The following is a 576,716-nucleotide window of genomic DNA, read 5'->3' on the forward strand; positions in this document are numbered from 1 at the left end:
TGTTTCTGGCTTAAGAGGTAGGCAGGTGGGGTGAAAACGGAACCCCGCCGAGTGGCACACTTCCCGGTTTCCCGCAGTTTTCTGTTCCGCGTCCTTGCTGTAAGGAAAGAACCTAGATGCTGAAGCCCGTGAAATTTTGGTTCCAGACCCTAAAATGCTGTGGCAGAGAGCTAGGGAGTGAGTCATCAAAAGCCCAGGGAAGAGCCTAAGTGGGTTTTAGCTTAGTGCCTATAACGTGAGGGCACGTCGGTAGGCACTTCAGGGTTAGTTATGTAAATTATATTGATACATGGCAAATGAAAGCGATGGGTTGGTACCCTTGGAGACCTCCAGGCTTGATTTAACTGATCTGAAAGGCTGTGTGGACAGAGTAAATGAGGGCTCAAGGGACTGGGAGTTGTTCCTGAATCCAACTGGTAATTAAAGAACGGAAGTTTGGATAGCGTATAGAATGGCGGCCGGAAAGTTTTCATCATCTTCCACGGAACTAGAAGCTCTGGAGACCAAGGACTTACGGATTCGAAAACCAAAAATGAAGAGACCTCTTTGTCACGGAGTCCAGATGTCTAAGAAGACATATGTAATACGCTGATGCTTCCTACCTGAGAGTGAGTTGGAAAACAGTCAGCCTAATCTTCTCTGCCCCTTGGTCTTTTAGTAACTTCCCATTCTACTTCTCAAGGTTCTTTCAAGAGCCACTTGACAATGCAAGTAAAATATAAAGAGCTATTCATGTGATTACCTTCCTTTTAGAGAAGCTGTGTGGATATTTTGCTCCCTTAGGGGCCTTAAGTTAAATACCTTCTAAAAAAAAAAATTAGCTGCTTTTGGAAATCCTGATGCCCTCTGAGTCCAGAATTTCTTTCAGGGCATTGATTAATTAATTTGGATCTACACAAGTATCCAGTTTGTGGGGCTGTTAACTCAGAGGGTGCTCACTCTGGGGTCTTGAGGCAAGTTTAGGTTCTGCTAACCATTGTAGGAATTAACACATTTTTAGGTCTTCAGCTTGTCTGATAGCACCTCAATCAGTCAACAATCAGGAAACGTTGATTGGGCATCCACTGCTATTGGATTTATACCTAATTACAACCTTATCTTACTGAAACAGATCCTGTCCTTAAGAAACTAGTGGTATTATCTGGGAGATGGAGATACAGACATAGAAAATATTAATTGCTAAATTAATGTGTATTAAGTGCTAAATTAATACACATGATTTAGCCTATCTGCTAGGGGAGTCCATAGGAGGGAGGGGATGTGGGGCCTGTCTGCTGTCTGTCAGAGAAAGCTTCATGGGGCAAGGGGGGCTTAACTTTTGACTTGGGCCTTAACAGGGGGTGCAGGGGGTGCTGGTGGATCTGGATTGGGGAGAGCCTGGGGAGGACATTCCTGATGTAAATCAGGGTTACTGAAGAAACTCACCCTTGAGGACTCCTGCTAATGAGCAGTGGAGATTCTTTTTGAAAGACTGGTTTAATAGTTTGATATCTAATCTTAAATGTTAGATTAAGGAGTTTGTACTTGATCTTGATAGTAAACTGGGCCTTTTGGGAACAAATAGCACCGTGGTTATAGGACCTTACGTTAATTATACTTACCTCTACCCTGTTTTCCAGAAGCGGCAGAGATTGTCTGCCCTCCTTCCTTACTACTTGCTAGGAGCTTCTTTCCCACCAGGCTTGTTTGTAGAGTAGGGTAAAGTATTGTGGATGCCTCTTCCACACTGCCCCTTGAAAAGGTCACAATGATCCCCTATAAAGCCCTGATGCCAATCACTGTGGGCATATGTAGGAGTAACAGAAGTAAGTACTAGGGTTGTCAGCAGTTATTAGAATCTGATGTGTTTCTAGGAATAATTTCCTGGCTTACTCAATGCCTTCCCTTTGTCCTTAACTATGGACGCCCCTCTCTGCCATTATTCTTATTCTGAGGGGCAATTACAATGACCCTCCCACACAATGGGTTCTTCGTAATGTCCCTATTAGGTTAATGGACCCTGTTCCCAATAAATCGGGATTTACTGGGGACAGGGGAAGGGAGGGGTGGGTAGCAGAGGCAGAGAACAATAATTTGCAGACTTTAAACTGGTATTGGAGGCAGAGGGAATGGAAGAAGGTAAAGTAGGGAATCAGATCTCAAGGAGGGAGAGTTCTCAGAACACAGTGATGTCTTCAGTATGTAAGGAAAAGAAAAGAAAGATGATTTCGTGGCCTAGAAGAATTGACAGAAACAGCCATTGAAGCTGGCAAGGCTGATGCTTGTTTTCAGATGTGTTGAGTTGGAGAGGTAACCAGGCGTTGGACCTTCCTCCTGGGCACCGTGGAAGGAAGGGAGAGACAGGTCAGGTTGAAAGGCTTCAGGAGCTTCTTACTGAGGGAAGTTTCATGTGCTGTTTCCTAAGCCTAGAATGATTGTTTTCTTCTAAGAGCTTCACATTACCTCTACATGTCAGGAATAAAGGAAGAACTTCCAAATAGTTTGATGAAGAAATAGTTTGATACTTTGATGAAGCAAATCTATAAACCCCCCAATGCTGGCAGTTTACATAAATCAATAGAAGCAGAAAATACCCAAAGGCTCGCAAATATGTTGCCCATTAAAAAAAAAAATCACTAATTGGAAGCTTGTGCCACCGACAGCACTTCACATTTCATCTGCTGTGACTCTTATCTTCTTTAATCTTCTCCCTCTACCCTTTTTTCTCAGATTTGTGTTGAGAGTGTAGTGATTGCCCTGGAATATCTGAAAATCTGTTGAATAATAATCCTTGCTTCAATGATCTAGCCCTCCCTTTAATTTTTGGCATTGCTGTTGCCTTGGTGAATCTGTTATCTTCCCAAACCCACCCCAGAATGTGCGGGGGGAGGCTTGTTTTGATCTGGGTGGGAGTAAATGGTCCACCTGTGTCTAAGTTTGCCTTTCCTGCTTCTGAGGCAGAAATGTGCAGTTACAAGTCTCTCTTCTTTTAAAACTCTAATTTACTTTACCTGCTTGCTAATTTCAATATTAAATGTCCATTTCTGTCAAATGACTAATAGATTCTCTAAGTTATAGGAAGGCCAGTGAGTATTTTTATTCATATTTGGGCTTTCAGTGACTTGTTATTCCAGAATCATAATTTCCAGACTTATTGGAGAAGGAAAACCAGGCCACGTCAGGGGACATGAGCTCCAACCTTGACTTTCCCAAGAAGCAGATAATGGGCAAATGACTTAAACTCTTAATCTGGGTGTCAGTTTCCTGATCTGTAAAATGAAAAAAGAAATTTGCCTCCTTGTCTTCATAATGTTTCTCTGAATTCCACTCTCCTGTAGCCTCAGAAGGTTCTCCACTCAATTTCTTGGGTTGTCACATGATATCAAAGTTAGAGCTCTGTTTAGAAAAGTGATTATTTTTCTCTAGGTACTGCCTGTTTGACAGATGCAAACAATCACAGATACACATATATCTTCCTTCCACTGGGAAATTTAAAAGAATTTAGAATAGCAGTATTAGATATGTTGCTGAAACATCATGTAAGATTAGAGATTTATGGGCTTCCCTGGTGGTGCAGTGGTTGAGAGTTCGCCTGCTAATGCAGGAGACACGGGTTTGTGCCCTGGTCCGGGAAGATCCCACATGTTGCGGAGCGGCTGGGCCTGTGAGCCATGGCCGCTGAGCCTGCGCATCCGGAGCCTGTGCTCCGCAACGGGAGAGACCGCAACAGTGAGAGGCCCGCGTACTGCAAAAAAAAAAAAAAAAAAAAAAAAGATTAGGGATTTATAATTAAAATAGTTACAGAAAGCTGACAAGTGATTTAAGGGGTTATAAAGTATTGACATTAAGAATAAAGTTGATATGAAGAAAGGAAAAAATAAAGCCCATCTGAAATGTTTTTCATCTGAGAGTGTTTGGTGACTTCAGAAGATGCCTGTGTGGTCAAAACCCAGAATATACTCTTGTATCATTGCAGCCTAGGAGAAAGAATGGGAATCCCAGCTTCCCGCCCCCATCAGCCTCCCCAAGAATCTTTAATAGAATGTTCAGTCCTATGTACTAGGCTGGTATTTGTTTAAAGGACCTAAGTGAAACCCAGATGTTATTTACATTTTGAGCCTGGTTCTAGAGACCAGAGATCCTGTTCCTTTCTCTATCCTATTCTTCCCTTATTAGAGGTCTCTCAGGTCTTCATAAGCTTAGTCTTGCATCCTGATAAATGACTGCTCGTATTCTCTCCAAACTGGCCTACCTTAGCTCTGTGCATCTCTTCGGAATTCATCCCTCTTGTCAGCTACAGAGTTCTTTCTTCAGCTTCTGTACGCGAACATTGGTTGTATCCTTCCATTGCTGTGTAAATTGTGCTGTCTTGAATTCTGGGGCAAGTTGTTCTCCTAAGACTTAGGAAACCAGATACAGCAAACTTTAGTCTTGGAATCAAAAGCATATATGAAACATATTACTTCCCTTCATCAAAGGTACTTTCCTAAATTTGTAGGACTCACTCCCCTTGATTTAGGCTTCTCCATCCCTAACTGAGTGGGATGACTTCTGTGATCAATGTCAGGTACTTAGGGCTGTTCTCCAGTTTCCCTCTGTCCCCCAGCATCTAAGATAGAACTTGTCTTCCTTTTCTCTTCACAGCTGCTGTCACCCATTCCGTCTTTCATGACTTACAAAATAAGATGGGTGAGAACAGTCACTTCAGATCCCACCATTTTTCCTTTGGATCCCTGAGAAATGGAGGCTTTTGTTTATTTTAAAGTTTACCCAAATGGATATGTTAAAAAACATTTTGTAGAGTTCAGAGATGTTGCCTGATCTGTATTTTCTGCCTTTTCCTTTACATGCTCTCATAAGTCTTTTCTTTCCTTTTTGCTGACTGATGGTGAATCAAACCTCATTCGTTTCCTCCACAAAAGAATCTTTTCATCTCTCTTTTTTAAAAATTTTTTTTCTGAATTTAATTTATTTTATTTTTGGCTGCACCACGTGGCTTGCAGGATCTTAGTTCCCTGACCAGGGATCGAACCTGTGTTCCCTGGAGAGGAAGCGTGGAGTCCTAACCCCTGGACTGCCAGGGAATTTCTTCCATCTCACTTTCAATAGAGAGATGACCTGTTAGGATGGACAACTATTAGATCATATAACAGGCCCCAGAACCAAAAGATTCTTAGACCAGACATATTGTTTTCTTATTTGAGAATTTATTTCAGAAGTGCTTACAGGGACTTCCCTGGTGGCACAGTGGTTAAGAATCCACCTGCCAATGCAGGGGACACGGGTTCGAGCCCTGGTCCAGGAAGATCCCACATGCCGCGGAGCAACTAAGCCTGTGTGCCACAACTACTGAGCCTGTGCTCTAGAGCCTGCGAGCCACAACTACTGAAACCCATGCGCCTAGAGCCTATGCTCCGCAACAAGAGAAGCCACTGCAATGAGACGCCCGCGCACTGCAACAAAGAATAACCCCTGCTCATCACAATTAGAGAAAGCCTGTGCGCAGCAATGAAGACCCAATGCAGCCGAAAATAAATAAATTAAAAAAAAAGTGCTTACAATGATTAACTCACATTTAGTTCTAAGTATAATAAATCACCCTTACTGGAAAAAATGAATAGTTGGAAAGTTTTACATTGAAAAATAGAATGTTGGGCAAAACTGCCATGTATTTGAAAAGATGTCTTCATTTCAAGGATTGGAGTGAAGGGGACTTGAATTGCCTTGTAGGAATTAGGGTTATGAGTAGAGTAGGTATAGCCTACAGAAAAGTTTTGTTGCTAAAATACCACCCTGAGTTTAATTAGAAGAAAGTAGTTCTGGCTTCTTGGGGAAAATCATTGCTCAAAAAAGTGTCAGGCTTTTAGGAAAAAGTACACCATCATCAGGCCCTGGCCGGCTTTATCTTAAAGGTAGCAGTCTGGCCATATAGGCAGTGACAGCTGACCACACCTCTGTTGAGTGATGATGGACCAACCCTTCTCCTGGTTCTCATAGAAGGTGTTTTGTTTCCACCTCAACTGGGTGTGCTGCAGTTCAACTTTGACACTAGCCACCTGGGAGTGAGTCAGAATCCACAGGTTTAAGGGCATGGTCCCCAACAAGATCATCCTTAGTTCAGACACCAGCCACAAGTTCCAGGGGTTCCCAGCTAGCCACACTTCCGATCCACTGGCTACAATTTCAGGGGTTCCCACAATCCCGTCCAGGTTTGGCAACTTACTGTAGTGACTCACAGAACTCAGGAAAGTGCTATGTGGATGATTATAACCTTATTATAAAGGATGCGCATAGGGCAAGGTGTGGGAGTGTCCTCAGTGTGGACCCTCTCCGTGGAGTCAGCGTGTGTTATTTCCCCGGCAAGTCTGTGTTCATCAGCCAGGAATCTCCACTGAGCTTCAGTGTCCAGAGTTTTTCCTGGTGTTTCATTATGTAAAAGCGACTGTTAATCATTGGGCACATGAGTGAACTCAGTCTCCGACCCCCCCTCCCCTTTCTTGATGTCAGGAGGTCTGACTGACGTTAGGACTCAAAGCCCCAACCTTTCTGCTGACCAGTCCCCATCCTGAGGCTATATAGGGACCCACCAGGTGTCATCTCATTAGTATAACAAAGACACTTGATCACTTAAGAAATTCCCAGTGTTTTTGAAGCTCTGTGCCAGGAACCCTGGTCAAAGACCAGACAGATTTCTTTTTATTATACCATGGAGGTGATCTGCATCTCTGAGCATAAGCTCGAGATTTCATTAGCATTAATAGCCTCTCTACCTTATAACATTATCTATGCTTTCAGGACAGCAGTCCTTTCCTCTTGTCAAGTTGCTAAGTCTTTAGTGTTCTTGATCAGATTGGATTGCTTCTGTCCCTTCAAAGAGCTGGGCACTTCCCAATCTAGAGAAAAGAGCTAAAATCAAGTTTCAAACTTGTTTATTTAAAAACATCAACTTCCGGGATAGTCCTGACCAATGTCTGTGTAGCTGAGCACTAATATAATTCTTGTCTGTGTATCAAAGTCTGAATGAGGTCCTTTTGTTTGTCTTTTAGGAAACAAAGGAGTGATGTGAGGGTACCATGAGTTACCTGGAGCCTAGTTTACCAGATGCTTAGTCTAGGCATATATATGGTGTTAAAAAAAAAAAATGAAGACAGTTGTGGTGATACAAACAAACTTCATTTAATACTTCATGAAGCAGGTGGTCTCTGTTCTCAAGAGTCGAGAGAATTGCGAAGCAGGGGAGAAAGTGGCAAATTTTTGTAGAAAATGAACAAGGTAGAGAAAAATAAAAAATGAACAAAAGACAAGGAAAACATTCGAGTTATTTGGTGATCGGGGATTAGTCTCATGGATGGTGTAACTTCTGGGCAGATGGAATCCTTACAAGAACATGAAACTTTAAATATTAGGTTTTGGCTTGCTGATGTGATCGTGAATCAATATTAATTGGTTTGCTGAGGAAAGATCATTGTTAGGTTAAATAAAGATTTCAACAATAGTTAATTATCATATATATTACATGGGCATGCTTCATGTGTAGACGATTTCTTTTCCCCAGGGAATGACAAAAATTTCTAACTAACCCTAGGCAGCTAGAGGCACAGTGGTGATAGCCTTCCACTCAGCAACGTTTGTTCTCTTTTCATTTATTTAGGTCTTTAATTTCTTTCAACCATGTTTTGTAGTTTTCAGTGTACAAGTCTTGCACCACCTTGATTAAATTTATTCCTAAGTGTTTTATTATTTTTGATGCTATTGTAAATGAAAAATAGTTTCTTAATTTCATTGCTTCTTTTTAAAAAATTATTTATCTCATTTATTTATTTTTGGCTGCGTTGGGTCTTCATTGCTGTGTGCGGGCTTTCTCTTGTGGCGAGCAGGGGCTACTCTTCGTTGCAGTGCCTGCGCTTCTCATTGTGGTGGCTTCTCTTGTTGCAGAGCACAGGCTCTAGGTGTGTGGGCTTCAGTACTTGCGGCACATAGGTTCAGTAGTGTGGCTCTCAGGCTCTAGAACGCGGGTTTAATAGTTGTGGCGGAAAGGCTTAGTTGCTCCGCAGCATGTGGGATCTTCCCGGACCAGAGCTCAAACCCATGTCCCCTGCATTAGCAGGTGGATTCTTAACCACTGCGCCACCAGGGAAGCCCTTAATTTCATTTCTTGATTAGTTATTGCTACTGTGTAGAAATACCACTGCTTTTTGTATATTGATCTTGTATCTTGCAAATTTGCTAAATTATTTTATCAGTTCTAGTGGTTTTGTGGTGGATTCTTTTATATTTCCCATACGTAAGATAATGTCTTCAAAAGTGCTGCAAAAAGTGATAGTTTTACTTTTCTCTTTCCAATTTGGATGCCTTTTATTTCTTTTTATTGTTTAATTGCTCTGGCTAGAACGGCGATGTCCATTGGTTGAGTGAGTGCCATGCCCTAGGCACTGTGCCAAACCCTGTTATGTGACACAGTGACATTTGCTATTTGCCCCTCTGGTTTCCATTCTCTATATTCTGGCAATAATCTTCAAGTACTTTAGCAGAGAGAGCGACCCCTCTCCAATTCTCAGTCCCTAAGGTCTAACACACACACACACACACACACACACACACACACACACACACACACCCCTCTGCTTCTTAACACAGGGAAGCACACTCCACCTGTCCCCTGCCCCCTCCCAGAGGAGATGACTGTGCCAGGTTTGTATAACAGGGTGTGAAAATTGGTCTCTAATTGTGGCAAGTGAGGGAGAAAGGTGAGTTCAGGAAGCCCAAGCCCAGTCAGGACAGGCTGCGGCTGAGTGCCTGTGTGTCTCATTGATCATATGTGTGTATGTGCGTGCTCTCCTAGTGTGTGCATGCCATATTTGACAGTTTGGATTTATGTGTTGGGAGGTGTTAGGTGGGAGGAATAAGGTCTCATAACCCACCTATGTACTTCCTCATAAATTACTTAAGTATGTGTAATTCCTGGATGCGGCGCCCTTGTACAGTGTACAACCTAAGCAACTGTATGTGGTAGCCTTGCCCTGTTTCCTTCTGGTCTTTGATTCTGCTGTCCCACTGCTGGGAACGTTCTCTTGCCCACTTTTTGTTTGGTTAAGTTCTTAGCTTTCATGTATCAGTGTCCCCAAGTTGGGATTGGGGGTTCAACCCTCATGCATTCATATACAGACTGGCTGCTACTCCATATAGGACAAAACACCCCAGAAATAGAAGTTAAACAAATTGTAAAGTCATACTGTTTCCAATTCAAATTTTTTCTGTTGTTGAGATCATTATTTTTAAAAATTAATTAATTAATTTTTGTCTGCGTTGTGTCTTTGTTGCTGCGTGTGGGCTTTTCTCTAGTTGTGGCAAGCGGGGGCTACTCTTCGTTGCCGTGCGCTTACTTCTCATTGCGGTGGCTTCTCTTGTTGTGGAGCATGGGCTCTAGGTGCACAGGCTTCAGTAGTTGTGGCACACGGGCTCAGTAGTTGTGGCTCGTGGGCTCTAGAGCACAGCCTCAGTAGTTGTGGCACATGGGCTTAGTTGCTCTGTGGCATGTGGGATCTTCCCAGACCAGGGCTTGAACCCGTGTCCCCGCATTGGCAGGCGGATTCTTAACCACTGCGCCACCAGGGAAGTCCCTCCAATTCAAATTTAAGGTAAGGATTTAACTTAAGGATTTTGCCTTAATTTCTTTGATTTTGTATTTGTCACTTTTTTATGTTAATGATCTTGGATTCTAATGCCATTTATCTAGTTAATTATTTGTTTTATATTACAGCATACACAAAACAGTTTCAAACTAACACCAATATTACTACTACTACTAGGACTATTAAATGTAGTATAAAATTTCTCTATATTTCTTTTTACCCTTCTTGGGCTATATTCCTAGTGGGCTGTTCAAAGTAATGAATTTAAAGTTAGTTGAATAGTTTTTCTCTTGTGATCATGTCAACTTGAAATAGAATTGAGAAAATTTGTTTCAGTTTGCATTTTTAGGGGCCACTTTATTTTCCCATTAGGTTTAATTTTTTAAAGTTTTGTAAAACATTTACCTAGCTCCAAAGTAAAAATTATAAAACAATTTGTATTCAGAGAGTTTACCTTCCATCCTCATTCCCTCTCTCCTCTTATAGGTAATAATTTTCATTGGCTTTTTTTAAAATTAATTTTTATTGGAGTATAGTTGCTTTACATTGTTGGGTTAGTTTCTGCTGTTCAGCATGGACAGCTACATGTAAAAGAATGAAATTATAACACTCCCTAACACCATACACAAAAATAAATGGACTAAAGACCTATATGTAAGGCCGAATACTATAAAACTCTCAGAGGAAAGCATAGGCAAAACACTCTTTGACATAAATTGCAGCAAGATCTTTTTCAATTCCTCGTAATTCCTAGAGTAATGAAGATAAAAACAAAAATAAACACATGGGACCTAATTAAACTTAAAAGCTTTTGCACAGCAAAGGAAACCATAAACAGAACGAAAAGATAACCCTCAGAATGGGAGAAAATATTTGCAAATGAAGCAACTGGCAAAGGATTAATCTCCAAAATATACAAACAGCTCATACAGTTCATTAGCTTTTGGTTTATCCTTGTTTCTTTTTGAAAACATAAGTAAATGTGCACACACACACACTCCTCCTGTTACACAAGAGGTAGCAGATTTTACACACCATTCTTCCCTTGCTTTTTAAACAGTTCGTCATGGAGATCCCTGCATGCAACATACAGAGATAATCCTTAGTGTGTCGTTGGTCCATGTTCACACTGGGCAATCCCAGCATGTGCCACTTGTGCCTGGTGGGGCTGGAGTGTGCCCGTTGGAGTCCATTTGTCAAAGACTCCATCCTGGGGAGAAAAGGAGGCAGGCACATCGGGGGTGATCCTGTAATGAAGCTGTGGCTGTTTGGAGGGGTGGGTATTCCTGAGGACAGCGTGGTGGCTGTTTCTGGAATCTTCCCCTTCCCTATCCCTGGACACCTGTCTAGCTCCTGGGATAAGAGAGGCAGTCAGCAAAGGCTGCTGAGTTTTCTCATTGCAAACTCTGCTGGAGGGCCCTGTTCACAAAGTGACATGATAATAAAGGGAGCTGTGTCTCCAGGCTCCCTTCCCCACATTCACCTTCTGGTCGCAGCCCAGGGCTCCACATGGAGTCAGACTGTGTCCAGTGGGAGAGGCAGCGGAGCTGCTCATGATCACACGGGAGAAACCTCTCAGGGCGCCTAGCAGCGGTGGCAAGATGGGAAGGATGGGGCTTATCCAAGGGCTAAGTGACCACTGAGTGCGCCACTGAGCAGTAAAAGACAAACAAACCACCCTAAATTAATCTAATGTGCAGCCAGTGTAGAAACCCCTTCTTTTCTAAGTTCATCTCTTATAATAACTTGTCCAACACAGCCCATAGCAGCCAACATGCAGTGCTAACATTGTTTTTGGCATCTTCTTCTGAAGTGGTAAGTTCATTAGGCTGTGTCATCTGTTGGTGACAGTGCTGTCAAATGTTTGCCACTTCATAACGTGAACCTCCTTCCATCCAGCTTTGTTTAATATCGTCTTCACTGCCCTCTCCCTTCACTGTCTCTAAGCCAGTTGCACATACTTTGGTGTTTTATTTCAGCATCAAAATTCTTCCAGGATCTTCTAGGATAGGTTAGGTTATGGTTGGGTAGCAAACAAAGCTCCAACAAAATCTTAGTGACTTATAACTACAAAGGATTTTTTTCTCAGTAAAGTTACATAGACTTGGAAGCTTACTTAGTAGCTTATCTTTTTAGCTTTTAGGTCTCTGAATCGAAAGGTACCACATCCTGACTTGATGCAGAGACTACTGTGCACCCCCAGGGGCCTTGGACTTGACATTGTGATAGCCTGGGACTTTGGTTGTCTCCTTTGGGGAGTGGAGAGTGCATATTGCCTATGGGACAGACAGTGAGCCAGATGTTTGGCAAGATTTCGTAGCCACAAGTGCTGCTCGCAGATTATTTGGGGTGTTGGCCTTCTGGGCACGTCCTGGATGGTACTTCCCTTCCCGCATAGGGTCAGGAGCGAACTGCTTTGGACGATGGATTGTGTGTGGAAGTTACACAGGTCCTTTCCAGCTGGAAGCTTGAAGAGCCTGTGTGGCCACACAGTGGCTGTTCTCTCAGCTGGGACCTGGAGAAAGAGGACATGGGGCAGAGTCCCCAGGTGGCGTGGTGAGAATTAAAGTCTTATATTTTTAAGCGCTAAGGTTTGGGTTATTTGTGACCACAGTGTGTGTCGTTTTGAGGTTGTTTCTTACTACTATGCTATCCTGACTGATATGGAAGGAAGTGCCCCTCTTCTGCTTGGCACCAAGTGGTGCTTGGAGTTGCAGCATCTATCTGATGACTGAGAGATAAAGATAATACACTGAGAAAGGATGCTGGAGAAGAAAGATGGAAAGGGAACCTGGGTCCCTGGGGTAGAGCCACTGAATTAGCCCTTGGGCTTTCCTACCCCCAGCCTCCCTGTTATATGAGAAGCCAAAGTCCTTATTCATGGCCTCTGGTAGGTATTGTTACTTGCAGCTGCACAGGTGGTATGGTGGACAGAACAATGGCCCACCAAAGACGTTCATAGCCTAATCCCCAGAACCTGTTATGTTATCTCACCTGGGGAAGGGGATGTTGCTGCTGTGATTAAATTACAGATATGGAAACAAGGAGATTATCCTGAATTATCTGGGTGGGCCCAATGTAATCACCAGAGTCCTTCTAAGAGGGAGACAAGAAGGTCAAAGTCAGGAGACCAGCAAGGAAGCAGAGGTTATTGGGATGCACTTAGAAGATGGACGAAGGGGCTGGGACCCTACAAATGCAGGCAACTTCTATAAGCTGCAAAAGATGAGGAAAGGGGTTTTTCTCCTGGAGCCTCCAGGAGGGGTCCAGCTCTGCCAACACCTTGATTTTTTAGTCCTGTAAGATCCATTTTAGACTTCTGACCTCCAGAACTTTAACAATAAATGTTTGTTACACAAGCCATAGGAAACTGATACAAGTGATGTCCATTAACCCAGTGACAGCAGACAGCGACCCAACTGCCAGCTACACTACACCCCCAAGAGTCATCTCCCCAGCAGGGTGGTCTTTGGAAGCTAACATTTCCTTTATACTTAAAAGGAGAATCAATAAAGTATATGAGACTTAGAGAGAGGAAAGGAATGAACATTGGTCACTTGTTAAAACAACGGAAGGAGGGTGCTGGGAGATGAGTTAGTGTTCGTTCATTGCCTTGTTCTGTTTGCATCTCCCAGCTACTCTGCAGGCCCGGGCCACCCCCAGATTACAGTAATATTAAAGTTCATTGGAATGCCCATTTTGGGGGTGGCAAGGATTTGAGCTGAGCTGCAGCTGAGTTGGGACTGTAACAAGGAAGAGCTAAATTAGACTGCGTGTTGGATCTGTTTCTTTTACTTTAACCTTTGCTTTCCGCTGCTTTCGTTCACTGAAAGGATACTGTCTATACACAGTGGCCTGCCTCGGGGAACCCTGCCCCTCTGCCTGAATGTTAAACCAAAGTGCCTTTGTTCAGGGAAACATCTGGACCCTGTCCACCTGTGGCTGGTTACAAGAAAGCAGAAATTAACGCATCCCCTCCCTGAGGCTGGCCATTCCAGGTGATATTTGCAAAACTTATGCCTTTTTACTTCCTTGTCTCCTCCCCCTCTCTGTGCTATAAAAGAAACTGGCATCCAAACCCCCATAAGATGGTTGTTTTGAGGCTTTGCCATCTTTTTGGCCTGCTCACTTTCATAATAAAGTCATATTCCTTGCCTCAGCACCTCATCTTCCATTCATTGGTCTGACCCCAGAGAGCAGAGCGAGCTTGGACTCCGTAAACCAGAGCATGGCCTGGGGCATCTTGGATCTCGGTGGCAGAGAGGCTGGCACGGGAGGTCCTCTGAGTGAGGACAGCTCTGAGCAACCAGGACCCCCGTGCCCACAGCGTACCCTGTGTCTACCTCACCAACTTCCCCTCTAGGGTTCTAATACTTCTTGTGGGCCAGCGACTGGAGGGACAACTGAGCTGTGGGCACGGGCGGCAGAAACTAAAGCCCCAGGGCCAGGCAGTAGAGTTTGTACCGGGGAGACCATTGTAAGAGCCCAGACTCCCTGGACTGTTCTTTCTTCACTTGGTGCCCAGGGAGCCGGTCGGGGCAGGGCCAGCGCGGGGGAGGGAGAGGACGAGCAGTTGAAGAGGGAGGAGACTGGCTGGCGGTGGCCTGCGGATAAGAGGGCGTGCGCTTCTCGGCCCCAAGTGCCAGCAGCTGGAGGAGGCGTGCAGGGAAGTGGCCCCGCGGACGCGCCAGAGGACGGGCGGCGTGATGGAACCGGCGCCGGACCTGGGGCTGGAGGACTCGTCCTTGCACCGCTATCTGGACTGCGAGTTCTGGAGCCTCAAGAACGAGCTCCGCTGGCTTCTGGGCGGCTGCCCGCTCTTCCGGCACAGGTACCGGCCTCGTCGCCACCCCACCCCGTGCGTCCTGCTGCCGGCCGCATCCCCTCGGTCCCCGCGCGTCCCTGCGGGCAGCGCCCTCCTAATGCGCCCCGGGCGAGGGCGAGCTGGGGGTGTGGGTGCTGTGCCCGAGAAGCAGGTCCCTCCCGACTTGGCAGATGATGGACTGCCCTCCCCAGTCCTGTGGGCGCAGCAGAGCCGGCGACTTCATCTGCCCCCGGAGGTGTCCTCCGCCCGCCGAGCTCCCTCCTACACCGGGAGTCGGGGTGCACGGGTGGGCCCCCGCAGCGGCGGGCGGGGTGCTAGGCCGAGAGTGGTGGCTGGAAGGATCGGCCTTGCTTCTAAACCTGTTTCTTGACTCCCCGCCTCCGCGTGTCCCACCCCTGCAGGGAATAAGGGGCAGAAAACCCAGGATGAGGCGGGAGTGGAGCGCACCCAGGGCCACTGTGCAACCCTGTCCGCACCAGGAGCGCGGAAACGGGGGCAGAACAGCGTCATCTCGGGTCGTGCCTGCCGGGAAGTGAGGGCATTTTCCCGGCACAGGGGTGGACTGGCTCTGCCCAGGGTGTATCTGGTCGTCGCGTGGGGCAGGCTCCCAGGGACCCCGCGGAGTCCAGGTGTGCAGAGGGGCAGCCTAAGAGCAGCTGGGGTGCTTGGGTTGTAAGGTGGGCTCAGGTCCACGAGGTCATTTGTTGCCAGGACAGCCCTGAGAAGGGGCAGAGGGCTTGGTGCAGCCTAAGTTTGCAGAGGGAGAAAATAACCCAGGGACCGGCCAGTCAGGACCAGAACTCAACCCTTGTGTCTCAATGGGGACTGTTTCTCCTGTGCTATGTTGGGCGGCTGACCCCATCTCAGGCCCACTGATAAACCCACTTTTAGAATCAGGCTTTGGAGTTCTAGTTTAAGAAAGCTCCAGTTAAGAACACCAGTATGTTCCGAAGGAAGATTAACTACTTAGCCCACGTTTAGTTTATGTCTCAAGGTTGAGCTGGGCTGAGAGGGAAGGAGATGCTTGGAGTAAAAGCAGCCTGTCCTTGGCCAGGAAGCTGCGGTTTCTGCCCTGGTGGTACCCAGTGGGGAGAGGGGAGCTTAGGGAAGGTGAAAGCTGACAGGTGTGAGATGGTGGGTGTGCCCTTGAGTGTCTCCCCACCTTCTTTTTCCTTCTCTCTCACACCTAGTTCTTTATGTCATGATTCTCAAAGCATGGTCCAGGGACTCTGCGCGGTACCCAAGACTGTCCCAGGAGCTTCACAACTTAGAAATTATTTTAGTAATAATATGAAGCAGTTATTGGCCTTTTCATTCTCATTTTCTCACAAGTGTAGTGGTAGTTCCCAGAGACTACATGATGTATAATTTTCCAACATGTCTGCAGAAGCAGATATGAGAATCCAGCAGTTTTAAGGCAGCTATGAAAGAGATTTGTAAAAATGCAGAACAATGCCAGTTTTCTAATTAAATTTTAATACTGTTATTTTCAAACGATTTAATAAATACTTGAACAATTTTTCTGTTATAATTTCTAAGATGATAAATACCAATAGATATTTGGGGCCCCCAATAATTTTTTTAAAGACAATTTTAAAGAGCAGTTTTAGGTTTACAACAAAATTGAGAGGGAGGTACAGAGATATCCCATATACCTGCTGTCCCCACACAGACATAGCCCCCCCTCCATTATTAACATCACTCACCAGAACGGTACTTGTTTTTTTTTGTGTTTTTTTGTTTGTGTGTGTGTGTGTGTATTTTTTTAACCAGAAATGAATCTATTGATTTATCATAATCACTGAGTCCACAGTTTACATTACAGTTCACTCTTGGTGTTGTACTTTCTGTGGGTTTGGACAAAAGTATAATGACATGTACCCATCGTTTGGTATCATACAGAGTATTTTCACGGCCTTAAAAATTCTCTGTGCTCTATTTTTCTCTCCCTACCACCCACCGCTGGCAACCACTGATCTTTTCACTGTTTCCATAGTTTTGCCTTTTCTACAGTCATACAGTTGGAATCATATAGTATGTAGCCTTTTCAGATTGCCTTACTTCACTTAGTGATATGTATTTAAGCTTCATCCATATCTTTTCATGGCCTGATAGCTCATTTCTTGTTCTTGCTGAATAGTATTCCATTGTCTGGATGAACCACAGTTTATTTATCCATTCATCTACTGAAGGCCATCTCGGTTGATTCCAAGTTTTGGCGATTATGAATAAAACTGCTATAAACATCTATGTGCAGGTTTTTGTGTGGAGGCCTCAATAATTTTTCAGAGGGCAAGGAGGTCCTACTGCTTTAAGTCGTATTTAGTTCTGTCACATCCCTTTTCCTATCTTCCTCCATCTTTTCAGTTTCGTTCATGGGCTGTCATCTCTTTGTCTTTTCAGTTTAGGTAACTGCAGTTTAAATGATGGGAAAGAATGCTAATATCCAAACTACTGATTTGGGCCTTGTCTTTGCTGTGAATTAAACGGTCTACTTAGGGACAGAGGGAAAGGCAGGCCGGGGCTGGAAAGCCAGCCGGCAGCTTATTGCCTGTGTGATTGTCATCAAGTGTGATTTTACCTTCCTGAGCTTACATTTGCTGATTCAAAAGAATGGGGATAATATCTGTGCTGCTGGATCGTTGGGACACTTATAAACTGTTGAGTAGCTGTTTAGTATTGCTGGCTGTGGTGTGACACCAAAAAGGAAAAAAAAAAAAGGAGAAAAAGAAAAAGGTACAAATTACCCTAACAAACACTCTTCTATTCTCTCCAGTTCTTGCTTATTGACTTCATAATTTCACAGTTGAAATAAGAGCCTAAATTTCATATTGTTTTTCCCCAGTGATTAAAGATTGTGCTATCTGCTTGAAAGTTCACATTGTATCAGATTTGATCTTACGGGGGCTTAGAAGACAGTGATCCTGATTTCTCGATGTTTTTTTTTTAACATTCTGCTGCAGTAAAACGCTCCATGGGAGGCCAGAAATAAAGCTTCTCTAGCTACAGATTCACTGAGGCAAGGTGAGGCCTCCTGTGGCTGGTCTCCCCTCCCCAGGCCTTTGAAGTTCAAGTAGGTATGGGAGGGGGTGGGGTTCATTAGTGTGAGTGCTGTGTGTATAGTGGGAAGTTTGTACAGGGTCCGGCACTCCCAGGACATAAGAGCCCAGGAGACAGTTTGCTTCCAAAATAACAAAAACCTGGTTGTGCAGTTTTCTGTGCACATAATAGCTGCCCTCAGTGCAGGGATTCATCCACTAGTCTGCCTCCCCAGGTGTGGTGTGGGCACAGCCAAGTTCCCCCATCTCTCCCCAAGACCAGCTTGCCAGGCCGAGTCCTTCCTGTTCCTACTTTGGTAGAGGGTCCCCCAGGCTCCGCGAATGCCCCGGCTGCTGAGGGTCACACCTGCCCTGTGGTGCATAGGACAGCATGTCCTTGACTGGGACCCCAGAGGATTCTGGGCCACTTGAGGCTCCTCCCTGGGGTTTGCAGGGAATATTTAAAAGCAACATCTGAAATGAGATAAGATTTTAAAATGTTTTTGAGTTTGTTTCTTGGCAAACTGGAGCTCTCTCTTGAGGGCCTGGTGGGCGAGTGGGTGTGCACAATGCAAGGCTTATAGGCCCCACTAGACATTTCTGGGCCCCCAAGACCCCCTCACCACGCTTCCTCAGGGCTCCCCTCCCTGACCTGGCTGTGCTGGGCCTGCCTGTTTCCCCCTCCCCCTTGTTTCTCTTCACTGCCTTTTCTTTCCTTCCCTGGAGCAATGCACATTTCTCTTCCTTAACTTTTGCAAAGGTTAAATTTTTCCCCTCAGTCTTCTATATACATGCAAGTATTTCATGAAAAACTTGTCATTGCAAAGAGTCAAATAATATGGAAAACGTGAAAGTTTCTTAAACTGTCCCCTCCCCCAACCATTTTTTCTTTTTTGATTGTGGTGAAAGACACAGAAAATAAAATTTACCATTTTAACCATTTTTAAGTGTGCAGTGGCATTAAGCCCATTACAGTGTTGTGCGACCATCACCCACGAACTTCAGCATCCTCACAGTTGGACACTCTGCTCATTAAACACTAACTCCCCCTTCCTTCCTCCCCACAGCCCCTGGCAAGCACCATTCTACTTTCTGTCTCTATGAATTTGACTACTGTAGTTACTTCACATAAGTGGAATCATCCAATATTTGTCCTTTGGAGTCTGGCTTTTGCACTTAGCAGAGTGTCCTGAAGGTTCGTCCATATTGTGACACATGACAGAATCTCCTTCCTTTTTAAGGCTGGATAACACTCCACTGCATGGATAGACCACATTTTGTTTACTCGTTCACTTGTTGATGGACTTTTGGTCCTCCGACCACTTTGAATGCTTTAGTGTGTTGTAGGGTTTTTTCCTACTTTTTCTATTTTCCTATGAGTTCACATATACATGCGAACATTTTCTTATATAAACAAGATCATGCTATGTGTTTTGTCCTGTAGCTTGCTCTTTTACAATTTAATTTTTATGTTCATGATATAATGTATGAACCTACTTAATACAAAAAATACTAGTGGTTTGGAGTGAGAAGCATCCACCCCTGTTCCAGCCCCTTCATCCCTCATCCCCTTTCCTCACTGGCAAACACTTCCAAGTCTTTCATTGGATTCTTATGTTATTTACCTCTATTTCCTTAAAAGCATGTGTAAGCAGCTACTTCTTGATTATATAATGACTTACTCATATAAAAAATGAAGATTCCCACTAATGCCCACTTTCTTTCCTTATTCCCCCAAATCCGTGCATCCCCATTTTTACTTGAATCACTATCCAGTGTTCACATCGCTGTGACTACATAAGTACGATTCTCAGCCATGCCCCTTAGTGTACCGTATTTCATTTCCTTTCTTTCACAACTTCTGGTGTTCTCTTGGGCTAACAATTGCCCCTTTTATTCATTTGCTTAGTTTTGTATAAACTCATCACTCACTGGCCTCCACACTTTTGGATACAACGGTTGCACTCCTCTCAATTTGGTCAAACCTGTCAATTAACTGGCAGTTCTGTTCCTCCTGGCCTGCCACGGACACATCCATCCAGGAGGCCTCCTTCTGGGGCTTTAGTCTGGACTGGCTTTACCATCGTCTTCACCATTATCTTGGGAATTTCCTTTGCATTTCCTCTATAGTCAAGTCACTGTTTCCCCAGGCCTTCTCTTTTTTGGTTACCCTTTGTGGAGGATTAGAGATGGCCACGAGTTCTTTAACACTGCTCCTGTTGAGAGGTGTGGTTTGTGAACCCTCCCTTTGAATCTGGGTGGCTTATGACTGCTTTGACCCACAGGATATGGCTGAAGTGACAGTGTCCAGGCTCAGACCTAAAGTGACTGGTACCTTCCACTTCCTGTCTCTTGAGGCCCCAAGCTTCCATGTGAAAAGTTCTACCAGCCTAAGGCTGCCACGCTGTGAGGAAGCCCGAGCTGGTCCATGTAGAGATGCCCCATAGAGAGATGCTGACCATTCCCGACTGCTCCAGCCTCCAGCCATCTAAGTCATCTAAGCTGGGGCCCCAGACACTGAGAAGCAGAGACACGCCATCTCTACTTGATCCTGTGTGTCCAAATTCCTGTTAGAAAGAGTAGTGAGATATAATGATAATGAATTGTTGTTCTAAGCCACTGAGTTTTGGGGTACATTGTTACCATAGCCATAGATAACCAGGACAGTCTCTCATCTAATAGCTTCTTGAGAAAGGATACCAGAGAGTTAACTTTTTGAGATTTTTGAGATCTTCATGTCTGAAAATATTTACTATCAAAATCGGCTGAATATTTGTACAGGTGTAGAATTCTAGGCTGGAAGTAAAATTTCCCCCAGAATTTTAAAGACATTATGCCATTGCTTTCAAGTATCCAACATTGTTATTAATGAATCTGATCGCTTCTGCACCCTGGCATTTTAATATATAAATATATGACTTGTTTTTCTTCCTCCCTCCCAGAAGTTTCTAGGACTTTCTTTTTAGCACTGGTTTTATGGAATTTCACCATGTTGTGGCTTGATGTGGGACTCTTTTTCTTTCATTTCTTTCATTATGGAGGGCATACGATGGGCTCTTTGGAAACTCATGTTCTTCAACTATTTGCACTGCTCTCTTATCTGGACTCCTTTTGTTCACATGTTGGACCTCCTGGGCTTGTCTTCTAGTTTCCTAATCTTTTTCATCTCTTTACCTTTTCATTCTAATTCCTGGGAGATTTTCTCAACTTTATCTTCCAACTGTTGTTGAGTGATTTTAAATATCTACTATTGTATTTTTAATTTTCAAAAGTTCTTTGAGTTCTTTATTCCTTTTTTATAGCATCTGTTCTTGTTTTCTGGTTGCAAAGTCTCTTATTTCTTGGGAATAGTTGATGGTAATTTTTGAGATGTTTCCTTCTATGCTTTGTCTCTATTTCCTTTGAGTTCCTTTTTCTTTTCCTGTTTGTACTTTTGACCTCTGGCTTTCATGTCGGAGACTTTTGTTAAATGTCTAGTCAGTCTTGGGTGTTTGTTCAAAATAGGAGTGAAGTGAGTAATATGAGCAAAATGCTGATTGCAATCAGGCAGGGTCCTTGGCCACAGGCTTTCTTGATCAGAGAGAACCAACCTTTCAGTGGCAGACCAGTATTAGTGTTTTGTTTCGGTCAGGGTTAATTTCTCCAGAGATGAATCTTTTAGTCCCTGAGGGATGGGTGCGTGGAGAATGAATGACAGGTCATAAGCCCAGGTGCCTGAAAGGATGGTGAGCAGGGATCTCCATGTATGACTTTAGGCTCATTAGAAAATGATGCTCCTCTTATGCGTGAAATCTAAAAAAGCTGTGAACTCATAAAAACAGAGTGGAATCGTGGTTACCAGGGGCTGCGTGGTAGGAAGAATAAGACAGATGTTGTTTAAAGGTACAAACTTGCAACCAGTAGATAAAAAAGGCCTGGAGAGCCAAGGCATAGTATAATGAGTATAGAAAATAATATTGTATTATAAACATCAAACTTGCTAAAGACAAGGCCTTTTTTTTTTTTTTTTTTTGTGGTACGCGGGCCTCTCACTGTTGTGGCCTCTCCCGTTGCAGAGCACAGGCTCCAGATGCGCAGGCTCAGCGGCCATGGCTCACGGGCCCAGCCGCTCCGCGGCATGTGGGATCTTCCCGGACTGGGGCACGAACCCCTGTCCCCTGCATCGGCAGGCGGACTCTCAACCACTGTGCCCCCAGGGAAGCCCCTAATCTATACAATTTTTGAATCACTATGTTGTATACCTGAAGCTAATACAATATTGTAAACCAGCTATACGTCAATTTAAAAAAATGATTGGGAAATAAATAAATAATAAAAAATTAGGGCAAAGGGAAAAAAACCATAAGGAAGATACAAACCTAATATAGTAGTACTACTTAAGGCAAAATGTTTGGGTAATTACAGGTCAATGAAAACAGCAATAATAACACCTAACATTTATCGGCTGGCCAAAATGTTTGTTCGGGTTTTTCTGTAACATCTTACGGAAAAACCCAAGCGAACCTGTTGGCCAACTCAATAGTAATTTCTTTTCTTCCTTGTTTGCCACAGTGTTAATGAAGTAAGCGTTTGTCTTCACATGATGCCTCTTGCCAGAACTTCCTAGGTTTTTATTTGGGCACGTGACCCTCTGCCGTAGGTTGTATAAGTCAGAGAAAGTAGACCAGTCACCTCATCGACCCCCCACCTTGACAAAGGGATTGACCCGTAACCCTGAGGAAGCCAGTGCTACTCCAGTTGGTACAGGAATAGTCCCGTGATCCAGTTTTGGCCAATGAAATAGGAAGGGAGGTTTCTGAGGGCTCCTGGGAAAGATGCTTCCTTGCTTATCTGAGAGATCTGCCGGATGGGCATGCCCTCTCATTTTGGGTGCGGTGGAGCCTGGATGTGAGGCCAGCTAGGCATGCAGGCATTTTGTCACCAAGAGGGAAGCCAGCCCTAGGAGGAAGTGACTCACAGAGGCAGGGCATGACTGAGCCAGGGAGTCAGACGTGCCCTGAAACCTGCCCCTTGTCCTGTCTCTGCAGTTCCGTGAAGTAGCAAGTTCCCTTTACTGTTCAGGCCACTGTGAGTTGGGTTTCAACCAAACTTTTGGTTTTCAACCAGAAGCACCCCAATTAGTTTGCTTGTTTTTCACTTTTGTTTGACTTGCGGAGACAGAAACACAGCTCACCTTGGCTTCAGGCACAGAGGCTGGAGTTCAGGTTGCTAGGGTGACACAGCCAGGAGTCCTCAGCTCTGCTCTCCTCACGTCCAGACAGACCCTGGCCACCTCGTGGCCTTTGGAGCTTTGGGTGCATGTCTCACAGCTCAGCAGCCAGGCTGGAAGAGAGAGCCTCTTCTTGGCTTCCAGCCTGGCCCAGGTCACCCTCATTGGCCCAGCGGGCCATTGCCATTGCCTTTCCTTGAAGTGGCCCCTGGGGCGGGTCACCAACCAGAACCACGTGGGTGGGGGAGGGAGTGGGAGGCTGCTAAAGACAAAAGGAGGTGATGTGGCCCAGAAAAGGGGAAATGCGTGCCAGACTGACAGAGCACTGGGCACCCATCATTGGCTTCTTCCTGAGTCTCTGGGTCACTGCAGTGAGTGAAGGATGTCTCAGAAGAGCACCTGGGAAGCCAGGTCAGGCATTTCTGCCTTGAATGGGGGCACTTAAACACTGCCTGTTAAGTTCCCTCCTCCTTCCTCTGGCCGTGACTTTGATCTGAAGCTGGGCAATAGCTTGGCTTTTGGGGCAGAGACTTGCTGATTGATTCCAAAAGGAAATGTTATGCATGCAAGGGACCAATGTCTGTGTAGAGAGACTAGGGGTCATAGGTGCTCATTCCTCTCGGCCTCGGGAGGGACTGCAGTTTCGGAGGAAATCAGGCCTACTTTCTAACGGAAGCCATTCTGACTGTGTCATGAGATCTCAGAGCCGGCGCTGTTTTTGGGGTGCCGTCCCGCAGTCCTCTGCCCCCTTCTCTCCCTGCCAGGGAGCTGAGGTTCTCCTGTGACCTCCTGTTAGTGTGGATATGTTTTTATTTACTGCGCTGCACCGAGCTTCGATAGCATCTCTTTTCTTTCTAAGTTCCCTTCTGTCCATCATCTACCTTACAATCACATCCAGGCTACAACATTTATACCCTGTTCTCCCTCCGTGAATAAGGCTTTGCAGGTGGGTTGATTCCAGAAGCTGAGATTGGTTCTTACGTGGTTATGACCGTGACAAAAAGTGACTGCAGGGCCCCTGATTACTTGCCCTTCTCCTCACAGGGACGGCTCTATGGACCATGTGCAAACCTCTGTTTCTTTTGACACTATTTATGGACTTATTGTGGGAACTCAGACATTACGGGAGACCCCTCAGACCCCCAGGGTCTCTCCCCATGCCCTCCTGGCAGCCGTGGGAGAGTGTTGACCTCCTCTTTGCCCTTCAGGGACCCCAGGCCTTGAAGTCCAGGTCATCATGGGCCCCTGAGGGAATCTCCATGGCCATCTTCCCATTTACCTATAAATGGACAGGTAGCTGTCAAGGTCTAGGAGGGAACCCTGGCTCCTGTGCATGTTAGACTCACCGAGGGTGCCTCCTACACACCCAGTGAAAGGATTTGTTGTTGAAGATGATGGATTTGCCCTCTAGATCTTCTCCTGCAGAATTTGTGTACCATAATGTTCCACCAAAGACATCCTTTGGGTTACCAAAGGTGTCACTACAATTGGAAACAAGGAGCCCCAATAAGCCAGCAGACTCCACCATCCTGTGGTCGGAGCATGGTCTGAGGAGCCAGTTAAGGCCTGGTTGTACCTGTAGTCTACAGGGCTGGGCATCCTCCAAGACCCTGAGCTGTCAGCCGCAAACCCAGTACTGCTTTCTTAGCTAAGCCCTCAGGTGCCGCTCCCATCTCAGCACCTCCCACATGCACCCTAAAAAGTAACCCCCCTCGTTTGAAGCTTCAAGTCTCATTTCTAAACCAGTCACTGTCCTGGAGGTTGAGATGCCCGTGGTGACCTGGACCAATCGGGAGCTGCCCCCTCGGGCTGAGCTGATGCAGCATCCCCAGGACCCTGGGCAGGGGAGGAAGAGCCCCAGCAGTAGCTGCCACACGTGCCTTTACCTAGTGAGGGACATGCCTGAGTTTGGTGACAGTTCGTGGTTTTGTCTCGGGAGACTGTATCGGCTCCTATCGCCCGCTCACTTGGCCCCATTTCCCCCTTTGCTTCCTTCCTGCTCACCCTTCCACCCCTTTCCTCCTGCCTTCCCCGCCCCACTGCCTCCCTCCCTCCCTCCTGGGACTTCCTCTCTCTGCCCACAGACACCCCACTCCTCAGCGGATCCTGCAGAGCGACTAGGTTCTCACTGCTCTGCCTTCTCTCGGGTCCTCCTGACGGAGCCAGACAGAGGTAATTGCTAGACCAAAGGCTCTGCATTCCAGAAAACAACCAGGCCACCCCTGGGAGGCGGCACCCATCCAGCCACTTGAGGCCTAATGATGACATGTGCACTTTGTACGGGACCCCTCTTCCTCCTGCTCTGTCTTCCACGCTGGACTCCAAGCCCTTTGAAGGTAGGAGCAAGCCCGGCTTGTTTTGAATTCCCAGTGTTTAGCTGGTGTAGGCGCTTAATGAAAGCTCAAGGAAGGAAGGGGAGAAAAAGGATGGAGAGGGAAACTCCCTTCCCATGGTCACTCGGTCACTCAGTGGAGGCCCAGGATGCAGGGGTGGGGTCTGGAACTACCTCCTTCAGGGATTCCTGTGAGGTTTTTGTCTCTGGGGAGGGATCTTTCCTTCCCCTCTTTCCTTTTCTCTCCGTCTTCAGAGCCTTTCTTCCTGAGAACTTTGTAGACTTTGCCCATCAGCCAAGATACCTCTCGCCAGTTGAGGGAACGTCACAGCTAGAATTAAACCTCAGCGCTTAGAAACGACCCCCTTTGCATATTCTCAGGCGCCCGCTGGCTCAGGGCCTGCAGCCTTTGACAGTTACCGCAAGATGACTCAACAGTTTCTCTTTCATTCACCGTCTACTCATCCAGGTTGTGCGTGGTGTTCTCAGGGTGGTGTCAAGGTTTGGGGCATCGGAGGTCGAGTTGTGATCGCAGTGTTTGCTAGAAGGCAGATGGACCCTGTGCTCACTGCCTCTGGGGAGCCATGAATGCTTGTAGCGGGGTGCACCTCACTTTTTAATGGAGTTGGAGCATTTTTGATTCTTGCTGATTTCAAAGAGAAGAGGGAGTTTATCTTGGGCTGAGCTGGACGTGTCTCCAGAAGGAAGTTACCAAAGAGACCAGGACCGAGGTGCGGGTTATTGAAGCAGAGCCCTACTGGGAAACCAGGGTTGGTTTTCAAGTTCTTGTTGGTATTTTATTCCAGAACATCTGTGCTGCCAGGAGTCACATGGTGGTCAAAAGCTTAGGTGCCAAGGATGTTCCTTGTCATGAGGGCATTCGCATTGGTATCTGAAGATGTTCTTTCCCCTAGACCAAAACTCATTTTGACTTAGAGTTAGAGAAAAACACACACCACTGCTTTTTTTTTTTAAAGTCTATATTGAATTTGTTACCGTATTGCTTCTGTCTTATGTTTTAGTTTTTTGCCACAAGGCATGTGGGATCTTAGCTCCCCGACCAGGGATCGAACCCGCACCCCTAGCATGGGAAGGCAAAGTCTTAACCACTGGATCACCAGGGAAGTCCTACACACAGCTGCTTTTTTTTTTTTAATTAATTAATTTATTTTTTAGGGTATTTATTGGAGTATAATTGCTTTACAATGGTGTGTTAGTTTCTGCTTTGTTGTCTCTTTTTAAAATGGATTTTTTATTTTGGAATAATTTTCAATTTATAGAAAAGTTGCAGAGATAACGGAGTTTTCTCATCTCCCTCTCACCAAGTTTCCCCTGTTGTTAACATCTTACAGAACCACGGTACATTTGTGAAAACGAAGGCAGCGGCATCGGTACGTTGCTATGAATTAAACTCTAGACTTTACTTAGGTTTCCTCAGTTTTCCCCGAGATGGCTTCTTTCTCTTCCAGGACCCCATCCAGGACACCACGTGTTTCATTGTCACAGCTCCTTGGCCTCCTCTGGGCTGTGACAATTCCTTAGCCTTTCCCTGTTTTTCATGACCTTGGCACTTTTGAAAAGCATCGGTCAGGTATTTTGTTGAATGACCCTCAATTCAGGTCTGTCTGATGTTTTTCTCACGTTTAGGCTGAGGTTATGGGTTCTGGGGAAGTGTATGAGGGGAGATGCCCTTCTCGTCACATATCACATCACATCACGTTATATCATATTATATCATATCATACCATCCCATTTATCCTATCACATCACATCACACCATATCATATCATATCATATCATATATCATACCATATATCCTATCTTATCCTATCCTGTCCTGTCACGTCATATCACATCATATCATTCCATGGCGTACATCCTGTCAACATGGCCCAGATTTTTTTCTTTTGCTGTAAAGTACAATGAAATACAAAACTATTAAGTGTACACTCTCAGAATTTTGGCAGAGGCATTCACCTATGTAACCCAAACCCCTATCAAAATAGAGAACATTACTATCACCCCAGAAAGGTCCCTCATGCCCTTCCCAGGCCCTGCCCTTGCCCTCCCAGAGGTAACCACTATTCTGTTTTTGTTCCTACTGTGTTTTAGTTTTGTCTGTTTTAGAATTTAATACAAATGGAATTACACAGTATGTTCACACAGCATATTTTTGGTGGTATATTAATTCAACTTAATCCCACGCAGCCATGAAAATGCATGAAACACAGCTACAATAGACACTAAGATGAATCTTATTAGCCACGTTGAGTGAGAGAAGCCAGACTGAAAAGAATACATAGTGTCTAATACCATTTCTTTAATATTTAAAAGCAGTCAAAAATAATTTATGGAGTTACAAGTCAGGACGGCAGCTAGTATGGGCAGGAGGGAGGGAGTGATTGAGAGGGAGACCAAGGGGAGAGTCTGGTCATGTAATGTGATTTCCCTGCACTTGGGTAGAGATTATACAGGTGTGTGTAACCTTCGTGATAATTCATTAGGCTATACTTTTATGATTCTTGCTTTGTCCTTGGTGTGTTACATATTATTAAAGTGTTTTAAAATAAGATACTAGTTCATGCCCATCAGTTGTTTGTGTGTATGACAGTGCCATGTGTACTCCTTATCTATTGATGTGTAGCAGATTACCTCAAAACTTAACAACCGGTTTCTGTGGGTCATGAGTTTCACAGCATCTTAGCTGGGCGGCTCTAGGTCTTTCATGAGGTTGTATATAAGATGTTGGTTGGGGCTTAAGTCATATAAAGGCTTGACTGGGTCTGGCAGATCCACCCCCAAGGAGCTGTACTCACATGGCTGTTGGCAGGAAGCCTCAGTGTTTCTCCCATGTGGACCTCTCCACGAAGCTGCTTGAGTGTCCTCACGTCATGGCAGCTGGCTTCCTCCAGAGCAAGTGATCCCAGAGAGCCCAGTATAATGTTTTCTAAATTAATACATACCATTTATGTGTATCAATAGTACATTCCTTTTTATTGCTAAGTAGTATTCCATTTTACGACTAGACCATAGTTTATTTTTCTGCTCTGTTAGTGATGGATGCCTTGGCTGTTTCCAGTTTGGAGCTATCATTAATAAAGCTGGTATGAACATTCTTCGTCAAGAATTTTTATGAACAGTTTGCTTTTCTTAGGTAAATACTAGGAGTGTCATTGTTAGGTCATAGAGTAGGTATATGTTTAGTGTTATGAGAAATTGACAGAACCTTTCCCCAAGGTGACTGTATTGTTTTACATTATCACAACAAAACATGAGAGTTTTAGTTGCTCCACATCCTTGTTAATATTTAGGTTTCTCATTAAAAACTTTTTTTTAGCCATTCAGGTGGGTGTGTAATGGTATCTCATTGTGATTTTAATTTGATTTTCCATGGTGACTTAATGACGTTGAGCGTTTTCTCTCATGCTTATCGGTCATTTTTATATTGGTCGTTCTTTTGTGAAGTGTCTGTTCAAATCTTTTGGAGGACATCTGTGTGTGTGTGTGTGTGTGTGTGTGTGTGTAGTTCACACGTATAGTTTTGTGTAACCAACCACCACGACAATCAGAATACAGAACTATTCCATCACCACAGAGAAACCTCCTGTGTTTCCCCTTTAGAGTCAGATTCTCCCCCTAACCCTAACTCCTGGCAGCCACTGATCTGTACCTCATTACTGTAATTTAGTCATGTTGAGAATGTTATAAAATTGGAATCCTATCGTATGTAACTTTTTGAGATTGGCTTTTTTCCACTCAACACAGTGCCTTGGAGATCCATCCCAGTTGTCATGTGTATCAGTGGTTCATTCCTTTTTATTGCTGAGTAGTACCCTATTGTATGGATGTACCACAGTTTAATCTATGCCCCACTCAAGGAACATTTGGGTTGTTTCTAGTTTTTGGTGATTGCAAATAAAGTTGCTATAAACATTCATGTATAAGTGTTTGTGTAAACAAAGGGTTTCATTTCTTTTGGGTAAATACCCAGGAGTGGAATTGCTGAGTTATAAACATAAGTGTGTATTTAGCTTCATAAGACATTGTCAAACTCTTCCAGAGTGCCTGTACCATTTTTAAAATATTTCCCACCAGCAGTGAATGAGGGATCCAGTTGTTCTGCACCTTCTTAACACTTGGTATTGTCAGCATTTTTGATTTTCGCCTCTCTAGTAGGTATTTATGATCCGATTTTGAAACTTAGTATCTTGTGGTTTGGTCCTAATTCCACGTGAGAAACTTCCCAGTAAGGCTTCGTCTTACTCACGCTGGATGCCCACACCCTTCAACTCTCCGAGGGAAGGTGAGATTCGTATATTTTGCTTTAGTTCTTGCTGGTAGCGTATCCTAGTTCAGAGGTTTTCAACCTTGTTCTTAGTAAAGGAACCATTTTTTCTCAAGCTAAATCCTACACAGACCACCGATAAGTCAGATGATGGTGGAGCTGCTGAGGGTAGAGCAGGGCCCTCTCTGTACCCCATACAGACACACCCCGGCAGATGTGTCTCTTAATCTCTACACTAACGCCATCCACCCAGGACCTGCCAAGTCTCTTAATTCTATAGGGCCTCTCTCTGCCATTTGAGGCACAGAGATAATAATATTTGCCAAATCTTTATATCTTACAGACCCAAGAAACCAGAAAAGAGAAATTGTATCTGTTATTATAAAATACCCCAAACCATCGTTGTTTATGATTTATACCGTATCGTTATACACATAGTATTTAAGGTGTCCCATTAAGATTGCTAAACGTGGAGGTTGATATTTAAAGACAGAAAATGCACAAACAAATATGCATGTTGCATAGGAGTTGGGAGAGCTTGAGATGTTCCTGAAACCCTGACTTTTCCATCACAGAGATGGTTACCTTTTTGCTTGAAAAGTGTTAGGGATTTAAATATTCATATTATGATAAGCAGATGTTCAAGCTTTCAGGGAGACAGTTTCTAAAACTTCTTCATCCAGCTTTAATTTCTTTGTTAAATAGGAATGAATTCCTTGGGGGTGGCAGTTGGAATGAAGATCAAGCGCCATCTAGTGGTTATGTTTAAGTGTACAATTTAACATGTTTTAAAACATCTGTTTTTGGAATAGGTATTAGTTTAACACGGTTCAAAAGTCAGAAAGCATATAAAGGTACAGTGCTGTCCCCTCTCTGCCCAATTCCCCCCACCTCCACCCCACTCACACAAAAGTTAAACACTGTTATTAGTTTCTGGTTTTAAAAAAACAACATCTACCAAGCAAACATGCAGTCTTCTCCACCCCATTTTTTAAAAACATATAGAGCAGCAGTAAAAGGAATATATTCACTTGTTTGCACCTTGATTTTTTTCATTTAAAACATATCTTGGAAATTTCTCCATATTGCCATAGAAAGAAAATTTTCTTTTTGTGTAATATCCCATTGTATGGCTGTACCATATCTTACTCAATCACTTTTCTACTGATGGTGTTTTAGATGTTTGCAATGTTGCGCTGTTACAACACTAGAGTGAGTAGCTTATGTCCATGGAACATTATGCTTACCCCTAATAGTGCATTTTGGGAGTCGGGGTGGGGAATGTGAAAGACCTATAATTAAAATGTCTAACTTGTCCCTATTGAGAAATTTCTTTAATGTAAGGAGGTTGGGTATTAATAGTTGAGAGCTGTTTAGTAGTAACCCAATTTTCTTGAGGTATGTTTATTTTACTGGTTATAATAATTTCTCAGTTCCTCTGGCCAGTGTATATATTATCTGTGCATTAATAGTCCTCACCTGATCTTGTCCTGTGTCCTATTTTTCTTTGTAGACTGACATAAACCGTTACTAAAATTTGACTCCAGTGAGATGCTTGGTATCTGTATGAGTAAGAAGCTTAGTTTAATGTGAAAGTAATGTGAAATTAATGTGAATTTGGGCCGCGCCGCGCAGCATGCGGGATCTTAGTTCCCCGACCAGGGATGAACCGGTGCCTTCTGCAGTGGAAACTCAGAGCCTTAACCACTGGACCGCCAGGGAATTCGCTCTGAATTTGGGATTTTAAAACAGATGAATAACAACCATTTAATCAAAACGTTAGTGGAATGGAAGTGTAAAGAGAGAGCTATCAATAGTTACTTACGTTTTAGAATCTTGTCTGTAAAACACACCAAATGGCATTTCCATAGGCTTTGCCGTCTGGTCTTTTTAGTTTGATGTTTCTCTTGATCCACATTTTTCTTTTTTGATTACAAAATTTGTAATTGATGAATACTACAGTTTATATTAAAAAAGAGGATCCATACCTCATATTATTCTATAGCTTATATCTCCTCACATGTGTGAGGATGTCCAAAGGATAAGTTTCTAGAAGTGGAATTGCTGGGTCAAAAGGTAGGTTCCTTTGTAATTTTGATAGATATTGTTTAATTGTTGCACGTGCAGACTGTACCAATTTGTACCCTCCGTCCCTCAGGCTAGTGTGTGAGAGCATCAGCTCCTCAAAACGTTGCCAACGTAGTGTGTTATCAGACTGTGTGGATTTTGTTCATGTAATAGGTGAAAATCAGTATTTCAGTGTAGTTTTAATTTGTGCTTCTCTTACTTCGTATGAGAGCAGAGATTTAAAAATATATTTGTATCACTTGTATTTCTTATTCTGTGGCCCATGTGTTCAAATCATTTGCCCCCTTTTGGTCTTTTTTTTTTTTTTTTCAACTGAGGTATAGTTGATTTACAATTTTATGTTAGTTTCAGGTGTCTAGCATAGTGATTCAGTATTTATATAGATCGTACTTCATTAAAAATTATTACAGAGTAATGGCTGTAATTTCCTGTGCTGTACAATATGTCCTCGTTGCATATCTCTTTTATGCACAGTAGTTTGTATCTCGTAATCCCATGCCCTTATCTTGCTCCTCCCCCACCCTCTCTCCACTGGTAACAACTAGTTTGTTTTCTATGTTTGTGAGTCTCCTTCTGTTTTGCTAGATACCTTAGTTTGTTTTATTTTTTAGATTCCGCAAATAAGTGGTAGCATACAGTATTTGTCTTTCTCTGTCTGATTTATTTCCCTAAGCATAATATTCTCAACCATGTTGCTGCAAATGGCAGAATTTCATCCTTTTTTATAGCTAATATTTCATTGTGTATATATACATACATATATATATATAATATATATACATACCACATCTTCTTTATCCATTCATCTGTTGATGGACACTTGGGTTGCTTCCATATCTTGGCTATTGTAAATAGTGCTGCTATGAACATTAGGATGCATGTATCTTTTCAATTAGTGTTTTTTCCAGATATATACCCAGGAGTGAAATTCCTGGATCATATAGTAGTTCTATTTTTAGTTTTTTTGAGGAACCTCCATAATGTTTTCCATAGTGGCTGCACCAATTTACATTCCCACCAACAGTGTACAAGGGTTCCCTTTTCTCCACATCCTTGCCAACATTTGTTATTTGTGGTCTTTTTGATAATAGCCATTCTGACATGTGTGAGGTGATATCTCATTGTTGTTTTGATTTGCATTTCTCTAATAATCAGCAATGTTGAGCATCTTTTCATGTGCCTGTTGGCCATCTGTATTTCTTCTTTGGAAAAATGTTTATTAAGGTCTTTCTTCTGCCCACTTTTAAATTGGGTCGTTTGTTTTTTTGATATTGAGTTGTATGAGTTGTTTATATATTTTGGATATTAACCCCTTGTTGGTCATATATTTGCAAATATTTTCTTCCATTCACTACATTGTCTTTTCGTTTTGTTGATGGTTTCCTTTGTTGTGCTTGCTGGTATGTTTTTAATGAATTATAGGAGCTCTGTAATTAGGGAGCTTCATCCCTTTGCAATGACATCAGTAACAAGTATTTTGTCCCTGTTTGTCATTTGTCTTTTGACTATTCTTAAGGTGTTTTTGTCATGCAGAAGTTTTTGTTATTATATAGTCACATTTATCAAATTTTTCTTTATGGCTTTTAAATATTATATCATATTAGAAAATATCTTTTGCATTGAGATCATGAAAGAATTCTTTATGTTTTATCTTAATACCTTGTGGTTTTGTTTTCCTCCATGTAAATCCTGATCAATTTGGAATTTATTCTAGTATATGGTGTGAGATAGGGATTCAACTTAACTTTTTCTTCCAGTTGGTTACCCAATTAGAACATCTCAATGTTTTGGATTTGATATCCCAGCTTTCTCTGAAATATATTAACTTTCCATATGTATTTAATTCCGTTTCTCGACATTCTATTTTATTCCATTGGTCTATCTGACTATTTTTGCGCCGGTTGAATTACTGAGGCCTTATCACACAGATCATAGCTCCTCATTTTTAGAGTTTTTCTGGTTGTTTTTGCTTGTTTCCTTTCATATGTGAACTTCAAAATCCCTTAATGGTGTTTTTATTTAGATCATATTGACTGCATAAATTAACTTAGGGAGAATTGATTTCTTTGTGGCCTTTCTTCCTATTAAAACAAATGGTCCATGTTTCTATTTGTTCAGGTTTTTGCTTGTGTACTTTAGGAGTGTTTTAAAGTTTTCTTCAGGTAAGTTATGTACATATAAAAAGTTTATTCTTAAGTATATTTTTCTTTTGTTTTATTACTTTTGCAACTGGGATCTTTTCTTTCATGTACTTTCTGATTGTTTATGTATCTATATGAAAGCCATTAACTTCTATTAATTGTGTATCCTGCCAACTCTTATTGTTTGTAGTAATTTTAGTTGTCTTGCGGGCTTCCAGGTATATAGGACTATTGTATCAGTTACCTATAATGCAAAACTTAGCAGTTCAAAACAATAATTGATCAATATTATGGACCATGAGTTTGTGGGTGGCTGGGGGGGTTCTTCTAGTCTTGTCTGGGCTCATTCATGAATCTGTAGTCAGCTGTAGGTTGAATAGGCAGCTCTTCTGATCTTGACTGGCTTCTTCCACATGTTTAGGGGTTGCCTGGAGGTAGGCTGGTCTGTGATGGCTTTGGCTGATACAGCTGAGCTCTTCGTACTTATCTCTTACTTTATACACCCCACCCCACCCCATAGGCTAGTCCAGGCATGTTCTTAGATTATCTCAAGCATATTCTCAGGGGGGATTTCAGAGGAGTAAGAGAGCAAGGAAATGCACAAATACTTTTTCGAGCCTTTGCGTCTCTCAAAGATACCAATATCTTAATGGCCAAAGCAAGTCACATGGCCAAGCTCAGACTCAAGGGTTGGGGAAGCAGACTCTGCCTCTTTATGAGAACTTCAGTGTCAAAGGACTGGGATCAAGGAGAGGTCAAGCAGAGGGGCCATCAATACAATCAACCTAACACATGCATCATCGGTAAATAGTGAGAGTTTTACCCATTTCTTTCCAATTTCGATTTCTCTAAATTTTGTTCTCTTGTCTAATTGCATTGGCTGACTCCCCCAGTACAATGTTTAACAAAAACCTCTATGGTGGTTGTTTTCAAAGAGCCAGCTTTCGGATTTACTAGTTATTCTTTTCTGTTTTCTAACTGATTACTTTTCTGCTTTTCTTTTAATAATTTATTTTTTCTCCTTTCCTTTCGTTTAATTTGTTATTTTCTTCTCCTGATTTCTGTAGTCAGCTGCTGTAGCAGTTGCTGTTGATACCCCACCCTGATCCCTTTACCCGGCCTCTACACTCATCTCCTAGCTGCTATCAACGTTGACTGGTATCAACTCACAGCAAAGCTCCTTGGAATTGTCCTTGCCCAATGGGAGCGACCTTCCCAGGAAATGCCTGAGGTTATGCTTTCTCCCTGGGAATGCCCACAGCTACTGACTGACAGAGTGGGACAACTCTGTGGTGCCACTTATACTCCAGAGCTCCCCACCCTGAGGCTAGATTTTAGCTGAGCCCACGTCTCTGCAAGCCCCCTGGCAGCCCATGCAATCTGAAAGCCTCCTGTCCCAACTGATGCTGGGAATCCTGCTGCACATCCACACTGCCAGTTCTGATGGTCTGCTTCCCTGCCCACACTCCCAAAGGCAGCCTATTGTTTGCCCAGCAACTTCAGACCCTTTTGCATCCTTCGGCTAAGGAGAACAGGCTTCTCTGGAGTACTTTTTGTCTGTGTCTGCTGGAGATTCTGGGTTGGAAGATTCTGTAGCATCTTGTCCAGCATATGTACATGGGAGGCAATAAAGAAACCCAGAGAATTTGCTGGCATGGCATTCCTCAAATTCTGAGTTCCCCCAGGTGGTCTGCCTTCTTTTTTGTACTTTTCAGAGTCATCCTATGCTTGTTTATTGTGCAGTGTCTAGGGTTTTTTAGTTGTAAGAGGGAGGATCTGGGAGGAATGGGGCTATTGCACCTTGGCAGGACTGGAAGTCCTCCATTATATAGTATTTCCACCAATACACATAAACAACCCAAAGAACATAAATAATAGTAAAATATAATAACATAATTAGGAAGGGATGAGCTTGAGTATTACTTTTATTTTTAAAATAGAATTTATTTCAGTGCATCTTTCTATATATTAATTTTTGATAATGGGTGTGTTTAAAAACTAGTTCACAAAAATTCTTTGACATTTAACAATTGTATCTCATGAGCTAATTTAAACTGGCTCTAACACACCACTGGTTTTATTTATTTATTTAATTTAATTTTATTTATTTTAAAGATTTAATTTATTTATTTTTGGCTGTGTTGGGTCTTTGTTGCTGCGTGCAGGCTTTCTCTAGTTGCGGTGAGTGGGGGCTACTCTTAGTTGCAGTGCATGGGCTTCTCACTGTGGTGGCTTCTCTTGTTGCGGAGCATGGGCTCTAGGCGTGTGGGCTTCAGTAGTTGTGGCACGCAGGCTCAGTAGTTGTGGCTCACAGGCTCTAGAGTGTAGGCTTAGTAATTGTGGCACACGGGCTTAGTTGCTCTGCGGCATGTGGGATCTTCCCGGACCAGGGATTGAACCTGTGTTCCCTGCATTGGCGGGTGGATTCTTATCCAATGTGCCACCAGGGAAGTCCCACACCACTGGTTTTATATAATATGTAGATAATATTTGGTCACAATTTTTATTTGCTACAGGATGACTTTTTTCCCCCTGATGAGCGTTTTTAGTTTTTTAATGGATTTGCTGCTCTTTGTAGGGTCATTGTTTCAATTCTATGCTAATTTCTGTTTATTACTTATAACTGAATGATGTGAGTGAAGCTGAATGACTTCTAGCCTGGATTTTCTAAGGGGTTTCAGGGTTGGGGAGCTGGGAAAAGCTTGGATAGTGATCCAGGGTGGGTCCTTTTCATCACATGGAAACTTTTTCCTTCCCCGCTGCCACTTAGATAGACCACTTCTCTCAAATGTGACCTGTGCATGTGATTCTTCATGTCACCCTGGCCCTAAACCTATAGCTCAGAGACCAGTGGGCCTCCTGCTATCTGCTAGCTCACTGCCATTCCTATCCCGCTTTCCAGATAAGAGCTATAGGTTTTACGTCTCGGCGTACACATCTTCCATTTAGGAAGTGAATTTTTACTAGCGTTTCCTGAGATTGGTCACCATTTGGCCCTTGTGCTGTGAGATCCCTTTCTGTGGTTCTTTTCAGTTCCTCCTGCCAAAGCCTGCTTGACTCAGATGCTTTGGGCAGGCCTTACTTGTATGTTCAGATGTGGAGATTTTTCCAGTCTCCCATTTTATTGAAATTGGCATTTTAATTTTCTGTTCTCCTTAGGGAAAATACTGACTTCATGCAGTAATGTTTCTACTGAAATCCCCACCAGTGGTTCTGACTCAGAAAAACAAAAAAGTAAGAATGGGCCTGTCCTGTCTCAAGATTTTTTTGTTAGGGAGTTTCTGTGACCATTTGGCTTTTTTTTTTTTTTTGGTGGGGGGGTTATCTTTTACTTTCCCGAATGCACAGTGGGTCCTCTTGGATTTTTCAGTTACCTGCAGACTGGATGGAAGAGAGAAAGTCAAGATGGTTCTTGTTTGGTCTGGGGCAATTGACCAGCAGGTATTTAGGGAAAATGTTTAAATGTGAGATGCTCTGCTGGCCCTCAGGGGCTACACAGGAGTTTAAGATGTGGACTCTGAATGCATGCAGTTTGTATTCTGGGTGGAAATAAACTTGACATGAGGACAGTATGTGTAGTAAGCATGTCTGCGGGGGCATCCATGGGGACACTGCCTCCACAACCTGGTCGTGAAACTTGAGGACCCAAATACGTTTAAGTTCAACCACCATTGAATGGGGCCTCACGTGGGCCAGGCCTTGTAGGGGTGCTGGGGCTGTAAAAATGGGTCTGACGCAGTGCCTGCCCTTGAGAAGGAGGAGATGGGGTAACTAAGAGCGTGAATGGCAGTTACTACTATCGAACACTTACCATCTATATGCACGCCCTAGTCCAAGCATTTGAAATGACACTCCTCTGAGTTATGCGTGACTCTCATTCCCACCTTACAGATGGGAGGATGGAGCCACGGCAGCCCACTTGATGTTGGTCACGCAGTTAGTGACAGTCAGCATCCAAACCTGAGTGCGGTTCCCCCAAACTCTGGCTGTGCTTTGTGTTTAAACACTTCAGGCGGCAGCATGGATCCTCCCCTCCTATGTCAGTCGAGGTTCGTTGAGAAACAGACACCGAGATGGGACTAGATGTGCAAGCGACTTACTGGGGGAACATCTAGAAGGGTCACAGGGAGGGAGCTGCAGGAGGTGGGGGAACCTTTGGGATGTGTGCAAGCAGGGCTGACACCATGAAATGAGGGAGAAGAAAGGGCCTGGCACCGGCACGAGACAGTCTGAGTGGGCTGCTGGGGTCCCTGGGAAAAAGTCTCCTGGTGGGCAGGAATGGCCGGAGTCTAGAACCTTGCCATGCTCATCACCAGCCGGGAGCAGCCTGAGGGCAGAGCAGCCTGGGGCCAGCGCCAAGATTAATAACAAGGAATGGCAGCTGCAGGTTGCTGGGAAATGCTGCTCCCACTGTGGGTTCTCTTGAAGGAAATTCTAGGTGACACTCCTGGGGCCACCACACAGGTCTCTCCCATCTGCCCCATCTTACCATCCCAGACACTTGGGTAGAGGAGGACATGTTAGAGTCTTGTTTTAAGGTCATTGTCAGGGAACCCTTCTTTCTTTCCTTCCATTTTGACCGCCCCCCACAGTCTGTGTCACACACGTGGTGGCCTCCTTTGACACATAGCATGGAACAAGAGCTATAGAGAGACCCAACAAAGATGTCTGTTCTGTCAGATCCCTGGGTCCAAAGGCTCCACTCATGGTCACCATCAGTCCAACGTCTTAACATCCATTTTGTATCCATTTGTCACAGGTATGATTTGAGTCTGGATGAAATGAGAGCTTTGACATTTCAGAGAGTGATGTTTACCATGGGTCTGCCTCTGATAAAATGTACAATTCAGGATCAGGTAAGTTTCATTGTTATTTTGGTGTCGTGTGTGTGTGAGTGAAGGAGAGAGAGAGAGACAGAGAAAGAAAAATATTTTGTTTTGTTTTATTTGCTTTTGTGACTTGTGGAAGGAAGCACATTAATTTTGCCCTGGGGGAAACAGACAATGTGGTCGGTATGGGGGAGTGGCTCCTTCACCCTCCTTTTCTGTCCCCTCCCTGTGTTAACCTAATTGATTCACTTTTCCCGAGCCCACAGGCCAGGTAGTAGGGGAATGAGCAGAGGTAATGAAATATTTGTTCACAAAACAAATATAATTTGGGGTGTAAAACTCAAATATCTGAGAAACGTAGTGAACTAATTTTATGGACTTTTTAAGCATTTTAGACTTGTCCAAAATGGATGAGTCTTGTTTGCCTAAAAATTGCCACTCTCAATGCAGTTAAATTATTTTAGTCAATTTAGCCTCATTAAAAGAAAGAAGGAAAGAAAGAATATGGGATGAGAGGATTCCTTTGTGATGCTAGCATTAGAAACTCTATATTTTAGGCAAATTTAAGTCAATTCATGCAGCTTCGTAGCTTCCTTAAACCTAACACTTTACACAGGAAAAAAATACCCCATGGTGAGATCCCTGGGGGAGGGCCCTGAACTGGGGACGAGCTTCAGCAGATGCTGAGGAGCTGAACGTATTCTGCTGTGAGCCTGGCCCCCGTCCTGCCCAGCGTGGTCTGCGGAGGGAGAGGCTGAGGAGTGAGGGGGTGGAGGTCTTTCCCATTCAGGAGACCACAGGGGCTCGTTTCTCTGTGGAGTGTGGATCAGAGCTGGTGGGGGCCTGAGTCCGTGTTTGAGACCAGATCACCACCCACCCACCCGCTTCGGTTGGCTGTCTGTCCTGAGGAGGCAGGGACAGAACTCAGCATCTTCTCCTGAGGAAGAAATTACAGGCAGAGCTTTGGCACCTCACCTCCTGGTGAGGTCCAGCAACCCCTCCAAGGTGACAAGGGCACAGCGTCACCTCGGAGAGCATGTGCAAGGAAATACCCCCAGAACAGGGTGAAGCATGCTGGCAAAGTCTGGAAAATCTTTTCATACCAAGTAGAACATGCTGGCAAAGTGGATGTTCAAGCTAGTAAATTGCCTCTCAATGAAACATACATTTAGAGGTGAATGCAACCATCCAAACAACTAACCAGCCAACCAACCAACCAACCAACCAACCAAACAGCCAAACAGCCAACCAACCAACCAACCAACTAACCAACCAGCCAGCCAACCAACCAACCAACCAAACAACCAACCAACCAACCAACCAACCAAACAGCCAAACAGCCAACCAACCAACCAACCAACCAACCAACCAAACAGCCAAACAGCCAACCAACCAACCAACCAACCAACCAACCAGCTAGCCAACCAAACAACCAACCAACAAACCAACCAACCAAACAGCCAAACAGCCAACCAACCAACCAACCAATCAACCAACCAAACAGCCAAACAGCCAACCAACCAACCAACCAGCCAGCCAACCAACCAACCAACCAAACAGCCAAACAGCCAACCAACCAACCAACCAACCAAACAAACAAACAAACAAACAGCCAAACAGCCAACCAACCAACCAACCAACCAACCAACCAACCAAACAGCCAAACAGCCAACCAACCAAACAGCCAAATAGCCAAACAGCCAACCAACCAAACAGGAGGGAGCCAGTGGGACTCAGGCTATTCCTGGCCAACTGTAGTGAGGAGTGGGGACAATGGATAAAGGATAATGACGTTCCCCACTCCATCCTTGACTGCTTACCCCCCAACCCTGTCCCCAGCCATCTTCTCTCTCATCCAACCAACCAACCAACCAAACAAACAAACAAATGAACAACCAAACAAACAACAGAACATAAAAACCCCAATCCCTCTTTGCTTTCAGCCACTTTCTCCATCAGAATCTGGCCTCCAAATGTGTCTGGTGTGGGGCTGGCAGGAAGGTGAGATTCCGACATGGGGGCCAGTCTCCTGCCCCCTTAATCAGCCCAACATGTCTAAGGCTTAAGTTAGTGTCAAAAATCAAGACCCGGATGTGAGGGTTGATCCTGTAATGAGGTTTATCAGTTGCAGCCTGAGCCCCCCACGTCTGAAGGATTAGCCTGCATACTCTTGCTACTGATGAAGTGTGTTAAGCCCTGGATCCAATTATCTCCCTGTTTTCACGGCTCCTTCCGTGGTCGTCAGCAGCCTGGACAGCTCTGTCCTGCATGATGAGGTGTGATTCCTCTGGGAGGCACAGGATTGGCCCTGGACGATCCCTCCAGCTCATTTCTGTTAGTTATTTCAGCCTGTCTGGCGCTTCTCTCTGTGTGAATTTGCAAAAGCCAATGAACCTGAAGGAAATTAAACCAGTCAGTCATCGGTCACTGGGGCTGCAGGCTTATCTCATGGGGCGGGTGTCATAAGACAGCAGAACATCTGCATGTGAAGGCTCTCAAATTCCCCCCTGTGAACAGCTGGAGGAGCTGTCCACATCCAGTAATTCTAGAAGTGTTGCATGATTCATCCCACCTCTTCATGAAAATATTGAGTCATGGACTGCCAGTTCAGAGAGCATTCCAGGTCCTTCCATCTTTCCCTGGCCCTCGTGTGTTGCTCTTAACTTTTGGGGATGATTGGATAAGCTCCCAGGCAGAGTGCAGCGTGTAACATGTGACGATCATGTCCTTGAGGACAAACGAGGAGCGAGCCTCATTCATCCCAGGGCTCGGTGGACAGCCCACAGGCTGAGAAAAAGCCATTAAAATGTTTCCACTCTGTCTTCTCCCTTCTGTCAACTGCAGTAGATTTGAGGTGTTTCAGTAATTTAAAAAGGAAAACAGTATCTCAGCCTGACTACAGAGTGCGCGTGCGCACACACACACACACACACACACACACACACACTGTGAAAAATCTCATTGCACCTTTTCAACTCCTCCTGCACCTGTTTCCAGTGACATCACATTTGTGCCCCTCGGCCAACTGTCTCTCTCTCTGAGGATTCAGGACTGGGTCCTGCATTGGGGGAGGTCTCTGACTTCTGGAATTTCCAGATGAGGAGATGGAGGACCCAGTTGGGACATCTGCTTTGTGGCAGTGCTCGGACTGGACCCCAGCCCCTCCCTTGGGTGCCTGGTCCTGTCTGTGTGGCACCCTCCTCAGAGACACCCTGGAAGCCAACAGAGGCTGGCAGCCTGCACAAAAAATCACCATAACCAGCGACAGCTCACACTTACTAAATATATATTTCGTGTCAGTCACAGCTCTAAGAACTTTAAATGGATGATCTCATTTAATATTCCTGACATCCCTAGTGGTATTCCTATTTTACAGATGAGCAAACTGAAGCTGAGTAATTGGTCAGAGGTCATACAACTAGTAAGCTGTATATATAACTAGTGGAGCATTGATTCAAAGCCAGGTGGATTGCTCCCTGAGCCCACTCAAATCTGGTGGGTCTCACCCCAGGGTGCACATTAGAACCGCCTGTGGAGCTTTCCAAACTCTTGCCATCCAGGCTTTTGGTCAGGCTCATCGGATCAGCATTTAAACCTTGCAGGTGATGCAGTGTGCATCCTGGCTTGAGTACTGACGCACTGTCCTTCTTTCCTGGTACCCTGTACTGTTTCTCCTGAATTGTTTCTAATTCTTCTGAATTGTTCCCGTTCAGCATTTCGTCCCTCCCAATCATGGTGCAGGGCTGACTTAGGGATGCTCCATCCCAACATTTCCTTTTCTCAGGAGGGAGCCAGTGGGACTCAGGCTATTCCTGGCCAACTGTAGTGAGGACTGGGGACAATGGATAATGGATAATGACGTTCCCCACTCCATCCGTGACTGCTTACCCCCCAACCCTGTCCCCAGTGATCTTCTCTCTCATCCTGAGCTCCTCTCGTCCTCACCCCCATGATCCACGTGGGCCGTGGGCACGGTAGTATCATTACCGAAGCCAGTGGTTCTCGAAGTAGGATCTGAGGACCCGTGGGTGTACCCAAGATCCTTTCTGTTACTATCTGAAAAGTAGATGTCCAACTACCTGCGTGCACGACACCAGGTTTTCATCATCAACTTCGACCAAAACAACATATGGCTACAGACTGAGTGCAGAAGCAGACATGAGAGGCCAGCTGGCTTTTATTAAGCCAGATGCTAAAACACTTTGTAAAAAGGCAAAACAATGCGATTCCTCTCATTGATTTAGTTTTTGGCTTGAAAATTGTGGCTATTTTTCATAAGAATTATGTCATTTACATTAACATGTAATAGGTTTATTATTGTTATTTTTAAATGAATAAACATTTAAAAAATTCTCAGCTTTAATTACTAGTACAGTAACTTGATAGATACAACCTGCATAAACTAAAGCTCTTTGGAATCCAAGATAATTTTTTTTTGCCATTTAAAAAAAATTAATTAATTTAGTTTTTGGCTGCGTTGGGTTTTCATTGCTGCGTGTGGGCTTTCTCTAGTTGCGGCGAGCTGGGGCTACTCTTCTTTGCGGTGCACGGGCTTCTCATTGTGGTGGCTTCTCTTGTTGCAGAGCACGGGCTCTAGGTGTGTGGGCTTCAGTAGTTGTGCCTCATGGGCTCTAGAGCACAGGCTCAGAAGTTGTGGCGCATGGGCTTAGTTGCTCTGCAGCACGTGGAATCTTCCCGGACCAGGGCTCGAACCCGTGTCTCCTGCATTTGCAGGCAGATTCTTAACCACTGTGCCACCAAGTAAGTCCGGAATCCGAGATAATTAAAAAAATTTTTTTAAATAAATAAATTAATTAATTTTTGGCCACATTGGGTCTTTGTTGCTGTGCGCTGGCTTTCTCTAGTTGTGGCAAGCAGGGGCAACTCCTCGTTGCGGTGTGTGGGCTTCTCACTGCGGTGGCTTCTCCTGTTGTGGAGCACGGGCTCTAGGCACGCAGACTTCTGTAGTTGTGGCTCACGGGCTCTAGAGCACAGGCTCAGTAGTTGTGGCGCTTGGGCTTAGTTGCTCCATGGCATGTGGGATCTTCCTGGACCAGGGATCGAACCCATGTCCCCTGCATTGGCAGGTGGATTCTTAACTACTGTGCCACCAGGGAAGTACCCGAGATAATTTTTAAGAGTATAAAGGGGTCTAAAGCTTGAGAACTGCTGGTCTAAATCATCCACTGTTTTCTCAAACCACCCATCTCAGATCAGCTTGGAGGGGGATTGGCAGCTTTATATTTATATTATATTTATTATTATCGCTCCTCGGCCTTTTGGCTCAGATCAAGTGTATATTATATTTATTATACTGCAATTATTAAATTTCCATCAGAATTTAAGATAGTGTCAGTTTGGGATGGTTTGGGTTTTTGTATTTAGAGAAATACCGGGGTGGGGGGTGGTGATCAGATCTGGAATGGAAAAAGATTTGAAAGTCAGCTCCCCTTAGAAGGCAACAGGGCATGGGGAACGTTGTTGCTTTCCTCATGAACCCCTGAGAAAAGGAGCAGCCTTTCCCAGGAAGCAGTTACACTGAAGCCATTGGCATGTTGCAGAAAAGGAGCTGAGCAGGGGTTTCACCAAGAGACTGAAGTCCCATCCCAGGACTGGTTCCTGACCTATTTTGAGCTCTTGGCTCCAACACCCTGGCCTTGGCTCTGCCCTTGGTCCTCTGGCTTCTGTTTGTATTGGGACCCAGGCTTTTCCTAGTGGGCTGGACAGGCTGCCCCTGGCTCTGCCTTGTGTGCTGCTGCCTTTGGCAGGAGGCCCTGTCCCAGCTCTGGTTCCACGACTTGGACCCTGGCCACTTGGCCAGCGCTCTGGTCGGGTCAGCCCTGGCCCCGTGGGATGCCGTGGAGGATCTGAGCAGAGATGACAGGATAGAGGGAGGGCCTGTTTATAGAAGTTCCTCTGTGTAGATTGGCACCTGAACTGAGTTGTCATCCATGACAGCCACAGGGATTACTTGAAAGGGCGTGCCAGGGAGTGAGCTGGGACCTGCCTGGGGACTCCGGTGCAGCTGGAAGCCTGGTGCTATTTATTTACTGCACTGGAAACCATTCTGCATAATGGAAACTTCTCAGTTTAAGGCATAATTATTCTTCTTGCATTGAAATATTATGTTAAAAATAACAATAATGATTACTTGTTATCATTTGCTAGGTCCCTACTATGTGCCAGGCTAGGTGATTCATTCATTTTACAATTTTTTATTGAACACCTACTATGAGGTAGTTCAAGAGGCAGTGAACAAAGCAGGTAAAGTAATACCTGCTTTATGGAGCTTACATTTTAGAGACGAGGCAGGCTACAAACTAATAAAGTACATTTATGTCAGATGGTTGTCTATGCTGGGGATAAAAATCAAGCATAGTAAATTGGGAAAGAAGAAGTAAACCTATCTGTGTTCACAGACGACATGATCTTATATGTAGAAAACCCTAAAGATTCCACCAAAAAAACTGTTAGAACTGATACACAAATTCAGTAAAGTTGCAAGGTACATAATCCATCACTCTTTTCAATTAAAATCAATGTAAAATAATGCATTTTTCGTCAACAGCAAAGTAAGCTCATGCATCAGGCTGGTGATGTCAATACGATGCATTCATCATTACGTGTTGTCAGTATTGATAAATTATGTGATTGCACTAATAATCAGAAACATTTTCGAGGCAGCTAGGAATTTGGGATGAAGCATGCTGCCAGACAAGAGGCATTAAGTTTAAGGCAAGAATTTGGAAAATCCAAAACTGTCAAAATACTGCAGTAATGTTGTGACAGATGAAAAATGTCTTTGGACAGAGCCGTGGGAATGTCACCTTTCATCCTTCCTCTCTTGGGCTTTCCTGGAGTAGTCAAGGCCCCTGGGGAGGGCAGAAGTACAATGGCCACAGACAGCCTTTGTCACAGAATCCTCCCAGCACTCTGCTCAGGGATCCCACTCTGTGGTCCCAGGAGAGAATCAGCAGAGGATAAGGAACAGCAGCGAGTAAGAAGAGTCAGACGTGGGGGCCACAGTGAGAAGTTTGGATTTTTTGCCAAGGTAAATGGAGTCATTGGAGGGTTTTCTCAAGGGTGGGTGGGGAAGAAGAAGAAGGCAAGCACAATGTAATGCTTATTTTAAAAGTGTTATAGTTCCTTGATCAAAATTTATAAGTTGATTCAAAAACCATACATGGAAATGCAAAAGGCCTAGAATCATTAAAGCAATTCTAAAAAAGGGTGAATTTGGAGGACTCTCCCTATTTGATTTCAAGACATTAAAAAGCTACTCAAAAGAGTATGTGGTATTGGCATTAGGGTGGACACATAGATTAATGGGACAGAATGAAGAGTCCTGAAATAAATCCACACCCATATGTTCACTTGATTTTTGGACAGTGTTGCCAAGGCAATTCAATGGGAAAATGAAAGTCTTTTCAATAAATGGCGTTGGAACTACTGATAAAACTATAGAAAAAAATTTAACCTTGATCCTGACCTCACACTACACACACAAAAAAGGTGTATTATACACCTGAACACAAATTCCACAATTACAACGTTTGTACAAGAACAAAGGAGAAGGCAGAGGTTTCTTAGAGAGGACCTCAAAATATTGAAAGTGTAAAAGAAAAAGAACTGAAAAGGTAATCTTTATCAAAATTAAAAACCATTGTTCATCAAAAGACATCATGAAAAGAATAAAAAGACAATCTACAGGACTTCCCTGGTGGTTCAGTGGTTAAGAATCCACCTGCCAATGCAGGGGACACGGGTTCGAGCCCTGGTCCGGGAAGATCCCACATGCTGCAGGATAACTAAGCCCACGCGCGACAACTACTGAACCTGCGCTCTAGAGCCCATGAGCCACAACTACTGAGCCCGTATGCCACAACTACTGAACCCACGTGCCACAACTACTGAAGCCCGCACACCTTGAGCCCCTGCCCCACAACAAGAGAAGCCACCGGAATGAGAAGCCCACGCACCGCAACGAAGAGTAGCCCCTGCTTGCCGCAACTAGAGAAAGCCTACGCGCAGCAACGAAGACCCAGTGCAGCCCCCCCAAAAAAAGGCAATCTACAAACTAGGAAAGAATATCTGCAATGCATATATCTGAAAAAAAAGTTATGTCCAGATACAAAGTATTTGTACTCGGAACATATAAAGAATTCCTAGAGCTCAATGGTAAAAAGACACACAAACCCAGTTAAAAAATGGGCAAAATCCTTGAAAGAGTCAGACGTAGGGGCCACAGTGAGAAGTTTGGATTTTTTGGGCTTTATAAAAGAGTCCAGGGCTTCCCTGGTGACGCAGTGGTTGAGAGTCCGCCTGCCGATGCAGGGGACACGGGTTCGTGCCCCGGTCCGGGAAGATCCCACATGCCGCGGAGCGGCTGGGCCCGTGAGCCATGGCCACTTAGCCTGCACGTCCGGAGCCTGTGCTCCGCAACGGGAGAGGCCACAACAGTGAGAGGCCCGCGTACTGCAAAAAAAAAAGAGACCCCAATTCTGGCCACTTCTAACATCTCGCACCATCATCTTGCACCTGGACTATTGTAACAACCTCCCAGCTGGCCTCCTGTTCCACTCTGCCCCAAACATCAGGCATGGTGATCTAATATTTATTATTAAGGTAAAATTTATATACAGTGAAATGCACAAAGCATAAATGCATGAGTTCTGGTCCATTATCTACCTATGTAACCATCACACCAATTAAGATCATGGAACGTTCCCGTGCCCCCCAGAAAGTGCCCTCTTGCTCCTTTTCAGAGTCCCTGCCCCCCACAGGCAACCCCTCTTCTCTTTGCGTCAATATTCACTAGCTTTGCTTGTTCGTGAACTTACATAAATGGAATCGTATGGTATGTACTCTTTCACGTCTGTCTTCTTCCAGGCAGATAAGGCATTCGTGTGGTTTTCTGTATCCGTAGCTCATTCTTTTGTATGGCTGAGTGGTTTGCCATCTGTGAGTACTCCACAATTGGTCCATTCTCTGACTGCGGGACATCTGGGTTGTTTCCACCTTGGGGTTATTATGAATCAAGTTGATAAAGCATTCATGCACAAGTCTTTTGGTGGATATGTGTTTCCATTTCTCTTTTGTAAACCCCCAGGAATGCAACTGCTGGTTGAAGGGTAGGTTTATGTTTAATATTGTAAGGAAGTGTCAAACACTTTTGCAAAATGACTGCACCATTTTCCATTCTGACCAACGATATATGAGAATTCTGGTTGCTCCACATCCTCAACAATATTGTCAGACTTTCCCATCTTTAGCTATTCTCGAGGGATTGTAATATCACCTCATTATGGTTTAAATGTGCATTTCTCCGATGACTTAAGATGCTGAGCACATTTTTATATGCTTATTGGCCATTTGGACTCTTTTTTTTTTTTTTTTTGCGGTACGCGGGCCTCTCACTGTTGTAGCCTCTCTCGTTGCGGAGCACAGGCTCCGGACTCGCAGGCTCAGTGGCTACAATTATACATCCTGGAGCCTCCTGTAGCTCCAGGATGGCTACATTTGGGATTGGTTCTTTAGCAAGTGTGACTGCAATTTATCCTCGCAGGCTACAATTATAAATTGTTCGTGACAGTTCTTTTCCTTCCCGAGTCTCTGCACAGGACCACGATCTTTGCTATTAGATCCAATGGGCAATGCTGTAGGAGTTTGCCATTAATGCTGTGATGTTGATTTAAGCATTCATTTGGGCTGGTCCATCTCAAGACATCGAGCAAAAGTTCCAGAACTAAGATGAGGCTTGATTTGATGGATTTCCTTACTAGCATGTATTTTTAAATATCTTTTCCACACGTAAATTCTCTCTTCAGTTCTTCTTTCATTTCCGATCCACTAACTGTTCTTAAAAAATGTCTAATATTGACAAGGTTCCCCTCACATTCAATTGGCAGCATACTGAACCGCCCATGCTGATAATGATCAATCAGTAATTAATGCATTTTTCAGCACACATTTTTGCAGTATCTCTACTGTATCAATAGCTGACTTCATTTAGATTTAATACATTCAAGCCAAACTCAATTCCCATATCAGACTGTTAGTTTATAGTAATTTTTAATGATAATGATTCCATAAATGTATGGAGAATATACTCAAACTTGTATTTTATCCTAAATTATACCCCATGCTATTTACATTTTTGCTTAATAAATTCAGTCTCAAACAGAAGGAAGGTAGTTTTCCCTAAAATAAACCCCATTTCTTTGTAGAGCACTTGATGTATCAGACCTTCATGATGTAATATTCTGTTACAAATCAAATTTTACAAAATGTATATTTTTGGTTTTATAAGCCCAGAGAGTCTCTAAAAGACAAATCTTCTTCCTCAGCTAAAATCAACTTGATTCACCACTGCTTGGGTATCTATACTCTGAGCTGTCTTCCCTCTTGATATTAAAGGCGCTTGCTGTCCCCTTCATAACCCATCAGTGGGCCCCATTAGGAGCCCTACCAAGAGGACCGGGCAAAAACAGGTTCCTGATCTTAGTTTTCTAACAAACAGCCCCCAAACTGGCATATTTGCTTCTTCTTCAATTTCCCTATTTTAGTTACATCGTCTCAGTCTTACTGAATACATGTCTTTTTTTTACAATGAGCCTTAAATTATTTTAGAAAGAGAAGGAATCAGAGTAAAATATACAAATAGAATAAATAAATTTTCAAGGCTTCAAGGATTCAGTCATCTGGGGCCTGCTCTAACCAAGATTGTTGCTTACTGGGCTATCCAGTCCTGACCCTCCCTCCAAAAGAGATCCCAGGGCTTCCTACAATTTATAATTGTAGCCTGCAATTTATTTCAACCTGGTGAGTAAAAATGACCACAGTTGGATACCATCAAAGACAAAGTCATTCTCCTGCCTCCACAGTGTAAATGGAGAGAATGAAATATGAAGAAAACCAAGACTGGTTGGAGATTCTGAGGGATTTACTTAGTCCTGATGGTTAAGGTTTGGCTCCAGCAGAGCAAGTGGTTTAAGGGGAGGAGGGGGTTGTTGGAATGAGGCGGGCTGGGGTGACTGTCAGCAAGGTTACCTGGGCACTGGGACGTGTTGGTGTCAGGTGCTCTCTTGCGACAAGGCTGGTGGTACAAAAGAGGGGTGGGCTGGCAATAAAGATTGGACCACCCAGGGTCCCGGGGCTCCCTCCAGCTTAACAATGAAGGGCATTGAGGGCTGGGGACAAGAGGTCCACGTGAAGAATACGAAGATCTGGTTTCTGGCCCTTTTTCTACCACTTACTAGGTGACCCTGGTTGGACAAGTCTTTTGACCTCCCTGAGCCTAGACTTTTCCATCTGTGACACGGGGTCAGCACTTCCTGCCCTGCTCAGCTCCTCCTGGAGGACTGTTGTGGGGATCTGCAGGACAGAGGACCCAGGGGCCCTCCAAAAAAGCCCGCGAATATGCACTACAGTTGTTTTTTATTATTTGCTGGGAACGAACCCTCCCGTGTGAGCGGATACTGGAGCCAGGCAGTGGTACGTGCTCCAGCCTTGGAGGAGTATTTTAGGAAATAATCAATACAAGATGCACTGGGTTTGAGCCACGATAAGAGTCATAAATGTTGACAGTCTGCTGCTTGATAAAATTAATAATGCTTGAGAGAAACATTGTAAAAAACTATGGGAGGGAAAGCAGAGTGTGTCTGGGGAGAGAGTCTAAGCCAGTATGGAAACTGTCCTCCAAGGAAGGTCGGCCCCTCCTCCTGCTGGTGGGGAGGTTTACACACACATATGCACACGTACACACAGGCATACACGCACCACACACATATGCACTTGTGCACATGGGCAACAAGCACCAGCTTTGTTGGCTGCATCTCAGAAGAGACTGGTGAGTGAGAAAGGCTAGCATTAATTCCAACAACAGATAATTGGAATTACCTTTGGAAGAAATGCCACCTGCCTCTGAAATTCTGAAATGAAACAGCGACAGTGTTCTTGCCCTGTCCCACTTCTCGCTGGTGGAGAAGAGCGTGCTTGTGTAGCTTTGGGATTCGAGGCTGCTGTGCACAGCAAGGGAGAAGAGGGTAACAAAGGGGGACCGGACCTCATGGTTTTTAATCAAAGCCCTGAGATGCTCTGTGGTTAGAAAGTAAAGGGAAGAATACTGCTTTTCCTGTGTCCAGAATGTTCCCAAATCTTCCAAATCCTCTGTCTGGGAAGATTGTCCAAGACGTCAAGATTGTCACCTGGACTTGTGCCAGCTGCTTGCTGTTGGTGGGAGCGTCGGTGCAGAGATGCTGCAGGTCTGAGTTGCTGTGTAGAACCGTGGTAGTGGTGAGGGGGCCCAGGGACAAACTTGGTTAAGTCCACGTGAGGCCAAAGGGGAGTCTGCCGGGGGCTGGCCTCCAGGCACATGCAGTCGACTTCCTATCGTGTGAGAGTCTTTACTTCGTCTGTGGTCAGAGACCAGACGACCCCATTAAAAAAGGATGCTCACTACCATATATAAAAGAGATAAACAACAAGGTCCTACTGTACAGCACAGGGAACTTATTCAATATCTTGTAATAAACTATAATGGAAAAGAATCTGAAAAGAAAAAAATATATATATGTAAAACTGAATAACTTTGCTGTACACCTGAAACTAACACAATATTGTAAATCAACCAGACTTCAATAAAAGTTTTTTAAAAAGGGATGAAAACACTGGCTACTGTTCAGTAGAGTGGTGGAATTATTCTTAATTTAAAAATTGCTTTTGCTGTGTTGAATTTTTTATTCTAAAAGTAACATCTGTTTATTATTTAAAAAAATGTTAATTTAAACGGTCAGAAAAAACTGTAAGGAAATCTTGACATTGGGTCTGTCATGTTTTCAGGCAGAGAAAACAAAGAATTTTGTCCGTCGGAGCCTGGTCATAGGAGAAGTCCTCTCATAGCAGACATGGCCCCAGGAGTAAAGGTGAGAGACACTGGGCAGCCTGCCCTTCATGAACTGATGGGGTTTTTTTGTTTTGTTTTGGTTTTTTGCGGTACGCGGGCCTCTCACTATTGTGGCCTCTCCCGTTGCGGAGCACAGGCTCCGGACGCACAGGCTCAGCGGCCACGGCTCACGGGCCCAGCCGCTCCGCGGCATGTGGGATCTTCCTGGACCGGGGCACGAACCCGCGTCCCCTGCATCGGCAGGCGGACTCTCAACCACTGCGCCACCAGGGAAGCCCAGTCGTGCCCATTTTCAACTGCATACAGCCCCTACCCTATCCCTGTCCTTCGGCAACCACTAGTCTATTCTCCATCTGCATGGTTTTGCCATTTCTAGAATGGTATATAAATGGAAGTTCATTAATTTTTGACTACAGAAAGATATTCCTTTGGGTGAATGTGCCACAGCACTTGGAATTCTTAGACTTCTCCATTTTTGCTGATCAAATGGGTATAAAATGGCATCGCACTGTGGGCTTGCTTTGCATGTACCAGCTCACCAGGGATGGTAAACAGAATAGCTTGAAAGGTGTGACTGCCGTGGCCCCTTCCTGTGCCCTGAGCCTCCCAGCAGGCATGCGGCCCTGCATGTGCCCTCTTCTCCCTCCCTGGACACCACTGCATCACCAAATCAGTCCCCACCTGTAAATATCCAGTCCTGATGTCCCCAAAGGGGAGAAATTATAATTAGAAAATGATGAATGAATGATCAGACAAGAAAGCAGGTCAATCATTGATGAGTCCAAGATGGAAACTTTCTGTTCTGCAATGTAGACATTTAAAAATGGGTAGGAATTAAAAATGAAGAAATCTGTGAGCACCAGCTGGGGTGAGGGCGCCCACCATTAGGTCCTTTGGGGAAAACTGGCTTCCCTATGAATTCATCCAGACAGGGTCTCTTCTCTCTGGGATGGGTTGGCTGTGGCTTCCAGAGAGAAGAAAGTCAGCTGAGATGCAGCAAATAGATCCTCCTCTCAGAAATCCTAGAGGGTCCTGGTTCAGACTCATGATCCTCCGTTGGTCTTTTACCATATGCCCACACCTGCCTTCTCTTTAGCAAGTCTCCGGTGGGCCATGACCATGGGGAAGTCTTCATAGGGTGTTGCAGCTCTCTGGGTGGGGAGCCCTCTCCTCTGCACCTCCAGGGTCTTGCACTGAGCCTGGTGCACAGAGTTGCATAGGGAATGTTTGAGCAAATGAGGGAGGGGCAGCTTGTAGTTTCAAGCAGGACTTAAGAAACATTTCAACCCATTGCAATATGTGGACCTTATTTAGATCCTGGTTCAAACAACAGACTGTAAAGAAAAACTAGACGTCAGTTGGGGAAATTTGAAATTGGATATTTGGCAGTATTAAAGAATTATTATTATATTTGAGGTGGAATAATGGTTGTAGGGTCATGCTTTTAAAAAGAGTCTTTAGGGCTTCCCTGGTGGTGCAGTGGTTAAGAATCCACCTGCCAATGCAAGGGACACGGGTTCAAGCCCTGGTCCAGGAAGATCCCACATGCCGCAGAGCAACTAAGCCCGTGAGTCACAACTACTGAGCCTGGGTGCCACAACTACTGAAGCCTGCGTGCCTAGAGCCCGTGCTTTGCAACAAGAGAAGCCACTGCAATGAGAAGCCCGCGCACCGCAACGAAGAGTAGCCCCCGCTCTCTGCAACCAGAGGAAGCCCGCGCACAGCAACAAAGACCCAATGCAGCAAAAAATAAATAAATAAAACAATTTTTTTTAAAAAAGAGTCTTTATTTTTTACAGATGCATAGGAAATACTACTTATGGATGAAATGACAGGATGTCTGGGATAAACTTCGAGATCATCTGGGGTATAGAATGGGAGAGTGAATTGGGGGAAAGATTAATAAAATGGATCATGAGCTGGGCATCACTGAGTTTATGATACTCTTCTATTTTGTTTGAAATTTTCCACAATAAGAAGCTTTTTAAGAAAGTTTTACTCCTGAGTATCCTAGAAGGAAATTTGAATAGATTTAAAGGACTGGATCTTTAAAAATGCTTCTCTGATCACATCAATCTCAGCTGAAAACCCCTTCCTGTTAGCTTTAGAGAAACCCTCCAACCCTTGACATGTCTCACAGGTTCTCGTGGGGTATGGCCCTACACTCATGTCTCCAGACACCTTCTGTGCCACGTAGTCCTACCCGGGAGATCTGCTGTCTTGGCCTTCTTTCAGTCCCTTGTTTCCATATTTGGACCTCTCATGCTATCATCCTAGAACCATCTTTTCCCCTCCTTCACCTGCCTGACACCTGCTCATTCTTCAAGTCCCAGTTCAAGTGTCCTTCCTTCAGGTAAACCTCCCTCAAGACTGCAGTTTAAATCCCACGTACATGTTGTCATCTGTCTTTGTGCCTTGCAGTATTCTGTCATGGCATTTACCCATTTTTTTTTTATGATCATGTTTTTTTTTGGAGGGGTTTAAGATTAATTTTTATTGGAGTATAGTTGCTTTACAATGTTGTGTTAGCTTCTATTGCACAGCAAAATGCAAGGATTCTGCAGTATATGCAAATCAAGCAATGTGATACACATGATACACAATTAACAAATTGAAGAATAAAAACCATATGATCATTTCAATAGAGGCAGAAAAAGCTTTCAGCAAAATTCAACACCCATTTATGATAAAAACTCTCCAGAAAGTGGGCATAGAGGGAACCTACCTCAACATAATAAAGGCCATACATATATGACAAACCCACAGCAAACATTATTCTCAATGGTGAAAAACTGAAAGCATTTGCTCTAAGATCAGGAACAAGACAAGGGTGTCCACTCTCGCTGCTATTATTTAACATAGTTTTGGAAGTCGTAGGCACGGCAGTCAGAGAAGAAAAAGAAATAAAAGGAATCCGAATTGGAAAAGAAGAAGTAAAACTGTCACTGTCTGCAGATGACATGATACTATACGTAGAGAATCCTAAAGATGCCACCATAAAGCTATTAGAGCTAATTAATGAATTTAGTAAAGTTGCAGGGTACAAAATTAATAAACAGAAATCTCTTGCACTCCTATACACTACCAATGAAAGATCAGAAACAGAAATTAAGGAAATCCCATTTACCATTGCAAAAAAAAGAATAAAATATCTAGGAATAAACCTACCTAAGGAGGCAAAAGACCTGTATGCAGAAAACTATAAGACACTGATGAAAGAAATCAGAGACGACACAAACAGATGGAGAGATGTACCATGTTCTTGTATTGGAAGAATCAATATTGTGAAAACAACTATACTACCCAAAGCAATCTACATATTCAGTGCAATCCCTATCAAATTACCAATGGCATTTTTCACAGAACTAGAACAAAAAATTTTACAATTTGTATGGAAACACAAAATGACCCCAAATAGCCAAAGCAATCTTGAGAAAGAAAAATGGAGCTGGAGGAATCAGCCTCCCTGACTTCAGACTATACTACAAAGCTACAGTGTTCAAGACAGTATGGTACTGGCACAAAAACAGAAATATAGATCAATGGAACAGGATAGAAAGCCCAGAGATAAACCCACGCACCTGTAGTCACCTAATCTGTGACAAAAGGAGCCCAGAATATACAATGGAGCAAAGACAGCCTCTTCAATAAGTGGTGCTGGGAAAACTGGACAAGTACATGTAAAAGAATGAAATTAGAACACTCCCTAACACCATACACAAAAATAAACTCAGAATGGATTAAAGACCTAAATGTAAGGCCAGACACTATAAAATTCTTAGAGGAAAACATAGGCAGCACACTCTCTGATGTAAATCGCAGCAAGATCTTTTTTTAAAAAATTAATTTATTTTTGGCTGCGTTGGGTCCTCATTGCTGTGCGTGGGCTTTCTTTAGTTGCAGCAAGTGGGGGCTACTCTTTGTTGTGGTGTGCGGGCTTCTCATTGCAGTGGCTTTTCTTGTTGTGGAGCACGGGCTCTAGGCACGTGGACTTCAGTAGTTGTGGAATGCAGGCTCAGTAGTTGTGGTGCGCCAGCTCTAGAGTGCATGCTCAGTAGTTGTGGTGCACGGGCTTAGTTGCTCCGTGGCATGTGGGATCTTCCCTGACCAGGGCTTGAACCTGTGTCCCTTGCATTGGCAGGCGGATTCTTAACCACTGCACCACCAGGGAAGCCTGCAAGATCTTTTTTGACCCACCTCCTAATGAAAATAAAAACAAAAATAAACAAATGGGACCTAATGAAACTTAAAAGCTTTTGCACAGGAAAGGAAATCATAAACAAGATGAAAAGACAACCCTCAGAATGGGAGAAAATATTTACAAACGAAGGAACTGACAATAGATTAATCTCTAAAATATACAAGCAGCTTATGCAGCTCAATATCAAAAAAAAAAAACCCAATCAAAAAATGGTCAGAAGACCTAAATAGACATTTCTGCAAAGAAGACTTACAGATGGCCAACAAACGCATGAAAAGATGCTCAACATCACTAATTATTAGAGAAATGCAAATCAAAACTACAATGAGGTATCACCTCACATGGGTCAGAATGGCCATCATCAAAAATCTACAAACAATAAATGCTGGAGAGGGTGTGGAGAAAAGGGAACCTTCTTACACTGTGGGTGGGAATGTAAATTGATACAGCTGCTATGGAAAATAGTGTGGAGGTTCCTTAAAAAACTATAAGTAGAGATACCATATGATACAACAATCCCACTACTGGGCATATACCCAGAGAAAACTGTAATTCAAAAAGACACATGCACCCCAATATTCATAGCAGCACTATTTACAATAGCTAGGACATGGAAGCAGCCTAATGTCCATCAACAGAGGAATGGATGAAGAAGATATGGTACATATATACAGTGTACCCATTTTGGATTGATGTATTTATTCACAGGTCTGTTGTTTGTCTCTTAGCACCACTAGAGGGCAAACTCCTTGAAGACTGTCTCTGTCTACAGTCTTGGTATGTAGGAGGTGTCAGTACATGAATATTAAATGAATGCATAAAATCAAAACTGTATGGCAGTTACTGAAAAGGTTAAATTTAGAATTACCATATGATCCAGGAGTCCCACTCCTAGGTATATACCCCAAAGAATTAAAACAGAGACTCAAATAGATACCTGTATACCAACGTTCGTGGCAGCATTATTCACAGTAGCTGATAGGCGGAAAGAAACAAGTGTCCGTCGACAAATGAATGGATAAACAAAATATTGTATATACAAGTGTCTGTCAACAAATGGGTGGATAAACAAAATATTGGAGGTACCATGGAATATTATTCAGCCATAAAAAGGCATGAAGTTCTGGTACATGTTACAACATGAGTCTTGAAAACATGATGCTAAGTGAAATAAACCAGACCCATAAGGACAAATACTGTATGATTCCACCTATGTGAAATTTTGAGAACAGGCAAATATATAGAGATAGAAAGTAAGTTACAGGTTCCCAGAGGCTGGGGGAAGAGGAGAATTGGGGCAGCTGTTGGTTAATGGGCACAGTTTGTTGGGAGGTGATGAAAAAGTTTTATAAGTAGTGGTGATGTTTGCACAACACTGTTAATGTCGTTCATACCGCTGAACTGTACGTGTAACAATGGCTAAAACGGCAAACTTTATGTTATAGGTATTGTGTCACAATAAAAGAATCTTGGAACATTTAACAAAAATGATGATTCACCCCTTTTGCTTTCCCACACATCATTCATTGCAGGGGAATTTTTTTCTTGTGCTTGGACACCCTAGACAGTTAGCGGAACGTGTAGGTTGTGCCTCTGGTCCAGCTCAGGAGGCCGTGGCTGCCTTTCCTGTTGGTGCTGGAGGGAGACTTCCAGGGAGGGGACGCAGTGCCTCAGGAGCAGGTTGGTGAGCCCTGGGTTGGTCACGACTTCCCCGGATCTCGGTGCCAGCCCAAGGCCCCTGCTGGCCTTCCTGGTCACCTGAGCTAGCCATCAACCTGAGCATCAATTCGTCAGCGTCATCTTCACCCCGCAGGCCGGAGTGCCTTCTCTCACCCGCCGGGTCCATGTCATCCAGAGGCTCCAGGCATCCCTAAGTGCTTTGGACAAACACAGTTGAACTCATGCAGCCAAGTGCTGGCTGAGCCAGGGGCTGCTTGGAGAGTGACTCACAGTGAGGGGGTGGGAAAAGGACAGAGGTGCCAGGGAGACTTTCTCTCCTGAGAGCTTTGAATCCCCACTCTAGCTTGGGAGCCGGCCCAAGGTCTCCCGCCAAGCAGGCTGATGCAATCTGGACAGACTCTACAGCCCAAAGAAACATGACCTGCTTCCTTTTCTTCTTCCCCATGACGGCTAGCTTTTTGCCTTATATGAATCGTCTCATTCTGTCTTAGTTTGCTTGGGCTGCCATGACAAAGTGCTAGAGATCTGCTGGTTTAAACAACAGAAATGAGTTTTCTCACAGTTCTGGAGGCTGGGAAGTCCAAGATCTAGCTGTCAGCTGGTTCAGTTCCTGGTGAGGGCCCTCTTTCTGGCTTGTAGTCTGACCACCACCCACCGGCTCACCGTGGCGGCCACTTGCTGGGCACCTTTGGTCTGCCTGCCGGGCTGGGCTCCATGCCCCTTACAGGAGGCACCTGCTCAAAGTGTACATTGGGCCAAGGAGTCGTCTGCTTAGAGCCCTCCAGGGGCTCCCCCATTTGGTCAGATTCCCTGCTCTTCGGAGCATGTGGCTTTGGCAACACACTGGTTAGCACGTGGGGGAAGAGGCCCACGTTTGGACAGACTGTGGGAGTCAGGGTCCCGCAGGCACTCCCTCGGTTAACTCCTGTAGTTTTCCACAAACCTGTGGGTTTCACTCACCCAGCCCGGTGCTTCTACTAATAGCATTTAGTGAATGGAGTCTTTCAAAAGGTGGCTGAAACACTCATTGTTTTCCCCTTTCCAAAGAGAAGGAAAAAAATGTAAAACCTAGGAAAACTATACTGTAAAGAACGTTTTAGCCACCAGCCAAAGAGATTTAAGGCTGGAAAATTCAACCTGTTTTAGTTTTAGAAAAATATTTTTCTTTAACTTGATTTCCAAGAGGGTTTAGGGCAAAAAAAATTTACCATCTGGATGGATTCCATTTTCCTGGGTTGGAATTAGTTATGCAATTTGCAGGGTCGACAGTGATTCTGAAGAGCAGGGCTCTGAGAAATCAGGGCGTTAAGCATCTTCCGAGGATACTTGACGATTCTCCAAATGAAAAGCGCCTCCTATGTGAGATGTGATTAGTGAAATTCGTCCGTCGTGATGTCAAAGCGGTCAAGTGGTTCAGTCTGAGTTGATGGGGCGGCCTTTCCGGAAGTTAGCGTCAGGCTGATCACACACGTGTAATGAGGGACTGGTCCTCACCAGAGGCTGATGACAGTTGTCAGACAGGAGCATGTGAAGATGCCACTTCTGCCACTTCCCTGCAAGGTCTTCCTTGGGGGTCACTGTGTCCACTGGGGCTCATGCCATTGCAGTGATCCCAGAAAAAAGGCGCACCTATTGGCTGCTATACTCGCAGAGTTCAGGGTGTAGCTGGCTTCAGGGGTGGGTGTGTGGGACCTGGTCTCTCTCATCTCTCGGTTTCACCTCACCTTCATCCCCACATGTTGGCTTCCTTCACCAGCTCTCGTGATGGCAAGAGGAGCCCTGACCTCCATTCTTCCAGGTTCCGTTGCTTCCAAAAAGAGTTTCTCTTCACCAGTAGCTGACTCGTGTGTCCCAGTGGCAGCTCTGATTGGACCCATCCAGATCACGGGTCCATCCCGAAGCATCCCCGTTGGCCATGATGTTATGCAGATCGGCCAGTCCTGGGTCCTGGGTCCCAGGCTTATCCTAAAGCTGGGCTGGAGGTTGACATTAGCCACGAACCACTTGGACTGATTCTGGGGGAAGAGGGCTCCCCAGAGGGAAACTGGGGCTGTGTTTCTAGGAGTGGGGACATGCTGACCGGCAGGCACAGCAAATGTCTGTACACCTGAGCTCTTCCGTCTTTGCAGTCAGTCCCCTGCTTCCTTCAAACGGTCCTGCTCGAGCCACCCTTCCTTCTCTTCTGAATCCTCGCAGCAACCGTATGAAGGGCTGTTAGGTGTCAGGCAGCTTGGGTGTGAACCTCAGCCCTGCACGCTTTCTCAGCTGCAGCCGTGGGCAGGTCACTTTCCTCTCCTGAACCTCAGTGTCCCCATCTGTCACATGAGAGGGACGGTGTTTTCTTCCCAGGGGGGTCACGAGGGTCAGTGAGTATGTGGAGCCCAGAGTCTGGAAGGCGGGAGGGCTCAGGAAGTGGAGGCTCGTCGTTCAGTGCATTTGTCCGATGGGAAAACTATGTCATTGTGTCATTGTCCAAGGCCCCACCGCCAGCTAGTAGCTGAGCTGGGATTTGAGCCTGGCCTGTGTCATCCCGAGCCAAGTGCCTGCTCGTTCTGCAGCCTGGCCTCTCCCGTTGACCTTCCTGTTTGGGGAGGGTTTCTCCTGGTACAGCCCACCTCTGCAGGCACCTGGGGTCGGTGCACAAACGCTGTTGCACATCTTCAATGTACCAGGCACTAAGCTAGACCCTGAGCAGACAAGGCAGAACGAACATTCAGAGAAGTCATTTGATGGGGTGAACCGGGCAGCCCCGAGGATGGAGGATGGATGCTTTGTGCTGTAGGGGTGACCTCTCCAAGAGAGGAAACCGTGAGCTGTGTCTGCCCAGAGGAACTGGGGCTGGACAGGCAGCAAGGGGAAGGATGTGGATGCCTTGCCACTTTAGTGGGGCATATGGAAAGCTGGATGAGCTGATCGGTGTTCCTTGAATGGAGTTTGCCCAGTGGGTTTGGTCATCATTAAATTGTTGACTCTTGCTAACAATGGCCTGTAATCTCCTTGTTTCCAGTGTGGAATAATTTCTTGGCTATTTGGTGGTGCCATCAGGAATCTCGGAAGCCCAGCACGTGTAACTAAATGGCTCCAGCCACTCCAGGTATGGCACGTACCTCCATAGATATCATCTATGGAGAGCCTTAAAAATTCACAGTAGTTAGGGGTGTGTGTGTGTGTGTGTGTGAGTGTGTGTGTGTATGTGTGTTTGCAGAAAAAGAAAATAAAACAGAGAATTAGTGTCAGCCAGAACTTTGTTTGAAATGAGAATTTAAGACTGCTTTTAAAAATTGCACTGAGTCTGTCATATTGTTATCACATTAGCTGTCACCAGACTGAATTTTTATAATTATCTCCAACTCACCACTCCCTTTCTCGCCAACATTCTTAATGATCTGAGAGGTAGGCAATTAGAGCAGCTGTCTGACTAGCTGATTCCCTTCTAACACCCGGTAAACTCCAGGAGCAGAAATACACGGGGATGTTTGCAGTGACCGAGAGGGGCCACAGGAGCAACGTGAGAGGGATCCGGACAGAAGCCACCTTTGACCTCTCTGCACAGGTGAGCATTCTGCCCGGGGTTCTGGCGGTTCTGGGCAGCGGACCTGTACACAGCGGACCCTCCTTTCTCCCGAGTCCACCTTCCCCCCTGCTGTGTGTGCTCTCAGGCGAGAGGGTGCTCAGATTCAGAAGAAACGCCTAAGTGCTTTAGCGGACATAGGCTCAGCCTTCCTGAGTCTAATACCAGCCAACACTTAAACACACCTACTGTGGGACGGGCACTGCTCCAAGCCCATTATGTACACTCATTAGCTTAATGCTTTGGAAAAACTCGGTGAGAACAGGACCTAATCCATTCTGTGGTCCTTCCTAACAGTAGCAGGTAAATGGGTGGAAGAGCGGTCTCTGTTGGCGTGTTCCATTGCACCGTGTGTGATGTGTGTGGCAGGAGGGCACTGTGTGTGCTGGGGCCTCCTTCTGGGAGCCAGGTCCTTGGTGCTGGCATGATGCAATGACTGTACCTGTGAGCTGCACACAAATCCACATGGCAACCGAAATAAAATTTCACAGCACTGGGACTTCCCTGGTGGCGCAATGGTTAAGAATCTGCCTGCCAATGCAGGGGACAAGGGATCGAGCCCTGGTCAGGGAAGATCCCACATGCCATGGAGTAACTAAGCCCGTGCACCACGACTACTGAGCCTGCGCTCTAGAGTCCACGAGCCACAACTACTGAGCCCACGTGCCACAACTACTGAAGCCCGCGTGCCTAGAGCCTGTGCTCCGCAACAAGAGCAGCCACTGCAGTGAGAAGCCCGCGCACCACAACGTAGTGTAGTCCCCGCTCACCGCAACTAGAGAAAGCCCGCGTGTAGCAACAAAGACCTGATGCAGCCAAAAATAATAAATAAATTAATTAATTAAAAAAAAACAACACTAAAATTTCACAAAACAACCTGACTTTATTATATGGGATGAACTCCAAAATGTAGGTAAGACCCTCTAACTTGACGTCTCTCCACGAATGGGTCACAGCAAAAACCCTGCTCTGTAAATCCCACCCCCGTCCCCATCTCTTTAGCTCCTACTCTCAACACCCTGGTAGGTGTTGCCTCATACATGTGCGTGTGGTGACTCAGTCTTCATTTTTTTTTTTTTTTTTTTCCCTACGTGGGCCTCTCACTGTTGTGGCCTCTCCCATTGCGGAGCACAGGCTCCGGACGCGCAGGCTCAGCGGCCATGGCTCACGGGCCCAGCCGCTCTGCAGCATGTGGGATCTTCCCGGACCGGGGCACGAACCCGTGTCCCCTGTGTCGGCAGGTGGACTCTCAACCACTGCGCCACCAGGGAAGCCCTCAGTCTTCATTTTGGCTGAGGTTGTCCTTTGCTTTTTTTTGTTGTTGTTTTTTTTTTCTATTTTCTTCCCTCATTTTAAAAAAGTTTTTTTTGTTGTAGTATAGTTGCTTTACAATGTTGCATTAGTTTCTACTGTACAGCAAAGTGGATCAGCTATACGTATACGTATACCCCCTCTTTTTTGGATTTCCTTCCCGTTTAGGTCACCACAGAGCATTGAGCCGAGTTCCCTGTGCTATACAGTAGGTTCTCATTAGTTATCTATTTTATACATAGTATCAATAGTGTATATATTTCAATCCCAATCTCCCAATTCATCCCACCTCCCCCCTTTCCCCTTGGTATCTGTACACTTGTTCTCTATGTCTCTGTCTTGATTTCTGCTTTGTAAATAAGATCGCCTGTACCAGTTTTTTCAGATTCCACATATTTGGAATCTGGAGTTTTGTTCCCAGGATTTTTCTGACCCAAGAATGCTAGTTGGAGGTGGTCAGCACTTAGAGTGACAGATGCAGGTGAGGGTTTTGTTGGAGGATGTCCTGTCTTTCTTCTGTCCTGATGCTAGTTCTCTACAGCAGCCAGTGATGTCCAAGGTCATAGTAAGAAGCAGAATAAGGACTGCCACTTTTTGAATGCTCCCTCTGTGCCAGGTCTGTGTCAGACTCTCTCTGTATAGTATAGTATACCACACTCCGTCACAACAACAATCCCGTGAACGTGGTAATAGGCCACTTCTGTGCGTTGAGCACATGTGTTAAGTGCCAGGCTAAGCACTCTGCATGCAACATTGTGTTAAATGTTCTATAATGTTATAGGAAGATATCCTTATCCCCATTTTACAGGTGGAGAAACTGAGGCTCACAGAGGTTAGGAAACCGACTTATGGCTATGCAGTTAACGAGAGAATCTCAGGTTCAAGGGGGATTGTCCTTAACAACTTAGCTTTCCTGATGGGACACTGACCAAACATCTTTGGGGTTTTGGCTGCCCCATTTTTTCTCCCGCAACCATGGTATTGAGGTCACCTTGCTGTCATCAAAGGGAAAAAAATCCCACTCACAATTCTTATTTATTTGTTTCTTCTTACAATTATTATTATTATTTTTTGCACAGAAATCATTTCCCTGTGTTAGTCCCATTTTCCCCAAACAGCATAAATGATTTAGCTACCTGCTGTGCTATGGCAGCTGCCACCCTCGGCAGGGGAGTTGCAAAGTTGAAATCATAATGATGAGAAGACGCTGGTGAACGTGCTGCTTCCTGAGGGAGGGAAGAAACCCATCGTAAGCTCAGGCCACTGAGGGTTGGCTTGGCAGGGAATGGCTTTCTCCTTCATTGGTTTCTGTGTTTTCCCCTTCATTTCCCTTTTTAAATGTTAGAGCATATCAAATGAGCCCTCTCTCCCTCCAGGGCAGTTTCAGTCTCTTACATTTTTTGGTTGGGCATTCCTGTGGGTTGGTTGTTTTATTTTTATTTTTGGATGATGGATTGAGTAGCGGCATGGAGAGTTTCAAGGTAAGAGAGAGTTTTATTTTTACAGTTTAGGCAAAATCGCAAAAATAAATGAGGCTAAGAGCTCTCTGGCCAAGGCCGTCTCTTTTAGTGCTTGCAGGACTGACCGTTTTGTTGGCCTTCAACAGTTAATTATAATAGGAACCGACACACATGGCGTGCATTATTTAGATCCAGCTTTTAAAAATAATTTTATTGGAGTATAGTTGATTTACAATGTTGTGCTAGTTTCAGGTGTACAGCAAAGTGAATCAGTTATACATACACGTATGTCCACTCTTTTTTAATTTTAGATTCTTTTCCTATATAGGCCATTACAGAGTATTGCACAGGAGTTCCCTGTGCAATACAGCAGGTTCTTATTGGTTATCTATTTTATATATAGTAGTGTGTGTGGGACTGACATAGATCCAGCTTTAATGCCAGAGTTTTGGCTAAGGCAGACTTTCCAAATCAAGTATTTTTGCCAGAAGTGACAAATTTCCCTTCCCAGAGTAGATCAGATGCTGATGGGAACAGATGGCCTTCTGTCCTCTCCCTGCCCCACCAGAGCTTTTCTGCCAGGCCAACCTTTCTCTGCTACTTCCCTTCCCACCCTAAGGTGTTAGCATCCCCTTACCACGTGAGTTTTGTTGTTTGTTACTGCACCCACCAGGGTCACAATAACTCCTTTCTTTAAGAAGTCCTGGCTGGCCTGATAAGGGCAGCAGCCTCCAGAGACTTAAAAAGAGCTTGTCAATTTATGTTTCTGAAAAGCCCTCGCCTGTGTTAAAAGTTCCTCTGTGCACATATGTGTCAGGGAATGTTTCCTTGGGCTCCAAGACTGTATTTCTTGGCCAGAGGGAAAGTGCAGTCTGTATACTTAAAAGTCTGGAATCTGAGATGATCTTTACATGATCAATAGCTTGTCGGTTTGGTTCGGCCACATCTTCCATATTGTCAGCTTTGATTAAATTTGCTGTTCTGCCTTTTCACCATTCCACCCTCCCTCCCCGGCTCCCCACCCACCCGGGACTCTCCCCCCCGACCTGTCCCAGGTACCTGGTATCCAGAGCTGGCAGTTACGGTCCGTCTCTCCTTAACACGAGGTTGAAGGGTATCCCAGGTGGTAAGCAGAAGGAGGGAAGACCCAGAAGTGAATGGGGGCATTTCCATGGTGATCCTGTTCTAGCTCCTGGAGAGAAAGAAAAAGAAGGCAGAGTTTTGAGCAGAGTGAAAACAAAAAAATACATTTTTTCCCTCTGCTTATTCCTGACCAGTACTAACTTCGGACTGTTTTGAGCTGGAATCCTTGGTCATATCATGGAGACGAGCTAGATGGCATGTTCTAAGATTCTTTCCCTAATAAGATAGAGAATTGTTGACAAATGCTTTTTGGTTTAAGGGCTTATCCATATGAGCTTTTTTTTTTTTTGCGGTACCCGGGCCTCTCACTGTTGTGGCCTCTCCCACTGCGGAGCACAGGCTCCAGACGCGCAGGCTCAGCGGCCATGGCTCACGGGCCCAGCCGCTCTGCGGCATGTGGGATCTTCCCGAACCGGGGCACGAACCCGTGTCCCCTGTACCGGCAGGCGGACTCTCAACCACTGCGCCACCAGGGAAGCCCCATATGAGCTTTTGAGGGAACCTTTCATTATTATATTCATTGATGAGGAAAATGGAGAGGCAGGTTCTGAAACAATCATCCCAAGGCTTAAATGAGGTATTTCTTTTTATAAAAATCAAAATTGTCTGGGCTGAGATTCTAATCAATGGTAGGAATGGGTCACGGTTGCCTAGTAGTCTTGTTTGCGTCCCGGTGTACACATTTAACCTTTGGTTAGTTAGTGGCTATTTAAACAACAGACCCATACCTTAAAGGCAAGAATGTTCAAGACCCAGGACACAGTGGAGGTCATGAGGAACCAAGCGATTGGTCCAGAAGGGGCAATGCCCAGTAGACAAAATGAAATACATAGACATGGACTCATCTAACTAGGGGCCCCAGATCACTGGATGTTCCATCCTTTCTTGTCAATCTCGAAGGTGGAGTGTTTGGGGGCAAGGGGCGTGTGCAGAGCTGAATACATATCAGCAGGGCTTTTAGGGGTTTGGTGCTGATTATTTAGAAGTCAGAAACTCAGTGTGGAGTAGTTTAGAGAGAAAGAAGCACAATGAAGAAGGCCTTTATACATTAAAGCCATAGGCTCAGACAAATAGTACACATGCCCGTGCAACATTACGAAGAAGAGAGACCCGGAAGAAGTGAATGAACAACTTTCATCCATCGAAAAGTGGCAACGTATTTTCCTGATTGGAATATTCACTGACAAAGCACTTTAATTTCTAGTCTTTTTCAGAGTTAAGGTGGAGGTGAACAGTGCACACTGCAGTGAGAGCATGGTGGTGTTGAGCTCACGAGGTTGAATTAGGCGACTTTGGGTCGTCTGCTCCTTTTCTGTGAAATCACCCGAGTGGGTGCAGCTCCACAGTATGGATCTGCTTCACAGTGTTCATTGCACTGAACCCAGGAGTTGAAATGAGCCATAAGAAAGAAAACTCTGTTGCTTTGGTTTCTGTTTAGGAGTTTGTAATCGACACACCGTGTGAAAATGCTGAGAAGATGTACATTGGAAACGGCATGTACGGGAATTATGTAGCAGTCTTTGCCCAGCTCATCATAAACGGAAGATCTCAAGGTTTGTTACCGACACAGAAACCTAGGATATTTCCCTTTACTAGTACTATTCTCCCGTGAGTACTTTACACAGAAAACCCACCTCAGAGGGCTGTTTCTACCTTGTAAAAAAATTCAGCACTAACATTATCTCCTAAATATACATGATGAGACGATTTATCATTACATTCAACATTAGACACTATAATGGGCAGTGCACAGTCATAGAACAAAATGAATTTCAAGATCAACATAATTGTACAGTGTCCCAGGAAATGAGCAAAGCTTTGATCATATCTTTAGAGACCTTAGTGTCTCTTCACCTTCCTTAGGGCCCCACTGTTTCATCGTTCCTGTCCGTGATGAAAATGGAAGCATGTACCCAGGAGTGACAGCTATTGATATGATGTATAAAGAAGGTGAGTCCCCGGGTGACCCCTCTCCCACCCTTCTTTGCACTTCCTGCCTGTTCCCTACCCCACCCAGTGAGAATCTAGCCTAACTCACGAAAGCAGTGAAGGCAGAGAAGACTCTGGTTTTGAAGCCTGAGTAGTCTTCTGTGTATGGCAGTTACAGAAGGTTGCAGACTGCCGTTTATGAACACGCATTGGTCCCATTTCTCCCAGCCTCTCGTGTTTACTAGTCGTGAGGCAGCCCTGTCCCCAGCTGTTTCGTCTCCTCTCTCCTTCTTGGACTTGTGGGCCCTCAGAGGGCAGGTTGAGGTTCTCTCTTTCGTGGCCCAGAGCCACCAGCCTCAGTGGGTCCTAAGGATTGCCTCCGTGGACTAGCTTGCTAGGGTTGTTGTGCTCACACTGAGTGGCTTAAACAACAGAAATGCGTCGACTCACAATTGTGGAGGCTACGAGTCCGAGGTCAAGGTGTCAGGGGAATTGGCTCTGAGGGCTGGGATGGGGAGGGTATTCTCCAGACCTCTCTCCTTGGCTTGTAGGTGGCCATCTTCATGTTCACACGGCATTCTCCCTGTGTGCCCGTCTGTGTCCAATTTCCTCTTTTTTATAAGGACACCGGTCATTTGAACGGGGGCCCACAAATGCCCTCATTTTAACTTGATCGCCTCTGTACAGACCCTTTCTCCAAATAAGGTTACATTCACGGGTACTAAGGGTGAAGACTGCAACATATGAATCTTGGGGGAGACACAATGCAACCCAGAATGCTTGGTGAGAGCAGGCCATGCCTGTGGGCTCCACTGGTTATCCCCAGTCAAGTGAAGCCAAAAACGCAGGTGGGGGGAGAAGGGAAAAAAGAGAGAAGAAAGAGCAGAAGAGAAGGGGGAGGAGACGATCCTTTGGAGGATGGGGCTAAGCTCACCCTGGCCCCGTAGGGATATTGAGCACCGCATGCCTGCAGGAATGGGCTGCAAGTGCTTTAGGTGACCGAGGCCCTGATCCCTTGAAAACACCTGGCGTGTCAAGTGCTGTTGAGAGTAGAGGGGTCACCCAGCCCTCGTGAAGTGTTGCCAGACATTCATGACAGTGGCAAACCCAGAAAGTCTGAGCTGGTTTCCTTGTAAGTTCGTAAGTACCACTGTGACCTTGTCGAGGGGTGATGTTCTAAATAAGACCTGCGCTAAAAAAAGATCTTTTCTCCCAGAGCAAGTCTCCCTAAGTGTGAGATGTACAAAAAATAGACCCCAGATTCCGACAGGTGTCCTGAGGAAATGGGTCTGGCAGATTTTAAGAAACTTCTTGGGAGGTGGTCACCCTACCCACCCACTGCTGTCTCCCAATGTCTTCTAGGCATTTGCTGTCACAAATTCACCCCGTGTTCTGCGGAGGAAGCACCGAGAAGGGGGAGGAATTTGAGTTCTGCGTCACTGGGGGGCGTAAGGGGCTTTCCTTCTCCTCTGTGTTCAGTCTGATGTTCTTTCAGTTGCCTAGAATTCTCCCTTTTCTAGTCACAGCAACTGCTCAGGTGGGAAGCTGTGTCCCCGCCAGACCCCACCCCCCAGCTGGCCTCAGAGCAGGTGGGCTGCACAGAGGGTCTAGCATTTTCTCCTCTATTCTTGGTAGGGAGGAGGGGGCTGGAGAAGCAGGCACCACTATTCATGGAAGCAAGCAAACAGCATCCCCACCCCAAATAAGAAAGCAGCAACAATTCTGGAAGTGAGATAAAGGGTTTTGCGTTTTAGCAGCGACAGACCTGGAAGTGGCCCGGACAGTATTTCTGATGCACATAAACTTGCCCCCTACAGCTCCGTTTCCCATCTGCTCTCTCTAGGTCTGCATGGTGTTGATACCGGGATTCTGAGATTTGACAAGGTTCGGATACCAAGGGAGAACCTGCTGGATAAGTGAGTAGTTGTCTCCTTAACTCGGACTTGCTGTGCATGTGAGCCCTTTGCCCTCCTTCCCGGGCCTGGTTCCTGGGTCTCATGGGCTGTACATCCAGAGTGTCTTCTCATAACCTCTCCTACAATTTTACTGACAATTAATTGAGAAATGTAGATAAGCAAATCAAAAAAAATTAAAATTATCCCAAATGCTGTCACCCAGACACAATGTTTGTTATACTTTCACGTATAACACTCTAGACTTTTCTCTATGAGGTTATATCTAATGAGAGAGAGAGATGTTTGATTTTCACTGAATGAGGTCCACTTAGAAATTCTATTTTTTATAACTTGTAATTTCTGTTTAACATTATATGTCCAATGTTTCTGTGCAACAGTAAATACACATAGGCATTATCATTTTTATTTTTATTTATTTTATTTTTGGCTGTGTTAGGTCTTCGTTGCTGTGCACAGGCTTTCTCTGGTTAGGGCGAGCGGGGGCTACTCTTCATTGCGGTGTGCGGGCTTCTCATCGTGGTGGCTTTTCTTGTTGTGGAGCATGGGCTCTAGGCACGCAGGCTTCAGTAGTTGTGGCACACGGGCTCAGTAGTTGTGGCTTGCAGGCTCTAGAGTGCGGGCTCAGTAGTTGTGGCGCACAGGCTGTGTTGCTCCGCGGCATGCGGGATCTTCCCGGACCAGGGATAGAACCCATGACCCCTTCATTGGCAGGTGGATTCTTAAACACTGCGCCACCAGGAAGCCCCTATCGTTTTTAATATTGCCATAATAGACTGTTAAATGATCTATAAGTTATGTATGAATCCCTTATTGTTGGTATTTAGATTATTTCCTTAAAAAATTTTTTTTTGGTTATCATAAAATAATTAGTGTTATTGCCTCCTTTGTGGATGACAGGAGATAAGGTACCATCCTTCTGCTTCAGAGGCTGTTCTAACCAGTACTGATTGGATAATATCAGAGGTGCTTAGTGTCATTTCCCAGCATCGCTCGGTGAGGTCAGATGGGTGAAAGAACGAGACGAAGTTTGCTTCTACAAGTGCATTCCAGGGATGGAGCCCCGGGGGTTCACTATGCTCTTTGCAGAGGCTAAGAAACACCAATTAACTTTACTTTTCTCAGCAGCATTTCATGTATCCAATAAAAATCCTGAACTACAGTGATATTTAAATTTGTGAAGAAGCAAGCCATCAGGCTTGCTGCTTGCTTTCCTATAATTTTCCTTTAACACTTTACTCCTTTTTACTTTTTATTTTTAATTAATTTTTATTGGAATATAGTTGATTTACAACGTTGTGTTAGTTTCTGCTGTACAGCAAAGCGAATCAGTTATACATATACATATATCCACTCTTTTAGATTCTGTTCCTATATAGGTCATTACAGAGTATTGAGTAGAGTTCTCTGTGCTGTACAGTAGGTTCTTATTAGTTATCTACTTTATATATAGTAGTGTGTATATGTCACTCCCAGTCTCCCAGTTTATCCCTCTCCTCCCTTTCACCCCTGATAACCATAAGTTTGTTTTCTACAACTGTGACTCTATTTCTGTTTTGTAGATAGGTTCATTTGTACCATTTTTTTAAGATTCCACATATAAGTGATATCATATGATATTTGTCTTTGTCTGACTTCACTTAGTATGATCATCTCTAGGTCCATCCATGTTGCTGCAAATGTCATTATTTCGTTCTTTTTTTATGGCCGAGTAATATTCCATTGCATATATGTCCCACATCTTCTTTATCCATTCCTCTGTTGATGGGCATTTAGGTTGCTTCCATGTCCTGGCTATTGTAAATAGTGCTGCAATGAACACTGGGGTAACTTTACTCCTTTTTACTGCCTGCAAGTTCTTGCCAGTAAATAAACGTCACAGATGCCAAAAGTTTAAGGAAGATATGGTGGAAACAAACTTAAAATGGACCAAATTCTGGTTGACATTTTTCCCTCTGGGAATTGGTAAGAAATGAAATGGAAACAACAAAAGCATCTTTGTAGTTGTCCTGGTGGGTGATGAAGGCCCCAGGCCTCCTCAGGAATGACCAGTGCCCATGCCAGGAAATCATAGGACCAGCAGCCTTCCCCAGAGGTGCCTGTACCTTTCCTGGTGGCTAATCAGCCTCACTCCACTCCCGGAGATGGGGAAGAGGGAAGGAGAGCCACACATCTGGAGCTCTCCATTCTTCACCCATACTAACAGGATCTTAGTGGACTGGACAGTCCTCGGCGAGAACCTGGACCCACTGGCTTAGCATTCATCCAATGCACTAGGGATTAGAAAGTCAGATTCAACCAGAAAGAAAAATAATAGGGAGCTACATGGTCTGTAGAAAATATGAGAATATATAGAATATTCTTTGGTAAGCAAGATTTGATTTAAAAGCCATTCCATAGGTATTTAAGCTGCCCCCCAAATACTACAGAACAGCAGAGGCAACACACTTTGAGGGTGTTGGTTTATCATTTGATCAGAAAGGGGTCTGTAAGCAGATGTACAGATTCAATGAAATTCCTGTCAAAATCCCAGCTGCCTTTTTTTTTTTTTTTGAAAAAACTGAGAAACTGGTTCTAAAATTCATACGGAAATGCAAGAGACTCAGACTACCCAAAACAATCTTGATAAAGGAGAACAAAGTAGGAGGACTCACATCCCTGATTTGAAAAATTACTACAAATCTACAGTTATCAAGATAGTGTGGAATTGGCATAAGGCTAGATGTATGGACAATGGAATAGATAGAGGATCTAGAGATAAATCCTTGCACTTATGGTCAATTGATACTCAACAAGGGTGACAAGATAATTTAATGGGGAAAAATGGTCTTCTCAACAAATGGTGCTGGCACAACTGGATATCATAAGCATGAAGTTGGACCTTTACCTCATATGATATACAAAAATTAACACAAGATGGATCACAGATCTAAATGTAAGAGCTAAAATTATAAAACTCATAAAAGAAAACATAGGTGCTGGGACTTCCCTGGTGGTCCAGCGGTTAAGACTCCACACTCCCAATGCAGGGGGCCCAGGTTCGATCCCTGGTCAGGGAACTAGATCTCTCATGCCTCAACTAAGAGTCCACACACCGCAACTAAGACCCAGGCAGCCAAATAAATAAATATTAAAAAAAATAAGACATAGGTATAAATCTTTGTGACCTTGTTTAGGCAATGATTTCTTAGGTGTGACACCAAAAGCACAAGGAACCAAAGAAAAACTAGATAAACTGGACGTCATCAAAATTAAAAAACTTGTGCAGCAAAGGACACTATGAAGAAAGTGAAAAGACAATCCACAGAGTGGGGGAAAATATTTGCACATCTTATATATCATAAGAACCTAGTATCCAGACTGTAAAAGGAACTATATTACAGCTCAACAGTAAGAAGACAAATGACCCAATTAAAAATGGGCAAAAATATGAATAGACACTTATCCAAAGAAGGTATTGAAATGGCTAATAAGCACATCAACATCACTGTCGTTAAGGAAATGCCAATGAAAACCACAGTGAAGTACCACTTTGCGCTCCCTTCATGGCTGTAGTAAAAGAAACAGATGATAACGAGTGTTGGTGAGGGTGAGGAGAAACTGGAGCCCTCATCCATTGCTGGGGGGGGATGTAAACTGGTGTGGTCAACTTGGAGAAGAATTTGGCCGTTCTTCAAAAGTTTAACGTCTTCATAGGACCTAGCAATTCTACTCCTCAGTCTTTACAAAGACGTTGTCTACAAGAGAATTGAAAATATATATCCACACAAAAACTTGTGTACAAATGTTCATAACAGTTATTCATAAGAGCCAAAAAAAAGTGGAAACAGCACAAATATCCATCAACTGATGAATGGATAAACAACATAAGGTATATCCATACAATGGAACATCATTTGGCCATAAAAAGAAATGAAGTACCGATACATGTCACAACATGCGTGAACCTTGAAAACAGTGTGTCAAGTGAAAGAAGCCAGACACAAAGGCCACACATTGTATGCTACTACTTATGTGAAATGTCCAGAATAGACAAATCCATAGAGTTAGAAAGTAGATTAATGGTTGCCGGGCTCTGGAGGGTATGGGGTATGGGACAGGACTGCTAATGGTATGGGGTTTCTTTTTGCGGTGATGAAATGCTTTGAAATTGGATAGTGGTCATGGTTGTACAACTTCGTGAATATACTAAAAACCGTCGAACTGTACACTTTAAAAAGGTGAAGTTTATGGTAAATGATTTGTATCTCAACAACAAAAAAGTAGATTAGGGGCTTCCCTGGTGGCGCAGTGGTTGAGAGTCCGCCTGCCGATGCAGGGGACGCGGGTTCGTGCCCCGGTCCGGGAAGATCCCACGTGCCGCAGAGCGGCTGGGCCCGTGAGCCATGGCCGCTGAGACTGCGCGTCCGGAGCCTGTGCTCCACAACAGGAGAGGCCGCAACAGTGAGAGGCCCGCGTAACACACACACACACACACACACACACACACACACAAAACAAAAAAACAAAACAAAAAAACAAACAAAAAACATGGATTGATGTGCCGTCTTTACAGCCAGGCTCTGGTGTTGGTTTGATGATGGCAGTCCTCATGCCTCTCTTTGTCAGAGTCCACTGCTGAGTTGCAGGGTAGTAGTGGCGGGAAATCTGCTTTTACTTTCCATGAGTTGAGCCTTTCTCAGCATCTCCTGGGGAGGCACTTGTCCTGCTCCCCACACTGCTGCCTTGTGAGGGAGGATCCAGGATGGGGAACCCTGTGTGTGCTCGTGGGAGCCACCTGACCTCATTTCTAGGCACCATGTTCTTCTCTTACATGAACCCCATCTCTCTTTTCCACCTGCCTCTCCCCCACTGCAGGTTTGGTTCTGTGGCTCCAGATGGGCAGTACCACTCCCCCATTAAGGACAAGAGTGCAAGATTCAATGCGATGTTGGCGGTGCTGACCCCGTTGAGACTGGCTGTGACTTTCCAAGCTACAGGCTCTATGAAGGTAACTGACTCTGATGTTAATTTCCCTTGCTGTTTATTCTCTGCCTGTCCCAGGGGTGGGTAACAATGTCAGGAGGTGAGCTGCCCGAGCCACGGTTGGTGTGAGGTGGCCTGGGTTGCTGGTTAGATGCTAGCGAGTGCCAGTTGGTGCTGCACAGAGGACCTTTCTGCAGCCTTCTTACCGTGGGGTCCCATCCCCCTGCGCCCCAGCTGTGTGCTGCTGATTGCGCTGGGTGGAACATAGGTGTTGCGGCAACAGGGCCACTAAAGATGGTCCCGGGAGAACTGGTTGTTCAGAACAAACACATCTTCTGGAAAAGCAGCTAAGAGCTGACTCATGGATAAGGGCCTGCGTGCCTTGGCTGAATTCACTGGGGGGCACTGATGCTTGCACGGCTGTTTGGCGTGTGACAGTCACCATCACAGGCAGGAGTTCATGAGGCCAGACCTCCAGAAGCCAACTCTGCCTCCCATTTCCTCCCGCCCCCTCCTCTGTCTTGGTTTGGAAGAAGCAGCCAGGAAAGAAGAGCTCTGGAAGGCTGCCTGCTCCTCGAGGCACTGCACTGTCTGTTCTCTGGTCCCTCCCTGTCTCTGTATCTCTTAGGCTCCACTGAGCTAGGGGAAGCTGGAAGGAGAATTACATACCCGTGAATATCCATCTGTGGCTTGAACCCAGATTCTCCATCAAGAAGGAATAAGTTTCATTCACCTGACTCCAGGCCTGACATCAGTGTGCAGCCACCTGAAAGGCAGGAAAATCCTTCCTTTCTCCCTTCTGCCGGGTCTGCACTGCTCACAGGAAGCCTGCCTGACCGAGCTGTCTCATGTGGTGCCCTTCCCGTCAGCGGGTGCAGCTGTGACCCTCAGTCCTGAGCCAGTGACCATCTGCCTGCCCGTGGGCGCTGCTTTATGTGCTTGTTTTCGGTGGCTCTTCAAAGTGAGTGGGGTGCGTATTCAGTTCTGAAGACCCAGGTCCACAGTGGCTCAGCGGGTCTCAGCTGAACTGGCTGAGTCAGTGAGGCCCCAGGAGAGCCTCAGGATGCAGGCCCAGGGGTGAGGCCAAGGTGCTGGCGCAGCGGCAAAGTACGGAGGAAAATACTTTTTCCAAGTCTGTGATAGACACTGTTTCAGCCATTTTCCAGACTCCAGAAGGAGGCAAGAGGAGAGAAAGCAGACGAGCCCAGAATTGCACCGTAGAGAAGATGGGACAGAAATCTGATCAGGGTTCTGTGAAGCGGGGACAGCCGTATCTGCACAATAGCCCCTCTGATCACAGCAGCCTCAGGGCCCCTCTGAGGAGAGTGCTGGTGAATATTAAAACCACATGCTGGTTCGTGGCTCTAAAGGTGCCGTAGAAACCCTGTGCTGTTACGTTTTGGAGTGGGTGATGTCATGTGAAGGATGTCCACACTGCCAGGGACCGGTCCGCCCATTCAGGCCAGTGGTGGAGTCCTGGGGGGCAGGCATAGGGTGGTGTAGATGGGGCACGGGGGGGCCTTCTGGGAGAGACTTGATTTCTAAGTATCAGTAGATCTGGAGCAGTGGGGATGGGGAGAGAGGACACAGAGTGGCTGATTTTTAAAAGGCACCCCTTCTCCATTTTCCTGAGCATTATCAAGGGGCCAGCCCCTGCCAACTCCGGAATGTCTGGGGAAGAGGGCACATTTGGATCAATTCCTTTTTGGGCATCTGACACACACATTTCGTTCCTGGCAATGTACAGGCCTTATCACGATCGTGGGCTCTGAAATCAGAGAACCCTGGGCTCAAACCTCAGCCTGGATGTGACCAGCCATGGGGGCGTGGGCAGATCAGTAGCCTTCTTTAAGCCTCAGTTTCTTCATTTGTAAAATGGGCCTTCTGATAATGGTGAGGCCTGGGTTAGGATGTGAGTGCGTTGCTGGCACAGAGCAAGGGCCCCGTCGCTCAGAGCTGTTGCTGATATGATGGCAGCTCCTGCTGCTGTTACTGGGGAGATAGGCGTTGGCTGTGGGAAAGGAGTAAATGGGCTTTTCCATGAAACAAATGCCTGGAGTCCTGGCCTCCAGGCAGCCAGGCGATCTGAGACGTTTTGCAGAGGTGCTTGGTGTCCCTTGGATTCCTGAGTATCTGAAGCGAAACACGATGGTCGCGAGTCGGCACCTGCCCTGTTTGGGAGGTGGGTTTGCCCGGTGACGGGGAGACCCCTCGCAGAGCTGGACGGGCCTCAGACCCATGTGATCCAGATATGGCCGATGTGTCATCCCTCACGGACCCTGGCCGCTGTGATCTCATCGAGAGCATCTCTGGCGAGGATGATCTCACCAGCTCTCTTGGCAGCTCCCTCCCCTCCTACAGCTTAAACACAGGACAGATGCTTTCTCAGCTGAAACCTGAGAAGGTCCTGCTTTTTCTGTGCTCGCTGATGAGTGGAAAACGGATCCCTTTCTCCAAAGGGCATTCCTCCTGTGTTAGAAAACTGTCACCATGGCTCCCCACGGTGACGTTTGCTCAAAGCCAGCACGCCTGGTCATTTTAAACTCTGCCCAGATGTGTTTTTTTCCCCCCATGGTTATCTCTCATTTTCATAGCGTTTCTCAATATCTTCAGATTTTCTCTTAAAGTCTTGCTGTAATACCATGCTTTCGCTTGTGCCCCAAAATGCCATGTCTGATTAAATGATTAGCAGAGACAAAAGGAAAAGGAAACTAAGACATTTGGCAGGAGCTGGGGGCAGGAGGATGCGCATTGAGAGAACTCTGCAGCCGAAGTTGGGGTGGGGGGGTGCTGAGAAGCCTTTTCTGAAGGAGGAAGGAAGCTGGGGAGATTCACGGTGGGTTTGGAGGCAGAAGTAGAGGAAATGTGAAATGTACACGAGGTCTAGCCCAGAGTTTGGGGTCGATTTTGCATGGAAATAATATTCTAGCATAAGGCAAGCTGGTGCCCACTTTCAAAAGAGTCTCCCTAATCCTTTAAGTAGGTGTTACTCCGTAGCCGGGTCCCACCCTCAGGGTTTCGGATGCAGCAGCTCTGGGGCGCGGCCAGAGAATCTGCATTTCTACCCGGTGATGCTGAGGTTACCGGTCCAGGACCGCCCTTGGAGAACCACTGCACAGAACAGACGGATGCAGTTCTAAATTCCTGGCCCCATCCCAGCCATCCTGTCACCCTCTGTGGCCTCACAGTGCCTCCAGGATCAAGACACATTCTCTTCCAGTTTCCAGTGCCTTCCACGACCGACCTCTCACCCCACCTACCTCGTGCTGCGGTGCAGCCTGGCGAACCCGTCCCCACCTTTCGCCTGGTTAGTTCCCCGGATGTTTCAGAGCTCCGGTAAATGTACCTCCTTCAGAAAGGTCACAGCCCGCAAGCGGTCCCTCTGTCATGTTCCAAGGCTCTGCACTCCCCTTGCAGCGTTTATTGTGGTTATAACCGACTCATGGTGTGATAGGTCTCCCCTGCAAGCCTAAAAGCTCCATGCTGCCAGGGGCCCTGCCGGCCTCGTTCGCTGCCGTGTATTCAGCCTCCCACACAATGCTGGGCACCGAGTAGGTGCACAGCAAATAGGACCTGAAAGAATGGATGAAGAATGAGTCAGAATTCACATAGAAAGCACCTGGGTTAGTTCTTAGCGGAGATAAGTTCTCAGTATGTGTTCATTCTGTGCCTCCCCATCGCAACCCCTCAGCCTGTTGCCAGGGTGACCGGGACGGATGTTGCGGCATCTTCCTTCTAACTCTCTGTGGCTCTTCCGCCCAGAACAAGGTGTCTTCTTTCGTCCTTCCTGTTTGTCCTGTCCCACGCACTGCCCTTTGTGTCTGCTTCGTATGTACGTGCCGGCTTACGGTGCCAGGAGGGGGCACTGTGTTGGCGCCCGTTTTGCAGTTAGGGATGAGGCCCTGGTGGTCAGGGAGTCACCCGGGGTGGGTGGGCACCTCGCACAGGGTGTCAGCGACACGCAGGGGCCATACTGCAGGGTCTGCGTGTTGAGTACAAGTCAGGAGTCCTGGACTGTCTCTCCAGTTCTGTATCCAGGGATCGCTGAGACCACGCCCACCCTGCCGGCTGCTGGAAAGAACGGTTTCTGTGGAGGAAGGTACGGCTTCTCTCGTTTCTTTGAGTGAAATGATCAGCTGGCCCTTGTTTGCCTCGCCTGCTTTTGGCAACTCTGCCGTGTGCTTGGTGAGGTCACAGTTAAAGCGGGGCCCAGATCCCCCCCGGGGTTGGGTGGTCGGCCAGGAGAGCCTGGGGGACCGCAGGCTAAGTCTTTGGGCCTCCCCGGCCAAGGGGACACCCTGCAGAGCACAGATGCTGGAGGCGTCAAGTGACTTTGTTCTGTCAGGATGAGGCCACCACTCCTAACTGCGGGCAGGGAGGAGACCCCACGGTCATGGCGCCCCCGGATGGGCTCAGGGTCTGCTGCCACTGGGGAGTAGTGGGCCTGGGGCTTCACTTCAATTTCTCTGAGCTTTTAGTTTTCTCACTGCGTGAAATGAGGCAAAAAAAAAAAAAATCCATCTGATGGAAACATTGTGAAAATTCCATGAGTTAATTCATCTCTTCACCATCACCACCACCACCAAGACTGTTACAAGAAAATAATACTTATTGAGCCTTTATTATAAGCCATGCCTGTCATAAGTGCTTTACAGGTGTTAACTCATTTCTGCTCGCACAACTCTGAGAGGGTTCCATTGGTACCCTCACTTCACATATGGGGAAACTGAGGCAGAGGAGGTAAAGGAATTTGCCTGAGGTGGGCACTGACTATGCTTCCTTTGACTTTGGTGGTCCTTGTTACGGTAGTAAATGGTCCCGTGTTTGGAAGGATGGTCCCAGCATGTTGAGTAGATAAGATTGACATGTAGATACTATTAAAAGATACTGTAGAATTAAGGGGGAACAGGGGCAGCCCGACACAGTGCCTGAATACCTAGGAGCTGGAGATGCTTGGTCACAGGTGTGAGCTACTGAGTTGGCTGAGTTACAGCTTTGGGTCATGGCAGGCCACCAGCAGGCCGCTGAGTCCTTGGGTCAGGAAGAACCTCACCACAGGCATTAGCCAGGACTGCAGCTGCTGGGAGCCGTGCTTGTCCTTATCGCCTTGTCCCAGTGCCCAGCGCTGAGCCGAGGGAAGGGAAGATGCCCCGTGTAAAGTTGCTGAGTTGAGAGGAGTGGGGTTGGCACGCCTGGAAGCAGTTGGAATGTTGTGCCTGTTCTAGACTCCAGAGTGAGGCCACTAAGAACATGGACTCTAGAATCAGCCGCTCTGGATTTGCATCCTGCCTCTGCATGGCCTTGGCAGGTTATTGAACCATCTCTACACCTCTAAAAATCATAACAGCACCCCTTTGTAGAGCTGTTGTAAAGGCTGAGGGAATTAATACCTGTAAGGGGCTTATACAGTAAGTCCCCTACATATGAACGACTTCCGTTCCGAGACTGCGTTCATGAGTCCAATTTGTTCATAAGTTCAACAAAGTGAGCCTACGTACCCAACTAACGCTGTAATAGGTTTTTAATACTTTTAACACAAATAATACATAATAAACAAACAAACACAAAAAATAAAACATTTTAAATTTTATAGCATAGTTCCTTGAAAAGTACAGTAATCCAGTACAACAGCTGGCATACAGGGCTGGCATCGAGTGAACAGGCAAGAAGAGTTACTGACTGGAGGAAGGAGAGGAGGTGGGAGATGGTAGAGCTGAAGGCTCGTCAGCAATAGGAGACAGAGGACAACTGCATTTTCATTCACGCCTGACGTTGATGGCACAGGTTTTACCCTCTTGAAAAAACGATCCAGTGATGTCTGGGTAGTAGCTCTTTTTTTCTTGTCATGGATGAATGACACTGACACCGTAGCACTGGATTGCATTCTGAACGGCTGCTGCAACCTTTGTGTACCATTTTAGGTTTGGGTCCTGTGCCTCAAAAACTAACAGTGCCTCCTCAAATAAAGAAAATCCTAGGACTTCCCTGGTGGTCCATTGGTTAAGAATCTGCCTGCCAATGCAGGGGACATGGGTTCGAGCCCTGGTCCGGGAAAATCCTACAGGCCGCGGAGCAACTAAGCCTGTGTGCCACGGCTGCTGAGCCTGCGCTCTAGAGCCCACGAGCCACAACTGCTGAGCTCGTGAGCCACAGCTACTGAGGCCTGCTCTCCTAGAGTCTGTGCTCTGCAACGAGAGAAGCCACCACAATGAGAAGCCCGCGCACCGCAACAAAGAGTAGCCCCCGCTCGCCGCAACTAGACAGAGCCCGCGCACAGCAACGAAGACGCATCGCAGCCAAAAATAAATTATTAGAAAATTTTTTTAAAAAAGAAAGAAAATCCCCTTGCCCTTTCCTGCATAGTGAATCTCTTCGGTTCTTCAGTTACTTCTTCTTCCTCCACTTTTGTTTCCATCATTATTGCTCGGTGCTTCTTAGCAGTACCAGCTACATCACCGCTGCTTTTACACTTGCTTCCGGACCTCCTGGGCTTGAAATAAAGATACTGTGCTACTGCACTCTGCACAGTACTGTGTAGTAAAGTACACGAAGGCACAACCACTTGTAGAGGATGCACGCATGTGACAGTGCACGCCAGACACATGAACTAGCTTACGTGATTGGACGTGTGAACGCACGTTCGCATCTTTGAAAGTTCGCAACTTGAAGGTTCGTATGTAGGGGACTTACTGGCTAGGGCTTTAAATACTAAATCATCGGTACACGTAGGCTGTTATTATTGTTAAAAGGGACCTGGAAGCTTATACAATCAAGTTCAGGTATACTGATGATTAAAAATGACATCTGAGGTTGTGAGGATCACAAATAGGGTTTATAACACATGCTTACCCCGAGGTGGTAGTGGCTGCTCAGAGCTGAGGGTGCAGAATTAGGAGGCTGAGTCTGGATGGGGCTGAAAAGTGGCTATGGTCGTGGTGAGAGCCACGTGGTGGGATGGGGAGCGGTGGGCTCCGTGCCGTCTGACTGACCTCCTGGGGTTCAGTGAAGGACACGTGGTCTTGAGAGATGACTGAAGAGCCCAAATAACCATCTTTGAGTCCTCAAAGGTTGCAGTGTTGAAGATGGTGGGCAGCTTTTCCTATCTCCTCGGGCTGAGGGGAGAGCAAAGGGAAGAAATTGGTTTCAGGTGGGACTCTTGGGCCTTGTGATAGACACACGGCCTTTCCTGATGGTGAGCATTGTTGGATGTGAATCAAGGGTCTGTGGAAGGTGCTAGAGCCCACATTTTCAAGAGAGTCTTGCCCCTCTGTTGATGGGGGTTTGGGGATATCATGTCCTCAAATGACCTTTCCAAGACCTTCTGATGGTGAGGGTTCATGGAGAACTAGAACAACAAAGAGGAGGAGGTTGGGGGCATCTGAGTATCCTTCTGAGTCAGAGGTGGCTCTTTAACCACAAGGGGCGAGGTGGTGCAGTCACTTGGGCCTGTGAGCATTGGGTGAACACAAGGCAGAGCAGGCCGTGTGTTCCTGCTGGTCTCTGGTCTTGCCTTGGGGCTTCCTCTTCACCCAGGTTCTGATGCATTCCCAGAGATACCCCTGACGTCTGTGTTCTCTTCCTGGTGTCTGGTTCCTGTAGTGCCATGCTTGTGTGCCTTAGTCACAGGCTGGGGCTGGGGCTAGACAGCTTGTGTCAGAGTGTGACATTCTATCTTCCCTGATGACCTTGAACCAGATGCTGTGACATTCCTCCCTGAGTTGAAGCTCAGTCAGTCCTCTTAAATTAATAACTTCAATTTCTGTGGCTACCACTATAAAACTACCAGATTTTTGTCTGTTTAATTCCTGCTAGGAGGTCACCTATTTTTATTTTCTTCTGGGATCATTTTATCTTCATCTCTTTTTCTTGTCACTTAGATTGATCTAATTTTTATCATTATTAGCAGAAAATTTACTTGGCAGGTATCATATCTTTTTATTCAGTCTCAGTGCAGGGCCTAGTAGAGCACTAAATGTCATGGAAGTCTATCCTTCCTCCCTCCCTCCCTCCCTCCCTTCCTTCGTTCCCCCCTCCCTCCCTTCCTTCCTTCTATCCTCCCATGCATGCACTCATCCATCTACCTGTCCACCAACATGCTCGTACACCCACCTGTTCATTCATCGACCCATCCATCCATCCACCCATCCATCCGTCCATCCATCCATCTACCCACCCATTCTACTACAAAGACTCTGAACACAGTGATGATCAGTTCCTCTATGATTTCGTAGTTAATGGGAGGTGTGGAATATTCTAGACAAAAGGCAGTCACTTACCTAATGGACACCATATTTTAGAAAAACTCCGCAGGCAGGAGTGTGTAAGGAGAGGCCAGAGGCAAACACCGTCCTCTAGATCCAGGCCCTCTTCTAGCAGTAGGCTTGAATAAGGAGCGTCTCTGTAGGGCCTTGTACACATGAGGGCTTCAGTGTGGGGACTGAATTGAATAGGTTTGGAAAGAAGTGGGCATACTCTAATACTGAGCACAGTGAGACCTCTGCCCCCTCAAACAATGTGGCATAATGGAGGGTGGAGAGAGGGGAGCAAATGTGTTCCCTAGAGTAATGTCTTGAAGGTGTACGGTACTCACCAGTGTGTGTTTTATTGAAATTGGTGAGCCGAGGTTGCCACATATTTATTCTCTTGGCACTTTTGTGACATGGCCGGTCATCTCTTCATGCAGAGAGTGGTACTGGAGAGATGAAAACAGTGACTCATCCGTGTCAGTTGTATGTTTGTCTTTTTAGATGCATTGTGTGTGCTGTGAGGAAGTGGAGTCACACTGCTTATCTTCTTCTACTCAGGTTGGAGTTATTCCTTCTTTAGCATCCTCACACGCACTCACATACACACAGTGTGGGGAGCAGAGTAGCAGAACTTGCTCGAACGCTGGGGAAGTCCCATGGGATCAGGGCTTTGGCCTGAATGATCCTCAGAGGGATTGTCTGTAAAATACAGTCTCCAGAGTTTTCTGATGTAGAAGCTTCCTGAGGCTGACCACCAGAGGGTGACAAATACCAGTAATGATCTGCAGATTATTTTTTCCTTTACATTTATTTACTTTGTATGTAAGAATTGGCTGGGATTTTTTTGGTTCTCATTAGTTTAGCTTCTTACCAGCTATGAGTGTTGATTTTTACAATGTGGTCAACAAAAGGAGAACAGGGATGCGTCAGCCTAATAATTGTCTGGCTCAAGACCAAAACTGTCGGTAGGACGTGGAGCTATCTTCCGTCTAATTTATTTTTTTGAAGTATAGTTGATTGACAATGTTGTGTTAGTTTCAGGTGTACAGCAAAGCGATTCAGTTATATATATATGTGTGCATATACATATATATACACATATATGTGTATATATATATATTTTGGAAGGCAACTTATAAGCAGTTCAGGGCTACTTGGAAATCTTCTCTTGAGATTAACTTCCTACACCATTCCTTCTATCACTTATGCATATTTTGATTCTCCAAAAACTTCAAGTTTTATTTATTATTTTAAAATATTAACTATATATTCTTTTCCATAATGGTTTATTACAAGATATTGAATATGGTTCAATATAGTTGAATATAGTTCCCTGGGCTATACCGTAGGGTCTTGTTGTTTATCCATCCTATATATAATAGTTTGCCTCTGCTAATCCCAAACTCCCAATCCACCCCACCTCCCCCGTCCTCTTGGCAACCACAAGTCTGTTCTCTATGTCTGTAAGTCTGTTTTTGTTTTGTAAATAAGTTCATTTGTGTCATATTTTAGATTCCATGTGTAAGTGATATCATGTGGTATTTGTCTTTCTCTTTCTGACTTACTTCACTTAGTATGATAATCTCTAGGTCCATCCATGTTGCTGCAAATGGCATTATTTCATTCTTTTTTATGGCTGAGTAGTATTGCATTGTTTATATGTACCACATCTTCTTTTTCCATTCATCTGCACATGGACATTTAGGTTGTTTCCGTGTCTTGGCTATTGTGTATAGTGCTGCTGTGAACATTTGGGTGCATGTATCTTTTTGAATTATAATTTTATCCGGGTATACACCCAATAGTGGGATTGCTGGATCATAAGGCAGTTCTATTTCTAGTTTTTTGAGGAACCTCCATAGTGCTGGATCATAAGGCAATTCTATTTCTAGTTTTTTGAGGAACCTCCATAGTGCCGCACCAATTTACATTCTCACCAACAGTGTAGGAGGGTTTCCTTTTGTCCATACCCTCTCCAGCATTTGTTATTTGTAGACTTTTTTTTTTTTTTTTTGCGGTACGCCGGCCTCTCACTGTTGTGGCCTCTCCCGTTGTGGAGCACAGGTTCCGGACGCGCAGGCTCAGCGGCCACGGCTCACGGGCCCAGCCGCTCCGCGGCATGTGGGATCTTCCCGGACCAGGGCACGAACCCATGTCTCCTGCATCGGCAGGTGGACTCTCAACCACTGCGCCACCAGGGAAGCCCCTATTTGTAGACTTTTTAATGATGGCCATTCTGACTGGTGTGAAGTGATATCACATTGTATTATAGTTTTGATTTGCATTTCTCTAATAATTAGTGATGTTGAGCATCTATTGGCCATCTGTATGTCTTCTTTGGAGAAATGCCTATTTAGGTCTTCTGCCCATATTTGATTGGGTTATTTACTTTTCTGTTATGGAGTTGTACGAGCCGTTTGTATGTTTTGGATATTAAGCCATTGTCAGTTGCATCATTTGCAAATATTTTCTCCCATTCTGTAGGTTGTCTTTTCATTTCGTTTATTGTTTACTTTGCTGTGCAAAAGGATGTGGAGTTATCTTGATGACTTTTCAGGATATAATTTGACTCACAAATGTCTTAAAAATAAGTTTGCAGTATCTTGGGTGGTTGTGAAAATGGTTAAATATTTTTTGTGGTGTTTCCATGGCAGTTGTTTACATTTTTAACAATTGAAATGTAGACATTTATTTTTTTTTAAAGATACATCTGCCTTTTTCCTCCAAAGCCAAAGATCTAAAGATCCTGTACAACCATAGATAAGTAGCACATGACATGAATATTTGAAATGGGTATTTGAAAGAATTCCTGCTTTGAATTTGCTTCAATTTCTGTAAGCTCGTGTGGAATGCTTTCCTTGCACGAGACACAGCGGGCGGTGAGCAGAGCTGACCTGGTGCAGGTCTGTGCTCTGCAGTGGCTCAGGTGTATCCAGGTAACTGAGCTACTACAGTACCTTCAGGGGCTCCATCGTGTGAGGAAGCCTCCAGGGATCTTGCTGGCAGGTGGTTGTGGAGGTTTGAGAATAACTCTTCATAAAGACAGGGTCGCAGGATTTTTATGGTGGATGGGACCACAGAGATCAGAGTCCAATGCACATCTTCTATGGAAACATTTCTAAATGAAGCCTCTGGGTCTCTCTGGCACAGAGACCTAGGAGTTGGCATCCGGCCCTTCCCCATGGAGCACAGTACCCAGGTCATGTTTGCAGGTGGACAGCCCGAGCACACACAGTGCTGTACGGCATTCTGTGCTGCAGGAGAGAAAAGTCTGGGGCCTCCCTCCTGATTTGATGTGGTCCAGGAATGTTAGATGTTTGCGGCTGTGACAATGTTTCAAGGAACAGAGGTCCCCTTAACTAAGTCATCAGAGGCTGATTAAACCCTGTGGGAAACCCCAGCCTCCTCAAACCCTGGGTTGTGGCCATGTTAGCTGTGAGGGAATGAGTGATGCTGTTGCCGGTGTGAACTGCTTCCAAGTTGTTCTGGGCCTGGGTCCTGCTTGGGAGGGGCTTGCCTTCCTCGGCTCCAGCAGCCTGCTCACCGAGGACAGGTAGAAAGTGTGCCCAGGCAGCAGCTGCGAGGAGCTTCACCTCTCCATGGAAGCCCTGTTGTCTGTCTGTGCCACCTGGAAGGTCAGACATGGATGATGGATGCATGGATGGCTTGCTGTCCTTAGGAGATTTTCCACCTGAAACTTGATACTCCCTGTAGCACAGGTGCTGGTACAGGTCACCGTCCCTTTTCCTCACTCCACGTTTCATTACTCCGTTCCGTTGTCCCAGCTGATGAATCCATCCAGTGCTCCCCTGTATGTGTTTGGAGCCTTTTATACGTAATCGCTCTTTTAATCGTCCCAGCAGCCCTATGAGATGGTACTGTCATGATTCCCATTTTCCCAGTGGGAAAACTGAGATATAGAAAGAGGTAACAGTGTGTCTAGAGTTTTCTGGACCTCCTGCTGCAACATTCTGGCACTGGAGTCTGGCCCTGACTCACACTGGGATGACTTAGTAATCCTCAAGCAAGAGGTTCTTTGAGTTCAGCATAGACCCAACTCCTTGGCATTCCTGGACCTCTTTGGCTCGCAGTTTTATTTGCTTTGGTAAACCAAACCAAACCAAACCAAGCCAAACCAAACATTTAAAATAATTTGTTGTCTACATTTAAAAACGTGGAGATTCCATCCAAACTGGGATTTGGCAGGTGCCGAATGGTTAGCCGATGGGCCAGAGTCCAGGCTTCCTTCCCCACTGGGACCTGGGACCTGATTTTTTAAAATGGCACTGCTGTCTTTGCCTGATAGCCGTGTGTCACCGTGTGAGCATCTGTGTACTGGGAGTAGGAGAGGGGAGGGGAGACAGGCTGGCCCTTTACATTGAATGTCCTTTTATGGGAAAAAGGTCTGCTTACAATGAACATTCATTGAGTGTGTTCAACTTTGAGCTCAGTCCAGTGGAATGATTTTTGAATACCTCTGCCTACCACGGTGAAATTTAATAAGCCAAAAAAAGTTCACACTTCCTTAGATAAATTTTAAAAAGTGAACTGGACCATTTAAATTTGCCTCCACAAACCCCTCATAAGTGCTAAGAAAAGAAGCAAAGAGATGGTTAGTGGAATATTTGTGAGTTGTAACTCTCTTATTTATCGACTCTAGGCATTTCTACATTTTTGCTATGGGAGATGAGTTTAGTTCACTTACACCACACCCCACCCCGTCCCTCCTTTTAGTTTTTTTTACCCTCACAATTTTTGATTTTTACAATATTGTTTTTAATTCTCCCAAGGATTACCAAGGTGCCTATGAATCTTCTTAAGCTTCCGTTTCTTATCTGAACAACCCCATTTCTTGACTCCTTTATAGCTGCTCCCTGCCTCTGTTAATTGGACCATTGACTTTTATATTGTCAAGGCTGATACTTTAACTATAATCTAGCTTCTGGATTTTAAGTTACATTATTATGGCCAGGGCTATGAAGTACTCTTCACTGTAGAACTGTGTAGTATATGAGGACAGTGTTTTCTCTCTATAGGTCCAATGTCATGACACCTTTACAATTTGAAGAACACTATTCTTAGCATCAAGGTCAAATCACTTTTCTTACACTCTATAATTACTCAAAATCATGTCACATTTTTGTTTGCTTACTATTTAGATCATTGGATTTTTTGTGAGGTTTTTGGTTTCTGCTGGAGTTTCCAGTTGCCTTTCTTTTTTCTTGTTGGGAGCGGAAACATATGTCTTCATCCTTATTCCTCATATCATATCATCATATCAGTAATACTTTCCAGCTTTGTGCTCATTTTCTCTGTTGCATGGAATCTGACCACTTTTCTCCTGGAAGGTCTTATGGAGCTGATTTCTTATTTTAATCTGTTGTTTCTAAGCCTGATGTACAGCAGTCATTTTCTAAATATTATTCTTTTTACTGGATTTCTAGGAGTAGGTCAACTTTTTCCTATATCCTACTGTCCTTTTGCTTGGTTTTCTTTGGGTCTTTTTGAGTATATCCTCAAGTAATTTCCTCTGGAAGGTGTATGCATGGTCATATTTTGATTCTTTGTGTGTATGAAATGGTCCATATTTTGCCCTCCCATTTGATTGATAGTTTAGCTGAGACTTGCCAGTTGAAAATCTTTTTCGCTCAAATTTTCAAGGTGTTGCTCCATTGGCTTCTAGCATAAAGTTTGCTAGTGGAAAGTCATATATTTCCCTGGATGAGGCCGGCACTTTGTCTCTGGAAGTTGGTTGTCGTGGAAATTTCTCAAGAAAGTGTTTACATCTGTTTTTGTTTTGTTTTGTTTTTTTCATTTTTCCGGCATGGCACTTGATAGGCTCCTTCAATGTGAAAACTAATATCTCTTTTCATTCTGGGGAATTTTCTTCTACTAGTTCTTTGATAATTCAAACTATAATTATTTGGAGGTTACAACTGTTATCTTGATTGCCTCTTATTTTTCCCTCAAATTTTTCAACAGAATTTTTTCTATGTTCTGGACATTTTCCTGATTACACCTCTTTATTTATACAATTATTGTTAATTTTCAAGAGCTCTTTCTCTTATCTATTCCTTTTCTATAGAGATACATTTTTTAGATGCAAATGCTTCTGTAATCCTCTGTAGATATCAATTAGAGGTTGTTTTTCAGAATTCTGCTCCCTGAATTATCTTTTTTTTTACAGCTTTATTGGAGTATAATTGCTTTACAATGGTGTGTTAGTTTCTGCTTTATAACAAAGTGAATCAGTTATACATATACATATGTTCCCATATCTCTTCCCTTTTGCATCTCCCTCCCTCCCACCCTCCCTATCCCATCCCTCTAAGTGATCACAAAGCACCGAGCTGATCTCCCTGTGCTATGTGGCTTCTTTCCACTAGCTATCTGTTTTACATTTGGTAGTGTATATATGTCCATGCCACTCTCTCACTTTGTCACAGCTTACCCTTCCCCGTCCCCATATCCTCAAGTCCGTTCTCTAGTAGGTCTGTGTCTTTATTCCTGTCTTACCCCTAGGTTCTTTATGACATTTTTTTTCTTAAATTCCATATATATGTGTTAGCATACGGTATTTGTCTTTCTCTTTCTGACTTACTTCACTCTGTATGACAGACTCGAGGTCCATCCACCTCATTACAAATAGCTCAATTTCGTTTCTTTTTATGGCTGAGTAATATTCCATTGTATATATGTGCCACATCTTTATCCATTCATCCGATGATGGACACTTAGGTTGTTTCCATCTCCTGGCTATTGTAAATAGAGCTGCAATAAACATTTTGGTACATGACTCTTTTTGATGTATGGTTTTCTCAGGGTATTTGCCCAGTAGTGGGATTGCTGGGTCATATGCTAGTTCTATTTTTAGTGTTTTAAGGAACCTCCATACTGTTCTACATAGTGGCTGTACCAATTCACATTCCCACCAGCAGTGCAAGAGTGTTCCCTTTTCTCCACACCCTCTCCAGCATTTATTGTTTCTAGACTTTTTGATGATGACCATTCTGACTGGTGTGAGATGATATCTCATTGTAGTTTTGATTTGCATTTCTCTAATGATTAATGATGTTGAGCATTCTTTCATGTGTTTGTTGGCAGTCTGTATATCTTCTTTGGAGAAATGTCTGTTTAGGTCTTCTGCCCATTTTTGGATTGGGTTTTTTGTTTTTTTGTTATTGAGCTGCATGAGCTGCTTGTAAATTTTGGAGAGTAATCCTTTGTCAGTTGCTTCATTTGCAAATATTTTCTCCCATTCTGAGGGTTGTCTTTTCGTCTTGTTTATGGTTTCCTTTGCTGTGCAAAAGCTCTGAAGTTTCATTAGGTCCCATTTGTTTATTTTTGTTTTTATTTCCATTTCTCTAGGAGGTGGGTCAAAAAGGATCTTGCTGTGATTTGTGTCATAGAGTGTTCTGCTTATGTTTTCCTCTAGAGTTTGATAGTTTCTGGCCTTACATTTAGGTCTTTAATCCATTTTGAGCTTATTTTTGTGTATGGTGTTAGGGAGTAATCTAATCTCATACTTTTACATGTACCTGTCCCGTTTTCCCAGCACCACTTATTGAAGAGGCTGTCCTTTCTCCACTGTACACTCCTGCCTCCTTTATCAAAGATAAGGTGACCATATGTGCGTGGGTTTATCTCTGGGCTTTCTATCCTGTTCCATTGATCTATCTTTCTGTTTTTGTGCCAGTACCATACTGTCTTGATTACTGTAGCTTTGTAGTATAGTCTGAAGTCAGGGAGCCTGATTCCTCCAGCTCCATTTTTCGTTCTCAAGATTGCTTTGGCTGTTTGGGGTCTTTTGTGTTTCCATACAAATTGTGAAATTTTTTGTTCTAGTTCTGTGAAAAATGCCAGTGGTAGTTTGATAGGGATTGCATTTAATCTGTAGATTGCTTTGGGTAGTAGAGTCATTTTCACAATGTTGATTCTTCCAATCCAAGAACATGGTATATCTCTCCATCTATTTGTATCATCTTTAATTTCTTTCATCAGTGTCTTATAATTTTCTGCATAGAGGTCTTTTGTGTCCTGAGGTAGGTTTATTCCTAGATATTGTATTCTTTTTGTTGCAGTGGTAAATGGGAGTGTTTTCTTGATTTCTCTTTCAGATTTTTCATCATTAGTGTATAGGAATGCCAGAGATTTCTGTGCATTAATTTTGTATCCTGCTACTTTACCAAATTCATTGATTAGCTCTAGTAGTTTTGTGATAGCATCTTTAGGATTCTCTATGTATAGTATCATGTCATCTGCAAACAGTGACAGCTTTACTTCTTCTTTTCTGATTTGGATTCCTTTTATTTCCTTTTCTTCTCTGATTGCTGTAGCTACAACTTCCAAAACTATGTTGAATAAGAGTGGTGAGAGTGGGCAACCTTGTCTTGTTCCTGATCTTAGTGGAAATGCTCTCAGTTTTTTACCATTGAGGATGATGTTGGCTGTGGGTTTGTCATATATGGCCTTTATTATGTTGAGGAAAGTTCCCTCTATGCCTACTTTCTGGAGGGTTTTTATCATAAATGGGTGTTGAACTTTGTCAAAAGCTTTCTCTGCATCTATTGAGATGACCATATGGTTTTTCTCCTTCAATTTGTTAATATGGTGTATCACATTGATAGATTTGCATATATTGAAGAATCCTTGCATTCCTGGGATAAACCCCACTTGACCATGGTGTATGATCCTTTTAATGTTCTGCTGGATTCTGTTTGCTGGTATTTTGTTGAGGATTTTTGCATCTATGTTCATCAGTGATATTGGCCTGTAGTTTTCTTTCTTTGTGACATCTTTGTCTGGTTTTGGTATCAGGGTGACGGTGGCCTCGTAAAATGAGTTTGAGAGTGTTCCTCCCTCTGCTATATTCTGGAAGAATTTGAGAAGGATAGGTGTTAGCTCTTCTCTAAATGTTTGAAAGAATTCGCCTGTGAAGCCATCTGGTCTTGGGCTTTTGTTTGTTGGTAGATTTTTAATCACAGTTTCAATTGCAGTGCCTGTGATTGGTCTGCTCATATTTTCTATTTCTTCTTGATTCAGTCTTGGCAGGTTGTGCATTTTTTAAGAATTTGTCCATTTCTTCCAGGTTGTCCATTTTATTGGCATAGAGTTGCTTGTAGTAATCTCTCATGATCTTTTGTATTTCTGCAATGTCAGTTGTTACTTCTCCTTTTTCATTTCTAATTCTACTGATTTGAGTCTTCTCCCTTTTTTCTTGATGAGTCTGGCTAATGGTTTATCAATTTTGTTTATCTTCTCAAAGAACCAGCTTTTAGTTTTACTAATCTTTGCTATTGTTTCCTTCATTTCTTTTTCATTTATTTCTGATCTGATCTTTATGATTTCTTTTCTTCTGCTAACTTCAGGGGTTTTTTTGTTCTTCTTTCTCTAATTGCTTTAAGTGCAAGGTTAGGTTGTTTATTCGAGATGTTTCCTGTTTATTAAGGTAGGATTGTATTGCTATAAACTTCCCTCTTAGAACTGCTTTTGCTGCATCCCATAGGTTTTGGGTCGTCGTGTCTCCATTGTCATTTGTTTCTAGGTATTTTTTGATTTCCTCTTTGATTTCTTCAGTGATCACTTCGTTATTAAGTAGTGTATTGTTTAGCCTCCATGTGTTTGTATTTTTTACAGATCTTTTCCTGTAATTGATATCTAGCCTCATAGCTTGTGGTCAGAAAAGATACTTGATACAATTTCAATTTTCTTAAATTTACCAAGGCTTGATTTGTGACCCAAGATATGATCTATCCTGGAGAATGTTCCATGAGCACTTGAGAAAAATGTGTATTCTGCTGTTTTTGGATGGAATGTCCTATAAATATCAATTAAGTCCATCTTGTTTAATGTATCATTTAAAGCTTGTGTTTCCTTATTTATTTTCATTTTGGATGATCTGTCCATGGGTGAAAGTGGGGTGTTAAAGTCCCCTACTATGAATGTGTTACTTTCGATTTCCCCTTTTATGGCTGTTAGTATTTGTCTTATATATTGAGGTGCTGCTATGTTGGGTGCATAAATATTTACAATTGTTATATCTTCTTCTTGGATTGATTCCTTGATCATTATGTAGTGTCCTTCTTTGTCTCTTCTGATAGTCATTTTAAAGTCTGTTTTGTCTGATATGAGAATTGCTGCTCTCGCTTTCTTTTGGTTTCCATTTGCATGGAACATCTTTTTCCATCCCCTCACTTTCAGTCTGTATGCGTCTCTAGGTCTGAAGTGGGTCTCTTGTAGACAGCATATATATGGGTCTTGTTTTTGTATCCATTCAGCCAGTCTGTGTCTTTTGGTGGGAGCATTTAATCCATTTACATTTAAGGTAATTATCGATATGTATGTTCCTATTCCCATTTTCTTAATTGTTTTGGGTTTGTTATTGTAGGTCTTTTCCTTCTCTTGTGTCTCTTGCCTAGAGAAGATCCTTTAGCATTTGTTGTAAAGCTGGTTTGGTGGTGCTGAACTCGCTCAGCTTTTGCTTGTCTGTAAAGGTTTTAATTTCTCCATCTAATCTGAATGAGATCCTTGCTGGGTAGAGTAATCTTGGTTGTAGGTTTTTCCCCTTCATCACTTTAAATATGTCCTGCCACTCCCTTCTGGCTTGCAGAATTTCTGCTGAAAGATCAGCTCTTAACCTTATGGGGATTCCCTTGTGTGTTATGCGTTGTTTTTCCCTTGCTGCTTTTAGTATGTTTTCTTTGTATTTAATTTTTGACAGTTTGATTAATATGTGTCTTGGCATGTTTCTCCTTGGATTTATCCTGTATGGGACTCTCTGTGCTTCCTGGTCTTGATTAACTATTTCCTTTCCTATATTAGGGAAGTTTTCAACTATAATCTCTTCAACTATTTTCTCAGTCCCTTTCCTTTTCTCTTCTTCTTCTGGGACCCCTATAATTCGAATGTTGGTGCGTTTAATGTTGTCCCAGAGGTCTCTGAGACTGTCCTCAGTTCTTTTCATTCTTTTTTCTTTATTCTGCTCTGCAGTAGTTATTTCCACTATTTTATCTTCCAGGTCACTTATCCGTTCTTCTGCCTCCGTTATTCTGCTATTGATCCCTTCTAGAGTATTTTTAATTTCATTTATTGTGTTGTTCATCTTTGCTTGTTTCATCTTTAGTTCTTCTAGGTCCTTGTTAAATGTTTCTTGCATTTTCTGTGTTCTATCTACAAGATTTTGGATCATCTTTACTATCAATATTCTGAATTCTTTTTCAGGTAGACTGCCTATTTCCTCTTCATTTGTTAGGTCTGGTGGGTTTTTATCTTGCTCCTTCATCTGCTGTGTGTTTTTCTGTCTTCTCATTTTGCTTATCTTACTGTGTTTGGGGTCTCCTTTTTGCAGGCTGCAAGTTCGTAGTTCCCGTTGTTTTTGGTGTCTGTCCCCAGTGGCTAAAGTTGGTTCAGTGGGTTGTGTAGGCTTCCTGGTGGAGGGGACTTGTGCCTTTGTTCTGGTGAATGAGGCTGGGTCTTGTTTTTCTGGTGGGCAGGTCCATGTCTGGTGGTGTGTTTTGGGGTGTCTGTGGACTTATTATGATTTTGGGCAGCCTCTCTGCTAATGGGTGGGGTTGTGTTCCTGTCTTGCTAGTTTTTTGGCATAGGGTGTCCAGCACTGTAGCTTGGTGGTCGTTTAGTGAAGCTGGGTGTTGGTGTTGAGATGGAGATCTCTGGGAGATTTTTGCCATTTGATATTACGTGGAGCTGGGAGGTCTCTTGTGGACCAGTGTCCTGCAGTTGGCTCTCCCACCTCAGAGGCACAGCAATGACTCCTGGGTGTAGCACCAAGAGCCTTTCATCCACACAGCTCAGAATAAAAGGGAGAAAAAGGAAGGAAGGAAGGAAGGAAAGAAAGAAAAGAAAAGAAAGAAAGAAAATAAAAGAGAATAAAATAAAGTAAGGTAAAATAAAATAATTAAAATAAAAAAATAATTATTAAGAAAAAAAATTTTTTAAAAAGTAAAAAAAAAGAAAAACCCAAAAATGCACGGGTAGAACCCTAGGACAGATGGTGGAAGCAAAGCTATACAGACAAAATCTCACACAGAAGCATACACATACACACTCACAGAAAGAGTAAAAGCGAAAAAAAAAATATATCGTTGCCCCCAAAGTCCACCTCCTCAATTTGGGATGATTCGTTGTCTATTCAGATATTCCACAGATGCAGGGTACAGCAGGTTGATTGTGGAGATTTAATCCGTTGCTTCTGAGGCTGCTGGGGGAGATTTCCCTTTCTCTTCTTTGTTTGCACAGCTCCCAGGGGCTCAGCTTTGCATTTGGCCCCGTCTCTGCATGTAGGTCGCCTGAGGGCGTCTGTTCTTCGCTCAGAAACGACGGGGTTAAAGGAGCCGCTGATTTGGGGGCTCTGGCTCACTCAGGCCGGGGGCAGGGAGGGGCACGGAGTGCGGGTTGAGCCTGCGGCGGCAGAGGCCGGCGTGACGTTGCAGCAGCCTGAGGCGCGCCATGCGTTCTCCCGGGGAAGTTGTCCCTGGATCCCGGGACCCTGGCAGTGGCGGGCTGCACAGGCTCCCCGGAAGGGAGGTGTGGATAGTGACCTGTGCTCGCACACAGGCTTCTTGGTGGCGGCAGCAGCAGCCTTAGCGTCTCATGCCCGTCTCTGGGGTCCGCGCTAATAGCCGCGGCTCGCGCCCGTCTCTGGAGCTCCTTTAAGCAGCGCTCTTAATCCCCTCTCCTCGTGCACTAGGAAACGAAGAGGGAAGAAAACGTCTCTTGCCTCTTCGGCAGCTCCAGACTTTTTCCGGACTCCCTCCCGGCCAGCTGTGGCGCACTAACCCCCTTCAGGCTGTGTTCACGTCGCCAACCCCAGTCCTCTCCCTGCGCTCTGACCGAAGCCTGAGCCTGAGCTCCCAGCCCCGCCCGCCCCGGCGGGTGATCAGACGATCCTCTCGGGCTGCTGAGTGCCGGTCGGCACCGATCCTCTGTGCGGGAATCTCTCCGCTTTGCCCTCCGCACCCTTGTGGGTGCGCTCTCCTCCGCGGCGCTGAAGCTTCCCCCTCCGCCACCCGCAGTCTCTGCCCTCGAAGGGGCTTCTAGCGTGTGGAAACCTTTCCTCCTTCACGGCTCCGTCCCACTGGTGGAGGTCCCGGCCGTATTCTTTTGTCTCTGTTTATTCTATTTTCTTTTGCCCTACTCAGGTACGTGGGGAGTTTCTTGCCTTTTGGGAGGCCCGAGGTCTTCTGCCAGTGTTCAGTAGCAGTTCTCTAGGAGCTGTTCCACGTGTAGATGTATTTCTGGTGTATCTGTGGGGAGGAAGGTGATCCCCGCGTCTTACTCTTCCGCCATCTTCCCCTACATCCCGGCCCTACCTTTTTTTTTTAATTCAAGGGTTAGTTGGGGTCAGTTAGCAGGATAGAGAGGGTTTGGGGGGCAGAGGGACTGGAAACCAGCAATTACGATCAATGTGAGGTTACTACTATAAGGGAGTTATGACAGGACCAGACTAAGGACCACCAGGGTTAATTTAAGCTGTTCAGAGATGAGTCCCCACAAAGATGCTTTACTGACTTTTGAAGGACAAGTAGAAATTGGTTGTCAAACAAAGCAAGGGAAGGACATTGCAGGTGGAGGGGAGACCGTGTGTGAAGGCAGAGAAGAGTGCACCAGCGTAGCCCGTTATGGATGAGCAGAGGGTGTAACGTGGCCAGAGCTTCCATGGGCTGCTTGGCCTTCATTTGGAGAGGCAGCTGGAGCAGAATAAGGTTCCTGAGGAATGGGCATTTCCTGCCTGCCAGACTGGCCCTGGGCAGGGTGACTGAGGGCTTCTTTAGAGCCACCTTTTTTGCTGCTCAGAAGACTCAGGGGCAAGTAGGTCTTGCCTGGGGGTCCCTGAACTTTCAGGCTGGTCATTGGGGATGTCAGCTTCCAGTGAGCAGGACCTGTATCTTTTTGGTCACTATTGTCCACTTTGGACTTAGAACTGGGCCTGGCACTTAGTTAAGAACTTGGGGAATGGATGGATGGATGAATATCGTGCTGAAGGGAAGCCTTCTTTGGTGGAAAATAAATCGGTCCAGATGACAGCTCTGTGGAGATCAGATGTGATATTTTAAATGCATCAAGGATACTGGGACCCTGATCTGAATCTTTAAAAAAAATAAAAGCAAACATTCTCCATTTCTTATGCGTGTATCCAGACCTTTGTTTTATAACTTCGGAACCTGCCCCCACCAGGGTGTTTGTAGTCCAGGCATGCGTGTATACGGGCAGAGACTCCTTTGTTTCTGTTTCCTGAAAAGCTCACTTGCTCCCTGGCTCACCCTTGCAGATTGCTCATGGGTGAGCCTCATGGGTCTGACGACATTGCTGATGTGACTGGAGTGCTCTTCTGGGTGGATGACACACAGGTCCGGGGATGGTTTCCAAAGGCAGCCACGTAATGGGATTAAAGCTTCAGAGAGTAGCCCCCAAGCTGCAGAGGAGATGGGTTTAGGGGAATTCTTCCTGGGTGAGAGAAATTGATATCATACTCCAGCAATAGACCTGATTGCAGTTCCTCAAACAAGCCACACCTTGTCACCTCCCAGGATCACAAACCATTCCTCTGCCCTTGACCCTCCCAGGATCTCTCTTTCCCTTTCACTTCTTCTGTTCTGTCTCCAGGAAATCTTCCACCCTTGTGTCTGACCTTCCGGGCACAGAGCTCTCACGGCACCTGGTTTATCCCAGCCCAGGTGTTAACTGATGGCCCTCCTCCATCTGCCCTGTTAGACTATTAGCTACTCAGGACAGGGGCTTCACGTAGCACAAGGTGCTGCCCCGTTACGAGGCCCTCAGCAAACATCTGTAAACTGATTCAGCCCTGAGGCCTCCCCCGTCCATCACAGGCATCTTCATCCCGTCGAGGTCCAGGAGCAGGGAGGGCCGCTGCCACATGCTGAGCGCCCACAGCAGGCCAGGCACGTGACGCTCCCTGGGCATTTTCTTACCCCTTTGTCACGGCAGCTTTGCCATGATTCCTGTTTTACAGATGAGAAGACAGAGGCTGGGAGGTGAGGTAGCTTGGCAATGGCAAACAGCTTGGGTGGGGCAGTGCCGTGTTGTACCCACCCTGCCCGACAGGGGCCCCACTGAACTCTGGCCAAAGACCCTGTGTTTTGAGGCTACGCTGGAGAAGGAGTTCTGGACATGGGACCTCCAAGGGCAGCATCTTAGGTTTCTGGCAACTTCCATGCCTCTTGCTTGGGTAACCTCTGACCTTTGAGCTGAGATGGCCCACGTGGCATTCTGAGCACTGGATCCTGTCTGTCCCCAGGGTTGTGGAGGCAGCGCTAGATGCGAACTTGATTTTTGTTCCCAGGGATATCATAGGTCAGGTAGTCAGAGCAATGGGCCTTGGCCCCAGAGTGACCCTGTGGGGTCCTATTTTCTTTATTAACTTTCATCTGGTGAGAATGTTGTAGTGAGTCAACTTTTAAAAATATTTGCATATCTCATTTCTTTGTCTAATTAGCGTCGTAAGAGCGATGCCCCAGTTTTCATGCCTGAATAAATAACTGTCACGGTGTGAGGCGCTGAGGGGCTGGTTCCCCTTTCTTGTGTTTGGCGTCTCACCAGGCTTAGTTTCAGTCCATGCTCCAGATGTTACTTTTAAAGGAACTCATCTTGTCAGTCAAATAAGACCTTCCACTGCCACTCGGATTTAGACGACACTTTTGTCAGTGTTTCAGCATGATTCTGAGCTTCAAATCACTAGAGATACTTAATATAAAAAGTGCACTCTCTGTCTATACTCCATTTTTTTTTTTAAAGGAATTCCTTTATTTATTTACTTTATTTATTTTTTGCTGTGTTGGGTCTTCGTTTCTGTGCAGGGGCTTTCTCTAGCTGCGGCAAGCGGGGACCACTCTCCATCGCGGTGCGTGGGCCTCTCACTATCATGGCCTCTCTTGTTGCGGAGCACAGGCTCCAGACACACAGGCTCAGTAGTTGTGGCTCACGGGCCTAGTTGCTCCACGGCATGTGGGATCTTCCCAGACCAGGGCTCAAACCCGTGTCCCCTGCATTGGCAGGCATATTCTCAACCACTGTGCCACCAGGGAAGCCCTACTCCATTTTTAAGTTAAGTAGAATTTTAAAAAAGGAGGGGCGGAGTTAGTTTAAGTATGGCCTTTCTTCTGACATAACCCCACCTTTACATACGACCTTACAAATCCTCTCCTTTACTCACTACAGATGGACTAAAGGCATGAGAAGATTGTGAGTTTTGGAGGACAGAGCATAGATATAAGTCCTTGCCCTTCAGTGGTTTTCAGTCCTGTTGGAAAAGCAGAGTGTAGACCTGAAAGGATCCTGCGCCAGTGTGGGTGCCCTGGGAACATGCCGTCGCGTGACCAGTGAAGGCTGACGCGGCTGCCGTGTCGAAGTTAGAACCCATCCTGACCTGGCCTGCTGGGTGCAGGAAGAGGGCATGCTGTGTTAAGAGAAGTGGATAGTTCCACTCCATTCCTGGACCGTGTTGATTTCTGGGCTTCATTTTTAAATAGAGACCCAGACAAATGGAGCCAGTCTGGAGATGATGCCCAGGACAGTGAGGGATGTGACGTGATGCCATGCTTGGAACTGCTGGAGCATCTGGGTGCTGAGCTGGGAAAAGAGCCTATCCTGGGGCAGAGAGGCATGTTTGCAACCTTCCAGGAGACTGGGGCTATTGCAGGCAGCTGGGAAGATGGTTTGGAACAGATGATGGAGCGCCTTGCTTGCCTTGCTAAAGATTCTGCAATTTATTCTGTTGGCAATGGGACGCTACTGATCATTTCTAAGGAAAGAAGCAATGAGATCTAGCTTGGGGTTCACGGGACATCTTAGTTTGGAATGGAAAACACAGAGGAGGAACAGGTTTAGGGAGGGAGAAGTGAGTTTGCAGAAGTGTCAGGCAGGCATGTGGAGGCTCTGGGAGTTGTTGGCTGAAGCTGGGGGAGTAGGTTCCCCTTGTGCAGGAAGAGGGAGAGCTATGAGGGTCTCTGGGCAAAGCCTATATTTAAAGGACAAGCCAACGGGCATGATGGGGAATGCAAGAGATGGGTCAGAGAGGTGGGAGGAAAACCAGGTCATAGCTTCGTGGAAGCCAAGAGGAGAGAATTTCCAGAAAGCATGTATGGTCAGCAGTCGCCACCATTTGTTGAGTGACGCTGATTTGTTGAGTGCCAGACTTAGCACTTTTCATGCTAAGTGCTCTCTGTACGTCATTTCTTTTAATTCTTACAGGAGTTCCACAAGGGAGGCACCAAGATATTTTCCTTTAACATCTTTATTGGAGTATAATTGCTTTACATTGTTGTGTTAGTTTCTGCTGTATAACAAAGTGAATTAGCTATACGTATACATATATCCCCCTATCCCCTTGCGTCTCCCTTCCACCCTCCCTATCACACCCCTCTAGGTGGTCACAAAGCACAGAGCTGATCTCCCTGTGCTATGCGGCTGCTTCCCACTAGCTATCTATTTTACGTTTGGTCGTGTATATACGTCAGTGAAGGGAGGCACCAAGATTGATACTCCGTAGATGAAGGATTTGGGACCAGTGTCAGGCTTCTTGGGAGACAGAATGTGAGGCAGTTTGGATTTGAGTTCCATGTCTGCCCTTATTAGCTGTGTGAACTTGTACAAATTAGTTGGATTCTCTTCTCTAAATGAAATATAATGGACCCGTCTCCTGAGGTTGTTGATGGGATGCCGTGAGCTATTGCCTTATTGTAAGTGAAGCCCTTCACTGGGTGCCCAGCATGCAGAAGCCCCTACATACACTTTAGCGTGGTCGTGGTTATTTCCCAGCGTCACCCAGCTGGTAAGTGGCAGAGCTGAGATTTGAACCCAGGTCTGTGTGGGACTATAGCCGTGCCTTCAACCGAGGGAGGTGATATGGGACCAGAGTTTGAATGCTTGTGGGGTGGAGGAATGCTATCATAGGGGGCAGGAGCGACCTGAGCACGTCTGAGCTCATCCCAGAGGGGAAAGAGGAAGTAGAAAGGGGGAGGTTAATGCTGCCAGACAGAGGGAGGTTGATTGGTGGGAAGGTCACAGGGAGACTTGTGACATGACATTAAAACACAGGTAGAGGGATGACCCTGAAACCAAAGCAGATGGTTTTTCCTCAGAGACAGGAGGGACAGTCTGAAGAGAGGGGGAGACAGAGGAATTTTCAAGCAGGGACAGAAGACGTTGAGAGCATTCTAACAGATGCTTTCTATTCTCTTAGGAATGCAGAGGTAGGTCAAGGTCTAAGGAAAGGGAGCAGGAATGGGGGTGGAAACTTTGGAGGAGGAGCCTCGGTCTCCAAAGCCATCAAAGGCGTGGGGAGGAGAGAGGCGAGGAAGAAGGGGGCTTGTGGAGACCGTGGAAGACCCAGTCCTGAGTAGTGTGCTGTGGTCCATCCTGTATTTATGGCAGGGCCTAGCACTGTGATGATTTAGTTTGTACCTGGGGCGGTGGTAGGGAAACGAAATGCTTGGGTCAGCCCAGAATTGGAAATTCACCAGTTGGATTGCAGAAGGACAAAGGAGAACAGTAAGATGACAGCTGCTGGGAAGGTGTGATTTAGGACAGCCCAGGAGATGTGGGTGGGACGAGGGAGCCCTGTAGTCAGAGGGAAGATTTCCTTCCTTCCACTGTGGTTGAATACTCACAGTAGGATTAGGAACTTCTAATGAATAACATATATGACCCTTTTCAGATCTCATTTCCCAACAAATATCAGGCATCTGTATGGAACACTTTATGGCAGGAATGGCTGTCATACCTCATCAGCTGGATTTTACCCAAACTGTGACCCCAAGTGTAATCCGTTAAAGCTGGGCTCTCAAAACCCCTGGTTTCACGGTCCTGTGCCCCAGCCCTAGGATCAGGCATTTCCACAAGGAGCCCTGGTTCCTTTCATTGAGGAATGGTTTTAGAAACCAAGATTTGGGTGCTAGGTGTTTTTGTTGCTATCGGAGTGTTGTTACTACTTCTAGGTCTTCTCAGTTGATGGAGGAAGGAAATACATGTTTGTATACTAACCTGTGTATACACAGAGATCTATAAATATGTATCCCCTTGTATCTATATGGAGCTAAACTTCATACTGATGTCTCAACTGTAATTCCTTACCATATGGATCATTCTAGACTTCTCCCCTTGCTTGTCTATAACCTCCTGCTCCAACAGTGAGAGACCTAGCTCCAAGTATCTGCCATCCATTTGCTTAGTTGTTCAATTCCAGTATATGTGCATAGTGGCTCCAGAATTAACTCATAGCCCCGTGGGAAACAACTTTGTCATCTACAGTGCAGTACCATGTTCAGTTCATTTTGCTTTTATTTTTACAGCCTACACTCAGCTCCAAAGTTACTTAGTTCAGTCCTTTTATCCCTTACCTCTGGCAGTGAGTTGGTTTCATACATTTGTGGTATTCGTTAGATTCTTTTGTCAAATCTGCATTCCATTCTGGGATCCCCTCAACTTTTAAATGACTTTTTTTTTTTTAATTGCATACATTAAGTTTCACTCCTCATGCTGTAAAGTCCTATGGGTTTTGACAAATGTATAGTTTCATGTATCTGATATTACAGTATCATACAGAATAGTTTCACGACCCCCAAATTATACCCTGTGCTTCACCTATTCAGTTCTCTTCCCTCCCTAAACCTCTGGCAACCACTAATCTGTTTGCCAGCTCTGTGTTTTGCCCTTTCCAGAATGTCATATAAATAGAATCATATAGTATGTAGCTTTTTCAGACTGGCATCTTTCACTTAGCAATATGCATTTGGCATTCATCCATGTTTTTGCATGGCTTGATGACTCATTCCTTTTTATTGCTGAATAGTATTCTACTATATAAATGTACCATAGTTTATTTATCTAGTCACTCATTGAAGGACATTTTGTTTGCTTCCGTTTCTTGATGATTATGGATAAAGCTGCTATGAATATTTGCATGCAGGTTTTTGTGTGGACATAAGTTTTCAGATCGTTTGGGCAAATACCTAGGAGTATTTTGGATTATATGGTAAGACTATATTTGGCTTTGTAAGAAACTGCCAGACTCTTCCAAAGGGGCTCTACCAATCTGCATTCTCACCAGCAATGAATGAGAGAGTTCTCATTACTCTGGATCCTTTCCAGCTATTGTCAGTATTTTGGATTTTAGCTATTCTAATAGGTGTATAGTGGTATCAAGTTGTTTCAATTTGCATTTCCCTGATGACATATGCCATTGGGCATCTTTGCATATCCTTATTTGACCTCTGTATATATTTCTGGTGAAGTGTCTCTTCAGAATTTTTGTCCATTTTTTAAATTAAGTTGTTTTCTTTTCTTAATTTTTTTTTTTTTTTTTTGGCTGCGTTGGGTCTTTGCTGCTGCACACGGGCTTTTCTCTGGTTGCGGCAAGCGGGGGCTACTCTCCACTGTGGTGCGTGGGCTTCTCACTGTGGTGGCTTCTCTTGTTGCATAGCACAGGCTCTAGGCGAGCAGGCTTCAGTAGTTGTGGCACACGGTCTCAGTACTTGTAGCTTGCGGGCTCTAGAGCGCAGGCTCAGTAGTTGTGGAGCACGGGCTTAGTTGCTCCACGGCATGTGGGATCTTCCTGGACCAGGGCTCGAACCTATGCCCCCTGCATTGGCAGGCAGATTCTTTTTTTTTTTTTTTTTTGCTCAGTTTTTTTTTAAATTTAAAAAAATTTTTTTAACATCTTTATTGGGGTATAATTGCTTTACAATGGTGTGTTAGTTTCTGCTTTATAACAAAGTGAATCAGTTATACATATACATATGTTCCCATATGTCTTCCCTCTTGCGTCTCCCTCCCTCCCACTCTCCCTATCCCACCCCTCCAGGCTGTCACAAAGCACCGAGCTAATATCCCTGTGCCATGCGGCTGCTTCCCACTAGCTATCTACCTTACTACGTTTGTTAGTGTGTATATGTCCATGACGGCAGGCAGATTCTTAACCACTGCGCCATCAGGGAAGCCCTTCTTATTCTTAAGTTTTAAGAGTTCTTTGGATATTTTGGGTATCAGTCCTTTATCAGATATGTGTTTTGCAAAGATTTTCTCCCAATTTGTGGCTTTTCATTCTCTTAACAAAGTGTCTCTGACATAGACACTTTCTAATTTTAACAAATTTCAATTTATTTATCTTTTCTTTCATGGATTGTGCTTTTGGTGGCTTATCTAAAACTCATCACAGACCCAAAGTAGCATAGATGTTCTCCTATGTTTTCTTCTAGTAGTTTTATGGTTTTGCATTTTACATTTAGGTTTGGAACCCATTTTAAGTGAATTCTGTTTAAGGTGTAGGGTCTGTGTGTAGGTCCACCCCCCTCCCCTTTTTTTTGCATATGGATGTCCAACTGTTAAAGCACCATTTGCCAAAAAGACTAACTTTTCTCAGTTGAATTGCCTTTGCAGCTTTGTTAAAACTCAGTTGACTATATTTTTGTGGGGCTATTTCTGGGTCCTCTATTTGAAACTGGATAGTGTGAGTCCTTCGAGTTTGTTCTTCTTCAGTGCTGTTCTGGCTATTCTAGGTCCTTTGCCTTTTCATATAAATTTCAGAAGCAGTTTATCAATATCTATAAAGTAACTTGGTGGGAACGTGATTGGGATTGTGTTGGGATCCCAAGAACTGACATATTAATAATATTGAGTCTTCTAAATACATGAACACGAGTCTTCAAATACATATCCCTCCATTTATTTATATCTTCTTTTATGTTCATTTTTTACCTCTCTCGTTTGGATAATTTATATTGATCTATCTTTAAGCTCACTGACTTTTTCCTTTGGCATCTCCATTCTGCTCTTAAGCCTGTTCAGTGAACTTTTATTTTCAGATATTGTATATTTCCAAAACTAAAAATTTCATTTATTTCTTATTTTTATCTTCTCTTTCTCTGCTGAGATTGCTTATCTTTTCATTGACTGGAGAATACTTGCCGTGACCTCATGGAGTTTGGTAGTAATATCTGCTTGAAAGCCCTTATCTGTTACTTCAACGTCTGGATCATTCTAGGGTAGGTATTTACTGATCGTCATTTCTCTTGTGACTAGGGCACATTTTCCTGGTTCTTCATAAATTGAGCAATTTTGGATTATATCCTGGATGTTGTGAATATTATGTTTTGAGGACTTTGAGTTATGCTGTACTCTTCTGAAGAATGTTGATGGTTTATTTTAGCAGGCAATTAACCTGGTTAGACTCAAGGCCTGACCTTGAGCTTTCTCTGTGGGTTCAAGTCTACGTTCAGTTCTTCAAGCCTTTCATGCACTGCTTTGTCCCATGCATGCTGGTTTAGCAGTCAGCCTGAGATTCATCCAGAGTTCATGTACAAAGTCAGGAGAACCCCTTCTTCTACTCTTGCCTCTTTGGGCTCCTTCACACACTCCAGGGACCATAGTTGCCTTTGCTCCTTTTCCCAGTGCCTCTAGCCAGCAAGACAACAGGATTTTTCTCTCAGAGTTTTGCCTCCCTGCTGTTCTGCTCCTCCACTGTGGCCTGTTTTCAGGGCAAATCCCAGGAAAACAACAACCACAAAAAGCCAGGAAATTCACTCTGTGCCAGGGGCTACTTCAAAAATTTTTTTAACTTAAAAAAAAAAAAGTAGTTATTTATTTATTTAGGCTGTGCCGGGTCTTAGTTGCAGCCTGCGGACTTCTTAGTTGCGGCATGCGGACTTCTTAGTTGCGGCATGCGGACTTTTTAGTTGCGACTTGCAGACTTCTTCAGCTGCGGCATGCATGTGGGATCTAGTTCCCCGACCAGGGGTCGAACTCGGGCTCCCTGCACTGGGAGCGTGGAGTCTTACCCACTGGACCACCAGGGAAGTCCCTACTTCAAATTTTTTTGACCCTCCTCTATAAGCTGTTTGCTTGTTTTTACTCCCCAGAATTCTCAGTAGTTGTTTTTGCACTTTGCTCAGAGTTTATAGCTGTTATCTATGGGAGGGTCAGTCTGGAGAGGGTTCACAAGGCCACATTAGAAGTGAATTTCTGCCTGCTGTTTTTCACCCAGCCCTACTTCTCAGAGATCTTTCCAAGTCAGTATATAGAAAAGCTCCTTCATCTTTTAAATCATGCGTGGTAGTCCACTATAGCCAGACCCCTCCTAGTGGACGTTTATGCTGTCTCCAAAGTTTTGCTTTTAGAGACAGTGCTGCATCAAATGGCCTTATGCCCTCTATACGTGACTCTGAGGGTCTTGATGGAGAAATGTCCTGGGCCTCCAGCCACAGTGGAGGTTTTTCTTAGAACCATGAAAAATATTCAATTCCTTCATTTTGGTGTGACATTTCCTTCCTTCTGTCGTTGACTAAAGGCCTGGGCCGTGGTTCTGGGCATAACCGGTGGCAGGAAGGTGTGAAGGACTGGAGAGTGAGGAGTGCCGGATATTCCAGAAGACTTAGAGTTTGCTCCAGAGCGCCGGGCTGAGAGGGGTTAGGGAAGTCTGATACCCAAGGACAGAGACAACCCTGCAACTCCCACAGTCCCCACAAAACTGGATGTTTTATTTAATTTCCCATTTCCAAATTGGTTGCTTATCAACAAAGAATGAAATGCATCCTTGGACAAAAATATAGTACATTAAAGGAAAGCTTTCTCTCTTAGAATCTCTCTCCTCCAATTCCTCTTAAGCAAAGGCCAAGATGAACCTTGCAGAAACATCACTGAGTATGTCTACCTTGGCCACACACCTTCAGCATCTCCCTGTTGTCTGCCGGCTCACGCTCCCAATGTTTAGCATTGTACTGAAGACACTTAATACGGCATGATGCTTGGGGCTGCAACAGCCGTTTTGTGATCATGAGGCAACAAGCACAAGGATGAGAAGCCAGTTGCTAAAAAATGGACCTCTATAGGACCTGGTCCCTAAGGACATTGTTGAGCAGCGAAACCAACATCAGCATTCACCCACCTTCAAATGACTTATTATAAAAAAATAAAATAAACTCTTATTTGTTTAAACTAAAAAAAAGACCCTCAATACTCCAGTCCCGATATCCCCAGGCGTTCAGCGATTTTCTAGCTGTGTGACTTTAGGCAAGGTAGCATACTCTCTGAATCTCCATCTCCCCATCCCCAAATGGGAATAGTCATGCTTCGTTCTCAGCGATTTTATGAGGCTTAGATGAAGCGACGTTTCTGCTGTGCTTGGCACCGTATTTGACCTGCAGAAAGTGCTTGGTGGATGCCACCCAGAGGTGTATTATTGTCCAAACTTCCTGTCTGACTCAGAGTCCTTTCTGCTAAGCCATTACTGATGCTGAGGTCCCCACGTGATAGTCACCCTTGTTCTCATATCTGTGTGAATCCCTGAGGCCCAGCTCCAGCTCCTCTGTGAAGGTTTCACAGCAAGGTCACCCTCCCGGGAACTCCTGGAGTCTGGCACTTAACACAGTGGATAATGAAGCTATTTTCTTGGTTTATGTTGCACTCTCCGAGCTCAGGGATCATGCCCTGTGCCTCTTTATGACCTCCTCAGTGTCTTGCACACAATAGGCTTTTCATAAACATTGATGATGGAGCTGGAGCCCTGTACCTCACTTGCATAAAATGGGCAGTTTCCACACAGAGAGAAATAAGCACAACTTCGTCATTGGTGGCCATTGCACCGTAGCACAAGAACATGGAGGCGTCTGCGACGGTTTTCTGCTGGCTGCTGAGTCAGGGAGGCAAATACAAATTTCATGTAACTTAATGCCCACAGACAACTGCATAACCATGTTAAAGGAGAACAACGAAGGAAATACAAAACCCATGATTTCAACAAATGTTCACTGAACTCCTGGATTCCCCGTGGACCAGGCATGGGATGGAAGGTGAAAGCCCGCCCTCCGAGAGCTTGCAGGATGCTGGAAAGACGTCTGTACACAGACCGCAGCCTCGCACATGCTGGGCGAAGGAGCCGGAAGAGGGGCTGATGAAAGTCGGGCTCGGGCAGAGAAGCCTCCCAGGGGTCATGATGTTTGAGGGGGTTTGTAGGATGAATAGGATTTGGAAGGTGACTGAGGAGAGAAGAGCACTGCAGGGAATGGGATGGGGTGGGATGGGAAAGGGAGTAGCATGCACTGCGTTTGGGAATCTGGGGCTGATTTGATGAGCCAGGTCGGAGTGAAAGGGGTGGGTGGTTGAAAAAGGGGCCACAAGGCAGGTGAGGTAGCTCTGTAGTCTCGGCTTCATCACACGGCCACTGGGGTCCCACAAGGGCGTTCCACAGGGCTCGGCAGTGTGATCAGCTCTGAGTTTCCAGCTGGAGAAAGGCAGCCCCGTAGGAAGCTCTTGCTGTGCTTCCTGGGAGGGGAGGCCACGCTCTCGAGGAGGTGGCAGTGGGGTTCACGGGGAGGGGCGGGGCCAGAGCAGCTCAGCAGGAGAGCATTGGCTGACCCCAGAGGGTGGCCGGGCCGGTGAGCTGCGGATGAGAGGGAGTCACCTGTGCTACCTTTTTCTGTGGTCGTAACGTCAGTGTGGAAATGCTTCTCGCTTACGTTCTGCCTTTTTCATATTACATCCTAAGCTTGAGTATTTTCCCATATGTCTGATACTGGTTAGATTTTCTGATTCAGTGACTGTGCCTTTTATGCCAGTACTACAGCTTTTTACCTGCTGAACTTCCCAAGCTCCAACCCCACCTCACTTTGGAGTGTCAGCTCATTGTAGTCTAATTGGCATCCGCTTCGGGAGGTGGGTTTGTGTCTCTGGGTCTTTGTTGGTGGTGGTTAGTACTGGTCGCACGCCTCACTGGTCGCCCTGGGCTGTGCTTGTCTCCCCTCAGCTGTGTTGCTTGACTTGACTACTCTTTGGGAAGTTGATTTTTCTCTTCCGAGGAAGGGAACGCACCTTGGAGAATTGTCCTGGAAATATGGAGAAAACTCAGCATGTTTCTTCTGTCACCTGATGAGGCAGTGATGGCTCACAGCAGTGCTTGTAAACTAGAGATGGTGTTTTGCTTCGTTTCTTCTCCGTATGCCAGTGACCACACAATCACACTTCGGTAGGGCTCTCTTTGTCTGGTTGTGTCTTTCTCCCCCTCTGCTGGGTGTGTGTGCAGCATTTCAGTCACTGCCTCTATCAAATCCATCAATTTAGACAAATCCCCTCCCTTCCCAGCAAAGTCCGAAGTTAGCACCTTTAATACTGACCTAAAAATTCAGGTCATGAAATGGAAACTTTGTGAGAATCTACTGGGGTAGGGGTGAAAGACTTTATTACCAAGAGATGTGTCCTCATTCTTTTACTCCCTTTCTTGAATCTTTATTTCAAAATGTTGTCCTTTTTATTCCGTGTGAATTTGAGTGGCGGTGGAACATAGTTTAATAATATCTCCTTGCCAAAGCATCCATGTTTCAGGCTGACAAAAGACAGCACCTTAAGAGAAAAATTGCATTCAGCTATGCAAAAAGTACATGGTTCATAGCATTTTGCAAGGTAATTGTTTTCCATACTTTCCCTTATTAGATCATTTAAAAATTACCAATTAATACCTGCTTATGTTAAAGCATTCACATTACTCACTGGAGAAGAGTATAAAATGATAGGGAGTGAAGATCCTTTCCCACCCAAACCCCTCCCATCCAACAATTTGGTATTTAGTCTTCCAGACTTCCTTTCTAATAATTATATATATAACCATTCAATGTCAGATATCCCCTCAACACATTATATGCACATTTAGATTGTACCTGCAATTTTCTTTTTTTTTTTTGCTTAAAAGTATGTTGTGTCACTTTTCACATCAGATCTACTACACTCTTTTGTAACACCTGTGAATGTGTTTTATGGAAAGCTTCATCTTAGCCTGTGTTCTCTACACCTGGACAGAGGGCTTGGTTTCTCATTCGTTTTCTGTATTTTTTAGAAAACTAGACAGAGGAGAAGAGGGGATAGTTTAAAGGAGGATAAGTGATTTTTTTTTTTTTTTTTGTGGTACGTGGGCCTCTCACTGTTGTGGCCTCTCCTGTTGCGGAGCACAGGCTCTGGACGCACAGGCCCAGCGGCCATGGCTCACGGGCCCAGCCGCTCCGCGGCATGTGGGGTCTTCCCGGACCGGGGCACGAACCCGTGTTCCCTGCATCGGCAGGCGGACTCTCAACCACTGCGCCACTAGGGAAGCCCCAGGATAAGTGTTTTTAATAAGCATTTGACAGAATTCAACACCCATTCATGATAAAAAAAAAGTCAGAAAAATAGGCAAAGAAGGGAACTTCCTCAATTTGATAAATAACATCTACGACCCTCCCCCATAGCTAACATTATACATTATGGTGAATGACTGCATGCTTTCCTCCTAAAACTGGGAACAAGGCTAGGGCGCCTGCTTTCACTACCCTTACTCAACATAGTGCTGGACTTCCAGCTGGTGCAGTAAAGCAAGAAAAGAAAAGGCATTTGGATGAGAAAAGAAGAAACAAAACCGATCCTATCTGGAGATGATGCTTGTCTATACAGAAAGCCCAAGGAACCTACGAAAAATCTCCTAGAACCTGCTAAGTGAATTTAGCAGGTTGCAGCACACAAGATAAACATACACAAATAAATTGTATTTCTATATATTAACAACGAACATGTGGACACCAAAATAATTTACACTTGCTCAAATTCGCGGAAGTAAATCTAACAAACATGTATAGGAACTGCAGGCTGAAAATTATACAATGGTAATGAAAGAAATAAAAGAAGATCTAAATGAATGGAGACACCTACCACATTTATGGATTGGGTGACTCCATATGGAAGTGATGCCAATTTTCTTCAAAATTGATATATAGGTTTAATGCAATTTCTATCAAAATTCCAGCAAGATTTTTTTGTGTGTGAATATACACAAGATTATTCTACAGTTTATATGGGAAGGCAAGGGAAGCAGAATAGCTAAAAAAAATTTAATTAATTAATTTATTTAGTTTTGGCTGCGGTGGGTCTTCGTTGCTGCGTACAGGCTTTCTCTAGTTGTGGCGAGCAGGGGCTACTCTTCGTTGCAGTGCGCGGGCTTCTCATTGCAGTGGCTTCTCTTGTTGCGGAGCACGGGCTCTAGGTGCGTGGGCTTCAGTAGTTGCAGCACATGGTCTCAGTAGTTGTGGCTCGCGGGCTCTAGAGCGCAGGCTCAGTAGTTGTGGCACACGGGCTTAGTTGCTCCGCGGCATGTGGGATCTTCCCGTACCAGGGCTCGAACCCTTGTCCCCTGCACTGGCAGGCGGATTCTTAACAACTGCGCCAGCAGGGAAGTCCCTAAAAATTTTTTTTTGGAAAAGAATAACGTGGATGGAGTCAGTCTACTCAATTTCAATACTTATATAGTAATCGAGTCTAGTGGTTTTGGCAGAGAGACAGACAAATAGATCGATGGAACAGTATAGAAAGCCCAGAAATAAACCCCAATAAATATGCCCAACTGATTCTTTACAAAAGTGCAAAAGAAATTCAATGGAAGAAAAGATAGCCTTTTCAACAAATGGGGCTGGAGCAATTGGGCATCTATAAACAAACAAACAACGCCCCCCCGACCCCACCCGCAAAATGTTAGCACACGGAACTCTACCCAATATTCTGTGATAACCCATATGAGAAAAGAATCTAAAAAAGAATGAATATATGTATTTGTATAACTGAATCACTTTTCTGTACACACAAACTAACACAACGTTGTAAATCAGCTATATTCCAATAAAATTAAAATCTTAAAAAATGTCTCACACCTTATATAAAAGTTAACTCAAAATAGCTCATGCTTTAAATGTAAAACATAAATTTATTAAACTTTCAGAAAAAATAGGAGAAAATCTTTGGGGTCTACGGGTATGCAAATTTTTTTTAAAAATAGTTTTATTTTCAAAGTTTTTTTATACATCTTTATTGGAGTATAATTGCTTCACAGTGCTGTGTTAGTTTCTGTTGTACAACGAAGTGAATCAGCCATATGCATACATATACCCCCATATCCCCTCCCTCTTGAGCCTCCCTCCCACCCTCCCTATCCCACCCCTCTAGGTGGTCACAAAGCACCGAGCTGATCTCCCTGTGCTATGCGGCTGCTTCCCGCTAGCTATCTATTGGACATTTGGTAGTCGACGCTACTCTCACTTTGCCCCCAGCTTCCCCCTCCCCCGCCCCCCCACCCCGCCCTGTGTCCTCAAGTTCATTCTCTATGTCTGCGTCTTTATTGCTGCCCTGCTTATCAGTACCATTTAAAAAAAATTCCACATACATGCATTAATATACAGTACTTGTGTTTCTCTTTCTGACTTACTTCAACCTGTATGACAGACTCTAGGTCCATCCACCTCACTAGAGTAGACACCAAGGCATATCCCTTAAAGAAAGAATTGATCAGTTGGACTTCATCAAAACAAATAACTTTTGCTCTGTAAAGACCTTGTTACACAGATGAAAAGACAGGCTACAGACTGGGAGAAAATATTTGTAAACCACATATCTGACAAAGGACTAGTATATAGAATATAGAAAGAGTTCTCAAAACTCAACAGCGAAAAAACAACCAATCCAAATAGAAAATGGGCAAACATTTCACTGAGGAGAATCTACCGTTGGCAAATAAGCACGTGAAAAGATGTTCAACATCATTAAACACTTAGGAAAATGTAAATTAAAACCACAATGGCTATCAGAATAATACCTATCAGAATGGCACAAATTTAAAAAAAAAGTGATAACACCAAAAGCTAGCGAGGATGCAGAGAAACAGTGTCATTCATACATTTCTGGTGGGATTGTAAAACAGTACAGTCACTTCGGCAGTTTCTTATAAAATTGCACATGGAGCTACCGTATGACCCAGCAGTGGCACGCCTGGGCGTTTATCCCAGAGAAATGAAAACTTATGTTCATGCAGGTACCTGCACATGAATGTTCGTAGCAGCTTTACGTATAATAGTCCTAAGCTGCAAGTAGCCCAGATGTCCTTTAACAGAGTACGTGGCTGTGGTATTCCAGTATGCCATGGAATACTGCTAAGCAATGAAGAGGAATGAACTATTGGCACATGCAGCCAACTGGATCAGTCTCCAGAGAATGATGCTGAATGAAAAGCTCTAATCCCCAAAGGTTACATACTGTAGGCTTCCATTTATATTACATTCTCGAAAAGGCAAAAATCACAGGACTGGAGAACAGACTGATGGTTGCCAGGGGCTAAACAGGGATAAGTGTGGGAGGAAAGTGTGGCATTTATAAAAGGGCATCGCAAGGTGACAGAAACGTTCTGTAGCTGGACTGTATTGATGTCAATACCCTCACTGATATTGCATGATAATTTTGCAAAATGTCACTGGGGATGACATCTTAGAGGAAACTGGGCAAAGGATACATGGGGCTTCTCTCCATTATTCCTCTATATAATTTCAGATACCTGCATGTGAATCTATTAATACAATTATCTCATAATTAAGAGTTTACTTAAAAAGATATTGTCTCTTTTTCAACAGTGGATATACTGCACTCTTTTTTAAAATTATTTTTTAAATTCTTTTTACTGTGCTCTTTTTAACAGCTGCTGTCATGTTTTCTGGAGGGCCTCATTTTAGCCCATGTCCCATATACCTGGGAGGAAGGATTTTTGTTTGTCTGTTTACGTTTTTGTGAATTTCCTTCTGGTAGGAATTTGATTAGAGGAGAAAGTAGGTAAGAGCTAGAAGGAAGAAAACTGTTATTCTTTCTTTGAAACAGGTTCTTTAAAAGTATTCTTGTGTCTTACGTTAAAAAGGCATTTCCTTTCCTGGGCGTTTTACTCTTGACTCCGATGAGGATCTGGGGGTCAGAGTGGGTCAACGAGCGGTTTTGGGGTCGCTAAGCTGCAGTGACAGGCTATGAACGGCCTTTCATCTTCTTGTATTTAACAGGCCAAAATCCACCACAGAAATGCCCTAAAATAATACTCTTGTTATTGACTGCATGTGAGGGTCTCACCCGTTTGTTCCCTTCAGTCCGCATACATTTCCTTTTCTTCTCTTCAGCCTCTTCCTTCTCCCCCGGCCGACTCTGACTTACAATCAGGCTTTCACTTAAGTAGTATTTGCCACTGAAAGTTCCAGAGTTTTCTGGGTTAGTTGTTCTGTGATGTAGGCTGCACACAGAATCCATGTCCATCATCACGCCAGTGCAAATTAGGTTTTCTGTGAAAAGAGTGTGTGGTTTCTTCATATTATCGAATACCCAACCATTCATATCAAGAGAAGCCAAGAAACCAAAATCTACCGTTATTTTGTTGGAAACCTAAAACTTAAAAAAATACGGTCAGCTCCTCTGACACTCAGAAGCTGTAAGTGAATTCAGTGAATACAAGCTGAATTCTCCCTGGAGTGAATTCAGTGGTTCATGAAGCTCTCTGGCAGCCCTGTTTATCCAGCTCTGGGTACCGGCCACACAAAGATGAGTAACCGGGACCTGATGTACGCCCATGAGTTCACTCTGCTGTGACACAGGTGGACAGACCACGGCCACTGAATGGCAATGACAAGGATGATAGCTGGCCTCCAGGAGTCCTCACCACTGCTGGGCCCTGAGGGTGTCCAGCCCCTGGTCTCCTGGGGAGGGGCTGCAGTTACTGTTGTTTCTCTGCAGAGGATGGTACCGGGGTTGAGAGCAGGGCAGGGGGTGGTCCCTTGACCCATGGCTCATGGGGCTTGGTCCCTGGAAGATGCCTGGCAAAAGGGGGCCCAGGTGCTGTTGCTGGGGGTGGGGGGAACGGGCAGCAACTCAAGACTCACAGATGTTTTTAATTTGTGCGAATTGGGGGACAAAGCAAGTCCTTGTGAAAACTCATCTCCAAGCTTTCCAAGCAGAGCTGTTTAACTTTTACTCCAAAAAGATGGTGCCTGGCTCAGGTTCCCAGGAACGGCGGGGAGGGACAGCAGCATCACCGGTCTTACCTTTTCAGTTACTCGGGGCTTAGAGACTTGAAAACAACTTGTTTTCTTAGGTTGGTTAAACAACCACCGCCTAGGTTTCAGTGTTTGTTCAATGTTAATTTCCATTGATTTAGCAAGTTTTACATCAGGTTCTGAAAGTTTCAGATTTGAATTACTAGGTTTCTGACAAATCTGGAAAGAGTTTACGTTATGCACATGCCCTTCTTTTCCTAAACTTAAGTGTGACTTTTTCTTCAGCTTTTTCAGTTTTTTCTAAAAAAATTAATTTTAAGGGCCAAGGAAGGATAACATCACGAAATAAACTCAATAATGAGAAATATGTTGTTGTTGTTTCTTCCTCCTGCCTTTCTTGCCGTCTCCTCCCTCTTTTTTTTTTTTTTTTTTTTTTTTTGCGATACGCGGGGCCTCTCACTGCTGTGGCCTCTCCCGTTGCGGAGCACAGGATCCGGACGCGCAGGCTTAGTGGCCATGGCTCATGGGCCCAGCCACTCTGCGGCATGTGGGATCTTCCCGGACTGGGGCACGAACCCGCGTCCCCTGCATCGGCAGGCGGACTCTCAACCACTGCGCCACCAGGGAAGCCCTCCTCCCTCTTTTGATGGGAATAAGAGAGAGAAGCGTAGTGCGGGGAGGGCAGGTCTGCAGCCTGTTGAGACTTGCCCTTGGCCTCCAGGAAGCCGGCCCTGTACTTGTTTGTGGACAGCACACAGTGGATCTCAGCCGGGTGGGGACACCTCTCCCTGCTGAGTGGGTAATCACCTGTGAGCCTCATCTCCCCAGACATCACGCCAGGCCTACTAGCTGGCTGAGCTCACAGCGATGATAATCCCTGAAGTTGAGTGTGGGACATTGACATGACATTAAGAGGACATAAAATGAAAATAGTTTTATTATGAACTGTAACATCATCATCGTCGTTGTCGTCACAGTTACTAAGAATTCACCTGTGCCAAGCCTTTTGCTAAGTTCTTTCCATACATCATCTCTTTCAGTGCTTCCTAAACTTGACCCCCGGAGGACTGGCTACCTGCCCCGCACTCCACTCCCCCACCAGAGTTTCCGATTCAGTAGGTCTGGGTCAGGGCCTCATCCCAGAAGTCTAAGTTAATCTGCCTAAAACAACCCTATGAAATAGGTCACGTGAGGAAACAGGCAAGAAAAAGTGGGAGACTGGACCACAAAGCTCATTGCAACTGACCATAAGCATTGGCTGGTCCAGCATAGTTAATTTTTCAGAGGAAGTAGCGAGTGCCTAAGACAGCCCTAGACGGACGTCCACTGCTGAGGACTAGTGGGTTGTGGCGTGTGTGTCAGGGTTTCAGAGTCACGCACGGAGGGGCAGGAAGTCTGGGGTGTTACCTGCAGGAAGACCAGCTCTGGAAGGTGCTGCTTGTGGGAGCACGGGGGCCCTGGCTATTAGGAGGAGAGAACAGTGTTGGACGGAGAGCCAGAGAAGGGGTTAACAGGATGTGTTCAGTGGATCACTTTCCCCCTGCCTCCCATCCTTGGACCAGCACACCGTGGCTCTGTTTGTGTGGGATTCTGTCCACGCCATGGCCCTTCTTCTTCCCTTCACGCTCCTTTCCCATATTTTCCCAGAAAAGGGGAGGAAATCATTTAAAAAATACAGGAGGAAAATAAACAACAACCTTTCTCTGTGAGTTTATTTTGTGATGTTATAAATCTTTGGACCCTTGAAATTAAAAAAAAAAAAAACAACTATAAAAAAATCACCACCAAAGTATAGGAAAGGGAGGGAAGAGTCACGCCTAACAGGAAGGCTTTCCCCAAATTTGTCACAAACTCATTAATTCAAGATTGGAAGCTTGGAGAACCTGAGCAGAGCCTTGGCAGCACGGAAAGGTGTAAAGCGAGGTTGCAGACCCGCGGCCCCTGGGCCAGATTCCACTGACGTGTTTTGTTTGGCTCCCGTAGTTCTTGAAAAATAGTCAAATCAGTTTCAAACATGGGAGTTTTCATAATAAAACCCCTGACGTCCAGCATTTTTTTTTGAGGAACGGGGAGCACTGGTGCCAGGGCTGTGGCTGGTTGGTGGCTGACCACGTGAAGGGGCATGGCTTCTGGTCACAGCCCCGGCCAGCAAAGCACTCCTGGTCTAGAAAGTTCTGGACTCACACTTGGAGCACCAGTCACCAGCTGGATGACTTGGAGGCTGGCACTTACTGGACTTTTCCTCCTCACCTGCCGCTGGCAGCCTTGTGTGTGTGACAGCACATTGTAAACACGAAGCGCAGCAGATTCCCAGCCACACAGGGACCCTTGGGCCAGCGGGCCTCAGGGAAGAGGCGCTTGGTGACAGTCGGTGCACCTGTAAGGACGTTCCCTACTGCCTTCTAAGACAGTGCCAGCCACTTCTTTCAAGTTTTTTCAAAAGATGGATTTTAAAAATGTGTTTTCTAAAATTATGATTATTTTACAAGGTCTGCACAGTCCACGTGGTGCTTTATAGGGTGTATCCGGCTACAGCTGGCCCACTTCTGGGTGTTTTATGGCAAATTATTCTCAGATTACCCTTTAATGCAGGAAGGCCTGCCAGTTGTCTGAGCTCCCTGGGTCATATAGAAACCCCCTAGACTTGATACGAAACAGCTGCCTCGGTCAGCTGTTCCAAAAAAAGGAGCATTTTCAGGCCGAAGCAGCAGGAAAAAGGTTTTTTGTAATTGGTGGAGATTTTGAAAAAAAAAAAAAAAAAAAGTTAAATTACTCTTTCCTGGCCATTAAAAGGTGATTGAATTTTGTTATTAATAAATTGTGGGAATCTCGAAAGAAGGGAGGTTGTTAAGTGCCCTCTGGCAATACTTACAGTATGTCCCGGGGGGGTGTTCTCCATGGAGGGTGGCTGCACAAAACTCCGCTGACCTCCGTGTCCCTGGGCCTCAGCCCGGGCTGGGCCGGGGTCAGGGGGCCAACCCCCGGGCCTCCCTCCCCTCTCTCCCCAGGGCCCCTGCTGAGACCAGCAACAAAAGGGTCAATTGTCTGAGGCCCCCCTTTGTCTCAGAGGCTCTATGGGCCTCTTCAAATGCCAAAGTGTCTCAGTGCACATGGGTGAATGCATATACACATGGCTGTAGGAATGTGTATCTGTATGTATATGTGCACATGTGCTGGTGCATGTGAGTATTGTATAAGCATGTGCGTGCACGTGTGCACCCAGGAACACATGCTTATTTATATGTGCACGTGCATGCACGAATAGGAATGCACACGTACCTGTGCATGCATACATGGGTGTGGATGCGCCTCTGTAAGTGTGTGCATGCACACACGAGTGTGCACGTGTGTGCCTATGTGCACACACATACGAATGAGTTGGGTGTGAATGTGTGCACATGTGCCTGTGTGTGCACACACAGGCAGTGGTGAGACTTGCTCGAAGAATTTCTGAGATGCTGATGCCTCTTCGCAGGGTGAGCGCTCACAGAGGCCTGGCTGGCTGATGCACGTCCCTAGGGCCGAGGGAGAAAAGCATCTCTGGCCCATCTCTCAGCAGTTGGCCCAGTTACCTTGATGTGGCATTTGCTATGGGGCAGAAACCTCAGAGAAGTCTCTGCCTCCCCTGCCTTCTCTAGGGTCAGATAATAGGTAGGATGCAGGAGGAGGAACCATAAGGAGGCTCCCCACACAGCTCACTGGCCTCGTTTGCCTGTTCCAATGTGGGGTTTCATGGCGAGGCCCGCAATAGCTTTCTACGCTGTTCCATTACCTTCTCCGGGCTGCCTGATCAGATCCAGTGCATCCTATGTGGTATTGAAGCCAGGTTTCCAGAAGGACTGTACAATGACCTGTTCCCATCTGTCCCATCAGTGGGCTCCCACGTAGCTCTAGGGTCTTTGTACAGGTGCCAATCATCCTGTTCCCTAGCGCATCTCTGGAGACCTGCGGGATTCTGTGGCTGGTCTGTACCATCCCAAGTTTCACACTCTCTTCCTTAACAAAGGTGTCCTTTTAAAAATGACTGTAAAACATATTTGATTCAGAAGCCAATAAAAGACTAATAAAAATGCTTAATTCAAATTTGCTTCTGTGAAGGATTTATCTCCCAGCCCCTTTTAACCAGCACAGCTGCCATGTAACAACTTTTTCTGCTTTTTTTTCTTATTCTTGTCCTTCCCCAGACCCATTTCCTCTCCCTACTCCAGCAAGGGCTTATCTTTCAACTGTGGAAAGGCACCAGTTAAACAGTACTCCAAAGCTTATCAGAATATTCAGGCAGTAAAATTATCTTATAATTAGCCTAACTGTAAACCAGAACTTTTTAACCCCAGGAAATGTGAAGTTACCCAGCCTGTGAAATGGGCAAGTTGCTCATTCTGACCTTTTTAGGCTGCAGTTTCTACTTTTGTTTCATTCCCCCAATAATTTCCTCCTTTTTCTTTAAATTCTTGATGGTCCCTGAGGCATCTTCCTCTTCTGTTTGCTGAAGGCTCAGAGAAAATGTACTCCTGGCTGAGCTGAAATAGATAATTGAATGCATTCAGGCGAGGGGGATACGAAATCAACCTGTTATCTACTTCATGCCTTCACTTTTAGGTATGCTTTCGGTAAAATGAAGCCTCATCTCACCATCGCTGATTCCATACTTCAGGTGCATGCGGTGGTGACACCCAGCCGAATGATTCTGGAGCTATTCCCACACTAGCTGGGGGATTCTGCAGTATCCTGAGCTGGTTAGAAGAATTGGGCTTTCTTATCACAAAGATTTCTCCTAACTCTTCCTCCCCTTGTCTCTTGCTTACCCCATCGACCCTCCCACTACCCCAGGGACCCTCCTGTTATCTTGCAGCACCCAGGAGGGTGCCACAAAAGTCACCTCCCCACCCCCACTTCTATGGGAGCTGACATCAAGGGAATGGGCAGTGACGTGTTTGGGGGTGTTAAGGTGCTACTCAGGTGGACTTTTGGCCCAGAAATGATATTATAGATGATGCTTCGGTTTTTAACTGCAGTTGAGATTCTTAAACTAGTCATGCCACAATTCAGCCACAAGTGGGTTAGTGAGACTTACATAGGCATGATTAGGGCTGATCACTGTGTTTTACATGATGAAATACTTGCAAAGTTGCAAAAATTAAACTTAAAAACAATTAAAAATTAAATTTTGGAGTGTGACATTTTCATAGAGGGGTGTTGCCTATAAATAGTGGTAGTGATTATTTATAGAGTTTTTTTCCTATCCATCAGGCAGTATGCACACATGTGGGCATACACACAGATACAAACACATAGATAGAAGAATTGTTTCATCCTTATGTTAATCTGGTGAGAACATAATTACTTTGCCCATTTTACAGTTGTGAACACTGAGGCTCTGAGAGGTTAAATCACTTGCTGACACCCATATGGTTAGCAGTTGGACGTGGCTGTCACGTAATCCACCACTGGCCTTGCGTTAACCAGCCGAGGCCCAGGCCATATGGTCCGACCTCTAGTTGTTCTTGAGAGGTTTCCCTGACACCCCTACAGGGTAAGGAGGAAATTGCAGTGTCACCTCGGGCTCTGCTTGTGGCCGTGCCCGGCAGTCGTGTACACTTTCTCTTGATGTCACGTGTGTATCACAGGTGCGATTTCCTTGCAGTCCTCGGAGCTGCCTTGCTGGCCTTGAGCTGACAGGATCAGGGTGAAGTCTGTGCTGATCCCCTCAGGGAGGCTCTGGCCCAAGTGGTCAGTCCCCCTGGGGTGGAGGTAGTGAGAGGGTCGCTCCCAGGACCTGGGCGTGGCCATGCTCTCCTAATGCAAACCTCAGAATCAGATCTGCTCTGCAGTCCCATCTTTTCACGGCTTTGTCTCAGAGCTGAAAGAGCCCTGTTTTGCTCATGGAAAGAGTAGAATGGTGGTTGCCAGGGGCTGCAGGGTGGGGGTAAGTGGGGAGATGTTGGTCAAAGGGTAAAAACTTCCAGGGCTAAGAAGAATAAGTTCTGAGGGTCTAATGTACAGCATGGTGACCGTAGTTAACAATGCTGTGTTGCATAGTTGAAAGTGGCTAAGAGAGCAGATCTTAAGTGTTCTCACCAAAAAAATAAATAAAAGGTAACTCTGTGAGGCGATGAATGTGTTAATTAATGTGCTAATGTGTGTTAACCATTTTGCAATGTATGTGTATATGTCATCACTTTAAATAGATACCCTTTTATTTGTCAATTACACCTCAATAAAAAATAAAAATGAAAGCATTTTTAAAAAGGCAAAAAAGAGCCTTTTGGAAGTCTTTCCTGATGAGAGACACCTTCTGTCTAATCCATGATGGAATATTGTACCCTGTTTAAGACCCTTTCAAAATACCATTATCCTTTTAAGAGTTAAGTTGAAACTAAAGATCGATCATTAAAACATGTTATTTTTAAAAAAAGTGTTATTTAGGAAGCATTAGCAGGAAGGTGTTTTAAGAAATGTTTAAAAAAAATTGGCACGTTAAATCAGTTTTCTTGTGAATTCAGCGTATGCTTGATATTATTTAATATGTATTCCTCTCTCTTTTTAATTGCAGCTTGGGTTGACGATAGCCATTCGCTATAGCCACAGGTAAAGTTACATTTTTTTCTTTTAAGGAGTATCCTTACTGATTATAGATTTTGGTTTGCTCAAGTCTACAAGTTTTTGAGCTTAATTTTGGTGGCTGCTCTATCTGTGATGTCAGTGTGATAGCAATTAGATGAAATTGTTCTAGTTGCTTGATTGGTGAGAGTTAATCACTCTTTGGAGGAATAAGATTTTTACGTAAAAGTTGTGGTAGATAGCCCATTTCTTTTTTTTTAAATTTATCTATTTAATTTATTTATTTTTGGCTGCGTTGGGTCTTCATTGCTGCGCGTGGGCTTTCTCTAGTTGTGGCGAGCGGGGGCTACTCTTCATTGTGGTGCATGGGCTCCTCATCGCGGTGGCTTCTCTTTTTGTGGAGCACGGGCTCTAGGTGCGTGGGCTTCAGTAGTTGTGGCACACAGGCTCAGTAGTTGTGGCACACGGGCTTAGTTGCCCTGCGGCATGTGGGATCTTCCCAGACCAGGGCTCGAACCCGTGTCCCCTGCATTGGCAGGTGGATTCTTAACCACTGTGCCAACAGGGGAGCCCTGCCCATTTCTTTTAAAGTCAAAAATGTAATGCTCTAGGGCAGGGACCCGACGTGATTTCTGGGAGTGGACTCTGTCCAAGGGTGAGAAGTGGAAACAGGGATGTCATGCATGAGAAATGAGGCCAGAAAGCCACACGAAGGATTGGCTTAGTGACTTTATTCAGAAAGCCAGCAGACTGTGAAGATGGACTAGTGTCCCAAAGATCCATTCAGGCTTCTTTTATACTAAAAGGGGAGGGGGTGTGGCTGGTTGTTGCAGCCTTCTTGATGCTGGAATCCTTTGTTCTTGCAGCTGTCCTGTTGGTCAGGGCACAATGTTCCTATAAACCTCCAACAAGACAAATGTTATTCTCTGTTCTGCAACTTTTTATCTCTATGAATGGGAAAGTGTTATACCTTTAAAGGTCAGAGCCTTGAGAATGGGCTACCCTGTATATTCCAGGCTATAGGCAACATTCTTTTAGTGATTAACTTGTAACAAGAGCAATAGAGTACAAAAAGGTTAAAGTAAAAGAAACAGACTCAGTATGGGGTCAGATTTGTTCTTCCCTATCACATCCCCATGGAGGTGGTGGGTGCACCACGAAGAAAGCACTTTGCTTGGATTGTAAACAACATTCCCCTTTGTTCCTCTTTCCCCAGAGCACCCGCCTCACTGAGGAAATGTGGCTGGTAGATAGAGGTTTACGAGGCTGAGTAGCAAGGTAGGCACCCTGAGCCATGGCCCTACGGGAACTAAGGACAGGAGCTCTGTTGTGATCAAGGGAAAGAAGGATGTTCGGGTGGTAAACGAACGTCGATTTTAGAGAGGGCAGAGCTTTGGAGCTGCTCATCCTGTGGCCACATTTATGGATTCTGCCCCAGTTCCTATCTGCCTACTGTCACTGGACGACCATTTATCATGCTCGTGCAGTGTGTGGGTCAGGGGTCTGGAAAGGGCCGTGAAGATGGCTTGTCTCTGCTTCACAGGGTCTGGAGCCTGTGCTGGGGGACTCAAGGGCTGGGGGGCGAGTCATCTGAAGGCTCACTTGCTCTTGTGTCCGGTGGGTGAGGCTGGCTTGTGGCTGGGGGGGCAGTCTCTGTTCCTCTCCACATGGGCTGTTTTGAGCTTCCTCACAGCATGGTGGTTGGCTTTCTCTGAGTGAGTGTCCTGGAAAGAGAGAACCACGTGGAAGCTGTCTCTGTTCTGTGGCCCAGCCTCACAGAGCATCACTTCCACCTTGTTCTATTGGTTGGCACAGTCGCAAGCCCCCACTTGTGTTCAGAGGGAGGGAGTAGAGACACCCCCCTCGGCCGAGGGAGTGTCGGTCACGTTGTAACAAGAACATGAGAGGTGGCAGAGCTCTGTTCGGCCATATTTGGAAATGCGCTCTGCCATGGAGCCCAGCTGAGTGTCGGAGTATTTATTTAGAGCACTTGTGGAAAGAAATTTAAGACTGTCCTTGCTGCAAGGCACTCACTAGTTGGGGGTACACAAGGGGTATGTCTGAAGAAGACAGGACAGATGCAGCTCTCATAGGAGGGGGTCAACCAATCAAAGGAGGCTTCTTAGAGGCAGCGGCCCTTAAACCATCCTCATTCCACCGAAGTGCGAGAGTGGGACGCAGGTCCAGTTGGCTCAGGGAGATGCCTGGGCAGGCTGAGAATACAGGTCCCTGAGAACACATAGCCCTTCAATGACTATTTGACATGTATTTGGAGGAGAGGCAGCGTATGGGGAGGCTCTGGAGGGGTGGGGTGGATCCTGGCTGCCTCAGCCTTCCTTCTGTAGCCCTAGGAGTTCAGTCGCAACCCTAAACTTAGAACCCACTCCTCAAAACAAAGGCCCTGCCCAGGCTGGATGGCAGGCAAGCAGAAAGGCTAGCAGCTGTCTGTCTACGGGAGCATCTGCCTTCTGGGTCCATGCTCCATCCAAGGAGCCTAACCCCGCACTCCTCCTGGCCAGGCCACTGCTGTGCTCTCACGGGGACGTCCTGGCAAAGGGAGCTGCCCCTGGGCTGTGTTTCCAGGGAAGTTTGCCTCCAGGCTGTCCTGTCTCCTGTCTTAGCTCTGGGCCATCAGGTTCAGAGCAGGGAGTCATGGATATTTGCATAAATGCAGCAAAAAGCGAAGACAAATCTAAATAAGTTACAAAGGGAAGTAGTGAGATGGGGGAGGAGGAAAGCGAAGGTATCTACTGAGCTTCCTTTGCCAGTGTCCAATGCCTTCACCATATGCCTCAGGGGCTGGGGCCCCCGGAGTGAGCGGTGGCCCAGCGAAGCCCATATTCACAAGAGACTGCTCACAGCATCCATGTGCCCCTGCCAGGAGCCTGAAGTCTTTAGGAGCGGAAAGAATGATTAGAAAGTGATTGCTGTAACTCAGGGATGACCCGGAGACTTTGTTTTTCTTTTTTGGCTTGGCTGGGCCTCGAACAAAGTGTAAATGTCCAATTTCCACATCCGATGGATGCAAGCCAAGGTGGGGAGAGGTTGTGAGGAGCGTTTGACCTGTCCAGGTACCAACATCTTAAAATAATGGAGGCCTTACCAGAGGTTGTGTTTTTTTTGCTTTTTTTTTTTTTAAGATTTTTTTTTTTTTTTTTTGATGTGGACCATTTGTTAAAATCTTTATTGACTTTGTTGCAATATTGCTTCTGTTTTATGTTTTTGGTTTTTTGGCCCCAAGGCATGTGGGACCTTAGCTCCCCAACCAGGGATCGAACCTACACCCCCTGCATTGGAAGGTGAAGTCTTAACCACTGGACCGCCAGGGAAGTCCCCAGAGGTTGTGTTTTGCAAAAATTATTTCTGAAACAGAGGGGATTCTGAGTTAAAAATTCCAGGAAGTGCAACAGCAGCCATCAAGTGTGGTGAGGAGGAATCCTCCAGTCTGCAGGAATGGGTGACACTTGATACGGTGTCACTGAGGAGACACTTGCAGGTCAGGGCCACACCACCTGCCCCTTGCCCCATGGCCTTTGTCCTGTCTCCGGGGTCAGCGGGCACAGGAGGAATCGGCCTTTCCTCTCAGACACCTACAGGTCACCGTGTTGCCTGCTGGTGCCTCTTCTGTCCCTCCTGCTGCCTGGCCCTGTCACACACCTCTGTCCTCACATAGGAGGAGGAAGATGAAGGGGGTGGGTTTCTGGTTGTGTCCCCTCTTTAAAAATCCTACTAGCTTATTTAGATTAATTGAAACTTCCATCCTTTTGTCGATTGCTTTTTTTTTTGGTAAATTATACCTGACAGAAATTTACCATATTATTTATTTATTTATTTGTTGGCATATACTTAATTTACAATGTTGTGTTAGTTTCAAGTGTACAGCAAATTGACTCAGTTATATCGATACGTATACATATATATTTATTTTCAGGCTCTTTTCCGTTATAGGTTATTACAAGATATTGAGTATAGTTCCCTGTGCTCCACAGTAGGACCTTCTTTTCCTGTTTTATATATTGTAGTGTGTATATGTTAATCCCAAACTCCTAATTCATGTCCCGCCTCCCTCCTTTTGGTAACCATAAGTTTGTTTTCCATGTTTGTGAGTCTATTTCTGTTTTGTAAATGAGTTCATTTGTGTCATTTTTTTTAGATTAAAAGTGATCTAAAAAATAAAGTTTACCATTTTAACCCTTAAAAAGGATTAGGCAGTGTACAGCTCCGTGGCATTAAGCACATTCACATTGTTGTGGAGACATCATCACCATCCATCTCCAGAACTTTTTCATCCTCCCAGACTGAAAGTCTGCACCCGCTGAACACTGACACCACTGTCCCAAGCCCCCGGCAACCACCATTCTACTTTCTGTCTCTGAATTTGACGACTCGAGGAACCTCATAGAAGTGGAATCATATGGTATTTGTCCTTCTGTGGCTGGCTTATTTCACTTAGCAGAATGTCCTCAGGGTGCATTCATGTAGCATGTGTCAGAATTCCTTTCCTTTTTAAAGGCTGTATACTGTTCCATTCCACACATAACTTTTTCTTTATCCATTCACCTGTCGATGGACATTTGGGTTGTTTCTGTCTTTTGGTTATTGTTAATAATGCTGCTGTGAACATGGGCGTACAAATATCTCTTTGAAACTTTGCCTTCAATTCTTTTGGGTAGAATTGGTGGATCACATGGTAATTTTATTTGTAGACTTTTGAGGAGCTGCTGTACTATTTTCCTGTTGATTACTTTTTAAATGGGGTTGTATCTGTGTCTATATAGTTCTTGGTCACTTCAAAAGCTCACGGCTGGGCTTCCTTGGTGGTGCAGTGGTTGAGAGTCCGCCTGCCGATGCAGGGGACACGGGTTCGTGCCCCGGTCCGGGAAGATCCCACACGCTGTGGAGCGGCTGGGCCCATGAGCCATGGCCGCTGAGCCTGCGCTGCGCAACGGGAGAGGCCACAACAGTGAGACGCTCGCGTACAGCAAAAAAAAAAAAAAAAAAAAAAAAAGCTCACGGTTGCTATTGAGAAATGGTTTCCAATTCCCTTGTCACATTTGCCCAGAGCCCAGATGCCGGGATTGAGGTTTTCCTGGGTCTTTCTTGTGTGGATAGGGATGTTTTTGGAAACACAGTTCGGGACTTTTGGTTCTAATCACCAGGTCTGTTTCCAGAATTATAACAGCAGGGCTGGGGCCAAGCGAGGTGGTGGAGAAACCCCAGCAGACTCCTTCAGTAGGTGGGGGTGAGATGAAGGGGAGCGAAGAGGCAAATGTGGTTCCAAGAGGCCAGTATTGGGAGGATGGACTCACCTATGAAGAGGGACAGACTCGGTGGCCTTAAGGGACACGAGTGTGGGAGGAGGGGAAGGAGCCTATAAAATCTGATAACGCTGCTAGCAGGCAGCACCTCTCAGGCTGCTGCAGACATGTGGGGCAGAGCTCTTGTGTGGCAAGAAAGGAGTTTACGGCTCGAAGGATGCCCGGTTTTGTTTTTGTGCATCTGCGTTGGTGCCTCAGCTATCAAATTTCCCTTGTTACAATGAACTACAGTGAACAGTGCTCAGAGTTAGGACCAGTCCCCGCCCCGACCCCTACCCCCCATCTCCTCACTAACACGTGCACACCCCAGCCATCCCCACTCCTGCCCCAGGCATGATGGTTCAGCCTCTAAATCCTGCTACACCTGTTACTCCAGACCTATGCGTGTGATACAGGAGTGCGTGCATGCCTCTGTGTGTATGTGTGTGTGCATGTGCGTGTGTGTGTGTGTGTGTGTGTGGCATGGTGTCGGATAGGGGGCTGAGGGGCCAGGAAGTGGAGAATGACATAGTCATATTCCCAACGTATAGATGTACCAAGCAAGGAAGAGCATCTACCGTGACCGACCACGTGTTTGGCAGCAAGTCCTGCACGCGTTTCATTTATTGTCGTGGCATTTTAATTTATTTTCGTAAAGTCAAGTCACTTTTCAGAGTGGAAAATTGTCCCTTGATGTTCATTCCCCACTGTTTGGCTTGAGGTTTTCGGGTGGAATCCACACGGTGGTGACGGCTGGGTAACCCCCAGAAGTGCCCTTTGCAGGTAACAGCTCTAGAGGCCCCACTACCCGCCCAGCGGGGAAATTGTTCCCCACTGTGTGGGTGTTTTGTTTTTTCTTTTTCTACAAGATTGAAAGAGAGTTTAGATGTTCTTCCTGCCTGTCACAGGGCAGCAGCCCGAGGAAGCCTGCTCCCTCCTGGTGGGGACCCCTGGGCCAGGATGAACCGGGCTCAGGAGGGATCGGCTCAGCTCCGGCTCTCATTCTCCGATACGGTGGAGAGCTCGCATGCAACAACAGTGGGGAATTTTTGCATGTGGCACTTATGACCATATTTCGAAGAAAGGCTCATGAAAGCAAGGTGTGAGAGCAGCAAAGTGGCCCCCGACAGAATTACTTTGCTCTGTTTTTTTGTTTTTGTCGGTTGTCCTTTCCTAATAAATGAGGAAGGACGGATGGACCTAGAGACGATTGTACTAAGTGAAGTCAGTCAGACAGAGAAAGGCAAATACCATATGATATTTCACTTGTGTGTGGAATCTAAAATATGACACAGATGAACTTATTTACAAAGCAGAAACAGACTCACAGACATAGAGAACAGACTTGTGGTTACCAAAGGGAAAAGGGGGTGTGGGAGGAATAAATTAGGAGTTTGGGCTTAGCAGATACAAACTACTATATATAAAACAGATAAACACACGGTCCTACTGTACAGCACAGGGAGCTATATTCAATATCCTGTGATAAACCATAATGGAAAAGAACATGAAGACGAATATATATATACACACACAGGCACACACACACACACACACACACACACGAATCACTTTGCTGTGCACCAGAAACTAACATGACGTTGTAAATCAACTACGCTTCAGTTTAAAAAAGTAAATGAGGAAGGAAGGGAAGTTTCCATTTGGCTTGTTAGAGTTAAATGGAAAGCCGCAGAGTTTTGACTTTTAGATGAAGGCTAAAGGTAAATCATTCTCACAACTGATTTCTTTCTGTCAGTTTCTTGGATAGAATCAGGACCCTATTCAGGCCTGTGCTCTAACCCTAATATTGGAGCTACATGTACCAACCCCCTGAAAGGTTTTGAGGTCCTCTGAGGGTTGGCAAGGGGAAGGGAGAATGGGGGAGCTTGCATGCGATTAGTCCGGGGAAGTGGGCGAGCTGATAGCTTGATCAGCCCTGAGCTGGACTAAGGTGGGTGTGGCCTTACACCGAAAAGGCAGACCCCCTGATTTTAGGTCATTCTGAGACTGCCTTCAGGTATTGGTTTCTGAAGGAGCCCAAGAGGGCCCAGCAGGAAGTGAAGGGGTCGTGTACTTTTGTGTTCTGGTTTAGATTAGAAGCAGAGTTTGAAGTTCCTAGATGAAGCAGAATATTTATTGAATGGACAGGCTGCATCAATGAGCAAATGAAATTGTCATCTTAAGATACAAAGGGAGGAAAAGACAAGAAACAGGGCCATCAGGCCTATTGGACGTTGATTTCAAACACCTAGCGACTCCCATTTGGAGCTGGTTTGATCTTGTGGAGACAGCTGGTGGAGACTGTTGCTCTCCAAAGTCTGTAAAAATAAACAAAGATGCCATTCTGGCCTTTTTTCCCCTTCCAGGGAGTAGTTGTTTCTGTCACTGGGGTTCTCTGGCCGACTGTTCCATCTGTCTGTTTTTCAGACTTCACAATGAGGCTCCAACCAGATTTATACGCAGGGTTGCCAAGAAATTTATTCAACCCCAATGGTATAATCTTCAAAGCAAAGCCATCTTTTGGAAGGTTGTGTTTTTTAGATAACCTTAATGCAAAAGTTTGCCCTCCAAAGAGCAGAATATGAATGTTCACAGGGTGCCTGAGTTAGATCCTCTTAGTGAGGACCTTGGGGGCCGAGGTTGTACAGCAGAGCTCGGCATGGGGCTGTGGATATGCCTGGTGAGTGGTAGATGCTTTTCAGGGTCCAGGGGACTAAAGGGTACATGGATGTGCCTCTCCATCCCCTCCGCCACCCCTGTTTAAAAATTGAAGTATGGTTGATTTACAGTGTTGTGTTAGTTTCTTGTGTACAGCAAAGTGACTGTACACCAGAATATATATATATTCTTGTTCAGGTTCTTTTCCATTATAGGTTATTCCGAGACATTGAATATAGTTCCCTGTGGTATACAGTAGCTCCTTGTTGTTTATCTATTTTATATATAGTATTTTGTATCTGCTAATCCCAAACTCCTACCCCCTTTGCCCTTTGGTAACCATAAATTTGTTTTGTATGTCTGTGAGTCCGGTTCTGTTTTGTAAATAAGTTCATTTGTATCAGTTTTTTGGATTCCACACATAAGTGATACCATATGATATTTGTCCTTCTCTGTCTGATTTACTTCATTTGGTATGATAATGTTTAGATCCATCCATGTTGGTGCAAATGGCATTATTTCTTTTTTATGATTAAGTAATATTCCATTGAGTATACACACCACATCTTCTTTATCCATCCATCAGTGGACACATAGGTTGCTTCCATGTCTGGCCTATTGTAAATAGTGCTGCTATGAACATTGGGGTGCATGTATCTTTTCAAATTAGAGATTTTGTCTTTTCTGGGTATATGCCCAGGAGTGGGATTGTTGGATCATATGGTAAGTTTTAGTTTTTTGAGGAACCTCCATACCGTTTTCCATAGTGGCTGCACCAATTTACATTCCCACCAACAGTGCAGGAGGGTTCCCTTTTCTCTATACCCTCTCCAGCATTTATTATTTGTAGACTTTTCGTTGATGGCCATTCTGACTGGTGTGAGGTGATGGTACCTCATCGTAGTTTTGATTTGCATTTCTCTGCTAATCAGTGGTGCTGAAGATCGTTTCGTGTGCCTGTTGGCCATCTGTATGTATTCTTGGAGAAATGTCTATTTAGGTCTTCTGCCCATTTTTTGATTCTTCATCCCCTTTTGATCTCTTGTCTGGTATCAGGTTGGTGGCTTTGTTTTCTAGGGACCTTCTCGTCCAGGATCCTGGCCATTTCCCCAGTCAAGCCTGCTCATCACATACCTGTTGCCACCTCCACAAGATGGCCTCTAGGGAAATCTTTTGCCTGCCACCAAGGGGATCTTTCTCAAACACAGATCTGATCATGCCCCTCCCACTCAGGAGTTTCCGTGGGCTTCCATATGTAGAGAACAGCATTCTGACCCTTAGCATGGGCTTCCAGACCTCATGCCCAACCTCTGTCTCCTCCCATTTTGCAGCCCTGAGCTTCCTGCCTCCTTTACCCCTTGCTCTGGCATTTTCCTTTGAAGACTTAACTTTCCTCCTCTCTTCTGCATTAGTGTACTCCTACTCACCCTCCAGTGGCCCCTTAGATGTCACCTCCTTTTCGACAATTTATCCAGGAACCATATTCCTTTCTGTTGTAGGTCTCAGGGCTGATTTCCAGGTCTTTTCCTTTCTGTCTCAGGTAGCAGGTTGGAGAGGCAGACTGCCTTCTTATTCCCCCCAACACGTGCCCCTCCACATAAGAACATGCGAACTCCACAGCTCAGCCCTTCGAGCCAAGGCCGTTTGGCAAAGCCATTCTGCATGGGTAGGTCTGGGAGGAACTGGTTGGTCTTCCTTTTATAATATCTCTGAAAGGTAACCACTCTTTTACTTTCAAAAAGATAAGGCACCCAACTCAAATTGATCTAGAGATTCAATACAAATCAAATGAAAATGTAGAAACATAAATGTTTTGTATAATGATAAGCTAATTCAAAAAATGACAAGATCATTCAAAAATTTATATATAAAGGCCAAAGAGCTAGAATAGCCAAAGCAGCTTTGAAAAGGAGCAGAGTTGGAAGACTTACACCTCCTGGCTTCAGAACGTACACTCTAAAACAACAGTAATCAAGATAGCGTGGTATTGGTGAAAGATAGATATACAGGTCAGTGGAACAGAATAGCGTCTACGAGTAGACCCACACGTAAATGATCGATTGATTTTCAACAAAAGTGCCAAGGAAACCCATCAGAGAAAGGGTAATCAAACCCCAAAGCCTCAACCCATCCCTTACAATATGTGTAACAATGAACAAAAATGGGTCATGGGCCTAAAGTAAGAGCAAAAAAATCCCGAAAACTTTATAGAATAAAACATCGCAGGGGGCTTCCCTGGTGGCGCAGTGGTTGAGAGTCCGCCTGCCGATGCAGGGGACACGGGTTCGTGCCCCGGTCCGGGAGGATCCCGCATGCCGCGGAGCGGCTGGGCCCGTGAGCCATGGCCACTGAGCCTGTGCGTCCGGAGCCTGTGCTCCACAACGGGAGAGAGGACAAAACAGTGAGAGTCCCACGTACCGCAAAAAAAAAAAAAAAAAAAAAAAAAAAAAAAAAAAAAAACATCGCAGAAAATCTTTGTGACCTTGGGCCAGGCAAAGATTGCTTCAGACACAAAAAGCATAAACTATAAAAGTTGGTAAAATGGATTTTATCAAAGTTAAAAACATCTGCTCTTTGAAAAACCACTGCTAAGAAACTAAAAGACAAAAAACAAACCAGAAGAAAATTATTTCAAAACACTTATCTGATAAAGGACTTGTATCCAGAATACGTGTGGAACTCTCACAACCCTTTGACAGGAAAGCAATTGAATAAATGAGCAAAAATTCTTGAACTGATACTTGACCAAAGAAGAGCTACAGATGGCCCATCAGCCCATGAAGAGATGTGCAACATCATTAGTCGTTAAGGAAATGCAAATTAAGACCACAATGAGATACCATTACACACAGATCAGAGTGGCTTAAAAAAAAACCCCAATGAAACACAGCAATAAAACACAAAACTCACAAACACTGTTGATAGGAAGGTGCTAGGACGTGGAGTAACCGGAACTCTCACCCCTTTTGCTGGTGGGAAGGCAAAATGGTGCGGCCACTTTGGAAAACACTTCAGTAGTTTCTTGTAATTTTATTTTGATTGATTGATTGATTGATTGATGGCTGTGTTGGGTCTTAGTTGCTGCGCGTGGGCTTTCTCTGGTTGCAGCAGCGAGCGGGGTCTACTCTTCCTTGCAGTGAGCAGGCTTCTCATTGCGGTGGCTTCTCTTGTTGCGGAGCACAGGCTCTAGGTGCGCGGGCTTCAGTAATTGTGGCTTACAGGCTCTAGAGCGCAGGCTCAGTAGTTGTGGCGCACAGGCTTAGTTGCTCCCCAGCATGTGGGATCTTCCCGGACCAGGGCTTGAACCCATGTCCCCTGCACTGGCAGGCAGATTCTTAACCACTGTGCCACCAGGGAAGTCCGTTTCTTGTAATTTTAACCATTACCTTACTGTACCCCACCCAGTGACTCCACTCCCAGATTGTACTTACCCAAGAGAAATGAAAACATTCACCCGCACCAAGACTTGTATGCAAATGTCCACAGCAGCTCTATTCACGGTAGCCCCAAAAGGAAAATGATCTTTACTGTCCTTCACCTGGGAAGTTGGATAAGCAGACTTCCACATCCCACATTTCACTGGCACATCTGCACGATGAAATATACTCAGCATTAAAAAGGCATCGTGCTGAGTGAACGAAGCCAGCCTCAGAAGCACATGCCGTATGATTCCATTTGTATGACATCCTGGAAAAGGGAGAGCCATAGGGAAGATAACAGGTCCGTGGTTGCCAGGGTTGGGGGTGGGTTGAGAAAGCGGCATGAGGGATTTTGGGGGGGCATGGTAGACTTATTCTAAATTTTGGTAGAACTGTAACACCTAGGAGGGGTGCATTTCACTGTAATTGAGTTATTCCTCGGTAAACATGACGTAAAGAGAGCTAAGGTCAGGGAGAGCCCGGGCCCCTCTGCACTGAGACCACCGAGTCTGAGGCCACGTGGACAGTCCTGTGTCCAGGTGCTTTGGGATACGGTCTCAGGGCTTCTGCATACGGAATTAGGAGGTGTTTTGTGTGTCCAGTTCCCTAGTTTCGCTCACTCAGTCATCTTCAGTGAAGACAGTTGACACCTGTAACCTCGCACAGTTTAACTGGCTGATATCTTGAAGCCGGTTCACAGGTGTGGTCAGGACTGTTGTCACCCGTGGACTTCTTGGACCGAAAGGTGCTGGGTAGAGTGAGGCCGTTTCAGTGGATTGGTTCAGCAGGAGGCAATTGGATTTGACCTTATTCTTCACCCACAAGGCTGCTGCCAGGGCGGGGAGTGCTGGAGGGGCTGCCAGCACCTGTTCTCCAGTCTGGGGTCCCCTGAGCCTGTAGGAAGCCGGGCTGGGCTGGGCTGGCCCCCCTCCGTGGGGAGAGTGGAGGCCCTGGTGCAGGTGCCCGAGGTCACGTTCCTAGAGGCACTGTTCATCTCATCCATCTGGAAAACTCATCGGTCGGCTGGCCTCTCTCTGGAGACCCGGGGAGGGGGGTGCAGCTGTTTCTAGCTCTCACCAGTGAGAAAGTAGTGAGAAAGCAGCTCTGTGTTCCGCCCTGGCCACCCAGGCGAGGGTGGCAGGTGTCACCCCAACTCCCACTCGGTTGATTGCGCCGGGCAGGGGGCAGGGCACCGGGCACCCAGTGAATGGGGTGCCCTCTGCACAGAGAAACGAGCCTGCGCAAAGAGGATCGGCGGGATCCTCATCGTACTTAGACGAACAGCCTCTCTGCCATCTCGGGACCACTGTGCAGGCCAGAGCTTATCACAGTCCCGCTGGATGAGGGGAGGTGCAGGGTCCTCGGTGTATTCCCTGGACAGGTGCCGTATCACCCTGGTCCAGCAGATCACGTGACAGTGAGCGTGCATCACCCATTTTATGAGAGGAGAGTTTGCCAAGGCCCTGCTAGTGTGTCCCTTAAGTGAGAGAGGACCCAGGGGTTCAGGCTGATGCGTTGGGGGGCCTGGACCACTGAAGGTTTCTCTATGACTCGACCTGCAAGCTGGGCTGTAGGTTCTACGCACCCTCGTCCTGAAGGGTGTTTCTCAAGTTTTAATGTACAGTTTTAATGTAATGGCAAGAGGTAATCCTGAGACAGTGATGCTAGCCACAGAAAGTTCTAGGTTTATCTCCTTTTAGTCAGCAAGGTGCCTTGTTTATAGGTAGCTGCTGCTTATGAATGACGTTTTGGCTTCCTCTGCGGCTCAAAGTGCCGAGACATCAGGAACCTTCTGCAGACTCTAAATTACACAGAGGAACGGGCCTGTGGGGGACCTGGAGTTCCTCCTGAAGGGGGCAGCACGCGTGCCATCCTCTGCGGGCCCATTGCAAGAGGAATTGTGCCGAGGCAGCTCTTTTTTGTTTTCCTGAGGTGTCTTATCGCTTAGATTATACTTCCTGCTTAGGTTGGTAGAGCGTCAAGTGCCATGCAGAGAAGTGAATCTGTAAGTCTACCCTCTGCGGTCTTTTATAAGGTAGATGTGACTGCTGTTCACAGCCGCTCGTCTGTTCCACGAGACAGTCTCCATCTCCTTGGAGCCCACGGTGGGTGGAGGTGGAGAGCGGGTGCTCAGAGGCACAGAAGGAGCTTCGTGTCCCCATGTGTAGCTGTCCCCCGATGTCCGCAGCATCCCTGCTCCAGAGAGCAAGTTGGGTTGCCATCGGTGCTGGCCTCGTGCTTTGAGGCACATCTTTTGGTTATTTATTTACATCCCAAGACCAGTGGTTTTAAACTGGGGTGATTTTGCCTCCCAGGGACAAATGGTGATATTTTTGGTTGTCCCAATAAAGGAGCGGGGTACTTCTGGCATCTGTGGCAAGGCATGCAGCCGACCATCCCACAATGCATGGGACAGCCTCTCACCACAAAGAACTGTCCGGCCCCAAATGTGAATAGTTCCAAGATGGAGAAATCCTGCCCTAGACCGAGAGCTTCTCAAGGTCGGTGCAGTATTTATTCTTTCCATCTTCAGGGCTGGCAGGCATCACGTGCTTAGTAGTGGAGACTGAATCAAATCTGTTATTAAGAGGCTCACATGCTATGTTGGCTTTTGTGTTGACAAAATACTGTCTAATATTCCCTGAAAGTCTTTTTGCTCTGTTTTATCTCTTTGCTTTTTTGTTTACATGTAGAAATTAAATCAGCTTTCCAATGAATCGTACTCATGGGTGGGAGGGAACGTTAGCCTCATCGTAAATGGTAGATCACCTCGAATCCGTTTATGGTTGTCTGTGCAACGCTGTAGAAGCACACATCAACAGTTAGACTCACTGTCGCCCTCGGAGCCAGCCCTCTGCCCTTCCTAGTGTGGTTCTCATTGGAGATACACGGGAGGGTCCTGCCCTGCTAATAATCCACGGGGTGTGACAGGTAGCTGGAAGGTAATTGATTATTTTACCTCAACTGTCCTATTTCGAATATCCCTCTCTCCAACCTTCCCTCCTTTTTAAAATCTGAAAAGGAAAAAGAAATAAAATCCAGAACATTAAAAAAATCCAGTTGGATGTAGATTCATTTGTTTGTTCATTCAACCAGTAAATAAATACTGAGTATCTAGCATGACCAAATAAGGTAAAAGCACACCGTATCAGCCTCTGGTGAGTCTGGTGCAAATACAGTACCATTCGGGTGAAAAAGGAAGTGTTTGAGGTACTGAGTGTGTGTGTGTGTGTGTGTGTGTGTGTGTGTGGTGGGTGGGTGGATGTGGGCAGTAGGCCATGCCAGGCTCCATAAGGTGGGCTGGAGGCAACTTCTGGGAGAGAAAGAAGAGATCAGCAGGCAGAGGCGGGTGGAGGATATGATTAGTGTTGCTGTAGGGATGGTCCAGGCAGAGGCTTACTGCATCTTCACGAAGGAGGCAGCATGTGACGGTTCTACACCATGTGGTCCTGGGAGTCCCAACTCAAGCCCCAGACTCCAACAGAAGATGTGTTTCCCAAAGTCTCTGGGGGCTCCTGGGCATGATGCACGTGGCTCACAGCCTTGATCCAGCCCCAGCCCCCAGGGAGGGGTATTTGTTTGCTGGCCACTGGCAGGCGCTACCGTCCAGTGGGAGAGCAATTACATGATGTTCGGGCTGGAAGGGCAGGCCATGCTGATGGAAGATTTCCTCTTAGAATAAATCTACTTAAGTGAAAACTGAGTCAATTTGTGGAAGTATGTTAAGGAGACTTCAGGTGGTGTGTTGATATGACGGAAGCTGTTGAGGGCTGTGCATGAGTCAGGGGTCTGAAAAGCCCGCTCAACCCCAGGAGAGCGGTTGCTCTTTGTGAAGTGATGCAGGAGGGACCAGGATTTTCTGAGTTTTCATTTCATCCCTTGAGAAAGGGAGGGAGCAGTGGCCCCTGTCTGTCTGGTGCAGGGTTAAGAGTTCAAAGACCACTGCTGTGCTCAGCCGGGCCCCCTCCCTGCACACCCCGCCGCCCATCTCTCACACTGATGCAGGACTTGGGGCCAGGAGTGGGGGGCTGGGGGGAGCTACCAACCTGTGCTCCAAGAAACTCTCTCCCAGTTGAGATAGTTGACTGACCACAAGGGGCCTGTTTGGTCTGAACTGAAACCTTTTAGGATCTTCTTTTTAATCACACGTCCTCTGTGATTATAGTAGGTGGGGAAACAAAAAGAAATGTTAGGTGTTAGGGACAAGTCTGCTTATAAAAAGGGAAATTCTGTTGTTTCTTCTTTTATACTCGTTACTTTTCTTTGTATACCTGAAAGCAAGGGTAAAAGAAAAAAGCAGTGATTCTCCCAGTTGCCAACAGTTAACCTTGACCTTAAAAACAGTTGTTGTTTTTTTTAACATCTTTATTGGAGTATAATTGCTTTACAATGGTGTGTTAGTTTCTGCTGTATAACAAAGTGAATCAGCTATACATATACATATATCCCCATATCTCTTCCCTCTTGCGTCTCCCTCCCTCCCACCCTCCCTATCCCACCCCTCTAGGTGGTCACAAAGCACCGAGCTGATCTCCCTGTGTTATGAGGCTGCTTCCCACTAGCGATCTATTTGACATTTGGTAGTGTATATATGTCCATGCCACTCTCTCACTTCGTCCCATCTTACACTTCCCTCTCCCCGTGTCCTCAAGTCCATTCTCTAGGTCTGCGTCTTTATTCCTGTCCTGCCCCTAGGTTCTTCAGAACCATTTTTTTCTTTTTTTTTTAGATTCCATATATATGTGTTAGCATACGGTATTTTTCTCTTTCTGACTTACTTCACTCCGTATGACAGACTCTAGGTCTATCCACCTCATTACAAAGAGCTCAATTTCGTTTCTTTTTATGGCTGAGTAATATTCCATTGTATGTATGTGCCACATCTTCTTTATCCATTCATCTGTTGATGGACACTCAGGTTGCTTTCATGTCCTGGCTATTGTAAATAGTGCTGCGATGAACACTGTGGTACGTGACTCTTTATGAATTATGGCTAAAAACAGTCTTGATGTGGGTGAAATGGCAGCGTGCTGTGCTTTAGATGCTGCAGGCTTCCCCATTTAAGTCTCTTAGCCCCTAAGATGAGTATTACTGATTCAGTTTCATAGTGAAGGATGTTAATGCTCAGAGAGGTTGGGGAATTTGTCCAAGGCCACACAGCCACTTAATAAAGACCAGGCTCTTTTCAGTATATTAGGAGCCCCATTAACCTGGGCATAGCTGTAAATACAAATACCATTTGAGAAGATGCTCCAAACAAGTCAAAGAACAACTTTATAGGAGAAGGTACATGATCCCTCTGTATCCGCAGAGGATTAGTTCCAGGACCCCCTTGGGATACTAAAATCCAAGGATGCTCAAGTCCTCTATGTAAAAACAGTGTTTGCATGTAACCTATGCACATCTCCTGTATTCAATGTAAATGCTATGTAAATATCTCCCAGTGTGCACCAAATTCAAGTTTTGCTTTTTGGAACTTTCTGGAATTATTTTTTCAAATATTTTTGATCTGTGGTTGGTTGAATCCCCAATGTGGAGCCTGCGGATTTGGAGGACTGAATGTGCTGTGAAATAAGAAGACCCTGTGTGCTAAGGAGATATACAATGTAAATCTCAACTCTTGCTTAGAATAACAACTGTACTGACTTTGCTAAGACTCAAATGATGTTGCTAAGACTATCTGATAATTCTCTCTGTGCATCAGACTCATCTTCATCCATTCTTGCCTTGTTTCACTGAACAGTTATTTTGTATCAAGCAGGATGCCTTTAGCTGTGAGTAACAGGAAGCCCTGGCTGAACTGTTTTAAGTGGTAAGTGGGTTGTTTTCTCACTTAATGATTCCTGACGTCAGGCAGTTTCAGGGTGTTTATTTCAGTAGCTCGGTGACATCCTCAAGGACCAGTGTTGCTTTGATCTTCCCTCTCTGCAACCCTCAGCATATTGGTTTTGTCTTTGGCCGACTCCCTCATGGTCACAGAATGGCTGCTGATGTTCTTGCGGTCACATGCACATACAACAGAATTTTGCAGAAGAATGTCTATATGTCACTTTGTAGCAGCATGGAAACATTTTACCCCCAGAGATCCTTCAAGAAACTTCCCCTCATCTCTCATTGGCCAGATAAACCATCTGTCCATTCCTAAGGCCATCACTGAAAAGGGTAATTGGTTTAGTGAAGCATAGTGGCTCCATGGAGGAGGGTGGATTACATGAACATTATTGGGATTTATTACTAAGGAGGGAGAGAAGAGGAGTTGGACCAACAACTGGGAATGTTACTACATACTTAAAACATATTTTTATTATGGCAGATTTCAAACACAAGGGATATAGCAATAGGGGATTCTCAATTACTCATCTGGTTTCTACAGTTATCAACATTTTGACAATTTTAGTTCATCTCTATCCTGCCCTTCCTCTCCTGCTGGAGTATTTTAAGAGGAATCCCAGGTATATCATTTTTTATGTGCTCTGTCTATATATTGAATGCATTCTGTATGCCTGGTCACTCAGCCAAAGAGAAAAGCTGTTTCAGGGACAAAGAGATTAGTGAAGACTGACCCGGGATTAACTACATTTTGCTAAAGAGAAAAGACTAAATTCCCTGAAACAAAGGAACATGCAGTATCCAGGGATCAGTGTTTTCTCCCAAGCTTTTGTTCTGGCTGCATCTGGAGTCCTTGGGATGTTAGGGAACAGGTGTCCTGGGAGGATGGGGGGTGGTTGGGGGGAGGGGTCCTCCCTGCCCCCCTAGTCAGACATGGAAGGTGAGTGGAAGTTCAGCATCTCATTTGTCATTTCCACTCTCCGGCGGATGAGGTGAATGCTTTCTAAGAGTGGGTTTTGGTCTGATGACACCTGTTTCTTCATGTTAATAGATTTCTGGGGTGAGATAGAGTCGGGTGATGTCACCTGCAGGTGCGGGAGCCCTTGGTAGCGGTCTGCTGTTTGGCGTTTGTTTCCCTAGGCATTGCGAGCCACATCTGTCCTCAGCTGTGAGGGCGTATTCACCAGCAGGCTAAAGAAAGAGATGTTTTTAACCAGAACAGAAAGTCAGATGTAACAAGTTGACTCTGGGCTGGGCTGTAGACACATGTACTTTACTTATGACTTTAGCTTATCTCATTTAGTTATGGAACAAAAGACACGTGTTTTTTTTTTTTTTCTTTCAAATATCACCGTGGCAGTAAGAGTCTATTTCCATGTACCCTTTTCTGCATTTCTTGAGCCCACCTGTTCTATTACAGTTTTAAAAGACCCCTCTTCCTCCGTGTGTGTGAAACAGGAAGGCTGCCTTCTGATTTTCCTTTGGTTTGCAAACCTTGGCTCTTTTGACGAGAGCTCACATGCTTTATGCAGGGCGGTACTTTTGTATATAACATAAAAAGCAATTCGCCATTTCTCTAAATCTGCTTCTCATTTCTGCAGGACAATTAAAGGTCAAGCTGCAAAGCTGAATCAGTTATAGCTCCGCGCTCAGGGTATACTCAACCTGAGCTGATTTTATCTACCTGGGTTTAGTAAAATGTTAGTGTTTGCACAGCGAGGTTAAAAGACAGAAATCTTTTGCATAACTATATTTGAAAAATCTAAAAAAAAAGAAAGAAAAAAGAAAGAAAGAGAGAATGGACTAATGACATGAGATGATGCCATTTGGCTTAGTATTTTGGTAGCCCGGATGGCTCTTGGAGCAGTTACAGTCTTCTTTGCGGAGCTTTCTAGAATGTGCATGTTGTGGTTGGATGCCCTTTGCTTGGCATGCTGTGCATTTTGGTGCTATGTGAGAATCCATCTGACCCCAATACATTTTATTTGACACGCACAGCTGGGTTGCTGGAGCATGGTGCAGGCCATTAAAAAGAAGGCAAAAGAAAACACAGACAATCTATTCATCAGGACGCTGTGAAAGGGAGACTCACTGGGGTGGCCTCTGGCAGGAGTGCACCTGGGGGAAGGAGGGGGGGGGGAACCACTGGGCGCCCCGGAGCTGGAAATGCAGCTGCCACTGACCTCTGACGCGTCCCGTGGCCAAGGGCTTGGCCAAAGGTGAAACCTGATTGCCGTTCCAACTTGTGGAGTCTCAGTTTAGGGTGCTCTGCAAACAGGAGGGATGGATGGCTGGACCGATTTCTTATTTGCTGGGGAGTGTATGCTCGCCAGGTGCTTCGCACCCAAGGGGAACACAGGCCAAGGTGTTTGCATCTGAGGGATGCACCTGACCCTTGGGACCACGCTAGGTCTCCCCAGGCACCCTCCATCTCACCAAAGACGGAAGAGAGGAGGCAGCTTCTGGAATCCTTGGGAAACCTTTCTTCAGCCGCAAGGATGTTCCAATAACCTCAACTCAGTTCACGCAACCTGCATAGCCCCCAACCCACTTTCCTCTTCTTGCTTCCTAGGTGTGATTTTGCATCTCTGGTTTTACACCTGTTCTTTTATCCACTACAGCAAGCTTTCCACTTGTGTGTGTATGTGTGAGATTGTCACCTGGAGAGCCATTTTGTAATCTTGTGTAAAGACCTTGGGTAGGTCCCTCATCACCTCCGCTGTGGTAGGAGGCTGGGGTGTCTTCCATCACCTTGGTCATTCAGGCCCTTTCAGAGTGGCCACTCTGAGCCTGAGTAAGATGTAACAAGTTGGCCTGGGCTGGGCTTAGACATGGCCTGCTGTCCCCAGCTGGTTCATGGTGTGTACTTAACTCAAGATCATGGATCTTGGTGCAGAAGGTAGAATGCTGGGCATACCTAAGAGCCTTCCTCTCTGGCTAGAGCTCCACACAGCTCTGCATTGTAGAGACCAGGAGCTTTGGAGAGACAAACAGACAGACAGACAGACTTGGGTTCAAGTCTGGCTCCTCCACTCCATAGCTGGGTGATTCCTGCACAGCAAGCACTTCTCAGAGAGCCTGGCATAGAGTGCCTAGGAAGTGGCAGCCGGGCTTATCTGCATCTTGGGGACAACATGTAGAGCTGGTTGATTAAAATGTCCCACTTTAGCCACAGGTTCCCCTATGCTCCCAGGTGGGAGTGATTCTGGAAATGAGAATAGCTCTATTGAACCAAAGTCGACCGTAAATTCTAAAAGGGCTTCTAGAGGTAACAAGGTGTTTTGTTTTGTTTTGGAAATGGGTTTGTTTCAATATCAAGTTCTGCAAAATGTTCATGCCTCCAAAAAACCAGGTTCCAGGCTCATAAGGCATTTTCAGAAACCGTCTGCTTTCTTTTTGGTTGCTTACAAAGCTCAGTGAAATTCTACAGCGTCTTAAGACAACAAACAAAAACAAAACCAGGAAACCTTCGTCTAGGGCTAAGGTCCTTGGCAAATACAGGTTGGCAAGACTGACTTAAAAACAACCACCACCAAAACCCAAACCCCTGGAAATGCGTGTGACTTCTTCCCGTTGGGACAGCAATTTAAGGCGTCCATTTGCTTAGCTGACCTCTGGGAAAGACCAGGATGAAACGCCTCCCTGGTTACTTTCGACGCTTTATTGATTCCCTGTCCCTCCTTCCCCCTTCCTTGCATACATTCTGCTACTTGACCTGGAACGGGGGAGACTCAAAATCTAACCCTGGTTACGTTATTAAATTGTAAACGTTGAAATTCGCACTGGGTAGTTGATAGGAATTTCAAAACAGGGGGAACTTCTGCTCTGGCAAAGATGGAACAAAAGCTCTCTGTCTTTTGGAGGTCACTAATCCCGTGTTTGCACCTTATTGTCACTACGTAATGCCTGAAACACTTGGAATTATTTCCAATTAGTGGGTTTAAGTGGATCTTGCTCTCTGAGCCGTTGACCCCTCGGTGTTTGTTTAGCAGGATTTTCTCACCGGTCTTCACCTTGCTGCACATTGTTTGGCTGTCAGGGCGTCTCAACTGCTCCGGGTGACCCCTGCAGAAATGGCCGTGTCGTGAGACTCGGGAGCTGTTGTGAATTTTGTGATGACAGATGGCAGAGGCATAAAAGGCACCTCCCCGGGCTTTGTGAAAGGGGATTTGGGTTCTCAGAATCATTTTCTTCTCTCTCTGTTCTGGAGGCACGTCCGGGATTGCTGGCAGAGCTGCGATGTGGCCCATTGAGAATGGCGAGGCCTTGGAGGCCGGAGAGCCCTTGTGTGTCACATACACCTGCTCGGGGACACACGCGTCACTCCTGGGCTTTCCAGGCTGGCCTCAGCAGACCTGAAGGGCTTGGCCACTTGCTCTGTTGGAAGAGCAGGCTCTGCCCCGGAACCCTGGGGTTTCATTCGGACAGGACTTTCGCCTGATTTCTGGAGATGGGAGGGCCAGAATGATAGACAAGGAGGGCAAAAAGGGAGCCTCTTTGGTTCTGCTTCTGAAACGGGCATTTGAAACAGCTGCTTCCCCAGCTCTGGCTGAGACTTTGAGGCTGGGACTAAGGTTTTCCCCAGATGCAGGGGGACGCCCAGAAAGAAGGAAGGACAAAGTTTTAAAATGAGTGCAAACTACAGAACCCTATGTGTGGCTCTCATGACTCACCCCTTGGCATTGACTCCAGCACCTGATGGAAACGAGGTGCTTGCTCAGGGCCGAGTGGAACCCCCCAGGCTCCCAGGAAACAGTTGGCCCCTGTGGAGATGCTGTGGCCGGCTGCTGGCCAGCCTGGGAGGGCAAGGAGACCTCTGTTGCCAATACTGACGCATCAGGAGAAATTCTGGGTGTTCAGCTTCTTTGGAACACTGGGTAGCCCAGCAGCACCCTGGCCCCTATCCCACATGGCAGCCACCAGCTGGAGCCTTGTAGCAGCGGCCATCCTCAGGGGACTCATGCTCACTAGCTGTTTTCTTTCTTTTTCTTCTTCCATCCAGCTAACTGTACTCATTACCGTGACGAACCCCAGTTGGCATTTGAGGTTGCAAATCTTTCATATGTTCTAATCCCTCCAGAGAATCTGAAATGTAAACATGTAACAAGAACCTTGAAAATCAATCCTCATAAAATAATCCAGGATGCAGAAATCAGTTCATGCCACAAAAAGGTTTCTCTCCATTATTCAGGATTTACAAAACTGGAAACAACGTAATAAGGGGAGCAGGTTAACTGAATTATGTTGCATTCCTATACTGGAATATTATATGGGCATGAAAGTAATGCTTAGGCAGAGTTTTTAATAACACGGAAGAATGCTCACAATATAATATTGGGTTAAAATAAAAAGCTACAAATCTACAGTAATCAAGACAGTATGGTACTGGCACAAAAACAGAAATATAGATCAATGGAACAGGATAGAAAGCCCAGAGATAAACCCATGCACATATGGTCACCTTATTTTTGATAAAGGAGGCAAGAACATACAATGGAGAAAAGACAGCCTCTTCAATAAGCCTCTTCAAAAGACAGCCTTTCCCAAATAACTGGGAAAACTGGACAGCTACATGTAAAAGAATGAAATTAGAACACTCGTAACACCATACACAAAAAGAAACTCAAAATGGATTAAAGACGTCAATGTAAGGCCAGACACGATCAAACTCTTAGAGGAAAATATAGGCAGAACACTCTATGACATAAATCACAGCAAGATCCTTTTTGACCCACCTCCTAGAGAAATGGAAATAAAAACAAAAATAAACAAATGGGACTGAATGAAACTTAAAAGCTTTTGCACAGCAAAGGAAACCATAAACAAGACGAAAAGACAACCCTCAGAATGGGAGAAAATATTTGCAAATGAAGCAACTGACAAAGGATTAATCTCCAAAATTTACAAGCAGCTCATGCAGCTCAATATCAAAAAAACAAACAACCCAGTTCAAAAATGGGCAGAAGACCTTAATAGATATTTCTCCAAAGAAGATATACAGACTGCCAACAAACACATGAAAGAATGCTCAACATCATTAATCATTAGAGAAATGCAAATCAAAACTACAATGAGGTATCACCTCACACCAGTCAGAATGGCCATCATCAAAAAATCTAGAAACGATAAATGCTGGAGAGCATGTAGAGAAAAGGGAACCCTCTTGCACTGTTGGTAGGAATGTAAATTGATACAGCCACTATGGAGAACAGTATGGAGGTTCCTTAAAACACTAAAAATAGAACTACCATATGACCCAGCAATCCCACTACTGGGCATATACCCTGAGAAAACCATAATGCAAAAAGAGTCATGTAACCAAAATGTTCATTGCAGCTCTACTTACAATAGCCAGTACATGGAAGCAACCTAAGTGTCCATCGATACATGAATGGATAAAGAAGATGTGGCACATATATGCAATGGAATATTATGCAGCCATAAAAGAAACGAAACTGAGTTATTTGTAGTGAGGTGCGTGGACCTAGAGTCTGTCATACAGAGTGAAGTAAGTCAGAAAGAGAAAAACAAATGCCGTATGCTAACACATATATATGGAATCTAAAAAAAAAAATTGGTTCTGAAGAACCTAGGGCAGGACAAGAATAAAGACGCAGACGTAGAGAATGGACTTGAGGACACGGGGAGGGGGAAGGATAAGCTGGGACAAAGTGAGAGAGTGGCATGTACATATATACACTACCAAACGTAAAAGAGATAGCTAGTGGGAAGCAGCCACATAGCACAGGGAGATCAGCTTGGTGCTTTGTGTCCACCTAGAGGGGTGGCATAGGGAGGGTAGGAGGGAGACACAAGAGGTAGGAGGTATGCGGATATATGAATATGTATAGCTGATTCACTTTGTTATACAGCAGAAACTGACACACCACTGTAAAGCAATTACATTCCAGTAGAGATGTTAAAAAAAAATAAAATAAATGAAAAGCTTGACGGTGAGTTGTATGTGCAGTGCACTCTAGTTACCTTCCCAGAGGTTAAAGCTGTGTCAATATGCATCAAATAAGACTGGAGAGAAATTCGTCAAAATATGAGCAGTGCTTGCTTTTTGGCAATGAAATTATCAATGATTATTTCCTCTTGATTTTTTTCTGGGCTTTCCACGTATTCTACACTGAATGTGCATTGGTTTTATATTCAGAACAAAACAATAAAAAACAGAAGAAACAGAGGCCTAGAAGATGAAGGGATTTTCTCTGAGCCTCCCAGCTCATTGGTGACAGGGCAGAACCAAAGCCCAAGGTTCCCGATTCTGAGACGGATGAGGACACTCGTCCCCCTCGTGAGGATCAAGAAGCCTGCGGCCGTGCGTCCGGCATGGATGGCCCCAGGGTTCTCACCCAGAAACCCTGCACCTTATGTGGGTGTGCTTGTCTGTATGTGGGGGGCAGATATACGTTTAGGTCTTTTGTTTTGTCTTCGATTTCACTGTAATGAGCAACCTTTAAGAACCAGACAGTTGTGCCCCTTGAGTAGAAATAAAAGCCAGTCTAGGTGTCATTCCATGCGATGCTAGCTTCACAACTTGTGTGACTTGTGGACGTATCTCTTTGGGGGCGCACCTAGCCTAGATCTTCTCCTGTTTCTGCTATTCCTCCCTCTTCTTCTACTTCTTCTCCACTAGGGAGGACAAGTCAGAAGAACTCAGATCCCTTCACTGGGCTGGGGAAGTGACGCTGCTCGTAGAGAAAGCCCCAGTACATCCCTTGACTCTGCACCAAAATGGCAGCCCTTTCACCAAGCACTTTGAGATCCAAAAAACCACGTCCCCCTCCTGACTCCTGTCGCTAACTGCTTAGGTGACCTTGGTCAAATCTGTCCTTTCTCAGAGCATCTCCCACAATGAGAATGGGAAGAATATTTTCTGTTGAATGACTTTCTCTAGGGCGTGCGGGAGAGGTCTGATGGGTGACAGGAAAGGTTTTCCCAGTTCCCACGGAGGAAGAGGAGGTATCCCCAGAACCGAACCTTACAAGGGGGTCTTCATCTCTCAAGGGCAGACTCACGTTTAACCAAGCTCACAGGGACCCAAAGCTGTTCATTATTCCCTAGCAAGAAATTCAGCTGTCCAGTGGTCCAAAAGACCAAAGGCAGATCCACTGGAACATTCCATCCCTGTTGACATGTCCTTGGGAGGTTAATTTCAGGCTTTCTGAGTTATGGGATATTCAGAAGTGCCCTTCAGCTGAGGGAATAGGAGGCTCTTTTCCCTATGTGGGAATAACCTTTTCAAGGGGGACAAATGCTTGGTCCCCGTAGCTGGGACCGTCTCCCAAGGAGAGAGCCCTGCCAATGTTTGCCTCTGGGATTTAACCATTGCTGTGTTTCCCAGGCTGAGTATCTCTCCCTTCCAGTGCGGCTCTGTGGAGTTCATCACACTTTCCCTGACTGTGATATAGCTTGGTTCTTGGTCCTGGGCCTGGAGGACAAGCTGGCTCACTGATCGGAGCTCTGGGCTTGGGTGGACTTTGCCAGTTTCATCCTGAGCAGCCCTGTGCCCAGGTTCCCGGGGCTGGTGTCTCACTGTAGCCTCGTGGCCAGCAAGTGCTCTGATCAGGTACCTGGTTGTCCAGCAAGTGGGTGGATGTGCAGACGGGGACCCTGGGCAGTTGGGGCGTGCAAGGCCAGTTGTCTTCCCGCTCTGCTGACTCACGGTTTTTGTTTCTTAAAGATTTCTGTATGGTGGATGATTTCTGTTTTTCCCTGCCTCTGAAAAGACTCCTAAATTCAGGGCCCTCAGGAGAATTTCTGGTTGCTGGAAAAATTAATACAAACTGGAAATATAGGAATCAGCATCCCCAAACTTGGAGCTTGGAAATATAGGAATCCCCATCCCCAAAGTTTGCCTGTTGAAAAAACATAATTATTTGTATGTTTCCAGTTGTAAATGCTGAAGGAAGGAACGGGGCAGCTTTGCCTGGGTCCCTGTCCCCCAGCTGGCGTGGGGTCAGAGCAGGATGGCACCGAGTGCAGGGTGGGGATCAGTCTGCCTCTCAGGTCCGCCTCTCAGACCCTTTCATTTTTACTTTACCTTAACTTTGCGTTTCTAGATCGTTGAACTCTGGCCTGATTTCACATTCTGAAACTAAGCCTGTTTCTCAATTCTGTGAAGAAAAGGATGTTTCAGAGGAGTGATGACTCACCTTTTATTTTGAGCCCAGTGAGAAGAATCCAATCTAAGAGGCACTGAAGGGATGAGCATTTGCTGTATTTCTGGATGATTATACCCATTTTAAAATGTATTTTTAAAGTGATACATGACGCACATTCTTAGAAAATTTAGAGTCCACCTTGTGCCCTCCCACCCCATTCCAGGCCCCTTCCTCGAGGTCACCACTGTTAACAATTTGACGTGTATCTTTCCAGATGATTTGTATGCATTTACGTCTGTGTATGTGTAGAGAGAGAGAGAAACATATAGTGTGATTTATGTGTGTTTTTGCATATGTGATAGTACAATCTATACATTGTTCTACAACTTGTTTTTTCCACAGAACAATATGTTCCGGAGTTCATTCCAAATCATTAAATAAAGATCTCCCTTATTTTAAACTGCAGACACTTGCCCTGTGATAGATTTATTTAACTTGTCCCCCTCCCTCTTTATTTATTTATTTTTTTGGAAATAGAAAAGAGTTTTATTTGAGCCAAACTGAGGAGACACAGATGCAAGAAGCACTTGAGTAGTGTTCAGTGGAACTACAATATGGGGGAGGCTTACATAGACAAAAACTGAAAAGTTGCATAAATTGTTAAGAATTAGGATTGGAACTGGCAAGAAGTAAGGGTGCTTGTTAAGCAAGGATTGATTGGATAACCTGCCCCTTCTTGCTAGATAGAAAATGATTGTATTTTTCAGTGTATCTAAGTGAAACTCTGTTTCAGTGATAAAATAAAATCAGCCTTTTATCTTTTTTCCTCCCCAGAGTGGTAGGTACTATTTAAAAAAAGAAGAAGAAACTAAAGAAACAACGGTCCACCAGGAGAGAAGGGGCAGCCAGGCTGTCTGTTGACAGGGCCCAGGGCTGCGTGTGAGGCCTGATTTGTGGTCAGCGGGCCGTGGGGCCTCGTGGCAGGGGTGTCATGCGGTGGTCATGGGGTGAGCCACGCATGGAGGGGGCCGCAAGGAGGGCTGGTCCGGGAGGTCCCTCGGCCGGGAGGCAGAGCTGGGGCTTGCCTGGGGTGGCTCGAGCAGAGGTGACAGTCTTTGAGTTGAGGTGGCCAGAGGTCTGTTTGCCTGTCTCTTTAATCACTCAGCATAAACTATGCCCCAAGCACATGCAGGGCGACTGGGGACCTGTGGTGCCTGAGATCGGGATTCCATCCTCTCATCTGGTCAGGGAGAAAGATGTGCACAGATGTGCTCCAGGAAGGGTTGCCTGAGGTGTCAGACATGGGTTGGTCTTGAACGGTGAGCACCGTAGAGGGAGATTCTAATTTAAACTTATTTTGGAAGCTTGATTTCTTATGGTTGCTCTCTCTGGCTTTGTCATTTTCCCTGATTCCTCCAGGGACTGTCATTGGTGGCACTGGAGCTTTTTCTCTGGGGCTAGGGGCTCCAAGTCCTGCTTCAAGATTGGTTGATCCCCCTTCTACCCGCTGGGAAAAGAAGCCAACCATCAACAGGAAAAATAAAGGGTTGATTTCCTCTGACAGGAATGTTCTTCTTTATCGACCCAGTGACTTCTTGAAGGAATCTCGCTTCTGTAGGTTTTCACATCACGACTGGCTAACCTGGTCTTTGTTTTCCATCCTCTTCTCCAGCACACGTCTTAGTCATTTGTCTCACCATTGCTTCTGCTAGAATTTCTTACCAACACTGCATACAGGTAGAGCCGGTATGTTTCCCAAGGTGGTCCCTCTGGAATGACCATCTAAGGACATGGAAGTGGCAGAGTGATGGTGGCAGCCAACATTCACTGAGTGCTCACCCTGGCCAGATGATGCTCTAAGCACTTTCCCCATATCATTTATTTTTATCATTGCAGCAACTCTGGGGGTAGATACCACTTGCCCCACTTTGCAGTGGGGGTGACTGAGGCAACAGAGAGGATAGGCAACTTGGCTGAGGTCACACAGCTAAGAATGGTGAGCATTTCCTCCACTCAGTGCCTCCCACCCCTACCTTGGAGCCCACCAACATTGTGAATGCTTGGCATCTTGACTCTCATGGTGGGAAATGGCTCTCTGGGAAATGGCTATGGGTGCTGGGTGCTGAAAACTCTGGAAATGCTGGTTGTTGCTGGTAGTGTTCAGGCCTGGGCTGGAACCACAGAGGCTTCCAGATTATGTGATGAAAGCTTCCAGGAAACCACATTTCTGCCTTCTGTCACCCCAGAGGCCTTGCTGAGTCAATAGCGTTGTCTTTTGTTCAAGTGGGGGTCACTTGAGTGGACCACCGTTTTTCAGCTCCCCACAATGGACTGGTGAAGGGGTAAGGGGTTGGCTTTTTTTTTTTTTTTTTTTTGCAGTACGCGGCCCTCTCACTGTTATGGCCTCTCCCGTTGCGGAGCACAGGCTCCGGACGCGCAGGCTCAGCGGCCATGGCTCACGGGCCCAGCCGCTCCGCGGCACGTGGGATCTTCCCAGACCGGGGCACGAACCCATGTCCCCTGCATCGGCAGACGGACTCTTCAACCACTGCGTTACCAGGGAAGCCCAGGGGTCGGCTTTGTGGCTCGGATGTTTCCAGATTCCCCTTCCAGAAGGGCCGGCCTCCCAGGGGCCCACCTCACCTGGGTCCATGGCTCACATCCCTTCCAGGTGGGCTGGGGTGTGTCTGCATGAATCTGGGTTACACTGGGGCCTATGTCGAGCAAGGCTCTGCTGTTGGCCCTGGGTAGGGGGAGCCTCCCCATCAGCCAGAAGCTTCAGTTTAAGTGGAAATCCTCCATCAAGAATAAAATTAAATGACTTTCTGGGGCTTCCCTGGTGGCGCAGTGGTTGAGAGTCCGCCTGCCGATGCAGGGGACACGGGCTCGTGCCCCGGTCTGGGAAGATCCCACGTGCCGCGGAGCGGCGGGGCCCGTGAGCCATGGCCACTGGGCCTGCGCGTCCGGAGCCTGTGCTCCGCAACGGGAGAGGCCACAACAGTGAGAGGCCCGTGTACTGCAAAAAATAAATAAATTAATTAAACGACTTTCTAAATAATCAGCATCTATGGAAATCAAAGTATGCTTTGGTCTATTGCTGTATCCCTTAAAAATGCCTGGGTGCATTTTTGCCTAGTCTAGAGGGTCAGTTGAAGATGGTCTGACTTAAAATACAGAGCGCGTGATGAACCCAGAGTGATGGGGTCACTGGGGGGCAGGTGCTGTATCCCTGTGCCTGCAGCAGTTATGCATCCTCTGAGCCTGGGTTAGGGGTGCCCTTCCAGTCACACCTCACCTCAAGTGATGCCTCTTCAGGGGTGTATTTATCTTGAGAGACTCCAAGGGGAGGAGGGGAGTGGGGAGGAAAACCTCTCAGCGGTCCTCCACACGTTCACATTGGCCCTTGGCCTCCTTTTGCCCGAGAGGAGGAAGGCCCTAGTGGAAATGCAGAGAACAGAAGTTAACGCTTGACTTTCTGAAAGCCAAGAAGGTAGGAGCGATGTAACACAAGTTCGAGAGCAATTTTGATTGTGGACCATTATTATTACTATTTTTTGTCTTTCTGTTCACTTTAGAAACTAACCTGCAGTGCGCAAACCCTCACCCCTCACCCCACCTCTGTACCTGCGTGATATGCAACTTTACTGAAACAAGCAAAGAAGCAGGATGCTTCCCGCATGCCAGGCGGGGGGCACGTGCTTACCCATGTAATGGGCGTGCACTGGTCCCATAACATGGGTGGGAAGTCTCGCTTACTTGGCGTAAATGAAATAGCTTATTCTGTGCATATGGCTGATCGGTAGTGGGCTCCCTTCCTCTCACTGGCCTGGGGTGGCACTACATTCTGGGGCTGAAGTGGTGCTTAGGGAACAGGGCAGGGCCTGGCCCTTAATCTGCAGTGGCCACTGTCATCACCCTCTGAGGGGCCCTGGTTCTCACCATCGCCCAGCGCTGGTCATCTGACCTGGGCGGACCCTCCCCAGGCCACATTCATCGGTCACAGAGAGGCTGAGTGACCCGTGAGTAATACAAGCCCAGGCTGTCTGTCTCCAGAGCCCACACCCCAAGCCACTGTGTGCTACCCACCCTCAGCTGCCACTGGTCCCTCTGTCCTCCTGGCTGTGGGGCAGATGTGGCCCCTTGCTGTGTTAGCCCAGACTCTGCCAGCCCCGACCTGGCACCCCTCAGTCATCGGATGGGCCCAACTTTCTGATCTAAAGCCTGGCTGTGCCCCTTCAGGCAGGGGGCTTGTAGCAGGTGCACTGGTCTCATGGGCGCCTGCAGACAACTTGGTTCATTTCCTTCACAGCCAGTTTAAACCCACGGGGCCAGGCTCTTCTTGTGCCTGGGGGAAATCAGGGAAGTTCCCATGATTTTCTTCTGAGAAGAGGAAGACTGCAGAGCTGATTCTCCCCCATGGAATGTTCTCCTGAAGCATTCCTGCCATTTTCAAGAGTTCAGTAGCCACGTGGAGCTAGTGCCTACCTGTTGGACGACACGGAACATTTCTGTCTTTGCGGGAGGTTCTTTAGACAGTGCTACTGTAGTCAGCTATGCTCGGGCAGGCCCCGTGTAGCCCAGTCTCCCTGCTTGTTAAGGAAGCCTGAAATCTGATTTTTCTTTTAATGGAATCTTCCAATTCTTAACTACTGGAAACAAATCCAAATCTTAAACAATCGAGGTGTGGCAAGAACACAGATGTGGAGGACAGGGCATTAATCTGTGTTTTAACAAACCTTCCAGGTGGTTCTGATGCAGGTTAAAGTTTGAAAAACAGCCTGAACCATTTACTTTGCCTCCAGTTATGCCAGGAATGGTCAGGAATAGAACCCACGTCTTCCGATTTGCAGCCAACATCATCCTCATGGGCATGATCAAATCTTTAGGGATGTTCCACATCTGGGCACCTGGTGGCCAACCTTCCTTGCTGCTGGGCTCGAGGTGGCAGAGCAGGTACCTGCCGGTGGTCACCTGCCATTTATGGAAGACTCTGGAACTTTCCTAGATTTAGCGCTTTCTGCCTCCTCTGTAATCCCTGTTCAAAACCAGCTCCCTGTCTCAGAGCGTAGGGTTTCTCCTGGCCCCTAGGAAATACCGGGGAGGAGGACTCGTGTAGGGGACACCAGGTCTGCTTGTCACGTGACAGGTGAGGTTTTGGTTCAGATGAGGTCATGGTAGTGGGGGAAGGGCAAGAGAGAGGTCAGGCCAGCTCAGGAGGGACCTCAGACCCACCTCTAAATCATCCCAGAGCTGGAAAATCTGTTCAATGCCTTGTGGGATTCATTTCAGAGTGCCAGAATAATAATGACCTCATTGCATTTCCTCCCAGAATGTGAAATTAATGTCACTTACATGTTGGAGAACATTGTATCAAGCTGTACTTCTGGTTAGAACTTCTTCAATGGACAGGATTTGATAGGAAACTTCATATTCCTAGAGTGAGATAGCACATGTTGGAAAGAACCCTTCTAGATGTTTGCCCAGCTAGAGCAGCCCATTTGGAACCAGCTTTGTTTGGTGGTCCGGGGAAGGTCTCAGAGGTGTTGTAAAAGGTTCTTGTTATAAACGGACTATGAGGGGCTTCCCTGGTGATGCAGTGCTTGAGAGTCTGCCTGCCGATGCAGGGGACACGGGTTCGTGCCCTGGTCCAGGAAGGTCCCACATGCCACGGAGCGGCTGGGCCTGTGAGCCATGGCCGCTGATCCTGCACGTCCGGAGCCTGTGCTCCACAATGGGAGAGGCCACAACAGTGAGAGGCCTGTGTACCGCAAAAAAAAAGAATCCGCCTGCCAATGCAGGGGGCATGGGTTCGAGCCCTGGTCCGGGAAGATCCCACGTGCCGCAGAACACCTAAGCCCGTGCGCCACAACTAGTGAACCCACAAGCCACAATTACTGAAGCCTGCGCACCTGGAACCCGTGCTCCGCAACAAGAGAAGCCACCGCAATGAGAAGCCTGCGCATCGCAACGAAGAGCAGCCCCCGCTCGCCGCAGCTAGAGAAAGCCCGCGTGCAGCAACGAAGACCCAACGCAGACAAATAAAATTAACGAAAAGTCATTACAAAATAAATAAAATAAAGGTATTATGACACCCAATAGACCTCGCTGGCAGTCTGGCTTCTGGAGAGAAGTAGGCAACAGCACAGCAAAATAAGCCCCTGGCCCAGCCCGGCGGAGGGGCAGACACCATGAAGCCTGCACGGTGGGGCACTGACAACTGAGAAAGTCATGACCGCCGTTCATCTCAGGGGACTGCAGGTTCAATTTCTCAAAACCTTGTTGTAGTCTCACCACTTGGGAGTATGACTCAAGAGGAATCTCCCAGTTAACTGTGTGGAGGAGGAAAACAGATTTTAGGTCATTTGTACTAAGATGAAGTCAAGTTCAAGGTCAAGATCATGGTTATTAAGATGGTCAAGAAAGGAAGCAGCCCCGTCTCCATGGGAGCCAGAAGCAGCAGTTCCACTTAACCTGGGTTCACAGACCAGGGCCCCACAGTCCACTGAGCCGTCTCCCCTGACCCCGGCTTCGGGCACTGTTTTTGGAGACCAACGTTCAAAGTGACCTGGGAGCGAGGGGACACTTCCCTTGGGTGCCTGCCTCCTGCCTGTTCTGGGGACACCTGTGCCCTCCTCTTTTCTCAAGTTCTGAAGTCTCCCCCCACCGCCCACCCCCGCAGGTGCTCGCTCTGCCTTTCCCCACCTTTCCTGCGTGTGGGCTGGTGTTCAGTTATTTGCTGCTGTGTAACGAATCACCCCAAAACTCAGGGCCTGAATCGGTAGCAATCATTACTGCTCGTGAAACGTGGGTGAGGAGCCTGGAAATGTTGTCGTCAGGGCTTACTCATGCAGCTGCATTCGTCTGGGAGTTTGACTGAGGCTTAGACTGGCCTTGAGTTATCCACACTGGACCTCCTGGCAGCTGGGCCCCGTCCAAGAGTCAGGAAGTGGAAGCTGCCAGGCCTCTGAAGGAATAGGCCTGGAATGGGTACAGTGCCCCTGACTCTGCATTCTTGGGGTCAGAGCAAGCCTGAGCCCTGCTCAGATTCAAGAGCAGGGGCAGTAGAGTGCTGTGGGATGGCACCTGGGCTGCCCCAGGTTAGACTGGGCCGGGGAGAGGTACCCAGCTCCTGGGTGCGTTGATGGAGGAAGGGAGGGTGGCGCCTGCAGATTCCCAGGCCTGGAGGAGAGTGCTGTGTTGCTGCCACCCGCCCTGGGCTCCAGGAGGTTGCAGGGAGGGGCCTGGCTCCGTCTGCTTTAAGGCTCAATCAGAGACCTGCAGTGCAGTTCCTTAGAACGGTTGTGACTGCTGTGATGTTTCCTTTAGCCTGGATTTTGGAACCCCCGGGCTTGTGGATGTCATGGGAAGGGGACCGGAAGGAGGGGACTGATGGCTGGTCAAGCCCCAAGCCTCCTGTAGAGTGTGACCTTAGCCCTTGCTCGAAATTCCATGGAAATGTCACCAAAGAGTGGAGGGAGTGGAGGGGTGACACCAGGTTGCCCAAACCCTGATCAAAATATATTTTACTTTTCTAGTGAAAATCCATCTAGCATTCTCTTTTGCTCTTTCTGTCTGCATTTGTTTTAACATAAAACAAAGGTTCTAAATTGCTTGCCATTAAGTCCTGTTGGTACTCTAAGCAGATGTGCTGTTTCTCAGGTACACACCCAGTCACCGTCTCCCCCCACCCCGGCTGCCTCAAGTCCCTGTGGAGAGTGACAAAGCTTGGGGACCTCTTGTCGTGAAACTGTTCTGTCCCCATCAGGTCCCCTGGAGGTGGACTTCTCCCAGGGTCCTGTTGGTGGCCAGTGGGAGGGCCCTCAGATGGTGATGGGGGGTGGGAACCCCAGTTTGAGGCCAAGGAGTCCAGCGGCAGCAGAATTAGGAGGTCTGGCTGCAGCTCGGGGCCTGGGCCTGGGTTCAAACTCAGCTCTGGGGGAACAGCATTGCAGGTGCGGGTCCCCAGGATGCCAGGAGCCCCGCATTGCCGGACATTTATTGAGTCTGTTCTTATAAGCTTCTCTCAGTCTTATTTACTTATGCCTCTCCCCTCTGACAGAGGTCCTAGAATTGTCCTCATGTCTCCTTAGGGTACCTGGAGGGTGAGTAGGGGGCCAGGGTTTGACCCAGGTGCCCCCTCGACCACTGGTCCCACTGCCTCTCTCCAGAGCTGGCGAGCGGGGCTGGAGGAAGCTCTGAGCTCCTCTGCTCTGCCCTGGAGTGGCCCTGGCTCCTGCAGTGGGAGGGGGTGAAGGGGCGTCCACCTGGGTGGGACCAGAGGGGCTTTGGCCTCGAAGCCCGAATCCACTGAAATGCATTGTCTGCATCTGTCCAGCAGGTCAGATTTACATACAGGAGACAGACCCACTGGGAAAACAACTCAGCCTCCCAAGTTCTGAAATGTCCCTGAAGAAGGTCATGCAGCCCCTTTCTCTCACCAGCATTTGAGGCTGAGGACGGGGCATGGGGTGACCCAGTGGTGCTGGCATCCACCCCGGGGGCACCAGTGGTCCCCAGGGCCCCATCTGTGCTCTGACCACACTGGGTGGGCATCCTGAGGCCTGGAGCACTGAGCATCTGGGTGAGTGAGGCTCTGAGGCTGGGAGAAAAACCAAACTCCCCCAGAGCAAAAGGGGCAGGGGATGCCCACATGAGCAGGTGGGCAGGGCTCGCCTTGGGAAAGAGGGCAGCAGGGGGAGACCCCCCGAGGCCACCTGTGGGCTCTGAAGGCTAGCAGGAGGCGGTGGAAGCCACAGAAAGCTTCGGGGTGGTGGGGGGAGGGGCTGCCCCTCGGCAGGGGAGTGGGCACGACATTTGTGGGCTCCACGCTGGTAGGCATCGGCAAGGCGAGAAGTCGTCTGGTTCTGTGGTTGGTTTCATGCTTGTTGCAAAATGCACCTCCCCCGCCCCCCCTCCCCAACCCTGGTCTCTCCCCAGGCGGGGCTGGGCTGTCGCTGGAGGGTGCAACAGGCAGCAGGAGGGGAATGATCACATCTCTGGGAGGCAGAGTGAGCAACAAAGGGGAGTGAGAGACCCCAAGAGCCCGTCCCCTGCACTCCAGGACCGTGACCTTAAGCAAGTCCATTACCATCCTCCTTAGGAAGTGAAGGGAGGCCCAGACAAACATTTCTGAAAGCGACTCTGTGGATCTCCCAGGTCAGCATGGGGGAGGGGTGTTAAAGTAATAATGAAAATGCTAATAAGTTATAGTTGCCACCTCCCCGTGGTGTTGTGAGCAGGTCACGGCTGACGGTGAAAGCTGCGGTGCTGAGTTCCTGGTGTTACGGAATTACTGATTTTATTCTTTGCACGAGTGTCTCCAGCCCCACCCTGGACCCCCTGCATCAGCCTCCCTGGGGGTGGGACCCAGGAATCTGCCTTTTATGAAACAGGTGCTTTGGGTCCCAGAGCTGTGAGCTGGGAGACGGCTGAGGTCTCTCCTGCGTTCTCTGCCGGTCTCGTCCCCTTGTCCTGCATTAGCTCTTTCCCGGGAAGAAAATTGCCTTCATTATTTCATACATGGTGTAATCACGGCTCTAAGCCCAGGTATGGCCCCCAGCCTGCGGTTTGGCCTGTGTGCCTGACAGTGGCCTCCAAGCTGGGGTCGTGTCTGCACCCTGGTGACAAGAGAAGTAGGAACAGCTCTGCTTCCCACAAGGACACTTAGACTGACTTGGGAGGTGAGCTCAATTTCCTGGGGACAGAATGCTCTCCATGCATAAATGAACCAGTTGAACATGTCTCCTTTTAGAATATTTTCCTTGACTCTTTTCACGGCAAGGCCCCCAGAGAGCATGATTTCAGGTTTCTGTGAGTCACAACACACTTGTACTTTCTTTATTAATACAGTTTTGGGGAAAGAAGAACGTAACTTTGAAAACCGGGTCACCACAAGCCACGAGACTATGACAACCTTGCTCTTTACACCTTTGACGTGTGAGATGCAGGGGAGGGGCGGGGCCCCAGGAGTCACCGACCCAGCAGGTGTGTGTGTGGTCCGGGTGTGTAGGTGATGGTGTGGTTTCTGGCTGCGTTTCCTACTTCTCTTCTCTGGGACCCTCTTTCCTCCCACCTCACTCCTATCCCTCCAAAGGGAAGCCTGTTTTTTATTTTTAGCAGCCCAGGTGGTATTGCATCCTGCAGTGGGCCCAGCTCTGCCAGCCCTGGTGGCCACACAGGGGCCAGGCAGAGTTGCCCCTGATCCTGGTGCTGTGTGATATAGGGCAGGTTGTCTGACCTCTCTGAGCCTCGGATTCCTCATTGGTAAAATGCAGAGAGTAAACTCCACCTGTATGGTACCTAAATGAGGCCTGTGAAAGATGTTCTTGTCCTCTACGACAGATGAGATGAGGGCACAGAGTGGGTGAGTTGCTGGCTTGAGGACATGCAGGGAAGAAACAGCAGAACCTGCATAAACCCACTCAGCTGTGTTTTGTAGAATATCAGAAGTGCCTCTGCTTTCAAGGAGGCTGTACTCATCCTTGTGTCCGTTCCTCTTTCCTCAGTTGGACCTCGGGGCACTTTTACAGATGTCTCTCACAAAGTCCGAAGGGTGGGACACATCCTCTGTGATGGAAAGGGGCCACCTCCGAGGGGAGCTGAGGTGCTGGGCCTTCGGGTTGGGGCAGAAAGAGCTGGGGTGCTTCCTGCCAAGGCAGGGGAACCCTCTGGGAGGGAGGGAGCAAGTGGGGCAGCAGTGGTCAGGTGCGGCCAGGAGCCGGACTCTGTCAGTTTCAGGGGGAGGGTCTACCGTGTACAGCTGCTCCCTCCAATCTGCCAAGGACCCCTGTGCTGTAGTTCATGGGCTGCCGGGGAGCTTTCCAGCAGACCGAGGGGGCTCTGCACCCAGGAGTTCAGGCTGAGCCCCATGGGCCCCCAGTGCTGGTGGTGGCATCTGGTCTCACCGTGCAGCATGCTGATGAGTTGAAGACGGTGGCACAAACAAGTCGGAATGAATGACAAGCCTCTAAAAGCATTTTTTGGGTCCATTCATTTGCCAAGCCCTGTTCTTGGTGCTGGGGATACAGCAGTGAGCAAGACAGACGAAAATCCCTGCCTCGTGGAGCTGATACTCTTGGAGGAAACAGAAAAAAGATAAATAAGAAAAATGTGAATTAAAATACGAATTGTATATAGTGATAATTACACTGAGACGGGAAGGCCGGAGTCATTCGGAAACTCTCAGCTTAGTGCCCCCCTTGATGCTCCCATGGCAGGCACCTGCACTCCCTCTGAAAGCAGGGACCCCCCAGGCTGTGCCTGCAGTGACACCCCCCCACTGTCTCCTACAGTACAGAACCCCCGGAGGCGCTCAATAGGTGACAGTTAAGTAAACGAAAGAAAAACCGATCGATCGGGTGGGTTTGGTTGTTTGTGGCAGAGGGATACTCCTGCCCTGGGCGTGGCTGTCTTGCTGTGCCCGCCTCTCCACGACCACATAGCTGTCCAGTACACAGAGGGTAAAACTGGCTGCTTAGGAACTTCTCAAGGTTAGCCCTCAGCTGGCTTCTGCTTACCCTCCACGCTCCAGGGAGCTGGGCATCTCTGCATCTCGCTGCCAGCTGCACCGGCCTCCTTAGCGGCTCTGGGATCACTAGCATTAGCCCACGCTTTTGCGGGGATTCACGTGCTGGCTTTTTAGATGTTTCTAGAGAGATCTATGACTTCTGTCCATTTTTCTGTTGGTCTAATAAGAAATCACACTTCTACAGGATCCGTGCAAATGGGTTTTTGTTCGGTTGCTGTTTGTTCAAATGCTGTAGATCTAGCTGAAAACAGACAGAACTTAACCCTTTGATCATAACCACTAAGTCGACGCAGCTCACAAACACATGGGATTTCCTTTTCCTACACGTAACTCCCCACAGCACTTGGGTCATGACAGACAGTAAAGGTTACCATGTTATCTCTCCTTGACAAAGGTCAGACCCTCTGCTGTCACTGATGCTGCACATTCCTTTGCTAAAACATTAGAGGCCAGAAAGGCCCACTGGGATTAGACTGGCCACTGGGACAGTGAAGACGGGACGGGAGGGATGCCTGTTGGTGTCTTACCCACTGGTGGCAATGACTTTGCTCCTGTCTTGTGTGATGCCTGTCTGGGGAGATTGCTGCTTCCCTCTGCTGCAGTAATCCTTCCTGAGCATGTCTTCCCTGCCCTTGATCTGGAGTTTGCTCCAAGCACTCCCAGGCACTCCAAGGTTGGCTGTGGGAAAATCAGGAGGCTAGCCAGACAGGAGCACTTTTTGGATTAATTCTCAAAATTTCAAACCAAAGCTTATTCTGAATGTCACCCATCTCTTATGTCAAAATTTAAAATAATCCTCATGCTTTCTGAAACTCACGAGTCTTTCGTGAGCTTCTGCTTTAAACAAAACAATAAAGGACCTAGGTTTTTACAAAGAATTTCAACTTGGATTCTCAAAAATGTTTACCAATAACCTTCTTCGTGCTTATCCTTCATGGCTAAGGGAGAGGAGAGCAGCAGAAATGACCGACATGCCTGTTTCACAGGTTGGGAAAATAAATATATGACAGAGGAAGTGTTTTCTTTCCAGGCACTTTCGAGTTCAAGGGTTGGTAGACTTTTCTGCAAAGGGCCAGATGGTTAATATTTTAGACTTTGAAGGCCATGTGGTCTCTGTCACAACTACTCAGCTCTGCTGTTGTAGATCAAGAGTAGTTGCAGATAATCCACCAATAAATGAGCACGGCTGGCTTCAATACAATACTGTTTATATAAACAGGCAGCCAGCCAGCAAGTCCCACCCTAGCGGGTGGCCAAATAAGAGCTAATACTCAGACCTTGTGAACCCTTCTTTATAGGTTGTGTGTTCTCTTTTGAAAACAAATTCTGTTTGGGTGCAGAGTAGACAAGAAACGGGGAGGGGGAAGGGTAAGCTGGGACGACGAAGTGAGAGAGTAGCATTGACATATATACGCTACCAAGTGTAAAATAGCTAGTGGGAAGCAGCCGCATGGCACAGGGAGATCAGCTCGGTGCTTTGTGACCACCTAGAGGGGTGGGATAGGGAGGGAGGGCGGGAGACGCAAGAGGGAGGGGATATGGGGATATATGTATACATATAGCTGATTCACTTTGTTATACAGCAGAAACTAACACACCATTGTAAAACAATTATACTCCAATAAAAATGTTTAAAAAAAAAAGAAGAGAAACTTCAAGTAGCCCTTCCCGGAAATAGTGAGCATCTAGCGATGCTGGATGAAATGTAAAAAGCATCTCTCTCTTTTTTTAAAAAAAAAAAGCTTCACTAAACTGACAGATAAAGTGAGATGAAGTGGTAAGGAACCTTCTCTCCAGGGAAATAGTGTAAATGGAAACTGACAGTGTCCTGGGGACGTCTGCTAATCCCAGTTTTCCCAGGCTCTGTGCTTGGGGGATGGGCTACAAAACCCAGGGCTGACACAAGATCAGGAGTTGGGTTGAGAATTGTGAATAAACCTGGGACCCAGTAGGGTGACATTGTCAATGAAAAGTAAAACCAGGATAAAAGGTGGGAATGATAAGGATATTTCCTGTCTTGACCTTGAATATGATGGAGGGGCCAGAAAACCCAAATGGAGTCCAGGGATAGAGTTCCCATAACTGTAATCCTGATTTGGTTTAAGGTCATCTTAAATTGAGAATACCCCCCAGGCCCTGGAAACCAATCTGAAATCTTCTCTGGAGAAAACACATTAAACTTAGATTTCCAGAGCTAATGTTCAAAGGAACATGGACCCACAATCTAAACTCATGTAGCACATGAGGAAATAAGCCATAATGAACTGGCTGGCCAAAGTGATAAACAATAGTGTCAGACCTGCAAAGACTGCAGACGTTACCAGGTGTGGAAAATGAAATATCTAAATAAACAAAAGAGGGTATGAAAACAATGACTGAGGAATAAGAGGTTAGCAGAAATGACCAAGAACACTAAAAATTAGCAAATAGAAACTCAAAAGATCAGTTAAATTGATTAGATACAACGAAAGAGAAAATTAGTAAATGAGAAGTTCTACCTGAAGATATTATACCTAATACATCACATGGAGACAAAGACATGGAAAATACATAAGCGGGATTAGGAAACATGTAGGAACAAGTGAGAAATTTACACTAACGTTTGAGTGGTACACCAGAAATAGTCAATACAGAGAAGTGAGGGGAGGAAAAAATAAAAGAAATATTGCTTAAAAGTGTTCCAGAATTGATGAAAGACACAGATTCTGAGTCAGAAGCACAACCTGAAGAGAGTGAATAAAAATAAATCCATATCTAATTCTGTTGTATTGAGCTGAAGAGCAGGCTGCCGGGGAGGTGATAGATTCCCCACTAGAAAAGAACAGATGGACTGAAAGAGCCTTCATAATAGCAATGACTTAAGCCAGGAGACTATCCCAGGCCCTTACTCCTTACTTTTTTGTTTCCATGGATACTGTCTTTCTCCCTCCTGTGGAATGTAAGCTTCTTAAGGGCAGAAACTTCGGCTGTTCACTGCTGTATCCTCAGCTCTAGGAAGTACCTGGCACATAGAAGATTCTCCATAAAAACTGTTGATTGAATAAATGATGAAATGGTAACTCTACATCTTTTCTCCAATGAGGCAAAAGATGGAAAGACTTACATAAAAGCTTTGTATCTTAATTCTGACCAGTGTCAGAAAGTTTCTCTGCTCATGGATCCCTGCATTTTTGTTTCTTTGAGAAGAATGCCTCCTACCCCCGCAGGAGCCCCTTCCCTCTTTAGCTGGAGCTTGGTGTTGTCCTATCAGTTAGAGGAGTGAGGTCACACATCAACTCTGGCCTGCCTTATCCTTAACAGCATCCTGCTGTGGTCTTGAATAGGTCAAGAGGCCCATGAACCTTTTGCTATTAAAACTTTCAACTTCAGTCATATTCATTTAGTGTCCAAACTGTCAGACATACCCCAGCCTGTGGAAGCCTTCTGCTCTGGTGTCCTCCCTCTGCTCACAAGAAAGGCTGGGGGAATTACCCACTGCTGGTCCTTCCGAGGAAATGATGTGGATCATTCACAACTTGGAGCCACTTCTAAACAGGTTGAAAATCTCTGCCCTCACCTGCTGGAAATGCAAGGGCCTGTTCAAGGCAGCCCTTTGGAGCCCTACTGGCTATACATAAAGGATTGAGATGAACGTGATCTTGGTCATCATTCAACCAGGCATTTGTAAAAGGTGTGTCCCAGAATGCTATACTCTGCAAAAAATGGATTCGATGCCCAAGTAACTTAGGAAAACTCAGTAAGCAGGTTTCTTTACTGCAGTACTTCTCAAAACCATTAATTTGCTGTCCCATGTCTAGTAGGACTCTCTTGGGGAGGTGAATATAGTATGCAGTGTTTCCCAAACTTGTTCGACATCGGCCTTGTATTTGCTAAGGGTACTCAGGGTTGGTGCTCCTTTGTGACGCTTTGGGCATGGAGTTGGATTTAGAGACTTGTTATAAAAACGGTGATTTAGAATAACTGCTCTTAAGGTTTCTTTGCATAAATCATTCGACTGTAGGGCTAGTTGTTTCTTAAGGACCCCCCAGCTTGCGATGGCAAAGCCGTCTCATCGGCAAATAGCCAATAATCATCTTCCAGTTCTCTAAACTGGTGGCCGCATCTGGCCCGCTGCCTGTTTTCAGAGAGAAAGTTTTGCGGGATCACAGCTAAGCCCATTCGTTCAGCTGCTTTCTTACTGCGGCAGAGCTGACTAGTTGCAACAGAAACCATATGGCCAGCAAAGTGAAAAATACTGAGCAACTGGTCCTTACAAAAAATGGCTGCTGAACCCTATTCTAGCTGCGACAGGTGGATCTCTCTAGGGTCAAAACCTAGATGGTCTAATGCCAGGTGTAGCCATCACACCAGAAGAGATTGCAGGGGCTTTCAGAGAAAAGCCGAAACTCTCTATTAGCAAGTGTGGACGGGCCCATGCTGGACCTGGTGAGGCGAAGCACTTGTGAGGAGGGGACCAGCAAATAGTGGTTCTCTGGGCCGGGAGTGAAATGAACACTTTCCTTTTCCCTGTGGTTGTCCTAAGTGCTATTTTGTGTTTAGGGATAAATAATATTTTCTGTTTGAATTTAATAGCCATTATTATTGTTATTTCAGTAGCCTCGTCATTCTCAACGTTTATCAAAATTGTTCATGCCAGGGCTTCCCTGGTGGCACAGTGGTTGAGAGTCCGCCTGCCGATGCAGGGGACATGGGTTCGTGCCCCGGTCCGGGAAGATCCCACATGCTGAGGAGCGGCTTGCCCGTGAGCCATGGCCACTGAGCCTGCGCGTCCGGAGCCTGTGCTCCACAATGGGAGAGGCCACAACAGTGAGAGGCCCGCGTACCGCAGGGAAAAAAAAAAAATTGTTCATGCCCACTCCCTTTGTACCAGAAACTTCTCTTCCGGAAATGTACTTAAAGATAGACTGTACCTTATGTAGAAGAGCAGAAATGAATATTTAAGGATAGTATTGCTTATCATAGAAACATACTGTAAATACTTCAGCATCTAACAGGGGAGATTGGTTAAATAAAAAGTAGTTAATCCATAAAATGGAATACTATGTGATTGTTATGAAGAAGGAGGTGGGATGGTAATATGATATACAAAGAACTCAGAGATATGTTATCAGGTAAAAAAAGCAAGGTACAGATTGGTAGGTACTGCATGATCTGATCTGTGTAAAGAAAAGGATGGATGGATATATACAAGTGTGTGTGCACACACAGCATCTGAAAGGGTATGTAAGAGCTTGTCACCAGCAGTTATTTATAGGGTGTGGGTAGGGGTGGAGAAGGAGAAGGTCCTTCTTTTTAATACCAATTTTTAAACCACATGCATGTATTACTTTATTTTTAAATTTTTTATTATTAATTTTTATTGGAGTATAGTTGCTTTACAATGTTGTGTTAGTTTCTGCTGTACAGCAAAGTGAATCAGTTATACGTATACATATATCCTCTCTTTTTAAGATTTTCTTCCCCTTTAGGTCACCGCAGATCACTGAGTAGAACCTACTGTACTATAGAGTAGGTTCTCATTAGTTATCTATTTTATACATACATAGTAGTGTATATATGTCAATCCCAATCTCCCAATTCGTCCCTCCCACCCTTCCCCCCTTGGTAACCGTAAGTTTGTTCTCTACATCTGTGACTGTTTCTGCTTTGCAAATAAGTTCATCTGTACCATTTTTCTAGATTCCCCATATAAGCGATATTATACGATACTTGTTTTTCTCTTTCTGACTTAACTTCCCTCTGTATGACAATCTCTAGGTCCACCCAGGTCTCTGCAAATACTAGAATTTTTTGCAATTTTTGGCTGCACTGAGCAAGCATTTTCCCTGATGGCCCTGACCAGTGTATCACAGTGATCTTCCCGCCAAGCCTGAATTTTCTCCTAAGATCCTTGTGCACGTTATGTTTCAGCCTCTGACTGGCATTAGCGTTGCAGAAGAACTGAATACGTTGCCATCTCAGATTTCCGCCCCCTATTCTGGGCCTGGAGTCATCCTCTGAACTGCTGTTTGGCCTTCCGCTGGTTGACTGAGCCCCTACTGGTCAGGTCTGTTTCCTGAAAACTGGTTTGGGGCTAATGTTTCTTGTACTTGCTGTTGAAATCTGCCAGCCTCCATGCTGGCTTTTCCTAGGATGCATTCATCCGGGTTCATCACTGCATTCCCCCCAGCAAAGTTTTTTCAGTGTTTACTGACCCACGGTCCTGAGAATATCGTTGTTTTTCGAGAGGTGTGCAGAAGGCAGTTTAGGAAATGCTGGCACAGTGTGGATGGGTCCCGCTGTTGATGTTTCTGCAGGCAGATGGCCTGCCTCCACATCTTAAAGATGACCTGGGATGGCTGAACTTTGATCTGAAAGTGAAATTGTTGAATATGTTAGCATGTGCCCTATTTTCAGATCTTGTTGTGAGGCGTGGAAATTTGGCTTCTTTTAAAAAATACATCAAAATGCTTTTGTACGGGACCAGACGGCTGATATAAAACGCAAGGCACTGAATCTCAGTTTCTCTGCATCCTTTGATCACGTTCCCACCTTTCAATGAGAACAGAGAGCAAAAAACCCAGCCCTGGGCCCCAGGCTTGCACCCACCGTGACACACAGCTGCAGGGTTAGCCAATTACTGGAGGTTGTTTCTAGTATTCCAGCTTTGGGAGCTTCATTTACTGTTACTTTAAAAGTCTGTGTTGCCTTTCTACTTTGGGCAAAAAGTCCAACATTCTTACTTTGGATAACATCCAAATTTTGCTCTTTCTTTTTCATAATGGCATGCTTTATCGCTTGCTGGCTGACAGTGGAGGGTATCTATTTACCTCTCCTTATAGGTATACAAAATTCCCAATATTCGTTTAAAGAGAAAGACAGTTATTTGATAATTTGAATAAATGAATATTTTAAATGATTCCAGAAAGACTTTACCTGCTGATAAATATTTAGTGTACCTATAATGAATAGACTGTATCTGTTTTCTCTCTTTTTCAGCCAGAGATTTTGGAGTCAACAAAGTCTCCAATATTTGCTTCCCCTCAAAGATGATAGCCTTAGGGTTGACCCAAACCCAATCCCCATCACCCTGGTCAGTGGCCACTGGCCCATGTGACCACAGAATCACCCCAGCAGAGGGCTTGAGTGGGATGAGGTAAGGATCAAGTTCCAACATGGCCTCAAGCAAATGATTTCCCTTTGCTGGGATTTGGTTTCTCCTTCTAGAAATCTGGGTTTGCTGATACCTCTCTCAAAGATTATTTTGTGGATTAACTTCTGTAACCCATGTGGATGCACCAAGCACTTGGAGCAGTTGCTCTGGAAATTCTCATTTCCTTTCTTTATCCCAAATACGCTTACACGTAACAACCCAATAATAACCAGAATCTTCTTCACCTTCTCTCTTCCTTGCCCCCAAGAGAAAGTCAGTGGACCAAAGACTCATGGGGCCAAGATTCTCCCTCTTGACAGTCATGCTGGAAGTTGTTCTTGCGGACTCTTAATTTGTGCCAGCTTTGAATCTTCCACTTTCCCGTTATCTTGGCTGACGATTATCTAAAGACACAGGTACATCTGCAGGACAGGGAGGATGAAGAATGATCTCACTGGGACTTGTCATTTCAGCGGTTCACTTAGGAGGAGGAACTTATAGATTCAAATTATAATAGAACTTGAAGGAAGTTCTCAGCGTCTGGGGGAAAACTGTGTCAGAAGGTGCTACTTAAACCTTATGAATAATGTACTAGTAAAAGGAAACTCATAGTTATGAGTCCAAACCCGTCTGTCTAGAGAGAAGTGCAGTGAAAACCAAAGGTGCCAGCCCAGGAGCTTTTGCCTGACATGCTGGCTTAATACTACAGCTAAATTTAGAATACCGTCCGCATGGAGTGGGTTTTGTCTTACATTTCAAAGTCTTCTATCTTATCTTCAAAATGAATGTCTGGGGACATTTTACTTACTATTCTGCACTCATCTCTGTAGAAGCTTCACACACGTGATGCATTCACCACTTGCCTGCACAGACTGCCTCTTGGATGTCCACACAGCTCTCATGAAATGCAGACAGTGCTTTGTGAGTAGCAGCATATTTCTGATTGTGTAGGATTGAAAATTCAAGAGCCCATGAAGCAGTAAGATTAACTGCCCCAACTGTTTTTTAAAACAGCTTTTTTGATATTGATTTTTCAATATGGTACTGTATTGAATTGTGGTAGAATTCAAATACCATAAATCTGCCCATTCAAAGTATACAATTCAATGCTTTTTTGTATATTCACAGACTTGTGCATCCATCACCACAGTCTAATTTTACAAAATTTTTGTCAATCCCTAAAAGAAACCCTATACTCATTAGCAGTCACTTCCAATTACCCCTACCCCCAACCCTAGGCAAGGACTCATCTACTATCTGTCTTTATAAATTTGCCTTTTCTGGCCATTTCATATCAATAAAATCACACAATATGTTGTCATTGTCACTGACATCATTTAGCATAATGTTTTCCAGATTCATGCATGCTGTAGTATGTATCAGAATTCATTCCTTTTTATAGTCCAAATACTATTCCTTTGTGTGGATATACCACATTTTATTTATCCATTCATCAACTGATGGACGTTGGGTTGCTTTCACCTTTTGGTTATTGTGAGTAATGCTCCTATTAACAGTCATACACACACAAGTTTTTGTGAGGATGTATGTTTTAATGCCTTTACCTAGGAGTGGAAATGCTGGGTCCTATGGTAACTGTACATTTAATATTTTGAGGAACTGCCAAAAAGTTTTCCAAAGTGGCTGTAGCATCATACATTCCCACCAGCAGTGTATAAGTGTTTCAGTTTCTCCACATCCTCGCCAACACTTGTTATTGTCTTTTTTATTATAGCCATCTAGTGAGTATGAAGTGCTATCTGCTTGGGGTTTTGATTTGTATTTCTCTGAGGACTAATGATATTGAGCATCTTTTTATGTGATTACTGGCCATTTGTATATCTTCTTCTTTTTTTTAAAGATTTAATTTTATTTTTTATTTTTGGTTGCATTGGGTCTTTGTTGCTGTTCTCGGGATTTCTCTAGTTGTGGCGAGCAGGAGCTACTCTTCGTTGTGGTGCATGGGCTTCTCTTTGTGGTGGCTTCTCTTGTTGTGGAGCATGGGCTCTAGGTACGCGGACTTCAGTAGTTGTGGCATGCGGGCTCAGTAGTTGTGGCTCGCAGGCTCTAGAGGGCAGGCTCAGTGGTTGTGGTGCACGGGCTTAGTTGCTCCACGGCATGTGGGATCTTCCCAGACCAGGGCTTGAACCCGTTTCCCCTGCATTGGCAGGCGGATTCTTAACCATTGCGCCACTAGGGAAGTCCCCATTTGTATATCTTCTTTGAAGAAATGTCTATTCAATTCTTTACCCATTTAAAATATTGAGTTATTCATCTTTTTTTTTTTAAGTTATTCATCTTTTACTAATGGGTTGCAAGAGTTCTTTATATAGTCTGGCTACAATTCCCTTATCAGATATATGTTCTGAAAATATTTTCTCCCATTTTTTGAGTTGTTTTTTCACTTTATTGATAATGCTCTTTGAAGCACAAAAGTTTTTAATTTTGATGAAGTCCAGATACTCTTGTTTCTCCTTTGTTGCTTTTGCTTTTGGTATCGTATCTAAGAAATCACTGACTAAACCAAGGTCATGAAGATTTACTCCTATGCTTTCTTCTAAGAGTGTTATAGTTTTAGCTCCTAGATTTAGGTTTATGATTCATTTTCAGTTACTTTTTGTGTATAGTGTAAGAAAGGACTACAATTTCATTCTTTTGCATGTGGAGATCCCATTGTCCCAGTACTGTTTGTCGAAAAAAAAACCCTATTCTTTCACCATTGATTTGTCTTGGCACCTTATTGAAAAACCGATGGACCACAAATGTAAGAATTTATTTCTGGACTTTCAATTTTTTCCATTGATCTATATGTCCATTCTATGTCAGTACCACACCTAATTACTGTAGCTATGTGGTAAGTATTCAAATTGGGAAGTGTGAGTCCTATAACATTACTATTCTTTTTTGAGATTGTTTTGGCTATTCTGGGTCCCTTCTATTTCCATGTGAATTTTAGGAAAATGTGTCAATTTCTGAAAAAAAGCTTGAATTTTGATGGGCATTTAATTGAATGTGTATATCAATTTGGGGAATATTGCCATCTTAATGATATTAAACCTTCCAATTAATAAACATGGTATGTCTTCCCATTTGTTTATATCTTCAATTTCTTTTAACAGTATTTTACAGTTTTTAACATACAAGTCTTAAGCTTATTTTGATAAATTTTTTCCTAAGTATTTTATTGATTTTGGTGCTATTATAAATGAAATTGTTCTCTTAATTTTATTTTTGGATTATTTATTGCTAGTGTATAGAAATATAATTAATTTTTGTATATTGATCTTGTATTCAGCAACAATTTTTGAATATTGATCTTGTATCCTTGTATCATGCTAAACTTGTTTATTAGTACTAACGGATTTTTAGTTGATTCCTTAGGATTTTCTACATACAAAATCATGGCATCTTCAAATAGATATAGCTTTACTTCTTCCTTTCCAATCTAGATATTGATACCTAAAGGACAATTATAAAATGTTCCTCTTTATATCTGGCAACATTTTTAAAATCTATTTTCTGATATTAGTTTATCCACTCCAGCTCTTATGGTTGCTGTTTGCAGGATATATCTTTTTACCTCATTTTACTTTGAACTTATTTGTATTTTTGAATCTAAAGTGTATCTCTTATAGAGAGAATATTATTTTCTTCTAAATAAATTTATTTATTTATTTGGCTGCCTTGCGTTTTCGTTGCTGCACGTGGGCTTCCCTAGTTGCAGTGAGCGGGGGCCACTCTTCGTTGTGGTGCACGGGCTTCTCATCATGGTGGCTTCTCTTATTGCGGAGCACGGGCTCTAGGTGCATGGGCTTCAGCAGTTGTGGCATGCGGGCTTCAGTAGTTGTGGCTCGCGGGCTCTAGAGTGCAGGCTCAGTAGTGTGGCACATGGGCTTAGTTGCTCCGCAGCACGTGGGTTCTTCCCGGACCGAGGCTCGAACGCGTGTCCCCTGCATTGGCAGGTGGATTCTTAACCACTGCATCACCAGGGAAGTCCTGAAAGAATATTGTTGAATCTTGTTTTTTAAATCTGGTATGGCAATCTCTGCCTTTTTATTGGATATTTAATCCATTCAGATTTAATAAAATTTAATAAACATTAAGCTTGTTGCTAAAAGAATTATAGAGCTACCAGCAACTCTTAGCTGCTCACCATTAAGGTCTCCACTGTTTGTAAAAACACTCACAGGCACGATCTTCTGCATGCTTTGTTCCAAAAACAGCTGGTTTCCTACAGAAAGCTGCAGCGATCTCTGTTCTTATGGTCTGCCTCTTCCTGAGAAGAGCCTGTGTAATATTCAGAGCTGGGGGTGAGACAATGACTTGCTTCCCCTGATGTGACACCCTTGAAAGCAGGACTCTGGACAGGGATGGTAGCTCCCGGTTCTCCTAGCTTATCCTTCCTGGCATGAGACCTCCATCCTAGAAGCAAGCTGAGTCATGGATGCTCAGGATTCAGGATTCTTGACTTGTTGTGTCTGGAGTAGAGCTTCTGCCCTATGAATGGGGACTGGATGGGGAAGGGAGCTGCAGTCCTCTAGGCTGTATCTGCTTTGAATAAAGCTTCTGTAACATGGAGCTGGGAGTGAAGGGGTGGAGGGAATGAGAGATGCCAGTGGCCTGCATGAAGCCATAGCCCTAGACTGGGAGGTGGTGGGAGGGGGAGCCCCATCCTCTTGACTGCACTTGCCCAGAGTATAGCTCCCATCACACTGAGCTATTGGGAGAGGTGGGGGGAGGGAGATGAGGTTCAAATGATATTTAAGTTTAGATTTTTTTGAATAGATGTTTCTCCATTTGCTTAATGTCCTCAGGATAATTTCCTGAGACTTTAAGAGTTGTTTTAGAGATAATTTTCAGTGATTAAATGAAAAGCGTTTGGGTATCAGTACCATTGTATGCAGGTCAGCAAAAGTAGTGGGGTCCAGCTGGGGATGAAAATTGGATTTCCCTTTTGAGCAAAGCTCAGAAGTGTGCTGTTATCTCAGGTTCAGTCCTGATAGAGGTGGTACGGGGACCCTGGTCTCCTGATCACTGGCAGGTTCTCTGGTCCAGTCTCCACTAGCCTCCCCAAGCCTCTTTGAAATGCATTCACCCAGGCTGTCAGCTTGTGTTGCGTTCTTTGGTATCCCACGATTTGGATAATTTTCCTTCTCCTAAGATCGTACACAAAAACTCAAATGACCTTGTGGAAGTTTATTTCCAGGCAGTATCCCTACAAAGCAGGTGAATTATTTTTGTCACAGGTGTAATAAATGGTTAATTTTGGAAATGTTTTCTGTAAAGCAAACAACTGCCAGGTTAGTTTCTTTCTAATTTTCAATTATGTGCAAGGGATACATCAGTACAAAGAAGTGAGACGGGCTTGTCACGACCCAGATGAAGGATACATCAGTACAAAGAAGTGAGACGGGCTTGTCACGACCCAGATGAAGGCTACATCAGTACAAAGAAGTGAGACGGGCTTGTCGCGACCCAGATGAAGGGTACATCAGTACAAAGAAATGAGACGGGCTTGTCACGACCCAGATGATGGCATTGCTCTTTGGGAACGCCCAGGAGAGGATTAGAGCTAGGTAACAGACTGGGCAGATAATTCTGGGCAAAGTGTGGCAGTGAAATCGGCGTAGTGAAGGACGAATGTCCTAAAATGAAGCCCTGGGAGACTGGCAGATGTGATAGGTCCCACGCAGGTCCATTTGTGACTGAGAAGAGCAAACCGATGGTGAGCTCTCTGGACAACTCCAGCTGAGAGAACTTTGCATTGCTGTGTTCTAGGCCTTGATGACAGATGTGGGCATCCAACACCTGACATCCAGATGCTGGACGTAAATGAGGCCCATCAACTGGGTAGATAGAAACCCTTAGATGGAGGATGAAGTGGCTAGTTTTTTCTGGGAGGGGTAGTTATGACAATATAGACCCACTCAAAGAGATTTTTTTCCCTTAAATAAATATTCCTTGAAGGCACATATGCCAACAGAATAGCGAAGTTTGCTTTTACTTATTATTTCAGTTTTAGAATCAAAGATGAAAAAGGATGCCTGGAAAAAGCTGTGTTTAGGGAGGCTCAGGACTTGCATTAATTTCCTGGCAGATTAGAGAATAAAGTGGGAGAGAGGTTAAACCAAGGACTTGTCTGCCAAGTCAATTGGAAGAAGGAAGATCAAGGGAATTGTCTGAAACCAGGGAATGGCTATTTTAAGCAGATAGGAACAAGAGTCTGTTCACCTTCATCGGTCCTTCTCCGGTCAGCCTAGTGGCACTTGCTGTAGTTAACTATGTTGGTATATTTATTTCATATCCCACTGGGGTAGACCTACATCTCTCACCTCTCCTTATCTCTAAAGTTAAACCACAGAATTACATAGATGAAGGAAAAAAGTGACATGTCCTTTTGTATAGTTTTAAAAACATTCCTCATAGGGAAAAAAGTCCCAAAGCAAAAGCGTTAAACTGATTATCCAAAAAAATTTTAAATGTACATATCTCAAATGACACAGTAGAGAAATATCTAAGCAAGTATGACTAACAATGGTTCATTTTCCATAATACATAAAAAGCCTCTATAAATAAATAAGAAAAATAGTAACATCACAGTATATAAATAAATGAGCATATGATATGAGACAATTTTAAGAAGACTTATCCATGGCTTATAAACGTGTAAACAAACTAACTTATTACTAATCAAAGAAAGATGAGTTAAAGTGAGATAACTTTTTACTTTATTAAATTAGCAAAGACTTTTGAAAGGATAATACTCAGATCTGGTAGAAGTGCATTAGGAAGAGCAAACGTATATACTAGGAGAAGGAATAAAATTGATATACTCTTTCTGGAAAGTGAGTTGGTGATGTGTATCAAGGGCTTTAAAAAAAGGTTTACATGTTTTTCATCCAGTATTATTTTCTCTAGAAATTTACCCTAAGGAAATACTCATTAAAATTGTGACTTCTAGAATATTTAATGACATCGAAATTGCATACAATGAAATTAGGTAAACAGAAAAGCAGGATATAGAACTCTCCTCCATATGTTACTAATCGAATATATCCATGTATGTTGGAGATATTCATTATCCCTTGATTGTCACAAGCATACTTGTTCATTTTATTTTTTCTGACATTGAAGTGTCTGTAACTGGCACACATGTACCATGTAACCGTCCTTATTCGTGATAGATTATCATTAAATTGGTGGTACATATTTAAGAACTTTTTTAAAGCGTGGAACTATGACATAGAGTAATTATATATTAACGTTTATGCATGATTTTCTCTCTTTCTCCTTATCTCTATGTTTGTGGAAGCTAAATAAATCTAATATTATCAATCAGTTATCACACTTCTGCCAGATGAACTTACTTAAAATTCAAATCTAAATATGTCATGTACTTCTGGGAAGCTGGAGTAGACGTACTTCTCCCTATTCCTTCCACTTAGAACAACTATAAAGTCTAAACATTACATATAAAGCAGACGTAAAATGACTCTGAAAGGTGGAGACAAGAAAGCAGACCAGCTAGGACCACCAGACCCAAGGGATGGCACGGTGGGGAGTTCCCTTGTTTTCTTTTTGACTCATATATTCTAGACTGGGTACTGGTGAAGCTGACAACTCAGAAACACCAGTAAGAAGGCAAAAAAAGAAGTCTGCTTTGTTTAGCCAAAGGACTAGGAAAAGACACTCAGCAAGACAGAAAACTTTTAGGCAGTACTGCTCTACTTTAGTCAAACACCACAGAAAGAGCTGTGTTCCCTCTTACCCATGCCAACAAAGGCCAGGTGGGAAGCCTGGACTTCTGCTCTGCCCACGCTATAACAAGCTGCACCAACTCTGCCACCACAGTGGTGTCAGAGAAGGCCAACCAGGGAGCTGGGACTTTCATCCATGCCAGAGGGAAATTCACACCACCCCCTGGGGTGTCAGTAGAGACCAGGTGGGGAGCCTGGACATCCACCTGTACCCAGTACCTCCTCCCACCTCCTGCTGTAGTGGTGTCAGAGGAGGCCGAGTGGAAAATCAGAACTTTCACTGCCATTCGACAATAATGATGCTCCATCCGTCACCATGTCAGTGGAGGCTACATGGGGAGCCAGATTTCTCACCCCTACCCAGCAATAGGAGGAACTCATGCCCATCACTGGGGTGTCAACACAGACCAAGTAGGGAACTTGGACTTCTCCCTCCACCTGTCAGTAATGACTCCTTTCATGTCAGAGAAATACAGAGGATTTAAATAAGATCCAGAGTCTCACAACATAACATGAAAATGTACCTGTTTCAGTAAAACATCACTTGTCATACCAAGAATCCGGAAGATTTCAAACTGAATGAGAAAACGTAGTCAATAGATACCAACACTGAAAGGACAGAAATGTTAGAATAATTTGAAAAATAGTTTAAAGCAACCCTCATAAAAAATGCTTCAAAGAGCAATTACAGACACACTTGAAACATGAAAAAATCGAAAGTCTTGGCAAAGAATAGAAAGTCTAGGCAAAGAAATGGAAGATATAAAGGAAAGCCAAATGGACTTTTAGAACGGAAAAATACAATAACCTAAATAAAAAACTCAGTGGATGGTGTCAGCGTCAGAATGGAGGGGAAAGAAGAAAGAATCAGTGAACTAGAAGATTAAAAAAGAGAGAGAATATCAATAAAACAAAGAGCTGGTTCTTTGAAAAGATCAATAAAATTGACAGACCTCTAGCAACATTGTCAAAGAAAAAGCAAATTACTAATATCAGGAATGAAGCAAGGGATATTACTACAGACCCTGAAAACATCAAAAGGGTAATAAAATAATACTAGGAACAACTCTGTAAACAGAAATCTGAAAACTTAGATGAAGTGGGCCAATGCTTTCAAAAACAAATACTATAATTCAGCCCATATGTACGACAATTTGAATAACTCTATAACTATTAAGGAAATTGAATTAATTTAAAACCCCTTAAAAAAATCTTCAGGCCAAATGGTGTCATTGGAGAATTCTGCCAAACATTTAAAGAATTAACAATAATTATATACAGCTCTTCTACAAAATAGAAGAGGATGGAACACTTCCCAAATTCATTTTATGAAGCTAGGAGCATCCTGATTGCAAAGCCAAATAAAGACAATATAATAAAAGGAAATTACAGAACAATATTCCTCATAAAAGTAGACACAAAAATCCTTAGCAAAATATTAGGAAATAGAATTTAGCAATGTAAAAAGAATTATGCACCATGACCAAGTGGGGTTTATTCCAGGATGCAATGCTGGTTTAATATTCAAAAATCGATGTAGGGCTTCCCTGGTGTTGCAGTGGTTAAGAATCCTCTTGCCAATGCAGGGGGCACAGGTTCGAGCCCTGTTCCGGGGAGATCCCACATGCTGCAGAGCAACTAAGCCCGTAAGCCACAACTACTGAGCCCACGTGCCACAACTACTGAAGCCCGCCCGCGTGCCTAGACCCCGTGCTCCACAACAAAGAAGCCACCGCAGTGAGAAGCCTGCACACCTCATTGAAGAGTAGCCCCCGCTCGCCGCAACTAGGGAAAGCCTGCGTGCAGCAACGAAGACCCAACACAGCCAAAAAAAAAAAAAAAGCCAATATAATCCACCATATTAATAGGCTAAAGAAGAAGAATTACATAATCATAATCAATTGGTAGAGAAAAAGCATTTTAAAGATTCAACATACATTCTTGGTAAAAACTCCCATTTAAATAGGAATAATGAGAAATGTGCTCAACCTGTTAAGGAGCATCTACAAAATACATACAGGAATGCCTTGTTTTATTGTGCTTTGCTTCATTGCACTTTGCAGATGTCGTAGTTTTTTTACAAATGGAATGTTTGTGTCAACCCTGTGTTGAGCAAGTCTACGGGCACCATTTCCCCAACAGTATTTGCTCACTTCGTGTCTCTGTGTCACATTTTGGCAGTTCTCACAATATCTCAAGCTTTTTCGTTATTATTGTATGTGTGATAGGGATCTGTGATTGGTGGCCTTCGATGTCACTCCTACGACTCACTGAAGGTGCTGGTGATGGTTGGCATTTTTTAGCAATAAAGTTTGTTTAAGTTAAGGTATATACATTTTTAAAGACATAATACTATTGCACATAATAGACTACAGCGTAGTGTAAATTTAACTTTTATGTACACCGGGAAACCAAAAAATTCACGTGATTTGCTTTATTTCAGTGGTCTAGATCTGAACCCACAAAATCCCAAGGTGTGCCTGTACAGTCAACATTATACTTAATGGAGAAAGACAATGCTTTCCCCCTAAGATTGAGAAGGCAAGGATATCTGCTCTTACCACTGTTATTCAACATAGTGATCAAAGTTGTAGCTAGTACAGTAAAGAAAGGGAAAAGCATATAGATTGGTAAGAAAGTAATAAAAGTGTTTCTATATTCAGATGACTTGAATGTTTATATAGAAAATCCCCAAATATTTACAAAAGTCCTAGAACTAAGAACTGAGTTTCAGCATGGTCACCAGATACAAAATAAACACGCAGAAAGCAATTGCATTTTTATATACAATGAACACAAGGATACCAGAATTTAAAATATAAAATAATAACATTTACAACTGCTCATAAAAATTGAAATACTTAGGTGCAAATTTAACACTTATATGCTGAAAACTGCAAAACACTGATGAAAGAAACCAAAGATCTAAATAAATGGAAAGACCTACCATGTTTATGGATTGAAAGACTCTGACGTTGTAGGCACCCTTACTTCTAAGGCTATGGATTGAGAGGGAAAGTGGATGCAGCAGCCAGCCCTTGAGCTACTCAGGCATGTCCCATTGCCAAGAGCAGTCTAAAGCCAGCCTAAAGCATTAAGAAGTGGATGCCAGCCCTAAAGAGAACTTCATTACTTGGCTTTCATTTCCAGATGCTCAACCTCAGTGAAGGAGAACCCTGGAGAGTGTTGGGGCCTCAGTGTAGGTCTCCTTTCTCTCACTGTGGTCAGGCTTGTGTCTCCAGGATGATAGTAGGCTCTGGCTGGCTCTTTGGGCAGGCAGGATGCACATGGACCCTACACCAACCATAGTACGGAGGGGAAAGAGGAGAGAAGGGCTGGCTTCCAAAGGGGTCAGCCCTCTTGCTTCCACACGCTAATGACCAAAGTGCTGGGGCTTCTGCAATACTTCTGCAGTGGTGCTGTTGATAGAAGATCTCTCTCTCCATATAGATGATTTTTAAAAGTATGAAAATAATTCAACAGTGAAATCATTAGGCCACCCCAGGGAGTTTCAGCTGCAATTTATAGCTCCATGTCTCCCGCCGTTGTAATTTTGTTTTGCATTCATTAGGATGTGAGTTTTTTAAAAGAAAAATCTCAAGGAATCACAGTTCTGACGACTAACATTAACCACCGTGTCACTCACAGATATTACTAAGACTATAATTCTGAAAAGTAAATTAATCTCCCTTGTGTGGGAGCCATCTGAATAACATTCAGGTTCCTCTCTAGGGTAGGCTGATGGGCTCTGGAAAGAATCTTCTGCTTCTATGGCACCATGATACGAAGGAAGGCTCTGCCTGCACCACCTTTCCTGGCTTTATTTTGTCCACCTTGTCCCTCCCTGGAATTTGGGAAGAAGAAAACTGGCTGGTGTTCTTGGGTACATAGAAAGGCAGGTGCTTTTCGAAAGCTTCATGTGCTTTCCAACACACACACACACACACACACACACACACACACACTTTTTTTCTAACATATTAGTTGACAGCTTGTTTTCTTTTCTGTCAGCAATTTCATTATCTTTAATGTTGAGTGGAGGAGACTTTCCTCTTCACCCTGAAAGTCTTTTCACAACAGCTTTAGTGATGCAGAATAGCTTAGTGCTTTGTTTGGGTGAAAGAAAGTGTTTCTTTTGGGAAATTTTTAAATGGCTTTCCTGGATCAAGGATGAATAGAATAGAGGGTGATCCTAGGAACTTGGGGTAACGGTAATGACTGTGGTGATGACACCTGCCATGCCTTGAACACCTACTGTGTGTCAGGCGTGGGCAATGTCTCCCTTCGTTCCCTCTGTCATCGTCAGCCCCGATTTAGGACTGAGGCACCCGAGGCTCAGTGAGTTTGTGTAACTTGCCCAGGAGAAAACGACAGGGGTCAGAGTCTGTATGCAAGCCAGGTTTGTCTGATCCAAAGCCTGGGATTTAACCACTTTGTCCTGCCTCCCCTCCTGTGATGCCTGGGATGGAGTGATGTTGACTTGGCCCCAGGATGGCCTCCTGGGGGCAGCAGGAAGCTCCAGAAGAGGATAAGAACAAACTCAGCGGAGAGGTAGCCAGGTTCTCTGTGTTTTATTGTGAAGGCGTTTGAGCCACAGTGTGTCAGGTCGGACCCCTCTTGCTGGTGTAACTGAACCCTCAGAGAAGAAGCTGGAGTTGGTCGACCTTCAGATCCAAGGTGACCCAGGGCTGGCTCTCTACTGGTCCTTCACATGAGGTCAGCGTCACTGTGGTTACAGCCCAGGGTTATGATGTTGGCCAGAAGTGGCCCACACAATAGAAATATGGAGACAGGGTCATAGGGAGACTCTGCCTCCTGTTGTCTCTTTATCTGAAGGACTTCTGGGGTCTCTACTGTGGTCATCCATCCACTGATGGGAGGAAGTGGCCTGATCCCAACCTCTTATGGTTCTGTAGCCTGCTCCCCTTGGCACTGCTCTCCCAGTGCTAGTGGGTGGGGTAGACAGTCTTTGCAGCCTAGGGTAGCAGAATGTCAGTCCCCACCAGGCTGTGACTGGTCACGATTTTAGACCCATGAGTTTCCTGTTGGGGAAGGACTTTTTTTTTTTTTTTTTTTTGCGGTACGTGGGCCTCTCACTGCTGTGGCCTCTCCCGTTGAGGAGCACAGGCTCCGGATGCACAGGCCCAGCGGCCATGGCTCACGGGCCCAGCTGCTCCGCAGCATGTGGGATCTTCCCGGACCGGGGCACGAACCCGTGTCCCCTGCATTGGCAGGCGGACTCTCACGAACTGTGCCACCAGGGAAGCCCGGGGAAGGACTTTTATGTTCCTGGGTTTTGATTTGGTGTGACCTTTGAGAATGGAAAAAAAGTAACAGCAAAGGCTGTTTGTCTCTGCACTCTATGGCCAAGAAAACACGGGCTCTAGTGTCTGTGTTTGTGTGTTTGGGGTGGTGGTCCCTGCTCTTTCTATATACCTTTGGACACTGATACCAAAGCACCCTCATTTTTTCTGTATCTGAAATATTCTCATGTTTAAAAATTGCCATTTTCACTCACCCCATCACAACCATTGAGGTTCATCTGTTCTTTTCTGTGGTTGGATTGAAAGACTGCTAAGGGGTGGGAGAAAAAACGGGGTCTGGAAGGTGCAAAAGGTAATTGTTGGGATCTCTGCAGGATTGGAAGGGCACTTTGAGAACTCTTCCTTGGGACCATGTTGCATATTTAATCACAACCAAGGCTACTATTAAAGCAGCACTTATCTATAGACTACATACATACACTTCTCCCATCTCTCCTACAGATGGACTGAAAATTGCCCATTTGGGGAATGACACCTAAAACATGGTGGAGGTCACATGTGGAACCTGATGTTTAAGGCAGGATTGCTTTGTCAGAGCCCCAGGGCAAACTAGTAAATGTTCAACTTAAAAAAAAAAAAAGTAGCTAAATTTGTGTGCAGCCCAGCCCCTTCTGTGATCCCAAACTTGACCCCAGCTTGGGTTCGTTGGGACTGGGTTTGGTGAGGCTTGGGGCTGGGAGTCATGTGTCTATTCTATGCATTACTGGATAATAAGTAGCCAGGTTTTTACATCCTGGCCGGCCAGCTGAACCCAATCTGTTGGGTCCAACCGGTGCCATTAAAATATACTGCTTTGGGAACTCTTCTCAATACCCTGTAATGACCTATATGGGAAAAGAATCTAAAAAAGAGTAGATATATGTATATGTGTAACTGATACACTTCGCCATACAGCAGAAACTAACGCAACATTGTAAGTCAACTATAATAAAAATTTTAAAAAATATCCTGCTTTGTAACATATTTTCCCTCTGGGTTTCTTTGTCCAGGAACATCCCAAAGAAGGGGAGAATTAGGGACAGATGGGCTGTGGGCTCTCTGAGAGGCTGGGGGGGTCTCCATTGGGGCCAGTGAGAATGGGGCACAGTGGTCCACCTCTGGGGCACTCACGGGCTCCCTGAATCCCCTCTGTGGCTGAGTTATTAACGAGGGCAGGTGGCCACAGGGAGTGTGGCCAGGGCTGAGGAATCTGCTCAGCTTTTGTCCACAGAGGTCAGCCCTTTGACAGAGAAGGAGGAGAGTTCTGTCCTCTGGCAGCAGGGATGCCTGTAACCAGATTGCACCCCCAGAAATCTCAGGATCAAGGATGGAGGCCCAGCCACAGAACTCTCTTCCTTCCACTTTGACTGACTGTCATTCAGAGCAGGCTGATGCAGTGATGCTGCAGAGCAAGAAACACGCAAAGCAATTATCTTTTTAGTAGGTCACTGGCCTCCTTCGGGAGAAGAGACCAGAGGGAGAGCTGGGGAGGCAGGCAGCCCGGCCCTCCCCAGAGGCTGCGTGTGCAGTAGCTGCGTGGGTGATTAATAGCTGTGTCACTTTCCACGAATGTTGCTTTAAGCGGCCGTGTTCAAAACTGAGTGGGAACAAAATAAAACAACCCCAAAATAAATGTTTCCTCCAGTCCTTATGAGTTGCTGGAATCCAGAAATAGCTTCTCAAATCTATCATTTTAAATGGCATCGTTCACAGCTCTCTCACATGGATACTGTGATGCACACACATCACTTTCTCTTTTTAAAGACCATGAAAAATTTGAGCTCAGTGACTTTGGGGTTGTTTTCCGGCCCTGAAATAAAAATTATGTTTACAGAGAAAAATATAGCCTTTACATGGGTTTTTAAAGAAAAATAGTAACCCAGGGGAGGAAAAGGACAGGAAGAATATTGTGTCCATATAGATCATAAACTGGAACAGTAAAAACGTCTGGCAGGCAGTAATTGCTGGCCAGCTGCAGGGATTGTGGTCCTGTGAGTTGTGTTCAGGGCAGTGTGCCAAGACGCCGGCAACCAGAGGACTGGCCTGGACCATCCCAGCCCTCCGTGAAGTCGACTGGGGCCTGAGTGTGTAAATAAGAGGGTGACCTCCTCCGGCCAAGTTCTCTCAGAGCACAGAGTCTTGAGGCCGCCTCTCTCTGATGCCTCTGTTGGAACCAGGCTACTGGCTTGGGGATTGATGGCAGTCTTAGGGATGACTCTGGCAGCATCTCTGGTCAGGAGAAGGTTCATTAGCCTTGAGTGTCATATTGATATTTTCCCCTGGAGAAGCCAGAGAGCACATTTCAAGGGTGAGAAGCCCATGAGAACCTCCTGGCTCAGTGCTTGGGAAACTATCAGTGTCTCGGGCCAGAGAAAGGGAGGGAAAGAGTGTGGGTGCTGCCTGCCTTCTGCCCACTCATTTGTTCCTTTCTCGAAAAAAACCCAACCCCAAGCCAGCAGTGGGTGGGCTGTTGGGCATAAGGACAGGGTGGGTTCCTCATCTTAGTTGCTTAGTTGCTCCATCGCTGTCGTAAATGCCCACTGGCTCCCACTCGGTACTCCAGTGTCTGCCAGTTGGGCTTTTATCAGAACATCTATGAACAAGCGAACATTCCAAAGAGACGTGGAGGGATGGGTGCTGGAGGAGTTGGGTGTGTTGCTGCTGGGAGATGGCAGGACACTACATCTGTCACCTTGCTTTCAGTCTCTCCCGCCCACTCACACCTGGCCAGGCTGGGGCGCCTGAAGACAGAGCAGGCCTACCCTCCGTGAGCTGTGAGTCTTGGCCCCAGGTGCTGTTTTAAGATCCTAGGTTGGAGCTTCCCTGGTGGCACAGTGCTTAAGAATCCACCTGCCAATGCAGGGGACACGGGTTCGAGCCCTTGTCCGGGAAGATCCCACATGCCGCGGAGCAACGAAGCCCATGCGCCACAGCTACTGAGCCTGAGCTCCAGAGCCCGCGAGCCACAACTCCTGAAGCCCGCGTGCCTAGAGCCCGTGCTGTGCAACAAGAGAAGCCACCACAGTGAGAAGCCTGCGCACTGCAACAAAGAGTAGCCCCCGCTCGCCACAACTAGAGAAAGCCCGCACGCAGCAACGAAAACCCAATGCAGCCAAAAATAAATAAATTAAAAAACCCAAAAAAACCATAGGTTGTATTAATTGTTTAGGTATGGTGACAGGAGACGACACATCAGGAGCCCACTGCCACTGAAAACATAGCTTGTTACTTGCAGTTCCCAAGAGATGGAGGGATGCCATGCCATGCAGGGCCACCTGGGGAGGCACCAGGGACAGTCAGAAGTCAGAGGGAGTGAGGACAGGAGCTTTTACTGGGGGAAGGCATGGGTGAGGCAGGATAAGCAGGCTAAGCAGGTTCAGGGTTTTTTTGGTTTAGGCTAGTTTGAATGATTTCAGCAGGTTTGGGGGCCCTGGGGGCTGTCCTAGTGGTCTGGCCAGGGGGAGATTAGGGCAGGGGAACAGTGGCCCAGAGTGAAAGAGCCCCTGAAGGAGGTGGTAGGGATGCGGGCTCTGGATTGGCTAGTTGGCAATGAAAGATGTAATCCTTTGCTCCCTCAAGGAATTGGCGAGTCCTGGGAGGGGCAGTCCCTCCAGGGTCAGCAAGGGCCCAGATGGCAACGCATCAAAACATGTGGTTAATACAGGTGCACACAGCGCCAGCATGAAAGGGAAAAGTGCTCCCATGTGGGAGGAGTAACAGATGAAATGCTCGGGGCAGTCTGGGGAGAAGCAGCTGCCTGCTTTGATGGCTTCAGTTTGGTGTTTGAAGGGGTGAGTCCAGAGAGGGGAGGACGTCTCAGTGGGAGGAGAGGGCTGAGCCACCAAAAATAGGACGTGTGGTAGTTAGGGGTGAGGTTGGCTGCAGGCAGAGAGTCTGCCTGGACAGAGGCCCAGTATGGGAAGGCGTCTGCGGGGCTTAGCAGGAAACAGTTGGGACCCTCAAGTAAGGCCAAAGCAGGTCTTGAATGCCAAGCTGAGGCATTTGGATTTTATTCTGTATGAGCTGCCAGGGCTGTTTTGCCCTTAGGAATTCTCCTAATGAATTCATAGACTCCTACAGAATGACTCCGCTTGGCTGTGTATCATAATCACAGAACTTAATTAACAAATTAGGATGCTGATGTAAATTTATTCTGGATGAAAAATAGAAATCCACTGTGGCAGGGCTTGAAAATGCAGTGCCTCCCAGGCTTGCAGGTAACGTCGGCGAGTGGAGAGGGCTCTGGGGATCGTGGGGGGCGGCCATGCCCCCAGTGGAGGGGTTGACGGCCTCAGACCTCCAGGGAATCCCATCATGGGAATGGGGTCCAGTGTTGCCAGATTTTCTTTGTTTTCAAGAAAGCCTGGAAATGCAGATCCTTGTTGTGAAATCACTTGGTCGCTTGGCAATGCATTAGCTAAACTCCGTCCTCCCTATCAGCACAGGGGAAGGCACTGAGAGGCCAGCTGTGTGGACCCTTGGTGGCCTCTTTCTGCTCTCCTGTCACCCCAATTGAATTGTGAGGCTCAGAGAGGAAATGGGGTGATTTCAAGGTGTTCCTCCATTGGGGAACTGAGGCACGGCAGGTCAGGGGTCAGATCTGGCATCCAAAGACCTTCTGTGAGGTCGGAGTGAACCAGTCTGTGGTGCTTCATTGGTATTTCCTCGTTGCCAAAACTCATGAATTCTCTCATTGATTCAGTGAATATCGAGCGCCTGGTGAGTGCCGGCCGAGACCAACACTACACACACAAAATCAGAAAACGTGATGGGATACTGTCTCAAAGTATATTCTCGTTGTAATTATTTTTCAGCAAAACAAAACCTAAAAGGCGCTGTGATCGGTCCCTTATTTTGCTGTTGCCATGAGGGTGATGCTTCCTGCAATGATGCTCTGGCACCAAAGGAGGAAATACTGGTGACCGACAGGGTGGGATGAGGGGGTGATGGGAAGGAGGGATGCGCGAGGCTCTCCCTGCCCACGCCACCTGGGCTGCTTCCATCCGTGTCCTGGGCTGTGAGCTTCAGGCTCTGAGCTCCGTGCCCAGGCCTGAGCCTTCTTGACCTTGGGGGACGCCTGGCGCCTCGGGTGATGCTGGCACCGAGCAGGCCCGCAGATGTCCCCCAGGGGAGTGAATCGCATGTGGCAATAGCTGGTTTCGGTGGAGAAGAGTTTAGCCACAACGACCATAGGAAAAGTTCCAGTAGAAACACAGCATTTCAAAATGCAAGTTAAGAGAGTGGGTACAAACGGAGTTTGTAGAATGACCCGACATTATGGTGACACCATTATTGGGTCTGTGACTGTTTTATTGGTTTCACGATGATCTGGGAAAAGCTGAGAGGTTTTCCTACGGACTGTCAGGCTCCTTTGGCACTGTGCCCTGTTGTGGTTGGGATGGACGGAGGACATGGGCAAAGGCAGGGTGGGGTCATGTTCCTCAGACAACTATCTGTGGGGTGGTTAGATGGCGTCTGGGGAAGCTATGCTCATGGAAAACGAGCCTGCGCTCACAGTGTGCCTGTGTGTGCTGGTTGTTAGGTCTGTCCTCACTGCCCCCCACCCACACGAGATGGCCAGGTTGTGAATTCTAGATGCTTTATGAACTAAAAAGATCTTGGTACCCTCCTTTTAATTACAAATAGGAAGAACATTAAAGCATGCAATTATGACCCAGAAAGTATCAAACAAAATTTTTAAAAATTTGCTGTTTCCTCTCTCTCGTTGAGTGATTGATGGGTATCCTCATTTCATTGGCGTCTGAAGCACAGGTTTGCCCTGCCTGTTGGATAACCTAGCACGATGGGCACCTGTGTGCGTACGTCTGCCTATGTGTGCACGTGTGTGTGTGAAATGTTTCAGAAATTGACGTTAAGATCGGAGCTGTTCACGGAAGGGAGGCTGCCAAGCCCAGGATTGTAGAGCATCAGCCTGCATGGGGCAGGGGGGTGACCTAGACAGGCGGGGCTTGTGCTTTCTGCAGCCGCGGGATTCTGTAAGATTAACCCACGGGTGATGCCTGGGGACAATCCCACCCCACTTTCCAAGCTGCTCTGAGGAGGACCTCTGTTCACCCCTACGCAGCTGCATCAGAGCGAAAGGCAGTGCTGTCCACAGGGCACGGGGTTTAAGGAAGGATGCTGAGAGCGCCTTTTGCACGAGGAACTGCAGGGCAGGATTTAGGTGGGCTGCAAATAATGACCCACCTGCAAATCTGACAGAAGCACCGGGGTTGGCGTGGCCTCCTTGTTCAGACTGTCCTTTTGAAATATGTTCTAGGGTATCACTCCTGTCCTATTAATTATGTCAGGAACTTAGTAAAGCTGAATAATTAATGATCTCAGTGCACTAGGAGCTATAACATGCCACGTAAATGTTAAGGAGTAAAAATTACTCTGCGTATTAAATAGATACCCTGCTTTAAAAATATTCCATGGTGGGAAGGTTAATTTCCAGAGCAGCTGAAAAGCTTTTTGTTGGACTCTCTTCAGAAACTTTTGCCACCTTAAGTACATTTTAGGAGGCCGAGGCGTTCTGTATCTGAAGTATTTGAAAGACAAATGGCTGTTTGGGATGATGTTGCCTATTGGATTTTGGTAAAGTTGTGTCTGCTTGATTCTCTCTAGCCAGAGGCAGTTTGGGCCCAAAGCCAAGGAAGAGGTCAAGATTATTGAGCACCAAACACAGACCCTGCGGCTGATGCCTCACCTGGCCACGGCCTTGGCCCTGACCTTCGCCAACAGGTGAGATGCCTCTGGGGGTTTGCCCTCTTGAGGTGAGTTTGCGGCTCTGGCATTAATAGGAGGCAGAAGAGAGAGGCAGGCAGGGGCTTCACTTCTTTTCTTTTGTAAAAACTTTTTTATTTTTTTAAAATTTACTTTTAACTGTGAACACGAAAGAGTCTGTGGTTAAAATCCAGTGCTCAGGTCAAACTTGCCATCTGAATCTTGGTAGTCCATATATCCTGATGATGGGGTCCACGAAGAATTTGGGAAGACCTGAACTGACGCTTCTCTAGAGTTTCTAAAAGAAACAGACTCAAACAGTTGAAATTTCTCTACCTCTGAAAACGGTTCTAATTTATACTAATATTTTCAAAAATAGGTCAAGGTGTGCACATATGGTGGCGGGCTATTGAATAAAAGAGCAGTAGGGGCTTCCCTGGTGGCGCAGTGGTTGAGAGTCCGCCTGCCAATGCAGGGGACACAGGTTCATGCCCTGGTCCGGGAAGATCCCACATGCCGTGGAGCGGCTAGGCCCGTGAGCCATGGCCGCTGAGCCTGCGCGTCCGGAGCCTGTGCTCCGCAACGGGAGAGGCCACAACAGTGAGAGGCCCGCGTACCGCGAAAAAAAAAAAAAAGAGCAGTAATAATACTGTAAATTCACACAGAACTTCACATTTTACAGCTGGCTCTTCTTATCTTTGTCTCATAAGCCTAGACATTGCCTGGGCAGTTGTGGGTCATTACCACATGGTAAAGATCAGAAATTAGGAGATTTGCCTAAGATCACAGGGTCCAGGAGTGGGTGGACTGGGAATGTAACTCCAGACTTTGGACCCTTATCTGTGTTCTTTCCTCCCCGTGCAATCCTGCTTCTTGTGGGAACTACGAGAATTAATTTCTGAATAATTTAGAACTGGCGTGTGTGTGAAACTGACCGCGCCAATGGGTAAGCTGGTGCCAGGGTTTATGAAAAGAAGGTGATTGGAGAGATTCTGCCTCTGGTGTGCTGCTGGCTTGTGGGGCTGCTCGGTGCTGCTGGCCTGGCTGGGAGGAGCTTGGGTGGGCGCCCCTCTGCCCTTATGCGCTCAACACTGGGATACTGGGGTGTGTGAACGGTGAATCCTGCAGGCTGAGCTTCGGTAGCAGCACTAAGATTGATCCAAGCCACCTAGAGGAAAATGTAAATCACTCACATCTCACATCTTCCTTAAAATATTCTTGAATGTCTTTTGAGGTTGAATTTGCATATTGTAAAATGCACAGATTTTATTGCTCAGTGAGTTTTGATAAACATATACACTGGTGTGATGAACACTTAAACCGAATCTAAAACATTTCCATCACTCCACAAGGTTCCCTCGTGCCCCTCTGCAAGTTGCCCCACTCACCACCACAGCAGAGACAACCACCTTTCTGATTTCTATCCCGATAGCTTTTTCTGCCTGTTGTTGACCTTCATATAAATGGAATCATACAGTATGTCTTTGTGGGTGTGTCCAGCTTATTTCGTTCAATGGAATGTCTTGATGTTCCTCAATGCTGTTGAGAGTTTAATTTTTATTGCTGAGTAGCAACATTCAGTGAATAAACCACATTTTTTTTTTTTTATCCATTTCTGTCACTGATGAACATTCAGGTTGTTTCCACGCTTTTAGCTTCTGTGAATAAGCCACAGTGAATATTCTAACACAAGTTTTTCATTTTTCTTAGGGTAAATGCTTAGAGAGGACTTGCTGGGTGTTGGGTATGTGTATGTCTAACTTCATAAGAAACTACCTTTTTTTCAGGGAGGTAGGACCATTCTACACTCTCTTGGGCAATATATGGGAGTTCCAATTGCTCTGCATCCTTGCCAGCCATTGTTATGATCAGGTTTTGTCTTGCTTTGTTTTAATTTTAGTTTATTTTGGTCTTTCTAATAGTTCAATTTTATTACCCTAATAACTAATGACATTGAGTGAGTATCTTTTCATGTACTTATTTGCCATCTGTATATTTTCCTCACCCATTTTTTAAAAGTTATTTTTATTTATTTATTTATTGGCTGCGTTGTGTCTTTGTTGCTGTGCGCGGGCTTTCTCTAGTTTCGGCGAGCAGGGGCTACTCTTCGTTGCGGTGCATAGGCTTCTCATTGTGGTGGCTTCTCTTGTTGTGGAGCACAGGCCCTAGGTGCACGGGCTTCAGTATTTGTGGTGTGCAGGCTCAGTAGTTGTGGCTCGCGGGCTCTAGAGCACAGGCTCAGTAGTTGTGGCGCACAGGCTTAGTTGCTCTGCAGCATGTGGGATCTTCCCGGACCAGGGCTCAAACCCGTGTCCCCTGCACTGGCAGGCGGATTCTTAACCACCGTGCCACCAGGGAAGTCCCACATCCATTTTTAAATTGGGGTATTTATTTTCTTATTGTTGAGTGTCAGAGTTCTTTTTATATTCTGGATAGATTCTTTGGCATCATATATGTGATTTGCAACTATTTTCTCCCAGTCTGTCACTTTGGCTTTTATTCTCTTAAAAGTGTCTTGATCAGAGCAATAGTTTTTAATTTTGATTTGATAGCTTTAAATTTTGATTTGTCTTGAAATTGGATAATGTGAGTTCTTTTTCAGAATTGTTTTGACTCTTCTCATTCCTTTTTGCCTGTCCTTATACGTGTTAGAATCATCTTGTAAATATCTACAGGAAAGATGGCTGGCATTTTGCTTGGGATTGTGTTGAACCTATAGATCAAATTGGGGAGAACTGACTTCTTAATGTTGAGACTTCCAATTCATGAACACCATGTATCTTTCCATTTTTAGAGGTCTTCTTAGATTTCTAGCTCCAGTGTTTTGTAATTTTCAGCACACAGCTTCTGCACATATTTTGTTATATTTATACCTAAGCATTTTACTTTTCTTTGGTGAAATTGTTTATTTCTAGTATATGGGAATAGGATTTACTTTAGTATGTTGATCTACAATCTTGTTTGTAGATTTTAATACATATAGGATTCTTCAGATTACCTGTTTCTTCTTGAATGGATTTTTATTTACTTCATCTAATTTGTCAAACTTATGGCAATAGTGTTGGTTGTGGTATTCCTTTATCATCCTTTTAATGTCTGTGGAATCAGTAGTGATTTCGTCTCTTTCATTCCTGATATTTTGTTCTCTCTCTCCCTCATCAGTTTGTATAGGTTTATCAATTACATTGCCTTTTCAAAAAAACAGATTTGATACAATTGATTTTCTCTACCGTTTTTCTGCTTTTAATTTTCTTGATATCTCCTCCAATGTTTGTTATTTCTTTCCTTCTACTTGCTTTGCTTTAATTTCTTCTCACTCTCTCTTAAGGTGAGAGGTTAGGTTACTGCTCTGAGACCTTTCTTCTTGCCTAATCATTTAGTACTAAAATTTCTCTCTAAACATTACTCTAGCTGCATCCCTCTGCTTTTGATACGTTGTATTTTCATTCAGTACAAAATAGTTCACAGTTTTCCTTGAGACTTCTGCTTTGACTGCTTTGGTTATTTGGAAGTACTGTCATGGTCCAAGAACATATTATGAAGGATTCTGTTCTTTCAAATTTAAGGCCCAGAACACACACACACACACACACACACACACACACACATCTAACACATTCCACGTTGCGAAGAATATATTTTCTGTTATAGTTGGGACGATAGTTCTATAAATGCCAATTAGGTTAAGTTGGTTGGTTGTGCTCTGCAGACTATATACATTCTTTCTGATTTTCTGCCTACTTGTTCCATCAATGGCTGAGAGAAAGGGGTTGGCATTTGCAACTATAATTATAAATTTGTCCATTTCTTCTTTGAGTTTTATTAGTTTTTGTCTCAAGGATTTTGACGTTTTTTAGATGCATATACATGTAAGGATTATTATATTTTCTTGGACAATGATCCCTTTATCATTATGTAATTTTTCTCTTAATCCCTGAAAATATTCCTTGTCCTGAAGTCTATTTTGTCATATTAATATAGCTACTCCAGGTTCCTTTTCTTTAGTGTTTTCATGGTACGTCTTTTTCATACGTTCATTTTTAACCTGTCTATATTTTTAAAGTGGGTTTCTTTGTAAAACAGAGGATAGTTAGGTCTTGATTTTTTTATCCAACTTGAAAATCTCTGACTTTTAGTGGGTGTGTTTAGACCAATTGTATTTAAAGTGATTGTTGATATGTTTGGATTAAAATCCACATTGATAGCTGATTTTTATTTTTTCCATCTGTTTTTTTTGTTTCTTTTTCCTTTTTTTCTGCCTGCTCTTAGATTAAATGAATATTGTTTATTATTCCATGTTATCTCTTTGATTGACGTTATTTATACTACTTTTGGAAATATTTTCCTTGTTGACCCAGCGTTTACAGTATACATCTTTACTGAATTAGAGTCTGTGTTGAACTATTATACTGCTTCCCCTGTCGTGTATGGACCTAAAACAGTATATTCCAAATTCCTCCCTTCCATCCCTTTTTCTGCTATTGTTGTCACATAATTTACTTTTAAATATGCTGCAAACACACAATATATTGCTACTGTTTTTCTTTTACATAGTTATGTTTTAGAGCAATTAAAAATCAGTAAAATTGAATTTTATTTTACCTTTATTCAATTGCTAACACTGTTAATTTACTTGTATAGATCCAAATTTATAATTGATACCATATTTGTTCTGCCCGAAGAACTTCTAACATTTTTCTTGTAGAATAGGTCTGCTAGCAGCGAATTCTCCCAATTTTTTTTTTTTTGAGAAAGTCTTTATTTCTCCTTTCTTTAAAAAAGACATTACCAATATGTACAGAGTTCTGGGTTGATAGTTTATTTTTCTTTGAGCTTCTTAATGATCTCACTCTATAGGCTTCTTGATTCCTTGATTCTCATGAGAAAACAGCCATCATTTTTCTGGCTGTTTCCCTATATTCCCCATATATGCCCACTTTAACTGCTTTTGAGATTTTCTCTTTTTCTTTAATGTTCAGAGTTTGATTATGTTGGCCTAGGTGTGGTTTTGTGGTTTTGTGTGTCTGTGCTGTTTGGAGTTTGTGGAGCCTCTGGGATCTGTGGGTTGAAGTTTTTCATCAAATTTGGAAATACTTTGGCCATTATCTCTTTAAATATTTTTTCTGCCCCATTCTTTCTTTCCTATACAGATGTCAACCTGCTTCATACTGTCCTACATGTCACTGAAGTTATGTTCTTTGTTTTCTTTCTGCTTCAATTTGGATAATGTCCATGGATCTGTCTTCAAGTTCTCTGTTTCTTTCGTACACAATGTCCAATCTACTAAAAAGGGCTGGTTCCTCCCTGGAATTCAGCTCATCAAGGCTCCCTGCAGCATTTGTTCTTTGGGAAAATACAATTTTTATTTTATCCACTTTCCTTCTTACTGTTATTAAGGGAACAAAAGTCTCTGGTGTCCTTTTATATCTTAACCCTGTGACACTTCTTTTAACCTCAACGATTCCATCTGAAGTTGTCACTAACTCTCTACAAAGTGTCCCTCACCCCATTATACCCCTTTTGCCTTCACCCTTCCAGCCTTGCTTCAACTAAGCCAGATATTTCTTGACACAGAGGCTGGTTTCCAGTGGTTCTCTGATGTGCTTTTTAAAAACTACAGACTCTGTGCACCCACTCCCATGATTCGGATTCACCTGGTCTAGCGAGCATCCCAAGGAATCCAGAGTGTGTGTACTTAAGCTCTTTGGTGATTCTTATGAGCAGCCAGAGCTGAGAACCACAGGAACTTTTTAGGGAGTTTCCTAGCGTGACCTGGAAATAAATTTTGCTAACAGTTAAGAAGCAGCAGTATTAAATTATCATGAACATGTATACTGGATCAAGATAATCTGACAGTGAAACCTAAGAATGTTTTGCACGCATGCCAAAGGCAAAGAAAATTCTTCTTTGAATCTTTTGCCCTGTAGAACTTGTGACTATTATGAAGAGGCAAGGCTATCTATACATTCACTTCTTAACCCACTATTTACAAATCCATGACACGAGAAGTTACTAGACCACATAACAAAGAGCACTATGTGTTCCTCATTTATAGTTTATATAGGTATAAAATACATATTTGTATATATGTATATATAAGTTTATAGATATATACACTTATATACACCCATATTTGTATGTAACAAAAGCGTTATATGAATCAACATGTTTTTTTCCTTCAGCTCCATTGTTATTTTTTAGACTGATGTAAGCGTCATATACCTGGATTTTGTAAGAACTGTGTTGTCACTATTAATAAAAATTAAAGTTTCTCTTGATTTTAGGGAGATACTCGTCAAAGGCAGAGAAGTAGAGAAGTAGAGATCACCGTTCCAGGTTTAGGTTTCAAGGGAGAAAGGAGAGGTAATAAATGGAAATTGACTAGTAAAAAATAAAAAATCACAGAGCCCTTACCATGTGCCATGCATGGGTGAGACAGTGTTGAACAGGACACATCAGACATGTGCCCTCACCAAGCTGTCAGTCTAATTGCCCCCGGGACCTTCCTGATTTCCTTGACCTTCACCTCCCTGGGCCTTCTGTGGTCTCTGGCCGAGTTCAGTGTCCCCCTCGTGGCTCTGTTTTCTTCCCCTGTGCCTCCTCGGTGGCAGCAGGGGATTGACCCACTGAAAATCTGGTTAAAGGAATCCCCAGGACGAAGTGCCTCAGCTATGGGGGGAGGAGAGGTTGTCTGTGTTTTGAAACAGTGCCGGGAGAAGTTGGTGTTTCTGTGACAAAATCCAGCTCTCCTATTTCTCATTTACCATGCCGGTTGCCTCTCCTCCAACTGGTGAAGAAATAGTTTAATGAAGTTGGTTGTTACATGACAAATGCTAAGTACCTCTCCCCCCTACACACCCCACTTTTAAAAAACTAAGGTTATCAAACCTTGGTTATAGGTCCCATCTCTCAACTCCCGTGGACCTAATTCTGCCAATCAACTGGCTTCAGTTTCAGGGTCTGGGTAACTTGAGTTTTGATGGGTTAGATGTTTGTTCAACGCATTCGGTCCCCCTCAAGTGCAGAGAAACACTCGTGAGCATCCGGACATTCAGGTGTATGTGGCTGGAGTGGGAAAAACAGGCCACTAGCCACGTCAGTGGCCCTGTCTCTCTTCCCATCTAACGTGACAAAAGCACAGATAGAGCTTCACGTCACAGTAACAAACAGGTCACGGAAGTGAAATGGGACAGCTTCTTCCAGGGCACATCACATATATTCGTGTCTTCAGCAACCTTACGGCACCTTGCTAGTAGGGCTGCCAGGTAAAATACAGCCTCCCAGCTAACTCTGAGTTTCAGGTAGCCAACGCACACCTTTGTAGTCTAAGTATGTTCCCATGACTGCAACAGGGAGTGTGCCCTTAAGCTAAAGATTATGCATGGTTTATCTGAAATTCAAATTTTACTGGGCGTGCTCTGTTTCTGTTTGTAGAGTCTGGCACTCCTGCTGGAGTTGGACGTGGTCCCTGCCACATGGAGCTTGTGCTGCCTTGTCTAGGCTTTGACAATAGTGGGTCAGCAAGTGGACCTGGTTCCTGACCCCCTCCCGTGCCCATCGCCTCCACAAGCCTGGAGACTGGGGGAAGGGGGAAGGACCTGCTTGGCCCCTAGTGAGCCCCCTTCCCCCTACCCAACCCCCTACCCCGCCCCACTCATGTTCTCCTAGCCTTGACAAGGAGGGGACAGAACCGGCTGGCCTTTGGTGCCTGTTTGCTCTGGAAGAGGTGGGACCCATCTCCCCACTGCCTGCCGAGCTGCCAGGCAGAGCCAGCTCAGTGGGGAGGGGACTGTCTCAGCGGGAGCATCTGTGCCAGGTGACGGACGGCCACCTGAGGAGCCTGCCAGGGCTCTCCCCCTGCTCTCTCTCTCTCTTCAGAACTGCAGAGCTTTGCCCTCGTCCCCTCATCACACCACCTGTGTCAGGTCCCTCTCTGGGCCCTGAGGACTTGGCAGCCAACAGCAAGGTCACAGCCCTGCCTGGGTGGCCACGTGGCCAGGGAGGATTCCTGTTTTCCCTTTGGCTGTGGGTGCCCATCCTTGGGTCACTTATTAACCTCCGTGGGGCTGCTTCCCACCGCTGAGGCCCCAGTGTCCTGCGTGCATCCTGGCCCAGTGCCTTGCCCGTGGCCCGTGGCATCTGGGTCTTACTGGACCTGCAAGCCGATGCCCTCTGTTCTCACTCAGACTGTGACCGTAATTAATGACTGCGGTGGGAATACATGTTCGATCACCGTTAGCTGCTGTCGTGCCGTCACCCCCGAGACGCCTCAGACTTCCCACCCCCATCCTGTCAGTCACCGCATTCTGGTGATTTTTCCTCCCTACACTAAAAGCACTCAAAGCTCACCTTTCCTGGCATCTCGCCTGGACCCTCCCCAGCTCCTCTCTTGCCTCCCTGCCCCGCACGTCCAGCCTGGCCCTCGTCAAATCTGTTCTCCGCAAGCACGAGGCCCGAGATGAGATCTGAATTCTCACCTGCCTGCTGGGACCCTCCTGCGGCTTCTATATTGGATGAAACTCACTCCCTCATGTGGCCTTGGGGCACCTTCCCCTGCCTGGCCCCTGCTGCCCCCAGCCACTCTTCGTGTCTTCTGTCCTCCACCCTGTGCTCAGCCTCACCCCTGCTTCAGCCTTTCTTATAGGCAGCCTCCGCACCGCGCCCTGTCACTCACGCCTCACATCCTTGCCTCCCGTCACCTGGTAGCTCACTGTCATCCTTTGAGACACAGTTCAGCTTGTCATCTCCTCCAAGTCACCTTCTTCCCTGAGCTCCTCCTGGCATCAGGAGCCCTCTGTAAGCTTCTTGGAGCAGCATCCCGGGCTCCTTTTTTTTTCTTTGCGGTACGCGGGCCTCTCACTGTTGTGGCCTCTCCCGTTCCGGAGCACAGGCTCCGGACGCGCAGGCTCAGCGGCCATGGCTCACGGGCCCAGCCGCTCCGCGGCACGTGGGATCTTCCCGGACCGGGGCACGAACCCGTGTCCCCCGCATCGGCAGGCGGACTCTCAACCACTGCGCCACCAGGGAAGCCCCCGGGCTCCTTTTTTCATTTCACCATTACTCTTGCTTTGTGGTTATGAATTCTTTCAGCATAGAAATCGTGGATTCTTAATTTGGCATCTCCACGTCCTAAGAGTGCTGGCTCTCTGCATGAGATACTTCAACTCAACTGAATGAAATCACCTTGTGTGATTACATCACTCTTGGTGGAGCCCAGGGCTGGCTGGCCAGGGCGGTTGGTCACTGAAATCTCCGCTTGGAATCATCTAGTGGGATTTGCTACCAAAATGAACTTCCTAGCTTAGAAAGTGACCAACAATTTAAAAATAAATCAATATCTGTGGTGTGCCAGCCAAAAGGAGTATTTTGGGTTTGCCTCTCCTGTTATTTATTCCAGCCCAAATGGGCAGTTCAGTAGTCCAAGCTGGGTTCCAGGCCAGGAGGGGCCACAGCACCGTCATGCTGCTGTCTTTATATTGGATCCAGTCCTACTGTTTTTGCCCAACACCTGCAAGGATAAAATTAAGACAATAGCTAATACATATTCAATTGCATACCACATACCAGGCACTGTCCTAAGGTTTTTACATGGAGTAACTCATTTAATTCCTCATGACAACTCAACAAATTTCTCTCTTTTTTTTTTAATAACATCTTCATTGCTTTACAATGCTGTGATGTCTCCATAGCACCTACGTAAAGCGGTGCCTGTCACAAAGTAAGATCTCACTGATATTTGTTGAATAAATGAATGGGTGGAATAATACTTCATAGTTTCAGAAATTCACCAAAGTCCTGTCCTTATCAAAAAATGGGGTTCAGGATAGTTAAGCCCCTTAGAGTTCCTTCACCAAATGAAGACTGTCTATAACTATATATCAAATACTACCTATAGTATTTGATAGGATTTATAGTACTGTTTATGATACTACCAAACTGTGATTTTAATACAGTCCTGAACTCTTATTGCCAAAATGTCTTGTTTGCTCTTTTTATGTAATACAGATTTTTGTAAATTGAATCCTGCCCTGTTGCTGACTTAACTGTTTTAGAGATACTCCATCTGCATTTCTAATGAGCCTTGCCTCGATGGTGGGTTCTGATTCTTCAAATGGACATAACCTATAAGGAAATATTCCACGTTTCTAGAAGCATTCACTTAAGTAAACGGGTTTGGAAATGAAGAATGTTTCTGCCATAGTATCCCTATTTTCCAATTTATCTCTGGGCCCCTCTGAGTTTCTTGTATCAGACTTTCTTAAGACATGTGCCTCTTGGACTCTTACACACCCTGAACACAGAAGGGTTTCTCAGAGCTCCTTGGCAAGCAGACGTGAGAGCATGATAGTGGATAAGCGCCACTAGGGGAACCGCTCTGTCTGGCAGATGGCGGCTCTTCCTCAGCAGGGCCCATGTCCTGTCAGTGTTAAGTAAAATCACAGGCCAGCATTGCAAAGAAATCTTACCAGATCTCTGCTAAGAGAGTCTCATGATTCTTTTTTTTCTTAGCTGATTTATTTCTTCTTTACCACCCATTTTTACCCTGGGGAACATCTAGGGGAGTGTGTGTGTGTGTGTGTGTGTGTGTGTGTGTGTGTGTGTGTGTGTGTGTGTCTATGGTTAGGGAGGTCGGAGGGGAATCATATATACATTTTTTTAAATGACCAGGCCTGGGATTCTCTGAGCATCCTCGTATTGCAGCCACAGCCCAGGGCATGGGTGACTATATTCTAGCATAGATTTAGAATGTTATTAACTTCCTCAGGGCACTGATATGCACATTACTTATAATGAAAAGAGAGTGGTATTTAGGGCTGGAGAACCCTAGGTTTGAATCCTAGCTCTGTCCTAACATAAGTGAGACCTTGACTTAGGTATGCAACCTCAGTTGAGCCTCAGTTTTCCCATCTGCAAAGTGGGGGTATGATTTCCTATTTCATACAGTCGTTGTGAGGATCAAGTCAGATGATAAATGCAGAAGCTCTTTGTTTATAGTAGTTGCTTCATACGATTAGGTTTCTTTTCATCCAAGTGCGATTAAACACATGGTGGTTTCCACGTTTTGTCAATTTGCCCAGCTCAACGGCTTCAGTTCTGAGGTTGCATGGTCTTTCCTGTTTGCTGTAACATGAGGCCCAATGCAACATCTTTTGCATGCGCAGGATTTATTGAGGAAACAAGGATGTTTAGACATTATAAGATTATTCTGTAGATGGAAGATGGTAAATACCTTGAGCCAGAATTGATCTTTGCCATTCAGAAAAGGAAAGACAAGCCACAGAACGGGAGGAAATATTTGTAATATGTATATCTGACAATGGGGTATTATCCAGAGTATGTAAAGAACACTAAAAATAAAATTCAACTAAAAATAAGATGGGTAAGCCACTAGAACATGGGCAAAAGATTTGAATAGGTACTTAACAAAAGAAGATTGTATGGTCAGACAGTAGACACATGAAAAGATGTTCTTTGATCATTAGTTATCCAGGAAATGCACATTCAAACCATGAGGATTTCCATGACATATCCACTAGAGTGACTAAAATTAAAAGGACTGCAAAGATGGCTTGTTGGCGGGCACGTGGAACAACTAGGACTCCCATACACTGCTGGTGGGAGTGTAAAATTGTACAACCACTTTGGAAAATTGTTTGCCAGTTTCTTAAAAAGTTAAAAATACCTCTTCCATATGACCCAGTTACTTCACTCCTACATATTTACTCAAGACGAATGAAGACATATGTCTCCTCTAAGATTTTTACATGAATTTTCATAGCAGCTTTATTTGTAATAGCTTCAAACTGGAAACAACAAAAATGTTCAACAACAAGTGAATGCACAAATGAAATGTAATCTATGCATTGCATAGAATGGAATTCTAGTCAGCAATAAAAAGAAACAGCTACCAATACGTTGCTCAGTATGGATGGATGAATCTCAAGACAATATGCTCATTGAAAGAAGCAAGACATAACATACACTGTATAATCGCATTTGCATAAAATGCAAACTAATCCATTCTGACAAAGATTGATCAGTGGTTGTCTGAAGATGGGGGTGGAGGAAGGGATGGTTTGCAAAAAGGGATGAGGAATTTTCTGAAAATCGTTAGAAATATTCTGTAGCTTGATTGTGGTGGTGTTCTCAAGGGTGCATAGAGTTGCCAAAACTCTCTACATGGTGCACTTTGAATAATGAAGTCTGTTGGGAATAAATCAATCCTCAGTAATGTTGATAAGGAAAAAAGATAAATTGTTAGTTTAAAGCAAAAATAGCAATAAAATTTATAACATGTAGAATATATTTTTGTCTCAACAGTGACATCATGGATGGCAGAATGAAAAGGAATTATATATTGTTGTAAGGTTCTTATATTATCCTTGACGTGGTATAACAGTATTTGAGGGGAAAATGTGGTCAGTTAAAGATGCATGTTTTAGGCCACAGAAAAATTGCTGGAAAAAAAATTAGTAACACAGTTTAAAATCCAGCAATGCAATACTAAAGATTATTCAATTAAACAAGAGAAGACAGGAGCACAGGGAAAAGAACATATGGGATAAATAGGGGAAAAATTGCAAGATAATAGTTTAAAACTCAATCGCATTAATAATTACACTGAGTGTAAATGATTTAAACACTCCTATTTTCAAATTGTTAGATATGATAAATTAAGACTGAACTAGATGCTGTCTACAAGAAACCCACTTAAAATTAAAGACAAAGCGGTTGAAAGTATGGGAATAAACAATTTATACCTGCAAACATTAACCATAAAAGAGTTGGAGTGGCTATACTAATATTAGATAGACTTCAGAAGAAGGAATATTACCAGAGATATAGAGGATCACTTCATAATGATAAAGCAGTCTACTCATCAAGAAGACATAACAATCTAAATGTGTATGGATTCCACGAAATAGCATCAAAATACATGAAGCAAAAATGGAAAGTACTGAAAGGAAAAATTAACAGATCCTAACTTATAGTTACAGACATCAGTCCTTTTCTCTGAGAAATTGATATAATAAACAGACAGAAGACCAGTAATGATGTAAATCATATGAACAACATTACTAACAAACTTGACGTAATGACATTTATTGAAAACTCTACCCAGCAAGAGCAGAATACACATTCTTTTTTTTTTTTAACATCTTTATTGGAGTGTAATTGCTTTACAATGTCATGTTAGTTTCTGCTGTTTAACAAAGTGAATCAGCTATATGTATACATATACCCCCATATCCCTTCCCTCTTGTGTCTCCCTCCCTCCCTCCCTATCCTACCTCTCTAGGAGGTCACAAAGCACCGAGCTGATCTCCCTGTGCTGTGCGGCTGCTTCCCACTAGCTATCTATGTTCCATTTGGTAGTGTACAGATGTCAATGCCACTCTCTCACTTTGTCTCAGCTTACCCTTCCCCCTCCCCGTGTCCTCAAATCCATTCTCTACGTCTGCGTCTTTATTCTTGTCCTGCCCCTAGGTACTTAAGAAACTTTTTTTTTTAGATTCCATATATATGTGTTAGTATATGGTATTTGTTTTTCCCTTTCTGACTTACTTCACTCTGTATGACAGACTCTAGGTCCATCCACCTCATTACAAATAGCTCAATTTCGTTTCTTTTTATGGCTGAGTAATATTCCATTGCATATATGTGCCACATCTTCTTTATCCATTCATCTGTCGATGGAAACTTAGGTTGCTTCCATGTCCTGGCTATTGTAACTAGAGCTGCAATGAACATTGTGGTACATGACTCTTTTTGAATTATGGTTTTCTCAGGGTATTTACCCAAGAGTGGGATTGCTGGGTCGTATGGTAGTTCTATTTTTAGTTTTTAAGGAACCTCCATACTGTTCTCCATAGTGGCTGTATCAATTTACATTCCCACCAACAGTGCAAGAGTGTTCCCTTTTCTCCACACCCTCTCCAGCATTGATTGTTTCTAGATTTTTTGATGATGGCCATTCTGATTGGTGTCAGAATATCTCATTGTAGTTTTGATTTGCATTTCTCTAAAGATTAATGATGCTGAGTATTCTTTCATGTGTTTGTTGGCGATCTGTATATCTTCTATGGAGAAATGTCTGTTTAGGTCTTCTGCCCATTTTTGGATTGGGTTGTTTGTTTTTTTTGATATTGAGCTGCATGAGCTGCTTGTAAATTTCGGAGATTAATCCTTTGTCAGTTGCTTCATTTGCAAATATTTTCTCCCATTCTGAGTGTTGTCTTTTCATCTTGTTTATGGTTTCCCTTGCTGTGCAAAAGCTTTTAAGTTTCATTAGGTCCCATTTGTTTATTTTTGTTTTTATTTCCATTTCTCTAGGATGTGGGTCAAAAAGGATCTTGCTGTGATTTATGTCATAGAGTGTTCTGCCTATGTTTTCTTCTAAGAGTTTGATAGTGTCTGGCCTTACATTGAGGTCTTTAATCCATTTTGAGTTTATTTTTGTGTATGGTGTTAGGGAGTGTTCTAATTTCACTCTTTTACATGTAGCTGTCCAGTTTTCCCAGCACCACTTATTGAAGAGGCTGTCTTTCTCTATTGTATATTCTTGCCTCCTTTATCAAAGATAAGGTGACGATATGTGCATGAGTTTATGTCTGGGCTTTCTATCCTGTTCCATTAATCTATATTTCTGTTTTCATGCTAGTACCATATTGTCTTGATTACTGTAGCTTTGTAGTATAGTCTGAAGTCAGAGAGCCTGATTCCTCCAGCTCCGTTTTTCGTTCTCAAGATTGCTTTGGCTATTCGGGGTCTTTTGTGTTTCCATACAGATTGGGAATTTTTTTGTTCTAGTTCTCTGAAAAATGCCATTGGTAGTTTGATAGGGATTGCATTGAATCTGTAGATCACTTTGGGTAGTATAGTCATTTTCACAGTGTTGATTCTTCCAATCCAAGAACACGATATATCTCTCCATCTGTTTGTATCATCGTTAATTTCTTTCATCAGTGTCTTATAATTTTCTGCATAGAGGACTTTTGTCTCTTTAGGTGGGTTTATTCCTAGATATTTTATTCTTTTTGTTGCAATGGTAAATGGGAGTGTTTTCTTAATTTCACTTTCATATTTTTCATCATTAGTGTATAGGAATGCAAGAGATTTTTCTCCATTTTATATCCTGCTACTTTACCAAATTCATTGATTATCTCTAGTAGTTTTCTGGTAGCATCTTTAGGATTCTTTATGTATAGTATCATGTCATCTGCAAACAGTGACAGCGCTACTTCTTTTTTTCTGATTTGGATTCCTTTTATTTCTTTTTCTTCTCTGATTGCTGTGGCTAAACCTTCCAAAACTGTGTTGAATAATAGTGGTGAGATTGGGCAACCTTGTCTTGTTCCTGATCTTAGTGGAAATGGTTTCAGTTTTTCACCATTGAGGACGATGTTGCCTGCGGGTTCGTCATATATGGCCTTTATTATGTTGAGGTAAGTTCCCTCTATGCCTACTTTCTGGAGGGTTTTTATCATAAATCGGTGTTGAATTTTGTCACAAGCTTTCTCTGCATCTACTGAGATGATCATATGGTTTTTCTCCTTCAAGTTGCTAATATGGTGTATCACATTGATTGATTTGCGTATATTGAAGAATCCTTGCATTCCTGGGATAAACCCCACTTGATCATGGTGTATGATCCTTTTAATGTGCTGTTGGATTCTGTTGGCTAGTATTTTGTTGAGGAGCGTTTGCATCTATGTTCACCACTGATATTGGCCTGTAGTTTTCTTTCTTTGTGACCTCTTTGTCTGGTTTTGGTATCAGGGACATGGTGGCCTCGTAGAATGAGTTTCGGAGTGTTCCTTCCTCTGCTATATTTTGGAAGAGTTTGAGAAGGATAGGTGTTAGCTCTTCTCTAAATGATAGAATTCGCCTGTGAAGCCATCTGGCCCTGGGCTTTTGTTTGTTGGAAGATTTTTAATAACAGTTTCAATTTCAGTGCCTGTGATTGGTCTGTTCATATTTTCTATTTCTTCCTGGTTCAGTCTCAGAAGGTTGTGCATTTCTAAGAATTTGTCCATTTCTTCCAGGGTGTCCATTTTATTGGTATAGAGTTGCTTGCAGTAATCTCTCACGATCCTTTGTATTTCTGCAATGTCAGTCATTACTTCTTCTTCATTTCTAATTCTATTGATTTGAGTCATCTCCCTTTTTTTCTTGACTAGTCTGGCTAATGGTTTATCAATTTTGTTTATCTTCTCAAAGGACCAGCTTTTAGTTTATTGATCTTTGCTATCGTTTCCTTCATTTCTTTTTCATTTATTTGTGATCTGATCTTTATGATTTCTTTCCTTCTGCTAACTTTGGTGTTTTTGTTCTCCTTTCTGTAATTGCTTTAGGTGTAAGGTCAGGTTGTTTATTTGAGATGTTGCTTGTTTCTTAAGGTAGGATTGTATTGCTATAAACTTCCCTCTTAGAACTGCTTTTGCTGCATTCCATAGGTGTTGGGGCATCGTGTTTTCATTGTCATTTGTTTCTAGGTATGTTTTGATTTCCTCTTTGATTTCTTCAGTGATCTCTTCATTATTAAGTAGTGTATTGTTTAGCCTCCATGTGTTTGTATTTTTTACAGAGTTTTTCCTGTAATTGATATCTAGTCTCATAGCATTGTGGTCAGAAAGGATACTTGATAAGATTTCAATTTTCTTAAATTTACCAAGGCTTGATTTGTGACCCAAGATATGATCTATCCTGGAGAATGTTCCATGAGCACTTGAGAAGAAAGTGTATTCCGTTGCTTTTTGATGGAATATCCTTTAAATATCAATTAAGTCCATCTTTTTTAATGTATCATTTAAAGCTTGTGTTTCCTTATTTATTTTCACTTTGGATGTCCTGTCCATTGGTGAAAGTCAGGTGTTAAAGTCCCCTACTATGAATGTGTTGCTGTTGATTTCCCTTTTTATGGCTGTTACTATTTGCCTTATGTATTGAGTTGCTCCTATGTTGGGTGCATAAATATTTACAATTGTTATATCTTCTTGGATTGACCCCTTGTTCATTATGTAGTGTCCTTCTTTGTCTCTTGTAATAGTCTTTATTTTAAAATCTATTTTGTCTGATATGAGAATTGCTACTCCAGCTTTCTTTTGATTTCCATTTGCTTGGAATATCTTTTTCCATCCCCTTACTTTCAGTCTGTATGTGTCCCTAGGTCTGAAGTGGGTCTCTTGTAGACAGCGTATATATGGGTCTTGTTATTGTATCCATTCAGCCAGTCTATGTCTTTTGGTTGGAGCATTTAATCCAATTACACTTAAGGTAGTTATTGATATGTATGTTCCTATTACCATTTTCTTAATTGTTTTGTGTTTGTTATTGCAGGTCTTTTCCTTCTCTTGTGTTTCATGCCTAGAGAAGTTCCTTTAGCATTTGTTGTAAAGCTGGTTTGGTGGTGCTGAATTCTCTTGGCTTTTGCTTGTCTGTAAGGTTTTAATTTCTCTGTCAAATCTGAATGAGATCCTTTTTGGGTAGAATAATCTTGGTTGTAGGTTTTTCCCCTTTACCAGTTTAAATATGTCCTGCCACTCTGTCCTGGCTTGCAGGGCTTCTGCTGAAAGATCAGCTGTTAACCTTATGGGGATTCCCTTGTGTGTTATTTGTTGTTGTTCCCTTGCTGCTTTTAATGTTTTTTCTTTGTATTTAATTTTTGATAGTTTGATTAATATGTGTCTTGGCGTGTTTCTCCTTGGATTTATCCTGTATGGGACTTTCTGTGCTTCCTGGTCTTGATTAAATATATCCTTTCCCAGATTAGGGAGGTTTTCAACTATAATCTCTTCAAATGTTTTCTCAGTCCCTTTCTTTTTCTCTTCTTCTTCTGGGACCCTTGTAATTCGAATCTTGGTGCGTTTAATGTTGTCCCAGAGGTCTCTGAGACTGTCCTGAGTTCTTTTCATTCTTTTTTCTTTATTCTGCTCTGCAGTAGTTATTTCCACTATTTTATCTTCCACGTCACTTATCCGTTCTTCTGCCTCAGTTATTCTGCTATTAATCCCTTCTAGAGAATGTTTAATTTCGTTTATTGTGTTGTTCATCACTGTTAGTTTGCTATTTAGTTCTTCTAGGTCCTGGTTAAACATTTGTTTTATTTTCTCCATTCTATTTCCAAGATTTTGGATCATCTTTACTATCATTATTCTGACTTTTTCAGGTAGACTGCCTATTTTTTCTTCATTTGTTAGGTCTGGTGGGTTTTTACCTTGCTCCTTCATCTGCTATGTGTTTCTCTGTCTTCTCATTTTGCTTATCTTACTGTGTTTGGGGTCTCCTTTTTGCAGGCTGCACGTTCATAGTTCCTATTGTTTTTGGTGTCTGCCCCCAGTGGCTAGGGTTGGTTCAGTGGGTTGTGTAGGCTTCCTGGTGGAGGGGCCTAGTGCCTGTGTTCTGGTGGATGAGGCTGGATCCTGTCTTTCTGGTGGGCAGGTCCATGTCTGGTGGTGTGTTTTGGGGTGTCTGTGGACTTATTATGATTTTACGCAGCCTGTCTGCTAATGAGTGGGGTTGTGTTCCTGTCTTGCTAGTTGTTTGGCATAGGGTGTCCAGCACTGTAGCTTTCTGGTCATTGAGTGGAGCTGGGGCTTGGCATTGAGATGGAGATCTCTGGGAGATTTTCGCCGTTTGATATTACGTGGAGCTGGGAGGTCTCTTGTGGATCAATGTTCTGAACTTGGCTCTCCCACCTCAGAGGCACAGCCCTGATGCCTGGCTGAAGCACCAAGAGCCTGTCATCCACATGGCTCAGAATAAAAGGCAGAAATAAAGAAAGAAAGAACGAGAGAGAGAGAGAGGGAGGGAGGGAGGGAGGGAGAGGGAGAGAGACAGAGACAGAGACAGAGAGACAGAGAGACAGAGAAAGAAAGGAAGAAAAAATAAAATAAAAGTTGTTAAAATAAAAAATAATTATTTAAAAAATTTAAAAAGTAAAGAAAAAGAAAGAAAGGAGGAAAGAAGAGAGCAACCAAACCAAAAAACAAATCCACCAATGATAAGAAGTGCTAAAAACTATAGTATAAAAAAGAAGTAAGAAAAACGGACTGATAGAACTGTTGGACAAATGGTAAAAGCAAAACTATACAGAGAAAATCTCACACAGGAGCATACACATACACACTCACAAAAAGAGAAAAAGGGAAAAAAATATATATATCGTTGCCCCCAAAGTCCACCTCCTCAATTTGGGATGATTCGTTGTCTGTTCAGGTACTCCACAGATGCAGGTACATCAGGTTGATTGCGGAGATTTAATCCGCTGCTTCTGAGGCTGCTGGGGGAGATTTCCCTTTCTCTTCTTTGTTCTCACAGCTCCCAGGGGCTCAGCTTTGGATTTGGCCCCGCCTCTGCGTGTAGGTCGCTTGAGGGCGTCTGTTCTTCGCTCAGACAGGACGGGGTTAAAGGAGCTGCTGATTCGGGGGCTCTGGATCACTCAGGCCGGGGAGAGGGAGGGGCACGGAGTGCGGGGCGGGCCTGCGGCGGCAGAGGCCAGCGGGACGTTGCACCAGCTTGAGTCGCGCTGTGCGTTCTCCGGGGGAAGTTGCCCCTGGATCCCGGGACCCTGGCAATTGGTGGGCTGCACAGGCTCCCCGGAAGGGGGGTGTGGAGAGTGACCTGTGGTGGCACACAGGCTTCTCAGTGGCGGCAGCAGCAGCCTTAGCGTCTCATGCCCGTCTCTGGGGTCCGCGCTTTTAGCCGCGGCTCACGCCCGTCTCTGGAGCTCCTTTAAGCGGTGCTCTTAATTCGCTCTCCTCGTGCACCAGGAAACAAAGAGGGAAGAAAAAGTCTCTTGCCTCTTCGGCAGCTCCAGACTTTTTCCCAGGCTCCCTCCTGGGTAGCCGTGGTGCACTAACCCCTTCAGGCTGTGTTCACGCCGCCAACCCCAGTCCTCTCCCGGCGCTCCATCCGAAACCGAAACCTGAAACCCGAGCCTCAGCTCCCAGCCCCGCCCGCCCCGGCGAGTGAGCAAACAAGCCTCTCGGGCTGGTGAGTGCTGGTCGGCACCGATCCTCTGTGCGGGAATCTCTCCGCTTTGCCCTCCGCACCCCTGTTGCTGTGCTCTCCTCTGTGGCACCGAAGCTCCCCCCTCCGCCTCCCGCAGTCTCCGCCCGCGAAGGGGCTTCCTAGTGTGTGGAAACCTTTCCTCCTTCACAGCTCCCTCCCACTGGTGCAGGTCCCATCCCTATTCTTTGTCTCTGTTTTTTCTTTTTTCTTTTGCCCTACCCAAGTACGTGGGGAGTTTCTTGCCTTTTGGGAGGTCTGAGGTCTACTGCCAGCGTTCTGTAGGTGTTCTGTACGAGTTGTTCCACGTGTAGATGTATTTCTGTTGTATTTGTGAGGAGGAAGGTGATCTCCGCGTCTTACTCCTCTGCCATCTTGAAGCTCCCCAGAATACACATTCTTTTGAAGTGCACATAGAACATTTATCAAGACAGACCGTGTGGATTTATAATGATTGAAATCATACAAAATATGTTCTCTGATTAGAATGAAATTAAATTAAGAATAAATAACAGAAAAATATCTGGAATAATCTTTACATATTAGGAAACTAAAGAACACACATAATTCATAGGTCAAAGAAGAAATCACAGGGAAATTAGAAAATATTTAGAATAAAATGAAAATGAAATACAACATATCAAAGTTTGTGGTAAGCAACTAATGCAGTGCTCAGAGAAAAACGTATACCTTTAAATGCTTACATTAGAAAAGAAGAAAAGGCTAAAGCCAGTGGTGTAAATTTCTAGTTTAAGAAGCTAGAAAAAGAGGAACAAGTTAAGCACAAAGAAAGTAGCGTGAATAATAAAAATGAGAGCAGAAATCAATGAAATAAGAAATGGTCAAAGAATGGAAAAAAAATAATTAAGCCCAAAACTGTTTTTTTCTTTCAATAAATAAAATTGAAAGATCTTTAGCTAGAATGATCCAGAAAAAGACACAAATTATCAGTATCTAGAATAAAAGAGAAGGCATCACTATAGATCCTACAGACAATGAAAGGATAAATAAAATCAAATATCATTGTTATTATTGTTATTGATGTAATGTCAATGTAATGCCAATATATTTGACAACATATGAAATTGACAAATTTCTTGAAAGATACATAGTACCAAAAGTGGCACAGAAAGACACAGAAAACCTGAATAGCTTTGTCTGGCATTACTGGTGAAATCAACCAAATATGTAAGAAAAGAAAACATACTGATTTTACACAAACTCTTTCAGAAAAGAAAAGGGAAAATGAATTTTAGGAGCACCCCGAAACCAAAACCCAGACAAAGACATTATGAGAGCAATATCCCTTTATGAGCACATGTGCTGGGGGCACTACTGCATCCATCACAGGTCTCTGATTGTCTCGCAGGTATGCCGGCATCCTTCTGGACGAGGACATTTTCCGAGGTTAGGAGCTTGTCAGCAGTCGCCCGCTGCAGGTGCTGCTGGCGGGTCTGAAGGCCTACAGTACCTGGGAGAACATCGGCTGCCTGCAGGACTGCCGAGAGTGCACTGGAGGCTTGGTGAGCCCCCGCGGGCCCCCAGTCCTGCCGGGTCTGCGTAGTTACACGTGTGGGGGCTGACCGTGTGGCCAGTGGGATTTGGAACCAGGTGGAATTCCCCCCTGCCCTTGTGACCCTGGATGCATTACTTAATTTTGTCACCTGTGCATGTCCACCTTCTTGGATGCTGCGAGGACTGATGCAGACCATGCTTGTAAAATGCTTGGCCCGTGGAGGCCCGCGGTAAATGTCATGAAACTTGGTGGTGGTGGTTGTTGAGAGTATAGGAAAGGGCCAGTGGGGGTCAGATGATCAAAGCTCTGCTCCAGTGTTTAAATCCCTTGGGGAGAAGGCAGGAGTGACCCCAGGGGTTTCTACCCTGGGAAGGAGGCAAATGGGGATATGCCAACCATTTAGAGAGTGTATAGAGTGTCCCCAGCCCAAGCCTCAGACCATATTGAGCAGTGAGGGGTGTGAGGTATGAGAAACCCCAGTATGAATCTTTGCAGAGTCGAGGGCAGTCTGAGGACAGCTGGGATCTGTGCTCTATTCCTCTACAATCCTGAGAGTGGAGGTGCCTGCGGGATGCAGGATGCCAGAGTCTCTGCATCCCTGTGGGAGCCCAGCGCTGGTCAGAAAGGGGACCCAAGTGGGGTCTCTGAGGACAGGATGTGGGGGATGTGTGGTTGTGGACCTGTGACTCGGTGGCATTGCACGGCTGCAGACATCAGCTCTGATGGCATCTGAGGTTCAGCCCCAGATGACAGCGCTGTGTGGGTGACCCCCAGGGACCACACTGCCTCATCGTCCTGTGGGCCAGAAGCAGGCCCTGCAGGAAGAGCAGGGAGGAGGGAGCCCCTCTTGGGCCTTGGGCCTGAATTCCATCTTGAACTTGACTGAGTATTTGCCTAACAACAGCAACTCTGAACCTGAAGGGGAGGCTGAAGAATTTTAGCCTCAGTGAGAAGGGGTCAAGGGCAAGTCCAGGGTGGTTGTAGAGAATAAAAGGGGAGGATGCGTTTCTGGAGAGCCCGGCCTCAGAGCAGCAGACTCGGGGTCCATGGAGGGGCGAGGAGGGGCTGGGCCTTCACCACCGGCAGAGCCCAAGGTTTCTCCCACATGAACGGTGAGGATGGGACTGGGAGCCTCCTGAGTCCTTTCATCTGAGAGTCACCGTGCTCACTTCTCTCACGGTGGCTGAGTAAGGGTGTGCACGTGGCGAAGGGGACCTTGGTTGGTCAGACGTGCGTACTGTGTCTGTGATGGTGGGGGACATGTTTGCTTTTCCAGTGGGAATGATGTCGGGTCTGCCTGGAAAAGAAGGAGAATAGGGAATGAAGTGACAGCTGGCGCTGGGGCACAGCTGGACCGGGAGTATAGGTCCTCTGAGGCAGCTGGGGTGATGGCTTATAATGACCTTAAGTGACCTGACACGTGTGAGGCCCCTGCGAAGGGGCTGGTTTCCATCCATCCAGTGGCCCTGCCTGCTCATGCCCTCCTTCGTTGCCAAGCACCGACCGGCAGTGCAGAAATGACCCCTTCACCCACCATATTATGGAAAAGAACCTGACCGTGGAGGGCTGCTCTTCCAGGCTGGATGCCAGGCCTGTAATCCCACCGGGCACTGCTGCCTCATGAGGCTTTGCTTCCCAGGAGCTCCTCAGCAATGGATGCAGAGGGCCCTGATTTCCATTTCTGTTCCTTCCCTTCTCCTCTCCACCCCCATATCCACCCAACACCTAGCCCAAGGCTATTTGTAGAGACATAAATATTTGTTGAAAGAAAAGCATGAGCATCTTCTAATTGTTCTAAGTTATATTTACAAACACCACATCTTGTGCAGGCAGGAGGTCTCCAGGAGTGAAGTGTGAATGTCTGGGAGCTCCCGAGATGGTACTGAAAACCACCTCTTTCATGGCCCGTAGGTCTAAGTAGGTCTTGCTTCAAAAAAATGTATTTCAACACACATTTGCTGGGTTTGAAGCCAGCAGCCCTGGGTATGACCACAGGAAAGTTTTTCCCTTCTCTATGCCTCATTTTCCCCATATATAAAATGAGGATAAACTCTCCTTTGTAGTGGTTGTGAGGGTTAAGTTATGCAAAATGATGATCATAAAATGCTTCATAGATGAACCCAGGAAGCAGCAGCTGACATCTTTATGGTGTGCTTACCCTGGGGATTTGGAGAAAAAAAAAATACCACATGGTCTGTTCTGCTTGCCATCGTAAAGATGGATACAGAACCCAGACTGGTATGGCAGGTCCTATGCAGCAGCTGGGGCTGGGAGGGCTCAGTGACATCTGGAGGGGGGCGGGGGGCAGTCCTTGAGCAGTGTCATTTTAGCAATTTAGAGGATGAACGAGAGGCTTCGAGATGGGGGTCTGAGGACCTGCTGGATAAAGGGATACCTGCACACAGGTGAAGGTGTGGGAGTGTGTGGCGCATCTAGGGACACTGGGACAGGCATGGGCTGGGTTCAGGTGAAGGTGCAAGGGAGGAATGGCAACTTTATTCAGAAAGCCAGCAGACCAAGAAGATGGTGGACTTGTGTCCCAAAGAACCATCTTACCTGAGTTAGAATTCAGGCTTCTTTTATACTAAAATGGGAGGGGGTGTGGTTAGTTGTTGCAAACTTCTTGGGGTCAGAATCCTTTGTTCTTGCAGCTGTCCTTGTAGGTCAGGTCACGAAGTTCCTGTAAACCTTCCACAAGACAAATGTTATTCTCTGTTCTGCAACTTCTTATCTCTTATTTGAGTGGGAAAGTGTTATACCTTTAAAGGTCAGAGCCTTGCGAATGGGCTATCCTGTATATTTTCAGGCTGTAAGCAACGTTCTTAACTTGTAGCAAAAGCAATAGAATACAAAGGTTAAAGTGAAAGAACAGATCCAATATGGAGTCAGATTTGTTCTTCCCTATTGCAAAAGGGCAGGGACCAAGTCTTTGATCACCACAGCCCTACTTCTGACTATAGTGGGGAGTATCAGTAAGCAGCTGTTGACTGACTAAACAGACTGAATGATAGACTGATAGACAGACTGATGTCCATCAGACAGATGGACTGATGGACAGATGGACTGACTAAATAAATGACTGCCCTGTGCCTCCATTTTTCTTTCTTACCCTTAGAAGTTAAGATTAATCCACAAAGCTTGGCCCCTTTGGTCTTTCCTTGCTTCATTATTACTTTTTACCTTGAATATTTTATTTAAACATCTGACTCTATTGTTAAGTATTTGGAGACAAAGAACACGGGCATTGCCTTGAGGCTATTCATGTGCAGAAGCTGGCTCTAAAGCCTGTACGAGAGTAGTTTAGGAAACAGGGACTTGAGAAGAGGGCTGGGATGGAAAATCATTGTACAGTTTATCAAGATATGACTAATCTGGCACCTAATTTTTGCCTCTACTTTAAACACACACCCTGTTTAAATCCCGTTTCTCTGGACTGCTAACTTTCATGTTTGTTACTATTGCCTGAAGTGAGCAATGTCTGTGGAAGGCAGCTTCTTTGCCAAGGAAAGCATATTTGAAATCACATTTCTTGTATTATTTTCACCAATTACAGAAGTGGTGATATCCATCGCAGAAATTCTTGAAACTACAAAGACACAAAGAAGAAAGTAAATAAATCCCACAATTATACTTTCCCAGGGATGATTGCTATCATTTGCACCATATTCGTTCTATGCATTGTGTACATATGTGTTTAAAATTTTATAACCTCTCCTTTTCATCTATGAGCTGATATGGATACCCCTTCCGATCAGTTCTTTGCAGTGAAGTTTTGACGGCTGGTACCATTTATCATGTAGATGCACCATACTTTATTCAACTAATTCTTTAGTGTATGTCAAATTTTTCTTTATTACAAATGACACTATAGACAACATTTTAGTAGCAAACTTTTTTCCCACATACCTGTGATTATTTCCTTGAGATCAATTATTTAAATGATATTTGTATTGTCACCAAAGGTTATACTAGTTCCCACTTCTGCCAGGAGTTGAACACAGAATCTTAATAGTTGCAGGACTACTGGCTTTCAAATTCTTTTGACCGTGACCTATAGAAAAGGGTACACTTTCAGTACCACCCCATATTTACAAACACATATACACAAAATTGAAAAGATAAATTTTATGAAACAGTACTCATCTCACTATTGTGATCCAGTGCTCTAGTATTTTCTTTTAAATTTATGTCATTTTAAGAAAAGCTAGTCATGATGCATTAAGCTAATTTCATGACCTGCTAGTGGGTCATAGCCTGTAATTTTCACAACGCAGCCTGGACTCACAGATCAAAAAAGGACCTTGCTATATAGAGTTGAGAGCTGCACCTCAGCAGAGTGTGTCCACAGTGATAAAAAGAAGCTGGGCTTTCAGGGGGAAATATTTTCTAGCTCAGTCTGTGGGGTGGCTTCTGCTAAGACCCAAATCTGATAATTCCGTTTTCACCAGAACACTACTAATTTGGCCCTTTAGGATTTAAGATTATGTATCTGGAAGTGGGAAAGAGATAAAGGCCTTTAAATATCTCCTAAGCACAGACACTAATAGAAAATGATCAGTTCTTGCTGGCTGCTGTCTCATCTTGGATCTGAGGGGAAGACTCATTGAACAGCAGCCTCCAGCGTTTGGACCAGGCGAGAGTTCACAATCCCAGCATTGCTGCTCTTAATCTGTTCCATGGAAACTTTTGGATTCTGAGAGTTTTTCTCTTCATAAATCAGTGTTTCCACAGCACTTGGTGGTCGATTTGAATAGCATCATCACTGTGTGTCAGGAAGTCATGAGAAAGTCTTAGGTTGGCTGTTTCTACAAGAGCCTTGGCAATCACTGCCTTCCCTGAATGTTGCAGAAGTAGCCCTTAGCAGTGAAGTGGATATATACACAGAGTACAAACAGAAGTGAACTTTGGAATTGAACTATATTTCCGTCTTTTAACTCCTTTGTTTCCCAGCCTAAATATTTTCTAACTCTCTCTACCTTTTCAGCGAAGTCTGTCACGTTTTGTGCATAAAGCCTGGGATCAATGAGATTTCATGCAAAACAAGAAAATTTTTTCCAAAATCAGATTCTCAGAGGAACGCTGGTTGGAACTTTCATAATTCATGTTCATGCAGTCACTCCGTTGCCTTAATGACTGTTGGTTAAGAGTCATTGTTAAGTGTTTCTAAGTTCTTTCTACGTGTGGAGCAGTGTACTAGGTACATATTCCCTGTCTTGAGGACCAGGACATGTGAGGGGTGCACACTGTACACCGCATGCAACTGGGAGGCCCCAAGGTTTCAGTCAAATGAGCATTAGTGGACTTTTGTTTCTGACAAAGTTGGAGTAACAGACAAGCAGATATACCCTCCTGACTGAAACAGCTTAAAAAATGGACAATATGTATGAACTAAACAGTTGGCGAGATGCTGGACGTCAGGCAGTGAGGGACAGTGATCTCTGAGAGAGAGGAAATCAACCAGATGAGCCCTACAGTTGCCCCTGTTTACTGCCGTGCAGGTGTTTCCATGCCACGCCTCACGAGGGGAAACCAAGGCAGAGCCCATGGAGCTGAGAGTCCAGGGAGACCCACACATCTAGAATTCACAGGATAAAGAACCAGACAGAGAACTCAGAGACCTACAGCCAGTCCCCTGCGATCATTCCGTTGACACTGGCTATTGCATAAGTGTGAGGAAACCACTCGAGGCTGCAGAAAGGATCACCCGAAAGGATTAGAGGGAACAGGGACTTCCCTGATGGCACAATGGTTAAGAATCCACCTGCCAATGCAGGGGACATGGGTTCAAGCCCTGGTCTGGGAAGATCCCACATGCTGCGGAGCAGCTAAGCCTGTGCACCACAACTACTGCGCACCGAAACTACTGAGCCCGTGAACCGCATCTACTGAAGCCTGGGTGCTCTAGAGCCCATGCTCCGCAAGAGAAGCCACAGCAATGAGAAGCCTGCACACTGCAAGGAAGAGTAGCCCCCTGCTCACTGCAACTAGAGAAAGCCCACACAGCAACAAAGACCCAATGCAGCCAAAAATAAATAAATAAATAAATGAAATTTATTAAAAAAAAAAAAAAGATTAGAGGGAACAGTATCCGGTGCTCACACGGGGCTGGGAATAGTACATTTTCCCACCAGCCAGTCTGGAATACCTTAAGACTCACAAATGAGAAAAAAAGAAATGTTATGTATAAAAGACCAAAGGTAAGGATGACAGATTTCTCATTGGAAAAAATGCAAGCAAGAAAACGTTGGAGCAACATTTTTAAAGTACTAAAAAGAAAAATAATCTAAAGCTCTATACTCAGCAAAACTATGTTTCCAAAAAAAAGAAGGCATAATAAAGACATTTTCAGACCTGCAAAAGTTGAGGGGACTTATCACCAACAGGCTTTTACTATAAGAAATATTAAAGGAAATTCTTCATGCAGAAGGAAAATAATATTGGATAGAAGTATGGGTTTGCACAAAGGAATGAAAAGCGCCAAAAATATCAATAGTAACTAAATGTGTCAATATATAAAATTTTTTTAGTATTTAAATCTCTTTAAACAAAAATCATAACAACATAGTGTGAGGTGTATAACTTATGTAAAAGTAAAAATGTATGATAGTAAGAACAGCAAGGCCAGAAGGGGAGAAAAAGAAGTGTGCTATTGTAAGGTTCTTGTACTGTAAATGAAGTGCTGCAGTATCACCTACCTGGAAGTAGACTGTGATAAGTTGCAGATTTATACTATAAATCCTAAAGCTTCTACTAAAATAATAAAACCAAAACTTGTAGCCAGGTAGCCCACCAAAGAGTTAAAATGGAATTATAACGGTACTAAGTTTATCCAAAAGAAGGCAGAAAAAGAGGAAATATGGGAGAATAAAGAGATTGTTCAAATAGAAAACAAACCTCCAGATGGCAGATGTAAACCTAACCATATTAATAAACACTTTAAATGCAAATACCCCAATTAAAAGGCAGAGATGATCAGGATGGAGGTTGGCTGGCAGGTCCAGACCCTTCTTTTCCTCCCAGACCCTCTGAGGTGATTCCCTGCCCTTTCCCTCTGTTGTGGAGCTGAGGGAAGTGCGGCGAGATGTGGCTCAATGATCCCAAACCTCCTTAGTGAGTCAGGGAGGGGCTGGAACGGGAGCTGGCGGGGGCAGCGCGTGTTCCTGGTGCAGCCGTGTACCTTTCCCGTGCTTACACTTGGTCCGGTCTGCGTTGTGGCTTCTAACCTCCGCGTGTAAGCGGAGAATCCACCGGCCTGGTTTGGACGTGTTGAAAACCCTTCACCTGCCTGGTGGGAACGCGGAGAACAGACTCTGCCGGCTCGGAGGAGTCACGTGACTCAGTTCCGCTGCTTCCTTTGCTTCCCACCTTCTTCCTTTAAGGATTGATGGGGTCTGGACTTCCCTAGTGGTGCAGTGGTTAAGAATCTGCCTGCCAATTCAGGGGACACGGGTCTGAGCCCTGGTTTGGGAAGATCCCACGTGCCGCGAGCAACTAAGCCTGTGCGCCACAACTACTGAGCCCGTGCACCACAACTACTGAAGCCCGGGCGCCTAGATCCCGTGCTCCGCAACAAGAGAAGCCGCGCAATGAGAACCCCGCACACCGCAACGAAGAGTAGCCCCTGCTCACCACAACTAGAGAAAACCGTGGGCAGCAATGAAGACCCAACACAGCCAAAAATAAATAAATAAATAAATTTATTTTTTTTTAAAAAAAGGATTGATGGGGTCAACCAAATTTTCAGGCTGTTGATATTTAACTGAACTTGCACATGGCCTCTTTTCTCCACATCCAAGCAAACCCAGATTGAATTTCCTACAATCGACTGAGTGAGGAGTGGGAAAGAGAACCCTGGATTCCATTTCTGATTCATGCCGGACCGTGTCATTGAGAGGGCATTCTGAGTGGTGCGGGGGCACCTCGTCACGGATGGGGTGGAATCTCAAGGTCAGGATGCTGTGACCTTGGGCCTTACCCCTGGGAGTCTCAGTTTCCTTCTCTCTTAAAGCCTAGCGCATGGTAGGCGCTCAGTAAATGCTTGACCCTCCTCTTCCTTCTTCCTGGATGTGATTCCAGTGAAGGGTCCCAACTCTCTCGCCTTCTCCTCTCCCCGTCCCCGACGCTGACACATTCTACCTGCCTGGGAGCTGCCTGCTTGGGGCTCTTCAGGGTGCAGCCTTGGACCCTGGAGGCAAGTCAGATTCTCAGCGAATGACTCCAAAGCATCAGCATCTACAGAGACAGGCCCGGGGCCAGCACAGGCCGCACGGTCCCCACCGCGGGCTGCCCCCGCAGCCCCGTAGAGCTGCAGCCCCGCTGCTGACCTTGGCCCTGCACAGCCAGATTCTTCACAGCGACCTTCTACAGTATCCCTTGGGCCTTGAGTGTTACCTGTACCTGGATGGCCTGGGGCTGTGCCGTCCAACACTGAAAGACGCCACCCCTGGGCTCACTGGGTCCTCAGAATCAGTCTCCACTGCAGGACTTTAGGCCCCCCTCCATTAGGGCCCCTCCGTGGGCGCCTTCTCACCTCCGCCCCCGGCTGCTCCGTTCCTCCTCAGTGTATCCCCGAATGCCACATGGGAGAGCAGAACTGGCCGAAGCAGCGTAAAGAAATACATGGACAAAATTGGAGCAAGATAAAGTCTTAGAAGCTATCTCTGACCCAGCATGATGATAAGGTTATCAGCAAACACACGTCGACTGCTCCTTTCATGTCAGACACGGAGCTGCTGTTTGCTGTTGGGAGATACAATCCAGCTGGACAATGACAGAATCATTATAATTTAAAGATTGCACAAGAGAGCACCGAAACAATTACAAGTGTTTATAAATTAAAGAAGAAAGAGCGGTGTGATGCTGAGCCCCGTGGTTATTCAGTAGACTTCTTCCCAAGACTGGATCCTCCGGGAGATGCACCACCACCTCGTTTATCTGGCATCAGCCATTTCTTGGAACACAGCCAAGGCCTGAAATAAGCAAAACAGAACTCTGAGAATCCCAAAGAGGTGACACGAAGTCCATGTGCTGAAGCTCAAGCCCTCACTCTACTCCTGAAGGAGCCTGTCCAGCCTCCGCTAGGAGCCTGCTTCTGCTGGTCGACTCTTACATGTGGTTCCTGGTTTCCTGCGGTGCTGCAGACTAGGAAGGATATGTGGTCTCCAAATGCAGACAGCTAGGAGTGCTGGTGACCACACAAGAGCCAGAAGAACCAGAAAAGCGAAACTCAAAAATCCAAGAGCTCAGGGGGGCAGTTCCCAATCCCAAGGAGGACTTGAAGCTCTTCTAGAAGGCAAAGTGGGCTCCAGACAAGGTGGGCTAAGTGCAGGGAGACAGGCAGGCAGGCAGGTACAAGAAGGACTGTCGTTCGAGGGCCTCCCTCCATCCTGGATGCTGCAGATTTGCTATTCCCTGGAATACAATAGATAGTGTTTGTTTAAAGGCTCAGCTCTTCACAGCAATCCCCTAGACATGTATCTCTCAAAACAGATCAGTAGGTCAGCCTAACATGGCAGATACCATTTTGCTCCCCATCCAATTTCATAAGGAGAAACAGAGCCAAGAAAAATCCTGGCTTGTGCCTGGACCATGTGTAGCTAGTGGTGCTGGTGGAGGATTCTAAGTCTGAGGGTCATGGGTCCAGCTGGCTAGGAATGCATATGTGGGCAGGGTAGGGGGAAATTAAGGCATAACACCAAGTAACTGGGTAGCAGGGTAGAAAGGGTTCAGCCCATACTCGGAAAGGATCCAGGGCCTGATCTGGCAAACCTCCTAAGAAGGGACTGGCTGAGGCCCAAGTGCTGACCTCAATAGAAGGGCCGTCTCAGTGGTTACTGTAACAGCTTAATCAGCCAGACCCTTTGCTCAGCTCCAGCCTGATTTTTCTAGGGCACCAACGAGTCTCTGACCAGCTCCCTCCCTTTCCATTTCATAGACCAAAGACCCCTTTCTCTGGACACACTGAGAGCCTTCAAGAAGAATCCCAATTCTGGGGCTCCAGATTAAGTCCTAGGCTCTGCTCATCTCTGCTGTCTCTTTCTGATTGTAGGGATTTAGAAAGACAGCACAGTAAAAAACACTTTATGATGGTTCGTTATTTCTCAATTTTGAAAGAATCTTGCTCCAAGATTAGAGGACTTGGCTCTAATTGTTCAAAAGAGGTTTCCACTCCTGACTCCCTGACATTCCTGAGTCCCTGCTAGGTAAAATGCCAGGACCTGTGTAGTTGTGGCCGCCTTTAATCCTCCAGCAGTCCTATGAGTGGGGATAATTGTCCACATGGGTGGAGGAATTAAGACCAGAGGTACATGCTATTTCTCCAGATCTAGTGAAAGTTGGGGACAGGGGTTCTAATTCAGTTTTTCTAAATCCTAGCCTTTTATCCCTAATTCTGGACCTTGCTTTTTTTCTGGGGGAGGGAGAGGATAACTTTGTTTCTGGCCCCTGGGTCCCATGATAATCAATGTTCTACACTTAGCCCTCATTTAACATTATCCACAATTTGTAAACAAGCCTCTGTGTTTTATTGTTAGCCTCTGGTCACTGGAAAAAAATCATCTCCTAGTGAGAACATCCACATGTCATATTTGTGAGTGTCTTGTGTTCACAGGTCTTATCTTGTCAAGCAAATTAGAGTTGGAGGTAGCAGGTAGTAAAACTGACCCTCATCACTGGTAAAGAAAAGAGAGATTACTAAAATGACCCAAGGACGATCCATTTTATTGGCAACATTCCTTTGAAGATCTCAGCCCAAACTTCTTAAGGGCGTAAAGAAGGCAATTATAAATTTTATATGCGATGGATAACATCCAGACATATGATGTGGATAGAGCTGGCATCCATCCTGGGCCAGTTTGCCAAATTTTGAATCTACTGTATTCTCATTTTGCCCTCCCTTGAGAGGGTTCATAACTCCTCAGAAGGATTCACTCTATCACATCAAGGAAATATGAATGGGGGAGAAAATGAAGCTTCACAAGTTGACTTCTGAATTTGTGATCATCTCAGTTAAGATTCTTTTGGATGCAAGTAAGAGAGACCCATTACAAACTTGCTCAAGTAAGAAAGGAGAATATATCTTAAGAGAGAGAGAGATGTGTTCTGGAATCCAGGTCTCATGGGGACCAGGAACTTGGAAGGAGTCTAGAGTAGAGGCAGTTCTGCTCTTGGTTTCTCCTTCCCTTGGGGGTATAGTCTCAGGCTTTGCTTTTCTGGTGTCTGTCCATTCTCCATGCACCTCTGCATATGTGGCTGCCCTTTGGCTGTGGAGTTTATAATATCTCCATGCTAGCTACTCTCTGAGATGGTGTCTCATAGATTCAGTGCTGAATCCCTGGCTCAGCTGGAGTTGGTGTCCTTCCCAACTCAGACATGTTTGGTTAGGGAATGGGGTCACAGATCATGAACATGCCTGCTGATGCCCCACGTGTACGGGTGGTAAGACAGTTCTCAGATAGTAGCTGAGCAGATGTCTGTTATAGTACATATGATAGCTTTTAAAATATTTCCTAACTAATCCTTTCAGGCTGGTGTATAGAAATGGAGTTGAATTTTTGTAGATGGATCTTATATCCAACGACCTTGTTAAGCTGTCATAACAATTCTGATAATCTGTTTGTGGTTCTTCTGCGTTTCCTATGATCATAATCATATTCCCTGTGAAAAGTGATAGCTTGTTTCTTCCTTTACAGTTATTGGCATTCATTTCTTTGTCATATCATTGAAGTGGCCAGAGCTTCCCATGCAATGCAATGGTTAGAGAAGTGGTTGATAACGGGCACCTGTATTTTATTCTTGACTTTAACGGGCATGTGCTTACTTTTTCACCGTTAAGGATGTTACTGGTGTGGCTGTTCTGCTGATACTCTTTATCATGGTAAGGCAGGTATGTTTTACCCTTAGTTTATGAAGAGGCTTTTGTGTGTTTGTGTGTACTCGTGTTTTTCGTTTGGTTTTAAAATTATGAATGGATCTAAATTGTATGGAATTATTTACATTCCTTTATTTCACTGAGATAATCACAACTTTTCCTCCTTTAATCTGTTTATGTGGTGAATTTACAATAACATATTTTCTAATGTTTAATAAATCTTGGGTTTAGGAATAAATACAACTTAGTCATGGTGTGTGTGTGTGTGTGTGTGTGTGTTTAATTCACTGTTGATTCTGTCTGCTGATACTCATTTAGGATTTTTCCATCTGTGATCATGAGAGAGGCTGTCCTGTGTTATTCCTTCCTAGTTCTGCCCTTGTCTAATTTGGATATCAAAGTTATAACACCCCCATTAAATGACTTGGGGAGGGAGTGTTGCTTTTTTTTCTGTTCTCTCAAAGAGTTTGTATAAAATGGAATGATCTGTTCCTTGCATATTTCATACAAATATCAGTAAAGCCATGTAGGTCTCATAGTTCCTTTCTTAGACATTTAAAATGATTGCTTCTCTTTCTTTAGTGGTTGTCTTCTATTTCTTCTTGAGTCTGTTTTGGTAATTTATATTTGCCTACTAATTTGTCCATTTCTTCTTCTTTTTAGAGTTTATTAGCATAAAGTTCATAATACCCTCTTATCTTTTTATCTCTACAGTATCTGTAGTTATGCTCCCTTTGCCACTCCTAATATTGTTTGTTTTCCCCGCCCCTTTATCTCTTGATCTGCTTTCTTTTTTTTTTTTCAAATAATAAACTTTTGGTTCTGTTGTTCCTCTCCAGATTATATCTGGGATTTCCATTTCATTGCTTTTTGTCTTCATTATTTATTTCCTCCTATTCTCTTTGTGTTTATTTGCTTTTTTGCTCTTGTTCTATTACCTTAACTTGCATGTTATCTCATTAATTTTTGCCACCTCTCCAATTCTATTATAAACATTTAAATATATAACTTTAGTTATATATTATATTAAATATTGTAACTTTAATTATGTATTATAACTTTAATAACATTTAAATTTATAACTTTTTGGTAAATACTGCTTTGGCTGATCAACCATGATTTGATATGTAAAAGTTTCTGTTTATCAATTCTAAGCATATGTTAACATCCATCATGACTTATTTGACCCATGAATTAGCTGAGTATGTTTTTTTTAATTTCCTAATGTCTAGTATTTAAAAATAATAATAGCCAAACTTTGTTGCATTCTTACTATGTGTCAGGCACCAGTCTTCACATTTTACATTGCTTAACTTATATAATCTTCACAACAACCTTACAAAGTAGGACTGTTATGACCCCAATATTACGTATGTGAAAAATGAGGCACAGAGAGTTTAAGCAATTTGCCCAAGATCACACAGATCCTGAGTTAACAGAACCAAGATTCAAACCCAGGCAGTTTGGCTACAAAGTATAACCACTGTACATACTGCCTTCTTTTTAGTGACTGTTCTTATTTTTGTTGTCATAATAAAAATAATTATTATGTTGGTGTTTTTACTTAATTCCATTGTAGTCAGAGAAAATGGCCAGTGTGATACAGATTTTTTTGAAATTTATTATCACCTACTTTGTGACCTAGAGCATGGACAGTTTCCATGTGAACTTCAAGATGCATTCTGTAATGAGCTGCAGGGTTTTAAATGTGACCAATAGATCAAGCTTATTAGTGGCATTATTCCAGTATTCCCTGTTCTTACTGAAGTTTTAGTCTGTCTGATTTATCAGTTATTGAGTGGACTAAAATCTCCCACTGTTGATGGTAGATTTGTCAGTGTCTCCTTGTGTTTCTATCAATTTTGATCTCACTCTTTTCAAGTCGTGTTAGTAGATGTTTACAAATTTAGAACTGTTCTATGTTCCTAGTGTACTGAATCTTCGGTCCTCCTGTAGTGACTCTCTTTAGCTCTAGTAATGTCTTAAAATGTATTTTGTCCAATATTAGTATAAGAACAAAAGCTTCCATTTAGTTGGTATTTGTTAGATCCTTTTACATTAGCGTGTGTTAGCATGTTGCATTTATGTTTCTTATCAATAACACTTACCTGGTTTTTATTTAATTTGTTCTGACAGCCTCATTTAAAAAAAATAAATTTATTTATTTATTTTATTTTTGGCTGAGTTGGGTCTTTGTTGCTGCACATGGGCTTTCTCTGGTTGTGGTGAGCAGGGCTACTCTTCGTTGTGGTGTGCAGACTTCTCATTGTGGTGGCGTCTCTTGTTACAGAGCATGGGCTGTAGGCACGTGGGCTTCAGTAGTTGTGACCTGCAGGCTCAGTAGTTGTGGCACGCAGGCTCTAGAGCGCAGGCTCAGTAGTTGGGGCGCACGGACTTAGTTGCTCCATGACATGTGGGATCTTCCTGGACCAGGGCTCGAACCCATGTTTTCTGCACTGGCAAGCGGATTCTTAACCAGTACGCCACCAGGGAAGTCCGACAACCTCATTTTTATCTGTGTAGTCTAGATATTTATTGTCATTGCTGATATATTTGTATTCATTTCTTCCATCTTATGCCTTGCTTTCTTTGGTTGTGTTTTATCTCTGCTTGTTTAGGCTTCACACTTTCTTTCAGATTTATTGTTTTTTTCCTCTTTCCATTATTCTCTCTTCCGCTTTTCATTCTATTATGTTCATTTTGTGGTCACTCTAGCAGTTGGAGTATGTACATTTAACATACAAAGTCTAAAATTAATTATTATTTTTCCATTCTCCCAACAATATGAGAGCTTTGATTGCTTTCCCTAATCACTAGCTCCACCTTCTACAGTATTATTGTCCATTACTTTAGTCCTACGGTTTTTAATCCCATGCATTATCCATCATATTTATTATTATATAGAATCAGGGTTTCTCTAGAACTACCACATTTACCAATTTCTTTGCTCACAATTCCTTCTTGCATCTCTTCATTTTCCTTGTTCATGGAGTACTTTCTTCAGAAGAGTGTGGTTCTGTGGCAGTAAACCTAATTTTTCTTTGTCTGAATGTGTCTTTATTTCATCCTCAGTCTTGAAAGGCTAAGTACTGTTAAGGATAGAATTCATGGTTGACAGTTATTTTCTCTCAGCACTTAAAGTTTTTACTATTACTCTTGATTCCCTTGGTGCTGAGGAATCAGTAATTGTCATTTTTCTCTCTGCTCCTTTTAAGATACTTTATTTTATTTTTGGTGACCTATGGTTTCACTATAATGTATCTAGGTATGATTTGTTTTTAATTTTTCCTATTTGGGGTCGTTTGGGATTGCTAAATACATGGACTTGTGTCACTTGACAATTTTGAAAAATTTTAGGCCATTGTTATTTTGAAGACTCTCTCTTCATGTTCTTATTTTATCTCCTTCTTGGTGCAGTAATCTAATATTAATATCTGTTACCTCTACAGTTCTGATTCTGTTGATTGTTATCTATCTCTTCTGATTGTCCTTTACTTTCCCTTGCTTTTTGTGATTTTTTTTTCTTGAGCCCATGAATTTTGGAACTTTGTCTTGGTAGTTCTTTCAGGCCAGAAAGGACCTGCATTTACCTCTGCCAGATGCCTGGGGACTTCAGCTCACTTTGAACTAGCTCCTCTGCTTGGAGCTTTCAGGGCGTCATATGGATTCTGGCCCCAGAGTCATAGGAATGCAGACCATGGTAAAAATTCTCAGCAGAGATGTTTCTTCCCCTCCACTCACAGCCAGAGCTGAGACTAGCAAATTTCCTCAATATCTTCTTAAGTGAGGGATGGCGTTTTCTCACTTGGCCCTTGGTAGGCATTGTTTTCCAGAGGACCACATTTATACCCATGTCTTTATATAACTTCTTACCTGGCCTCAACACCTGCTCCCCACTTTGGACTCATGCTCTGAGTTCGGCCTCTGAGTATTTCTCTTTACCACTTTGATATACATCAAAATGATTTTTCAAAAATATTCCATCAAGCATCTTTTCAATGGTTTCTACTGGAGACTTAGTTTCTGTTAAAGACTACCTCATCTGCCATAGTGCCAGTGACAGATGTCCCAAGCAAATCTGGCTTCCCCTCCTCCATGCTACTTAAACTGTTTTGGGCCAGTCAGCATTGATTCCCTGAGGCTCAGCCCAAAGGATCCTTCTGGGTCCTCACCTACCTGAGCTCCCAGGATCATTCATCGTGGTTGACCCCTCCCTCCTGGATGCACCCTTCTCCCAAGCTTTCAGGACACTATACTCTCAACTTTCGTTCTGCTTTTATGTCTTCTTAGTTTCCTCTGCCAGTTTTCCTCTGCCTGACCTCAGAATGTTGGCATTTTCCATATCATGAGCCTGGGTCCTCTCTTCCCTGTGTAGTTATGCACTTGGTAATTCTGTCCCTTCCACTGGTTTTGAAGACTTACATAGTGAGGACTCTATATCTCCATCCCAGACCTCTTTTTGCATCTGCAGAATCTTGTATCTCGCCTTCATTTTGGCCAGGCCACTTGGATGTCTCTCCGATTCTCACATCTAACATTTACAGATATGAACGTTTGATCTTTCCACACAAACATACTCCTCTGCCAAGATGCTCCGACTCGGTAAATACCACACCACACACCTGCCATTCATGTGGCCTGGACTTTCTCTTTCTCATGCACGCACCCAACCCCGTTCAACCCCTTCTCCCTCTGACTCCAGGCCACCCAGGTCTCCCATCTTAACCAACTAGTCCAGCCCCTTCTCTCTCACCTCCTGTGGGCTGTGATCACTCAGCAGCTAGAGCTGTCTTTTATTTATTTATTTATTTGGCTGCATTGGGTCTTCGTTGCTGTGCGTGGGCTTTTCTCTACTTGCGGCGAGCGGGGGCTACTCTTCGTTGCGGTGCGTGGGCTTCTCATTGCAGTGGCTTCTCTTGTTGCAGAGCACAGGCTCTAGGCACACGGGCTTCAGTAGTTGCGGCACGCGGGCTCAGTAGTTGTGGCACATGGGCTTTGTTGCTCTGCGGCATGTGGCATCTTCCCGGACCAGGGCTTGAACCTGTGTCCCCTGCATTGGCAGGCGGATTCTTAACCACTGCACCATGAGGGAAGTCCTAGAACTGTCTTTTAAAATCACAAGTCATCTTACTCCAAAGGTTAAAATTATCTTATGACTTTGCACCTTAACTAACATAAAATGAATCCCCCAAATGCCTTTTGAGGTCCCAAGTCACTTGATGCCTGTTTCCAACCTTACCTTTGGGCTGCTCTTCTGACTCATCACCTCCAACCCAGCCTTCTTTCCAGTCCTGAACATTCTGTGCTCCTTCTTGGCCACAGCGTGTTTGCACACACTGTCTCTCATCTGGATCACGCTGTCTCCATTTCTCTTCTTTACGGTTCCAAGTTAAGCCCTGAAAACTTTCTCTGGCATCTGGATTAGAAGAGGTCTTTCTTGTTTATTCTTTCCTCATGGAGCTCAGATCTTGTCTTTTCTGCACTTACCACAGATGTTTAAATTACCTGTTTTTTTGTTTGTTTGTTCGTTTTTTTGCGGTATGCAGGCCTCTCACTGTTGTGGCCTCTCCCGTTGCGGAGCACAGGCTCCAGACACGCAGGCTCAGCGGCCATGGTTCACGGGCCCAGCCGCTCCACGGCATGTGGGATCTTCCCGGACCGGGGCACGAACCCGTGTCCCGTGCATCGGCAGGCGGAGTCTCAACCACTGCGCCACCAGGGAAGCCCTAAATTACCTGTTTTATTTGTCTACCTGACCAATGCCTGTCTCTCTCCTGAGGACAGGACCGTGTCTGTGGTTCGCAGTGTGTGGCATAGTGCCTGCAAGGCGAGACCCTCAGTGTACATTTGGTTATGGGACCCACGAAAGAATTCCCTCCCACCCACTCCCCCCAGTTCATAAGCCCTGAGAGTGCAGGGTCACCCCAAAACACACAGGACAGGGCGGGACAACTTGTCATCACCTCCATCAGAACATCCATCACCAGCTGGGCTCCCAGAAGACCCCACCCCAATCACGGCTGTCACAGGGAAGGGTGCAGCGAGTCTCTCACACACCAACTGCCCATATATGTGGGGCTTTCCCCATTCAGGGTGGCAGAGAAACATCGGTGTAAAATTAATGCAACCCGAAGACCCAGTTCCTCCTGGCTGGTCTATTTTCCATTGACCCTCCTTTAACCAATAAGATAAGATTGATTTTTGTCTTTTTCTTCTTCAAATTAACAAAATTTACCCTCAATTTGTTTGGGGGGGGAAGAAAGCCTGTTTCTAATTTTTTCTGATACATTTATTAAACATAATCGTATAGTAAAAAAAATCAGAGATGTTAAAAACAGCAGGAACATATTAAACTTTCAGTGTACAAAGTTTTGAATCATAAAATATGTTTCATGGGGCCCTCACTGAAATGGGACACAACCTTAATGACATTCACAATTACTTGCTAAGAGGCCCGATGTAACCCAGAAGGCAGGGCTAGAGTAACACATCTAACTAGTGTGCTCTTTCCTCCCAGATTCTGGCCTGCATGTCCCCCGAGGATGCTGTTGGCTTGGGGAGCATGGAGTTTAGAGTTCCCTCTGTCTAGTCCACATTTCTTTTTTTTTTATTCAGAGTGAAGTAAGCTGATGGAAAATATTATTCACTTTTTGGGGGATGAAATCTCTTTCTTCCCTCACTCCCCTCTTTTGTCTCATCTCCCCAGCCCCCAACCTGAAATGTATAAGCAAAGGCCCCCACTCAGGAGTCCAAAGTGGAAGAGTAGAAAAATCATGGAAACAACCATTTCATTTTGTAATGAAAACCCAAGGTGCTAGGGAGTGCCTTGAGCGGATGGCTGAGAGAAGGATTTCCTAAGACTCCAAAGGATTTATTCACATTGGAGAAGCAGTTCACATTGATTTATCTCTGGTGGAGAGCAAGCAAGATTTGAGATAACACTGCACACACACAGACACACAGACACACTGCTCAGGCTGCCAAAACAAAGTACCTCAGGCCGAATGGCTTGAACAACAGAAATTTATTTTCTCACAATTCTGGAGGCTAGACGTCCGAACCAAGGCGTTGGCGGGTTGGTTTCTCCTGAGACCTCCCTGCTTGGCCTGTAGATGGCTGTCTTCTCTTCCATGTGTCCTCACACAGTCTTCCCTCTGTGTGCCTAATGTCCTCTTCTTACAAGGACAGCAGTCATTGTGGATTAGGACACACTCCAATGACTTCATGTAACCTTAATTACATTTTCACAGGTCTTGTCTCCAAATACAGTCACATCTGAGGTCCTGAAGGTTAGGACGTCAACATAGGAATTTGGGGGGACACAATTCAGCCCACAGCGCGCGCACACACACACACACACACACACACACACACACATGCCACACTCATGCACACACTCTCTGTCATATTCTTATAGGCCTCCCCAGAGTAAATCTTTAGTTTTAACTTGAAATACACTGGAGGCCAAAGTTGCCGAGAGCCATGTGTGATGCGCGGTCCTCCTGCCGAATGGGCCCCTTTGGCTTCCCAGTTAAAGCTGAGACAATCGTGAGGCTTGGAAACAGAATCCTAAGAGGGAGTGAGGGAGGCCTGTGGCTGGAAGATGGAGGAAAAATGCCCCGGGCAGGGGTAGGAGGAGAGAACAGGAAGTACAGCCCTGGTCATTTTTCTAGAGTACTTCAGACTCTTCTAGAAAGTACCACAGAAGGAGCAGTTCCCTTGGCATCCTAGGCACTGAGGAGGCCCTCCTCCTCCTGGGCAGAAGCAGGTCTCACAGGTGTTGGCTCTGGGAGAGATGTGCTTTGGGAGGGAGACAGTGTGATGCTGATACTGTCACGATGCCCTGAACAGTGGTCCCTGGCCTTCCCCTCCGCGCTGATGGGTCTTTTCCATCTATGGCAAGAAGAGACTGAGTCCAAATTCCTCACCTGGGATGGGCCTACCTGGGCCTTGGAGGGAGGCTCCAGGGAGGTGCCGGCTTGGAGGAGGTGAGGGCAGCAGCTTTGGCTCCAGAGAGGTGAGCGAGCGTTGACGGAGATGGCGGGGCCCTTGCCTGGGCTTTTCTACTCTGAATCTGGGGCCACAGCCCCGGTGTGTGCCGTGAACCCAAGTATGGCGGCCACTGTCTCCAGAACCCGGCTCTTCTCCCGGCTCCGGGGACCCCGTCAGGTGTCAAGTCTGTGACGAAGTGCTGCCTCTCCTTCGGGCTCACGTGGCCACTGCAGGGGCCACTCTCTGACGTCATCTCGGGCACCTCCTCAGTGTCCCTCCAAGTGCCGAGTCATTGTCCCCTGTGTCCTTCTCCCTCCACCCGCCCCCAGGACAGCTGCTTGCTGCTTGTCGCTGGGCCGGAAGGCTCCTTTCTTCCCCCCAACCTGTAAGGTCAGGCGGGCCGCAGCTGGGCTGATTCGAGGGTACCTGTACCCTCTGGGGGAGCTTGAGTCACCCCTTGTTTGAGCCCCACCAGGAGAGTCAGGGACGCTGACCGTTCAGACGACACCACTCAGCATCCAGGCCGGGAAACTGAGGCAAGGTTTACGTTAACCGTTTTGCAGCCCTTCTTCTCGAAGCTGCAGCTGTGTTATCCTTAACTGTGTTCCATCGACTTTCAGCAGCACCATACAGGAGGGCAGGTCCACATATGAACGGATCTACCCTGTCTCAAAGTCAGCCTCATCCACCCCCAGAGGTTTGAGCCGGGATCACCTGCGGCCTCGGGTAGCAGTTTCCCTGGGCCTCTGCTGCCCCCTTGTCCCTGCCCCCCCCTCATGCCAGCCCTGCTGCTACTTGATGCCCAGGTTGGACACTGAGATCCTGGCCCTTCTCTGCCCAGCCATGGGCTCTGTGTCCTATTCTGTCCCCATGGCCTTTGACCTTCGTGATCTCTATCAGAGCATGAGCAGCCTTGCCCCTCTGTCCACACAGGCTCCTGGGCTTTGCAGCTCCTGCCAGGATGGGGCTGGCAGAGGGATCCCGTATCTTTGTCTTCTGGTTTGTCTCTTCACCTCCCCGTCCACTTCCATGTCCCTCTGTCCAGACGCCTGTCTGCTTTATAGAGAAGAGCACAGGTGGGCAGTGGAGTTGGGTGGCTCGGGGTTCCAACCCCATTTCACCACCTACCCACGTTATCTCCCCCAGTTGGTTGCAGATACTATATTGTGCCCATATGGTGTGCCAGGTCTCATCTCCATGCTGGGGAAGCAGTGGTGAATGGGGCAAAGTCCGTGCCCTCACGGAGTGTACAGTCCGCAAGGGGCAAACAGGCAATAAATATATTTTTAAGGAGTAGATTCTAGCGTTCCTATTATATAATTATAATAGAATGAAAAGCTGTGATGGAAAATAGATTGCAGCGAGGAGACAGGGAGTGATGGTGGAGGGTGAGGGAGCTGTTTCAGACAGAAGGACCAGAGACAGCCTCCCTGTGGTCCAGACAGGCGTGGGGCGAGGGAGACAGCCACCCGGAGATCTGGGGAGAGTGTTCCAGACAGAGGGATCAGTGTTGCAAAACCTCAGGGAAGGCTGGAGCGGAGTGGGAAAACCTCAGGGACCCGCAGCTTCCTCATCCCTAAAACCAGGGTGCTGAGATGCTGTTGTGAAGGGTGGAAAAGATAGCTCCTGTGTAACACAGAACATAAAATCAGTCCTCAGCAATGGCCTTCACGGCTGTCCTTTCTCTCAGCTCATCCTGTGGTGCTGGTTTGTAAAGCCTTGTGAAGGTGCTGAGTGATGACCTGACATTGCAGGTGTCTCTGACCTCAGAACCCAGGACTGTCCCTCAATTCGCCACCCATACTTGCTGTGGGTGACTACGAGGTCAGCGTTCTTCCTCCTTCCCCAAATCCAGCCCTCTTACTTTCCTCTGGCTTCCTCCCCTGTTTCTGGCTTTCCTCACCCCCGACTCCCTCCTCAGTCTCCTCTATTTCTCCTATGCTGTCATATCTCTCCTCCCTCTGGAACACTCCATGGCTCCCTTTGCCCAGATCTGCTCTGTTGATTTCTGGGGCTCTCCCCACCTGCATCCCTGCAACATCTACCTCCATCCTTTTGATCCCCCATTCCCGACCAGCATTTTTCTCGGGGTCTTTCTTTCTCAGGCATCCTTTTATTTCCCACATCATGAGATTATGGATGACTTTTTCTTCTCTTTTCCTTTTTTCTGGTGGGTTTGTTTTTTATAGCGCTTATATATTGCTTTTAAGAATTCATTTTAAAAGTTCTTTTTTAATTAGAAAGTGTCACACACACACACACACACACACACACACACACTGCTTATACTCGTTTGTCCCCAAAGAGTTAGGGGCTCCACATTCAGAATTTAACTTCCTCAGGAAGATGAAAGCAAGTCCCCAGTCAGAAACTTCTCGACGTGGCGTGTCTTTCCCTAAACTGTCAGACACATTCATGCAGAACAAGGATGACCATGACTTTTTTGAACCTAATTAGTTTCTAAATGGGTCACCTCAGCTATGCCAAGGATTTAGACTTTTATGAGGATGGGCCTCTCCAACCTATTCTAAGGAAATTAGATCATAACTCTGCCCCTGGTAGTTTCAGGAGATTGGAGGCGATGCGTTGGCCTTGGCCACTGCCTCGCAAGTGGTTGGCCTTTCTGCTGCTTCATTTTTGTTGCCTGCAAGTTCTGTGAGGGCCGTGAGCCTTGATACCTGGGGTCTGACAGGGCCCTGGAGAGTCTGGAATCATCAGGATAACAGTCACACGGTTTTACTAAATTTTTAAATGAGGAGGGATGTTCAAAGCTGAGTTTCATCATCTAGAAGAGAAATAAATTATATTCCACGTGAAGAACTAACACGGGAACATAAAGCATCTTTACTTTCACAGGATTCCGGTGCCTGTTCTGTGCGGGATGGTGGGATTCTGGTGCTGATTCTGCTGCTTTTTTTTTTTTTTAACATCTTTATTGGAGTATAATTGCTTTACGATGGTGTGTTAGTTTCTGCTTTATAACAAAGTGAATCAGTTATACATATACATAAATCTCCATATCTCTTCCCTCCTGTGTCTCCCTCCCTTGCACCCTCCCTATCCCACCCCTCTAGGTGGTTACAAAGCACCGAGCTGATCTCCCTGTGCTATGCGGCTGCTTCCCACTAGCTGTCTATTTTACATGTGGTAGTGTATATAAGTCCATGCCACTCTGTCACTTTGTCCCAGCTTACCCATCCCCCCGCCGTGTCCTCAAGTCCATTCTCTAGTAGGTCTGCATCTTTATTCCCGTCTTGCCCCTAGGTTCTACATGACCATTTTTTTTTTTTAGATTCCATATATATGTGTTAGCATACGGTATTTGTTTTTCTCTTTCTGACTTACTTCTGTATGACAGACTCTAGGTCCATCCACCTCACTACAAATAACTCAATTTCGTTTCTTTTTATGGCTGTGTAATATTCCATTGCATATATGTGCCACATCTTCTTTATCCATTCATCTGTCGTGGACACTTAGGTTCCTTCCATGTCCTGGCTATTGTAAATAGAGCTGCAGTGAACATTGCGGTACATGACTCTTTTTGAATTATGGTTTTCTCAGGGTATATGCCCAGTAGTGGGGTTGCTGGGTCATATGGTAGTTCTATCTTTAGTTTTTTAAGGAACCTCCATACTGTTCTCCACAGTGGTTGTATCAATTTACATTCCCACCAAAGGTGCAACAGGGTTCCCTTTTTTCCACACCCTCTCCAGCATTTATTGTTTGTAGATTTTTTGATGATGGCCATTCTGACCGGTGTGAGATGATATCTCATTGTAGTTTTGATTTGCATTTCTCTAATGATTAATGATGTTGAGCATTCTTTCATGTGTTTGTTGGCAATCTGTATATCTTCCTGGGAGAAATGTCTATTTAGGTTTTCTGCCCATTTTTGGATTGGGTTGTTTTTTGATATTGAGCTGCATGAGCTGCTTGTAAATTTTGGAGTTTGTCCGTTCCTTCATTTGCAAATATTTTCTCCCATTCTGAGGGTTGTCTTTTCGTCTTGTTTATGGTTTCCTTTGCTGTGCAAAAGCCTTTAAGTTTCATTAGGTCCCATTTGTTTATTTTTCTTTTTATTTCCATTTCTCTAGGATGTGGGTCAAAGGATCTTGCTGTGGTTTATGTCATAGAGTGTTCTGCCTATGTTTTCTTCTAAGGGTTTGATAGTGTCTGGCCTTACATTTAGCTCTTTAATCCATTTTGAGTTTATTTTTGTGTACGCTGTTACGACTGTTCTAGTTTCATTCTTTTACATGTAGCTGTCCAGTTTTCCCAGCACCACTTATTGAAAGGCTGCCTTTTCTCCACTGTATATTCTTGCTTCCTTATCAAAGATAAGGTGACCATATGTGCGTGGAGTTATCTCTGGGCTTTCTATCCTGTTCCATTGATCTATCTTTCTGTTTTTGTGCCAGTACCATACTGTCTTGATTACTGTAGCTTTGTAGTATAGTCTGAAGTCAGGGAGCCTGATTCCTCCAGCTCCGTTTTTCTTTGTCAAGATTGCTTTGGCTATTCAAGGTCTTTTGTGTTTCCATACAAATTGTGAAATTTTTTGTTCTAGTTCTGTGAAAAATGCCATTGGTAGTTTGATAGGAATTGCATTGAATCTGTAGATTGCATTGGGTAATATAGTCATTTTCACAATGTTGATTCTTCCAATCCAAGAACACGATATATCTCTCCATCTATTTGTATCATCTTTAATTTCTTTCATCAGTGTCTTATAATTATCTTCATACAGGTCTTTTGTCTCCTTAGGTAGGTTTATTCCTAGGTATTTTATTCTTTTTGTTGCAATGGTAAATGGGAGTGTTTTCTTAATTTCACTTTCATATTTTTCATCATTAGTGTATAGAAATGCAAGAGATTTCTGTGCATTAATTTTGTATCCTGCTACTTTACCAAATTCATCGATTAGCTCTAGTAGTTTTCTGATAGCATCTTTAGGATTCTCTATGTATAGTATCATGTCATCTGCAAACCGTGACAGCTTTACTTCTTCTTTTCCGATTTGGATTCCTTTTATTTCTTTTTCCTTTCCGATTGCTGTGGCTAAACCTTCCAAAACTATGTTGAATAAGAGTGGTGAGAGTGGGCAACCTTGTCTTATTCCTGATCTTAGTGGAAATGGTTTCAGTTTTTCACCATTGAGGACGATGTTGGCTGTGGATTTGTCATATATGGTCTTTATTATGTTGAGGTAAGTTCCCTCTATGCCTACTTTCTGGACGGTTTTTATCATAAATGGGTGTTGAATTTTGTCAAAAGCTTTCTCTGCATCTACTGAGACGATCATATGGTTTTTCTCCTTCAAGTTGTTAATATGGTGTATCACATTGATCGATTTGCGTATATTGAAGAATCCTTGCATTCCTGGGATAAACCCCACTTGATCATGGTGTATGATCCTTTTAATGTGCTGTTGGATTCTGTTGGCTAGTATTTTGTTGAGGAGCGTTTGCATCTATGTTCACCACTGATATTGGCCTGTAGTTTTCTTTCTTTGTGACATGTTTGTCTGGTTTTGGTATCAGGGTGACGGTGGCCTCGTAGAATCAGTTTCGGAGTGTTCCTCCCTCTGCTATATTTTGGAAGAGTTTGAGAAGGATAGGTGTTAGCTTATCTCTAAATGTTTGATACAATTCGCCTGTGAAGCTATCTGGTTGTGGGCTTTTGTTTGCTGGAAGATTTTTAATCACAGTTTCAATTTCAGTGCCTGTGATTGGTCTGTTCATATTTTCTATTTCTTCCTGGTTCAGTCTCAGAAGGTTGTGCATTTCTAAGAATTTGTCCATTTCTTCCAGGGTGTCCATTTTATTGTCATAGAGTTGCTTGTAGTAATCTCTCAGGATCCTTTGTATTTCTGCAATGTCAGTCGTTACTTCTTCTTCATTTCTAATTCTATTGATTTGAGTCATCCCCCTTTTTTTCTTGACTAGTCTGGCTAATGTTTTATCAATTTTGTTTATCTTCTCAAAGAACCAGCTTTTAGTTTATTGATCTTTGCTATCGTTTCCTTCATTTCTTTTTCATTTATTTGTGATCTGATCTTTATGATTTCTTTCCTTCTGCTAACTTTGGGGTATTTTGTTCTCTTTGTCTAACTGCCTTAGGTGTAAGCTTAGGTTGTTTATTTGAGATGTTTCTTGTTTCTTAAGGTAGGATTGTATTGCTATAAACTTCCCTCTTAGAACTGCTTTTGCTGCATCCCATAGGTTTTGGGTTGTCATGTTTTCATTGTCATTTGTTTCCAGGTATTTTTTGATTTCCTCTTTGATTTCTTCAGTGATCTCTTGGTTATTAAGTAGTGTATCGTTTAGCCTCCATGTGTTTTGGATTTTTTGCGGACCTTTTCCTGTAATTGATATCTAGTCTCATAGCATTGTGGTCTGAAAAGATACGTGGTACAATTTCAATTTTCTTAAATTTAAGAAGGCTTGATTTGTGACCCAAGATATGATCTGTCCTGGAGAATGTTCCATGAGCACTTGAGAAGAAAATGTATTCTGTTGTTTTTGGATGGAATATCCTTTAAATATCAAGTAAGTCCATCTTTTTTAATGTATCATTTAAAGCTTGTGTTTCCTTATTTATTTTCACTTTGGATGTTCTGTCCATTGGTGAAAGTGGGGTGTTAAAGTCCCCTACTATGATTGTGTTACTGTCAATTTCCCCTTTTATGGCTGTTAGTATTTGCCTTATATATTGAGTTGCTCCTATGTTGGGTGAATAAATATTTACAATTGTTACATTTTCTTCTTGGATCAATCCCTTGATCTTTACATAGTGTCCTTCTTTGTCTCTTGTAATAGTCTTTATTTTAAAATGTATTTTGTCTGGTATGAGAATTGCTACTCCAGCTTTCTTTTGATTTCCATTTGCATGGAGTATCTTTTTCCATCTGTTCACTTTCAGTCTGTATGTGTCCCTAGGTCTGAAGTGGGTCTCTTGTAGACAGCGTATATACGGGTCTTGCTTTTGTATCCTTTCAGCCAGTCTGTGTCTTTTGGTTGGAGCATTGAATCCACTTACATGTAAGGTAATATCAATATGTATGTTCCTATTACCATTTTCTTAATTGTTTTGGGTTTGTTATTGTAGGTCTTTTTCTTCTCTTGTGTTTCCTGCCTAGAGAAGTTCCTTTAGCATTTGTTGTAAAGCTGGTTTGGTGGTGCTGAATTCTCTTGGCTTTTGCTTGTCTGTAAAGTTTTTAATTTCTCCGTCAAATCTCAATGAGATCCTTGCTGGGTAGAGTAATCTTGGTTGTAGGTTTTTCCCCTTCATCAGTTTAAATATGTCTTGCCACTCCCTTCTGGCTTGCACAGTTTCTCCTGAAAGATCAGCTGTTAACCTTATGGGGATTCCCTTGTGTGTTATTTGCTGTTTTTCCTTTGCTGCTTTTAATGTTTTTTCTTTGTATTTAATTTTTGATAGTTTGATTAATATGTGTCTTGGCGTGTTTCTCCTTGGATTTATCCGGTATGGGACTCTCTGTGTTTCCTGGACTTGATTAACTATTTCCTTTCCCATATTAGGGACGTTTTCAACTATAATCTCTTCAAATATTTTCTCAGTCCCTTTCTTTTTCTCTTCTTCTTCTGGGACCCCTGTAATTCAAATGTTGACGCAGTTAATGTTGTCCCAGAGGTCTCTGAGACTGTCCTCAATTCTTTTCATTCTTTTTTCTTTATTCTGCTCTGCAGTAGTTATTTCCACTATTTTATCTTCCAGGTCACTTATCCGTTCTTCTGCCTCCGTTATTCTGCTATTGATCCCTTCTAGAGTATTTTTAATTTCATTTATTGTGTTGTTCATCTTTGCTTGTTTCATCTTTAGTTCTTCTAGGTCCTTGTTAAATGTTTCTTGCAATTTCTGTGTTCTATCTACAAGATTTTGGATCATCTTTACTATCATTATTCTGAATTCTTTTTCAGGTAGACTGCCTATTTCCTCCTCATTTGTTAGGTCTGGTGGGTTTTTATCTTGCTCCTTCATCTGCTGTGTGTTTTTCTGTCTTCTCATTTTGCTTATCTTACTGTGTTTGGGGTCTCCTTTTTGCAGGCTGCAAGTTCGTAGTTCCCGTTGTTTTTGGTGTCTGTCCCCAGTGGCTAAAGTTGGTTCAGTGGGTTGTGTAGGCTTCCTGGTGGAGGGGACTAGTGCCTTTGTTCTGGTGAATGAGGCTGGGTCTTGTTTTTCTGGTGGGCAGGTCCATGTCTGGTGGTGTGTTTTGGGGTGTCTGTGGACTTATTATGATTTTGGGCAGCCTCTCTGCTAATGGGTGGGGTTGTGTTCCTGTCTTGCTAGTTTTTTGGCATAGGGTGTCCAGCACTGTAGCTTGCTGGTCATTGAGTGAAGCTGGGTGTTGGTGTTGAGATGGAGATCACTTGGAGATTTTTGCCATTTGATATTACGTGGAGCTGGGAGGTCTCTTGTGGACCAGTGTCCTGAAGTTGGCTCTCCCACCTCAGAGGCACAGCACTGACTCCTGGGTGTAGCACCAAGAGCCTTTCATCCACACAGCTCAGAATAAAAGGGAGAAAAAGGAAGGAAGGAAGAAAGGAAGGAAGGAAGGAAGGAAGGAAAGAAAGAAAAGAAAAGAAAGAAAGAAAATAAAAGAATAAAATAAAGTAAGTTAAAATAAAATAAAGTTATTAAAATAAAAAAATAATTATTAAGAAAAAAAAATTTTTTTAAAGTAAAAAAAAAAAAAAACCAAAAAACGGACGGATAGAACCCTAGGACAGATGGTGGAAGCAAAGCTATACAGACAAAATCTCACACAGAAGCACACACACTCACAGAAAGAGAAAAAGCGAAAAAAATAAATATATCATATCCCCCAAAGTCCACCTCCTCAATTTGGGATGATTCGTTGTCTATTCAGGTATTCCACAGATGCAGGTACATCAGGTTGATTGTGGAGATTTAATCCGCTGCTCCTGAGGCTGCTGGGAGAGATTTCCCTTTCTCTTCTTTGTTTGCACAGCTCCCGGGGTTCAGCTTTGGATTTGGCCCCGCCTCTGCGTGTAGGTCGCTTGAGGGCGTCTGTTTTTCGCTCAGACAGGACAGGGTTAAAGGAGCAGCTGTTTCGGGGACTCTGGCTCACTCAGGCCGGGGGGGAGGGAGGGGCATGGAGTGCAGGGCGGGCCTGCGGCGGCAGAGGCTGGCGTGACGTTGCACCAGCCTGAGGTGCGCCGTGCGTTTTCCCAGGGAAGTTTTCCCTGGATCTCGGGATCCTGGCAGTGGCGGGCTGCACAGGCTCCCGGGAGGGGAGGTGTGGAGAGTGACCTGTGGTGGCACACAGGCTTCTTGGTGGCGGCAGCAGCAGCCTTAGCGTCTCATGCCCGTCTCTGGGGTCCACGCTTTTAGCCGCGGCTCACGCCCGTCTCTGGAGCTCCTTTAAGCGGTGCTCTTAATCCCCTCTCCTCGCGCACCCCGAAACAATCGTCTGTTGCCTCTTCGGCAGCTCCAGACTTTCCCGGACTCCTTCCTGGCCAGCTGTGGCGCACTAACCCCTTCAGGCTGTGTTCACACCTCCAGTCCTCTCCCTGGGATCTGACCTCCGACCTTCGAAGCCTGAGCCTCAGCTCGCAGCCCCGCCCGCCCCGGCTGGTGAGCAGACAAGCCTCTTGGGCTGGTGAGTGCCGGTTGGCACCGATCCTCTGTGCAGGAATCTCCCCGCTTTGCCCTCCGCACCCCTGTGGCTGCGCTCTCCTCCACGGCGCCGAAGCTTTCCCCCTTCGCCTCCCACAGTCTCCTTCCGCGAAGGGGCTTCCTAGTGTGTGGAAACCTTTCCTCCTTCACGGCTCCCTCCCACTGGTGCAGGTCCCGACCCTATTCTTTTGTCTCTGTTTATTCTTTTTTCTTTTGCCCTACCCAGGTACATGGGGAGTTTCTTGCCTTTTGGGAGGTCCAAGGTCTTCTAACAGCGTTCAGTAGGTGTTCTGTAGGAGCTGTTTCACGTGTAGATTATTTCTGATGTGTTTGTGGGGAGGAAGGTGATCTCCATGTCTTACTTCTCCGCCATTTTGAAGCTCTTCCACTCTGCTGCTTTTTGAGTGAGTCATTGCTTGGGTTATTTTAAATCCCTGATGGCCTGGTTTCCAGGGCAGGGTGTGAACAGTTCAAAAATGTCAGAACAACAGAGAACCTGTTTCTCCCTCTCTTGCTGGAAGAGACCAGAGCAAAATGATCAAGGAAAAAGTACTTTATTTCTTCAAAATTATTATTTTGAGCCTTTAGCAGGTGTGCTTCTTATATATAACAGCTTCTTCCCAAGTCTGAGGTGGTAGGTCTCATGTTCATCTTTTCCGTACCAGAACTTGAGGGGTTATTCAAAAACATTCCAACATAGCCCTTGAGCCTTGCTCTCTTCATCTGTAAAATGGGGTAACACCTACCTCACAGGGCTATTGAGGGGAGGAAAAGGATTAAGTGAAATAATAAAACGAAGTCTGGGTCAAGCACCCAGCTCAGTATCTGGCTCGTGGCAGATACTCGATAAATGGTAGAATGCTGATGGTGAAAGTGAGTCAGCTACTCCCTTGCAGGGGAAACACTCTGGGGCCTGATCACAGTCAGAACCTGATCTCATGTGGTTTGCCCGGGAATGAGGGGGTTTACCCTGTGGTTATGATGGGGGAGGGGAGGCAAGGCTGAACTTCTCCAGGCTGGAAATGCCACCAATTTCTGTTTCCATAAATATAATCAGTTTACCTTTATGAAAGTTATGAAGGATTCCTGAGGGTTTGTGAAGATGCCTTTGCTTCTGTAAACTAACACCGTGCAGAGGGCCTGCCCGGACTGCCGTGATGCAGAGGCGGACCAGGGGAAGCAGCGGGGCATCAGAGGATGTTTCCGGGACAGGAAAGCAGGGATGCTCACAGGACTTCAGGCTCTGCAGGCAGTGGGAACCCGGAGTGCCCACTTCTGTGACTCAAGTGGCCGTTTTCAGAAATGAAGGAGGTACCCCAAGGATAATGGGTACCTTGAGGTTGGAGTATACGGCTGCCCACGGGAGCACCGTGTGTGACCCTCCCTGGCCCATGTGGCTTGAAAATCCCAACAGGGGCTGAATCTTGTCATTCCTAGACAGAGCCAAAGTGCTAAGTGCACATACTCCTGGGAGAAGGGACGAGAAAGAGAAAAAATTAGCATAATTTGTTGAAATATTTTGCAAAAATGTGACATGACTGTTTTCAAATGTTTTTACTACCAACAAAGGCCATACCCTCAAATAATATTTATGGACCAAAAGCTCATGGGATGGGTCAAAATTCTTAGAATGGCTATTCTGGGTAGGAGAACTAGAGTTATTTTCTTTTTTTTCAGTTGTGTGTATTTAATTTCAAAGAAAATGTTAGTCCTTTATAATGATGGGACTGCAAATTTAAAATCTGCTTCTTTTCTTTTTTTTTTGCAATAGGGTTACATGATGGAAAACCGAATCTCAGGCTTAAAATGTGACACAGATATGTTTGTAACTTTTGAAGATGACAGTGTTGTAATGCTGCAGGTAAGATTTGGTAAATATTTATTCTTTTTAAACAGCATAATTTTCAAGATCAAGAGTTATCCAGAAATCTGAAATGCTTTATATGTTTTATCTTCGTCTGATGTCTTCACTTAATTGGCAGGTGTTTTTCCCTTAAGCACTTGATTTTTGCAGTAGTTGAATTGAAGGGGTGTTAATTAATTTATTTCCTAGCTGATCTTTGATGCTGAACTATATCTTCTTGGCTTAAGAAAACTAATTCTTGTACATATGGAGTCATATAGATTCTACTGGGAAGGCTATTCCCAAAGAGTTTGTAAGGTCCAATTTAAAATACATAGAGTGAATGAAAATGAAAACATAACATATCAAAAAATGTTGGATGCAGATAAAGCAATGCTTAGAGGGAAATTTATAGCATTAAATGCTTACTTTAGAAAAGAGAATATGTCTCAAATCAAAAATTTTGTTCCCACCTCCAGAAAATAAAAAAGTGGAGCAAAATAAGCATAAACCAAGCATAAAAAAGAGACTAACAAAGAAAAGAGCACAAATCAATGAAATTGAAAAAGGTGGAAAATCCATGAAACAGAAAGCTGATTCTTTGAAAAGAATCAATAAAGTTGTTAACTCCCTAGCAAGAATGACAAAGACAAAAAATAGGAAGACTCAAACAACCAGTATTAGGAATGAAAAAAGATATACAACTAGATATCCTGCAGCCACTAAAATAATAATGAGGGAATACTAGAAAATAACTTTGCATTAATAAATTTGATGACTTAGAAGAAATTACCAATTCCCCAAAAACCACAAAGACCCAAATGCAGCCACTTGAAATAGACAAGCTGTGTAGTCCTATAATAGAAAAGAAATTTAATGTTTAATAATAATACAAAGAAAGCTTCAGGTCTAGGTTTCATTGGAGAATTCCATCAAACATTTAAAGAAGAGTTTTACACAATCTCTTGCAGAAAATAGAAGAGAAGGAAACAATTCCTAACTCGGTTTCATACAGCTCGTATTACTCTGATACCAAAAGTAGAGAGTACAAAAAAGGGGAAGCTACATATCAAAAACTTGCATGACCTTAGATACAAAGATCCTCAATAAGATTTTAACAAATTAAATCTGGCAGTGTATAAAATGAATTATATACCATGAAGAAGTGGAATTCATTCCTGGTATACAAGGCAGCTTCAACATTCAAAAGTCAATCAATGTAATCCATCATATCAAGTGACTGAAAAAGAAAAAAAATCATATGATCATGTTGGTTTACACAGAAAAAGCATTTGACCAAATCCAACAATGGTTCTTGATAAACTCTGTCGGCAAACTAGGAATAGAGGGGAATTTCTGCAACTTGTGGATAAAAAAGTATCCACAAAAAACTGTAGCTAGCATCATGCTTAATGGTGAAACAGTGAGTGCTTTCCCCCTGAGATCAGATATAAGTCAAGGACGTCCACTGGTGCCACTGCTGCTCAACATGGAGTTGGAAGTCATGGTGAGGGCAGTCAGGCAAGAAAAAACAAACAAAATACATAGGGATTAAAAGGGAAAGAAATGAAAACTGTTCTTATTTGCAAATTACATCATTGTCTACATAGAGAATCCAAAGAATCTGCAGAAAACTTCTAGAACTAATAAGTGAGTTCAGCAAGACCACAGGATATAAGATCAGTACACAAAAATCAATCAGATTTCTCTATACCATTAAGGAACATGTGGAAACTGAAATTAAACATATAATATCATTTACAATTGTTTCAAAGACAACAAAATACATAGGTGTAAATCTAACAGCCATGTATAGGGTCTTTATGCTGGAAATTACAAAGTGCTGTTGAAAGAAATCAAAGAAGTCCTAAGTGAACGGAGAGGCATGCTAAACATATTCACAGATTGGATGACTCTGCACAGGAAAGATGTCCATTTTGCCAGAACTGATCTATCTGTCTATATTTATATAATGAGATTACATATTACATTATATAATTTATATAATGTAATAAAATCACAACAAAGTTTTTTGTAGACATAGACAAACTTATTCTAAGACATCATCAAAATGGTGGAAGAGGCATATTCTGCCATCTTTCCCCCAAAGAACACCAGTTTTGACAATTATTCATGGATGAGACTCCTCTCCCAGTGGAGTCACAGAGGACATGCTTAATTCTTCCAGCAGTGAATTGTGACAGCACATGTGAAACGCTGTTTACCGGGGAAGCTCATCAGAGACTCAGCATCCAGGGTTTTTACTGGAGGCTGGTCACATAGGTACCCTCTGCCTAGCACATATTAGAATTCCAGATTTTCAGACAGAAAACAGGTGTTCAGCACAAACCGTATTGTTTGCACAAAGTGTTTAGGCACAGAGAGCCACCCTTGTCAGTCACAGAATTATGGGAACCCTCCCCAAATCCAGGTTCCCAGATGCCAGCCAAGGGCATCCTTGCAAGCACACCCTTCCAAGAATAGCAGTCTCAGGCCTTCTGTGTTAACTCTTCCGCAGTGGTGCTCTAAGATAAGGCAGATGCCCTTCCTGATTTTATTGCTAAGAAAATGAAAGATTAAAGGTGGTGGTGAGTGGGGAAGCATTCCCACAACATCCAGAATTAGAAGGAGAGAAGATCCTTAGACACTGCACCATAGATAAGAGGATTAAAAACCAAGGGGATGACTTCTGGTTCGAGATCATGGCATGAACACCAACAAGGCAGCTCTTTCCTCTTCAATCCTTTTGAAATAACTAGAAGAAAGAATAGAGGGGAACAGATCTGCAGGGGCATTGACAGTGGTAGAGGGGCCATCAGAAGACAAAGGAGTTTGATAAATTTCTGGAGAATGGGAAGCAGATGGGATGGAATTGATGGATGAGCTCAAGGGAACAATGATGGAAGTTGGAGTTGTTTCTTTTGGATGTCTCTGGAGAGACGCTGAGTCACAGGGATTGAGAGCAGGAGAGGGATTGGGGCAGAGCGCCAGGCATTTCTCTGAAGGCTTGTCTGATGGCAGGACAGCCATCCTCCCCACATCAGAGAACTTGGCTATAGCAGTAGCATCTACCACAGCTCTGGAAACCTACAGTAGGAAGGACACTTTGGTTGCCCAGGGAGGGCTTAGTCTCCTGGGGTGAGAGACTGAGATTTGCTGGGGAAGGAGTGGGGGCAGCCTGCCTGCTTGTTGCCAGTTGACACAGCCTACCAGGAAACCTACAGTTGACATGCCCTGCTTTGTACCCAGAGCTTTCAGACTGCCTGGCATCCACCCAATGGTGGAGAAGGTGGCGCTAGCTACCCTCCACTGGTCAACCTGGCCTTCCACTTGAGTGTTGGAATCAGCCCACGTTGGGGAGGCTATCCCTCTCTGGGCTGGATTCTGTTTTGATTCCACTTATCGAAGCAGAAGTAGAAATTTCAGGAGACCAGGAGACAGAAACTGGTCAGTAATTTTCATAGCATTCTTCCATTACAGGGCTTTCAACCCTCTGCCTGAAGGTGGGATTCTTTAGCGATCCTGAAGATACTAGAGCTGCTGTCCCATGATTGAGGAGATGTGGACAGAGCAGGCACATGCTTCAGAGTTTCTGCAGGCTTTATATATTTCCCTTTAAGCAAGATAGAAGGTCTTCTGACCCTTTCATTATTTTCCTGGGGCAGAGGTTGTAGGCCCTTGGTGAAATTTAATTACACCCTCCACCAAATCCAATTACTGCCTACACCCATGAAATCCCATTATAACTTTCTTTTGCTTCATTAGAGGTACCTTAGGACAGGTCCCTTCTTAATCCACAGATTTCCTAAGGAATGTCAGTCAGAGGCTTTGCATACATTGTTTATTACTCCAAGAGCATATATGCGAAAATGCAAATGACCTACAGCCTGACTTGCTTAAAAGCCAAGCATGTATCTAGTTTCCTGTAAGAAAGCTGATTCCTTAGGGATTTCAGGCCCCTAGGGGTATTTTCCCAATGATACTCAGATATTTTGTTTTGTTTTTCTTATTATTTCCAACTTTTGAAAATTTCAAACAGAAATTTCAAGAGAAAATTGAAAGACTAGTGCAATAACACTTGCGCATGTTTTCTACTTCCAAATGTTAGCATTTTGCTATATTTAAGTGGTCTCTTTCTTATTCTCTTTATACACATATTTGTGTGTGTGTGTGTAACCATTTGAAAGTTGCAGACATCAGACACTTCATCCCTAAAAACTTCGACATTCATTTTCTAAAATAAGGACATTTTCTTACAAAAGCACAGTACTATCATCACACCTAAGCAAATGAACAATAATTCCATAATGCAGGTTATCTAATTAGGATGATCAGAAACTTAAGGAAAAACCATAACACATGAAAGAAGGAGCAATATGAACAAATAGAATAAGTGGCACTGGGAGAAGCAAAAACCAATTAATATCCCTGGAGATGTGTGATGACCTTGCATCCATAAGACGAAAACACCCTGCCGTGACAATGAGCACTCAGAGAACCATAGTGCATTAAACCATAGTAATCATAGTGCCAAGAACCATGGTAGATTAAAATTATATGTTTGCTTAATTTAAAAAAATCCAATATAGGGCTTCCCTGGTGGCGCAGTGGTTGAGAGTCTGCCTGCCGCTGCAGGGGACACGGGTTCGTGCCCCAGTCCGGGAGGACCCCACATGCCGCGGAGGGGCTGGGCCCGTGAGCCATGGCCGCTGAGCCTGCGCGTCCGGAGCCTGTGCTCCGCAACGGGAGAGGCCACAACAGTGAGAGGCCCGCGTACCGCAAAAAAAAAAAAAAAAAAAAAAAAATCCAATATAAAGGCCAAAGGATAAATTTGAGAAAACTTCTTAGAAAGAAGATCAGCAAAACTAAGTGAAGGTAAGTAAAAGGGAAAGGCTGAGAGACATGGATGATCATGTCTAGGAAACCGATGACATTCCTGAGAGAGGGAGCAGAGAACGCAGACAGGCAGACAAATCCAGAGAAATAAAAGAAGACAATTTCCCAGATCTGAAAAGAGTCACAAGTCTTGAAATTGGCAGGACCCACCAGAAAAGGTCAGAGGCTGAAAACAGCATGGAGAATTTCAGATCACCAAGTAAGGACAAAGAGAGGGCCGCCAAACTTTAGACTGAGGAAACATCAGATTATTTACTAAGAAAAGAGAGTCAGATTGACCTCAGCCCTATGAGCGGCAGCGCTGAAGGCTGGGGCAGCGCCTCTCAACTCCGCTGCACCCATACGTTCCTAGGGATCTTGTTCACATTCAGATTCTGGGGTGGGTCCGCATTTCTGCTTTCTAGCAAGCTCCTCGGTGATGTTGACGCTGCTGGTCTGTGGACCACACTTTGAGTGACCAAGGTCTGAAATAAAATGGAACAATGCCTTTAGAATTCAGAAGAAAGTTACTTTGAACGTAAAATTTTATAGCTAGCTAAATTATTCATCACATATGAGCCAGATTTACAGATATTCAGATGCTCAGGAAGTTTACCTTGCCATGCACTTTCTGAACAATATTACTTGTAGATGAACTGGAGAAAAGCATAAAAGGAATTAAGAATTAGAAAGACATCTATGCTTTCTGGAGCTAATCCAAGAGGAGTATGTATAAAGAAATACCTGCGTAGTAGTGGTGTAGCAGGCCCAGAACACAATTAGTCCAAATTAGAACAGGAAGTCAGAAGGAACACAAGAATGACTTCGAGAAGGAAGTGATTTCGGGTCAACAAATAGAATGATTAAGAAGCAGGGAGGTCTTAGTGATGATGGAAAAGGCATATGGTTCTTCTTGAAACAAGGGGAGAAATAGTCCATTAAGACTCCAGGAAAAGTAAAGCTACTCAATAAAAAGCGTGCTCCAAATCGGAAGCAGACTAAAACATAACACAGGAATCTGTTTGACCTTGACCTTTGGAAGCTGCTGCTTCTAGGAGAACAAAAACTACTTAAGAATGGGTATTTCTGGAGTGAGGTCCTGGAGGTAAGGGATTGGAGAGGAGACATTTACTTTTTATTTAAGACCATAATATGGCTTGAAGTTTTTAAAAATTTCCAAAAAATTGAAAAAATTTAAAAATCAAATTTATTTAAAACCATGAAAAGAAATAGTGCCTCCCTTAAATATAAAAAGTGAGGGAGGGGAGAGAAAGAAGAGTAACAAAGAAAGGGAGGGAGGCCTCTTCAAGAGAATAAAGGCCACACACACACACACACGCGCGCGCGCGCGCGCGCGCGCGCACCCACACCTTACTCTTCAGCCCTAATGTTCTCCCGACCCGCATCACTGGGGTGAATCCCAAATTCTTCTCCCAGATGAGCTGGACCTCAGGTATTACAATGGGGTTTGGGGACAGGTACGGTGTTGGGTGAGGACTGGACCTCAGGCTGCAGAACCTGGACACCCTCTGCTCCTGGAAAGAACCGCACAGTAAACCAGAAAGGACATTCTCACTGGGGCCCCAGCCTTCTGGCTGTAGGTGAACCCTAGTGGTCAGCAGGTGGAGATGTTGAGTTGCCAGAAAAAACACAGTGCCGATACTCCTGAAATCAGAGGTTGGGTCAACCCAACTTCAGGGCCTCGAGTATCAGTTCTAAAAGGCACTGAGGTCTGGCTGCAAGAGCAGGGGTACAAGGAGCAGCCGGTACGGGGGTGATCAGCCTGCAGATGACAACTCTGCTTTCCTGAGAGGCGAAACTGCTTTCCTCTTCTGAGGGCCTCTTGGAGAGAGAGAACAAGGGCGTGGGCTGAGGGTCTGCCTGACCCAGCAGAATCAGAGGCAAATAGTTGCAGCTTACCTTCCCAGAGATCTACAGATGGGGAGTTACATACAGAATCACCCCCTGATGATGGCAGAAACAAAGAGAGGTGTGTGAAATCGGACCAGAGGTAGGCAGAGGCCAGCCTAGTGAAGGCCGCGAAGGCCATCGGTGGGGCAGCAAGAGCAGGCTTGGGACCGAGTCTCAGCCTAGAGGAAGGAGGTGCTGCCCAGGCCAGGGGGCTGCCATTGGAAATAGCGGGAGGGGGACAGCTTGAAGATCTGCTTGGGGATAGAATCGATACGAAGCATTTACAAAACGTGCTCGTTCATTTTGGGGAACTTGGAGGGACGTTTAGATGATGAACTCTTAGAAAAGCTGACCAAGGTAGTTTGAACAGACGTTTTAGTTTTCTCTTTCCAAATCCATTGACCCATAACGGAGCTGGCACTAATTCTTTCAAAACCAGATGTTCCAGCATCTAACTATTGAAAGTTCTCCTCAAGAGCTCCATGTGTGAGGTTTGGGAGAAAGAGAGCCTTCTGAACCTTTATCTGTACTTCTGTGCTCATCAAAGTGACTTCATTTTCTGCACGGAAATCAATCTCTCTCCCTCCCTCTCTCTCTCTGTCTCCTTGTCTCCCTTCCTTCTTTCCTTCCTTCTTCCTTCTTTCCTTCCTTCTTCCTTCTTTCCTTCCTTCCTTCCCTCTTTCTTTCTTTCTTTCTTCTTTCTTTCCTTCTTTCCTTCCTTCCTTCCTTCTTTCTTTTCTTTCTTTCTTTCTTTCTTTCTTTCTTTCTTTTTCTTCTTTCTTTCCTTCCTTCCTTTCTTTCTTTTCTTTCTTTCTTTCTTCTTTCTTTCCTTCCTTCTTTCTTTTTCTTTCTTTCTTTCTTTCTTTCTTTCTTTGTTTCTTTCTTTCTTTCTTTTCTTCTTTCTTCCTTCCTTCCTCCCTCTGTCCCTTCCTTCCTTCCTTCCTCTCTTTCTCTCTTTTTCTTTCCTTCTAGCCAGGGAATCTTTACAGATTGTCCTCTAAGAAATCTTACCTTGATGGGATATCCAGCATCTAAAAGAGGAAAATAACGTCCTTAGTGGAGGATCATGTCCAGTTGGCCTTTTCTGCAACCTCACTCCCTGGGTGACACCTGAGCTGCCCTAAGGTACCTTGAGTTGCCAGAAGTAGCTGTAATAAAAACACAGAACACGCAGTTACTTTTGTGTCTGCCCATCCTCCTGGGACCCTCAGGGCCAGGTCCAGCTTCGTGGGGCAAAATCTGTGCAGTCGTACAGGGCCTCGTGCTCAGAAGGGCCTGTGCTTGGTTTGCTGCTCTGCTCTCACCATCTTGAAATTCTTAATAATTTTTGAACAAGGGACCCTGCATTTTTGTTTTGCCCCAGGTCCCAAATTCCATAGCCGGTCCTGCCTAGGGGCATGATTTGGGACCCCATTGCCACAAGTACTGCCACTTTGAGTGAATCCATCTCCCTACGTGGTATAGACCTGAGTGCAGCCTCACTACCTGCCTTGTCCTGTTATAGAGCGGATGACATCTGCTGGCTTTTCCTTAGAGGCCGTGTTTGCTATCCTAATTGACTCTAAGCGTTTCTGCCTTGGTACCAGATACTACTTGTTAGACTTTTAAATCCAAGTTTCACTGTAGCTGGCATAAATCAGTGAGATACTCAGCATGTAGAAATGCTAGTTGCTTCCTAGAGGCCTTGAAAAGCCATTCGACCTAAAAAGTAATTTTTATTGATGCTCCATAATCAGTGTTCCCTGATGCGTAGGATATTCGTTACAAATGCACGTTTGTGATGTCATTATTCTGCATACTTGCTCAGGCTCATGGCTTCCAAATGTTGGCTGTAGATTAGCTTGATTCCTTCTGCAGATGGGATCTTTTACAAAAGGCAAGAACATAGCTGTTCTAGCTGCTTAGTCCCCAGGAGTTCTCTTAAGAAAGGGACTCCTGAGCAGGTGCAGCAGGACTCAATCCCTGAGAATTTATCAAGTAAATAGAAGAAAATAAAGAGTATTCACATGTTGAACAAGAGAACTGTGTGAAGAGCCACAAAAACACCACCACCACAGAAACAATCACCTGGAAAGAAATAACCTCACAGGTTGTCTTAAGAAAGTCTGGTGTAAGTTTTCAAAACACCAGACCTAGATAAGGATGTAATTACTTGTATTGAAAGGAAACATATTTTATTTTATAAAATAGGTTTATTTTACTACTGGGTTCATTTTTAAATAATGAAATCTCTGTTACAACTAAAACATTCAATGTATACAAATTTTACTGAATTTCCTAGTTTTGATCATCATTATTGCACGTGAGATATCACTTTTGGGCTAATCTGGGTGATGACTATACAAAACCTCTCTGTTCTATTTTAATTTTGCAACTTTTTGTGTATATAATTATTTTAAAATAGAAAGTTAAAATTATATATATTTAAATATAGTATATTATATATTTTATATGTTATATAATTTATTTATATTTTAAATTTTATTATTTTTTATATAATTTATATATATGTTATAATGTATTCAGGAACACATACATGAGGTTAAAAAAGCACATCTTCATTGCACGCTCAGTTGAGAGGGTGATTGATCTATCTTTGCTTCCCCCTGGTCACTTATCAAATAAAGTACTGAATTTAGAGACTGTCCTGCCCAAACCCCATGGTAGCTGATAGCTTCAACCACTTAATTCTTCACCAAGGGCCATCAATAGCAGAAAATAAACTCATTTTTAAAAATCAGGTTTTCTTGTTTCATGACCTAGAAAAAGAGGAATGATTCCAAAAGCAAGGAGCAAAAAGTAAAGAGAAAGGAGCAAAGATCTAAACTGAGGAATCTGCTTTTGTGATATTAGCTAGGCCCCAGTGTGTCTATCTTTTAAGTTTAGCACCTAAACTGAGTTATTATGTTCTTCTAATTTTTTTTTTTTTTTTTGCGGTACGCGGGCCTCTCACTGCTGTGGCCTATCCCGTTGCGGAGCACAGGCTCTGGACGTGCAGGCTCAGAGGCCATGGCCCACGGGCCCAGCCGCTCCGCGGCATGTGGGATCTTCCTGGACTGGGGCACGAACCCGTGTCCCCTGCATCGGCAGGCGGACTCTGAACCGCTGCACCACCAGAGAAGCCCTGTGTTCTTCTAATTTTAAATCTAGCTAAAACAAGTTGATTTTCCCAATGTAAGTTGCTTAAATCAGAAAGGTGGACGTAGAGACAAAAGTTAAAGGAAATTATTAAGGAATTGAAAAGATCAGATGAGATACTAAACATAGGAAGGAGATTTATTTATTTATTCACTTATTTAAGAAAGATTCCTCAACTCCTGTCTCTGTGTTGCACATTGTTTGAGGGCACAAAGATGAACAAATTCCGACCTCCTGGCACTTGCCTTCCAGGCAGCAGAAGGACAAGAAACCAATAGCAAGTTGTAATGCTCTCTGTCCTCAGGTAGCAATAAATTCAATGTGGAAAAATAAAGCAAGTAAAAGTATGAGGGGAGGGGTGGGAATCAGACCAATTTTTAATGCTGGGAATGTTTTTGCTCTTGTAACAAAGGGTGATGGAGTTAGAGCCATCATAACTTTAACAGATGAACAAAAACAAAGGATGTGTTAATCCTAGTGATGTTGGTGAAACTGACCTTGATTGCTATATCATTTTAAGTTTAATTCTAGTCAAAGTTAATTTCTCCCATTTTCCCATTGCTGGTAGTGTTCGATTTTTACACTTACTATGTATAGCAGAAGCCACAATAAAGGTTAGGTCCTTTGACCCATAATACGGTGATCCTCAAGCTCATTGGACCTAATGCCCTCTTTTTCATAGTAAATATTTTGTGACACCCCCTTTATTATCCTGAAATGAAGTCATGGGTAGTATAACTTATCTAGACACATGATTTCAAGAATTCAAGACAATACTTCAAAGAAACAAAAGGAATGTGTAATAAGCATAACAACATAGTAAGACTTAACAATGCCTCTATACATGGAGTTGCTGTAGCATCTTCAATGTAGACCAAAGTCCAGGCTATGGACCAATCATAACTGGGAACATCGCACCAGCTTACATGTCACTGACCTAAAGCCAGTCCCATGGCTGCCTCGAATTCAAGGGGGCATGGGAGTTTAATCTTCCACAGACCCAGGTTGGGGAGAATCTGAAAGCTTTAGTGTAAGAGTCAGGCTCTGGGTTATCAATTGGCTTCATGAGTGTGAGCGCATGGCATTCAACAGGACACTGGATGTGGCACAGTCCTCTGTTGGGTTAGAGTGTCCCATGCATTGCCTGGCTCTGCCCACCAATGCCAGTAAAGTCACCCAGGCAAATGTGCCGTGACAAGTTTCCAGCATCCCTCTCATAGTCAGGGTGGCCCTCTTTAAGAACCATTGCATCAGTCAAGCTCATTGGATTTATTCTCAGGTAATAATCAAAAAGAGGACAGCGCTTTTTGTCTGAATATATTGATACCAAGGATATTAATGACAGCATAAAATTGGAAACAACATAAATATCTAATTGAATGGAAATGTTTAATTAGGTATGATTTCTCCAAAGAATATTATACAGCCATTAAACAGATAAATAGAATCCAAAACAGATTGTGAACCGAAAATATCATTTATGATATCCTATTGATTGAAAGCATTATAACATTTTATGTAATCTATATAAAAACATGAATGTATGTGAAATGAAGAAGGAAATATTCTAAAATTGGTACTCATATGAGAATGAATAAGCAACTTACGGCTGTGTAATAACCCCACCCCCAAAGTTACTGCCTTATAACGACACGCAATTGTTAGTTCATCGTTTGTAGGTTGGCAGTTTGGGCTGAGCTCTCGTGATGTGATTCCTCTGCTGGCCTCGCCTGGGCTCACTCCTGCCTGGCAGTCGGCTGGAGGCTCGGCGGGGCAGGCTGGCCCAAGGTGGCCTCACTGACGTGCCTAGCAGTTGCTGCTCACCGTCACCTGGGCCTCTCTCTACAGCAGCCTAGCCCTGGACATCTTCTTTTAACAAACCTGGACAAGCATGCAGTGTTTTAGGCCCACGTTATAACTTTAAAACTGTGAGGAAAGCAATTGATGGAGATTGTTTTACTGTACATTTCAGTATGATTCCCCAAAGGCCTAATCAACCGTAGAATATCAGAGGCAAAAAAGAAAACAGACCAGCCACCCATCTGGTCCAGGGAAGGCAAGTAGGTTTTATCTGAAGTGTCACCTAAAATGGTTGGTCTTGGGACCACATTAAAGGCTGATGCCTCAAAGGGAAAAGAGAACAGTTAGCTAGTTAAGCTGGCCATGGGGAATGGAGGGAGAGTTGGTGAGTAAGGGCCACACACCTGCTGTGGGGAAGTGGAGGCCTCATGAAGGATGAGTCTTGTCTTTGGGTCCTTCCAAAGGGTTAGCTAGAAGTAGCTGGACCTTACCTTGCTGCAGCAGTTAAAGACACTCTGTCATTTATTGCGTTTTTGACAAATGGCTGACAAGTGATAAACTCTATGTGCAGGTTGTGGTTCAGGAACTGCTGGCTCAGTACACCAAGCAGTATGAAGAAAGACCCATCTCCAGCCTGCTCCGAAACTGGATGGAATCGGGGGGTGACAAGCTGAGAACCAGGTACGTGACCATTCAGGCTGCCAACATCGTTGACCTGGTGTCTTATTCTTGAGCCTGAGTATACAGGACCTTGTCATGGCACAGCTCACTCCTGTTTAAATTTTAAATATTGATATAAAAGAGAGAATCAACAAGAGCCTACTGTATAGCATAGGGAACTCTACTCACTACGCTGTAATAACCTATATGGGAAAAGAATCTGAAAAAGCATAGATATATGTATGTGTATAGCTAAACCACTTTGCTGTACACCTGAAACTAACACAATGTTGTAAATCAACTATACTCCAATATAAAATTTTAAAAATATTGATATGTGGAAAAAATAAATGGATCTGTATCTTCAGTACTCATGCACCCACAAACCACCTTAAGAACGAGAACATTACTAATTCTGTTCTTCCTACACCTGTTCCTTCTTTTTGGCATGTTCACTGTTCCAAGGACTTTACAGGTTTTAATCCTAAACACCCCATGAGGTAGGTTATTATTTCCATCTCACAGATGAGGAAACAGGCACAGAGGTTAAGTGTTTTGCCCAAGGTTACATGCCACTAGGTGACAGAGCTAGGATTTGAACCCAGATAGTCTGGCTTCAGGATCTGTGCTTTGGGTTGTTTTCATTGATTTTTTTCGTATTGTCTTTAAACTTGGTAAATAAGGCATAATGTGTGTGGTATTCTATAGCTTCCTGTTTTCAGGTTCATCCAAGTGGTTATGTGTGGTTGAAGAGCTTCTGTCTGTGCTCATAATATTTCATCATGTGTCTGTGCCACAAGTTGCTCATCCATTTTCATCTCCAGTATCAGTGGATATTTGGGTTGTCTTTTTGACATTTTGAACACGCTCTCATGAAAAATCTTGTATATGTTTTCTGGGGAATGTGGGCAAGAATTTCTACAGGGCTTTCAAATTTAGTTGCTGTGACTCAGAGAAATACGTTCTCCATCACCATGGACACCCACACACCCATAGAGTCTCCTGCCCTCCCTCCCCACCACAGACACAAGTGAAACAAACATTTCATGAAACAGTGCTCCTCCTATTACTCATAATGCTCTCTGATATTTTTTAATTTTGTTTTTTAAAAATACTGATCTCAGTCCTTTAAACTGATTTCGTGAGCCATTTTAGCCATTTGCAATCTATTGTTTGAAAAACACTTCTCAGTAGCATATATGACCCAGGAGTGAAAGTGCTGTGTTGTGGGTATGCCAATGTTCAACTTTACTACATCATGTCAAATTATTTTTCAGTGATTGTACAAATTTATATCCCCACCAGGAGCATGTGTCTTGTGGAACTAACACTTGGTATTATCAGACTTAATTTTTGTCGATATAGCATAAGAAAAAGATCTCTCACTGTGCTTTAAAATTGCATTTGCATATTACTGTTACAACTGAGTATGCTTTCACATGCCTATTTGCCATTTGTATTTCTTCCTATGTGAAACGCCTGTCATGCCTTTTGCCAATTTTTCTTTCATCTTTTTTTTCTTTTTTGGTCTTAGTCTTATTGACTTTTAGATGTTACAGTTCTCTTCTCCAAGTTTGTGGCTTGTCTTATATTTTCTTTATGGTGTTTTTTGATTAACAGAAATTCTTAAATTACAATTGAGTTTATCAATCTTTTCATATCTTGTCTACTTTGACGTCATGAAATATACACTTTTTAAAGTTTGAGAGTTTCACCTTTCACATTTAACTCTTGAATCCATTAGAAATTTTTGTCTGTGGTGTGAGGGAGGGATTTAATTTCTTTTTTTTTTCTCCTGTAGGGATTGTCAGTTGTTCCAGCCCCATATACTGAATTGACTGTCTTTCCCAAGTGATCTGGAATGTCCCCTCTGACATTTATTAAACTTTTATATATGCAGGAGTCCATTTGGGGGCTGTTTGGTTCCTAGACTGTTTGTATATTCTTAATTCAACAATACACCATCTCAATTCCACTAGATTTATAATAGTATAATAGTATTATATGGTACTTATTATATATAATATTATTATATTATTACCTTTAAAATATAATTCAGAATTGTTGGCTATTCTGGGTCTTTTGCATGTCCACATAAGTTTTAGAGTTAAGTTTGTCAAGTTCCTCCAAAAAAGAAAAGAACTTGCATACACCAAAAGGACAGATTTTGTATAGTTGCCCTTATAAAAGGTGTCTAGAGTAGCCAAGTTCATAGAGACAGAAAGTAGAATAGTGGTTACCAGGGACTAGGAGGAGGAAGAAATGGGAGTTAGTGTTTGCTGGGTACAGAATTTCAGTTTGGGAAGGTGAAAAAATTTTGGAGATGCATATTGGTGATGGTTGCATGATCAAGTGAATGTACTTAATGCCACTGAACTGTACTCTTAAAAATGGTTAAGGTAGTAGATTTTATGTTATGTTTATTTTACCACAATTTAAAAAAATCTACTGGAATTTTCTTTGAAAGTGTATTAAATCTATAGATTTGCAGAAAAATTGACACGCTTATAAAACTGAACTTCCTCTCAGAAATGTTAATCTCCCAAGTGTCTCCCAGAGTTTGATAATTTCTTTCAAACATAGTATAACCGTAGACAGATTTATTACTAGGTACACTAGAATTTTGTTGTTGTTGTAAAAAGAATATTTTAAAAATTTTTGTTGTTGCTAATTTATTATACGCGCAGTTGGATTTTGTACAATATATAAACCTGACCTTAAAAATTTCTTTAAAATGTGACTATAGGTTCTTTGAGGTAGACAGCCCTGCTATCTGCAGATAATGAATTTTTCTTTCTTCCTTTCCAGTTATTCTTTTTTGTGAGAAAGTATTTTATCCCTGGTTTTAAAAAGAATTAGTTTAATATTTCACTCTTAAGAATGACATTTGCTAAAGTTTTTTGATAGACACACTTTACTTCCTAAAGAAGCTCCTTTTACTGTTATTTTTAACATATTCTTATTATTAGATGAATTTTACTGCAAATGATTTTTATCTATTCTGAGATTTCTTCTTTAATCAGTTAATATGATAAATAACCCCTGCATGCTTAAGAAACTCTCAATTTTGTTTAGTGATTTACGCTCATAAATGTGCTGCCTCCTTTGTGCTACTTTTGAGGAGCTTATTGTGCTTTTTCCTTTTGTGCCTTTTGAAAATTATTATTTTTATTTGGAGGGAGACTTTGGTCTTCATAACCCAAATGTATTGAACTAATTTCTAGGGAAATATTCATTAAAAAGTATAATCTTACAATCCTGATAAAAGACATGGAAAACACAATATATATAGTATGGGACATTTCATATCTGTTGGCATGAAGTGAAATTTTAAAAATCTGCGTTCTGTCCTCCCCCCCCCCTTTTTTTTAAACGACTGCTCAGGTTCCTGTTTATTCAAACTGTAGTCTATCTTAAAGCTGGAAACATCAGATCCCATATCCTAGGACTGTTTCACTTAAGTCTCACTCGGTTTGGGGGTGGTTTTTTTTTTTTTGAAGTTTTTATTTTATACAGTTTCCCTTGGTTTTGTCTGTTTGTCCTTGCACACTCTAAAAAGTCAGTGAATCTTTTTAATATTTCTAGCCCTGAATGGGCATTTTGTGGAAAGCTGATAGCTTTCCCCGAAATTTATTAGCTGGAAAATTTCCAGCGTATAAGGAGTTGAAAGAACAGTACAATTCCCATCAGAATCAGCTCCATCCATTCAGGAATCGTGTTCTCTAGCTAGCTACATATCATCTGCCCCTCCATTTCTCTTCCAGATAGCGGAGCAGGGCTTGTCTCCATCATTTCGAAAGCAAAACAGACTCTCGCCGATATGCAAATCTATATTTCTAGCAAGTCTTCCAAGATAGACTTGAGATGTGCCAAAGGCAGTATTCCAATTGTAAATATTTGGGAAGTTCCAGTCCATTTATTTTGTCTCTGTTATTAACCTCCAAAACAGTGCACTTCTCTCTCCCACACACCCTGGTTTTACTGATTCAGTCTGGCTGTGTTTATCTCCTTAAGTCCCCAAACCTTACTTACTCTCATTTTTATGTATATTAAGAAAAGCCTTTGTCATCCAACACATTTCCACACACATAGTGTATGGGGCACTTCTCTAGGTGTTAACAATACAGCAGTAACTGTGGGTTCTCAGCCTTCATGGAGCTGACATGCAAGTAGAGCCGTTGGATGGCAGTCTTACTGACAACTCACAAGAGAAGTACCCATGAGCAGGTGGGGACAGGAGGAAAGAAGGGATGAGAACTTCCTGGTGCCCTGAAATCCCTCCAGGTAGGCGGCCATTTGTATGGACACCCAGAGGCTAGCCTTCATCTGAACAGTGGGGGGAGTCAGTCATGGTACTGGAAAGGTTCCATGAGACTAGGTGAGGAGGCCAGGGCTTGGCTCTGATTGGGGCTGTACTTGGTTCTGCAACAGCTCCATTCTGCCCTTTCTTGTCCCAGTGAGTGCTGCCTCTCCCCCTCTCCTAAGGGGTTGACACTGGAGCCCTCACGGATCTCATCAGTCTGTGGATCCCTAGGAGACTGTGGAGGCTGAGGAAAGGCAAGCTTCTGTGCTGTACTTGAATGCTGTGCCATTTATATTATGAACATTTTCAGACACTCAGGGAAATTGAAATAATTGTAGGGAACATTCATATCCTCACCATAGAGAGTCAGCTATTAACCTGTGGCTGTGATTACTGTATCACATATATATCCATGTACCAACCCCTCAACCCATCCTTCAATTCATCTTTTCTTCTGCTGGTGCACTTCAAAGTAAACAGCAGACATCAACATACTTCTAAATAATAAATAATTTGGAATGAGCACCATTAACTAGAGTTCAATATTTGGTTACAGGTTTTTCTACTTATGTAGAATTTACCTACAATGAAAGACACAAATCTTTTTTTTTATAACATCTTTATTGGAGTATAATTGCTTTACAATGGTGTGTTAGTTTCTGCTTTATAACAAAGTGAATCAGCTATACATAAACATATATCTCCATGTCTCCTCCCTCTTGCGTCTCCTTCCCACCCTCCCTATCCCACCCCTCTAGGTGGTGACAAAGCACTGAACTGATCTCCGTGTGCTATGCGGCTGCTTCCCTCTATCTGTTTTACATTTGGCAGTGTATATAAGTCCATCCCACTATCTTACTTCATCCCAGCTTACCCTTCCCCCTCCCCATGTCCTCAACTCCATTCTCTACATCTGCATCTATATTCCTGTACTGCCCCTAGTTTCTTCAGAACCTTTTTTCTTTAAAAGATTCCATATATATATACATATATATATATATATATATATATATGTTAGCATACGGTATTTGTTTTTCTCTTTCTGACCTACTTCACTCTGTATGACAGACTCTAGGTTCATCCACCTCACTACAAATAACTCAGTATCGTTTCTTTTTATGACTGAGTAATATTCCATTGTATATATGTGCCACATCTTCTTTATCCATTCATCTGTCAGTGTACACTTAGGTTGCTTCCATGTCCTGGCTATTGTAAATAGAGCTGCAGTGAACATTGTGGTACATGACTCTTTTTGAATTATGGTTTTCTCAGGATATATGCCCAGGAGTGGGATTGGTGGATCGTATGATAGTTCTATTTTTAGTTTTTTAAGGAACCTCCATGCTGTTCTCCATAGCGGCTGTATCAATTTACATTCCCCCCAACAGTGCAAGAGGGTTCCCTTTTCTCCAAACCTTCTCCAGCATTTGTTCTGTGTCGATTTTTTGATGATGGCCATTCTGACTGGTGTGAGGTGATACCTCATTGTAGTTTTGATTTGCATTTCTCTAATGATTAGTGATGTTGAGCATCCTTTCATGTGTCTGTTGGCAATCTGTATCTTCTTTGGAGAAATGTCTATTTAGGTCTTCTGCCCATTTTTGGATTGGGTTGTTTGTGTTTTAAATATTGAGCTGCATGAGCTGCTTGTAAATTTTGGAGTTTGTCCGTTGCTTCATTTGCAAATATTTTCTCCCATTCTGAGGGTTGTCTTTTGGTCTTGTTTATGGTTTCCTTTGCTGTGAAAAAGCTTTCAGTTTCATTAGGTCCCATTTGTTTATTTCTGGTTTTATTTCCATTTCTCTAGGTGGTGGGTCAAAAAGGATCTTGCTGTGATTTATGTCATAGAGTGTTCTGCCTATGTTTTCTTCTAAGAGTTTGATAGTGTCTGGCCTTACATTTAGGTCTTTAATCCATTTTGAGTTTATTTTTGTGTATGGTGTTAGGGAGTGTTCTAATTTCATTCTTTTACATGTAGCTGTCCAGTTTTCGCAGCACCACTTATTGAAGAGGCTGTCTTTTCTCCATTGTATATTCTTGCCTCCTTTATCGAAGATAAGGTGACCATATGTGCGTGGATTTATCTCTGGGTTTTCTATCCTGTTCCACTGATCTATTTGTCTGTTTTTGTGCCAGTACCATACTGTCTTGAATACTGTAGCTTTGTAGTATAGTCTGAAGTACAGGAGCCTGATTGCTCCAGCTCCATTTTTCTTTCTCAATATTGCTTTGGCTATTTGGGGTCTTTTGTGTTTCCATACAAATTGTGAGATATTTTGTTCTAGTTCTGTAAAAAACGCCATTGGTAGTTTGATAGGAATTACATTGAATCTGTAGATCGCTTTGGGTAGTATAGTCATTTTCACAATGTTGATTCTTCCAATCCAAGAACATGGTATATCTCTCTATCTGTTTGTATTATCTTTAATTTCTTTCATCAGTGTCTTATAGTTTTCTGCATACAAGTCTTTTGTCTCCTTAGGTAGGTTTATTCCTAGGTATTTTATTCTTTTTGCTGCAATGGTAAATGAGAGTATTTCCCTAATTTCTCTTTCAGATTTTTCATCATTAGCATATAGGAATGCAAGAGATTTCTGTGCATTAATTTTGTATCCTGCTAAGTTACCAAATTCATTGATTAGCTGTAGTGGTTTTCTGGTAACATCTTTAGGATTCTGTATGTATAGTATCATGTCATCTGCAAACAGTGACAGCTTTACTTCTTCTTTTCTGATTTGGATTCCTTTTATTTCTTTTTCTTCTCTGATTGCTGTGGCTAAAACTTCCAAAACTATGTTAAATAGTAGTGGTGAGAGTGGGCAACCTTGTCTTGTTCCTGATTTTAGTGGAAATGGTTTCAGTTTTTCACCATTGAGAACAATGTTGGCTGTGAGTTTGTCATATATGGCCTTTGATATGTTGAGGTAAGTTCCCTCTATGCCTACTTTCTGGAGGGTTTTTTCATAAATGGTGTTGAATTTTGTCTAAAGCTTTCTCTGCATCTATTGAGATGATCATATGGTTTTTCTCCTTCAAGTTGTTAATATGGTGTATCACATTGATTGATTTGCATATATTGAAGAATCCTTGCCTTCCTGGGGTAAACCCCACTTGATCATGGTGTATGATCCTTTTAATGTGCTGTTGGATTCTGTTTGCTGGTATTTTGTTGAGGAGCATTTGCATCTATGTTCATCAGTTATATTGGCCTGTAGTTTTCTTTCTTTGTGACATCTTTGTCTGGTTTTGGTATTAGGGTGACGGTGGCCTCGTAGAATGAGTTTGGGAGTGTTCCTTCTTCTGCTATATTTTGGAAGAGTTTGAGAGGGATAGGTGTTAGCTCTTCTCTAAATGTTTGATAGAATTCACCTGTGGAGCCATCTGGTCCTGGGCTTTTGTTTGTTGGAAGATTTTTCATCACAGTCTCAATTTCAGTGCTTGTGGTTGGCCTGTTTATATTTCCTATTTCTTCCTGGTTCAGTTTTGGAAGGTTGTGCTTTTCTAAGAATTTGTCCATTTCTTCCAGGATGTCCATTTTATTGGCATGTAGTTGCTTGTAGTAATCTCTCATGATCCTTTGTATTTCTGCAGTGTCTGCTGTTGCTTCTCCTTTTTCATTTCTAATTCTATTGATTTGAGCCTTCTCCCTTTTTTTCCTTGATGAGTCTGGCTAGTGGTTTATCAATTTTGTTTATTTTCTCAAAGAACCAGCTTTTAGTTTAATTGATCTTTGCTCTCATTTCCTTCATTTCTTTTTCATTTATTTGTGATCTGATCTTTATGATTTCTTTCCTTCTGCTAACTTTGGGGTTTTTTTGTTCTTTCTCTAATTGCTTTAGGTGTAAAGTTTGGTTGTTTATTTGAGATTTTTCTGTTTCTTGAGGTAGTATTGTATTGCCATCAACTTCCCTCTTAGAACTGCTTTTGCTGCATTCCATAGGTTTTGGGTTGTCATGTTTTCATTGTCATTTGTGTCTAGGTGATTTTTGGTTTCCTCTCATTTCTTCAGTGATCTCTTGGTTATTAAGTAGTATATTGTTTAGCCTCTGGGTGTGTGTATTTTTTACAGATTTCGTCGTGTAATTGACGTCTAGTCTCATAGTGTTGCGATCGGAGAAGATACTTGATATGATTTCAATTTTCTTAAATTTAAGAAGGCTTGATTTGTGACCCAAGATATGATCTATCCTGGAGAATGTTCCATGAGCAGTTGAGAAGAAAGTGTATTCTGTTGTTTTTGGACGGAATGTCCTATAACTGTCAATTAAGTCCATCTTGTTTAATGTATCATTTAAAGCTAGTGTTTCCTTATTTAATTCATTTTGGATGATCTGTCCATTGGTGAAAGTGGGGTGTTAACGTCCCCTATTCTTCTTGTGTTACTGTAAATTTCCCCTTTTATGGCTGTTAGCATTTACCTTATGTATTGAGGTGCTCCTATGTTGGGTGCATAAATATTTACAATTGTTATATCTTCTTGGATTGATCCCTTGATCATTATGTAGTGTCCTTCTTTGTCTCTTGTAATAGTGTTTATTTTAAAGTCTATTTTGTCTAATATAAGAACTGCTACTCCAGCTTTCTTTTGATTTCCAGTTGCATGGAGTATCTTTTTCCATCCCCTCACTTTCAGTCTGTATGTCCCTAGGTCTGAAGTGGGTCTCTTGTAGACAGCATATATACGGGTCTTGCTTGTTTATCCACTCAGCCATTTTGTATCTTTTGGTTGGAGCATTTAATCCATTTACATTTAAGGTAGTTATCAATATGTATGTCCCTATTACCATTTTCTTAATTGTATTGGGTTTTTGTTATTGTAGGTCTTTTCCTTCTGTCTTGTTTCCTGCCTAGAGAAGTTCCTTTAGCATTTGTTGTAAAGTTGGTTTTGTGGTGCTTAATTCTCTTAGCTTTTGCTTGTCTGTAAAGGTTCTAATTTTGCCATTGAATCTGAATGAGATCCTTGCTGGGTAGAGTAATCTTGGTTGTAGGTTCTTCCCTTTCATCACTTTAAATATGTCCTGCCACTCCCTTCTGGCTTGCAGAGTTTCTGCTGAAAGATCAGCTGTTTGGGGGTTCCCTTGTATGTTATTTGCTGTTTTTCCCTTGCTGCTTTTAATATTTTTTCTTTGTATTTAATTTTTGACAGTTTGGTTAATATGTGTCTTGGTGTGTTTCTCCTGGATTTATCCTGTATGGGACTCTCTGCACTTCCTGGATTTGATTGACTGTTTCTTTTCCCATGTTAGGGAAGTTTAAAACAATAATCTCTTCAAATATTTTCTCAGACCCTTTGTTTTTCTCTTCTTCTTCTGCGACCCCTATAATTCAAATTTTGGTGCATTTACTGTTGTCCCAGAGGTCTCTGAGACTGTCCTCAATTCTTTTCATTCTTTTTTCTTTATTCTGCTCTGCAGTAGTTATTTCCACTATTTTATCTTCCAGGTCACTTATCCGTTCTTCTGCCTCAGTTATTCTGCTATTGATTCCTTCTAGAGAATTTTTAATTACATGTATTGTGTTGTTCATCATTGTTTGTTTGCTCTTTAGTTCTTCTAGGTCCTTGTTAAATGTTTCTTGTCTTTTCTCCATTCTATTTACAAGATTTTGGATCATCTTCACTGTCATTACTCTGAATTCTTTTTCAGGTAGACTGCCTATTTCCTCTTCATTTGTTTGATCTGATGGGTTTTTGTTTTTGTTTTTGTTTTTGCGGTACGCGGGCCTCTCACTGTTGTGGCCTCTCCCGTTGTGGAGCACAGGCTCTGGACACGCAGGCTCAGCGGCCATGGCTCATGGGCCCAGCTGCTCCGCGGCATGTGGGATCTTCCCGGACTGGGACATGAACCCGTGTCCCGTGCATCGGCAGGTGGACTCTCAACCACTGTGCCACCAGGGAAGCCCGGTCTGATGGGTTTTTATCTTGCTCCTTCATCTGCTGTGTGTTTCTCTGTCTTCTCATTTTGCTTAACTTACTGTGTTTGGGGGTCTCCTTTTCACAGGCTGCAGGTTCATAGTTCCCGTTATTTTTGCTGTCTACCCCCAGTGGGTAAAGATGGTTCAGTGCTTTGTATAGGGTTCTTGGTGGAGGGGACTTGTGCCTGTGTTCTGGTGGATGAGGCTGGATCCTGTCTTTCTGGTGGGCAGGACTGCATCTGATGGTGTGTTTTGGGGTGCCTGTGACCTTATTATGATTTTAGGCAGCCTCTCTGTTAACGGGTTGGGTTGTGTTCCTGTCTTGTTAGTTGTTTGGCATAGGGTGTCTAGCACTGTAGCTTGCTGCTCTTTGAGTGGAGCTGGGTCTCAGCATTGAGATGGAGATCTTTGGGAAGAGTTTTCGCCGTTTGATATTATGTGGAGCTAGGAGGTCTCTTGTGGACCAGTGTCCTGAATTTGGCTCTCCCACCTCAGAGGCACAGGCCTTACACCCGGCCAGGGCACCAAGACCCTCTCAGCCACACGGCTCAGAAGAAAAAGGAGAAAAAAGAAAGGAAGGAAGGAAGGGAGGGAGGGAAGGAGGGAGGGAGGGAAAGAAAGAAAGAGCAAGCAAGCCAAAAAACAAATCCACCAATAATAACAAGTGCTAAAAACTATACTAAAAAAAAACCCCGGAGCTTCCCTGGGGGCGCAGTGGTTGAGGGTTTGCCTGCCGATGCAGGGGACACGGGTTCGTGCCCCTGTCCGGGAGGATCCCACATGCCGCAGAGCGGCTGGGCCCGTGAGCCATGGCCGCTGAGCCTGCGCGTCTGGAGCCTGTGCTCCGCAACGGGAGAGGCCACAACAGTGAGAGGCCCACATACCGAAAAGAAAGAAAAAAAAAAAAAACAACCCTGACAGACAGATCCCTAGGACAAATGGTAAAAGCAAAGCTACACAGACAAAAATTACACAAAGAAGCATACACATACACACTGACAAAAAGAGAAAAAGGAAAAAAATATATATATCTTTTGGGAAGTCTGAGGTCTTCTGCCAGCATTCAGGAGGTGTTCTGTAGGAGTTATTCCACATGTAGATGTATTTCTGATGTATTTTTGGGGAGGAAGTTGATCTCCACGTCTTACTCCTCCACCACCTTGAAGGTCTCCCCTTGTCTAATATCTTTACTGGTTTTTGTATCAGGGTGATGCTGGCCTCATATAATGAGTTCAGAAGTGTTCCTTTCTCTTCGATATTTTCGGGTAGTTTGAGAAAGATAGATGTTACTTGTTCTTTAAATTTTTGGTAGAATTCACCTATGAAGCCACCTTGTCCTGGACTTTTGTTTGTTGGGAGTTTTTTTAGTTTGTTTGGTTCTTTTACTGATTCAATTTTATTACTGGTAATTAGTCTGTTCATATTTTCTATTTCTTCTTCATTCGGTCTTGAAAGAGCATACGTTTCTAGGACTTTATCCATTTCTTCTAGGTTGTCCATTTTATTGGCGTATAATTGTATTGTTTTCCATTCTCGTGACAGGTAGACACCTCGGATATTAACAGGTTTTCACTCCTCTGAGCAGAACTTCCGTGAACATTGTATACAAGTGTTTTCATCAATGTGTTTTTATTTCTCTAAGGCAAATAGTAGGAATGGAATTGCTGAGTCATAGGTTATGTGTATTTAGTTTTATGAGAAACTGATAACTTTTTCCAGTGTGGTTTTACAGTTCTACAGTCCATCAACAAGTATGAGAGTTCTGGTTACTCCTTATCCTTGTCAACATTTGAAGTTGTCAGTCTATTTAGTTTCAGTCATTCTGGTGGATTTATTATGCTACCTCATTGTGGTTTCCATTTGCAGCTTCCTGATGACTCATGATGTACCTTTGAATTTAATTTAAATTTTATTTAAATTTAGAGTCATTTTGACCTTCTTGTGAAATACAAGGAGGTTGCCCTTAGTGATTTTCCTACTTCTAAGATACTCTGCCTAGTCTTCTATGCTGGGTGAGCTCCTAGAGCCATGTGGCACAGTCATGCTTGGTAGGTGACTATGATAGGGTGGGTGGATGAAGTCCACTTCCTGTGGTGCATGCTGTTCACAACCTCAGGTGGACAGCGTTCTGCAATAAATATCCCAGGAAAGGTAGTTTCTAATAACAACATTCACAGTCTCCATGTTTCATAGTAACAGTCCCTGGAATGACTAAAACATGCTTTTCAGTAGAATATGAAAGTTCTTTACAGCTTTTGTGAAATAGTTTGAAACAGAAACCCAATCTTCTAAAGACTAGATTCAGAATAACTATTGATATAATTTAAATTTCCATGTAACTGGCATGTAAGTAACCTCCCATCTTACTTGTCTAAATGGAGGATGATTCTCAAAAGCACTGTATCAGTGCTTCTTAATATTTCTCTTGTGGCTTCTGATTAAGCAACAACAAGCTACGTGTAGGTTTTAAATTTTAGTTAAAGAGAATCTAAATTATTTGGGTCTTATAATAACTTACTTCCCAAAGATCTGGGGGAAGGGGAGGGCAAAGGGGTAGCTGAGATATGGGAAACCCTAGCTGTGAGTTAACTCCTTAGTTAATTCTAAGTTCTAAAGACAGAAGTTTCATGGAGTGTTGGGGGGACAAAATCACCCCAAAAGGCAGAGTTGCATGATGAAAAGCCCCAAGAGTTTTTGAGGGAGACTTGGGTGTTTTGAGTCTGTTTGTGCCTAAATCTCTTAACTCCCATGTGCCTCAGTTTCCTCATTTGCCAGATGGGGAAGATGGAAATTACTTCCTGCTGAAGAAAGTCACCACCTCTGTGACACACTCTACCCTGTGCTTGTCCACACCCCTCTCACTGCCCTCTGGGGCTCCTCTTCCCTTCAATACGGGCATCCCCTGAGACAACACTGAGCTTGAACGTGTTCTGCCTCTGTGACCTTGAGCAGGTTACTGAATCTTGCAGAGCCTCAGATTCTCCCAACTGTACATTGGTTAATTGTAGTATCCACATCACAGAATTATTGAGATTATTGAATAATTCACAGCAATAGTTAGCAATAAATACATAATGTATTTGAGAAACATTATTCATTGCCAAGTACTTTGTGACAGATATATTTGACTACTACTATTCATTTATAATCACTGTTATAACAAATGTCCAACAATGTTGGGTAAATTATTATAAACCTACTTCATGAAAATTATATAGCTGTTAATGAAGGAAGACTATGTAAAATATTAAACACTATTTTAATACAATAGTAAGTGGTATAAATTATTAGGTATAAAATAAGCTACAAGGATATATTGTACAACACAGGGAATATAGCCAATATTTTATAATAACTAAATGGAGTATAACCTTTAAAAATTGTGAACCATTATATTGTACACCTGTAACATATAATATTGTACATCAAGTACACTTCAATAAAATTTTTTTAAAAAGCTAAATAAAATATTCTTTAAAAGATTAAAAAAGTCGTAAGTGGAAAAAGCAGTAAACCAAATTATCCTTATATCACAAGGATGACCACATAGAATAACTAGATCCAAGCATTCATCCAAAAAATAGCGAGAAGAGGCACAAAATACAGCAAGTAAGAGATGCAAGGGGATGATTACATCTACTTACACTACTTATCTATTGGGAGGAAATTCTTTTTGAAAAAACAAACCCTATTTCTTTCAAATTGAAATTCTTTGGTGAGGACAAAATAATAATGATGGTCACTGTGTTTTTCCTTCAGTTTCCTGGCGTTTAACACAGACACAGTCGGTAATCTCGCCTTTCTGTTGAAAGCAGTCAATTTTCATGAAGGGTTCTTCAGCGGGGTTTGGTGGCCCGGATTTATTATAAGGTAAAGATACATTGTGTTATATTTTTCCTTTTGGTGTTTAAGGCATATTCTTGCTGGTGAACTATCTGCTAATGTAATACAGGATGAGTCAGCGTAATTACAAGCTTCTGGAAACGGCTAGAATTCCTACAAGCCATTTTGCCTGACAGCCTTGCTTGCTTGGAGGCCCTGATGCTAGTGATTATCTCTTGTGCGGCATCTTTTAGAATTTTACCTGCAAGTGTCGTTTGGCTGCCATGGGAGTTGATGAGTGGGGTAATTTTTAACCCTTATTGGAATTGAAAAGTCATTGTCTGTATGTAATAGTGAATACATTGTTTTCTTGGGAGGGGGGCGTGCATCAGGCACATGTGAAAATTAACCATTGAATTAGCCTGAGATGCACTCTATTTCCTATTAAAATGCCCATGACGTTCTGCAAAAACATAAAACCCCTTATCAGCATTGATAAGAAATCTAGAGGGAATTTGTACCAAGTACTGTACCAATGGGGTTGGTTTGAGGAAACACCCCTGCCCCAGCAATATCTGTTTCATCTCCTAATCCCAACATGGAATAGACAACAAGACCCCAAGGGAAGGCTTTACTTATCCCACTTTCTACCCAGGCTCAGGACCTCAGGGCTACCGTAACCTGAAGTCAGACCACGGCTCCCCCTCTGCAAAGGAATTATGTTCCAAGAGGACCAGAATTGGGTCCCATGAAACTCTCCCCCTTCAGTTCGTCTCTTTTTATATTGATTCCAAGGTCACATCTCCCAGTACAACACAGAGCGGGAGGAGGATGAATGGCACATGGGGATGGGTATTCTCTTCGGAAATGCTCTGCGACAGAAGAGCCTTGGGAGCAGAAATGGTCAAAATCCACCTTGTGAAACAGAGAGACTGATGAGTACCTGCTGGAAGTTGGGCCAGATTTGTGCAAACCACTCCATCCTTCAGTTGTAGTCTGAGGAGAGTTCCTGCCAGATGCCCAGGACACATCCAGGTGGGTTTAAATCTCTCCACATTCCCTGCCTTATCAAACATGGAGCCAGCCAAAGTAAGAGAAGGATGCGATCGAAGGCAAAGATGCACTTATAAGCAGAACTAACAATGGAGAAAATGTAATCTATGAACTAGCTTTCCAAGACTGTAGAAATAAAGGATAAAGATGAAATGGCATGGGGACTTCCCTGGTGATGCATTGGTTAAGAATCTGCCTGCCAATGGAGGGGACACGGGTTTGAGCCCTGGTCTGGGAAGATTCCACATGCCGTGGGGCAACTAAGCCCATGTGCCACATCTACTGAGCCTGTGCTCTAGAGCCTGTGAGCCACAACTACTGAGCCTGCGTGCCTAGAGCCCATGCTCTGCAACAAGAGAAGCCACCACAATGAGAAGCCCATGTACCACAGTGAAGATTAGCCCCCGCCCGCTGCAACTAGGGAAAGCCCGCGTGCAGCAATGAAGACCCAACGCAGCTAAAAATAAATTAATTAATTTAAAAAAATGATGAAATGGCATGAGATGATAATCACACAGAGTGAAAATAGTAGAAATACAACCCATGGATAAGAAATATTCCTGAAATATTCCTGAAAATGCTGGAACAAAAGGAGCAGAAATATAATAACCAACATAAAAGAAATATATTTTTCTTAGTGTAAAAAAAAATCAAGATTTTAATAGGATAAAAACCATACCTGGATATAGCTTGCAAATGCAGAGTAAAGAGAATTTCATTAAAGCAACCAGACAGAAAATAATAGTTTACCAACAAATGGAAAAAAACAAGCTTAACTTAAATCTTTATTCACCATCTCCAAATGGAGTAAGACCTGCTCCTCTAAAGAGGAAACTCATGATCTAAGCATGCCATTCCAAACCAAATTTAATTCATGAGTACAAGCAGTGGAAAGATATCTTCAGAAATCTAAGAATCAGAAGGAATTTCTCTCCCATGGCCTTCCTTAAAACTTATTCACAGACCTACTCAATAGGACATGAAAAAGAATTAAAAGTAATAACTTGAAAATAAGGAAGTCAAGATATAAAAGTATCGATGGTCCATGTGAATCAGCCTACGAATAATTATGTGTTTTAAAAAATTAGTTCCAGAGTTAAATACATAAGCTAAAAAATGTTTTTGGAAAAAAAACATGAATTAAAAAAAAAACCTTTGTGTCATTGGGTCTATAATAGAATGGTTCCTAGTATATTTTAAGGTAAGATAAAAAAACTAAAGTAAAGTAAAAACATGCTCAATTTCTTACTTTAATTGCAGGGTAGGCAAAAGGCATTGTTTTGTTTGATCATTAGAGAAAAACGTAGGTTAAAATATATGTTTCATTACATTAAAAGTCAACATGATTTCCTTCCCATTTAGGTTACCACAGAGCATTGAGTGGAATTCCCTGTGCTATACAGTATGTTCTCAATAATTATCTATTTTATACATAGTATCAATAGTGTATATATGACAATCCCAAACTCCCAATTCATCCTACCCCCCCTTCCCCCTTGGTATCCATACGTTTGTTCTCTTTATCTGTGCCTCTATTTCTGCTTTGTAAATACGATCGTCTACATCAACTTTTCAGATTCCACATATATGTTAATATACGATACTTGTTTTTCTCTTTCTGACTTACTTCACTCTCTATGACAGTGTCTAGGTCCATCCACGTCTCTACAAATGACCCAATTTCGTTCCTTTTTATGGCTGAGTAATATTCCACTGTATCTATATATACCACATCTTCTTTGTCCATTCCTCTCTTTTTTCTTTTTTTTTTTGTTTTTGTTTTTGTTTGTTTTTTTTTGTGGTACGTGGGCCTCTCACTGTTGTGGTCTCTCCCATTGCGGAGCACAGGCTCCCGATGCGCAGGCTCAGTGGCCATGGCTCACGGGCCCAGCCGCTCCGCAGCATGTGGGACCTACCCGGACCAGGGCTCAAACCTGTGTCCCCTGCATTGGCAGGCAGACTCTCAACCACTGCACCACCAGGGAAGCCCTATCCATTCCTTTCTTGATGGACATTTATGTTGTTTCCATGTCCTGGCTATTGTAAATAGTGCTGCAATGAATATTGGGGTACGTGTGTCTTTTTGTAAAATTTATTTATCTTATTTATTCATTTTTGGCTGCATTGGGTCTTTGTTGCTGCACACAGGCTTTCTCTAGGGCGAGTGGGAGCTATTCTTTTCTGCAGAGCATGGGCTTCTCATTATGGTGGCTTCTCTTGTTGTGGAGCACAGGCTCTAGGAGCACGGGCTTCAGTAGTTGTGGCATGCAGGCTCAGTAGTTGTGGCACATGAGCTTAGTTGCTCCGCAGCATGTGGGATCTTCCTGGACCAGGGCACGAACCCGTGTCCCCTGCATCGGCAGGCGGACTCTCAACCATTGTGCCACCAGGGAAGCCCAGAATATGTTTTTTAAAAAGCATTTAAGAAATGATAAACCTTGTACTCATGTTAATTATCTGAGTTACTACCATTAGTGTAACCATTTTAATAGTCAATTCAATTAAATATTCATTAAACAATACAGTTTTCTAGGGCTAAGCATGGGAAGACTACAAAGATTATTAAGATATGCTCCTACTTTGGGATAAGTCCACTAGTTATAGCCCAAGGCAGAAGGAAATAAGCACTAAATTATGACAGAACCTACAAGCTTAGAGAAAAGAATTCTGACTTCTACATTTAAGTTTGTATTTTTGGCTCAGCTTTTTGTTCAGCTAGCTCTATGTTGGCTTACGTCTACCTACATTAATTTGGTGGATCTGGAAACAAAATGACCTGGTTAGCCATTTGAACGTCTGACCCAAATGGAGTCTGGAGAATAGTCCTTGAACAGTGTCCAAAGGTGGGTGATTTCACCTAGAATGCCAAGATCTTGTAAAAATAACCATGTGATTTGGTTCAGGATCTTTTCAAGAAGCAAAAATAGGAGTGGGCTCCAGAAGTCTGCTTTTCTTTTGTTTTATAGTAAATACTCTTTAATTTTCCTCAAATGCACATTTTATTTTGGAGACACTTAGCTCACACGCGTTAGATGGCCCATCTCCCTCTTACCCTGGAGGGAGCACTAAGGGCTAGAAGTTCACAGAGTTAGAGAGTCAAGACCCCTAGGTCCTCTCGCAAGACCTATCATCTGATACTGCCTTTCCCTCCTTGGTGCAGCCAGAATTTAACTTAAAATGGAGCCAGGAAATGTCCTTCTGTGTGGTGGTGGCCATGGAGGGAGCCCAGCCCCATGGCTTGTCTTGGAAGCTCCACGTCTCCAGCTTTCTAAAATCCTGCTGCAAACGTTGTTCATCAGGGTCACTATATCACTTCCCCATTAGTGGCGGGGGGGGGGGGGGAGACAATAAACAATGACTTGTCACTTTGAGAATATTTTATTAAGGAATTCATTTTATAGAGAAAAATCTAGGGGAGAAAAATGTATCCCCTGAGTAATCAATATGTTTAACAGATGACTGTGTATTTTCAAATGTGGGTAACAAAAATTGGGCAGGTAGAGGGATGATGATTCAGGTGGGATGAAAACTGTTCTGGTTAACCAGTTTATTCATGTCTATCTCTCGTCACCTGTAATATCCTTCTGCTGCACTGGTGGTTCCCCCATTTCAGGGTGTGTAGGAATCACCTGGAAAAGAATGATTTTAAAAATCTGATTCATGTTGCCCTCCTCCACACTGCAAGGCTGAGTCAAAAGGGAAAGAGAAGTGGTTTGTAAATGAATATCATGAATCATCCTCAAAATTCAGGGACAGTCAACTCACTTGGAAACAACTACCCTAAATTATTTTTTCTTATTCAGAATTTGAGTTCTGGTTGGAGAAGAATTGGTGGAGGCTGGAAATAAGGTTTTCGGAGGTGTAACTTTATAGAGCTTTCTGTTTAGGAAAGTGACAGTCACCTACAGTTTTTATTGTTGTGGTCAGTGCAGCCTGACTGCTGTGTGTGTGTGTGTGTGCGCGCGTGCGCGCGCATGTGTGTGAGAGAGAGAGAGAGACTCTAAAGCTCTTTAGATCTTTAGAATATAATGAAATCGTAGTACCTCTGAAGGCTATCTTTCTAACAGATGATGCCAATTATTCTGTTAGAATTTTAGACTAACAGTTTCTTTGCCCAGGTCACCTGGTTGGCATATGGAATCTTATGTGAGTTCTTGTCCGCAGAAAATGTGAGCTGTTTGTGTCAGTGATTGGATGGCACACACATGGCATGTGCTGGAGGTCAGGCTGCCAGAATCTCATCAGTCACAGGTCCTCCAGAGCTTTGGTCCAGTGATGTCTGGTAGATCCAGAGAGGAGCTGGAAAATGCCATTGTCGATGAACCCAAAGAGAATATCTGGTCTGCTTTGCTTGTACTTCTCGGAGAGTTTCAGAGTGGAGACAGGAATCAGAGAGTAACAGCAGCTGGGTTGTGTTTGTTACATTTTTAAAAGCCAATACAGCAACCTGAAGAGCAGATGTTTTACTGAAAATCTCATGGTACAGAAATGCCAAGAGCTTTATTCCAGAGACAGATCATCAAAGACAGGAAACAGGATTAGAAACCAAATTTCCTGAGTTCCTGGTTTGCATTGATCTTGCATCTTCTAACTCCTGTGGTCAAGTTGGGCTGGGAAGATGACCAGCAGACCAGAGCAACCTGGTGGAGGGGCCTTTTTGTCTTCAGAGCACTGGGTGCTGCCTATGCAGTGGCCACCTTATGCAAAAGTAAGGCTTCGCTGCTGACCGGGGCTTGAAATTCCTTTAATGGGGAACATATACCCATTTCTCAGTGAGAGCTAAGGCTTAAACTCCTGCAACTCAGCGAGGGGGAAAGAGTGACTGACTTCCACATCCCAGTAGCTGTACATGGTGTGAGGAAGGGGTAGGTGGTGGTCTGAGAGACCCCAGAGTGGACAGGCAGGAAGATCCGAGGCTGCCTGTGCCTACCTCCTGTGTGCCGTGCTCTTAAGGCTTAGCTTGGCACTTCCCTCTTTGTTGTTTCTGGTCATAGGAAATGTTTCTGTTCTGTGATGCTTTCCTCTCTCTTATTCTAGTTACGTTAAATCCAGTTAATACTAGGAGTTGCATTTTCTCTTTTCCCCTCACTTCTAACTTCCTCCATCTTTCTCTCAAAGAGATCACCTAAATTCTCTTCCTAGGGAGGCCTATTATGGGTAGGGAATGGAAAGGAAAGAAAGAAGAGGAAGTGATGAGAAGGAAAAGGAAGAGGAAGTTATATTTCTAATAACTGCATGGGCGGTGCAGTCATTTCCTTTTTGTGTGAGAGCTAGAAGGGTCCCTCAGGAGGCAACCTGAGGACCAAAAAGGTTAGTGGTTTCTTCAAGGGAATGCAGTCACCAAGAGCAAAGAGGAGACTCACATTTGGTTATGCAAATATACTATTTTTTTCCTTAAACTTTCACCCACTATTTTAGTAATCCTCTATGGATCTTTCTGGAAATAATACTGTGGTGTTTATTACTGGGAATTCTATTTCTCTCATTCCTGCTACATTCCTTTATTAGAAGCAAGAGCTGTCCCTTCTCCTCCAATGATTTAATGATTTATCTATTCAATTAATTATTATTTATATCAGTGTGGATTAATGGATATTTATTGTATATTTGGGCTACGTCCAATTCTACCATATTTTATTTTCTTGCTCTAATTGTCCCAGATGTGGCCATTGAGATCTCCTTCAGTTTAACTAGCCCCTGTATCTCTTTGATATGTCCCCATCTTTTTTTTTTTTGAAACGCTTCCTTATTTTTTGGTACCATAAAATGTTCCAGGCTCATTTCATATTTTCCCAGCCCAACCTGTAATCAACCATTTCTCCAAGAGTCCCTGGTTCCTTTTATTGGAGAATAGTATTTAAAAATCAATATCTGGTTGCTGAGTATTCTAATTGCTACTGGAGTGTCACAACTTCTGGGCTTGTCCTAAGCTAGAAAATAGGTATAGGTTTACTCACTCACACATTCTCACACAGATGTGTAAGCACGGATATTAGAAACCATGAGTTTATACTGGTAGTTCTGATTCCAATCCCAAACCACAAGCATTCCCTTTCCTATTTGTAACTTCTTTCTCTGAGAAAGTGAGAAATCTGGCTTTCATTGTCTACTATGTTTACTTATTTGATCTTCCCTAGTATGCACATTAAGTAGTTTCAGAATTGCTAACCCATCTCTCTGTGAGAAACACATTTACACGTAGAATACAGTATTTGTCTTTGTGAACTTAGCTTACGGTATCTAATCAAAGTAGTATTTCCAAAATTACTTCGACTCGTTCTTTCCTTCTCCTTCAGTGAGACTGTGTTATTCATTTGCAACACAGTTAGGTTCATTTGTGGCTATTTGTATTCTACTCTGGGATCTCCCAACATCCTGGTGGATTTGAATCCATTCATGTTTTGGCTACATGAAACATTACTGAGTTTCTAAGAATCAAAGCTGTACAAAAAGTATACTCAGAACTGTCACTCCTTCCTCACCCCTACATCCCCACTTCCATTCTTCTCTTTTTCCCCCACAGACCTCCAATAGGTGAGCAGACTATTTAGTTTTTGGCTTATCCTTCCTTTATTTCTTTCACACAAATAATCAGATACATTTGTATTTTCTTATATTGTTTTCTCTCTTTCATGAAGGATCGCATACTATAGATACTCTTCTGTATTTTTTTTCCCTCTTAACCATATGTCCTGGAAAGCATTCTACATCAGTTCATAGAGATCTACCTTATTCTTTTTTTTTTTGCGGTACGCGGGCCTCTCACTGTTGTGGCCTCTCTCGTTGCAGAGCAACAGGCTCCAGACGCGCAGGCTCAGCGGCCATGGCTCACGGGCGCAGCCGCTCCGCGGCATGTGGGATCTTCCCAGACCAGGGCACGAACCCGTGTCCCCTGCATTGGCAGGCGGACTCTCAACCACTGCGCCACCAGGGAAGCCCGATCTACCTTATTCTTAAACAAACAAACAGAAAAACAGCAGAATAATACACTGTATGGATGTATCATAGCTTACTCAACCCCTCTTTATTGTATGCATATGAAATTTAGTATTGCTTAAGGTGTACCTTTAGGGTGGATTTCTGGAAGTGTGATTGCTGGGTCCAAAGGGAAGTGCATATGTAGTTTGGTTAAGTATTGTCAAATTATCCCTCAGAAAGGTTGTACCAGTTTGCATTCTCCCCAGCAACGTTTGTTTCTTCACAGCCTCATCAACAGAATGTGTTCTCATACTTTTTATTTTTGCCAATTTGATAGGTGAGAAATTATATCTCTATATTGGTCTAAGTCCCTTCTCTAATTATGAGTGAGTTTGCATAGTTTTTCGTCTATGTGAAAGCTATTTTAACATATTTTTCAGGTATTATTTGTTCATGTTAGCTTCCCATTTATCCATAGGGATTTCGGTATTTTTGTACAATAATTTTCTATATTAAGGATCTTATACCTTTGTCATATTGCAAAAATTTCTTCCAGTTTGTCACTTGTCTTTTGACATTGTTCATGGTAATTTTTGCCGTGCAAAAAGGTCTTTAACTTCTGTGTAGTCAAATGGATTTTAACAGAGAGAAAGCCTTTCCCTACATTTAGGTTAAAGAAGTTACCACATGGGAACCTCAATCTTAATGTCCTGAGGAGTCATCAGATAGAGTTTGGGACTGTCAGAAAGACTGAAAATTGAAGGGGAAAATTTAAAAAAAGGGAGCCATAGAGAGGGAAACTTCAAAATATGTGTATTAACACTACTCAAATCTTTAACTGATATCTGAAATATGCATAGGTGGACAAGACTCCAAAGAGCTCAAGGAATCTTTCATTTGAAAGGCTTAAAAAGCTGAGCAGAGAATTCAACTGTTGCCTACCACATAGGACACAGAATATATAGTTTGAGTTCTGCCCAGTTAGAGAGGTATGGAAAGCTTTCCACTGGAAGACCAGAAGGGCCATACCTTAGGTATAAAAAACTATGCCCCAGGAAAGGGGATTTCCTCAAGGACTACAAGTAGAATTAAAAGATACTAAAGGCAAAACCAAAAAGATTCTTCCTGACAACGAATTAAACCAAGCCTCTACAGATTCAAGTTTAACAGCATGCTGGAATAAAACTCAATACTCTTTAGAGGAAAATAACAGGATCCAGAATTAGTAGTATTTGCAGTGTCCAATATACAATAAAATATTACCAGACATGTGAACAAGTAGGAACATGTAATCCATAATCAAGAGAAAAATCAGTCAATAGAAAAAGACACCAAAAATAACTCCAGTATTGAAATTAGAAGACAAGCACTTTTTTAAAAATATGATGAATTTATTAAAGAGTGGACAGGACATAATAAAAGAAATTTTCAGGAGACTTTTGGAAATTTTGTATATTTTAAAAACCCAAGCAGGATACAACTGAAAAATACAATATTATAAATAAAAAATTGGGACTTCCCTGATGGCACAGTGGTTAAGAGTTTGCCTGCCAATGCAGGGGACACGGGTTTGAGCCCTGGTCTGGGAAGATCCCACATGCCACGGAGCAACTAAACCCATGTGCCACAACTACTGAGCCTGCGCTCTAGAGTCTGCGAGCCACAACTACTGAGCCCACATGCCAAGACTACTGAGGCCCACACGCCTAGAGCCCATGCTCCACAACAAGAGAAGTCACCACAATGAGAAGCCCGTGCACTACAACAAAGAGTAGCCCCCGCTCGCCACATCTCGAGAAAGCCTGCACGCAGCAGCAAAGACCCAATGCAGCCAAAAAAATAAATTAATTAATTAAAAAATTAATTGGGTGGAATTAACAACAGATTGGATGCAACAGAGGAAAATGTCAGTGAACATGAAGACATCAATAGAAATCCTTTGAGCTAAAGCTCAGAGAGAAAAAGATTGATGAAAATGAACAGAGCCTTAGTGACCTGTGGGACAGAATCACACACTCTAATATACATGCACTTGGAGTCTCAGAGAAAGATAAGACAGAAAACAGAAAAGGTATCAGCCAATTTTTAAAGAAATGACAGCACACAAATCCAGAAAGCTCGCAAGATTCAGACAGAGAGGATGGAAACCAAACAAACAAACAAACATAAAAACAGAAGCACATCGTAGTAAAACTGCTGAAAATCAAAGATAAAGAATAAATTGTAAAAGTAGCCAGAGAAGAAGGAATATTAGAAACAGAAAAGAAATGATAAGAATGATGGTTGATTTCCATTAGAAATTGTAGAGCCAGAAGACAGTGGAAAAGATGTCTCTAAAGTGCTGGAAAAAAAAAAAAAAAAACACCATCTTTCTCCCTAGAGTTTTAGAGCCAGCAAAGATATGTATCAAAAATGATTTAAGGCATTTTCAGGTAAAGGAAAGCTGAGAAAATTTGTCATAAGCAGACCTGTACTAGAAGAAATGTTAAGGAAGTTTCTTCAAGCTGAACAAAGTGAAATTGCATGGAAATTTAAACCTAAAGGAAAGATGAACAGTGAAAATGCAAAATGTGTAGGTAAATATTAATGACACCTTCCTTCTTGTTTTAAACTTTTTAGAATTCAATTGGCTATTTAAAGCAAATGTAATGGTAGTTATTTTGGTTTTTTAATGTATATGGAACTAAAATATATGGCACCTTAGCACAAAAGATGGGATTTAAAGTACTTGGAATTATACTATTATAAGGTTCTTATGTTATACATGAATTGTTATTAATTGAAGGCAGACTGTCATAGTAAAGAATATATATTTTAATAGAGAAGGTAAACTGAGACAAAAAAGAAAAATCCTCAGTTAATCTGGAAGAAGGCATGGAAGAAGGAACAAAAACTAATGACCTAAGGAGACAGACATACCATAGTAGTATAGTAGACTTATACCCAACATTATCAGTAACTATATTAAATGTAAATGGACTGAACATTCCCATTAAAAGGCAATTAAATTGTCATAGGGGGTTAAAAATAAGAAAAATCTCATCTATATGCTTTGAAGATAAAGGTAAAGACAAGAAAAAGATACAGCTTGCAACTAGAACATGAGAGACTAAATTAATATCAGATAAAGCAAACTTTAAGACAAAGAGTATTACCAAGGATAAAGAGGGTCATTTCATGAAGATTAAAAGACCACTTCATCAAGAAGGCAATAATCTGAAATAGGTATGCACCATAACAGACATTCAAAATACATGAAGCAGGGGAACTTCCCTGACGTTCTAGGGTTTAAGCGTCGATGTTCCCACTGCAGGGAGCATGGGTTCGATCCCTGGTTGGAGAACTAAGATCCCATATGCCATGTGGCCTGGCCAAAAAAAAAAAAAAGCGTGAAGCAGAAATTGACAGAACCAAAGGGAGAAACAGACAAATCCAATAATTGATGAAACAAATAGACAGGAATTCAATATGGCTTAAAAGATGTGAACAACACTATCATCCAGCTCTATCTATTTAGCATTTATAGACATTTATTGAAAACTACACCCAGAACTACAGTTGCTGTTCGTAAGACAAATCTCAGTAAAAAATTTAAAATATCAAAATAATACAGAATATTTTCCCTATTGATAATGGAATTAAATTAGAGATCAATAACAAAAAGATATCTGGAAAAATCTCCCAAATAAATATTAAGCAACTCATTTCTGTGAATCCAAGAAGGAGGCTCTAGGGGAGTTAGAAGATATTTCAAACTTAACGATAATGAAAGCAAAACATATCAGATTTGGTGGGTGTAGTGAAAAGAGCCCTCAGAGGGAAATTTATAGATTGAAGTGTTTATCTTAGAAAATAAAAAAAGGTTTAAGTAAATGATGTAAGTTTCCACCTTAAGAGCTAGAAAAAGAAGAGCGAGGTAAGTAGCATAAAGGGAATGATAAAGATTAGAGAGAAATCGATAAAGTAGAAAATAAACTCTAGAGAAAATCAACAAACCTAAAAGCCTGTTCTTTGAAATGATTAAAAATTGATTGATCCCCAGCAAGAGTGATCAAGAGAAAAAGAGATAAAGGACTAGCTAACAAGATCAAGAATGAAAGAGGAAATATCATAACATATAGGACAGAGATTAAAATACAATAAGGGAATATTATGAACAACTTTATGCACATAAATTCAAGAACTTAGAACAAATTCCTGGAAAAACACAACTTTCAAGAGCAAGCAAAAAACAAACAAACAGGGGAGCTAAAAATATCTATTAAATGAATTTAATTTGTAATGGAAACATTCTACAAAGAAAGCTCTAGGTCCAGGTGGTTTTTCTGTTGAATTGTATCAAACATTTGAAGACAAAATTATACCAGTCTTACATAAAACTCTTTCAAAAGCCCATATAATACTGATATGAGAACTAATAAGTACATTGCAAAGAAAAAATTATAAACCAATATTTTCATTACATAGGTAGAAATGTATAATAAAATATTAAAGATTGCATCCAGCGATATATATACAAAGAAAAATATGTCACCAAGTGGTGTTTACTCCAAGAATGCAGTGTTGATTTAACATTCAAATATCAATGAAATCTACAACATTGACAAAATAAAGGAGAAAAATTATGTGATTATATAATGCAGAAAAAAATTTGACAACCTCCAACATCAGTTCATGGTTATAAAAAGTCTTAGCAAACTAGAAATAGAAACTCATTTCCTCAATTTTGAAACAGCACATCTACAGTAAACCTATAGTTAACATATCTAATGGGGAAATATTGCCCGCTTTCCTCACTAAGAGGGAGAACAAGGTGAGAATGTCCACTATCACCACTTCTATTTGACATTACACTGGAGGTCCTAGCTGTGCAACAGCTAGGCAAGAAAAAGAAATAAATGACAAATATTGTAAAGGAAGAAATATATCTGTCTTAATTTGCAGATGAAATAGTTGTTTAAATAAAAAATATGAAAGACTTTACCAAAAATACCCACAAACTCTACCAGAACTAGTAAATCAATACACGGTTACAGGATACAAACTCAGTATCCAAAATAAATTTTATTTTTATACACTATCAATAAACAATTGGAAAACAAAATGTTAAATTAAATTAAATTTATAATATCATTAAAAAACATGAAGTTCTTAGGAATATATTTTACAATAAAAATTCGAACAGTGCAAGATCTGTATATATATATATAGAAAACTATAAGACATTGCAGAAGGTAATTAAAGAAAACTTAAAGAAGTGGAAAAGTATATCATGTTTGTGCATGGAAAGATTCAGTATTGCTGTGATGTTCATTCTCCTTAAATTGGTCTTTAGAGTCAACACCATCTCAGTCAAAATTGCAGCAGGACTTTTTGTAGAAACTCACAAGCTGATTTGACAATTCATGTGGAAATACAAATAGCCTAAAATAGCCAAAACAACTATGAAAAAAGTTGAAGAAATGTGCAGGCCTTGTACTACCTGATTTTAGAGTTAATGCTAATGCTCCGATAATCCAGACAGTATGGGATTGGCATAAAGATAAACAAATAGATCAGTAGAACACTATAGAGTCCAGAAATCGACCCACAAATATATGTTCATTTGATTTTTTTACAAAGGTACAAAGGAAATTAAATGATGAAGAGAGAAATTTTTTCAGCAAATTGTGCAACAAACAGCTAACTATCCAAACGATAAAAAAATGAACCTTGACCTATTCCTCACATAATACACAAAAATTAATTTGAAATTGACCATAGACTTAAAGTGAAAGTGAAAACTATAAAACTTTTAGAAGAAAACATAGGATATCGTCTCTTTGGCATTGGGGTAAAAACTAAGATTTCTTAGAAAAAAGATAAAAAGCACTAACCATTCAATTAAATATTGATTGATTGGAATTTTTTCAAAATTAAAAACAAATTGTTCTCCAAAAGATACCAGTAAGAAAGCAAAAAGATAAGCCATGACCTTGGAGAAATTATTTGCAACACATGTATCTGACAAAAGACTTTTATCCAGAATACATAAAGACCTCCTCTAACTTAGTAACAAAAAGACATAATCTAAGAAAAATTACACAAGAGACTTGAAAGACACTTCACAAAAGAAATAAAAGAATGGTAATGGGGGCTTCCCTGGTGGCGCAGTGGTTGAGAGTCTGCCTGCCAATGCAGGGGACACGGGTTCGGGCCCTGGTCTGGGAGGATCCCACGTGCCGCGGAGCGGCTGGGCCCCTGAGCCACAGTTGCTGAGCCTGCGCGTCTGGAGCCAGTGCTCCGCAGTGGGAGAGGCCGCAATAGTGAGGGCTCCGCACATCGCGATGAAGAGTGGCCCCCGCTTGCTTCAGCTAGGGAGGGCCCTCGCACGGAGACGAAGACCCAGCACAGCCATAAATAAATAAATAAATAAAATTAAAAAAAAAAAAAGAATGGTAATGAGCACATTAAACTTTGCTCAATCTTATTAGTCATCAGGGAAATTGAAATTAAAACCACAGTGATATACCACGACACACCCACTGCACTGTGTTAAACTAAAACAATTGATGAAATTCAATCATGGTGACAGTATGGAACAAGGGGAACTTTCATAATTGCTGTTGGTAGTGTAAAATAGCAATACCCATTCTGGAAAACAGTTTGGCAGCTCCTTATAAAGTTAATTATGTACCCACCCTACGACCAGCACTTTCCTCCCTAGGTATTTACCCAAGAAAAATGAAACCCTGCTCACAAAAAGACTTATACAAGAATGTTTATAACAGCTGTATCGATAATAGTCAAAAACTGGAAACGACCCGAATGTTCATCAACGTGAGTCTGGATAAACCAGTTGTGGTATCTTCATACATCGGAATTGTATCCAGCAATAAAAAGGGATAAAGTACTGTTACCTGCAACCAAATAAGTGAATTTTACAGATGTTATGTGTAGTGAAAGAAGTCTGGCAGAAAAAATTAATAATGCATGATTCCATTTATATGACATTCATTCAAGAAGGGGTGAAATTAGCAGATGGTTATCTGGGGATCAGAGAGTGGGAGACTGGTACTGACAGAGAGGGAGTACAGAACAGGGTCTGGGAAATTTCTATACCTTGGCCTGGGTGGTTACATGGTTACATACACATGTAAAAAATCATCAAGCTGTCAACTTAAGATTTATGCATCTGACTGTATGCCTCTTATTCCTCAATTAAAAAATTTAAAGATATAACTTAAGTGGTGCCTCACAGCATTTAGGTTGTTTGCATTACAGGCACTTATCATTTTTTTGTATATGAAATTGGAAACTTAGAAGTTTCCAAGATTCAGCTGCTGAATCTTGATACACTAATTGGGGAAAAGAAGAAATGGCTAATGGCAACAACATTCACCAAGTGTCAGTTCTGTGCTAGACAGTTTTCAGTGTCACACCAAAACACAGTTGTGGGTGCCCAGGCCAGCCAGCAGCATGGAATCCAGAGAGCATGGTGACAGATGACGGGGGAGGTCTGGGCCAGTGGCCAGGGTCACAGGAGTCTGGCAAGAGGTGAGCTATTGAGGGCTGCCCTGATGTCAGGCAGACATACCCTAGAGATTCTGAACCTTCTATTAGAGATCTTACATCCCAGAGGCTGGACTCCAGGAAGCAGGACCCTGACCAAGGTGGTAAGGAAGGCCCAGGCATGGACCATTGGGAAAGTCACCCAGACAGGGCAAGGGGACAAGACAGCTTAGTTTCAGAGAGCGGCAGATCTATGGGGACACGTACCAAACTCTGGGCTCATGGTTGAAGAGCATACCATAGAAATGACATTTTTCTAATTTATGGCACCCTAATTACTGGTGAGTTTGACTTGGTATAAGTGACTGAATACTAAACAACAGTTTCTTTTTGGGGGGGTCTCTCCTTTTTTTTCAGCTTTATTGGATATAATTGACATAGAACATTGTGTAATTTTAAGGTGTACAATGTGATGATTCATATATGGTACACTAATTACCACAATAGTGTTAGTTAACACTCCCATCAGCTCACATAATTACTTTTTTGGTGGAGAGTGAGACATTTAGGATCTACTGTCTAGCAACTTACAAGTATGTAGTATTATAATGTTAGCTATAGTCACCATGCTATACATTAGATCCCCAGGACTTATTCCTCTTGTAACTGGAAGTTTGTACCCTTTGACCAACATGTGTCCATTTCTCCTGCCCCCAGCCCCTGACAGCCACCATTCTACTCTGTTTCTATGACTTCAGCTTTTTTAGATTCTACATATAAAGGAGATCATACAGTGTTTGTTTTTCTGTGTCTGACTTATTTTACCTATCATAATGACCTCAGGGTCTATCTGTGTGGTTGCAAATGGCAGGATTTCCTTCTTTCTTATGCTGAATAATATTCCATTGTATATGTATGTGTGTGTGTGTGTGTGTGTATATATATATATATATATATGTATATATATGAACACTTAGGTTGCTTCCATATCTTGGTTTGTGTAAATAATGCTGCAGTGAACATAGGAGTGCAGATATCTCTTCAAGATAGTGATTTCATTTCCTTTAGATAAATGCCCAGAAGTGGGATTTCTGGATCATATGGTAGTTCCATTTAAAATTTTTTTAGGACCCTCCATACTATTTTCCATAGGGGCTGTACCAATTTACATCCCCACCAACAGTGCACAAGGATTCCGTTTTCTCCACATACTCACCAACACTTTTTATCTCTTGTCTTTCTGATTATAGCCATTCTAACAGGTATGAGGTGATCTCTCATTGTGGTTTTGATTTGTATTTCCCTGATGATTAGTGATGTTGAGCATCTTTTCAAGTACCTTTTGGCCATTTGTATGTCTTCTTTGGAAAAATGTCTACAGGTCAACTGCCCATTTTAAAAATTGGATTATTTGTTTTTTGGGTTTTTTTTAAACAATTGAGTTGTATGAGTTTCTTATATATTTTGGGTATTAACCTCTTATCACATAGATGCTTTGCAGATATTTTCACCCATTCTGCAAGTTGCCTTTTCATTTTGTTGATTTGTTTCTTTTGCTGTGTAGAAGCTTTTTAGTTTGATGTAGTCCCACTTGTTTATTTTTGCTTTTGTTGCTTGTGCTTTTGGTGTCAAATCCAAAAAAATTGTTGTCAAGACATTGTTTTCTTCTAGGAGTTTTATGGTTTCAGGTCTTAATATTTAAGTCTATAATCCATTTCTAGTTAATTTTTGTAAGTTGTGTAAGATAGGGGTCTGATTTCACTCTTCTACATATTTTATTGAAGAGACTATCCTTTCCCCATTGTGTATTCATGGTTCTCTTGTCAAATACTAGTTGACCATACATGCATAGCTTTATTTCTGGGCTCTTGATTCTGTTCCATTGCTCTGTGTGTCCCTTTTTATGCCAACACCACACTGTTTTGATTACTGTAGCTTTGTAATATAGTTTGAAATCTCAAAGTGTGATATCTCCAGTTTTGTTTTTTCTCAGTGTTGTTGTGGTTATTTGAGATCTTTTGTGGTCCCATATGAATTTTAGGACTTTTTTTTTGTATTTCTGGGGGAAAAAAAACATTTTTGATAGGGTTTGCTTTGAATCTGTAGATTGCTTTGGGTAGTATGGACATTTTAACAATATTCATTTTTCTGATCCATGAACATGGTATATTGTTTCATTTATTTTTGTCTTCTTCAATTTCTTTCATCTTATAGTTTTCAGTGTACAGATCTTTCACTTCCTTGGTTAATTTATTGTTTTGTTTTGTTTTCTGTTTTTTTTGTGGTGCGCGGACCTCTCTGACTGTGTGGCCTCTCCCGTTGCGGAGCACAGGCTCCGGACGCGCAGGCTTAGCGGCCATGGCTCACGGGCCTAGCCGCTCCATGGCATGTGGGATCTTCCCGGGGCACGAACCCGTGTCCCCTGCATCGGCAGGCGGACTCTCAACCACTGCGCCACCAGGGAAGCCCTAATTTATTGGTTTTTGATGCAACTCTAAATGAGATTGTTTTTATTTCTTTTTCAGATATCGCACTGTTAGTGTAGAAAGATGCAGCTTATTTCTGTATTTTGACTTTGTATCCCACAACTTTACTGAATTCATTTATTAGTTGTAATGTTTTGGGGGGGACTCTTTAGGATATTCTATATATAAGATCATAGCATCTGCAAATAGAAACTATTCTACTTCTTCTTTTCCAATTTGTATGCCTTTATTTCTTTCTTGTCTAATTGTTCTGGCTAGGACTTCCAGTACTATGTTGAATAAGGATAGCGAGCGTGGGCATCCTTATCTTATTCCTGATCTTACAGGAAAAGCTTTCAACCTTCCATTGTCAAGTATGGTGTTCACTATGGGCTTTAACAACAGTTTCTTCAAGTTCTCTGTGATTAGGGGGTTGACACATCCTGGGGCTTGATACTACTGGAAACTGTAGAATTTGGGTGAACAGCAATGCGCCTATTATTCTATTTATTCTGCCCTTCCTCAAGGCCAGTGGGCAGACCATTATGGTCAGCTGGGATCAGGACATTTGTCAAGTTCTTGCTGTGATGAGAGACAGCCTAGGGCCCAGCACTTTGCCTGCAGCCAACACCCTGAGAGCAGGGCTAAGAAAAGGGAAACAGCAAACTTGCCAGGCTGCAGGGGCCTCCATGAGGAATGTGCGACCAAGCTCACAGGTGTATGACATTAGGACACAGCATAATGCAAAGGAGGGAATCACATACGTCCCTATAAAGGGCTTAACACCTCCCAGCCTGGCCTCCCAAGTCAGCCAGTGTTAAGTCCAGCCCATCCCCTCATCAGCTTAGCAGCCTGGCGGTGGGACAGACCACCACCTATTGACCCTAGAATTTCATGTGGCAGCTCTCGGCGACCTGCTGCTCTTCCTTTCCCGCTCGCCAACAGCTCAGGCTTTCCTAATAGGCTGTTTTGTTGTGTTTTAACCCCTAGTGTTAATTCACCCCTTACTCACAAGTGTCTCAAAGCCCTCTCCCTGCTGAGCACATAGGAGCACACAGAGGCTCACGCAGTGGTCGTCTCAACATAATGAGATGGGTGCTGTTTCAGAATTCCAAAAGGTTAGCCAAAAGTAGAAGCCTCTGAGTGACAGTGAAGTAAAAGTGCTTTGGCCTTCCCTGGTGGCGCAGTGGTTGAGAGTCCGCCTGCCGATACAGGGGACATGGGTTCGTGCCCCGGTCAGGGAAGATCCCACATGCCGCGGAGCGGTTGGGCCCGTGAGCCATGGCCGCTGAGCCTGCGCGTCCGGAGCCTGTGCTCCGCAACGGGAGAGGCCACAACAGTGAGAGGCCCGCGTACTGCAAAAAAAAAAAAAAAAAAAAAAGTGCTTCATCGGAACTTCAGATATATAGATTTAAATAAACAATTAAGAAAAAAGAAGAAGACCTGTAAACGTTTGAATTTTTACTGAATAGTTCCTTGTATGACAGATGCTGCTCAGTGACATAGCGTGCCCTGCACCGTGTGAGTTCTGGGACTTCAAAGATGACTAAGACACGGACTCTCAGCTGGAGGGATGGGTGGCAGTTAGGGTCAGGGGGGATGTGCAGTGAGAGGGGTCTGGAGCAGAGAGAGGGCCGCCCCATTTTCTGTGTCGGGTGGCTCTCGGAAGGAGCGTCCTTGAGCTGAGTCCTGCATGGTGACCGGCAGAGCACGCCCTTTCACACCATCCCCCAGCAAGGGGAGCAGGACCTTGGAGGCGAGGCATGTGATGTGAGCGAGTGACTGTCAGGTTCAGGCTGAGCATCGAGGCATAGGCATCCCAGTTCCCGGGCTGGAGAGGCTGGCCAGAGGGTGACTGTGGTGGTGATGGCGGGTCCTCACTGCAGGGAGCCCTGTGCGCCCTGAGTGCGGGGTTGAGAACCTTCCACCTTCCCTGCAAGTGATGGGGGTCATGGCCCATCACTTCAGCCATGGTCATGGCTGAAGGTGGAGTCAAGAATGCCCCTGGGGCTCCCGTTTGTGGCTGGGGCAGATAGGATGCCATTCGTGGACATGGAAGCGCAGAGCCCTACGGAGTCCAAATTGCAGTGGGTTCTGTGCTCTCCCTCTCAATCTGTTGTTCCCTGAGTTCACTCTAGACCCCCATGGGGTGAGTTTTCTGTGTGCTGTACCCCTTGCCTTTCCCTCACCGCCCCAAGAAGGCCTCCTTCAGCTGTCTTGTGTGCCAAGCACCAGCTGAGCTGCTGCAGAGATTCAGGAAACAAAGATCTTGAGGGCTAATTTCTTTCACATATTAAATGTACGTTATTCTGCCTTATGTCAGCTTTAAGCAGTCACTAAGGGCAGTCAGGCCCCATAAGTTAGTCTTCAGCTAAATGCGAAGATCGTGTTATTGAAACAAGATCTTTCTAGCTGATGGTACTCCAAATGCATGCTTTGGTGCCTGTTAAATCTATTTATGGTTTTCTGATTCCCACCCCCACCCCTACCTCTATCCCTCCATCCACCAGAACATTAGAAGGAACTTGTAAAATGAGGACACTGTTAAGAAAGGAAAATGGCATCCAGCATTTGTTTGTTTACATATCTGTTGTTGAAAATGATCAAGATCGATTTCAGAAGCATGTATTCAAATGTAGGCTTACATGACCAAAGAGGTTGTATCATCCAACAATTGTTTTCTCTTCTGAAAGGCTAAGTAATAAAAAGCAGACTCTTCATTTGACATGAAAAGGGAAAAGGAGGAGAAATTGGGAAGTAATGCATTCAATTATAGGAGCCTTTTGCCAAGACCTTATTGATTTCATGTTTTGACAATTTCAGTCAAGCTTTAGTGGCGAAAAGATTGAGAAACAGGTCAGATCAAACATGTGTGTCCCCCCCTGCCCATCCCCACTCCTGGATCTTTTATGTGCCTGACAAAAATAGTCAGGTCTTGGCTAGGAAAGGGCTCTGTCTTTGGGGTCTGTTCATATTGCCAGACCAGAGCCTGGAGGACAGTGCAGGTGAGAGAAGAGAGAAGAGTCTGCAGAGACCCTGGCAATCCCCCCAAAACCTGCAGACGCTGTAGCTGCCATGCAGTGAGAAGGCTGACCTGGAGCCCCACACACCTTGCTGTGTATACTCCTCTCTACTGATTTTCCTCTCGCTATTTCTATGCCCTCTGAATCCAATTAATTCCACCCCTTCCCCTGGAATCGACCTCGACTCCCAGCGTCTGTGAGCGAGGGTCCTTCATGTGCTCATTGGCCCTGACCACTGGGCTGGGTGCCAGGCAGGTCGCAGTCCTGCCCTGGTCAGAGCAGCGTGGCAAGGGCTCCGATGGATGGATGTGCCCACTTGGCAGGAGGGAGACCAGAGCGGGGAACCTGGGGGAGGGGGAGCTGTCGGTGGGGGAGGTGGAGAGAAGGGGACGTGCACATCTCTGAAGCAGCGGAGGGAGTGCTCTGAGACTGGACAGTTCAGGGTGGAGGGGAGCCTTTGAATGCACGCTTATGGAGAACCTGCTCCCAGCACCGTAGGGGAGGATGCTTTCTTTGCTGCTGTGGCCCAGGCTGTCTGTGGGGGAGCCCTCTGTGTGAACAGCGAGGGCCGAGGGAAGGGGGCCAGGTCTGTGCTCACACAGCTTTGTTGGTAGCTGGGGACAAGGCACGCCCTGGCAGACAAGATACATCTGTGTTCCAGATCTAGGGACAGTTACTGGACTTGCCTGGGACTCACCCTAAAACCAGAATGTCTTCACCATCCACGGCCAGCGCTGCGGAGCATATGGGTGTGTTGGGGAGGTCCCCAATGCTGGGCACCTTCATACTATCATAGCAGCCATCGTTATGGCGTGTTTGTGTGGGAATCCCAGCCTTGCACCCAGGTGACTCATCTCCCCACACAAGGGCTCTTCCACCCCCTCAGCCCTGCAATGCTGCCACCTGCCACCTTCTGAGGGAAGGGGGGATTCTGGTGCAGTGAGCCTAGTGCAGAGCTGGGGCCCAGCAAGGGTCTCGGGGTGGGGTGGGGTGCTAGAGCCAAGGGCCCTGGGTTCAAACTCTGACCCAGTCTCTGAGATGAGCATGAACCTCATGGCTGGCCCCTCCCCTCAGGTCCCCAAAGCCAGGACACAGCCCTCTCTGGGGCATCTTGAGAACATTTACTTCTCCTCATAGGAAACAAGCTGGAACAGTGGACATAAGGGTACCCTCCAGTGTCCTTTCTTATATATATATACACACACACACATACATGTACTTTGGGCATATAGTAGGATGTTGGCTGAGATTTATTTAACTGGCTCTCCTGGAATTGTAGCTCAGGTTCAAAGCTTAGGGTAAAGGTATCAAGAATCCCATATTCCCAGTTCAGGAAGCCACCAGTGAGCTGACAGCTGGTGGACCCAACCACCCTGCTTTCTTTGAGAAGTTAGTGGGAGACAAACCAGCACCTTCCCATTGGTGCAGGAAGAGGGCGGCAGAATTGCGGAGAGGGCAGAGTTCAGGGAGAGAGGCTGCAGGTGGCAGGAAGGGGGTCCTCTGCTCAAAGCCACCCAGAGGGAACCAAGCTTAATCTGGAAACAAACCTGAAGAGAAAAGGGAGAAATAACATGGTGGGCAAACACATAAGGAAAGAGGGATAGAGGGGACAGGAGAAAAGACAGCTCAAACGACACAGGAAAAAAAGACAGAAATGCAGACACAGAAATATGATAGGAGAGAAAAAAATAGAAAGACAAAACCCCAGAAAAAATAGAAAAAATACAGGGCTTTCCTGGTGGCGCAGTGGTTGGGAGTCAGCCTGCTGATGCAGGGGACATGGGTTCGTGCCCCGGTCCGGGAAGATCCCACATGCCGCGGAGCGGCTGGGCCCGTGAGCCGTGGCCGCTGAGCCTGCGCGTCCGGAGCCTGTGCTCCGCAACGCGAGAGGCCACAACAGTGAGAGGCCCGTGTACCGCAAAAAAAAAAACCGAAATGCAGAAAACTCCAGAAACATTAAAAATATAGACAAGGGAAAAGTGGTGAAGTAAGGTTACCAAAAAAGAGAGAAAGGAGTCATTTTGGGAGAGAAATACAGAAAGATGAAAAAAAGATAGATATTAAAAAATACTGGAAGGCAGAAAGATATATATGGACCACACACCCACCCCACCCCCCACACACAAAAACAAGACAGAAAGTCAAACAGGAAGAGAGGCCGGAAGGTGGAGGTGTGGGCTGAGTAGGTGAGGACTGGCCTTGTGGGGATGGCGGCGGAAGCCTCGTGCTCTGGCCACGCCAAGGGTGCCGTCAGAGGGAGATGCACACCGGACCCAGGGAGACCCCAGCCTCCCCAGCCAGGGCTGAGTGGGAAGCACACGGGCTACAGAGGGATCTACAGCAAAACAGAGGTGAGGCCAGGTGAGCATGTGCTGGAGGCGGGGTAGGTCTGGCGAAGCAAGGCCACAGGCTCTACCTACTGCAGAGAAGGAAAAGAAGGAGAAGAAAAAGACTCTGCAGCCTGGATGATTTGGGGTGCACCATTTCCATTACTCTACGAGGTGATCACCTGATGGGCAGGTACAGGGTTTACTCTCTCCTGACAAGGGCTCACAAGCCTAGGGGGTGGGTGCTGAGGGCAGTGGGAGCAGCTCTCCTGAGGGAGAAAAGTGGAAAGTGAGGGAAAAATCATTGTTTGACCTACTTTACTTCATATAACTTGTTTAAGTAACTGCATATTGTATTGTTCTCCATATTGGATGGGCATAATTTAAGACACGTGGTACCTGAAGTGTGTCGTAGAATCTGATATCCAAGCTCGGCGAACGTGTATGGTTATTGGTCAGGACTGGACTCTTTCTTCCACCTGATTCCACCCTCTATCCACAGTAAGGTTAAAAGGAAGAGGGTAGATTCAAGAGTGGGCACCGAAAACAAATTCAAAGGACATAGCAAATGGATCTGGGGCTGAGTACCAAGGGAGGAATGCTTTAAATGCTGCCAAAACAGGAGCCTAGGGGCTCCAATCAAGATGGCGGAGTAGACAGATGTGGAACGCACCTCCGCCCACAAATACATCAAAAATACATCTGCAAATGGAGCAATTCTCACAGAACACCTGCTGAACACTAGCAGGAGACCTCAAACATCTGAAAGGACAAGAAAGATCTCCACATGGCTGGGTAGGATTGGTTAATAAAAGACATGAACTAATTAAAAAAAAAAAAAAAGACGGAAGCCCAAAGAATGCAGAAGACAGGCACGGTGAGTCCACGGCTCAAGCTGGGGCCCTTGCTCTTGCTATCTACCCCTCTGCCCTCCTGTTGTGAGTTGAATTGTGTACCCCCCCACCCCAAAAGATATGTTCAGTCCTAACCCCCAGTATCTATAAAAGGGACCTTATTTGGAAATAGGGTCTTTGCAGACATAACCAAGTTAAAATGAGGTCGTAGTGAAGTAGTGTAGGCCTTACTCCAATATGACTGGTGTCCTTACAGGAAAAGGAGAGACCTAGAGACACACACAGAGGAGAATGGTTTGTGAAAATGGAGGCAGATATTAGATATTCAAGTCATTGGTCCACAAGCCAAGGAATGCAAAGGTTGCTGGCAAGCACCAGAAGCTAGGAGAGGCAAGGAAGGCTTCTCCCCTAGAGCCTTTGTGGGGAGCATGGCCCTGCCCATACCTAGATTTTGGACTTCCAGCCTCTTGAACTGTCAGAGAATAAGTGTCTGTTGTTTTAAGTCATCAAGATGGTGGTGATTTGTCACAGCACCTCTAGGGAACTAATACAGCTCCTTAGTGTGGCTTTTAACTGTTCTTATACCCACAAGGTGGCTGAGTTCCAAGCAGGAAACTAGAAAAAGGACAAAGAGAAGAAGGCACATGCCAGCTCAGGCTCTCTTTTATCAGGAAAACAGTTTTCACAGAAGCACCACCCAGTAAACCTCTGCCTACTTTCATTGGCCGTGGGGGTCCCATGTCTAAGCCTGGTTGCAAAGGAGTCTGGGAAGGTGAGCATTTAAAAAATGTCAGCTTTTTACTTTATGTGTATATAAATATAATTATAAACATATATATTGTAAGATAAAATATATGATTTTTATATATTAAAATTCACCAATTTCAAGTGTTTTATCAATGAGCTTTGACGAATGCATATGGTCCTATAATCACCACCACAATAGAACATTTCCATCACCCCAAAAACATTTCTTTGTGCCCCTTTTCGTCTCTTCCCTTCCCCTGACTCTGACTCCTGGAAAACACTGATTTTTCTTTTGCTGTAAGTTTGCCTTTTTTATAATATAATATAAATGGAATAGCATAGTGCATAGTCTCTTATATCTGGCTTCTGTCACTTAACAAAATGCTTTTGAGATCCATCCAAGTCGTTGGGTGTCCCTTTTTAATGTGGGGTACTGTTCCTTGGTACAGATGCACTACAATTTGTTTATCCATTAACCAGTTGGTGGATATGTGGATTGATTCCAGTTTTGCTAGTACGAACAAAGCTTCTATGAACATTCTCGTGCCAGTCTTTGTATGGACATATGTTTTTATTTATCTTTTGTAAATATCTAGGAGTGGAATGGCTGGGTTCATAGTAGGTATATGTTTAACTCTATAAGAAACCGCCAAGCTGCCTTCCAAAGCGGCTGAACCACTTGCATTCCCAACAGCAATAACTTCTAGTTGCCCTGCATCCTCAGTATTTAACATAGCCTGTCTTACTCATTTTAGCCATTCTGGTGGGTGTAGAGTGGTATTTCATTGTGGTCTTGATTTGCATTTCTCAGATCTTTTTCATGTGTTTATTTGCCATTCGTTTGTATTGTTTGGTGAAGTGTCTGTTCAAATTTCTCACCTGTTTGTTTAACTGGATTTTGTTTTCTTACTATTGAATTGTAAGTTGTCTTTATAAATTCTGTATGGAAGCCCTTTATTATATATGTGATTCACAAATATTTTCTCTTAATCCATTACCCATGGTTTCATTTTCTTAAGAGTGTCAGAAAGAGCAGAATTTTAATTTTGGTGAAATTCAACCTTTTTGTGTCATGTATCACGAAATCTTCAGCTAACCCAACATCACTAGAATTTTCTCACATAGTTTCTTCCAGAAGTTTTGTAGATTTATCTCTTACATTTAGGTTCATGATACACTTGGAGTTAACTTTTGTATATGGTGTGAAGTAAGGGTGAGATTCATTTGTTTGTTTGTTTTTGCATGTGGCTATTCAGTTGTTCTAGCACCATTTGGTGAAAAGACTGTTTTTTCCCCATTCAGTTACCTTGGTGACTTTGCTGAAAATCAGTTGACCATGCATGTGTGGCTCTATTTCTGGACTCTCTACTTTTTTCCATTCATCTACATTTCATTCTTATCCCAATACCATACTGTTGTGTTTACTGTCGCATTATAGTAAGTGTTGAAATCAGTTATTGAATCGTCCACCTTTTTTTTTTTTTCCTCAAAATTGTTTTGACTATTCTAAGTCCTCTGTATTTCCATATGTTTTACAATCAGCTTCTCAATTTCTACAAAAATATCTGCTGGGATTTTTTTTTTTTTTTTTTTTTTTTGCGGTACGCGGGCCTCTCACTGTTGTGGCCTCTCCCGTTGCGGAGCACAGGCTCTGGACGCGCAGGCTCAGCAGCCATGGCTCACGGGCCCAGCTGCTCCGCGGCATGTGGGATCTTCCCGGACCGGGGCACGAACCCATGTCCCCTGCATCGGCAGGCGGACTCTCAACCACTGCGCCACCAGGGAAGCCCTCTGCTGGGATTTTGATTGGCATTGTGTTGAATCTGTAGATCAAGGTGAGAAGAAATGATGTCTTAGCAATATGGAGTTCTCTGACCCACAAACACCGTATATCTCTCCCTTTATTTAGGTGCTCCTTTTAAATTTCCTTCTGCAACATTTTTTTCAGTTTTCATGTACAGATATTGCAAGTACTTTGTAAAAGGTGTCCGTAAATGTCATATGTTTGATGTTACTGCAACAGCATTGAAATTTCAAGTTCCCATTGTTCATTTCTAGAATACAGAAATACAATTGACTTGTATGTCAGAGTCTTGTATCTCGTGATTTTGCTTAATTGGCTTATTAGTCCTGGTAGCTTTATTATATATTCCTTGGGATTTTCTACATAAAACATCATGTCTTTTCGTATGAAGACTGTCTTACTTACTCATTTCCAAATTCTAGGCCTTTAATTTCTTTTTCTTGCTTTATTGCTGTGGCCAGGACCCCCAGTACAATGTTGAATAGAAGTGGAGATAATGGACAGCCTCATCTTCTTCCTGATCTTAGGGGGAAAGCACTCAGTCTTTGACTATTAAATATGACGTTAGCTGAGGCTTTTTTGTAGATCCTCTGTAGGGAGTTAAGTGTTTTTAACTGGGTATATTGCTACCCAAAGCTATTTGGGGTGTTTCTAGGAAAGAAAAAGGGGGAATGGATATGGGCATCCACCAAAGATAAGGCAGCAGGGGTTTCTTTATGAGTTCAGCTCTGTCTTAGCTGTATGATGACTTATTAAGGAAACAAGCATTTATTTCCCTTAGAGACTTTAAGTGTGGGGTGTGGTTCACACCAAACCTGACCAGGTGTGACAATACATCTTTATAAACTGTGTATTTGGGAAGGACAGGTGTTGGCCAGGGAACTAACTCCCCATGAGTCCATTGGGAGGCAGTGTACCCTGTGGTTAGGAATGTGGGCTCAGAAAGCTGGGTACCCAGTCCAAACCCAGCTCTGCAGCCTTGGGCAAGTTCCTCAACCTTTCTGTGTCACAGTTTTCCACCTGCAAAATGAAGATAATAAAAGATATCATTAATGCTTACCTGCAGGGCTTCTGAAAGCTAAATGAGCAAATGCACATAAGGGGCTTAAAACAGTGTCTGTTACCTGGTGCGTTTTAAGAAGGGTTTGTTTTGCATAAGGCTAATTTACACACAAGTTTTCAGGAGCAGCTCTACCACTTGAAGTGAACAACAACCATGTCATTTTTAAAATCCTTTCTCCAAAAACCTCATGTTAAGATTTTGTAACGTTGCAGGGCTAGATATTTGATTTCTGTTTTTTACAATGTTTTTGTGCAATAAGTAAATTTAAACTTTTTGTGCATTGCAAAGGCAATTGTCAGTGGGGTTACAATTGCGGACAGTGACACTCTGTAGTTAGCACTGAGTCTACACTTGGAGGCTGAACCAGAGTTTGATCTTCTGGTCTGCTCGCTTTGACCAGTTGATCATGGAATGGAGTGTGCCCCACACACCTCTCAAAGGCCACCCTGCCTAGGCATGTGGACCACTGTGCAGCCCTCAGTTGGCTTCAGCCTATTACTTCCTGCCAATCAACTAACTCAAGGGACCAGAGGCTTCTCAGTGGGTTGCTTTCCTGGGGATCTGCCCTCGTAAAGTTGCCTTCCTATCGACACATTCCAAGTCCTGGGTCCTACCCAGTGGGGGGTGAGTCGTGCCAGGCTTTCTATCTGGGAAGTGGCCAGTGCCAGGGGCCACTTGCCAGCAAGGATGAGGTTATACTGAGCCTTCTCGAGTGGGTCCTGCAGTAGTACAGTGATGTTGACATGTAAGGAAAAGCACCCAGGAGCTGGTTGGCAGGCCTTCAAGGGGCCTTTCCCCTTAACTTGAACTTGCTTTTTACTTCTGCCTCATCCTGTTGGAGGGGTTAAGCCACAGCCAGTTTTGCAAAAGTCCCTCTGCAAGCTTCTCCCATGTGATGTCCCTTCTTCAAGCAGGGTTCCACGTGGTCCGGCCAGTTTTCTGTCCCTGCTTTTCTCTTGATCAGTCCCGTGAAAACTTACTTTACACGTTGACTTAAAAAAAATCTAAAAGTGTCCGCAATTCTACCTGGACACCTCCACATTATAGTTGATCCTTCCTCTCTCCTTCCCATGCAGTGGTGGAGGGCAGCTGATCCATGTTTAGGGGGGCCTGTCCACTGGGCTTCAGCATGGATTTCTGGGCATTTTCCTCTGCAGCGTGATGGGAGAGTTTCAGAACCATGAGTGTGTTTGGCCAGCTGTTGTTTTCGCCTCTGCCAGAGATGTTCTGTGGGCTGTTCCTTTGAGAATCGCCTATCTCCGCTGTGTCTTTTCAGTTGTAATTGTGACACCAATGCAGGGAGCAAGACAGACATTATCCTCTCCCTCCACTGTCATGAGATGCCCCAGTTTTAGGTGGGGACCCCGAGGCGCATGTGACATGGTCCTCTGAGCTGTGCCTGCCGCCCCAGGTAATCATGCTAAATTATACATGGGTAGAGGCTTTCTGTGCTGCCAGTTTTTCCACTGGAGCACAAAGCTCTCTGTTACAGGAGGATTTTTACAAAGGAGTCCGTCCTCCAGGCCCTGGAAGAACTGGGGAGCTGGGGAAGGCAGGTGACCTTCCAACCAGAGGACTCGGGGTATGAGTTGGAAGCAAATGGGAAGCAGATACAGACAGCCTAACTTTCTACTTGAGTGTTATTTCTTTGAGCAGAGAGAATTGCTGAACGTTTAAATACCAAGCCGTTCAGTTTGCTTCGAGGGGGAGGGTGCTGTCTCCCACCCTAGGCAGGGAGGCCTTTGAGAGGTGTATGGGGCACATTCCATCCCATGATCAAGTGGTCAAAGCGAGCAGACCAGAAGATCAAACTCTGGTTCAGCCTCCAAGTGTAGACTCGGCGCTAACTGCAGAGTGCCACTGCCCTTCTCCATGGGGGAAAACAAAGGCAAGAAGAAACAAAAAAAGTCAGAGTGCCAAATTTCACACTCTGCTCTGGTCAGATAAGAATCTGCCTTCCCGAAATGACTGTGACTGCCACCTTTGTGATTCAGCACCTTTTTCTCTTTTCTGTGTATTTTCTTCTTTCTTCTTTTATTCCAGTTATATTTCTTCACTTCCCTCTGATTAAAAAAACAAAATAAAGCAAACAACTTCCTTCATTAGAGTCACTGAAAGACCATCTTACCCAGAGTAGAGCTGAAAAAAGCTACTCATTAGGTGAATAAATGACATAAATGTCCTGTGAGTCTAATTTCCACCTTGATGCTCGTTCCCCACACATGTCAAATACGGCCACTACCAAATGCCAATGCTGCAGATGTGACAGGCGTTCAAGAAACAATTTGATGAGAATTTGTAAGATCTACTCTCTTAGCAACTTTCAAATATACAAGCAGTTATATTATTAACTATAGTCCCTGGGCTTTCATCACAAGAAAAAAAAATGTTTGTAACTATGGTGAACGGATGTGAACTAGACTTATGGTGGCGATCGTTTTGCAATATACACAAATATTGAATCATTATGTTGTACACCTGAAACTAACATATTGCTATTGTCAGTTATATCTAAATTTTAAAAAAAAACGTTTTTAATGGCTCAGAAGTGAAATAATTTGTCCTAACCACAAAGGTGGATAGTAATGGGCTATAGTTTCAACTTTTATCTCTCAAGCCCCAAAGTCCATGGTCTTTCAATTACAAGATTCCTCTAAGAATCTGTACATACATTTCTATAATGAAAATCAAAAGGAATGTTGTTATGGACTGCACGACTGTGTCCCCGCCCCCAAATTCATGTGTTGAAGCCCTCATTCCCAATGTGATGGCATTTGGAGATGGGGCCTTTGAGAGGTCATTAGGGTTAGATTAGGTCATGAGGGTGGGAACTTCATGATGGGCTGAGTTTCCTTATAAAAAGAGAAAGAGACCACTCTCGCTCTGCCATGTGAAAATAGAAAAAAGGCAGCCTTCTGCAAGCCAGGAAGAGTCTCACCAGAACCTGACCGTGCTGGCACCCTGATACTGGACTTCCAGCCTCCAGAACTGTCAGGAAATGAATTTCAAGCAAAAGCTTTTAAGCAGAATTTTAAGAAAAAAGAAAAAGAGAAGAAGACAAAAGAAGAGAAAAAAGAAAAGAAAGAATTTGAAAACATGTGGCAGTACCTGAGTACAAGGGGGGGGAGGGGAAAGGGAAGGAGGGTAGGTTCTGTTGCACATTAGATTTAAGTAGTTCGTTCTGGTATTTAGAGTTCTCCAGGCATGGAGTGACCTGATTAAAAACCGTCTCACGTTCTGTGTCCCTTGCCTTCGAATTGTTTCTTCGATGCCTGTCAGAGCTCAAGAATTGGCAACTGGTGGTGGCCATGCTTGGTATGTGTGAGGAATTAATAGAAACACGTAAACTGGACTCACAGTATGTTTATGGCATTTCTCCATCTAACGAATAGCTTTTGGGGGTGACAGGGGCCAGCCTACAGTAGGTCTTGCGTGCAACATACCCCCGCTTACTGGCTGTGCTGAAATGTGCATTGTCCGCCATCTGCCTTGCTAGGAAGTTCGATTCTCTCAGAATTTCATCAGCGGTGATTTTTCTGCTGTCAGTTTGGCAGGTGACGACCGAGAACGAGGACTTTTCCAGTGCCTGGAGCTCATGTCTTCACCACGTCACCTGCCTGTCTCTGGCACACATTCACAGAGGTCAGTGGGCTCTTGTCAAATATTTGGGATTGAGTGACTTCCAGGTTATCTGGGACTCCAACTGTGCAGAGAAAGGACAGCCCCCACTCTGGTCTGAGCCCTTGTGTTGAATTTAGGGTCCCCAAATAACGCCCCACGTGCTAGGAACACTGACCAAATGACACCCACAAAACCTAATGTTAAACTCGCCAGGAGCCAGCCGGCTAAATGTTGGTCCCACAGCAGGGGCTCTCTGCCCAATGGTGACTGTCATTCCCAAATAAACAAACGGGACGGGGGTGGGTAAAGTGAGGGTGTTTTAATGGGATCACTGCCTGAAGAAGTTCAAGTACCGAAACTACTCAAACCTAACCCCCAAATTAGCAAGGACTAGTACCACCTTTTAAAGCTATGGGTTCTCAACCAGAGGGGATCGCGCCCTCCAGGGGACGTTTGGTGACAGTTAGAGACATTTTTGGTTGTTGCATTTGAGCAGGGGTTGCTAGTGGGTAGGGGCCGGGGACACCACACCAGACAGCACCCTCCTCCTCGAAGCAAAGAGCAATCCAGTCCAAAGCGTCAGCGTGCTGAGGGTGAGGAAGTGTGAATGTTCATTTTGGCCTCAAAACACCAAAATCACGTAAAGTAAGATGAAACATTGAAAACAGAGTGAGATCCGTGAAGATATGGCAAATTATTCTTGAAATTATTGTTTAACCTCAAGAGACATTTGTTTGTTCATCCCTATGCCCTTCTCCATGGGGGGGAAGTGTGATAAGAGGAAGGCGCTCTCTGCGTTTATGCTGTGTGGAGTTTTCCATCACACCAGGGGCACTGCCGGCTCCCAGAAGGCAGGACTAGGCTTTGGTCACCACCTCAGCTCCGGGGTCAGGCTGCTGGTCCTATCGCATCCCTGGGCACTGTCTCAGGGCTGGAATTCCTTGGTGGGCTCTGCTAAGAGTCAAGACATCAATCCAGGACTGCCTGCCTCCTGCCCAGCCCCCGAGCTGGGCAGCAGGCAGCTCAGGAGGAGCAAAGTGCCACGTTATTAATGGCTGTGGGGGTGCCCAGGACCCTCGCTCAGAGCCGACAAGAGCTGGATTGGAGTGAGTAGTTTCGGTATAGACGGAGCCAGGCCTCTCCCCTCCCTCTGAGTGCGGTCCAGTGCTTGGGACCCTGGTGAGCCTCATGGCATAGGGCTCAAGAGTAAGGACCGGAATGAGGATGCTCAGGTGAGTGTGCACGTGCTCAGGTGAACTTTCCAAGAGCACAGGCTCTTCACGGGGTCCGGGAGGCCGCCAGGAGCACCACCCCCAGGGCCAGCCTCTAAACACAGTGACCACACCCTGTGATATCGATGGCCTCGCAGACACCCCAGACTCTGATTCCTACCTTCTGCTCCGTGGGGCAGAGGAAGCAGGAAGAAGCAGAGGGTCCGAGAAGGTAAAGGAAAGGGCAAAACGTTCCCTCCCCTGTGGGTCAGTAAGGTACAGGATTGGGTTCCTTGGTTTGCAGATTCAGGAGTTTTAATCTGCCTGTACACCCACCATATATGAGGCTCGGGGGAATTGACACTCCTTAATCAAACTCAGAAGGGACAGATACAGAAACCAGAATGCCAGTTCATGCATCACAAACCCAAACCCAACTGCTGAGTCCCCGCGCGTGCTCCATCCTCTCTGTGGGGACGTCTCCACGTGGGATTCGGTTATCATCAGAAGGTGCCAAGGCTGGACCATCTGGACAGCTCTTCGGGGCGAGGGAGTGGGATTGAGCTCCATGCTGACCTGCCTGCCGTGGATTCTGGAGCCTGGACCATCTGGACAGCTCTTCGTGGCGAGGGAGTGGGATTGAGCTCCATGCTGACCTGCCTGCCGTGGATTCTGGAGCCTGGACCATCTGGACAGCTCTTCGGGGCGAGGGAGTGGGATTGAGCTCCATGCTGACCTGCCTGCCGTGGATTCTGGAGCCTGGGCCATCTGGACAGCTCTTCGGGGCGAGGGAGTGGGATTGAGCTCCATGCTGACCTGCCTGCCGTGGATTCTGGAGCCTGGACCATCTGGACAGCTCTTCGGGGCGAGGGAGTGGGATTGAGCTCCATGCTGACCTGCCTGCCGTGGATTCTGGAGCCTGGACCATCTGGACAGCTCTTCGGGGCGAGGGAGTGGGATTGAGCTCCATGCTGACCTGCCTGCCGTGGATTCTGGAGCCCATGGGGGCTTGCTTCCTGGACCGGCTTGGTGCTCCCAGCACCTACCTCACCCCTAGGAAATTTAGGTAAGCCACCCCTCTTCTGTCAGTGGGTTATTTTTCCAGATTTGTTGATCAGGCTGAAACTTACCTGGGATATGAAATAATGCTCAAGACACCCTTATGGAAGGCGAGTGTGTCCCAGGTCTTCTCCACTTTGTGTACCTTTATGGCTCAGTTCTCCAGGGTGCTGTGGCCCCAGCACCTGGGCTCCTCCCTCTGGGATCCTTGCCCTTCCTGGGACACAAGGATGAACCCTGTGGACTCCAGGTCTCACCTTCATTGACAAAATGTAGATAATGTGATATTTACCTCGGAGAGGGGCATTGAGAAGATACTTGAATGCCCTTACCTTAGCACCTGACCCATGGTTAGTGTTCAATAAAACTTTTTTCTTACTGTTTATTACTAATCTACAAAAACCTTAGTTCCCATAACCAAAGTGGAACATTTAGATCCTTTTTCTTAAGAGGAAGAAACAAAGAAAGATTAAACGGGTTAGGTTCCAATGTATGAAGTCTTGACACCAGGAAGAAATGTCAAGGATTTGATGTTGCCACAGCACCAAAGAAATCCAGATTAATTCTGAATCTTTTATTGGTTAATAACCATGGTAAGCAAGAAAGATGATTTTTAGGAAATTGGCCTCCAGTTCCACGACAGATGAAGAGGATCTGGCTGTAGAAAGTCAGAGAAGAAAAATCATAAGAATAACAAGAAAAATAATAGGAGTCAATGACAGCATCTAGAAATCCTAGGAATGTTTTGAAATAGAGAAATCCATCCATAATGAGGAGGTCTGTAAGGATACAGAATGGGTTCTAATGATAGGAATGCCCTGAACACACTACCCAGGAAACATTTAGTCAGCCTGTCATTACGTTCAAATAGAACGCACCCCCACCACCCCCACCCCCCGACCCCGCCCCTGCCCCGGGAAGAGGTCTCCAGGGGCCGGGAGAGGAGGTAGAAGGAGCCCATCTGTCTTCTTTGACTGGACCCAGATGTTGCCTTTGGAGACTTTTGAAGGAATCACACAAAGGGGAAGGGAAGGATCAGGCTGCGAAAGCACAGACCTGAGCGTCACCCCAGATGAAACTGAGCTCCACATCTAGCCATTTTCATAAGGAACAAACGGAAAGAAAGCCGTCTGGTATCAGTTCCCATTTGTCACCTGAAGACTCAGGAAAACCGTGCTGGAAATAAAAATGTTAAGCAGTCTCTAGTGGTTTCTAAAGTGGGATGTAACCATTACGATGATAAATGATTCCTTTTCTCTGATACACATTTTTATCTTGCCCTAGAAATAGCAGTGCTGAAGCACGGTACTGTCTGAACCCCTAAGGGTGTACCAATTCCTAAACCAAAAAAGAGACACGAAGCACTTTTATTAAATAAATTACGTCCGGCATTCTCCAGCTCTATGCAGAATCATCTCTTCGCTTTCTTTCTCAGAGCTTGTGATAGCCCTCATTATGCTTCAAGAAGTCCCTTTTCTGGTTCTTAATAAAGTGACTGAGAGTTTAGAATGTTTGCATTAAGCGCAGGTTGTAGCTATAATTAGAATATATAAGTAGTGTGGATTTCTGCCTATTGGAGGATCAATTTCAGACCTGTCTCAAGGATGTATTTGCTTCCAAACAAGACGTCCTTTGTTAATAAAAATGTGATCATGTGCGTTATTAAAGCGTCATTTCTGCATTTTATCCGTGAGACCTTTTTCCAGTATTCATGGGATCAGCATTTTCCTCCCCATTGTTAATGTGGCTCTTCTTTATGCAAATTACATTCACCTTGATTTAGCTTTAGCTTTGGCGTTCATCTTCCAGGAAATTACGGGAATACACTTATCACCTCCTTGAATGCACGTTGCTTTATATGCAAGCGCAGAAAAATAAAATGCCACAACTTCATCCCAAAGTCCAGTGTGAGTTTAGGAACTTGTCATCCCCTTACACTTAACTACAGAAGTCCCTCCAAACCCTGAGTCCTCCCAGCTTGAAGGGCAAACATGACCTCTGGGGTGGAACTAAAAGTCAAAAGTCAGCACATCTCGTTCTTTGGATAATGGTTTCTGCCATATTCTGCTGTGACCGCTGGAGATGGAGGTCTGGCAGGTGGGGGAGCAGGGTGAGTACCACAGGTGCTCCCTTGGCTGTGACAGCCTGTGTGCCTTCCTCTCCCATCAGCATCCTCTGCTGGGCCCAGGAGTTTGAGAGCAGCCCCAGCGATCCCTGAGGGCTCCCTCTGATGGAGGGAGGAGCTGGGGTACCCCTGCCCCGCTGCTGACCTTCCTCTTTGTCTGGCACTTATTAAACATGTGGGTGGTGGAAGCAGGCGAGGGGATCTGGAGAGCCGAGGGTGGGCAGGTACGATTTGCTGCTAGATCCCAACAGACCAGCATCTTGGAGGCTCCGACAATGGAGAAGAGAAGGACCGTTTCTGGCCTCATTTTCTCTGTCCTTCTCACATAGGGGGACACGTCTCAGACCCATTGTTCCTGAGAGCAAAGGGGGCAACTGGGAGTTGATGGGTCCATGTCAGAGGGTGCGGTGGCTGGGAGAGGCCCCCGTGGATGTCCTACACACTCTGTGGGACTCTCTGGGTCCCTAATGCCAGAGTCTGGGACAACAGAGAGGCTCCCCCTGGGAACCCAGGAGGTGGCAACACATGGGGAGAAGAGAACATGAGAACCAGCACAATATTAGGAGGGAGAGAGGAAGAGAGTGGAGGCACCTGGGTGGAGACTGTTTGGAGTAGGGGGTGCCCTGCTCACATACGTGACGGCTCTTAAAGAGAAGAATTTGTTTAGCTGAACCTGAGCATTGGAGCCCGGAAACCCTGCACAGAGCGTTCAGCTTTGCCACATTGGATTTACATTTTGTGCCTCATCAAATAGACACAGGAAGAGAGAAAGTTCTAAAATGCCGACGCCCAACTTTGGACCACATTCCGAGCCTTCCCCATCCTGGGAGAGCAGGCGTGAGGGAGCGTGGCTCCCGGGCTCCAGTGAGGGGAGGAAGATCTCTTCTGCGGCATCACGCAGGCTGCTCCCTTCATCATAACGCGGGGTTTTCTCCCCTGAAGCCCCAGGCCACGTAGGTGCACTTGAGGTCTGTGTCAGCCAGACCTGAAGACCCCAAAAGTGCTGCCTCCTCAAGAAGTGCTGTCACACGACCCTCGCCAGAGCCCCCGGGGACCCTGCTCAGCCCAGCCCCTGGGAGTGTGTCAACTAGGAGGTCTTGAGAGAGCTCTGATAACTCACTCTTCTTTGCTGGAGGTGACAACTTATGAGATAGTTTTATGACAGATGACCTTGAAGATTCTGTCGCACTCGGAAGAGGGAGACGAGGAAAAACCTGGGTCAGACTCCTGGAGGATATTTGTTTTGCGGAGGCCCGTGAGGGACAGAATTTAGCCACAGTACTTGTACCCAGACGCTAATAAATGTCACTTACCTTCCGGGCCCCGGGATATTGGCTGACTGGACTGATGGCCTCTGTCTCCGCCTGTTCGGTGCTTCCTCTGAGCCAGGGCCGTGCTGAGTGCCTGGACCCTGTCACTTCTTCAATCTCTACAACAACCTCACACAGCCCTTGAGGAAACTCAGCTCAGGGGTGAACAGTCACCTCGGATCACACAGATCTAAGTTGTGGAGCCGGGACTCCGCCCCAGGGCTGGCTGACCCCAAGGCTTTTTAGCATCAGATTTTGAGAAAAGTCCTCCCACCCTCAACTCCCCAAAGGCTTTCCTTCCTGCAGATGAACTCCGAAGAATGGGCATTCTAGTGTTCTTGAACTTTCGGGGGCGGGGGTTTCTTTGTATTTTATTGAACACATACGTTCCTGGGTTAAAGTTGGCCTGTGCTGCTTTTTGCTCTTCTCACCGCCTTTGTCTCTGAATCATGCTTCTTATCTTTTCTATCTCACAGGCTTTGTGTGAGATTAATGAGCACTCATTAATCCCCCAACAGGGCAATGAGGGAGGGACCACCATCTACCCAGTTTCCTTCCGAGGAAGCTGAGGCACAAAGAGGTTACATAAGTTGCCCAGGGCCACACAGCAGAAGGGGGATTCAAATCCAGCAGACTGCTGCCATCTGCCCACTTGGTGGGGCTCATAAGTGCTTGTTGGGCCTGAATCTGGTAGCTGAGCATTGCTAAATAGGCAAGAAAAATAAACCGTCCTCGCCTTTAAAAAAAAAAAAAAAAAGTTTTTTTTTTTTTTTTTTGCTCCTTTGTACACTGTGTGATCGAAAAATGTACCTTATATGATGAATTGCAAAGACCTGAGCTATAGTCCACACTGACTTTCCAGCTCCTGGTACCTAAGTATTTTCAAAATAAGGTTAATCAGTGTTCAAGTTGGCAGGTGAAATTAACCCAAAAGGTGAAAAAGCAAAAATGTTCACCGCATAACTCTCTATATTGTGAGATTTCTGCTAGGAATACGATTAAGAATAAGACCTTCTAAGCTGTGAATGAAAACTAGAAGCATAGGAAATCTTGTTTTATCATAGCAATTCTAGGTATGATTTTCTATATTAAAAAAATGACCCCATATCCCATATTCTAAAGTTGAACATATTTGCAATAAACATAAACTTGCATTTAGGTTTTAAAGGACAACATGTTCTAATCTCACAAAACATTTAGCAAATAACCTTTGAGTTCACATGAGCCACCCACACAAAACCCAAAATGAGCTACAGAGAAAACATAGAAAAAGCAACTGTCTGTTGACAACCAGATTTTCTTTCAGTTCTTTGAGTTTTCTGTCTATAAATAATCTGTATGTTTCAAATGTGACCATTTTCTTTCAAGGTGTCTCCTGGCCTGTTCTCACTTAAGTATACTTGAAAAACAAGAATTCACTGTGTAAATCATGGACACGATTGAGTTTCTGGAGGGGAGAGCTTTAAAATACATGCTTTCTAGAGACCCAAAGTGTCAAAATGAAGCATTAAGATGATGTGTTCCTTCTTTAGTGCATCTTTATCTTTTATGAAATCTGGAGTTTGATAAATCACCAGAGACAAAAGCATCATTTTTAACCTAGATCCCAAATGTCACGTGGAAAAATAGTGCTATGTCTCCTCTTCATGAATTTACCTTTCTCTTTGTTTATGAATTATGGGAATTTGTTTGCAGAGAAAACATAATGCTCTGTTAACTTGAACATGATGGCTTTTACTCAGAAACGTGAGAACTGAAAAGAAAAAAAAGAGCATTCAATCCTTTGAGATATAATCATTAAACAAGTTTTGATACATGCTCAAAGTGGCATAAAATACCACTTTACATGGGGAAAGGATCACCAGGTAACTAAAAGTGAGGTTTTCATCAGTATTTCATCAGTATTTCACCTCCCCTAACTGACTCAGGACCCCTGATCTGGTCCATCAAAGTGCATGTTGAATCCTCAATGGGGAAATTTTATGTAACATCAGTGTAAATAGAGATGGATGAAGCTATCTATTGGGATTCTTTTTCCTAAAAAATTACTCAGAAATTCTCTCTTAATTGGCAGCTTAGAAAATAAAATACATTCCTACAGATTTCTGTAATTATAGGTGAAAATGGCTCTGTGTCCAAGAGGGCAGCCAAAAGGACTTATAGTCCAGATGGCATCAAACCTCTTCTTCCTGAGATCTGGAGGATAAAAGTGCAGAAACCAAGCGTAAGTTAGCCAAGAAGACATAACATGGCAGAGAAAATGGCTTTTTCAAATGTTCAAAATAGCTATTTTTAAATATGTAATACAGTTTCTTGATGCAATTCCTTGCCCTGTGCATATGTTATAGTCCTTAAGTCCTGAGAAGTTTAAGACAGAGTAAATTGTATGCAAACCCGTTCCAGGCCATGGACACACGGTTGAGTTTTTCTGATCATTGTTACAAAGGTTTTTGCAACGACAGACTAAGGAGGCACTGAGATTCCATCCTAAGCACCAGAGTTGCGTCCAGCCGCAGCCGCACGGGACCAGCTGCAGCTGCGGGCAGTTGACCTTGGTTTGCTCTGGTCTTCCCTCTTGCAAGGAACATGCAAACCGTGTTGGTCCTAAGGAATGGGATTAAGGCAGTGCCTTGGACTCTGGGACCAAAATGGCAGGATGTCCTGGGGAAGTTGAGACTTGCTCTGTCTCTCAAACTCTGATTCCCCATGAAGAACAAATCTGGCCGGCCCCAGCCGAGTCCAGCGTCTACTCAGCTGTCCTTCAGAAACAACACTGTTGGAGAACACTGTTTGTTCACGCCTTTATCCACCCATCCTCAGCCAACAAGTTCTGCTGAAGGCCTGCTGTGTGCCAGGAGGTGTGTTAAGTGCTGGGGATAGAATATCCAGTAAGAAAGGCCCCTGTTCTCAAGGAGCTGGGATGAGAGTTACCCCAGACCTGGTGCACTGGGAGAACATGGGAGAGACGTCGTCCAGTGTGTGGGGTTCATGTGGCTCCCCACAAAGTCCTAGGTGAGGCGATCAGTGTTTGAGGCCTTGATATTTTTAGATATACTTAAAAAAAAATTATTTACTTTTGGCTGTACTGGGTCTTCGTTGCTGCGTGTGGGCTTTCTCTACTTGTGGCGAGCGTGGGCTACTGTTGGTTGCGGTGCTCAGGCTTCTCATTGCGGTGACTTCTCCTGTTGCAAAGCATGGGCTCTAGGTGCACGGGCTTCAGTAGTTGTAGCACTTGGGCTCAGTAGTTGTAGCACTTGGGCTCAGTAGTTGTGGTGCACGGGGTTAGTTGCTCCGCGGCATGTGGGATCTTCCCGATCAGGGCTCGAACCCATGTCCCCTGCATTGGCAGGTGGATTCTTAACCACCGCACCACCAGGGAAGCCCCAAGACCTTGATTTTTGATAGTTGGGCAAAATTTACCTTTGTTATGTAGGTGGCAAGCACATCACAAGCAGAAGGAAGGGCAAAATGGGAGGCATGAAATGCACGGGTGACTTGGGAAAGCGCTTGTGGTGTGGTGCGTCCAGGATGCAGGGCAAACGTAGAGGGTGGGAGTCGGGGTCCCACAGGGTCCGTGTGGGCCATGTGTGGGAGCTTTCACTGTCCACCTCCACAGTCAGTGGGGGTCTGGGAGAGATTCAGAGCAGGGGGAGGCATGGCCTGCTTGGGGCATTAGGGAGAGGCCTCTATCTGTGGTGTGGAGGGGAATCGTGACCAGGGAGGCTGGGCGAGGCTATCCAGGAGGAAGCTGGGGGGAAACGAACTCAGAAGCGATGGCGGCAGGACTGGGGCCGAGGGTGGGGTTCCGGAGATGTTACAGGGAAGGAATCTACGGGACCTTGAGAGTGATCGGACATGAAGGGTGAGGTAGGAGGGAACGCAGAGGCTGATGAAGGAGGGGTTGGCTCTCGCACCGGGAGACCGGACAGCATGAGATTGCACTTGGACCTGGGGCACGAGCGGGGCCTGGAGCATGTAAGTGAGACGCTGAGACAGAGGAAGGGCAGAGAGGCCTGGGAGCCACAGAGACACCCCAGTCCTGAGCAGAAGCATCATGTTAAATTGAGAGGAGAACCCCTCTAAGTGGAACATCGGAGTGGGTGCCAGGCCCTGGGCAATGGCTCACGGCTGTCCTGTCCATGACCCTCCTGGAGTCCACAGCTCTTGGTTTTCCAAACTCCATCAACTCCTGCTGTCTTGGTGGATCAGTGGCAGGGAGGGGTGTGACCTCCAGCCGAGCGTCACTGTCAGACTTGTCCTTCCCGGCAGTTGCGAGGGATCTGCCAGTGGTTGGGACGCTCCCACGGGGAAGGCTGTCTGCCAGGGAGAAGATTGGGTGATATGGCCACCACCGATGGCTGCCTCTCGCTCTGCCTCCTGGTCTGGACCAGACCCCAGGAAGCATTCCTTGGTCAAGGTGAGACAGGGACCACATCGAATAAGCGAGGGTACACCCCATGCATCTGAGGGCGGGCAGCTTCCCGCGTACGGGAAGACTGTGGGTTCCAGAGACAGTAGTCCAGCTGAGCTAGGCCCTCATGGCTTCCCAAGTGAATGGCCATGCTTGCTCTGGGCTGAAAGGACTCTTCCCAGAGAATCCATGATGAGTGAGCTCCCTCTCGTGACTTCAAGCCTGACCCGAGCCAAAGACCACAGATGGATCTCCTTTGCAACCAGCTTCATGGGAAAGAACCCAGGGAAGGAAGATCGAATGGGTGTGTGATGCTGCAGGCATGGGGAGAGGGATACAGCCTCCCTCCCGAGGTCCAGACACTGCAGGCAGGGCTCAGCCCCTCACACGGCTGCCCCCTCCTCACAGGAACTGCCCACATCTAGAACTTGGCCGCCGTTTATCTGCGTCTCGTTCCCACAGCTCAGACTAGGTCCAGGCTTCCCAGACGTCAGTGAGACCCTGTTACTGTTCCCATCCCAGGGCCTGGCCAAACTGGCCTTTTACCTGCCTCTAGCAGTGCAGGCTCTGCTGGTCCATGCTCTCCCCCTGTGTGGGCAGAGTTCTTACAGATTTCAAAGGAGTGGACAGAAGTGTAGTTTATTTGCTTACAAAGTTGGCAGTGCCTCCTACTTGCAGACTTTGGGCTAGGAGTAGGAGAAGGAATAAGATGGGAACACCGCACCCTCATGCAAGTGGATGCTGCCGAGCCTGGGAGGGGTACCAGTAGTTGGCAGATGTCGCAGGACTCCAAGGTGGCTTCACAGAGGGTCCCTTGGTGCTGGGTCTTGAAGTGTGAATGGGATCCCAAAGTTGGAAGTGTGGCAGTGCATTCCAGGAGGAGGCTACGGTGTGGGCAAAGATGAAGGTGATAAAGCGAAAAGCTTGTCCAGGGGATGCCAATGCCCCTCTTCCACCAGAAGGGAGGCTTTTGGGGGAGAGGCCAGGAAGAGTATTGAGACGACGAGCCTGGAAGAGTGGGCTGGGGAGGGCTGGGTGCGCTGAGTGCTGCACTGCAGAGCTGGCCTTTGCCGGGTAGACAGTAGGACGCCAGTGGAGGGGCTGGGCTGGAGAGGGACCCTCTGACCCAGGCTTCCTTGAGGGGAATTTTCCTGGCCCAGGGGCCATGCTGCATTGGAGACAGAGGCCCAGGGTGGGGATGGGTGGGGAGCGGAGCCCAAAACCAGTGAATGTGGCCAGCAAGTGAGAGGACAGATCTGCAGTGAGATGCTGGCAGGTGGGGTTGCACTGGAGGAGCAGAGGGCCCCGTCTCCATCCTTTGGAAGTGCTGAGGTCCCAGGACTCAGGCAGAAAATGCACTGAGGCTTAGTTACAGGGAACTGGAGCCTGTGTGCCTGGGGAAGAGGCACCTTGGAGCACCTGTCATGCTCGTGGTCACAAAGGAGGGGAGTGTGGTATATGCCCCGCGTGCCCTGCCTGCTCTCTGGAACGGGTCCCGTGAGCTGAGGGAGGAACAGGCAAGCGCTGCAGGGCCAGCAACAAGGACAGAGCAGGTGGGAGGGTGGGAGTGTGGAGGGAGAGGGGAGCCAGGACCCTTTCCTGGCACAGAGGCTCTCAAGGGTCGGCTCCACGCCCTTTCAGCCCATCTCAATGGGCAGGAGGCCGGAACTTCTACACCTGTTGGCTGCCAAGAAGTTAAAAGCCCCTGTTCCCGCTCTGTGCTGATTCTGAACACAGAGCTGGAGTTCTTTCTGCAAAGATGCAGCCCTCTCTCTCTCTTTCAACATTTCCCTGTTATGTTGTGAAGAAGAGGTGGGAGGGGGACTTCAGAAGCCTGGAGTGACGGATAGTTCGGCAAAGGGCGTCGTGAGCATGGCTGTCACTCGCAGGTGAGAGGGGACTGCTGAGGGACAGCCACGGCAGTCTTCCACCTTGTGCATGGGCATCAGGGGAGCCTGGCCCTTGGGGCTCCCAGGGAGAGGCAGGCCTAAGCCAGCCAGGTGGGATGCCCACCTCCGGGGCCAGGGAGGCCTCAGCCAGAGAGGACCCTGCTCCTGGGCACAGTGCCATACCCTGGTGTGCCCAGTGTGCACGTGCTCAGCTCGCGCTCCTCCAGTAGAACCTTCTGTTTAGGGGCAGGTGTCATCCTCCCCATTTCTGCTGCCCCAACATGGAGGCTGGCTTCCTCATCTTCACTGTAGGTACGTGAGAGCCACACTTTCCTGCCATTTTGGAGACTCAGCTGGGACTGAGTTTCCTCTTTCCAGGGATGGATGGGGGGCCTGGCTTTGAAGAGGCTTGGGTGAGCCTGTGTTTTCTCACCGGGTCCTTATTCTCTAACCCGAGCCTGCACTGTGTGTGGGACCCACAGTGAGGGTACCAGACAAGATTACAAGCAGTGAAGAAAAGATACTCTGTCCTCCCACCGTGGCACACGCAGCTTTATTCATCCAGAAGACCAAGTGGGAATCTAGAATTCTCAGACTCCTGGAAGTTTTGTGAACTCTGCAGCCTGGGGAAATCCATCCCCCTTTCCCCACCTCCCTCTTTCCCATCCACAGCTGCATTCCACACTGTGTACATCCCCCAGCCTAGACACCCAAGGTCTGTCTACACCCCTCCCAACAGCTTCCCCTTGGCCACCCCATGGGTCCAGGGTGCACACACCAGGAGGAGAGAAGCTCAAGCTACTTGGGCTGGAGAAGTGGGATGCGGGCTCCAGGCGGGCGCTCCCCCATTACCCCGTGGGGAAGGCTGTGGACAGAGGAACGCCAGAGCAGGGCTCTCTAAAGCTTGATAACTGGGGCAGGACCCCTGGTTCCCAGAGCCCTGTCATAGGGATTGAGAGAAAAGCTGAAAGAATATTTTGAGACAGGATTCCTGAGAAATACAACCCGTTCTGTAATATGTCCAGGCCAGCTGTGCCTGCGATCTTAACGATTGTGCCCAGTCTCACCAGCCATATTTCAAAAAGGACAATGGCATTGTGCATTTGGTTCATCTTACTTTCCCCCATTATTTGTATCAACACGCCATCATGATAGCATCCTAGGCACGAGCATTTCTTTGAGTTTTAGGGTATCCCTCGTGTTGCAAAATCCCGTCTGCCTTTCAGAAACGGCTGCAGGGGTTTGGCTGTTGTACATAATTTATCCACCAGCTCATCGAAGGGGAGGCATATGTATTTCATGCTGGCCTATAATTTTTTTCTCCCAAACTACCAATTTTTTTTGTTTTGTTTTTTACTTCAATCAGGTCATTTTTTCTATGCATCCCTCTCACCTCCCTCCCCAACCTCAAAGCTAACAACCTCAAAGCTAACGAGTATGTTACCTAAAAATCTATTGTTCTTCCTCTATTGTCAGGCTGATCTTTTTGTCACACAGGGTGGACAGGCTGAACCAAGGAGGGCTTGACTGTACTCAGACAGGTGGGAGCCTCTGCAGCCCCTACGGAAATAAATGGCACTGGGACACTTAAGAGCAGTTACAACATTTGAAATGTGGAATCAAGAAGATGATTCCCTCCCGAGTCTCTTAAGGAAGAGCGCGCCCCAGTGCGACCCGTGTTCTGTGGGCGCTGGTCTGGCTGCAGCATCCTTTCTTTTCTCATTAGGCAGGCAGCTCCTTGAATCAGCAACAAAGGGAGAGGAAAGTACATACCACAACTGCTTTCATTTTGAGGGTTATTTTCCTATTTAAAAGTTGAGGCAGGAGGAGGGAGAGGAGAGTGAAGTGTCACCCGTGTGATACTGCTCCCCTGGGGTTGTCAGTGGGCCCCAGACCTGGGCCCCAAGAGCTGTGAGCCACATTTCTGCCCTTCCTTCCTCTTTCAGGACTCGGTAGAAATCAGAGCAGGGTGAGGTGGGGGAGAAACCTGCTTTGGGCACGAGAGCATCTGTCACCCTGGCTCTGGGGCGAGGGGAAACAACCAAGGAATTGGTGAGCCCTGCTTGTTTGACCTGCAGTTGTCAAGGTTGGCTTTTATCGTTTGTGTCAAAGGAGTGAGAAGTGATCGATTCATGAAACGCAGCGGGCCGGTTAAGGGGAAGCTCCACCCATGGGGTCCTGTGTTCCCGCAAGTGCACTCCAGTCCGGTTCCAAAAACTGGGTCATGACTTGAGGCCTGTTGGGCAGGACGGGCATAGAACAAGCAGGCTGAGACCCAGGCTGTCTTCTGGAGCCCGGAGCTTGCCTCCTGAGATAAGGCAGCAAGTGCACCTAAAAACCAAAGCAAGACTCAAAAAGAAGAACCCAGCGTGTATGTAACATGTCACACCAATGCATCAAACGGGAATAAATCAGTGTGATGGCGAAAAATTAGACAAAACTCCTTAGAGGTGCAGAGAATTGGGTGCCGTGCCCCCCGGCACTGGGCACTGACATCCAGCCTCTGCATTAGTCCTCACACTGACGCCAGGAGGCCGGCACCCTCTCCACATGTGGCTGGTGAGGAAATTGAGGCTCAGTCAGTGTGTGACTTATCTGTTGTCCGAGGAGGCTGGTGGCGGCAGCACCGTTGAGGATGTAAAGTCAGGTCCATCTGACTCCAAGCCTGTGCAGCTGACCCCTCCATCCACTGGGCCTGACAGAAGGTGTTCTCTGAGCAGATTGGAAGGAGAGAGGGAGAGGGTCACGTGGGCCGAGGACCCAGCCGTGGTTTGAAGATGGTGAGGAACCGTTGGAGAGGACGTCTTGTCCAGGGCAGAGGGGCTAAGATGGTGGAGGAGACGAGAAGCCAGAGGGCAGTGCCAGGCTTCCTACGGTGGCAGGAGAGGAGGGCTGGGCCTCAGCGTTGGGGAGCAAGTTAGAAGTGTTCTGCAGGCATCAGAGCGGCAGCTGTGCCATGGGGAAGGGGTGCCTTTGAGGGGCAAGGAGAGTCCGCAGGCATGGCGACAGGAGGGAAAATCAAAGATTTGGGCCTGGAGTCTGGTGGATGACAGTCTCTCCCACTGAAATGGGAAAATTCACGAAAGGGATGCCTAGGCATGGAGCTCAACTGGTTTGGCTTAGATGTATCAATACAGAATTTCAGGGAGCAGCTGCTCTCCTGGGTGCCATGTCTCGTGAACAAGTAAAGGTGTCACAGTGGAGTCCAGCACACAGGCAGCTGGACGCATGGATGCGGGGCCACCCCAGGGCGGGGAGAGGGGAGGGTGAGAATCTCGCGGCCCTCCGAGGAGGCCGGGAGAAAGTGTCTAGATGTCCACGGCCTGTGCTGGGGAAGATGCCACATCACAGCAGAAACCTCTACCAAATAAAATAGCCACCTTCTAAAAGATTATCTAAAGAACGCCAAGTGCGGACTCTTTTTTTGGCAGTGGGGGGAGGTTATTTTTTATTTTTTACAGTAGCTCCTTGTTGGTTATTTATTTTAAATATAGCAGTGTGTACATATCAATCCCAAACTCCCAATCTATCCTTCCCCCACCACCTTTCCCCCGGTAACCATAAGTTCATTCTCTTAAGTCTGTGAGCCTACTTCTGTTTTGTAAATAAGTTCATTTGTATCATTTTTTTTTAAGATTCTGCATATAAGCGATATCCTATGATATTTCTCTTTCTGTGTCTGACTTACTTCACTTAGTATGATAATCTCCAGGTCCATGCATGTTGCTGCAAATGGCATTATTTCATTCTTTTTATGGCTGAGTAATATTCCATTGTGGAAGATGGGCTGGACCCAGGGGATGGCCAGTGGCTTTGAGTCGTTGGATGGGTGGTTGAGCTATGCTGCACTCAAAGGCAGGAGGTGAGACTGCCCAGCAGACGACAGTGAAGGGTGACGACAGGTAAAGAGTGAATGCAACTTTGAGTCTGGAAATAAGAGGCTCATCTACACGGGGTCACTCAGTTAAAGACTTAATGCTGTCGAAAGAAGTGGATTTAAGTCTGAGGGTGGCAGGGAATCATGGGAGCATTTTCGAGAATGAAACAATACAGTCAAAGCAGCATGCATGGGACGCAGTTGTGGTTTTGCTCTTATTTACACTGAAAAGGGTGCTCACGCGAATGGGCCTTGAGTGAGAGCTGGGCCACCAGCATAGAGAAGGGGAGTATAATTTGTGTAAATTGTCTCAGTTAATATTACTAGAGCTTTCATGGCCAATAAAAATGGATCATTAATCTCTTTGCAGACCTTCTTGGTTTCTCTCCACCGTCCTGTTGGAGAAAGATGGTAGGGGAAATGCGACTTGAAATATTTGGGGGACTTGTTGGGTTTGCTTGAGTCGACACTGGGCCCTCATCATTCATACCCAGAGAAGACTTAACACCGTGGGAATCACGATGGAGACTTGAGAGAGAAAATGTAGCACCGCCAAATTTACAAAGGCAGGTGGAGTCCTCTACACAGTGGTCACAGGAAATGAACAGGCAGTGTGGTCATGGGGGACAGGCTGTATGGTGGCTGAACCCAGGACCTCCCGGCGGTGTATTTTTTATTTTTAAATTTTTATTAATTAATTTTTTTATTGGAGTATAGATGATTTACAATGTTGTGCTAGTTTCAGGTGTACAGCAAAGTGAATCAGTTATACATATACATATATCCACTCTTTTTTAGATTCTCTTCCCATATAGGTCATTACAGAGTATTGAGAAGAGTTCCCTGTGCTATACCGTAGGTTCTTATTAGTTATCTATTTTATATACAGCAGTGTGTATATGTCCATCCCAATCTCCCAATGTATCCCTCCCCCTCCCTCTCCCCCCCCCGGTAACCATAAATTTGTTTTCTGTAATACATCTGGGACTATATTTCTGACTATATGTGACTGTAAATAAGCTCGTTTGTACCATTTTAGGATGGAGCTTTGCTGATGGTCACGGCCGTTTACTCTGATGTAATCATCCCGGCTGACAAGGGTGAAGTGACTGCGCTGGCCCTGCTCCCACCTCCCCGGGGCGGGCTCTGTCCACCTTGAACTTATCACCAAGGAAAGACTGTAGCACGCCACCTCTATCTGTTATCACCACGATGTCCTCCTCCAAACGGGGTCCAAAGGGTCCAAAGGGATGCCATTCACTTTCTCTTTCTTCCTTTCCAGTTACTTTAGAGCAGTTCTCCCTGCCCGGGAGGAGCTGTCCTGAAAAGAGGACCAGGCTTTGTTAAAAAAGGTACGTTGTGCTATGCGGCTGCTTCCCACTAGCTATCTACCTTACGTTTGGTAGTGTGTATATGTCCATGCCTCTCTCTCGCTTTGTCAGGGAGATCAGCTCGGTGCTTTGTGACCGCTTGGAGGGGTGGGATAGGGAGGGTGGGAGGGAGGGAGACGCAAGAGGGAGGAGATATGGGAACATATGTATATGTATAACTGATTCACTTTGTTATAAAGCATAAACTAACACACCATTGTGAAGCAATTATACTCCAATAAAGATGTAAAATAAATAAATATTAACTTCAGATTAAAAAAAAAAAGGTACGTTATCACACAAAGCTCTGATTGCCTTAAAGGCTCACAGCATTTTTATTGCCCTGAGGAGGGGTTCACTTTTATGAGCCAGAGTAAATTTATCATCCCTGAATTTTGTGCTCCTTGGGGATAAACTTGCCATCGGTGGGTAGGAGGGCTGCTGGCTAATGAGCACAGCCGCCGTCCTCGGAGTGCAGCAAAGTGACAGGAAAGTGGGTGTCAACCACTAGCGGGGAATCTGTTCAATTCTCCAAAGGGCTCAGTTGGTTCTATTTAAGCTTATCTGACAGAGCCTTGATTCTCTGAGCAGATTTATGAGACTTGGCCAAATTCTATGACTCTCACCATACTTTTTAATTAAGACAAAGGATCCCATACGTTCTGTGTCTGCCACATCTTTCGTCGCCGTGGGGAGAGCCTCACAAATGAGTCTGTTCGTATGAGCCACTGGAAGGGGCATCTTATGTCATAGCTTCCTCGCCCTTGAGTGGGAGACAGACTTCTTTTATTCTTGGTGACCATCGTTTTCTTTCCTTCCAAATGACGAAGGAGCACAGGTGCGGGCTAACCTACACTGCAGTTGTACATCTAGGTGAGCCAAAAGTGTGGAAAAGCCTGTCCAGCAGCCTGCCTGCATTTAATTAAAACTTAGTCTTTGAAGGCAGAAAGCAGTAGGCACCAGCAGATCATAAAAGTAGAGACACGCTTTTCCACCAATGGATGAGACTCATGTTTTCACCTAGAAACTGCCCTCAGACTGACCTAGAGGCGTCTGCATTTCCGTGACGTCATTTCAGTTCTGTACTGTCAGGAAACCGCGTGTGCCAGGAGTTGCATTTCTTCACCTAAATGCCATACCAGCTGTTCTCTGACTTTAGAAATGGGTGGAAAATATAGGGCGTCACTAGAAGGGATTTTCAACTCATTTGCCTAAGACGTGATATTTTCAGTCTGTCTTTTTTTAAAGCTTTCAGTGATGTTGATTTTATAATACAGAAGTGCTGATACCAAACACTGGGTTTGCCCAGGAAACGTGGTCCACCAGGGTCCCGGGTCTTCCAATACACTGACTTTGAATGGCACCCATTCAGGCACAGAAACTTTACTTGGTACTTTGAGGTTGTCCACCCTAAGCTCTCAGTTCCCCACCCTGAGGGCCATTCCCCCAGGACCTTCCCTTCCAGGTACAGGCAGTGGCACTGTGATCTTGGAGTAGCTCTTGGCCCCCAGACACTCACCTCTTTACTCCAGTCGCTAGTCAAGGTGATGAGGACACAGTGCCTTTGGCCCTTTCTTCCTATTCTGTCCAGCGTTTTCTCCTGCCGTCTCCTCCTTCTTGCTTCTCTCCTCCTGTTCATCTCGCCACTGTGTTCCCTTCTCCATGCCTCTGTGGGCTGAACCAACTCCTATGTGTTGCTCGGTCCTGCTGGTGAGCCCTGCATGGAGATTACCTGGGCATCTCAGAGGCAGCCTGGGGTAGAGAGGGCAGAGCACAGAGCCTGGTGCCAGGAGAGCAGACCTCCAGGCCCGCTCCTAGCTGTCCCTATGGCCTCCACGACTGCAGATACCACGGCCACTCTCTTCACATCCATAGGGAGAGGGTAGAAAGAGATGCCACCCAAAGCCTCTTCCTTCTCTTACTTTCTCACCCGCCTGCCATGCACACATTGCCCCAGGCTGGCTTCTTGGGAACATTTGGTTAGAAACTAACAGTTGAATACTCTGTAATGACCTATATGGGAAAAGAATCTTAAAAAGACTGGATATGTGTATAGGTATAACTGATTCACTTTGTTGTACACCTGAAACTAATACAACATTATAATTCAACTATACTCCAATAAATATTAATTTAAAAAAAGAAGAGGCTTCCCTGGTGGCACAGTGGTTAAGAATCTGCCTGCCAATGCAGGGGACATGGGTTTGAGCCCTGGGCCGGGAAGATCCCACATGCTGCGGAGCAACTAAGTCCGTGTGCCACAACTGCTAAGCCTGCGCTCTACAGCCCGCAAGCCACAACTACTGAGTCCACATGCCACAACTACTGAAACCCGCACACCTAGAGCCCATGCTCTGCAACAAGAGAAGCCACTCTAATGAGAAGCCCATGCACTGCAACAGAGTAGCCCCCGCTCACCGCAACTAGAGAAAGCCCGCGTGCAGCAATGAAGACCCAATGCACCCAAAAATAAATTAAAATAAAAAAGAAGAAGAAGAAGAAACTAACAGTTGGGAGTGGGAGAGGGTTCAGATAGCCCAGGGTGTCCTGGAATGATGTCCAGTGACATTCAGTATTTTACATCTTCCCTGTTGGTCTCTGCAGACTGTGTGACTATTGCAACCGAGGGTGATATCTGTGGTGTTTTCTCAATGTCTGCAGATACTTGAACTGGCATCATCAAAGAAGTTTCACTCAACAAAAACGTGTGCTCAGTTCATATATACTGAAACTATTTTATGATTTTTTCTCAGAGATTGAGGTTTTTTAATGTCACATATCAGAGAGCATCATGTGGGCGTGACAGTGGTAGGCAGGATTTTTGTAGATTGTTCTGTGGAAGAACTTGCTCAGGGTGACAGTAGATCGTTCTGACTACAATCAGTCTGTGGTCAAGTTTATGTTTACTCGAGTGAGCTATGCACTTCCTAGATTCTCTGCAGCCAACTTAAATATTTAACTCCACCTTGTTGAGTGAACAGTTGTTGCAGGCACAAAAAAAAAAATGCAGATTTGTGTTGAATATGACGTTTTAAAAAACAATATTTTGCATGCATACCATTGCATCCCTATACTGTCCCAGATAATTGAGACTTAAGGACAGATAATTTCATGACCTGTGAGGGTGCTCTAGACACACACTGCAGGGAAGATGCAAAAGATGAACACACAGCAGTCGAGCCAACGTCTGACACCCCTGGAAAAACAAAGCCAGAGTGTGAGGTTTTGGAGATGGCAGAGGCCAGATCCTTCATGTGACAACCAGGAAGAGTAGGACAGGGAGGAGATATGGCCCTCTGCCACGGCACTGCTAGTTGTCGGGCAGTAGAACTGTGACCACAAAGCCTCTGGACCCTCAGGCTGGGCTTCTTCCTGGACTCCTCCCAGATGATCAGATTCACAGAAAATCCACCACCTCGGCCAGAGGTAAGACTGACGAAGCCTCAGGTGCACTGCTGTGGCTGGCGTGTGGAATCACGCTCGTGGCTTGCTGGGAATCACACCCTATTTGCTGAGACTACCGTAAGGCAGGAGGGAGCTGGCTTCTCTGTGACTCAGTTTCCCCAAATACCAAGCAGAGGTCGAGGCTGTTGATGACTTAGGATTTTCCCACCACTGTGGCCCTGCTAAGGGGCTGGGAAAAGATGCCAAGAGGTAGGACAGCTGTCATTAGGGTTTGCCTCTCAGGGAGATTTCACTATGATTTGAACCACAGAAAAGATTTAGATTCCATAAATGACTTATGACCCCATTCACTTTTCATCCCCATACTTACCTATTCCTTCCCTCGTTCTTAGTTCTGCTTTTGCCAATTAATCTCTTTGGTCCTTGCTGCCACTACCCTGGAGAGCTGCTTTTGCCAATTAATCTCTTCGGTCCTTGCTGTCACTACCCTGGAGAGCCCGCTTATGCCTCTGCTCTGCCCTCCACTCCACTGTGGCTCTGGATCTCACCTAAGCTCCAGCGCCACATCCCAGCTCACTCAGCAGGTCTGAACCCCACCTGTCTACGGTCTCTGTCCTCCCTCCTCAGCCTCAGAACCATGGGACAGTCCATGACTCTGTCCTGGGACTGCCACTCTAGAGCCAGTGCATCTGTGCCCCTGGCAGCATCTTTCAGAGTCACCCCTTTCCTCTGTTCCAGAACAGAGCACCTGGGCTTGGTCCACTGGGGGCAAGTCTGATCTCCACTCTGCCAGGATCCAGCGTGTGACCTTGGGCAGGTCACTTTGACCTCTTTTAGCCCAGTGTCCTCTTCTGGCAAAAGAGGAAGAGAATTAGATTACTCCGGAGACCCATCCAGCACCTACACTCTGTGAATCTGTGCCTGGACATTGCCAACAAGCCTGCGATTCTAAACATGCTTGAGAATGAATCAGCCTGGTCTTCCAACTGCTTGTCTCTCTCCTTTGGGCTCAGCCAAATGAACCTTCTCAGAGCCCCATGTCCTACGTGTCCCTCCCTGGATAAGTTTCCAGCCCTAAGTCTCTCTATCCTTTGAAATAGGGAGATGACAGAAGTCCAGAAACCTGGACTTCTTGGTTTTTTGAGAGTGAAAGGGGGCACCATTAAAAATTAAGCTTGGGTGACAGGCATAAACCATGACCGTCCCAGGCAAACCCAGCCATCTGGTTAGCCTAGTTTTGAGTCAAGGCCAAAATCCCTTCCTCAGTCAAATGGCTCTACCTTGCCTCTCAAGCTTTGCTCTCAGTATTCGGTCCGGCTGTTCCCTGCCTGCCTCCCAGGATTGTCTCCTCTTAAAAATTGGGCCCTCTTTTCAGTGATGGAAATTAGTCATAAGACAGGCCCCTTGGTGCCAATCTGCATTCGGACCATCATTTTCTAAATCAAATAGAAATGATCACAGTTCCTCAGTCTGTTCTCTGGGGACTTTCTTACACAACTGGCAGCAGTCTTTCCAGTTTGGGTGTGAGACAGCAGCCCAGCAAGGACCCTCAATGGGACAAAAACATCCTGATGTCGTCACCTGCTGGGTCTCCCTGCCTTCCTTGGAAAAGCAAGTAGGATGTTCTGGGGAAAGTGGCCATTCCTGATCCGTGCTGCTCCCCCCAGGCCAGGGCACAAGAGCTAGTTGAAGGAGCTTCTGCTGACCTGCCATAACTGGAGGGTTGGCTCAGAGCAAGGCTTTTCCACTCCAGGGATGCTGAGCGAGTGCCTGGAATGTTCCCCACACTGCAGCCCCCAGCGCAGTCCTCGCTTGGCCACTCTACCTAAGTGCTCTGGCTGGAGGCACCATGTAAAGTTCAAGGTCGGTTTTTCTGTAGGTGAGATCCGATATCACACCACGTCGGCTATAGAAAATGGTAACAAGAGCCAAGCTGCCTGCTCAAGGATAAATAGAACCATTTGAATCTGTCCTCCCCAGATCGCAGACCTTCGGCAGGGCTGTCACACCAGCAGCAGCAGTGATGACCATTCTCCATTTGATTGGCAGAAGGGCAGACTGTCTGGGGCGAAGTGGATGATACCTCGGTCTGAGGACACAAGCAGGGCACTTTGAGTACCTGCTGTCTGTCCAGCTGGCACGCGCAGGGGCCCATCGGAGTGGATGGCACAGTTGCAGGGTGCTGGGGCCCAGGTCAAGAAAACCTACAGAGGCGATTCCCCAGGAGGGCTCCACTGACTGGAGGCTGGAGTGCTGCTGGAAGCTTCCTTAGCATTTCTTACCAACCGCCAAGTGTTCACACTGCCCCCAAATGCACAGGGGAAACTGGGCAGATGTGGAGGGAAGGATGCCAGGCCTCCCTCCCACACATCCCCTCACCACTGTGGTCTGGCTAGATGGAGCTTTTTCTCTGTCTAATGATGTTCTAGGAAATCAGACACATGAGTCTTTCCTGAAACTCAAAGTCCCTGAGCGAGTGACATGGCCCAGCCCTTCAGTCCCCCAGGTTTACAAAATACAACTTCTTCCCAGAAATGAGCCTTTTCTCCTAGCCTGGTGGAATCCTGGTCTGTTAGGGAGGCGGGCTTTCACAAGAAAATGATGACTTTACCTTAACATGGGACCCCGGCAGAGCCTTGAGGAGAAAGGGGATTTTCCACATGACCGCTGCAGTGATTCACCTCCCCTCGAAGGTTTAGAAACACCCCAGCAAGCTGCTTATCTAGTGTTCCTTAAGTTGTCATTGTCACAAAGGTTCTTTCTGCTTGGCTTCTCCCCCAGTTTGCCTCACCCGCCTCACTCTCTCCGTGTGACTCGGCCCAGGGAGCAGCATTCCGTTTGGGGAATGGCCCACGCATCCTTGCAGGGCCTTTGTCTGTCTTTGTGCTTTAGAGAAGGCCTCTGCTCCCCCAGCCCCGACGCGGCGCTCACCACGGCAACCCCAGCATAGGGGCAGGGCGTCTGCAGGGGACTGTCCCCACCTCACAAGCGGCTGGCAGAGGCAGTTGGAGCCTGTCAAGTGGGCGAGATGGGGTTTTTCCCTTTTTCCTGCATTCTAACTGCTCTTTCTTTCTTTTCTCAACATGTGTAGGTAGCAGCTGGTTTAAGCACCAAGCCCAGCAGCCAAAAGTTAATTGCAAGCACCTCCCACTGAGCGCAGGGAAAGCTGCGATGTCCTCCTTTCTGTCGGTGGCCTTTTCCTACCCGAGGACCCCATCATGGCCCCTTGCCTTTGAGAGTGTCCTGGGCCCCAGGGCAGGAAGCAGGAGCAAGCATCCTGTGTGTGCACCTGCTCAGGCGTCTGCAGCCAGTCATGGGCTCAGGCTTCCCACACAGAAGCAAAGGGTTCCTACCTGGGGCATGACTGCATTTCCAAACCCAGCCCACCACGAATAGTGTCAGCCCCTGCTCCGAATTCCCGGAGCCCAGATCATTAAGGGTAGCGGGGTCTGCGGTGGTGAAACCCCATGCTTTTCCCCTGTTCTTTTCCCGCTACCTTCTCTGCTCCTCGCGAGCCAGAGCCACACAGAAAGAAGCGAGCATGTGGCTGACAGTGTTCCAAGGCAGCTGTTCTACAATATTCACTGAGGACCCGTTATGGACCAGGTGATGTTTATCTAGTACCTGGTTCGTTTGAAGACTATATTTCGCGTTTTTTAGAATATATATATTTAATAAGGGAAAAGAGCTACAAGTGACAAAGAAATCAAATTTCAGACGTAGTGTTACAGCCATAAATGGTTTTCCCTCATTCCTGTACTTCTGTGCCATTGAGGCCCTGGAATGCCTGCTTCCCTTCATTCCTGGTTCTCTCCCCACAAGTTCAAGCTCATGCCAAGGCTCTGCAGGGCTCATCTCAAACCACCCCCAACCCAAATCTCAATGACAGTTATCTCTCCTGATGAAACTTTAATTTTGGAAAGGAATCTTTGGTGCATAGGAGTAACTTTTTAACTCAAAGAAATAAATATCCAATGGTTGGAATTTCAGGCTCCCTGATAGGTCAACAGAAGGGTTATTTTGTTGACTGTCTTCACATACCTACCACAACCCCTCTTCAGAAACATTTGTGAGTGGCTATTATGTGCCAATCACTGGAGGTGCTAATATCAATAAGACCCTCACCCTCAATTCCCTGACTAATAGATGAGACCCCAACAAGCAAGCACGTTGGAGTGGGTTACATGCTGAGATGGAGGAAATTGGGGGAGTTAACAAAGCACTCAGCTGGGGTGCCCAACTCAGCATGGGTTTAGAAAAGACTTGCCAGAGGAGCTGGCATTTGTGCTAAGTTTCTGCAGGAAATTAAATTTAACCAACTGCGTGGGTTCCGCCGTGCTTACTGGTGGGGTCCGTGTGAGAAGTTGTGTTCTGAGTTTTCCAATTATAGAGTGTTTCGGGTGCACTGATGCATGTCTTGCGAGCTGGCTGCCACAGTAGGGGACCTAGACAGCTGCCTCTTTAGGGGAGAGGTCTCCAGAAGCTTCCATTCTTGTTGGCCATGCACGTTTCAGGGGAGAGGTCTCCAGAAGCTTCCATTCTTGTTGGCCATGCACGTTTCCCCAGTGTGCTATAGCTATCTTGAAATTCCAGCATTGGCTTGGAAGGCTACCCTAACTTCCAGAGATTAATGTCAGTGTCGGGTATCTCTGAGAGGGAATGCAGCAGAAGCCATCCTCAGCTAACAGTTGCCCTGGAATTGTTCTGTGAGCACAGTCTCCAGACCAGGGGCCAGAGATAGAGAGTGAGGCAAGGGGTAGGGGATTAGGAGAAGGGCAGAAGGATTTCCTGTCCTGCAGCAAGAGGGCATGCTTTGCTGTCTGACATTCTGTACCTTGCCCACCTCCTCCACAAGGCTCTCCTCACAGGGGAAATGGACCAATGGCTTTCCAGGCCGAGCGCCATCATGTGCAAACTCTACACGTTCCTGATTACCCAAGAGGAGCATGTGATCGCACGGACGAATGGAGCAGTAGGTGAAACATGACACGTGCTCTGCCCTTGACACTTCTTTATCAAGCATCTAAATCGACATCTAAGTGGAGAACCAGCTGGAGAGCAGAAATCCCATGTTCAGCATGGCAGCACGCTTCCCCAAGTGTGGAGATCATCACCCTCCGAGGATTCTTGGTCCTGCAAGCCTGTCCTGGGACATGTGCAAGAGGTTCTTGCCTGAACACTCTCCCCTCCATGTCTTCTGTGCACAGCTCAAGGGGCAGATTTCATTTCAGGCTGTTCTAGAAGACAGGGCCGAAAGTAAGCGAGGAAACCGCTGGAGACAAATTAAAAAATTGGAAGAATTTGGTGAAAGCCATCTGTAGGAAAATAAGAGCAAAATTTGACCCTAGGGAACTAGAGTTAGTGGGAGGAGAAAACAGGGCCAGGCCCCAAACTTGTCGTTTTGCCATTTAAATAAAGAGGTCAAGATGCTGAAGTGCCCAGGAGAATTCTCTTGAGTGACTTACCCAGAATATGGAGAAATTCCATCAGGGCGTTTCAGTGCTATGAGTCTGGGCTACTAGACATTAACAGAATTACCAAGTGGCTTTTCCAGAACACAGTGAAGGGGACATTAGCACTAGAGTTATATGGGGGCTCATGCTGAATGGGGCTGAGAAAGGAGGCAAAGCTCAGCACTCACACCCAGGCAGCAGCCCCTGACTGCAGCCAAGCACCTTTGTGCCCTGATTGAAAACTGGAAATGTTATGAGACTTGATGATTTCTGCTCCCTGGACCTGCCCAACTCTTCCTCTTGCCCTTACTGAATTTTAGCTGATCTCTTTTGGGTTAATTTTATATTCAAAACTCTACTGAAACACACACACACACACACACACGCACACACGCACACACACCATGGTTATCAACTTTGAGAGAGGGAAAAAGAAAAAAAATGAGTTAGCTCTACACCCTTCCTCTCCTAGGACCCAGCAAGATGCCTGGCACACAGTCAGCTCTCAAGAGGTAAGGAGGGGGAGGAGAAAGGGAGGAAGGAGGGAGAAACTTAGTTTTGGAATAAATGTCAGGAAAATGGCCAGCATGAAGGCACCAGTCACTTGATGGCTGCTTCTTCTCGGAGTCTCCTGATGGAATGTTTTTGCCTTCGGGAAAATCTTTCCATCTCTATCTCTTCTAGGACTGTGAAAAGGACAGAATGGGGATGAGACAACTTGATGTGTTCTTGAAACAGACATCATAAAAATGTTTTCATGAGTGACTACAAATGTGCTTGAAACAAAAGAATAGAAAGGCTCATCAAATAAATAGTCTCAGCAAAGAAATAGTAAATGCAAGCAACCAGATAGAAATATCAGAACTGAAAAATACGGGCTTCCCTGGTGGCGCAGTGGTTGAGAGTCCGCCTGCCAATGCAGGGGACACGGGTTCGTGCCCCGGTCCGGGAAGATCCCACATGCCGCAGAGCGGCTGGGCCCGTGAGCCACGGCCGCTGAGCCTGCGCGTCCGGAGCCTGTGCTCCACAACAGGAGAGGCCACAACAGTGAGAGGCCTGCGTACCGCAAAAAAAAAAAAAAAAAAAAGAACTGAAAAATACAATAACTGAAATAAAAATCTCAGTAGATGGAGTCAACAGCAGGATTGAACTGGATGAAAATGAAAATATAATCCAATTTGTGGAACACAGCTAAAACAGTGCTGAGAGGGGAACTTATAGCTTACATGAAATAGAAGAAAAGTCTCAAGTCAATAACCTCAGCTACCACCTCAAGAACCTAAAACATTGAGAGCAAGATAAACCCAAAGACAGCAGAAGGAAAGAAATAATAAAGATGAGAGCAAGAATCAATGAAATTGAAAACAGGAAGAAAATAGAGAAAAATAATGAGGCAAAGAGTTGGATCTTTGAAAAAAATCAACAAAGTTGATAACCCTTTAAAAGTCTAACAAAGAAAAGGCACAAATCACTAACATCAGGAATTAAATAGATGATATCGATAAACACGCTGCAGACATCAAAATGATAATAAAGGATTACTGAGAAAATTCTACATACATGAATTGGACAACTTAGGTGAAATGGACCAATTCCTCAAAAACACAAATCACCATACTCAATATGAAATAGACAATTTGAATAGCCCTATAACTGTTATGGAATTTGAATTTATATTTAAAATTCTAGAAAAAGAAAACACCAGTTTCCAGAATTCACTGGAGAGTTCTACTAAACGTTTAAATAAGAATTAATAATTCTACAGAATCTCTTCCAGATAGTGCAAGAGGAGGAAATACATTCATTTTATGAAGCCAGTGTTGACCTAATATCACACCAGACAAAAACAGAACGAAAAAGGAAAAGTATGGACCCATATCCCTTATGAATATAGACACAAAAGTTTCTAACAAAATATTAGGAACTAGAATTCAGAAATATATTTAAAAAATTATATATCATGACCAAGTGTGGTTTGCTCCAAGGATGCAAGACTGGTTCAATTTCCTAAAATCATTCAATTTAGTTATCCATATTAATAAGCAAAAGACAAAAAAAAATCACATGATCATATCAATTGGTACCAGAAAAAGCATTTGACAAAATGCAACACCCATCTGTGATAACCCTCAGACAATCAGGAAGAGAGTGAAACCTCCTCAACTTGGTAAAGAGCATCTACAAAAATCCTATAGCTCAGTGGTCCCCAAACTTTTTGGCACCAGGGACAAGTTTTGTGGAAGACAGTTTTTCCACAGACCAGGGCCAGTGGGGGGAGGGATGGTTTCAGGATGATTCAAGCACATTACATTTATTGTGCACTTTATTTCTATTATTATTACATTGTAATATTTAATAAAATAATTATACAACTCACCATAATGTAGAATCAGTGGGAGCCCTGAGCTTCTTTTCCTGCAACTAGATGGTCCCATCTGGGGGTGATGGGAGACAGTGACACACAAAGTGTGTTGCTTATGTCCCGTCTACTCTGTAAGATGCAGCTTAATTGTCACTTGCCACTCACTGATAGGGTTTTTTTTAATATAAATTTATTTATTTATTTTATTATTTTAGGCTGCATGGGGTCTTCACTGCTGCGTGTGGGCTTTCTCTAGTTGTGGCGAGCGGGGGCTACTCTTCGTGGCAGTGCATGGGCTTCTCATTGCGGTGGCTTCTTTTGTTGTGGAGCATGGGCTCTAGGCGAGTGGGGCTTCAGTAGCTGCAGCATGTGGACTCCAGAGCGCAGGCTCAGTAGTTGTGGCGCATGGGCTTAGTTGCTCCACGGCTTGTAGGATCTTCCTGGACCAGGGCTTGAACCCGTGTCCCCTGCATTGGCAGGCGGATTCTTAACCACTGCACCACCAGGGAAGCCCCACTGATAGGGTTTTGATATGAGTCTGCAAGCAATTGATTTATTATGATCTCTGTGCAGTCAAACCTCTCTGCTAATGATAACCTGTATTTGCAGCCAGTCCCCAGTGCTAGCATCACCACCTCAGCTCCACCTCAGATCACTAGGCATTAGATTCTCATAAGGTGCACACAACCTAGATCCCTCGCATGCGCAGTTCACAATAGGGTTCATGCTCCTATGAGAATCTAAAGCCGTAAATGATCTGACAGGAGGCAGAGCTCAGGCAGTAATGCATGCGATGGGGAGCCACTGAAAATACAGATGAAGCTTCAGTTGCTCGCCCGCCACTCACTTCCTGCTGCGCAGCCTGGTTCCTAACAGGCCATGGACCGGTACAGGGGGTTGGGGACCCCTGCTATAGCTAACAACATACATATCGGTGAAACAAGGAATGCTTTCCCGCTAACATCAGGAATAAAGCACTAATGTTTGGTCTCACCATTCTTATTCAATATAATACTAAAAGTTCTAACTAGTGAAATAAGGCAAGAAATGGAAATAAAAAGCATATTCTTTCATATCAGAAAGGAAGAAATAAAACAGTTCCTATTTATATATGACATCATTGTCTATTTAGAATATCCCAAAGAATCTACAAAACAAACAAACATCCTAGAACTAAGAAATGAGTTTAGCAAGGTCACAGGATATAAGATCAACATGCAAAAATTCATTGAATTTCTATATATTAGCAACGAACACTTGGACAGGAAAAGTTTTTTAAACTCAATATCATGTACAATTTCTCAAAAGAGTAAGTACTTGGGTATACATCTAACAATAGATAGGATTTGTATGCTTAAAACTACAAAATGTTGGGCTTCCCTGGTGGCGCAGCAGTTGAGAGTCCGCCTGCCGATGCAGGGGACACGGGTTCGTGCCCCAGTCCGGGAAGATCCCACATGCTGCTGAGCGGCTGGGCCCGTGAGCCATGGCCGCTGAGCCTGCGCATCTGGAGCCTGTGCTCCGCAATGGGAGAGGCCCCAACAGTGAGAGGCCCGCTTACCACAAAAAAAAAAACAAAAAACAAAAACCTACAAAATGCTGATCCTCAACAGAATACTAGAGGCTGAGTTGAGTAGCATATTAAAAGGATTATACACTTATGGCCAAGTGGGATTTATTCCTGGAATACAAGGATGGTTCAACAAACAAAAAAATTATCTATGGAATATATCACATTAACAGAATGAAGAAAAAAAAAAACATGATCGTCTCGATGCATTAGAAGCATTTGACAAAATTCAGCATCCTTTCATGATAAAAACACTCAGGAAACTATGTCAATATTATAAAGCCATATATGAAAAAACTCACAACATTATACTCAATGGTGAAAAACTGAAAGCTTTTCCTTTGTCAGGAACAAGACAAAGATGTCTGCTTTCACCACTTCTATTCAACACAATACTGGAAGTCCTAGCCAGAGTAATTTGGCAAGAAAAAGAAATAAAAGGCATCCAAATTGGAAAGGAAGAAGTAAAATTATCTCTATTCACAGATGATATGATCTTATATGTAGAAAACCCTAAAGATTACACAAACATCACACATACACACACTGTTAGAATGAATAATTCAGCAAAGTTGCAGGATACAAAAATCAACATGCAGATATCAGTTGCATTTCTATACATCAACAGTAAACAATCCAAAAAGGAAATGAAGGAAGCAATTCAATTTATAATAACATCAAAAAGAATTAAGTACTTAGGAATTAACAAAGGAGGTGAAAAACTTTCAGCAAAAATATTGCTAAAAGAAATTAAGGAAGATATAAATGGAAAGAAATTCTGTGTTCATGGATTGAAAGACTTAATATTTTTAAGATGTCAGTATTACCTAAAGCTATCTACAGATTCAGGGCAATCTGTCAAAAATGCATGACTTGTTTTGCAGAAATAGAAAAACTCATTGTAAAATTCATATGGCATCACAAGGGACCCTGAATAGCCAAAACAATTTTGAAAAAGAAGAAAAAAGTCAGAGGTCTCACACTTCCTGATTTGAAAATTTACAAGTCTACAGCAATCAAAATAGGGTGGTACTGGCGTAAAGACAGACATATAGACCAATGTAGAAATAAACCCTTGCATGTTTGGTCAAATGATTTTTGACGAGAGTACCAAGATCATTCAATGGGGAAACGATAGTCTTTTCAACAAATGGTACAGGGGAAACTAGATATCCACATGCAAAAGAATGAAATTGGACCGTTATCTAACATGATATACAGAAATTAACTCAAAATAGACCAAAGACTTAAATGTCAGAGCTAAAACTATGAAACTCTCAGAAGAAAATGAGAAAAGCCTCATCACATTGGATTTGCAGTATTTCTTGGATATGACATCAAAGGCATAAACAACAACAAAAAACTATACATGTTGAAATTCATTAAAGTTTAAAACTTTTGTGCATCAAATGACACTATCAACACAGTAAAAAAGCAACAAAGTATTTACAAATCACATACAGATAAAAGACTAATATCCAGAATCTCTATATAGAGAACTCAAAATTTAACAAGAAAAATCCAAACAACCAGGTTAAAAATGGGCAAAGTGCTTGAATAAACATTTCTCCAAAGATCTACAGATGGGCAATAAGCATATGAAAAGATGCTCAATATCACTAATCATTAGGAAAATACAAATCAATACCACAATGAGATAGTACTTCACACCCATTAGGATAGCTGCTATCAAAACAACAATGACAAAACCCAAAATAACAAGTGTTGGCAAGGACATGGGGAAATTGGAACCCTTGTGCACTCTTGGTGAGAATGCAAAATGGAGCAGCCGCTATGGTAAATAGTATGGCGATTCCTCAAAATATTAACCATAGAATTACCATATGATCCAGCAACTTCGCTTCTGAGCATATATCCAAAGAATTGAAAACAGTGGCTTGAATGGGTAACAGTACACCCATGTTCATAGCAGCACTAATCACAACGGCCAAAGTGTGGAAGCAACCCAAGTGTCCATTGATGGGTGAATGAATAAACAAAAAATATGGTATATACATGCAATAGAATATTATTCAGCCTTAAAAAGGGAAGGAAATTCTGACCCAGGCTACTACATGGAGGAAACTTGAATACATCATGCTAAGTGAAATAAACTAGTCACAAAAGGACATATACTGCATGGATCCATTTATATGAGATACCTAGAGTAGTCATATTCAGAGAGACAAGTAGAATGGTCCCTTTCCAGGGACCAAGGAAAAGGGAGAATGAGAAGTTATTATTTAATGGATTCAGAATTTCAGTTTTGCAAGATGAAAAAAGTTCTGGATGTGAATGGTGGTGATGGTTGCACAGCCAATGACAGACGAGGAACTGGGAGTGGGAAGAAGTGGGATCAATTCTGGGTTAAAACAAATCAGAGAGAAGAACCTGGCTGAATGCTTTTCCACAAGTTTCCCAAACTGTCTATGTGAAGTACAGTTGGCCCTCCATACCCACAGATTTCACATCCACAGATTCAATCAATCGCTGATCAAAAATATTCAGAAAGAAAATCCAGAAAGTTGAAAAAAGCAAAACTTGAATTTGCTGCACACTGGCAATGATTTACATAGCATTTGCCTTATATTTACAACTATTTATTGCTGCATAGCATTTACATTATATTAGGTATTATAAGTAATCTAGACATGATTTAAAGTATATGGGAGGATGTGCATAGGTTTTATGCAAGTACTACTCAATTTTATATAAGAGACTTGAGCATCTGTGGATTTTGGTATCCTCTGGGGGTCCTGGAACCAACCCCCCTACAGATACCAAGGGAGGGCTGTAGGAGTATGGTTCTGGGCCAGTCTATGGAGTGGATTGTGTAAGAAGTCTCAGAGGGAATAGCTTCCTCTCTGCCTGCAAAGCTGTACTTTCTGAATTTTCCCATTCCCACTGGCCATGTAACAGACAGTGCACTGCAACACTGCGAAGTAGTAGAGAGTTGGTTTGCCTGAGTGTGGCAATCACAGGAAAGCTTGGATTCTGCAGCCAGCTGTGTGACCCCCAAATATCCGTCTACCCTTAGGGTTGAGAAGCAGCAGAGCTCCAGCCTCCCCTCTGCCCAAGCACACGCAGCATGCTGGCAAAATGATATCTCAGGGTTACCTTCTCTAGAGATTTCCCTTGGCATCTGCAAAGGCAAAGATAGAGGTATGGCTAGGCTTCTCCAACGAGGCATAAAATAGAATGTGCTTTGGGTCTGGCTGGCTCTCTCACCCCTAACCCTAGCAGATGCTCTGCCTTTGATCCACTGTGATACCAGCACATGGCCCACCATCACTTTACTAAAGTGGTTCCTCTGCTGAAAGTGGTGATGGACAGAGAGCCATCCCAGGCTCTTCAGCGTCCAGAGACTCCGAAAGAAAAGATCACCTTTATCCTTAACCCTCCTCTGCTAGAGCCCTCTGGGCTCTACCAGAATCCAGCTGCCACTGCTTGTCACCTTTCTCAAGAAGAGAGGCTTTTAAGACACAAGAAATATCAAGCAGGTTGGATTAAAAAAAAATTAACATCTTCAGGCAGTTTAGAAGAAAAAGAGACTTTGATCTGGACAGCTTCCTTGGGTGATCAAAGCTGTACTTTCTGAACTGATTACCCCCCCCAACCTTTTTCCAGTGTAATATAAATAAGGCTTCCTCACCTGTGGAGGCTGATGAGCTCACACCTGGAGCTGATGGCGTGGAGGAGACTCCACAGGTGAACTATACGGATTCAAGATGGGCATTGTTCCAGTCTGGTCCAATTTCTGATCACTTTTCCATTGCAAGGAATGCCCTTAGAAATTGCAAAACTAATATTTTTTGCTAAGGCTGGCAGAAATTCCTTAACTAAGAGACAGTACCACTGCCCATCAATTTTACAAGGCAGTAATGCAGATCCCAAGCGGCTAAAGTCTGAGGCAGAAGGCAGAGCACTTCATCACAGTGAGAGAACTAGGTTGTTGCTGGGGGAAACTGTTCTGAAATCACGCTGGTATTACCATGAATTAATAAGCTTTTTCATCTTCTCTGACACTAGAGGTCCAACTCAGTCCTTTTGCTGCCTCTCCTTGCTTATTATGCGGTTCAGGCCATGGATACAGGCTGCCTACTTGGCATAAATTTCAGGCAGCCTCCCTTCTTTCTGTTGTTGGTCCCAGTGAGCTTATGTTCCTGAGGGAACCAAGGGTCTCAGTTCTACAAATGCACACACCAAGCCCTGATACTGGGCTAGGCGCTGCAGAAATTCCAAGATGCATGAGCCACAGTTCCTGCCTTCCTGATCACATTGTGGTCAGGGAGAAAGTCACATGGGCAAATAATTACACCAACAGGCAGAATGTGTAATAAGGAAAAACACACTGCTGTGAGAACCCAGGAAGGGAAGGGGTGACTTTCAAAGGGAAGAGATCAGGCAGGGGTCCTTGGACAAAATTTCAGTACAGGGAACCATTAGAGAATATAGCCATTTCAGCTTGGAGTTTGCCATAACAAAGAGAAAGAGATCTGGACATAAAAGATGATATATTTAAATTATTATACAGCAAAATGACCTTGTTTAGGGCTGTATAGTTCTATGAATTTCAACACATGTGTAGAATTGTGTAAGTACCACCACAGACTGGATACAGAACAGTTTAACCATCCTAAAATAATCCTTTATGGTATGGCTTTATAATTATGCTTTATGGTATGGCTTTATAATTATCCTCTTCCCCTTCTGATAAACGCTGGCAACCAATGATGTGTTGTCTACCACTATAGTTGTGTCATTTTGAGGATATACTGCCATTGGAATCATATAATACGTAACCTTTTGATATTGACTTCCTTCACTCAGTATTTGAGGTTCAGCTGAGTCACTGCATGCACCCACAGTTATACATTTTCATTGCTGAGTAGTATTCCATTGTATGGATGTACCCCAATTTAATCACTCACCCAGTGAAAGGCATTTGAGTTGTTCTCAGTTTTTGAAGATTATGAGTAGAGATGCTATATGTATACATATACAAGTTATCATGTAAACAATTTTTCTTAACTCTAGACCGAATTTCTCAATCTTGACAATATTGACATTTTGGGTCAGTACTTCTTTGTTGTGGAAGTGCTGTCCTGTACTTTGTAGGGTGTTTAGCGATATCCCCGGCCTCTAGTTACTAGATGTCAGTAGAACTTCTCCAGTTATGACACCAAAAAGTCTTCAGTAATTGCCAAATGTCTCTTGGGGGACAAAGGTCATCCTTCGCTGAGAGCCACTGCTCTAGGGTAAACGCTTAGGAGTGGATTTACTGGGTCATATAGTAAACGTACATTTAGCTTTGTAAAGCTACTACATTCCCAATGTATGAGAGATCCAGTTGCTCAGCATCCTCAGCAACACTTGGTATTGTCTGTATTTTTTTTTTGGCCATTCCAACAGGGATATAGGAATATAACATCTGGTTTTAATTTGCGTTTCCTAATGATGTTGAAATCCTTTGATGTGCCTTTTTGCCATCTGTATATCCTCGTCAGTGAAGTCTGTTCAAATCTTTTGCCCATTTTAAAATCAGATAATTTTTCCTACTGTTGAGTTTTGAGAGTTCTTTATAAATTCTGGGTACAAGGTCTTTGTTGGATGTGTGATTTGCAAATGTTTTTCCCAGTTTGTGGCATGTCTTTTCATTCTCTTAAAGTCCTTTGCAAAGCAAAAATTTTTTTTTATTTTGATGAAGTCCAGTTTATCAACTTTCCTATATTATAGATTGTGCTTTTGGTGTCATAGCTAATAATATATGCTTAACCCCAGGTCATGAAGATTTTCTCCCATATCTTTTTCTAGAAGTTTTAGGGTTCTATGTTTTACATTTAGATCTATGATTCATTTCGAACCAATCTGTGTATAAGGTGTGAGGTTTAGGTCAATGTTATTTATCTTTTGACTGTTGCTATCCAATTGTTTCTGCATCATTTGTTGAAAAGACTGTCCTTCTTCCATCGAATTCCTTCTGCATCTTTATCAAACTCATTCACACATATTTGCATGGGTCTGTTTCTGGGTTCTCTATTTTGTTCCATTGATCTATGTGTCTGTCCCTTGACAAAGCCATGCTATCTTGAATACTGTAACTTTATAGCAAGTCTTAAAACCAAATAGAGTAATTCCTCCAGCTTTTTTCTTCTTTTGCAAGTTGTTTTAGCCATTCTAGTTTCTTTGATTTTTCATATAAATTTTAGAATTAGCTTGTCTCTATCAACAGCAAAAAATCTGCTGAGATATTTATTGGAATTATGTAAAATCTATGGATCAATTCGGGGAGAATTGACAAATGTACTATGTTGACCTTGCCAATCCACTTTATTAGTTCTTCCTTGATTTCTTTCATCAGCATTTTCAGTTTTTAGCATAAAGATAATATACATGTTTTTGTAAACGTATACCTAAATATTTCATTTTAGGGGGAGCTACTGTAAAGGATAGATTGTTTTAAATATTGGTTTCTAATGGTACATTGTTAATATCTAGAAATACAATTGACATGTTGTATGTCGACCTTGTATCCTATGATTTTGCTAAGCTCACTATTAACTCTAGAGGTTTTGAGTTTTTTGGAAGATTTCTTGTGTTTTTTTTTAATGTAAACAATCATGTTGTCTGTGAATAAGGACAGTCTTATTTTTTACTTTCTCTTATATGTTGAATTAGTTTCCTATGGCTGCTATAGCAAATTACAACAAACTTGGTGGATTGTAACAACAGAAATTTATTCTCTCATAGTTCTGGAGGCTGGAAGTCTGAAATCATATCACTGGGCCAAAATCAAGCTGTCAGCAGGATTGCACTGTCCTTAGAGGCTGTAGAGGAGAATTCATTCCTTGCTTCTTCCAGCCTCTAGTGGCTGCTGGCATTCCTTGACCTGTGGCCACCTCACTCTAATATCTGTCTCTGTGGTCACATTGCTTCCTTCTCTTCTGTCTATGGACCCTCTCTCTGTCTGCCTTTTATAAAGATACATGTGATTGTATTTAGGGCCCACCCAGTTAATCCAGAATTGTCTCTTCATTTTGTGAATCTTTACTTGTTCACACACACAGAGATTCTTTTTCCTTAGGATGTTTGCAGATTCCAGGAATTAGGACCTGATATCATTTGGTGGCCATTATTCATTCTATAGCACATACCTTCTTTGGGGTTGTCTGAGCATTCTCCAGGATTTCATTTTGAATTATCAATATCTCTTTGTATAGTTTTTTTCTTTTTTGTTGATGCTTTAGGGATTACAATATATGACTGCACTTTTACAGTCTGCTTAAAATAAATGTTTTACCTCTTCAAGTGGAATGAAGAAACCTTACCATCATAGAGTTCCTTTCGCCCTCTCTCCTCCGTATATCATAGGCATTTTATAAGTAATCTCCGTACATAGGAAACCACATCAGACAATATTATGTTTTGTTTTCAGTCATTACACACATTTTAAAAGAATTCAAGAGAAGACAAGTCTATCATATTTACCCAGATAGTAACCATTTCTACTGCTCTTCCTCCATTCCTGATGTTCTAAGTTTCCTTTTAGTATAATTTTTCTTCTGACTGAAACACTCTTAACAGTTCTTTTAGAGCAGTCTGCTGGTAACAATTCCTCCCAGTTTTTCTTCATCTTTACAATATCTTTATTTCATCTTCACTCCTGAAGGATATTTTTACTCAATGTAGAATCCTGGGTTGATACTTTTTAAGTGCTTAAAAAATGTTATTCCACTTCTTTCTAGCCTCCATGGTTTCTGATAAGAAATTCAGTCATTCACATCATTGTTCTCCTAGAGGTAACGCACCATTTTTTCTCTGGCTGCTTTCAAGGTTTTTTCTTTGTTTTCATTTCAAGGTGTTTGATTTTGATGTGCCTGGGCATGGATTTCTTGGTGTTTATTGTGTTTGGGGTTCACCAAGCTTCTGAAACCTGCATATTTCTGGGGGTTTTCCCCAAATTTGAGGACTTGTACAGCCATTAAGTTGTCAAGTACTTTTTCAGCCCTGCATTCTTCCTTTTCTCCTTCCGGGACTCTAGTGACATGAGGTTAGTTCTTTTGTCATAGTCCCACAGGTCCCTGAGGCTCTGTTCTTTTTTTCGGTCTATTTTCTCTCTATTGTTCAAATAATTTGTTATTCTATCTTCCAGCTCACTGACTCTCCTCTGTTTCCCCTATTCTGATGTTAAGCCCGTTTTTATTTTGATCATTGTAATTTTTACTTCTAAAATTTCCAATTTGATTCTCCTTTATATCTTCTATTTCTGTGCTGAAACATTACTTTACCATTTGTTTCAAGAGGGTTTGTGATCACTTGTTGAAAAATTTTTATAATAGCTGTTTTAAGGCTTTTGCTAGATAATTCCAACATCTGTGTCATTTTTCTATTGGTGTCTGTTGATTATCTTTTCCTGGGCAAGTTACATTTCCCTTGTCCTTCACATGCTGAACTTTAAAAAATTATTTCCTGGACATTTTGGTATTTGCACCTCACAGCTTGCAGAATCTTAGTTCCCCGACCAGGGATGGAACCTGGACCCTCGGCAGTGAAAGCGCCGAGTCCTAACCCCTGGACCACCAGGGACTTCCCCATTTCCTAGACATTTTGAATGTTATGTTATGAGATCCTGGGTCTTGTTTAAATCCCATCGAGAATGTTAATATTTTTGTTTTAGCAATGAATGTATCTGGTTGTTTGGGCTGCAAGTTGCAACTCACCTTCTGTTCACTGTGGTTTCAATGTCGGTTTAGTCTTCAGAGCCTTTGCTATACTATTCTGTTCTGTCCCACGTATGCACCACACAGTGGCCAGCCTGGCACCCGCATTTTCATCTGTTTGCTAGTTCAGTTCTCAAAGTGTTTTGTGTACTGATGTGTGTTAGATCCGTGTATGTACACCTGGGGTTGAGCCCAGAAGTTCATAGACAACTTTATGGGCTTACTTTCCCAAGCCCCCCGACTCCATGACCTCCTCGGTACTCTCTGGTTCCCCAGGGCTCCCTTTTCTATCCTCCTTCCAGAATCTGGGGTTTATTTATCTTGGCCTGATGCACGCCCGTCTCCAGGGACAAGCAGCTTGAAGACTAGGAAAAAAAACTAAACTCATCACCTGTTTGGTGGTACTTTGAATTTTAGTCTTCTTCCCAAATCTGCCTACTATCAATATTTATTTTTCAGTTCCTCAAATAGCTTCTCCATTTACTCTGTCCAGGAGTTATGGCTACATTCAGGATTATTGTGAAGACTAAACGAGGTGAATGTAAAATACCTTGCAGTGCCTGGCACATAGTAGGTGATTAAAAAATATTGGTTATTATGATTCTATGGGCAGAGATTTCATAGGGGCACATGGGCTTGAGAGTAAGAAAAACAGTAAAATATTACTCTGACAATACAATAGATACCAAAAAAAGGTGTAATTTGGGACACATTTAAAGAAACCAAGATAAGTGTAGAGAGGACTCTCTGATGGCCATAAGTCTAAGGAAGCTATATAAATGAGAAGCATGGTGATGGGGGGAGACGCTTGTCCAGGGATAAATACAAAAGGGTAGCATTTAGTAAATGTCAGGATGGTCAAATCCCACCATAATGTGAGGCTTGACAAATAATCTGATGAAGATTTAAAAGGCTATTTTTAGCTATGCTCAGAGTTTGAAGAGACAGACACCTGGTCTGGGGAAGAAAGCTTTGATGTTAATAAATGCAAACAGAGCGCAGACATACTTGTCTCCTAGAATGTCCCCATCTTCTCTCTGAATTGGGAAGGACACAGTTTTAAGACATTTGAAACCAAGGAGGACAAAAGAGATGTCAGGAAACTGTAAATGAGCAAATGTCCACGTTAAAAAAAAGAAAGAAAGAAAGGAAAATAGATTGGGGAAACTATAGAATTTATAAATCCAAGTTAAAATGCTAGAAAAGGCTATTCAAAATAGTTTATGAGTGATTAGAAAAAGATGGTCACTAGGAGCGTGGTCTGTGCTCACTGTGGCTAAGCCTTGCTAAACTAATCTTATTTCCTTTCTTAATCATGTTGCTAGAAAACAAAATCTGGGGAAGTTGAGGTATCTTGATTTTTTTTTTTTTTTTTTTTTTTTGCGGTACGCAGGCCTCTCCCTGCTGTGGCCTCTCCCATTGCAGAGCACAGGCTCCAGACATGCAGGCTCAGCGGCCATGGCTCACGGGCCCAGCCGCTCCGCGGCATGTGGGATCCTCCCAGACTGGGGCACGAACCCACGTCCCCTGCGTCGGCAGGCGGACCCTCAACCACTGCGCCACCAGGGAAGCCCGATGTATCTTGATTTTGCACAGCACTTTCCAGACTCTTAGGCTATCCTTATGTACAAGCTAGAGAAATATGAGTTAGATGAGAGTCTGTTAAATAGATTCTCAAATACTTGATTGAAAAGATATAGACCTATCAGTTGAATTCTATGATATAAAGACAAAGATGGGACTGACAAATCTGTAAATGACATAAACACATGAGGTGATTGAATCAATATTCATAGAGATTTGGGGGACTTAAGGTAAGTCATATCAACAAGATGATACTTTAAGAGAATAAATTTAAAATCATCCCTTTAGGGATGTATGTATGTATGTATGGGTTGGTTGAAAACGGTTCATAGGAGAAAAGACATAGTAGGAGTATTAACTGAGCAAACATTTGATGTAAACCAAATTGCATGGTATTCTTTCACTCATTTCTTCAAAAAACGTGTGACTGTCATAAAAGCAAATTCCATCTTCCTTTGCTTGTAAAAGTATAGAGTCCCAAACCAGGACAGCGATGGTGCTACTGACACTACAGCGACAAGAAAACATCTGGACACTGCGTTCAGTCCCGTGAGACACCTTGAAGGAGAGAATTAAGCATTTAGAAGAGGCCACCAGGTCCAACGTGGCACAAGAGCTGGAAGCTGCGTTGTGAGAAAATGGCAGTCTGTGGAGGCTGATCCTCTGAAGAAAGAACGCCTAAGCAGAGATGTGAAACTTATCTTTAAATTGTTAAGGCTGTTATCTGGATACTTTGATACACTCCTGCTTTGCTCCTTAGGCAGCAGAAGTTACAGGATTAATAGCTATGAGGTATACAGGAAATTGGATGTCAGCCAATCTCTTACAGTGTATCAGCTTTTTTTCCCAGACCCTAGGCATACAGAGATGAGCAGGACAAGATCCCTTTCCGACAGAGTTAACAATCCATAAATTCATCTTCCACATAGGCAAGTGGTTCAGTATGCAATGGTTCTTCCAACAGTGGGTTGGAGAACTGGATGCCTCTTAATGCACTGAGTTCCCATCTCTGAAACATAAAAGGAAACACATTCAGGTTCCATTTGAGGACCTGAGGCTGGGCTGATGGTATCTGGACCTCCAGGTGGTGTTCTGGTCACTACCAAGAACCAGGACGCCTGTTTCCCAGGACAAGAAAAGAGGGTAGCCAAAGGAGAGTCCGAACTGTGTTCAAGGAGAAAAGAAAGAGTTCAAAGGCAGAAAAGTGGCCCTGAGCATCAGATACACAAGAGCCACAGACTGTCAACAGGAGGACAAGTCAGGAGTCGACAGAAGGGCAGAGCAGACATAGTCAGTGCAGTGTGACACTGGCCCTCTGGGATGAAACGTGGGAATGGTGTCAGCAGTCGGGGCTGTGTGGGACCAGGTGAACTTGAACTTGAGATAGGACTGGACTAAGGCTGGATGACCACCTTGTTGGGGGTGTTAGAGATGGGATTTTTCCAGACATCCTCCCTTTGCTTTTCCAGCTCTACTCTCCACCCTTCTCCACCCTGCTCTGGGCCCAGGAAATTGATCTACGTAACTTGCATCAGAGGAATCCTTGCCCTCTGTATCCAGTTAGGTTCTGAGAACAGGAAGCCCCAGCTAGAGACTGGAGATGGGGAGGAGAATGAGGTTGGGATATCCCTGCCCCCTGCCTGCCTTGTGGGATCACCTTGGGGTTTCTGTGTTCCTTGGCTGAAGGTCACAGCTCCTCTAAGGGGACCCTGTCAACATAGCTTTCTCTTCCAGGATCGACATAGCTCTCTTCCCTCCAAACCTAGAGATGATAACAATTGAACTTTGCCTCACAATAATATGGAAAGGGGGGAACAGGTGGGAGTAGAGATAAAACAAGATTGGCTATGAGTTGACAGCTATTAAAGCTGGATGACATAGACTTGGAGGTACCTTATACTATTATCTCTATGTTTGTATAATTTTGGAATTATTAAATATGAAATGCTAAAAAATAGTTAACTTAAAAGTTACTTGTTCATTGTAAAGACTTCTGAAATTCTCATTTAACAATTCTACATTTACCTCATTTTTATTTAAGTCCTTCATAGAAATATGACACTTTTACTAATACCTTGAAATGCTCAAATAAAAAGCACTACTAAACAGTAATTAAATGCATTGCATCGTTACCTTTTATAGTTGCTATAGGCAATTTGAGTGTATTTTTTTTGCATTATACAAAAAAAAAGTTACTTGTTAATACAGGAAAACTCATCTATTATTGCTGGATGCCACTGATGTCATGATGGAGGTCTGCGTGTCGGTTTCAGAAACGTGATAGGAAAAACGTATTGAAACAAAATGCAAATGAGGAATGCTATTTTTATGAAAGTCTAATCAAACCATGCTCAATGGAAAATATCAAGATGATATTATTCAGAATGGGCATTTAGAATATTCTTTCATGGGCTTCCCTGGTGGCGCAGTGGTTGAGAGTCCGCCTGCCGATGCGGGGTACACGGGTTCGTGCCCCGGTCCGGGAAGATCCCACATGCCGCAGAGCGGCTGGGCCTGTGAGCCATGGCCACTGAGCCTGCGCGTCCGGAGCCTGTGCTCCGCAATGCGAGAGGCCACAACAGTGAGAGGCCCACGTACCGCAAAAAAAAAAAAAAGAATATTCTTTCATGAATCAAGAAAGAAAGCAAACAGAAATATTACATTTATTTTTTAAAATATATTATGAGTGGACTTTGATTCTAAGTAACCTGGGGTGGGGAAGAATTAGATGAGATTGTAGATGAAGCAAGACTGGCTGTGAGTTAATATCTGTTGAACTGGGGGGATGGAGACATGGAAGTTGGTTACACTATTTTTTCTAATTTTATATATGCTTTAAATTTCTCCATAGAGTGGTTTCAAAATATAAAACATATACTGCATGTCCAAAATGTGACCATTTTCAGACTTAGAGAACAAACTTATGGTTACCAGGGGGAAAGCAGGGGGAGGGATAGATTGAGAGTTTGAGATTGACATGTACACCCTACTATATTTAAAATAGATAACCAACAAAGACCTACTGTATAGCACAGAAACCTTGGCTCAATATTTTGTAATAACCTAAATGGGAAAAGAATTTGAAAAAGAACAGAAACTTGTATGGGTATAACTGAATCACTGCTGTACACCTGTAACTAACACATCATTGTTAATCAACTATACTCCAATATAAAATAAAAATTAAAAAAAACAAAATATGACCATTTATAGTAAGTATGTATTAACTTTTATGATCTTATGAAATGTAATATTACGCTATTTCTCATTCGCCTCCTTAGATTCTGCGTTTTCTAACATATTTTTCCATTTCTCTCCTCTTCCCCCACCCCTTAGTTTTGTCTGCTATATGGAACCAAACTGGTGTTCCAGGAGCGAGCCTGGTATCTAGAACATAAATATTTGACTCCGCTGGCCAGCATGAAGATTAGGCGTTAGGTAAGAATCCCTGGGGTGCAGAAGAAACCCTTCATGCCTCAGCTGTTGGCTCTTTGCTTTCTTAGAAAACAGTCCTGCCAATCTTTTATCGGTTTCCACTCACAAATTTTTGCGCCTCTGAGACTTCACATACATGGTTTCATTGCCTACTGTGATCGTATTACACTTCAGAGTTTAAGTGACAGGGAAGTGATTCACCGTGTATGAACTTCTCACATGTAAAGGAGAGGAAGAAATCAAAAGTGCTGGCAAAAAAAAAAAAGAGGTATGAAGTGATTTTCATTTTCTTACTTCTTACAAAAGCCTATTAACTCATTCTTTATATTTAGAAAAAAGGCCTGGTGGTATTTTTGTCAGTGGTTGCAATGGGAATTCAGTGTGACAGCCACAGAGCACCTGAAAATGAGGATAGAGCCAGTGAATCATCACCATAATGCTGCTTTAGAAAAAGACTGTTAAACAGCATAATCATCTATACAACACATTTTCTGGGTTCCCTCTCTCTTCCAGGCCCCCTGTTAGATGCTGAAACACAGACAGGTATATCCTCAGTCTCTGCATTCAAGGGAGCTTATTATAGCTGGGGACACGAAACTGCCTTCAAATAACACAACAACACGAGGGAGTGGACCTTCCCAATGAACTTGGCCACAAGAATAAGTTCAGAGGACAGAGGTCACTTTGGAATTAATGGCGTTCTTTGCTAGACCTGGAAGAGGGGAAGATTCAAAGTGGAGGCGGTGGTTCAACTGAGGAGGGGGAAATGCAGGTGAGCCTTCAGATGGGGTTGGTGAAGTGAGCAAAATCATAGAAACGGGAGTACTTGGGGCAGACATGTTAAGAAACAGTGAAAAGACCAGTTTGGTTGAAGTCTTAACTGATAGACAAACCTGGAGAAGCCTGCCGGAGCAAAACTATAATGGGCTGGGAAGAACCTTGAAGAATCTTTTTCCTTCTTAGGAGGCAGCAATTATGACAAAAAGCATGTATAAAAATACTTTAGTTATCTATTGCTATGTAACAAAAACCCCAAAACTTAGTGGCTTAAAACAACAACCATTTCTCATTTCTCATGACTCTGCAGTCTGGACAGGGCTCCACTAGATGGTTCTTCTGCCCCACGTGGCGTCCGCTGGGGCTGAGTGCTCAAGATGTCCTAGATGTGTACTAGTCACCGTCCTTGGAAAATGATTTGTAAGATTAATATGAAGGGCAAATTGAAGGTATCTTCTTCCCCTTGCAAGGCGTCTGAAGGGACTCTTAGCTTGAGACCCACCCTAAACCAAATTGAGGTTTTCTGGAAGACTCAGAGAGTTGAAATAAGGGCAGCAATAGCTTTACCCTCCCCCGGGCTTATAGCTCTTTGGCGTCCAGCTTACTGTCTATTAAATTTCTTGCTTAGTGCTGGCCCTGGTTTCCACTATCATCACCGCCCGCTCCACCGCAATCACCATGAGGCCGTCGAAGTGAAAATTCAGATTTGCTGGAAATGGCAAATGCCTTCATGGCAAACGCAATTTTCTTACTTGTTTATTTCTCTTGGTTCCCATTTTCCCTTAATTTTTTGCATTACGGTATTGTCAGATCATTGATGCTTTAAAGGTGTAGAAGAGAAAACCTAGCTCTCTGATATCAGAAATAGAAAGTTCCTTCAATATTACCTCGCTTGACCTCACAACAACCCTTTGAGTGATGTTCATTATTCTTACACGTGGGTGAGGAAACAGATCCAACGTGACACAGTAACTTGCCCAAAGTAATACAGGTAGCAAAAACCCATATCTCTCTGGCTCTAAATATTTTCAATTATTTGGTTAGAAATCAGCATCAGTCAGTAACAAAAATCACACTCAGTGCCCAGTTGTTGGTTTCTAATTTCATTTTCCAAAATAGCAACCAGGGTCCTTAGAGAAATGGCTGATCCTGGCTGGGGCTATGAATATATAAGATGAACCTGGAACATCTTCTAGAGCCAGAAAGTCAGAAAGTGCTCAAAACAGAAATAAAAATAGAAAGACCCACAGTTATGGGGGTATGTCCAAGGGATGTGGGAAGGAACTAACTGAAAGAGCTCCCAGGGGCCAAAGCTGGAATACTTAGAGCAACAAAATAGATAACATCATATTGGATTTTAACCCAAAGTACAAAATAAACACATGGGAATACCCGGGTGGTCCAGTGGTTAGGACTCCACGCTTCCACTGCGGGGGGGCGCAGGTTTGATCCCTGGCTGGGGAAATAAGATCCCACATGCGGGATGGCCAAAAAAATAAATAAATAAATAAAAGTGAACACAAACAAAGAGACAAGTCTTCCTTAAAGAAGAATTCCAGGGCTTCCTTGGTGGTGCAGTGGTTGAGAGTCCCCCTGCTGTTGCAGGGGGCACGGGTTCGTGCCACGGTCTGGGAGGATCCCACATGCCGCGGAGCGGCTGGGCCCATGAGCCATGGCCACTGGGGCTGCTCATCCGGAGCCTGTGCTCCACAACGGGAGAGGCCGCAACAGAGAGAGGCCCGCGTACCGCAAAAAAAAAAAAAAAAAAAAAGGAATTCCAAATGATACATGTAGATACTCCCCCCTTCAGGAAGTGAAACAATTTTCCTTCCCTTGAATGTGAGTTGGACTTAGTGACTTCCTTCTATTTTTAAGAATAGAGAATGGGAAGGGAAAAGAGTTACTTTACAGTGGAGAAATCTGGTAGATCCCATTTAACCACGTGATTAAGGTTAATACCACCAGTAATAAGTCATGTTGATGACGTGGACCTCTGATAATGATGTGATGAGAAGAGTACTTCACTCTTCCCCAAAACCCATAGTCCAATCATGAAAAAAACATGTCAGACAAAACCAAATTGAGGGATGGTCCATACAGTACCTGATTGGTACTCCTCAAACTGTCAATCAACGAAAGACAAGGAAGGACTGAGAAACCATCATCAACCAGAGGCAACCAAGGAGATGTGAGGACTGAATGCAGTGTGGTACCTGGATGGAGTCCTGGAACAGAAAAAGGACATTGGTAGAAAAACTGGTGATACCTGAATAAAGTCTATATTTGTTAACATTAATGTACTAATATTTTTTAAATCTTAGTATATTTTACTGTTTTTATCTTCTTTATTTTTTTTATTGAGGTATAGTTGCTTTACAATATTGTGTTAGTTTCTGAAAGTCAGTCAACTATATGTATACATACATCCCCTCTGTTTTGGATTTCCTTCCCATTTAGGTCACCACAGAGCATTAAGTAGAGTTCCCTATGCTATGTAGCAGGTTCTCATTAGTTATCTATTTTATACATATTAGTGTATATATGTCAATCCCAATCTCCCAATTCATCCCTCCCCTGCTTTCCCCCCTTGGTGTACATACGTTTGTGCTCTATATCTGTGTCTCTATTTCTGCCTCGCAAGCAGGTTCATCTGTACCATTTTTCTAGATTCCACATATATGCGTTAATATATGATATTTGTTTTTCTCTTTCTGACCTACTTCACTCTGTATGACAGTCTCTGAGTCCATCCGCATCTCTACAAATGACCCAGCTCCATTCCTTTTTATGGCTGAGTAATATTCCACTGTATATATGTACCACATCTTCTTTATCCATTCATCTGTCGATGGACGTTTAGGTTGCTTCCATGACCTGGCTATTGTAAATAGTGCTGCAAATGACCCACCTCCTAGAGTAATGAAAATAAAAATAAAAATAAACAAATGGGACCTAATGAAACTTAAAAGCTTTTGCACAGCAAAGGAAACCATAAGCAAGACCAAAAGACAACCCTCAGAATGGGAGAAAATATTTGCAAATGAAGAAACAGACAACGGATTAACCTCCAAAATATACAAACAGCTCATGCAACTCAATATCAGAAAAACAAGCAACCCAATCAAAAAATGGATGGACGACCTAAATAGACATTTCTCCAAAGAAGACATACAGATGGCCAAGAGGCACATGAAAAGCTGCTCAACATCACTAATTATTAGAGAAATGCAAATCAAAACTACCATAAGGTATCATCTCACAGTGGTCAGAATGGCCATCATCAACAAATCTACAAACAATAAATGCTGGAGAGGGTGTGGAGAAAAGGGAACCTTCCTGCACTGTTGGTGGGAATGTAAATTGATACAGCCACTATGGAGAACAGTATGGAGGTCCCTTAAAAAACTAAAAATAGAACTACCATATGACCCAGCAATCCCATTACTGGGCAGATACCCTGAGAAAACCATAATTCAAAAAGACACATGCGCACCTTAATGTACTAATATTGGCTTCTTAGTTCTGACAATGGGCCATAGTTATGTAAGATGTCAACATTAGGGGAAACTGGGTGAAGGGAGTATGGGAACTCTCTGTTGGAACTTTTCTGTAAATCTAAATATATTCTAAGGGAATTCCCTGGCGGCCCAGCAGTTTGGACTTGATGCTTTCACTGCCATGGGCCCAGGTTCGACCCCTGGTTGGGGAACTAAGATCCTGCAAGCCACGTGGGGCTTGGCCAAAAAATATATATACATATATGTGTGTATATATATATATATATATTCTAAAATAAAAAGTTTATTTTAAAAAGAAGTCAGCATCAGGGAATAGCAATCAGCCTGGGCTGATTCTAAATAATAAAACTTTTCAGAGTACCCAGGAGTTATGCTGAAGCTCCAGTCTAATGATAATTAATAATGCACATATTTATTCTTTAAAAAAAATCTCATTGCATTCTCATAAAGATCTTCAAGGTAAGTAAGGCTGATATAATCCCCATGCAGTAAATGAATGAAACTAAGAAACAGAGAAGTTAAACAGCTGCCCAAGATTCCATCTGATCATAGAATCCAGAACTTCTGACCCTAAACGGAGGCGGACTAACCTGCAGCACCACCTGTTTGTAGCCCTACTTGTCCACATGGGCACCACAGAGCCGAGTTCAGAAGCTTCAGAAAGGCCTGCCTGATGTCCCGCAGTGGGTAAGATCCATCATGCAGCACCACCTGTTTGTTTGTAGCCCTACTTGTCCACATGGGCACCACAGAGCCGAGTTCAGAAGCTTCAGAAAGGCCTGCCTGATGTCCCGCAGTGGGTAAGATCCATCATGCAGCACCACCTGTTTGTAGCCCTACTTGTCCACATGGGCACCACAGAGCCGAGTTCAGAAGCTTCAGAAAGGCCTGCCTGATGTCCCGCAGTGGGTAAGATCCATCCACATACTCCAGAAGTACCCACTGGTCCGACTGATGCTCATGAGAGATGGGAGTTTGGACTGGGTTTTGTTTTCTTTTAAAATGCAAGCCCATCTCCCACGCCCTTCCTGGCTGTGATAACTAAGTGCTTTCTTTTGTCTGGAGCTTCAGTACTGGCAGAGCTGGTCCACATCCATGATCCTGTGTAACCCCCACAAGCACCCTTTAGTATGAATAACTGCTAATCTACTGTAGGGATGGGGAACCTGAGGCTGACTTGCAGCTGATGTACTGAGAGGGAAAGGTACTTCTGGACTCAGGTTCCCCGCTGTTCTAGTGATCCCAGACCTGAACTGTAGGATGGGGTAGCTCCACCTTTGTGCCCTCATTGTGAGACCTTGGCTCAAAGGCAGTCTCGTGGTGGTGCCTCTGGGGCTGCATCATAACAAGGCCCCCAAGTAAAAGGTCTCTGTGCCCTTTCCATTAAGAACTGTTGCAGGGGTGTGTATAGAACAATTGTATGCTTTGTTCTTGGAAAATTTAGTGTCCAGGAATTATCCCGTTTCAGTCTTCATTGACCTAGACATTTGTTTTGCTTTAGATGATTATCAGCATTAAGGAGGAACTATCAGCTGAGGCTCATTTTAAGGAGGAAAATCTTTCAAAATAACCTAAGTTACCAATTGCGTATCTCCACTAAAACCAACTTCACGTTGCTTAAAATAAGACAAAACCAAGCGAAAACGTCAGCTTTTTAAAATGATGTATTTTAATGGAAATGAATATTTGGCCCCGAGTCCTCTACCTTATTTTATACCAGTCCTTAAAGTCAACTAAGGTTCTTTTTTAAAATTTTTATTTTTTTATTTATTTTTTATTTTTGGCTGCATTGGGTCTTCATTGCTGCGTGCAGGCTTTCTCTAGTTGCAGTGAGCGGGGGCTACTCTTCGTTGTGGCGCACAGGCTTCTCATTGCGGTGGCTTCTCTTGTTGTGGAGCATGGGCTCTAGTTGCACAGGCTTCAGTAGTTGTGGCACGAGGGCTCAGTAGTTGTGGCTCATGGGCTTAGTTGCTCCACGGCATGTGGGATCTTCCCAGACCAGGGCCCCAACCCGTGTCCCCTGCCTTGGCAGGCGGATTCTTAACCACTGCACCACCAGGGAAGCCCCAAAGTCAACTAAGTTTTAGGGCTGGGACATTTTTCTCATTGGAGTGTTTGCTCCCTGAATTCCCTGGCACAGCTGCCCGGCTCTGTCAGTGCCCACCGGTATTGGAACAGTGACTCTTGGTGACATACAGAGAAGCAAGTACATGTAGATAGATGTGTGGTCAACTCACGCTAGGAAATCCACAGGGGAGGAAGCTCTTCAGTCTATGTGGATCAAGAGAACCACGGACCGGCTGTGGTTGCAGATCAAAAAAGACCCTATTCAGCATGGTGAAAATAATACTTAGCAAAATGTTGAATCAGGTTCTGTTTCCTGCCCTGAGCCCAAATCATGGAACCATGTGAGAATGCGGGTTTTAAAGGACCTGCAGGGAAGTGAGGGAGGGCTGTGTAACTCAGCACAGCAGCGCAGAGAGCCACTCCTCTCCACCTCCCAGAGGGCATGGGAGGCTGCCTGTAAGAGTAACCGCGTTAAAAACCAGACACTCGTTCAGGAAGGGAGAAAATAAATACTGATCATGACCATGGCCAAGCAATCACGCCACCTCCACAATATTTGATCACATTATACCCGCAGCTGTTACTCCTTCACCCAGATGTTGCCTTGATGTCCGGATTGAGTCGTGACCGGCCAGTTCCTTCCTGAGAGCACTGTTTCTGTTGGAGCAGCAGATGACTGGCAACTTTTCCCACTGAGTCCTTCTCCCATGCCTCTAGACTGGCCGTTTTCATTTTGGTGTGTTAGGGTGAAGCTCACATTCACCAGCACCAGCCCAAGTCCTGTTTTGTACCCTCACCAGCAAGTGGACACAGGGGTGGGCCCAGCCCCTAATAGTCGTACTCTGCCCCAGCGAAAGGAATCCTTTTCCTTCCTGAGTGAGAACTGCCGGGAGACCCAGCTGCAGCAGGGAGGCCAGGGGGAGCCTGTTGATGGCAAGTGATCTTGGCTCTTCTGCTATATTTGCTCAAGTCTAAAACAACCACTAAGGTTTGGGTTTTAGTCTCAGTTTAGTCACTCAAATAGTTGATTCATTAAAGAGGAAAAACATTCAAGCCCGATGTTGATGGGTCATTCAAGTATTGATAGTTCTGAGTCGATGTAGCCACTAACACATTGATTTATTCTTAGGAAATGGGCTTAGAGTAAGAATGTGCAGAAGTGTGGCAGACACTAGACCCCAAAGCCAGGACGCTACGGGGCTTCTTTGAATTTAGAGGGTAGATAACACTTATTTACTATTTTGAATTAAGTGTACAATATAAATGCAGTCATTGCCCTGTGGCATAAAGACTTGGGTTGAAAGAAACAGAATAGGAAGAAAAACTTGGGGGAGAGTTCCAAGATGGAAGGATGGTGTTGGGATATTAGCCCTTTTTCTCCTCAAATTTTAACTTCTAGAACACGTACCCCATGCTCATACCCACGAGGCTTACAAATGGTGCACGCGCCCTTCACTTCCTACAAATGCTGTGTTGGCTGTCTTCCATGCTGCGTTAAATGTTTCTTTTTAAATGGCCACTCAGATTTCTTATCCTTCTATTTCCCTTTCCCCAAACACCTGGATCAGGGTAGCTTAACAGATGTTCAGATACTGGAATCAAATGCAACACAAACTGAGGTTTTAGGCAAAAGATGTTGCAGACATCCATTGGGTTGGGAAAGGGAGGTGGGACTTCTCCGTCCCTTGGCCTCACCTACTCCCTACAGACTCTTTCTTTGTAAGGAATTTAAGAAAAGATCTCTGTTTCCCCAACTCCCATCCTTCCCACCCAGCAAGGTCCATCTGACTTGGCTACAAGCAACTGACAAGGTTTTGAGAATGCTTGGCTGTGTCCTCCAGGCTGGTGTGGTGTGTAACCACAAGCACCCATTCCATCAGGGTGCGGAGGGATAGCTCCTAATGATGGATCCTTGGTCTAGAAGCCAGGGGGGTGTCACTGAAATGACATCACAATGAAGTGGTGTTACATGGAATGCAATTGAGTCAAATTTTAAAATCCTCTTTGTTTTGAAAGCACCCCTGAACTGGCTTTAACTTCCTTTCACTATTGTAGGACCCCTGGTTCACTTCCAGGAGATGGCAGGAAACAAAATATGAGTGTATCCTGGTCCACCTTCTTTTCCAAGAGCCAGAAACCCTCAAACGAGAGAGACAAGGAAAATACCAGTCCCAACAGAGTGCCACTAAGAAAAGGGAAAAACGCTCTTTTCCCTCCCCCCTCCCCTTTACCTCTGGCCCAAGCCTGCTCTTTAGTGGCATAAAATACATTGTTGAACCGATAAATGCAGGCCATTCAACTGAGGTTAAGAAAATACAAGTGAGATGTGTTTCTTCACTTTGGCTAGTAAAATGGACCCTGAGGTCATCACCCCTGCAATCCTGGTTCTGCGTGGCAGCCATCTGGTCGACCCTTGTGCTTTGCTTCACAGTACAGCTTTGTGTATCCGGGAGAGCCAGGCTCATTCCGTTTCATTCATTCAAGGATAACTTGTTATAACCACAGGATAGAGCAACTTGTTTTGCTGAGCTCCAGCCTCTGAATTCTTCTGGCAACTGTATTATCCTGGGCTCCTTGGGGAGGTACTTGAAGTGCTGGGTAATTGGGGTCCTACTCCATAAGTCTTTGAGTTCATCCCCTCACTACGGGATGCACAGTGAGAATTTCCTATCGGTGATATTTGTTCCTAAGAGTAGTTGTGTTACACACCAAAAAAAGACCTTCCAGGAGGTGGAATTCAGCTGAGTCAAACAGAGCAGACCCCCGTCACAGTTAGGACCAGGGGGGTTTTATTATGATTCCATAATAATAAATTTTAAATGAATTACTGAACTTGAAACAGAAATGATGCCCAGTACATCCACCTTGGTAGAAATTACTAATCTAGCTAGAAATCAATAATTTTAATAAAATAAAATAAAATGTGTTTGTAGTTTTTCTTTTTCTCATGGTAAATTGCCCTTTTCCTTTAATTTTAGAGAATAGATACTGCTGTGTCCTGTCCCACTTCTTCCTTCCTCTGGGGGACTCAAAGAACTTGGTACTTGGTAAACCATACAAAGACAGCTAGTAGGGGTGGCCCCATTTTAAGGGACAGAGAAGGGACAGAACTCACTTGTGAGCACCCATATGTCTATAGGAAACCAAAATTCCTCTGTCTCCTCCTTCCTTGGACAGCTGGTCATTCACATCACAAATTTTGGCCTTGAAGCACCAGGCATTAATTCAGTTCACCAAGTTGGCTACTGCTGAGACAATGCAAGAAAAATTAGCCAGCTCAAGTGTGTGACTTTTGTCAAGGTCTCTTGGAATACAGGTGTCCCATTTCTTAATCTGAGTGATGGCTACGTGTGTGCGTTCATTTTGTGATAATCCAGCAAGCTGTTATATGCTTACTCTTTGTATCTCTGCATTATGCTCCATCTAAAAAGAATACAAAGAAAAAAGAGAAAAGAACTCTGTATTGTGTTTACTAAATCCCTTTGTTAAAACCTAACCTGAGAGACATCTGACTACAATTATGGGGGGTTTATTTTTTAATTGAACTTTTTATTTTGAGAGAATAATAAATTCTCATACAGCTGTAAGAAATAATACAGAGAGATTTCATGTCCCTTTACCTCGTCTTCCCCAGTGGAGTCACTGGCAGAACTATAATACAATATCACACCCAGGATTTTGACATTGACACAGCACAGATACAGAGTGTTTTCTTCACCACAAGAGTTCCTCATGTGGTGCTCTTTTTTTTTCTTTTTATTTATTTTTTAATCTTTTAATTTTTATTTTTGGCTGTGGTGGGTCTTTGTTGCTGTGTGCGGGCTTTCTCTAGTTGCAGCTAGCGGGGGCTACTCTTCGTTGTGGTGCATGGGCTTCTCATTGAGGTGGCTTCTCTTGTTGCAGAGCAGGGCTCTAGGCATGTGGGCTCAGTAGTTGTGGGACATGGGCTCAGTAGTTGTGGCACGTGGGCTCAGTAGTTGTGGCTCACAGGCTCTAGAACTTAGGCTCAGGAGATGTGGTGCATGGGCTTAGTTGCTCCACAGCATGTGGGTTCCTCCCGGACCAGGGCTTGAACCCGTGTCTCCTGCACTGGCAGGCAGATTCTTAACCACTGTGCCACCAGGGAAGTCCCAAGATTTTCTTTTCTTTCTTTCTTTCTTTTTTTTTGCCTGAAAGGTTATCTCTTCTCCATTGAATTGCTTTAACACCTTTGTCTAAAATCAGTTGGGCATATTTGTGTCATTCTATTTCTGCATTCTCCATTTTGATACATGGATCTATGTACCTATTTCTCTGCCAATACCACATGGTCAGTCTTGATTACGTTAGTTACATAAACTTGAAATGTGGTAGGTTGATTCCTCCCACTTTATTCTCTTTCAAAATTGTTTTAGCTATTCTAATTCTTTTCCTTTCCATGTAAATATTAGAATAATCTTGTCTATATCTACAAAAAATATTTCTGGGATTTCGATAGGAATTATTAAGCCTGTATATTGCTTTTTGGAGGAATGAGATCAATACTACACTGAATCTTCTAATCTATGAATATGGTATGTCTCTCCATTTATATAGGTCTCTTCTGATTTCTTTCATCAGCATATTGTAGTTTTCAGCATACAAGACCTGTACACGTTTTGTTAGACTTACACCTAATTATTTCCTTTTTTTGAGTGATTGTAAATGGTATTGCATATTTGATTTCAAGTGTCCACATGTCCATTGCTAGTATATGGAAATACAATTGATTCTTCATATGTTGATTTTATATTCTACAACCTTGCTGAACTTACATATTAATTCTAGGAGTTCTTGTAGATTCCTAGAATATTCTGTACAGACAAACATGTCATCTGAAAATAATGACATGGTTTCATTGGATATAGGATTCTGGGTTGAGAGTTCTTTTTTTCAGCACCTGAAAGCATTTCTGGCCTTCATAGTTTCTAATGAGAATCTGCTGTCATTAAAATCATTTTTCCCTTATGAATAAATCATCATTTTTCTCTCTCTGTTTTCAAGGATTTTTTTCTTTAGTTTTCAGAAGTTTGACGATGATGTGCCTTGATGTGTATTTCTTTGAATATACCCTGGCTGAGTTTCAGTCAACTTTTTGAATTTGTTGGTTTATGTCTTTTGCCAAAATGGGGAGTTCCCAGTCATTTCATTATGTACTTTTCAGCCCTGCCCTCTTTCTTTTCTCTTCTTTTCGCACAAGAACTCTCATGATATTTAAGTTAGATCTTTTGTTATAACCACACAGGACCCTTAGCCTCTGTTCTTTTTTTTTTTTCAGTCTATTTTCTCTCCATTGTTCAGATTTAGTAACTTCTATCGTTCTATCTTCCAGTTCACTAATTTTTATTTTGGTCATTGCATTTCCTTTCCATTTTTAAACTGAAGTATAGTTGATTTGCAATTTTATATTAGTTTCAGGTGTATGACACAGTGATTCAATATCTTTATAGATGATACTCCATTTAAAGTTATTATAAAAGAATGGCTATATTTCCCTGTGCTGTACACTATATCCTGATGCTTATTTTTTATACATAGTAGTTTGTGTCTCTTAATCACATACCACTAACTCTCCCCTACCTCCTTCCCACTCCCCATTGGTAAACACTAGTTCTTCTCCATATCTGTGAGTCTGTTTTTGTTTTGTTATATACATTCATTCTATTTTTTAGATTCCACACATAAGTGATAATATAGAGTATTTGTCTTTCTCTGTCTTGCATTTATTTCACTGAGCATAATACTCTCTAGATCTATCCAGGTTGTTGCAAATGACAGATTTTCATTCTTTTTATGGCTGAGTAGTATTCCATTATGTATATATACCACTTCTTCTTTATCCATTCACCTGTTGATGGACATTTAGGTTACTTCCATATCTTGGCTATTGTAAATAATGCTGCTATGAACATTGAGGTGCATGAATCTTTTCAAATTAGTGTTTTCATTTTCTTCAGATATATACCCAGCAGTGGGATTGCTGGATCATATGGTAGTTCTATTTTTAGTTTTTTGAGGAACCTCTGTACTGTTTTCCATAGTGACTGCACCAATTCACAATTCCACCAACAGCATACTAGGTTTCCCTTTTCTTCACATCCTCGTCTACGTTTGTTATTCGTAGACTTTTTGATGATAGCCATTTTAACAGGTGTGAGGTGCTGCCTCGTTATGGTTTTGATTTGCATTTCTCTGATGACTAGTGATGTTGCGCATGTTTTCATGTGCCTGTTGACCACCTGTATATCTTCTTTGGAAAAATGTCTATTCAGGTCTTCTGTCCATTTTTAAATTAGTTTCTTTGTTTTTCTTGATATTGAGCTGTGTGAGCTGTTTATATATGTTGAATATTAACCCCTTGTCCATCATATTATTTGCAAATATTTTCTCCCATTCAGTAGGTTGCCTTTTCATTTTGTTGATGGTTTCCTTCACTGTGCAAAACTCTTAAGTTTAATTAGGTCCCATTTGCTTATTTTTGCTATTATTTCTTTTGCCTTAGGAGACAGATCCAAAAAAATATTGCTACGATTTATGTCAAAGATTATTCTGCCTTTATTCTCTTCTAGAAGTTTTGTGGTTTCAGGTCTTACATTTAGGTCTTTAATTCATTTGAGTTTATTTTTGTATATGGTATGAGGATATGCTCTAATCTCATTCTTTTACATGTAGCTGTCCAGTTTTCTCAGCACTGCTTTTTTATTTTTTTTGATTGTCAACTTTCATTTTTTTAATTAAATTTACATTCACTCAAGATTATGAGGTAATTCTGGAAGTTGCTGAGAAAAATATTAACAACACATTAAAAAAAATTGAAATAGCTTTGTCTCTGTCTAGGGCATTGCTAGGTGTATAAATAATTTGTATTTGAATGTATCTTTTTTTTTTAACATCTTTATTGGAGTATAATTGCTCTACAACGGTGTGTCAGTTTCTGCTCCACAACAAAGTGAATCAGCCACACACACACATATGTTCCCATATCTCTTCCCTCTCCTGTCTCCCTCCCTCCCACCCTCCCCATCCCATCCCTCCAGGCGGTCACAAACCACTGAGCTGATCTCCCTGTGCTATGCGGCTGCCCCCCACTAGCTATCTATTCCATGTTTGGTAGTGTATACATGTCCATGCCACCCTCCCACTCCGTCACAACCCACCCTTCCCCCTCCCCACATCCCCAAGTCCACTCTCCAGTAGGTCTGCATCTTCATTCCTGTCTTACCTCCAGGTTCTTCATACATTTTTTTTCTTAGATTCCATATATATGTGTTAGCATACAGTATTTGTTTTTCTCTTTCTGACTTACTTCACTCTGTATGACAGACTCTAGGTCCATCCACCTCACTACAAATATCTTAATTTCAGGCTCCCTGACTTCAGACTATACTACAAAGCTACAGTAATCAAGACAGTATGGGGCTTCCCTGGTGGCACAGTGGTTGAGAGTCTGCCTGCCGATGCAGGGGACATGGGTTCGTGCCCCAGTCTGGGAGGATCCCACATGCCGCGGAGTGGCTCGGCCCATGAGCCATGGCCACTGAGCCTGTGCTCCACAATGGGAGAGGCCACAACAGTGAGAGGCCTGCGTACCACAAAAAAAAAATGACTGTATGGTAGTGGCACAAAAACAGAAATATAGATCAATGGAACAGGATAGAAAGCCCAGAGATAAACCCACGCACATATGGTCACCTTATCTTTGATAAAGGAGGCAAGAATGTACAGTAGAGAAAAGACAGACTCTTCAATACGTGGTGCTGGGAAAACTGGACAGGTACATGTAAAAGTATGAAATTAGAACACTCTCTAGCACCATACACAAAAATAAACTCAAAATGGATTAAAGACCTAAATGTAAGGCCAGACACTATCAAACTCTTAGAGGTAAACATAGGCAGAACACTCTATGACATAAATCACAGCAAGATCCTTTTTGACCCACCTCCTAGAGAAATGGAAATAAAAACAAAAATAAACAAATGGGACCTAATGAAACGTAAAAGCTTTTGCACAGTGAAGGAAACCATAAACAAGACCAAAAGACAACCCTCAGAATGGGAGAAAATATTTGCAAATGAAGCAACTGACAAAGGATTCATCTCCAAGATTTACATGCAGCTCAATAACAAAAGAACAAGCAACCCAATCCAAAAATGAGCAGAAGACCTAAATAGACATTTCTCCAAAGAAGGTATACAGATTGCCAACAAACACGTGAAAGAATGCTCAACATCACTAATCGTTAGAGAAATGCAAATCAAAACTACAATGAGATATCATCTCACACCGGTCAAAATGGCCTTCATCAAAAAATCTAGAAACAATAAATGCTGGAGAGGGTGTGGAGAAAAGGGAACACTCTTGCACTGCTGATGGGAATGTAAATTGATACAGCCACTATGGACCGCAGTAAGGAGGTTTCTTTAAAAACTACAAATAGAACTACCATACGACCCAGCAATCCCACTACTGGGCATACACCCTGAGAAAACCATAATTCAAAAAGAGTCATGTACCAAAGTGTTCATTGCAGCTCTATTTACAATAGGCAGGAAATGGAAGCAACCTAAGTGTCCATCATCGGATAAATGGATAAAGAAGATGTGGCACATATATACAATGGAATATTACCCAGCCATAAAAGGCACCGCTTATTGAAGAGACTGTCTTTTCTCCATTGTATATTCTTACCTTCTTTGTCATAGGTTAATTGATGTATAAATAAACCCATAAATGTATGGGTTTATTTATGGGCTCTCTATTCTGTTCATTGATCTGTCTGCTTTGGGCCAGTACCATGCTTTTTTGATTACTGTAGCTTCATAGTACAGTCTGAAGTCAGGGAGCATGATACCTTCAGCTCTGTGTTGTTTTTCTTTTTTCCTCAAGATTGCTTTGGCAATTTGGGGTCTTTTGTGGTCTCATATAAATTTTAGGATTATTTATTCTAGTTTAGTGAAAAATGTCATGATTATTTTGATAAGGATTGAATTAAATCCGTAATTGCTTTGGGTAGTATGGAAATTTTACAATATTAATTCTTCTAATCCAAGAACTCAGATATCTTTCCATTTCTTTTTATCATTTTCAAATTCCGTCATCAGTGTTCTATAGTTTTCATAGTATACATATTTTACCTTCTTGGTTAAGTTTATTCTCAGGTATTTTATTCTTTTTGATGTGATTGTAAATGGGATTGTTTCTTTAATTTCTCTTCTGTTAGTTCCTTATCAGTGTATAGAAAATCAACAGATTTCTGTATATTCATCTTGTATCCTGCAACTTTGCTGAATTCGTTTATTAGTTCTAATAGTTTTTTAGTGGAGACTTTAAGGTTTTCTATGTATAGTATCATGTCATCCTCAAATAGAGTTTTACTTCTTCCCTTCCAGTTTGGATACCTTTATTTCTCTTTTTGTCTGATTGCTGTGACTAGTATTTCTAATACTATGTTAAATAGAAGTGGAAGGAGTGGACATTCTTGTCTTGTTCCTGATTTTACAGGAAAAGCTGAAAGCTTTTCACTGTTGAGTGTGATGTTAGCTGTGCGTCTGTCAAAAATGGCCTTTATTATGTTGAGATGTATTCCCTCTATACCAACTTGGATGAGAGTTTTTATCATGAATGGATGTTGAATTTTGTCAAATGCTTTTTCTGCATCTATTGAAGTTTTTTTTCCTTCCTTTTGTTAATGTGGTGTTTCACATTAATTGATATGCGGGTATTGCACCATCCTTGTATCCCTGGAATAAATCCCACTTGATCATAGTGTAGTATCCTTTTTACATATTGTTGAATTTGATTCACTAATACTTTGTTGAGGGTTTTTGCATCTATATTTATGATAGATATTGACCTGTAATTTTTTTTGTAGTGTCTATCTGGTTTTGATATCAGTGTAATGGTGGCCTCATAGAATGAATTTGGGTGTGTTCCATCCTTTTCAATTTTTTGTAATGGTTTGATAGGTATTAGCTCTTCTTTATATGTTTGTTAGAATTCCCCTGTGAAGCCATGTGGTCCTGGACTTTTGTTTGCTGGGAGTTTTTTTTTTTTTTTTAAATAAATTTATTTATTATTTATTTATTTATTTTAGGCTGCCTTGGGTCTTCGTTGCTGCATGCGGGCTTTCTCTAGTTGCGGTGAGCAGGGGCTACTCCTCGTTACAGTGCATGGGCCTCTCATTGCGGTGGCCTGTCTTGTTGCAGAGCATGGGCTCTAGGCACACAGGCTTCAGTAGTTGTGGCACGTGGGCTCAGTAGTTGTGGCTCGTGATCTCCAGAGCGCAGGCCTCAGTAGTTGTGGCCCACGGGCTTAGCTGCTCCATGGCATGTGCGATCTTCCCAGACCAGGGATTGAACCTGAGTCCCCTGCATTGGCCGGTGGATTATTTAACCACTGCGCCACCAGGAAAGCCACCCCCCCTTTTGTTAAAATTACAAATTCAACTTCCATACTAGTGATTGGTCTGTTCAAATTGTCTATTTCTTCCTGATTCAGTCTTGGAAGCTTGTATGTTTCTAGAAATTTGTCCATTTCTTCTAGGTTGTCCAATTCGTTGGCATATAACTGTTTGTAGCATTCTCATGATTTTTTGTATGTCTGTGGTATCAGTTTTTATTTTCTTTCATGTCTTATTTTGTTTATTTGGGTTCTCTCTCTTTTCTTCTTGATGAGCTTGGCTAAAGGTTTATCAATATTGTTTATCTTTTCAAAGAACCAGTTCTTGGTTTCATTGATCTTTTCTGTTGTTTTTTGTCTCTATTTTATTTATTTTCTCTCCAATCTTTATATCTTTATTACTTCCCTCCTTCTGCTGCCTTTGGGCTTTGTTTGTTCTTCTTTTTCTACTTCTTTGCTGAGAGTTTCTATTTTTTTCATTTGTTTAAAACACGGTCATAATTACTTATTGAGGCATTTTTATGGTGGCTGCTTTAAAAATCTTTGTCCAGTAATTCTAACATTTCTGTAATTTCAGTGTTGGCATCTATTGCTTGTCTTTTTCATTCAGTTTGACTTCTGATTGAGGTTTGGACATTTGGGGTGTTATGTAATGAGACTTTGGATCTTGGTTACATCTTCTGTTTTAGCTAGATTCCTCTGACAGTGCTCCAGTGGCAGAAAAGGCACACCACCTCATTACTGCCTTATAGGGATAGAAGCCCATATTCTCCATTCAGCCTCTGCTGATATCCAAGGTTGGCGGGGGCGGGGTGTCTGTCCTTGTTACTGCTGGGTGGGGGCAGAAGTTTCAGTTATCAGCTTGGTGGGGAGGGGTAGGAGAGCCTCATTGCTCTCCCCACATGGCTTGCAATGACACTGACAAGTGTCTTTGCTAACACCATGGGATGGTTAAGTCGACTCTCACTAGGCCTCCTCTGACAGCATCCTGTCGAGGAGAAGAAGGGGTACATTGCTACTTCCAGGTGGAGGTGGAAGTCCAGGCTCCCCATGTGGTCTCCACTGTCACCATGGGGGATGAACCTCATTACAGTCTATGAGGGTGGAAGACAAAGAAGCCCACTCAGCCTTGAGAGACATGGGTAGTGGGGGACACAGTTTTTCTATGGTGTTTGGCTGGAGTAGATCTGTTATTGTCTAAAAGTTTTCTGTCTTTCCTGGCCCTTTGGGAGAAAGAGCAGGCTTTTTTTGAGATTTTTGTCTGCATCTGTTGATGTTCCTGGGTTGCTAGTTTCTTTAGCTCTGAATGTGGGATGTATGAGGTCAAAAGAAAACCCAGGGAATTCACCACTGTGTTGTTCCTGAGGTCCCAAAGTCCCTAGACAGTTGGTCTTCTCTTCACCTTTCAGAGTCTCCCTATCTTTGTTTTATATTTAATGTTCAGGGTTTTTAGTTGTGCTTAGTGGGAGAGTAGGGAAAAGTACATCCATCCTCCAGATGTGAGCTTTGACTATGATTTATTTTTATAAATGTATTTATTTATTTGTTTTCGGCTGTGTTGGGTCTTCATTCCTGCGAGCGGGCTTTCTCAAGTTGTGGTGAGTGAGGGCTACTCTTTGTTGTGGTGCACAGGCTTCTTACTGTGGTGGCTTATCTTGATGTGGAGCACAGGCTGTAGGTGCGGGGGCTTCAGTAGTTGTGGCACATGGGCTCAGTAGTTGTGGCTTGCTGGCTGTAGAGTGCATGCTCAGTAGTTATGGCACACGGGCATAGTTGCTCCGTGGCTTTTTGGATCTTCCTGGACCAGGGCTCAAACCAAAGTCCCCTGCATTGGCAAGCAGATTTTTAACCACTGAACCACCAGGGAAGTCCCTGACTATGATTTCTGAGAAGAGGAAATGATATCTTGGTAGGATGCTTTCTGGAGAGTTTTGTGAGTTCATCTGATCCCAGATCAGTAGTCTCCCTGGACCTTCCAGTTGTTGTTCCATCTAAAAGTCTGCCTGCAACTATTTCATCCAATGGCAATACTTGACTTTATTTGGAGGATCCTTTACAGTCCTTGCTGGCCTGAGAACCTGATTTACTGATTCCTCATTCCCATAGGCCCAAGCAGGGAATATTGGGACTTTTCTATGGCAAAATGTGGGAAACAAAATATGTTGAGTTTTCCATAATGAAAAATAATTTTTCATTTAAAAATTAAATTATTATGATCATCCTACTTTTTAGGTGCTGAAAGTTATCATTTAAATAAAAAATAATGGTAAGTAGTGCTTTTGCTTTGTTATCCTTACTTCACTAAAAAAAAAAAATGTTGGGACTCCAGGAGGGCTCACAGCAAGAAGTACTTTCCAGAACGTCTGCTGCCAGTGTCCTTGTCCCCATGATGAGCCAGCGCTGCTCCCTGCCTCTGCAGGAGACCCTCCAACACTAGCAGCTGTGTGGCTGACAGGGTCTTGGTGCTCCGGCTGGGTGTCAGTCCTGAGCCTCTGAGTTAGGAGAGCTGACTTCAGGACATTGGACCACCAGAGACCTCCAGGCCCCATGTAACATCAATTGGCAAGATCTCCATCTCAACGCTAAGACCCAGTTCCACCCAACAGCCAGCAAGCTCCAATGCTGGATGCCCCATGCCAAACAACTAGCAAGACAGGAACACAAACCAACCCATTAGCAGAAAGGCTGCCTCAAATCATAGTAACTTCACAGGCTCCCCAAAACACACCACCGGACGCAGCCCTGCCCACCAGAAACACAAGATCCAGCCCCACCCACCAGAACACAGGCACCAGTCCCCTCCACCAGGAAGCCTACACAAGCCACTGAACCAACCTCACCCACTGGGGGCAGACACCAAAAACAACAGGAACTACGAACTTGCAGCCTGTGAAAAGGAGACCCCAAACACAGTAAGTTAAGCAAAATGAGAAGACAGAGAAATATGCAGGAGATGAAAGAGCAAGGTAAAAACCCACCAGGCCAAACAAATGAGGACATAGGCAGTCTACCTGAAAGAGAATTCAGAGTAGTGATAATAAAGATGATCCAAAATCTTGGAAACAGAATGGAGAAAATACAAGAAACATTTAACAAGGACCTCGAAGAACTAGAGAGCAAACAAACCGATGAACAACACAATAAATGAAATTAAAAATTTTCGGGACTTCCCTGGTGGCGCAGTGGTTAAGAATCCGCCTGCCAATGCAGGGGACATGGGTTCGAGCCCTGGTCCAGGAAGATCCCACAGGCCACCAAGCAACTAAGCCCATGCTCCAGAACTACTGAGCCTGTGTGCTGCAACTACTGAAGTACACACACCTAGAGCCCATGCTGGGCAACAAGAGAAGCCACCACAATGAGAAGCCCACGCACCTCAACAAAGAGTAGCCCCTGCTAGCTGCAACTAGAGAAAGCCCACACGCAGCAGCAAAGACCCAATGCAGCCAAAAATAAATAAATTAATTAAAAAAAATTCTAGAAGGAATCAATAGAAGAATAACTGAGGCAGAAGAGCGGATAAGTGACCTGGAAGATAAGATAGTGGAAATAACTACTACAAAGCAGAATAAAGAAAAAAGAATGAAAAGAATTGAGGACAGTCTCAGAGACCTCTGGGACAATATTAAATGCACCAACATTCAAATTATAGGGGTCCCAGAAGAAGAAGAGTTAAAAAAAAGGGTCTGAGAAAATATTTGAAGAGTTTATAGTTGAAAACTTCCCTAACATGGGAAAGGAAATAGTCAATCAAGTCCAGGAAGCACATAGAGTCCCATACAGGATAAATCCAAGGACAAACACACCAAGACACATAGTAATCAAACTACCCAAAATTAAATACAAAGAAAAAATATTAAAAGCAGCAAGGGAAAAGCAGCAAATAACATATAAGGGAATCCCCATAAGGTTAACAGCTGATCTTTCAGCAGAAACTGCAAGCCAGAAGGGAGTGGCAGGACATATTTAAACTGATGAAGGGGAAAAACCTACAACCAAGATTACTCTACCCAGCAAGGATCTCATTGAGATTTGACAGAGAAATTAAAACCTTTACAGACAAGCAAAGGCTAAGAGAATTCAGCACCACAAAACCAACTTTACAACAAATGCTAAAGGAATTTCTTTAGGCAGGAAACATAAGAGAAGGAAAAGACCTACAAAAACAAACCCAAAACAATTAAGAAAACGGTAATAGGAACATACGTATTGATAATTACCTTAAATGTAAATGGATTAAATGCTCCAACCAAAAGACATAGACTGGCTGAATGGATAAAAAACAAGACCCGTATATATGCTGTCTACAAGAGACCCACTTCAGACTTAGGGACACATACAGACTGAAAGTGAAGGGATGGAAAATAGATATTCCATGCAAATGGAAATCAAAAGAAAGCTGGAGTAGCAATTCTCGTATCAGACAAAATAGACTTTAAAATAAAGACTATTACAAGAGGCAAAGAAGGACAGTACCTAATGACCAAGGGATCAACCCAGGAAGAAGATATAACAATTGTAAATATTTATGCATCCAACATAGGACCACCTCAATACATAAGGCAAATGTTAAGAGCCATAAAAGGGGAAACTGACAGTAACACAATCATAGTAGGGGACTATAATACCCCACTTTCACCAATGGACAGATCTTCCAAAATGAAAATAAATAAGGAAACACAAACTTTAAATGACACATTAAACAAGATGGAATTCATTGATATTTAGAGGACATTCCATCCAAAAACAGCAGAATACACTTTCTTCTCAAGTACTCATGGAACATTCTCAATCATAGATTATATCTTGGGTCACAAATCAAGCCTTGGTAAATTTAAGAAAATTGAAATCATATCAAGTATCTTTTCCGACCACAATGCTACGAGACTAGATATCAGTTACAGGAAAAAATCTGTAAAAAATACAAAAACATGGGGGCTAAACAGTATGCTACTAAATAACCAAGAGATCACTGAAGAAATCAGAGGAAATAAAAAAATACCTAGAAACAAATGACAATGAAAGCATGACGACCCAAAACCTATGGGATGCAGCAAAAGCAGTTCTAAGAGGGAAGTTTATAGCAATACAATCCTACCTCAAGAAACAAGAAAAATTTCAAATAAACAACTAACCTTACACCTAACGTAATTAGAGAAAGAAGAACAAAAAAACCCCAAAGTTAGCAGAAGGAAAGAAATCATAAAGATCAGATCAGAAATAAATGAAAAAGAAATGAAGGAAATGATAGCAAAGATCAATAAAACTAAAAGCTTGTTCTTTGAGAAGATAAACAAAATTGATAAGCCATTAGCCAGACTCATCAAGAAAAAAAGGGAGAAGACTCAAATCAACAGAATTAGAAATGAAAAAGGGGAGGTAACAACTGACACTGCAGAAATACAAAGTATCATGAGAGATTACTACAAGCAACTATATGCCAATAAAATGTACAACCTGGAAGAAATGGACAAATTCTTAGAAAAGCACAACCTTCTGAGACTGAACCAGGAAGAAATAGAAAATATGAACAGACTAATCACAAGCACTGAAATTGAAATTGTGATTAAAAGTCTTCCAACAAATAAAAACCCAGGACCAGATGGCTTCACAGGCGAATTCTATCAAACATTTAGAGAAGAGCTAATGCCTATCCTTCTCAAACTCTTCCAAAATACAGCAGAGGGAGAAGCATTCCCAAACTCATTCTGTGAGGCCATCATCACCCTGATACCAAAACCAGACAAAGATGTCACAAAAAAAGAAAACTACAGACCAATATCACTGATGAACATAGATACAAAAATCTTCAACAAAATACTAGCAAACAGACTCCAACAGCACATTAAAATGATCATACACTATGATCAAGTGGCATTTATCTCAGGAATGCAAGGATTCGTCAATATATGCAAATCAATCAATGTGATACACCATATTAACAAACTGAAGGATAAAAACCATAGGATCATCTCAATAGATGCAGAAAAAACTCTTGACATATTTCAACACCTCGTTATGATAAAAACTTTCCAGAAAGTAGGCGTAGAGGGAACTTGCCTCAACATGATAAAGGCCATATATGACAAACCCACAGCCGACACCATTCTCAATAGTGAAAAACTGAAACCATTTCCTCTAAAATCAGGAACAAAACAAGGATGCCCCCTCTCACCACTGTTATTCAACATAGTTTTGGAAGTTTTAGCTGCAGCAATCAGAGAAGAAAAAGAAATAAAAGGAATCCAACTCAGAAAAAAAGAAGTAAAGCTGTCACTGTTTGCAGATGACATGATACTATACATAGAGTATCTCAAAGATGCTACCAGCAAACTACTAGAGCTAACCAATGAATCTGGTAAATTAGTAGGATACAAAATTAATGCACAGCAATCTCTTGCATTCCTATATGCTAACGATGAAAAATCTGAAAGAGAATTTAAGGAAACACTCCCATTTACCACTTCAACAAAAAGAATAAAATACCTAGGAATAAACCTACCTAAGGAGATAAAAGAGCTGTATGCAGAAAATTATAAGACACTGATGAAAGAAATTAAAGATGATACAGACAGGCGGAGAGATATACCATGTTCTTGGATTGGAAGAATCAACATTGTGAAAATGACTATACTACCCAAAGCAATCTACAGATTCAGTGCAATCCCTACCAATCTACCAATGGCATTTTTCACAGAACTAAAACAAAAAATTTCACAATTTGTATGGAAACACCAAAGACCCCGAATAGCCAAAGCAATCTTGAGAAAGGAAAGCGGAGCTGGAGCAATTAGGCTCCCTGACTTCAGACTATACTACAAAGCTACAGTAATCAAGACAGTATGGTACTGGCACAAAAACAGAAAGATAGATCAATGGAACAGGATAGAAAGCCCAGAGATAAACCTACACACATCTGGTCATCTTATCTTTGATAAAGGAGGCAAGAATATACAATGGAGAAGAGACCACCTCTTCAATAAGTGGTGCTTGGAAAACTGGACAGCTACATGTAAAAGAATGAAATTAGAACACTCCCTAACACCATACACAAAAATAAACTCAAAATGGATTAAAGGCCTAAATGTAAGGCCAGACACTATCAAACTCTTAGCGGGAAACATAGGAAGAACACTCTTTGACATAAATCACAGCAAGATCCTTTTTGACCCACCTCCTAGAGAAATGGAAATAAAAACAAAAATAAACAAATGGGGCCTAATGAAACTTAAAAGCTTTTGCACAGCAAAGGAAACCATAAACATGACTAAAAGATGATGTGCAGAATGGGAGAAAACATTTGCAAACCAAGCACTGACAAAGGCTCAATCTCCAAAATATACAAGTAGCTCATGCAGCTCAATATCAAAAAAAACAAACAAGCCAATCCAAAAATGGGCAGAAGATCTAAATAGATATTTCTCCAAAGAAGATATACAGATTGCCATCAAGCACATGAAAGGATGCACAACATCACTAATCATTAGAGAAATGGAAATCCAAACTAGAATGTGGTATCACCTCACACCAGTCAGAATGGCCATCATCAAAAAATCTAGAAACAATAAATGCTGGAGAGGGTGTGGAGAAAAGGGAACCCTCTTGCACTGTTGGTGGGAATGTAAATTGATACAGGCACTATGGAGAATGGTATGGAAGTTCCTTAGAAAACTAAAAATAGAACTACCATATAACCTAGCAATCCCACTACTGGGCATATACCATGGAAAATCATAATTCAAAAAGAGTCATGTACCACAATGTTCACTGCAGCTCTATTTACAATAGGCAGGACATGGAAGCAACCTAAGTGTCCATCGACAGATGAATGGATAAAGAAGATGTGGCACATATATACAATGGAATACTACTCAGCCATAAAAAGAAACGAAATTGAGTTATTTGTAGTGAGGTGGATGGACCTAGAGTCTGTCATACAGAGTGAAGTAAGTCAGAAAGAGAAACACAAATACCATATGCTAACAAATATATATGGAATCTAAAGAAAAAAAAGGTCCTGAAGAACCTAGGTGCAGGACAGGAATAAAGACACAGGCGTAGAGAATGGACTTAAGGACATGGGGAGGGAGAAGGGTAAGGTGGGATGGAGTGAGAGAGTAGCATTGACATACATACACTACCAAATGTAAAATAGATAGCTAGTGGGAAGAAGCTGCATCACACGGGGAAATCAGGCTCGATGCTTTGTGACCACCTAGAAGGGTGGGATAGGGAGGGTGGGAGAGAGATGCAAGAGGGAGGGGATATGGGGATACATGTATACATATAGCTGATTCACTTCGTTATACAGCAGAAACTAACACAACATTGTAAAGAAATTATACTCCAATAAAGATGTTTAAAAAAATGTTGGCAATCACCAAATTGCTTTTCTTTCTTTCTTTTTCTCTTAATTAAAAAAAATGAGATCTATTTTATATACATTGAAATGCACAAATTGTAATGATACCGTTCAGTGAGTTTTGACAGATGAAATGGTAGATTGCATAGTGCACACGCCATCCATCATCTAAGAAATTCCTCTCAGCCCTTTTTCTATTAATACCTTCCCTTCACTCCCAAGGTTCTGTCTTTGTACCACTGCTCAGTTTGTTTGCTCTGGAGTTTCATAGGAATGGAAGTAGATAGACTGGATCTTCTGATCAGCATGATGTTTATGAGATGTTGAATAGTTCATTCCTTCCTTTTTTTTTTCTGAGTAATAGTTCATTGTATATATCTCTGCCAAACTCTTCCAACTCCCTCTCCCTCTCAAATGCTGATTTCTCTAGGACTCTGCTATGAGTCCAGTTCTTGCAGGCTGACTTCAGAAATTGGCCTTGTTACCTCCAGCTGACCTCAACTGCATCATTCCACAGTTATTAAGGTACAATGTCCTGTCTGTACGCACCTGCGGGAAGAAAAAATTACTGAAGATTTAAGATCTTTTAATTTTTTTCTGCATTAAATGAGTTTGACTGTGTTTAAAAAAATGTTTATTGTTGATGGACATTTAGGATGTTATGGATTTGGTGTTACTATGAATAAGATTGTCAGGATCATTTTTGTTCATTTTTTTTGCACGTATGTTTTCATTTCTTTTGGAAATACTTAAAAATGGTATTAATGGATGTTATAGTAGGCATTTATTTAACTGTCTAAAAAACTACTGTAAACAGTTCTCCAAAAGTTGTTATACCATTTACAACTTTACTAGCAGTGTATAAGAGTTCTGTTGTTCCACACCCTCACTGACATTTTGATGTTGTCAACCTTTTTAATTTAGGTATTCCAGTGGGTACGTAGTAATATCTCATTGTGTATTCATTTTCATTTTCCTGATATTTAATGGTTTGGGGCACTCTTTTGAGTGCTTCCTTGTTTTTCATGTGTCTTTTGTCAAGTGTCTGTTTAAATCTTTTGCCCATTTTAAACTGTGTGCTGTTGTTATTGTTTTTAAAAACACCAAGTTGTAAGGGTTTGTCATACATTCTAAATACAGGTACTTGGATTTTTCCCAGTCTGTAGCCTATTTATTCATTTTCTTAACAGTATCTTTTGAGAAGATGAAGTTTTAAAATTTGATGAAATAATATTTTAACTTAAAATATTAGCTTATAAATTTCCTGGGAAATAAAAGGGGCAAATATGATTTTGATTGTGATTGCATTAAATCTACATATCAGTTTGGGGAGAATTGATATTTCAACAATTCATGAACATGGTATATCTCTCCATTTTATTTAATTCCCTCCAACAATATTTTGTATTTTTCAGTAATAGAATCCTTGAACATATTTCATTAAATTAATTTCAAAAATTTTTAAATGTGTTTTAAAGATCTTGCCAATGGTATATTTAAAATTTTCATTTTCTACATGTATGTTACATATATGTTCCATATTTAGTACACACACAATGAATTTCTGTACATTGACTTGTACAATAAGCTCACTAAAATCACTTAATAGTTCAAGTAGTTTGTAGATTCCCTGAGATTTTCTAAGTACTCAGTAATATCATCTGAGGATAAAAACATTTTGCTTCTTTCTTACCAATCTGTATTTTTTAATGCATTTTTCTTGCTTTGTTGCATTGGCTGAGACCTGCAGGTCAGTGTTGAAAGGAAATATTGAAATGAGGCATCCTTGCTTTTTTCCTCAGTCTTACGGGGAAAGACTTCTATATTTTGATATTAACTGTAAGTTTTTCATAGCTGTCCTTTATCAGATTGCAGAAGCTCCCTTTTACTCCTATTTTGAGTTTCTATCTTGAATATTTTGTAATTTATCAAAAGCTTTTTCTGAATCAATTGTTTTCTGCATATTGATCATATGATTTTTCTCCTTGATTCCATTAATGTAATCAGTTACACGATTTTTTAGTTTTAAACCAATCTTGCATTTTGGGGATGAATCCCACTTGGCCATGATGCTTGTCCATTTTATATAAGATGATTTTACATGCAAACCTTTTGTTAAGGATTACTGTACCTATGTTCATAAGGAATATTTGTCTTTTAGTTCCTTGTTATGACCTTGTTAGCTTTTGGCATCAGGGTATGCTGGCTTCATAAGAGGAAAAATATGTTCCTTCACCCTCTATTTTTTTAAAGAGATTTTGTATAAAATTGTCAATGAGAGTTTTTATCTGGTGTAATACCCTCTGAGAATAAAGAAAATTTGGGGGCAATTTTTTTGTAGTGAGAGTCTATGGCAACAAATCTCCCAGTTTTTACTCATCTTAAAATTTTTAATTTCATCTTCATTTTTAAAGGACAATTTCACTGGATGTTGAATTTTAGATTAATTTGTTATCCTATTGTCTTCTTTCTTTCCTTGTGTCTGATGAGAATTCAGCTATCATTCTTAACATTTTTCCCATGCATGAGATTAAGTTTTCTCTGACTAAGTTTACAATGTTTTCTTACGTTTTGTTTTAAGCAATTTTACTATGGTGTACCTAGGTATGGGGTTTTTTTGTTTGTTTCTAAATTTATCTATTTGATGTTCATTGTACTTCTTGAATATATAGAGGATGTTTTATATCAAATTTGGAAACATTTCAACCATTATGTCTTCTAGAATTTTCCCATTCTCTCTGATATCTGGGATTCCAATTGCATGTATGTTAGGTTGCTAATATAATCCCACAGGGCACTGATGTTCCCTTCATTTTTTTTTTCTTTTTTCTCTCTGCCCCACTTAGAATAATACTGATCTGTTTTCAGGTGTACTAACCTTTTTCTGCAATGTTCATTCTGCTATTAAACCCATCCGTGAATGGGTTTGTTTCATTTTACAATATTTTCAATATTTAAATAAAACTTTTATTTCATTTTTAAACAGTCCTTTTTTCAGTTCTAAAATTTTCCTTTCATTCGTTTTTAGAGGTCACATTTATCTCATGAGGTATCCCATTTTAATCTATTATATCCATTTTTTTCTTATAAATTCTTGAATACATTTGTAATAATTGTTTTTAAAACTTACTGGTCATCTGTAAGTTTGATTTTACTAATTGTGCTTTCTCTAGATTTGGGGTTATTTTTCCTGCTTCTTTGCAGATCTTATACCTTTTGATTATACTCCAGACACAATGTGTAACAGATTTTATTTTCTTTTGTTTATTTCCTTTTCTTTTGTCTGGTGGTTAGGGTATGGGGCTGATCACTAGGGTTCCAGAGTCAAGTTGAGCAGGGGCTGCTTTAATTAGCCCAACCCCCATCCCCACTCCCATACTGCCTTTTCGGTCCTGTCAGCAGTTGAGTTGGCAGGATGTTGGAACACGGTCTCAGAAATCTTTGATTCAGTTTTGGGTTCAACTTCTGGTTGTTACCATGGGAGCTAAGTTCTCTTGAATCTTTTTACATCTTAACTAGAAGTCCTCCCAAATTGCTTTTGAAATCATTTGGTTGATGAAATTCGAAATTCCAGGACCCGTGGACACAGAATTTCTCCATAATAACTTGTGACTGACTCTTACTGCATATTTAGTTCTGGCAGTTTTTGTAGCTTCTGCTTCTTGAAAAAAATAGTTTGACTGAAAATTATTCCTTCTTGGGTATGTTCACATTCCTTTGGGTCTGTACTTATACGGCTGGGCTATCAGCTGATTAAAATGCCATAATCTCATGTATGAAAACGTGTGAAGCTAGTAGTGAAGTTTTACTTTAACCACCTAATTTAATATTCTTTCTCGGTTCATGTAAATGCCTTTGTAGAAAATGCTACCAAGGGCGGCACTGTGGTTACTTTAATTCCATTGCCAATACTTTTATATGGTTTCCTGTATTCTAAAGGGAAGGCTATATGCACTTGTCTTCTTTTTAAACTTTTCCTCTTATGAATCAGTAGCAGTATGAATAAATGTCAGAAGTTCTTATTAAGTGGTTAAAGTTGATACCTCTGTCTCAGCGTTCGTGAGTTAAGTAATGATGATTAAGCAGACTTTGTATTAGAAAATGCCAGAGTTATAAAAAAATTGTTTTTTATTACTAAGTAAAGAACACGCAACAATAATAATATTTATAAATACCCTGTGCCAAACTCACTTGGTTCTGACATTTTAGAGAGAAGGAAGTCACAACATCAAGATTGAAAGTCCCACGCCTTTACTAAAATGGGCTTTGCCAGTCATACTTAGCAGAGAACAGAATTATGTACTCTTTGGTCGAGAAACATTGCAATAGGAAAAACATTTGGAGGGTAAATTTGTCTCTCCTCAAAATAAACTCTCTAGTTAGGCTAAATGAAGGCATTTTTGTTGTTGTTTTTGTTTGGTAAGGAATGCAATTTCTCCACTCTAACATCTCAGACTATGCTAAACATTTTTATCAGATGAAGAAGTAATCAGCATAAAATATAATTCATATTGATTCAGAGAAAATATTAAGCTGGAGCCCTGATTATTTAACAGAACCACAGAATTTCATTTCATGCTAATGAAACTTGGCCATAGCAACCATGAGAATGTATGTGTTCTTGGGACCAAGAAGCTAAGGACTGGCCCCGCCTTGAGGAGCTGGCCAGTGGTCAGTAGAAACAGGAGCAGAGCTCCCCTTTCCCATGGTTGTCGGGTAAATTGACAGGGCTGGAAGCACAGCACACAGTGTTCGATTCTGCCCCACGTAAAGGTTTCAGGTATGTTTTCCTTTATGTTGACCACTAGCCTGGCATTTGGGGCTAAGGTGGCAGATTAGCTGTTACAGACCTACCATTCTGACCCTTTAGAGAATGTTTGTCTACAGAGGCAGGCAATTCTGCAAGAGAGGTGAATGGACGGGAGAGAAGTTGGAAATCTTCCCAACACGTGGTACCAGCTGCAGGGTAATTACTTGATTGAGGCGATTTTCACTATTTGACAGTCAGCCTGTTGCTCTTTGAAGGGATTTGACTTGTGTTTGGTGACTTAAGGTGTGGACCAGAAGAGGCAGGAAGGCCTGTGTAAGAGGAGAATCCACAGAGCAAGTGGCCCTCTGTCCACAGGTAGAGAACCTGTTGTTTCTTGAAGACCCTTGTATCTGAGCCTCATTGGCTTGTTTTCTGGAGAGTTGAAGCCTTGTCCTTCTTGGGAAGAGCATCAGGCTGGCCCTTTCACGTCATGGTGACTGGCTCTGAAGCCAGTGTCCTCAGCACCTTCCTTCAGAAGCAACATCTGAGAGCCCTCTTGCACCACCCATTACTGTCCTAAGTCCTCTTGGGGAACCTGCGGCTGGTCAGATCCATGCTTTCCACGTTGGACACGTGTGGAGTATTGATTCTGACTTAGGGAGAATAGCACAGGTCATACGTTTGCTACAGTGGTGGAGGCATTTCCTCAGGGCAACACCCTGTACCCTCCAGAGACTGGGAACAGTGAGGCACTGGGGGAAAGATGGAGGCAGAATGGAAGCTGTGGAAGCAGAAAGCTCTGGATGAAAACCCTAGTTGTTCCAGTTATGAGGTATGTGACTTGGAGCAAAATCCTAAACTCTTTAAGCCTTGGTTTCCGCATCTGTAAAATGGGCTGGTAGCTGACAGACTTGTTATGAGGACTGAAGGAGGCAGTTAATATAAAGACCTCGTCTGTAACCTGGCACACAGTAGATATCCAGTAAATGGCCATCTCAGGGAGCAGAGCACAGAACACCGGGGTCACATAGCTGCACGATGCTGTTATAAAGATGCTGGAGATGCAGGGATGCTGCCGAATCAAGGCAGCCGAGTGGCTCCCTCTGTACCTTTACGTGTTCAGCCACCTGGGAAGGGGTGTGGAAAGCGTGGACACTACGCGGAAGAGGTGACTCCTTGGCAAAGGCTGGGGGGTACCAATCTACGACATGTCCACTGGGAACTAGGATTGAACAACACAAGCATGGGATAGCAGCAGAGGCTAAAGGCAGGTAAAGGTGGCCAGAGGCACCTGGCAGAATCTCAGTTATATGTCACAGCAGCAGTGAAGGCCGTAAATGATAGGCACAAGCAACATGGAAACCTCACTTCACCAGTCACTTCAACTTATTCCCTCATCTCATCTTTTAGATTAAAAAATATTTGTCGATTAATTGTTTTAAGCTTCCCCTTCTTTGAAAGTTTCTGGCTCACTTCCTAGTTAATCCAACATAAGTCAGTTGAAGAAGAAGGGGCAGAAAATTACGTGAATAGCCCCCAATATCTAGCAATGCCTTAGAAAGTAAAGACGGGCTGCATAGAGATTCCTTTTGAAAAGTATGCGTAACTGCTATCTTATAGCAAGTGTATCTGTGGTTTGGTTTGGTAAGGTTACAAGTTTCCATTTCTGTGCTTTAACCAGCTACAGTCATTGGTACCAAGAAGGACACTCTTGCAAATCACCTTTAGGACACACACATGATGTCATTTCACACATGAGGAAACAGGTCAGGGAAGGCTATTTGCCCATGGTCACAGGACGAGGGAGTGGTGGAGCCTCATTCCACACCTTGGCTGCCTGGTGTGCTTTCGTGAGAGAATTCTCTGCAGACCCATCACCCCTGATTTCCCAGGCATCTGGGGGTCAGATGCCCATGTAAACCTGTTCCTCTATCATCCACGCACATGCAATGCTAACCATGTAAAATCTAGCTCTGCTATTGGAGGTACCTGATCTGAGTAGCGTCTATGTGGTAACGGGACATATAAGGACAGGTATTATTCTTTTATTTCTAACCAGCCCAGACCTCCTGAAAGATATGCTTCAAAATATCACTCTTTAAAATCAATGTTTTTCCAAAAAATTAAAAAATAAAATTTAAAAATAAAATCAATGTTTCCAATGGGTTTACTACCCTTTTGTAAGGCAGGTTGTCCTTTCCTCGAGGTCAGCGTAGGCATGGGAGGCCATTCTGTAAGTGATGGGTGGAACTTCCCCTGGTCCTGGCTTCAGCCTTCCAGGCAGCTAAAGCCAGAAGGGGTCTCAGAGTGCAGGGGGCAGCCACTCGGCCATTGTTCTCCCTTGGCAAGTCAAGCAAAAGCCTGAACAGTGCCATGTCACCTGCCAAGAGCACCTGTGTTCTTCTCCTGTGCCCTGACATTCTGTTACTGACCCAAGAGTGAGTTTTGGAAGAGATTTTATTAATAACACAGTCAAAGCACTGTCAGAGGAGGCCAATTACAACCAGAGATTTAAATAAGAACTGGAGTCTCAAAACATAATACCCCAAATGTCCAAGTTCCAGTTGAAAAACAGTCATCAAACCAAGAACAAGGAAGATCTCAAACTGAATGAAAAAGGACAATCAATATATACCAAGAGGTGACAGAGATGTTGGAATTATTTGACGATTTTAAAGCAGCTGTCATAAAAATGCTTCGACCAGCAACGATGAATACACTGGAAACAAATAAAAAATAGAAAGTCTCAGCAAAGAAATTGAAGCTGTAAAGAAGAGTGAATGGAAATTTTTGAACTGAAAAAAAATTATATATATATATAATAGTCATACATAGATATACAGGTAAGAATTAAGCATTCAGGGAAAATAAAAGTGACAGAAAAGCAAATAGAGGGCTTTTCGGGTAAGCGGCCTGAGATGACCTCTAAAAATGGTTCGCTATTCACTTGACCCAGAAAACGCCACAAAATCATGCAAGTCAAAAGGTTCAAATCTTCGTGTTCACTTTAAGAACACTCGTGAAACTGCCCAAGCCATTAAGGGTAGGCATATCTGAAAAGCCACCAAGTATCTGAAGGATGTCACTTTAAAGAAGCAGCATGTGCCGTTCAGTCGTTACAACGGTGGAGTTGGTAGGTGTGCCCAGGCCAAACAGTGGGGCTGGACGCAGGGTCGGTGGCCCAAAAACAGTGCTGAATTTTTACTGCACATGCTCAAAAATGCAGAGAGTAATGCTGAACTTAAGGGCTTAGATGTAGATTTTCTGGTCACATCCAGGTGAACAAAGCCCCCAAGATGCGGCGCAGGAATTACAGAGCTCATGGCCGGATCAACCCATACATGTGCTGTCCCTGCTGCATTGAGATGATCTTTACTGAAAAAGAACAGATTGTTCCTAAACCAGAAGAGGAGGTTGCCCAGGAGAAAAAGATATCCTAGAAGAAACTGAAGAAACAAAAACTTATGGCCCGGGAATAAATGCCGCAAAAAATAAATGCAAATAAAAGTAAAAAAAGAAAGCAAATGGAGGGAATCAGTATCTAGCTAGTACCTACTATGTGACGAGGCCAGTAATGCTAAATGCTTTTATTATTATTATTATGTAATATAAATATATTATTACATATTTATTACTTAATCCTTACAAAACCCTAAGAGAGAGATAATATTCTCTTTCTACAGATGAAGAAACTGAGGCTTGGCAAAATGAAATGATCTGTCCAGGTTCTTTCGACTAACACAGCAACTATTTTAGGATGGCTTCACAAAGGCAGTGAATCTGTAACCAAGTACAGAAGAGACCTGGTTCAGTTGCAGTGTGTCAAGTGAGGGAGAATGGGAATGTGGTCCAGATCCCGATCGTGAAGAGTGTCGTGCGAAAGGCAAGATACGTTTCCGTGGCCCCAAGTAGAAAGTGCAGGTTGTGATTGGATGGCGGATGAGGAAACTGGTTATGGGAACTCAAAACATCGAGTGCTGCTAAAGGACTCAAGTCCACAATCGGTCATTTTACCTTAACCTGAGAAGCAGGTGGACGTGATTCCAGGCTTTGGGGAAGAAGAATGATCAGATCAAGAAAATACTCGAGGAAGGTAACCTTGCACAGCAAGAATCTAGAGAACGTAATGAAGGTCTGAATGAAGGGGCTACGGAAAAGAGCGGAGAGGGTTCTCGAACCAGATTCCGGGATAAAAATGAAGAGAGCGGAGAAACTCTGGATGACTTTTCCATGGCTGATGAAGACAGACCACAAAGATGAATCGACCTTTCTCTTGATGAGAAATGTTTGAGGTGTGCCTGAGGGATGTGCACTGATACCTCTGATACCCATTTCATTTAACATTTTCAACAACTATTTGGAGAAGGTGGTTCACTGAAATGAAGAAATACATTCTGACATTGTTTCACACACGTGCGCGTGCACCCATTGTTATGAAAGGCTTCAGACATCTTAAAGGGGTCGAATCATAAGATAAGGTGTCTCTGTACCTATTCCCCAGCTCGTCACTTTCACGCTGCCCATCCTCTCCCAAGTGGAGTCCACCGACTCAGTTGTTGAAAAGTATACGTGTTGATGTATACCTTCGTCTTTAAGGAGGATGCTCTTTACAGCTGTTTTAAATGAGAAAATTTAGGCATCATAGAATAAAGAGAAATCCAACCAGACAGAATGGCAAGTCATGCATCCACATACCCATGCCTGATTTCACATCCTGTCAACTCAGCCCCCCGAGTGTAAATGGATAGATTCACATTGAAACTTCCCTGGATATGAGTTTCTTGGAAGCTTTTAGAGGCCTTGATAATGGTATTTGGGGGATAAAGAGTTGATAACTTTCTGCTTTGCTGCCTTTTGCATCTTACACTGTGGCTTCACATAAGTACCTCATTCCATCCTGTCACCCGCACTCTAGTGTAGACAGACTCCAGGCCTTGGAGATGAACGCCTGCTGGCCATCCTTGTTTAAGGCATCTCTGCGAGTCAGGAAACACTGCAGTCCTGGTGAAGTGAGGCAATAAAGAGGCACCCGTCCATCACACAGGGTGCCTCTGGCTGGGCCTGACCAGACCCCATCTGTTTCCCTCTACTAATGGCACAGGAGAACTTAAGCATTTACAAGACTTGGGATCCCTAGTTGCAAAGATTTTCTGTCTTTTTTCCCCCATCCTTGACACTTTGCTTGTACTGAGGATTTACGTTGGAGGCTAAAGCCCCTCACAGAGATGCTGAAGGAGTGGAGGATGGTTATAAGGCGAGTCCTGGTGATTTGCCTTCTAAACTGCACTGGGGAAGTGGGCTGGGTGGTGGTCTGCAGTGAGACCTCCAGCCCGCTATTCATATTCTCTCCCAGATGCCCACTAACCGGACACTCATCTGGCTTTATAAGCTATTCTTTCAGGACTGACATTCTCTCTTTTCCATTAAGCCTATTGGTCAGCTACACCTGTCAGCTGCTTTAATTGTACAATTATAGCACTGTCCTCAGATAACTAAGGTAAGAAGGTAGAAGTGCAGCTGAAGGTAACCCCAGTGGATGGCAATTTGAATTACAATTTTTTTTGTTTCAGTTACCTATTGCTGTGTAACATACAACCCTAAAACTTAGTGTCATGAAATAACAGTTGTTTATTTCTTGCAATTCTGTGAGTAGGCAACCTGGGTTCTAGTATAGTTTTTCAGCTAGTCTTAGGTAGGGTCACTGCAGTCATCTGAGTTTAACAGGCCTGAGGGCCTCACTCATGTATCTAGCAGTGGGTCTGGCTCTTGGCCAAGGCACCTCGGTCCATCTCCACATAGCCTCTCATCCTCCAACAGACTGGGCTTCTGCACAGCAAGGGGTCTCAGGGTCCCAGGGGAGCAACAGCAGGAGTTGCAAGGCTTCTTGAGGCCTAAGCTCTGAAACTCACACAGTGTCACTTTCTGCACATGCTATTGGTCAAGTCACAAGGCAGCCCAGATTCAAGGTGGAGAAAAAGACTCTTATCACGGTGCCCAGGCAAGAAGGGGGCTAATTAAGGGACATTACAACTTGGGGTAAGGGACTTTACACCAACAGAGAACAGCATAAGGTCGTCTGGTGCTGGGAACAGAGATGTGGGGATATGGGAAGAGGCAGGAAAACCTTCTGCACAGAGTCTTAGGAATAGCTGGGGTGTTGTAAGCACACCGGGTACCTTGGGCATCTGTTGTATAATTAACACCAACACCATGGAAAAATAGAGTTTGTTTAGAGGGCTGTAAAGCTTAGTCACTGCCCATCCTAGGCCATCTTGCGCTCCCAACTGGAAGAAGGAAAATGCAGGGAGAGTCAAAAAGAGGAAGAAAAAACTAATCTACTGCAACCAGGTGTGGATGGAAAGCAAAACCGATGTTATAAATCCCTCCCCCCAAATCCATATATTCACATATCCACATACTGTCCCTCCCTCATGGGCTGTTTCCTGTTTCCTTAAAGTAGACGTTCTCCAATCCTGCTCACGGATACTTCCAATGGATCTTACGTTCTTATTTTTAGACCAATACTTCCCTTGCTTCGGAGCTGTCCTTTTAAAAATTTTCTGCAAGAATTTGTAACTTGTTCATATTCTCTTATTTTTAAAGGGCACTTCTCCATTGATGTCTTTTCAAACTGGTGAGTATTCTTTGTAAAGAGATGGGTGGGCTTGGGGTGCTTTATCCAGCACAGTTGGCTCACATGCTGGTAGGATGGGGTGAGGGAAGGTGGCTACAGTATGTACCATTTTTATGCTTACAGTATGGAAGTATATGTTTGGTAATAAAACTAAATTTGTATAGTACTTGGCTAAATCCTAAAGGGCTCTCTGGTAATAAGAAAATGCTGGAATTGAGTACTAACCAATGCTACAGTAGCTACCTAAGTTTACTTGGTATGAAGATCGTATTTGTAAAAAATCTCTAAAACTACTTAATAGCTCCACGAGGTAGGAGGCCTGTCTCTGCAGTGTGCGCCTCTAACTCCAGTGCCCAGCAAACCCCTAACACAGGGTGGACTACAGTACATACTTTGTAAGTAGAAGAATGATCATTATTATTATCATCCCCACAGGCAGAGGTGGGAGGCAACCTGGGATCAGAGTCAAACGCGTTATAATAGGAATGATGCCTGATCCTTCCATCTGGACACTAATCCTTCTGGGTTCATGTTGCAGTCTGTGACACACGGAGAAAGCAAGAAGGAGGGCTCTTTCACACAGCCCCAGAAATTCAGGTTTAGAAAGAAATCTTAGCAATCAACCGTCTTCTCGGTCAATCCAGTATTCCTCTTTATAAATGTCTTTAGAGGGTTTGGTCCCTGAACACTTACATGCAAGGAAACACTCTTTTTCACCAGCCATTGGATTCTTTTCTCATAAAAAATCTACTTTATTCTCACTCCTAAAGGTGTAAAAATATCGAATAGAAACCTGCCTCCTGTCATTTCTACCTCTGGACGCTTATTCTGTGTTCGGCATCAGACGGACCAAACCCATGTTCCCTTCCACACAGTGCTCATTCGAACAATTGAATTTCCCCTGTTGCGGAATAGATGACAAAACTGGTTGAGTTTCATAATGCTAACGAAAGGAAAAATTGTCTTGAATAACGATATTACAATACGTGCAAAGTTTAGGGATTCGTACACCATCTCATGGTTTTGAACTGTGTGGGTAGAGACATTGAGAGTTGACAGATGAGTCAGGGATTTGTCAGGAGTATTAATTACAAACTTTGAAATCTTGGTCAGTGAAAGTTCATCATAGTACATCTTGCAAATATGATCAAAGTCTTTTCAGTACTGATTTGATGACGCTTAACCACAGTGTGTAAAGAATGAAGGTTTTCATTAGAAATGACTGATGTACTAGAGCACGCTGTAAGGGAAGATGGATTGTTGGACTATTAAAATTCATGCTCTTCCCCCACCCTACCCCACCCCTCTTTTGGGGGCCCTACTCTCATTGTCTCTGAACACCTGACACGGCGTTTTGAACGGCTGCAAACACCTGTAGTCTTAACAGCATTAGTGCAGCTCAGCGATGGCCACCGCCATGAGGGCAAAGGTGGGGCTGGTGTTAAGCGATGTATTTAAAACCATAAACGTAAACCATAAAAACCTGGGGGCTAACTGTAATTTGGTGAGTGGAAGAAATTTACGGCTGGCTGAAAACTTGAAAAATGGAGGAGTAAAGTGCGTAGCTGCTAAGTGGAAAGGAAAGCAGTTCTTCTGTCTCGCCCTTGTCAAGGTTTAGGAAAACAGTCTATTATTTTTGAGACCTTTTTTTTTTTCCTTTCTCCTGGCACCTAAACCATGGAAAATGAAATAAAAACACACTCAATGCAGCTCCTGCAAAATCACTGGCCTTCATTTCCCTCTCCCTTCTGCAAGGAAGACTAATCCGTGCCTTCCAAAGGTTGTCAGAACATGGAGGGTGTCAGTGGGGTTCTTTTGTGCTAATTTCCCACAGGTAGATTTCCCACAGCAGCCAGGTGGAAGGCACACAAAGGTGCCAGTGCCTGGTCTTGGTCCCCCAGGCCCGCTGTGCTGGTGTTTCAGGAACCATGGCCTGCTGCCAGCCATGGGTGGGAGGTGCTAGTCCCCAGAGAACTGGGGCTGGTCTCCTCTGGTTCACCTGTTCTGATGCTCTTCCCGTTCAGTTGCCTCTGTACGCCAGAGGGTGGCACCCCAGGCACTCCAGAGGTGGAATTGAGGAAAAGGGAAAGAACTGGAGGAGAGGTGGGGGGAAGGGGATCGGAGGGGAGCGAAGGGCTGGAGAGAGAAGGGCTGGAAAGGGGCAAGTTGATAAATTGTCTGATTTTGGTCTCCGGCTGCCAGCTAACTTGGAGCCCACCCCTACCCCTTCACGGAATAAGCGGGCTTCTGCCAGACTAAGTGTCAGAGTTAGGAATTCCTAAGATGAAGAAGGCTTGTGACGGTGACCAACAGCCTCTACCCTCCTGGGTCCCAGGAAATCGGAAGGGAAACTAGTGTCAGCGGCTGCTCGGTGTGCCGGGGCTTCGGGGGTGGGCGTCAAGCCGCTGGCATCAAATCGCTACGAGTGAGCACATCTGACCCGTCCCTTTGAGTCGTGTTTTGCAGTTGCTCTATTTGTGCAACTCACGGAAGGATGATGCCCTGAGGGTGATCTCCGCCTTTAACATTCCACGCACCAATCGCTGGAATCGCCAACCCGATGGCCTCCTGGGCCTTCTACCCAGCACCGCAGCATCCCCTGGCCCGGGAAGGAGCGCGGTCTCCGCGGCCCAAGCTGGGAGCCACCTTATAGCGGGGGTGGCGGGAAGGGTGGTGGCCCGCCGGCAGCAGTCAGAACGCTTCTCAGACGCCTGGAGCTGGGGCCCGAGGCCGGCTGGCACGTGCTGGGCCGCGGCCCTCAGGGATTTTGGTCGTGCGGTGGGGGTCCCGCTGAGCCTGGCGCGGCGCACTAAGGCTGTTGGGAAAGGGAGCCAGGTGACAGCCCCGAGAGTGTGGCGTTTTATCCTCTCCTTGTAACCACGACTGGCCGGGCCATGCCCTCTGCCGCCTAAGTCACCAGATCCCCCTAGACAGAGTGGGCTCCCCTTACCAGCGCGCTCCAGAACTGGTTGCCAGCAAAGGCCTCCCACTGTCAGTGGTGACTCAGATTCCCAGTGATTTGGGAAGATTGTTGTGTTGGGTGGAAAGAAATAAAACTATGAAAATCAAACACCCGCGGGCAAAGGCTCAGTCCAGCAAGTGATGCTTTTCCAGCCCCCTTGGGCTCCGCGAGGAAAATACACGAGAGGGGAGAGGGTGAAGTGTGAGCCTGGAGTTTTGCTCTGGGCAAAGCACGAACCGGGGCTCGTCCCTCCAGGGCAGGCAGCTCCCGGAAGACAAAGCGCAGAAAACGTTTTGACCGAATGAATGTGTAATCTATTCTTGAGACGAGCAAAGAGACAGATAAAGTTGAATAAAGATATTAAGCGTTAGGAAGCCTCCCGCTGCTTGCAGAGGACGGAGAGGTGGAGCAGGGCAATACACTGCAGTTAAGCTGGTTTCGGAACTTGGAGAGACCACGCCGGCGACGCCTGTGGTTCCAGCGAGGGCCGTAGATGTCGCCCGACTTCATTCTTGCTTTCAGTCCAAGCCATCCTCCGTACTCCCTCTCCACATCTCCTGGAGGAGGCAGGAGGGGACATCGCTCTGCTTGTGTCTGCAAAGGCGACATCCAGGACCGGAGCGGAGACCTAACGCCCACCCGCCCTTCTCTAGACTCGGACTCTGCGGGAGAGGGCGGAAAGGGCTCGTGGTCACCCGATGCCAGGCGCTTGGCCGAAGCTCCCCAGCACAGTCTGGGTTGCACGAACTGCCGCCTCCGCCTCCGAGCCGACCTCCTGCTTGTGCCCCAAATAAGAGTATTTAGACGGTTGCTTTCCCCGACTCCTTTTTTTTTTTTTAGTGCTTACAGGGTCACTAGAGCAGACGACGCGGGGGCGGCGGAGCTGCACAGAAGCAGAAGACAACCATCAGGGTTTTTTCTGTGTGGTTCTTTTCCGGTCCCTGTCTGCGTCGTCCAACTCCACGGAGAGCGCGGAGCAATCGGGCGCGCGGCGGGTTTGGGGCTCCTCTCCCGCACAGCAGGTTGGTCCGTTTTCCCCGGGCGCCACGATAGGCGGTTAAGGCGCAGAGTTTGCCTGCGGCCGCCACCTGTAACACTTACAGGAGCTCCAGATGCGGGTATTGTAGACCTCTCGCCTCTGCGTCTACTTCGCCACATCCACACCCGCGTCCTTTCCCTCCTGCAGCGAAATCCCCGGGGTGGAGCCCGGCGCGCGTTCTCAAGCCCCTCCAGAAACCCTTGGCCTCCTTCACCTCGCTAAGGACTCTCGGGAGGATGCGCGGAGAAGACTTTGACCTGGGGCTGTGTTGCCACGCTGACGTTCCGTATCTGCTTACAAAACATAAAAATTGACCAAGGTGGCCAGACAGCGGGACAACTCCTCACTGTCTTGCTTCTCTGCACCGAGGCACCCTTCTGGGGTGCGGGTTAGGGAGGCCCCTAAATTGAGTCTGTAGTCCATCTAGCCTGGTCTCTCCCGCGGCGGGATGTTCCATCTCCCAAGCGATTTGCCCCCCACTACTCCGCTGCGGGCCTCTCAAAACCAGGGGAGCCCAGAGAAGGGCAGAAGTGGGAATGCAGGATGCGCATTTAAATGTCAGATAGGGGTGCGGACCTAGAGGAGGACCAGGGTGTTCACGGAGTTTGGTCTTCCGGGGAAGGAGTGGGAGTGGGGCCTTCGGACACCAAGGAAAAGGGGAAGGGGACTCGCAGGGAGAAAGGGTGGGAGGTACTCTCCCTACTGCTCTGCACGGCGCCGTCCGAAGCCCTCGGCGCTGTCTTCTCTGGCCGTAACACGCCTAGGGACGGTTCCTGGACGGTTCTCTGAGAGCCCGACAAATCTCTAGTATCCCAACCAAGTGGAGGCACCATCCTGTCTCCCACCTGGAGGCCACGACCCTTCTCAGTCCTTTTTTCTTAAAATGATTTTTTTTTTTAGTTCTTTTTTCATTTCCCTATTTCACCTGCTCTGCGCTCACTCACTTCCCGCCTCGCACCAGGGCTGCGGAAAAAACGCCTCCGGGGATCGCTCCTGGCCCTTTTCTCAACTCTCCACCAAAGGCTATGCCTCTTACCGGGGAGGTTCGGCGCGGGAGAAAAACTAGGTGGCCCTGCGGGGTGGCTTAGAGAGGGCGCCTAAAAAGTATCGCTTGAGACGAGGGCGAGGAAGATGAGCAACCTGCGGATGGGGGTCCCACGCGGACCCCCGGAATCTGGAAGGGAGGAGAGCTCAGAGACCCCTTGCTCACCCGTGGACCCGCGCGTTCCCGAGGACCCACCCAGTCCTGGCGCCTGCCCCAGGGCGGCCGAGAGAACTCCCGAGGCAGAGCCTGGGCTCAGGGGCGCCTCCTGAGGCTTTCCGCTGGCGGCAGCGGCCGGGCCTGGCTCCGAGTGTGCCCGGAGCACCCCCCTCTGTTCCACGCGCACGCCGTGGCCACCACTGGATTGCCGGGGGGGGGGGCGGAGGGGTTGGCGGCGGGGAAGAGAGGAGAGGGCACACTTTGGGGTGGGGGATGGGTGCGCACAGAGCAGTCCGCAGCCCAAGTCACTCCAGTAAACACGCCCGGCAGGGGCAGGGACGGCGGCGCGCGCAGCTGGGAACCCAGCAGAGACACCCCCGCCTTTACCTGTCCGTGCCTGCAAGCGCCGGCGGCCGCGGCGCCGCGGGGGCGGGGCTTGCCAGCCCGCGCGCCGGGCGGGACTTAGCGGGGGCGGGGCCCGCGGTGATTGGGCGCGAGCGCGGGGCCTCCAGCATGAGCAGGGGAGCAAAGCCGCGCAGGTTTCATTTCGCTCCGCGCAGCCTCCAGGTTTCGAGCTTGCAGGAGCGCTGCGTCCCTCGTCGCCGCCGCCGTCACCAGATTCTCTCAGCCTCCCTGAGCGCCCTGCCCTCTGAGGCCAGCATCGCTTCAGACTGCTGGATTCGCCTCGCTCCCGCCGCCGCCGCCGCCGCCGCCGCCACCGCCTCGGTGCCCTTCCCCTGGCTCTAGTCCCCCCAATGTCTGACTCTGACTCTCGGACCGAGAAACGCAAGGTAAATACTTCCGAATCCCGGGAAGCAGGCCGGGTACTGATGGAAGATTGGAGCGGGAGCCAGCACGGCGCCACCTCCAGCCCGCTTCCCGCGCACGTGCAGGCAGAGGCGCGCGTCCCCGTCCGGTGTGGCGCGGCAGGAGGCGGTCACCAGTGAGGGTCGAGTTCCCTCCCCAGGCAGGTCCTCTTTGGGGAGGGGTCGTCCGCACCGAGGCTGCGAGCAGTTAGTCGAAGTACGGCTCGGGCGGGGATGCGGCACGCGGGGGTGGTGAAGCGTCTCCGGGCCGGTTGGGAGAGGCAGCGCGTGCTCTCCGCACTGGCCCGGGAGCTGGGGGCCGCCGCGCAGGACTGGGCTGCGCGCCCAGCCGTGAAGTCTCGCCGCCCGCCCGCCCCGGCGGCGCACGAGTAGCTGCCGCGAGGTACGAGCCGGACTCGCGTCTCGGCTTTTCTCGGGCGCGGGCCCCCTGTGAAGGATTTATGGAACAGTGATGGTGATTAAACTGACGGGACTCGGCTTTTCCTTTTACTCGTTCAGGCCGACGTTTTGGGCAACTGCTGCGTTCGTCCTTTCTCTCGGACGTGTCTGGGGGTCCTGTCCAGTGTGCGGGCGCCCTGCGGACGATGCCAGACGCACGGTCCACAGACAGCAAGAGACAGAGGGCCTCCTCCGACCGCTGGGGCCACGCGATGGACCAGCCGCTGGCTGTAGAACCTGCCCGGACCGTGGGGCCAGACCGTCTTAGCGATTCGGGCGTGCCCGAGCGCAGTGCTGGCTGGCAGTGCCGTGCCCTCGGGGGCCTCTTACTCGGGGTTGGCGCAGGTAGTGGAAGGCCCGCCGGACACCGGGGATGGGGCTATGGATGTGTTCCTTGTCTGCGGTGGTCACGGGTGCGCGCGGAAATGCGCGTCGGTGGCCAGGGGTAGCCGCTCAGATTTGGTGCGTGTCCCGTGGCGCACGGGGAGAAAGAGGGAGGAAGTTGGAGGAGGATGGGGGCTACAGCTGGGGAGGGGGTGACCTTTAGGGTCCGCATCTTAGCGGGCCTGGGCGGGGGTCGGCTGCTGGGACTGGAGTCTGGGGCCGGCCGTGAGGGTCCTGTTTTGTCTCCAGGTGACTGGCTACGGGGGGCGGCGGGAGCTGCGGAGGCGCGCGCGGCGCCCGGACTGGCGGAGGGGCGGGGCGGGGTAGCCTGGGCAGCCTCCGGCCCCGAGGCCGCGGAAACCTTCGCTGCGGCTCTCGCCGCAGCGACGGCCGGAGCCGCGTTCGGAGGCGAGTTTGTCAACAATCGCCTGGCCTTTGGCGGCCTGTCGGGCAGGCGCCGCCCCCGCCGCCGCAGGCGATTGGCTGTGGCGCGGAGCGACCGCACGAGGGCCAATTGGGAGCGCGGGCACCCGGCGCCAGCGGCGCGGGGAGGTCGGCGGTGCCGGCGGCGGCGGGCGCAGTGCGCGAGGGGAGGAGCGGGAGGAGGCGGAGGATGTTCCCGGCGGCTGCGGTCGGGGTAGCGCGTACCGGAGACGCGGCGTGCGGAGCCCTCAGCTGCCCGGCAGAGCGCGGCAGCGGACGGGCGGCGAGTTGCAGGCTCTCCGCTGCCCCGGGCGCTCCGACCGCGAGTCCCGGGCTTTGTCTCCCGGGCCGCCTTCGTGTTGACGGTCAGGGGGCTCCGGGTCGGCGAAGGGCGCGGGCTGGGCGCCGCCGGGCCCCGGCCCGGACGCGACGCTCGGAAGGGAAGGGGCGGACGTGAGTTTCGGCCTGATTGCCTTCGATGGGGAGAGTCTATGGGGTACAGGAGCTGCGCGCCCCGATGCCGCCCAGCGTGCGGAGTTACTTGCAGACTTTGCAGGGGTCGCCAGGGGACGGCTTTGGGGACCCCCTCCTATTTGGACGTGTGCACCTAACAGTGCGCGGGTGTACCTCGGAGAAGTTCCGGCGAGTTCGGTGTGGCGCGCTGCCCCCCCGCCCCCGCAGCCGGAGGAGGGGCGCGCGAGCCGGGAGCGGGAGGGACCTCGGGCGGGCGGAGAGCCGGAGCCCGGCTGGGCCGAGCCGCGCTGAGTTACAAACTCTATTGTGACGCACTTACTACGACTGACGGCCCTTGCCAAACCTTCCCCAGACTTGCTGTCCTCAGCACTTTCGGCAGAACAATGGGGCCGGAGCGGGGAACGCGGCCAGCCGCCTGCAATCGCATCTGCGCCCGCTCCTGGGCTCCAGCGGTGTATCTGATCCCGGGAAATCAGAGCCCGCTGGGAGTTTCTGACTTACTCTAGTCGGGCCTGAGCAAAGAGCACATGTGAATAGATCTCAAACAAGCAGCCTCTCCTAAAACGTGTGTGTGTGTGTGTGTGTGTGGTGTGTGTGGTGTTAGAGCACTAGTTCCACCAGTAATTGACATTGTTGCTGTGTTTTGTTTGGTGGTAGGGAGTTTAGTCCCTCCAACCCACCTCACCCGCCCCCCCAAACAAAGATAATGCTACCTTTGTTATGCAGGTTATTTTTACTATTATTTGGAAGAGCGTATGGAAAACTATTCCTATATAAGCAATGACAGTATTAAAGTGTTGGGCATTAATTCTAAGGATTTTTCATGAATAGGTGAAAGTCTGCCCATTTAGGTATTCATTGTAATTATTGTTTTGCTTAAGATAACCCTAGTTTTAATTTTCCTTGCAGAAAAAAAGACCAAATGGCAAAACAACCTTCCGATGTAAGTTCTGAGTGTGACAGAGAAGGTGGACAATTGCAGCCTGCCGAAAGGCCTCCTCAGCTCAGGCCTGGGGCCCCCATCTCTCTACAGACAGAGCGGCAAGGTAATCCCGAAGGAGAAGGGGACCGCTGCCCCCAAGGCAGCCCACAGGGCCCACTGGCCCCACCGGCCAGTCCCGGCCCTTTCGCTACCAGATCCCCGCTTTTCATCTTCGTGAGAAGATCTTCCCTGCTGTCTCGATCCTCCAGTGGGTATTTCTCTTTTGACACAGACAGGAGCCCGGCACCCATGAGTTGTGACAAATCAACACAAACCCCAAGTCCTCCTTGCCAGGCCTTCAACCATTATCTCAGTGCGATGGGTAAGCAATGCCTGGGGGAGCGGCAGTGCACGTGTGGTTGCTTGAGTCTCTGTCCAGAGACTGTGTGTAGCATTTAAAGCCCCCTTTGAGAATCCTTTTACAGATATATTCCATGTTTTGTTGGGAATGACGCATACGTCAAATAAAACATCCAACCAACATTTAAAAAACACGTTACCAAGTTCTGTGGCAGCGATAAGTTGAGGTCCAAGCATCAGCCTATCGGGCAGTATATCTCGAACCCCTGGTGCCTTCATTAAAGTATCCAACTGTGGCATGTTGTCCTAACCCCTAAGATTTCCTCATTAATGACATTCTACTTGAAAGGGACTCAATCAGTTAACGGCAGACAGAGTAATAACCTGACCAAAAGTGTGGAAGAAGGGATGAGAGAAGTGAATCGTTTTCAAAAATGACATTTTAAGAAGATGAAATAGCTCATATCAGCCTTACCACCATAGAACCCTGAAAATATTTTGTTTTCTACTCAGATTCCTATTTGGGCTTATTTTGTTCGCTTGGAGGGTTTGGACATAGTACTAATAAGATTAGATTGTGGGTCTTTATTTCAAGGATTAAAGACAGTTTCAGAATCTGAAGGAGGAGTGGCAAACATAAATGCCCAGAAAAATCTGGCAATCCCATCGGTGAGGGAACTGACCTGGTGGGGATTATGGCAGCTTGGAGAGCGTTTGTCCTTGTCCATTTTGCTCCTAGTTGGGGCTGTGAGGGTGTGTGGTCTCAAGGTGGTAGGTTTTCCTATAGGGCCAGATAATCCGAGAATGCAGATTTTGATGCCACATCTCCTGATGCTTTGGCAACTTGTTTAGAACTTTGAAAGCACTGTGTAAGCCAAATAAAAACATCTGCGGGCTTGATTTGACCCTTGAGCCTCCAAGGTATGGCTTTGAGTATGCAGAGTGCTTACCACCCTGATCAAGGGGTGAGTGTGTCGGTTCAAATCGCTGTTCCCCAGTAGTGGAAAAGGTTCACGTCTCGATCTGGATTCACTAGAATCTCATTTACAGTTTGTCCAGATGAGCCCTTCTGCATTAAAGCGATACAAGTAAGTTGGCAGCGTTTCCAATTAAGAAATCCAGCAAAGATTCTGTTAAAACGTGGGTGACACCATGCCAAAGGCTAACTAAAACAGAAGCATCAGAGTAGCCACGTAACTGCTGGAACACATGACAAATCTTACCTTTGCAAATACCGTAGACTTCAGTCTTCATAACCTTCAGTAAACCGTGCAAGGTCCGTCCCCCTGTTGCAGAGTTCGCGAGAACCTCAGGACCTTGGTCATTTGTCAGAGGTTGGGCACACCTCGGAAGTGGCAGACAAATGACAAAAATACCAGCAGCTGTACACGTTGGCTGCGTGTCTCCTGCTAAATGCTTTCTCAGGACCCCTCCTTCGGGAAAGGAGCTGGAACTGTTATTACTGCTGTTACTTTAGTAGCTTATTGCTACTCCTGAGCTCATTTTAGCCTTACAAGGTCTTGGTGCTGGTATATATTTTTCTGCCCTTGAAAATGCTCTTGACTATGTGAGGACTTACGAGTAAACGAGTTACTAAATGAATTAATGGGGCCTTATGGTGTGCGTGTTTAAAACCCCATGTATTTTAAGGATCCTCTGGAAGCCATTATAGTTTTTCCGTGCAGACCCCTTTATCAGGTGGCTTAGTGCATGGAAATAGTTTCTCCTTCCCTGAAATATTCCTTCCTTAACCAGGAATAGTGAGTGAGGTAGTGTTTTGTTTTCTTTCTTTTTATTTTTTTTTTAAATAGGGATAGGCATGAATGCTTTTTTTTTGGTGACATGCCGTTTAGCAAGCAAATTATAAGGTAAGCACCGTTACTTGAGATGACAGATGTAGAGCTTTAGAGAGATCACAGTCTAAATTATTAAGCAAAGTTATGGTTTTATCTGTGAGGTGTAAAGTAATGGATCCCGAGGTGTAATTTTATAGTATTAACTGCATTCCCGTAGACTGGTGTGATAACTTAGAGTTTAACGCATAGGATTAAATGATAAGTTCTGAGGGGTTTGTCTGAAGTTAATGCACCAAGGTAAGTTTTCAGTATTAAGTTCTTGTGATTGGGTGGGGTGGGGGGAGGAGGTGGGATGGGGGGAGGGAGGAGTTGCTGGTGGGAGGAGGGGATTTAGATGTGAGTGTGTTAAATTAAAGAATAAAATTTGCACCCTTTGTAGTCTGTAACTTTTTTCCCTGGCTATTCTTAAAATAGTTCAGTGCCCAGCGACCCCTGAAATACGCTGAGCTGGTAAATTTGGGTTCTCTAAACATAGCCGTGTTTAGTACTCCTTACTCAGCCATGTCCGTTAAGATCTTCAGTGAAGCTTTTGATAATTTACTGCAAAATACATTTTTTCACAAAGAAGTCATTATTATTGGTTTCAACCAGTGCAGCACAAATGTGAGGTTACAAAGAGGTCCTCCTTAGGGCTTCCTTTAGCCACAGAGCAGTTTTCTGCTGAGTGACTTGGGGTGGAGAGCATGTATGTGGCAGTCTTGTTCTTGCACTTTGTTCTACTGAGAAAGTAAACTCTTGTCTGGGATGTACAGCAGTTGGGTGTTTGTACTAGAAACGTCTTCCTTTTCTCCTCCCTGTCTTCAATTTTTCTGAAGGTATATTCAAAGAATGTTATATTCAGCTGTGAGAGAGACAGTTTTTTCACTTTCACCAAATTTTATTCCCTTTACACTCTGGGAGGATTAACTTGACAAATGCCCTCTTAATCAGTGAAGAAGAGCTGATTATTCGAATCAGAATCACCAGCAGAGGTATTGGTTTGCCACGTGCCTTTTCTGGTGAGTGTGCTTATTCTGTGTGTACTTTTAATATAAATGTGTACTAAATTCTGTACAAATTCGTGCTTTGAAGATGTACTCAAAGCAATTGCACAGCAGAGCTGAGAAAGGTCAGGATATAGGTGAATGCTAGTTGTTCACAACTCTCATGCGTCATTTCGGTAAATGACTTAAGCTTTCTGCTTGTTCCCTGGCACATCAGAAATCACGGGGGGGAGCTAATTGCATTGTTCTTCACATCCATCCCTCAGCATCTTGTGCCTGCTTTAGCTGGTTACCAGCCCCTCTTTTAAGCTGTGAGCTCTCAGAGTAGGGTCGGAGGGAGGGACCTGATGTCCTGCAGGTCCTTGGGAGATGTTCAGCATCGTTTGAGCTTTGACCTTTCCATAGAGCTGACCAAGGACAAATAAGATTTCCCAAAAGGGGGAGATTGGGATTGACATGTATACGCTAATATGTTTAAAATAGATAACTAATAAGAACCTGCTGTATAAGATAAATAAGTAAATTTAAAAATAAATTAAAATGTGAAAAAAATAAAAAATAAAGATTTCCCAAAAGGTTTTGCAAGAAGACGACCCTGCCAACATCTGTCAAAAAAAAGTTTTGTTATTTGGATCCAGCTGTAAGGTTTGTCAGATAGGGGTGACAGGTACGGTCAAGCCCAGCACAGGCCCGGTGGGGAAACCACACGTGAGTATTGAGCACTGGAAATGGGACTAGTCCAAACTGAGATGTGCAGTCAGTGTCAATACACACTGGAGTCTGAAGACTTAGCATATAAAAAAGAATGTAAGATATCTCAGTCATTTTTATATTAATTGTATGCTGAGATTTTTGAATATGGGGGTTAAATTATATATATATATTTTGTGTGTGTGTGTGTGTGTGTGTGTGTGTGTGGTAAACACAAAATTTACCATCGTAACTGTTTCTAACTGTACCCTTTAGTCGTGTTGAGTATCTTCACATCTTCCAGTTCTCAGAACTTTTTCGTCCTGCAAAACTGAAGTTCAGTAACCAGTAAAGCCCCTCTGCATTTTTCTCTCCCACCCAGGTCTTAGCAGCCACCATTCTGCTGTCTATCTCTGCGATTTTGATGACTCTAACTAGGTACCTCATGAGTGGAGTTGCGCAGTATTTGGCTTTTTCTGACTAGCTTATTTCACTTAGCATATGTCCTCAAGGGTCATCTCTGCTAAAGCACGTGAAGCAGATTTCCTTCCTTTTTAAGGCTGAATAATATTCTGTTGTATGTATAGACCACATTTTCTTCGTCCATTCATCTGTCGACGGGTGTTTGGGTTGCTTTCATCTCTTGGCTATTGTGAGTAATGCTGCTGTGAACATGGATGTACATATGTCTCTTTGAGCTCTTCAGTTCTTTCAGATGTGTACCCAGAAGTGGGATGACTGGATCATATGGTAGAAGTATTTTTAATTTTTTGAGGAACCTCCATGCTGTTTTCCACAGTGGCTGCACTAATTTACATTCCCACCAACAGTATCGCTTTTCTTCCCATCTTCACCAGCATTTGTTATCTCTTATCTTTTTGGTACTAGCCATTTTACCGGGTGTGAGGCGATAACTCATTGTGGTTTAGGTTTGCAGCTCCCTAATCAGCATCTTTTCCTATGTATGTTGGCCATTAAGTTTGTTTTGAGATGAATTTGACTGGTTTCTTTTTACTTTTTTTAAGTGTGGCTACTAGAAAAGTTTCCAATTAGATTAGCCACTGGCATTCTGTATTAGCAGAATGGTTGGGTTGGCCTGGCAGATGGCGGAGCTGGACCGGGCTTTGTGCTTTAGCAAGCCAGACCTGATTCTTCCGCTCAAAGCACATCGTGTCCGTGGAACTTATTCCTTTGGTTGCTTTTGTTGACTTAGACGTTGCTTTTGTTGAGTTACCCTAATCTTGTGAGCATCTTAAACATCAAGTGAGCCTTGTAGATCTGTCCTCCAGGCAAATATGACTATCCGTTTTGTTTCACCTCTTTAAACTCTGTGGTATATGCAGGCTTTGGAAAGGTGGAAGGCGGAGTGGTTTGGTTCCTCGGGCACCTCAGGGTGCCCTGGAGCCTGGTGACAGAGAGAGGATCTTGTCTGCTGAAGACCTGGTCTGGCCTTCAGACCCCCCAGGGTCACTCGTTCGGACACCAAGAGAAACAAATTCACTTTGTATGTCCTGTGTGGGGAGAGAAAGAGAGGGAAAATTTTCTTTACTGGTTCCAAACAAAATTTAGTAATTGATAGCTGTCTAGACATTTTAAAGTTTTACATCTTTAAAAGGACTTTATTGTGAGATAATTATAGTTTGACATGCAGTTGTAAGAAATAACCCAGAGTGGACCTGTGTGTGTGTCCTTTACCCAGTTTCTCACAATGGCAGCACCTGGTTTAAATAGTACAGTATCATAGCCAGCACATGACCTTGATAGACTCCAGCTGCGTTACGCAGATTTCACCAGTTTCACATGCATTCCATTTGTGTGTGTGAGAGTGTATTTACTTCTGTGCAGTTTCATCAGATGTGTAGGTTTGTGTGACCGCCAGCACAGTCAAGATCCAGAACAGTTCCATCCCAAGGATTCTCTTGCTACCTTTGTATATATCACAGCCAACTCCCTCCTGTCCCCTAACCCCTGACAGCCACTAACCCGTGCTGCATTTCTATACTTCTGTTCTTCTGAGTATGCTATAGAGTCAAACTATATGTGACATTTTGAGCTTGGCTTTTATCACTCAGCATAATACCTTTGAGATCCACCCAGGACACTGTGTGTATTAGATGTGCTACAGTTTAGCTGTTGACCTGTTGAAAGACATTTGGGCCATTTGCAGCTCTGGCAGGGACCTGGCACAGCCGGCACTTGGGGGGCATTTGCCAGCCTGCATTGGGCGTTACACATTGTCCTCTGGTACATCTTTGGGCAGCTGCCAGTTGAAGGCCATGGGCACAGTCTTCCTGGTGAAGCCACCCATCAGACTGGCCACCAAGGCTTCACCAACCAGGGCAGCAGAACTGCCGCTGTGAACTGTGCTGTATGGGTTTTTCTGTGAACATGAGTCTCATTTCTCTGGGATAAATGCCCAGAAGTGCAATTGTTGGATCCCACGGTACTTGAGTTTTGTAAGAAGCTGTCAAACAGTTTGCCAGGCTGTGCCATTTGTATTTCCATCAGCGATGTGTGGGAGATCCACTTTTTCCAAATCTTAGCCAGCATTTGGTGTTATCACTCTTCTGTATTTTAGCCATTCTGACCTGTGCGTAATGATATCTCATTGTAGTTTTAATGATGTTGAATATTTTTTGTGTGTTTTTTGCCTCTGTCTACCCTCCTGTGAAATGGTTGTTCATGTCTTTCACTCTTTTTCCAATTGGATTTTTTTTTTTTTTAAACTCTTGAGCTTTGAGAGTTTTTATGTATTCTAGACTCAAGCAAGGCCTTTGTCAGGTATGTGATTTACAAATGTCTTCTCCCAATCTGTAGCTTGTCTTTCTATCCTCTTCATAGAGCAAAAGTTTTTAATTTTGATGAAGTCCATTTAATCAGTTTTTCCTTCTGTGGGTCATGCTTTTGGTGTCCGGTCTAAGAACTCTTCACCAGGCTCTAAGTCCCCAAATTTTTTTCCTAGGTTTTTCTTTTTTTTCCTGGAAGTCTTACAGTGTTACATTTTACACTTAGATCTCTGATTTATGTTGAGTTAATTTGTGTGTTAGGTATGAGATATAGGTCAGTGTTTATTCTTTTGGACTACGGTGCCCAGTTGCTCTAGCGCTGTTTGTCGAAAAGATTTTTCTTTTTCAATCTAATGGCTTTGCACCTTGGTCAAAGATCAATTGTCAGGTTTGTGTGGGTTTGTTTCCAGTTTCTCTTTGGTGTTCCATTAATTGATGTATCTGTCCCTCTGCCGATACCACACTGCCTTATTACTGTGGTTGTGTATGAAGCCATTATAATGGGTAGAGTGATTCTTCAGACTTTATTCTACTTTTTCAAGATTGTTTTAGCCTAGGCCCTGTGCCTTTTCATATAAATTTTAGAATAAGCTTGTCTGTGCCTACCAAAACCCCTGCTGGGATTTTGATAGGAATTTTGTTAAACCTGTAAGTCACTTTGGAGAAGAATTTGCCTCTTTACTATGTTAGGTCTTCTAATCCATAAGCAGCAATGTCTCTTCAAGTACTGAGGTCTTCACGTGTTGTAATTTTCAGCATAAACATCTTATGCATATTTTGTTAGATTTTATTTACCTTGGAGAAATTATTAATGGCACTTTATTTTTTATTTCAGTTTCTACATATTCATTGTAGTGTATAGAAATGCAATTCATTTTTGTGCATTGATCTTAATATCCTACAGCCTTGTTGAACTCTAATTCAAAAATTTATTGGGAGACCTATCTAGACAATCGTGTAATCTGAAAATAGGCACAGTTTTATTTCTTCCTTTCTGATTTGTATTTTACTTCTTTTTCTTGCCCTAATGCATTGGCTAGAACTTCCAGTGCTGTGGTGAATAGAAGTGGTGAGAGCAGACATCTTTGCCTTTTCTCCTGATCTTAACAGGAAAGCTTTCAGTCTTTAACCATTAAGTATGAAGTAGCTATTTTGTAGATGCTCTTTAAAAATATGAAGAAGTTTCTTTTTATTTCTAGATTGCTCAGAGTTTTTATCATGAATGGAATGGATGCTGGGTTTTATAAAACGTTTATTCTGCATCAATTGATATGATCATATGACTTATGTTAGCCAGTTGATACGCTGTGTTATGTTGACTTTCAGTATTAATCTGCCTTGCATGCCTGGGATAAATCCTTCTTGGTCAGGGTGTAGTTCTTTTCATAATTGCTGAATTGAATTTGCTAATACTTTGTGGAGGGTGTTTGTGCCTAAGTTCATGAGGGGTATTCATCTGTCATATTAAGACTGTCTGGTTTTGATCAAGGCCTTAACGGTGGGTTGCGTAGTGTTCCCTCCTGCTCTATTCTGGAAGAGATTCTGTAAAATTGGTATTAATTCTTCTTTAAATGTTTGGTGGGATGCTCTAATGAAACCATCTGAACCTGGAGATTTCTTTTCTGGGTGTTTTTAAATTACAAATTCAATTTTTTAGTGTTTATAGGACTATTCAGGTTATCTGTTTCATCTTGGTTGAGTTTTGGTACTTTGTGGTTTTCACGGAATTGGTCCATCTCTTCTGAGTTGTTGAATTTTTGAGCCTATGAAGTGTTTATAGTGTTCCCTTATTATCTTTTAAAATGGATACAGGATCTGTTGTGATAGCCCATTTTATTCCTGACATTGGTGGCTTATGTTTTCTTACTTTTAATCTTTATCAGAGTTTGTCAGTTTTGTTTTTTTAAACACTTTTTCTTTTCTTGGCTGCGTGCAGCATGTGGGATCTTACTTCCCTGACCAGGGATCAAACTGGGGCCCACAGCCGTGAAAGTACAGAGTCCTAACCACTGGACCACCAGGGAATTCCCCAGTTTTGTTTTTTTAAACCAGCCTTTTATTTTGTTGACTTTTCTCTATTATTTTCCTGTTTTCAATTCTGTTGTTTTATTATTCTTTTGTTTGCTTTGTGTCTGTTTTGTTTTTCCTAATTTCTTGAGGGTAGAAACAGTAGTGTTTTGAGACCTTTCTGCTGCAAGCATTTAGCGCCATAAATTTCCCTTCTCTCCTGCTTTAACTGTATCCCACATGTTTTGGTATATTGTGTTTTCATTTCCATTGACTTCTGCATGTTTTCTTTTTATTTCCTTTGAGACTCCCTTTCTGACCCTAGATTACTTAGACGTGTGTTGTTTCACTTCCAAATGCGTGAAGACTGTCTTGTCTTTCTGTTATTGTTTTCTTATTTGATTCCAATATGGTCAAAGAACATACTCTGTATGATTTGAGTTCTTCTGAATTCGTTGAGGTTCGTTTTACGGCTCAAGATATGGTCTGTTTTTGGTGAATGGTCTGTGAGTGCTTGAAAAAAAAAAACCTGTCTTCTGCTGTTGTTGGTTGGCATGTTCATTATATATTTGTCGATTTAGTCTTATTGGTTGGTTGTGTTGTTTGGTTCTTCTATATCTTTGCTGATTTTCTGTCTAGTAGTTCTGTCAACTGCTCAGTGTAGTGTTGAAGTCCCCGACTATAATGGTGGATTTGTCTCTTTCTCCTTTCGTATCTGTCAGATTTTGCTCCGTATATTTCGAGGCACTGTTTGGTGTTTGCACATTTTGAACTACATCTTCCTGTTAGGTTGATCCTTTTATCATTGCTATAAAGCATAGCCACTCCTGTTTTTTTGTAAAAAATATTAGCAATGTTTACATGGGATGTCTTTTTCCATGCTTACTCTTCCAGCCTACCTATGTTGTATTTGAAATAAGTTTTTTTGTGTACAACATATCTTTAGATGATACTGGTTTTTTTCTGCCACACCCAATCTGTCCTTTTAGTGGTGCATTTAGACTGTTTACATTTAAGGTACTTGTTGGTATGTTAGAGCTTAAGTGTGCTATTTTACTATCTTTCTGTTTCCTCTGTTTGTGTTTCTGTTTCCTATTTTCTTTTTTTAACCTTACTGTGAGTTATCTGAACATTTTTTAGGATTCCATCTTGCCTTTTTTTTGTAGTGTTTTTACATATATTGCTCTGCTATTACACTATGCAGATGTAACTTCTATAATCTACCAGCGTCAGTGGCATCACCATTTTATGACTTCACTTGCAGTGTAGGTACCTTACTTCTTCCATTTAGGTCCCCTTACCTGCCCCGATTTTCAAATATAATTGTCTTAAATATTTCCTCCATATACATTGAGCACCATGTCAGATGACGTTATCTCTTTTGCTAAATGTAATTTAAGAAACTCCTGAGAAGTAGGCTAGTTACTTGCTCCCACTTTTTCCCATTCCAATATTCTTTCCTTTCTGAAGTCCTAAGCCTCTGTTATCATTTCCTTCCTGTTGGGAGGACTTCTTTAGTCATTCTTCAATGACAGGCCTGCTGGCAACAATCCTTAGTTCTCCTTCATCCGCGAATGTCTTTATTTCCCCTCGCCCCCCGCACCCCCCGAGGATATTTTCACTGGTTATAGAATTTGCGGTTGACGGTTGGTTTTATTTTCAGTGCTTGAAAAACATGCCACTTGCTCCTGCCCTTCATGGTTGCAGGTGAGAAATCCTTTGTCATTCGAATTGTTCTCCTGTAAGTAATGTGTCATTTCTGTCTGGCTGCTTTCAGGGGTTTTTCTTTGTCTTTTAGTTTCCAGAAGTTTAGTGTGGCTTGGATTTCTTTGGGTTTATCCATTTCAAGGTTAGCTCGAATATATATATATTCGAGTTATATATATAATATCAAATCCGTGGTTTGATATTTTCTGCCAAGTTTGGGAAGTTTTCAGCCATTGTGTCTCTGGGTATTTTTTCAGTCCCTGCCTGCCTCTTTGGGGACTTCCGTGACAAAAGAGTATTAGTATTTTTGTTGTGGTCCAACAGGTCCCCGAGACTCTGTTCATTTTTCGTCATCTATTCTCTTTGTTCCGATTAACTAAATTCTACTGATAAGCCTCATGTCTGCCGATTCCCTCCTGTGTCACTTCCACTGGTCCTTTCCAGTGATTTTTTTTTTTTTTTTTTTTTGCTTTTCTGCTTTAAATGTATTTTTCAGTTCTAAAATTTTGCCTGCTTCTGCCGGGTGGGGTGGACGTTCAGATCCTTCCTGGGCCTTGCTGCTACTTTCCCAGCAAAAGCAGGGCACCAACCAGCACGGCTTCACGGAGCCCAGTCAGGGGTGTACGCTTAGCTCCCTGGGCCCCTGTTGACACCTGGAGGGGGAAAAGGTGGAGGGCTGACTTGCAGGCCTTGCTTCTGCAGGGCGGAGGCCAAAGCTCAGTTCCTCTCTGTTCCCTGTCTACACCAGTGTGAGGGCTGGGGGCGGGGGGCGGGGGTGGAACACACCAGCCCTGCCTTCCACCACCTCGCTCCCCTTACTGGTGCTGGGTGTGAGTTCCCCTTTGTTCTCCTTCATGCCGGGTGGGCGTGGAGGCTCAGTGACCCACCAGGTCCCACTGAGCCTTGAGGCTGGGGTGGGGGATCAGTGGGCCACTAGCTCTGTTTTCCACCACCTCATTCAGTCTTGCTGCTGCCGGGGGCTGGGCAGGTTCAGCTTCCCGCTAGGCCTTCCCTGCGGCCTGAGGTGGGGGAAGTGAGGGCTGACTCACTCTGACTTGTTCTGTCTCATTGCTCACCAGCGTCGGGTGGAGGTGGGGGCTGGGCCCGCTGATACATGGTGTGTATGTGTGTGTGTAGTGGCGACTCACCCTGCCTGGTACCACCTCCATGCTGCATAGTCAAGGGGGAGCATTAGCTGTCTCTGGGGCCCTGGAGGGGGTGGGGGGAATCACAGCGTCATCTGTTTCCACTGGGCAGGGCCTGGGAGGTCAGCTCCCTGCCTAACCTGCCAGTACCACCTGAGTGGTTTCAGAGCACCAACCACTCCTGCTGGGCAGGGGGATGGGCAGCGGGCAGTGTTCAGCTGCAGTAGGGTGGGTATGGCCAAAAGGCTTTCTGTTGGGGGCCCCCATTCCCCAGTCCTTTGGCTAAAGAGAACAACTTTCCTTGGAGCGTTTTCTCTCTGCCTGTTGGAGATCACGTTGCAGGCCTCTGCAGTGCCCTGGTCGGGATGTATGGAGGGTATGAGCAAACCGGGGGACTCGCCACCCTGTCATTCCTCAAGCCCCGTGGTCCCCAGGCAGCCCACTCTCTTTCCCCTGTCAGTCCTCCGTGCTTAGTTGTAAAAAGGAGGACCTGGGGGAGTAGGGTGACCCCACCTTCATGGAGCTAAAAGTCTGTATCTTCTTTGAACTATTTGTGATTGCTATTAATTGGCTCTGTTTGCAGAGTACTACTCAGAATTTTAGAACTCACCTCTTTCGCCCTTTATTTTTATTCTCTATATGGAATAGTAGGATTTTAATGCCAGGAAGCGGTTTAACAGTAATCCTAGCCACTTTTTTCACATACTAACTGCAGTATCTGTTGTTGTGATTCCCCTGGTGATGTGCCCTCAGAGGGTACACACCACACCACCCTCAAACGCATTGCCTGAAAATGTACGGGTGACACAAGTCTGATTCCACATGCCGTAAGGGAACTTCTCATTAGGAAAGCTAAGTCTTGTAGCTCTGTGTGATTGGACTCTAAGGCAGGAGAAAGATCAATCATCCACTGATTGGTCTTGGTTAGTATTTAGGGCCTTTGTGGTATTAGATTTCTAGATAGACATATGCACATAATTGCCGGTTGAATGCTCGACTGTCTTGATGCCTTGCTTCCTGACCTACTTTAAAACCACTGAATCGGAGCACTTGCCCAGTGCCCGAGTCTCTGCACGCCCCTGGTCTGTGGTCACCCTGCCTGTGTTGGATGGGACTCCCCGTGGACCAGCACCCTCCCACACTGGAGTCCAGTGGTCTTCATTCCTCCTTTGTTGGGTCAGCCTCAGTCTCCGTGTATTCCTCCTGTGACACAATTTCCATCTGCTTTCACCTTCTGGTCACTGTCCTCTGGTCGTTCTGCTTGGTCAGTGGCCAGGACCCGTGCCGGGGCATGTGACCTAAGACTGCTTTCCTTCTCCGTGGAGGTCCTGTGGACCCAAAGCGAATGTCTGTCCTTTGAGACACGGCCGCCTTGGTCCTGTGCTGTGTCGGGCACCGGGCTGTGAGCACTGTGCCGCTCACCCGCCTGCCCACCCGCCGATCCTGTTCTGCAGGCACAGAACAGGGCCTGCCATTCCTTCCTTATGTAGGAAATGCTGGCAGAAACGTATGTGCAGAGGACTCATCATGGCGTTTTTTTATACCAGCCGGAAAACTATTGGCAGTCCAAATGGTATGGGAAAACCTCTACATTAGCCAGACTGTGGTGCTGTCTTCTAATGATGTTAAAAAGAATAGTCACGTGGAAAATGCTCCTGGTATTACGTTCAGTTTAAAAAGGTTACAGAGTTCTTGGCGACATCCTAGTGTCATAGTCTGTTTGTGCCACTATAATAAAAATACCATAGTTTGGGTGGCTTCAATAATAAACATTTGTCTCACAGTTTTGGAAGCTGGAAGTGTGAGGTCAAGGTGCTGCCACGGTCCGGCTCTGGTGGGGTCCCTCTTCCTAGCTTGTAGGTGGCCACCTTCTCACTGTCCTCATGTGATGGAAGGACGGCAAGCTAGCTCCTTGACCTCCTCTTACAAGGGTGCTAATCCCATTCACGAAGGCTCCACCATCATGACCTAACCACCTCCCAAAGGCCCCACCTACCAAGTACCATCACACTGGGGAAGAGATTTTTAGCATATGAGTTTTGGGGTGGACATGGACATGTACTCTATAACATGTAATTTGGTATCAAGAAGTTTATCAGCATAACAAGAAGATTAGAAGGAAAATATATCAAAATGTTAATAGTGAATATTTTTGTATTCAACTTACAGGTGGTCTTACCTGTTTTTGTTTTTGTTGTTGTATATGGAAAATCCTCATGGCTAGCATTTATAATAGAATAAATTTAATAAATAATATATATTTAAAAATTTCTCTTAATGTTAATCTTCATTTTTGGCGTGCACAGCAGCTTGTCACTGTGGCACGCATGATTTCAGTATTAACTTGCTTATATGGTCCGGTGTTAACTGTCATGCCCCTTATGATTTCCTCCAGATGAGATCAGGCTTTTGGCCCATCACCATGAGTACTTCGATGGACATTAGCCCCCTAATTTACTCTTTTGGGATCTGCCTCTTATTTTAGCAAAGTGAGTATTTTATTGTAGAACATCTTCATCTGGCAGGGTTCCCGGTTGATTCAGTGCCCGTGAGCTGCTACTGCCTTACCTGCAGGGCTGTGCGTGGGTCTGGAGCAGGGTCTGGATGGCATCCGGCTGTTCTCCAGACCCATGAGTGACCTGGGCAGATCTGTTAGTCCCTCTGAGCTTCGGTTTCCTCATCCGTCAGGTGGAGACAGAAGTGCTCACTTCCAAGGGTTGGGGGACTTTTGCATAAGCTACTGGGCGGAGAGCGGCTGGTAGGGACTCGGTCACTATTTTCTTTGCTGTGCAGTGACCATCTTGGCCACGGTAGGTCAGCAAGCATGCCGTAATGAATTGTTCTTGTCTCCTTTCCATGGAAAGGAGCTGTCGTTTCAGAGGTTTAGGCAACTCACAGGGAAGTGAATTATCTGGAAATGCTACTATAATTCTAACCCTGCCAGGTCCCAGAACAAACAAACAAACAAAAAAAAGAAAATCTATTCTAAAAACTGGCCTGGGAGGGCAGGGGAGGTCCAACTCACCACCCCTCACCTGCCCGTGAACCCGCATATCACCCTGAGAAGGAACCTTGGTGAATCTTTAGACCATGGAGAGCCATCTGGAAACCCACATTGCGCCTGGCTCTGTCTGAACTGGGCCTGTGCTGGGGACACCTGTGGGAGACGGCCTATGGGATTTGGCAGAAACTTGACTGTAGTTCAAGACGTGTGTTTGGAGCAAGAATGGTCTGGAGACATAAGACATAGGCTGAACTACTTTTTCCTGCAATCAGAGGTTATTGTACCTTTTTTCAAAATAAAAGTTATTTTGCTCGTAGATTTAGCATTAGAAATATTCATTGCCTGACTAGAATCAAGAATTTTAAAACAGCTTTTTAATTTTTTTCCCTTTTCCCTGAGGAAATTCTGCTCCTTTGGCCATCGTTAAATTTTGGTTTTTGCTTCTGAGTGAGTGAATCATGAATCCTTGGGAACTCTTGCTTCACACACTGTGGGCTGACCGATGCCAACCGTCAGTACAAACATTTCCCTGGTGCACGGGTTGAAATTCACTTTGCATCTCCTCTGTTCTCTACCCTGGACCAGATCCCCACTGCTCTTGAGTAGATTTGTGGTTCAACCAGACGGTGATGAAGCAGACCCGCTCCTGGGAGGGGACTGCTTGGCCACGTGTGCCTGCAGGCCAGGAGTGAGGGCTATTCAAGGCCCCGTCTGGTGCTGGAGCCAGGGCCTTGAACCCGGGCCTTCGGCACAGGTGTCTGGCTCTGCACAGGGCACGATGCTGCTTTTAGTTTGGGCTTTGCGGCCCTTCCTTAGGCGTGAAAATGGTTTTGGAGCTAAAATTTCTAAAAAGTGGAATCAACCATTTCAGTCCAAGAGGGTGTATGTGTTAAAATTAAAACCGGTTCGACACAATGATTCTCGACTATCTGAGTCGCTCTGGGAACTTTTTTTTTCCCAAAATAAGTCACGTTCCTGGACTAGAGCATGCGTCCCACTCCAGTTCCTAAAACATTTTGATGTAAGTGATTTATAGATTTAGTGAGTGATTTGAGACTTCTTTAACAGAAGCTTGCTTGTGTGGAAGGGACCTGTTTTTCTCTTGCAAATGTGTGTCGGTGGGGTCAGGGTGTGCATGTATGGGATGAGCCACACTTGACAACCTCAGTTTGGGTGAGTTTGCCAGGGAAGAGGCTAAAAGAAGGTTTTTTATTTGTTTTTTCATCCCTTGAGAAATTTCTTAATGCAGAGTAGCCTAGAAGTGAATCCTGGCTCTATGCTATGTTAGTATATATTTGAATTCAGACCTCAGTTTTACTTACAGCTGAGCATAAATTCTGCTAAACTGGTCAGAACAACTCGCCAACTTAAGGAAATGATTTGGTATGTGGCAGAACCACATATATTTGTTGATTTAGAGAATTCAGTGATATTTAAGACAGTGGATGAGTGCCCGTGCTTCCCTCTTTTGTCATGTAGATTTTATCACTGGGCTGGTTTGAAGCTTAGAACCGGGTTTTCTCTGTAAGGAAAGCCTGACACATACAAAATACACCATGCTTCGTTTTCTCTCCGGTCCTTTTTTCTGATAGTTTGATAGGAATTGTTGGAGTGGAAGGTTCCAGCAGGTGACCCAGACCAGTCTTGGTCCTTCCTCTGATGCCGTCCATTCCCCGGGGCAAGTCCCTCCACCTGCCTGGGGGCCAGTGTCCTCCTGAATTGGGAGGGTGTTGCAGCCAGTCTGCAGCGGTCAGAGCACTGGAGGGTATCTGGTGTGGGCGGGGTGGGAGTTGCTCTGGTTTGGAACGACCCTGTTTAGTTGGTATTGCACGGTGGTTTTCTCAGCGCGGGGGTAATAACCAAACTGTTGCACCCAGGATCTGAGCCCATGAGGTGGTAGAGCTTGGCCAGCAGCTGTGTCTCTGGAGGGGAAAGGGCATCGGGAGGAAGAGGAAGAACCTGAGAACCTGAGCAGATAAAAAGACCTTTGATACCACCAGACCAGACATCTTTCAGTGCAGAAGTCTGCACATCTTACACTTGTATTTGCCCTAAGGCGGCGACTCTAGCTTCCATTCTTTTCCTGTGTTGGGGGGGGACATGGCACAGCCATGGACAGAACATTTTTGTGGTTTGCAGAGAAGGCCTAGGATCCGCAGCCCCCCACCCCCCGAATTGCCGTGTCGCGTGCGGAGGTTAGGTGGTGGCTTGAACGAGGTCGGTACAGGCTGGTCAGTGGATGAAGGAACTTGGGCTCCAGCCATCTTTCTGATGGATCGCTCACGATACCGGTCAGATTCTCTGCTCGCTTTAGCCTTTTGGTTTTCTTATTTTTTACACGGCGTTCAGTTCTTACACTTCTTTTTGTCATTGAGTTTCCTACAAAAGGCTTTGGGGCCGTGTTCCCCTGTGTCCCTTTCAGCATAAACGTGCTCTCCAGACGCACAAGCTTTGTGAGTTTTTTAGGGAGAAGTCAGCCCAACGGCAACAGACATATGTTTTGAGGCCAAATATTTCAGCCATCAAACGTCCAAACACAATGATTCCGTCCTTGTGATTATGCAAAATAGTGTCTGGAACTGAGGTGTAATGTTTTCTCTCTTGATAACGATGCGATGCGGGATAAAAAGAGGCAGCTGCGTCTTGTGAATTGTCGAAGTGGGAAGCTTTCATTATGCCTTCTGGTATGTTATCTATCAGTCACCATATATCTACGTAACAGATGAGTGCGTTGCCGGTATAAATTTTAACTTCATAAATAAAATTATAGGCTTTTACACGTCTTAATTGGAAAGCTGTTTTGGATGTAGCTTTTCAGTATTCTGTATTTTGCCCCTTGCCTTGGTCTCCACTAGCATTAGGACAGAATAACAGTGACGCTTAAGACCTTCACGTGAACTGAGGAGAAGAGATTTTTCGTCACCTGTTTCCTGCCGCCAGCGTTCAATTTTATAGAGGAAGCCACACACACTCTGTAATCAAAAATTTTTATATTTGTAGTTTAAATTCTCATTTCCTCCCCCACATCTGATTTTGAGCCAGGAACAACGGATGGTTACCGAAAGCTAGTAACTTCAAAATTGTTAACACTTTATTTCTAAGGAACGGTCTTAAGTGAATTAACATGTAGAGTTGTATGTTTACAACTTCCCTGGCTGTAACCACTTAGCCAATCCCAATCCAGAAATCACTTCTAGACTACTTTGCATTAACCTTAACCACCTAAGTCTTAACCACTGCCGGGGTTACAGTTTAACCCTGGCAGTGGTTAAGACGCCACACTTCCACCGCAGGGTGTGAGGGCCTGGTTGGGGAACTAAGAGCCCGCATGCCGCGTGGTGTGGCCAGAATAAAAGAAAATAAAAGGTCTCCAAAAAGCATTTCTCCTTTTGTAGTTTTGCTGGAGTGAGTAGTGAAATAAATTGTCTGCATAGGAATTTCCCTCCACTGTCAGTGGAAGGGTCATGAGGTTGGATTTGTTCTTCCGAGTAGGACGGCACAGGCACAGTCAAGTCCTCCGTGATATTCTGGAAGGAATCTAAGACTGTGGAAATAGAGACACAGCTGTCCTGGAGACAGTGGGGCTAGCGGCAGTGTAGGGAAAGCAAGGAACAGTTGTGTCCTGTGTCCTGCTGCCCCCGGCCAGACCCACTGCAGACCACAGCCACACGCTATTCAGAGCATCATGTTTCTGGAGCATCCCGAGGGGGACCAGAGTGGTGATGGAGGGCATTCCCAGGGCTCGTCATAAAGGCACATGGAAGGAACTGGTTCCGGACCAGATTTGGGGCACGAGGTGGCAGTTGTCTTGATTAAAAAGAGGGGTAATGATTGAGAGGGATCATAGATTGTCTTTGTAGCCCCAGGGGACAGAATCGAGATTGGGATCCGGGTTAGGAGAGAACATTCCATTTCCCAGGAGGGAGAAGTTTGTAGCCCCTAATGCCTATCAGCGAGGACTGCAGTGCCTTAGGAAAAGGGGTGCACCAGGCCCAGGGCGGGCGACCAGGCATCATGGTGCAGGAGGCTCCTGCCAGGTCCCCCACCTGACGAAAGATGCTGGCTTCTGCTGTGACCCAGCGTTAGCCGGGTATGTCCTTGGATATAGACATAAAAACTCGGGATCTGGGTTTGCTCCTGGCCTTGGCTTCTTGAAAATATGTGTGTTAGAGGACAGCTCAGGGGAGATGGGTAACTAGGTCTTCTGAGGTTGAAGAGGGCATGACACATTCATCTTAATGCCTTTAGATTCATATTTTATTGTAGGATGCAGTTAAGGTCAAAGGGGGAAGGTACGAACACTAGTTTCCAGACTTCCAGCTTCACAGCCTTGGTGTACTGGCAGTTTCCAAATGGTCAGACTGGAAATTGATCAAGGCAGCGTATTTTGATTTTCTTACTCACGGCCACGTAAAAGCAGTGGGCAATACACATGGAAAGAGTAAGTATGAAAACCCTGGCTACATCTCATTCGCTTTCTTAGTTGTTTTTTTTTTTTTTTTGTCCTAACAGCTTTTTGTAAAGGACCGTCTTGAATTCATGCAACTGCTCAGGCTTGACCCATGTGTGCACCAGGGAAAAACAGGTTTAGGAACTTCTTGAGTGCTGATGCTGAATACTCTCTCTTTATTTTATTTTGAATCCAGTTCATTTTCATTCAGTGGTTCAGTGGAATTGATAACAGTATTTATCAAAAAATAAAGTGATGGAATTGAGAAATAATAGACCCAGAAGGGGAGGGGTGTGTGTGTGTGTGTGTGTGTGTGTGTGTGTGTATGTATGTAATTGGGTTCTGGCTCGTTTGCTTTCTGAGAACCATCAGAGTTGAAGGTGATTTCTGATAGCATTTACTGCAGTCAGTAAATGATGGTAAATGACTGATAGTCAGTTACTGTCATGGCAGCGGCCCTCCTTCCCCTGTGGCTGGGAATTCTGGAGCTGCTGAGACAGCTCCGTCACTCAGGTGGGTTTCCTATGGAAACCTTGGCCAGCTGTCTGGTTGCTTCCTTCTTGTAAATCTCAATTGATAAAGATATTTCTGAAGATAGCCCCTTAAGTAAGGAGACTGTTGGGTTGAATAAACATCCCAGAATTTTTACTTCTCCAAATGAGTGTTGACCTTCACAGTGGCCACCTGCACGAGCAGTGCTTTCCCCGAATATTTTTGGAGCATCTTTTTTGGAATTGTTTTAGCCCTTTTTTCAGAGCCAACAAGGAAGTGGTCCTTTATGTCTTTTGGTTCAATCTAGAGTCTCCTCAGGGATAAAGATGGGCAGCCCTTAAATGCCAGGAGGAGGGGCTGGCTTTCTGCTCCACAGTCCCTGGTAAGTGCCGGGCAAAATGAGCACTTATATGCCTAAGTATTATGTTCTGTGGTGTGTTTAAAATAAAAACAATAATTTCTTCAAAGTCATACATTCCGCGTCTCTTCAGGGACCAAGAAACCCTTTCTCAACTCTGAGTTGAATATTGATTGAGAGCTCAGTTCATGTTGATCAGTTGAAAATGTAATCTCAATTCTACCCCAGTATTTGTAGCTCAGCGAACATCTGAAAACAGTATAGAGTGAAATGTTTCCGTGGATTTTCGTTTGGTTTCTGGTTCTGCACTTGAAGCTCCAGTAGTGATGTGCTGGGAACTCAAACAGCCGCTGGCCCTGGGACGTGAGAGCATCCTGTCCCCAAGGATGATTGCAGTGATGTGAGCGCACGTGTAAGACACGGTCCCGCCGCCCCCAGGATGGTTCTCGTCATCCGCACAGCAGCCCGGCCGGGTGTGGAAAGATGGCAGTGAACGTCAGAATGTGACCTCAGCTCCTTTGAACACCTGCCGATCGGAACAGTGGGGTGGAAGCGGTTGGACGTTCAGGAAAAATCAGAAGGTTTGGCTTGACGGATGTCGAGCTCATTATGCATCGACAATCTCGTTTTTTAAAATTTTCCCACTCTCGCTGGCGGTGCTACAGAAAGCCCTTTCCGAAAGCCTCAGCCTGATTTCGCTATCAGCCACTTAACCACGATATTAATTTCTTTTCAGTCTCTGAGCTTTTAAGATTTGGAATTACCCTCTAGGCTGGAAACTAGTTTTGTAGCTGAACCACAACAGTCTGTTAATGCAATACTGCACATCTTTCAGGAACTCAGAGTTCTTTGGCGTTGAAAAAATGTCCTCCTTTCTACCCACCCGGCACACTGGTATAGAAAAATAGATTAATCAGAGACCTCGTGGTTTTTTTGGTTTAGGGTTTTTTTTTCCTATAGGAAATCAGGTTACCAGAAATGCTAGATTCTGAAATGCTAGATTTCAGAAAACTTTAGCATTGTTTCCAAGAGTTTTGATGAAAATTCAACTAACATATCGCACTTTTGACAGAATTGCCTATGTGACACAGTTGCATTCCAAAGTTTTGATTAGTGGCTTTGGTTAGAAAATCTGGGCCCAGCAAGTTCCCCAGCTCAGAATGGTGCTTACAGGATTGGAGCCGGCCTTGTGTGGACTTCTGGTTACAGCTTTGGAGCAGTAGCTTTACATTCAGAGCTGCTTCTATTTCATTGTGCTTTTCCTCTTCCCTCCCCTCCCCTCTCCCCTTTTAGCACCAGGTTTATGGCATGAAATGCTTTCTTAAATGCTGAAATTACATTTTCTGTGGGTGAAAATACACCTCCTCACAGTTTCCCCTTTGAAGTTCTTATGTTTATGTAAAATTGCCTTAGTTAAAAATGTGATCTAAGTAATAAGAGCTTTTGTTTCAGATAAAGACCCATTTTATTGACGAGGTATCAGTATTTGCGGCTGTTAAGCACATTGCAGAGAGCATAATAAAATGTTTATGTTTGATGCTTATCTGTCTTACAGGCTAGAGATATAAATGTAAATGATCTTTTTGGTAAGTGGATTATATTAGCAAGGGAGCAGGCAGATTGAGTATCTAGAAAGGATTGTAGGAGCGAGGGTGTGTTTTTTGAGTATCCCCTGCCCTTGAACCCCACCAGCTCCAGGTTCACCTTCGGAAGACCGAGCCCTGGGTCCCTTCCACATCGTGGTGGTTCGTGCTCTGGGTCACTGTGGGGCAGAATTCAGCAAACTGGTGATAAAGGGAATAAAAACCTTAATTCTGGCTCCGACCAGTGCCGCCGTGGGGCTGACAAGCAAATTCTCAGGTCAGCCAGACCCCATTCTTAGCCCTGCTAGGTTCTCACGTGACATGAGACCGCATGTGACAGACACCAACATTAAACTAGTGATGAAGTTAAGGAAAAACCCCCGGCACCACCAGAAGGAGACATTTTGTTACTTGAGAAATAATCTTTGAAATTTAGGTGGCAAAAATCCACTGTATTAACTGAGATTAAGGCCACCCTTTTAAAATATAGGAATAGGATGCCTTTGAAAATATTCAAAATGGAATTTTTATCTTACGATCTTACCTTAAAACCAATACTGTCTGTATTTATGGGCTAGGTTTTATTGCAGGGTGAATGTTGGTCATTAATTTTAGGTTTATTCAAGAAATAAGAACAGTGTTTGCTTCTCAAAAAACTCCAGTTCTTGGGGGCTTCCCTGGTGGCGCAGTGGTTGGGAGTCCGCCTGCCGATGCAGGGGACGCGGGTTCGTGCCCCGGTCCAGGAGGATCCCACATGCCGCGGAGCAGCTGGGCCCGTGAGCCGTGGCTGCTGAGCCTGCGCGTCCGGAGCCTGTGCTCCGCAGTGGGAGAGGCCACAACAGTGAGACGCCCACGTACTAGAAAAAAAAAAACCTCCAATTCTTAAAACCAAGTGGTGATAGCTGCTGTGTCAGAGTCGTCTAGACACATCAGTCTCCTTTGCAAACGTTAATTTATAGTGTATGTTACTATTCTATAGAAACTTCAAAAAATATATATACCTAAACACGGTTGCTAGCTCTCTTACTGATCTGTTTTATCAGTTAGTGTATGCTAAGCCTGGTCTAACCAATTATCTTTGGCTAATAAAACTCTCCCGACTCCTGAGTGTTCTCCAAAGACACACGTCTGGGCCCCAGAACTGACCCGTGGTTTCTTCCCCCTGCTCAGGATTTCTCAGGGCCTGGTCTGTGGACCGTCTGCACCAGGAGCTTGTAAGAGTCCAGCCTCCAGGGCCTCACTGCCAGACCATGGGGATGTGTTTCTCTCTGTGCATTTATTGAAGCTAGCAGTTAGAACTCTTCTTTCTGCAGAAGAAACATCTGCTTATCTTCTTGCCCCCACAAACAGCAGGGCATTTGTCTCTAAGATGAACAAGTTGGATCTGGCCCCCAAGGTTCCACATGTGCTTCTCAGCTGCTGGCCAGGTTGACGCAGTCACTAGGTGCTCATTTTGATGTGCACCGGCTCCAGTGGTGGTGCTTCTGGCCGTCAGCCCTCCCGTGAGCCAGACAGAACTTTCTAAACCACATAGGTAAGTGAGGGTGTTAAATAGAATTCAGTAGACTTCACCTGCAGGTTGGGGCAAGTTAACCGGGGGAGTTAACTTTGTTTTGTGTTATAAGAATATAAGGTATGAGTATCCTTGTCCAGAAGAAGTTTATCATTTAGTTGAAGTTTAGCATTTAATCTGCAGGGATGTAAGCTCGTGGGAGCAGGGCTTGGGCCTCTTTGGTTGCTGTACCCAGATCATCTCCTGAGCAGTGTCTGGCTCATGGGCATTCATATTCTTTGGGTAAATTAGTGAGTATCTTGATTTACTAAACCTTGGGTAACTTGCTAACAGTTTTTACCAGTCTGTCATCTTCGTAAAATATGCAGCCTAGATTTCACAGATTTTCTTTGGATAATTGGCATTTTCTGCATCTCTGACTCTAGGATTGAGGGCAGATTTACTCTCTCGAAGAGAGCCAAGTGTAGTGAGAAATGAGTGGGGCTCTGGAGCCCGGGAGAGGTGGGTGGCGGGGTTCTGAGCGACCATGTGGCATCCTGTGCGCTGGTCTGGTCACTTGTATCTGTGGATACATGCATCTCCCTGAGCTAACTCTGCAGGTGATGACCACAGTGTTCATTCTAAGAAAAGAGGCTTTTTCTTAGAAAAAGGTGAGTTAACTTTGTAACAACAGCTGCTAAAGTCAGGGAAAGAGCACTTGATTGGCTGATAGTATGAAAAGATAGTAATGATTTGGTACCTGTGATGGACAAAATCTTTAAAGCACTGCAAATCCAGGAGAAGGGAGTGAACTATTACCACTTGGCATCACATATACCCTGAAATTCTGTTTTCTGCCGGTTTAGCTACTTAAACTTTAATTTTAATAGGCTTGTACAGAGTAACGATGGAATTTGTGACAGAGGTACTGCCAAGGCAGTTTTCTGTGTGCTTGGAGGGGTGTTCAGGGGACATGCCTGGCGTATCCCAAAAGTTTCCTGTCATCAGCCTTTGTGCGCTTCACCAGGCGTCCTTGGGGAAATCTCCCCTCTGGCTCGTTGCCAGCACAGATGATTCTGGAGAGGATGCACATGTGTTCTTTGTTCAATGCCCCCACACCTGTGCGCACACACGCATACACACGTTCGCACACACACATGCACGCGCGCACACACACACACACACGATGCCCTGCCTCTCAGCCTTTGTGGGATCATCGTTCATTTCTCTTGGGTGAGGGCCGGGGGACAGAGAAGTTGGGGCAAGAGATTGAGAAGACTTGGTAAAAACTCAAAAAAGAGTTCACTTTTAAGTGCTTTTGTAGACCTAGGAACCAACAGCACTTTTATTTGTAACAATAAATAAAACTCTTAATACAACATACAAGATTTTTTTTTTTAAGAAAAATACAAAAGAGGAAGCTATATTCATGTTCTGGCAAAATCTGATTATCATAGGTGCTTAAATTTTTCGCTGTGGTTAAAACGTAACACGTGTGTTTAATTGCCAGTAGAGTGCTCCTTTTAACAGGAAGTTAGCGTAAGCCGCATGTGAATAGCAGTTGAAATCCAATAATCTCATCTCTTTTCCTGTTACCCGTGTTGCCCAGCTGTTCTCTGAGTGTGGAGAACACTTTTCTTCGTGGTACTTGGAGATATCGTCTTCCTGATGCTGGTGGGATCTTTGGACAACTCACATTTTTTGTGCTCCATTTTTGGCCGTCACGTGGCTTTGAAATGGGCTCGTTAACCAACGGCTGAATGTACTGGGTGTGGATGGGAGTGACAGCTTAATGAAAGGGTGAACCTCCCTCTTTTTTCTCCTTTCAGAAAAGCCTTTGCTCTTACACCCAAAACATTTCCTCTCTCCATGTGGTGTTTGCAGACTTGAGCCATCTTTATTGGCTGCATTAATATGGAAACAAAACATGCAATTATGCTTTAATTTTGCCCCTTGGTGGCACTTGTGCAGACTGGCTGTGTATCACTGCACCTCCTTCCATGGAAACAAGCTCATTCATTTCTCAGGTTTTCACTGACTTTACTTTGAATACAACCATTTCATGTTCCTCGATGACGTGTGACATTTTCCTAGGAATTTTACCTTGCCTTAAGATCAAAATATAATAGTTACTTTACGGACAGCCTAAATCTTTACACTTTCATGTTTCAAGGCTATTTCTTGGGCCGCATCGATTGTGCCGTTGTTGTGTTGGTTTGCCTTCTCGAAATGGAAGTATGTAATTCACTGGCCAGGAGATTTTTAAATTTGGCAATTCTGAATCTCCAGTTGTTGTTGAAAATTAAATTACTCTGTATGCCTTATTCATGAACCAGAGTTAACGTAGCAGAGCCTGCCACCATAATCTCGAATGCATGATTGTAGCTCTTGAAGTTAGGGAGCGTCCCAAAACATGAAAGCGTGTGTGAGATGGGCTTGCTTCTAGAAACTGACCTTTGGGACTTTCTAAATGATCTATGGAAAACAATGTGATTTTTGTTCTGTTTGTTCTGATGCAGCTTCCATGAGGCAGTCTCAGGCTGTACCTGCAGATATGCGTCCGGAGATATGGATTGCGCAAGAGTTGCGGCGTATTGGAGACGAATTTAATGCATATTACCCAAGGAGGGTAATGATGTTTTCTTTACCCCCTTTCTCCCTCACACCCTACCTCTCCCTGCCATTTAAAAAAAAAAGAAAAGACTAGTAATAATCGTGCTTATTCTGGAAATGAGCGGTATTACCTATGTGTGACCTACCATTCTTCCTCCTTTCCCATTTTCCATTTGTTTTATGGCTGAATGTAAGTGGTGGCCATTAGACAAAATCCGAGGCCGACCAAGGGATGGTAGGAGCACAAACCTTAAATTCTCCATGCTTGAAAAAAAAGGGATTATGTATATGCTTTGAAATATTCCCATATAAATACTAACGTAGTCTTTAAGCCAGAGAGGGAGTTGCAGCCCTCCCTGGAGGCAGTTTGGGTCAAAAGTAAAGAAATTTTAAAATTTCCATCTTAGCCAAAGGGAACGATGCCAGCTCTTAAAGTAGAAGTCTCCCCTGTGATTTGCCAGGCAGTGAGTCAGAGCAGGGGGGCCTCTGTGTCATTCCAGCCCCCACTGCTGTCCGTGGTGTTCATTTATTAAAATGTATTAGGAGGCCAATAATTAATAGCCTGTAATCTGGGGTATAAAAATTTTATACCTCAAATTGAGTGCCACTGGGATTTTTAAGGTGTGCTGTTGGGTTAAAAAAAAAAAAAATTCAGCCTTAGATCCTACTCTGCAGGCACAGAGTGTGTTTTGTTTTGCCCAGTGGCAATATATGTTACCATTTGGACACCTTATTCCCATGGAAGACATTTTAAAATGTGTAGGGTTTAACTCAGGGAGTCAGGCTCTTAGGAGTATGTGTGACTACTTCCTGTAGGGGTACACCAGCAAATGTGTGAGAGAATGTGATTTTGGCTTGCTTACCTTTTTTCTGGCAACCATGTATGAAGGTATTTCTGTTGATTTATCGAAAAGCAAGTGCTTAACTATTATTTTCTACAAAATAAGATTTAATATCATTCTTTCTTACTGTGTTACTTTTCATCTGACTCCTTTTCTGTCAAACATTGTTTCATATAATACTTTTTAAAGATTTTTTTTTCTTTCTTTTTTCTTCTGGAGGGAGTTTATGCTTAGGACGCCCCAGTATTTCTGTCCTGCTTTCAATGTTAGTCTCTTTTGTAGCTGGCTGTTGCTTAGTGAACAGATGTTACCTGTAAATTGCTTTCAGTCAGTCTTGTTTTCCTGTTACATACGATGCCTTTTCAGCTTTTTTAAACATACATGGAGATGTTCTCCCATTACAAGAGAGGCTTTCATTGCTTCAGTATAGAATCTCCATAAGGGAGTTAGGGAGTTTCAGAAAACTCACACTTGGATCCTCTTTATACCTTCTACAGGGCGTGTATGTGTGTGTGTGATGGGAAATGTGCTGTCGTGTGATTCTGTCATTAAACGGGAAATGTCACATTGATGAACGGGCTCCGGAATTTCTTGTGATACTGGGGTCTAGCTGGCAGGATGCCTGGCGGCCTACACCTGACGGGGACCTGCTCACAGAACATAAATTCTCTCTCAGCCTGGATCTGAGATGGCAATCACTTTGGCAAGGTGGGTTGTTGTGTAATTTGCCACAGAAGTTACCGTTGCCCTAGTTTCTTCTGCCTCGGTTTCGCTGGTGGGGTTTCGGGGTTACTGTTTGTGTGTGGACTCGGCTCTCCCGCTTGACTAGGAGACAGTGGTCAGAAACAGGGCCCTGGGATATTCGGGACGTCGGTCCCTTCAAGAGGGTAGGCTGAATATATTCAGTCCTGATTCTGGAACGTGTCACGAATCCAGCAGGAAGAGGTCACTTCTGACGGCTATGGCGGCTTCTCAGGCTGAGCCTGGGCCGTGAACTGACCGGCGTGCTGGGCCTGCCACCTCCCCATCCCGTCTCAAAGCGGATGGTAGAGGTCCTTAGGGCTCCAGGTCTGGCTTGGCTGGGGCTCCGCAGGAGAAGTGAGGCTGCCGGCCTCCGGTGCCTTCAGAGTCCGGGGAGCTCTGGACACCGAGATGAGTCAGCACAGCTCCATCCTCGGGGGGTTGGATCAGAACCTTTGGCCAGAGAGCCAGGTGTGTTTAAGAAGGTTTTGCAAAAGTTTCTCTTTGAACTTACATGAAGTATCGATGACTCTGCGATTGGCGTGGAGTATCGGTGACTCTGCAGAGCTTTCCCGCGAGCCTACCTGGATGGGTCTGGCTGATGCATCTCTGTGGTGGCCCCGAATGCTCGGTGGTGAGACATGGGCGGGGGTTGGAGCACAGCCACGCCCACACGTAGGCTGCCGAGGTGCGGGACCGTACAGATCACGTGCAGAGGAGACACAGGCCGTTGGGTGGTCTTCATCACCAAGCCTCTCCCGTGCAGGTGGGAGAAGAGCCTCTCAGAGTTCACACCCCGCCTCCCCACCGTGTTCCCAGTGTTATTACACGGTTTAATGTTGAAGATGCTCATATGTTTTTTCAAATGAGCTGTATAACCTGTTCTCAGTGCTTTGGGTAAGATAAATAGAAGTGAGTCTCATTGCAGTATTTCTCAATATTTGTAATCGTGAACCTTATTTGGCATCTCTTAAAAAAGAACCAACGCAAAAATGCAGTCGCTAATCATTGAAAGGACTCTAGCTTTCTAAGAAGGCTGGAATATCGGGGGAGGAGTAGGGACACACTCTAGCTTATCACCTCATTTTTCAAAAACGAAACAAACTTATTCTCCAGGTCTTATAAACAGCCAGTTCAAAACAGCAGACTCTGAAACTCGGGGTAGTGACACAGTGACCCCAGGGCCGCAGACGCCTGTCTTAAGAGTTGTTGGATTCAAAACAGTCCATTGTCTGCAGTCACACTGATGGGCCATTGTTGAATATTGGGGGTGGAAACCTGGGGAGGAAATGGGAGGGATTTTGCTTCCAAGTTACGCACTTGTCTGTCCGGGGAGGTGTCCCTTCTTGGCAAGCAGAGTCCGTCGCCACGCTGCTTTATGGTGGATCGGAGCCTTTTAAATATTCGGTGTCTCTACTTAATACTGTTACAGTACGTTTTGTAAAGTGTTGGTCTTTTGTTGCCATAAGCCTTGCGAAGCCTGACAGGATATTTTCCCGTTTTTTCAGTTAGAGCAATAGAGGAAGTTGTCGTGTAGTTGTCATGTGCTCAGTGCACTTGAGGGCAGTGGGGAAGCATATGAGACGGAGCTGTGGAGTCTGAATCCTTGAAGCAGGAGGTGAGAGAGGCACAGGTGAGCGCAAAGCCCCGGTGCATGTTCCCTTCTCCTTTTGTGACTCGGTGGCTGTCATCGCCCCAAATGAACCCTGCCAGGGCAGGGCGACCCGCCCCTCTACCTGATGGGAGTTTTACTGCTCCAAGTCCGGTGTATATTTGTAACTTTCTGTTTTGAAATAATTGCAGACTTTTACGCCAAAGTTGCAGGAATGGTACCAAGACCCCTCTTGTATCTGCCACACGAGTCCCCTGCTATTAACATTGTGCCATGTTTGCTTTAACGTCCTCCCTCCTTGTACCTACCTGTGTGCAAACTATTTTCTGAACTCTTCGAGAACGAGCTGCAGGCACGATACTCCTTTACTCTTAAATTCGTCAGCGTGTCCTTCCTACGAATAAGAGTATTCTCGTGTGCGGCCGCGGAGTAATTAGCAAGATTGGGAAATTAACAACGTGGCAGTACTGTCCTGCCATCTGTGGGTCTTATGCAGACTTTGCCGGTCGTCCCAACAGTGTGACATTGTGTCCTCCTCCGTGCATCGTGTCAGGAGGCACAGGGTGTCAGTTTGTCCCATTCCTGGGACTCTGGTCAGAGGTGGTGTCTTCCACTACAAAGTCAGTACTTTTCCATTTGTCATAGAAGGAAAGTGTGTATAAATGAGGAAGAACTTCCCTTTCTCCCCTGTGTTTACTTCGTTTGTCAACTTTAGTTCATGGGTCCGTGTTTAGTTCAGCAGGTTATTATGTGTCCCTCTCGATACTTAATGCTCAGGTTGTCACAGATTTGGCCAGTGGCAGCCCCGTGGTGCGTCTCCACCATGTCATTAGGCATTAAAGTGCTGCAGCAGCCTAGGCACACGTAGAGCATGTAGTGGGACAAAACCCAAGGGTCCAGAGAAGTGGTGGAGCTCTGGGATTCGTTGCTGGATGACCTGCAACCATACGGTGTCCTGGCTCCATAGCTCCCCATGTCCAGCTCTGTGAGATTCCGGGGAGGGAGGGCGAGGGCTCTCGGGGAACACCGGGCAGCCAGGGACGTCAGTGGGGAAACTGCATCCCTCTCTGGGGCTAGAATTCTGAAGAGGGCAAGCAGCTGGCTGGGAGCCGCGGCGCAGCGGCATCTGTGTGTGTTGCAGCAGCTGGCACCTTGATGCCTCCTCTTCCCCGTGGGTGGGGGTCCCCACCCAGACAGACAGCTTTCCTGTTGTTTTTGATAGCCTCTGCTGGCTTCTTTCACAATTCAGAAATTGCGTGAGTGCAAGTCCAGGTCCCATCTGCTGGAGGGAATGTCAGCAGGTGTGGGCTCCGGTCCCCTGCAGGCGTGGGATGCCCTGTGCTCACCACAGGTTCTTGGGGATGGTGTCCAACTGGATGGGATTCTTGGCCCTGGCTGGGGTTGCAGTCTGAGGCCATGGAGAGGGTGCTAGACCCTTGAGAACGTGCTCTTGAGGTGGTCAGCCCCATTCTCTAACCAGCGTGCCCCGGCTCCCCCCTGCCCCCAGTACCGAGGCTAGGATCTCTCGCCTTCTTGCCTTGTCATCAGCTTGTCCACCCTGAGGCACTCTGTGCTCAGGCTGCTCTTGGTTAGCGGTGGCATGGGGATGTCCCGGTGGGGGGGCTGCAGTGGACAGCAGCACGCGATGCTAGGACAGGCTCTCTAGAAGGGCCAAGAAGTAGATGAAAACCCTTTCATTGTTTGATCGCAAGAGACAGTGTATCTTTTGTTCACACTGCCTGCCTCCTACTTCTGTGCCGGGCGTGTGCAGGCATGAATTGACCGAACGACGTAGAGGGAAGCGTAGCCCTGAACCACACAAGGTAGAGAAGAAAAGGTGGCTTGCAGGCTGGTTCTGAGGGAAACCACAGTTTAATTGGTGTCAACACATTAGCATTTTCATGTAAGTCGAGCCTGGAACATCAAAGGGGCTCTGGACGCAGACCCCTCCTTGGAGTCAAAAATCCACGCACTGCCATCCCTGCCTCAAGACAAAGGAATTGATAAATGACTCACCCAAGGGCAGGAAGCTGAAACTGTTTGGACAGAATCAGGACTCAAACTCTAGTCCTTTTGATTCCACATATTGTGATCTCTAATTGAACACAAACTTTCCCCCCCACTTCGCTAATTTAAAGATCTGTAAAATGAAACAGGTACCAATACTGAAAAAAACCCGTGTGTAAGTGAACCTGCGCAGTTGAAACCCGTATTGTTCAAGGGTCAGCTGTACTATATGTGAACTTGAAGTCTGTATGTGTCGTCTTTCCTAACGAGTGAAATTCCCTGTGCTGTTTGATCCTCGTTTTCGGAAGGGCTATTCTTCTATAGATAGTCTTCTGTAGCTAGTGGACGGGGAGAGGTCAAAATTATAGCTTGTTTGGTAATAGCATAAACCATACTTACGTCCAGAGATGCATGTTCTCAGATGGCCCTCTTTTGAGGCCTTCGTTCATCACATGTTGGAGTTTAACAAAATGAGATGCTTTCTATTACTGTCTGAGAAAAGAATAATGAAAAATCTGCCTATCAAACATTAAAACTGGGCCCATCCTATATCATGAGATGATGCCCCACATTTGTCTCACACAGGTTGATAGAATGACAGTTTTCGTAGCACAGCCAGCTGTGGCGGGATAAATTGATGCTTGCCATTTATTTCGGATACAGTTTTCAGGTTTAATGAGTGTCTCCCTTGGAGTTGGATAAGGCAGTTGTGGTCTTAAGAGCCTTGCACACCTGTCTGACACATGCCATATCCACACCACACGAACAATGACAAGACGAAGAGAATGAGCCCATCATGGAGACGCCAGAGCCTGTGAGAGAGAAGAGCCTCCCTCCTGTGACATCAGCTCTGCTGTGTTTCCCTGAGACCTTCCCCGAGAGCATGGGGTTCAGATTATCTCCATGGGGACCGTGGCTGTGGAGGGCTGAATGAGGGCTTTCCATGACTTGTGGAGGAGGATAAAGGGTGATCTCGTAGGAAGATGCAGCTCACAGGCAATGGCAGGGACCTTGGGGTCAGATTCCGTCTGCCCACCTTCAGGAGCCCCATTTTCGGTCAGTCTCTTAGGGACGTAGTGACGATTAAACCAGAGCATTTAGAGATGCATCTAGAAAATGCTGTCCATCATCCCGTGCTACCATCCTTCTGTTTTCTCTCACTTTGAACTGTAGTTGAGACTTTTCTCCATCGGTCTTTAAGCTTTGGATAGAGAGATACTAGTAACTTTGTTCACCTGCGTGTGTGCTAAGTACCCAGCTCGTTAAAGGAAATGTCGGGGGGGGCACCCCCGGGGGTGTGGGGTGGGGACCCCGGACGTGCTGCGTCTGTCTGGGTTACACAGATGTGAGCCGAGGTTGAGGCGCTGGTGTGTGTGTGAATGGCTGGGTGGGCACCAAGCTGGATGTGGCTTGTGTGCTCGCTCACACTGTGGCAGGTGGGCACACCTGCATGGCTGCCTGGCCCTTGAGGCACCGGAGGCCATCAACACATAACCATTTGGAGATGCAGGTGCCTGGAGGGGGGACTTCAGAGAGGTCGAGCTGGGTTTTTTTTAATCTCTTGAGGAGGAAATGGAGATGCACTTTGAGGCTCGGCCCTCCTGCAGACATACAGAAATAATCAGCCTATCACGTCATCCTCCACTAGACTTCTTCCAGCTGAGCCAAAGCAGAGGGGTTTGAGCTGCGGTTAAAGTGCTTACATCTCATTAGCATTTGTCGGAGGCTGGGGCATTTTAGAACAGCGTGTTCTTGCTCTGCATCTAATATTTTGTCTAATGGTGCCTCGTGCGGGAGTTGTAAGAGCCGTCTCTCCGGCTTCTCCGTGGTTGACACAGTGACACACTTCGAAGGTCACGGGCCGGGGGTTCTTCATTTCAGCCAGCTGGAGCCGTGGGGCCGGGGGGCCGACAAGTTATCTAGAGATCTGCTGCGGGGAGGGGGAGGTATTGTACTAAGAAAATCCAGCGCATGCCAGGTTAATGGGAGAAGTGAGTGTTTGTCCTACCGAAAGCGGTACCTGTAATAGTTCTTTGAAATGATGCACTGAAAATTGGAAAGCAGGATTTGTGCAGATGCAGTCTTTCTGCGACGTTTGAGGATCACATCATCACCCTAGTGGGAGAGCTCGCCTCGGGTGCTTGGGGTGGAAGGGGCACCGCATCCGGCCAAGGAGCTCCGCTGGCACCCTTTCCACAGCTGTGTTGACATCAAAGCATGTTAGGCACTAGCTATGCAAATGCCCGTGTTGCCGTGGTGATAAATAGAAAGTGAATTTGGTCTTTGGACAGCATTGCAGCAGCATGTCTGACACCTGAGGACAGCAGTGGATATGGAACCTGCACTGGAATCTGAGCTGAGATGTCCTTTGACTGGGGTTCTTGGTCTTAAAGTGGAGAGAGACCAGGTCTTCTTAGCAAGTCTCCACATCGAGTCGTCACACATGGGCCCTGTTCCTCTCTGACCTCTGTGTCACGCGCTTGTCACTTATAACGTTTAGATCGATGGGTTATGAAATGGGTAGAGGTGGTCTTCCATCCATCACCGGGGCCACTCTGTCCCTTGCCTCACTCTGTCACCTGTGATTATGGCAGCTTTCAGCACTGTTCTGGAAGGTGCCGTGACCGCCCCTGGGGGAGCAGACACCATCCAGACAGACACTCCATCCTCTGACAAAGAGGTTCTCTCTTTGTCAGAGTCCTTCCTGGTGTCAGAGTCCAGAGTTCAGTCTCCTATAACGTGTTCGCACTTAAAAATGTATCTACCTTAAAAAAAAAAAAAAAAAAAAAGTTTAGGATGTCTTAGGCATTCAGTGTTGAAATTCTATAAGAAACAAGTTTTTGAACAAGTTTTAAAATATTGCTCAGAGTCTCAGTTCTGCGGGTACACCTTGCTTTTTGGTTTGTCTCCTAGAGTTTGGTATTGAGCTCTTTTTGATAAGACGGTGAAAAATAATGTCCTTGTTACCTTGACTGCCAGGAAACTCTTCCCTAAACTGTGGTTCTGTTGCAGCAAATCTCAGCCCTAGTTCCCAGGATAAGTCTCTCTTTCTTAATACTTGTGATCTTCCTCAACCTTTGTTTTTACTGCACTGTGTGCACCTCTGTGGTTTTGAGTCGGTAAGCCCCCTTGAGTAATGCTCAGTGTACCTGTGGGTTGTACGTACTGAGTCACTTGGCCCAGCGAGCTTTGACCCTGCCTTTGGAGCCCGGATTGGTGAGTGTGTGTTCTGCACTGAGCTGGAGTTGAGCTGAACTGTCGGGGTTACTTGGTGGTTCCTGATCCGCAAGCTCCGTCTGTGAAAGGGCAGAGAGCTACACTGGCTTGGGGGGTCGTGAAGACGGAAAAGGCGTGTGCCAGGTTCCATTTATCGGTGGCGGTGGGCGACCCTTCTCATCCCCAAGCTCAGGCTCACAAAGTCCGAAGACCTGCTGTGTCTTGTGTACTTTGCAGAGGCTGGGCTCCTCTCCATCTGCAGGAGAGTGAAGCGGGAACAGAGCGGCCCACTGCAGGTATGTTGTGGTCAACCTGGCCAGTTGCCCGGGGCAGCCTGGGCTCCAGGCCTCTGTTGCATGCGGCACACCTGCTTCCCTGGTTTGGCTGTGATTGTTGTTTTGGCATTAAAATGTAATTAAGTTCCCCGATACTTGATTGGTGGTCTCGAGTGCAACCTGAGGCGGTCCCGGTGCTACAGCCATGGTGGTCGCCGGCGCTGTGTCCAGTCCCTGAGCCTCCTCTCCTGTCCCACCCCACGCGGAGGCCCAGCTCCTCAACGTATGGGCTGCTCCCCGGTCATGACAAGTCAGCCTGGACCCTGCTCCCCACTCCAGGGCGGACCCTCGGTGCAGCCCACCCTGTCTGCCACCCAGGTGAGCCTGTGGCCTCTGGTGTGGACGTGCAGGGAACTGTTCGGGATTCCCTGCTGAATGCCCTTGACGCTGTCTCCAAGGTCGTATTTCACATCTTCCAAGAAAACCGAAGTCTGTCCAGGGAAACTCAGAGCTCCTGAGTCCATCGCTTACCTTTACGGGACGATTCTTGGATGGAACAGCCCCAGAATTTGACACTGCTTTTCATTCTGGCTTATTGTGAAAAATCAAATACTATATTTTACCATAAAATACGATTTTTCCCAAGCCGTCTGCTCCTTCTTGCGTGCAGGGCCCCGCCCCTCCTCCTATAATTCCCTCTCCTTTCCTCCCAGCAACTCTTCTTCCTCTGACTCAGCATGGGGCTTGGCTCTGTGCCTTCCTGCCCGGCTCTCCCGGCCCCGCTGCCCGCCTCTCTGGCCGATGCTTCTTTCTCTGTCATCGTCTTTACCTCTGTATTACCCTTGTCACAAGATCGTGTTCATTCGCATGGCTCTGTCCCTAGGCGGAGCGTAAGCTCCGCAGAGGAGATGCTGTCGTGTTGCTCTTTGGACAAGAAGGACCCTCCGCATCTTGACTGTGTTTGGGTGTAGGCTTCAGGCTTCACTGGAACGTGTGGATGTGTTTCCGTCTGCAAGGTGGGAACTTGCACTTGCCTGCCTCTGGCTCCCGAGACAGGGCAGCTTTCTCTCGGGCTCTTCTCATTGATGGTGGCACCGTGGGCGCCCTATACGGTGGGCTGCGTCGTGCTCTCCTGCACGCGGTGCTGGCGACTCAGGAATGCCCACGAGACTTAACTGGGTGCAGACAGGCTACGAAGTCGAGCGTTGCCTGTGATGCCGGAGCCCCCCAGCCAGAGAGGAGCATGGACTGTCAGGATGGCCATAGAAGTCAATTACCCCAAATAATCCACTCCTTGATCTAGATCACGGAGATGAAAATCCCAGTTGGATGGGATCCTGCACGTTGTACATGTGTGTGTATAAGACATAAATTGTTTGTACCTAGGAGCGTATTTAGTTTTTTAGTTCTTTCCCCAAATGAATCATTGTAATATATCTTTCTAAAGTGTTTCTATGATTTAGACTAAAACAGCATTACGCAACTCTGAGCTAAGAAGTTTTGTTTTTCACTTAAAAGGTGAAGGATCAGGAAGGATGATTAAGCATGAGCGGGTGTATTAGTTTGCTAGGAAGGCCAGAGCACAGGACCATGGACAGGGGGCCTTAAACAGCAGAAATGTATTTCTTCACATTCCTGGAGGCCAGAAGCCTAGGATCTCATGCTGGCTGGGCCAACCACGTCTGCCCTACGTTAGCATCGTCAGGCCGAGACCGTGTGCTCAGTGACTCCAGTAAGGAGGCTGATCAGTACGGCTGCAGGTGTCAGAGGGCTGCGCGTCTGCCCTGGCGCCAGCTGCCCATCCTCCAGCTGTTCGTGAGGTGTGGGCCATCCACGCTGCGCCAACAGCAGCTTCGGCGGGCCCTGCCAGCTGTCGAGGGCTTTCTGGGCTGCCAGGGCTCTTGGAATCAGTGGTAATGGCTTCCTCCATGGAATGTTGTCCAAAAGCAATCATTCACTGGTTTAACGGCGTGTGCCGTGTTGTCACGCGTGCTGTCGAGGGGCCAGGTGTCCCCGTATCCTCGCTAACCCAGATGTTGTAGCATCTTCTCGTTTGTCAGGGATTGGGTGTTCCTTTTAACAGATCTTTCTTGCATTCCCCTGCCACCCTGGCATGTCTTTGCATACCGCCCCCATATTATTTTCATGTGACACGAAAGCAACAGTCTAAAAAACTCGGGAAGACTTCTCTCATCCTACACCTGCTGTCCTCAAGGGTGCGTGGAAGGTTTCTCCTCTCAGACGCTGCCAGTTCTGGAATATAAAATTGGCTAAGTGTCAACAGTTGGGGGTCTGTCCCTACTGTGTGACCCAGTCCCCTCGTGGCGTCATTTTGACTCCATTCTCCGGTCCTACTGAGGCCAGCAGTGACAACTGTTTGGCTTGAGATTTCCCACCTTGAAGTGATAGTTTAGCTCAGCTCTGCATACACTTTCTTCATTTTAGTAAGTCGTGGTTTTATTTTGAATAAGCCTCTTTCAACCTGTTAATATTAGTCTCAACTAAAATTAACCTTCCCCTAAATTATTCTCACCCAGAAGAAGCAAAGTAATTTTGAAAGTTAAATCAAAACAAAGCAATCTTGTGTGTCAGGCTGATAAAAATCGCAGACTGTGGTTACGGAGCGCCTCTACAGGAATCGCTTACATAAAGCTGATTTCCTCCAGTCTGGCTCCTGGTTCTGGAAGGAGCAAGGGAAGTGCTCCGGCCTTATCACAATTCCATCCCGTACAACGAGCCCCAGAGGGCTGTGTAAACAGTGGCGAAGAGGGAGCTCTGCTTGCAGCTGGCGTCTGTGGACAGCGATTGTGTCTGGGAGGGGGACGCCCGTCCTCGGCCTGTCCCGTGGCAGGTGGTCCCGTGGATGTGTGCTGGGAAGCACCCCCCAGCCCGCCGGAGTGAGAAGGGGGTTGGTGGAGTGCTCCAGACAGAGCAGGGAGCTGGCCTGGGGTGTGGATTTCAGACCTGAACAGGGAAACCGGTCACAGCTCCTGACATGGAGGCGGATGTGCTCTGTTACCAGCTTTGGCTGCTCTGAGTTTACACCCTGCACTTAACCCGCGAAATGGATTAGAGCTCGAAGGTGGAAGACCTAGGGACCTCTGAGACCTTGAAATACCCTGGCCGTTTCTTTTGGAACAGTTTCTCAGCTTGTCACGATCCTATGGTGGTCCCCAGCAAACAGGGCTTTTCTATTTTTCATCGCTCTTTGCCCGCCACGCCGGGGTACTGGAGGGGCCAGTGGTTGACGCCACCTGTGTCGGTGACCGTGGCCGCAGCCCTGGACCAACGGCGCTTACCCACCGGAGCTGCCCACCGACAGGCAGAGGTGCGGTGGCGCATCAGTGCTCCACTTTATTTAGCTTCTTAGGGCAAATTACCCCGAATCACTGATTTCTCAAGTAAATGACAGCCACCCGAAACTCACCCTTGAGGGAGTCTGAACCATATTTTGAATGTTGGTAACTTGGGCAGTAAGGTGGTTACCTCGCATCCACCAAGTTCTTTCTTTCCTCTCTTCCATCTGCTTTACCTGCGCCTCTCTTCACGGGACCCCCCCAACTCCAGGACTTGGGGTGGCTTTCCTCCAGCACCTGCACAGAGCCGGTGGGGATACTCATTTTCCAATGGTTGCTACGTTTCCTGATCAAGGCAGCTCCGGCCAGCGATGGCGTCACCTGTGGAAAGAATATGTGGTTTTTAGAAGGAGAAACAGTGCATCTATTTGACAGACCTGGGGCAGTTACTGTCTGCTAAGATTTCCACTACAGATGCAAGAAAAGTGTCCTCACGCTTTCTGTCTGTCTGATTGTGGCAGCCCAGGTTGAATGGGGGAATACAGGGAAAACTTGCAACTCATAAATAACCTTGTGAACGGTAAAAGCTTCCTTTATTCCAAAGAAGAATTTACAAGAGTTTACAATTAAAAAAAAAAGGGGGGAGGGAACAGATTCAGGGATTCTCTTTGAGCTTTCCAAACATCCTTTTGGTCGCTTTAAAGAAAACCATCATTTGGTGTGCCTGCTCTTTTTGCAGTGACGTCTCAGGGAAGAAGTTGCCCTTTAAGAGGCACCTTCATAGCTGTTCAGATGGGATTGGTTGTTCCCTTAAATATGGGTTCCCCCGCCAGCCCCCGAAATAAGTCGGGGCTGGAAAGTAAGGAGCTTTCCTTTTGTTGTTTCAGGTCTTTCTGAATAATCACCAAGCAGCCGAAGGTCACCCGCAAATGGTTATCTTACGGCTCTTACGCCACATCGTCCGTCTGGTGTGGAGGATGCAGTGACAGCGGGTTCCTCACGGAGCCGGGATGTGCAGACATTTTGCTCGTTCAGACCGACAAGCGCAGCACCTCGGTGTCTCGGTGTCTCGGTGCCCTTGCTGTGCAGCCCGAGGTCCCTCGCTGGAGGGGGCGGGCGGGGAGCCTGCCGGCGTGTCCGAGCTGCACGTGGACCTGACCTTGTCTTTCATCATCACCACGCGGCCGAATTTCTAACAGAAGCTTGTTGTGAATGTAAATGAGGGAGGATTCTCTTTTTAAACAATGTACAAATCATGGTTCTTTGGAGCAGGATTTTATGCAAGAATGGTGTTTACATGCCGTGTGTTTTTTTTTTTTCCCCCACCTTCTTTGATAAGAACAGGTTTTTCAAAAAGGAAACGGAAACTTTTTAACCAACTCGTGAGTGATTTTTGTACTAAAATTTTAAGAACCTTTTGCCTACTCTGGGAGGATTGTGTAAACTCCACAGTGGAAACTGAGCCAGCTGATTTATAAAGCTGCCTTAGTTTATTTTTAGAGGTCACTGTACAGCATTTTTAAACAGGAGAGGTATGATGTGGCCCCTCCCTTCCCTGCCATTGCTTCTTGGACCTTTTTTTTTTTTTAAGTCATTATTATTAATACCAAAAAAGTTCTTATGAAATGGAACTGGTAAAAGGGGCAGAGGGGTCTCTTGTCAGCCTGTATTGACGTGCCACTCCCATTTTGTAAATATCTACTTACCTCCTTAAATTCAGTTGCATCTGTGGCAAAATTTCAGACTCTCTTTGTGTTTCTCCTTACGTCCTTTGGTGATGCTCCTCCAGCCTGTTGGACACTGATGCACACATTTGGTCCAGTGTATTTTCATGGTCAAAAGTATAATTGGGTCTGAACATGAGTTAGTATCTGCCTGTATCAGACACAGGTCTGTTTGTCTATTGGTAGCTTACTCACTGGGAGGTGCTCGATGTTGGTTTTCGTTTGGTTTTGATGGGCTGGTCGTTTAGAAGTGTTCTGAAGAGGCAATGGCAGTCATAACACAAGGTATGCACTGTTGGCTTTTCGGGTTGCAGGCCTTCCCATATCACAGGATGGACTCTCAGCCTAAGGCCCCAGGTGGTTCACATGCCCACGTGCAGCCGAGTTCCGTCGAGGTATCCAAGCTCGAGTTCTTGTGGGAATTGGTGCAGGCTATGGGCGGGACTTGAGACAGCTGTTTCCTGGGCATCCTGGCTTTTTGTCCAACTCAGAGTTCATCTGGCTTTTGATGGCTAACACTCGGTTCCCACTCTCTGAAATACAGACTTAATTCTGCTCTCAGCAGTTCCATAAAAAACCCCGTTGGACACAAGTCTGAAATGGTCCCTTGGCCTTCTGACAGATGTCTGTGTCACTTGTCCCACTTCTCTTGGGACGACTGGATTTCGTCAGGCCCCCTTCATGCAGCCACTTCTGTTGGGGATGCCCTTCCTCTGCGCCTGCCATGATTATGGCAGAGAATGGAAGCCCACGAGTTGGTCAGTCTTTTCAAAGGCAGTTAAACTACTGGGGAGACCCAAGAAAGATTAGGGAGCATTGAAAGAGGGGAGGTGGAGATCGTTCTGTGAACCCCATCACTCTTATAGTTTTAGAAACCTCAGATCATTAAACAGCTTTTTAAAAAAAGATACGTGATTTTTCAGATGAGTCAACAGTGCCAACAACAGCTATCGTATTTGGTTTTGGCCCATCGAGAACCAGTGTTTTCACGTTATCAGATGGAAAAATTGATTCATTTTTGTATCTTCATAATTTTATATAAGTATATATATATATATGTTGCATATATGCTTTTTTCTTAGGTAGAGATATTTGACTCCAAATATTCTTCCTTCTAAAAGTTTTCTTTTCCCCAGGTATCTTCTTGGGGTCTTGAATTGTTTTAAAGCTGTGTTGAGTCTCAGCTTGTGTCCTTGACATGTCTTGAACCCCTCTGCAGGGTCCTCAAGTCCACGCGGTTGTTAAGGTGGTTGGTGGAATTGCAGCCGTGGGCCTGCTGGACACACACACCAAAGACGTATTTGGTTCTGGGCCGCTCCCCTCCCAGGATCTCTATACGGGCCAGTCTCTCGGACTGGAGCACTTTATTCTGTTCCTTCAGCCCTGGTGCCCGGGGGCTGAGTGCTCGCTCACCCACGTGCAAGTTTACCTCGGGCTCGGCGGCCTCCAGGCCCCCGGGCTGGCCGTGGAAGCAGCTGGTGAGGAAATTAGAGATTCTATGAATTGTAGAAGTATTAAGAGGATGTTGCCCCAGGACTTAAAGAGAGGTGACTGGACGTCTCTGTACTGTACGTATCTGTTTATCAAGATGCCTCCCTGCAGAAAGTATACCCACTGTGGGTGTACCTTTGACTTCTTATTTTTCCTTTCTTTGACTTTTTATAGAGAAAAAAAATAACTCGATCCCTTTTTGGAAACTGAATGCGGGTTTTGTGCCTTGACCACCTCGTCTCACGTGAGGTTTGTAGAAAGTGTCCTGTGACTTTTCACAGAAATGCAATAAACACACACGAAATTAACTTCAAGAGTGAATCTGCAAATTACCTGGACTCCTGTTTATGAAGAATTTTTTTTTTTCTTGGTTGTGGAGAAACCAGGTGAAAATTTCTTCCGAGTTAAAAAAACAAAAACAAAAAATGTACACAGTAGACGACAGCTTTCTCCTGTTTCCCCTTCTTAATATTGTATATATTTTGACTATTTATTAGATTAGGAAGTCATACTTTACTTATCAACTGAGCCAAACGTCTGTGTGCAATTATTATGTTTCCTTTACCTTTCTTGTAAAATTTTGTACAGCATAAATGAGTAAAAAAAAAAAAAAAAATCACTGTTTTTACTAAACTTTTTCAGAATTGAGGATTGTAAATATTGTAGATTCTTTTTCTGTGTAATGCGTCCTACTGTTTCATAATGCTGTAACTTGTAGAGATGTTGTATATTTATTTCCAGCTTATTTAATGTCTTAAATTCTGAAAAGTGTTGACCTCCCTGACCCCTACCCCCTCCTGTCCTGTTAATTGCTTTAACTCTGAGGTGGCCCCTGGTTACCTCACTGCAGGCCACGCGGTCTCCCCCGGGTGGCCCTCCAGCTTTGGTTCCTGGTATTTCTAGTCAAATGGGTTTAGATTCGTAGAGTTTGCTGTCCTCATGATGAAGTTTGTGTTCAGACGCCAGTGAGAGACCATAAACCTAGCAGGCTGTCAAATTCTACTCTAGAACTTTCCAGTGACTTTCTCTTGTTCCCAAATGGCTAGCTTCTCATGGAAGCAAATGCTGTTAACTCCAGGCTGTATTTTAAAGCCAAAATATATACGTGTGTGTGTGTGTGTTTGTGTGTTGGTGGTGGTGGGGGGGCAAAAAGTTCGTTCGGGTTTTTCCATTACATCTTATGGAAAAACCCAAACGAACTTCTTTTGGGCCAACCCGATATGTGTTATTGGCAGTTGGGAAGGATTTTTTCCATTGAAAATTTATCCCTGACAATACCATGTTCAGAGAAATGGAAACGTCGTCTTCTGGAGGTGCCGTCGTGAGATTGTTGAGGGCAGGGGCCAGGCAGGATGAGGCACAGTGGGACCAGTGGCCCCTGCTTCCAGAGACACATCAGGACCTCGTCACACCCCTAACCCCTCACTGGCAACTGATGGGTAGTTGAGTTCCCGCCACCCGCTCTGTGGCTTCCTGTGCTTTGAGGTGCGAACTAAACTGTGTGTCTTCAGGAACTAATTGTACAGCCCCTGCCCTGAACCATTCGGTCCCTGCATTTGATCCACCTGCTTCTTCAGGGTGACGCTTTCCTTCTGCTTCTCCAAAGCCTTCGAGAGAGGTTGGGGGCCCCACTGGACTGGCTGTTAAGAAGTGGAAGCTTGAAAGAGACTTCCTAGCGGTTCTGTGTCGATGGCTCTGTCATCCCTGCTGATTTAGCCTGGTGCCTGCGTGTGTCCACCCCGCACACGTGTGTGTGCAGGAATGTGACCACACGTGTCGCTAAACCAGCTGGGGTAACTCTTGTCCTGCTCCAAACAGCATTGTGTGCAAGAAGCAGCCTCAAGCTCCCGGCTAAGTAACTTGACTACTTTTATTTCGGAATTTCAGACTTTAGAAGCTCTCTTAACGTTTTATGTCCAGGTTCTGTGACCACTAGTTACTGTATCAGAACTCATCAGGTACTCATTTATAAATAGCACTGATCTGTCTGTATACTGATTCATCACTAACTTGTTTCCTAGGACCCAGCATATTGTAGCATATGTATTGCAATTTCCCTGGCTTACTTGTGTTTTGCACTGATGAATTTTGACAGGGTAATTGCCACTTTACTTGTGCAATACTGCTGTAAATAACTGCAGATTTTTTTTTTAAAAGAAACTCAATCTTTTATGTTCTTAATGAATTTTATATAAATAAAACTTTCAACTAGTTTTGGTGAGCTGTTTGATTGTTTCACGCAATGGTAGAGAAACAGCTGAAATATGGATGTGTACACGCCCACACTCTACCCTCATCGGTCATAAGAATGTATTACGGACACTCAGATTTCGTGAATTCTCGCTTGAAGTCAATTCTATGTCGTATACTTAAAAGCAAACCACTCTTTAAAGTTTTGAAGTGGCTGGGGAGAGCGACTGCAAAGTTTTCTGCCCACGTAGTCAGGTATGACTCAGCACCTGGATGGGGGGTGGTACTAGGTGACAGATCTGAACTGTATTGATTAGTGATTATAGCAGATTACCCTGCCATCTCACCCCATCTCACAGTTTGAAGAAAATTCAAAGGATGGAAGTCTGGTTTGACTCTAATAGAAAGCTGTTCTATAGCACCTGCTCAAAGCCATGAATCAACAGGTGCATGGACGTGTGTGTGTGTGTGTGTGTGAGAGAGAGAGAGAGAGAGAGAGAGAGAAAAATCACTGCCATCTTACAAGGGTCCACGGAGTTTTGAGAGACCTGTGCTGCGTGGTAGGTGTGAACTAGTTTAGGAATGGCAGAGAGAAATAGGTTGATTTGGGGAAAAAGGTTATAAAATCCTAAATAAGTTATGTAATTTGCCACTTTTGCTCTGAAATAAGTGCTGGGAAAGTTAAAGCCTGGGTGAGCTTTGTTTTAAGCTGGTGATGGATTAATGCCTTTCATTTTCATTAGGCAAGCAGTACATGTGTGTATATATACATTTATTTCAAATCAAGTGGTGGTTCTGGCTCGTTGCTCATCCTGCTTCCTCAGCAAGGCAGGAGTTTGGATTTTTCCAGCCCATTTTCTCTGCTGTGTGTGTGTGTGTGTGTGTATACTTATTCAGCAGTCTTACTTTTCTGTAAACGCTGTACAGTCAGTATGTGGTTCTGACTTAGCGGTAGGTCATAGGTTTTTCCGTAGTGACTCCATTCTAACCACTGCACACAGGAATAAAAGCTCCTTGCCTGGTGTCCTGCTATGGCTTTTCTGCATCTTCGGCGCTGCCTGGTCCATTCTTCACCAACCTGCAGGAGAGGTGCCGGGTGATGGTTCAGGGTGGTGGGATTAGCAGCTTCAACAGACTCACAGGTGCTGCCAGACTGGCTGTTCCGCTTCACACGACCACCCGCTGACATCTGCCAAGCGTTGCAAGATGATACCAGCCTGGAGGGGGAAGAGGGGTGCTGTTGTCTGAATTCAAGTTTTCCACTTTCAAAGAGGATGATCATTTCAGACATTGTTGGCATCTGCTTTTTTTTCTAAAGGCCTTTGCTTCTTTTCAGTTGGTTTTTTAATTTTTCCTATTGATAATTAGCTCTTTGTATATTCTGGGTAAAAATCTCTTACATCTTGGAAATACGTTTCCTCCAGTCTTATCTTTTTTTTCTCAACATTTTATTATGGAGATTTTCAAACGTACAGAAAAGTTGAAAGAATGTACAGAGAACACCCATATACCCACCACTTAGATTCTACCTTTCACATTTTACTCTACTTCCTTGATTCTGTATCTATCCATCCATTCTTGCATCTTACCTTGTGACGCATGTCAAAGGAAGTCGTAGTCCTCAGCAACCTTATCCCTAAATACTTCAACACGTATATCATTTAGAGTTCATTAATTTTTTATAAATTTTTCCTGAGGTAAAATTTACAGGTAATACAACAACTCTTAAGTATGCATTTGCTAAGTTTTGTTTGTTTGTTTTTTCTTGTGGTACGCGGGCCTCTCACTGCTGTGGCCTCTCCTGTTGTGGAGCACAGGCTCCGGACGCGCAGGCTCAGCGGCCATGGCTCACGGGCCCAGCCGCTCCGCGGCACGTGGGATCTTCCCGGACTGGGGCACGAACCCGTGTCCCCTGCATCGGCAGGCGGACTCTCAACCACTGCGCCACCAGGGAAGCCCAACATTTGCTAAGTTTTGACCAAGGGTGCAGATGTCACCCAAACCCCTATCAAGATAAGGGGCATGACCATCACTCCTGAAAGTTCCCTCATGCTCCCTCTGAGGCAGTCCCTCCCCTCTTGCCTCCAGGGGTGACCTCAGTTCTGATTTGATTGTTTTCCACCGTAAATTACTTTTTAGGTAGAGTTTGAATGGGATCATGCAGTATGTGGTCTTTTGTGTCAGATTTCTTTTTTGCTCAGCATAATGTTACAATCATCACTAATTTCCTTTTTCTTGCTGAGTAAGTAGTCTGTTGTATGAACAGACCACACTTTCTCTGTTGTCTTATTAATGAACACCTGAGCTCTTACAGTTTGGGCTGGGATGAATAAACTTTCTACGAATATTCTTGAACACATCTTTTTGTGAACGTAGGTTTTATTCCACTGCATGTCTTCGAACTGCTGTGGTGTATTTGATGTAGTTCTCACCACTTTAGAAGTCAGATTTATTAATCTGACTTAGGTTTCTGTATTTTGTATTTTAAGAGCCCTTCCCTAGGCCAAAGTTTTAAATATATTTTGTGATATATTCTTCATGTAACGCTACAGTTTGTTTTCGTCTTTAACCCACCTGGATTTTTTTTTTTTTAATGATATAATGTGAATCTAACTTTATTTTTTTCCCCCATAGACAGCCAGGACTGTCCTCTTTTCTTCACGTGAAATGGCTCTTTGACATCTACCAAATTCTCCTATTATGTGGTTCTGTTTCTCAGCTCTTCTTTTCTTCCAGTGATCTTTTTGTTTTCATCTACATTATGCTAATTACTGTGGTTTCGTAATATGTTTTGAATTTCTCGTCTTTATTTTTCAAGATTGTCCTGGCCATTCCACATTTTGTCTTTCACGTGCATTTTGGAATTAGCTTAAGCTTCTTGACAAGTTCGGTGAGTGTCTTAATTTGGGACTGCAATGACCATATTCATTTAGTGAGCGTTGCCATTTTCCCAAGACGTTTTCCAAGGCAGCCAGCTCGTATTTTCATCTATTAGGCTTCTTTTTGATGATGTTAGTGCACTTGACTTTTCTTTCCATACATCCTGCACATTTCTTTCTTTTTTTTTTTTTTTTTTTGTGGTACGCGGGCCTGTCACTGTTGTGGCCTCTCCCGTTGCGGAGCACAGGCTCCGGACGCGCAGACTCAGCGGCCATGGCTCACGGGCCCAGCCGCTCCGCGGCATGTGGGATCCTCCCGGACCGGGGCACGAACTCGCGTCCCCTGCATCGGCAGGCGGACTCTCAAGCACTGCGCCACCCGGGAAGCCCCCTGCACGTTTCTTGTGAGCTTTTCTCTAGGGGGAGGGACGGGGGTCAGCCAGCATCCAGCCCACCCACTCTCCCCTTTCTTATTGCCACCACAGTTGCTCTTTGTGTGCCTCCCCCCACCGTTGCCTTCCACCTTTGAAACTTTCCTTGCCCCCAGGACAGCCGACGGCAGCCGTGGCCTAAGCTGGGCCAATCCGGCACTCTTCCCCAGCACTTTGAACCTGGACCAAACGAGGCAAGAAGGGGCTGACGGGAGTGCAGCATCCTTGCAGCTGGGTAGACAGGGAGGCACATGCGCATTCCCTGGCCGTGGTGCCTGCTGCCGGCGTGCCTGTGCCTGGTCTCCACGCTTCCTGTTTGTTCCTTGAGCGCAGGGCCCCTCCCATAAGTTCTCTCTGTGCTAAGTCAGATGCTGTTGCCGGCAGCCTGAAGCGCTGACTCATTCCTACCTGTCAGGAAAGACTGAGTCAAGGGTTGTTAGGAGTCCCCCTATGAACAGTACGAATTCAGAAGGTGTGAGGTGATAGGTTGAGATAGGCTGGGCGAGACCAGAATGGGGCTGTGAGAAGAAGGGAAATGACAAGGCAAAAGGATGCTCTCTCATTGTCTCTCACTTCTACCACTGGGCCTCCTTTGCCTGAAACCTCTCTTTCCTGAGGCAAGCCCTAAGTCCTTAGGAGAATTTAGTACCAAGAAGAAGACACAGTAGAAGGCCCTTGTTTCTGGCATGTTATCCCGTATATGACATGCATTTCCAAAAGGGATTTGGGAAGGTGAAATTATACTAGCTGCTCAGCTGTCTCCTTACAGCAGATTTTGGGAGACTTAGCTCTATAGTAACCCCTCAATCTACTGACTAAACAAGATCAAACTTGGGGAACCATTCTCACAATACACCCTAAAGGGTGTGGGCTTTCTGGTCCGGAAGGACATCAGAGAGCTTATACCACCTCGTTACATTTTTAGCCCTCTAGGTGGTCATTTGTCTAAACAATTTATTCAATCCAAGTATGTGTATTAAGATCCTACCATCTCCCAGGCACAGATAAGAATATAAATGTGCTTAAAACTCAGACATGCTACTATTGCCCAGGGTCTCCAGGCCAGTAAGCGGAAAGACCACAGTAGAATTCTGTACTGGAATTGCAGAGGGAGCTGTTTCCGGAGCTTGGAGAGTGAGAGACCCACAGCTCCCCTGGGTGTCTCGCCCAACCCCCATCCGGCTCCCAGAGCCCCGCACCCTAACCCCCATCACCTATTGTGACAACTAACCATTGGGCACCTGGTATGTGTGAGGTCCTGTTCACAGCACCCCATCATCTCAGAACAAACAAACAGCCCTTTAAAGAAACTGCCGTTACGACCCCAGGTGCCGAGATAGGGAAACTGAGTCACGGGACATTTAATCTGCTTGCCGAGGGTCACCGAGCTCGTGGGTGGCAGAGCTGGGGTGTGAAGCTGGGCAGTGTGGCTCTGTCACCACACCTAGGTCTACCTGTTCCTCCGTCCCCCTCTCAGGTCCCAGCGGAGCAGGTGTGGGAGGCTGAGACCAGGCAGGGTCTGCCTTGGAGGGGATGCCCGTGAGGCTGCCGGCCTCAGAAGAGTTCCGGGCATTCTGGGGACTCACGTCATTGTGGCCTGGTCCAAATCCACCTCGTAGGGGAGGGAGGGGGTGGGCACTCCAGACCCCAGGCTTTGCTTACATCTCTGGCCACCAGGGCATTTCAGCTTTACCAATGGCTCGCCTCCCTCTGGAGGCCCAGGTCCTGCATTTCTTGCCTCAGACCTCCTGCAACTCTTGGTGACCTTGCCTGAGGGCCTGCTGTTGACGTGTGGGTTGTCCCAGGAGTGCTGGGTATGGCCTGAGCCTGCTGCCTGCTGCCAGTTGCCCTGTAAGGCGTGGCCTCGGTCTGGGGGAAGCTGTGCCCCCCTCATTCTTTGCCCGCTGTCCCACTCATGCCACCACCAGGGTGGAGCAGCTCCCAGACATTTGTTCACACGTAAGGCCATGTTAGTGGCGGCATCCTGGTGCCAGGGTGATGGAGCACAGGGGTCACAGAACCCCCAAGGGTGGTCTCTTCACTAGGACGTGGAGTGAGTGAGGTAGGTCCGGGACAGCCTGGCGTGTATCCGTTGGGAACAGGATCCACTCTCCCCCATTCGCCCTGGAACCTTCGCCCCCAGACCTGGAGCAGGAAGATGTTCCCCAGAGCTTCCCCGGCCCGCAGCAGACTGCCATGCGATGCCTCTGCTCCAGCTCTACAGTGCCAAAGCCCCTGCACGGTCAGCTCTCCTCTACCTCTTACATCTCACTGGCCTGCTCACTGTTTCATTTGTTTTTCTGCCCATTGTTTGTTTTTTTTTCTAAGACTTTTTTTCAATGTGGACCATTTTTAAAGTCTTTATTGAATTTATTACAATATCGCTTCTGTTTTACGTTTTGATTTTTTGGCTGCGAGGCATGTGGGATCTTAGCTCCCCAACCAGGGACCGAACCCACACCCACTGCATTGGAAGGCGAAGTCCCAACCACTGGACCGCCAGGGAAGTCCCCTCTTCTCTCTTTTCAAAAAAAAAAAAACGTATGGAGGTACAAATACGTACAGTCAAGTGCAGAGTTTTCTTGACAAACTTTGACTCATGTCTATAGCTGAGGATTCATCTCCCCAGTGGGGATGCAGAATCTGACCAATTTAAAGGGACAGCAGTTCAGTCCTGCTGCCCAAGGCCCAGGCTCACTCCTACCCTGTCCTCTTGCTTCGGGGACCCTGGGCCGGGAGCCATCTCTGCAGAGGCATGAGGAGAGGCTGGGGTTCTGGCTGGGGTCTCCCAAGGGCATCCAGTGGCCTCTTAAGGCCCCTCTAACAGGAAAGAACTTGTGGCTCTGTCAGTAACTCTTCCCCCCGTTATTCAACCGTGACCTTCATGTCAATATGTGTCATTATTTGTGCTGAGAAGCCTGACACAGAAAGCCCTGGATGTGGAAGATCTGCCTTTTTTTTTTTTTTCCTATGCATTTATTTATTTTGGGCTGTGTTGGGTCTTCCTTGCTGTGCCCAGGTTTCCTCTAGTTGAGGATAGCCGGGGCTACTCTTCGCGGTGCGTGGCCTCTAGGCACGCGGGCTCAGTAGTTGTGGCTCGCGGTCTCTAGAGCGCAGGCTCAGTAGTTGTGGCGCACGGGCTTAGTTGCTCTGCGGCATGTGGGATCTTCAAACCCGTGTCCCCTGCATTGACAGGAGGATTCTTAACCACTGCACCACCAGGGAAGTCCCCTGGCTCATTTTCTTAAAAAGTAGATCCTTTCTGTTACCTTGATATCTGGACCATTGGAAGAGGAGAGCCAGGCGCCAAAGCTTTTTCAGTCGTTGGATAGCATTCTGAAAAGCTATCTGGGGAACAAACATTTTTCCTTCTTCTGTCAGCATCTAGGAAATCTCTATCCCATTTAAGTGTAGGTGAAAGGATTTTATTGTCTTTAACTCAGATAGTCTGGAAAAATCTTGCCTTCATTCCTTCACGTATTCACTTGACCAACAAGTGTTTATCGAACGTCTATTATGTACCAGACACGATTGATTCCAAGTGCTCAGGACTCAGCAGGAGGCAGGCTGCTGAGACCCTGCCCTCCTGGGGCTTACATTCAGTGGGGCTGAGGGGCGCAAGACAAACAGGTGAACAAGGTGAGCGGAGTGAAAGGTGCAGGAAATAAACAAGGCCAAGCGTAGGGGAGCAGGTCTGGTGATGCAGCGGGTCTCGTGGTGCAGAGGGTCCGGTGGTGCAGCTAAAGCAAGGAAGGCCTTTTCTCTGAGCCCTCAGGATGAGCCAGGAGCAGCCAGCCAAGAGCTGGGAGAAGAGACCAGACAGAGGGACCAGGGCCGCGGAAAGGAGGCCGGGAACAAGCACGGTAGGGAACAGTTGGGGGCTGGGCTGCAGGGCCAAGTGGACCACATCCTAGAGACGGGCTCCCTTTAAATTCACAGGGCAGTGGAGGCCTTTTGTTACAGAGCCAACATAATCCAATCTGAATTCTTTGAGAAAGATTCCTCTGAATTCCAGACTAAGGGAGATTGAAGGGACATGATGGCTGACTGTGATGTGTGATCAGGGGTTTTCCTTTTGCCATAAAGGACACGACTGGGACAAATGGTAAAATCTGAATCAAATATGTAGGTTAGATAATAGTATTGCATCAAGGTTGCTGTCCTGATTTTGACCATTGAACCACAGTCATTTAAGAGAATGTGCTTATTCTTAGGAGACACCCACTGAAGCGTATGCAAGAGTGAGGGGCGTTTCCTGTCTGCAGTTGAGTCTTAAACATTCAGAAAAACATATCACAGGCGTACATGTGGGTTATATCTTAGGGGCGTGGGACAAGGATGAAGTAAATGTGGCAAAATGTCAACACTTGGGGAATCTGGGTGGGGACTGTAAGGAAATTGTTTACACCATTTTGCAACTTTTTTGTAAGTCAAAATAAATTTTTATTTTATGTCAGAATAAAAAGTGAAAAATTTAAGACCCCTCTGGCTGCACCTGGATGGTGGTAGTGAACAGAAGTGTAGGCGCAGGGGACGGTCAGGGGTCCTCCCAGGAGACCTGGGACCTGGTCCTGGACCCGAATGGAGGGAGAGATGCTCAAGGTGAGGGGAGACAGGTCCTCCCAATGAGGAGAGAGGACAGGATCCTAACTGTGGACTTTGGCCAGAGCGATTGGTGAGAAGAGAAACTGGGTGGAGGGAGGGATAGGCTGGGGAGGGCTCGTGGAGAGTTCTGTTCTTCTGAGCTGCCAACTCAGCTCAGGGCTGATCCAGAAACAGTGTTATCAGCTCGTTTTAAAGGGCAAATGTTGGGTTTTGGGAAAGAAATCCCAGCCAGTTGGACGGTAAACCATTGGCTGCTTGAAGAAAGGCTACAGCGTAAATATTTAGGTATTTACTTTAATGAAACACTTTTTGCAAAACACAAAGGGAGGAAATGGGGTCTTTAATCATGAGAGATGGAGGACGATCCATGCCACCCTTACGACCCATGTGAAGCATCTACTAAATATGGGCCGAATGCTGCATGGGAAGGGGGGTGGGGAGTCCTCAACCTTGGAGGACAGTAGACTCCCCCAGGGGGGTTTTACAAAATACCCACCTCTTCAAAACTCCAGTGGGATTCCAGTGCAGTATTTTTTTTTAAGCTCCCTCTCCGTGATCCAGCGTGGCAGCGTTTGGGAGCTTTCTCAGGACTCCCACGGGTGACTTCAGAAACCCTGGGGCCGGCAGCATCACCCGGGGAGAATGCTCTGAAGGACACCACTCAGTAAGGTGCTTTCTGTTTGCTTCAGTTTCTCTTGTAGTTGCAAAATGTTCAATCCTCATTTCTGTCTCCTTCTGTCAGTTTGCCCTGGCACAGACATCCACGTGTCCTGCCAAATTCAGGGTGAGTGGGAGGACAGAGTGGGCTGGAGGGCCCAGGGCCAAGGCCACGGCCTGTTGTAGGTGAGGCCGCCCTAGTCTGTGTGCCTGGGGAGAGCCCCGTCCATCATCAGGTAGGACAGAGCCTCCTAATGACAACGCCAAAGGGCTCGGCCGGGTCAGAGACGTGGGAAGGGGCCGCCGACCGGGCTCCGCGGGGGCAGAGGTGGGGTGGCATCGGCGTGCAGAGCAGGTAATGAACGAAGGTGTGAATGGCAGTGAGCTTGACCCCAGCTCTCTGCAGCTCGGTGGGCGTGGCATGTGAGGGCATCTTGGAATTGTGTGGAAGTATCATGGTGCCATGAGAAGCAAAGGCAGGAGGACACACAGCATGCCCTGAGAGCGTGTGCTTAGGTATGAGGTCTGAGTACTTAGAGAGGAAACATGGCCACCTGTGCTGGGGAAGACATCACAGCCCACGTTGCCCCCAGTTGGAATAGGGGCTCTTCAAAGAGATGTCAGCTTGGATTTGCTCAGTGCTGTGCGAGGATGCTGTGTCAGCTGTCCCAGAAACCGCCCTGGGCGAGGCTGCACGGGCTCAGCCTTGGCCCTTCCAAGTCCCTCCCTGGGCTCCACTCCTATCCCCAGGGGTTCAGGCCTGACTCAGGCTCCCAGTCACCGAGGTCTGGGGCCAGCCTTCTGTTGGCTTGCAGGTAAATGCCCTCGTCCCCGCCAGGGGATTTTAATAACTACATTGCAATTGTGTCTCTCTGGCCTTTGAACTGTAAGGGTCAAGGCAGACCCCTGGTCCAGCATGGTCCCTGGCACCCGGCGCGCACTCAACCCGTGACCGCGGGATGGGCAGGCGGCAATTAAATGTCTGATTAGGATTCGTGGCAAATCCTCAAGTTTGTTCTTGGCCGCAAGCACAATTTACACTTTTTGCCACTTAAAAGACGAGTAGTGAGGGCTTCCCTGGTGGCGCAGCGGTTGGGAGTCCGCCTGCCGATGCAGGGGACACGGGTTCGTGCCCCAGTCTGGGAAGATCCCACGTGCCGCGGAGCAGCTGTGCCCGTGAGCCGTGGCCGCTGAGCCTGCGCGTCCAGAGCCTGTGCTCCGCAACGGGAGAGGCCACAACAGTGCCTGCGTACCACAAAAAAAAAAAAAAAAAAGCTGCTGCCTGAGCCATGGTGCTGGCAGGGTTCTGACAAATCACATCCCCTGGAGGACAAATGACTGATACTGGCTTGATGAAGGTAGCCTCTTGCAACTCTGGTGACACATGCATTTTGGAAATTTAAGTTGCTGTCTAAACTCAGTGGCTATAGTATGAAACAGAAGTCTTCATTGGTCCTAAGAAAATGACATTTTGATTGAACTAAATCCCACCAGTGTGGGCCGTTTCCTGGACTACCCCAGGCTCATTCCTGCATCACAGGCTCGCTGTCCCCTCTTTCTAAAGTGCTCAGATATGCAAAGGGTTGGCTTTTTTAGGTTTCTGCTCAAATGCCACCTGCCTGGCCTTGCCTGCCACCCCATTCAATCCCACCTTCAGTTTCATCCTCTGGGCAGTAAGGCTTTGCACACACTGTCGGAGCCCCAGCGTGAGTGTGTGTTAGAACTTGGGGCACTGGAGCTTGGAGGGGCTGTGGGACAAGAGGGAGGGACCTGGGTCCTCATCTCTGGGGGTCTGGTGATTGGCAAGACTGTCTGCTCTATGAGAACTAGGGTTGTGGGGACCCCATCCCTAGCTTCCCCAGCATCACACATAGTAGGTGTGGAATGACGTTAGTTCTCACTTTAGCCGAAGAGTGTGGCAACCCGAGCACCCTGACCAGTTAAGAGAGCACTCAACTGGGTGGAAAGAGGAGAGGCTCCCCATCTCCCTCCAGACCCCTGATAGCCTCCCTTTGTGGGACCCAGTCATGTGTGGTCTTTTATTCATAGATGGGGAACATCAAGGCAGAAGTTTCTTAAAACTTCCTTCCAGAAGAAATTGGGCTTAAAATACTTGCCCAGCAGATGGCCAGGGCCGCCCTGGGACACTGCATCTCTTATCTGACAGCTGTCCGCAAAGAGGCCGCTGGGAGCTGTTCTCAGAGCATCAGAGGGACTGGGCTTTGGGCCATCATCACGGGTCACGGCCCTGTTGCCTCCATCTGGGTCCAAGCCATGGGACTGACCTGCCTGGTGGAGCTCTGAATGTCTAGACAGACAGACAGGCTGAGATGAGAGGGGACACACTTGCCCCCATGGCTGAAACCTGGTATGAGGTCAGCATGGTCGAGTACACATGGGTCAGGGGAAGGGGATGGGAGGGCTGGGCCCACAGGTCAGGTCTACACGGGGATCTGAAACAGTGGGAAGGAGCCCTGTTTGGATTAACACACACATTCCTGGGTGGCAAATCCCCTTTTCTAAAAGCATAAACACCTGGGAAGGCAGACATAAAGGACTTTGGCCTCAGTGAGTTGTGTATGTCAACTTGTATCAGTAATACCACACTGACTTAAAAATAATCGCAAGGCAAGAACAAAACACTTTCACTGTTATAAAGCTGGACTAATATTACATTTTTTCCCCTGAAATTACTTTTCAGAGTTCATAAGTATACCTACCTTAGGAGGAGGAGGGAAGCAGCATTCATAGGACAGAGTACAACATGTTTTTGGATTACTTATGCTTTGGGGGGGGGGGTCTGATTCTAAACCCTTTGAAGAAGTGAAAGACTTATATAAAGTAAGTTGGATGGTTTCTTTCCAAGAAACATCAAATGAAACTCCAGTGTCAGAGAGACAGAATTCTTCACCATTGTTCCCAAATGCCAAGAACCTTCTTTCTCATGTTTTCTGTGACTGAACGTTATTTGCCATGGTTTTCAGTTGAAAATACCTGCGGAGGAAGCAAACCTGGCCGGTGAGTGTCAGAGGCTTCATTCCCTGTGACTGAAAAGGATCAAATGCTGATCCAGGGGGGAGCTGTGAGTACCGTGCTCAGCACAGAGTCAAGTTCTCAGCGGTCCAGCTTTGAAACTGACAAGATATTGACCTGTGCTGATCCATCAGACAGCCTGGAGCCCCCACCTTCCTCTTCCGGGGCTGCCCTTTCCCCACCCTAGGCCCCCCGCCCTGTGAGTTAGTTCTCATTAAAGCTAGAGCAGATGACTCACAGCTCCACAGAGGGCCAGCCTCTCTCCCCGCACGGCTGTGCCCCAAGTCTTTCAGAACCCGTGCAGGTCCAGACCCAGCCTGTGGCCGGCCGAGGAAGGGAAACCTCCCCAGTCACATCATCCTGTCAGTGAACCACATCCTGAAGACCCACCACCCTCTCCTTCTCTGACGTTATCATGTCTGACGCTGGGGGCTGCCCCGGACATTGGTCCCTGTCATGTTTCATATGTACGTGTGTACTTGTGCCAACTGCACGTCTGTGACCGTTGGTAGCGGCGTCTCTGGTTGAGTCTGAATACAGAGATCAAAGGCTATGCCTAAGAAAATAATAACCAACAGCACAAAGCAGCATTTAGGCCAAAAGAATGTCCCTGTGTGAATGCCTGAGTGTGCGCACGCGCGTGCGCGTGTGTGTGTGTGTGTGTGTGTGTAAGCATGCCAGTATGGTGGAGGTTGGGAGGGACACTGATATTTATTGGTCACCTCATTGCACCTGAAATTTTCATGTACTTTCTTCTTTAATGCCCATGTCAGTTTCCAAAGGTAAAGATCATCACCGCCCAGACATGTGAGTATATTAGATTTCTAGAGCTGCTGTAACAAGTTACCACAAACGTGGTGGCTTAAAGCAACAGAAATTTACTCATTCACAGTTCTGAAGGCCAGAAATCCAAAATCAAGGCGTCAGCAGGGCTGTGCTCCCTCCGAAAGCTCTAGGGGAGAATCCTTCCTTGCTGTTTCTGGCTTCTGATACCATAAGTCAGGCACTCCTCAGCTCATGGCTGCCTCACTCCTACCTCTACCTCCACCGTCACACGGCCTTCCCCTCTGTGTGTCTTGTGTCTCCTTTCTGTCTCTCGGTCATGGGATTTAGGGCCCTACCAAGCAATCCAGGACTGTCTCATCTCAAGATCCTTGACTTAATTACATCTGCAAAGACCCTTTTCCCAAACAAGGTCACATTTATAGGTGCCGGGGATTAGGACATGAGCCTGTCTTTGGGGGGCTACAATTCATCCCACTCCACGGGGTGATACTTAACACGTATTGGCACTCAATTTGCCCCAGGCACTGTTTGGTGCTTTATCTGAATTATCTCGTTTAGTCTTCACAGCGACTTGAGGAGACAGGTACAAATTATTGTCCTTATTTTTACAAGTGGAGATACCAAAGTGTGAGAGGGGAAATAAGTCTCCGGGGTCATGCATCTGGAAAGTAGCAGAAGCTGGGCAGTGGTGCTGCAGAGCCTGCTGGGAACCCCACCACCCGGCCTGGCTCTCAGAGCTCACACATGGCTGCGCCTCCCTCCTATTCAGGGCTTTCTGTCCTCATCCTTGGTGACATCTACATCCTGTCAGATGGACCGTGCGGCACCTTAACCCACCTCAAATCTGGATTCCAGACACAGGTCCTCATCCTCCCATGCCTGCCACTCAAGTTCCCCCACTGCCCCATTCCTTCCATTTCAATGCACTGAGCCCCACCCCTGCCCCAGGCCTCTCCACTGGCCTCTCTTCCCTCCCCATCCAGCCTCTGCTCCAACATGGATTCCCTCTGCAACTCAGCCTTTCTCTTGTAGGTTACAGCCCCTTGGCAAAATACCAGCCCTAAATGAACCCTCCCGGTCTGCCTTCTTCTTGCCTGCAGCAGAGCTGTTGAGTGTTTTGGGGGATAATCACACAATAGGGTTGGCTGCTTTGCTCTAAATTCAGGATCTCAGTCTGGGCACATCCAGCAGTACCGCCAGGCAACCCCACTGCTCTCTCCGCCAGTCCGCTGTCCCACTCCCACACGAAGATGATGCTCTCACACCTCCTCCCCCATCCCTGCACTTTCCCTCCAGTTCCAAACTCTCATCTTGCCAGCACCAAACTCACCACCCCACCCAGATAGGCACCTCTTCTGCTTCTTCCTTCCTAGACGGATGGAGAAAAGTCTCTCCACCTGTGCTCTGGATTCATCCCTCCAGCTACTCAAGAACTTGGCTCCCTCGGTGGTGTCCTCCCTGCCTTTCACACGGGTCTCCTCCTTTCTCAGACATGCCCCTCTGATCCTCCTACAGCAACTCCTCCCCTTGACAGCCACCTCCTGATTCCTCGATTCTCTTTCCAAGTCCAGTTTCTCCAGAGTTTGATGCACACACATGGTCCCCAGTTTCTCAACCCCACGCACTCCAGACCCCACAGCAGCCTGGCTCTGTTCCCGATGCTCTCCTGACACCACTGAGTCAAGGTCACCCATGACCCCCATCTTGCTGGGTCCAGCCCCACTCTGCTTCATCTTAGTCCTTTGTTTGCTCCTTCCTTCTGGAAACACCCTGCTCTCCCAGTTTCCACGCTGAACACTCTCCCAGTTTTCCTCCTCCACTCTCCAGTCCTTCATGGGGTCCTCCTTTTTCTGACCCCTAAGTATTGGTCTTCCTTAGACCCCCTTGGGCCCTCTCTCTTCACCTTCCACACTCACCTCACTTCCTAGGTGATGCCATGAAGTGCCCTGGATTTAAATACCGTTCTTATGCCAATGATCCCAAGTCTGTATCCCCAACCTGGACTTCTCCTTGGAGCTTCCTTCAGATTGGCAGATTCCACTGCCCACTGCCATCTCCACTAGATCTCAGACATGGCAAAATGAACACATCCAGGGCAGACGCAGTTGACCCCTCCAGACCTGCCCCATCCTTTCCCTAGACTTTCCCATCTCAGTCGATGGCACCCCGTCCCCAGGTTTTATAACCCTCTCTTTCTCCTTCTCCCTTCTTACCGACTTGCTCTCTAAAATATATCTTGAATCCATCCTTAACACAGCCTGGAAGACACAGCTCTACCTCCCCAGCCTCAGCTCAGAATACTCTCCAGAGACCCTGCTCTCCTTTCTGTTTCTACTTCCCTTCCCCACCCAAGCTCTTTCCCACTTAAAGGTCTTGCACAGACCATTTTTCTTACCTGGAATGTTCTCTCTTGTTCTTCATCTAAGTGTTAGTTTCCAGTTGCCCATTTGAAGTGACTGTCACTAACCACCCCGTCTAGAGTAGGTCCCTCTGGACTGCTTCATTTCTGCCCCTCAGCTATTTTCTTCATCAACATCACGACTTCATATTGTTTTCTTATTTGTGTTGTGACTATTGTGGTTGACTTTCTCACTTGAATAGAAGATGCAGGGGAGACCAGGGGATTGCTCACAATACATCTTCAGGACATGGAACAGGGCCTGACCCCGTTACACATGCTGAGTGAAGGACTGAATGATTGAAGGAAGAAAACCGGGATTCTAACCACATCTGTCTGATTCCAGAGCTTTGCTTTCTTCTCACATTCCACATGGTAGTCAGAGAGGGCTTCCTGGAGGAAGGGAGGTGGATCCAGAAGGATGAGACCCCCATCCTTTGTCCCCTGCCTTCTGATCACACCAGGTCCCATACTGCTCAGCCCCGATCATGACGAAATGGCTTTGAGTCTGAGCTGAACTTGTCTCTCCCGTACATCTAGCCTGTGAAAGAAAGAAATTGGATACCAGCTCTTTTAAGACTGCTGCCAGCACCTTCTTTTCCAGGCACAAGTGTTTTCAAACACTTCTATCCTCCAAGTCCCTCCCACCTGCAGCTACCTCCAGGGTCACCCCAGCATCTGGTCCATTCCTCAACATCCTCTAGGTCCTGCTTCAAGGTCCAGCCCCAAACCTCCTCCTGGAACCCTTACCCAACCCTTCCTGAGGACCCTTAGTTCCTCAAGCATGTCCCTGCTGTCTCCTGTCTCAGGACTTTGCTTTTCTCCCATGGACTGGCTCTGTCTTGCTAGTTTCTCAGGACTGCAGTAACAGCCAAACCCCAGCACACAGTGGCTTAACACTGGTGGGCATTAACAGGCAAAGGGAAGGGTTTCATACTACAAGTCCACTGGGATTTGGTGAGAGGCTCTGCTCCCATCTTCCTCATTCAAGGACACAAGCTGATAAGCCTCTACCCTCTAGAGTGTTGCCAGGCATTATGGTGGGAGGAAGGGAACGTGGCATCAGTTCTCCCCAAGCATCCACCCAGAATGCTCCGTGTCACTTCTGCTCCCATATCACAGGCCAGAGCCATCACAGGGCCACACCTAAACTGGGAGGTGAGGAGAGGTGGAGAGAAGAAAGTGTGATCCTGTGAAGTGCTCAGGAAACAGTAGTGAATAACCCTCATGGCCACCACCCCAAGTCAACTGGGAGTTCCCAAAGCCTAGGGGCTGGGTCTCATGCTATCTCTTCCTCACCTAAAGCTTGGGCCAAGTTCTGAATGAGCAAGTGCCCCATCTCTAGACCTAGAAAACTCTCCCTTTCCCCTAAAACAGGTTCTGGTGCATGGGATCATTTGGCTGAAGCCATCAAGACAGCTTCTGGTAGAATTTTGGGTAAAATTTATAGGAGCTTACCTCTCCCTGAGCTGTGCTTTTTAGCCACAGACCCCATTTCTTTCCCTGTTCGTGTCCCCATGCCCCCCTCCACTCCCAGCCCCACCCTGAACCTCCAACCCGATCTCTCGAGATCCCAGGCCAGTTCCAGCTCGGGCCATCTCAGATGCACGGGTTGAACAGTCTTGTGCCTGCCCCTGAGAACACAGGACCACTCCTTTCTGTTGGCTACAACGTGTTGAGTACTTCTCAGAGGCCAGGCACTGGGTTAAGTGCTTTCTCATATCTGATGATTTCTTGGTGAGAGGCTCTCATCATGAAATCCATTTTACCGATGAGCATACTAAGGAAGGTTCAGAGAGGTTGAAAACTTACTCTAGGTGTCCAGCTGGTAGGCAAGATCTCTGGGCTCTCCCCCGCCAGTCTGACTCCCCACCCCACCTGCCCTGTGACTGGTCCGTGGCTGCAGGGCCAAAGGTCAGCCCTTGGAGCATGTCGCCAGCTCCGTGGGGAACTAAGTGTTCTCTGTGCGGGCCGAAGAGCATAGATAATGGTGGACTTTACCACTCAAGTCAGCGGGGCTAAGTGTGACTTTTCTTTGATAAGCTTGGATTTTATGTCTTTAGGAGCAAACAAGCAAACCATAAAATAGCAGTGAGTTTTAATGGGCATTTTGGAGAGCATCCCAGCTCTTGGAGCTCTGCCCAAGGGCAAGAGTGACGGAGGCAGGCAGAGTGGGAGGGGACTGCTCGGCACTTCCCACCCGCTGCCCAGGCTCTGAGCTGAGCCAACTGGACAAGTGTCTTCACTTCTGAGAGCTTCCCTTTCCTCATCTGAAAAGTGGAAAGGAGTCAGCCTCATTTCCACTCTGTCAATCAGGTACCATGGTAACGACCCAAAGCATCTCCACTTAGAAGGCTCTGTAACGATACAAACAATACTAGTGATAATGTTAACTAACTTACCCTGGCACCATGTTCCAGACCAGATGCTAAGAACTTTATTATCTTTTACAATTATCCCGGTTTATATATGAAGAAAATGAGGCTTGGGCAAGTTAAAAAATACGCCAAGTTCATAGTGTTTGTGAGTGACGGCGCTGGGCTAGAGCCCCAGGAAGACTTCCCAGGCCTTGCTCTTAGCCACTAAGCTTTCCACGGAGGGTTGACAGTGATGAAGCAGGAGACGATAGCAGGGATAAAGATGGCGATGATGATGGTGGTGGTGGTGGTGGGGATAATTCTGATGACCGATGGCCCCAAGCTCTTTGCTAATTACTTCCCCCATTCTTAGCCTCTTCTAGAGGTCCAAGCCTACCTTGGCTGCCTCACCAGAGGGAATAAGTGGGTTTACCTGAAGGAGGAGGTACCAGGTGCTTGACCAATCCCGCCCTGGTCCAGTCCCATTTCCTCTCCAGGGAGCTCTGCGAAGTACTAGCAGGTTTGTTGAGGGAGAACCCCTCCCAGGACCCCACTGAGGCAAACTCTGCAGGGCACAGCTCCTGCCGGCCTGAGGCATCTTCCCAACGTGTTGCTCTGACCAGCTGTCTCTCCTCCAGCCTAGAACAGTTCCACATGCCTCATCTCATCCGCCCAGCCTGGAATGCATTTTCTCCTCCTCCCTGCCACTTAAGGTCTAGTCATCCTTCAGGATCCAGCTCAAGAACATGTGGTTGGTCAGTCTGTTCATCCATGCATCAACCATGTTTTTCAACCATGCGTACATGTATATACGTGCCAGGAGTGGATGGTGTAGAGGAAGGAGCACAGGTTGGGTCAGGCTGGTTTAGTCTGTCCTTTCTCAGCTGTGTGACTGGGCAAGTCACCTCCCTGAGCTTGTTTTCTCATCTGTAGAATGTGGACCATCAATGACACTGTGTGAATGAGTGAAATAATGGCTCATCACAGCCCCACTGTGAACACTGACCCCCTCCCTCCGGTCCCCTTCCATTGATGACGTTTCCTTCCCTCTCCCGCCCTCTCACCCACCTGTACATCCACGGCTTCCCCCCACCATGGGCTTGAATGGGAGCATGATAATTCAGTAGGTCAGTCATGGCTGCAACGGAGGCTCTGTGGGCCCTGGGGCTGTCTTCTCATCGATCTGTGGCACTGAGGCCTAGGCTAGGTTCCAGGCAAAGGCTCGGCAAACGCTGGCTGGTTCCCTGGAACATTCCATATGACATGGGCCTTCTTGGGTATCCTTTCCAGAGTGGGGGATAGAATGAGCTGGGTTCCAGGTCCTTTCCCCAGGCCTTTCAGGGGCCGGCCTGGGGAGGAGACTTCTGAGCAGAGCACGGGTCCCCTCTGCTCCCATCACTTGGTGATAGTGATGCACCCAGCCAGGTTACCTCCCTCTGGGGTGCCCTGTGCAGAGGGGTGTGTGTGTGTGTGTAAACGATGGAGGCGCTTGGTGGTGAGGGAACACTGGGCCTCTGTCACAGTGAGCATGAACCTCCTGGCTTACCCTGATTTGCCCACTGCAGGGTTCATGGAGGGGAGAGCCCACCTTGAAGTTTCTGCCTTTGACCTGGTAGATCTCAGCCCTCCTAGAGGATGCCCTTGTGCCTGGCAGGGCTTGCTGGCCGCCCTTATTAGGATGTCGGGGTGAGGCCTGTGCGTTTGGACACCACCCATCACCGCGTGCGCGGGTGCAGAAGCCTAGAACAGGCGGTCGGGGCCGTTTCACCACAGCACCCTGGACTGACCACCGGGAGGAGGTCCTATATGACCTTGGTTCTTGAGGCGTGAGAAAGGGTGAACCAGGCTGGTGTTTTTTTGTCCAAACCTTCAGATAAATGCAAAAAAAAAGCCATTGAGTGACTCTGGCTCCCGCTAATACACAGACCCTTGAACATGCACCCAACCCCCCAGCTCCACGGTCTTTTGAGTGGAAAGGGCTGGGCAGGAAAACTTGCTCTTGACCTCGCCCTGCAGCCAGGGCAGCTGTCCAGCTCGGATCCCTCCGCTGTCCCACACAGCCAGACGTCCCCCAGCCAGAGGTCTCTCAGTGCGAGGGGCCCCCGGACAGCCCACGCTGAGCCCTCCTCAGTCTGTCTGTTCAGAGTCTGTGGTCAGGTCAGCCTCTTGACCCCATCATCAAATCCCACACACAAATCACACTAACAAAAGTACCCTTGGGGGCCGGGAGGGGGATGGCAGGGGTCCTTTTACAATGTTATTCTCTCTTCCTCGTTCATTGAAAGCGCTGACCACTAAAGTAAGGAATACACACACTGCGTTGTCTCGCAACCAAGGCCACTGGCCTGTGCGCTCCTGCCGTGGGTCCCCAGGGCGGGCCCCTCACTGTCACCGCCGTGGTCCACATCATTACTCTTCCGCTCAGAAGAGCACAGTGAAAACACTTTACAGCCTGCAGACCCGGCTGTGATCTCAGCCTCTGGAGAGCGTCTCACGGCGATGGCAGCCTCCCTTCCGCCTTGCAAAGTAGACAGGCAGGCGTTATCGTCACCATTTCGTGCATCTGATGCAGGAGAAAGCCCGGGCTCAGCTGGGTCCCCGGCCGAGGGGTCTCTCGCCCTGCCAGCAGCCTGGTTGCTCTGCCCGGGTGCCCAGTACCGGGAGTTGGGCCAGGGGCTCCATGCCTGGCCAAGAGGCCGCGTCCTCTGCATGGCAGGCAGGGACCACGCTGGTTTGCGTGGCCTGTAGCAAAGGCTCAGTACAAGTGTGGTCAATGGAAGCACTACGTCCTTCGAAGGCAAAGATGTCTGGCTCCATATGCAGCCACTGGAGGGCTTCCTTCCAGAACTGGCTCCATAGAGGGAATGAAGGTACTACTCTTCAGGCTTTGCTTCTCAGGCCACAGTTTCTTCACACCCAGGTCTTTTCAGAAATGCATCTGTGTCCAGGAGTGAGACCAGGCAGGTCTCTGCGGAAACCATCGTCTGATTTTAGACCCAGGGATGCCAGATACCTTTCTGTGGTCCTGCCGTATTGGACCACCTAGAGAATTAAAATGCAGATTTCTGGGCCTCAGATCCCCCAAGAACCTGATTCAACAGGTGTGTGTGGCTGCGTGGGGAATGGGGATGGGCATCTACCTGTCAAATCTCCCAGAGAAGGCTGAGGCCAGCCAGGCTTGGGAACCCTTGGGGGCCACCCTGCATGGGAGCCCAGCAGCCTGGTGGGATGGCCGCAGCTGTGGGCTCCAAGGTCCCACGGCCTGGGTACATCCTGGTTCCTGCACTTGCTGTGGTCCTTTGCTATGTTACTTAGCCACCCTCTGCCTCGGTTTCCTCCTCTGTGAAATGGAGATAGGGACATCCCTGGCGGTCCAGTGATTAGGACTCCAAGCTTCCACCCCAGGGGGTGCGGGTTCCGTCCTTGGTCAGGGAACTAAGAGCCTGCATGCCACGCAGCCCGGCCCCCCCCAAAAAATGGTACCTTGTAAAGTGGAGATAATGATAGTGGTGTGATCAGAGTGTCATGACAATGATGAAATGAAATGTGACACCAGAACCTCAGCTTCCGAAGCCTGGGGGGAGAGGGGGCGGGTCTTTTTTTCGGGCTCCCCTCTGTGGGTTCCTTATGATGATGGAGCCAGAACCCTGGCCCTGCCTGCAGATGGGGAAGGCAGGAGCCTCTCTCAGACTCCCCTCCAAGACACCTCCCTCCCCTGGGAGCCCACAATTTACTGCAGACAACACAAGCCAGACAGACACACGAGAGAATTTTTTTCAAAACACAAGTGAATGCAAAAGTGGGCTTCTATGGTAACAACACAAATACTTTTAAAAAAAAGATTAAAAAAAAAAACCAAAAACACAAGACAGAAACCAACACAGCCTAGAGATTGCTTGCTGCAGTAGACTGGCCACAGGGAGAGCAGGGAGGATGGCAGCCAAGGTTTGGGGGGGCCCGGGGGAGGGGTGCCCACCACAGTCCCTTGGCCGTAGCCTTGACCTGCAGCCATCTCCATGGCTGAACCGGGAAGCCCGAAGCCTCCTCCAGTGGCTGTCAGCCACATGTACGATGCCAGAGGCCATAATCCCTTCCTGACCAAACCAGACAGCGAGATGTGATTCTCCAGTTAATTGTAGTCAGCTATGAAACCTCAGCCCCGCTCCAGTGACAGGGGAAGAAATTAGCATCCATGTGGCCAGCGACCATCACACATTTCCTAAAATGTAACATGTTTACCTCTTTGCTCTTCGGCTTAAGTGAAGAGAGGTTCCTTTTCCCAGGAATGGCTCCCTGGAGAGGTGACGGTCAGGGACAGCAAGAAGCTCACTACTGTGCTCCCACAGCCCTCCACCAAGAGCGTCAGGCCTTGGTCTGCTTCCTTCCAATGTCAGGCAGATTTAAGAACATTTGTCTCGTCATTAAGACACATGCAGATTCAGGAATACACCAAGGCCAGCCTCCTGGTCCCCTGGCAACTTCCCTACATCTTGTGGGGTCAGGAGCTGTCCCCTTGAATGGGTCCTAGAAATCTTACCACCTTCCGCTTCTCTGCCCTGTAAAGAGAGATCTGTCTGCTCCTAAACCGGTCAGGTGCTCTTCTGAGGGTGCACTGTGATTCTTCTAAATATGCTTGAATTCACTTTGAAGGTGGAGATCGTGGGAGACTTTCGCGTCAACGTCTGCCCTGTTTCCATTTTCCCTGTCTCCTATAAATCACAGACCCACTAATTCACTTGGTATCTGACTCACTTAATACCTAACCCAAGGTGTGCAGCTCTCCATCAAATCCATGAAGGTCGTCAGAATGTAGGCCCGGTTCTGTGAAATCAAATGGTAACGGTATTCTTCCCACATGCCCACATGATCTGGGGGAATAGCCACGTATCCTGAGGGGTCCATATCCCCCCTGCATGGACGTATCACATTCTAAACAACCCTGTGAGATTGGCATGGTGACAAGCATCCCCTTTTCAGATGATTAAATAGAGGCTCAGAGAGGGTGAGTGACTTGCCCAAGGTTGCAGAGCTAGTAAGTGATAGAGTCACACTTGGCACCCAGCCTGCTGGCCTCTGAGAGCCTTAACCCCCTGGGCCTCCTGACCCTGTGCTCTGCTTCCTGTGATGGCTAGGAGCGCACGGCAAACCTTTGCAAAACGTGGCACGGATTCTTTTTGATCTTTGCACAGAGACCGCGCCCGTTCAGACTCCGTCTGAATGTTTTCAGTATGGATGTCAGCCACTTGTACCATAAGACAGTGGATCTCAACCCTGGATGCTCATCTAAACCATCTTGGAGCTTTTAAAATTTCCAGTGCCCCAGATGGTTCACCAAACCAATTCAATCAGAATCTCTGCAAGAGGGACCCAGGGGTCCATGTTTAAATCTCCCAGGTGGTTTCTGTTCGCAGTAAGGTTAAGAACCACCACCTAGTGCTGAATTAGCAAGAATCAGAGGCTCTCCTAGGGTGTAACCGCCTTCTTACATTTTTTGTAACCTGATACCTTTTGTAGGTGCCCTGGATACTGCCCTCCTGCAGTAGGAAGGGAAGTGCGTCTTGATACATGGGTGGTTTTACCGTCAAAAGGCAGCCACAATGCTTATTTAACCACCATCGGAAAGCGCAACTCAGTACCTGCTTTGCCAAAGCCCAAAGGGTTATTTCTGGCAAACATTCTCCAATCTGTGATCAGTTGGTGCTAAGTAATGTTCCCGCAACAGCACCTGTTTGTTATCCAGAGGTGGGCGACCCCATGGCAAACTCTGCCAGAAAACCCCCCTGGCTCTGCTGTCCAGTGGCTTGAAACCTGGAGGCTGGGGGCCCACTTCAGCTGGGTGAGCGGGCGGTGGGCAGACCACTCTGTCTTGGGAGCTGCGTAAGCAGTGAGCGCCTTGAGCTAGCCGCCGTATGTGTGCTTACTGGTGCATGGTGTACTGTAGGGAGGTCTTATTTGGTTAAGCTCTTTTTGGTTAAGAATATTTCGATGACAAAAATTAGAAGGGAAAAAAAATCCATACACTCTCCATCCTTCCAGGCTTTTCCCCAGAATATATTTTATGGTCACACTCATTTTATATGGACACTTCTGCATCCCTGCTTTTTTCTCACTTGCCACTTTGCTTCACTGTTTCACAGGCCTTAATCACCACCACAAGCTCTCTGCTCGTCCACTGTTCTAGCCGTTCAGACTGCCTCCCTCTCTTTACAGTCATGAATAACGTTTCAAGGAATAGTTTATATATGCAGCTCTGTCCTTCTTCTGATTTACCTGTTTAACATAAATTTCTAGAACTGGAATTACTGAGTAGCAACTTCTTAAATAACTCTGTTACCAAATTGCTTTCCAAAAGATTTATATTAATACATATTGCCGTTAATACTAGATACATGGCAGATGCCATCAGATTTCACCAGGAGTGAGTGTTTTTCATTATGCTACTTTTGGGCAGATTAATATACAAAACAATGCCACATCATTGTTGTAATGTGTATTTCTTTGATTGCTAGCAAGTTCCATTCATTCATTCATTCATGCACTCCTGGGTGAATTTATTCATCGGATGCCCACTCTGTACCAGGCATTGTTGTAGACACTGGACAGACAGCAGTGAACAAAACAGACCAATATCCCTGCCCTTGAGGAAGTTACCTTCCCATGAGCATTTTCCTGTTTTGTCTGTGCTCTGGAAACCGTGTGACTCAGTCACAGTAGGGGCCGGGCATTTGGGCAATTTCCATGTATTCGTGCAGCCCAGCACAGCAGGGGCTTCTCCGATACACCTTTCTGCAGGTGATAAAGTAAAGACTTCCTTTACTTCCTTCCACCCCCATCGGCCCCACCCAGCTCTCTGGACCTCGAGTCCCTGCTCATTCTGGCACTGGCTGCCCTTCCTGGGTAGACGGAAGGCAGGCAGAGCTGGGGGAAAAGGTGGGCTGGCCAATGCCCAAGGGCTGTGGTACCAGGGGCGCCATAGCTGTCCTGCCAATCGTCCCACGCCCACTCTGGAAGACCACCATTCATGCCGCCTCAGAAACAGCAGAAAGTTGCAACATCCCTTCCAGATAAAAGCTGGATGGTTATGGGAAAAAATGTCTGCTTGTAGGGCCACCAGAGGACTAGCCAGCCCAGGGTGGACACACATCTGTCCTACCTGGATGCAGATTGGAAGATCCTTAATCTCCTAGCCTAAGTAGATGCCCACTTGAATGTCCAGTCCTGAATCTGCCTGTCCTACAGCTGTACTTTCTCCCCAGAAGATGAATTCTCCGTAAGTGTGGTCGATCATTAGAGCCAGTAGGGTGGGTCTCACCCCACACTCTTAACGTCTGTGCTTGGGGCGGTCAGGGGAGCAAGTGGCTTTCCTTGTGGGCTGCCTGCCAGAGAAGCTGGGTCTTCATAGTGTAGACCCACCAGCAGGTTTACTCCCCTGGGGTTCTTGGCTCCTTCAGTGTCTTGGTAATTTTTTTAAAATAAGAATTCACATATTTCTTCTATGAAACCTAGAAAATAAATATATACAATAAGAAGGAAATAAAACATTATCAGAGATAGCCACTGTTGACATTTTGGTATATGTCCTTTAAAGGTATGTGTAGATGGGGACTTCCCTGGCGGTTCAGTGGTTAAGACTTCGCCTTCCAATGCAGGGGATGCGGGTTTGATCCCCGGTCAGGGAGCTAAGATCCCACATACCTTGTGGCCAAAAAACCCAAAACATAAAACAGAAGCAATATTGTAACAAATTCAATAAAGACTTTAAAAATGGTCCACATCAAAAAAATCTTAAAAAAAAGGTATGTGTGGATGCATGTAAGTATAGAAAGATAGATAGATAGATAGATAGATGATAGATAGATATATGCAAAATGGGATCATTGCAGTGTACACATTAGGAAATATACTTCTTTTCCACTCAGCATTCTATTGAGTGGAAATAACTTTCCATGTCCCTGACCTCCTTCATCAATACTTTTCACAGCTGCCTGGTACTCCACAAAACGGAAAACTACAGCATACTCACCAGTCCGTTCACAGTAACTTTTTTTTTTTTGCGGTACGCGGGCCCCTCACTGCCGTGACCTCTCCCGTTGCAGAGCACAGGCTCCGGACGCGCAGGCTCAGCGGCCATGGCTCACGGGCCCAGCCGCCCCGCGGCATGTGGGATCTTCTCAGACCGGGGCACGAACCCATGTCCCCTGCATCGGCAGGCGGACTCTCAACCACTGCGCCACCAGGGAAGCCCCCACAGTAACTTTTTAAGGTAAAGGTAATACATGGCAGCTTTATACACAAAAAACAGGCTGAATTAAATCAAAAGCCTTTTATTTAATTTTGTCCCAAATTTCTTAGGACCAAAAAATAAAAAGAGATGATAATGATGATCATTGGCTAATATACTTGTTCTTTGGAAGGTTCTAATTCTCACATTCAGTGAATTTGCCATGGATGCACTGAGTATGGGCACAGAACCATCTTGGATCTGGAGAAGTAGGTGGCTGTGAAAATCTGTCACACTGCGTACCGATGCTATGAGTTTGCTAGTGGTCAGAGATCATTTTGGTCACCACAGAAAAAAGGTGTTCACTCCTTCCTAAATCTTTTTGATTAAACCAGTGCTTTGGTCTGATGCCCTCTCTCCTTCAGGAAGCATCATCTCTTGACCAGTAAAAATTCCTTTCGTGCTTTTCAAAAAGAACCTGACACTCCAACGTGAACAAAGTGTTTTGTGTTTTGTCTCAATCTTGCCCCAAATGCAAGCATGAAAAAGACACAAGAATTTAGAATGAGTGAGAAGTAAAGTTTGGGCTTGTTTGGAAAAATACCTCTAAAAATAAAATATGAACAATAAAAGTATTGATAAAATCACACTTCTGAAGTAAAACGCTCTCATCTACCTCACCGATGTTTCCTGTTTTGGTTAACATATTTTAATTGCCTTCTTTGGAATTTCCGCTGTGGCCCTCCCACCAACCTTCACATCTGGATGGAGTGCCTCACGCACTGTCCAGTAATCCAGAGCTCCAGAGATTCCCGGAGAGCCTGGAGTCACGGCCTGATGTGATATCAACCTTGCTCAGTTATCAACCATCTCAACCAATTACTACCAGGAGCTGGACAGCGAGGAATTCAGCACAAACACAGGCCCGGGTGCTCACCAGACTTCAGAAGAATTTTCAAAAAGTCTGGGAACCAGCCTATGCTCCGAGATTGGGCTCTGAGGGGTCTGCGGCAGGGGGCCCAGACATTGGTTTGGTTCCTACTGTTTTAAGTCCCCTCAGCAGGACTCTCGCTCTGTAATGTGATTCCTTTTCTGGGAGAAGAGCGCTCTGCATCTGTGGTTGAGGGATTGTTTCTATGCTGTTGTTATTTATAAGTTATTTATAAGTTCCTACCTCTTGAGGTTCTCCCATTGGCGGGCCCTGGTCCCTTCAATCAAATGGAATATTTTGGTAAAGGCTAGCTTCCCCTTTCCAGGGCACGCAGGAACTCAGTGAATGGAGGCCCCATTGCAGTAACAATTTTAGTCAAGCTTTTCTCTAGCATGCTTTTCTCTTATCTCTACATGGCTTTTTATAATCTTTTATTTTGATGCCAACAGTACAATTACTGTATTACATTCACTAAAAGCGACTACACATCCTCTTTGGAAGTGGGCAGAGAGAAATTGCAGCTAAAGAAACATCTTTAAGTGTTCCCAAATAGATATAAATAACATAGTATGCTTATGTATTGTTGGTTTTTTCAGGGTAAAATAGGGGAAATATACTTGGTGTGGTTGATAGTTTCCAAACACGGCCACCATCAATTCATTCCTTCCTTTACGCACCGGTTGAGATGTAGGATCTATTCCCCTGCCCAGCCTGGGCTGGGCCTGTGACTGCCTTGACCAAAGGACTCCTACAGAAGTGTGTTCTGGGACTTCCGAGTCCAGACCTGAAGTGGGCCGGTGGCTTCTGCTTACTTGCTTTTGGACCTCGGCCTCCATGATACCAGAAGCTTGGGTCACATGGCATGTGGATGGGAACCAAGCACCCTGAGGATAGCTCAGCTGGGGTACCAGTCAGCAGGCAGCACCAGCTGTCAGCTACACGAGGAGGGAGTCTTGGAGACTCCAGCTCAGCCGAGCCCCAGATAACTAGCCTCTTCTGCCATGGCCTCGTGGAACAGAAAACCGGTCCACTTGAGTCCAGTCAACCCACAGAATCATGAAAGATAATAAAATGCTGCTTTAAGGCACTACATTTGGGGGTGACAGCAACAGATGAAAACAACAATAACAAAGCAAAGACTTGGTGCTGTGGCTTTAAACAGATAGCTAGCCAGCTAGCTAGATGGTAGATAGATAGATAGATATAGATAGCTAGCCGGCTAGCTAGATGGTAGATAGACAGATAGATATAGATAGCTAGCCAGCTAGCTAGATGATAGGTAGATAGATAGATACATAGCCAGCTAGCTAGATGGTAGATAGATAGATAAATAGATAGCTAGCCAGCTAGCTAGATGGTAGATGATAGATAGATATAGATAGCTAGCCAGCTAGCTAGATGATAGGTAGATAGATAGATAGATAGCCAGCTAGCTAGATGGTAGATAGATAGATAGATAGATAGCCAGCTAGCTAGATGGTAGATAGATAGATAGATATAGATAGATAGCCAGCTAGCTAGATGGTAGATAGATAGATAAATAGATAGCTAGCCGGCTAGCTAGATGATAGATAGATAGATAGATAGATAGCCAGCTAGCTAGATGATAGATAGATAGATAGCCAGCTAGCTAGATGGTAGATAGATAAATAGATAGACAGATAGTCCAGAATCTACAGGGCATCTTGGCAGCCTGGAAATTCCAGCAGGAGTCAATGTTGTAGTCTTGAGTCCAAAGGCTAAAACCTCAGGCAGAATCTCTTTGTTGTAGTCTGAAGGCAGAATTCCTTCCTCTTCGGGAAACCTCAGTCTTTTCTCTTAAGGCCCTCAACTGATTGGATGAGGCCCACCCATGTTATGGAGGGTAATCGGCTCCGCCTTATTCAAAGTCTACTGATTTAAACATCAATCGCACCTAAAAAATACCTCCACAGCGACGTCTAGATGGTTTTTAACCAGACAAGGGGGTACCGTGGCCTCACCAAGTTGACACACAAAATTTGCCATCACAGCAGTGAAACTTCTGTGAGATGCCCTGGCATTCAGGCCTGCACACAAGACTGTCACTCCTCTGTTATCGCTGCAAACGACGAATGTGAGATGCCCAGGGCCAGCCATGGGCCAGGCACTGTGGGGGAGCCCGGTTTCAGTCCCTTGAGTGGGGAAAGGATGAAGGATGTACCTCCTTCAGATAAGCTCCTTGGTCCTCTTCAGTCGATGACTTTACACACCACAGTCAGCAGTCTCCAGTTCCCTCTCTGCGTGAGTTCAACCCTGAAAAGAGGGGAGAGGTTTTTGCTCACTTCTTCACCCAAAGATCTTAGAGAGCCCAGAATCTAAACTCACCCCTCAAAGGGAGACCAGAATTGGACTGGCCATTCATCGTAAAATGGTTCTTTGTACCAAATGGCCATTTTCATAATTCCCAGTTGCTAGTAATAGTGAGCTTCTAGAAAAGGATGCCCAATTTAGTTTTAAGGACATATGAATAAAAAACTTTGCTTTCTTTTTAAGGACATCTGTACGGGGTTTGTAACAATAGACCACTGATTAACTGCTCTCTCCTCTGGCCTGGCCCTCTGCTTGTTCACGGCCCTCCCAACAAACTGGTCTTTTTAAAGCACAGATCTGATCATGTGATACTCTTGCTTCAGATCCTTCCCTGGCTCCCTGTGGCTCATGGCAGTTTTCCAAAACATGGTATATAACATACCAGATGGCTTTAGGTGGCATAAGGGTGAATGTTTTTATTTTGATGGTTATATTTCTATTTTTATGGTTATCTTCTATTTAGGACAAGTAAGATGGTCTTCCATTTTTGGTAGTAGGATAAAATTTATTTTTTAGTTGATTGGAAGAAAAATATTAAGTCGATAGTGATCTAGGTGGTGGCAAATGGCAGTAGTCATACAGATGGACTCAAACTGAATCTGGGGAGTGGCGTGAGCCAGGGGGCCAGGGGATCTGCCTCCTGCCCTGCTTTCCTCTCTTCTCCTCTCTGTCGGGGACCTAGCCTTTACCTTCCACAAGAATAAAGAACCAACAACTCCCAGAACTATGCCAACCCACTGCCTGGAATGCTCTGCCCCCCATCCCATCATGGCCAACTGGAACACTCTTATTTATCTTTCAAAACCCAGTTTAGGAGTTGCCACTTTTGGAAGGCTTTTTCTGAATCCTCCCCTTCCCATGAGCCCTGGCAGAAATCGATCTCACCGCTGACAGCCTAAAAATCATAACCTGTGGGAGAGGTCCTCAGAAGTTTGGGTGTATATAGCCCGGGAAGCTGTTGCACTCAGGCTCTGAGGAAAAGACCCCTATGTCCTGGACTGTCAACTGACACTGATGCCCAAGGGCAAGTGCTAAAACAGAGGAGCCTTGTTATTTCCTGCCATGAGCCCCAGGGTGGCCGCACCTTGTCTGAAGGGGCTCTCTCTCAACCAGTGTCCCAAACACACGGAAAACATGACCCCTCATTTCCCTGACTCCCCTCCACAGCCCTAACTTCTCTTCCCAGGAGAGTGAAGAGAGCCTGCGGGGTCTGTCCCCTGCCCTCTCCTCCCAGCCGGGGTCCCCCCTCCCCACTGTGTATCTCCCTAACAGCAGGGAAATCCTTTCTGCTCCCCCATCCCCAAATGGAACATCTACCCCTGCCTTTAATAAGCGCCCAGATCAATCTCATTCGTTTCGCAGAGAGAAACCGTCCTACTGTTATCACCAGCGAGTGTGGGTGATGGACGGGGGAGGGAGTTTGGACTAGGGCTGTGTCTTCCCCATGGCTTCTTTCTGTTTCAGTGGAGCAAGCTGGGGAACGCTGGGCCTGATTCCCCTAAGTGGGATGGAGACAGGCTTCTGGTGGTTTCCAGTTCATGTACCCTGATGGGCAGCTGGTCTCAAATCTTCGTTCTGTTACTTACGGATACACTATCTGGGCTCAGGTACTTGGGTGCCTGTCTGTGAAATGGGCATATGGAATGGACACTGGAAACTCCTCTGTACGCATGGCCTAGCTTTCCGTCGGGCTCAGCCCTTTCCCCCGCTGCAGGGGTGGGACTGTCAATCAAGGGGGTGAGCCCATAACACAACGACCAATCAGAAAGCCCCATGCCTGAGCTGCAGTGATTGGCCCTGGCATGGCTCAATAAGAGTCCTTTGGGAATAACTGGTATGGACCCTGGGCCAGAGAAGGTCTCTTATTCTGAATCCAAAAAGTCAGGAGCAGGCAAGAAAGTGGTCCAGAGAATAAAGTCAGTACAGAGAAAAATGGAGTTGAAGAGAGAGAGGGAGAGAGGGAGGAAGGTGGGGAAGGAGAATGAGGGAGAGATTTGAACTCACGGACCAGCCCTCTAGTATGAGTGGCCTCTACCACTTGGGGTAAGAGTCCTGACCTACAATGTGGGTTAAAGGCACTAGCACATGAGAAAGAAAGCTACTGATCATAGGCCGGGGCCAGTGTAACCCAATAACTAAGAATTGTGCCCATGGCCGCTGACACCCAGTTCTGCCCAAGAAGACCAGCAGGGGCAAGTGGTCCTGGCTCAATGCATGAAGTCTCAAAGCAAACCTGCTTCTCCTCTGAGAGGTCACCCCGCTGTTATCTAATTACAGCCAGGCGTGGAGAGTCCCCTGGGCTGTGGTTAGGTGCTATCGATGGCTTCTGAGGCCAGCTATGAAGGGAGGGGCAGCCTTCCAGCACTTTCTACAGAGAAACCTGTCATCACTTGCAGGCCAACAGGCTGGAGCTAGGGTGCTTTCAAGTCGAGAGAGGCCTTGCTCTCAGTCACTGAGGAGAAGACCAGCCAGACTTTGATTCTAAGCCAGTTCTGGGCCTGGACCCGTTCTTCAAGCTATTGGAGGCTCAGCCTCCCCAGAAGAGATCCCTTCTGGAACATGGTAGAAAATGAAAAAAACATAGCTCCCTGCCCCCGACCTGTATTTCATTGTATATTTTTTCTCAAAAAAATTTTATTGGAGTATAGTTGGTGTACAATGTTGTGTTAGTTGCAGGTGTACAGCAAAGTAAAGCAGTTGTACATATACCTACATCCACTCTCTTTTAGATTCTTTTCCCATATAGGTCATTACAGAGTACTGAGTAGAGTTCCCTGTGCTCTACAGCAGGTTCTTATTAGTTATCTATTTCATATATAGTAGTGTGTATATGTCCATCCCAGTCTCCCAATCTATCACCCCCCTCCCTGCCTTATCCCCTGGTAACCATATGTTTGTTTTCTACATCTGTGATTCATTCTATATTTTTTAAAATTGAGATATACATTACATACAGTAAAATGTGCAAATCTTACTTATGCATTCCCACCTAGATCATGATCCAGAGCAGTTCCATCACCCCAGGGGGTTCCTTCCTGGCCCTTTCAGTCAACATCTCCCCAGAGGTAACTACTATATGACTTCTATCATCATAGTATTGGTTTTGCCTGTTCTTGAACTTCATAAAAATGGAATCACACGATACAGTCTTTCTGTGTTCAGTTTCTTTCACTCAGCATAATGTTTTTGAGATTCATCCCAATTTAAATTACATGGATCTTAGTAGTTTGCTCTTTTTCATTGCTAAGTTGTTTTCCATTGTATGGCTACACTGCAATTTAGAGTGTGTCTTGATAGACATTTAATGGATATATGGGTTGTGTCTTATTTTTAGCTACCACAAATTAAACTTATAAACATTTTGGTGGACATTTACTATTACTTCTCTTTGATAAATTCCTAGGAGTGGAGTTGCTGGGTGATTCAGGAGGGAAATGTTTATTTTACTAGAAAATGCCAAACATTTTTCAGTGGTCTTGTACCATTTTGCATCCGTACCAGCCGTGAGAGCTTTGCTTTTTCTACATCTTGCCAACTTTTAGTATTGTCCATCTCTTTAACTTTAGCCATTTGAGTGGATTTATGGTGATATTTCATGTGTGGCTTTAATTTAGAGTTCTCTCATGAATAATGGGTTGAGAACATTTTCCCGTGCTTATTGGCCATTTAGATATCCTCTTTTATGAGGCATCTGGTCACTCAAGTCTTTTGCCCATTAAAAATATTTTTTTGCCAAAATAGATTGGCATTGTGTATTACTTTTCTACTGGCAGCAATATGAAAATTACTCGGAGTTATACTTTTATCCCTTCCAGGTTATCTGCATTAAAATCATAATTTTTCAAATAACCAGTCCAAAAGATAAGAATGAAAATTCAGTATTAAAAAAATCTTCAAAGCCACTAGGTAATAAAAATGAAGACATAAGTTTCTTCTATTATGATGAGGAGAAATAGTTTAAACAAGATTTGACATAAGAAATTTTTAAAATCTAACTGGACAAAAGATCAAAAGTTAATTAGAACAATCTTCAGATGGAAAATACCATTTAGGCATTTTCTAGATCCATTACAGTAGTTATATTTCTGGCAAAATCAATAGGAATTCTGAGGTATAATGTCAGATAATGGAATTTGGGCAAACAACTCTCAACCTCACTTTTATTTAATGTATATTACATGCATTTGTTGCTGATGGGGAAGGTTAGGGATCCGCAAGTATGTACTGGGCCCCCAAGTTCCCTCTTCGGTGGGCTTCTTGAGTTTTCTTTGCAGTCTGTTTTTCTTTTACCATTTTAGCTGGTGTTCAGTTAAAACCTTTTATAATCCCACATGGAAAAGCAGATCATTATGTTTTTTCCGGACTTAACACATTCCTGCCCCTGGGTTCCTACTTTGCAACTTGTCTTTGTCACTCTGCTGTCTTCGTTTATACATCAGTTTCTACTCAGACACAATGGCCACGAAGTTAAATCTAATTTTTATCTTCCTTATACTTGTATATTCTTGTTTTCTGCGAGCTTCACTAGGCTATCCAGTTGTCTTGATTGTATGCTCCTAAATCAATTAGTCTTTCCCTCAGTCTACCTAATTCGCACAGTCTTCCACCAACCGGAACACATCTCACAAAGTGGAAAGCATCTTCCCTGTGTGCTGAAGTCTGCCTCAACTGCAAACGTTTGCTTTCTGGCCAAACTGTTGTTGATTTGTCAAATCACTGCTGTCACCTTAGCGAATTCCTATTTGGATGTTTTATGTTACATTTAAGCCTGGGCTTCGTCGTCGAAAATCTGAGGCATCCCTTGACCTCTCCCTGCTGCAGTGTCCTATTGGCAAACTGACGTACAGGGCTGTTGCAGTACCAGCGGTGGCTATTGCCTCTTTCTTCCTCAACACTGTAAACTCCTTGAGAACAGAGACCATGTCTTATGAATCTCTGTTTCCCAGTACCTGAGAGCATATCTCACACATAGTGCTTATTAAATGTGTGGAGGATGAACAATATTTTCTAGATATTTTTGGATGTAACCATTTATATGGCAGGCTGCCATGATTTGTTGCTACCAAATTCAGTGGACAAGTCTGTCTTCATCTGATTTGACACAACTGACCACACCTCTTTTCTGATGCCCTTTATTCTCTTTGCTTCCAGAACACCACACGCTCTCTGCTTTCCTCCTCCTGCACTGACTGTCCTTTCCTAGTCTTCTTGGCTGCAGCTGTTGCCTCTGCTCTAAGTGCTGCCCTGTCCAGGGTTCATTTCTTACCCCTCTTTCTTCTCTATGCACAATGTCTCCCTTGGTGATCTCATCCACTCTCATGGCTTTATGTTTACAATCAATGTGTTCATGACTCCTGAATTTCTATATCCATCCAGAGTCCATACTCATATATTCCATGGTCTACTCTACTTCTATTTCAGCAGGCATTTCAAATTTAGATTTGTCCCAAACGAAGCACAAGATTTTCCCAAGTCTGATTTTACCTCACTCTTGTTCGTCTTGGCTTTTCAAATTTCTGAAGACAAAATCCTACGAGTCAGCCTTGGTTCTGCTCGTAATCCTCACTCCCCACATCTAGTTCTTCAACAAGTCTAGTTTGACTCCACCTCTGAAACAATTTCTGAGTGTCTCCACTTTTTTTCATTCTTACTATCACCACTCAAGTCCAAGACACTATCCTCTCTTGCCTGGGCTACTGCATTGGAGCCTGGACTGGTCCCTAAGCATCCTTTATTTCTGTTGTTTTTTTTTTTTCTCCATCATGGTTTATCACAGGATATTGAATATAGTCAGTTCCCTGTGCTCTACAGTAGGACCTTGTGGTCTATCCATACTATATATAATAGCTCGCATCTGCTAATCCCAAACTCCCAGCCCAACCCTCCCCCACCTCCCTTCCCCCTTGGCAGCCACAAGTCTGTTCTCTATGCCTGTGAGTGTTTCTGTTTCGTAGACAAGTTCATTTGTGTCATACTTTAGATCCTACATATAAGTCATATCATCTGGTATTTGTCTTTCTCTTTCTGACTTACTTCACTTGGTATGATCATCTCTAGGTCTATCCATGTTGCTGCAAATGGCATTATTTCATTCCTTTTTATGGCCAGTAATATTCCATTGTATATATGTACCACATCTTCTTTATCCATTCATCTGTCGATGGACATTTAGGTTGTATCCTAGTCTTATAAGCATCTTTTCTTGAAGGATCTGATCCTATCTCTCCTTCTAAGCAAAACCCTCTCTTAGACTAAAGTCTAAACTCTTTACCATAGCCTAAAAGGTCCTATGTGAAGGGCCCCTGCCTGCCTCCTTGACTTCATGGACAAATGGGTTTATTTATAGGGAAACCTGGAGGATCAGACCAGTGGGGAATAGTGACCCGGCAGTAGTGCGGAGCAATGAACGGGTGGTCATGGAGAGTGGTGGTGACCCAGCAGTCATGGTGAGGCAGGATGCTGAGCTGAGGAAAGCATGTGGGTCCTCTGGCCTGGGTTCGAATCCTTGCTCTGCCCATCCCACTGAGACCTGGGGCATGTGAGCTGCTGAGGCTCTCTGACCTTCATCTGTAACATGGGGGATACTGACCTTTGAAGTTTGCTGGAATGGTTCTCTGACATAGCATCCTTTTCAGCACAGGGACAGAAATGCAGTCAGTGATCTCTTCCCCCTTCTTCCACAGATACAAAGTCCAGTGGTTCCCTGAGCAATGCTGCAAAACAGAGATGAGGTGCAGAGCTGATGAGGGGTTCTGTAAACCCAGGCCCAGGGGTGCTCTGCCCCTCCTCCACACCTCACCATGGCGTGGTTAATTCTAGAAAAGGCTTTGTTGAAGCACAAGATTTTCTGATAAGAAGTAGACTGTTGCTTTAGATGGCTATGCCCAGACGGGGCCACCTTAGTGACAAGACTTGGCACGTTTGGGGCACCAAGAACAGCCCTTAGATCTGGGCCCCTTCACAGCAGTTGGGTTGGGAGGTCTGCTCAGGGAAGCACAAAAGAGAAGGAGAGACTGAACATGATGTTGGAATCATTCTTTAGTGAGAGCAAGATCTCCCCCGGGATGCAGAAAGAAAAATCTGAAGTTAGGAACTGACAAGAACAGAAAAGAAGCATATTTCATAGATTATTTAAGAGCAATTAAAATGAAGACTATGGGATTCTTTTAAAAACAAACAACTTAGGAGACAACAGTTAGTTCCGAGACTAATGTAGCTGTAGGGAACTCTAGTCTGTGGTCAGCTGTAGGTACTTTCCACACCCATGAACCACCACATGGACTTAACCCCAGCAGAGCTCAATTTCAGATTCTCTAAACCGACGAGAAAAGCCCCGAGTTGGGTTAACTGACAGCCACATGCTAAAGACAACCCAGATCTGAAAACAAACAAAAAAATGTGTGTGGACACAACCACGTTCTGGTGGTTTCTAACGTAATTGTTGTTTCTTTCTCACGGTGATTTGCATAATGTTGCAGAGGTGTTGTCAGGTAGGCTCCAGCTAAGTGTGCAGATTTTGTGTGCACCTGTTTGCAGACCAGATGGAGTACAGTCTTAGGAGAGTAAAGTCCTTCTACTTTCCGTGACCTTATTTATTTTTGTAAAGCGGCTTCACTGCAGTATAATTGACATACAAAAAACTGCACCTATTTAAAATATACAAAGTAAGTTTTCACATATGTATACATCCATGAAACCATCACAACAATCCGTATAGTAAACATCTCCATCACCCCCTGTACGTTTGTCATCTCTCCCAGGCTTCCCTTCTCTTTCCCCTCCATCCCTATTCGTTTGTTTCACGTCACTGTAGATTTTCATTTTCTATAGTTTTATACAAATGGAATATACAGTATGTAGTCTTTTTTTTTTTTTTGCCTGACTTCTTTCACTCAACATTATTTTTTTAAATTTATACTTATTTTTTATTGAAGTATAGTTGATTTACAACGTTGTGTTTACTGCTGTACAGCAAAGTGATTCAGTTATACATATATACATTTTTTAATATTCTTTTTTATTATGGTTTATCATAGGATATTGAATATAGTTCTCTGTGCTATACCGTAGGACCTTGTTGTTTACCCATTCCATATGTAAAAGCTTACATCTGCTAATTTCAACCTCCCACTCCATCCTTCCCCCCACCCCCTCCCCCTTGGCAACTACCAGTCTGTTCGCTGTGCCTGTGATTCTGTTTCTGTTTCATAGATAGGTTCATTTTTGTCATATTTTAGATTCCATTATTTCTTTCTTTTTTATGACTGAGTAATATTCTATGGTATACATGCACCATATCTTCTTTATCCATTCATCTGTCGTGGACATTTAAGTTGTTTCCATGTCTTGGCTATTGTGAATAGTGCTGCTATGAACATAGGGGTGCATGTATATTTTTGAATTAGAGCTTTGTCTGGATATGTGCCCAAGAGTGGGATTGCTGGATCATATGGTAATTCTATTTTTAGTTTTCTGAGGAACCTCCATACTGTTCTCCATAGTGGCTGCACCAACTTACAATCCCGCCAACAGTGTAGGAGGGTTCCCTTTTCTCTACATGCCCTCCAGCATTTGTTATTTGTACCAACATAGTTATTTTTGAGATTTATCCGTATTGTGTTTATCAATAAATCATTTCTTTCTTTTTTCTTTTCTTTTTTCTGAGAAGTGGTCCATTGTACAGATGTTACCACAATTTGTTTTTCCATTCACCTGTGGATGGACATTTTGGTTGTTGCCAGTTTGGTGCTATTACAAATAAAGCTGCTGTGAACATCTGTGTACAAGTCTCTGTGTAGACATCTGCTGCCTTTTCTCTTGGAACTGAATGTCTGGGACACGTGGTAAATGTTTAACTTTTTGAGAAGTTTTAAACTGCCAAAGCGGTTGTATCATTTTACATTCCACCAGCAGCGTATCAGGATTAATACCTTCCACATCCTCTCCAGCACTTGGTATTGTCAGTCTTTTTAATTTTAGCCATTCTGAAATATGTGTAATGGTATCATATTGTGATTTTAATTTGCATTTCCCTAATGACTCATGATGTTAAGCATGTTTTCATGTGCTCATTGCCATCCATATAACTGCTTTGGGAAAATGTTCAAATCTTTTGTCCATTTTATTTTTAATTGGGCTATTTTCTTACTATTGAGTTTTGAGGGTTCATTATATATTCTAGACATAAGTGCATTATCAGATATATACGTGGCAAAAATTTTCTCCCAATCTGTGATTTGTCTTTTCTTTCTCTTAACAGTGTCTCTCAAAGAGCACAAGTTCTAATTTTGATAAAGTTCCATTTATCAATTTATTTTTTTATGTATTGTGTATCTGGTGTCGCAGCTAAAAACTCTTTGCCTAACTCAAGATCACAAGGAGTTTCTCCTATGTTTTTCATCTAGAGGTTTATAGTTTCAGATTTTACGTTGAGATCTATAACCCATCTTGAATTATTTTTATATGATGCATGTTATGGACTCAAGTTGATTCTTTTGCACATGGGCATCCACTTGTTCCAGTGTCACTTGTTGAAAAGGCTGTCCTTTCTCCATTTAATTGCTTTTGCACCTTTGTCAAAAAGCAGCTGTCCGAGTGTGTGTGTGTGTGTGTGTGTGTGTGTGTGTGTGTATTTTGGGTATATGGCACATAGAAATACAATAATGTTTTATAGTGTCCTGTGTCCTGCAAGCTTGCTAAATTCACTTTTTAGTGTTTTATTCGTAGATTCTCGGCAACTTCATACATACATAATTATGCCAACTGTGGCTCTTTACAGTCCATGCCTTTTATTTCTTTCTCTTGCCTTTTGTGCTGGCTATAGCACTTCCAGTTCTATCTACCAAAAGAGTAATGAGAACAGACTTCCTTGCCTTGTTCATGACGTTAGTGTGAGAAGATTTCATCTTTCGTCATGAAATATGATATCAACCGTAGGTTTTTCATAGCTGACCTTACACAAGATGGAAGGTACTTTTCCGTTCTTAGTTTTCTAAGTTTTTAATCAGGAATGGGTGTTAAAATTGGCCAAGTTTTTTCTGCATCCTATAGAGATGATCAAATGGTTTTTCTCTTGTAGTTGATACAGCGACTTGTCTTGATTAGGGTTTGCATATCAAACCAACCTTGCATTCCTGGGATAAACCCCATCTGGCCATGATGTTTTATCCTTTTTATATATTGTTGGATTAAATTTGCAAAATTTTCTTTAAAACTTGTTGCATTTTGTTTATGAAAGTTACTTGTCTATGGTTTTCTTTGCCTGGCTTTGGAATCAGGGCAATGCTGGACTCATAAAATGAATTGGAAGTATTCACTTCAATTTTCTTGAAGAGTTTATGAGGATTGTTATTCCTTCTTTCCTAATGTTTGGTAGAGTTCACTTGTGAAGCCATCTCAGCCTGCAGTTTTCTTCATGAGTACATTTTGGCTACAATTCAGTTTATTCCATAGATAGAGGGCAATTCATGTTATTATTATATTTTAAGTGAGCTCTGATAATTTGTGTCTTTAAAGGAATTTGTCCATTTCATCTATGTTTTCTAATTTATAGGCTTAAAGTTGTTCATAATATTTTCTTATTATCCTTTTATATCTGTAGAATCTGAGTGATGTCATCTTTATCATTCCTGATATTGAGTAATTTGTGTCTTAATACTCTTTTCCTGATCAGTCTGACAAGAGGTTTTTAAATTTTGTTGATCTACTTAAAATACTAGCTTTTGGTTTATTGACTTTTCTTTATTGTTTTTCTATTTCATGGATTTTTCACTTTGATCTTTAGTATTTCCCTTTTAATTCTTACTTGCGTTTGATTTGCTTTTCTTTTTCTGCTTTTTTCAAGTGTGAGTTGAGGCCATTGACTCAAGATCTTTCCTTTTTTCTAAAACAGACATGTAGTGCCATAAGTTTCCCTCTAAGATTATTATAGTGGCATCTTGCAAATGTTGATATAGGGTGTTTTCATTTTCATTATGTGAAAATAATTTTTTTTTTACCTTTTGACTTATTATTTGACCAATGAGTTATTGAAAAATGAATTATTTAGTTTCAAAATATTTGGGAATTTTCCAGATACATTTCTGTTAGTGATTTCTATTTTAATTGTAATTTTTTTTCAGAAAACATACTTTTAATAACTTGAATTTATTTAAAGTTAAGCATTGTTTTATGGCCCAGAATATATTACATCTTAGAAAATGTTCCAAGTGCCCTTGTAAAAAATGTGCATTCTGTTGTTTCTGGGTGAAGTATTCTATAAATGCCAAGTAGCTAAATTTTATTAATAGTATTGTTCAAGTCTTCTACATCCTTTCTGATTTGCTGTTTACTTGTCTATCAATTATTGAGAGAAAGGTATTGAAATCTATAACTCTAAATGTGTATTTATCTATTTCTCCTTATAGTTTTGCCAATTTCTGCTTCAGTATTTTGAAGCTCTTTTATTAGATGCACATACATTTATTTAGGATTGTTATGTTCTCTTGAAAAATTGAGCCCTTTATCATTTTGAGATGTCCTTCTTTATCCCTGATGATATTCTTTGCTTGAAATCTACTTTTATATTTATATGGCCGCTCAGATTCTTTTTATTAATGTTCACATTGTATATCTTTTCCCATCCTTTTTCTTTTAACCTATTTATACATTTCTTATAAGTAGCATGCAGTTGGAACTGCTATTTAAAAATATCTAATTTCACAAACTCTGCATTTTATTAGAGATATTTAGAGCATTTACATTAAATGTAATTATTGATATGATTAGGTTTAATCCTGTCGTCTTGCTATTTTTTCCAAAAATTATCCCATCTGTTCTTTGCCCACCCCCCTTACCTTTTCTCCACCTTCTTTTGGATTAATTGGATATTTTTATGACTAAATTTTACCTCTTTTGTTGCCTTATTTGCTCTCTCTGTTGTGTTATATTAGTATTCCTTAGTGTTTATAGAATACATATTTAATTTATCAGGTCTACTTTCAGGTGATATTATACCCCTTCCCATGTAGTAAAAGAAGCTTACAACACGTTACCTCCGCTTCTCTCCTCCTGGCCTTGATTTTATTTTTGTCATTCATTTTACATGTACATATATTTATAAGTATCCTTCTAATCATTATTATTTTTGTTCAAATAGTCAATTATATTTATAGTCATGCTTTCTTTTCTTTATTTCCTCCCGAGGTCCTGAAGTCTTCTGTTATCATTTTCTTTCTGTTTAGAGCACTTCCTTCAGTCATTCTTTAAGGATAGGTCTTCTGGTGACATATTCTCTTAGTTTCCGTTCATCTGAGAATGTCTTTATTTTACCTTTATTCCTAAAAAATAGTTTGACTTCCTATTCATCATATAAGGAGCTTGGAAGTCATCACTCTGTCCTAACATCAAGCAAAAGGTAGAGTGAACTGAAAAATCAACAACTCTTTGATTTTCAGAGAAATGAGATCACAAGGCAAACCACATCTCCCCAAATTGAAAAGACAGATAAGCAAATAGTGAGAATCACTTCTTATGGGAGCAAAAATTCCTGAGGGAGCAGAAACCTCTGCAGGAACCAGAGCCAGGGTAAGAAAACCTGAATTGCCGGAGGCTCAGCGTGGACAAGTCTTAGGGTCAAAAACTCCAGGGAGACCTATCCTAGGGAGCCCACACACTTTTGTAAATATTATCTCCAGGAACTCAAACAGGGTTTTACAGTGAACATCAGAGAAAACTTCCCTTGTTTTTCCATCGGGGGATGGAAAAGGAACTATTTTGAAATAAGTCAGAACGTTCTGTTCTTAACAAGACCTGCCCTCAAGTGAAACTATTTTTCCAGAGCCTAAACTATTAGGGTTTTATCAGAGCCGAACCAACCTGGGGGAAGGGAAATACCCAACTCCAGGCCACTCTAGCCATCCTGTCCAATGTAAGGTGGGGGGTGAGGAGGGCGAGAGAGACTGGGAAGCAGTTGTGAAGTTCACAGTTCAGAAGCACAGGATCACTAAAAGACTGAGACCTAATCACAGGACCATAGAATGCTCCCCCTACACCTTACCTCTTACTACCACATTACTGAAGGCCTATTTTTTTATTTAATTTATTTTTGCGGTACGCGGGCCTCTCACTGCTGTGGCCTCTCTCGCTGCGGAGCACAGGCTCCGGACGCGCAGGCTCAGTGGCCATGGCTCACGGGCCCAGCCGCTCCGCGGCATGTGGGATCTTCCCGGACCAGGGCACGAACCCACGTCCCCTGCATCGGCAGGCGGACTCTCAACCACTGCGCCACCGGGGAAGCCTTACTGAAGACCTATTTATCTCAACTTGTTTTATCTAGTATATCATGTCTGGCTATCAAGAAAAAATTTCAAGGCATATTCAGAGAAAAAAAACACCCCAAAGCCCACAGTTTGAAGAGACTTAGCAAGTATCAGAATCAGATTCAGATACGGCAAGAATAGTTTTGCTGGAAGTAGAATTCTTTTGAATTTTACAATTCTTTTTGAATTTTACAATTCTTTTGAATTTTACAAGTAAATTCTTAATTCTTTTCTATCAGGACTTGTAAAATGCTGTACCACTTCTTCCTGGCTTCTGTGGTTTCAGATGAGAGATGGCTGTCATTTGAACAGTTTTATAAGCAATACCTTACTTCTCTTTAGCCTCTACCAAGACTTTTTTCTTTGCCTTTAGTTTTCAGAAATTTAACTATAATTTGTCTTAGTGAGGATTTCTTTGGCTATATCCTGTTCAGGATTTGTTCCAGTTTTTGAATCTCTAGGTTTTGCCTTTTGTCAAATTTGGGAAATTTTTAGCTATCATTTATTTGAGTACTTGTTTCAGCTGCACACTTCTTCTCCTCTTTTCTGGGATGCTCATGATACCAATGCTAGATCTTTTGTGATCATCACACAGATCTCTCAGACTCTGTTCATTTCTTTTTTCAGCCTATTTCCTTTTCTATTACTAAGATTGGGTCGTTTCCAGTTATCCATCTTCAACCTCACTCATTCATTCCCTGTTGTCTCTAAACTACTATCGAGCCCATCCTTTGGGTTTTTATTTCAGTTATTGTATCTTTCAGTTTTATCATTTCCAACTGGTTGTTTCTTTAATAGCTTATATTCCTTCACTTAGATTTTCTAGTTTTTTCTTTTGTTTCAAGCGTGTTTTAAATTGCTCATTGCATAATTTTTATAATCGCTGCTTTAAAACACTCTTCAGAATATTCCAGCATCTGAGTCATCGCGGTGTAAGCACTGGTTGATTGTCTTTTCTCATTCAAGTGTGATTTTCCTGGTTCTTGGTGTGACAAGCGATTTTTTATTATATCCTGGACCTTTTGGCTACTATGTTGTGTGACTCTGGATTCTAGTTAACCTTCCTTTTTAGCAGGCAGTCACCCTGTTTAGGTATAGTGGTAGGTTGTGGTAGGGGTGGATATTTAATTCCCCCCTTCTCAGCCCAGCTGGTACCTTCCTGAGAAAAATGGAGCATCTACTCACATCCTCTTGCTGGCACTGAGGGGAGCGTAAGTTCAGCCCCCTCTATGCCCTGTTGACACAGTGTCCCTCACACCACTTCATTCTACCTTGTTGCTGCCGGGTGGGGATGGATGCTCAGCTTCTCTCTGAGCCCTGCTGACACCAGCTGTAGGAAAGCAGAGTTCCAACCAGCGTCACCCCACACTGCCTCAGTCAGTCTTGTTGGTGCCAGGTTGGGGGAGGAGGTTCAGCTCCCTAATGGACCCTTCTAGTGCAACCCCAGTGGGGGACTTGGAGTGCCGCCTGCTTCTGCCATAAAGGGAGTGGACCATGAGCTCCCACTCAGCCAGACTGAATCCTCTGAGCAGGATCGAGGGGAGGGGGGAGGGGGCACGGGATTCCATTGGTGTTGCGCTTAAGTAGGGCAAATATGATCAAACAAGAGTTTCTATTGTTATGTCACCTTTTACTGGTTCTTTAGCTAGGGAAGCAGACTTTTCTTAGAGCTTTTTTTTTTTTTTTTTTGCGGTATGTGGGCCCCTTACTGTTGTGGCCTCTCCCGTTGTGGAGCACAGGCTCCGGACGCGCAGGCTCAACGGCCATGGTTCACGGACCTAGCTGCTCCGCGGCATGTGGGATCTTCCCGGACCGGGGCACGAACCCGTGTCCCCTGCATCGGCAGGTGGACTCTCAACCACTGCGCCACCAGGGAAGCCCTCTTAGGGCTTTTTTGTCTGTGCCTGTTGACAGCTTTGGGTACCCCATCCAGGATGTGTAGGAGACAAAACAAACACACAATCACAAACTTTTCTAAAAAGCCAAACAGGGTACCCACTGCTGTGTTGTTCCTCAAGCCCTGCGTCCCTTAAGCAGTTCACTTTATTCTTTCAGACTCTTTTCAGAGTTGTCTTTTGTTTGCTATGTTGTGTTACATCCAGAGGTTTTTAGTTGTAAGAGGGTAGGACCTGGGGGGAATGGGGCTACTCCACCTTGGCTGGGACTGGATGTCCTCTAGGATCTTTTAAAGACATTAAATAATAAGATAAAATTCCTATTATTTACTCATGTATTTACCATTTCTAGTACTCTTTATTCCTTCGTGCAGGTCCATATTTCCATCTGATGTCATTTACCTCCTGCCTGAAAGACTTCCTTTAAACTTTCTTGCAGTGTGCATCTGTTTCTGAAGAATTCTTTCAGCTTTTGTATGTCTGCAAAAATCTTTATTTCTTCTGCATTTTTGAATGATATTTTTATTGGGTATTAAGTTCTAGGTTGACAGGTTTTTTTTCCTTTGTGAATATTATAGGAGAGATGCTTATCTTATGAAATTATTATGAGAGTAATGTGAAATTATTATGGGAAGTCATGTGAAGTAAGCAATCACAGATACATAAAATAAGAAAACTTTACACCCAGGAACTAGAAGAAAACAAAACTTTTAACGATTTTTCCCTTTGTGTGGTGGGACCATTCATTATCAATTTTCTTTCTGTTTTTCTAGGGTTTTATTTTACCCTCAAGATTTTCCCTAACATGTACAGCTTTTATAATGGAAATAGTTTTATTATATTAAAAAGCAATGAACAGATATTCTAGGACAGGCGACTAAATTAAATATGGTGAAAAGTCAGGGAAGTGAGGAAAGGGACCGTGAAAAGTACAAGAGCACATTTTTTGGGTGATGGGAAGGTTTTGTATCTTGATGAGGATGTGAGTTACACAAACGTATGTATTTTTCAAAATTTTAATGTTAAGATTTCAAGCAGGGGCTTCCCTGGTGGCGCAGTGGTTGAGAGTCCGCCTGCCGATGCAGGGGACACGGGTTCGTGCCCCGGTCCGGGAAGATCCCACATGCCGCGGAGTGGCTGGGCCCGTGAGCCATGGCCGCTGAGCCTGCGCGTCCGGAGCCTGTGCTCCACAGTGGGAGAGGCCACAGTAGTGAGAGGCCCGCGTACCGCAAAAAAAAAAAAAAAAAAAAAAGATTTCATGCATTTCACGGTATATAAATTTTACTTCAAAACCAAAAAGAACTGTATGCCTATAAATTAATTTGTTTGAGATGGGGGTGGAAGACAGATGAAGGCGGAAAGTGGATAATTATAGAAGGCGGTGATAGATACCCAGGGGCCTGTTAGACTCTCCTGCTTTCTTTGTGTTACGTTTGAAATTTTCATGATAAAAAGTAAAGACAAATGCATAGTCCCTCTGATCTAGAGAAGATGCTGACCACTTTCTTCTTTCCTAGGAAAAACAAAACCAAGGAGGAAATGAGAATAAATTGTAAGAGAGAAAGTATGTAGCTCAATTAAAAAGATGTTTCATCACTAGGAAAACCTCTCATGCAAAGTGCGTCTTAGTGCCTGATCATCTTTAACATTCAATCTTTATTGGTTTTAGTTACAAAAGTAATATAAACTCAATATAAAATAATCATACATTAGAGAAAAGCAACATTTAGAAAATGAGTTTCCTCTATCTTCACAGCCCCCGATATCATGACTATCAATGGTTTAGTAAGCCATTCAGATTTTTTCATGTATATGTGTATGTGCCTGTGGTTGTGTGTGTGTGTGTTGATGGAACTGGTGTTACAGTATATCTATTATTCTGCTCCTTCCTCTTTTTTGCTTAAGCATTCTGCTTGGAGATCTTTATAAAACAGAATAAACAGCTGTTTAGAAGCAGAAGTTAAAACCAGATGAAAAGGAAGGTTCTTTCTCTTTGGAGTCCAAGAATGTGCCAATTTTATACACATTTCAAGCTCTGACATGATCTTAAATATAGATTTTTACCTAAATACATAATTTTACATGAATAGTATGCTTCTTATCTAAGGACACACACACACACACACACACACACACCACACACACACACAAACCAACAAAGTGACAGCAGTGAAAATAACCCCAATGGTGAGATCCTAAGGTTCCATGGTGGCTGCAGGCAGCTGGGCTCCGTGGCTGGGGACCCTGCTTAGTGGAATGACTCAGCAAAGCAAGTCCTGGGAGCAGAGAGGAGGCTGACCAAGATTAATTGCTGTCAGGAGGAACATTCTTTTCAGCTGGCTAATCGCTCTCTTAAGATAATGAAAGTATTTTAGGTTTCTCTTTGTCCAGATGCAAATAAACGGGTGAATTAAAGTCACTCCCAGTGCAAAAGAGAGCGTAGCACACACATAATGAAGATGAAATGGTTTCCCCCTAATTTTGCATACTTTCTTGTCTGCGCTTAAGTCTAAAAGATATTTATGCCTTCACCTGATTTACATTCAGATTTGTTTCTCGCTTTGTAGGTTGACCCTTCTCCGTTGCCCCACAGATTGTCACTTTCGAATATGATGCCCCTGATTTTGTAGCACTGGCCCTAAAGTATTTCAGACAAGACCCAAGAATAAGAACCTACATGTGGGGGTAGGGGAGTGATGAGGTGCCCCTCGTAGGATGGAACTCTGTCTTGGGGCTCTTTGTATCCTACAAGGCTTGGCTCTAAGGAGCTCACAGCATCTCCATACATGCTTTCTGGTTGATAAAGTTTCTCCGTAGGGATTATTTAAGACGTGTTTTGATGTTTCTAAGAGCTAGCTGCTGTGACACATGGTGAGTTGAGATGGGACAATGTCAGATCCAGTTGCGGCCATGTTATCACACCCCCGTGCTTTGCATAAAGCCTCATGCGTTCATTTATTCATCCATCTATTTGTTCAGCTGCCTCTTTCTACACAAAATTCTGACACTAGGCTTTGGGCTATGTGTGTGCCCTATGCACCTGGCCTAGTGTCTCCTTCAACTTGAGCCTGCTCTCTTAAGACACGATCATGAGTACATCTCAAAGCCATGCTCCACCCTCCTCCCACTGGAGGACCAGAATGCCTCCTTTTATTCCTCCAAGCCCAGGCATTGTGACTGTCACTGCCCATGAGAACCTCATAGCTCCCTGCCTGCCGGCCCTCACCCATCCCTTCTCCTTGGCCTCCTTCCTCACCGGTTCCTTGGAGAAGTGTTGAAACCATCACTTCCTCAGGCTCCCCCTGGGGTTCTCATGGGCCCATGCCAGATTCGTTGAGAGACTGCCCATTTTAGAGCCAAAAGCCTTCCCACACAGGCCTTGTGTGAGACCTCCAACCTTTCCCCAGTTAAGATCAGCTTGTCGCATCCCCAGACTTCTTCAGATCCCAAGAAAAAGCAGTATAGCAAAGGCCTGTCCTTTCTTCTGTGCCCAGCCTGCACCCTGCCCTGTCCAAACCAAAGCAGAATCCAGCCCTGGGAGGTCGGGCTACCCTGCCTTTCTTGCCTGAAAGGCTTCTTCCCGCTCACCTGAAGAGGATTCTCAGTTGTCTCTTTTATCTCCACTTGGCAACCCTCCAATCTCTAAAAAAAAATTTTTCTTGTTATACCACATTATACCAAATTTGAAAAAGAAAAAATAATCCCCCATCGCTTCCACCCCCAGACACAACCACAGTTATCATTTTGGTGGATTGACTCAGATTCCACTTTGCTGTGAACGCTGTTTCACTCGCTTGTCATCCTTATATACACACACGGACTTGTGTCCTCTTATTGTCACAGGCACTTTTCCATGTTGCAACGTTGTTCTCACGGTCATCGTTTCAATACCTAACACAATATTAAAACGTTTGTCATGCACTATAATTTGAAAACTTGATACATCTGTCAAAATGACAATTAACACTCTAATGAAACTTTCCTCCATATCTTGCTTTATTTTCTTTGGAGAGAGGGTCATGAACTCTTGCAATTCTTGACAGATAATGATAAATTGCTCTCCATGGGAGACTGTACAAATATATACTGTCAAGAGCAATGTGTGAAGATAACAGTTTTACCATATCCTTCCCAACGTTACAAATTGTCATTAAAATGTTAATTTTTGTTAGTGTATTAGACTAAAGCATAGTCCTTTATCGATATTTCAATTTGATGACTAATGTGAACGTTGACTGATTTTCCGTAGACTAGTTAAGTCACCGTGGCTCCAAGCCAGTTAAGTACCTGCAGTGTTTCCCTTTGGTTTCTATACCTTGGAAAGCTATTTTTCATAGAACTTTGGCAAGCTCATTACCTCTGACCATTGATGCCAGGCACGCCATGCATCGCAGAGCTTTGGCAGGCTTGTCACTTCTGACCACTGATGCCAGGAAGGCCATGTTTTGTAGACCCAGCTTTGTGTTTATTTGGAAGTGGCTCTTCCCCCTCTCAGGAAGGACTTGGCAAGGGTCCTGTCCTGTCATGGTGAGTTAGGTGCCTGTCTCCCTTGGCTTGAGGAATTGGCCTGTGGCACTGGACTTGGGTACCAGGTGCCACCTCCTTCTTGGCTGCCCTCTTGGTGACACCTATACCTGAAGTGCCCAATGGCCGCTGGTCTGGGAAAGTATTCCTGGACTGTTTGGTCACAGGTCAGTGGCATCTAAGGAGTGGCCCAGCAGCGAAGCCCCTCAAGGACTGGTGGCCTCACCAGAGAAGGCTCTAAATCATATGTCCCCTCCAACTGCCACCACAGCACCATGCTTGTCCTCTCAGTGCTCAGAAGGCAAGCCAAGAGGGGGCCGGAGTCTCTCTAAGTCAAGCATAATGGGGCAGAAGGGGAGGTCTTGGCACATAAAATGCGCCCCTGCCTTGAGGCAAAGCCAAAAACACTTCCTGTGTGCAATCAACAAATGTCTGTGGCACCTTTATGCTGTCCAAGCACCACTAACTACCTTCACAGCAGGACAGACCCTTCCAGAAGAACCACCTTCACTTGCCACGGCAGAAGCCTCCTTGAGCAGAGTCCTGGGGAGACAGAATGATGGAAATTACATCTTCCCAAGTAGGAGGAAGGCTGCACTTCCCCCGATTGCCTTGGTCCTCAGAAGTCTCTCAGCCAAGTCGTAGCACCCTTGGACTTTTGGGTTTCCCTGTACGGGTCCCTATCTCTGCCTCCTGCACAATGTCAAGGTCTCAGCAGAGACCTTATGAGCTGAGAAGCCTGAGATATTCCCTCCTGTCTTTATCAAACATTTTTGAACACCTACCATGAGCTAGACTCTGGAGAGATGAAGCTGAGTTAGACCAGGCCTGCCCTCTAGAAATTCACAGACAGTGAAGTCCCTCATCAGAGTAATGTGGGCTGCTAGCGAGGCACAGCAGGGGTCAGGCAAGTTTCCCAGAAGACATGGAGCCTACGTTGAACTGGGGAGCTGGAGAGAGAAGAGATTAAATGACAAAAGGCCCTGTGTGCTTGAAATGTCATCTTGAAAGCTCTGAGCCTCATAGTGTCAAGCCAGGGGAGGCAGGGTATGGCTAACTTTGCATTAAAGAAAGATTCCTTTGGCAGCCGTGTTGGGTGTGGATTAGAAGATCTGGAAGGCCAAGGGCAATGGTCTTACCCCGAGGAGGGAGTGATGGGCGCTCTGCTCAGCCGGCAGCAGTGGGATGGGGCGAGCAAAGTGGCTTTCAGAGGCATGAAAGAGGAGATTCTGCCCAGCTTGGATTTGGTGGTGGTGGCTAAGGGAGCTTGCTGGCTTAGACCATGGACACATACTTGGGGGAAAGAGAATGAGTTCACTTTGTAGGTGTTGAATTCTAGACACCGAGGAGACAACCAAGTGTTGTCCCGAGCTGCCCAGAGCATGGCCAAGGGCAATGAGCTGAGACCCCATAGCAGCACAGCAGAGGTGGTTAAGTCCATGGGTGGGTGGGACCAACCAGGGTCTGCGTGTAGAACAGGTGAGCCCTGAGGCCAGAGCTGGGCTCAATGACTTCTAAGAAGGCAATAAGAGAAAAGGACAGCGCAAAAGAGATTGAGAAGCCCTGGCCAGAGCAGTTGGACAAAAAAGAGTTTCTGGAAGGAGGTATCTACTATGTCAAATGTTACAAGGAGGTTAGGAAAGAAAAAGATCAGGAAGTGTCTACTGGTTGGGACAAAGGAGAAACGGTGAGTATCAGTAGATGGTCCAGGAAACTTGGCTGTGAAAAAAAGTCAGGATGGAGAGGGGGATATAGGGTCAAGAGAGAGGATGTGTCAAGGTGGGAGATTTCAGTGCATGTAGATGCATAGTGGGTTTCTTTCCATTGCAATATATAGACATACAGCACCTTTTCTCTCTTGCAAAGGAGGGGTCAGGTTTCTTTGACAACAGCTTCCGAAGCCTGCTTGGCTCTGGAAGGTGAATTTCTCCCATCTGTGCGTGGAAGCAGTTAAGTAGGATAGAGTGAGGGGTGTTCTATAAGAAAACTCAACAGGAGTGACTGAAGAAGGACCAGAGAGAGGGAAGAAGCATGAACAGCAAAAAGGAGGGGCTGAAAAGGGGAGGACCCAGCGGCATGCCTGGAGGAAAAGGGGTGACGTTGGCAGAGCTGGGTTGACTGGCCTCCCACTTGAAGTTACCTGCTTGGCCAGGTAACCTCAAACCTCAGTAAAGGTCGGTCATGCCCTAGTACTTTTTGTTTTTGTTTTTGTTTTTTGCGGCACGCGGGCCTCTCACTGCTGCGGCCTCTCCCGTTGCGGAGCACAGGCTCCGGACGCGCAGGCTCAGCGGCCATGGCTCACGGGCCCAGCCGCTCCGCGGCATGTGGGATCTTCCCGGACCGGGGCACGAACCCGTGTCCCCTGCATCGGCAGGCGGACTCTCAACCACTGCGCCACCAGGGAAGCCCCCAAGTACTTTTTGAGAGTAGAGTTCAGAGGGCTTAATTAGGGATGGGGGTCTTAGATCAATGTGGGGAGAAGAGAAGGAAACAGCCCTAAGAATCAGAGTGTGAATGAGGGGGAGAATCCAGCAGCAGAGGTTACAAAGTACCAGGTTAAAGGCTGGTACTCCAGCCCAATTCACTGACTGTAACAGGAAGGAGGCTAGCAGGTATGGGAGCCCCAGGTACCTGATGCGTGGCTTCCGGAGGGAAAGACCCAGGAAAGACAGAGAGGTTGAACAAATGGGTCAATTTGACAAATAACCAATTACCATTTACCAAAGGCCAATTAATTGAAAACTGATTTGTTGAAAATCAGTTTGCTGAAGAACCCATTTCCCTGATGAGTGATCCCTGGAATTCCCCCAAAAGTTGTTTTACTCTATTACTTTAAAAATTATAGAAATGTGTGTGCTATGGTCTCTACAACACTGAAGATTTTCCTGTAAGTTTGGTTTGCTTTTTCACATATGTTTAGTAGTCTAGCTTGGTTTACAAGTTTTCAGGTGTCTTTTCACCAGATATTTCCTTGTGGATTTCTCAGTCCATCTCTGGTAAATGTCAGTCTTATGTGGGTTTCCATATTTCAGAAGCAGGGCACTTCTTGAATGCCCAATATATATATATTTGGTGCCAGTGGATGGATTTTCCCTCAACTGCGTTTACTGTCAACTCTAATTTAAAGACTTGTGCCTAAATTGAACTATAGCTCCCACTTTGGGATTTTGCCATTGGGGAAGTTGTCATGGATATGTGAAAATTAACATGCAGAAGAAACATTTATTTGGCTGACTGCCAAACCACTTTGAAAAAAAAAAAAAAGAGAAGTTGCAAATTGGTGTAAAATTACGCTTGAAGGGCAAACTACCTCCTCTGCAAACCAAAGGTTAAAGCCTCATGCATTACCAAAACCTTTTCTAAGTAATTTTTGAGAAGTAGTCAGCTTTAGAATGTGAATCACATACCCATAAATCCAATATAAAACAGTGGTGGAGACACCAAAAATAAAACTTCTAAACTAGAGAAACACCAACAGCCAAAATGTTGAAAAGCATCATTAACGGCTTTTGAAACTTCCTGTGCAACACCTATTATGACACATTTTGTAAGTAATTAAGAGAAATACGTTTTGGGGGCTTTGGCAGTCTGTGGAATTGGTCACTTGGCAAACTGATCTTTAATAAGTTGGCTTTTTGGTCACAGTGAGATTTGGCGTTTGGTAAATGGTCTTTCAGAAAATGGCTCTGTTTCTGCAGTCAAATGCTCTACCTGCGAACTCTACCCCCAAATGGCTCTGTTTCTCAAGAAGACGGTGAGAAGGAGGCTGACGGAGAGACTTAGCCGGTTCTGAAAAGGGGGAGGGATGTGATCCCAAGATTTAGATTCTGCTGGAAAGGAGGGGAAGGAGCAAAGTAAGGTTATGCACAGAGCTGGGCATGAGAAGAGTTAATTCCAGAGGCATGGAGAGTGGGTCCTTTTGTTGAAAGGGGTAAGAACATCTGAGGACAGAGAGTCTGGGAGCAGAAGTGCCTGGGGCCTCGAAGAGAGGAAGCAGCTCGCTGGGCACAGGGAAGCTGGTCCAGCTGGGACCCAACCAAAGAAGCTCTGCCGCACACCTACCGGTGTGATTTCTTCAGCGGTCCTCCACATCCTGGGTGTGACCAGCTGGATTGCTTTGGGGGTTTGGGGTTTTCCTGGGCAGGTGCTATGGGAAGATAAGGGAGGAAGAGATTCAAGGATGATGGAGAGAAGGATTAGAAATGAGAAGCCCTAGAAGCCAAGATGGTCGTGGACGCAGAAGTAGGGGAATGCGGCCGGGTGGAACCGGGGTCTCCGTGCGGTCGTGTCTGCTGAGAGTAAAGCAGCTGGGGAAGACGAGAGTGGGTGGGAAAACTGCAAACGGAGTTAAGACTCTGAGGTGGAACAGTGCTGGGGGCACCAGGGTCTCCTGTGGCCTTGGGGGCACTGGAGGGAGTGTGAGGTGGGGGAGGGACCTTGGAGCTCAGATCGATCAGGGGACATGGGAGGCCATGGCATTGGCTGAGTCAGCCACAGACTGTGAAGTTGCCCGAGTGAGATAATATTTAGTGCTGTTCTCAGGCCCAGCTCCAAGCGCTCCACCTCACTTCTACACACGCACACACACCACCCTCACCACCACCGGCTCTGTTGCTGCTTCCACCGCCACCATTAACTCTTCTCCCACAGAGAACAAAGGGCTTTTAAGCACTCCTCCTGGCCTCCCCCTCTCCCCATCCCTGGGTCCTTCCTCCTTGTCGCTGCCTGGATGGCAATTAACACAGTCATAACTCTGGAACCCGCCTCTGTTTCTGGGCAGACATAGCCATTCATCCATGAGAGAATAAAATTAATCTATTTCTGTCTTCATGCTGCCCCGAATGTCTTTCCTCCCACTCCCAGGGGACGACACTACCACTCCCCATGCTCCTCAAGTTCCTTTCCATCCTTCACCCTCCCTGTCTGCCCTGGAGGCAGCCTCAGCCCTCTGCTGGTGACGGTGTCCCCCTGGGGAGCCTCTGACCTACATCAACTCCTCACCCTCTTCTCGGAGCTCAGCCACAGCCTGGAGTGCAACAGTGACTCCTGGGGTTGTGGACTGGAAAGCCCTATTAAAATGCTAATATGGCATCTGGAAGGGGTAAAGTATTAAGACAGCAATGAACATTCAGTTCTGAGGCTTCCTCCTGCTTTGAGCAGTCTAGGGAATGCAACTCACAGGGCCGTGCATCACATACTGAATGACATTTCTAACCTGTCCTACACCTGCCATGATCCATACGAAGCTTCCCCTTCTCTCACGCTGAAGGCCAAGCACCATCCAGGGACCCCCAGACCTCAGGGATCTGGCAGCTGCCACTGCCCAGTGTCATACAGAAATATAACAGGAAAATCTCAAATACTTAAAAACTAGACAACCTACTTCCAGATAATCCATGGTTCAGAGAGGAAGTCTCAAGGGAAGCAGACACTGAACTGAATGAAAATGAAAATACGACACATCAACATTTGTGGGATTTTTAAAGCAACGCTTAGAAGAAATTTTATACTGTTAATGCTTTCATTAGAAAAGAGGAACCTTTTCAAATGAGTAAGCTGAACTCTCACCTCAGGAAACTAGAAAAAGAAGAGCAAAAAGAATCCCAAAGCAAGCAGAAAGAAGAAAATAAGAAGATATGAACAGAAAGCAATGAAAGTGAAAGCAAACAAAAAAACAACAAAACAAAAAAAAAAGAAAGAGAGAAAATTCATGAAACAAAAGCCAGCCCTTGAAAAGATCAATAAAATTAACAAACCTCTAGCAAGACTGACCAGAAAAGGGAAAGAAGACACAAATTACCAATATCAGGAATGAAGCAGGAAAAATCACTACAGGTCCTGCAGACCTCAGAAGGTTAATAAGAAAATAGTATGATACCTAGGAATAAACCTACCTAAGGAGACAAAAGACCTGTATGCAGAAAACTGTAAGACACCGATGAAAGAAATTAAAGATGATACAAACAGATGGAGAGATATACCATGTTCTTGGATTGGAAGAATCAACATTGTGAAAATGACTATACTACCCAAGGCAATCTACAGATTCAATGCAATCCCTATCAAATGACCAATGGCATTTTTCACAGAACTGGAACAAAAAATCTCACAATTTGTATGGAAACTCAAAAGACCCCGAATAGCCAAAGCAATCTTGAGAAAGGAAAACGGAGCTGGAGGAATCAGGCTCCCTGACTTCAGACTATACTACAAAGCTACAGTAATCAAGACAGTATGATACTGGCACAAAAACAGAAATATAGATCAATGGAACAGGATAGAAAGCCCAGAGAAAAGCCCACGCACATATGGTCACCTTATTTTTGATAGAGGAGGCAAGAATATACAATGGAGAAAAGACAGCCTCTTCAATAAGTGGTGCTGGGAAAAGGTGGACAGCTACATGTAAAAGAATGAAATTTGAACACTCCCTAACACCATACACAAAAATAAACTCAAAATGGATTAAAGACCTAAATGTAAGCCCAGACACTATAAAACTCTTCAAGGGAAACGTAGGCAGAACACTCTATGACATAAATCACAGCAAGATCCTTTTTGACCCACCTCCTAGAGAAGTGGAAATAAAAACAAAAATAAACAAATGGGACCTAATGAAACTTAAAAGCTTTTGCACAGCAAAGGAAACCATAAACAAGACGAAAAGACAACCCTCAGAATGGGAGAAAATATTTACAAATGAAGCAACTGACAAAGGATTAATCTCCAAAATTTACAAGCAGCTCATGCAGCTCAGTATCAAAATAACAAACAACCCAATCCAAAAATGGGCAGAAGACCTAAATAGACATTTCTCCAAAGAAGGTATACAGCTTGCCAGCAAACACATGAAAGGATGCTCAACATCACTAATCATTGGAGAAATGCAAATCAAAACTACAATGAGGTATCACCTCACACCAGTCAGAATGGCCATCATCAAAAAATCTAGAAACAATAAATGCTGGAGAGGGTGTGGAGAAAAGGGAACCCTCTTGCACTGTTGGTGGGAATGTAAATTGATACAGGCACTATGGAGAACAGTATGGACGTTCCTGAAAAACTAAAAATAGAACTACCATACGACCCAGCAATTCCACTACTGGGCATATACGCTGAGAAAACCATAATTCAAAAAGAGTCCTGTACCATAATGTTCATTGCAGCTCTATTTACAATAGGCAGGACATGGAAGCAACCTAAGTGTCCATCGGTAAAAATGGATAAAGAAGATGTGGCACATATGTACAATGCAATATTACTCAGCCATAAATAGAAACGAAATTGAGTTATTTGTAGTGAGATGGATGGACCTAGAGACTGTCATACAGAGTGAAGTAAGTCAGAAAGAGAAAAACAAATACCATATGCTAACACATATATATGGAATCTAAAAAAGAAAAAAAAGGTTCTGAAGAACCTAGGGGCAGGGCAGGAATAAAGACGCAGATGTAAAGAATGGACTTGAGGACACGGGGAGGGGGAAGGGTAAGCTGGGACAAAGTGAGAGAGTGGAATGGACTTATATATACTACCAAATGTAAAATAAATAGCTAGTGGGAAGCAGCCGCATAGCACCGGGAGATCAGCTCGATGCTTTGTAACCACCTAGAGGGGTGGGATAGGGAGGGTGGGAGGGAGATGCAAGAGGGAGGAGATATGGGGATATATGTATATGTATAGCTGATTCACTTTGTTATAAAGCAGAAACTAACACACCATTGTAAAGCAATTATACTCCAATAAACATGTTAAAAAAAAAGAAGAAAATAGTATGAATAACTCTACATATATACATTTGGCAACTTACATTAAATTTAAGCTTAAAAAGCACAAGCTACCACAACTCATCAATATGAAATAGATAATATAAACAGCTTTATAACTGTGAAGGAAATTCAATTCATTATTTTAAAACTGGGCGTGACACTTAAAGCACATTCCATAAAATGAAAATTGATAAATTGGACTTTACAAAAATTAAAAACATTTGTTGGTGAAATACCCTGTTAAAAGCATGAAAATACATGCTGCATATTACAAGGCAGTATTTTCAAATAATTCCAATAGTCAATATTCAATAAAGGACTCATATCTAGAATTTATAAAGACCTGTCAAATCTCAACAATAAAAAAATAAACAATCCTATTAGAACTTGGGTCAAAGAATTGGAGAGATATTTCATCAAAGAGGATATGTGGGGGCAAATAAGCACGTGAAAAGATCTTGAACTTCACTAGCCGTGGGGGAGATGCAAATTAAGACCACCATCAGATATTACTACATATCTATCGGGACAGCTGAAATAAAATTTAAAATAGTGACAATATCAAATGCTGGCCCAGATGGTAAGAAACCAGATATCCTACATTGCTGGTGAGAATATAAAATGGTACAGCTACTCTGGAAAATAGTTGAGAAGTTTCTTAACAAACTAAGCATACACTTTCTATATGACGTAGCCATTATACTCCTGGACATTTATGCCAGGTAACTAGAAGCTTTAGTGCCACACAAAAACTTGTACATGATTCGTTATGGCAGTTTTACATGTAATAACCGAAATCTGTGAACAAGCTAAATGTCTTACAGTATAAGAATGATTAAACAAAATGATACATCCATACCATAGAAAACTACCCAGTAATAGAAAGGAAGAAACTCTTGATACATGCACCAACTTGAATAGATCTTAAGGGTGTTATATTGAGTAAAAAAAGCAAATCTCAAAAGATCACATATTGCATGATTCCATTTATACAAAATTATAGAGATGGAGATTAGACTAACAATTACCAGGGGAGTAGTGGCTGTAACTCTAAAGGGTAGCACGAGGGAGTACTTTGTAGTGAGGGAATGGTTCTGTATCTTGATTGCAGTGGTGGTTATAGGAATCTACATCTGTGATAAAAGGTATAGAACCACACACACACACACACCACACACACGCACACACACATTTTACTCATGTCAATTTCCTGGTTTTCTTATTATACTGTAGTTAGGTAACATGTTAGCCACAGGGGGAAACTATAGAGAAGAGTACATGAGAACTTATCTTTACAACTTCGTATGAATCTATAATTATTTTAAAATAAGAAATTTTTCTTTTGTTTGTTTGGTTTTTGTTTGTTTTTATATTGTTCCATTGCTTTCTGGCCTACATGGTTTCTGACGAGAAATTTGCAGTCCTTTAAATAATTGCTCCTCTATAAACAACAGGTCATTTTTTTGCTGGCTGCTTTCAAGATGTTTCCTTTGTTCCTAGTTTTCAGTGGTTTAATTATGATGTGTCTAGTGTTGATTTGTTTGAGTTTATCCTATTTAGAATTCTCTGAGCTTCTGGAATCTACAAGTTTGTCTTTTGCCAAAGTTGGAAAAGTGTCCCACCATTATTTCTCCACATGTTTTTTTCAGCTCCCCTCTATTTATCTTCTCTTTCTGGGACTTTGATAATACAAATATTGTCATCATTTTCTATCATCATGAGTCTTCCTTCTGAGAGACATCTTTACTTTCCTAGAATTCTCATCTTTGGGCCAAGTCTGCATTGTTCATCTCCAAGCTGGCATAACTCCCATACACTTGCCTTCTTTTTTTTTTTTTTATTTTTTTATTTTTATTTTTTTTGCGGTACGCGGGCCTCTCACTGTTGTGGCCTCTCCCGTTGCAGAGCATAGGCTCCGGACGCGCAGGCTCAGCGGCCATGGCTCACGGGTCCAGCCGCTCCGCGGCATGTGGGATCTTCCCGGACCGGGGCACGAACCCGTGTCCCCTGCATCGGCAGGCGGACTCCCAACCACTGCGCCACCAGGGAAGCCCCCACTTGCCTTCTTTGCATTCACTCTTGGGTTCCCAGACCTAGCTGGCAAGTGGTCAGCATGAGGTTTCCTTCACAATCTAACAAGAACATCATAATCCGTGGATTTCTTTAATCTTGCTGTTTGTTTTTTCAAGTTGAAGCTAACCTATTGAAATTCTTCTGTCAGGACAAATAATTTCTCAGCCACCACATCTAAGAGCCTCTTTACATTAGTCAACCCTGTTGCCCTTTTACTGAAGTGCTCTTCCTGGATTTCTTTGTCCTCTTACACTCCTTCTCTGAGCCTTTCATTCTTCTTCTTTCCTCCATTGACTACTCATTCCTTTTGTCTTTTTTTTTTTTAAGTTTTTATTGAGGTATAACATACATACAGCAAAGAGCGTAATTCTTAAAGGTAGAGCTTAATGGAGTTTTACACACATACCTGTGTGTTTGTGACCACCACCCTGAATGAGACAGAGGACACTTTAAGAAGCTCCCTCATATTCCTTACCAGTCAATCCATCCTCCCCCCCTGCTCCTCAGTAATCACTACTCTGACTTTTATCAGCATGGATTGCTTAGCCTGTTCTAGAACTTTATATAAATGGAACCATATAGTATATGCTCTTAAGTCTGGTTTCTTTCACATGTGATGTCTGGTAGAATCATCCACGTTTTTGTGTCCATCTGTAGGTCATTCATTTTTGTTGGTAGGCAGTATTTCATTGTGGGAATATGCCATGATTTGTTGATCCATTCCATTCCTGATGAACATTTAGGCTTTTCCCCCTTAAGTGTTGTGAATTCAGCACCCGTCAGTATTTTGTCTTCATTTTTCTTCAAGACATCTCACTCCTCTTTAAAATGACCCAGAACAATAGGCGTTCAGCCTTCCATGGAACCTGCCCTTTCCCAGGGCTAGAGCAGCAGCTGAATCACTTTCTGACATCAAGTTATCTGAAGTCAAGTTATCAGTCAAAACACACAAAGAGGGGAAGTGGAAGTCAGCGTGAAGCAGTGTGTGATCAAGCAATTGCAGACTTTAGGAGGCATGAAGGGGAGTTTCAGGGCTTGTCTCAGAGCTGTAAGGTTCTGTGGGCCAGAGTCCTTGGCCAGGGGGAGCAGGCAGCGGCAGACAGCTCATCGCCGGTGCTCCCTGGAGCCCGGCAAGTCTCTAAGCTGGGGTTGGGCTCCCTGGCCTTCTGCCTGGTGCCTTGAGGCAACCAAAATGAGAGCCCGAGAGAGCCAAGAGCCACAAGGTTGTTTTTGTAAGACTTAAAGGGATTATGTCATCCATCTAGCCCTGTTTGCCCGAGGGAAGAACCTCAGGTCTCCTCCCTCAGGATCCTCAGATACATCTTCCCAGGAGAGGAGTAGGGGAAAGAGAAGAGAAAATGGAGCCACTGGACAGGCCGGGGCAGCTGGGGATGGACCTTGGACAATAGTTGACAGGCAGCTGCGAAGGGGACTCCACAAGGCACTACTCAGGGAAATCCAGATGGGTAACCTGAGCGATGTTTGTGAATGCATTAGGGCTACAAAGATGAATGTTTATGTGAATATAATCAAAGAAAGGGGGAAAGATTTGGGAGAGAGACACCCGAGAAAACCCCAGGAAAGCCACAAGACCTAGATGAGAACTGCCCATCTGATAATGACTGGGTGTGCTGTGGGGTTAGTGTTTATTCCAGACAAAGCCAGTGCTTTCCGGAGATCTGGTGACAATTTGGGGCACATATATTTAGGGGGAAGGGCAAGCCCTGGGCAGAGGCTTTGAGTAAGGGACCCGGGTTGAGCCTCAGCCTAGTGGTCCTCTGCTCTCTGGCCTCGGGCAGCCCTCTGTCCCCCGGGCCTGCAGAATCTCTGCCTGTGGATGGCAAGTGGACCAGCCTACCTCCGTTGGCCCTTCTGGGCTTAAGAGGTCCAGCCCTCAGGTCCAGACTTGCTAAGGCACTGGTCACCCACCTTCACAGTGACCTTGTCAGCACACACTGAGCCACGCCCCATTGCTTCTGAGATATACTCAAACCTACGGCCAGGTTTGCTTTGGTTTCTAAACTCTGACTGTGGAAAAGGAAGTCACTTTAGAGTCAAATCCTCATAAAACTTCTCACATTAGCGGGCATCGATTTGCTTGATGATTTTGCAGTTTATTTTGAAGCACAAATTCGTATCCGGGAAAGAACCGTTGACTCCAACATCCCCAGAGAAGTTTAGTTTGAGATGCTGATCGGGTCACTAAGAGCAGGCAAAGAAATGTAACACCCTGCCTGGCAATGCCAGGGGTTGAAACAACCACCACAAACCTAAGGGATGCAGGTAAAACTCAATCATCTTCATGTTCCGTCAGTGGCTGTGCAACTTGCTCTTCTTGGGGGTGCATCCTTCAGACTCTGAGTCACTGCATTGAAATGATGCAATGTTTGTGAACATACTGTACCACAATCAGAAAGGGATCTGGTGATGACAGAGATACTGGTGCTGTGAGGAATGTGAAGATGGAAAAAAGCACCATTTCCAAACTCATGTCTTATTTTAAATACGAACATGTCCCTCCATCACCAGTTAAATAGATATTTAACTATTCTCTCTACATTCCTAAATGTTGATCAAAACATTGCTTACAGAACTTCTGATTGAGAAAGTCATCTACAGAGTTCATCTTAAAATCAGTATATGCTGTCCCTCTAATCTAGAAGAACGTGAACAAAAGATATAATTAGACCCAACCTGTAAATCCCCTGAATGAGCTTCTACCCAGGAAGATCACCACACACAAGATCAATAGAGCCCAGCCCTCCCCTTGATCCAGGCCTCGGTGCCCCAGACTTCAGTGTAGACCCCTGTCCTGTCATTAGCTGCCTTGAAGGGGTCTTATAATCATGTCCTTAAAGTCTCTGTGCCCCTTGCTATGTGAGAGATTCAGATGACTTGATGACCAGTTCATGACTACCTGGTTGCACGGTGGGCTTTTAGATTCCAAACAGGGACCACAGGGCCAGAGTGCAGGTGTGTGTATGTGTGTGTGTTGTGACAACAAAGAATGGCAAATCCACATTTGGGTTCCTTCCTTTCCTCTTCTCTCTCCTTCCTCACTGGTTACTTCCATCCATCAAGAGCTTCAAGCCCTTGTGCATAGAGGGTGTTCAAATGGGTGAGGGCCTGGCTTGGTCTCTGCCCTGGGGAACAGCTGCCTCTGACATTCAGAAACTCACGGCTCAAGGACAGAGTTTGTTCTCCAGCTATTTCTTCATCATCACCCACTTGTCCCTCAAATTTGACTAACTCTTCATTTTCGGGGGGGAGGGGATGATATTCTGGGTGGAAGGGAAGAAGGGGGACAGGATTGTGCGGAAGGTTGTTCTCTATTTTCAAAATAAAGAACTTTAGCCTCTTCACTTCCCCAAATGAGGCTTTCCCTGCAGGCATATTTTCTGGTTCAGCGGCTGCCCAAGAAGCACAGTGAGGGTCATCTCCAGTCACATCTCTCTGTTCTCTGAGATCTGTCTTCCCAGAGAGTTGGAATGGCCATCTGAAAAGGAGCCTGTTGGAGAAGTGAAGTTCTACTGTAACACATTGCAAGGAACTTTTCTGATTCTTTCCTCTTCTGAGATAGGCTCCCATTAGTAATTAGTGGAAAATAAGCAGGTTGTCAACAGGGCACGGCCAGGGGGGTGGCGTGTAGCGGAAGGTAGCCTGGGGTAGACCATCGATGAGATGCAGAAATTAACCCAGGAGCCCAACAAGACAATAGGATCTGATAGGATCTGAGGATTTCTCCTCCAAGTGCTCCCGGCTGTGCTGGAGCTCCCTCATCCTTTTGGGTCTTACATGCTCAGAGTTGAGAGAGTCTAACTCAAGACTTAGATTTTTGGTCCATCAGAGATGCATAGCAACCTCAACTGCAGAAGGCAGGGGGGAGAAACTACATTACAAGTCATGACAAGTTCTCTGGAAACATATCCCAGATGCTTGCTTCTATAAAGAGATACTCCTCTCTCAAATCAGGGCTCTCTTGAGTGCACCCCAAGACTGGCCGGGGTGGGTCCTCCATGTCTTTCTATCTATGTCAGGGTCTAGATGCCTTTACCCACTGTGAGGCACGCCCCTTCCCACTGCCGAGAGACTGTTGACAGCAGGTCAGCGCACCCTTTCTGAGGCCAAAACTGAAACAATAACAGCAACAACGTAAAACCCCCTTTCTGAACCACAACTCTGCCTTGGAGTGTAATTTTTGAGAATATACTTCTCCATCCCTTGAATGGTTACCTTTGTCTTGATGGCCCTGCTATTTATGTGCTCTGAGAACTCTCTGGAAATCCCTTTTCCAAGAAACGTGCAAGCTCTTCAGGGACCATGTTTACCGAATCTCCTGTCTCAGTCATATCTGAAGGGGACTGCAGGTCAGACGCTGCCAGTCCAATCAGGGTTTCTGACAAGCCTCAAGGGCCCATGTGTCTTGTTACCACACTTCAGCCACGTAGACTAACTACGTCTCACATCCAAACCTCGAAGCTTAGCCCAACTTACTCCCTGACATTTTCTCGCCTTGTGGCCTCAGAACGGAGTTTCCACCCAGCCGCTGAGATCTGGGGATTAGAGGGAAGGGAGCTGGATCAAGTCCTCTGCCCAGGACACCTGCAAGTGGAGACCCTTTTCTTTCAGACCCACCCCTGGAGCTACAACACAGGATCTCTGAGTCACCAAACAGGCCCCTTGTGAGGTAGAGAAATAAAACAAAACAAAACAAAAAAGTATCCTCAGGCCCATTGGAGGAAATGGCTGTCATCATGCGGTTGTGGTCTGAGGTAGCGTCCCAGCCCAGGGGCCAGTCTTGTGGTGCAGTGGAAAAAAAGGTGGGGGTGGGGGGGCTCTAGGGCCACAGTGACTGTATCCTGGCTGCATTAGTCATGAACAGAGACCATATGCTCACTGAGTCTGTTTCTTCAACTGCAAAATGTGTTGTTAAAAGGATGGAGATAACCTATGACCACATGTTATGGGGTCAATAGGTTGTATAGCAGCTATTAGCAACGATATCATTGCGGTCACCGTTATTGTTATCATTGCCATTGCTGGTGAGCCTTAAAGATCTTCGGACAAAAGCTCCTAGGCTATAAACTATAATTTCCAACTAAAACCCTTCCTGGGCCAGAGTAATGTTAGGTCTAAATTTTTCGAGCACTGGGTCTGACTGTAGAGATTTTTAAATGCTGCACATCATTGTCAGCAGAGATTATAGGTTCTTCCCCGGTGTGTGATGCATGTATGTATGCAAACAAGGCCTCCTGTGGACAACAGAACCAACCTTCTCCTGCAGCTCCTGCTAACTTCTCATCAGAAACAACAGAGACCAGGAGACAGTGAAACAACATCCTTAAACTGCTGTCAGCCCAGAATTCTATATACAGTGAAAATATCCTTCAATAATAAATACAAAATAAAGGCAAGTCAGACAACTAAGAGAATTCATCATCAGGAGACCTGTACAATAAGAAAAACGAAAGTTCTTCAGACTGAAAAGAAATTATACCATTGGAAATGGTGAATTTCAGGATAAGTATAAAAGACTATTTTTTCACTTAATTTATTTAAACTACATATGATTGTTTAAAGAAAAATCTGTAATGCTGTCTTGTGGGGTTTATAATTATGTAGATGTAATGCATATGAAAATTATAGTGTAAAGAATGATTGGGGGTAAATGGATCTATACGATTGTAAGGCTTCTACAGTTTATGTAAAGTGGCACACACTTAACTCTCACAGATTGTAAAAGGAAAGGAAATACATTGTAATCTATAGGCAATCAACAAAAAATGCAAAAAGGTATAGCTGAAAAGTCAATACATAAATTAAGAAGTAATTCTAAAATCTATTAAAATAATTTTAAAAGAAATTAGGAAAAGAGGAACAGAGGAGCAGAAATCAGAGGCTGCAAACATAAAACAAACAGTAAAATGGAAGACCTGTCTCCAAATATATCAATAATTACATTGAATGCTAATGGACTAAAAACTCCAATGAAAAGCAAAGATTGTCAGAATGGATAAAAACACTTTCTGTAAGAGACCCACTTTAAACAGAAAGAAACAGATATGTTGAGAGAATGAATGGAAAAAAATACCATGAGAATAGTAAGCATAAGAATGCTGGCGTGGCGAAGTTAACTTCATGATAAAGAGTGCTACCAGGTGTGGAAAGGGACATGTCCTAATGATAAGCATCAATTCAACAGGAAGCTATAACAATGATAAAGTTATGTGGGCCTAATAACAGAGCTTTAAAACACACAAAGCAAAAATGGCAGAGTTAAAAGGAGAAGTAGACAATACCACAATCATAGTTAGAAATGTTAACACCTCTCCTCAGTCATTGATAGAAAAACTAGGCCTAAAATCAGTAAAGACATAGGCTATCTGTACAAAACCATCACCACCTTGACCTATTAATAATTATAGAACACTACACCCAACAACTGAAGAATACACATTCTTTCCAGATACATGTGGAGCTTTTGTCAAGATAAAACATATGTTAGGCCATAAAATGTCTTGATAAGTTGAAAAGGATGGAAATCCTACAGAGTATTTTCTCTGTCCAAAGTGGAATTAAATTAGAAATCAATAACAGTAAGAAATCTAGGATGACCCTAAATATTTGGAAATCAAATGACATACTTCTAAATAACCCCAAAGAAGAAATCATAAGGAAAATTAGAAAAACTTTTGAACAGAATAATAATGAAAATACAACGTAGTAATATTCATGAGCTGTAGTTAAAGCAATGTTAAGAGGGAAATTTATAGTTTTACATACTTACATTAGAAAAGAAGAAAGGTCTAAAATCACTGCCTTCAGGTTCTAATTTGAGTCTAAAAAAAAAAAATGGGTAAAGAAAGAAAGAAGAAAAAAGTAAACCCAGAGTAAGTAGGAGTAAAGAAATATAAGAACAGGAATATATGACGTAAAAACAAAGAATAGAGAAAATTAACAGAACCAAAAGTTGGTTCTCTAGAAAAGATCAACTCTAGTTAGACTAAGCAAGAAAAGGAGAGAGAACACAAATTATCAATATTAGAATAAAAGAGGGGTCAACACTGAAAATGCTACAGATATTGAAAGAATGGTACGAAAATATTTTAAAAACCTTTACACCAACAAATTTGACAACTTAGATGAAATGCACAAATTCCTTGAAAAATGCAACTTACCATAACTCATGTTTGATAAAATAGAAATCTAAATAACTCTACATCTATTTAGGAAATTGAATTTATTATAAAAAAATGTTCCCCAAAGAAAACTTTGCTCAAAATAGTTTCATTAAGTCTAACATTTAAGAGAGAAATAATGCAAATCTTTCATAAACTCCCTCAGAGAACAAACGAGGCAAGAATACCTCTGAACTTATTTTATGAGACCAGCATAATTCTAATACAAAACCTGACAAAGACATTAGAAAAAAGTAGAAGGGACACAAGTGCAAAAATTTCAAACAAAACATTAGCAAGTTGAACTAGTTATACATAAAAAGGATAATACATCATACTTAAGTAAGCTTCATACCAGAAATGCAAGTTTGAGTTAATATTAGAAAAATTGATCAATATAATTTAACCAGTTAACAGAATGATGGAGAAAATTATATAATTATTTCAATAGACACAGAAAAAGAATTCAACACTCATTCATAATAAAAACTCTTGGAAAATAAGGAATAAAAGAGAACTTCCTCAATCTGATAAAAACAATTTATGAAAAACCTACAGCTAACATCATACTTAATGGTGAAATATTGGGTGCTTTCCCCCCAATATCAGGAACAAGACAAGGGTATCTACTTCCACTAATTCCATTCAACGTTTGAACCAGAAGTCTTAGCTATTGCAATAATGCAGGCACAAGAAGTAAAGGCATTAAGATTGGAAAAGAATTATAATTAACCCTACACATGACATGATTGTTTATGTAGAAAATCCTACGAAATCTACAAAACAATGACTAGAACTAATACATCAATTGAACAAGGTTCAAGGTTAATATTAAAATATCAATTGTATTTTTATATACTAGCAGCAAAAACTGGGGAAAAAAACCTTGAAAAACAATTCCATTAATGTCATCAAAGAATATAAAAGACTCAGGAATAAATTTAACAAAAGATGGGCAAGATCTCTATTGAAGACTACAGAACATTACTGAGAGAAATTAAGGAAGACCCAAATAAATGGAGGGATACATCCATGTTCTCAGATTGGAATCAAGTTGTAAAGATGTTTCAGTTCTCTAAAAATTGATCTATAGGATCACTGCAATCCCAACCAAATCTAAAGTTTGTATAGACATGCAAAGAATACCTAAAATAATCTTGAAATAGAAGAACAAATTTGGAGTGCTCAAACTCTGACCTGAAAACGTAAAACCACAGTACAAGACAGTGTGGTACTGGCAGAAGGACTGGCGAATAGATAAATAGATCTGAATAGAGAGCCAGGAAACAGGTCCTTACTTACAGTCATTTGGTTTTTGATAAGATGCCAAAGCAATTCAATGGAAGAAAGAAAAGTCTTTTCAAAAAAAAATGGTGCTGTATTAACTGGATGTTCATATGGAAACAAAACCTCAACTCCTTTCTCACACTATGTACAAAGATTAATTTGAAATGAATCACAGACCTAAATGTAAAGCCATAAAGCTTTTAAAGAAAAACATATAAGAATAACTTCATAACCTGGGACAGGCGAATGTTTGATAAACAGCAAAAAACATAAAAGAAAAATCAATAAATTAGTCTCTATCAAAATTAAAAAGTTCAGCTGATAGAAGATTCCATTAAGAAAATAGAGGCAAGGACTTCCCTGGTGGTGCAGTGGTTAAGAATCTGCCTGCCAATGCAGGGGACACGGGTTTGATCCCTGGTCCGGGAAGATCCCACATGCCGCAGAGCAACTAAGCCCCTGTGCCACAACTACTGAGCCCTTGTGCCACAACTACTGAGCCTGTGTGCCACAACTACTGAAGCCCGCATGCCTAGAGCCCATGCTCTGCAACAAAGAGAAGCCACCGCAACAAAGAGTAGCCCCCACTCGCTACAACTAGAGAAAGCCTGTGCGCAGCAATGAAAACCCAACACAGCCAGAGGAAAAAAAAAAAAAACTAGAGGTGAGCGTATATTGGGAGAAAATATTTGCAGAACATCTGAAAAAGAAATGGTATCCTGGATATATAAAGAACTCTTTAACTCAGTGATGAAAACACAATGCAATTAAAATGGATGAAAGAGCTGAATGACACTTCACAAAAGAAGATATTCAAATGGCCAATAGGGGCATGAAAAACACTCAACCATTACTCATCAGGGAAATGAAAATTAAAACCACAAAAAGATACTACCACAGACCTACCTAAAATGAAAAAGACCGATATCACCAAGTGTTAGTGAGGATGTGACAGCTTCTTATAAAACTATACAGACACCTACCCTGTGACCCAGCAATACCATTCCCAGGTGTTTTCCCGAGAGAAATGGAAACATACATTCGCAAAAAGACGTATACAGGAATGTTCACAGCAGCTCTATTCATTGGAGTGGAAAAACTGGAGACATGTCAGCTGTTCCTGGGTAGGAGAACGGATCAGCAAATGGGGATATCTTAATAAAATGGAATGCTACACAGCAATAAAAAAGGAACAGACCATCAATACACACAACAACATTGATGGATACCAAAACATTACACTGAGCAAAAGAAGGCTTACAGAACCGTACACTCTCCTTGTGTTCACATGAAGCCCTAGACCAGACAAAACTCATCTACAGTGGAACAAATCGGAATTGTGGTTGCTTCTTGGAGTGGGAGGCTTGACAGAAAAGGGGCATGGGAGAATTTTCTAAGGTGACGGCAACTTTCTTTATCTTGATATTGGTCAAAAGTCACCTCAGGTAGATGTGCGTGCTTTGATGTATGGAATTTTCACATTAAAACAACCTGCAAACTCAACTCAATAAATAGTTTGAGGACTACAAAACATGGTAAAGACAATACAAAAGCAGACACGGAGGAAATTAAAATTTAGGAGAGAAAAAAATGAAGTTTTAAAAAATGAATAGCTCTCAATTTCACCAAGTTAATTCAAAAAATGTTTTTATTAAAGAAATGAAGTCTGAATTGTTAACAGTGACACCCACTGGGGAGTGAAATGGAAGGGAGGGCTTCAATTTTCCCCTTCTCTACGTGTTCCTTCTTTACCAGGCCTTTACTGGCTTCTAGTTATAATTTATTTTAAATTTAAAATGTCGTGGTTCCCAGATGCATCTGTATCTGGATCATATGCATACTCTTTGCCCAAATCACATGCCTGAAAATAGTAAGACATTTTTTAGAGTATCAGGCATTCTTTGATTTATTTATTATGTATTGATTGTCTAAGACCGATAAGGCACAGAGAACTTCACACGTATACACAGTTCTCCTCACCCTCAAAGAACTCAGCTGGGGATGGAAAATTGTCCACAGCAAGCTGAAAGCACGGAAGGGGTTTTAAAAAAAGGGCTTTATGAGTGTGTATGCATATATGATAGAGAGAAAAACCAAACAGCCTTCTCTCTTGTTCTCATTCACTCTCTCTCTCTCTCCCCTTTCTGTCTCTTTCCTATTCATCTATCTACCCATCACTACCCGAATTTTCTCTGTACTAATACGATGCAAGAGAGTCAGGTGCAGTGTGTGTGGCCAGATGGACGCCTCCTCGGTGGATTTTTGAAGGGGCCCAGGACCCTCTCTGGAAACATGTTAGGGTCTTTGAAGAATCTTCTGTGCCTAGGTCCACATGCAAGTTTACAAACCACAGCCCAGTCTGTGGCTTCCTGGACCCTGCCTGCAGCCTGTGTGGGGAGAAATTGCGCTGGCAGGGATGTTTTCCTTTGTTCTTCCTTACAGCTGCTTTCTTCTGGAATCCAGGGTCAAAGGGATGACATTGGTCTTCTCTCTCCCCAGGGTGCCCTGATGCAGGGGCTGGTGGTACTTGGATGCTCAGGCTGCTTTCTACTGGGGCTCCCCTACTCCCCCTGGAAGGAGGGCCTGGGAGGGCACAAGAGCCACTGAGGGAGGCTCCTCTCAAGGGCCTGAGGGCAGAGAAAGAGGCTGAAGCCAGACCTTCGAGAAGCCAGGCCCAGTGGGATAGGGGGTGCCGCCTACCCATCCTTCACCACGATGTCGGCAGGCCCAAGCTCAAGTGCTACCCCAGGGAGGGGGGATAACTTTGGTACACCGAGATTAAGCTTCCACTGAAAGCAATCAAGGACCCAAAGCAGAGACTATGTTCTGTTACACGCCAAAATGAAGAGGGTTATAATTGTCACATCATCAAGCTGCAGACTCAGATTTCTACATCCTATGCTTACGTGGAGGAAGCCTCATTAAAACAAAAAAAAAACCAAACAGGGACTTCCCTGGAGGTCCAGTGGTTAAGGCTTCACCTTCCAATGCAGGAGGTACGAGTTCGATCCCTGGTTGGGGAGCTAAGATCCCACATGCCTCGGGGCCAAAAAACCAAAACATAAAACAGAAGCAAGCGTAACAAATTCAATAAAGACTAAAAAATGGTCCACATCAAAAAAAAGGTCTTTAAAAATTTCTTTAAAAAACAGAAAAATCTCAAACACATAAAAGGAAAAAACAGAACTGAACAAAACCAACAAAAGAACAATTATAAAAACAAAAAAATCCCCTCTGGTTTCCTTTTGGCTGTACTTCCATGTCCAACAGAAGAATGACAGCCAGTTGTCGTGGAAAGAGCCCGAAGAGGGAGTCCAGAGAGTTCACCCTGGTTTCCTGTTGTGTGGCCCAGAGTGGATCGCAGCCTTTCTTGGGACCTCCCTCTCCCCACCAGCAAAAAGGCCACCAGGTGAGTCCCTGAGGGCTCCTGGCTCCCTTGAAATGCCAAGATTTACAAAGCTGCCTTTGCAATCGCAAGGGACACATCTGTGAGATTCAAGAAGGTGTCTCACACACAGGCATAGAGAACAAATGTATGGATACCGGGGGGGAAGTGAGTGTGGGATGAATTGGGAGATTGGGATCGACATATATGCACTATTGATACTATGTATAACATAGATAACTAATGAGAACCTACCGTATAGCACGGGGAACTCTACTTAATGCACTGTTGTGACCTAAATGGGAAGGAAATCCAGAAAAGAGGGGATGCATATATATGTATAGCTGATTCATTTTGCTGTACAGTAGAAACTAACACAACATTGTAAAACAACTATACTCCAATAAAAATTAATTAAAAAAAAAAAGATGGCATCTCACAGGAAGGATGGATTGTAATAGCAACTGAGCACTTGCTATCCACTAGGCCTCAGGCTAACCGCCAGTAGTAGAGGAGGATGCCACAGATGAGGAAACTGAGGCTTAGAAGGGTAAGTAATGTGCCTGAGTGAGTCAGAATTTGAACCCAAGCAGATGGATTTTTGGCCCAGGCATAGACTGGGGCTGAAATTGAGAAATTGTCTTTTCCATCATTTTTATTGGTTTGGTGGCCATACCTGCTGTTTTTCTGTTGTAACTACATCCCTGCTGGACCCATGTGGTGTGTGGAAGGTATTAAATGGGCATGCTTCAGTGTTTGTCCTGATGGACATATTACACCCCTGAGAGGCAGGACGTTTTAACAAAGAAACACAACTTAAGAAAAGAATGTGTGTTGCTTTCTGGATAAAAGATTAGTTTTTTAATTACAGTTTGCTACTCATAAATCCTTTCAGGATTGTCATTTTTTTAAATGCACCTGGGATTTATTCTCTCCGAGAGGCAGGTGGAGTTCTGCATTTCTAGACCTTCTTGTTTTGGTTTGCAAATATAATGCTTTAAATGAAAATGCAGCGCAAGCAGGGTGGGTGCCCTCACCAGGGTAGCAGAGGACACCAGGCTGTCCTCTCCCAGACCTGTTTTCTGGTTCATCTCTGGAGGATGGAGCAGAGGCCAACGTGGGGCTGAAAGCCAGGGCCTGGCCATGGGGAGGGATCTATTGACCCCGGACCGGCAAGAGAACAGGCAGAATTAGAATGGCCGGTTCTCATTTCGGGGAGGGGGCGGTTCCTGGTGAGAGCATGGCCTTTACCAGACGATTCAGAACATGGCTTGCGCCCTAGAATGAATTACATCCTTCATGTCTGTCCCTTGTAGGTCCCTCCTAGGGTGACCTACTCATCCCGGCTTCCTTTCCTGGCTTTAAAACCCAAAGTCCTGGAAAACCTTTCTGTCCCCTGAAAACTGGGATGGTTGGCCACCTTACCTGTGACTCACCCTTGGCCACTGGGTCTCCAGACACACCTTTTTCATAGGAAGACGATTAAGAGCCTTGTGCTGACTTAGAGCTGGTGTGGTGACTCAAGTGTGGCGACCTGAGCTGCTCTTCCTTCCCTGGGTCCCTGGGCTTGTTTTCAGTCCCCAGACTTTCGAGCCTCATGGACCCCATCTTCCTTCCTACCAGCAGGTACTGTCAGCACCCCCGTAGGCCCGGCATGTCTTTGCTGGTTCAACAATGCAGACAAACAGGGCCCAGACTGGTGGCCAGTCTGCAGGGACTCTCCTGAACCGCACGGGGCTCCCCAGTCGGAACAGGGATGGGCACACCTCCCCTCCCAGGTTCTAGAAAAGTGAGCCTGAAAGTTAGGCATGTTGCATAGCGCCCATTCCCCATGTGACCATGTGAGTGTTTTTAGCACTAGACCCTTTCTCCATTTTGTCCCCTGAAGGCCAGACTGCCCTTTTCCAAGTTCTCCTGAGAGCAGAAAAGTCCCCTGTGAGAAAGCTGGGCTTCGATGGTGTCTTTTCTGAAGGAGCCACTGTACTGGTCAGGGTTGTCCAGAGAAACAGAGCCTATGGGGTGTGTGTAGAGAGACATATGTAAGAGGAAACTGATGACAGGAACGGGCTCACGTGGTTATGGAGGCCGAGAAGGTCCACCACCTGCCACATGCAAGCTGAGGACCGGGAAAGCTGATGGTGTAATTCAGCCTGAGTCCAAAGGCCTGAGAATGGGGGAGGCGGGACGATGCTGTAAGACCTGGTCTGAGTTCGAAAGCCCAAGACCTAGAAGCACTGATGTCCCAGGGCAGGAGAAGATGGATGTTTCAGCTCAAGCAGACAGTGAATTTGTCTTCCCTTAGCTTTTTTATTCTATTCAGGTTCTCAACAGATTGGAAGATGCCCACGGCATTGGTGAGGGTCCTCTGCATCCCTCAGTCTACCATTCAAATGCTAACCTCTCCCAGAGACACCTTCACAGACATGCCCAGAGGTATTGCTTTACTGGTTATCTTAGCATCACTTAGACTAGTCAAGCTGACACATAAAATTAACCATCACAGCCATTTTGTATCACTGGAAACAGGAAATACCAGCTGGAGAACAAAAAAGATATAAGTGGGTTGCCTAAATACAACACATTGATACATATAAATACAACAGTCATCTTAAAAAAAATAAGTAGTAAAACATTTGTAGTTTTAGTCCTCAATTTAACTCCTCAAAAAGTGTAAAGATAGTCTGTGCAGTAAAGGGCAGGTAGAAAATTACTGCCATTTCAATAAGCTTACATATGAAAATTCCATCCATGGCTCCAGTAATAATTTAAGGCCTCTTACAAACAGCACAATCTTCTCTTTGCAAATGAAAAGAGAAGACTAGGGTGGGTCAGAGATTTCACAGCCTCCTTGATAAAACAAAGTTAAAGACAACATAATTTAAAATCATCCTATCGACGTTATTGGATATAGTTCAGATTGTGGTCACGGTACCGTTGAGAAAAAACAGCTACCAATGAGACTCTCTTCTTCATGGGCTAGTGGGGCTGGGATGGGGAGATATGAATGGGTAAAGAAGATATGGTGCATATATACAATGGAATATTATTCAGCCATAAAAAGAAACAAAATTGAGTTATTTGTAGTGAGGTGGATGAACCTAGAATCTGTCACACAGAGTGAAGTAAGTCAGAAAGAGAAAAATAAATACCGTATGCTAACACATATATATGGAATCTAAAAAAAAAAAATGGTTCTGAAGAACCTAGGGGCAGGACAGGAATAAAGACGCAGACATAGAGAATGGGCTTAAGGACATGGGGAGGGGGAAGGATAAGTTGGGATGAACTTGAGAGAGTGGTATTGACATATATACACCACCAAATGTAAAATAGATAGCTAGTGGGAAGCAGCCTCATAGCACAGGGAGATCAGCTCGGTGCTTTGTGACCACCTAGAGGGGTGGGATAGGGAGGGTGGGAGGGAGATGCAAGGGGGAGGGGATATGGGGATATAAGTATACGTATAGCTGATTCACTTTGTTATACAGCAGAAACTAATACAACAATGTAAAGCAATTATACTCCAATAAAGATGTTAAAAAAAAAAGAAAAGGTCATGTTTTGATTTTCCAGTCTCAGACTGACAAAAGTATATACAGTTTAATGTTGTTTTTGGCTAAACCAAATGCCTCTTTGGTAAAATTAAAGTCGAAGGAATTATAAATAGGATCTAATATTGAAGGCTCTTGCAAGGAGGTAAAGAGAAGGAGGAAAGTTGTATCCCAGGCATCTTAGACCGTTTTCAGTGTGTGGAACCTAAAACTCTGTGCAGTAGGCACTTATGACATGTTTTTGATTGGGTAAAGGAGCCCTGCATTTCCAGTATGGAAACAAGGGTATGATGCCTAGCACACAGTAGGCACTCAATAAGTACTTCTTTCCTGGACTGTAAGCCTGAATAATCAGCCCTCGTCAGCTCTTCTTACACCTGTAACCTCTCTCCTAAACTGTCTATGTTCTTCTAGTTGATTCTTCAGACATGAGAATCAGCTTACCTTATGTCATTAGAGCACAAGGAATATGTCAGCCACTAGGGCTTAAGGAATTTGGCCCCTTTCCAAGACCACCCCAAGAAAAAGAAGTGCAATCTGCACACGTGGTGCCTCCTGACCCAAATCTGAGGTTGTCCACTCTTGATACTGTTACCAAACCAAACTTGGGTCCATTTGCCCACACTCAGTAAAGCCAACGTACTGACACCAGGTTGTGGTGAAGGGAAATGAAGCAGTTATTGCCGGGCACCAAGCAGAGAGTTCAGGACAGCTAGTGCTCAAAAAGCCAGAAACCCCGATGGGTTTCAGCAAAGCATTTAGGGAGGGGCGTCCCAGGGTGTGTGATCAGCTCGTGCACAATTCTCTGACTGGTTGGTGGTGGGGTAACAGGGCGATGTCACGGGGGTGAACATTGTCAACCCTTAGGTGCCAGTAGGTCTGGGGGGCTCCATGCTTATGATTATCAAGTAGTTCATTTCTTCCCTTGGGTGGTGGTTATAGCATCTGTAAAACAACTCAGGAATGTGCATCAGATACTATTATCAAGGTCCTTAAGGGAGGAGCTAAAGCAGAGGATATGGGGGAAGGGCCTGCCCCGGAAGGCCCCACTGGGTCCTGCTCGGTTACAACCCAAGACCCACCGAGGTTCTCAGGCACAATCACCTCCACCACATGGGAGGGGCTGTCTGCTACGGTTTGGCTCAAGACCCTCTACCCTGGCTTAACTTGGACCTGCATGATCCTCTTGCTTTTTCTGAGGTTTAAACCGTCTTTCTTCTTCCTGGATTCCTTTTGGAGTTTGTTCAAGGAACATACAGTCACTGGGTTCCTTCCCTCCCTCACCTCCCTAACCATGTTCTTAAGCCACATCTGCATCTCCCGTCCCCAACCACTGACCCCTCTTCTAGATTCACCGTCATCATAGCAACAACACTATAGCCCAGATGTCAGCAGTTCCCTATCCTCTGGATCCTGCATTCATAGGGTCAGTCTGTTTCTCATCCCAAGCCTAACTCAACACAGCTCAAACTCTTCGAGATAAAGAGTCCGCTTTTCCACAACTCTTAGTGAAAAGCATAGACTTGACACACGATACTGAGTAGCCCAAGGAAGAGATTAACCCCACATATTTCAAAGCCCGCAAAATTCCCCGTTAAATAAATTTCTTCTTTCCCAAATTTATTTCTCTTTTGAGATCTCATCCTTGATGCTCCTCCTTCTGGAATCCCCATCCTTTCCCAGGAGCACCGAGTCCTTCCTCTCTCTTTTTTTTTTTTTTTGCGGTACGCGGGCCTCACACTGTTGTGGCCTCTCCCGTTGCGGAGCACAGGCTCCGGACGCGCAGGCTCAGCGGCCATGGCTCACGGGCCCAGCCGCTCCGCGGCATGTGGGATCTTCCCGGACCGGGGCACGAACCCCTGTCCCCTGAGTCGGCAGGCGGACTCTCAACCACTGTGCCACCAGGGAAGCCCTAAGACAACATCTTGAACAATAGAAAATTGAGTCCTTAATGAACATGGATCCCAAGGGCTGCAGGGGCGATGGGTGGCTGCTTTCATAGGAAGAAGGAAGACTTATCATTGCTGACTCTTGTGTCTTTTGAATTTTGAACCATCAGACTGCATTCGCTTTTTTAGAAAATTGAGATATAATTTACTTGTCATAAAATTCACCCCTTTAAAGTGTACAATTCAGTGGCTTTTAGTGTATTCACAAGGCTATGAACCATCCCCACTATCTCATTCTGGAACATTTGCATAACCCCCCAGAGAAAGCCGGTACGATTAACAGTTATTCCCCATCTCCTTCTCCTTCAGCTCCTGACAACCATTAATCTACTTCCTGTCTCTATGGATTTGCCTGTCTAGGCATTTCATTTAAATGGAACCATGAATTATATGGACTTTTGAGACCAGCTTCTTTCTCTTAGCGTAATGTTTTCAAGGTTCATCCATGTTTTAGCGTGCATTGGTACTTCATTCCTTTCTATGGTTGGATAATGTCCTGATATTGTGTTTCTTCATTTATCAGTTGATGGACATTATCATAAAGAACGCTGCTACGAACATCCATGCACAAGTGTTTGTGTGGACATGTTTTCAGTTCGCTTATATATGTAAGAGTGGAATCTCTGGGTCATACGGTAAATCTGTGCTTAACATTTTGAGGAACTGCCAAACTCTTTTTCACGGTGGCTGCACTAGTTTTTCATTCCCACCAGCAATATATTGAGGGATCAAATGTCTTCACATCCTCAACAACACTTGGGTTTATCTTGTTTTTTAAATTTTAATCATCCTACTGAGTGTGAAGTGGCATTTTATTGGGGTTTTTACTTGCATTTATCTAATGACTAATGACGTTGAGCATCTTTTCATTTGCTTATTGACTATTTGTATGTCTTTTTCAAAGAAATGTCTATTCAAATCTCTCATCCATCTTTTAACTGGGGTATTTATCTTTTTACTGTTGAGTTGTAATAATTTTTTTATGTATTCTAGATACTCAACTCTTGTCAAATATATGCTTTGCAAGTATTTCTCCCATTCTGTGAGTTGGCTTTTCACTTTCTTGATGGCGTCCTTGAAACACAAAAAGTTTTAGTTTTCATGGTGTTAACTAGATCCATTTTTAATTTAGATGCTTATGCTTCTGATAGCGTATCTAAGAAATCATTGCCTAATCCGAAGTCACAAAGACTTATGTTTTCTTCTAGAAGTTTTATAGTTTTAGCTGTTACATTAGGTCTTTGATTCACTTGAAGTTGATTTTTTGCGTGGTGTGAGTATGAAGTCTAATTACATTCTTCTGCTGGTGGATATCTAGTTGTCTCAGCATCATTTGTTGAAAAGACTATTATTTTCCCATTGAATTGTCTTGGAACTCTTCTTGATTATCAATTGACCATAAATATATGGGTTTATTTCTAGACTATCAATTCTATTCCTTTGTTCTATGTATCTCTCCTTATGCCAATACCATGCGGTCTTGATTACTGTAGCTTTGTAAAAGTTTTCAAATCTGCAAGTATGAATCATTTAACCATGTTCTTCTTTTAAAGATTATTTGGCTATTCTGGGTCCCTTATATTTCCACGTGAATTTTAGGGTTAGTTTATTGATTTCTCCTAAAAGGAGGTTGAATTTTCGTAGGCATTGTGTTGAATCTGGTGGTCAGTTTGGAGAGCATGGCCATCATAACAATATTACATTTTACAATCCACAAACAAGAAATGTCTTTCCACTTATTTAGTGTTTTTCTTTTTTGGGGGGGTGGTGGTGGTACGCGGGCCTCTCACTGTTGTGGTCTCTCCCATTGCGGAGCACAGGCTCCAGACGCGCAGGCTCAGCGGCCATGGCTGACGGGCCTAGCCGCTCCGCAGCATGTGGGATCTTCCCAGACCGGGGCACGAACCTGTGTCCCCTGCATCGGCAGGCGGACTCTCAACCGCTGCGCCACCAGGGAAGCCCTATTTAGGTTATCTTTAATTTTTTCAACAGTGTTTTGCAGTTTACAGCGTATAAAGTTTTGTACCCCTTTGATTAAATTAATTCCTAAGTATTTTATTCTTTGTGACGCTGTTATAAATGGAATTATTTTCTTAATTTAACTTTTGGATTACTCCTTACTAGTGTATAAAAATTCAAAGGATTTTTTTTTAAATACTGATTTTGTATCTGGCAACCTTGCTAAACTCCTTTATTAATTCTAATAGTTTTTTAGCGGGTCCCTTGGGATTTTCTACATACAAGATCAGAGATAGATTTACTTCTTTGTTTCCAATCTGGATGACTTCTATTTCTTTTTCTTGCATAAATGCCCCTGCTAGAAACTTCAGTACAAAGTTGAATAGAAATAGTGAGAATGGATATTTTTGTCTTATTCCTGATCTTAGACAGAAAGCTTTTGGTCTTTCATCATTAACTACGATGTTAGTTGTTATTATTCTTTTTTTAGGGATTCCCTTGGGGATTACAATTATCACCTTAATTTATGACAATCTAATTTATATTAATACCACTTTAACAATACTAAATGGTTCAATAGTATGTAAAACTCTGCTCCTACATTGCTTCATTTCCCGCCCCCCTCTTTTGTTCTGTATCGTACAAAATGCATCTTTATATATTGTATATCCATCAATAGACATTTATTATTATGGCTTTATGCAGTTGTCTCAAATCAAATAGGAGAGGAAAAAAGAATTACAAACAAAAAGTACATCTGTACTCTCTTTTGCATTACCTATGTAGTTACCTTTACTGGTCCTCTTCAGTTATGTGTGTGGATTCAAGCTGCTGTTCTTTCATTTCAGCCTGAACTCTTCAGTATTTCCTATAGGAACAGGTCTGTCAACGACAAATGCTCTCAGTTTTTATCTAGGAATGCCTTAATTTCTTCTTCATTCTTTTTTTTTTTTTTTTTGGTGGTACGCGGGTTTCTCACTGCTGTGGCCTCTCCCGTTGAGGAGCACAGGCTCCGGACGCGCAGGCTCAGCGGCCATGGCTCACGGGCCCAGCCGCTCCGCGGCATGTCGGATCTTCCCGGACCGGGGCACGAACCCGTGTCCCCTGAGTCGGCAGGTGTGCTCTCAACCACTGCGCCACCAGGGAAGCCCTTCTTCATTCTTTAATGACTGTTTTTCTGGATATAGAATTCTTGGTTGATCATCTTTTTCTCGCAGCACTTTTCATATATCATTCCACCACCTCCTGGTTTCCAAGGATTCTGAAGAGAAAACAGCTCAGTCTTACTGAGGATCCCTTGTGTGTGACAAGTCAAGATTCTCTCTTTGTCTTTGACTTTTGAGATTTTGATAATGATGTGTCTAGGTGTGGATATATGTTAGTGTGTCCTACTTGGAATCCATTGAGCCTCTTGGATGTGTAGTTTAATGTTTTTCATAAAATTTGAGAAGTTTACAGACATTATTTCTTCAACGTTTTTTCTTTTCTGCCACTTTCTCTTTTTCTGCTCCTCTGGGACTCCCCATTATGTGTATGTTGGTGTGCTTGATGGTGTCCCACAGGTCTTCTCAATTGACCCCTCTTCAAGTTTACTGAATCTTTCTTCCTCCTGGTCAGATCCATTGTTGAGCCCTTCTAGTGAATTTTCAGTTATTTTACTTTTCAACTCTATAATTTCTATTTGATTCTTTTTAGAAAATGATTTCTATCTCTTTATTGATATTTTCTATTAAGTGAGACACTATTCTCCTACTTTCCTTTAGTTCTTTAGACATGATTTCCTTTAGCTCTTTGAGCTAAATTTAAAGACTTTGTCTAGGAAGTCCTATGTTTGGGCTTCCTCAAGGACAGTGTCTGTTGAATACATGTTCCCTTTTTATGGACCATACTTTCTTATTTCTTTCTATGTCTTATAATTTTTTATTAAAACCTGGACATTTTAAATAACATAATGTGGCAACTCTGGAAATCGGAGTCTCTTCTCCACTTCCCTGGTTTTGTTGTTGTTTATTGTTGGTGTTTGGTTGTTTAGTGACTTTTCTGATGTAATTCTGTAAAGTCTTGCATTCTTTGTCCTGTGTAGCTACTGAAGTCTCTGCTTGGTTAAGTTAATGGTCAGCTAATGATAGGACTGAGATTTCCTTAAAGGTCTGAGGGCCCTCTAGATTCCCCAGAATATGGCAGAGCTTTTCATATTATTCCTATTCCCCAGTTTTTACTTTAAGCATTTTGGTTAGCCTCTTGTTTGTCCCAGCTATTATCCACTCCCTCAAACATCCATGAAGTTGAACATTACCTCTAAATGTTTTTAACAAATGCGCTAGAGGAAATGGCTTTTCTACTGGGGAAACTCCAAATCAGATTAAACAAGGACAGAGTAGCAGGTGAGGTCTTCCAGAGAACCACCAGACTGGTTTTTCTCATGATGGAAGCTGTTGGCTTTCAAGGTTACCATGGAGCTGGAGAGAGAGAGTGATGGGCGTGGGACAGGTTAAAATGCCGTAAAACTCACTGTTTTGTGTTGCTTGCGTAAATATTCCCTGGATAGCTGTTAGCATTTGGTTAATTTCCAGAGTTCTGAAAAAGTTGACTCTATTTTTATCCGTTTTATCATTGTTTTTATTTTTTATTTATTTTATTTATTTATTTTTGGCTGCATCGTGTCTTAGCTGCGGCACATGGGATCTTCACTGTGGCATGCAGGATCTTTAGTTGCGACATGCAGGATCTAGTTCCCTGACCAGGGATCGAACCTGGGCCCCCTGCACTGGGAGTGTGGAGTCTTAACCACTGGACCACCAGGGAAGTCCCCTGCATTAATTATTAATTAATTGTTTCACATCAATTTTAACGAACTCATTTGGACTATGTCACCCATACATATTTTTATTAAAGTAAATAAAAGCTAATGAGGTTTCTGACTAAAGAAAGAAAGAAAGCCAAAGAAAGAAACATGGCGATAAGCTGTGCCACATTCTTAGGGTTAAAGTCACATTTTCTAGTAGGCATTTTGTTAAATGGAGTATTTCAAACATACATGCAAATGAGCCTAGCCTCAACATTTGTCATTTGGTGGCCCCTTTTCTATATCACCCTTGTATCTGTGTCACCACCTACTTCACACCCCATTCCTGTATTATCTTGAAACAAATTTCAGTACTTAGATAACTTTGTTTGTAAAACATTCAGTGTCTATCTCCAGAAGATAAGAGTTCTTTTTTTTATTTTTTGGCAACAGCTTTATCAAAGTATAATTGCCACTTAATAAACCTTATATAATTAAATTGTATATTTGAGTAGTTTGGACATATTTATACATCTCTGAAACTGTCATTCCAATTAAGATAATGAACATATACATCACCCCCAAAAGTTTCCTTCTGCCACTTTGCAGTTCCTGCAGCCTTCCAACTCCCTCTCCCCCAAGAGGCAGCTACCAATCTTTCTGTTACTATAGATTAGTTGCATTTTTCTACCATTTTATATAACTAGAATCAAAGTATGTACTTATGTTTGCCTTTTTTCTCTTATTCAGCATAATTATTTTGATATTCAATCATGCTTTTGTGTACATGAATCTTTTCTTCCTTTTTATTGTTGAGTAACATTCTATTGTACGGATGTGTTACAAGTTGTTAATCTGTTCATTTGCTGGGGTCCTCTTGTGCTACTTTCCGTGTTTTATAATTTCAGAAAAAACCATTATGAACATTGGGGTGCAAATCTTTGTGTGAATATATTCTTTCTTTCTTTCTTTCTGTGTAATAACAAGGGGTGGAATGGCTGAGTCATATGGTAGATATATTTTTAGCTTTCTAAAAAAACTGACAAAATGCTCTTCAGAGCGGTCATACTATTTTCCATTCCCACCAGCAGTGAATGAGTGTCCTAGTTGCTTCACACCCTTGCAAACATTTGGTATGGTCAGTCTTTTTCATTTTATTCACTCACGTGGGTTAGTCTCATTTTGGTTGTAATTTGCATTTCCCTAAGGACTAACAATGTTGAGCCTCTTTTCATGTGCTTAAATTCCAATTCTGTGCATTCTTTGGCGAAGTTTTCTATCAGATCTTTTGCCCACTCAAAAAATTACGTTGTTTGTCTTCTTATAAATAACTTATTTATAAATTCTAGTACAAGTCCTTTGTCATGTATATGTTTTGCAAATATTTTCAGTCTGTGGCTTTCCTTTTCATTTTCTTAAGTGTCTTTTGAAGAGCAAAAGCTTATTTTTTATTTTGATAAGATCCAGTCAGTAGATTATTTCTTTTACGATTTGCATTTTATTTGTTGAATTTAACAAATTGGTACCAAAACCAAGGTCACTAAGATGTTCTCGTATGTTTTCTTCTAAGAGTTTTATAGTTTTAGCTCTTACATTTATGTCTATGATCTATTTTGAGTTGACTCTGTATAATGTGAAGGATTTTTTTTTTTTCTTTTTGTACATGGCTGCCCATTTTTTCCTAGCACCATTTGTTGAAGATTACATTTCTATACTGAATTTCCTTGGTGCCTTGTCAGAAAAAAAAAAATCAACCATGTACGTGTGGGTCTATTTCTGTATTCCTAATTCTGTCCCATTGATCTATATGTCTATCTTGACACCAACCCCACTGATTATTTTAACTTTATAATAAGCTATGGCAATCATAAAGTAAATTATAAAGTTTTATAATAAGCTTTATGAGAGGATGTAGGGCTCGAGAGGGCTGCTCCAGTGTGCCTGTCCCCATATCCTGGAGGGTCTTGTGCCCCTTTAGGCAGTGAGGCTGGAGTGAGGGGAAGCTCTGAGGTCCTCTCCTGCCCTGGCACAGATAAGAAGAGAGACAGGGACGCTGACGCAGGAGTCCAGCCCAGGCTGCACCACCCAGCGTGACCAGTTAGGCTAATTCTTTAGAGGGAAAGACCAGATGTGATGAAAAGTGACTGATGAAAAGCACCAAAGAGGCAGGTGTCATTGCCTCCAGACAAAGAAGACAAGGAAGACAGCAACACAGCAGCTTAGGAAAACCAGCCACTGGCACGTTCAGCCAAGAGCGTGGCTATAGAATTCAGGAGACCCAAATATCCCCCTTTTCATCCCTGTCTCTCTACTAAAAAAAATAATAAGAAGAATAAAATCCCTGGGCTTCCCTGGTGGTGCAGTGGTTGAGAGTCCGCCTGCCGATGCAGGGGACATGGGTTCGTGCCCCGGTCCGGGAGGATCCCACATGCCGCGGAGTGGCTGGGTCTGTGAGCCATGGCCACTGAGCCTGCGCGTCCGGAGCCCGTGCTCCTCAACGGGAGAGGCCACAACAGTGAGAGGCCCGCGTACCGCAAAAAAAAAAAAAAAAAAAGAATAAAATCCCTACCACGGTTTTGGGTGTTGCAAGAAGGGGCACGTTTGAATTATACTGAGGAGAAAGCTTCAGCTTCTGGCAAAGGACTTCTCATAGGGCTCAGGTGAGAGGCCATGCCTGGCTTGTGAGGCACACACACCAGGGCGGTGTGCCTGGAGGCCACACTGGGCTTCAGGAAGATCCCGGAGGAGACTCAAAGCCCATAATCACAGGATGAACAGAGACGCCCCCCGGGGAATCAGAGGCGTGGACACTGTTAGAGGGCCCGGATGAGGTTGTGGTTGGCTCCCGGGAGGACAGAGGGAGGATGCTCCCGAAAAGACACCAGAGCAATGAACGGACTAGGAGATGGGCACTGCTTCTCCAACACTTGGGAAGTTCTGGCCTATGGTCTGTTTGGCTTATAAAGCCCAGGATGCCCAGGACCTCATCACTACATGTGTTGGGACAGAACTGGGACTAGAGTGCCTCTCTGTCCCCGTGAAGTGATCTCTGGGAACCTGGAATCCCCAGTCAAGCTGAGACAACCCAGCGCAACCGAGATGCCCCGCACCATGTCTCCAGCTAAGCCTGAACCATTTTGGGGGCAAAAGCATTAAGACAATCTTGCAGAGTTGGCCACTGCTGGCCACAAGAAGGGACACGGGGGGATGGGGGGTTCAACTTCCTCAACTCTCCCCGTCAAACAACAGAATTTTTACAGTTTTCAAGGAGATAGATCTTAGCCTGCTTTTCCCTTTTCGTTTTAGCCAAAATTACCCTTGACAAAGTTTCATGTAAAACAGCAAAGAGTTAAGAATTCTTTACTTTGAGAAAATCTTGTAAAAGTAATGCCCTAAAGGTGTTCCCCAAACTCACATTTCCGGGCACAGACAGCTTTGGGCCAGTGCATCCCAGCTTTGGACTGTGGGCTCGCATTCCAGGAGCTGCCCTGTGCAAGGGTGATCTGTGGTGCAATGCATTAGGAACTGTTGCGCACTGTGTCCCCTTTGGAAGATTCACAAAGCAATCAACATATCAAAGATTCCAAAGCCCAGGAAAAGATGCCCCACATCATTAGTTCATTAGGAAAATGCAAATCAAACCCCACTTCACACCCACTAGGATTGCTAGCATAAAAAAAGAGGGACAATAAAGGGCATTGGTAAAGACATGGGGAAATTAGAACTCTCATGCACTGCTGATGGGAATATAGAATGGTGTAGCTACTTTGGAAAACAGTTGGGTGGGTCCTCAAAATGAAATATAGAGTCACCGAGTTACCCAGTAATTCCACTTCGAGGTATATACCCAAGAGAATTGAAAACCTGTTCACACAAAATGTGCCCATGAAATGTCTACCAACTGATGAAGAGATAAACAAAATGTGACATCACTAGACAATAAAATATCAATCCTCAACAAACAGGAATGAAGGGCTGATGAACTTAGACGAACCTTGAAAACATTATGTTATGGAAGCCAGTCACAAAAGGCCGCATGTTGTATGATTCCGTCTATATGACACGGCGAGGACAGGCAAATCTACAGAGACAGAAGGTAGATTAGTGGTTGCCTAGGTGGGAGGGTCATTTCAGATGGCCACAAGGTTTCATTTTGGGGTGATGAAAATGTTCTATAGTTACCATGGTGATGACTGCCCAGCTATAAGTATACGAAAAGCTATTGTAGATGCAAACTACTATATACAGGATGGATAAACAGCAAGGTCCTACCGTAGAGCTCAGGGAGCTATATTCAATATCCTGTGATAAACCATAACTGAAAAGAATATGAAAAAGAATGTGTGTCTATGTATAACTGGATCATTTTGCTGTACAGCAGAAATTAACACAACATTGTAAATCAACTATACTTCAACAAAATAATTTTTAAATAAAACCTGACACCTAAAATGGATAAATTTTGTTATGTATAAATTCTAGCTCAAGAAAGCTTTTTTATTTTATTTTATTTTATTTGGCCATGCCGTGCGGCTTACAGGATCTTATTTCCCTGACCAGGGACTGAATCCGGGGCCTCAGCAGTGAAAGCACCAATTCCTAACCACTGGACCATCAGGGAACTTCCAATAAAGCTTTTTTTTTTTTTTTTTCTAAAAAAAAAGGTTTTCAAGAAAGCCTGTGCTAAAGAAATCTGCCTAAATTGGTCCTGAATTCATCTAACCACCACATTTTTTTTTTCTCACATTAACACCCAAAGAAACTGATATCCTGAAAAACATGCTTTAGGAAAAACTGCTTTAGAAAACAGGAGTTTGGTGACAGAATTTGTTTCTGTGAACACAGCTTTGGCATGGTTGTGGTAAACCGTTTTATATTTTATTTACTTTTTTTTTTTTTTTCGGTACGTGGGCCTCTCACTGTTGTGGCATCTCCCGTTGCGGAGCACAGGCTCTGGATGCGCAGGCTCAGTGGCCACGGCTCACGGGCCCAGCCGCTCCGCGGCACGTGGGATCTTCCCGGACCGGGGCACGAACCCGTGTCCGCTGCATCCGCAGGCGGACTCTCAACCGCTGCGCCACCAGGGAAGCCCTTATTTACATTTTTCACGTGTCAATATCTTGCCTTCTTGTTGGCTTTATGTACATTTGGGGAAAGAAAGTGTGATTTTTGTCTCTTTGAATCCCTGTCCCCTACCAGCCATAGAGTAGTTTACACAGTCGGCATGCCATAAATATCCCAGTGGGACTTTGTGTCTCTAATGAGTTAATTCAACCAGTCAAGCCAATGAGAAATTACTTATTAAGGGCCTGCAAGCGCTAGGCAGTGTCCTGGGGGCTGGGGATGCAAGAGTGAGGAAGGCGGATGTGGGGCTGCCCTCACTTATTGTCCAGTGGCCGAGTCCCTGCCAGGGACCACACAGTGGAGGCACCTCTACCTGGGGGCGAAGTTCTAAAGTCACCCCAAGGCACAGTTTTCACATAGTCAAACCTTCTGAAAATCCTAACGGAGGCACCGCGTTTGAGACCACCTCCTTTGCTATTGAAAAGTCTACACAGCACATTTTTTTCTCCAACGCTGGGAAAGATGCTTTCTCTGGTTGAGCCCCAGTTTCAGACTTCTACTTAGAGGCCGTACTATAAAACAAGGGGCCTCCAGCCTGAACAGCCAGTAGGAAGGACAGCATAGACGGACGGAGGTATGCACTAATGTACCCTCCCCTCCCTATGCACTCCTGGGTATAATGAGGATGACACACGAAGTATTGGCACTGTCCAAATAACTTTGATTTATTTAGAAAAATGTGTTGAATTTGCTTAAGTGAGCTTGTAATGTGACTCTCCTGTTTCTGGAAGTTCGGCCTGATCTACAAACACTGGGCTTTGAAGGAAGAAAGAGGCCCCGGAGACCCAAAGGACAATTGGTCCACAGCCGGCAAAACCTGAGGACAGAACCCACTAACCTGGGGTCTCCTAAGACACCCAGTGAATTCCTGGGAAAGGTGCCCCCAGGAAACCACCTCAGGAAGGAATGTGAATGTGATATGAGGACCCCACTGAGGATACTCAGTACAGGCAGCCTCTCTCCTGTTTTAGAAGCAGGAGGAAGTCTCTGGGGAGAGCTGACAGGCAAGGTTACCAGCTCCACTGAGAGTTCCTGGGAAACCGGTCTTGCCAGCTTCTGTGGGGTCAGAGGGCAGCCTTCCCAGCAGGCCGCCTGGCTCTCTAGAGGCTCCCGGGACCCATCCCACCCCTAGGAGACTCTGGGGCAGGAAGTTTCAGCAGATTGGCCTTCTGGGTCACTGCCCAGCCATGTACCTTTTCATCCCCCCAAATGCATCTGAACACAGAAGAAATGCAAGCCTCAGCTGGGGGCTCGCACGAAGCTTTGCAGCCAAACACGTGGGGGGCTTGATGAACACCTGGTCTCTCACTGGTTCCAATGCTTGAAGCTACCCAATTTACATGTAATTAAAGACGCAAGTTTCAAAACGCAGAGTCTGGGCTGGAGATAGGAGGCCTCCCCCATCAGATGGTTTTGTTTTGCTTTCCCTCTGCATATGGGCCTTAAATTTTGCCAAGAAAGGTTACAGGGGCTGAGATTGTTTAGTTTGGAGATGAGAAAGCTCAGGCATGACTTAACTACTGTCTTCAAATACTCAGAGGCATTTATTACAAGGAGGGATGGGCTGCCTGTTTTCTTCTTAAACTGCAAGAACAGAAAGCAGTTGTAATAAAGGAAGGTCTGCACACTGGGCCCTCCCTGAGGGCGCCCCCCTCCGTGGCTGCCGCCGCCAATGTGGCCATCTGTAGAGGGTTAACATCAGTGGAGTCACCCAGGTGGCCGCTGTGCACCCACTAGGACGGCCCAGACATCTAAGTCTGGTCTCTAGCAGCCAAGATGAAGTGCAAAGATTCTGTTGGTCCCAACTGGGCTTGGGAGCTGCCCCTGCAACCAGCAGAATGCTGGCATACTCTTGGGTAACAGACCTATGAGGATGAAATGTGAGAACCAGACCTCTCTGATGGTGGGTGGGGTTGAGGGTGTGAGGAGGAAAGACTGGTGAAGGAGCAGGTGGGCTGCTTGGGAGGCCAAGGCAAGGGGCTGATCAGGCACGGCCCCAGCTGAGCTGCAGCGGGAGGGTTCTGGATAGAGTGAACCTTCTATATTCTTTACCTGCTGTGGGACCAGGGCTGAGACCTCAGACACTCTGGTATTGTGATATGACAAGAAATATATATTTGATTTTCATCATCTGTTCCAAGCGAAGAGCTCCAAAAACCTTTGGAATTTCCTGAGTGATAGGGGAGAGAAGAGCATCTTTTGTGGTTCATAACGAGCCCTTTTAACCATACCTGAATTTATGCTAATGAGGTGATTCTTGGTGGGGTTTCTGGATAGCTTCAGGACCGGGGCTGGTTGCCAGAGAAACTAACCATATGACTAGAGGGTTGGAGCTTTCAGCCCACCCCCAACCTCCATGGAGGGGAGAGATACTGGGGACTAAATTAATCACCAAGGGCCAAGGATTTAATCAACTCTGCCTATGTAATAGAACCCCCATAAAAACCCTGAACAAAGAGGTTTGGAGAGCTTCCAGGTTGGGGAATGCATCCATGAGCCAGGAGGGTGGTGCACCCCAAACTCCATGGGAGCAGAAGCTCCTACATTTAGGACCCTTCCAGACCTCTATCCAGCTGTTCGTTTGTATCGTTTACAATATCATTTACCATAAACTGGAAATAGTAAGTAAAACTATTTCACTGGGCTCTATGAACTGTTAGAACAGATTATCAAGGCTGAGCAGGAGGTCATGGGAACCCCCAATTTGTAGCCAAACCAGACAGAAATGTGAGTAACCTGGGGATCCACTACTTGTGATTGGCATCTGAAATGCAGGGAGTTTTATGGAACTGAGCCCTTAACCTGTGGGTTTTGTGTTAACTCTGGGTCGTTAGAATCAGAACTGAACTAAATTGTAGGACATCCAGTTGGTATCTGCAGAGAATTTCTTGGCTTGGAAAACCCATGCATTCGCTATGAGAAGTATTGTGAGTAAAGGAACAACTCTCCTTTCAACAGCCTTCTCATTTGTGGTTCAGTCCATGGCCCCCTCTCCAACTCATCTTCTCTGTAAATTCCATCCACACTGAGATCTAGTTCTCCACCCTCACAACTGCTGATCAGTTCCACCTGTTTCTCTCTATTCCTTAGGGCTTGGTTAGGTCTTTGGGGCCCTCCCCCAACTTATTCCACACCCCCTGTTCCTAAGCAGATTCTGTTCCTCCCTCAAGATCCAACTCAAGTGCCCTCTTCCCCCACCCTTGCCCAGGCTGCCCTTCTGCAGCTATGCACCTCCAGTCAGCTCCTCTGCAGGTGGGATCACACATCAAGGGCTGATGGCTCTATGCCTTGGTCTTGTCTTCCCAAATGGAAGTCCCTTAAGAGAAGTCTCCCGGGGACTCCTGCTGTGGCTGGGCTCCCAATCCATCATCACGGCCCTGACCAGTTCTCAGATTATCAACCCATATTTCAACTGCCCATGGAGGATCTTCACAGAAACTATCTTCTCTCTCAAATTTGCTCCACTCCTGAGTTTTCTGCTCGGAAAACCCCCACGCCCTCGGTCAAGTCTTCACCTCCCTCCTCCCTTGCTGCCTCATGGCACATCCTCAGCCCTACCTCAGTAGCCCCTCTCCTGCCCATCCCCAGTGGTCCACCCCCACCACTCCAGAGCAGCTTCCCCTCTTCCCCTGACACTTAGGGGCCTCAGGAGTTCTCCTCTTGCCAAAAACTCACTTCCTACAGTGCTGCCCCAGCAATCTCCTTGAGTATGGCTCTGACCATGTCATTGTCCTGTTTGGAAATGTTGGTGGCTCCCACCACCTGCCGATCTGGGCAGCAAAGGTCCCTCTGCTCAGGCCTCCACTTTCCTTTCCAGCCTTCATTCCTCTCCACAAACTCTCTGCTCTGCCTATCACAAATGTTTGGAGTTGCCTATAAGGGCCCCACTCAGTGATGCCACATTTCTTTCGCCTCTATTTCCCCACCTGGGAAGTCCCCGTGGTCCCTGGAGCTCCCACCTGCTTCCCATGAGCCAGTTCTTCCCATTCTGCTAATTCAGGGCCGAATGACACCCACTGCATGAGGTCTTTCCCGATCTCCCCGTGGTTGGGGGGAGGAACCGTGGCCCCCGACTGTCACAGCACCTCGGCTGGGTCTGTCCCTGTGATGTGCAACCATCATCCACCCTCAAGGTTAAGATGTCCACCCTCAAGGAAGGACTTGCGTTGCTGACAGCTTCCTGCTGTGGCCCCTTCAGGGACCACCTCAGGTGCACGGAGCCAAGCAAGGTTAGAGCCCTTCCTGGGTGGCCACTCATCACTGTAGGGGTGTAAGCGCATCTCGACCCAACTCAGGACAATTCCAAAGGGTCATCCTAGCTCCAGAGTTCCCTGTAGGGTCAGCCCTATGTCACTGTCCTAGTCTCTCACCGCCTATTCTTACTTCTCCTCCTCCTTTCACAGGTATTCATCCTGAGGACACCCCACAGCAAACATTCTACCTGCTAATCTCTGTTATGCACTGAATTGTGTCCACCTCAACATTCACATGTTGAAGTGCTGACTCCTAGGACCTCAGACTGCGACCTCATTTGGAGACAAGGTCTTCAGTGAGGTAGTCAAGGGGCAATGAGGTCATCAGAGTGGGCAGTCCTTGGGGCATCCAGATGAGTAGCTGGGGCCAACCCATCAGAGTGGGCAATGTGATGGGACAAGCCAGATCTGGTGGGAGCCTCAACCTGGCTTTCTAGTATACCTTTTCCTAATGCATAAACATTTCTCTTCCCCCATGACCTTGGTGATTTCTGGGGGGACTTTTCTTTGCCAGCCCTTCCAATTTTTCAAGTTGATCTATTGGATCCTTTGGCTTTTAGATTTTTGTGGAAGGGACTCTGCTCATTCCTGCTTCCTAGCCTTTCCGTGAAGTCCAAAGGCAAATGCCCTGACCCATTTCCCACTCCTTCCATTTGACATTCCCTCGTTGGTGAGTCAGGGGCAGCCTCCCTTTCCATTCTTGTCCAGACACACATGCCAGCTTGTTCAGCTGTGCACAAGTGAGGATAACAAGAAACGTGTTCCAAACTGGCCTCGCCTCCATTCTGGATCACCTCGTCCCTTTGTTCATCCGTCCTCTAGTCCAGGGGTCCCCAGCCCCGGGGCCGCAGACCTGTGCTGGTCTTCGGTCTGTTAGGAACAGGGCCGCACAGCAGGAGGTGAGTGGTGGGCTCCAGCGAGCAAAGCTTCATCTGCTGCTCCCATCCCCCGCCCCCGCATGGCTCTCATCACCGCCTGAACCATCCCCTAACCCCAGCCCCAGCCATGGAAAAAGTGTCTTCCACAAAACCGGTCCCTGGTGCCAAAAAGGTTGGGGACTGCTGCTCTAGCCCCTCTATTGCTGCGGTGCCAACACCTACACGGGCTCGCCTTCTGAATGAGTGAAAGCACGTCTTTGTTTTCCGAGGTGTAGAGGAAGCTGGTGAAGGGCAGACATTGAGTCATGAACACAGCCCAAGGCAGTAGGAGACCAGAGAGGTGGTTTTTTGCTAAAGGTTCATATCCTAGACCCATACTTCCTCAGCCTTTTGTGTCCTAAAGAGTTTCTGGAAAGCTCTGAAGTGTGTGCTCTTTGAGGCTGTTTTAGAAGTGAGATTTTTTCCATCCCAGGTCCTATAGCTCCTGACCTTTCTTGTCTGTGATGTCTTCGGTGGTTTCTCCTCCTTGTCTTTGAGAATGGCCCTGCCCCTCCCTCCCACGTGGCACCCGCAATGTCTTCCAGGGATCGTGGCTGAATTCCAGGCTCTCTTTGCGCTGAGCCCGTCTGAAACCTCAAACCATTGTAATGAGTCCCAGGCAAGGGTATTCTTTTTTCGACATCATCATTCTTCCTTTGTCTGTCCCGCAAGGGTCACAAACTCAACATGTTTATGGTGGAGCCAGTGTGTGCAGGGTGTTGTCAGTGGTAGCAGGGAAATGAGGTCTCTGTTCTCAAGCTGTGTGCCATCACGTGCCAGGTGCTCCCAATCGCAACCTCCCAGCCAAGGCGTGCACCCCTCAACCAGGTTAACGGGCTGGACCTGTGTGGATTTCTAAACAGTGGAACTTCAACACTCGAATTAGGTTTTTCCTTTTTCCCAGTTTTTAAATATATAACAATGTAAATAGAATGCTTCTGTTTCCCCCTCTGGATTTCTTGGTTTGAAATGGGGTTCCTCCAGCAAGTCAATTTGCTCAGTCAAGTCCTGGGTGATGGTTTCTCTAGGACTTTCCACTCTGTTGCCCACTGTGAGAATCAGCTCATCCACAAAACACCGTCCTGTCCTGCGGCCACCTTTCCTCCTCTGTCTGGTAGCCTTGTCCTGCTGGACCACGTTCCGGTTGAAGGCCTGGGGGCCCTGGCTCTCGGCTAGCGGACACAGCCTCATCTTGCTCGTGTTTCTCCTGGTTGCTGGACACAGGCCGTGGCATTGCTCTGCACACCGTTACCTGGAACTCTCCATTCCTTGGCTCACCCCATCTCCAGCCCTGTGGTACTCTATGTGGGCCCAGGCTCACCCCCCTCCACTGCCTGGGAAGCCCGCCTGAATGAAGGGGTTCAATACCCATAATACTGGTGGTTGAGGAATGGGGGCCAGGAGAGTGTATGTTGGCAGTGACACAGACATTCAGAGGGAAATTTTGCATATTCATAATATATTGGTAAGTGGAAAAGGAAGCTTACAAACGAGTGTGCGATAGGATCATATATATATGTATATATGTCTATGTATGTGTCTGTATGTATATATATGTGCATATATGTATACATACAGATCATATATACATATATGTATGCATATACACACATATACATTTAGACATACAGGATAAATGCATTCCTCTGCAATTGCACGCCACTCAGATGCATAAGCAGAGAGGAAAATGCCTGGAAAGATTCTAGAAAAATTTTCGATAAAGTGTAAATGTAAATAGCAGTGGTTAGATTATAGGTGACTTTAATTTTTTCTTTTTACTTGGTTGTATTTTCTAGTTTTTCTGAAAAGAATGTATTATATAACAAAAAATAGTAAGAGCAGAAAAAACAAATTGTTTTCTATAGCTGCAGTCCCCAACCTTTTTGGCACCAAGCACCGGGTTCGTGGAAGACAATTTTTCCACGGACAGCGGTGGCAGGGTGCGTGGGGACGGGGGCGGGTTGTCCAGGCGGTAATGCGAGCGATGGTTCAGGCGGTGATGCGAGCGATGGGGGGCGATGGGGAGCTGCAGATGGAGCTTCGCTCCCTTGCCCGCCGCTCACCTCCGGCTGTGCAGCCCAGTTCCTAACAGGCCGCGGATGGCCACTGGTCCACGGCCTGGGGGTTGAGGACCCATTTTCTGTAGTATTTCATAAAATCCAAGCACTGCTCTTGGGAATGTAATTTTATCTGTGGATCCAAGGCCAGGGGGGTGGGGTTGAGGGGTGAAATAGAGGCTGCCATGGGTGGTTTTTGACCACTTGGTGGGAGGGTCTCTGAGCTGCTCAGTCTCCCGTGTCAGCTGATCTGGGTTCTAGATCTCACTCTGCTTCTGAACTCTCTGTCCCTCACTTTCCTCTGGAAAATGGGCAGATTCAGCTAGCATCCCAGGGATGGCAAATCAGAGAAGGTATATGAGCTTCTCAGCTAGGCTGACAAAGATGCTGAGCTTGATCCAGCTTCCTTGGGAGAGAATGCTGTGATTGATTAGTGATGTCTGCTCTGGGAAGCGCATGGTAAAGTTGCCTCGAAACCCTCCCAGCTGAACACACAGCTGCAGTTCTGCCCTCCTGGGCTCCCCTGACCCTCCTTCAATACCTTGATTAAAACTGTTACTGTGTTTAGCAATTACACAGTGGGAGCTCTGTCTTTTTTATTTTTTAATTGCCGATACCAGAGTCTGACTCACATAGGCATTCAGGAATGAGTATGAATTGTAGATGGATTACTCTGAAAGGAATTAACAAATGTGAGTTCAATTGCTAGACATAGGTGTGCAGCTTTTCAAGGAACTCAAGGTCGTTGTTTGGATGTATAAATTCTGCTTTATTAGTGTACTGTTTAAAGCACACCAGGTTTTAAAATTAATATCTGTTAGAGACAAGAAGCCACCACATTCCATCATCCTATGTGGGTTTCAGTGTGTGTTGGAGGATGATGTGGGCAGAGAGCTCTGACTACCAGCCCACCATCTATCTTTATCGTATATATTTTTATTGAGGTATAATTGATGTAAAACATGACATTAGTTTCAGATATATTTGATATATCTTTGTCATACTTTTGACCTGCCTTATTATATAGCGTGGCGGTTTGGGACTCAGGGTTTGCATTCAGGCTGGATTATTTGGGGCAAATCACTTTATTGTCACTTTACTGTCCCCAGGCCTCAGCTTTCTCATTCATGAGAGGTGCCTTCTGACTCTTAAAGGTCCATGACCCTGTGTTGGTTCTCAGTCTCCACGGAGACTTCTTCCCTCCTGAGACCTCCCCTGACCCATTCTCCAGATGGATAAGTTGGTGTCAGCTTCTCTCTTGTGACTATTTTAATGAGACATCATTCGCACCTGAAAATTTCAGCGAAACCTCGGAGATCTCCCATCCTTCCCTTCCTCCCGGACCTGCACACTTTTCTTTCAAACAGACTCTGCCGACTTGCACCTGGAGCTGCTGTTCCTCATACTTCTCCCCACGACCCCAGCCTGCTTCTTTCTCTCTCACTCTCCCCCCACATCTGTCCTGTTCTTCTCTTTTTTTTTTTGCGGTACACGGGCCTCTCACTGTTGTGGCCTCTCCCGTTGCGGAGCACAGGCTCCGGACGCGCAGGCTCAGCGGCCATGGCTCACGGGCCTAGCTGCTCCACGGCATGTGGGATCTTCCCGGACCGGGGCACGAACCCGTGTCCCCTGCACTGGCAGGCGGACTCCCAACCACTGTGCCACCAGGGAAGCCCTTCTTTTTTTTTTTTTAATAATACTTTTTTTTAAAAGATTTTTTTCTTTTTGATGTGGACCATTTTTTTAAGTCTTTATTGAATTTGTTACACTATTGCTTCTGTTTTATGTTTTGTTTTTTTGGCCGCGAGGCATGTGGGATCTTAGCTCCCCGACCAGGGATGGAACCCCCACCCCCTGCGTTGGAAGGCGAAGTCTTAATCACTGGACCGCCGGGGAAGTCCTGTGTCCTGTTCTTTTTCCTTTTTTTTTTACAGCCCCTTGCTGTCTTCCTATCTTCAGCTCCCAGGGAAGGGAATGTTACTGCCCTTCTACCCCCTACAACAGAACCTTCCAGAGCCTCTCCCATCCCTGGTCCAGTTCCTCAGTCTACCCCCTTTCCCCCCTACCCCCCCCATCCAGTGCTCTGACCTGGCTCCTCAACATGGCATTTCCCCCTCTGCTAGGGGGGATGGGCACCTGGACACCGTCTGGTTAGGAAAAAACAGCCCAGGCTGACAGCTCCAGCTACTGTAATTGCTTTCAAGTGTTTGAATGCGTTATGGATGGGAGCTGGGCCACGGGCTGGGGCCAGAGAGCTTCGCATATTCACAGGATGTACTTGGACAAACAATCCAGGACTGCAAAGCCTTCTGGCTGCTGCTCCCACCCCAGCTCCATCTGACCTGAGGATAGTCAGAACTGCTTCAGCACAACACATTGGTGTTCTTGCTTTCTTCTCTCTCTCTCTTTTTTTCGTTTAATTTCTATTGGAGTAGAGTTGATTTACAATGTTGCGTTACTTTCAGGTGTACAGCAAAGTGAATCAGTTATACAAATATATATGGCCACTCTTTTTTAGATTCTTTTCCCACATAGGTCATTACAAACTATCAATAGAGTCGAGTTTCTCTTTTAAACAGGTTTCTAGTGTCTTCAAGGATGCTGCAGCAAGATTCAGCAGCTGGGGGACCAAAGGTACCCTCCATGTGGGGCTCCCCCTGGGGGAGAGCTAAGCCCCCAAACCTGCAGCACCATGCATGTAAACGGCAGCTGGGAGGTGGGAACAGGGCTCCTCTTCTCCCCAAGTCCTGAGCAGGAAGATCTTTGTCCTAAGCCCAGTGGCGACCCCAGGGACAGAGCGAAAATAACTGAGTGGCCGCCTGACCTTGGACACAGAAGCTTCTGGAAAAGCAGAGTGGCTCAATGCCTGGCATTGTTAGGAGGCTAGGGGAAGCTGATTAAGTGCTCCCTGCTGCCTGGGACCATCCTGAGACATGGCGGCCTGGGGACTTAGTCCAGGGCCAGGTGTCTAAGTGGCAGGGCTGGGTGGGAGGATGTAGGTCTTGGGGCAGGTCTTTCGCGGTGCTCCTCTGCGGGAAGCGGCCGGGAGCTCTCTCCCCACTCTGCCAGCGGGTGGGGGGCGTTGCATGTGATAAGATGAAGGGGTTGCCCCTCCATCCTGTCCCTGCAGCTGGATTGTGCTCCCAGGTCCATTGCCAGCCTTGCTCTGAAATGGCTCAAAACTCTCACTGGCCTTGCTGGTGGTTGGCCCTCACGCCTCTGCCTGGGGTGAGAAACACACCCCCTCTCCATCCCCGTCCTCAGTGGCTCGCCAAGCACCAGATCTGAGCCCCATCCATATGTGATCTCACCAGACCCCACAGCCCGGGACGCAGGGGCCAAGGCCGTGCTCATGTCCCAGGAGAGGCAGGTGAGACCTTGAGAGGTAAGCGGCTGGCCACCGTCACACAGCTAGAGTCGCCGGGCTGGGCTGGAACCCAGGTCGCTGACTCAGCCCGAGCTTTATCCCTACAACTGACCCGCGTCAGCCACAGGTGGTCTGTCTCGTAGGAAAGGCACAGATTCCCAGTTGTTAGAAACGTTCTGGTTAATGCTCAGAGTTTGGGGTTTCCTAACCATACAACCTGAACAGATGGTCTCAGCTCAGGGTACCAGGAGGTTAACATCAAAAATGGAGTAGGAGTAGTAGTAATGGTGTAGTACAGATTCTACACTGAACACCTAGGTTTTGTTTGGTTTTGGTTTTTTTGCGGTACGCGGGCCTCTCAATGTTGCGGCCTCTCCCGTTGCGGAGCACAGGCTCCGGACGCGCAGGCTCAGTGGCCATGGCTCACCGGCCCAGCCGCTCCGCGGCATGTGGGATCCTCCCGGACCGGGGCACGAACCTGTGTCCCCTGCATCGGCAGGCGGACTCTCAACCACTGCGCCACCAGGGAAGCCCTGTTCCGTTTTTTGTCAATTGAAGTATAGTTGATTTACAATGTCGTGTTCATTTCTGCTTTACAGCAAAGTGACTCAGTTTTCTATTCTTATCCACTGTGGTTTATTACAGGATACTGAATCTAGTTCCCTGTGCTCTACAGTAGGACCTTGCTGTTTATCCATTCTATATATAATAGTTTGCATCTGCTAATCCCAAACTCCCAATCCCTCCCTCCCCCATGCCCCTCCCCCTTGGCAACCACAAAACTGTTCTCTATTGAAGACTTAGGTTTTAATCCCATGTTTGTTCTTCCTAATTAGCCCTTAGGTGTGGGCCTTTGGTCTTATTAATGGAGGTGGCTTAGAACTCACACAGACCCTTACAGGCCTCAGTCTCCCCATCTAGACGGGAAGAGTAGCCCCAGCTCTCCCATGGGGTGAGGGCTAAACGAGCCCAAGTGTGTGAAATGCTCAGCCCAGCCCCGGCCCGGACGGGTAATGACCGTTAGTATTAGCGTGAAGGGCAGTGGCCGGGGGCCCATCACTCAACCTCTGTGAGCTTCCATTTCATCATCAGCAAAACAGGGAAATAAAAATAACCATGACACAGGGGGCTGGGAGGGTCAGAAGGAAAATCCTTGTAGGCAGTCAATGATTTATACCCGCAGTAGCAACTTGTTCGAATCTCCTCTGAGCTTTACAAGGCTCGGTTAGACGCTTACCGACCGTTTCCCAAAGCTGAGCGTTACTGAGCATTGGCATCCCGATCTCTCCACGTTTTTAAAGATGTCCAGACAGTTGTGTCTGAGAATGCAGTACCCTGTCAGTCCCAGCCCCCTCCCCCCGCCTTGTTCTCCTTCTTATGGGCTACATGGTCCACTGTGGTCAATGGGAACTCGTAGGAACAATGAATGGGAGACTTCGGGGGCAGGGCCAGCTCTAATCTCTACATCTTTGTGTGAATAGCAAAAGGAGCCCCTTCCCTGGGGTAGACATGCTGAGGAATGGGGACCCGGATGTGAGCTGGATCTCACCCCCAGCTCCTTGCTGTCAATAGCTTCCCATCGTGCCCCTGACCTGTGTCCAGGCTGTGAACCTATGTGTCAGGGACAAAGCAGGGCTGTAAAGGGATGGGAGAGAAGCCGGCCGAGCACGAGGCAGTCAGTAGAGTGGGGACATGGGGGCTGAAGGGCCCAGTCCCCGAGTCCCAGGTGCCACATGACCAGCTCTGGCCAGCACTCCAGGTGTGGGCCCACGAAGGCCAGGCCTTTCAGCTGTTCAGGAGACGCCAGAAATCGAGATATCTATATAAAGGTTTCCCACTTTTAATGATCACGGTGCAGGTCAGAAAAACACATCTGGGGCTTCCCTGGTGGCGCAGTGGTTGAGAATCCACCTGCCAATGCAGGGGACACGGGTTCAATCCCTGGTCCGGGAAGATCCCACATGCTGCGGAGCAACTAAGCCCGTGCGCCACAACTACTGAGCCTGCGCTCTAGAGCCCGCGAGCCACAACTACTGAGCTCACATGCCACAACTGCTGAGCCCGCGCACCTAGAGTCCCTGCTCTGTGGCAAGAGAAGCCCGCACACAGCAGCAAAGAGCAGCCCCTGCTCGCCGCAACCAGAGAAAGCCCACGTGCAGCAACGAAGACCCAACACAGCCAAAAATAAATAAATAAAATAAATTTATTTTAAAAAAAATAAAAGAAAGAAAAACACATCTGCAGTGGAATCCTGGGTGGGGGCCACAGCCGGCTCCCCTGCTGCACTTGGCCTCAGTCATAACCATAACCCTGGCACCAGGGGGCAGGGATGTGCCCCTCCCTCCCCCCACTTTTCCTGGGGCTTCTGGCCCAATCACCCCAGCCTGACACTTCACTGTTCCCCACTCTAGCTCTCCCAGCTCAGGGGCTCCCCTTCTACGACCACGTCTGTCCACTAAAAATGACTGCCACACCAAACCCTTGGCCGACATCCACCTCCTCGCCCCAGAGGTCCTCAACCCCAAGCCGGCGCTCAATGGCTCCCTCCTGACTGCTGACTGCTGCAAGCCAAGAGACCCTTCCCTGCATGGCATCTGGTACCCAAGAGATATCTCTATGAACAAATCCACCAGGTGGGAGGTATCTGTGCCCCACCTCCCAGCTGGTGTCCCAGGACCCCAGGCACCAGCTCGTCACTCGAAGAGCAAATCCTGACCGTTCTGCTTCCCTGCCTTTGCTGTGGCTGTGCCTGCTGCATGTGACTCCCTCCTCCCCAGACCATCCTTCAAAACTTAGCACACGTCTCAATGTTTCCAGTGAGTCTTCTGGAAAGACCTACCTGCTCTTCCCAGATCCCTGCTGTCTCGAGGAGGGTTTGACACCAGCGATTTTATACTGGCTATCACTACCTTTCCAGGGCTGCATCCTTTTCCCCACTAGAGTTTGCTGGGCACCAGAGACCCACCTGCAGCCTAAAGTACTTTGGAGTTCTGTTTGTCCTGCACCCAGGAGGTGGTCACCAAGGGCTTAGGGAGAAACTAGGAAACTTGAGCCTTGCTTATCAGCCAGTATTATCCACCATTTTTCCTTTCAAATCTCCAGAGAATGGCAAGCAGCATCTGTGTTTCCCTAATTCAGAGAGCAACAGTCCTCTTTGTCTGGCTCCATACCCCATGCCCTGCAGTGCTTGTTTCTACAAGGTCTGTCCTGGGTTTGCAGGAGGAACCAGAGAACAACCTTTGTGGGTGAGTGTGGCCTTATATTTTGCTGCTGTTTTTGCGTGTGTGAGCTCCTGTTCGAGAAAAGATCCTTCCAAGAGCAACTCAGCCCGTGTGCCAAGGCCATGCTGAGCACACCCACCTGGCTCGCATAACTGTCAGACCAGGGCTGGCAGTGCACTGCCCCGGGGACACCTGTGAACAGCCAAAGCCAACTTCCGGAGGAGGCCAGCGTGCAAGTGGGGCTATGCACTGGATCCCAGAAAGGGTCTCTTCTGTGGTCTTGCCCTTCACTTCTCCACTCTGCTTTCTCCTTTCCATGATCAGCTGGAGAGTGACAAAAGTGGTTCTCAGCTCTCAGACGTTCTGCTCAGACAGGACTGTTGCCCAGTAGTGGTTCTGCAGAAAATTCCTATCTTCAGATTTTATAAGATGCAACTTGAATCAAAGGGTTCTGTGATCAAAGATGTTTGGAGAACATTCAACAAACATTCATCATGTTTCTGCAGGACTTCTCAGTGCCTTTAATGTGTATGACTCTTCAAGAGCATGACAGTTGCCGTAGCACTTCTAAGCTTTTTGAGACCGTGGGGTGTGTTTGTTCAAGGAGGCTCTTGAGGGAGTGTGTGGTGAGGAATGGGTGACAGGAGGTGTGGTTCTGCAAGACCAGCACCAGGCCTGAGCCTGCTCACCATACTGGGCCCTCATGCAACAGGGCCCTCTTCCCCACTCCAGCCACGCTGGCTTCACTATAATTGTATTCCCATATGTGTCCTGTCTGGCTCCATACAACTCTGGCCACTGACTTCCGGAATTCTAAGGCCTGACACAGGCCTGTGTGTCCCGAGGTTACCTCTCGTCGCTGGCAGCCTTCTCTACGAATTCCGGAATGAAAAGTACAAAAGCCAGTGGCCAGACTGGCACGGCTGACCACACGTGGGCAGGACCCATGCTACACTCTTCTTTGTCTGCCCCGTGATCCTGGCATGGCCAGGGAACCCCAGGGCTCTAGGAATCCGGTCGCCCTGCGCTCACACCGACAGACATTTACAACAGAACATGATTTTCACAGTGGCTCCTGGGAGTCGGACATGAGTTGGGCCTTCAGCTGCCACCCCATGATTTTAACTCCTATTTTCTTTGACTCTAAGATGCCATCAATTGTAAGACATGGCATTGTTTTCAGAACAGCTTTTTTTGTGGGAGGGAGAAAAAAAAAAAAGAAACACCCATGTAATGTACCAACTAATTGTAAGACATATCCTGAATCCAGAATAATTAAAATCTGAACAATTGTGTGCCTTGGAATTAAGGAAACAGACTATTTCTACAGGTCAGGGTCGGCTTCCTTTTTCATCACTCCTGAGGAAGCTGAGATGCCAGTTCCAAGGCAGAAGGCAGGAGGCGGGGTGCTGGGCAGGTGTTTGATCTCAATAACCACTGACCCTCCACGCTGCCAGGCTCTGTGCTAAGTGAGAGGAGCGTGGGGTAAAACGTGCCCCACCTCTACCCTCCAGCATACAACCACTGGATCCTGTCAGGAGGCAATGCATCCGCTGCAACTTCCCAGAAGGAAAGGCAGTGGTGTGTAACTCCCAGAAGCATAGCAGGACTGTCCAAGTGTGGATGAAGCCGGCTCTGTAGACTGAGCAACAGAGCATCACTCTTTTTTTCTGATATGACATCAAAATTACTACTAATAAAGATAAAATTAAAACAGAAATTTACGATGAGTATTTTGGAGTAATTATGAACTGACAGTGACCCTCCAGTGGTTCCACATCACAGGGCACGCACCTCTGCTCCATCACTAACGTGATCCCCTGCCTGTTTCCCTCAGTTCTCACTAACACTCTGTCACACTACTGATGGGGGCAGGTCCTCGGGTACCTCCCAGTGGCCCTGGGCAATAGAATCACATTGGAGGAAGGTCCAAGTGCAAGAGAAGGCCTGGATGGGGACTTCCCTAGTGGCCCAGTGGTTAAGGCTTCGCCTTCCAATGCAGGGGGTGTGGGTTCCATCCCTGGTCAGGGAGCTAAGATCCCATATGCCTCGTGGCCAAAAAACCAATACGCAAACAACAGAAACAATATTGTAACAAATTCAATAAAGACTAAAAATGGTCCACATCAAAAAAAAATCTTAAAAAAAAAAAGGAGAAGGCCTGGGAGGAGTGACCAGTTGCTTGGGTGACCCCAGGGAGGATGGGAGTCTTCATGAAGTGACGATGTTTGAGGTGGTTCTTAAAAGTCAGGCACAGTGGTGAAGCTGGAGATTTTAGCCAGAGAACCGAGGCTGGAGGCAAGTTGTGGACTAGTGAGAAGTCTGCTGCTGGGACGTGCAGGCTGGGAAGATGTGTGGTGGGAGATATGGGGGATTGGAGCTGTGCTGGGCTGTGAAGGGAGCTCGGACTTTGAATTTATCCTGTTGATCTGCATCACGTTTTTTTGTTTGTTTGTTTTTAATATTGGCGTATAGTTGATGAACAACGTTGTGTTAGTTTCAGGTGTGCAGCAAAGTGATCCAGTTATACATATACATGTATCTATTCTTTTTCAAATTCTTTTCCCATTTAGGTTATTACAGAATACTGAGCAGATTTCCCCTGCTGTATAGCCCAGGGAACTCTGTATCACCTTCTTGCTGACTGATTTCTAGACCTTATCTTCAACAGATCAGCCGAAGACACTTCACATGTTGCCATGGCTGCTGCAAGCGTCCGCAGTGCCCCAGATACTCTGTTGTTTCATGGATCACAGTCCTGGGGGCAGAGCTCCCATGTAGACTGTAGGCACCGGCACACACACCTTCCATCTGGGGAACCTGGCTGTTCCTCCTTCTGGAATGCTCTTCTCATAGGAAAGTGCATGGCTCAGTGCCCATTTCATCCAGGTCTGAGCGGGCTTCCTTCCTGAACCTCTTACTATGAACCATGCCCCCTCCTTCTGTCTCCTCCATCATGCCTTGTTATTCTGCAGGGAGCTCTGCATGCATGTGTTTGTTTGTCTCTCCACAAGACTGTGAGCTCCGTCTTGGCTTCATGCTCAGAACATAGTCTGACACTTAGCAGATGCTCCATGTTTATTGTTGTTGAATTACACAGTTTTCTGAGTTCTTCCACATTTATTACTTTATCAGATTCTCAATATTTTTCTGATTTATAAATTGCAAAAACATCTAAAAGAAGCTAAAGGAATTACCCAAGATAGTATTGGGGCTGGGAGGGGGGCGGGGGCACAGAGCCCCACCCTTTTCCCACATGGCATTGACCTTCAGGATGACACGCCCTTGCACCCACTCAGCACTAGCTTGGGAGCCCCAGGTTCTCTGGACTTAGCAGCCTCCTGTTCCAGATGGGCAAGTTGAGGGCCCCTCAGATGAGACTGAGGTTGACACCCACCGTGGGATTCCATCACTTGGTAAACAAGACCCAAATGTGAAGTGTGAGGTGCAGGATGTGGGTGGAGGGTGGAAAACCGAAGAGACTTCCCATGGCAGAGGCTAACTCTGGACCCACCTAGAATTTGCAACTTCTTAAAGGTTTCTCTAGCCAAGAGGAAGTAGCCAGGTGACATCCCTGAGAAGGGTTACAGGAGGCAAGAATCAAGCAAGAAGGCATAAGGAGATGACGAGGATTGAAAACCGGCCCCTTTATCTGGACTACCCCATTTTCCTCGGTCTTGGGAGAACCGGCCAAGAGAGCCACCAGGCTCTGAAGCCGGACATGGCTCACCCTGACCCAGCTCCCATCCAAACCTGAACGTGGACCAAGGGCCATCATTCCCTGAAGCGGCTCCTCTGAGAGCCTCCCTTGGCGTCGGGATACAGGTTTGCTCAAACCATCACTAAGATCCACTGGGCCCAGTCTCAGGCTGGCCCAGGTGAGAGACGGTTCTGCAGGGTAACCTCTGTTGCCGCGTTGTGCGTACCCACGCTTCACAGAGACCTAGCTGGAGCGCCCCGACTCCAGTGTGGCTCTGAGGGCATCACAGACATAATCTCTCAGTTAAGAAGTTTTGGAAATTGAGGCTCCTGAAGGTCGAGTAACTCCCCACAAATCCCTCACCCCATAACAGCACTTCGGGGAGGGAGGTTCTGACAAGTTGATCCTCTGCATCTCTCTCACCCATCACCCTGGCTTCTCTATGGAGCCCAGCACTTCCAGCCCCAGACTCATGGAGCCTGGTATCCAGGAGGTGCTCAAATGATGTTTTTCATGAAGCCCTTCCATGTCCATTTTTACTTTTTTTTTTTTTTTTTTTTTGCGGTATGCGGGCCTCTCACTGTTCATGGCCTCTCCCATTGCTGAGCATAGGCTCCGGATGCGCAGGCTCAGTGGCCATGGCTCACGGGCCCAGCCGCTCCGCGGCACGCGGGATCCTCCCGGACCGGGGCACGAACCCGCGTCCCCTGCATCGGCAGGCGGACTCTCAACCACTGCGCCACCAGGGAAGTCCCCCATGTCCATTTTTAAGCCCACGGGTTCAGACAGAAGCCCCTGGGAAAGAGTATTCCCTCCACCCCAGAACGGCTCTGTGGAGAGACCCAGCCAAAGGCGGTATCAGCCAAAGGAGGGACTGAAGTTTCCTTGAAAGGAATCCCTCTCTTGACGTGACCATTTGAAAACCACCCAGTGAAATGGAAGTGGGCTTTTAAAGCATGGAAGTAGACACTGGGCCCACCATCTGGACTCAGAAGGGAGAAGAAATATACAATATTGGGTCTTTCTCTTTCTTCCCCTTTTGTTTTCAGAGAAACAATTAGCAGTCCTGAAGTTGGCAACCTCTAAGGTGGCCCTTGCTTCCATATTTATTTGTTTATTTATTTGGTTGTGCTGGGTCTTAGTTGCAGTTTGCCAGCTTCTTAGTTGTGGCACGTGGGCTCCTTATTTGTGGCATGCGAACTCTTAGTTGTGGCATGCATGTGGGATCTTAGTTCCCTGACCAGGGATCGAACCCGGGCCCCCTGCATTGGGAGCATGGAGTCTTAACCACTGCGCCACCAGAGAAGTCCCCTAAGTGACTTGCTTCTAATGCGCAGAATAGGGCAGAAGTGATGAGCTGTCACTTCTGATATCAGGTTATGAAAAGACTGTGGCTTCCATCTTGGGTGCTCTCTCACCCTCTCTGGGATCACACAGCCTAGAGGAAGCCAGTCACAATGCCCTGAGGCTGCCTATGGAGACACCCAGGTGGTGAGGGATGGAAGCACAGCAACAACCACATGAGTGAGCTTGGAAACACTCCCACGCCCCACATCAAGCTTTCGGATGAGACCCCAGCCAACAGCTTGACTGCAACGTCATGAGAGATCTTGAGCTACGGGCACCCAGCTAAGCTGTGTTTATGTCCCTGACCCATAGATAGTGTGGAATGACAAATGTTTGTTCTTTTAAGTTGCCAAGTTTGGGGGTGATTTGTTACACAGTTAAAGACAACTAATATAGGTCCTTAGCCTGGTGATGAATAAAAAGGGATGAGGAATTCAGACAGGGTGATTCTGGTAAAAATGGGAAACTTGCAGATGTCATGGGTGAAGAGCTAACATCTGCAGAATTCAGAGAGGGATTTCCAGAGCAATTCAAGGTTAGAGTAGCGAAACGAAAGGCCAATGGGGCCTCATGGTTGCACCAAGCACATGGTGTGATCCCAACACAGAGCCACTCTGCTTCCTCTTAGCCTTCCTAGTTTTCAACCCCGCAGCAATGTAATAGCATCAATGAGTAAACTTCTAAATCAGACTGCTGCTCATCTCAGTTAGATCAGAACCTCAAGCAGTGGTGTTTGGGCAATCACATGTTTTGTTTTGTTTTGTTTCTGTTCAAATGATGTATTTATTTTCTTGTTTCTTTCTTTTACAAAATGTGTACATTTCACTGAAAGATATGTGTGTGTGTGAGTGTGTGTACATTTATATATTCACCACTACCACCCCCTGCCCGAGTGACTGCTATTCTGATCTCTATCAGCATAGATTAGTTTTGCCTGATCTTAAACTTCCTACAAATGGAATCTCACCGTGGGTCGATTTGCTCGCTAGTTGAGTGATTTGGGTGAGTTAGTGATTTTCAATGCCTCTGTTTCCTTGTCCATAAAAAGGGGATAGTCAGAGCACCTATCTCATGGGGCCATTGGGAGGATTAAAGGAGTTCATACATGGAAAGCACTAGGAATCTTGCCTGACTCATAGCGAGCACCCAACATATAGTAGCTGTTACTGTTAGTAAGCTTTAGAGTGTTCCTCATTTTATAAGACAAGAAATTGTGTCTTTGATGCTGATCTGTGTTTGCTCACAGCAGCCTCAAGGTGCTATAGTTTTCGTCAGTCTCTGTCAGTTTTCTGAAAACAGGTGAGTCTGATGGGACCCAGCGAGGAAGGGGAATGAGAGCGGCAGTGATAGCAGGTACGCAACAAGCACCACCATCGGGACCCCAGCCATAGGCAGCCCACGGTCAGCTGCCTTGTATGGCATGTGTGGGTGCGCACTATGTCTTGTCACAGGTCCCAGGAACCACAGGACACAGGCATTATTTTTCCCGTTAAACAACGAGGAAGGCTCCAAGAGGCTAAGTAACAATCTCAAAGTTTCTCAGTACAAAGGGATAAAACCAGGATTCGAATTAGTTCTCTCCAGCTCTAAAATAAATAGGTTTGCTCATCATTATTATTTTAAAATAACCTTAGAGTTGTAATCTTGGGCATTTCTTCCACATCTTTCTCTCTCTTTCAGTCCCATCGGCCCAAAACAGAGAAAGGGCAGGAGACAGGCAGCCTCTGTTAGCACCCGCATGAGTATCACACCAGGGATTCAGCAGTGTCCCTGCCTTCACAGCGACAGTCTAGTGACAGAGAAAGTAAGTACAGGAGGCTAGGGCTGGAGGTGAGCAGCTTTTCACATCTCAAAATGCCGAAGAACAATGAGTTGAATAACCCTCAGACAACGTGAGAACCAGCGTGCCCAGGTTTTGTGAAAATCCAGAGGTTTTGAGGAGCATTATGAATGAATGAGTGAAATTTGAAAAGAAACATGCATCCCAAAGTTCATAGCAGTATTTTTTACAATAGCCAAGCTACGGAAGCAACCTAAGTGTCCAAAGATGTTATATATACATACATATATACATATATATATAGGAATATTACTCAGCCATAAAAAAGAATGGAATAATGCCCTTTGCAGCAACATGGATAGACGTGGGGGATATTATACTGAGTGAAATAAGTCAGACAGAGAAAGACAAATACTGTATGATGTCACTTATATGTCAAATCTAAAAAGTACAACAAACTAGTGAATATATCAGTAACAAAAAAGAAGCACATTCACAGATATAGAGAACAAACTAGTGGTTACCAGTGATGGGGGAGAGGCAATATAGGGGTGGGGGAGTAGGAGGTACAAACTACTGGGTGTAAGATAGCCTCAAGGAGATATTGTATGACATGGGCAATATAGCCAATATTTTGAAAGAACTAAATGGAGTATAACCTTTAAAATTATATGAAAAAGAAAAATAAGTAAAGGAATGAGTTAATGAATGAATGAATGTGTGTATGTACATCTTTAAAAATCAGAGAGCACATGACCACACTGGAATACAAAGAAAATCATAAATACGTTTCCCAAATAGAAAGCAGATTGTGGATTCTCTGACCACAGTGGAAGAAACCTTGGGTCAACTACAGAAAAGATGGCCAAATTACTAAGCAAAATCAAAATGTGAAATAGTTCCAGGCTACATGAAGAATACTTGCAAGGCTGTCAGGTCTACCTATGATAATTAAGCTAAAAGTTACCCTAAGATTCTAGGAATTGGTGAACCTGGGATGCTACGCCTTGGTGAACAGGAACTGGTTTTAGAGAGGGAGGGGTATAATAAAAATAAATCCTTGGTCTCTGTCCCCAGTTCCTGGCATAGACTGCCTAAAATGCTCAGACTTTACTGTCCTTTGTATGCTCATGAGACGACCCATGGGGAGGCCCTAGATAGCTTCAGGATGGGACTAGTCAGCCAGAAAAACCAACCACAGGATTAGAGCGTTAGAACTTTCAGTCCCACCCTTGACCTCCTGGGAGGGGAGAAGGGTGGAGATTGAGTTCAATCACCAATTGGCCAATGGTTTACTCAACCATATCTATGTAGTGGAACCTCTATAAACATCCCTCAGCAATGGGATTTAGGAGCTTCTAGGTTGGTGAACACACAGGGGTGCTGGGAGGGTGGTACACCCAGAGAGGGCATCAAAGTTCTGCCCCTTCCTCCATGCCTTGCCCTACACATCCCTTCCCTTTAGTTGTTCCTGAGTTGTATACTTTATAACAAATCGGTAATTGTTAGTAGAGCGCTATCCTTAGTTCTCTGAGTCGCTCTAGCAAATTACTGAACTTGAGGAGGGGGTGTGGGAACCCCTGAGTTTGCAGTTGGCCAGGCAGAAGTGTGGGTAGCCTGGGCTCCTCACCTGCAGCTGCCATCTGAAGTGGGGGTAATCCTGGGGGACTGAGCCCCTAACCTGTGGGCTCTGCTCTAACTCTGAATAGTTAGCGTCAGAACTGGATGGAATTGCAGGACATCCAGCTGGCTTTGGAGAGCTGGAGAACTGGTGTTGGAACAATGTACTTGGTGTCAGAAGGAACCACACAGGGAGACTCAGGCTTCATGGCTCAGCTTTACCCAAGCAGTGGGGGGACAGCTGGAGACAGAGCGTGGCTTTCTGGTCCCTGTTCCCTTAAAACTCACATCAGAGCCAATATAGCACCCTCTCAGCCTCTCTGCTTGCTTCTGTTTTTGCTTATTTTCCAACGAGTCACTTTCAAGACATATAAATGGGTGTTTCTACAACAAAATTTCTATGTTCATGCAAATGTATGATTCTATGAGAATATTTAATATTTAATTTTGGTATTCTCATCTTAAAGTGGGCATTCACTTGTACTGCTATGCAGAGATGTGAAAAGAATGATTTGGGACTAAAATTTGGCTTTATACTTGCTGTTTGCACTTACTTTGCTGTGTGACTTGAATTTTAAAGTTACCTCTCTGAGCCTCAGTTTCCTTATCTGTAAAAATGGTGATTATAATACTCAGGCAACAGGCCATTCCACGAGATAACATATGCAGGAGCCCCAGCCCAGTGCCTGGTCCAGGGAGGCATTAGATACAGACCGGGAGTGGTTGTTACCATAGTCTTTTGATTACAATATGCTTGAAATCTTAGCTGTAAAATAAATTTCAACCTACAGAGTGAACTAAATGACACACGAAGGTCATGATGTACTAATATGGACAGTGTCAGCTTCCCAGGGAGTTGGCAGCCTCCGAGGCGAGGACCAAGAAGAAAGGGTCATGTTGGTGGGCAGAGAGACCCTTCCCCCCATCCCCTCCACTCCCATTTTAGTCGGAGGCCCCAGAACTCTAGCCTCAGGGGAAGCTTCCGGAATTCCGATCTGGGTTTCAGGCCAGTGCATTCCCGAAGGCCATCGGGTGGCTTCTCCAAACATGTACCTGGTGTGTCTTTGCTGCCCTCACACACATCACTGAAGCCCAGCATCACATCCCTCTGGCCCTTTAATACGTTACTTATGTCGCATTAGCTGGCTTTCTCTTCCTTCTCTGGATCTCCGCATTTGCTGGGAAGGAGCTAGAAAGGCTCCATTCTCCTTTATTACCAGCCAGCTTCTTTGTTTCCAGACTCAAAGCAATTCATTAAGATCATCTACTTTACCCTCCAAATAGTCCTGTGATTTCTGCTGAGTCACACCTCTGGGTTCATGGCACTGGAGAAATATCCCAGAACTGACACTGATAGTGGCAAGGGCAGAATGCAGAGCGTGTGGGGGAGACACTGGCTGGGCTGTCCCTCTGGGGTTTATTTGATGTCCACCCTTTAATCGATAACAACGAGGCCATGATGGGGGATGACTAGGGTCAAGCGTCTGGGCTCAACTGAAGGTGCCCGTTCCCTGTGCGGTCCATCCTTCCCTCCTTCCCAGGTCTGATCCAAATGAGGCGCCACCTTTATCCAGGAGACCCTCTGCTCCCAAAACAGACAAAATTCACTGCCCTCGTGTGCCTTACAATGAAAAATGTTAACAAGTTGCAGCCTGAGACCCTTAAACTCACTTTGAGTCAACAGATGTTTTCCCAGCCCATCCCAGCCCCGATGGAGAAACAGCTGGTTCTGGATGGCTTCGTATCACGACTAAGAGAAAACAACATCCTTAAAGAAAACGCCTCTGAATACTCTAAAATATCTCCTCCTCCACACGCAGAGGTGGAGATAAGCATAGCACTGATTTAGTTCCTTCTCAGTGACTCACCTGCATGAAACCCCTGCGGTGCCAGCTGCCAGAGCCCTCAGGTCCTAAGAAGAGTCCCAGGGACCTGTAGCCCCAGTGGAAAATCTTAGTCTAATTTCCTGCTACCCCCAGGGTCCTTTTCTCATTTCTTGGCCCCGTTTAAGAAACATGTTGAAAACCTAAGGGTTCAGTGCTGAGGTCATAAGAGTCAACCCACATGAGTGACTCAATTCTTTTCCTGTCAATAGGTCTCTTGGAGGGGAACTTGAACCCACTGGAACGGACATGGACCAGCCCCTCTCTGGAGAAAAGCACCACCACGCTGTACAGTAATTAATTTCTACAGCCCCCAAGGCCTTGTGCGTGGTCCTCTGCACTGGCTGTGTTGAGCTGGACAGACCCCCACCCCTTCCTTTGCACTCTTATCTTTGTAGGGTCACCAGCCTCTGGGTTTCCACCGTGCTTCGTGCCCAGACTCAATGTACCACAGGGGGGGTATTGCACCCGTCACCTCCGTGTTTTGCTCCTCCTTGGGCTCCTGCAATGCTGTTGGTCTGTAAGGATTGCCACCAGCATGCAGGAACACCCCAGGGTCACAGCCTGGCATTTGGGGCACTTTTCTAATATCTTCTACTCCTGTACACTTATCTTTACTGGAACACCTCACCAGACACACAGAACCCTCTGTACACTTCTCTTGGGGAAATATTTCAAATACATGAACAAGTGGAGAGAAAAATATGACAAATATTCATGCACCCCCATGGTTTCATTAAGTCAATATTTTGCCACATTTGTTTCAAGCCTTAAAAAAAATTAGTAGGTAAACATTATAGACACAGCTGATGGCCTCTTTGATCCCATTGCCCATCCCTCTTTCTCAGAGACAGCACGACCATGAATTTAGTGTATATTCATCTCAAGCATGGTTTTTAGATTTCCCTATGGTGTTTTTCCATAAATATTACGTAGTATTGTTTTGCATGTTTTTAAATTTTATGCAAATCTACCCTACGGTATATATCCCTGTGAAACTAGGTTTTGTCCTTCACCATTGTCTTTAGGTTTACCCATGAAGGTATGAGCTGCTTTCACTTGTTTATTTTAACTGCTGTATAATATTCTATTGTATGAAAGTATCACTTTGAATTTATCTATTTCTTATTGATGATTTTCCAGTTCCGTTTCAGCTTTTCACTGGAGTCACAGACAAGGCTGCTCTGAGTATTTATGCATGTGTGTGAATTTCCCATTGTGGATCCCCACCCTCCAAAGAGATGGCCCCACTCTACATCATCAGCACAGAATAAATTCCCAGTGCTCCCTGTTCATGCCAACACTTGGTACTGGCACACAAACACTTTGGCCAATCTGATGCATAAGAGGTTGTGATGGTTCATTTTATGTGTCAGTTTGGTTGGGCCTATTCTGGGTGTTTCTAGGTGGGTGTTTCTCCATGTTTATGTTTTAAATGGTGGACTTTGAGTAAAGCAGATTGCCTTCCGTAATGTGGATGAGCTTCATGCAATCAGCTGAAGGCCTGGATAGACCAAAAGGCTGATGACTTCCCCAAGCAAGCAGGGATTCTCCAGCAATCTGCTCTTCAGACTTCACCTGCAACATCAGCTCTTCAGACTTGAACTGCAGCATCAGCTTCTCCCTGGGTCTCCAGCCTGCTGGTCCACCCCACAGATTTTGGACTTGCCAGCCTCCATAATCAATGAGCCAACCCCTTAAAATAAACCTCTTTCCATACATATGCACATCCTATTGGCTCTGTTTCTGGAGAACCCAAACACAGAGATGGTATCTCTTTGTTGTTTGAGTTTGCATTTGTCTGTTTACTAGTGATGTTGACCATCTGATCAAAATTCGTTTGACATTTGGATTGCCTCATCCAGGACTTGTCCTCATCTTTGCCCATTATTTTTATTGAGCCATTTTTTTTTCTCAGTGATTTGTAGGTGTTCTAGATTCTGACCCTTTGTCAGTTACATGACTGCATGGCAAGCATCTGTATCCGACTTGACATTTAACCTTTTTTATAAACAATGTTTTTAAAAAATTAATGTAGTTCTGCTTATTCAAAATAGTCTATTAACTTTTTGCATTAATGTTTGTCTTCTTGTAACTAGTTTGAGAAAATAATTTCTTACTCTGAGTTCCTAAAGATAGGTTTCTATATTTTCTTCTAAATTGTTTAAAGTAGTGGCTTTTTACACTTAGGTATTTAATAAACATAGGATTTATTTTTGCATGTGTTGTGATGTAAGTAACTAACTTATTCTTATAGGGATAACCTATTACTTCCAGGCTATTTATTGAATGAGCTCATCTGTCCCTTTTTTTTTTAAACTAATCTGTAATGATCCTTCTGTCATAAATCAAATTTCCATATGCATAGGTCAGTTTCTGAGTGCTCTATTCTTCTATTGATCTATATGCTACCTCTGTACCAATATTTCACTATCTGTATTATCATAACTTTATAATTAGTCTTGATGGTTATCAGCTTTTCGAATTTTATGAAAAATACCCTTTGTGATTTTGGACAAAATTGTATTGAATTTAGAGAATAATTAGGGGATGATTGACATCTTTGTTAAAGTCTAGTTTTCCATTCAAGAACATGATAAATCACTCCACTTTTTAATATTTTTTCATTTTCTTTAGCAGTACTGCAAAGTTTTCTCCAAAAAAAAAAAAAAAAAGCCTCCCCAAACCAAATCAAAACCAAAACAACTTGCACATCTTTTGTTAGATGCATGCAGAGATATCTTATAGCTTTAGCTGCTAGTATAAATGAGATTTTCTTCCTGTTATATTTTCTAATTGGTTTAACTACTTTATAAAATAGTGCTAATTGTTGTGTATAGATATTACATCTATAGCGTATTTGCTGAATTCTCTTTCCATTGGACTAACTTATTTGAAAATTCTCTTGAATTTTCTATGTAGATTATTATATTTTCTGCAAATAAGGACATTTTTGCTCCTTTTGGGGTCAATTCTTATTTTTATTATCTCTTTCACTTGCTTTAGTGCCCTCAGTGAGGCTTCCGGGCTACTGATAATGGACATCCTTGTCTTTGCTCCTGACGCTGATGGGAAGATATCTTTGATCACGTTACGGAAGTCCCCTATCATTTCTATTTTGAACACTCACCTCATTTACTTTAAATCACTTATGTTTTATAAATAAATTCATTCATTTATTTATTTGCTTCTAAGTATACTTTCAGTTGCCAAATTGTTGAATTTTGATACGCAATACTTTTACTGTCAGTCTATCCCAAGGAAATTTCATTTGTAATTTTCTCTTTAACCTATGAATAATTTGAGTTCCCACATATACGAGTTTGAGACTATGTTTTTAGTATTGATTTATAATTTAATTGGTTTGTGTTTAGAGAATATAATCTGTGTGATTTTGGTGAATTCTAGGCATTTGTTCAGTCTTTCTTTGTGACCTAGCGTGTGGTCAAATTTTCAAATGATCTATGTATCTCCAAAGAAAATGATGATGATTTTTCTTTGGTTGCAGACTTTTATACACACACAGACACACACACACACACACCCATGAAATAATGCCCATTAATTTTATTTTCTAAATCCTTTATATCTTAATTTTTTCCAGCTGCTTGCTTTATTAATTCCTGGTGAAGTTAGATGAGTCAAAATCTTTGACTTGTAATTCTGTAAATTTGCTTACTATATTTTGAGGTTTGTATACATTGGATGAGTATACATTTAGAACTAAGATGGCTTCTGATCTGATGTCTTGATTATTATGTGGTTTCTCTTCTTCTAATTTGTCTCTTATTGCTAGCAGTGACCTAGTGTATATTTTTCTGTCCCTCTATTTTAAATAGCCTTTCTGTGTGGTTTTGTCTTAGATGGTATCTTGGAAGCAGGATATAATGGGACTTTTTAGAGAAATCTGCTAATTGCTCTCTTGGAGTAGATGAGTTTAAGCCTATTTATAGCTACTGTAATTATTATTTTGCTATTACACGTTTTGTGTGCTTTTTAAAAAATTATTTTTTTCTTCTTTCCTGCCTTCCTCTTACTTTGTTACATAACGAGGACTAGAGTGAAGCTCCATGAAGAAGAGTTTGTCGGGGTCCTGAAATCATGAGGGACTATACCTGCAATACCAGTAAAACCTACTCTCTCTTGAAGCAGCCAATGCTCCCTGGGCTGAGAGCAGCTGAGCTGCTGACTCTTAATAATTACTCCTTGAATAAAGAATGATGCTAATTCAAGACTCACCCGGCTCCAAAATTCTATTTCTAAAGTCTGCGTTGTCATTTGACATCACTGAGCACCTGCTCTGCGCCTGCAGACAGCAGTGGGACCACCGTGTTGCCTTTTGGCAACAACTACCTGAAGCTGATTATCAGCCATCCCTTTGGGTGGATCCACTTTCCATTTTACCACTATCCCCACCAGGGATGGACTAAGGTGAGGCAAGTGAGGCCCAAGGAGCAAAATTTAAGGATGCGCTCACTTTCAGGTGCCAACCCTGTACTTGCAAGGCCCTGAGAGTGAGTGCCTCCTTAAGATTTGTTCACTGGGCAACTTGCTGGCCTTGTCCTAGTCTTAGCCCTAGTCCCCACCACTCCCTACTCTCTCCCCAGCAGTGAGGCCGTGTGCGAATGGTCACACCTTGCTTGCTGTGTTGTTTTACTACAGAGTGAAGAGAAGAGTAAACTGTTTCTGGTATTTTGTCCTCATCAAAATTGAATAAACAAAATAGAGACCAAAAAACGCCCTGGGTTTCATCTGCTGGATTCACCTATGACATTCCCCATGGTCTTGAGTTTGAGAACCCACGGTTCTCAGTTGGACCATGAAGGGTCCTGAGTGCCAGGCTCCAGGGTCCCAACAGTAGGAACTTTAGACAGAGGAATGACAGGAACAAATATCTCTTAGAAAAACAACCCTGGCTTCCTTTTGTCTGAGACCTGATATGGGCTGAGAAATTGAAAGTCTCCTGCAAAGGTGAGGGCCTGGGGAGGAGAGGGCGGCCAATGCAAGGCCTTCCGACGTGTCCCTGTGCTCACTGAGGGATTCAATAAGAGACTGAATGAGACAGGACTCAAAAAATTACTAAATGGTTCTATCAAGGCTTCCCAGTTAAACAAGGAGAGAGGACAGGAGAAAGTGGCCTGTCTGCTTTGGGTAAGCTGAGTTTGAAATCAGGTCAGGACAGCTGGGTGTAGTGGAATAACAAAGGCCAGGACTAGGGGGGCTCCACACCCAGCCCTCCCTCACTCCAGGGTCTCCCCAGGGGTGTCCCATCAGCCTTCTCAAGTCTGCCTCTGTTTAGAGCTACCCCCGTGGTCTGAGCCTAGCAGGAAACAGACCCCTCCAGGCAGCCAGTTATTTCACAGCAGAGATAAAAGTTAATCACAGATTAGAATTGCCCCAAAAATATCGATGACTTCATTCACCTGAGTCCTGGCCCCAGGGGGAAGTATTCACCTCTGCTGAGTGGCCAGACCAGTTCAGCCAGTTCTCTGCTCTTCAGAATGTAGCCCAGCCTTAAACAAAAGCCTGGACTCCTGAATAGAGGGCATTCATAGGCATTCAGAGTCACTCTGCAGACCTACTGAGTGCCCTGCCGTCTAGACGTTGGATTGGAGAAGGTCTGTTTACTCTGTGCCCTGCCTTTTCCCCAGACCCCTCTGCCCCTCTCTCATTACAACTTTTATCTGGCGGCACCATCACCCCGGGAGACTCCCAAACAGAAAACCAGGCATTGAGGAGAAGAGACAGGAGTTACAAAAGAAAAGTTCCTGTGTTCCAAGGCAGGGTGATTTCTCGATTCTGACTATCAGGTGTAGGATTAGGGGAATTTATCCCCTTGGGTCACCTGAAAACTGGATAAAATTCAAGGTGTGTTTGAAATAAAAAATTAAGTTATTATTGTTTGTTCTGAAGTGTTCAGCCAGTCTGTAGTGGGTCATCGGGAACCAAAGGAGGAAGAAGAAAGCTCTCATGATCCTGTATCCCCTGACCTCCCAGGCTGTGGCACCAACCCTGCCCTCCTGCGCTAGAATATTCTGATCACGCAGGAAAAGTCCTGCGCTCAGCTGGCTAAAATGCACACAACAGAGACACTCCCCAACCCCACACCAGCTTTGGCTGGGACAGGGCTGGGTGGCCTGGATGCCAAGCTAGGCCACCCTGATCACTGGCTGGGTTGAGAAACTAAGCTTTCACAGAAAGGTCAGAGGCTAATCAATGCCAGGGGAAGGCGGGTGACACAGATGCTTCAAGAATATGACAAAGCTTGTTGCAGAGGAGCAGTTGACTGGGCGATTTTTATTCCCAAAGTTGGAAGAAAAATGAATCACCAATCAGAGTGAGAGGGATTCCTGCTGGAGGCCCTCCGAGGTACCCACCACCCACTAGAGGGGGTGCCAGTCCCCTAGCCCAGCTTTCAAGGCCCCGCCCCCCCCACCCCACCCCGTAGCCTGCAGGGCTGTTCTTCTCGAAGCTTTTTCTTGCTGCTGCCCTGCCCTGCACCTACCAACCACTCCAAGCATCTTGGCTTCATCCTCCAAGGGGCTAACCCTCCATCCGGCTCAGAACACACCCCCTCAGCCTTTTTCCTTGTTTACATTTCTGCTTCTGTCAGACCCCAATGTGACCCAGCTCCTCTGAGAAGCCTTCCTTGGGCCCCTGGAAACCCCTCCCCCAGCCCAGCCTCTGGACCCTCCTTCAGCACAGAAGAGTTGAGGGAGCACGCAATGTATGTCTGAGGATGCCCCGCAGGGAAGAATATGGGTTAGAAGGGACCAGGGGAGGGATCCATCCGAATGTTTTAGGTGGATGAACAGGAGGATGGGTTTATAATGGCATCAGTGCTACCATCAGAGTGGAAAGTCCTGGATTACTGAGGACCAAAGAGATGGTGTCCTGAGGATCAAGAGGAGACAGGTAGCAGAGCGTGAGGGAAGCTCAGAGCACTCAGGGCGGGGGCAGACTTGACTTCAGAGGCTAAAGTGACCTCAGGAGAAGGCAGGGAAACTAAAGTGACACCCTCTGTGGCAGGGTGTTGAGATCCAGGATGCAAACAAGAGGATCAATCAAAACTCTGCTCTGCGTCTGATGCGGCCCAGGTCCCCAGGCTCCCGAGAACAGGCGAGGCCACGGTGCACAGGCTTTACTGACAAGACAGTGCCCAGGAGCCCAACCTCCTATACGCGAGAAAAGGAAGGAGAGGGTGAGATCCACACATTTCTACACTTTAAAAATATAGGGAGGGACTTCCCTGGCGGTCCTGTGGTTAAGGCTTCGTCTTCCAATGCAGGGGGTGCAGGTCTGATCCCTGGTCGGGGAACTGAGATCCCACATGCCTCAGGGCCAAAAAACCAAAAACATGAAACAGAAGCAATATTGTAATAAATTCAATAAAAACTTTAAAAATGGTCCACATCAAAAACAAATCTAAAAATAAAATTATATATATATATATATATATAGAGAGAGAGAGAGAGAGAGAGAAGCCCAAATTGGATTTTGAATGTGATTCTCATTTTTATTTTTTTATTTTTTGTGATACACGGGCCTCTCACTGTTGTGGCCTCTCCCGTTGCGGAGCACAGGCTCTGGACGCGCAGGCTTAGCGGCCATGGCTCACGGGCCCAGCCGCTCGGTGGCATGTGGGATATTCCCGGACCGGGGCTTGAACCCATGTCCCCTGCATTGGCAGGCGGACTCTCAACCACTGCGCCACCAGGGAAGCCCTCATTTTTATTTTTTTTTCAGAGTGGTCGACGAGCTTACTCCTAGTAATGGCTGAATCCCATCACAAAGGTGGCCTTACCACCAGGAGGGATCATTGCTGCCTCGTAGCACACCCTGTACATTGCTGGATGCTTCTATCCGGCCCATTGCCAAGATTTGGGGGTTGGCAGGACTGTTGTCTCATGGGGCCTCCTTTATAAAAGATCTCCCAGTAGTAGGTACTGTATTATAACATGTAAAGTGTGTCTCTCCAATCGAGCCCTCGAGAGACAGGGAGACGGAGGGTGTCAAGCAGGTGAGCGGAATGAGATGGGAGCCGGAGGGGTATCACAGTTCTCCTTATTCCCGAAGCCTGCGGGTCCAACCTGATGGAGACCATAATAGAAGCTGAAGGCTTAAGATGTTCTAAGGATTTTTCTCTCCTTTTTAAGGAATAATAACACTTACCACAAGTGTGGATGGAGGCACATACTCTCCTGAGAAGTAGAGCAAATTCCATATCTGTTCATTTTAGAAGAAAAAAGAACCAAAATCCCTGCTCAGTCACTAAATCTGCTCATTCACTGCTCCCGAATCCATCGGCGTGATTAACACGAGAACAAGACCCCACGTGTCCACGAAGCACGTGAAATGCTATTTTGATACCAGAAATGACACAGCACACTGTTGCAAGGTGTGCGTCCAATTGAAATGAACCATCTTAGTGTGGTCCCAGCACAAACCACATGAGAATGTTCATTTCCTTCCACCAGAGACCTGAGCCTTTGAAGTTACCTGGGTTGGTTAGGAATCAGAGTTTGCTTTTGCTTGGATCCCCAGGCCCGCGTGATATGGACCCTGACAGCTGCTCTGGGGCCTCTAGGGCACCCAGCACCCCCAAGGAAGACCCCTAAGTCCACCAGTGTCACTTTTCCAGCATCCCTCGCATCCCTGGCTGGGACCCTCCACTCTGCAGAGCCCTGAATTCAGGAACAGGGTGGCCATGGTCGCCTGGAAGACAGCACAGCACTTGGTGCTTGGAAGGTCCACACAACTCTTTCCTAAAGAACAGAAGGAATGAGTGAATGGACAAAAAAAAAAAAAAAAACACACACACAAATCAAATAAAGAAAGAGGGTAAGACAAATATTACAGCTGATGTACTGTTTTCAGCCTGAAAACTGAGGTCACTTAGCTCATTCTAGCCTGTCTCTAAATGCAACTTCAACATCGATAATTCAAATGTAGTTTTTAAATTGTGCATTGGAAGGGGGTGGAAATTCTTTTCAGTCCTTTTAAGACTTGCATGTCTGTAATGGAGCATAATGGTAGAATGGTGGTCAGAGGGTCTTAAATTTGGAGCCCATCCTTCCCAGCATCCAGGGTGCAGCCAAGGCCCGCACAGGCTACCAGGCACAGAGCTGCGAGGGGCGGGGCCTCCCTCTTGCAGTCCTGTTGCCTGCTGCCTCTCTGTCCTGTTTGGGTCCAGCTCTGGCCTTTGCTGCCCTGTAGTTGCCCAGCTTCACACCAGAGGTCTCATATCTTATCGATTAAGTTCTCCTATCCTACGTGTCGGCAAACTAATACATCACATTGCTTGGGTTCATCTTCAGGTAATTTTCTTCTTTATTTTTCTTTGTAAAATTTATATAAGAATAAGCTCTCACTGGAAATAATTTGCACCATAGAGTTAAAGCAAGAGTCCCTCCAGACCCTCCCACTTTATGAACTGGGTGGTCATCTTTTTATCTGATTTTCCATTGGGTTGAATGTGTGGTCTTTTTTCTTACAGATTGCTAGGAGCTCCTAATAGAGTCTGGATAATAATCCAACCTTTACGTGTATGTGTATACATTTCTGCGTCTATGTAGATATATCTGTATATGTATACACACATATGCATAAATACACATACATACACACATCTATATATATTACAAATATCTTCTCCCACTCTGTGGCTTTTCTTTTATCTCAGCTTCTAGTGACTTCTGATTTTGAATCAGAAGTTGCTTGAGGCGTGCCCTCTCTAACTCCAAGGTCATAAACATGTTGTCCCGTCTTTTCTACTACTTTAGTCTTTCTTCCATGGGTAGCCAATTGCCCCAGCACATTTGCAAGTGAGGAGAATTGCAATTGGCCCCAGATCCCATGGGTCTCTATTCAGGGAAATTTTGAGGTTGTTTTTGCTGTCTGCTGCTTGCTTTCGGGTCTGCCCCTCTTTGCTAAGGTGGAGAGTGGAATGTAACATGAGTTGGTGCAAAGGTTGACCTTTGAACCAAGTTTTACTTTATCTCCAGTCACTATTTGCTAACTCATCTGAGAGTTTTGCCAAAGATAACATAAGAAGTACCCTCTTCTGGTTTACACAGTCTGCTCCTCGGAAAACGAGGGCATTTGCCTGCCCTGCTTTTCTGGCATTTCTGGGAGTGACTGTTTTCTGCATGACTTTTCATTGGCCAGGCTCCTCAAAGGGAAACATTGACCAGCAGAAAATGTGACAGATCACAGAAAACAAACTCAGTCTCAATGGAGACTTGAAAACATGGCCCCTAGACTGTGAGTTCATCGTTCCTCTTTGCCACTGGTTACTCTTCGATATTATAATTTCACAAGCCCTGTTATTCCTGTGCAACTACTTGTAAATTTCATACATGTGGAACACATGGCTATTTTGGAGTGGGGCATGGATTCTGCATCCAACTCTCTTGGTTGGGGGTGAAACCAAGCAGGAGCCTGTGGGGCTCCTGGGCACGGAATCCTTTCTGTGTCCCGTGTTTCTTGTTTATAGGGAATAAACTCCAGCCTCCATGACCTTCCCTGAGTTCCAAAGGGCAGATTCGAACAGTTGCTAATCAGGGAAGGGAGGGGGTGCAGAGACAAGGGAGGAGCAATCAAGAAACAATGGTGCAGCCTTGGGGCAGGGTCCTGGCTCCACCTCAAGTGATACACATAACAATATCTTTGAGCTCTTCTACAGAACTAAAATCCCCTACAAATGGAAGATATTAAGTACTTGATGAAGCATTATTCATTCCTTGAGAATCAGAAAAGCCATCAGGAGACCACCTGAGCCCAGATTAAAGGAATGCAGGCCCTGCACACATCGAGATCCTTATCAGCAAACCACCCTTGAACCATTGCTATAAAACTCCCCACCAAATCCCTCCTGGGTTGGAACACACAGTTTTTCAGGGCATGAGCACCCTGTGACCCCCTTTGCCTGGCAAAGAAATAAAGCTATACTTTTCTACCTCACCCAAAACTCTGTCTCTGAGATTCAATTCAGCACCAGTGCACAGAGGCTGAGTTTTTGGCATCACGGGTACACGTGCCATGCTCAGACGAGCCAACGGTGAGCCCTTCTCCCACTTTTGAGATCTTTTATGGCCAACTCTCCTTCTCCTCCTGGGGATTTTTAAAACCTGTTTTGCCACAAAAAGCAAAGAGCCTCAGGTCCTTCAGAAAAATACACAAAATGGAAAATCCACTCCCGGATCATGAAAAGTTAACGACAGGTCTTGGAACATGAAGTGGAAATGTTAAGATATGACATAGATATTTCCATGGGAGAGTAAGAAAAACTGCCTCTTCATTTAGGGTTCATGTCACCCTTGAATGTGAAGACCAACCCCCTCTGAAATGACGTGGCATTACATCTTTTCCTCATGTAAACATTCCAGGAGGAGGGCTCCAGTTCCCCCGAAGGAGCAATGTAGAAAAACGAACAACAGTAGGTGGGATCAGAGGCCAAGGGTGAGAACCCCTGCTCTACCCCTCACTCTTGGGGCCCCTTGAGTGAGTCTCTTACCTCTTTGGGCTGCAATTTTCTCATCGACATAATGGAGAGGATCTCATCTAGAAAATTCCACAAGGTCATGTGAAAAACAACTCTGTCAACAAAAAGATACAGAATTGTTGGTGTGCTTCCTTGACACCTCAGGGCCTTTGCTGCTCCCTTGTCCACACAGCCTCATGTCTGGCTCCCTCACAACCTTCTGGTCCTGAAGATCTTCCCCATATGCTGTGATATTGACCAAGTCTACCAAATTTTGCTTTTTTAAAAAAATTAAAGTTTAGGGCTTTAAAATTATAAAACTTTGGAACTCCCCAGGTGGTGCAGTGGTTAAGAGTCAGCCTGACAATGCAGGAGACATGGATTCGAGCCCTGTTCCAGGAAGACCCCACATGCCGCAGAGCAACTAGTCCCGTGCACCACAACTACTGAGCCTGTGCTCTACAGCCCACGAGCCACAACTACTGAGCCCACGTGCCCACAACTGCTGAAGCCCACGCACCTAGAGCCCATGCTCCGCAATAAGAGAAGCCACCACAATGAGAAGCCCGCACACTGCAACGAAGAGTAGCCCCCGCTCGCCGCAACTAGAGAAAGCCCGCGTGGAGCAAAGAACACCCAGTGCAGTCAAATAATAATAATAAGTAAATAAAATTGTAAGATTTTATAAGTTGGATGAAGGTGATCAAAAGGTACAAACTTTCAGTTCAAAGAAAAATAAGTACTGGGGTGTCATGGACAACAGGGTTAATATAATGAACCCTGTTGCATGTTTCCTACGAAAGTTGTTAAGGGAGTGAATCCTGAGTTCTTCGCATAGGAAAATAAGATTTTTCTTTTTCTTTTATCTTGTAGTATGAGATGATGTATGTTCACTATGTGTATGGTGGTCACCATTTCCTGATATATGTTAAGTTAAATCATGATGCTGGATGCCAGAAATGTATGCAGTGCTGTATGTCAGTTATGCCTCAGTAAAACTGGAAGAAAAAAAGGAGAAAAATAAGTTTTATAAGTTTTATACGGTTAAACCCAACTTGCAGATAGAAATGTGTCTTGAGGTTTACAGTTTTCTAAAACGGAGTCTGGGGAACGTTCGACCTCAGAGTTAGCGCGTGGGCCCAGAGGTTCTACAGGCAGGGCTGAGGGAAGAACAGAGTTAGAAGCCACGTGTGTTTGCTGCCCTGACACACATCCACACGAGGAAGGCCTGTCCTGTGAGAGCCCCTGCCCGTGGCGTGGACTCTCTATCTTCAGACAGGTCTCGTTTCCTCAGAAAACCTAACCTGATGTGCAGTCTAACAAAATTGTCAAAACCTGCGGCACTGCACCTACCATTTGCTGTGGAGCTTGTGGTGAGCGGAACTCCTCATTTTTTTTCTTTAAATTTTTTATTCTTATGCAATTTTTAAAGGTGACTTTCCATTTACAGTTATTACAAAATGTTGGCTATATTCCCCATGTTGTACAATATATCCCTGAGCCTATCTTACACCCTGCGGTTTGTACCTCCCGCTCTCCCACCCCTACCTGGCCCCTCCCTCCTTCCCCCACCCCACTGGTAACCACTAGTTTGTCCTCTATATCTGTGAGTCTGCTTCTTTTTTGTCACATTCACTAGTTTGTTGTATTTTTTAGTGTCCATATATAAGTGATAACATACAGTATTTATCTTTCTCTGACTTACTTCACTTAGCAGGATGCCCTCCAAGTCCAGGGCCTCATATTTAAAGGCACTTCCGAGGTGATTTGGAAAACCAGTGCAGGAAACTGGAAAGGATGCATTCCTAGAACGCTGTGTGACTGCTGGGTTCACTTACAGGTTCTAGAGCCAAGAGGGACACCAGATACAGAGCAACTAATGACAGGAGAGTCTTGCCAAGTGGAGAGTTGGGGGGGCCAGTAGAAGCGGGTTAGGGCTCTGCACCTAGCTGTCGGAGAGGAAGCTTCTGGAAGTCCACCGGGCTTCTGCAGGTTTCTCTTGCTGAGCCAGTCCTGACAGAGCCCCCCAGCAGGTCTCGCCTCTCCTCTATGGGCCCAGCTCCTCCCTGAGCTCAGTGCCTTGGCAGGAGCTTCCTTCATTTTCCACCCCGACTTTCTCTCACTCAGTTTCCCCTCTTCATTTCCATTTCCCCTTTTCAGTGTCATGTGTCCTTTCCTCCCTCCCCGCTCCCCCACTCCAGCGATGCTAATCCAAGAAGTGCATCCAGAATGCGGGTCAACCCACAGTGGCAGCTGCAGACGGCCTGAGAGACCCAGGCCCTGGTGGAGAATTCCACTACACTGGGCCACGCCAGGAAGTTCATCTCTCTTAGTCTCCTCACCTGCAAAGGGTTAATAATGCCACCTCGCAGGCTATGTTGGTCACACCAAGAAAGAAGACTCAGGGTTTTTTTTTAAATTAATTAATTAATTAATTGATTGATTTTTGGCTGCATTGGGTCTTCATTGTTGCTCACGGGCTTTCTCTAGTTGCAGTGAGTGGAGGCTACTCTTTGTTGCAGTGCGCGGGCTTCTCACTGCAGTGGCTTCTCTTGTTGTGGAGCACGGGCTCTAGACGCACACGGGCTTCAGTAGTTGCAGCACGCAGGCTCAGTAGTCATGGCGCATGGGCTTAGTTGCTCTGCGGCATGTGGGATCTTCCTGGACTAGGGCTGGAACCCGTGTCCCCTGCATTGGTGGGCGGATTCTTAACCACTGCGCCACCAGGGAAGTCCTCAGGTTTAAAATAATCCCTAAAGTGCTCTCCATATGAATCTGAGGGATTGTGAATAAAATGTTAAAATAACCTTTCCTCCTTCCCTGTCCCGCCTGTGATGGCACATTTATCCTTGAGAATAAGCCAAGGTGCTTCTGGGTAAGTCAAGCATCAAGGAGTACCTTGAAGTACTTAAATAATGCATGTTATCCTTCTAGCATTTTTTGTGACTGTATTTCTAAAACTACATATTTCTGTTCTTTAGAAACAGCACCCAAGGATCAGAGGTAAGTGTTTTTCTCAGGACCCAGGTCCAATTAAGAGGCTGGCCAATGATGCACCTCTACCTGATGTTACGTGTTATGCAAATGAGCCCCACCCACCCAGTGTGGGCCCCCCCCAAGCTCCGCCCACCAGCCCTGGACCTTTCACAAGGACATTCAGAGCTGTCAGAATTCTCCCATCTGCCTTTTAAATCCATTTCTTTCTTTACCCTGTTTGCCTCTTGCTGCCAGCTGGCATCTCTCCTTTCTCTCCCAGCCTCAAACCGCCCTCCCACCCCAGGGGGCTGAGTCCTAGATTCTCAGCCCTGAGCACAGACTGGCTGGAGAGAAAGGCCCTGGTTGTGTTGGTATAAAACGCCTCCCACTTTGTGGCTGGGTGTGTCCTCCAGATTTATTTTAGAATAGTCATTTTCGATTTCTTTAGGGAATGGTGCTTACCAGCATGACCAGTTTATTGGAAGGATCCAATAATGAAAGCAGTGGGTGGTCTTTCAGATTTGGGTTATACTATAATCATATTATAATAGGAGGCATCACAGTTTAGCGGCTCAAAGTTTGGTCTGCGTGGTTTGAATCTCAGTTTTGCCATGATGAGCTCAGTGTGGTTTTGACCTTTTTAAATGACTTTATGTAAGGATGGGGGGAGGAACGGAGGCATGCGTCTCTGCTGAATCCTGTCCAGCCCTCACGTCAGGGCCTGCCACAGATTAGGGGGACCTTGAGGACACCAGCTCCTCCCAGGGGAACGTGGGAGCGGGGGGAGGTGATGCTCTGCTCGCTGGAAAGCAGGGGGGCTTGGGGAGAGATGGCGCCTTTGTCCCACCACATATACAGTAAAAAGTGGGGTTATTCTGGAAGCGATGCAGTGCTTGAGGGTGTTTTGTAACATTCAGACCACTCTGAGTTAAGAGTAATTCTTATCTGTAAAACAGAAATCACGATAGTAGCTACTGGATAGGTTACTGCGGTGACTAAAAGAAGCAAAGCCCAGAAAGTGCCGCAAAGTAGGCCCAGGACAGGATGAGTACTCAACCTCACCACGGGGGCTCTTGCCATCTGGGAGAGCATTTCCAAAATCATTTCCAAAATGATTTTCCCATTTCTTTTCTATCAAAGGATGTCCCAATAGCCACCAGGCACAGAGCCATAGGGTTAGGGTCTCTGGGTTCTGTGTTTACGGTGCAGTCTTCTTAGCTGACTCTTCTTGGCCTTCTTTAGAGAGGCCTCAGAATGGTGCTGAAGGATGGATATCAGAGAGGCCTTTCATATCCATGGACACCCATGGGTCTCGGGGCAGTGAGGAGACAGCACTTTCTGCTCCCTGTTGGGGAGTAGACCAAGGTTACACTTTCCCAGAGTTCACGGTCACACCGTAAGAACCTATACAGCATCCTCCAAAGAGGTCTTTACACCACAACAAAAAGAGGCAAACTCCTGTCAGACCTTGGAGGCTACCTGCAGTAACATTCCCTGAACATTTAACAATCTCCAGTCAACGTGAGAATGATCTTTAATTTACGAGGAGCCCTGAGTTGAATAGGGCTCTCCCTCCTCCACTGGATAGGACACTGCTGTGAGGGTCAGCATCAAAGCTGTCACACGTGGGCGTGGCACCAGCACACAGAATATGCCACATGCTCCTCCCACCAAAAACCTAAGAGAAGCCTTGGTTGGGTATGAAGACCATGGTCTTATACACGGAAGCACAGGAGGCATCTTGTCTTTGGGGTCTTTTCATTGAGATGTGTCTTTTTTTTTTTTTTTTTTGCTTTACGCGGGCCTCTCACTGTTGTGGCCTCTCCCGTTGCGGAGCACAGGTTCCAGACGCACAGACTCAGTGGCCATGGCTCACAGGCCCAGTCGCTCCGCGGCATGTGGGATCTTCCCGGACCGGGGCACGAACCCGTGTCCCCTGCATCGGCAGGCGGACTCTCAACCACTGCGCCACCAGGGAAGCCCGAGATGTGTCATTATTACTTCACTGATAGGCCTAGCATTTGAGGAGGAAAACATTCTTCTATCCCTCAGGGCAAACCTGTTCAAGAAGGTCTCCTTGGAAGTGAGTGGTGGAGCAGGGTGTCCTCTCTGGGGAGCCAGCTGTGCTGTGGGGGGAGGGTGCAGCACTTGGAATCATAAGGTTTGGGGCCCTCTTTGAAGTTAGTTGTGAATTGTGACTTACTGGGGCCAATGAAATGGGAGTTGAGGTAACGAGTGCCTCTTCTGTGAAGAGGCCCGTAAGCCCAGGGCTTGATATACCACGTCCCCTTCTCCCTGTCACAGAGACCGATGGCAAACCTAGAAGGGAGTTTTCATCACCCTGCACCCCTGAGTGAGGGGGATGCCCAGCAGAGCCTTGCTGATGCAAGACAGGTGTGCAGTGTGTGCAACAGATACACCTGCGCTGGTGCAGACACTGAGTTTGGGGTTTATTTATCACCACAGCATAACCAGCCTATCCAGATGGATACCACTGACATCCAACCATATTCCCTACTAGTCACATTGGACACATGTCCAGGGAAGCCTCATGAACTTGGGAGCCAGGGGTCCTATCCCATTTGACAGATAAGGAAACTGAGGCTCTGAGAGGTAAAGTCATAGCTGACTCTGAAACGGGGACCTTAGCCACCCACTACCCCATAGACTGGGTGGCTTCTAAACAACAGACATTTATTTCTCTCAGTTCTGGAGGCTGGACGTCCAAGACCAGGGTGTCAGCATGGTCAGGTTCCAGTGAGGGCCCTCTTCTGGGTTGCAGACTGCTGTATTTTTTTCTTTCTCTCTCTTTTTTTTTAAAATTTTATTGGAGTATAGTTGATTTGCGATGTTGTGTTAATTTCAGGTGTACAGTATAGTGATTCAGTTATCCATATCCATATATTGATATTTTTTCAGATTCTTTTCCCATATACGTTATTACAGAATATTGAGTAAAGTTCCTGCTATACAGTAGGTCCTTGTTGATTATCTATTTTATATATAGTAGCGTATGTATGTTAATCCCAAGCTCTTACTTTATCCCTCTCCACTACGTTTCCTCTTTGGTAACCGTAAGTTTGTTTTCGAAAGCTGTGAGTCTGTTTCTGTTTTGTAAATAAGTTCATTTACATCATTTTTTAAAAATTAGATTCCACATATGAGTGATACCATATGATATCTGTCTTTTGATGATTTACTTCACTTAGTATGATAATCTCTAGGTCCATCCATGTTGCTGTAAATGACATTATTTTGTTCTTTTTTATGGGTGAGTAATATTCCATTGCATATATGTACCACATCTTCTTCATCCATTCCTCTGCTGATGGACACTTAGGTTGCTTCCATGCCTTGGTTATTGTAAATAGTGCTGCAGTGAACATTGGGGTGCGTGTATCTTTTCGACTTAGGGTTTTCTTCAGATATATGCCCAGGACAGGGATCAGCCTGCTATTATATTCTCACATGGCAGAAAGAGGGCAAGAGGACCCTCTGGGGTCTCTCTTATAAGGGCACTAATCCTATTCATAAGGGTTCTTCCCTTAAGACCAAATTACTCCCCAGAAGCCCCATCTCCTTATACCATCACATTGGGAGTTAGGATCTCAAAATGAATTTGGCTGGGATGGGGGAGAAAGGACACACACACACACACACACACACACACACACACACACACACATCTAGTCCACAAACAGGGAAAAACTGTAGGCCAAACGGGGACCATGATGGAGAACAAAACAGGGCAGCTGCTCTTCTGCTGAGCATCCTTGGGTGGGAAGGTGACCCAGATCATCCCATTTTCTAAAAGAAGTTTAAAAACACAGATTTTTTTTTTTTATGTGCAAGGCAAGCTCCTGATTTTTAAATCTTGACAAGTAAAAAACTTAAAACACATGTGTGCCAAGCAAAACACATCCTCAGACTGAACGTGGCCCACAAGCCTCCAGTCTGTGACCTCTGGAAAGGTCTAGAATCATTTTGCTGCTCGAAGGCATGTTACTGGGGGCAGAAACTCCTTGTCTAAACAAGGAGTACGTCTGGAATCATTGTCGCCCGCCTGACATGTGGGTGGAGTTGGCTGCCATCTGGACCACGGCATTTCAGAGCCACCACCTGCTGCAACGGATGTGACAGTCCATAACCGGGGACAGAGTTCTTGTCTTTGGGTTTTGTCTCCTGGTTAAAAATAGATCAGCCTTGACTGCCTTCTCAATAACTCTTCCCTTGGTAAAAAGTGGTAAGTCTGAAGATAAGGCACTGAAGTTGGGCCCGTGGTGGGTTTGGTGGCGAGTTGGCTTCCTGGGGTGGGACAGAGTGGGGAGGAAAGAGAAGGCAGCGGGTGGGCATATCTGGAGGCTACCTTGATCTATTTCATGGTTTCCATTCTGGCCCATGTGGGACCCAGATTTGGCCTCCAACGTACGATCTTCAATTCCCAGCAGCGCCTGAGAAAGGTCATCGACCATGAGGTGACCTTCAGCTGGGCCAAAGGAACAGTTGCTATAGAGCCCCTCAAACTCAGTTCTCTCAAAAGCACCCTGAATTTCCACCCGTGGCTATTTGTAAAAAAGATGAGTTTCCTTCGCCTACCCCAACCTGTTCAACTTCTTACTAATATCAAGCAAGTTCTGGGAGAAGACAGTCTTATACACACTCTGAGACTGAACATACATAAGGATAATGGCCAGTGCATGGATAAGATAGAACTCGGACCCACCATTTGCAGCACCCAGCCCAGGAAGTCAAACAACTCCATAGCAATTGGCCTCAAACTGCCAGGACTTGATTAATAACTCAGAGTTTCCCTAGCTGTTGTCCCCACTTCCAACTAGGGACCAACAAGAGAAAGACAGATGTGCATCCCTAACCCACCCCATAAGGATGCCCCACCTACAGCTCGTTGCCGCCTGCAGCTTCCCCTACTGACAGCCTCCAATCAGGGCACACCTGGAACCCTCCCTCTTTTCCTCCATGAATCTTCCCCTCCCCTGTCCCCAGCCCAAGCCCTGCCTGCCTCAACGATGCCAAACGCAAGTGATGGTGTCTGACGCCCTGGCTAGGACAAGCTCCCACTAAACAGCCTTTGCTTGTTCTCACTTAGGCGGTTTTTGTCCATTTCCACAGCTCATGCACACTCACACACACAGTTTGGTTAGCAGTCGGGGTCACCCCCAGGCTCACACTAACTTCACAGACCTGACACGGAAGAGACAGTTCCGACAGAATTGATGGACCAGCCCATCCCAGATGAAGAGCAAAGGGGCCCAAGGGATGTTTGAAATCATTGTGTTGTGACCAAAATTTTATTAACCTGGAGACAATGGGGCAACTGTCCAGGGGCAGACAAAGCAAAATGCTGGAGTCTGGGGACAAGCAGAGCTGCCTGAGTGGCCTGGGCACAGATTTCTGCAGGTCGAAGCTGGCAGTGGAAAGGGCAGCCACTGACCATGAACGGGCTGGGCCACGAGGGCCGGCAGCTCTGTCACCTCCTCGTTGGAGAAAGTCACAAAGATTCTTAGCAGCCCAGAGGCAACTCATTCTTCGAGCCTCTGAAAATGAACCAACTTTCCACCTTTATCAAGTCACCAGACCTACATTAAACTCGACTAAAAGAGTAGGTCTTGGGACCTACATCATTTTGTCATATAAGAACAGAATGACATCAGGGACGGAGAACTTTAAATATATCAGACCTGTATTTTGCTGGGAGAAGCAGTGGGAAATTAAAGTAGAAATTTATATATATATATATATATATATATATACATATATATATATATATATTTTTTTTTTTTTTCCCTTTGGCTGCACTGATGCGGTATCTTAATTCCCTGACCAGGGGTCAAACCTGCACCCCCTGCAGTGGAAGCACGGAATCTTAACCACTTGACCACCAGGGAAGTCCCTAGAAATTTATAATCTTCAATAAAAAGAAGAATTGGGATCATTGGGAGGTGTATTCCTGGCTCTCTCTCTCTCACCAGTTTCAGATAGTTTAAAGCCTCAAGAGAAGAATTAAGAGTTTTTCTCCAGACACGATGCTACAAAGAGCCGCATTTAGAAGTGCTGCCTGGAGCTTGGGAGATCAGGAGGGAGGGTGAGGGGGTAGTAGGTTGCAGCCTCCCTGATCCCAGCACAGGGCCCCGTGAATGGGAAGAGCAGGTGCTAAAACATCTTCATTCTTCTTTAAGAACGTCTGCCAGTGACCTAAACCGAGGTCTCCATTCCACGCCTGTTAATGAGGCTGACTTTGTGGAATTTGCCAGAAGTCTGGAGAGCAGCTCTCCTGGCTCCACTGCCTCTGTGTTGTCACGTGACACAGCAGTTGCTGTGGAGATTATCAGTTGTGAGCGCGTTGTCCATAAGTTGAACTTGCATCTGACAAGTCAAATTTGTCAGTTTGGGAAAGAGTAAAGATGGTTCCTTTTTTTTTTTCTCTTGAAGAGATTTCCTTGACTCCTCCCCCCTCCCCTTTCCCCTTTCCAACCCTGGGTTGGCTTTTCCCACATTGTGGTCCAGAGCTGAAGAAAGGTTGTTTTATTCTCTCCTGTGATCTGTAGAGTCTGCAAAAAAAGCTCAGAAGCTGGCACCGGTGGCCCTCCGTGATGATTTAGGGATAAAGTCAAACGAGTCCTGTGATTCAACTGCAGACCACGGGGCACCAACCACGTGTTTCATCTCTACTGTGACGGGAACGGGACGCCAGTGGCTGGGTTTTCTCTCCAACGAGTATATTTAATTTCCTTCATTGGCATGAACCTCCCCCAACATACTACTGGTCATGCGTGTGAACATGTGTACGTGCATGAGTGCATGTGTATTTGCACTGCTGCTTTCTGTCCCTCTGGAGGTAATGACTTTCATGGACTGGCTTTAACAGATTAAAGGTGAAACAGCCATTTAATAAAAGCCAGCCCACTAAGTCGACTGACTGGGAGAAGCTGGGATGGAGCCAGGCCAAGAAGGGACAGACAGGCAGCAAGTCTGGCCCGCTGAGGCCATCACACGACTTTGACAGGGGGTTGGGAAAGAGGCTCCTCACATCCAATGAACCTGCCTCTCTTGGTCCCCAACACCTTTGTTTTACCCTGTTCCTCCTTTGGTTCAGCTCCTAACCAGGGCCTAAGGTTATTGGAGCCCTGAGCCAGTCTCTCATCTATCACGTATACGACCTTACATTCAAAGGGCCACCAAGTTTGAGCGCCATAACTTGGAGTATTGGTGCCACTGGCCTTGATCAGATAGATGCCCCCTCCTCTTGGAAGCCTTCCTAACCTCTCAGATGCGCCCAGGCCTGAACCGGGAAGGTGGGTTCCAGTCTCATTCAGGCGGGGGGGCAGGGGGTTCTGAATCCAACAGTGTTCCCCCTCCCCTGTTAATTATAGTGCCGATAGATCCCCCCTTTCATCAGTAACAGAAAAGTTTCCAACAGATATAGACATTTTTCCCCAGACAGTTCAGCTGCAAGATCCTTAAAGACCAAACCAAAAGCAATTCCTCAAGAAGTAGCAGCAGGGGAACCAAGAATCACAATTTGATTCTGTAATTCTTGAGATAGACCCACTTCATTTGCGCTCAGCCAACCACTTATCTATACCTGAGGCTTTCATTCTGTTACCTGTGTGAGTTATCTTTTTATTCTTACATTAACACCAGTAACCTTCACTCTTCCCCTCACTTAAACGAAAAATCACCCTTGGGAGTTTTATCTGGTTGAGGACAGGAGTCTTGCCTCAGACTTTGATCTGGGAAATGTTAAGGAAACAAAAACAAAGCAAAACAATAAGAAAAGCCATTCAATTATAAGCATCTGTTGTTTTTTTCTTTCCTTTTTAACAGCTAAGGTGGGAGACTAGGGTCTTTTTGTTCAGCAAAGAATCTTAGTGCCTTTGGGAATATGAACAGCAAGGTCTGGAGCCCAGAGGGACCTGGGAATAAAGATCATCTGCTCTGTGTGGAAAAGGATCAGAACTTAGCACTGGGGGTGGGAGTGGAGGGGAAAGAAGTAGGGATGGAGGGGCGGAGGGGCGGAGGCTTGGAGGGGCGGAGGGGCGGAGGGGCGGAGGCTTGGAGGGGAGGAGGGGCGGAGGGGCGGAGGGGCGGAGGCTTGGAGGGGCGGAGGCTTGGAGGGGCGGAGGGGCAGAGGCGTGGAGGGATGGAGGCCAGTGGTCCACAGCACAGCTGGAGGCTGATGCCTGAGGGAGGATGACCAGGGATGGAGTGGAAGTTACCGCTTTTTCTTGTGCCTCTTCCTGTAACTCACCCAGCACCTCTGGCCACAAGGGAGGACCCCAACTGAGGATACTGTTGCCTCATTCTCCTGGCTACGGGACCTGGCGTGAGAGGGGAGAACAGAACACCTGGGCCCGGGAGGGTTAGCGGGAATCTGCCTTGTGCAGCCACCTGCGGGGCCAGGGGTGGGCACTGGTCACCCCGCCTGCCGCAGACTCGAGTGGTGGTCCGTGGAGTCCACTGGCTCCCACGCCGGGTCCTGAGGATGGTGGCTCAGGAGGTGACCACTCACAACAAGTTCCATGCTTGGACTGGCCAGTGGGTAACCCGGATCCAACATTTCATGGTTTTTCCTGTGGCCTACATGGTCCACCTCACACGGGCACGCGTGTGGCCCGGGGACAACAAGGAGCCTCATGCCACCACGTCCAACTGGGCATCGCCCACTGCTGAGCCCTACCTGGAGACCCCCTGCCTGGGGACTCTGAGGCTGCCCTGGGTCAGACCCCTTGTGCCTGAGGGGAACAGGAGAGGATGGTGGACAAAGGTCAGTATTTTTTTACTAAGGCCAAAACCCTGTGTATCAGCCAGGCCCTGGTGATGGTGTGAGTGTGAGTGTCTGTGTGTGCGTGTACATGTGTGTTTATGTCTGAGTGTCTGTGTGTGTGTGTATATATATGTGTGAGTATGTATGTCTGTGTGTGCCTGTACATGTGTGTTTATGTCTGAGTGTCTGTGTGTGTGTATATATATGTGTGAGTATGTATGTCTGTGTGTGCCTGTACATGTGTGTTTATGTCTGAGTGTCTGTGTGTGTGTGTATATATATGTGTGAGTGTGAGTGTCTGTGTGTGCCTGTACATGTGTGTTTATGTCTGAGTGTCTGTGTGTGTGTATATATATGTGTGAGTGTGAGTGTCTGTGTGTGCCTGTACATGTGTGTTTATGTCTGAGTGTCTGTATGTGTGTGTATATATATGTGTGAGTATGTATGTCTGTGTGTGCCTGTACATGTGTGTTTATGTCTGAGTGTCTGTGTGTGTGTGTATATATATGTGTGAGTATGTATGTCTGTGTGTGCCTGTACATGTGTGTTTATGTCTGAGTGTCTGTGTGTGTGTATATATATATGTGTGAGTGTGTGTGTCTGTGTGTGCCTGTACATGTGTGTTTATGTCTGAGTGTCTGTATGTGTGTGTATATATATGTGTGAGTATGTGTGTCTGTGTGTGCCTGTACATGTGTGTTTATGTCTGAGTGTCTGTGTGTGTGTGTATATATATGTGTGAGTGTGAGTGTCTGTGTGTGCCTGTACATGTGTGTTTATGTCTGAGTGTCTGTATGTGTGTGTATATATATGTGTGAGTATGTATGTCTGTGTGTGCCTGTACATGTGTGTTTATGTCTGAGTGTCTGTGTGTGTGTATATATATGTGTGAGTGTGAGTGTCTGTGTGTGCCTGTACATGTGTGTTTATGTCTGAGTGTCTGTATGTGTGTATATATATATGTGTGAGTATGTGTGTCTGTGTGTGCCTGTACATGTGTGTTTATGTCTGAGTGTCTGTGTGTGTGTATATATATGTGTGAGTGTGAGTGTCTGTGTGTGCCTGTACATGTGTGTTTATGTCTGAGTGTCTGTATGTGTGTATATATATATGTGTGAGTATGTGTGTCTGTGTGTGCCTGTACATGTGTGTTTATGTCTGAGTGTCTGTATGTGTGTGTATATATATGTGAGTGTGAGTGTCTGTGTGTGCCTGTACATGTGTGTTTATGTCTGAGTGTCTGTGTGTGTGTGTATATATATGTGTGAGTGTGAGTGTCTGTGTGTGCCTGTACATGTGTGTTTATGTCTGAGTGTCTGTGTGTGTGTATATATATGTGTGAGTATGTATGTCTGTGTGTGCCTGTACATGTGTGTTTATGTCTGAGTGTCCGTGTGTGTGTATATATATGTGTGAGTATGTATGTCTGTGTGTGCCTGTACATGTGTGTTTATGTCTGAGTGTCTGTGTGTGTGTGTATATATATGTGTGAGTATGTATGTCTGTGTGTGCCTGTACATGTGTGTTTATGTCTGAGTGTCTGTATGTGTGTGTATATATATGTGTGAGTATGTATGTCTGTGTGTGCCTGTACATGTGTGTTTATGTCTGAGTGTCTGTGTGTGTGTATATATATGTGTGAGTATGTATGTCTGTGTGTGCCTGTACATGTGTGTTTATGTCTGAGTGTCCGTGTGTGTGTATATATATGTGTGAGTATGTATGTCTGTGTGTGCCTGTACATGTGTGTTTATGTCTGAGTGTCTGTGTGTGTGTGTATATATATGTGTGAGTATGTATGTCTGTGTGTGCCTGTACATGTGTGTTTATGTCTGAGTGTCCGTGTGTGTGTGTATATATATGTGTGAGTATGTATGTCTGTGTGTGCCTGTACATGTGTGTTTATGTCTGAGTGTCCGTGTGTGTGTGTATATATATGTGTGAGTATGTATGTCTGTGTGTGCCTGTACATGTGTGTTTATGTCTGAGTGTCTGTATGTGTGTGTATATATATGTGTGAGTATGTATGTCTGTGTGTGCCTGTACATGTGTGTTTATGTCTGAGTGTCCGTGTGTGTGTATATATATGTGTGAGTATGTATGTCTGTGTGTGCCTGTACATGTGTGTTTATGTCTGAGTGTCCGTGTGTGTGTATATATATGTGTGAGTATGTATGTCTGTGTGTGCCTGTACATGTGTGTTTATGTCTGAGTGTCCGTGTGTGTGTATATATATGTGTGAGTATGTATGTCTGTGTGTGCCTGTACATGTGTGTTTATGTCTGAGTGTCTGTGTGTGTGTGTATATATATGTGTGAGTATGTATGTCTGTGTGTGCCTGTACATGTGTGTTTATGTCTGAGTGTCTGTATGTGTGTGTATATATATGTGTGAGTATGTATGTCTGTGTGTGCCTGTACATGTGTGTTTATGTCTGAGTGTCTGTATGTGTGTGTATATATATGTGTGAGTATGTATGTCTGTGTGTGCCTGTACATGTGTGTTTATGTCTGAGTGTCCGTGTGTGTGTATATATATGTGTGAGTATGTATGTCTGTGTGTGCCTGTACATGTGTGTTTATGTCTGAGTGTCCGTGTGTGTGTATATATATGTGTGAGTATGTATGTCTGTGTGTGCCTGTACATGTGTGTTTATGTCTGAGTGTCCGTGTGTGTGTATATATATGTGTGAGTATGTATGTCTGTGTGTGCCTGTACATGTGTGTTTATGTCTGAGTGTCTGTGTGTGTGTGTATATATATGTGTGAGTATGTATGTCTGTGTGTGCCTGTACATGTGTGTTTATGTCTGAGTGTCTGTATGTGTGTGTATATATATGTGTGAGTATGTATGTCTGTGTGTGCCTGTACATGTGTGTTTATGTCTGAGTGTCTGTGTGTGTGTATATATATGTGTGAGTATGTATGTCTGTGTGTGCCTGTACATGTGTGTTTATGTCTGAGTGTCCGTGTGTGTGTATATATATGTGTGAGTATGTATGTCTGTGTGTGCCTGTACATGTGTGTTTATGTCTGAGTGTCTGTGTGTGTGTGTATATATATGTGTGAGTATGTATGTCTGTGTGTGCCTGTACATGTGTGTTTATGTCTGAGTGTCCGTGTGTGTGTGTATATATATGTGTGAGTATGTATGTCTGTGTGTGCCTGTACATGTGTGTTTATGTCTGAGTGTCCGTGTGTGTGTGTATATATATGTGTGAGTATGTATGTCTGTGTGTGCCTGTACATGTGTGTTTATGTCTGAGTGTCTGTATGTGTGTGTATATATATGTGTGAGTATGTATGTCTGTGTGTGCCTGTACATGTGTGTTTATGTCTGAGTGTCCGTGTGTGTGTATATATATGTGTGAGTATGTATGTCTGTGTGTGCCTGTACATGTGTGTTTATGTCTGAGTGTCCGTGTGTGTGTATATATATGTGTGAGTATGTATGTCTGTGTGTGCCTGTACATGTGTGTTTATGTCTGAGTGTCTGTGTGTGTGTATATATATGTGTGAGTATGTATGTCTGTGTGTGCCTGTACATGTGTGTTTATGTCTGAGTGTCTGTATCTGTGTGTATATATGTGTGTGAGTATGTATGTCTGTGTGTGCCTGTACATGTGTGTTTATGTCTGAGTGTCTGTATGTGTGTGTATATATATATGTGTGAGTGTGAGTGTCTGTGTGTGCCTGTACATGTGTGTTTATGTCTGAGTGTCTGTATGTGTGTGTATATATATGTGTGAGTATGTATGTCTGTGTGTGCCTGTACATGTGTGTTTATGTCTGAGTGTCTGTATGTGTGTATATATATGTGTGAGTATGTATGTCTGTGTGTGCCTGTACATGTGTGTTTATGTCTGAGTGTCCGTGTGTGTGTATATATATGTGTGAGTATGTATGTCTGTGTGTGCCTGTACATGTGTGTTTATGTCTGAGTGTCTGTGTGTGTGTGTATATATATGTGTGAGTATGTATGTCTGTGTGTGCCTGTACATGTGTGTTTATGTCTGAGTGTCTGTGTGTGTGTGTATATATATGTGTGAGTATGTATGTCTGTGTGTGCCTGTACATGTGTGTTTATGTCTGAGTGTCTGTATGTGTGTGTATATATATGTGTGAGTATGTATGTCTGTGTGTGCCTGTACATGTGTGTTTATGTCTCAGTGTCCGTGTGTGTGTATATATATGTGTGAGAATGTATGTCTGTGTGTGCCTGTACATGTGTGTTTATGTCTGAGTGTCCGTGTGTGTGTATATATATGTGTGAGTATGTATGTCTGTGTGTGCCTGTACATGTGTGTTTATGTCTGAGTGTCTGTGTGTGTGTATATATGTGTGTGAGTATGTATGTCTGTGTGTGCCTGTACATGTGTGTTTATGTCTGAGTGTCTGTATGTGTGTATATATATATATGTGTGAGTGTGAGTGTCTGTGTGTGCCTGTACATGTATGTTTATGTCTGAGTGTCTGTATGTGTGTGTATATATATGTGTGAGTATGTATGTCTGTGTGTGCCTGTACATGTGTGTTTATGTCTGAGTGTCTGTGTGTGTGTGTATATATATGTGTGAGTATGTATGTCTGTGTGTGCCTGTACATGTGTGTTTATGTCTGAGTGTCTCTATGTGTGTGTATATATATGTGTGAGTGTGAGTGTCTGTGTGTGCCTGTACATGTGTGTTTATGTCTGAGTGTCTGTGTGTGTGTGTATATATATGTGTGAGTATGTATGTCTGTGTGTGCCTGTACATGTGTGTTTATGTCTGAGTGTCTGTATGTGTGTATATATATGTGTGAGTATGTATGTCTGTGTGTGCCTGTACATGTGTGTTTATGTCTGAGTGTCTGTGTGTGTGTATATATATGTGTGAGTATGTATGTCTGTGTGTGCCTGTACATGTGTGTTTATGTCTGAGTGTCTGTATGTGTGTGTATATATATGTGTGAGTATGTATGTCTGTGTGTGCCTGTACATGTGTGTTTATGTCTGAGTGTCTGTGTGTGTGTGTATATATATGTGTGAGTATGTATGTCTGTGTGTGCCTGTACATGTGTGTTTATGTCTGAGTGTCTGTGTGTGTGTATATATATATGTGTGAGTGTGTGTCTGTGTGTGCCTGTACATGTGTGTTTATGTCTGAGTGTCTGTGTGTGTGTGTATATATATGTGTGAGTGTGAGTGTCTGTGTGTGCCTGTACATGTGTGTTTATGTCTGAGTGTCTGTATGTGTGTGTATATATATGTGTGAGTATGTATGTCTGTGTGTGCCTGTACATGTGTGTTTATGTCTGAGTGTCTGTATGTGTGTGTATATATATGTGTGAGTGTGAGTGTCTGTGTGTGCCTGTACATGTGTGTTTATGTCTGAGTGTCTGTGTGTGTGTGTATATATATGTGTGAGTATGTATGTCTGTGTGTGCCTGTACATGTGTGTTTATGTCTGAGTGTCTGTGTGTGTGTATATATATGTGTGAGTATGTGTGTCTGTGTGTGCCTGTACATGTGTGTTTATGTCTGAGTGTCTGTGTGTGTGTGTATATATATGTGTGAGTGTGAGTGTCTGTGTGTGCCTGTACATGTGTGTTTATGTCTGAGTGTCTGTGTGTGTGTATATATATGTGTGAGTATGCATGTCTGTGTGTGCCTGTACATGTGTGTTTATGTCTGAGTGTCTGTGTGTGTGTGTATATATATGTGTGAGTGTGAGTGTCTGTGTGTGCCTGTACATGTGTGTTTATGTCTGAGTGTCTGTGTGTGTGTATATATATGTGTGAGTATGTATGTCTGTGTGTGCCTGTACATGTGTGTTTATGTCTGAGTGTATGTGTGTGTGTATATATATGTGTGAGTGTGTATGTCTGTGTGTGCCTGTACATGTGTGATTATGTCTGAGTGTCTGTATGTGTGTGTATATATATATGTGTGAGTATGTATGTCTGTGTGTGCCTGTACATGTGTGTTTATGTCTGAGTGTCTGTGTGTGTGTGTATATATATGTGTGAGTGTGAGTGTCTGTGTGTGCCTGTACATGTGTGTTTATGTCTGAGTGGCTGTGTGTGTGTATATATATCTGTGAGTGTGAGTGTCTGTGTGTGCCTGTACATGTGTGTTTATGTCTGAGTGTCTGTATGTGTGTGTATATATATGTGTGAGTATGTATGTCTGTGTGTGCCTGTACATGTGTGTTTATGTCTGAGTGTATGTGTGTGTGTATATATATGTGTGAGTGTGTATGTCTGTGTGTGCCTGTACATGTGTGTTTATGTCTGAGTGTCTGTATGTGTGTGTATATATATGTGTGAGTGTGAGTGTCTGTGTGTGCCTGTACATGTGTGTTTATGTCTGAGTGTCTGTGTGTGTGTGTATATATATGTGTGAGTATGTATGTCTGTGTGTGCCTGTACATGTGTGTTTATGTCTGAGTGTCTGTGTGTGTGTATATATATGTGTGAGTATGTGTGTCTGTGTGTGCCTGTACATGTGTGTTTATGTCTGAGTGTCTGTATGTGTGTGTATATATATGTGAGTGTGAGTGTCTGTGTGTGCCTGTACATGTGTGTTTATGTCTGAGTGTCTGTGTGTGTGTGTATATATATGTGTGAGTGTGAGTGTCTGTGTGTGCCTGTACATGTGTGTTTATGTCTGAGTGTCTGTATGTGTGTGTATATATATGTGTGAGTATGTGTGTCTGTGTGTGCCTGTACATGTGTGTTTATGTCTGAGTGTCTGTATATGTGTATATATATGTGTGAGTATGAGTGTCTGTGTGTGCCTGTACATGTGTGTTTATGTCTGAGTGTCTGTTTGTGTGTATATATATGTGTGAGTATGTGTGTCTGTGTGTGCCTGTACATGTGTGTTTATGTCTGAGTGTCTGTATGTGTGTGTATATATATGTGTGAGTATGTGTGTCTGTGTGTGCCTGTACATGTGTGTTTATGTCTGAGTGTCTGTATGTGTGTGTATATATATATGTGAGTGTGTGTGTCTGTGTGTGCCTGTACATGTGTGTTTATGTCTGAGTGTCTGTGTGTGTGTGTATATATATGTGTGAGTGTGAGTGTCTGTGTGTGCCTGTACATGTGTGTTTATGTCTGAGTGTCTGTATGTGTGTGTATATATATGTGTGAGTATGTATGTCTGTGTGTGCCTGTACATGTGTGTTTATGTCTGAGTGTCTGTATGTGTGTGTATATATATGTGTGAGTATGTATGTCTGTGTGTGCCTGTACATGTGTGTTTATGTCTGAGTGTCTGTGTGTGTGTATATATATGTGTGAGTATGTATGTCTGTGTGTGCCTGTACATGTGTGTTTATGTCTGAGTGTCTGTATGTGTGTGTATATATATGTGTGAGTGTCTGTGTGTGCCTGTACATGTGTGTTTATGTCTGAGTGTCTGTGTGTGTGTGTATATATATGTGTGAGTATGTATGTCTGTGTGTGCCTGTACATGTGTGTTTATGTCTGAGTGTCTGTGTGTGTGTGTATATATATGTGTGAGTATGTATGTCTGTGTGTGCCTGTACATGTGTGTTTATGTCTGAGTGTCTGTATGTGTGTGTATATATATGTGTGAGTATGTATGTCTGTGTGTGCCTGTACATGTGTGTTTATGTCTGAGTGTCTGTGTGTGTGTGTATATATATGTGTGAGTGTGAGTGTCTGTGTGTGCCTGTACATGTGTGTTTATGTCTGAGTGTCTGTATGTGTGTGTATATATATGTGTGAGTATGTATGTCTGTGTGTGCCTGTACATGTGTGTTTATGTCTGAGTGTCTGTGTGTGTGTATATATATGTGTGAGTATGTATGTCTGTGTGTGCCTGTACATGTGTGTTTATGTCTGAGTGTATGTGTGTGTGTATATATATGTGTGAGTGTGTATGTCTGTGTGTGCCTGTACATGTGTGTTTATGTCTGAGTGTCTGTATGTGTGTGTATATATATGTGTGAGTATGTATGTCTGTGTGTGCCTGTACATGTGTGTTTATGTCTGAGTGTCCGTGTGTGTGTATATATATGTGTGAGTATGTATGTCTGTGTGTGCCTGTACATGTGTGTTTATGTCTGAGTGTCCGTGTGTGTGTATATATATGTGTGAGTATGTATGTCTGTGTGTGCCTGTACATGTGTGTTTATGTCTGAGTGTCCGTGTGTGTGTATATATATGTGTGAGTATGTATGTCTGTGTGTGCCTGTACATGTGTGTTTATGTCTGAGTGTCCGTGTGTGTGTATATATATGTGTGAGTATGTATGTCTGTGTGTGCCTGTACATGTGTGTTTATGTCTGAGTGTCTGTGTGTGTGTATATATGTGTGTGAGTATGTATGTCTGTGTGTGCCTGTACATGTGTGTTTATGTCTGAGTGTCTGTATGTGTGTATATATATATATGTGTGAGTGTGAGTGTCTGTGTGTGCCTGTACATGTGTGTTTATGTCTGAGTGTCTGTATGTGTGTGTATATATGTGTGTGAGTATGTATGTCTGTGTGTGCCTGTACATGTGTGTTTATGTCTGAGTGTCTGTGTGTGTGTGTATATATATGTGTGAGTATGTATGTCTGTGTGTGCCTGTACATGTGTGTTTATGTCTGAGTGTCTCTATGTGTGTGTATATATATGTGTGAGTGTGAGTGTCTGTGTGTGCCTGTACATGTGTGTTTATGTCTGAGTGTCTGTGTGTGTGTGTATATATATGTGTGAGTATGTATGTCTGTGTGTGCCTGTACATGTGTGTTTATGTCTGAGTGTCTGTATGTGTGTATATATATGTGTGAGTATGTATGTCTGTGTGTGCCTGTACATGTGTGTTTATGTCTGAGTGTCTGTGTGTGTGTATATATATGTGTGAGTATGTATGTCTGTGTGTGCCTGTACATGTGTGTTTATGTCTGAGTGTCTGTATGTGTGTGTATATATATGTGTGAGTATGTATGTCTGTGTGTGCCTGTACATGTGTGTTTATGTCTGAGTGTCTGTGTGTGTGTGTATATATATGTGTGAGTATGTATGTCTGTGTGTGCCTGTACATGTGTGTTTATGTCTGAGTGTCTGTGTGTGTGTATATATATATGTGTGAGTGTGTGTGTCTGTGTGTGCCTGTACATGTGTGTTTATGTCTGAGTGTCTGTGTGTGTGTGTATATATATGTGTGAGTGTGAGTGTCTGTGTGTGCCTGTACATGTGTGTTTATGTCTGAGTGTCTGTATGTGTGTGTATATATATGTGTGAGTGTGTATGTCTGTGTGTGCCTGTACATGTGTGTTTATGTCTGAGTGTCTGTGTGTGTGTGTATATATATGTGTGAGTGTGAGTGTCTGTGTGTGCCTGTACATGTGTGTTTATGTCTGAGTGTCTGTGTGTGTGTGTATATATATGTGTGAGTATGTATGTCTGTGTGTGCCTGTACATGTGTGTTTATGTGAGTGTCTGTGTGTGTGTATATATATGTGTGAGTATGTGTGTCTGTGTGTGCCTGTACATGTGTGTTTATGTCTGAGTGTCTGTGTGTGTGTGTATATATATGTGTGAGTGTGAGTGTCTGTGTGTGCCTGTACATGTGTGTTTATGTCTCAGTGTCTGTGTGTGTGTATATATATGTGTGAGTATGCGTGTCTGTGTGTGCCTGTACATGTGTGTTTATGTCTGAGTGTCTGTGTGTGTGTGTATATATATGTGTGAGTGTGAGTGTCTGTGTGTGCCTGTACATGTGTGTTTATGTCTGAGTGTCTGTGTGTGTGTATATATATGTGTGAGTATGTATGTCTGTGTGTGCCTGTACATGTGTGTTTATGTCTGAGTGTATGTGTGTGTGTATATATATGTGTGAGTGTGTATGTCTGTGTGTGCCTGTACATGTGTGTTTATGTCTGAGTGTCTGTATGTGTGTGTATATATATATGTGTGAGTATGTATGTCTGTGTGTGCCTGTACATGTGTGTTTATGTCTGAGTGTCTGTGTGTGTGTGTATATATATGTGTGAGTGTGAGTGTCTGTGTGTGCCTGTACATGTGTGTTTATGTCTGAGTGTCTGTGTGTGTGTGTATATATATGTGTGAGTATGTATGTCTGTGTGTGCCTGTACATGTGTGTTTATGTCTGAGTGTCTGTATGTGTGTGTATATATATGTGTGAGTGTGAGTGTCTGTGTGTGCCTGTACATGTGTGTTTATGTCTGAGTGTCTGTATGTGTGTGTATATATATGTGTGAGTATGTATGTCTGTGTGTGCCTGTACATGTGTGTTTATGTCTGAGTGGCTGTGTGTGTGTATATATATGTGTGAGTGTGTATGTCTGTGTGTGCCTGTACATGTGTGTTTATGTCTGAGTGTCTGTATGTGTGTGTATATATATGTGTGAGTGTGAGTGTCTGTGTGTGCCTGTACATGTGTGTTTATGTCTGAGTGTCTGTGTGTGTGTGTATATATATGTGTGAGTATGTGTGTCTGTGTGTGCCTGTACATGTGTGTTTATGTCTGAGTGTCTGTATGTGTGTGTATATATGTGTGAGTGTGTATGTCTGTGTGTGCCTGTACATGTGTGTTTATGTCTGAGTGTCTGTATGTGTGTGTATATATATGTGTGAGTGTGAGTGTCTGTGTGTGCCTGTACATGTGTGTTTATGTCTGAGTGTCTGTATGTGTGTGTATATATATGTGTGAGTGTGAGTGTCTGTGTGTGCCTGTACATGTGTGTTTATGTCTGAGTGTCTGTGTGTGTGTGTATATATATGTGTGAGTATGTATGTCTGTGTGTGCCTGTACATGTGTGTTTATGTCTGAGTGTCTGTGTGTGTGTATATATATGTGTGAGTATGTGTGTCTGTGTGTGCCTGTACATGTGTGTTTATGTCTGAGTGTCTGTATGTGTGTGTATATATATGTGAGTGTGAGTGTCTGTGTGTGCCTGTACATGTGTGTTTATGTCTGAGTGTCTGTGTGTGTGTGTATATATATGTGTGAGTATGAGTGTCTGTGTGTGCCTGTACATGTGTGTTTATGTCTGAGTGTCTGTATGTGTGTGTATATATATGTGTGAGTATGTGTGTCTGTGTGTGCCTGTACATGTGTGTTTATGTCTGAGTGTCTGTATATGTGTATATATATGTGTGAGTATGAGTGTCTGTGTGTGCCTGTACATGTGTGTTTATGTCTGAGTGTCTGTATGTGTGTATATATATGTGAGTGTGTGTGTCTGTGTGTGCCTGTACATGTGTGTTTATGTCTGAGTGTCTGTGTGTGTGTGTATATATATGTGTGAGTGTGAGTGTCTGTGTGTGCCTGTACATGTGTGTTTATGTCTGAGTGTCTGTATGTGTGTGTATATATATGTGTGAGTATGTATGTCTGTGTGTGCCTGTACATGTGTGTTTATGTCTGAGTGTCTGTATGTGTGTGTATATATATGTGTGAGTATGTATGTCTGTGTGTGCCTGTACATGTGTGTTTATGTCTGAGTGTCTGTGTGTGTGTATATATATGTGTGAGTATGTATGTCTGTGTGTGCCTGTACATGTGTGTTTATGTCTGAGTGTCTGTATGTGTGTGTATATATATGTGTGAGTATGTATGTCTGTGTGTGCCTGTACATGTGTGTTTATGTCTGAGTGTCTGTGTGTGTGTATATATATGTGTGAGTATGTATGTCTGTGTGTGCCTGTACATGTGTGTTTATGTCTGAGTGGCTGTGTGTGTGTATATATATCTGTGAGTGTGAGTGTCTGTGTGTGCCTGTACATGTGTGTTTATGTCTGAGTGTCTGTGTGTGTGTGTATATATATGTGTGAGTATGTATGTCTGTGTGTGCCTGTACATGTGTGTTTATGTCTGAGTGTCTGTGTGTGTGTGTATATATATGTGTGAGTGTGAGTGTCTGTGTGTGCCTGTACATGTGTGTTTATGTCTGAGTGTCTGTATGTGTGTGTATATATATGTGTGAGTATGTATGTCTGTGTGTGCCTGTACATGTGTGTTTATGTCTGAGTGTCTGTGTGTGTGTATATATATGTGTGAGTATGTATGTCTGTGTGTGCCTGTACATGTGTGTTTATGTCTGAGTGTATGTGTGTGTGTATATATATGTGTGAGTGTGTATGTCTGTGTGTGCCTGTACATGTGTGTTTATGTCTGAGTGTCTGTATGTGTGTGTATATATATATGTGTGAGTATGTATGTCTGTGTGTGCCTGTACATGTGTGTTTATGTCTGAGTGTCTGTGTGTGTGTGTATATATATGTGTGAGTGTGAGTGTCTGTGTGTGCCTGTACATGTGTGTTTATGTCTGAGTGGCTGTGTGTGTGTATATATATGTGTGAGTGTGAGTGTCTGTGTGTGCCTGTACATGTGTGTTTATGTCTGAGTGTCTGTATGTGTGTGTATATATATGTGTGAGTATGTATGTCTGTGTGTGCCTGTACATGTGTGTTTATGTCTGAGTGTCTGTATGTGTGTGTATATATATGTGTGAGTATGTATGTCTGTGTGTGCCTGTACATGTGTGTTTATGTCTGAGTGTATGTGTGTGTGTATATATATGTGTGAGTGTGTGTGTCTGTGTGTGCCTGTACATGTGTGTTTATGTCTGAGTGTCTCTATGTGTGTGTATATATATGTGTGAGTGTGAGTGTCTGTGTGTGCCTGTACATGTGTGTTTATGTCTGAGTGTCTGTGTGTGTGTGTATATATATGTGTGAGTATGTATGTCTGTGTGTGCCTGTACATGTGTGTTTATGTCTGAGTGTCTGTGTGTGTGTATATATATGTGTGAGTGTGTGTGTCTGTGTGTGCCTGTACATGTGTGTTTATGTCTGAGTGTCTGTATGTGTGTGTATATATATGTGAGTGTGAGTGTCTGTGTGTGCCTGTACATGTGTGTTTATGTCTGAGTGTCTGTGTGTGTGTGTATATATATGTGTGAGTGTGAGTGTCTGTGTGTGCCTGTACATGTGTGTTTATGTCTGAGTGTCTGTATGTGTGTGTATATATATGTGTGAGTATGTGTGTCTGTGTGTGCCTGTACATGTGTGTTTATGTCTGAGTGTCTGTGTGTGTGTGTATATATATGTGTGAGTATGAGTGTCTGTGTGTGCCTGTACATGTGTGTTTATGTCTGAGTGTCTGTATGTGTGTATATATATGTGTGAGTATGTGTGTCTGTGTGTGCCTGTACATGTGTGTTTATGTCTGAGTGTCTGTATGTGTGTGTATATATATGTGTGAGTATGTGTGTCTGTGTGTGCCTGTACATGTGTGTTTATGTCTGAGTGTCTGTATGTGTGTGTATATATATATGTGAGTGTGTGTGTCTGTGTGTGCCTGTACATGTGTGTTTATGTCTGAGTGTCTGTGTGTGTGTGTATATATATGTGTGAGTGTGAGTGTCTGTGTGTGCCTGTACATGTGTGTTTATGTCTGAGTGTCTGTATGTGTGTGTATATATATGTGTGAGTATGTGTGTCTGTGTGTGCCTGTACATGTGTGTTTATGTCTGAGTGTCTGTGTGTGTGTGTATATATATGTGTGAGTATGTATGTCTGTGTGTGCCTGTACATGTGTGTTTATGTCTGAGTGTCTGTGTGTGTGTATATATATGTGTGAGTATGTATGTCTGTGTGTGCCTGTACATGTGTGTTTATGTCTGAGTGTCTGTATGTGTGTGTATATATATGTGTGAGTATGTATGTCTGTGTGTGCCTGTACATGTGTGTTTATGTCTGAGTGTCTGTGTGTGTGTATATATATGTGTGAGTATGTATGTCTGTGTGTGCCTGTACATGTGTGTTTATGTCTGAGTGTCTGTATGTGTGTGTATGTATATGTGTGAGTGTCTGTGTGTGCCTGTACATGTGTGTTTATGTCTGAGTGTCTGTGTGTGTGTGTATATATATGTGTGAGTATGTATGTCTGTGTGTGCCTGTACATGTGTGTTTATGTCTGAGTGTCTGTGTGTGTGTGTATATATATGTGTGAGTATGTATGTCTGTGTGTGCCTGTACATGTGTGTTTATGTCTGAGTGTCTGTATGTGTGTGTATATATATGTGTGAGTATGTATGTCTGTGTGTGCCTGTACATGTGTGTTTATGTCTGAGTGTCTGTGTGTGTGTGTGTATATATGTGTGAGTGTGAGTGTCTGTGTGTGCCTGTACATGTGTGTTTATGTCTGAGTGTCTGTGTGTGTGTATATATATGTGTGAGTGTGAGTGTCTGTGTGTGCCTGTACATGTGTGTTTATGTCTGAGTGTCTGTATGTGTGTGTATATATGTGTGTGAGTATGTGTGTCTGTGTGTGCCTGTACATGTGTGTTTATGTCTGAGTGTCTGTATGTGTGTGTATATATGTGTGTGAGTATGTATGTCTGTGTGTACAAGTGTGTACATGAGTGAGTTTGAGTTTCTGTATGTGTGTGTGTGCATTTGCATATCTGTGTCTGTGCATCTGTGTGTGAGTTTGTGAATGTCTATGTGAATGAGTATGTCTGTGTGTGTACCTGAACACGTGTGTGGATGTGTGAAGGTCTATGTGAAGGGGTGTGTCTGTGCATGTGTGTGAAGGTGTGTCTTTGTTACACATGTATGAATATGTGTTTGAATGAGTGTGTCTGTGTGTGAATGTGCATGTCTGTGTCTGTGTGTGTCTGTGTGTAAATGTGTGTCTGTGTGTAGATGGATGTGTCTCTGTGTGTGTGTGCACATGTGCGAATGTGTGTGTGAATGCGCACGTCTGTGTCTGTGCACAGGTACGTGTGTGGCAGTGGTGGGAGGTGGGTGGCACTGAGTCCCTCTCCTGGGGGCAGTTCTGGAAGCCTCGGGCTGCTGCCGGCCAGGGCCTGTACACACCCGCATCTTGGTTGGAGCCCAGCCGGCTTCTCCTCTGACCTCACAGGAGGCTGGGCTACTCTGGGCTGTAGGGGGGGCTATTGAGTTGGGAGGATAAGGACCATGTTTCAGACATGAAGTTCGGGTGCAGCCCAGGTGAGCTGACGTTATGAGCACGGCAGTGCCCGCAGTGGACGCTTTGCTGAGAGAGCTGTGCATTTGCGCAGCTCCCCAGTCTGTGCGAAGCCCCATCATACACACCTCATCACTTCGTCTCCCAACCGTCCTGCCAATCGGCATGATTAGCCCGTTCTTTAGGTCTGGACGCGGGGACCCAGAGGCATGAAGCAAAGTTCCCCATGGTGGGCAGCCCTGTCGGGATCCGAGCTGGGCTCGGGGAGGGCAGGACCTGTGCTCGCCCCACGCCTGCCCATGCAAGCACCCAATGAGCACACGGCGCTTTCAGAAAGGTGGCCAGCGTCAGGGCAGGGGGGTCTGTCACCCTCTGTAAACTGGGGGCACCGAGCCCCCTCTGCCTCCTTATGGCCGTGCAGAACTGCTAGGCCCCGCATGGTTGACAAGGTTAGGGTCTCCAGGCCCCTCTCTCTCTGATCTGCGAGCGGTACCTGGTGCTGGGGAGAGCAGAGGAGGGCCTCTCCCAGCTCCACCTTCATGCCCATCTCCTTCCTCTCAGCTGCATAGCAATGAGGATCAGCTTCGAGGCCAAGGGCTCTGCTGGGTATGAACCGGGGGTGGCTTGAGCACCAGAGAAGAAAAGGCAGAGTCTCTGCCCCTCCTGTATCTTGCTCCTAAGTTCAGGACTCTTAGAAGGTCTAATTAAAATACAGTCAGTCCCCTACGTGTGAACGAGTTCTGTTCCGAGAGCGCGCTTGTAAGTCCAATTTGTTTGTAAGTCCAACAAAGTTAGCCTAGGTACCCAACTAACACAATCAGCTCTATACCGCTGCTTTTATGCTCGCTTCCGGACATGCTGGGCTTGAAATAAAGATACTGTACTCCCTACAGTACTCTACAGTAAAGTACACAAAAGCACAACCACCTGTAGAGGATGCACACAGGTGACAATGTGCCAGCCATGGGAACTAACTTACGTGACTGGACATGCAAACGCACGTTCACATCTTTGAAAGTTCACAACTTGAAGGTTCGTATGTAGGGGACTTAACTGTAGGTTTTGTAAAAGCACCGTAAAACCCCCTAAATGATTGCAACATTGTATTCAGCGGGGAAAGGCAGGCAAATCACAGGACTGTCCCCCAGTGTCAGCTCTTCGTGCCACAGCCCCCAGCTGTGAGCTCAAGTGCCCATCTCCTGGGCTATCATTTTATTTTTCTGAGTGCTGCCAGGTACACGTTTCTAGAAGCCCAGCACTCCAGCTCTTCTGGTGAATAGAGATACAGGCCAGGAGCCAGAACCGGAACATAAATACGCAAAGCCAGAAACCTCATGTGCTGACGCAGCTGAAAGGTAACAGATATGCGCCTTATGGAGAAGCAGGCTCTCCAGAAACCAGCCAGAGAACTCTTCCCACCTCCACCCCCAGCTGCTCAGCTCACGAGCTGCCACCAGCTCGCAGAGACGGCAGCAGCGGTGGTGGCTGTGCTCCTGCGGTGGCTGCCACAGGAGGGCCAAGCTGGCGCTGCTGGGAGAATGGGCCCATA

General features: G+C 44.7%; 2 protein-coding genes and 1 non-coding gene across 7 annotated transcripts; all 3 read left to right on the top strand.

The window, feature by feature from the left end:
- Window positions 1–7,096: 7,096 nt before the first annotated feature.
- ACOXL (acyl-CoA oxidase like) lies at window positions 7,097–379,639 on the top strand. Its single transcript, XM_089922788.1, is given in 23 exon segments — window positions 7,097–14,442; window positions 38,289–38,385; window positions 51,199–51,253; window positions 51,256–51,281; window positions 60,151–60,237; window positions 60,598–60,696; window positions 66,067–66,181; window positions 66,492–66,578; window positions 68,401–68,473; window positions 73,328–73,460; window positions 120,067–120,101; window positions 184,734–184,850; window positions 206,212–206,365; window positions 237,654–237,743; window positions 250,021–250,130; window positions 264,088–264,152; window positions 264,155–264,198; window positions 295,450–295,537; window positions 312,681–312,722; window positions 312,725–312,750; window positions 339,199–339,300; window positions 378,291–378,352; window positions 378,354–379,639. Coding segments are annotated over 23 exon segments (1,956 nt in total). The 5' UTR covers window positions 7,097–14,317; the 3' UTR covers window positions 378,478–379,639.
- Window positions 379,640–381,597: 1,958 nt separating this feature from the next.
- On the top strand, window positions 381,598–427,437 carry BCL2L11 (BCL2 like 11). 5 transcript variants are annotated; one of them, XM_022599187.3, is made up of 5 exons: window positions 382,997–383,551; window positions 384,482–384,618; window positions 384,787–384,876; window positions 409,927–410,036; window positions 422,897–427,437. In XM_022599187.3, the coding sequence occupies exons 1-5, from the start codon at window positions 383,289–383,291 to the stop codon at window positions 422,993–422,995; spliced, it is 699 nt and encodes a 232-aa protein (XP_022454895.1). In that variant the 5' UTR covers window positions 382,997–383,288; the 3' UTR covers window positions 422,996–427,437. The 5 variants fall into 5 exon arrangements, with proteins under 5 accessions (XP_022454898.1, XP_022454897.1, XP_022454895.1 ...); XM_022599190.3 differs by lacking the exon at window positions 382,997–383,551 and adding an exon at window positions 381,598–381,817 and having other exon boundaries at window positions 384,482–384,876; XM_022599189.3 differs by lacking the exon at window positions 384,787–384,876 and having other exon boundaries at window positions 382,793–383,551.
- LOC115803370 (small nucleolar RNA SNORA31) lies at window positions 422,428–422,556 on the top strand. The gene has a single exon (XR_004024051.1). It is a non-coding gene; the product is annotated as a small nucleolar RNA SNORA31 (small nucleolar RNA).
- Window positions 427,438–576,716: the final 149,279 nt, after the last annotated feature.

The sequence above is a fragment of the Delphinapterus leucas genome, chromosome 13 (assembly GCF_059928025.1).
Source record: "Delphinapterus leucas isolate spDelLeu-1000000601 "Yukka" chromosome 13, BTC_Dleu_Yukka2, whole genome shotgun sequence".
NCBI lineage: Eukaryota > Metazoa > Chordata > Mammalia > Artiodactyla > Monodontidae > Delphinapterus > Delphinapterus leucas.

Bases quoted from the DNA above. Each gene is read 5' to 3' on its own strand.
- BCL2L11 (XM_022599186.3), top strand. From the start codon at position 383,289: ATGTTCCCGGCGGCTGCGGTCGGGGTAGCGCGTACCGGAGACGCGGCG. The intron at 383,552-384,481 runs GTGAGTTTCGGC...TTTTCCTTGCAG, and splicing joins TCGGAAGGGAAGGGGCGGAC to AAAAAAAGACCAAATGGCAA. The intron at 384,877-409,926 runs GTAAGCAATGCC...GTTCTGATGCAG, and splicing joins CCATTATCTCAGTGCGATGG to CTTCCATGAGGCAGTCTCAG.